Source organism: Pinus tabuliformis, chromosome 9, assembly GCF_031772625.1.
Source record: "Pinus tabuliformis cultivar Carrire ecotype Pingquan chromosome 9, CPIR1, whole genome shotgun sequence".
NCBI lineage: Eukaryota > Viridiplantae > Streptophyta > Pinopsida > Pinales > Pinaceae > Pinus > Pinus tabuliformis.
Window position 1 is genome coordinate 1,378,911,656 of NC_142307.1, and position 576,716 is coordinate 1,379,488,371.

Consider the following 576,716-nt stretch of genomic DNA (forward strand, 5'->3'; position numbering starts at 1 on the left):
AACCTCCCAACCAACACCACCCCTTCCACGAGCACGCCCACCTTCAACCTCCCTTCTACTAATTTTCTAGGGACATCGGACCATGATGTGCCTCGTGTGATGACATATAAGAAAACAAAATGGAATTCTCCAGTAATCCAATCGCTGATGGGCATAAATCTTTTCCCAGGCCAAATCTATGTGCATAGGGAGTCCTCCAAAGAAGCCCAATTCTACTAGGATCCAAGCGACTCTTTTGTCCTGAGCCCCTAAAAACTTTGGATCAACGTATATGAAACTTCCAATAAAATTCCCAATGTCTGTCAAAACCCTTCCGGCCCATAACTCAACGGGAAGCCCAGATAGCTTTACCCATATCATTTTGTTCCTTGGAGTGTCCGTGATAGGATTGAAAGCAATGTACCATGGGTGGAGAAAAAGGAAACTACATCCTCAAACCCAAGGTATTTGGAAAATTTTATCCAAATCCTCCTGATGTAGGAAATGGAAACTATAACATGAGTTCATAAGCTGACTGACTGTAGGAGTGTAGCTAAGAAACATATTCCAATGGGCATATACCCATTTCTTCATCTCCACTTCCTGAAGGTCTGAGAAATACCATCGTACCACCAACGTACATTTTTTCAGACTAATCACTCAATCCATAAGGATGCCATAATTTTTTTTTTAGAAGATTTCTCTAAGGAGAAGTCCTAATCTACCTGCTAAGATGCTTTGCCTTAGTTGCCAAAGGAGGAGTGTGATGCAATTTAGGGTGTGGATGAGTTGCATTCTATACAAGTGGACGATCCTCCTCAGGAGATTCTACTTGGGTGTAAGTCACAATAGGATGGGCAGAAGTTGCATGGGAAAATATGACAAATAGATGCTGGGAGGGGGAATGTGGGACCTCGTGGGTAGTCAATATGGAGCCATGTAGGTGTGCCAATTAAGTAGCAAGGGTGGCCCCTAGAAATACCTCATGCTCCAATGTGGCAGATTTATATAGGTTAGAAAATTCCATTGGCCCAAGGGTAGGTGAGACACGAAAATTTTAAAGACAGGTCCAACTCAAAATGGCATAAATTATTCCTCGTAGATCGACCACCAAGCTCACATAATTAAATTCATGCCAATTTGAAAATCATCGGGTTCGGAAATGGGAGGGTTCATCCGACAAGTGATGCCAGAAAAGCTGGACCACCCAAGAAGCCCAAATAATTGCAGTCTGAGAATGTGTAGTAGAAACCTCCTGTGCATGAATGTGGGTGCCGTTGAACCATCATCCACAACAACAACAACAACAAGAACCCATACATGTCCACCATCTATTGCAACATCTAATCCCAAAAGTTTTACAAGGACGGGATATGGTGAAAGAGCCAATTGACTTCCTCCAGAGTATAATGTAATTAGTCATTTGTAGACAAGTCCTAGGGTCAGAGCCGAGTCAGGGCAAGAAAAATTAAGAATGTCTGTCTATAGAGGCATATGGTTGTCGACGAAAAAGTCTCAACTGGTCGAAAATGATACAATATAGAATGTATATAACAAGGAGGAAAATGATAGCTATATGAAAGATTTCAGATGTGAGGACAAAAAACATGACAGAGGATAATGCTTCAAGCCCAATCTAAAATTATTAATGGATGTTAGATATTATATCTAGTTCTCAGAAATCAAAGATGTGAAGGAGATAGGGAGAAGAAAGACATATATTCTGCTGAAAGTCTAAGATAACGGGTCAATAATGAGGATGTAAGGAATAAGTTCTTGGCTTCCAAAAACGAAACTATTAAAACATAAATAGTAATGTACCTTCCATCCAAAAAATACCACCAGTAGCTCAATGAAAACGTGATGATGATAACGTATCCTATTTCTCCAGTGAGTTTGATTTACAAATAAATCATGATTCAAATAGTAATGGTTTCTTTTAATTTTCATTTAGATATTTTTAAGAATAAATTATATGGAAAACCTATAAATGTAACCATCCAAGATAAATACCCTTTAAAGATTGCATGATATCCTATGTCATTTGTAGGTGAATCACATTGAAAATGTGCAAATGGACCAATATTTTGCAATAAATCTAAATATTCTAACCTAAGCTGTGAGTGAGTTAATTGTTAATTTACGGTCAAATCACAAAACTCTTTGCAAGAGTTTGCAAATTTCTTTGATAAATCAAACCAGACCAAATAACAATAAATTTATCAAGCCTTTAGTTATTTGATTTATAGGTAAATTACAAAAGGAAACAATAATTTGTAGAAAATAGAAATAAATTTATTAAGTCTTTAGTTATTTAAGTTAATCATAGAGAGTGTCGATGTTTGCACTAAAACTAGAGAAAGAAGGATTTTTGGTGGAAGAGAACATAGCAAGAGTTTGAAAAATTGAAAATAGTTTACCTTTTTGGCACATAGCACACAAAGGCGATGTCATCGTTGTCATATCATTTGCCACGATCTCATCTCCTCTCTCAGTTATCACGCATAGAATAGAAAACACATCACCTAAATATAGAAACCCTCTAAGATACATACAAAAACACAATGCACATTGGAATTGCAACACAATATACACGATGTCCCTCAAAATATAGTTCTAAAATGCTAGAAAGAGACAACACACAGGGTAGAAAATAAACAAACGAACAAATTGTAAGATATCTAATAAGAATATTCTTCTTTTGATTAAAATCTAGTCCTTGGATTTGAAACTTACATCTTACGTAGGATGTTGAGAATATGGTCATCAATTATAGAAACGATTCATTATGACTATAATCTTAGAAACCATAACTAACTGTCTACTTGCCTTGAATCCAAAACTCATCTTGATATTAATTTATATGCCTAGAATTGTAGGTGTTTCTTAAAGCTGCATGCTTGCCTTGAATCCAAAACTGATCCTACAATTAATTTATATGCCTAGAATTGTAGGTGTTTCTTAAAGCTACTAAGATGCGCTGTATTTCCCTTGATCTATTTTGAGAAGGTTCTATTATTTTTTTTAATAAAAGTGGATAAGCTCTTGATTAATCTCTTGGTATTCTAATAGTTTGTCTCTTGTAAATTTTTTTATTGGAGATATGTGATTATGGTGTCAACGTTGGAGCATGGATTTATGGAAGAATGCAATATTCCTTTCCTCTTGTTTAAGCCAACACACCCATGATTTTTACTTCCATAGAATTTCTTCTTCTTTCATGCACTATTTAAGATTAGTGAGGGTAGTGGCTTCTTCTATGATTAATGCATTGGATCAACCATATAGAATAAATTCTTGTTGTTGCATTTAAAGGTTTTGTTGTAGTTTACGTATTTCCTCCTGGATGTTGCCAAATTTGGTTTTGTTATAGCCTTTGAGCCTCCATTTGAATTTTTGCATTTCTTTTTTGGAGTTTGTACATATAAGAGACTTCTATATTTTTTAGCTCTCCTCACCATTACTTTATGTTTTCTTTGAAATCCAGATGATGGAGCCCTAACCTCTCAAATTGAAAGGGCCTATTGCAAGGTCTAGGTTGAATGCCTATACTTGGCATATAAGCCAGTGGTTTGAGCCATGGATCAGTAGTATAGATGCTTCGAAAAGGAGGTTCTAGACCATAATAGATTATGTGACTAGAAAGTGATCCAATTTTGAGGCCTGTTATAGACATTTTTGTGCCTTACATCTCTAAGCATGAAATGTACATAAACCAAGGGATCCTAAGTCCCTAAAAGTGTTGTTCCGACCCCTAAAGGAACAAGGTCAACAAATTACAGCTTCTCCCAGAAGTTCTCCACCATAAACTGCTCAGAATCAGTCAAATCAGGATCATTTCAGCTGCTCCACTAGCTAGCTGCGTTGCATAGCACCCAAGTACACTAGCTAGGTGCGTTGCAACGCACTTGAATGCATTACCAGGGTGCGTTGAGCAGGAAATGACAAATGGCAGTGCCATTCCGCGAGGTGGAAAGACAATGGAAGCTTCCAGAATCTTCTCCAATGACACTTGCCTCACTGAGTTCGACCAAGGATGAGCAAGAGGCTCTCAGTCTCCAAGTGGAAGAAAGAACTGACAGAGAGAAGCCACTAGTCAAATCATAAGCTGACTCATCCTCTTTGCATACATCTATATATGGATCCCTCATCCCAGAGATCCAGAGGCTGGAATTTTGTACATTGCAGAGAATTGCTGTTGGTTTTGAGATCGATATCAGAGTATTGGATGATTTATGCTTTGTTGGAGGTGAAGAGGGGATTCCTATGCTGGGAGGTTGATGCTGGATCAGGAATCATCGGTTGTAACTCCTCCTGGACCTTCTTGTTATATCAATAAAACTATTTGAGTTTCTCCTACATGCTTGTGTATCATTGATGTTTGTTACATTTGTATGTTTAGCTTAAATCTGATCCTAAGCTATTTATGAATATAAATCCATGTCTTTGTGTAGTTTTCTTCTTCTGTGATCTTACAGCAACTTGGTGAAGCTGGGCAAGTAAGGGAGCAGGTAGCTGGAAGCTGTCAAAGAGGAGAGAGATTGGATCAAAGGACTAGCGCAAGACATAGGTTGGTTCATCCTATTCCTCTTCGTTTATAGTTCATAAAGAAGAATACGAAAGTAGTTTTCTCTATTTGTTTCTAAGGTCACTGTCACACCTTAGTGGGATAGGGTCGTTCTGAATAGACACTTTTCCCGATAACAAAATGGCGACTCCGCTAGGGATCGTGTCTAATTAGTTTATTTTTGTTTCTCTTGTTGTTTGTTTCATAAACTTAGAAGTAGCAAATCGAACTGCATTTGCCATTAACAAATGCAAAGTAGACATCTTCTACTTCAATCCATTCACTGGATCTGTTTATGATTTGAACAGCTGATTCACAAATGATATGATTTCCCTTTGTGATAGCTCTTAGACCTCCTTTAAATCTACCCTCTGATTGTGCATTACTGATTGCTTTTACTCGGCCAAAAACCATAGATTAAACTGCAAACCGTGACCCAGAACCCGGATAGAATTCTCGTTTCTGCCCCAGCGTAGGCTCTGTGAAGAGATTCTGCATTTCAACGCAGTTCCCGAGAGGGCTACCTGCGCTGCAATCCAATTTCTCTATGTAACAGGTGCGCTGATCAGCCTAGCCTTGTGCAGCTGAGGTTCTTTGCTTCATTTTTTTAGTTTTGTCTCTGATTTTTGCAGCCTGTGATCAGTGTATGTGTCTGTCTAAAAACCCCTTTTCTTTGCCTTAATTCCGCCTCCTTTGTACAAAAAGACTGTAGATGTTTTTGTGTGTTTGTGGCATCATTTACAGTTTTCCATTGAAAAAGTAGAATAGTCATACTGTCGTCCTTTGATTTAGATCTGTCGTAAGTGTCGATTTTGGTCTTAGGAGAAAGTTTATTTGCTATTGACAGTCGATTATGCTTTTACTTTTGCCTTTGGTTTGAGTTTGTCACTTTCTAGTGTCGAAACGAGTATTTACTTCAAAATCATAAAGTGTCGTAATCATCTCTACCTTTTGATTTCGAAAAGAAGCTTGTTTGTGTTTGTCACTTGAAAGCGAATTCAGATTTGTAAATCAACTTTCTTTTTAGGCATCAATATTAAGAAGTGAAAAATAAATACATACACATGTGCATTTGCATATTGACAGTCTGTTTGGCTTGATTTAGGAAAGTGCATTTACAGTGTGCTCTTTGCTCTTTGTGAAAAGATTGTGTCTTTCTTTTCCCCTTGTAGCTAGGATTTTCATTGCTGAAAAGAGATAAAAGTTTGCTTATCATCTCTAGATTGCATTTTAGGAATTACATCTACATCTCATGGTGAACCCAAAAGGCAAACTTCATAAGAAAGATCAACTTAAAATAAATTGAATGAACTTAACAACGCTTTGGAACTTAACGCACGACATTTAGAGGTCTAGGCTAGAGACGTATTCTGGCGTCGTAAAGCCTGGTAACTGTTGTCCTCACTGATGGTTGGGTGATTCCTCCACTTTGAGACGATAAGTGCCAGTATAGACATGTGCTCCCACGTACCGTCGAGTATATATTGGGAGACCCCTATAGGCTTAAAACCTTTTATCCATAAGAAGCCGTGTCGGCCGCCCTACTGATCGCAATGCACCGAACACAGCATTCGGGAAGATTGACTGTCGTACCGTAAAATGTATTCTACAGTTTTGCGATTGTTTTGGTACTCCCTCTACCTAGATCTCCAGAGCAGTCCCTTTCGTTCCTTTTCAGACTCCTTAACGGAAAAGGTCCATCTGAGCACTTGTCACTTTAGGCTCATTAAAAATCGAAGGAGACTAGAGTCATCTTTTGTTTTTTCTTGAATCTTAAAAACTGAAAAAACAAGTTGTGTCAAAGCGTGTTAAAATTTATTTTAAACGGAATAATCATACCCTTTTCCTACGTTGATCTTTGGGTTGAGAAAATGGAGTCCACCAACCAAGGAATTCCCCTTGGTGGAAATCCTAGTCCCTTCTCCTCTTGGGGAGATGTTGGTGCGCCCCATATGGCCACATTTTCGCTTCCAGGACTGACAATTGGCTTGCCAGTATGGCTCTTCTCAGCCAATGTCGTTCAGCACACCACTATTCCTCAACAGTCGAATCAGCAGTTAGATGAGTCCAGAGTTACCCACCAGCCTTCTACTTCCTCTAATTCTTCCTCTCCTCCTTCCTCTTCGCTTGATGGAGCTGGTAAAACTAAAAACCAAGCTCCTAAGGAGAAGAAGGAGAAGAAGAAGAAAGAGAAGAAGAAGAAGGAGCCAAAGGCGAATGTGGGAAAACGAGTGTCGTCTAACGAAAATCCACACACTGCACCGACCAGGCCTAAATCGCCATGTGTCATTTGCAAAGGGGACCACTTTCACAGAGATTGTCCTTGCATCCCCCGGATACTAAGGGACTGGTCTCCTCGTTTGCACAATCCGGTGTCATCAACCTCTGGTGATCATGTTGAAAGTACACCGTCAACTAGCGAAAGTGAAGCCCCAGGACAAAAAGGGAAAGCTAGATTTCCTTGTAAACTGTGCGAAGGCAATCATGCTGTCCACCATTGTCCCTTCTTAGACGAAGCGAAAAGAGTTTTGGATGATCGTCCGGTTTCACCGTTACGACTTCCTCCTGGATATAAAAAACTCTTGCCGAGTCCGTCGCTAGTTGAGAATCCAGCTGGCCCGCTCAAGTGGTCGGCTGAAGCACCTATCATTGAAGATAAACCATCTGAATCCATACCAGACGAAATTCAAAAGGTCGAGGTGGCAGTTGACCCGGTCATGCCTTCAGAGGTTTCATCTTCAGATGATACAGTCACGGAAGAGAACAAAGATGACACCATCCAAATTCTCTTCATCAACACAGACTCCGACGAACATGGGGGCAATCTACCCATTCCTTTACCGCAGGGAGGGAAGTTCGTCAGAGCCATACTCATCCGTCTACTCGGTCCCACCTCCAAGCAACCTAGTTGTCTCCTTCGACTGGAATCAACTAGGCAGACCCCGTTTACCGGCAAGCATAACATTCCGAATTATCGTTCAAATATACAGAATGGTCATGGTTGGTACCATCATAGATGAAGGGGCTTCTGTGAGTATCCTTTCCTCGACTGCTTGGAAAGTGCTTGGTTCGCCATCGCTTTTGCCTGTGATGAGAAATCTGACAGGCTTTGATAAAGGAACCAGTCGACCTTTAGGGATCCTTCCCGATGTGCCCATAACATTGAGAGGGAAGACAGTTCACCTGAACGTAATGGTAGTTCAAGGACCCTTGGATTATAACCTACTCCTTGGACGAGACTAGGTTTATTGCATGGGAGCCATTATCTCCTCACTCTTTAGAGTAATGTGTTTTCCGCACGAAGGAAGAGTGGTCAAGCTCGTGGACCAGCTTTCATTTCCCGGATCACGCATAGCAAATAGTCATATACCATCCCTAAATGGTCTCTTCACGCAAGAAATCTCTCAATCCCCAGTCCATCCTCCCTATGAGTGCGAGTAATTCGGAGGGATATGACTGAAACCCAGGGGGCATGCATCCTGGTCTGCTTCGGCAGGAAAACTTCAGGTATAGGGTAGGTTTCCGCGGGAGAATATGACTAGTCTGTACCTCGTCCGTCGGTGGAAGAGGGGTTATTCTAGAATAAGATTCTTTTGTCAAAGTTATGTGAGTTGGCGGACGTCGTCACTCGCCTTTGTCTATCTCGGTAGACATCGCCGAAGAAGTGTTTTGTTTGCACCGCGAATAGAACAATCTTTGGGTAACCTGTAAGAGGTAGGCCTTTCCTGATAGAACAAATGTTTTGTCTGCAAATTGAGGGGTAACCTCGAAACCATATTTTATACCTGGGGGCATGCAAACCTTTTGGAATGCAAGCGAAGGGCGACTATTTATTTTTTAAATTTTTAGTTCCTCCCTTTAAACCCGTAGGCTAACCCTTTAAACTCGTAGGATTAGTCGTCACATAACTTCCATAAAGAAAGGATGTGGGGAAAAACTCTGAAAATTACCGTTTTTATATGAGACATTCTTATCATATGACTGGATTAATCGAGCAGTTTTAGCACATAGTTCAAACTCGTTAAAAAATAAACATAAGACATGAGCAAATGTTTCCACCCGCATTTAAGCTCGTTAAAAAATGAACTATTCCCCGGTAAATAACCACCGTGAATGAAACATTTCAGCCATTAAAGCCTTGGTCGTGTTTGCACCGTCACCTCCACTTTTCCATTGGCCGATCATTCACCTCCATTTAATTGTTTACCCATTTTGAGGAACAGCTGCGAAGAGTGATTTAACTAGCCATCCTTGTGACACTGCTGTGATTGGAAAATTCCAAACCTTACCTGGAATCAGCTGCTACCCATCTTATCACTCGTTCCTCAAAAGACGAGTCTTCTTTAAGCTCTTTTCAACTGACTCGTAAAATATGAAAATATTGCCAAGTTTTGGCCTTCCAGCTCGTTAAAGCGACAGGAAGAGCTATCCCTCCTCTAGATTTTAATCTTTTTGGACCTGAGGGATTATTGCACAAAAAGATCGAGCGCTTGTTTTGTTCAGCTCGTTAAAACTATCGAAAATTCATCCCTTATGTATTGTTTTATACTTTTTCAGACTTAAGGGATTGGATGACGAAAAAGGAATATCGGAGTTACCTTTATGTACCTTTTCAAACTCTCTAAAAATGAAAAGGACCGAGTTATCTTTGTCGTTAAACTCGTTAAAAAGATTAATAGCGACAAACTTGTCTTTAGACGAGAACGAGTTTCAGTATCGCTAGGCTCGTTAAAACATAGCGATGGGTTTGCCCGAAAGGAAAATTATAGAACAAGCATATGTTATCCTCCTCAAGCTTGACAAAAATAAAGAGGTACTGGTCAGCAATGATTGGGGAAAAATTGGGAAGAAAACTCAAAGAATCTTTATTGGTAGCAAGTCTCTCTTGAACATGACACTTCCACTCCGCGTCCGAGTCGGGTTGGGTTGTTTCATTCACCGGTCACATCACCATGGTCACGCCATACCATCCACACTTGGGGTAAATGCTACCAATCCATCACATAAGTGTCGCCGACATGTTCAAGAGAAGTCATCCAGAGAAGTCACCTGTGTCCCATCCACTACCATACATTATACTTCATTCTTTCATGACCGCCATCCTGAACCATATATCATCAGATCGTTTTCACCTCCATCAAAATCATTTGCTCCGTTCCGTGTCATTGATGTGGGATTCATTAAGGCCCTCCTTTGACGGATCACTTCTTTTTGACATCAGCTCATTATCCAAGAAGTTGATCTAGGAACAACCCCTTCAGTACTTTGAAGCTTGCATGCCTCAATGGCAAGTTTCTCACTTTCGGCGACAGGTATACATCAATGACCTTCAACTGAAAGATTTTGCATGGTGTTCGACGCCAAGTCCTTTATTCACACCACGTGAATTGGACTGCAGTACCTTGAGGGTCATCATCATTATCGGTGATTCCTCTCGCGCTTGTTAACAGTTTACATCATTGACTGGTAATCAAGCGATGTCTTTCCATGTTCGACTTCAAAACATTTCTCACATGGATCGAATTGTACTTCGAGTGAAGATCGAACGAGATTGAAGACCCCGGATCTAGTTTCATCCATCCAGGCTGCGATATATATTCAGGAAAAATAAAGACATTTACAGCATTGCAGCACAGATAATCATCCTACCAAAAGGATGATGGCTCCATCAGAATCATCAGTCTACCATCAGACGATTGTCTGTCCTATGTACATGTAAATGAATTTATAAAGCTGAGCATGGGAATGCCCGCCTCAGCTAGATCATGAAAACAGTATGAAGATAATGTATTGTATTATATCTTATTATAGGTCTCCTCCCAACATTGAAAGAACTTCGGATCCTCATAATAAAGCATTTCACCCGATAAACGGCCTCATACTTTAGGGGGCAACTGTTATAGACATTTTTGTGCCTTATAGCTCTAAGCATGAAATGTCCATAAACCAAGGGATCCTAAGTCCCTAAAAGTGTTGTTCTGACCCCTAAAGGAACAAGGTCAACAAATTACAGCTTCTCCCAGAAGTTCTCCACCATAAACTGCTCAGAATCAGTCAAATCAGGATCATTTCGGCTGCTCCACTAGCTAGCTGTGTTGCATAGCACCCAAGTACACTAGCTAGGTGTGTTGCAACGCACTTGAATGCACTACCAGGGTGTGTTGAGTGGGAAATGACAAATGGCAGTGCCATTCCGCGAGGTGGAAAGACAATGGAAGCTTCCAGAATCTTCTCCAATGACACTTGCCTCACTGAGTTTGACCAAGGATGAGTAAGAGGCTCTCAGTCTCCAAGTGGAAGCAAGAACTGACAGAGAGAAGCCACTAGTCAAATCATAAGCTGACTCATCCTCTTTGCATACATCTATATATGGATCCCTCATCCCAGAGATCCGGAGGCTGGAATTTTGTACATTGCAGAGAATTGCTGTTGGTTTTGAGATCGATATCAGAGTATTTGGTGATTTATGCTTTGTTGGAGGTGAAGAGGGGATTCCTATGCTGGGAGGTTGATGCTGGATCAGGAATCATCAGTTGTAACTCCTCCTGGACCTTCTTGTTATATCAATAAAACTATTTGAGTTTCTCCTACATGCTTGTGTATCATTGATGTTTGTTACATTTGTATGTTTAGCTTAAATCTGATCCTAAGCTATTTATGAATATAAATCCATGTCTTTGTGTAGTTTTCTTCTTCTGTGATCTTACAGGAACTTGGTGAAGCTGGGCAAGTAAGGGAGCAGGTAGCTGGAAGCTGTCAAAGAGGAGAGAGATTGGATCAAAGGACTAGCGCAAGACACAGGTTGGTTCATCCTATTCCTCTTCGTTTATAGTTCATAAAGAAGAATACGAAAGTAGTTTTCTCTGTTTGTTTCTAAGGTCACTGTCACACCTTAGTGGGATAGGGTCGTTCTGAATAGACACTTTTCCCGATAACAAGGCCACTTGTTGTGCCCCTCATGTATCAATTATTGTTGGGAAATCTACCAAATGCAAGCATTTCATTATGTTTGGGAAGAGAGAAAAATGTAGGCCAAGCCACCAACGCCCATAGACCAACAACCCGATTGAAGTTTTATTTTAAATATTTTTATCTTAATTTATAAATTTATTTTTCAAATAATTTTATATTTGAATTTATAATTTTATTTCCTTCAATTTCTAATTACTTTACTCTTTTTATTATATATATATATATATATGAAATGATATTTTCTTGCAATACAATTTAAAGCAATATTATGATTTATTTGTTATTTGAAATATATATTTGCAGTGTATTAACAAAAAAAAATACTCAGATAAGACCATTTCATTTATTAGTTACACTGTGTGTGTGAATTGGGGTTATTTCAGGTGGCCGAGTAGAAAGGTTGTTATCTTCCACCTAAGACCATTTAATTTATTAGTTAGACTGTGTGTGAATTGGGGTTATTTAAGGTGGTTGGGTAGAAAGGTTGTTATCTTCTGCACTCAATGATATAATGATGAGAAATATTACTGTAGTGGCTATGCGCCTATAGATGTTGTTGTATTGACCCCCACTTGAGTGATACAATCATTAGTGGCTATGCCCCTATAAATGTTGTTGTATTGACCCCCGCTTTCACCCTAAGAATGAAAGAGAGAATGGTTTCCCTTTCAAAAATAATATATAAATAAATAATATTTAATTAAATTTGATTCGAGTAATTGGAAAAAAATATTACTATTCCTATAAGTTAAATTCACTTCCTACAAATAATATATCAAAATTAATTTAAATATATTATAATAATAATTTAAAAGTTTTTAGTTGCATTGCATTGCTTTGCTTGTCCAGATGTTACTCCCTTGTATTAAACATAGCAAACCATATTTTGTCAATACAAATTTAATGTTGGACCAAAAGTTTGAAAATAAAAACTAATTATATTCTTTAACTTTAAATACATTTACCAATAAAATTTAAAACCATGGCATGACATGATATCCTTACTATTAATTCAACACATTTTTCAAAAACGAATTGAATAACAATCCATTCCATAATATATTTATAATTTATTATAATTATTTTTTCCTTTAAATATTTTTATTTTTATTTATAATTCTTTTTCAAATAATCTTCTATTTAAATCTATAATTTTACTTGTTTAAATTATTTATTACTTTATTAATTAACTATAGTATGAGTAATTGGAAAAAGTAATTATTATCTTCCTTTACCTAAATTAAATTCTTTTCTATAATATATTAAAATTAATTTAAGTATATTACTGTTATAGCTTTAAAGTTTTCTATTGCATTACATTAAGTTAGCTTTTTTTATATACACACATTCTTAAGTTATATATACATTTTTTTTTTTAATTATATGTGAGAAATGAGTTCAGTTTAAATATATTTTTATAATGACTTTAAATTTTTGTTTTTATATATATTTAAATTAGAAATATTTTTATATTTTAGATGACAAATACATTTGTTTTGGATTTGTAAGTAAATGCATAAAACACAACGTTTTTAGCCACTCTGATGGGGTGACCCGTGCTTGTGCATGAAGCCATGAAGACATATCTCAATACATCTTCAAGATCTTTGAGAATGACACACATTATAAGGTTCTACATGGAGCCATCTTGCAGGTTCAAAGTGCAAGGTGTGCACTTGCGCATTGGATCACGAGGTGAGGATTGCATTGAATGTTCCCATTGTCTTTGAAAGAAGAGGGTTACCCTCAACACTCCACACATATTCATTCTGTTGGATGCATAAGAAACAATTCCCCTTTCACTGATTGCAACAATCCTCACTCATAGCATTGTATACTGTTGTCGTCATCGTTACTTCTCAGTTTTGAACTTCCCATCTAGTTTTTATTTCTTATAGAGAGATAATTTTGGGCTTGTGAATCTATATTTTAGAGGTTTCCCCCATTTCATGTATCTCCCTTTTTCTCTCTCACCTCATATTACCTTAATTTCCTTCGCCTCACTTAACAGCTCCTTCCACCCCACGCTCTAATTGATACTTTTTCACTTTTCACGTGTTCTCTCAAATTCTGAGAGAGATAGTCTATTCAAGAAGAGGAGGTGGGGGCTAAAGTCATAAGGAAAACTCACGAGCTCAAGCTAAATCCTATGCCTCAACCAGTTGTTTCCATGAGAATGCTCCCTTGCTCATTGAACACGAATCATAATACATTGAGTAAGAGCTAATTGACGAGAGAGTTAAAATGATGGAATAAGAAGTTATGGCATATGTGGAGGATTGGTTCCTCGATGTGGGCACACCAAGATCTCGTCATAATTAGTACCTTCAAAAATTTTATTTATACTGGTAAGCTAAACACTTGTTGGGAAAGGTCTTGTTTGACCATAGAGAGAGCAGGTATGAACTCCTCCTTCACATGTACGAGCTCCACCTTCTTGAAAAAATCATGGATGATTGACTATAATGATTTGAAATAACACTACTCTGGGACAAATATATACCACCTCTTGGCCACCCTGCACGTCCTGCCCGTGTTGGTTGACTGCATGGTATCTTTGTGGCACAACGCCACCACAATAAGTAAGCCTAGTAACACCTTTAGTTTATAATTCTTTTTCATGTTTAGATCCTTTTTTTACCTTGTTATCATAGGTTTTATAGCCAATTTGTATCATTTTTAATGATCTCGGCTACCACCAGCTCAACCCATGGCTTTTTAGACATTATAGTCTGATTCATGATGAGTCTCCTAAGCTTGATTTAGGCTCAAGCAAGTTAGTGATGGTAAAGGATTCACTCCTTGGCATGGGTTGTGCATATATATGTTCTTAATATAAGATTATGAATTTACTAAAAAAATTCTTAGCCATTAGAGGAAATATTATGATTTCAACATATCATGAAAGTAAGGAAAAAAATATATATTTTTCTAATCACCCAAATTAAATCCAATTAATTATGCTGAAGGCATTATTTCATGGGAGGTTACTCTAGAGGATTTCATCCTTTGTCCATATCATGTAAGAACATGTCACGTGTACACATACCATTTGACGGTAAAAATGTCACCATGTTGCAGAAGAGAAGGTTCTAAATAGCTAAGAACACGTCCACACACGTAAAATTTTCTATGTGTGAAGTGGAGTTAATATGTGAAGCGACCAAAAAAATAATTCAACAAATGGCACTTTGAATTGCGAAAAATAGCCAAATTGTGAAATTTTGCCCCTAATTTTTTCTAGTTTTCAAGGCACCATGTCTAGAATATAAAATGTCCAAAAATTAGCCAAATTGTGAAATTTTGCCCCTAATGTTTTTCTAGTTTTCAAGGCACTATGGCTAGAATATTGGTTGAGGAAAAACCAGAGGTTGGAGCGGTAGTTGAAATTGGATGGTGGACAAAATAGGTAAATGTGTGTGTAGAATATTAACAGACACATTACCATATTTTTATGTGAGTCACACCTATTCTAGCAAGTCTATATGTTATGTTTTATGTTGATGTAGTGGTGCTAGATAACGTATGTACCTCATAACTCCATGAGTTGGAGTGTGTATTTTTTGTCTCATTCGATGTAAAACTATCACCTTGTTGCAGAGGAGAAAGTTCTATATATATTCGTTGAACAAGTTAGAATACCATGCCACCTCATATTTGTCATGCATGGAAGCCTTAGAACCTTAGTTGTAGATTTGGATCAAAGTAGCTGTGGCCATGAAAGTCAATCCAATTTGGGATTCATGCCATTTTCCTATTGTGGATCTCATGTTTTTCTCTGATCCAGTTGAGATTGATCAAGAAAATACACACTCATAGGAGAAACAAGTTGATGATGTTGAGCTGTAAAATTTTTCTATTAATCATCCCTTAGCCTAAACCCCTTTGCAAGCATGTAATTAAGATAGTGGGATAACTTAGATAAATTCAAAAAAAACCTTAGAAACATGGGATTTTGGTCAAGGTTTTGGATGTCATGTTCAATTCATACTCAAAACAATGGCCATGATATTAGACATTTTAAAACATTTTCCAAATGATTTTGATTAAAAATTTACATTTGGTTTGTGATTTTTTTTTTTCAATATTTTTCAAATTGTGTAAATGATTTTTAAAGATGAGAAAATTATGGATATTCATAGTTTTTCTACTTTTAAAAACATAAGCAATTAGAGTGCATTTGTTATTGTATGCGAGAGAGATAAAAAATAAAGTGCATTTATGTTAATATTAAATGCATTTAAAGGGATATTAATACCAATTCTAAAGTGAATTTATGTGAATATTGCGAAGGAATTATAAAATAATATGTATTTTATTTATTAAATTGTTAAAAATAGTGTTTTAAATTTCCTCTGTGTAAGAGTTTAAAAAATATTTTAATTTATTTTTTCATATATATCTCTCTCTCTCTCTCTCTCTCTCTCTCTATATATATATATATATATATATATATATATATGGATTAAAAAATTAAAAAAATCTATATATAATAAAATGACATCATTATTTATTTTATACTAATTTTATTAATTAACATATTAATAATAATGACAATCTAATTTGAAGGTTATGGTAAGTTAGACACCAAACTTGTATATAAGACCCACTTGTTTTTTAGATAAGGTACCTATTTTCACCCAACAATTTGACTACTAAAGTTTATTGAAAGTGTACATACTCTAACCCCTTTAAATTTGAACGTATGACCTCTGAGAAGGAAATAGTAAAAGCTCTTAGCCATTAGGCCCACTCAATTTGTAAATAATTTCAATTGAAACTATCTTTTTGGTCCTAAATTAAGATCTAAAATTACTTTGGATGCACTAATAGCTAGTTTTTCTCACACATAAATAAGCATGCTAACCTCCAAGATCTAGAGGCCTTTAGCAGGAGTAAAAATCCACATTGTATGGACCACAATGGGTTCCTTCAAGAGGTGTGTTTTTTCTTCAATAAAAATAATGAGTTAGGTGATATTAATATATAGTAGCAAATAATAATGATGCTTAGCATTAATTTGACATTAAATTATGATAGATTTTACACCTAAAATAAAGAAATAAATAATCTGTATCAAAAGTTAGAATGAATCTATGCAACAAATGAGCCTTAAAATCATTATAATTATTCAATGGAACTCATAGTCTTTGAAAGATGTGTAATATTTGTAACAAATTTCAAACATAATCAAATTTCACATAGCATAGGATTGTATACACACTTAGAGGTCCTTGTGATTTTAAATTCTATTATGTCTTTGATAATATTTTCATTTGATTTATTCATGGGTCTTCTCATAGTAAATATAACTAGGTACTCAAGTTGAAACAAAATTTCAATGATAGAAAGTTGTCTTTATGATGATGATGATGGTTAACGTCCACTGAGACCAAATTGGTCTATCAGACCTACAATTTTCTTAATTTTTACTTGTCTGACTCCTCGTCTTTCTTGGCGAGATTGGTGTTGTAGCTTTCTTTCTTTTCTCTACGGTCTTCCAACTTCCTTTGTCTTGCATCTCCTTCATCTCTTCTGGTTCTTGGGACATTGGTGTCTTAGCTTCGCGATCTATAGTCGGAGAAGTTTGGTTTAGGAGATCTGCTTTGATGTTAAATGAAGGTTTATTTTCTGCGGTATTCAAATCCTCATAACTGTTGATTTGTTGGGGCGGGCTTTCTCCTTGCTTGCTTTGAGAGTTGTTTCCTTCTTCCTTGATTTCTTGTGACTCAGAGTTTTCTCTAGAATATATAATCAAGGCACAAAATCATTATGAGTGAAACAAAGTTTAGGCTAGACTCAAATTTTATTCAGTTCAATATTTTTATTAGTTAATTTTATTTTTTAGGTAACCGTGTTTCCCACCTCCATTTAACACACATGCATTTTCTAATTACAATTGTGACTAAACATGCTTGACATGTGATTGAGTATTATCATATTTATTTATGCTACATGTCATGCAATATTCTTCATTGTCGAGATATTGATGCTACCTTATCATACAAATGAATGTAATATTCTTCACCATGGATATGCTTTCAATACTTGACCTTTAATTAAACAAATAGATGGATTTTCATTTTTCACATTTTGTAGACACGTAGAAGTAGAGTTTCCTTCGCTTCATCATTTAAACATGTCATCCAAGATTTGTTTTGAAAAAAATATTTGTACTTCTTTTAGCTAACCATGATATCATTTGATTACTAGGTTTTTATTTAGGCTTAAGAGGAAGTACATAACTATATGAACTAAAAAAAAATAAAAAATGAATTATAATAGTACAAAAAGAAAATGAATTATATAAATTAAAGTAAAAAAGGAAATTCTTTTATTACACTTTGAGTTTATATAAACATAAATAATAAGTTATTTTTATTAATTAAAAATATAAAATCAAATTTTACGTGTATAATATTATATGTTATTGAAGTATATTATTAGAATATTTTGTAGGGAAATATTAATAAAATGGGAGGGAAGAACATGCTCTGCTTTTAAGACAATTTGGGTATGTTCCATTGGTTAGCGTATATTTAATTCCTTATTTCTAAAATTGCAATAGTTGAATTTTATTAACAATCTACAAAATAATGAAGTTAAATTAAACTATAACTTGCAAGTCCACCATAAATATTTTGATTAATATCATACGACTTTATTATTTTTTCTTGGAAGTGTGATAGAAATCTCATTCAAACATTCTTGGTATAAGCTATTTTGATTTTAGAAAAATATCTTATTAAAAAAATAAGTAAATTATTATGAAAACAAATTTATAACTTCAAAACAACTTAATGTCATAACTGTAGAATCCTAAAAAAATTTGACCAATACGCCGCTAGGATCCATTATAAATCTCAAACTAAAATGGAAGCATTATTGTTTTACATATATAAGCGATATATAAAGAATTATTGTCATTCTTAGCGTCAATGAAGCGAGAAAAGTTTTCTTAAGGGTTAAGGTGAGATCCAATCACGACGAAAATTTAGAGAAAGCACTTGCTTATTGATATCAAAGGTTTCATTGAGGTTTAGATCAGGGATTTACAATTAAATCACAATTTAAATAGTAAAGGTTTCTTTTAATTTCATTTACATAATTTTAAGAATTCATTATATGGAAAACATGTATAAATCGCATAACACAAACAAGAGCGGAAAGATTACATTAAGCTTTCAGTTATTTATGAAATCCCCAAATCTACCGAACAAATATTTATGAAATTTTTATCATTTATTTAATTTATGGATAATTCACAGAAATCCCCAAATCTACCAAACAAAGATTTATGAAAATTTTATGGATTTATGCCTTGATCCTATGTTTTCGAGAAATTCGAAGGAATCTTTGCCACTGCAACTACCTGGTAAGTTTGATGCCCGATCACAGAGCAACCTAGAGGTGAGGCAAAAAATCTTTGAACGACGGCTTCGTTGTCACTTTCATAAGAACTCACCCTGATATAGTTTCTTTTCTCACTTACCATAGATACAAAAGAAAACAGATCTCCAAACATACACACAAATGCAAAAACATTCCACACACAGACCCCACACAATATATAGATATAGAGCACAGGTCGTACACAAATTAACTCACAATATACAGGGCGCCTTTTAACACACAACTTTGTTGCCAAAAAGAACCTGCTAGCTCACACAAGTTACAACACAGGGTGCCTTTTAACACATAACCAATACAAGAGAGACACAACGTTTATGGTAGGAGATATAGAAATGGAGAGATCCTAAGAGTGCAATAATTCTTCAACACAATGAAATAGGCTTACACATCTTCACATTAAAATGAATGCAAGATTTCCTTTAATAAAATGAAATACCCTGACATATATCTCACATTGAAATGGAAGAAGCACTATGTTTTTGAGAGGATGATTTCCCATCGAAGTCGACATTCTCTTGATGCAAAACTCCATCAGAACACCTAAGCAATGCAACAAGCAAGGTTTTCTTAAGGTTAGAGCAAATCAGGGTGAAAATTGCAGCTAAGATTCAAGAAATTTGCTATAAATTCCAACATAAAGCTCCTTTTAAGATTACCCGATGTCCTGCGCAGATAAATCACATTGAAATGTGCAAATGAACCAAAATCTTGCAACAAACCTACATGATTAAGATCATTCAGGCCGTGAGCAAGTTAAATTTTAATTTATGGACAAATCACAAAACTCTCTCCAAGAGGTTGTAGATTTCTTTGAATCTTTAATTAATTAAATAGATAGAAATAAATCACCCAAGGCCCATATAAATCATGCAAGGCCTAATAGTTTGTAGCAAAGCCAGAGAAACATAATTTATTAAACCTTTAGTCATTTCATTTACAGTAAATTGCAGATGGCGGGAATAATTTTTAATAAAATCAGAGAGAATCATTTCTTTAAGCATTGGTTATTTAATTAACAAGGAACACAACAATAGTTTCATGCAAAACCAGAGAGAATGGTTTCTTTAAGCATCTATTACTTAATTTAAGAACATAGATAAATGAGGAAATATTTCATTAAGGCTTCAGTTATTTAATTTAAGGATAAATCACAGAAATCGCCGAAGTTTGAAGTAAAACAAGAGAATGAAAAATGTCTTTCAAAATCAGGAAAAGAATTTGAAAATTAAATTATAGATTGCAATATATCCCGTGAACAAACATATATGCAAATTTTATGGACTTATACCCTGAACCTATAGAAATTTAAAGGAATTTTGGCCACTACCGTTACCTCGTAAGTTCGATCCCTAGTCTAGACGATCGGTGAGGTGAACAATTTTGGAGAAGCACGGTTGCGTCAGTTTCACAATAATGCACCCTAATCTCGTCTCCTCTCCTCTCATAGATTCAATAGAAAACGCATCACCAAACATACATACAAATGCAAAGACATAGCACACACATAGGCCACACAGAAAACACATCACCAAACATACATAAAAATGCAAAGACATAGCACACACAATATACAGAGCGCACACAAATTAACACACAACAATATAACATCCGCCTTTAACACACAACTCTAACACGAGAAAGAGCACAGAGAGAACACAAATTACAACACACAATATACAAGGCGCCTTTTAAAGCAAAATTCTAACACCAGAGAGAGACAGAGGGCTCATGGTAGGAGATAAATAAATGGAGAGATCCTGCAGTAGTATATATAACAAGAGTAGTCTTCTTTTGATGAAATCCAGCCCTTGGATCAACAAAAAGCTGCTTTATGATCCAGCGGCAAGCAATTGTTGTTCATAAATTTTCAAGCTGAGCCATGGATATGTCGGTCTTTAATTCAAAAAATTGAACCGTTGCATGACATTGTTATTATCAAACCATGATTTACGTGATGCTTTCACTGCTGGTGACAGCTTGCACTATTTTAAATTTATTCCATTTCTTGCATTGTGTTACTGGTGGAATTTCGTAAAAATCAATATCATTGAGTAGTAAAATATTCTCCTTACTATATATAAACAAAAGACTAATTAATAAACATGGATTTTTATTATATTGCATCAATTTCATTTGATGATTCAATGGGAACTCGTTGTTTTCTTAAAAGAAACATTTTATTTGTTTATTTAAAATACAATTATAAAGAAAACATTTTATGTATTTATTTAAAATATAATTATGATATTGTATTAACATAGATATTTTGAATTGAAATAAAATTAAAATTTTACTAATAATAATTTACTAAAGTATACTTTTACTAATAATATGAAGCCATGGAGGTATCTCTGAATGCCCCTTCAATATTTTTGCGAACGACACATAAAATGAGGTTCTAACTAGGAGCCAACCATCTTGCAGGTTCAAAGTGCAAGGAGTGCACTTGCACATTAGATCGCGAGGTGGGGATTGCATTGAAGCTGCCCTGAATGAAGACATGTTGGGAAATTATTCTCGATGTATGGATACAGCGGGATGGGAAAGGCTGCGTATTCTTGATTGCATTTATACCACTCACCTGGTTAGTTAAGGGATGCAAAGGGGAAAATGATTTAACGGTTAAACTATTTTTTCTCTGCAAGTAGAAGGACTAGGGTCCCTTGAATTGGTCCCTTTGTATTTGAAAGTAGTGGGTTACCCTAAACACCTCATCCATCTTAATTCTCTTGGTTGGGGAAGAAACAATTCCCTTTTTCCTAATTGCAAGAGTCCTCACTCCACCTAAGTATATTGTTGTCCTCATCGTTACTTCTCGGTTTCCGATTTCCCATCTAGTTTTTATTGGTTGTAGGGAGACAATTTTGGGCTTGTGAATCTCTATTTTAAAGCTCTCCCCCACTTCTTGTATCTCCCTTTTGCACATTCTCTCTTTTTTTCTCTCACCTCCTATTCCCTTAGTTTCCTTTGCCTCTCTAAGCTGCGACTTCCAGCCCGCACTCTAATTGATATGTTTGCACTTTCCATGCATTCTATCCAATGCTGAGGGAGAGAGTCTATTTGAGAAGAGGAGGCGGGGGTTGCAGTCATTCAGACAACTCACGAGCTCAGGATCAAGCCTAAACCTCAACAACTTATTTTTGTGAGAATGCTCCCCTGCTCATTCAACACCAATTATCAAACATTGAGAAAGAACTGGTCGATGAGAGAGCTAAAATGTTGGACTCAAAAGTTATGGTAGATGTGCAGGATTAGGTCCTTGATGTGGGCACACCAAGAGCCCATCACAATTAGTACCTTCACATAGTGGATTTATACTATAATATCATACACTTACTGGGAAAGGTCTTGTTCGACCATAGTGAGTGCATGGATGAACTCCTCCTTCACATGTAGGAGGTCCACCCGCTTGACCAAATCATGGGTGATTGGCTATAATGATTGGAAATAACACTACTCCAAGATATATATCTTCCACCTCTTGGCCTCCCTGCTCGTCCTACTCATGCTAGTTTATTGCATGGTCTCTTTGTGGCACAATGCCGCCACCGTTAGTAAGCCTAGTAACACCCTCATTTTGTAGTTCTTGTGCATGATTATATTTTTTTTTTAACCTGGTTATCATGGCTTTACAACCAGTTTGTATCTTTTGTAATGATCTTGGATACCACCACTCAACCCATGGGTTTTTCAACATTATAGTCCGATTCACGACGATTCTTCTAAACTTGATTTAGGCTCAAGCAAGCTAGAGCTTGTCAAGGATTCACTCCTTGGCATGGTTTGTGCATATATATTTTCTTAATATAAGATTGTGAATTTACCCCAAAAAAGTCCTTATCCATTAGAGGAAATATTATGAATTCAACATAGCATGAAAGTAAGGAAAAAATATATATTTATCCAATCACCCAAATTAAATCCAATTAATTGCGTTGAATAAGGGGAGGTTACTCTCGAGGATTTCATTGCGTGTCTTTATCCTGTAAGAACATGTCATGTGTACGCATTTCATTTGACGGTAGAAATGTCGCCATGTTTCAGAGGAGAAGGTTCTATATATGGCTAAGAACACATCCACACACACAAACTTGCTCTGTGTGAAGTGGAGTTAATATGTGAAGTGATGAACATAATCGTTCAACAAACAATGCTTTGAATAGATGTTATTTGTAGCCATAGATTTGAGAAGTAGTAGAGTGATTTGGTCAGTAATATGGAATCCCACCAATTCCTTAAAGAGGGCATTTTGTCAGATTATAAATTTGTTGGTGAGGTCAGATCATAGACTCAAAGCTTGAACTTTGGGAACTTGGGTGACTTAAGCTTCTGTGTATATGAATTGGGTTGTTCTTAGATTCCTTCACATGGCCTCTTCTTTCATGGCATCATAAGCTTCTGTGGACTCTGCCACTACCACCACATTGAATAATGCCATAAACTTTGAGCACCTTAGCTCATCTTCATTTCCAGTAGGATCCACCTTCAGTCTATTAGGAAAATTAAAGCTTTGACCACATGGTAAGGTTTCCCACTCTTTGAAAATATCATATAGAGGCGCCTAATATCACCATCCCCAAAGTTGTGAGCGTTGCGGTTGACACCCTAGAAGCCAATAGCTCTAGGATGGTGGAGAAATTTATCTATAAATTTTATGCCTACAATGGATGATCCATTCATTGTTTGAGTCTCGGACGATAAAGAAAAATTCACAACCATGGCCCTTATCTCAATTATAAGTGTGGAAAGTGTTTTAGGTGGGATAATATGCCAAAAGATATTCGTGGAGGTTTGTGTGTTTTTTGTGTCATCTTCTAGAGCACGTTGTGTGCTTCATAAGTCCATATTGAGGAATGGAAATGTGCAGTATGAATGTCATTCCTCTAACATCATTGCGGAGAAAAGTAGTGAATGGATAGAAACTGAAGATTGGGTGAATGCAAGTGGGGTGGATAGATTGGTAGTGGGGATGTGTAGCAATTCTCTCCATATTCATACAACAGGTGCCCAAACATCATCGATCTATCCTTTTATTATTTTCCTGCCTATGCCAGGCTAATAGAAATGGAAAACGCCACATTATAAGCAACATACGCACAATGTTCCATCTACAGATACGTAGAGTGTTGCGCATCTTAAAAATTGAGCACTCCAAAGAAGTAGAATGTATGATTCATAAAAAGCAGTGCGTGAGCACACGAGAAAGAGAGAAGCGATGGAACCAATTCATACCACAATTCAAAATTGATCCATGATAGTTTTTGGTTGATCCAATGGTGTAGGTTGATCCACCATGACAAAATACAACTATATAAATTCAAATTTAGGGGTTGATGGGATTATAATTACGATCCCATGGAATATTTTAATGTAAACAATAAATATTAAAGTTTAGTGATGGGATTATAATTGCAATCAGATGGTTTTTGGAATATCCAATGGTAGCATGCATGGCAGAGGTTTAATCATATGGATGATGTGGCATTTAAAAAATAAAATATGGTAACAATTCCATGCAAAATCCTTGGTCAAGGTGGAATGAATTGTGTTTAAAATTTATTTGGAGTTTGTAAAAGTAAAAATGTTGACACTAACCAACTCAGTACGTGTTTTATAGTTGTTAGAATTGACTCTTCCAACAAATATTTCATGAAAAATAAAAACTCTAATAACAAAATTGAACCAAGATGCAAATAAAAATGTAATAAATGAAATGGATCATATGAGTGTAACAGAGACAATGTTTTTCAAGGCACTATGGCAAGAATATTGTTTGAGGCAACAACATAGGTTGGAGCAGTAGTTGAGATCGGAGGGTGGGAAAATATAGGTAAATCTGTGTATAGAATAATAACAGACACATTACCATATTGTTATGTGAGTCACACCAATTTTAGCAAGTCTATATGTTATATTTTAGGTTGATGTAGTGGTCCAAGATAGTGTATGTACCTCATAAATCTATGAGTCAGAGTGTGTATTTTCTGTCTCATTTGATGTAAAACTATCACCAAGTTGCAGAGGAGAAGGTTCTACATATATTCGTTCTATGCCACCTCATATTTGTCCCACATGGAATCAAAACCTTAGTTGTAGGTTTGGATAAAAGTAGCTTTGGCCATGAAACTCAATCCAATTTGGGATTCATGCCTTTTTCCTATCGTGGAGCTCATGTTTTTCTCTGATCCAATGGAGGTTGATCAATAAAACACACACTCATAGGAGAAACAAGTTGATGATGTTGAGTTGTAATTTTTTTCTAATCAATCATCCCTTGGCCTAAACCCTTTTGCAAGCATGGAATGAAAAGGTGGGATAAATGAGATAAATTAGAAATAACGCTAGAGAAATAATATTTGGTCAAGGTTTTGTTCATGATAAATTGATATTCGAAGTGACAACCATGAACTTAGACATTTTAAGACATTTTCCAAATGATTTTGACAAAAAAAATTACATTTCATTTTTTAAAATTTATTTTCAATGTTTTTCAAATTATGTAAATGGTTTTTAAAAATTAGATAAATGAATGTGGATTTGATGGCCCTCGGGATATGTCCCTGAATCCTGGACTCTTTAGCCATTAGCAATAAATATGACCCAACTAGATCAAAGAAATATATGAAGAATTCATCAGTCCGGCTGTCTCGCAAGGGCATTTATCTTTTATAATATTTTAGTATGTTATGTATCTCCTCCAAATCAATGGGATTGTATAATTTATTATTTTTAGCTGGACCGAACATGGTGGGATATGAGTCCGAACCCCAAATCCAGTCCTCTATCTGAGTACCCCCTCGCACCATGTATAAGGTTTCAAAGAAAGAAACAACTTCTTTCTGGATATTAGAAGTATAATGTGCCGTGTTTCGATTGGAGTCTCTAATGTGCCAAATAGAATTGATGTTACTCCTGTAGTTTGCATATCTATGAAAACGTTTTGTGTTCTCCTCCCCTTGTCTAAGCAACATTGCTCTGCTCTTAAAGTGTCTGGTGACCTCCTGTATGTGCATGATCTTTCTCCTTTTTTCCTCCATATCCTTTATATTGTTGATGAGATCTAAGGAGGGGTTTCCGTTATCCAGGATCTTACCGAGTCTCTCCAATTCCTCCTTTATGTCAAGTAAGTCCTTTATCATGGTTCCTTTCTTAATTTGTTCCCATTTTCGAAACTCCAATTTTAATGCCCAAAGTTTCCCATGTATAGTATGCATGGGTGAAATATTTGTTTCCTTGTGTGACGTTGTCTAGAAGGATTTAACCAATGTGTTAAAATATTCGTCCTTGAGCCAAAGTTTGTTAAATTTGAAGGGCATAACCAAATGCAACTCCTACCACTTCAAAATTAACAATATGGGCATATGATCAGAGACATATATCTTAAATACATCAGAATGGAGGAAACCCAATATCTCTACAAGGTTTTCATGGACAAAAAATCGGTCAAATCTCTTTCCAATATGTTAGGGGCCAGCTTGGCCATTATGGCATGTGGGCACAATGGGTAGGGGTCGAATGTCCATCAGGTTGTTGTCACTGAAAAGCATATGGAGTCTATCCCCAAGGGGATCCTTTATGCAATGTGAGCCCCAAAATTATTCCAAGGATAATCTGGAATTGAAATCTCCAGCAACTATAAGAGAGCATACCTTATGTAGATTCAAAGCATCAAAGCTGTCACAAAATGGAGTATGATCCGTATAAGGGGCATATAAATTTAGAAGATGTAAATGACTGACGATTCCCTTGAGTAGTCTTGAAAGGAAAATACATCCAAAACATTTATATGCTCCTTGGAGTGTCCCTGAGAGGATTGAAAGCAATGTACCATGGGTGGAGAAAAAGGAAACTGCATCCCCGAACCCAAGGTATTTGGCGAATTTTATCCAAATCCTCCTGATGTAGGAAATGGAAACTATAACATGAGTTCATAAGCTAACTGACCATAGGAGTGTAGCCAAGAAACGTCTTCCAATGAGCATATACCCATTCATTCATCTCCGCTTCCTGAAGGTCTGAGAAATACCATCGTACCACCAACGCACATTTTTTCAGACTAATCACTCAATCCATAAGGATGCCATAATTTTTTTTTAGAAGATTTCTCTAAGGAGAAGTCCTAATCGACTTGATTCAATGCTTTGCCTTAGTTGCCAAAGGAGGATTGTGATGCAATTCAGGGTGTGGATGAGCTGCATTCTATACAAGTGGACGATCCTCCTCAGGAGATTTTACTTGGGTGTAAGTCGCGACAGGATGGGAAGAAGTTGCATGGGAAAATATGACAAATAGATGCTGGGAGGGGGAATGTGGGACCTTGTGGGTAGTCAATATGGAGCCATGCAGGTGTGCCAATTAAGTAGCAAGGGTGGCCCCTAGAAATACCTCATGCTCCGATGGGGCAGATTTATATAGGTCAGAAAATTACATTGGCCCAAGGGTAGGTCAGACACGAAAATTGTAAAGACAGGTCCCACTCAAAGTGGCATAAATTATGCCTCGTAGATCTACCACCGAGCTCACATAGTTAAAGTCATGCCAATTTGAAAATTGTCAGGTTCAGAAATATGCGGGTTCATCCGGCATGTGATGCCAGAAAAACTGGACCACCTAAGAAGCCCAAAGAATTGCAGTCCGAGAATGTGTAGTAGAAACCTCCTGTGCATGAATGTGGGTGTCGTTGAACCATCATACACAACAATAGAAACAACAAGAACCCATACATGTCCACCATCTATTGCAACATCTAATCCCAAAAGTTTTACAAGGACGGGATATGGTGAAAGAGCCAATTGACTTCCTCCAGAGTATAGTGTAATTAGTCATTCTTAGACAAGTCCCAGGGTCAGGAATTGAGTCGGGGCAAGAAAAATTAAGAATGTCTGTCCACAGAGGCATATGGTTGTCAACGAAAAAGTCTCAACTGGTCGCAAATGATACAATATAGAATGTATATAACAAGGAGGAAAATGATAGCTATATGAAAGATTTCAGATGTGAGGACAGAAAACATGAAAGAGGATAATGCTTCAAGCCTAATCTAAAATTATTAATGGATGTTAGATATTATATCTAGTTGTCAGAAATCAAAGATGTGAAGGAGATAGGGAGAAGAAAGACATATATTCTGCTGACAGTCTAAGATAATGGGTCAATAATGAGGATGTAAGGAATAAGTTCCTGGCTTCCAAAAATGAAACTGTTAAAATAGAAATAGTAATGTACCTTCCATACAAAAAACACCACTAGTAGCTCATTGAAAACATGATGACGATAATGTATCCTATTTACAAGACCTTCAATACCAACCACATCACGTTTCTCCAGCGATTTCGATTTACAAATAAATCATGATTCAAATAGTAATGGTTTCTTTTAATTTTCATTTAGATATTTTTAAGAATAAACTATATGGAAAACCTATAAATGTAACCATCCAAGATAAATACCCTTTAAAGATTATATTATATCCCATGTCCTTTGTAGGTGAATCATATTGAAAATGTGCAAATGGACCAATATTTTGCAATAAATCTAAATGATTTAACCTAAGTTGTGAGTGAGTTAATTGTTAATTTACGGTCAAATCACAAAACTCTCTGCAAGAGTTTGCAAATTTCTTTGATAAATCAAACCAGACCAAATAACAATAAATTTATCAAGCCTTTAGTTATTTGATTTATAGGTAAATTGCAAAAGGAAACAATAATTTGTAGCAAATAGCAATAAGTTTATTAAGTGTTTAGTTATTTAAGTTAATCATAGAGAGTGTCGATGTTTGTACTAAAACTAGAAAAAGAAGGATTTTTGGTGGAAGAGAACATAGCAAGAGTTTGAAAATTTGAAAATAGTTTACTCTTTTGGCACATAGCACACAAAGGCGATGTCATCGTTGTCATATCCTTTGCCACGATCTCGTCTCCTCTCTCAGTTATCATGCATAGAATAGAAAATACATCACCTAAATATAGAACCCCTCTAAGATACATACGAAAGCACAATGCACATTGGAATTGCAACACAATATACACAATGTCCTACAAAATACAGTTCTAAAATGCTAGAAAGAGACAACACACTGGGTAGAAAATAAACAAATGAACAAATTGTAAGATATATAATAAGAATAGTCTTCTTTTGATTAAAATCTAGTCCTTGGATTTGAAGCTTACATCTTACGTAGAATGTTAAGAATATGGTCATCAATTATAGAAACGATTCATTCTAACTATAATCTTAGAAACCATCACTAACTGCCTGCTTTCCTTGAATCCAAAACTCATCTTGATATTAATTTATATGCCTAGAATTGTAGGTGTTTCTTAAAGCTGCCTGCTTGCCTTGAATCCAAAACTCATCTTGCTATTAATTTATATGCCTAGAATTGTAGGTGTTTCTTAAAGCTGCTAAGATGTGCTGCATTTCCCTTGATCTATTTTCAGAAGGTTCAATTTTTTTTTAAAATAAAAGTGGATAAGCTCCTGAGTAATCTCTTGATAATCTAATAGTTTGTCTCCTGTAAATTTTTTGATTGGATATATGTGATTATGGTGTCAACGTTGGAGCATGGATTTATGGAAGAATGCAATATTCCTTTCCTCTTGTTTAAGCCAACACACCCATGATTTTTTACTTCCATAGAATTTCTTCTTCTTTCATGCACTATTTAAGGTTAGTGAGGGTAGTGGCTTCTTCTATGATCAATGCATTGGATCAACCATATAGAATAAATTCTTGTTGTTGCACATAAATGTTTTGTTGTAGTTTACGTATTTCCTCCAGGATGTTGCCAAATTTGGTTTTGTCATAGCCTTTGAGCATCCATTTGATGTTTTTCATTTCTTTTATGGAGTTTGTACATATAAGAGACTTGTATATTTCTTAGCTCTCCTCACCATTACTTTATTTCCTTGAAATACCGATGATGGAGCCCTAACTTCTCAAATTGAAAGGGCCTATTGTAAGGTCTAGGTTGAATGCCTATACTTAGGCATATAGGCCAGTGGTTTGAGCCATGAATCGGTAGTATAGATGCTTCGAAAACGAGGTTCTAGACCGTGATAGATTATGTGACTAGAAAGTTATCCAATTTTGAGGACACTTGTTGTCCCCCTCATGTATCATTTATTGTTGCAAAATCTACCAAATGCAAGCATGTCATTATGTTTGGGAACATAGAAAAATATAGGCCAAGCCACCAACGCCCATAGACCAACAACCCGATTGAAGTTTTCTTTTAAATATTTTTATCTTAATTTATAAATTTATCTTTCAAATAATTTTATATTTGAATTTATAATTTTTTTTCTTTCAATTTCTAATTACTTTACTCTATATATATATATATATATATATATATATATATATATATATATATATATATATATATATATAGATATATATATATATATATATATATATATATATGTGGAATGATATTTTCTTGCAATACAATTTCAAGCAAGATTATGATTTATTTGTTATTTAAAATATATCTTTTAGTGTATTAAAAAAAAAATACTTAGACAAGGCCATTTCATTTATTAGTTACACTGTGTGTGTGAATTGGGGTTATTTCAGGTGGCTGGGTAGAAAGGTTGTTATCTTCCACCATAAGACCATATCATTTAATAGTTAGACTGTGTGTGAATTGGGGTTATTTAAGGTGGTTGGGTAAAAAGGTTGTTATCTTCCCCACTCAATGATATAATGATGAGAAATATTACTGTAGTGGCTATGCGCCTATAAATGTTGTTGTATTGACCCCCACTTTCACCCTCATAAATGTTGTTGTATTGACCCCCACTTTCACCCTAAGAATGAAAGAGAGAATGGTTTCCCTTTCAAAAATAATATATAAATAAATAATATTTAATTAAATTTGATTTGAGTAATTGGAGAAAATATTACTATTCCTCTTAGTTAAATTCACTTCCTACAAATAGTATATCAAAATTAATTTAAATATATTATAATAATAATTTAAAAGTTTTTAGTTGCATTGCATTGCTTTGCTTGTCTAGATGTTACTCCCTTGTATTAAACATAGCAAACCATACTATGTCAATACAAATTTAATGTTGTACCAAAAGATTGAAAATAAAAACTAATTATATTCTTTAACTTAAAATACATTTACCAATAAAATTTAAAACATGACATGACATGATATCCTTACTATTGATTCAATACATTTTTCAAAAATGAATTGAATAACAATGCATTCCATAATATATTTATAATTTATTATAATTATTTTTTTCTTTAAATATTTTTATTTTTATTTATAATTCTTTTTCAAATAATCATCTATTTAAATCTATAATTTTATTTGTTTATATTATTTATTACTTTATTAATTAACTATAGGATGAGTAATTGGAAAAAATAATTATTATCTTCCTTTACCTAAATTAAATTCCTATCTATAATATATTAAAATTAATTTAAGTATATTACTATTACAACTTTAAATTTTTTTATTGCATTACATTAAGTTAGCTATTTTTATATACACACATTCTTAAGTTATATATATATATATATATATTCCATTGTTTTTTTTTTTAGGTATATGTGAGAAATGAGTTCAGTTTAAATATATTTTTATAATGACTTTAAATTTTTGTTTTTATATATATTTAAATCAGAAATATTTTTATATTTTCGATGAAAAATACATTTGTTTTGGTTTCCTAGGGAAATGCATAAAACACAACGTTTTTAGCCACTCTGATGGGGTGACCTGTGCTTGTGCATGAAGCCATGAAGACATATCTCAATACATCTTCAAGATCTTTGAGAATGACACACATTATGAGGTTCTACATGGAGCCATCTTGCAGGTTCAAAGTGCAAGGTGTGCACTTGCGAATTGGATCACGAGGTGGGGATTGCATTGAAGGTGCCCCAAACGAAGGCCTGTTGGGTATTTATTCTCGATGTATGGATAGGGTGAGTTGGGAAAGCTTGCCTATTCTTGATTGCATTTATACCACTCTTCTGGTTAATTGAGGGATGTAGAAGGGAAAATTCTTGAACAGTTCCACTGTTTTTTCCTTGCAAGTAGAAGGACTAGGCTGCCCTGGCTTTGTCCCTTTGTCTTTGAAAGAAGTGGGTTACCCTCAACACTCCACACATATTCATTCTGTTGGATGCATACAAAACAATTCCCTTTTCATTGATTGCAATAGTCCTCACTCATAGCATTATATACTATTGTACTCATCGTTACTTCTCAGTTTCGAACTTCCCATCTAGTTTTTATTTCTTATATAGAGATGATTTTGGGCTTGTGAATCTATATTTTAGAGGTTTCCCCCATTTCATGTATCTCCCTTTTTCTCTCTCACCTCATATTCCCTTAGTTTCCTTCACCTCTCTTAACTGCTCCTTCCACCCCACGCTCTAATTGATACATTTTCACTTTTCATGCATTCTCTCAAATGCTGAGAGAGAGAGTCTATTCAAGAAGAGAAGGTGGGGGCTGAAGTCATACAGAAAACTCACGAGCTCAAGCTAAATCCTATGCCTCAACAAACCGTTTCCATGAGAATGCTCCCTTGCTCTTTCGACACGAATCATAATACATTGAGTAAGAGCTAATTGACGAGAGAGTTAAAATGATGGACTAAGAAGTTATGGTGTATGTGGAGGATTGGTTCCTGGATGTGGGCACACCAAGATCTCATCATAATTAGTACCTTCAAAAAGTTGATTTATACTGACAAGCTAAACACTTGTTGGGAAAGGTCTTGTTTGACCATAGAGAGAGCAGGGATGAACTCCTCCTTCACATGTACAAGCTCCACCTTCTTGAAAAAATCCTAGATGATTGACTATAATGATTGGAAATAACACTACTCTGGGACAAATATATACCATCTCTTGGCCACCCCGCATATCCTGCCCGTGTTGGTTCATTGCATGGTATCTTTGTGGCACAATGCCACCGTAATGAGTAAGCCTAGTAACACCTTTAGTTTATAATTCTCTTTCATGTTTAGATCCTTTTTTTACCTTGTTATCATAGGTTTTATAGCCAATTTTTATCATTTTTAATGATCTCGGCTACCACCAGCTCAACCCATGGCTTTTTGGACATTATAGTCTGATTCATGACGAGTCTTCTAAGCTTGATTTAGGCTCAAGAAAGTTAGTGATGGTCAAGGATTCACTCCTTGGCATGGGTTGTGCATATATATGTTCTTAATATAAGATTGTGAATTTACTAAAAAAATTCTTAGCCATTAGAGCAAATATTATGATTTCAACATATCATGAAAGTAAGGAAAAAATATATATTTTTCTAATCACCAAAATTAAATACAATTAATTATGCTGAAGGCATTATTTCACGGGAGGTTACTCTAGAGGATTTCATCCTTTTTCCATATCATGTAAGAACATGTCACGTGTACACATACCATTTGATGGTAAAAATGTCACCATGTTGCGGAGGAGAAGGTTCTAAATAGCTAAGAACATGTCCACACACGTAAAATTTTCTATGTGTGAAGCGGAGTTAATATGTGAAGCGGCCAACAAAATAATTCAACAAATGGCACTTCGAATAAAATTTTCTTGCATCCACAGATTTGAGAAGCAGCAGTGTGACCTAGTCAATAATATGGACTGCCACCAATTTATTAAGAAGGATTCATTGTCCGACTATAAATATGTTCATGAGGGTAGATCAAAGACACAAAATTACACTCTGGAAATTTGGGTAGCTTAAGTTGCCACATATCTTAACTGAGTTTTTCTTGTATTCCTTTGCATGGAATCTTCCTTCATGGTCCCACAGTGTGACTTGTCATTGCTACCACATTGAATAATGCCATACAGTCTAAGCACCTCAACTTGTTTGCGTTACCAATGGGCTTCAACTTCAGTCTATTCGTAAAATTGAAGCGTTGGCCACATGGTAAAGTTGTATGCTCTTTCAAAACCTCATCCTAGAGGTGCTTGAGATTGTCAGCCCCCAAGTTGTGAGGAATGCTACGATTGAGACCCTATAAGCCACTACCATTGGGCTAGTGGAGAAATCAATCTATACTTGTTGAGTCACATATGATATGCCTATAATGGATGCAATACATTCATTTTTTCAGTTGACGGTAGAAAAGAATTGACACTCTCAACCCTTATTTCATTAATAAGCCTGGAAGGCATTTGAGGTGGGATAGTATGCTAGAAATATCCCGTGGAAGTTTACGCATTTTCTATGTCATCTTCTGGAGCACATTTTGTCTTTCACAAGCCCATCTTGAGGAACGAAAATGTGTAGTATGAATGCCAGTCCTCTGACAGTATTGTAGAGAGAAGAAATGAATTGATAGAAACTAAATATTGCATGAATGCAAGTGGGGTGTACAATTTGGTAGTGGGAATGTATATCAATGCTATAGTAGATGGCGGTTTTATGAGGAAACTATGCTCTCCATATTTCTATAACAGGCACCCAAACACCAAGTTCTCCTTCGATCATGTTGTAGGGGGATGGTATATCCTTGTCTCGCTTGTGGGAGGCTAACATAAATGGAAACCGCCACATTATAAGTAACATATGCACAATTTTCCACCTACATATATATAGAGTGGTTCTTGTCCTACAAATTGAGCACTCTAGAGGGGAAGTAGAATGCATGATTGAGAAAAAGAAATGAGTTAGCACAAGAGAAAAAGAGAAGTGATGGAGCCAATTTATACCACTATTTAAAATCGATCCACGTTAGTTCTAGATTAATCCAATGGTGTATATTGATCCACTCGGACAAAATACAATTGTATAAATTCAAATTTAGGGGCTGATGGGATTATAATTACGATCCCATGGAATATTTTAATATGAACGACAAATATCCAAGTTTAGTGATGGGATTATAGTTGCAATCTAATGGTTTTCGAGATATCCAAAGGCAGCACACATGTGAGAGGTTTAAGCATATGATCAACGTGGCATTTAAAAAATCAAATATGGTAAAAATTCGATGGAAAATCCTTGTTGAAGGTGAAATTATTTGTGTTTTAAATTTATTTGGAGTTTGCAAAAGTAAATATATTGAGCCTAGCTGACTCAATACAAGTTTTATGGTTGTTAGAATTAACTATTCGAACAATTGTTTCATGAAAAAGAAAAACTCCAATAATAAAATTGAATCAAGATGCAAATAAAAATGTCAAAATGAAATGAAGTGGATGAGTGTAGTAGAGACAATGTTTTTCAGGTAGGGTAATTTTTAAGGATTTCAATATTATGCCTATGTATAGTATTATTGGCGATTATTCTGATTGAAAAGTTATACATATAGAATGTAGGTGAATATTCAATAAAAAAAACATGTAATTTTCTATTAAAATTGGTAAATATTTGATGAATTTCATCAATTTAAACATATATATGCAGAAAAAGGCGATTTTTTGATAAAATTGGCGACTATTATTATTTTTTCATAAAATGTCCAAAAAATAGCCAAATTGTGAAATTTTGCCCCTAATTTTTTTCTAGTTTTCAAGGCATTATGGCTAGAATATAAAATGTCCAAAATAGGTAAATGTGTGTGTAGAATATTAACAGACACATTACCATATTTTTATGTGAGTCACACCTATTTTGGCAAGTCTATATGTTATGTTTTATGTTGATGTAGTGGTCCTAGATAATGTATGTACCTCATAACTCAATGAGTTGGATTGTCTAATTTTTGTCTCATTCGATGTAAAACTATCACCTTGTTGCAGAGGAGAAAGTTCTATATATATTCGTTGAATAAGCTGGAATGCCATGGCACCTCATATTTGTCATGCATGGAAGCCTTAGAACCTTAGTTGTAGATTTGGATCAAAGTAGCTATGGCCATGAAAGTCAATTCAATTTGGTATTGATGCCATTTTCCTATTGTGGATCTCATGTTTTTCTCTAATCCAGTTGAGGTTGATCAAGAAAATACACACTCATAGGAGAAACAAGTTGATGATGTTGAGCTGTAAAATTTTTCTATTAATCATCCCTTAGCCTAAACCCTTTTGCAAGCATGTAATTAAGATAGTGGGATAACTTAGATAAATTCAAAGAACACCTTAGAAACATGGGATTTTGGTCAAGGATTTGGATGTCATGTTCAATTCATACTAAAAAAATGGCCATGATCTTAGACATTTTAAAACATTTTCCAAATGATTTTGATTAAAAATTTACATTTGGTTTTTGATTTTTTTTTTCAAAAGCAAACATTAATTTGTAGCAAATAGCAATAAATTTATTAAGTGTTTAGTTATTTAAGTTAATCATAGAGAGTGTCGATGTTTGAACTAAAACTAGAGAAAGAAGGATTTTTGGTGGAAGAGAACATAGCGAGTTTGAAAATTGAAGATAGTTCACCCTTTTGGCACATAGCACACAAAGGCGATGTCATCGTTGTCATATCCTTTGCCATGATATCGTCCCCTCTCCTAGTTATCACGCATATAATAGAAAATACATCACCTAAATATAGAACCCCTCTAAGATACATACAAAAGAAAAATGCACATTGGAATTGCAACACCATATGCACAATGTCCTTCAAAATACAGTTCTAAAATGCTAGAAAGAGACAACACACAGGGTAGAAAATAAACAAATGAAAAATTTGTAAGATATATAATAAGAATAGTCTTCTTTTGATTAAAACCTAGTCCTTGGATTTGAAACTTACATCTTACGTAGAATGTTGAGAATATGGTGATCAATTATAGAAACGATTCATTCTTACTATAATCTTAGAAACCATAACTAACTCCCTGCTTGCCTTGAATCCAAAACTCATCTTGATATTAATTTATATGCCTAGAATTGTAGATGTTTCTTAAAGCTGCTTGCTTGCCTTGAATCCAAAACTCATCCTGCTATTAATTTATATGCCTAGAATTGTAGGTGTTTCTTAAAGCTGCTAAGTGTGCTCGATTTCCCTTGATCTATTTTGAGAAGTTTCTATTACTTTTTTTTAATAAAAGTGGATAACTCGTGAGTAATCTCTTGATAATCTAATAGTTTGTCTCCTGTAAATTTTTTGATTGGAGATATGTGATTATGGTGTCAACGTTGGAGCATGCATTTATGGAAGAATGCAATATTTCTTTCCTCTTGTTTAAGCCAACACACCCATGATTTTTACTTCCATAGAATTTCTTCTTCTTTCATGCACTATTTAATATTAGTGAGGGTAGTGGCTTCTTCTATGATTAATGCATTGGATCAACCATATAGAATAAATTATTGTTGTATCGCATAAATGTTTTGTTGTAGTTTACGTATTTCCTCCAGGATGTTGCCAAATTTGGTTTTGTTATAGCCTTTGAGCCTCCATTTGATGTTTTTCATTTCTTTTATGGAGTTTGTACATATAAGAGACTTCTATATTTTTTAGCTCTTCTCACCATTACTTTATGTTTTCCTTGAAATAAAGATGATGGAACCCTAACTTCTCAAATTGAAAGGGCCTATTGCAAGATCTAGGTTGAATGCCTATACTTAGGCATATAGGCCAGTGGTTTGAGCCATGAATTAGTAGTATAGATGCTTCGAAAACGAGGTTCTAGACTGTGATAGATTATGTCACTAAAAAGCAATCCAATTTTGAGGCTACTTGTTGTGCCCCTCATGTATCATTTATTGTTGCAAAATCTACCAAATGCAAGCATGTCATTATGTTTGGGAAGAGAGAAAAATATAGGCCAAGCCACCAACACCCATAGACCAACAACTCGATTGAAACTAAATTGATATAAACTAAATATTGCATGAATGCAAGTGGGGTGTACAATTTTGTAGTGGGAATGTATATCAATGCTATAGTAGATGGCGGTTTTATGAGGAAACTATGCTCTCCATATTTCTATAACAAGTGCCCAAACACTGGGTTCTCCTTCGATCATGTTGTAGGGGGATGGTATATACTTGTCTCGCTTGTGGGAGGCTAACATAAATGGAAACCACCACATTATAAGTAACATATGCACATTGTTCCACCTACATATATGTCGAGTGGTTCTCGTCCTACAAATTGAGCACTATATAGGAGAAGTAGAATGCATGATTCAGAAATAGCAATGAGTTAGCACAAGAGAAAAAGAGAAGAAATGGAACCAATTTATACCACTATTTAAAATCGACCCACGTTAGTTCTAGATTAATCGGATGGTGTATATTGATCCACTCAAACAAAATACAATTGTATAAATTCAAATTTAGGGGTCGATGGGATTATAATTACGATCCCATGGAATATTTTAATATGAACGAAAAATATCCAAGTTTAGTGATGGGATTATAGTTGCAATCCAATGGTTTTCGAGATATCCAAAGGCAGCACAGATGGGAGAGGTTTAAGTATATGATCAATGTGGCATTTAAAAAATCAAATATGGTAAAAATTCCATGGAAAATCCTTGTTGAAGGTGAGATTATTTATGTTTTAAATTTATTTGGAGTTTGTAAAAGTAAACATATTGAGCCTAGCTAACTCAATACAAGTTTTATGGTTGTTAGAATTAACTATTGGAACAATTGTTTCATGAAAAAGAAAAACTCCAATAATAAAATTGAACCAAGATGCAAATAAAAATGTCAAAATGAAATGAAGTGGATGAGTGTAGTAGAGACAATGTTTTTCAGGTAAGGTAATTTTTAAGGATTTCAATATTATGCCTATGTATAGTATTATTGGCGATTATTCTGATTAAAAAGTTATACATATAGAATGTAGGTGAATATTCAATAAAAAACATGTAATTTTCTATTAAAACTGATAAATATTTGATGAATTTCATCAATTTAAACATATATATTCAGAAAAAGGCAATTTTTTATTATCAAATTGGCGATTATTATTATTTTTTCATAAAATGTCCAAAAAATAGCCAAATTGTGAAATTTTTCCCCTAATTTTTTTCTAGTTCTCAAGGCACTATGGCTAGAATATAAAATGTCCAAAAATTATCCAAATTGTGAAATTTCCCCCCTAATGTTTTTCTAGTTTTCAAGGCACTATGGCTAGAATATTGGTTGAGGCAAAAACAGAAGTTGGAGTAGTAGTTGAAATTGGATGGTGGACAACATAGGTAAATGTGTGTGTAGAATATTAACAGACACATTACCATATTTTTATGTGAGTCACACCTATTCTAGCAAGTCTATATGTTATGTTTTATGTTGATGTAGTGGTCCTAGACAATGTATGTACCTCATAACTCCATGAGTTGGAGTGTGTATTTTTTGTCTCATTCGATGTAAAACTATCACCTTGTTGCAGAGGAGAAAGTTCTATATATATTCGTTGAACAAGTTGGAATACCATTCCACCTCATATTTTTCATGCATGGAAGCCTTAGAACCTTAGTTGTAGATTTGGATCAAAGTATCTATGGCCATGAAAGTCAATCCAATTTGGGATTCATGCCATTTTCCTATTGTGGATCTCATGTTTTTCTCTGATCCAGTTGAGGTTGATCAAGAAAGTACACACTCATAGGAGAAACAAGTTGATGATGTTGAGCTGTAAAATTGTTCTATTAATCATCCCTTAGCCTAAACCCTTTTGCAAGCATGTAATTAAGATAGTGGGATAACTTAGATAAATTCAAAAAAAACCTTAAAAACATGGGATTTTGGTCAAGGTTTTGGATGTCATGTTCAATTCATACTCAAAACAATGACCATGATCTTAGACATTTTAAAACATTTTCCAAATGATTTTGATTAAAAGTTTACATTTGGATTGTGAATTTTTTTTTCCAATATTTTTCAAATTATGTAAATGATTTTTAAAGATGAGAAAATTATGGATATTCATAGTTTTTCTACTTTTGAAAACATAAGCAATTAGAGTGCATTTGTTATTGTATCCGAGAGAGAATACAAAATGAAGTGCATTTATGTTAATATTAAATGCATTTAAAGGGATATTAATACCAATTCTAAAGTGAATTTATGTGAATATTGCAAAGGATTATAAAATCATATGTATTTTATTTATGAAATTTTTGAAAATAGTGTTTTACATTCTGTTTGGGTAAGAGTTTAAAATTTATTTTAATTAATTTTTTAATATTATATATATATATATATAGTTATTAAAAAAAGAAGAAGCTATATATAATAAAATGACATCATTATTCATTTTATACTAATTTTATTAATTAACATATTAATAATAATGATAATCTAATTTTAAGGTTATGGTAAGTTAGATAAGGTACCTATTTTCACCCAACAATTTGACTACTAAAGTTTATTGAAAGTGTACATACTCTAACCCCTTTGAATTTGAACGTATGACCTCTGAGAAGGAAATAGTACAAGCTCTTAGCCATTAGGCCCACTCAATTTGTAAATAATTTCAATTGAAGCTATCTTTTGGTCCTGAATTGAGATCTAAAATTACTTTTGATGGACTAATAGCTAGTTTTTCTCACACATAAATTAGCATGCTAACCTCCAAGACCTATTTGGCAGGAGCAAAAATCTACATTGTATGAACCACAATGGGTTCCTTCAAGAGGAGTAATAATGATGCTTAGCATTAATTTGACATTAAATTATAATAGATTTTACACCTGAATTAAAGAAATAAATAATTTGTATCAAAAGTTAAAATGAATCTATGCAACAAATGAGCCTTAAAATCGTTATAATGATTCAATGGAACTCATAGTCTTTGAAAGATGTGTAATATTTGTGACAAATTTCAAACATAATCAAATTTAACATAGCATAGGATTGTATACACACTTAGAGGTCCTTGTGATTTTAAATTCTATTATGTCTTTGATAATATTTTCATTTCATTTGTTCATGGGTTTTCTCATAGTAAATATAACTAGGTACTCAAGTTGAAACAAAATTTCAATGATAAAAAGTTGTCTTTATATAATCAAGGTGCAACATCATTATGAGGGAAACAAAGTTTAGGCTAGACTCAAATTTTAGTCAGTTCAATATTTTTATTAGTTAATTTTATTGTTCAGGAAACCGTGTTTCCCACCTCCCTTTAACACACATGCATTTTCTAATTACAATTGTGACTAAACATGCTTGACATGTGGTTGAGTGTTATCATATTTACTTATGCTACATGTCATGCAATATTCTTCATTGTCGAGATATTGATGCTACCTTTCCATACAAATGAATGTAATATTCTTCACCATGGATATGCTTTCAATACTTGACCTTTAATTAGACAAATAGATGGATTTTTATTTTTCACATTTTGTAGACACGTAGAAGTAGAGTTTCCTCAGCTTCATCATTTAAACATGTCAACCAAGATTTGTTTTGAGAAAAATATTTGTACTTCTTTTAGCTAACCATGATATCATTTGATTACTAGGTTTTTATTTAGGCTTAAGAGGAAGTACATAACTATATGAACTAAAAAAAACAAAAAAAAATGAATTATAATAGTACAAAAAGAAAATGAATTATATAAATTAAAGAAAAAAAGGAAATTCTTTTATTACACTTTGAGTTTATATAAACATAAATAATAAGTTATTTTTATTAATTAAAAATATAAAATCAAATTTTACCTTTATAATACTATATGTTATTGGATTATATTATTAGAATATTCTGTAGGGAAATATTAATAAAATGGGAGGGAAGAACATGCTTTGCTTTTAAGACAATTTGGGTGTGTTCCATTGGTTAGAGTATATTTAATTCCTTATTTCTAAAATTGCAATAGTTGAATTTTATTAACAATCTACAAAATAATGAAGTTAAATTAAACTATAACTTGCAACTCCACCATAAATATTTTGATTAATAACATACGACTTTATTATTTTTTCTTGGAATTGTGATAGAAATCTCATTCAAACATTCTTGGTATAAGCTATTTTGATTTCAGAAAAATATCTTATTAAAAAAATAAGTAAATTACTATGAAAACAATTTTATAACTTCAAAACAACTTAATGTCATAACTGTAGAATCCTAAAAAAATTTGACCAATATGTCGCCAGGATCCATTATAAATCTCAAACTAAAATAGAAGCATTATTTAAGCAACACTAATTTGCGGTAAATGTGGATAAAAAATATTTAATAAAGGTTTTGATGAGTGATTTACAAATAAATCCCAAATAAAAAAAATGGTTTCTCTTCATTTTTATTTAGGTAGTTTATTTATAAATTATATAGAAAATTTGCAAATAAAACACTAATTTTCAAAAAATATCAAGAATAATGATCCTTTTTAAAGTGCTCTTTAGGGATAAATCATACTGAAAAATGAACCAATCAACCAATATTTTAGAATAAATTTGTTAATAATCAAATTTTTTTGAAAGCTTTAAGCTAGTTAATTTACCAATAAATCACATGATTCTTTGCGGTGAAACAAAAGAAGAGTGATGAGATTTCCTTGATTCTTTAGTTATTTAATAAATTACACAATGAGGCAATAGTTTGCACTAAAATAAGCTAAAGAGAATTTTATAGGCTCTGGCTAAGAAAATCTACATGTAAAATGTAGAACCTGGTAATAGTTTGCAGCAAAACAAGAGAGAATGATTACTTTAGAAACAAAAGAGGAAAGTTTTGAAGCCTTTAGTTCTTTAAGTTAATCATAGAAAGCGTCTATGTTTGTGGGGAGAGAAGAGGGCAGAAGTTTGAAAACTTGAAAATAGTTTTCCATTTCGGCACATAGCATATACAGGCGGCGTCCTGAGACGGATTGATTTGCAAAGCACATTAAATGTGGTCGTGTCTCCTTTCATGCACAGAACAGAAAATACATCACCTCAAAACTCCCTATAGATGCTTGCATAACATCTCCTATTCATAGACCTTCTCCCGCCTTTACAGAGTTGGATACAATCCATCTTCGAAACAGGCATTAAAGTAGTAGATATTTTGGCTCCTTACCACTCCCTTTCCAAAATAGATCAGTACACTAAGCACCACACTTGAATTTATTATATTTGTTTCTAAAATATTGGTATTTGATTCGAAACCCCCAGCGGAAGGCCAATAACTCAAGGAAATGAAAGGATCAATTACATTTTTCATACGCTCTCCCCTCATAGATAAGGATATGTTCTACAGAATTTTGTTATTTTCTTATTTGATCCTATCTAGATCTGGATAATAATATTTGGGATGATAACCCTAAAATGAAATTTCACGCTCATCAAGAAAGATATGAAGTTATAAAAAATTTGACGAAGAAACCAGTTATAAATAGTTTCACTCACAAACAATAACTTACGACATTCTAGATTCCGAGGATTATTCTTTTGATCGAATGAAATAGTTTTACATATCTCACATTAAAATAGGTTTACCTTGAAGGTAGATTAGGTGTATAACGACACTAATTTCCCGCGGAATTAGTCATTCTTAGCGTCAATGCAGCGAGCAAAGTTTTCTTAAGGGTTAAGGTGAGATCCAATCACGGCGAAAATTCAGAGAAAGAACTTGCTTATGGATATCATACAAATGAAAAAACATACACACAAATGAAAAAACATTCCACACACAGACCCCACACAATATATAGATATAAAGCACAGGGCGTACACAAATTAACTCACAATATACAGGGTACCTTTTAAGACACAACTCTGTCACCAGAAAGAACCTGCTAGCGCACACAAGTTACAACATAGGGTGCATTTTAACACATAACCAACACAAGAGAGACACAACTTTTATGGTAGGAGATATAGAAATGGAGAGATCCTAAGAGTGCAATATTTCTTCAACACAATGAAATAGGCTTACACATCTTCACATTAAAATGAAAGAAATATTTCCTTTAATAAAATGAAATACCCTGACATATATCTCACATTGAAATGGAAGAAGCACTATGCTTTTGAGAGGATGATTTCCCACCGAATTCGGCATTCTCTTGACGCGAAACTCCAACAGAACACCTAAGAAATGCAACAAGCAAGGCTTTCTTAAGGTGAGAGCAAATCAGGGTGAAAATTGCAGCTAAGATTCAAGAAATTTGCTATAAATTCCAACATAAAGATCCTTCTAAGATTACCCTATATCCTGCACAGATAAATCACATTGAAAATGTGCAAAGGAACCAAAATCTTGCAACAAACCTACATGATTAAGATCATTCAAGCCGTGAGCAAATTAAAATTCTAATTTATGGACAAATCACAAAACTCTCTCCAAGAGGTTGTAGATTTCTTTCAACCTTTAATTAATTAAATAAATACAAATAAATCACCCAAGGCCCAAATAAATCACGCAAGGCCCAATGGTTTGTAGCAAAGCCAGAGAAACATAATTTATTAAATCTTTAGTCATTTCATTTACAGGTAAATTGCAGACAATGGGAATAATTTGTAATAAAATCAGAAAGAATCATTTCTTTAAGCATTGGTTATTTAATTAAGAAGGAACATGGCAATAGTTTAATGCAAAACCAGAGAGAATGGTTTCTTTAAGCATCTATTACTTAATTTAAGAACATAAAAAAGTGAGGAAATATTTCATCAAGCCTTCAGTTATTTAATTTAAGGATAAATCACAGAAATCGCCGAAGTTTGAAGTAAAACCGGAGAAAGAAAAATTTCTTTGAAAATCAAGAAAAGAATTTGAAAATTAAATTATAGATTGCAATATATCCCATGAACAAAGATCTATGCAAATTTTATGGACTTATACCCTGATCCTACAGAAATTTAAAGGAATTTTGGCCACTACCGTTACCTCGTAAGTTCGATCCCTAGTCCTGATGATCGGTGAGGTGAAGAATTTTGGATAAGCATGGCTGCGTCACTTTCACAATAATGCACCTTGATCTCGTCTCCTCTCCTCTCATAGATTAAACAGAAAATGCATCACCAAACATACATACAAATGCAAAGACATAGCACACACATAGGCCACACAGAAAACACATCACCAAACATAAATACAAATGAAAAGACATAGCACACATAGTATACAGAGCGCACACAAATTAACGCACAACAATATAACATGCACCTTTAACACACAACTTTAACACGAGAAAGAGCACAGAGGGCACACAAATTACAACACACAATATATAGGGCGCCTTTTAACGCACAACTCTAACACCAGAGAGAGATAGAGGGCTCGTGGTAGGAGATAAAGAAATGGAGAGATCCTACAGTAGTATATAGAATATGAGTAGTCTTCTTTTGATGAAATGCAGCCCTTGGATCAACAAAAAGTTGCTTTATGATCCAACAACAAGCAATTGTTGTTCATAAATTTTCAAGTTGAGCCATGGATATGTTGGTCTTTAATTCAAATTGAACCGTTGCATGACATTGTTATGATCAAACCATGATTTAGGTGATGCTTTTGCTGCTGACAACTTGCACTATTTTAAATTTTATTCCATTTCTTGCATTGTGTTACTGGTGGAATTTCGTAAAAATCAATATCGTTGAGTGGTAAAATATTCTCCTTATTATATAAAAAAAAACTAATTAATAAACATGGATTTTTATTATATTGCATCAATTTCATTTGATGATTCAACAGCAAGTCGTTGTTTTCTTAAAAGAAAGATTTTATTTATTTATTTAAAATACAATTATAAAAGAAACATTTTATCTATTTATTTAAAATATAGTTAGGATATTGTATTAACATAGATATTTTGAATTGAAATGAAATTAAAATTTTACTAATAATAATTTACTAAAGTATACTTTTACTGATAATATTAAGCCATGGAGGTATCTCTGAAAGCCCCTTCAAGGTTTTTGAGAATGACACATAAAATGAGGTTCTAACTAGGAGCCAACCATCTTGCAGGTTTAAAGTGCAAGGAGTGCACTTGCGCATTAGATCGCGAGGTGGGGATTGCATTGAAGTTGCCCCGAAGGAAGACATGTTGGGAAATTATTCTCGATGTATGGATATGGCGAGATGGGAAAGGCTGCATATTCTTGATTGCATTTATACCGTTCACCTGGTTAGTTAAGGGATGCAAAGGGGAAAATGATTTAACAATTAAACTATTTTTTCTCTGCAACTAGAAGGACTAGGCTCCCCTGAATTGGTCCCTTTGTATTTGAAAGCAGTCGGTTACCCTAAAAACCTCATTCATATTAATTCTCTTGGTTGGGGAAGAAACAATTCCCTTTTTCCTAACTACAAGAGTCCTCACTCCACCCAAGATCTCCTCATCGTTACTTCTCGGTTTCCAATTTCCATCTAGTTTTTATTGTTTGTAGGGAGACAATTTTGGGCTTGTGAATCTCTATTTTAAATCTCTCCCCCACTTCTTGTATCTCCCTTTCGCACATTCTCTCTTTTTTTCTCTCACCTCGTATTCCCTTAGTTTCCTTTTCCTCTCTCAACCGCTACTTCCACCCCGCACTGTAATTGATACATTTGCACTTTCCTTGCATTCTCTCCAATGTTGAGGGAGAGAGTCTATTTGAGAAGAGGAGGTGGGGGTTGTAGTCCTCCAGAGAACTCACAAGCTCAGGATCAAGCCTAAACCTCAACAAATTGTTTTTGTGAGAATGCTCCCCTGCTCATTCAACACCAATTATCAGACATTGAGAAAGAATTGGTCGATGAGAGAGCTAAAATGTTGGACTCAGAAATCATGGAAAATGTGGAGGATTGGGTCCTTGATGTGGGCACACCAAGAGCCCATCACAATTAGTACCTTCACAGAGTGGATTTATACTAGAATATCATACACTTATTGGGAAAGGTCTTGTTCGACCGTAGTGAGTGCATGGATGAACTCCTCCTTCACATGTAGGAGGTCCACCTGCTTGACCAAATCATGGGCGTTTGGCTATAATGATTGGAAATAACACTACTCCAAGATATATATCTACCACCTCTTGGCCTCCCTACTCATCCTACTCATGCTAGTTTATTTCATGGTCTCTTTGTGGCACAACGTCGCCACCGTTAGTAAGCCTAGTAACACCCTCATTTTATAGTTCTTGTGCATGAATAGATTCTTTTTTTACCTGGTTATCATGGCTTTACAACCAATTTGCGTCTTTTGTAATGATCTTGGCTACCACCACTCAACCCATGGGTTTTTCAACATTATAGTCTGATTCACGACGATTCTTCTAAACTTGATTTAGGCTCAGGCAAGCTAGATTTTTTCAAGGATTCACTCCTTGGTATGGTTTGTACATATATATTTGCTTAATATAAGATTGTGAATTTACCCAAAAAAATCCTTATCCATTAGAGGAAATATTATGACTTCAACATAGCAATTAAATCCAATTAATTGCACTGAATAAGGGGAGGTTACTCTCGAGGATTTCATTGCGTGTCTTTATCCTGTAAGAACATGTCATGTGTATGCATATCATTTGACGGCAGAAATGTCATCATGTTGCAGAGGAGAAGGTTCTATATATGGCTAAGAACACGTCCACACACACAAACTTGCTCTGTGTTAAGTGGAGTTAATATGTGAAGTGATGAACATAATCGTTCAAAAAACGGTGCTATGAATAGATGTTATTTGTAGCCATAGATTTGAGAAGTAGCAGAGTGATTTGGTTAGTAATATGGTGAGGGCAGATCACAGACGCAAAGCATGAACTTTGGGAACTTGGGTGACTGAAGCTTCCGTGTATATGAATTGGGTTGTTATTAGATTCCTTCACATGGCCTCTTCTTTCATGGCATCACAAGCTTCTGTGGACTCTGCCACTACCACCACATTGATTAATGCCATAAACTTTGAGCACCTTAGCTCATCTTCCTTGCTAGTAGGATTCATCTTCAGTCTATTAGAAGAATTAAAGCTTCGACCACATGGTAAGGTTTCCCACTCTTTGAAAATATCGTATAGAGGCACCTAATATCACCATCCCAAAGTTGTGAGGGTTGCGGTTGACACCTTAGAAGCCAATAGCTCTAGGATGGTGGAGAAATTTAGCTATAAATGTTATGCCTACAATGGATGATCCATTCATTGTTTGAGTCTCAGATGATAAAGAAAAATTCACAACCATGGCCATTATCTCAATTATAAGTGTGGAAAGTGTTTTAGGTGGGATAACATGCCAAAACCTATACGTGGAGGTTTGTGCGTTTTTAGTGTCGCCTTCTAGAGCACGTTGTGTGCTTCACAAGTCCATCTTGAGGAATGGAAATGTGCTGTATGAATGTCATTCCTCTAATGTCATTACGGAGAAAAGTAGTGAATGGATAGAAACTGAAGATTGGGTGAATGCAAGTGGGGTGGATAGATTGGTAGTGGGGATGTGTAGCAATGCTCTCCATATTCATACAACAGGTGCCCAAACATCATCGATCTCTCCTTTTATTATTTTCCTACCTATGCCAGGCTAATAGAAATGGAAACCGCCACATTATAAGCAACATACGCACAATGTTCCATCTACAAATACGTAGAGTGTTGTGCGTCTTACAAATTTAGCACTCCAAAGAAGTAGAATGTATGATTCAGAAAAAGCAGTGCGTGAGCATAGGAGAAAGAGAGAAGTGATGGAACCAATTCATACCACAATTCAAAATTGATCCATGATAGTTTCGGGTTGATCCAATGGTGTAGATTGATCCACCATGACAAAATACAACTATATAAATTCAAATTTAGGGGTCGATGGGATTATAATTACGATCCCATGGAATATCTTAATATAAACGATAAATATTAAAGTTTATTGATGGGATTATAATTGCAACCAGATAGTTTTTGGAATATCCAGTGGTAGCATCCATGGCAGAGGTTTAATCATATGAGTGTATCACAGACAATGTTTTTTAGGGCGATATGGCAAGAATATTGGTTGAGGCAACAACATAGGTTATAACAGTATTTGAGATTGGACAGTGGGAAAATAAAGGTAAATCTATGCGTATAATAATAACAGACACATTACCATATTGTTATGTGAGTCACATCCATTCTAGCAAGTCTATATGTTATGTTTTAGGTTGATGTAGTGGTCCGAGATAATTTATGTACCTCATAAATCTATGAGTCGGAGTGTGTATTTTCTGTCTCATTTGATGTAAAACTACCACCACGTTGCAGAGGAGAAGGTTCTACATATATTCGTTCTATGCCACCTCATATTTGTCCCACATGGAATCCAAACCTTAGTTGTAGGTTTGGATCAAAGTAGCTTTGGACATGAAACTCAATCCAATTTGGGATTAATGCCTTTTTCCTATTGTGGAGCTCATGGTTTTCTTTGATCCAGTGGAGGTTGATCAATAAAACACACACTCATAGGAGAAACAAGTTGATGATGTCGAGTTGTAAATTTCTTCTAATCAATCATCCCTTGACCTAAACCCTTTTGCAAGCATGGAATGAAAAGGTGGGATAAATGAGATAAATTAAAAATAATGCTAGAGAAATAATATTTGGTCAAGGTTTTGTTCATGGTAAATTGATATTCAAAGCGACAACCATGAACTTAGACATTTTAAGACATTTTCCAAATTATTTTGACAAAAAAAATACATTTCATTTTTTAAAATTTATTTTCAATTTTTTTCGAATTAAGTAAATGGTTCTTTAAAATTAGATAAATGAATGTGGAGTTTATGGCCCCCAGGATATGTCCCTGAGACCCAGAGTCTTTAGCTGTTAGTAGTAAATATGACCCAACTAGATCAAAGAAATATATGAAGAATTCATCAGTCCAGCTGTCTCGCAAGGGAATTTATCTTTTTTAAATATTTTAGTATGTTATGTATCTCCTCCAATCAACGGGATTGTATAGTTTATGATTTTTAGCCGGACCAAACATGGTGGGATAGGAGTCCGAACCCCAAATCCGGTCCTCTATCTGAGTACCCCCTCGCACCATGTATAAGGTTTCAAAGAAAGAAACAACTTCTTTCTGGATATTAGAAGTATAATGTGCCATGTTTCCATTGGAGTCTCTAACGTGCCAAATGGAATTGATGTTACTCTTGTAGTTTGCATATCTATGAAAATTTTTTGTGTTCTTCTCCCCTTGTTTAAGCAACATTGCTCTGCTCTTAAAGTGTCGGGTGACCTCCTGTATGTGCAGGATCTTTCTCCTTTTTTCCTCCATATCCTTTATATTGTTGATGACATTTGAGGAGGGGTTTCCATTATCCAGGATCTTACCGAGTCTCTCCAATTCCTCCTTTATGTCAAGTAAGTCCTTTATCATGGTCCTTTTCTTAATTTTCTCCCATTTTCGAACCTCTAATTTTAATGCCCAAAGCTTCCCATGTATGGCATGCATGGGTGAAATATTTGTTTCCCTGTGTGAGGTTGTCCAGAAGGATTTAACCAATGTGTTAAATTATTCGTCCTTGAGCCAAATTTTGTTAAATTTGAAGGACATACCCAAACACAACTCCTCCCACTTCCAAATTATCATTATGGGCATATGATTAGAGACATATATCTTAAATACATCAGAATGGAGGAAACCCAATATCTCTACAAGGTTTTCATGGACCAAAAATTGGTCAAGTCTCTTTCCAATATGTTAGGGGCCAGCTTCGCCATTATGCCATGTGGGCACAATGGGTAGGGGTCGAATGTCCATCAGGTTGTTGTCACTGAAAAGCATATGGAGTCTATCCCCAAGGGGATCCTTTATGCAATGTGAGCCCCAAAATTCTTCCAAGGATACTCTAGAATTGAAATCTCCAGCAACTATAAGAGAGCATATCTTAAGTAGATTCAAAGCATCAAAGCTGTCACAAAATGAAGTATGATCCATATAAGGGGCATATAAATTCAGAAGATGTAAATGACCGATGATTCCCTAGAGTCGTCTTGAAAGGAAAATACATGCAAAACATTTATATGCTATGAGCGGATCCCATAAAGCCACCAATCCACCAGATAGACCCATTGAATTGACTTCCACCATATGCCACTCTAGGAGTATTTTCCAGAAGTACTCAAGAAACCGATGTGAATTCGTCATTGTTTTTTGTAATAGAATTATGTAGGGACAAATAGAGGAGAAAATATATCCGAGGGAGAGGAATTTGTGCGAGTCCCAAAAACCCCACAAATTAAGGGATATAAATAAAGTGATGTTTCATGTAGGTTGGGCGTAGTTGCTCTAAGGGCCTAAGGGCCAAAGGAAGTGCAAATGGGAATATCAATGAGGTCAGAGGATCGATAAAAGGGAATGGGTTTGATTTTTGGGTGGCCGTGGGAATTTCAGTTGCCCCACCCTCCTCTATGACAGACAATGATATTTAGGGCCAAGTTGGTGCTACTAGATGGGGATGGCTTTGGATGTCCCTAATGTAAGGACAGGGCATTTAGGTTGAGTGCAGGGTTCGCGAGGAGAAAATCAATGTCGCTACCCACCGAATTTTGGGGAGTTGTGTCAGGCGAAGGTGGAATAAGGGGAGAACAATCAAAGGGCGGTCTAGGAGTATGGGGATATTTCTCTGAGTTACACATAATGAGTGGATGGTTTGAAGGGACCAAAGGCTGAGGGGGAATCAATGATACAGGTAGTAAGGAAGATATGGAGCAAGGAAAAATGGGAGGAGAGGAGCGTTGGGGAAAGAGGCAAGGTTCCAGAGGCTAGGAAGATACCACATCTTCAGGAAGACACGCATCTGCCGTGCCAATATGTGAGGATCGAGGGGAGGAGGATAAGGTGACGTGAGGAGGTTGTTGGGTGCATAGTCATATGAAAATAAATGGATGAGAGGTCAATGCTAGGTAAGTTACATATAAGAGTAGACCGATGTTTCTATAAATTCTGACCTGATCTACCATTTCCATGGGCGTGTCGACCATCAACCTCCCGACCAACACCACCCCTTCCACGAGCGCGCCCACCTTCAACCTCCCTTCTACTAAGTTGTTGGGGACATCGGGCCATGAGATGCATCGTGTGATGACATATAAGAAAACGAAATGGAATTCTCCAGTAATCCAATCTCTGATGGGCATAAATCTTCTCCTAGGACAAATCTATGTGCACAGGGAGTCCTCCAGAGAAGCCCAATTCTACTATGATCCAAGCGACTCTTTTTTCCTGAGCCCCTAAAAACTTTGGATCAACGTATGTGAACCTTCCAATAAAATTCGCAATGTCCTTCAAAACCCCTCTGGCCCATAATTCAATGGGAAGCCTAGATAGCTTTACCCATATCATTTTTCTCATTGGAGTGTCCCTGAGAGGATTGAAAGCAATGTACCATGCGTGGAGAAAAAGGAAATTGCATCCCTGAACCCAAGGTATTTGGCGAATTTTATCCAAATCCTCCTGATGTAGGAAATGGAAACTATAACATGAGTTCATAAGCTGACTGACCGTAGGAGTGTAGCCAAGAAATGTCTTCCAATGAGCATATACCCATTCCTTCATCTCCACTTCTTGAAGGTCTGAGAAATACCATCGTACCACCAACGCACATTTTTTCCGACTAATAACTCAATCCATAAGGATGCCATAATTTTTTTTAGAAGATTTCTCTAAGGAGAAGTCCTAATTGACCTACTTCGATGCTTTGCCTTAGTTGTCAAAGGAGAAGTGTGATGCAATTCAGGGTGTGGATAAGTTGCATTCTATACAAGTGGATGATCCTCCTCAGAAGATTCTACTTGGGTGTAAGTCGCAACAGGATGGGCAGAAGTTGCATGGGAAAATATGACAAATAGATGCTAGGAGGGAGAATGTGGGACCTCGTGGGTAGTCAATATGGAGCCATGCAGGTGTGCCAATTAAGTAGCAAGGGTGGCCCCTAGAAATACCTCATGCTCTGATGTGACCGATTTATATAGGTTAGAAAATTCCATTGGCCGAAGGGTAGGTGAGACACGAAAATTGTAAAGACAAGTCCAACTCAAAGTGGCATAAATTATGCCTTGTAGATCGACCACCAAGCTCACATAATTAAAGTCATGCCAATTTGAAAATTGTCGAGTTCAGAAATAGCCGGGTTCATCTAGCAAGTGATGCCGGAAAAACTGGACCACCCAAGAAGTCCAAAGAATTGTAGTCCAGTAGAAACCTCCTGTGCATGAATGTGGGTGCCGGTGAACCATCAACCACAACAGTAGCAACAACAAGAACCCATACATGTCCACCATCTATTGCAACATCTAATCCCAAAAGTTTTACAAGGACGGGATATGGTGAAAGAGCCAATTGACTTCCGCCAGAGTATAATGTAATTAGTCATTTGTAGACAAGTCCCAGGGTCAAGAACCGAGTCGGGTCAACAAAAATTAAAAATGTCTGTCCACAGAGGCATATGGTTGTCGACGAAAAAGTCTCAATTGGTCACAAATGATACAATATAAAGTGTATATAACAAGGAGGAAAATGATAGCTATATGAAAGATTTCAGATGTGAGGACAGAAAACATGATAGAGGATAATTCTTCAAGCCCAATCTAAAATTATTAATGGATGTTAGATATTATATCTAGTTCTCAGAAATCAAAGATGTGAAGGAGATAGGGAGAAGAAAGACATATATTCTGCTGACAGTCTAAGATAATGGGTCAATAATGAGGATGTAAGGAATAAATTCCTGGCTCCCAAAAACAAAACTGTTAAAATAGAAATAGTAATGTACCTTGCATCCAAAAAACACCACCAGTAGCTCAATGAAAACATGATGATGATAACGTATCCTATTTACAAGACCTTCAATACCAGCCACATCCCATTTCTCTGGCGAGTTTGATTTACAAATAAATAACGATTCAAATAGTAATGGTTTCTTTTAATTTTCATTTAGATAATTTTAAGAATAAATTATATGGAAAACCTATAAATGTAACCATCCAAGATAAATACCCTTTAAAGATTACATTATATCCTATGTCCTTTGTAGGTGAATCACATTGAAAATGTGCAAATGGACCAATATTTTGCAATAAATCTAAATGATATAACCTAAGTTGTGAGAGAGTTAATTGCTAATTTATGGTCAAATCACAAAAATCTCTGCAAGAGTTTGCAAATTTCTTTGATAAATCAAACCAGACCAAATAACAATAAATTTATCAAGCCTTTGGTTATTTGATTTATAGGTAAATTGCAAAAGGAAACAATAATTTGTAGCAAATAGCAGTAAATTTATTAAGTCTTTAGTTATTTAAGTTAATCATAGAGAGTGTCGATGTTTGCACTAAAACTAGAGAAAGAAGGATTTTTGGTGGAAGAGAACATAGCTAGAGTTTGAAAAATTGAAAATAGTTTATCCTTTTGGCACATAGCACACAAAGGCGACGTCATCGTTGTCATATCCTTTGCCACGATCTCATCTCCTCTCTCAGTTATCACACATAGAATAGAAAATACATCACCTAAATATAGAACCCCTCTAAGATACATACAAAAGCACAATGCACATTGGAATTGCAACACAATATACACAATCTCCTTCAAAATACAGTTATAAAATGCTAGAAAGAGACAACACACAGGGTAGAAAATAAACAAACGAACAAATTGTAAGATATATAATAAGAATAGTCTTCTTTTGATTAATATCTAGTCCTTGGATTTGAAACTTACATCTTACGTAGAATGTTGAGAATATGGTCATCAATTATAGAAATGATTCATTCTGACTATAATCTTAGAAACCATAACTAACTGCCTGCTTGCCTTGAATCCAAAACTCATCTTGATATTAATTTATATGCCTAGAATTGTAGGTGTTTCTTAAAGCTGCCTACTTGCCTTGAATCCAAAACTCATCTTGCTATTAATTTATATGCCTAGAATTGTAGGTGTTTCTTAAAGCTGCTAAGATGCACTGGATTTCCCTTGATCTATTTTGAGAAGGTTCTATTTTTTTTTTAATAAAAGTGGATAAGCTCCTGAGTAATCTCTTGATAATATAATAGTTTGTCTCCTATAAATTTACTGATTAGAGATATGTGATTATGGTGTCAACGTTGGAGCATGGATTTATGGAAGAATGCAATATTCCTTTCCTCTTGTTCAATCCAACACACCCATGATTTTTACTTCTGTACAATTTCTTCTTCTTTCATGCACTATTTAGTATTAGAGAGGGTAGTGGCTTCTTCTATGATTAATGCATTGGATCCACCATATAGAATAAATTCTTGTTGTTGCACATAAATGTTTTGTTGTAGTTTACATATTTTCTCCAGGATGTTGCCAAATTTGGGTTTGTTATAGCCTTTGAGCCTCCATTTGATGTTTTTCATTTCCTTTTTGGAGTTTGCACATATAAGAGACTTCTCTATTTTTTAGCTCTCCTCACCATTACTTTATGTTTTCCTTGAAATCCTGATGATGGAGCCCTAACTTCTCAAATTGAAAGGGCCTATTGCAAGATCTAGGTTGAATGCCTATACTTAGGCATATAGGCTAGTGGTTTGAGGCATGAATCGGTAGTATAGATGCTTCGAAAATGAGGTTCTAGACCGTGATAGATTATGTGACTAGAAAGTGATCCAATTTTGAGGCCACTTGTTGTGCCCCTCATGTATTGTTGCAAAATCTACCAAATGAAAGCATGTCATTATGTTTGGGAAGAGAGAAAAATATAGGCCAAGCCACCAACACCCATAGACCAACAACCCGATTGAATTTTTCTTTTAAATATTTTTATCTTAATTTATAAATTTATTTTTCAAATAATTTTCTATTTGAATTTATAATTTTATTTCCTTCAATTTCTAATTACTTTACTCTTTTTATTATATATATATGAAATGATATTTTTTTGCAATACAATTTCAAGAAAGATTATGATTTATTTGTTATTTAGAATATATTTTTTAGTGTATTAACAAAAAAAATACTCAGATAAGACCATTTCATTTATTAGTTAGACTGTGTGTGTGAATTGGGGTTATTTCAAGTGGCCGGGTAGAAAGGTTGTTATCTTCCACCATAAGACCATTTCATTTATTAGTTAGACTATGTGTGAATTGGGGTTATTTAAGGTGGTTGGGTAGAAAGGTTGTTATCTTCCCCACTCAATGATATAATGATGAGAAATATTATTGTAGTGGCTATGTGCCTATAAATGTTGTTGTATTGACCCCCACTTGAGTGATACAATGATTAGTGGCTATGCCCCTATAAATGTTGTTGTATTGACCCCCACTTTCACCCTCATAAATGTTGTTGTATTGACCCCCACTTTCACCCTAAGAATGAAAGATAGAATGGTTTCCCTTTCAAAAATAATATATAAATAAATAATATTTAATTAAATTTGATTTGAGTAATTGGAAAAAAAATATTACTATTCCTCTTAGTTAAATTCACTTCCTACAAATAATATATCAAAATTAATTTAAATATATTATAATAATAATTTAAAAGTTTTTAGTTGCATTGCATTGCTTTGCTTGTCCAGATGTTACTCCCTTGTATTAAACATAGCAAACCATATTTGTCAATACAAATTTAACGTTGAATTGAATAACAATCCATTTCATAATATATTTATAATTTATTATTATTATTTTTTTCTTTAAATATTTTTATTTTTATTTATAATTATTTTTCAAATAATCTTCTATTTAAATCTATAATTTTATTTGTTTAAATTATTTATTACTTTGTTAATTAACTATAGTATGAGTAATTGGAAAAAATAATTATTATCTTCCTTTACCTAAATTAAATTCCTATCTATAATATATTAAAAGTAATTTAAGTATATTACTATTAAAACTTTAAATTTTTCTATTGCATTACATTAAGTTAACTATTTTTATATACACAGATTCTTAAGTGATATATATATTCAATTTTTTTTAATTATATGTGAGAAATGAGTTCAGTTTAAATATATTTTTATAATGACTTTAAATTTTTGTTTTTATATATATTTAAATTAGAAATACTTTTATATTTCAGATGACAAATACATTTGTTTTGGATTTTTAAGGAAATGCATAAAACACAATGTTTTTAGCCACTCTGATGGGGTGACCCGTGCCTGTGCATGAAGCCATGAAGACATATCTCAATACATCTTCAAGATCTTTGAGAATGACACACATTATGATGTTCTACATGGATCCATCTTGCAGGTTCAAAGTGCAAGGTGTGCACTTGCACATTAGATCACGAGGTGGGGATTGCATTGAAGGTGCCTTGAACGAAGGCATGTTGGGTATTTATTCTCAATGTATGGATAGGGTGAGTTGGGAAAGCTTGCCTATTCTTGATTACATTTATACCACTATTCTGGTTAGTTGAGGGATGTAGAAGGGAAAATGCTTGAACGGTTCCACTGTTTTTTCTTTGCAAGTAGAAGGACTACGTTTCCCTGGCTTTGTCCCTTTGTCTTTGAAAGAAGTGGGTTACCCTCAACACTCCACACATATTCATTCTGTTGGATGGATACTAAACAATTCCCTTTTCATTGATTGCAACAGTCCTCACTCATAGCATTGTCTACTATTTTCCTCATCGTTACTTCTCATTTTCGAACTTCCCATCTAGATTTTATTTCTTATAGAGAGATAATTTTGGGCTTCTGAATCTATTTTAGAGGTTTCCCCCATTTCATGTATCTCCCTTTTTCTCTCTCACCTCATATTCCCTTAGTTTCCTTCATCTCTCTTAACTGCTCCTTCCACCCCACGCTCTAATTGATACTTTTTCACTTTTCATGCGTTCTCTCAAATGCTGAGAGATAGAGTCCATTCAAGAAAAGGAGGTGGGGGCTGAAGTCCTACGAAAAACGCCCGAGCTCAAGCTAAATCCTATGCCTCAACAAATTGTTTCCATGAGAATGCTCCCTTGCTCATTCAACACGAATCATAATACATTGAGTAAGAGCTAATTGACGAGAGAGTTAAAATGATGGACTAAGAAGTTATGGCATATGTGGAGGATTGGTTCCTCGATGTGGTCGCACCAAGATCTCGACATAATTAGTACGTTCAAAAAGTTGATTTATACTGGCAAGCTGAACACTTGTTGGGAAAGGTCTTGTTTGACCATAGAGAGAGAAGGGATGAACTCCTCCTTCACATGTACGAGCTCCACCTTCTTGAAAAAATCATGGATGATTGACTATAATGATTGGAAATAACACTACTCTGGGAAAAATATATACCACCTCTTGGCCACCTCGCATTATATCTTTGTGGCAAAATGCCACCACAATAAGTAGCCTAGTAACACCTTTAGTTTATAATTCTTTTTCATGTTTAGATCCTTTTTTAACCTTGTTATCATAGGTTTTATAGCCAATTTGTATCATTTGTAACGATCTCGGCTAGCACCAGCTCAACCCATGGATTTTTGGACATTATAGTCCGATTCATGACGAGTCTTCTAAGCTTGATTTAGGCTCAAGCAAGTTAGTGATGGTCAAGGATTCACTCCTTGGCATGGGTTGTGCATATATATGTTCTTAATATAAGATTGTGAATTTACTAAAAAAATTCTTAGCCATTAGAGGAAATATTATGATTTCAACATATCATGAAAGTAAGGAAAAAATATATATTTTTCTAATCACCCAAATTAAATCCAATTAATTATGTTGAAGGCATTATTTCATGGGAGGTTACTCTAGAGGATTTCATCCTTTGTCCATATCATGTAATAACATGTCACGTGTACACATACCATTTGACGGTAAAAATGTCACCATGTTGTAGAGGAGAAGGTTCTAAATAGCTAAGAACACGTCCACACACGTAAAATTTTCTATGTGTGAAGTGGAGTTAATATGTGAAGTGACCAAACAAATAATTCAACAAATGGCACTTCGAATAAAAGTTCCTTGCAGCCACAGATTTGAGAAGTAGCAGTGTGACCTGGTCAGTAATATGGATTGCCACCAATTTATTAAAGAGGATCCATTGTCGGACTATAAATTTGTTCATGAGGGTAGATCAAAGACGCAAAATTACACTCTGGGAATTTGGGTAGCTTAATTTGCCACATATCTTAACTGAGTTTGTCTTGCATTCATTTACATGGCATCTTCCTTCACGGTCTCACAATGTGACTTGTCATTGCCACCACATTGAATAATGCCATACAGTCTAAGCACCTCAGCTTGTATGCATTACCAATGGGCTTCAACTTCAGTCTATTCGTAAAATTGAAGCATCGGCCACATGGTAAAGTTGTATGCTCTTTCAAAACCTCATCCTAGAGGCGCCTAATATTGTCAGCCCCCAAGTTGTGAGGGATGCTACGATTGAGACGCTATAAGCCACTACCATTGGGCTAGTGGAGAAATCAATCTATACTTGTTGAGCCACATATGATATGCCTATAATGGATGCAATACATTCATTTTTTGAGTTGACGGTAAAGAAGAATTGACAGTCTCAACCCTTATTTCATTAATAAGCCTGGAAGGCAATTGAGGTGGGATAGCATGCTAGAAATATCCCGTGGAAGTTTACACATTTTCTGTGTCATCTTCTGGAGCACATTTTGTCTTTCAGAAGCCCATATTAAGGAACGAAAATGTGCAGTATGAATGCCAGTCCTCTGATAGTAATGTAGAGAAAAGTAATGAATTGATAGAAACTAAATATTGCATGAATGCAAGTGGGGTGTACAATTTGGTAGTGGGAATGTATATCAATGCTAAAGTAGATGGCGGTTTTATGAGGAAACTATGCTCTCCATATTTCTATAACAGGTTCCCAAACACCGAGTTCTCCTTCGATCATGTTGTAGGGGGATGGCATATCCTTTTCTCACTTGTGGGAGGATAACATAAATGGAAACCGCCACATTATAAGTAACATATGCACAGTGTTCCACCTACATATATGTAGAGTGGTTCTCGTCTTACAAATTGAGCACTCTAGAGGAGAAGTAGAATGCATGATTCAGAAAAAGAAATGAGTTAGCACAAGAGAAAAAGAGAAGGGATGGAGCCAATTTCTACCACTATTTAAAATCAATCCACTTTAGTTCTAGATTAATCTAATGGTGTATATTGATCCACTTGGACAAAATACAATTATATAAATTCAAATTTAGGGGTCGATGGGATTATAATTATGATCCCATGGAATATTTTAATATGAATGACAAATATCCAAGTTTAGCGATGGGATTATAGTTGCAATCTAATGGTTTTCGAGATATCCAAAGGCAACACGGATGGGACAGGTTTAAGTATATGGTCAACGTGGCATTTAAAAAATAAAATATGATAAAAATTCCATGGAAAATCCTTGTTGAAGGTGAAATGATTTGTGTTTTAAATTTATTTGGAGTTTGTAAAAGTAAACATATTGAGCCTAGCTGACTCAATACAAGTTTTATGGCTGTTAGAATTAACTATTCGAACAATTGTTTCATGAAAAAGAAAAACTCCAATAATAAAATTGAACCAAGATGCAAATAAAAATGTCAAAATGAAATGAAGTGGATGAGTGTAGCAGAGACAATGTTTTTCGGGTACGGAAATTTTTAAGGATTTCAATATTATGCCTATGTATAGTATTATTGGCAATTATTCTGATTGAAAAGTTATGTACATAGAGAATGTAGGTGAATAATCAATAAAAAACATGTAATTTTCTATTAAAACTAGTAAATATTTGATGAATTTCATCAATTTAAACATATATGTGCAGAAAAAGGTGATTTTTTGATCAAATTGGATATTATTATTATTTTTTCATAAAATGTCCAAAAAATAGCCAAATTGCGAAATTTTGCCCCTAATTTTTTTTCTAGTTTTCAAGACACTATGGCTAGAATATAAAATGTCCAAAAATTAGCCAAATTGTGAAATTTTTCCCCTAATGTTTTTCTAGTTTTCAAGGCACTATGGCTAGAATATTAACTGAGGCAAAAACAGAGGTTGGAGCACTAGTTGAAATTGGATGGTGTTCAAAATAGGTAAATGTGTGTGTAGAATATTAACAGACATATTACCATATTTTTATGTGAGTCACACCTATTCTAGCAAGTCTATATGTTATGTTTTATGTTGATGTAGTGTTCCTAGATAATGTATGTACCTCATAACTCCATGAGTTGGAGTGCGTATTTTTTGTCTCATTCGATGTAAAACTATCACCTTGCTGCGGAGGAGAATGTTCTATATATATTCGTTGAACAAGTTGGAATACCATGCCACCTCATATTTGTCATGCATGGAAGCCTTAGAACCTTAGTTGTAGATTTGGATCAAAGTAGCTATGGCCATGAAAGTCAATCCAATTTGGGATTCATGCCATTTTCCTATTGTGGATCTCATGTTTTTCTCTGGTCCAGTTGAGGTTGATCAAGAAAATACACACTCATAGGAGAAACAAGTTGATGATGTTGAGCTGTAAAATTTTTCTATTAATCATCCCTTAGCCTAAACTCTTTTGCAAGCATTGGAATTAATATAGTGGGATAACTTAGATAAATTCAGAAAAACCTTAGAAACATGGGATTTTGGTCAAGGTTTTGGATGTCATGTTCAATTCATACTCAAAACAATGGCGATGATCTTAGACATTTTAAAACATTTTCCAAATGATTTTGAATAAAAATTTACATTTGGTTTTTCAGTTTTTTTTTTTCAATATTTTTCAAATTATGTAAATGATTTTTAAAGATGAGAAAATTATGGATATTCATAGTTTTTCTACTTTTAAAAACATAAGCAATTAGAGTGCATTTGTTATTGTATGCGAGAGAGATACAAAATAAAGTGCATTTATGTTAATATTAAATGCATTTAAAGGGATATTAATACCAATTCTAAAGTGAATTTATGTGAATATTGCAAAAGAATTATAGAATCATATGTATTTTATTTATTAAATTTTTGAAAATAGTGTTTCAAATTTTATCTGTGTATGAGTTTATAAAATATTTTAATTAATTTATATATATATATATATATATATATATAGTTATTAAAAATTTATTTTTTTTTATATATAATAAAAAGACATCATTGTTTATTTTATACTAATTTTATTAACTAACATATTAATAATAATGATAATCTAATTTAAAGGTTATGGTAAGTTAGATAAGGTACCTATTTTCACCCAACAATTTGACTACTAAAGTTTATTGAAAGTGTACATACTCTAACCCCTTTTATTTTGAATGTATGACCTCTGAGAAGGAAATAGTACAAGCTCTTAGCCATTAGGCACACTCAATTTGAAAATAATTTTAATTGAAACTATCTTTTGGTCCTGAATTAAGATCTAAAATTACTTTTGATGCACTAATAGCTAGTTTTTCTCACACATAAATAAGCATGCTAACCTCCAAGACCTATTTAGCAGGAGTAAAAATCTACATTGTATGGACCGCAATGGGTTCCTTCAAGAGGTGTGGTTTTTCTTAAATAAAAATAATGAGTTAGATGATATAAATATATAATAGCAAATAAGGATGATGCTTACCATTAATTTGACACTAAATTATAATAGATTTGACACCTAAAATAAAGAGATAAATAATTTGTAACAAAAGTTAAAATGAATCTATGCAACAAATGAGCATTAAAATCATTATAATGGTTCAATGGAACTCATAGTCTTTGAAAGATGTGTAATATTTGTAAAAAATTTCAAACATAATCAAATTTCACATAGCATAGGATTGTATACACACTTAGAGGTCCTTGTGATTTTAAATTCTATTATGTCTTTGATAATATTTTCATTTCATTTGTTCATGGGTTTTCTCATAGTAAATATAACTAGGTACTCAAGTTAAAACAAAATTTCAATGATAGAAATTTGTCTTTATATAATCAAGGCGCAACATGATTATGATGGAAACAAAGTTTAGGCTAGACTCAAATTTTATTTAGTTCAATATTTTTATTCATTAATTTTATTTTTCAGACAACCGGGTTTCCCACCTCCCTTTAACACACACGCATTTTCTAATTACAATTGTGACTAAACATGCTTGACATGTGGTTGAGTGTTATCATATTTATTTATGCTACATGTCATGCAATATTCTTCATTGTCAAGATATTGATGCTACCTTTTCATACAAATGAATGTAATATTCTTCACCATGGATATGCTTTCAATACTTGACCTTTAAATAGACAAATAGATGGATTTTCATTTTTCACATTTTGTAGACACGTAGAAGTAGAGTTTCCTTAGCTTCATCATTTAAACATGTCAACCAAGATTTGTTTTGAGAAGAATATTTGTACTTCTTTTAGCTAACCATGATATCATTTGATTACTAGGTTTTTATTTAGGGTTAAGAGGAAGCACATAACTATATGAACTAAGAAAACAAAAAAAAAGAATTATAATAGTACAAAAAAAAATGAATTATATAAATTAAAGAAAAAAAGGAAATTTTTTTATTACACTTTGAGTTTATATAAACATAAATAATAAGTTATGTTTATTAATTAAAAATATAAAATCAAATTTTACGTGTATAATATTATATGTTATTAAATTATAATATTAGAATATTTTGTAGGGAAATATTAATAAAATGGGAGGGAAGAACATGCTCTGCTTTTAAGACAATTTTGGTATGTTACATTGGTTAGAGTATATTTAATTCCTTATTTGTAAAATTGCAATAGTTGAATTTTATTAACAATCTACAAAATAATGAAGTTAAATTATATTATAAATTGTAAGTCCACCATAAATATTTTGATTAATAACATATAACTTTATTATTTTTTCTTGGAATTGTGATAGAAATCTCATTCAAACATTCTTGGTATAAGCTATTTTGATTCCAGAAAAATATCTTATTAAAAAAATAAGTAAATTACTATGAAAACAAATTTATAACTTCAAAACAACTTAATGTCATAACTGTAGAATCCTAAAAATATTTGACCAATACGCCGCCAGGATCCATTATAAATCTCAAGCTAAAATGGAAGCATTATTGTTTTACATATATAAGCAATATATAAAAGCATGTTTGAAATGGAATATTCTTTTACATAATGAAATCATCAGTGCAAGAAACTCATTTCCCGCCAAACAACACAATTTCTTTGGGCCGAGAGGAAATCACAGCAAAAATTCAACCAAAGCACAAACTTGCGGTAAATGTGGATAACAAAGATTTCTTCACCCATCAACACAATTTTTCTTCGAGTTGAGAGGAAGTTGCAACGAAAATTTAAGCAACACTAATTTGCGGTAAATGTGGATAACAAATATTTATGAAATGCGGTAAATGTGGATAACAAATATTTATGAAAGGTTTTGATGAGCGATTTACAAATAAATCCCAAATAAAAAAAAGGTTTCTCTTCATTTTTATTTAGGTAGTTTATTTATAAATTATATAGACAATTTGCAAATAAAACACTAATTTTCAAAAAATTTGAAGAATAACGATCCTTTTTAAAGTGCTCTTTAGGGATAAATCATATCGAAAAATGAACCAATCAACCAATATTTTACAATAAATTTATTAATAATCATTTTTTTTAAAAGCTTTAAGCGAGTTAATTTACCAGAAAATCACAAGATTTTTAAGCGAGTTAATTTACCAATAAATCACAAGATTCTTGGTAGGCTAGTTAATTTACCAATAAATCACAAGATTCTTTGTAGTGAAACAAAAGAGGAGTGATGAGATTTCCTTGATTCTTTAGTTATTAAATAAATTACAAGAAAAATCCCTTGCGTCCATCCATTTTCTCTCCTAGCACACGACTCTACACTCATCCGGGTTAGACGCTCGCAGCTTTCCATAGTTTTATGAGTAGCGCTAGGGTGATTCCTAACCACCGTGGACTCACTCTTTCCATAGTTATATGAGTAGCGCTAGGGAGATTCCTAACCTCCATGGACTCACTTGGCATGACTGCGTACAAGCTTTCATCTGTAGATTGAAAACCGTACAATAGACCACAACACCCAAATACGAAGGGTTAATTTCCATGTTTCTTCTTCAAGATACATTGTTTTTTAGTTCTCCTTTCATTAATTTCTTGCATTTTCCACAATTAATTGCCGATGCTAAGGCTTGACAGTAAATTTGTTCTGGTGGGAGAGAACTACATTTTTGTAAGCACAAGTCAAATTTTGAGCACTCTCAAAATTTTCATATTAGTTTGCACAGGTAATTGTATTTCTTTGTATTACATCCATTTTAAGCTGAATTGCAATTTCATAGAAAATTATAATCTATTATTCACTACATTCACTGCATATTTTGTGGGGAAAAAACATTTTGCATATTTTGCAAGGAAGCATCTATTATTCACTACAAATTTTGTAAGGAAAAAAACATTAATCACATATTTTGCACATGTTGCACGGAAGTAAAAGAAAGAGAAGATGTGGATGATATGGATGCCTAAAAGTATAGGAAAAATAATTGCTGAAGTTGTTTCTTAAGGATCCACTTACCAAGTAATCAACAACAGTATTCGTTTTGCTGCAACTTCAACAACAATATTCATTTTGATGCAACTTTCTGTAGCCAACCAGAGTTCAAAGTCAATTTGATTTGTTCAGAATTTTGCACATGAAGTTAGTATTATCTTATCCTCACAGGCAAAATGAAAGAAGTCTTTCTTTGGGCAGACATAGCTCTATTGCTCGGCAACCCGATATTCCTTGTCAAGAGCTTTTATAAATTAACAACTAAGCACTGCACGCCAAAGAGTTTGTCCCCAAATCAGCATCTCACCAACAACAGCTCACCTTGTCCCTAAAACCCGTGAGTGTACCCAACCACTGAAAACGTAGAGAAAAATGTAGGCAAATATGAAAACGAGAAGCCGAGCTCTCTGTTGGTGCCCAGGTTCAGTATTACCTCTGAGAAATACGGGGTATATCCTCCTTCCCACGAGCAGATGAGAGTTTAGTTTCCAAAAGCCCAAGTTATACCAACACGCCAGGTTACCAGATACTACTCACGCCCTCCCAAGCGTTGGAACTCCTGTTGCCACTGCTTGTGCTGCACGATTTTCTTTCTATTAGAGCTTCTGCAATAACTATGGTCTTTCCTGAAACACCTGAAACTTAGCTTCTTGAAACACCTGAAACATTTGCTAACATGCGCGAGTGGATGAACAATGTGTTTGCTAACCTGAATCTACAATGTGTTTGCTAACCTGAATGAAGATAGAGGGCGGTGGAATGAAGAGATGTCGACAGCTGTAAACAATCGTGTCAGCGAATGATGACAAGTGTAAGGGTGCTGGGTTTATGCAACGTCCACATGCCAATTTTGAAACTTAGGATAAATTAAGTTGCCCACACTAAAATAACATCGGGGCAAGTGTTTTGAAACTTAGGATAAATTAAGTGTAAGGGTGTTGGGTTTATGCAACGTCCACACGCCAATTTTGAAACTTAGGATAAATTAAGTTGCCCACACTAAAATAACATCGGGGCAAGTGATGCGGGCAATAAGAGGGTAAATAGAAAACTTTGGTTAAAATTTTCTTGCAGAGAAAGTGCCCAGCATAAACTTTGGTTAAAGAGTAATTAACCGGTACAAATTTACGGTCAACGCATGAATTAATAGCGAGTCAACTACCGATCGAACGCTAATAGTCCTTGCACTGCCGTAGGCAGGGACTAACAAGAGAGGAAAGATTTCATTAAGCTTTCAGTAATTTATGAAATCCCCAAATCTATTGAACAAATATTTATGAAATTTTTATCAGTTATTTAATTTACGGATAATTCACAGAAATCCCCAAATCTACCAAACAAAGATTTATGAAAATTTTATGGACTTATGCCCTGATCCTACATTTTCGAGAAATTCAAAGGAATCTTTGCCATTGTGACAACCTGGTAAGTTTGACGCCCGATCGCAGAGCAACCTAGAGGTGAGGTGAAAAATCTTCGAACGGCAGCTTCGTCGTCACTTTCATAATAACTCACCTTGATATAATTTCTTTTCTCACTTATCATAGATACAAAAGAAAAAAGATCTCCAAACATACACACAAATGCAAAAATATTCCACACACAGACCCCACACAATATATAGATATAGAGCACAGGTCGTATACAAATTAACTCACAATATACAGGGCGCCTTTTAACACACAACTCTGTTGCCAGAAAGAACCAGCTAGCGCACACAAGTTAGAACACAGGGTGCCTTTTAACACATAACCAACACAAGAGAGACACAACGTTTATGGTAGGAGATATAGAAATGGAGAGATCCTAAGAGCACAATATTTCTTCAACATAATGAAATAGGCTTACACATCTTCACATTAAAATGAAAGCAATATTTCCTTTAATAAAATGAAATAGCCTAACATATATCTCACATTGAAATGGAAGAAGAACTATGCTTTTGAGAGGATGATTTCCCACTGATTTTGGCATTCTCTTGACGTGAAACTCCAACAGAACACCTAAGAAATGCAGTAAGCAAGGTTTTCTTAAGGTGAGAGCAAATCAGAGTGAAAATGGCAACTAAGATTCAAGAAATTTGATATAAATTCCAACATAAAGATCCTTTTAAGATTACCCTATGTCCTGCGTAGATAAATCACATTGAAAATGTGAAAATGAACCAAAATCTTGCAACAAACCTACATGATTAAGATCATTCAAGCCGTGAGCAAGTTAAATTTTAATTTATGGACAAATCACAAAACTCTCTCCAAGAGGTTGCAGATTTCATTGAACCTTTAATTAATTAAATAAATACAAATAAATCACCCAAGGCCCAAATAAATCATGCAAGGCCCAATAGTTTGTAGCAAAGCTAGAGAAACATAATTTATTAAACCTTTAGTCATTTCATTTACAGGTAAATTGCAGACAGTGGGAATAATTTGTAATAAAATCAGAGAGAATGATTTTTTTAAGCATTGATTATTTAATTAACAAGGAACACGACAATAGTTTCATTCAAAACCAGAGAGAATGGTTTCTTTAAGCATCTATTACTTAATTTAAGAACATAAACAAGTGAGGAAATATTTCATTAAGCCTTCAGTTATTTAATTTAAGGATAAACCATAGAAATCACCAAAGTTTGAAGTAAAATCAGAGAAAGAAAAATGTATTTCAAAATCAGGAAAGTAATTTGAAAATTAAATTATAGATTGCAATATATCCCGTGAACAAATATCTATGCAGATTTTGTGGACTTATACCCTGATCCTCCAGAAATTTAAAGGAATTTTGGCCACTACTGTTACCTCGTAAGTTCGATCCCTAGTCTAGACGATCGGTGAGGTGAACAATTTTGGAGAAGCACAACTGCGTCCCTTTCACAATAATGCACCTTAATCTTTTCTCCTCTCCTCTCATAGATTCAACAGAAAACACATCACCAAACATACATACAAATGCAAAGACATAGCACACACATAGGCCACACAAAAAACACATCACCAAACATACATACAAATGCAAATACATAGCACACACAATATACAGAGCGCACACAAATTAACGCACAACAATATAACATCTGCCTTTAACACACAACTCTAACACGAGAAAGAGGACAAAGGGCACACAAATTACAACACACAATATACAGGGCGCCTTTTAACGCATAATTCTAATACCAGAGAGAGACAGAGGGCTCATGGTAGGAGATAAAGAAATGGAGAGATCCTGCAGTAGTATATATAATAAGAGTTGTCTTCCTTTGATGAAATGCAGCCCCTGGATCAACAAAAAGCTGCTTTATGATCCAACGGCAAGCAATTGTTGTTCATAAATGTTCAAGTTGAGCCATGGATATGTCGGTATTTAATTCAAAAAATTGAACCGTTGCATGACATTGTTATGATCAAACCATGATTTAGGTGATGCTTTCGCTACTGACAACTTGCACTATTTTAAATTTTATTCCATTTCTTGCATTGTGTTACTGGTGGAATTTCATAAAAATCAATATCCTTGAGTGGTAAAATATTCTCCTTATTATATATAGAAAAAAAACTAATTAATAAACATGGATTTTTATTATATAGCATCAATTTCATTTGATGATTCAATGGAAACTCGTTGTTTTCTTAAAAGAAACATTTTATTTATTTATTTAAAATACAATTATAAAGAAACATTTTATCTGTTTATTTAAAATATAGTTAGGATATTGTATTAACATAGATATTTTGAATTGAAATAAAATTAAAATTTTACTAATAATAATATAATAAAGTATACTTTTACTAATAATAAGAAGCCATGGATATATCTCTGAATGCCCCTTCAAGATTTTTTAGAATGACACATAAAATGACGTTCTAACTGGGAGCAAACCATCTTGCAGGTTCAAAGTTCAAGGAGTGCACTTGTGCATTAGATCGCGAGGTGGGGATTGCATTGAAGCTGCCTTGAATGAAGACATGTTGGGAAATTATTCTCGATGTATGGATATGGCAGGATGGGAAAGGCTGCGTATTCTTGATTGCATTTATACTACTCACCTGGTTAGTTAAGGGATGCAAAGGGGAAAATGATTTAACAGTTAAACTATTTTTTCTCTACAAGTAGAAGGACTAGGCTCCCCTGAATTGGTCCCTTTGTCTTTGAAAGCAATGGGTTACCCTAAACACCTCATTCATCTTAATTCTCTTGGTTGGGGAAGAAACAATTCCCTTTTTCCTAACTGCAAGAGTCCTCACTCCACCCAAGTTCTCCTCATCGTTACTTCTCGGTTTGCAATTTTCCATCTAGTTTTTATTTTCTTGTAGGGAGACAATTTTGGGCTTGTGAATCTCTATTTTAAAGCTCTCCCCCACTTCTTCTATCTCCCTTTTGCACATTCTCTCTTTTTTTCTCTCACCTCTTATTCCCTTAGTTTCCTTTGCCTCTCTCAACTGCTACTTCCACCCCGCACTCTAATTGATACGTTTGCACTTTCCCTGCATTCTATCCAATGTCTAGGGAGAGTCTATTTGAGAAGAGGAAGCGGGGGTTGCAGTCCTCTAGACAGCTCATGAGCTCAGGATCAAGCCTAAACTTCAACAAATCGTTTTTGTCAGAATGCTCCCCTGCTCATTCAACACTAATTATCAGACATTGAGAAAGAACTGGTCAATGAGAGAGCTAAAATGTTGGACTCAGAAGTTATGGCAGATGTGGAGGATTGGGTCCTCGATGTGGGCACACCAAGAGCCCATCACAATTAGTACCTTCACAGAGTGGATTTATACTAGAATATCATACACTTACTGGGAAAGGTCTTGTTCGACTGTAGTGAGTGCATGGATGAACTCCTCCTTCACATGTAGGAGGTCCACTTGCTTGAAAAAATCATGGGTGATTGGCTATAATGATTGGAAATAACACTACTCCAAGATATATATCTGCCACCTCTTTGCCTCCCTACTTGTCCTACTCGTGCTAGTTTATTGCATGGTCTCTTTGTGGCACAACGCCACCACCGTTAGTAAGCCTAGTAACACCCTCATTTTATAGTTCTTGTGCATGATTATATTCTTTCTTTACCTGGTTATCATGGCTTTACAACCAATTTGTATCTTTTGTAATGATCTTGTCTACCACCACTCAACCCATGGGATTTTCAACATTATAGTCTGATTCACGACGATTCTTCTAAACTTGATTTAGGCTCAGGAAAGCTAGAGTTTGTCAAGGATTTACTCCTTCGCATGGTTTTTACATATATATTTTTTTAATATAAGATTGTGAATTTACCCAAAAAGAGTCCTTATCCATTAGAGGAAATATTATGACTTCAACATAGCATGAAAGTAAGGAAAAAATATATATTTATCCAATCACCCAAATTAAATCCAATTAATTGCACTGAATAAGGGGAGGTTATTCTCAAGGATTTTATTGTGTGTCTTTATCCTGTAAGAACATGTCATGTGTACGCATATAATTTGACGACAGAAATGTCACTGTGTTGCAGAGGAGAAGGTTCTATATATGGCCAAGAACACGTCCACACACACAAACTTGCTCTTTGTGAAGTGGAGTTAATATGTGAAGTGATGAACATAATCGTTCAATAAACGGTGTTTTTAATAGATGTTATTTGTAGCCATAGATGTGAGAAGTAGCAGAGTGATTTGGTTAGTAATATGGAATCCCACCAATTCCTTAAAGAGGGAATGTTTTCAGATTATAAATCTATTGGTGAGGGAAGATCACAAACGCAAAGCTTGAACTTTGGGAACTTGGGTGACTTAAGCTTCCATGTATGTGAATTGGGTTGTTATTAGATTTCTTCGCATGGCCTCTTCTTTCATGGCATCACAAGCTTCTGCGAACTCTGCCACTACCACCACATTGAATAATGCCATAAACTTTGAGCACCTTACCTCATCTTCCTTGCCAGTAGGATTCATCTTTAGTTTATTAGGAAGATTAAAGCTTCGACCACATGGTAAGGTTTCCCATGCTTTGAAAATATCGTATAGAGGCGCCTAATATCACCATCCCCAAAGTTGTGAGGGTTGCGGTTGACACCCTAGAAGCCAATAGCTCTAGGATGGTGGATAAATTTATCTATAAATGTTATGCCTACAATGGATGATCCATTCATTGTTTGAATCTCGGACGATAAAGAAAAATTCACAACCATGGCCCTTATCTCAATTATAAGTGTGGAAAGTGTTTTAGGTGGGATAACATGCCAAAAGATATTCGTGGAGGTTTGTGCGTTTTTTGTGTCATCTTCTGGAGCACGTTGTGTGCTTCACATGTCCATCTTGAGGAATGGAAATGTGTTGCATGAATGTCGTTCCTCTAACGTCATTGTGGAGAAAAGTAGTGAATGGATAGAAACTGAAGATTGGGTGAATGAAAGTGGAGTGGATAGATTGGTAGTGGGGATGTGTAGCAATGTTCTCCATATTCATACAACAGGTGCCCAAACATCATCGATCTCTCCTTTTATTATTTTCCTACCTATGCTAGGCTAATAGAAATGGAAACCGCCACATTATAAGTAACATACACACAATGTTCCATCCACAGATACATAGAGTGTTGCCCGTCTTACAAATTGAGCACTCCAAAGAAGTAGAATATACAATTAAGAAAAACTAGTGCATGAGCACACAAGAAAGAGAGAAACGATGGAACCAATTCATACCACAATTCAAAATTGATCCACGATAGTTTCGGGTTGATCCAATGGTGTAGATTGATCCACCATGACAAAATACAACTATATAAATCAAATTTAGGGGTCGATGGGATTATAATTACGATCCCATGGAATATTTTAATGTAAACAATAACTATTAAAGTTTAGTGATGGGATTATAATTTCAATCATATGGTTTTTGGAATATCCAATGGTAGCATGCATGACAGAGGTTTAATCATATGGATGACGTGGCATTTAAAAAATAAAATATGGTAACAATTCCATGCAAAATCCTTGGTCAAGGTGGAATGAATTGTGTCTGAAATTTATTTGGAGTTTGTAAAAGTAAATGTATTGAGAATAACCAACTCAATACGTGTTTTATAGTTGTTAGAATTGACTCTTCCAACAAATATTTCATGAAAAATAAAAACTCTAATAACAAAATTGAACTAAGATGCAAATAAAAATGTAAAAAATGAAATGGATCATATAAGTGTAGCAGAGACAATGTTTTTCAAGGCACTATGGCAAGAATATTGGTTGAGGCAACAACATTGGTTGGAGCAACAGTTGAGATTGGAGGGTGGGAAAATATAGGTAAATCTCTGTGTAGAATAATAACAAACACATTACTATATTGTTATGTGAGTCACACCATTTCTAGCAAGTCTATATGTTATGTTTTAGGTTGATGTAGTGGTCCGAGATAATGTATGCACCTCATAAATCTATGAGTCGGAGTGTGTATTTTCTGTCTCATTTGATGTTAAACTATCACCACGTTGCAGAGGAGAAGGTTCTACATATATTCCTTCTATGCCACCTCATATTTGTCCCACATGGAATCCAAACCTTAGTTGTAGGTTTGGATCAAACTAGCTTTGGCCATGAAACTCAATCCAATTTGGGATTCATGCCTTTTTCCAATTGTAGAGCTCATGTTTTTCTTTGATCCAGTGGAGGATGATTAATAAAACACACACTCATAGGAGAAACAAGTTGATGATGTCGAGCTGTAAATTTTTTCTAATCAATCATCCCTTGGCCTAAACCCTTTTGCAAGCATGGAATGAAAAGGTGGAATAAATGAGATAAATTAAAAATAACGTTAGAGAAATAATATTTGGTCAATGTTTTGTTCATGGTAAATTGATATTGGAAGCGAAAACCATGAATTTAGACATTTTAAGACATTTTCCAAATTATTTTGACAAAAAAAATTACATTTCATTTTTTAAAATTTATTTTCAATGTTTTTCAAATTATGTAAATGGTTTTTAAAAATTAGATAAATGAATGTGGAGTTGATGGCCCCCAGGATATGTCCGCGAATCCCAGACTCTTTAGCCATTAGTAGTAAATATGACCCAACTAGATCAAAGAAATATATGAAGAATTCATCAGTCCAGCTATCACGCAAGGGCATTTATCTTTTTTAAATATTTTAGTATGTTATGTATCTCCTCCAAATCAATGGGATTGTATAATTTATGATTTTTAGCCAGACCAAACATGGTGGGATAGGAGTCCGAACCCCAAATCCGGTCCTCTATCTGAGTACCCCCTCACACCATGTATAAGGTTTCAATGAAAGAAACAACTTATTTATGGATATCAGAAGTATAATGTGCCATGTTTCCATTGGAGTCTCTGACGTGCCTAATGGAATTGATGTTACTCCTGTAGTTTGCATATCTATAAAAATATTTTGTGTTCTTCTCCCCTTGTTTAAGTAACATTGCTCTGCTCTTAAAGTGCTGGGTGACCTCTTGTATGTGTAGGATCATTCTCCTTTTTTCCTCCATATCCTTTATATTGTTGATGAGATCTGAGGAGAGGTTTCCATTATCCAGGACCTTAACAAGTCTCTCCAATTCCTCCTTTATGTCATGTAAGTCCTTTATCATGGTTCTTTTCTTAATTTTCTCCCATCTTTGAACCTCCAATTTTAATGCCCGAAGTTTCCCATGTATGGCATGCATGGGTGAAATATTTGTTTCCCTGTGTGAGGTTGTCTAGAAGGATTTAATCAATGTGTTAAAATATTCGTCATTGAGCCAAATTTTGTTAAATTTGAAGGGCATACCCAATTGCAACTCCTCCCACTTCCAAATTAACAATATGGGCATATGATCAGAGACATATATCTTAAATACGTCAGAATGGAGGAAACCCAATATCTCTACAAGGTTTTCATGGACCAAAAATCGGTCAAGTCTCTTTCCACTATGTTAGGGGCCAGCCTGGCCATTATGCCATGTGGGCACAATGGGTAGGGGTCAAATTTCCATTAGGTTGTTGTCACTCAAAATCATATGGATTCTATCCCCAAGGGGATCCTTTATGAAATGTGAGCCCCAAAATTCTTCCAAGGATACTCTGGAATTGAAATCTCCAGCAACTATAAGAGAGCATATCTTAAGTAGATTCGAAGCATCAAAGCTGTTACAAAATGAAGTATGATCCGTATAAGGGACATATAAATTTAGAAGATGTAAGTGATAGATGATTCCCTCGAGTCGTCTTGAAAGGAAAATACATGCAAAACATTTATATGCTCTAAGCAGATCCCATAAAGCCACTAATCCACCAGATAGACCCATTGAATTGACTTCCACCATATGCCACTCTAGGAATATTTTCCAGAAGTACTCAAGAAACCGGTGTGAATTCGTCATTGTTTCTTGTAATAGAATGATGTAGGGACAAATAGAGGAGAAAATATATCCGAGGGAGAGGAATTTGTGTGAGTCCCCCAAACCCCACAAATGAAGGGATATACATAAAGTGATGTTTCATGTAGACTGGGCGCAGTTGCTCTAAGGGCCTAAGGGCCAAAGGAAGTACAAATGGGAATATCAATGAGGTCAGAGGATCCATAGAAGGGGATGGGTTTGATTTTTGGGTGGCCGAGGAAATGTCAGTTGCCCCGCCCCCCTCTATGACAGACAATGATATTTAGGGCCGAGTTGGTGCTGCTAGATGGGGATGGGTTTGGCTATCCTTGATGGAAGGATAGGGCACGTAGGTTGAGTGTAGGGTTCACATGGAGAAAATCAATGTTGCTACCCACCGAATTTTGGGGAGTGGTTTCAGCCGAAGGTAGAATAAGGGGAGAACAATCAGAGGGTGGTCTAGGAGTATGGGTGGATTTCTTCGCGTTACACATAACGGGTGGATGGTTTGAAGGGACCAAAGACTGAGGGGGAATAAATGATACAGGTAGCAAGGAAGATATGGAGCAAGGAAAAATGGGAGGAGAGGAGCGTTGGGGAAAGAGGGAAGGTTCCAGAGGCGGGGAAGATACCACATCTTCAGGAATACACGTGTCTGCCATGCAAATATGTGAGGATCGAGGGGAGGAGGATAAGGTGACATGTGAGGAGGATGTTGGGTGCCTAGTCATATGCAAATCAATGGATGAGAGTTCAATGCTAGGTGAGTTACCTGAAAGAGTAGACCGATGTTTCTATAAATTCTAACCCGATCCACCATTTCCACAGGCGTGTCGAACATCAACTGCCTGACCAACACCACCCCTTCCACGAGCGCGCCCACATTCAACCTCCCTTCCACTAAGTTGCTGGAGACATCGGGCCATGATATGCCTCGTGTGATGACATAAAAGAAAACAAAATGGAATTCTCCAGTAATCCAATCTCTGATTGGCGTAAATCTTCTCCCAGGCCAAATCTATGTGCATAGGGAGTCTTCCAGAGATACCCAATTCTACTATGATCCAAGCGACTCTTTTGTCCTGAGCCCCTAAAAACTTTGGATCAACGTATATGAACCTTCCAATAAAATTCCCAATGTCCATCAAAACCCTTCTGGCCCATAATTCAACGGGAATCCTAGATAGCTTTACCCATATCATTTTGTTCCTTGAAGTGTCCCTGAGAGGATTGAAAGCAATGTACCATGGGTGGAGGAAAAGGAAACTGCATCCCCGAACCGAAGGTATTTGGCGAATTTTATCCAAATCCTCCTGATGTAGGAAATGGAAACTATAACATGAGTTCATAAGCTGACTGACCGTAGGAGTGTAGCCAAGAAACATCTTCCAATGAGCATATAACCATTCCTTCATCTCCAGTTCCTGAAGGTCTGAGAAATACCATCGTATCACCAACATACATTTTTTCAGACTAATCACTTAATCCATAAGGATGCCATAATTTTTTTTTAGAATATTTCTCTAAGGAGAAGTCCTAATCGACCTGCTTCGATGCTTTGCCTTAGTTTCCAAAGGAGGAGTGTGATGCAATTTAGGGTGTGGATGAGATGCATTCTATACAAGTGGACGATCCTCCTCAGGAGATTCTACTTAGGTGTAAGTCGCGACAGGATGGGCAGAAGTTGCATGGGAAAATATGACAAATAAATGTTGGGAAGGGGAATGTGGGACCTCGTGGGTAGTCAATATGGAGCCATGTAGGTGTGCCAATTAAGTAGTAAGGGTGGCCCCTAGAAATACCTCATGCTCTGATGTGGCAAATTTATATAGGATAGAAAATTCCATTGGCCAAAGGGTAGGTGAGACACGAAAATTGTAAAGACAAGTCCAACTCAAAGTGGCATAAATTATGCCTCATAGATCGACCACCAAGCTTACATAATTAAATCATGCCAATTTGAAAATCGTCGGGTTCAGAAATAGGTGGGTTCATCCGACAAGTGATGCCAGAAAAATTGGACCACCCAAGAAGCCCAAAGAATTGCAGTTCGAGAATGTGTAGTAGAAACCTCCTGTGCATGAATGTGGGTGCTGCTGAACTATCATCCACAATAGCAGCAACAACAAGAACCCATACATGTCCACCATCTATTGCAACATCTAATCCCAAAAGTCTTACAAGGACAGGATATGGTGAAAGAGCCAATTGATTTCCTCCAGAGTATAGTGTAATTATTCATTTGTAGACAAGTCCCAGGGTCAAGAACCGAGTCGGGGAAAGAAAAATTTAGAATGTCTATCCACAAAGGCATATGGATGTCGATGAAAAAGTCTCAACTGGTTGCAAATGATACAATATAGAATGTATATAACAAGGAGGAAAATGATAGCTATATGAAATATTTCAGATGTCAAGACAAAAAACATGATAGAGGATAATGCTTCAAGCCCAATCTAAAATTATTAATGGATGTTAGATATTATATCTATTTCTCGGAAATCAAAGATGTGAAGGAGATAGGGAGAAGAAAGACATATATTCTATTGATAGTATAAGATAATGGGTCAATAATGAGGATGTAAGGAATAAGTTCTTGGCTTCCAAAAACGAAACTGTTAAAATAGAAATAGTAATGTACCTTCCATCCAAAAAACACCACCAGTAGCTCAACGAAAACATGATGACGATAATGTATCTTATTTACAAGACCTTCAATACCAGCCACATCCCGTTTCTCCGGCAAGTTCGATTTACAAATAAATCACGATTCAAATAGTAGTGGTTTCTTTTAATTTTCATTTAGATAATTTTAAGAATAAATTATATGGAGAACCTATAAATGTAACCATCCAAGATAAATACCCTTTAAATATTACATTATATCCTATGTCCTTTGTAGATGAATCACATTGAAAATGTGCAAATGGACCAATATTTTGCAATAAATATAAATGATCTAACCTAAGTTGTGAGTGATTTAATTGTTAATTTACGGTCAAATCACAAAACTCTCTACAAGAGTTTGCAAATTTCTTTTGATAAATCAAACCAGACCAAATAACAATAAATTTATCAAGCCTTTAGTTATTTGATTTATAGGTAAATTGCAAAAGGAAACAATAATTTGTAGCAAATAGCAATAAATTTATTAAGTCTTTAGTTATTTAAGTTAATCATAGAGAGTGTCGATGTTTGCACTAAAACTAGAGAAAGAAGGATTTTTGTTGGAAGAGAACATAGCAAGAGTTTGAAAAATTGAAAATAGTTTACCCTTTTGGCACATAGCACACAAAGGCGACGTCATCGTGGTCATATCCTTTACCCTTTTGGCACATATAACCCCTCTAAGATACATACAAAAGCACAATGCACATTGGAATTGCAACACAATATGCACAATGTCCTTCAAAACACAGTTCTAAAATGCTAGAAAGAGAAAACACACACGGTAGAAAATAAACAAACAAACAAATTGTAATATATATAATAAGAATAGTCTTCTTTTGTTTAAAATTTATTCCTTGGATTTGAAACTTACATCTTACATAGAATGTTGAGAATATGGTCATCAATTATAGAAACGATTTATTCTAACTATAATCTTAGAAACCATAACTAACTACCTACTTGCCTTGAATCCAAAAAAATCATCTTGATATTAATTTATATGCCTAGAATTGTAGGTGTTTCTTAAAGTTGCCGGCTTGCCTTGAATCCAAAACTCATCTTGCTATTAATTTATATGCCTAGAATTGTAGGTGTTTCTTAAAGCTGCTAAGATGCACAGGATTTCCCTTGATCTATTTTGAGAAGGTTCTATTATTTTTTTTAATAAAAGTGGATAAGCTCGTGAGTAATCTCTTGATAATCTAATAGTTTGTCTCCTATAAATTTTTTGATTGGAGATATGTGATTATGGTGTCAACGTTGGAGCATGTATTTATGGAAGAATGCAATATTCCTTTCCTCTTGTTTAAGCCAACACACCCATGATTTTTACTTCCATAGAATTTCTTCTTCTTTCATGCACTATTTAAGATTAGTGAGGGTAGTGGCTTCGTCTATGATTAATGCATTGGATCAACCATATAAAATAAATTCTTGTTGTTGCGCATAAATGTTTTGTTGTAGTTTACGTATTTCTTCCACGATGTTGCCAAATTTGGTTTTGTTATAGCCTTTCAGCTTCCATTTGATGTCTTTCATTTCTTTCTTGGAGTTTGTACATATAAGAGACTTCTATATTTTTTAGCTCTCCTCACCATTACTTTATGTTTTCCTTGAAATACCGATGATGGAGCCCTAACTTCCCAAATTGAAAGGGCCTATTGCAAGGTCTAGGTTGAATGCCTATACTTAGGCATATAGGCCAGTGGTTTGAGCCATGAATCAGTAGTATAGATGCTTCGAAAACGAGGTTCTAGACCGTGATAGATTATGTGACTAGAAAGTGATCCAATTTTGAGGCCACTTGTTGTGCCCCTCATGTATCATTTATTGTTGCAAAATATACCAAATGCAAGCATGTCATTATGTTTGGGAAGAGAGAAGAATATAGGCCAAGCCACCAATGCCCATAGACCAACAACCCGATTGAATTTTTCTTTTAAATATTTTTATCTTAATTTATAAATTTATTTTTCAAATAATTTTCTATTGAATTTATAATTTTATTTCCTTCAATTTCTAATTACTTTACTCTTTTTATTATATATATAAAATAACTATATATATATATATATATATGAAATGATATTTTCTTCAATACAATTTCAAGAAAGATTATGATTTATTTGTTATTTAAAATATATATTTTTAGTGTATTAACAAAAAAAATACTTAGATAAGACCATTTCATTTATTAGTTAGACTGTGTGTGTGAATTCGGGTTATTTCAGGTGGCCGGGTAGAAAGGTTGTTATCTTCCACCATAAGATCATTTCATTTATTAGTTAGACTGCGTGTGAATTGGGGTTATTTAAGGTGGTTGGGTAGAAAGGTTGTTATATTCCCCACTCAATGATATAATGATGAGAAATATTATTGTAGTGGCTATGCGCCTATAAATGTTGTTGTATTGACCCCGACTTGAGTGATACAATGATTGGTGACTATGCCCCTATAAATGTTGTTGTATTGACCCCCACTTTCACTCTAAGAATGAAAGAGAGAATGATTTCCCTTTCAAAAATAATATATAAATAAATTATATTTAATTAAATTTGGTTTGAGTAGTTGGAAAAAAAATATTGCTATTCCTCTCAGTTAAATTCACTTCCTACAAATAATATATCAAAATTAATTTAAATATATTATAATAATAATTTAAAAGTTTTTAGTTGCATTGCTTTGCTTGTCCAGATGTTACTCCCTTGTATTAAACATAGCAAACCACATTTTGTCAATACAAATTTAATGTTGGACCAAAAGATTGAAAATAAAAACTAATTATATTCTTTAACTTAAAATAAATTTACCAATAAAATTTAAAACATGACATGACATGATCGTTACTATTAATTCAACACATTTTTTCAAAAATGAATTGAACAACAATCCATTCCATAATATATTTATAATTATTATAATTATTTTTTTCTTTAAATATTTTTATTTTTATTTATAATTCTTTTTCAAATAATCTTCTATTTAAATCTGTAATTTTATTTGTTTAAATTATTTATTAGTTTATTAATTAACTATAGTATGAGTAATTGGAAAAAATAACTATTATCTTCCTTTACGTAAATTAAATTCCTATCTATAATATATTAAAATTAATTTAAGTATATTACTATTACAACTTTAAATTTTTCTATTGCATTACATTAAGTTAGCTATTTTTATATACACACATTCTTAAGTTATATATATTTTCCATTTTTTTTTAATTATGTGTGAGAAATGAGTTCACTTTAAATATATTTTTATAATGACTTTAAAATTTTGTTTTTATCTATAATTAAATTAGAAATATTTTTATATTTTAGATGACAAATACATTTGTTTTGGTATTTTAAGGAAATGCTTAAAACACAACGTTTTTAGCCACTCTAATGGGGTGACCCGTGCCTGTGCATGAAGCCATGAAGACATATCTCAATACATCTTCAAGATCTTTGAGAATGACACACATTATGAGGTTATACATGGAGCCATCTTGCAGTTTCAAAGTGCAAGGTGTGCACTTGCGCATTGGATCACGAGGTGGGGATTGAATTAAAGGTTCCCCGAACGAAGGCATGTTGGATATTTATTCTCGATGTATGGATAGGGTGAGTTGGGAAAGCTTGCCTATTCTTGATTGCATTTATACTACTCTTCTGGTTGATTGAGGGATGTAAAAGAGAAAATTCTTGAACAGTTCCACTATTTTTTCTTTGCAAGTAGAAGGACTAGGTTGCCCTGGCTTTGTCCCTTTGTCTTTGGAAGAAGTGGGTTACCCTCAACACTCCACAAATATTCATTCTGTTGGATGGATACTAAACAATTACCTTTTCATTGATTGCAACAGTGCTCACTCATAGAATTATATATTGTTGTCCTCATCGTTACTTCTGAGTTTCGAACTTCCCATCTAGTTTTTATTTCTTATAGAGAGATAATTTTGGGCTTGTGAATCTATACTTTAGAGGTTTCCCCCATTTCATGTATCTCCCTTTTTCTCTCTCACCTCATATTCCCTTAGTTTCCTTCGCCTCTCTTAACTGCTCCTTCCACCCCACGCTCTAATTGATACTTTTTCACTTTTCACGTGTTCTCTCAAATGCTGAGGGAGAGAGTCTATTCAAGAAGAGGAGGTGGGGGCTGAAGTCCTATGGAAAACTCACGAGCTCAAGCTAAATCCTATGCCTCAACAAACTGTTTCCATGAGAATGCTCCCTTGCTCATTCAACACGAATCATAATACATTGAGTAAGAGCTAATTGACAAGAGAGTTAAAATGATGGACTAAGAAGTTATGGCATATGTGGAGGATTGTTTCCTCGATGTGGGCACACCAAGATCTCGTCATAATTAGTACCTTCAAAAATTTTATTTATAATGGCAAGCTAAACACTTGTTGGGAAAGGTCTTGTTTGACCATAGAGAGAGCAGGGATGAACTCCTCCTTCACATGTACGAGCTCCACCTTCTTGAAGAAATAATGGATGATTGACTATAATTATTGGAAATAACACTACTTTGGGACAAATATATACTACCTCTTGGCCCCCCGCACGTCCTATCCTGTGTTGGTTGATTGCATGGTATCTTTATGGCACAATGCCGCCACAATAAGTAAGCCTAGTAACAACTTTAGTTTATAATTCTTTCTCATGTTTAGATCCTTTTTTTACCTTGTTATCATAGGTTTTATAGCCAATTTGTATCATTCGTAACGATCTCGGCTACCACCAGCTCAACCCATGGCTTTTTGGACATTATAGTCTGATTCATGATGAGTTTTCTAAGCTTCATTTAGGCTCAAGCAAGTTAGTGATGGTCAAGGATTCACTCCCTGGCATGGGTTGTGCATATATATGTTCTTAATATACGATTGTGAATTACTAAAAAAATTCTTAGCCATTAGAGGAAATATTATGATTCCAACATATCATGAAAGTAAGGAAAAAATATATATTTTTCTAATCACTCAAAGTAAATCCAGTTAATTATGTTGAAGGCATTATTTCACGGGAGGTTACTCTCGAGGATTTCATCCTTTGTCCATATCATGTAAGAACATGTCACGTGTACACATACCATTTGACAGTAAAAATGTCACCATGTTGTAGAGGAGAAGGTTCTAAATAGCTAAGATCACGTCCACACACATAAAATTTTCTATGTGTGAAGTGGAGTTAATATGTGAAGTTACAAACAAAATAATTCAACAAATGGCACTTTGAATAAAAGTTCCTTGCAGCCATAGATATGAGAAATAGCAGTGTGACCTAGTTAGTAATATGGATTGCCACCAATTTATTAAAGAGGATCCATTGTCGGACTATAAATCTGTTCATGAGGGTAGATCAAAGACGCAAAATTACACTCTGGGAATTTGGGTAGCTTAAGTTGCCACATATCTTAACTGAGTTTTTCTTGTATTCCTTTGCATGGCATCTTCCTTCATGGTCTCACAGTGTGACTTATCACTGCCACCACATTGAATAATGCCATATAGTCTAAGCACCTCAGCTTGTCTGCGTTACCAATGGGCTTCAACTTCAGTCTATTCGTAAAATTGAAGCGTCGGCCACATGGTAAAGTTGTATGCTCTTTCAAAACCTCATCCTAGAGGCGCCTCAAATTGTCATCCCCCAAGTTGTGAGGGATGCTACGATTGAGACCCTATAAGCCACTACCATTAGGCTAGTTGACAAATCAATCTATACTTGTTGAGCCACATATGATATGCCTATAATGGATGCAATACATTCATTTTTTGAGTTGACGGTAAAAAAGAATTGCCACTCTCAACCCTTATTTCATTAATAAGCCTGGAAGGCATTTGAGGTGGGATAGTATGCTCGAAATATCCCGTGGAAGTTTACGCATTTTCTGTGTCATCTTCTGGAGCACATTTTGTCTTTCACAAGCCCATCTTGAGGAACGAAAATGTGTAGTATGAATGCTAGTCCTCTGACAATATTGCAGAGAAAAGTAATTAATTGATAGAAACTAAATATTGCATGAATGCAAGTGTGGTGTACAATTTGGTAGTGGTAATGTATATCAATGCTATAGTAGATGGCAGTTTTATGAGGAAACTATGCTCTCCATATTTCTATAACAAGTGCCCAAACACTGAGTTCTCCTTCGATCATGTTGTAGGGGGATGGTATATCCTTGTCTTGCTTGTGGGAGGATAACATAAATGGAAACCACCACATTATAAGTAACATATGCATAGTGTTCCACCTACATATATGTAGAGTGGTTCTCGTCTTACAAATTGAGCATTGTTGAGGAGAAGTAGAATGCATGATTCAGAAAAAGCAATGAGTTAGCACAAGAGAAAAAGAGAAGCGACGGAGCCAATTTATACCACTACTTAAAATCAATCCACTTTAGTTCTAGATTAATCCAATGGTGTATATTGATCCACTCGGACAAAATACTATTGTATAAATTCAAATTTAGGGGCCAATGGGATTATAATTACGATCCCATGGAATATTTTAATATGAACGACAAATATCCAAGTTTAGCAATGGGATTGTAGTTGCAATCCAATGGTTTTCGAGATATCCAAAGGTAGCACAGATGGGAGAGGTTTAAGTATATGATCAACGTGGCATTTAAAAAATAAAATATGGTAAAAATTCCCTAGAAAATCCTTGTTGAAGGTGAAATGATTTGTGTTTTAAATTTATTTGGAGTTTGTAAAAGTAAACATATTGAGCCTAGCTGACTCAATACAAGTTTTATGGTTGTTAGAATTAACTATTCGAACAATTGTTTCATGGAAAATAAAAACTCCAATAATAAAATTGAACCAAGATGCAAATAAAAATGTCAAAATAAAATGAAGTGGATGAGTGTAGTAGAGACAATGTTTTTCAGGTAGGGTAATTTTTAAGGATTTCAATATTATGCCTATGTATAGTATTATTGGTGATTATTCTGATTGAAAAGTTATACATATAGAATGTAGGTGAATATTCAATAAAAAAACTATAATTTTCTATTAAAACTGGTAAATATTTGATGAATTTCATCAATTTAAACATATATATTCAGAAAAAGGTGATTTTTTGATCAAATTGGCAATTATTATTATTTTTTCATAAAATGTCCAAAACATAGCCAAATTGCAAAATTTTACCCCTAATTTTTTTCTAGTTTTGAAGTCACTATGGCTATAATACAAAATGTCCAAAAATTAGCCAAATTGCGAAATTTTGCCCCTAATGTTTTTCTATTTTTCAAGGCACTATTGCTAGAATATTGGTTGAGGCAAAAACAGAGGTTGGAGCAGTAGTTGAATTTGGATGGTGGACAAAATAGGTAAATGTGTGTCTAGAATATTAACAGACACATTACCATATTTTTATGTGAGTCACACCTATTCTAGCAAGTCTATATGTTATGTTTTATGTTGATGTAGTGGTCCTAGATAATATATGTACCTCATAACTCCATGAGTTGGAGTGTGTATTTTTTGTCTCATTCGATGTAAAACTATCACCTTGTTGCAGAGGAGAAAGTTCTATATATATTCATTGAACAAGTTGGAATACCATGCCACCTCATATTTGTCATGCATGGAAGCCTTAGAACCTTAGTTGTAGATTTGGATCAAAGTAGCTATGGCCATGAAAGTCAATCCAATTTAGGATTCATGCCATTTTCCTATTGTGGATCCCATGTTTTTCTCTGATCCAGTTGAGGTTGATCAAGAAAATACACACTCATAGGAGAAACAAGTTGATGATGTTGAGATGTAAATTTTTTCTATTAATCATCCCTTAGCCTAAACCCTTTTGCAAGCATGTAATTAAGATAGTGGGATAACTTAGATAAATTAAAAAAAAACCTTAGAAACATGGGATTTTGGTCAAGGTTTTGGATGTCATGTTCAATTCATACTCAAAACAATGGCCATGATCTTAGACATTTTAAAACATTTTCCAAATGATTTTTATTAAAAATTTACATTTGGTTTTTGATTTTTTTTTTCAATATTTTTCAAATTATGTAAATGATTTTTAAAGATGAGAAAATTATGGATATTCATAGTTTTTCTAATTTTAAAAACATAAGCAATTAGAGTGCATTTGTTATTGTATGCGAGAGAGAATACAAAATAAAGTGCATTTATGTTAATATTAAATGCATTTAAAGGGATATTAATACCAATTCTAAAGTGAATTTATGTGAATATTGCAAAGGAATTATAAAATTGTATGTATTTTATTTATTAAATTTTTTAAAATAGTGTTCTACATTTTCTTTGTGTAAGAGTTTAAAAAATATTTTAATTAATTTTTTAATATATATATATAGTTATTAAAAAATTAAAAAAAAAAATCTATATATAATAAAATGACATCGTTATCTATTTTATACTAATTTTATTAATTAACATATTAATAATAATGATAATCTAATTTTAAGGTTATGGTAAGTTAGACACCAAACTTGTATATAAGACCCACTAGTTTTTTAGATAAGATACCTATTTTCACCCAACAATTTGGCTACTAAATTTTATTGAAAGTGTACATACTCTAACCCCTTTGAATTTGAACGTATGACCTCTGAGAAGGAAATAGTACAAGCTCTTAGCCATTAGGCCCACTCAATTTGTAAATAATTTCAATTGAAACTATCTTTTGGTCTTGAATTAAGATCTAAAATTACTTTTGATGCACTAATAGCTAGTTTTTCTCACACATAAATAAGCACGCTAACCTCCAAGACCTAGAGGCCTTTAGCAGGAGTAAAAATCTACATTGTATGGACCACAATGGGATCCTTCAAGAGGTGTGGTTTTTCTTAAATAAAAATAATGAGTAAGGTGATATTAATATATAATAGAAAATAATAATGATTCTTAGCATTAATTTGCATTAATTTATAATAGATTCTACACCGAAAATAAAGAAATAAATAATTTGTATGAAAAATTAAAATGAATCTATGCAACAAATGAGCCTTAAAATCATTATAATGATTCAATGGAACTCATAGTCTTTGAAAGATGTGTAATATTTGTAACAAATTTCGAACATAATCAAATTTCACATAGCATAGGATTGTATACACACTTAGAGGTCCTTGTGATTTTAAATTCTATTATGTCTTTGATAATATTTTCATTTCATTTATTCATGGGTTTTCTCATAGTAAATATAACTAGGTACTCAAGTTGAAACAAAATTTCAATGATAGAAAGTTGTTTTTATATAATCAAGGCACAACATCATTATGAGGGAAACAAAGTTTAGGCTAGACTCAAATTTTATTCAGTTCAATATTTTTATTAGTTAATTTTATTTTTCAGGCAACCGTGTTTCCCACCTCCCTTTAACACACATGCATTTTCTAATTACAATTGTGACTAAACACGCTTGACATGTGGTTGAGTGTTATCATATTTATTTATGCTACATGTCATGCAATATTCTTCATTGTTGATATATTGATGCTACCTTTTCATACAAATGAATGTAATATTCTTCACCATGGATATGCTTTCAATACTTGACCTTTAATTAGACAAATAGATGGATTTTCATTTTTCACATTTTGTAGACACGTAGAACTAGAGTTTCCTTAGCTTCATCATTTAAACATGTCAACCAAGATTTGTTTTGAGAAAAATATTTGTACTTTTTTTAGCTAACCATGATATCATTTCATTACTAGGTTTTTATTTAGGCTTAAGAGGAAGTACATAACTATATGAAGTAAAAAAAAAAAAAAAAAAAAAAGAATTATAATAGTACAAAAAGAAAATGAATTATATAAATTAAAGAAAAAGAGGAAATTCTTTTATTACACTTTGATTTTATATAAACATAAATAATAAGTTATTTTTATTAATTTAAAATATTAAATAAAATTTTACGTGTACAATATTATATGTTATTGAATTATATTATTAGAATATTTTGTAGGGAAATATTAATAAAATGGGAGGGAAGAACATGCTTTGCTTTCAATATAATTTGGGTATGTTCCATTGGTTAGAGTATATTTAATTCCTTATTTCTAAAATTGCAATAGTTGAATTTTATTAACAATCTACAAAATAATGAAGTTAAATTAAACTATAACTTGCAAGTCCACCATAAATATTTTGATTAATAACATACGACTTTATTATTTTTTCTTGGAATTGTGATAGAAATCTCATTCAAACATTCTTGGTATAAGCTATTTTGATTTCGGAAAAATATCTTATTAAAAAAATAAGTAAATTACTATGAAAACAAATTTATAACTTCAAAACAACTTAATGTCATAACTGTAGAATCCTAAAAAAATGGACCAATACGCCGCCAGGATCCATTATAAATCTCAAACTACAATAGAAGCATTATTTAAGCAACACTAATTTGCGATAAATGTGGATAACAAATATTTATGAAAGGTTTTGATGAGTGATTTACAAATAAATCCCAAATTAAAAAAAAAAAAAAAAGAAGAAGAAGAAGTTCCTCTTCATTTTTATTTAGGTAGTTTATTTATAAATTATATGGAAAATTTTCAAATAAAACACTAATTTGCAAAAAATATCAAGAATAACGATTCTTTTTAAAGTGCTCTTTAAGGATAAATCATACCGAAAAATGAACCAATCAGCCAATATTTTACAATAAATTTATTAATAATCAATTTTTTTTAAAGCTTTAAGCGAGTTAATTTACCAAAAAATCACAAGATTTTTAAGTGAGTTAATTTACCAATAAATCACAAGATTCTTGGTTAGCTAGTTAATTTACCAATAAATCACAAGATTCTTTGCAGTGAAACAAAATAAGAGTGATGAGATTTCCTTGATTCTTTAGTTATTTAATAAATTACACAATGAGGCAATAGTTTGCACTAAAACAAGCTAAAGAAAATTTTAGAGGCTCTGGCTAAGAAAATCTACATGTAAAATGTAGAACCTGGTAATAGTTATAAGAGAGAATGATTACTTTAGAAACAAAAGAGGAAAGTTTTGAAGCCTTCAGTTATTTAAGTTAATCATAGAAAGCATATATGTCTGTGGGGAGAGAAGAAGACAGGAGTTTGAAAACTTGAAAATAGTTTGCCATTTCGGCACATAGCATTTACAGGCACCCTGAGATGGATTGATTTGCAAAGCACATTAAATGTGGTCGCATCTCCTTTCACGCACATAACAGAAAATACATCACCTCAAAACTATATAACGGTAAAATGAAATTTCACGCTCATTAAGAAACATATGAAGTTATAAAAAATTTGACGTAGAAAACAGTTATAAATAGTTTCACTCACAAACAGTAACTTACGACATTCTAGATTCTGAGGATTATTCTTTTGATCGAATGAAATAGTTTTACATATCTCACATTAAAGTAGGTTTACCTTGAAGGTAGAGTAGGTGTATAACGACACTAATTTCCCACGGAATTGGTCATTCTTAGCGTCAATGCAGTGAGCAAAGTTTTCTTAAGGGTTAAGGTGAGATCCAATCACGACAAAAATTCATGGATATCAAAGGTTTCATTGAGGTTTAGATCAGGGATTTACAATTAAATCACAATTTAAATAGTAATTGTTTCTTTTAATTTTCATTTACATAATTTTAAGAATTCATTATATGGAAAACATGTATCAATCACATAACACAAACAAGAGAGGAAAGATTACATTAAGCTTTCAGTTATTTATGAAATCCTCAAATCTACTGAACAAATATTTATGAAATTTTTATCAGTTATTTAATTTACGGATAATTCACAGAAATCCCCAAATCTACCAAACAAAGATTTATGAATGGTTTCGTTAAGCATATATTACTTAATTTAAGAACATAAACAAGTGAGGAAATATTTCATTAAGCCTTCAGTTATTTAATTTAAGGATAAATCACAGAAATCGCCGAAGTTTGAAGTAAAACCAGAGAAAGAAAAATGTCTTTCAAAATCGGGACAAGAATTTGAAAATTAATTTATAGATTGTAATATATCCCGTGAACAAATATCTATGCAAATTTTATGGACTTATACCCTGATCCTACAGAAATTTAAAGGAATTTTGGCCACTACTGTTACCTCATAAGTTTGGTCCCTAGTCCAGACGATCGGTGAGGTGAATAATTTTGGAGAAGCACGGCTGCGTCACTTTCACAATAATGCACCCTGATCTCGTCTCGTCTCCTCTCATAGATTCAACAGAAAACACATCACCAAACATACATACACATGCAAAGACATAGAACACACATAGGCCACACAGAAAACACATCACCAAACATACATACAAATGCAAAGACATAACACACACAATATACAAAGCGCACACAAATTAACACACAACAATATAACATGCGCCTTTAACACACAACTCTAACACGAGAAAGAGCACAGAGGTCACACAAATTACAACACACAATATACAGGGTGCCTTTTAACGCGAAACTCTACCACCACAGAGAGACAAAGGGCTCGTGGTAGGAGATAAAGAAATGGAGAGATCCTGCAGTAGTATATATAATAAGAGTAGTCTTTCTTTGATGAAATGCAGCCCTTGGATCAACAAAAAACTGCTTTATGATCCAATGGCAAGCAATTGTTGTTCAAGTTGAGCCATGGATATGTTGGTATTTAATTCAAATTGAACCATGGCATGACATTGTTATCATCAAACCATGATTTACGTGATACTTTCGCTGCTGACAGCTTGCACTATTTTAAATTTTATTCCATTTCTTGCATTGTGTTACTGGTGGAATTTCGTAAAAATCAATATCGTTGAGTGGTAAAATATTCTCCTTATTAATATATATATATATATATATATATAACTAATTAATAAACATGGATTTTTATTATATTGCATCAATTTCATTTGTTGATTCAATGGCAACTCATTGTTTTCTTAAAAGAAACATTTTATCTATTTATTTAAAATATAGTTAGGATATTGTATTAACATAGATATTTTGAATTGAAATAAAATTAAAATTTTACTAATAATAATTTAGTAAAGTATACTTTTACTAATTATATGAACCCATGGAGGTATCTTTGAATGCCCCTTCAAGATTTTTGAGAACGACACATAAAATGATGTTCTAACTGGGAGCCAACCATCTTGCAGGTTCTGTTGGCATTATGGCACAGGTTTGGAGCTATGGCACAGGTGTTGTCTTTGATGGAAACTCTCTTTGGTAACAAGATCTCAGTTCAGGCTTTCAGAATGAAGCAAAAGAAATATACGCAGGTTCATCTAGATGAAGATGCGTATATGCGCGGGTTAGATGTTTCAAAGGCGCGTATGAGTATACACGCACTTTCATGCAAGGAAAAGCGCGTATATGTTGGAGAACTTACCTTTGGTCCGTGGTAATTAGTCCTTGGTATTTGAACCTATGGTTTTGGACCATGGTACCTCGTCAGAAGTGTTGATCCCAAGTATTAGGTCCGTGGTATTGGTTTATTATGGTTTTGGACCGTGGTATTGTGGAAGGCCTAAAACTATAAAAGAGGAAAGATATCATGTGGCAAAAGATCATCTGAATTATTATTGAATATCTGATAAAGTGCTAGATCTGGAATACTGGTATTTGGGTTATGGTGCAGATCTGGATCTGAATGAAGGAGGAACCTTAGCGCAAAGAGAAGGATAAGTTCTATTGATGGGTCATAATCTTTAAGCTTGAATGATAGAATCTTTGTATGATTTTGATCTGCTATATGTGGCGCTTGCTTGAACTATAAGTCTGATAATCTGGGTTAATTAGTGTTTGAATATCTGAAAGAGTGAATCATCCTTTATAGATCTGTACGTAGGTTCAGTGAAGCGAAGTCGCGTATACATGCTAGTTCAGTGAAGCAAAGGAGCGTATACGCAGGTTGTTCCAACAACAGAAGCGTATGTATGCAGGTTTCAGGTTATTAAAGCAACGCATATCTTTTTAGTTGTGATCTAGCTGCTTCTGTTTATTACTGCAGTGTTCTGGGTTCAGATTTGGTGTGTGGTTACTGTTACTGTGATCTGGGTACAGTCATCAGAGAAGTGTTTATTTTGATTTGGTTTTGATTGGTGAAAAGGTGCTTGGTTGATGCAGAAATTCTTGATGTTTGATTGATGTTATTTGTGGATCCAGTTTGAAAATGTATGAAATGTGGTCCCTGGAGGATGAAAGGAGATTGTAGGCCGGCGCCTACGTACTAGTACATCAGCTAGTATAAGAGCAAAGGGGGTAGAATCTCCCTTCTAGTAGCAGCTAGAGAACAAGTGAAGATTGGAGCATTCAGTAGGTAGGCACCTACGTACTAGTAAATGGATCAGCTAGTACAAAAGCTAAGGGGGTTGTAGCTCCCATCCAGGAGAGTCTGGAAAACGAGAGAGGGTTGTAGCCCTCTGCAGGTTGCAGCCTGCATACTGGTAAAGGACTGCACCAGTACAAAATATTGTAAAATGAAGTATCTTATTGAAAGAAGATAGAAATGACTTGCAGCAGGTGGTTTTCACCCACATTGGGTTTCCACCTTATATCATGGTGTTCATGTGTGCTTCTTGTGTGTGATGCTCTGTTCTGTTTTACTGCTCCTACTTTCTATACATATGGTTAATGAAGTTCTGATGCTCTAACTAAAGATCAACATTTAATGGATTAACTGATTCATAAGTATTCTGGATATACGCTAGTTGCATTAGACACAGTTGCGTATACACGCGGGTTCCATTAACTGAAGTAGCGTATATGTATCCAAGTATGGAAATGAAAAAGTTTGATTGATTTGATAATACTGATTCACCACCCCCCTCTCAGTATTATTTCCAACAATTGGTATCAAAGCGGGTTCTTCAGAAGAATCTTGATCTCTTGAAGGAAGATCTTTCATCATAAGCAACTACGAGAGGGAAGCATCAATCAGGCCACCGATTTTTTATGGGACAAACTTCGTATATTGGAAGGTAAGAGTTACTGCCTATCTTCAATCTCTTGGTACAGAAGTCTGGGATATCATAGATACAGGGTATAATTTTCCATTAGCAACTCCTACAGATCCGGTTGAGAAGAAGAAATATGAAACAAATGCAAAGGTGGTCAATACTCTATTAGGATGCCTATCTCAATCAAAATTTCTCAAGGAAATGCAATTTAAATCTGCAAAAGAGATATGGGACAAGATTGTTCTGAGCTATGAAGGAGATGAACAGGTAAAACGAGCAAAACTTCAAACCCTCAGGATTCAGTATGAAAATCTCAGAATGCACAATGATGAAAGTGTAGCTAACTATTTCCTTCGTGTAGATGAGATTGTTAATTGTATGAAAAACTTGGGTGAAGAAATAAAAGAGGCTATTGTGGTTGAAAAATTTCTAAGATCTTTGTCCCCTAGGTTTGAATCTAAAGTTTCTGCTATAGAAGAAAAGGAGAATCTTCGAAACCTTACCATGTCACAGCTACACAGGATTCTAACTGCTTATGAAATGAGGAAAGGAGGACCATCAGAGAGGAGAGAAGCAGCTTTCAAGGCTTCAGGCAAAGGAGACTACTATGAATTAGGACATGCATCAGAAGAGGAAGAAGAATCAAATTTTGTCAAAAACCTTCAACGGGGGGCCAAAATATTCCGAGGTAAGTTACCTTTCAAATGCTTTGCTTGTAGAAGATTCGGTCACTATGCTGCCAAATGTCCTCATAAGGATAAGGTTGACAAAGGGAAGGAACCTGTTAGATGGAACAAGAAACAGAATGCAACTAAGAAAAGTTACTACACTCATGAAGACAGTGATGGCCTATCAAATAGTGACGAAGATGAACGAGGTAATGATTATAAACTTTTAATGACTTTTGAAGATGATGATTACATGGATGCTATAGATGTAGATGGTTTTTATGAAGAGATTTCTAGACTCAAAACATGTTTAGAAGAAAAGAATATGATCATTGATACTCTCCAATTCCAACTTGATGAAAAAGAAAAATTTCTTGAGAAGTTAGAATGTGAAATTGTTGGTCTTAGAAAATAAATTGAGAAAACAAAGGCTCTTAATCTTAAATTTGTTAAAGGATCTGAAACTCTGGATGAGATTATCAATGTACAACGTTCTCCACTAATCAAGACAGGTCTGGGGTATAATGGAGAAGCATCTCAAGCATCCACCTCAAAGAGTTATCTTGATGCAGCAAGAAGGAATGAGCAAAAGCCCAATGGAGATCGCCAAGTAAAACAAGGATGAATTACATCAAGAATAAACAAAGACCACCAGGTAAATCAGGGGCAATGCATCTTAAGGGTGAACAAAAGCTACAACCAGCCACAAGTAAAAACTTCTCAATTTGCTTCAAGAATGGATGACAATCGAAACTACAATCATTTGGCTGGTAGATTTGATAATCGCATAAGTTTCTTCAATGGCCAATGTTTCTCTTGCCATAACTTTGGTCACAAAGCAACTCAATGTGTTGCTTATAAGACAATCATGACTAGAGAAGCTCAAAAACAAAGAAGTATGACTGGAATCACAAAAAGGACCTATAACAACTTTTTCGCCCTTGAAAATGAAAGTGAATGTTCTATTTGTAATAACTTTGGTCATGAAGATTCTGAATGCAGGAGCAGGTTTTGGAAGACAACTTAGAAGGAACAAACCTCAAGTGCCAGAACATGGAGAATAAAGGAACCACAACCAGAAATATGTGGGATAGCTTTTTATGCAGAAGGACAGGAAAATCTATGGTACATCGACAGTGGATGTTCGAAGCATATGACAGGTGATAAATAAAAACTTGAATCATATAGTGTTTTAGAAAAGGGAAAGAAAGTTTCTTTTGAAAATGATACCCCTGCAGTCATAAAAGGAAGAGGCACTGCTCAGTTGAAAGAAAAGGTCAAAGCTGGAAATGTTTTGTATGTTGATGGCTTGAAGCATAATCTACTGAGTGTTAGTCAGATGTGCGATCAAGGAACCGAGGTAATATTTCGATCAAATGGATGTAGTGTTCGTGATCTTGATATAGGAAAAACAGTGATCAAAGGTAGAAGAACTCCAAATAATCTATACATATTTGAAGAAGGACAACAACAATGCTATTTAAGCAAGGACGATGAACACTGGTTATGGCACCGGAGGTTGGGGCATCTAAGCTTTTCACAAATAAGGAAAGCATGCAAATACCAGGCAGTTCGTGGTCTTCCAGATATCAAAATTCCAGACAACACAATATGCAAATCATGTTAGTTTGGTAAGAAAACCAGAACTAACTTCCCTGAGAAGGAAGAATCAGCTAGCAGGCCTCTTGAGCTAGTCCATACAGATGTATGTGGTCCATTTAGGACAAGGTCACCTCGAGGAAAATAATACTTTATATTATTCATTGACGACTTCTCCAGGATGGTTTGGTTAGGACTTATGAAGCACAAAGACGAAGCATTCGAAAATTTCAAATCCTTCAAAGCCTTGGCTGAAAACCAATCAGATCACAAAATTAAGTGCCTCAGGTCCGATAGAGGTGGGGATTTTACCTCAAACGAACTTTTTGATTTCTGTGAAGAACATGGAATAAGAAGGGAATTCTCTATAGCTAGGACTCCTCAGCAAAATGGACCGGTGGAAAGGATGAACAGAACAGTCCAACAAATGGCTCGTGCTATGCTTGATGAGTCTGGAACTCCCGCAACCTTCTGGGGTGAAGCTGCATTTGCTGCGGTTATTATTCTCAATAAAACAAATGTCCGAGTGAACAACACTCAAACTCCTCATGACCTCTGGTATGGTGAGATTCCTTCGGTAAAGCATTTCAAAATTTTTGGAAGCAAATGCTATATTAAGAATAATGATGAACAGCTTGGCAAACTTGAACCTAGAGCAGATGAAGGCATTCTCCTTGGTTATTCTCCCCACAACAAAGCATATAAGTGTTACAATAAAAGACTTGGAAGAATTTTTGACAACATTGATGTAGTGGTTGATGAAAAAGGATACATTCCTAGGCAAGTAAATTATGAAAATATCGAAGAGGATGAAGACTACTCTCCAAATCAGACTGATGATGAAGAGGAACCTCAAGAGGCACCAGAGGAATAGATAAGGATAGAGGAGAAGACTCCATCTAGGTATGCTTAGAAGAATCATCCAGAATCTCAAATTTTGGGGCAGAAAGGGGCAGGTATACAAATAAGAAGAACAATTGCAGAAGCCTCAAGCTATTTGGCTTTGCTCTCCTCCACTGAGCCACAAAATGTAAAATAGGCATGCAAAGATGAATGCTGGGTCAAGGCAATGGGTGAAGAACTTGAGCAGATCGAAAAGAACAACACTTGGGAGTTGGTTCCTAGAACAAAAGATAAGAATGTCATAGGGACAAAATGGATCTTTAAAAATAAGTTGAATGAAAATGGAGAAGTAATCAGAAACAAGGCTAGACTTGTGTGTAAAGGGTATGCTCAATAAGAAGGAATAGACTTTGAAGAAACTTTTGCTCCCATTGCTAGACTTGAGGCCATCCGAATGTTCCTTTCTCTCTCAAGCTTTCAGAAGTTCAAAGTATTTCAAATGGATGTGAAATCAACCTTTCTGAATGGAGACTTAGAAGAAGAAGTGTACATTGAGCAACCAGATGGTTTCATTCTTGGGAATGATCCAAATCTTGTATGCAGACTAAAAAAGGCTCTCTATGGTCTTGAACAGGCTCCAAGAGCTTGGTACTACTGTTTGGACAAATATCTTCATCAACAAGGTTTTTCAAAAGGATCAGCAGATAGCAATCTCTATATAAAAATTGAAAATGACAAATTGCTAATACTTGTTGTGTATGTAGATGATATTATCTTTGGCAGCAATGAAGAAGCTATGAGTCAAAGATTTTCCTTAGTGATGCAGAAAGAATTCGAAATGTCCTTGCTTGGAGAACTGACATAATTTCTTGGATTGCAAATCCAACAAAATGAAGGCGGTATCTTCTTGTCTCAAACCAAGTACCTCAAGCAGATTTTGAAGAAGTATGGCATGGAAGATTCGAAACCAGTATGTACCCCTATGGTTACAGGATGTAGTCTCAGTGCAAATGATGAATCAACAACAGTACATCAACCAACCTATAGATCTATGATTGGAAGTCTACTTTATTTGACAGGTACCCAACCATACATCATGCATGTAGTGGGAATAGTTGGAAGATTTGAGGAAAATCCAAAGGAAACTCGTCTTCAGGCAGTGAAGAGAATTTTCAAGTATCTTCAAGGAACTCAAAACTATGGCTTATGGTATCCTAGAGATACAGATCTCACTCTTCATGCTTATACAGATGCAGATTGGGCTGGAAGCGTGGATGACAGGAAGAGCACAAGTGGTGGTGCATTCTTTATGGGTTCCAGATTAGTATCTTGGTTCAGCAAGAAACAAAGTTCGATTGCTTTATCTACAGCTGAAGCGGAATATGTGGCTACTACATCTTGTTGCACTCAACTTCTTTGGATGATGCAAACCTTGCAGGACTTTCAAATCACTTGTACACCACCTATCTCCATCTTATGTGATAATACAAGTGCAATCAGCATTTCAAAGAACCCAGTCATGCATTCAAAGACCAAGCACATACCGATCAAGTATCACTTTCTCCGGGAACAAGTGTTGGAACAAAAGGTCAAATTGGAGTATGTTCCTTCTAAGGAACAAGTTGTTGATATTCTCACCAAACCACTGCCCAGGGAGACATTTGAATACCTCAGACAGAAGTTGGGAGTAGTTGATGCATCATCTTGCTGTTAAAACTTGTCTGTTTCAGAGAAAAATGGGTGTACGTGAGTTGCCTGAGGAGGATCCGCGTACATACGCCGGTTTGTGCAGAGACAGTCGTGTATATGGAGGTTTGATGGATATCAGTAGGGACAGGCTTTGGTTGAAGATATTCTGATATGGGTCTGACAGAGACCATCCGGCACAGGTTCAGGGGGAGTAGATAATCTTCTAATAATGCATTATTGGCATTATCTTAGAAGCTTTTGGTTCTAGTTCATAGCTGTTGTTGGTTTCAGCTGGAACAGAGGCAGAGGGAGAATAGAAGGAAATCTTGGTGGTGATTGACAGATGCTGCTGCTATCAGTTATTGGTGACTTTCATAAGTCTTGTTCTACATATTTCGCCTCTATGTCATGTATCTCTTTTGTGGTATCTCTTTTATGGTGTCAAGGTCATATAACGGCCTATTTTGGTTTCCCCACTATGCCTGGGATGAACATGTAATGAACTTGGCTGTCATAGGTAAATTTCTGATGTATCCCCACTTGGTTGGGTGGATGATCCCCACTTGGTTGGGTGATGTATGCATGTATTGAGTCTTTTGGTGATAGGAAGGTCTTTTATGATGTATAAGTCATGGTTCTTCTTGAAGAACATCTTTTGTAGATCTTGCCTATAGTCAGGGGGATCATGGTCAGCACAGCAGGGCAGAAATTTCAGCAGGTACTCAGGGGGAGCACAACCCTTTGCCCTTGATGACAAAGGGGGAGAATGACTTTGAGGATTTTGGGTTGCCATCAAGTCCAAAGGGGGATATTGTTGGCATTATGGCACAGGTTTGGAGCTATGGCATAGGCGTTGTCCTTGATGGCAACTCTCTTTGGTAACAAGATCTCAGTTCAAGCTTTCAGAATGAAGGAAAAGACATATACGTAGGTTCATCTAGATGAAGACGCGTATACACACGGGTTAGATGTTTCAAAGGCGTGTATGCGTATACACGCACTTTCATGCAAGGAAAAGCACGTATATGTTGGAGAACTTACCTTTGGTCCGTGGTAGTTAGTCCTTGGTATTTGAACCTATGGTTTTGGACCATGGAACCTCATCAGAAGTGTTGATCCCAAGTATTAGGTCCTTGGTATTGGTTTATTATGGTTTTGGACCATGGTATTGTGGAAGGCCTAAAACTATAAAAGAGGAAGGAGATCATGTGGCAAAAGATCATCTGAATTATTATTGAATATCTGATAAAGTGCTAGATCTAGAATACTGGTATTTGGGTTATGGTGCAGATCTGGATCTGAATGAAGGAGGAACCTTAGCGCAAAGAGAAGGATAAGTTCTATTGATGGGTCATAATATTTAAGCTTGAATGATAGTATCTTTGTATGATTTTGATCTGCTATATGTGGCGCTTGCTTGATCTATAAGTCTGATAATCTGGGTTAATTAGTGTTTGAATATCTGAAAGAGCGAATCATCGTTTATAGATCTGTACGCAGGTTCAGTGAAGTGAAGACACGTATACACATTGGTTCAGTGAAGCGAAGGAGCGTATACGCAAGTTGTTCCAACAACAGAAGCGTATGTACGCAAGTTTCAAGTTATTAAAGCAGCGTATATCTTTTGAGTTGTGATCTAGCTGCTTCTGTTTATTACTGCAGTGTTCTGGGTTCAGATTTGGTGTGTGGTTACTGTTACTGTGATCTAGGTACAGTTGTCAGAGAAGTGTTTATTTTGATTTAGTTTTGATTGGTGAAAAGGTGATTGGTTGATGCAGAAATTCTTGATGTTTGATTGATGTTATTTGTGGATCCAGTCTGAAAATGTATGAAATGTGGTCCTTGGAGGATGAAAGGAGATTGTAGGCCGGCGCCTATGTACTAGTACATCAGCTAGTACAAGAGCAAAGGGGGTAGAATCTCCCTTCTAGTAGCAGCTAGAGAACAAGTGAACATTAGAGCATTCAGTAGGCAGGCACCTATGTACTAGTAAATGGATCAGCTAGTACAAAAGCTAAGGGGGTTGTAGCTCCCATCCAGGAGAGTCTAGAAAACGAGAGAGGGTTGTAGCCCTCTGCAGGTTGCAGCCTGCGTATTGGTAAAGGACTGCACCAGTACAAAATATTGTAAAATGAAGTATCTTATTGAAAGAAGATAGAAACGACTTGCAGCAGGTGGTTTTCACCCACATTGGGTTTCCACCTTATATCATGGTGTTCATGTGTGCTTCTTGTGTGTGATGCTCTGTTCTGTTTTACTATTCCTACTTTCTATACATATGGTTAATGAAGTTCTGATGCTCTAACTAAAGATCAATATTTAATGGATTAACTAAGTATTCTGGATATACGCTAGTTGCATTAGACACAGTTGCGTATACACACGGGTTCCATTAACTGAAGTAGCGTATCTGTATCCAAGTATGGAAGTGAAAAAGTTTGATTGATTTGATAATACTGATTCACCCCCCCTCTCAGTATTATTTCCAACAGGTTCAAAGTGAAAGGAGTTCACTAGCGCATTAGATCGCAAGGTTGGGATTGCATTGAAGCTGCCCCAAATGAAGACATGTTGGGAAATTATTCTTTATGTATGGATACGTCGGGATGGGAAAGGCTGCGTATTCTTGATTGCGTTTATACCACTCGCCTGGTTAGTTAAGGGATGCAAAGGGGAAAATGATTTAAGGGTTAAACTATTTTTTCTCTACAAGTAGAAGGACTAGGCTCCCCTGAATTGGTCCGTTTGTCTTTGAAAGCAGTGGGTTACCCTAAACACCTCATCCATCTTAATTCTCTTGGTTGGCGAAGAAACAATTCCCTTTTTCCTAATTGCAAGAGTCCTCACTCCACCCAAGCATATTATTGTCCTCATCATTACTTCTCTGTTTCCAATTTCCGATCTCGTATTTATTGCTTGTAGGGAGACAATTTTGGGCTTGTGAATCTCTATTTTAAAGCTCTCCCCAACTTCTTGTATCTCCCTTTTGCACATTATCTCTTTTTTTCTCTCACCTAGTATTCCCTTAGTTTCCTTTGCCTCTCTCAACTGCTACTTCCACCCCGCACTCTAATTGATACGTTTGCACTTTCCCTGCATTCTCTCTAATGCTGAGGGAGAGAGTCTATTTGAGAAGAGGAGGCGGGGGTTGCAGTCCTCCAGACAACTCACGAGCTCAGGATCAACCCTAAACCTCAACAAATCATTTTTGTCAGAATTCTCCCCTGCTCATTCAACACCAATTATCAGAATTTGAGAAAGAACTGGTCGATGAAAGAGCTAAAATGTTGGACTCATAAGTTATGGCAGATGTGGAGGATTAGGTCCTTGATGTGGGCACACCAAGAGCCCGTCACAATTAGTACCTTCACAGAGTAGATTTATACTAGAATATCATACACTTACTGGGAAAGGTCTTGTTTGACCGTAGTGAGTGCATGGATGAACTCCTCCTTCACATGTAGGAGATCCACCTGCTTGACCAAATCATGGGCGATTGGCTATAATGATTGGAAATAAAAATACTCCAAGATATATATCTGCCACCTCTTGGCCTCCCTACTCGTCCTACTTGTGCTAGTTTATTGCATGGTTTGTTTGTAACACAACGCCGCCACCGTTAGTAAGCCTGGTAACACACTCATTTTATAGTTCTTGTGCATGATTAGATTCTTTTTTTACCTGGTTATCATGGCTTTACAACCAATTTGTATCTTTTGTAATGATCTTGGCTACCACCACTCAACCCATGGGTTTTTCAACATTATAGTCCGATTCACGACGATTCTTCTAAACTTGATTTAGGCTTAGGCAAGCTAGAGTTTGTCAAGGATTCACTCCTTGGCATGGTTTTTACATATATATTTGCTTAGTATAAGATTGTTAATTTACCCAAAAAAGTCCTTATCCATTAGAGGAAATATTATGACTTCAACATAACATGAAAGTAAGGAAAAAATATACAATCACCCAAATTAAATCCAATTAATTGCACTGAATAAGGGGAGGTTACTCTGGAGGATTTCATTGCGTGTCTTTATCCTGTAAGAACATGTCATGTGTACGCATATCATTTGACGGCATAAATGTCACCGTGTTGCAGAGGAGAAGGTTCTATATATGGCTAAGAACACGTCCACGCCCACAAACTTGCTTTGTGTGAAGTGGAGTTAATATGTGAAGTGATGAACATAATCGGTCAACAAACGGTGCACTGAATAGATGTTATTTGTAGCCATAGATTTGAGAAGTAGCAGAGTGATTTGGTTAGTAATATGGAATCCCACCAATTCCTTACGGAGGGCATTTTGTCATATTATAAATCTGTTGGTGAGGGCAGATCACAGACGCAAAGCTTTATCATTGGGAACTTGGGTGACTTAAGCTTCCGTGTATATGAATTGGGTTGTTCTTAGATTCCTTCACATGTCCTCTTCTTTCATGGCATCACAAGCTTCTGCGGACTCTACCACTACCACCACATTGAATAATGCCATAAACTTTGAGCACCTTAGCTCATCTTCCTTGCCAGTAGGATTCATCTTCAATCTATTAGGAAAATTAAAGCTTCGACCACATGGTAAGGTTTCCCACTTTTTGAAAATATCATATAGAGGCACCTAATATCACCATCCCCAAAGTTGTGAGGGTTGCGGTTGACACCCTAGAAGCCAATAGCTCTAGGATGGTGGAGAAATTTATCTATAAATGTTATGCCTACAATGGATGATCCATTCATTGTTTGAGTCTCGGACAATAAAGAAAAATTCACAACCATGGCCCTTATCTCAATTATAAGTGTAGAAATTGTTTTAGGTGGGATAACATGCCAAAATCTATTCGTGGAGGTTTGTGCATTTTTTGTGTCATCTTCTGGAGCACGTTGTGTGCTTCACAAGTCCATCTTGAGGAATGGAAATGTGCAGTATGAATGTCATTCCTCTAACGTCATTGTGGAGAAGAGTAGTGAATGGATATAAACTGAAGATTGGGTGAATGCAAGTGGGGTGGATAGATTGGTAGTGGGGATGTGTAGTAATGCTCTCCATATTCATACAACAGGTGCCCAAACATCATTGATCTGTTCTTTTATTATTTTCTTGCCTATGCCAGCTAATAGAAAAGGAAACCACCACATTATAAGCAACATACGCACAATGTTCCATCTAGAGATACATAGAGTGTTGCGCATCTTACAAATTGAGCACTCCAAAGAAGTAGAATGTATGATTCAGAAAAAGTAGTGTATGAGCACACGAGAAAGAGAGAAGCGATGGAACCAATTCATACCACAATTCAAAATTGGTCCACGATAGTTTCGAGTTGATCCAATGGTGTAGATTGATCCACCATGACAAAATACAACTATATAAATTCAAATTTAGGGGTCGATGGGATTATAATTACTATCCCATGGAATATTTTAATGTAAATGATAAATATTAAAGTTTAGTGATGAGATTATAATTGCAATCAGATAGTTTTTGGAATATCCAAGGGTAGCATGCATGGCAGAGGTTTAATCATATGGATGATGTGGCATTTAAAAAATAAAATATGGTAACAATTCCATGCAAAATCCTTGGTCAAGGTGGAATAAATTGTGTTTAAAATTTATTTGGAGTTTGTAAAAGTAAATTTATTGAGACTAACCAACTCAATACATGTTTTATAGTTGTTAGAATTGACTCTTCCAACAAATATTTCATGAAAAATAAAAGCTCTAATAAAAAAATTGAACCAAGATGCAAATAAAAATGTAATAAATGAAATGGATCATATGAGTGTAGCAGAGACAATGTTTTTCAAGGCACTATGGCAAGAATATTGGTTGAGCCAACAACATAGGTTGGAGCAGTAGTTCAGATTGGAAGGTGGGAAAATATAGGTAAATCAGTGTGTAGAATAATAACAGACAGATTACCATATTGTTATGTGAGTCACACCCATTCTAGCAAGTCTATATGTTATGTTTTAGGTTGATGTAGTGGTACGAGATAATGTATGTACCTCATAAATATATGAGTCAAAGTGTGTATTTTCTATCTCATTTGATGTAAAACTATCATCACGTTGTAGAGGAGGAGGTTCTACATATATTCATTCTATGCCACCTCATATTTGCCCCACATGGAATCCAAACCTTAGTTGTAGGTTTGGATAAAAGTAGCTTTGGCCATGAAAGTCAATCCAATTTGGGATTCATGCCTTTTTCCTATTGTGGAGCTCATGTTTTTCGCTAATCCAATGGAGGTTGATCAATAAAACACACACTCATAGGAGAAACAAGTTGATGATGTCGAGCTGTAAATTTTTTCTAATCAATCATCCCTTGGCCTAAACCGTTTTGCAAGCATGGAATGAAAAGGTGGGAGAAATGAGATAAATTAAAAATAACGCTAGAGAAATAATATTTGGTCAAGGTTTTGTTCATGGTAAATTGATATTCAAAGTGACAATCATGAACTTAGACATTTTAAGACATTTTCCAAATGATTTTGACCAAAAAATTACATTTCATTTTTTAAAATTTATTTTCAATGTTTTTCAAATTATGTAAATGGTTTTTAAAAATTAGATAAATGAATGTGGAGTTGATGGCCCCCGCGATATGTCCCCAAATCCCGAACTCTTTAGCCGTTAGCAGTAAATATGACCCAACTACATCGAAGAAATATATGAAGAATTCATCAGTCTAGCTGTCTCACAAGGGCATTTATCTTTTTTAAATATTTTAGTATGTTATGTATCTCCTCCAAATCAATGGGATTGTATAATTTATGATTTTTAGCCGGACCGAACATGGTGGGATAGGAGTCCGAACCCCAAATCTGGTCCTCTATCTGAGTACCCCCTCACACCATGTATAAGGTTTCAAAGAAAGAAACAACTTCTTTCTGGATATCAGAAGTATAATGTGCCATGTTTCCATTGGAGCCTCTAACGTGTCAAATGGAATTGATGTTACTCCTGTAGTTTTCATATCTATGAAAAACATTGGTGTTCTTCTCCCCTTGTTTAAGCAACATTGCTCTGCTCTTAAAATGCTGGGTGACCTCCTGTATGTGCAGGATCTTTCTCCTTTTTTCCTCCATATCCTTTATATTGTTGATGAGATCTGAGGAGGGGTTTCCATTATCCAGGATCTTACCAAGTCTCTACAATACCTCCTTTATGTTAAGTAAGTCCTTTATCATGGTTCTTTTCTTAATTTGCTCCCATTTTCGAACCTCCAATTTTAATGCCCGAAGTTTCCCATGTATGGCATGCGTGGGTAAAATATTTGTTTCCCTGTGTGAGGTTGTCTAGAAGGATTTAACCAATGTGTTAAAATATTCGTCCTTGAGCCAAATTTTGTTAAATTTGAAGGGCATACCCAAACGCAACTCCTCCCACTTCCAAATTAACAATATGGGCATATGATCAGAAACATATATCTTAAATACATCAGAATGGAGGAAACCCAATATCTCTACAAGGTTTTCATGGACCAAAAATCGGTAAAGTCTCTTTCCAATATGTTATGGGCCAGCTTGGCCATTATGCCATGTGGGCACAATGGGTAGGGGTTGAATGTCCATCAGGTTGTTGTCACTGAAAACCATATGGAGTCTATCCCCAAGGGGATCCTTTATGCAATGTGAGCCCCAAAATTCTTCCAAGGATACTTTGGAATTGAAATCTCCAGCAACTATAAGAGAGCATATCTTAAGTAGATTCGAAGCATCAAAGCTATCGCAATATGACGTATGATCCATATAAGGGGCATATAAATTCAGAAGATGTAAATGACCGATGATTCTCTAGAGTCGTATTGAAAGGAAAATACATGAAAAACATTTATATGCTCTGAGTGAATCCCATAAAGCCGCCAATCCACTGGATATACCCATTGAATTGACTTCCACCATATGCCACTCTAGGAGTATTTTTCAGAAGTACTCAAGAAACCGGTGTGAATTCGTCATTGTTTCTTGTAATAGAATGATGTAGGGACAAATAGAGGAGAAAATATATCCGAGGGAGAGGAATTTGTGCGAGTCCCCAAAACCCCACAAATTAAGGGATATACATAAAGTGATGTTTCATGTAGGATGGGCGCAGTTTCTCTAAGGGCCCAAGGGCCAAAGGAAGTGCAAATGGGAATATTAATGAGGTCAGAGGATCCATAGAACAGGATGGGTTTGATTTTTGGGTGGTCGAGGAAATGTCATTTATCCTGCCCCCCTCTATTACAGACAATGATATTTAGGGCCGAGTTGGTGCTACTAGATGGGGATGGCTTTGGCTGTCCCTGATGGAAGCACAGGGCATGTAGGTCGAGTGCAGGGTTTGCGAGAAGAAAATCAATGTCACTACCCACCAAATTTTGGGGAGTGGTGTTAGGCGAAGGTGGAATAAGGGGAGAACAATCAAAGGGAATTCTAAGAGTATGGGGAGATTTCTCCGAGCTACACATAATGGGTGGATGGTTTGAATGGACCAAAGACTAAGGAGGAATCAATGATACAGGTAGCAAGGAAGATATGGAACAAAGAAAAATGGGAGGGAGAGGAGCGTTGGGGAAAGAGGGAAGGTTCTAGAGGTGGGGAAGATATCACATCTTCAGGAAGACACGCGTCTGTCGTGCCAATATGTGAGGATCGAGGGGAGGAGGATAAGGTGACATGTGAGGAGGATGTTGGGTGCCTAGTCATATGAAAATCAATGGATGAGAGGTCAATGCTAGGCGAGTTACCTAAAAGAGTAGGCTGATGTTTCTATAAATTCTGACCTGATCCACCATTTCCACAGGCATGTTGACCATCAACCTCCCAACCAACACCACCCCTTCCATGAGCGCGCCCACCTTCAACCTCCCTTCTACTAATTTATTGGGTACATCGGGCCATGAGATGCCTCGTGTGATGAGATATAAGAAAAAGAAATGGAATTCTCCATTAATCCAATCACTGATGGGCGTAAATCTTCTCCCAGGCCAAATCCGAGAAATACCATCCTACCACCAACGCACATTTTTCAGACTAATCACTCAATCCATAAGGATGCCATAATTTTTTTTTAGAATATTTCTCTAAGGATAAGTCCTAATCAACCTACTTCAATTCTTTGCCTTAGTTTCCAAAGGAGGAGTGTGATGCAATTCAGGGTGTGGATGAGCTGCATTCTATACAAGTGGATGATCCTCCTCAGGAGATTTTACTTAGGTGTAAGTCGCGACAGGATGGGCAGAAGTTGCATGGGAAAATATGAAAAATAGATGCTGGGAGGGGGAATGTGGGACCTTGTGGGTAGTCAATATGGAGCCATGCAGGTGTGCCAATTAAGTAGCAAGGGTGGCCCCTAGAAATACCTCATGCTCCGATGTGGCAGATTTATATAGGTTAGAAAATTCCATTGGCCCAAGGGTAGGCGAGACACAAAAATTGTAAAGACAAGTCCAACTCAAAGTGGCATAAATTATGCCTCGTAGATCAACCACCAAGCTCACATAATTAAAGTCATGCCAATTTGAAAATCGTCAGGTTTGGAATAGGCGGGTTCATCCAGCAAGTGATGCCGGAAAAACTGGACCATCCAAGAAGCCCAAAGAATTGCAGTCCGAGAATGTGTAGTAGAAACCTCCTATGCATGAACGTGGGTGCCACTGAACCATAATCCACAATAGAAGCAACAACAAGAACCCATACATGTCCACCATCTATTGCAACATCTAATCCCAAAATTTTTACAAGAACGGGATATGGTGAAAGAGCCAATTGACTTGCTCCAGAGTATAGTGTAATTAGTCATTTGTAGACAAGTCCCAGGGTTAGGAACCGAGTTGGGGCAAGAAAAGTTAAGAATGTATGTCCACAGAGGCATATGGCTGTCGATGAAAAAGTCTCAACTGGTCGCAAATGATACAATATAGAATGTATATAACAAGGAGGAAAATGATAGCTATATGAAAGATTTCAGATGTGAGGACAAAAAACATGACAGAGGATAATGCTTCAAGCCCAATCTAAAATTATTAATGGATGTTAGATATGATATCTAGTTCTCAGAAATCAAAGATGTGAAGGAGATAGGGACAAGAAAGACATATATTCTACTGACAGTCTAAGATAATGGGTCAATAATGAGGATGTAAGGAATAAGTTCCTGGCTTCCAAAAACGAAACTGTTAAAATAGAAATAGTAATGTACCTTCCATCCAAAAAACACCACCAATAGCTCAATGAAAACATGATGACGATAACGTACCCTATTTACAAGATCTTCAGTACTAGCCACATCTCGTTTCTCTGGCGAGTTCGATTTACAAATAAATCACGATTCACATAGTAATGGTTTCTTTTAATTTTCATTTAGATAATTTTAAGATTAAATTATATGGAGAACCTATAAATGTAACCATCCAAGATAAATACCCTTTAAATATTACATTATATCCTATGTCCTTTGTAGGTGAATCACATTGAAAATGTGCAAATGGACCAATATTTTGCAATAAATCTAAATGATCTAACCTAAGCTGTGATTGAGGTAATTGTTAATTTACGATCAAATCACAAAACTCTCTGCAAGAGTTTGCAAATTTCTTTGATAAATCAAACTAGACCAAATAGCAATAAATTTATCAAGCCTTTAGTTATTTGATTTATAGGTAAATTGCAAAAGGAAACAATAATTTGTAGCAAATAGCAATAAATTTATTAAGTCTTTAGTTATTTAAGTTAGTCATAGAGAGTGTCAATGTTTGCACTAAAACTAGAGAAAGAAGGATTTTTGGTGGAAGAGAACTGATCTGATAATCACCCTATAAGTGACTTCAGTTAAAGATTTATTACATGAAGGTATTACAAACTCATATGCTGGTGTATGTCTATGTTATTTGGGCAATGGATCGATCAGATTGCAAATACACAGACACTTGAAATGGAAAACAACAGAGAAATACAGTAAGCAATATAAGAACACAAGAATTTAATAAGGAGTTCACCCTATCCTCTAGGGATACATCTTCGGTCTAGCTCTCAATGGTGGCCTTCTTTTATTGTGTCTTGAAGCAGGGAATTACAATGAAGGAGCTCTATGTGAGTCTCCTGAACAGAATTTGCTTGGCAGGGTGGTTCTTGGATGCCCCAGCCACTAGAGTACACAAACTCTTTTCCTTACTAGCTCTGTGACCTTCTCGTCTATAATGGGGAGAGCCCAATGTGGTGCTTAGTGTTGGAGAGGTAAATCCCCTCTACGGATAGAGGCGATCCCTACTAGCCCAATAGGGGTCTAGCAACAATCACACAATGCTGCCACGCATGTTCCTAGTTACAATTAAACAAGAAGTAAAGAGCACCTACTTGGATTCCTGCGCTGTCGTTGGACGAAGAGATGTCTCCTTCGCTCCTTTGCTTCAGCTGGTCACAGTCCTCCGCGATCCCCGCGAACGGACACCTGCACACACGAAGAGAAGGCAAACGCAAGCATGAAATCTAGTAAAAGTAACTATATGCCAGTCAGAAAAGACATAATTCACATTTATCCATTGCATAAACAAACGAGAATGGAACAATAATAGCAGTCATCTATTATTAATCAGAATAGAGAAGAGTACAACCAAATGTTCTGACGTCGATAAACTTCTCAGGAGGGATCAGTCAGCATGTCTCTCAAGCATTCACCTTTGAGGATGGTTCTCCCAAGACAAACAACTCTCTCTCTCTCACACAAATGTCACAAACAAACTTCCCCAAGCAATCAATCACTTCCACTCCTAACACACCAAACCTATAGTAGCAATCTGAGCACTACAAGCTCTGTACAATCCAAGCTAAGTCTAGCTAGTTCCCACTAGTTTCTAACTAGCTGCTCATGGTAATGGTGGAAGTTTATATAGGAGAAGGAGTCTCCTAAAAAGGTGGAAGGATGAGCTTATCTTCAAGGGGAGTTGTTGCAAAGGGTCGAACAGACATGCCATAGAAGGGAGTCAATATTCACAAAGCTAACAACCAAGCCTGGAGAGATCTGGAAGGCTGGTTGTTTGAACAAATTCGCCCAAACTGGATCAGCGCGGATTATATGGAGACTGCCGCGCTGTCAGCACATAACAATAACTGAACAAGTCATGTCAGCGCGGAAGAACACGGGAAAGCCGCGCTGTGCGTCATCGCGGAAAAGTGATGTTCTTCCGCGATGGCAGCGCACGAGATACACTGTGAGGCGCTGGTCATCGCGGTTATTTTAGGAACAGACGCGCTGATGCACAAAACTTTGGAAAAATAGGTTTTAAGCCAGTTCAGGGATCAAACACTTAGTGATTGTGACTTCTGGACACAGCAGGGTGACTGACAGGAAGGCAGTGATAAATTACTGTGTAACAGATGCCCCCTAAAGCATGAAGACCGAGAGAGCGGGAGGGGTGAAATGCTTTACAACACACGCCGAACTGGAACACCACCAGGAAGTACTGAAAAATCTCTGACAATCATATACATGCAGTCTAGGCATGGGTGCAGCCATCCAAAAGACATGCGAGACTGGTCTATGGTATGGACGCAGCCACCCAGCTAAAGAGACCATAATAATGATAAGGTATGGTCGCAGCCATCCATGAAGACTCAGGTATGGGCGCAGCCATCCATCAATGAGTCATGTAATGATTATCCACAAAATCGCAACCTGGACCACAGTGAGCAAGGATCCAGGGTCTTGCGCTCCATCTCGACCCGAACAGAGTACAAGTCCACACATGTGAATACAGGGGTTGGAGTCGAACATGCATGAACATCGTCTGATTACCGGCCAATGATGAGAACCGTTAACAGACGCGAGAGGTACCACCAATAATGACAATGGCCCTCAAGGTACTATAGGTACAATCCGTGGCGTGTGAATCAATGAGCTGGTGTTGAACACCCACGGAATCATTCGATCGTAGGTCAATGATGTAAACCTTGCGTCGAACACGAGGAACCTGCCATTGAGGCATGCAGGCTCCAAGGCACCTGGAAGGAGTCTCTAAGTCACTTTCTCGGATAATGAGTTGAAGTCGACGAGAAGTGGCCTTGATCGAAGGTGGGCCATGATGATTCCCACATCATCGACATGAGACAGAGGTATAATAATTTGTGATGAGATAGCGAACGAGGTTGCATTGTGGCAGAGGACAACTTCTCTTGAACATATAACGGCACTGTAACGGATTTGGCAGTACTTGACATCAAATGAGCAGCGGATAGGATGATGACGGCAATGAACAGATGAGAGGTCAAATAGGATATCCCAAACCCATGGAGGCTAGTGAAAATGAGATGAGATGACCCCACCCAGACACGAAACAACGGAGTGCCATGTTCAAGAGTGACGTACTGCCGAGACGACTGTAATCAAAGTTCCATTTTCCCCACCATTTCTGGCAGGTACCCCGATTATTTTTGGATGACAAGCTTGACGGGGATAGCATATGCTCGAAGAGTGTCATTTCGACAATATCCGATGTCATCGAGTGTTTAACGAGCCTGACAAAGGAAAAACTCGGCGTCTTTTCTTGTTTAGAGAGCCTGAAAAGACAGCAGAAAAGAAGACTCCAGGGGGGTCCTTTTTCGTACAGTTGTGTCTCTCGAGCCCGAAAAAGTATAAAACTATGCTCGAAAGAACCGCCCGATCATTACAATCGAGGAGTACTTTTCATGAGTAGTGATATCGATCTGAAAAAGTAAAAAAGTAATCAGTATCACGTCGTTTCATAACCATTAACGAACCGAAAACGACAAGGGTCCGACAATCTTTTCGTTTTTACACGGTCGAAAAAGGGTTTAAAGACGACCGCCTCTTTTTACTTTTAACGAGTCAAGAGGGATAACTCGGCAATATTTCCATCTTTAAACGGTCAGAAAAGAGCTGAAAGCAGACCTCCATTTTTATTCTCTTTAACGAGTCAAAAAGGGGAAAATACTCGGCAATCTTTTCATATTTTACGAGTCAGAAAAGAGCTTAAAGGCGACTCGTCCTAGAGGAACGAGTGGTATAAAGGGTAGCAACTGGTTCCGGTAATGGTGGAACTGTTCAAAACATGTAATGGTTAAGAGGCTGGCTATCAAAACCACTCATAACTGCGGTTCCTCAGGAAAGGATAAACAACCAAGTGAGAGCATATGATCGGCGAAAGAGATGGTAGCAATAGAATGAAACAACCAAGGCTCATCGAACAGAAATTAGCAGATAAAAGGCAATCACGAGATGTAAATCAGGTATGGGTTCATTTTTACACAAGCTTGAACCATGAAGAACTTTGCTTGGATTCGGTTTCATGTTTACACAAGCTTGAAACGAAAAACTATGCTTGTTATGAGTTCGCATGCTCCCAGCATAATAATGCAAATCGAGGTACATGCCCCCCAGGCTTCATTGCATTCAACAAAGTGGGTGGAATGAAGGTTCACTCTCGAGATCTATGAAAGACTCGACTTTTATTTTACGAGATCTTAATCAAAGACTCGATCTGAAAAGGGAGTTGTTTCATTTTTTTAACGAGGTTGACACAGTAAAAGAACTATCCTCATAACCCTTGCTTCATGTTTTAACGAGCTTGACACAAGATCAGGAACTATGCTCGGACAGACCTGGTTTCATTTTTTAAGGAGCTTGACACCGGAAAGGAACTATGCTCCACCAGACCTGGTTTCATTTTTTAAGGAGCTTGACATAGGAAAGTGAACTATGCTCCATCTAGACCTAATTTCATTTTTTAGGGAGCTTGACATAGGAAAGTGAACTATGCTCCATCCAAACTTCATCATAATGAACGGGAAGTGGAGGCCCCCAAGAAAGTGGCTCCGGAGGGAAGGCCGACATCTTGGAAATCAGGACCTAATGCCCCCAGGACACTATGCACGATGGTGTCATCACTGGGTACGGGCACGGGGTGGGTGGCCACATAGTTGATTTGCGGCGAGGAAAATGCAACTTGTGGATGAAAGCCAGGAGGGAAGGACGAGTGCGCCGGAGGGGCTTGTGGACGAACGAACGATAATTGATCGAACGTCACAATTCTTCCATCGTGTGGAAAGCAAACCACACGGAAAAGTGAAGAAACAAGGGCTCCCATGGCATACACAAAGTCACGACCAAGGAGAAGACTGAAGTCTAAAGAACCTTGGGTAACCGAGACGTCTATATAGATGGTCTTGCCTCCCAAAGTAATAGGAAACTTCGGGAGGATCCCTAATGGCTGACTCGTTCCTCCATCAAACGCGGTGAGATGCGGCGCGACAGGTACGAGCGATGGGGAACCCAAAGCTCGCCAAGTAGTAACGGGCATGAGACTAACCGATGCTCCTTCGTCTAACACAGTGCCGGGCAGCGCTTTACTGCAAGCATAGGCGGTGACCCAGAAAGGCACATGGGACGGAAGGGGAGGGGCAGTCAAACAACTCCAGTCAAAGGAGATGACCGAATTACTTGGTGGGGGAACCATATGGTTGCCCCCCTGCTCCGAAAGAACCGAATCTAAATTCTCCGGAGAGGTTTCAGGAGAACCTTTATCAAGCTCAGGAGAATCTGAGGAGACGAGAAGAACATGAGAATTTTGCTCTTCCGAAACAGAGTGGTTGAGAGGAGGCGAACTCAGGTCAACACCCTTTCCGACCAACGACGGGTCTAGAACAGGCTGGGAACAGCCGGGTTCGGGAAGAGGGGACTGGACAAGAGAGGAATCTGAAGTGATCTCTTTGTCAACAGGGGCGCGATTTATAGCTGTAGAAAGACGCTGATAACCAGCGGGAAGTGGATTCGGAGGAGCAGCAAGACTTTCCAACACAGCAGAGGCTTTATCCATGAGTGGACAAAGGTGAAGGGGATGTTTGCCTTCACAAAGTCGACAGGGGATTCGAAACTTCCCTTTCTCCTTACCATTCCTAGCTGATGAGGTAGCATCGCCATGATCATCAGTGGACGATGGAGGGCGGGCCAAATCGTGAGACCAAACTTCTAATACCCTGGGAATGCCAGGGCAATCACGAAGGAGATGGTCCTCCTTGCATAATCGACAAGGAAACTTGACCTTCCGCGGAGGAGCAGAAGGTGACCCGACTTCAAGTATACTGGAGGGAGGAGCTGGACTTGAAAGGGGGACTGTGTGTGTAAGCTCTCCCTTATGAGACTTCTTCCTCTTGGTCTTCTTCTTCTTCTTCTTAGCCACCTAGTTACCCACATCGAGAGTTTCACCAGGCGAAGTACAAGAGGAAGACATAGAAGTAGGCGTCGAAGGGGAGAGATCCACCTTAGGATCAACATGACGTTGTTCAGGTGGAGGGACTGACGGACTAACAGCCGATACGGTAGGGACCAAAGAGGTTGAAAACAACCACACAGGCAACCCGACAGTTAACCCTGGGAGGGACAACGTCGCCATATACGGAGCACCAACATTCCCAAGAGGAGGGAATTGCCCTGGATTCCCATCAGAGGGGGAACCTGGGTTAGTGAATCCCGGAAAAGTTGCCATAAAAAACGTAACCTACTCAAGCTAATGCACACAAGATCTAACTGGGTGATGTTATCGTGGCCAAATTAATTTTAAGACGCAAGGACCAAACTTGACCTTTTCATATTTCAGGAGTCGAGAAAAGGACAAAGATGACTCCAGTCTCCTTCGAATGTTTAATGAGCACGAAGTGACAAGACGCTCACAGGCACCTTTTCGTTTAGGGAGTCCGAAAAGGATCAAAAGCGACTGCTCTGGAACTCTAGGTAGAGGGTGTGCCAAACTCTTCGCAAAACCACAGAATACTTTTTAGGGTACGGGTGGTCAATCTTCGTGAATGCTGTGTTCACTGCATTGCGAATTGTAGGGCGGCCGACTCGGCTTCCTATGGATAAAGGATAAAAGCCTAGTGGGGTCTCCCTATATACTCGACGGTACGTGGGAGCGCAGTCCGTATTAGACCACTATCGAGTCACAGAAGGAGGAATCACCCAACCTAATGTGAAACAACAGTGACTATGTTTTAAGACGCCGGAACACGTCTCTAACCTAGACCTCTAAATATTTGCGTTTAGTTCCAATGCGTTTTTAGATTCATTTGGTTCATTTTATAGTTGATCTTGAGATTAAGTTTCGATTTCAAGCTCTATCGTATGTTCGCTCACAATTACTTAGATGCAATCTATATGCAAAAGAATTTCGTTTCGTTCGATGAATTCTAGCTACGAGAGAGCAAAGAATTTTTTAAACAAAACGAATACAAACAAACAAGCAGCTAAATGCAACTAAAGCGAGGAAAGGAAACTTTTCTTTTGAAAATGCAAATCAATGAAATGTTCTTTTCCTTTTCGAATTTTAAAGCAAGCTACTAATTCGTTTTCTTTTTAGTGACATAAAACACCTAAAGGAATTTGGAGGAACCTGAACACCAAGTAAACTACTTAATGAGAGCACACAAAGTTCCCAAAAACACTCAACCGAAGTCTCGAAATCAAAAGGAAACAAGGCAATGCACGAGCTATGTGATCTAAGCTCTGCAAAACAAGCAAGGATCGCAAGCAAGGAGGAAGCGAAAAAGACCACTTGGAAGCACAATCCAATACACTCTGACAATCACTGAAAAAATGCGAAAACGAGTCTAGAACGAGCTGGTCAATCAAGCAAACAGGGATCCTCACGGGAGGCTTGACACACACACGGCCACTAGATGTCCTAGGGTTCAGAGTGCGAAATCAATAGAGAAAAGCAAACATCCGACGGACCAGAGTCGCAACCAGTCAATTAGAGACCCAAACACAATCCAGTAATCGCAAAAGTAAGGATGAAAACACGAACCAAGCAGCTAGAAGGGAAGTTGTTTGCAAACTTAAAACCAAGCAAAACGAAACCCTATGGAGTTGAGCTCCGTAATCAAACAGTTCAAAGTTCAGAGAGTGAAAAACAAGTCATCAGACAAGTGGGGAGAAGAAGGGAAAGTCACAGCAAGAGGTTTAGGAGGTCAATTTGGACAAAAATGAGTTTTTCAGGCTCAGCGCGGGTAGCCTTCAGCAACTTGGCGCTGACAGGGGGAGGCCTTCAGCAACTTTGCGACGTCAGCGCGGAAAGTCAGGGAAAAAGCGCGCTGCCCTAGGACAAACGAGGTCAGCGCGGATATAAGGCACACAGACGCGACGACCAAAATCACAAATAAGAGTGGGCGTGATGTCAGCGCGGAAGAACACGAATAAAGCGCGCTGCCCTTGAAAACGAGGTCAGCGCGGCTGTTAGACGTACAGGCACGATGAAGAGAAAACCAAAGAACAGAGTCGCGATGTCAGCGCGACTGTTCCGAAATAAAACGCGCTGGGAGTAAAAAACAAGGAAAGCCAAAATAAAAACTTCCCAAACCAAAGGCAGGAGCTTTTTAATAATAAAGACGCTTTCCAGAAACACCCAGAAAGTTCATAAGCAATAAAGACAATCCCAAAAACCCAAAAAGAGATCAATCAAAGCCAAACACAAAAGTGGACTCAAGAGACAAAAAGGCTGGTCCCCAGCGGAGTCGCCAAATTGTTGGAGAGGTAAATCCCCTCTACGGATAGAGGCGATCCCTACTAGCCCAATAGGGGTCTAGCAACAATCACACAATGCTGCCACGCATGTTCCTAGTTACAATTAAACAAGAAGTAAAGAGCACCTACTTGGATTCCTGCGCTGTCGTTGGACGAAGAGATGTCTCCTTCGCTCCTTTGCTTCAGCTGGTCACAGTCCTCCGCGATCCCCGTGAACGGACACCTGCACACACGAAGAGAAGGCAAACGCAAGCATGAAATCTAGTAAAAGTAACTATATGCCAGTCAGAAAAGACATAATTCACATTTATCCATTGCATAAACAAACGAGAATGGAACAATAATAGCAGTCATCTATTATTAATCAGAATAGAGAAGAGTACAACCAAATGTTCTGACGTCGATAAACTTCTCAGGAGGGATCAGTCAGCATGTCTCTCAAGCATTCACCTTTGAGGATGGTTCTCCCAAGACAAACAACTCTCTCTCTCACACACAAATGTCACAAACAAACTTCCCCAAGCAATCAATCACTTCCACTCCTAACACACCAAACCTATAGCAGCAATCTGAGCACTACAAGCTCTGTACAATCCAAGCTAAGTCTAGCTAGTTCCCACTAGTTTCTAACTAGCTGCTCATGGTAATGGTGGAAGTTTATATAGGAGAAGGAGTCTCCTAAAAAGGTGGAAGGATGAGCTTATCTTCAAGGGGAGTTGTTGCAAAGGGTCAAACAGACATGCCATAGAAGGGAGTCGATATTCACAAAGCTAACAACCAAGCCTGGAGAGATCTGGAAGGCTGGTTGTTTGAACAAATTCGCCCAAACTGGATCAGCGCGGATTATATGGAGACTGCCGCGCTGTCAGCACATAACAATAACTGAACAAGTCATGTCAGCGCGGAAGAACACGGGAAAGCCGCGCTGTGCGTCATCGCGGAAAAGTGATGTTCTTCCGCGATGGCAGCGCACGAGATACACTGTGAGGCGCTGGTCATCGCGGTTATTTTAGGAACAGACGCGCTGATGCACAAAACTTTGGAAAAATAGGTTTTAAGCCAGTTCAGGGATCAAACACTTAGTGATTGTGACTTCTGGACACAGCAGGGTGACTGACAGGAAGGCAGTGATAAATTACTGTGTAACAGATGCCCCCTAAAGCATGAAGACCGAGAGAGCGGGAGGGATGAAATGCTTTACAACACACGCCGAACTGGAACACCACCAGGAAGTACCGAAAAATCTCTGACAATCATATACATGCAGTCTAGGCATGGGCGCAGCCATCCAAAAGACATGCGAGACTGGTCTATGGTATGGACGCAGCCACCCAGCTAAAGAGACCATAATAATGATAAGGTATGGTCGCAGCCATCCATGAAGACTCAGGTATGGGCGCAGCCATCCATCAATGAGTCATGTAATGATTATCCACAAAATCGCAACCTGGACCACAGTGAGCAAGGATCCAGGGTCTTGCGCTCCATCTCGACCCGAACAGAGTACAAGTCCACACATGTGAATACAGGGGTTGGAGTCGAACATGCATGAACATCGTCTGATTACCGGCCAATGATGAGAACCGTTAACAGACGCGAGAGGTACCACCAATAATGACAATGGCCCTCAAGGTACTATAGGTACAATCCGTGGCGTGTGAATCAATGAGCTGGTGTCGAACACCCACGGAATCATTCGATCGTAGGTCAATGATGTAAACCTTGCGTCGAACACGAGGAACCTGCCATTGAGGCATGCAGGCTCCAAGGCACCTGGAAGGAGTCTCTAAGTCACTTTCTCGGATAATGAGTTGAAGTCGACGAGAAGTGGCCTTGATCGAAGGTGGGCCATGATGATTCCCACATCATCGACATGAGACAGAGGTATAATAATTTGTGATGAGATAGCGAACGAGGTTGCATTGTGGCAGAGGACAACTTCTCTTGAACATATAACGGCACTGTAACGGATTTGGCAGTACTTGACATCAAATGAGCAGCGGATAGGATGATGACGGCAATGAACAGATGAGAGGTCAAATATGATATCCCAAACCCATGGAGGCTAGTGAAAACGAGATGAGATGACCCCACCCAGACACGAAACAGCGGAGTGCCATGTTCAAGAGTGACGTACTGTCGAGACGACTGTAATCAAAGTTCCATTTTCCCCACCATTTCTGGCAGGTACCCCGATTATTTTTGGATGACAAGCTTGACGGGGATAGCATATGCTCGAAGAGTGTCATTTCGACAATATCCGATGTCATCGAGTGTTTAACGAGCCTGACAAAGGAAAAACTCGGCGTCTTTTCTTGTTTAGAGAGCCTGAAAAGACAGCAGAAAAGAAGACTCCAGGGGGGTCCTTTTTCGTACAGTTGTGTCTCTCGAGCCCGAAAAAGTATAAAACTATGCTCGAAAGAACCGCCCGATCATTACAATCGAGGAGTACTTTTCATGAGTAGTGATATCGATCTGAAAAAGTAAAAAAGTAATCGGTATCACGTCGTTTCATAACCATTAACGAACCGAAAACGACAAGGGTCCGACAATCTTTTCGTTTTTACACGGTCGGAAAAGGGTTTAAAGACGACCGCCTCTTTTTACTTTTAATGAGTCAAGAGGGATAACTCGGCAATATTTCCATCTTTAAACGGTCAGAAAAGAGCTGAAATCAGACCTCCATTTTTATTCTCTTTAACGAGTCAAAAAGGGGAAAATACTCGGCAATCTTTTCATATTTTACGAGTCAGAAAAGAGCTTAAAGGCGACTCGTCCTAGAGGAACGAGTGGTATAAAGGGTAGCAACTGGTTCCGGTAATGGTGGAACTGTTCAAAACATGTAATGGTTAAGAGGCTGGCTATCAAAACCACTCATAACTGCGGTTCCTCAGGAAAGGATAAACAACCAAGTGAGAGCATATGATCGGCGAAAGAGATGGTAGCAATAGAATGAAACAACCAAGGCTCATCGAACAGAAATTAGCAGATAAAAGGCAATCACGAGATGTAAATCAGGTATGGGTTCATTTTTACACAAGCTTGAACCATGAAGAACTTTGCTTGGATTCGGTTTCATGTTTACACAAGCTTGAAACGAAAAACTATGCTTGTTATGAGTTCGCATGCCCCCAGCATAATAATGCAAATCGAGGTACATGCCCCCCAGGCTTCATTGCATTCAACAAAGTGGGTGGAATGAAGGTTCACTCTCGAGATCTATGAAAGACTCGACTTTTATTTTACGAGATCTTAATCAAAGACTCGATCTGAAAAGGGAGTTGTTTCATTTTTTTAACGAGGTTGACACAGTAAAAGAACTATCCTCATAACCCTTGTTTCATGTTTTAACGAGCTTGACACAAGATCAGGAACTATGCTCGGACAGACCTGGTTTCATTTTTTAAGGAGCTTGACACCGGAAAGGAACTATGCTCCACCAGACCTGGTTTCATTTTTTAAGGAGCTTGACATAGGAAAGTGAACTATGCTCCATCTAGACCTAATTTCATTTTTTAGGGAGCTTGACATAGGAAAGTGAACTATGCTCCATCCAGACTTCATCATAATGAACGGGAAGTGGAGGCCCCCAAGAAAGTGGCTCCGGAGGGAAGGCCGACATCTTGGAAATCAGGACCTAATGCCCCCAGGACACTATGCACGATGGTGTCATCACTGGGTACGGGCACGGGGTGGGTGGCCACGTAGTTGATTTGCGGCGAGGAAAATGCAACTTGTGGATGAAAGCCAGGAGGGAAGGACGAGTGCGCCGGAGGGGCTTGTGGACGAACGAACGATAATTGATCGAACGTCACAATTCTTCCATCGTGTGGAAAGCAAACCACACGGAAAAGTGAAGAAACAAGGGCTCCCATGGCATACACAAAGTCACGACCAAGGAGAAGACTGAAGTCTAAAGAACCTTGGGTAACCGAGACGTCTATATATACGGTCTTGCCTCCCAAAGTAATAGGAAACTTCGGGAGGATCCCTAATGGCTGACTCGTTCCTCCATCAAACGCGGTGAGATGCGGCGCGACAGGTACGAGCGATGGGGAACCCAAAGCTCGCCAAGTAGTAACGGGCATGAGACTAACCGATGCTCCTTCGTCTAACACAGTGCCAGGCAGCGCTTTACTGCAAGCATAGGCGGTGACCCAGAAAGGCACATGGGACGGAAGGGGAGGGGCAGTCAAACGACTCCAGTCAAAGGAGATGACCGAATTACTTGGTGGGGGAACCATATGGTTGCCCCCCTGCTCCGAAAGAACCGAATCTAAATTCTCCGGAGAGGTTTCAGGAGAACCTTTATCAAGCTCAGGAGAATCTGAGGAGACGAGAAGAACATGAGAATTTTGCTCTTCCGAAACAGAGTGGTTGAGAGGAGGCGAACTCAGGTCAACACCCTTTCCGACCAACGACGGGTCTAGAATAGGCTGGGAACAGCCGGGTTCGGGAAGAGGGGACTGGACAAGAGAGGAATCTAAAGTGATCTCTTTGTCAACAGGGGCGCGATTTATAGCTGTAGAAAGACGCTGATAACCAGCGGGAAGTGGATTCGGAGGAGCAGCAAGACTTTCCAACACAGCAGAGGCTTTATCCATGAGTGGACAAAGGTGAAGGGGATGTTTGCCTTCACAAAGTCGACAGGGGATTCGAAACTTCCCTTTCTCCTTACCATTCCTAGCTGATGAGGTAGCATCGCCATGATCATCAGTGGACGATGGAGGGCGGGCCAAATCGTGAGACCAAACTTCTAATACCCTGGGAATGCCAGGGCAATCACGAAGGAGATGGTCCTCCTTGCATAATCGACAAGGAAACTTGACCTTCCGCGGAGGAGCAGAAGGTGACCCGACTTCAGGTATACTGGAGGGAGGAGCTGGACTTGAAAGGGGGACTGTGTGTGTAAGCTCTCCCTTATGAGACTTCTTCCTCTTGGTCTTCTTCTTCTTCTTCTTAGCCACCTGGTTACCCACATCGAGAGTTTCACCAGGCGAAGTACAAGAGGAAGACATAGAAGTAGGCGTCGAAGGGGAGAGATCCACCTTAGGATCAACATGACGTTGTTCAGGTGGAGGGACTGACGGACTAACAGCCGATACGGTAGGGACCAAAGAGGTTGAAAACAACCACACAGGCAACCCGACAGTTAACCCTGGGAGGGACAACGTCGCCATATACGGAGCACCAACATTCCCAAGAGGAGGGAATTGCCCTGGATTCCCATCAGAGGGGGAACCTGGGTTAGTGAATCCCGGAAAAGTTGCCATAAAAAACGAAACCTACTCAAGCTAATGCACACAAGATCTAACTGGGTGATGTTATCGTGGCCAAATTAATTTTAAGACGCAAGGACCAAACTTGACCTTTTCATATTTCAGGAGTCGAGAAAAGGACAAAGATGACTCCAGTCTCCTTCGAATGTTTAATGAGCACGAAGTGACAAGACGCTCACAGGCACCTTTTCGTTTAGGGAGTCCGAAAAGGATCAAAAGCGACTGCTCTGGAACTCTAGGTAGAGGGTGTGCCAAACTCTTCGCAAAACCACAGAATACTTTTTAGGGTACGGGTGGTCAATCTTCGTGAATGCTGTGTTCACTGCATTGCGAATTGTAGGGCGGCCGACTCGGCTTCCTATGGATAAAGGATAAAAGCCTAGTGGGGTCTCCCTATATACTCGACGGTACGTGGGAGCGCAGTCCGTATTAGACCACTATCGAGTCACAGAAGGAGGAATCACCCAACCTAATGTGAAACAACAGTGACTATGTTTTAAGACGCCGGAACACGTCTCTAACCTAGACCTCTAAATATTTGCGTTTAGTTCCAATGCGTTTTTAGATTCATTTGGTTCATTTTATAGTTGATCTTGAGATTAAGTTTCGATTTCAAGCTCTATCGTATGTTCGCTCACAATTACTTAGATGCAATCTATATGCAAAAGAATTTCGTTTCGTTCGATGAATTCTAGCTACGAGAGAGCAAAGAATTTTTTAAACAAAACGAATACAAACAAACAAGCAGCTAAATGCAACTAAAGCGAGGAAAGGAAACTTTTCTTTTGAAAATGCAAATCAATGAAATGTTCTTTTCCTTTTCGAATTTTAAAGCAAGCTACTAATTCGTTTTCTTTTTAGTGACATAAAACACCTAAAGGAATTTGGAGGAACCTGAACACCAAGTAAACTACTTAATGAGAGCACACAAAGTTCCCAAAAACACTCAACCGAAGTCTCGAAATCAAAAGGAAACAAGGCAATGCACGAGCTATGTGATCTAAGCTCTGCAAAACAAGCAAGGATCGCAAGCAAGGAGGAAGCGAAAAAGACCACTTGGAAGCACAATCCAATACACTCTGACAATCACTGAAAAAATGCGAAAACGAGTCTAGAACGAGCTGGTCAATCAAGCAAACAGGGATCCTCACGGGAGGCTTGACACACACACGGCCACTAGATGTCCTAGGGTTCAGAGTGCGAAATCAATAGAGAAAAGCAAACATCCGACGGACCAGAGTCGCAACCAGTCAATTAGAGACCCAAACACAATCCAGTAATCGCAAAAGTAAGGATGAAAACACGAACCAAGCATCTAGAAGGGAAGTTGTTTGCAAACTTAAAACCAAGCAAAACGAAACCCTATGGAGTTGAGCTCCGTAATCAAACAGTTCAAAGTTCAGAGAGTGAAAAACAAGTCATCAGACAAGTGGGGAGAAGAAGGGAAAGTCACAGCAAGAGGTTTAGGAGGTCAATTTGGACAAAAATGAGTTTTTCAGGCTCAGCGCGGGTAGCCTTCAGCAACTTGGCGCTGACAGGGGGAGGCCTTCAGCAACTTTGCGACGTCAGCGCGGAAAGTCAGGGAAAAAGCGCGCTGCCCTAGGACAAACGAGGTCAGCGCGGATATAAGGCACACAGACGCGACGACCAAAATCACAAAGAAGAGTGGGCGCGATGTCAGCGCGGAAGAACACGAATAAAGCGCGCTGCCCTTGAAAACGAGGTCAGCGCGGCTGTTAGACGTACAGGCGCGATGAAGAGAAAACCAAAGAACAGAGTCGCGATGTCAGCGCGACTGTTCCGAAATAAAACGCGCTGGGAGTAAAAAACAAGGAAAGCCAAAATAAAAACTTCCCAAACCAAAGGCAGGAGCTTTTTAATAATAAAGACGCTTTCCAGAAACACCCAGAAAGTTCATAAGCAATAAAGACAATCCCAAAAACCCAAAAAGAGATCAATCAAAGCCAAACACAAAAGTGGACTCAAGAGACAAAAAGGCTGGTCCCCAGCGGAGTCGCCAAATTGTTGGAGAGGTAAATCCCCTCTACGGATAGAGGCGATCCCTACTAGCCCAATAGGGGTCTAGCAACAATCACACAATGCTGCCACGCATGTTCCTAGTTACAATTAAACAAGAAGTAAAGAGCACCTACTTGGATTCCTGCGCTGTCGTTGGACGAAGAGATGTCTCCTTCGCTCCTTTGCTTCAGCTGGTCACAGTCCTCCGCGATCCCCGCGAACGGACACCTGCACACACGAAGAGAAGGCAAACGCAAGCATGAAATCTAGTAAAAGTAACTATATGCCAGTCAGAAAAGACATAATTCACATTTATCCATTGCATAAACAAACGAGAATGGAACAATAATAGCAGTCATCTATTATTAATCAGAATAGAGAAGAGTACAACCAAATGTTCTGACGTCGATAAACTTCTCAGGAGGGATCAGTCAGCATGTCTCTCAAGCATTCACCTTTGAGGATGGTTCTCCCAAGACAAACAACTCTCTCTCTCTCACACAAATGTCACAAACAAACTTCCCCAAGCAATCAATCACTTCCACTCCTAACACACCAAACCTATAGCAGCAATCTGAGCACTACAAGCTCTGTACAATCCAAGCTAAGTCTAGCTAGTTCCCACTAGTTTCTAACTAGCTGCTCATGGTAATGGTGGAAGTTTATATAGGAGAAGGAGTCTCCTAAAAAGGTGGAAGGATGAGCTTATCTTCAAGGGGAGTTGTTGCAAAGGGTCGAACAGACATGCCATAGAAGGGAGTCGATATTCACAAAGCTAACAACCAAGCCTGGAGAGATCTGGAAGGCTGGTTGTTTGAACAAATTCGCCCAAACTGGATCAGCGCGGATTATATGGAGACTGCCGCGCTGTCAGCACATAACAATAACTGAACAAGTCATGTCAGCGCGGAAGAACACGGGAAAGCCGCGCTGTGCGTCATCGCGGAAAAGTGATGTTCTTCCGCGATGGCAGCGCACGAGATACACTGTGAGGCGCTGGTCATCGCGGTTATTTTAGGAACAGACGCGCTGATGCACAAAACTTTGGAAAAATAGGTTTTAAGCCAGTTCAGGGATCAAACACTTAGTGATTGTGACTTCTGGACACAGCAGGGTGACTGACAGGAAGGCAGTGATAAATTACTGTGTAACACTTAGTCCAGATAGATCCTCTCTGGGATGGCTTGAATCCCTCAAGCTCTCTGGGTCTCGATGCTACCTTTGGTCAGCTCGGCCCTCTGTCTCCCATTCTGCTTTGCTTCACTGTCTTTCCTTTGTTTTCTCTGTCTTCTTCCTTTTCCTTCCCGTCTTCCTCTTGGGGTTCTGGTGTTCGTTGTTCTCTACTTTTTCTGTGCATGGCTTTAAGATCATTCATTCCCATGGCTATTCGATTCCTCTTCCACTTGCCGTCGGATCGCTTGCTACAACTTCGTTTGGAGTTCCCTGTTTCGGCGTCATCATCAGACTCACAGGGAGTGGCCACATGTCCTTCTGCAGCTGCGCCAACTCACTTCATTGGTTCGGTTTTTACGTTATGTCATGGAATGAGTCCTCTGCCACCCTGGTAGTCAAATCAGACGTCGAATTCTTATAAATCGCAGTTTAATCCCCCTTGTCGATTCCGCTTTCCCATCAGGCGCGATCTCAGCTCTTAGATCTAGGGCCTCCAGATTCGACGCCATTCACATGTTTTGCACAGTTAACATTCTCGACCGTTAGCGCACGATCAGTGGCCACTTTCTCTCTCCTCCGCTTGCCACCTGTCGGGCGCTGAGTGGAATTGCTCTATTTCCGCTAAAACTGCTTATCACTTGAGGGTGACCCCGATTAATACCGCCGGTTTTTCGGAGTGCAGGTCCCGCCTTGACCTTTAGCCTTTCCCCACAGTTTTCCCGACTCTTCATGCGACCGAGCGCTCGGGGCCTTCCCATTTCGATGGGTTTTTCCTAGCGATGCGCGATTAGCGCTAGGTGCTAATTGTGCATCAAAAACTGCCTCTGTTTCCCGATCCAGGCTTCCGAGGGGCTAGTTTTGCCTCCTGCGCAATCTCCATGGGCCTCGGTCAGTGCGATTTGACCAAGGTCCTCGTCGCTCCACACTGGTTGCTAACTTCCACTGTTCAGGGGTGTTTTTGACCACTGTTTTCTTAATTCTTTGATGTCTGTCCGACCTTACACAGTCATGGTCCTTCTAACAATTCTTCATGGATCTAATTCGGATCATGGCCTTCCCACTGAAAAAGCTTTTGGACCACCAAAAGTTGGTTTTTAAGCAGCGACTAAGTGAGGAAATTGGTTTTTCACTTGTCCAATCTCAATCCACTTTGCACTTCTTGACTTTGAACCTTTGAGCCCAATCCTAAGGTACTCCACATCTCCCCTGCACATCGTCCTCACCTTCTTGTCCAGTACTGTGTCTTCCTGTAATTCATTAAGATATTCAAGTAGCAGGTCATCGATAGAAGGCAATTGACTCTTCTCTTCAGGGTCCTCAATCATTGAAGGTTCAAACAATCTCAAGCAATCTGCATTTATGACTAAGTAGATGTGCATGTAAGCTGGTAGATCAAGGCGAAAAGCATTCTCACCAATCTTCTCAAGTATTTTGAAAGGTCCATACCTAATGGGCTTTAGCTTTTTACCTTCACCTTGCATCCTGTCCTTGCTAATATACAGCCAGACCTAGTCACCAACTTGAAAACTATGCTCCATCTGATGCTTATCATGCCTAGCCTTGTATTCGGCTTGGCTCTTTTCCAGCTGTTCCTATACTGCCTGGTGGATCTCCTAGATTTTTTCAATGAACCTAGTTGCCCTGTCCACATCACTGTGTCCATCAACCATGGTATCTTTACCAAAGACAAAATCCAAAGGAGACCTTGGTGTGAAACCAAAACAGTTCGCAAAAGGAGATCTTTGTGTAGAAGAATGTTTTGCTCTGTTGTAAGCATGTTGCACATAACACAAATGTTCATCCCAAAGCTTAGGATGTTTACTACAATATCCTCTAAGTAACTATATCACTGTCCTGTTAACTACTTCTGTCTGGCCATCAGTTTGTGGATGAAAAGTTGTGCTTTTCTTCGGTTTGGTGTCCATCAGTTCCCATAGACTTGACCAAAACTTCCCCACAAATCGGGTGTCTCGATGAGATACAATGGAAGTGGGTAATCCAAAATGAACCCATACATGTTCAAAGAACAATTTTGCAGTCTGTTCAACTATATTCTGTTTATTACAAGGTATCAAAATACACATTTTGTTGAACCTATCCATAACAACATATAGATAATCATGACCTTTCCTAGATTTAGGCATTCCTCCAATAAAATCCATGGAAACACTTTCCCAAGGATGAGAAGGTACTGGCAATGGAGTGCATAAGCCTAGTTTTCAGATGTTGTGCTTGCTTTTAGCACACATAGTACATCCTCTTACATATCTAGAAACTGCTCATTCATTTTTGGCCAATAGAAAAATCTTTGCAGCTGTGCAGCTGTTTTACTTACTCCAAAGTGACCTGATATCAGGGAAGTGTGTGCTTCTCTAGTTATCTTTACTCTCTCAGTTTGTGGAATGCAAAGTTTCCCACAATGGTATAAGAGTGGGTCCTTTACATGATAATCCAGTTCTTATACTCTTTTTCCTTGACTCAAAGTTGCATATACATCTTTAAAGTCTATATGTTGAGCATATTGTTCAATGTAGCTTTCATGTAGCATAGAATTATGCTTAAGTATAGTAGATGCATTTATAATGGGTCTAGATAACATGTCTGCAACTTTGTTATGTATGCCCTTTTTATATCTGATGACTAAAGGAGACTGTTGTAGAAAACCCATCCATCTGTAATGTCTTGATTGCTGCAACTTAGTTTGGGAGTGTAGATATTGAAGTGGTTGATGATCAGTATGTATTATTGTCTCTTTGCCCATTAAGTAATGTTTCCACTTTTTCACACTCCGAACTAACGCATACAATTCTTTATCATATGTAGGATAGTTAACTACTGCAGGATTAAAAGTCTCAGAATGATAACATATGGGTTTACCATGTTGTGTCAACACTACTCCCATGGCATAGTTACTGGCATCAGTTTGGATCTCAAATGGTCTTTGTAGATCAGGCAGTGCTAGTACAGGTGATGTACTAATCTTTTCTTTCAAGGTGTTGAAGGCTTCTTGACGTTTTCCTCCCCACTGGAACACCTTGTTCAATCCTGTTAAAGCATGTAAGGGAGCTGAAATTGAGGAAAAGTTAGAAATGAACTTCCTCCAATATTGTGCTGCTCCTAAGAAGCTTCTCACTTCTGTAGCAGACTTGGGTTTAGGCTAGTTCACAATGACTGCCACTTTAGAGGGATCTATTTTCAATTCACCACCCCCTACTATATGAGCCAAGTAGTTTAGAGATGTTTTGCCAAATTCACATTTTGAGAGTTTAACATGAAGTTTTTCTTTTTTCAAAACATCTAGTGTCTTCTTAACATGCTTTAAGTGTTCTTCCCACATTTTACTAAAAATCAGATTGTCATCCAAATACACAATAAAAAATCATCAAGAAAAGGTATGAATATATCATTCATTAATCTCATGAAAGTAGCAGGAGCATTGGTCAAGCCAAAAGGCATAACCAGCCATTCATACAATCCCTGCTTTGTTTTGAAAGCAGTCTTCCATGCATCTTGTTCTGCAACTTTGACCTGATGGTATCCACTGTGCAAGGCTAGCTTGGTGAAATAAACAGCTTCCTTCAATTGATCCAAAGGTTCATCTATGTGAGGAAGGGGATAATGATTTTTTATTGTTATCTTATTCAGTGCTCGATAATCAATGCAAATTCTCCACGAGCCATCTTTCTTTCTCACAAAAACGATTGGTGACCCACATGCTGATGTGCTAGGCCTGACAAACCCCTTCTCGATCAACTCCTACACCTGCTTCTTGATTTCAGCATTCTCTAAAGTGTTGGAAATAATACTGAGAGGGGGGATTGAATCAGTATTATCAAATTCTTTTCAATATATTTTCCTTATTTATACTTTGAATAATTCTTCAAATATTGATCATTACTTTGTATGTCAGTATCATAAAATAATGAGCAGGAACAAGAAAAGCAAGTAGTCACACAAAAGAACACCAGATATAAGGTGGAAACCCAATGTGGGTGAAAACCACCTGCTGCAATATGTCTCTATCTTCTTTCAATTAGAAAATTCCTTTTACAATGATTTTGTACTGGTGCAGTCCTTTACCAATACGCAGGCTACAACCTGCAGAGAGATACAACCCTCTCTCGTTCTCCAGATTCTCCTGGAAGGGAGCTACAACCACCTTAGCTCTTGTACTAGCCAAGATACTAGTATGTAGGTGCTGGCCTACTGAAGGCTACAACCTTCTCTTTCTTCCAGGGACCACGTTTCATAAATTTTCAGACTGGATCCATGAACATCAATCAATCATCAAGTATATCTGCATCAAACAATCTCCTTTCCCAATTAGCACTGAATCAAGTAAACACTTCTCTGACAGTTGTACCCAGAACACAGTAACAGTAACCACACACCAAATTCTGAACCCAGAATACTGCAGCAATAGACAGAGGCAGCTAGATCATAATTTAAAGATATGCGCTACTTCAACAACCTGAAACCTGCGTGCAGATCTATAAAGGATAATTCCTTCTTTCAAATATTCAGACACTAATTAACTCAGATTATCAGATTTATAGATCAAGCATGCGCCTCATATAACAGATCAAAATCATGCAAAGATACTATTATTCAAGCATAAAGATTATGACCCATCAAAAGAACTTATCCTCCTTTATGCGCTAAGGTTCCTCCTTCATTCAGATCCAGATCTGCACCATAACCCAATCACAAATATTTCAGATCTAGCACTTATTAGATATTCAATTCATTTGATGATACTTTGCCAAATGATCTCCTTCCTCTTTTATAGTCTTAGGCCTTCCACAATACCATGGTCCAAAACCATAGGATCAAAAAACTGTTGGACTAATACCATGAACCAACCATGAAAGTGCGTGAGATCAACACTTTTGGATGCAATACCACAAGCCAAAACCATAGGATCAAAAACTATCGGACTAATACCGTGAACCAACCATGAAAGTGCGTGAGATCAACACTTTTGGATGCAATACCACGGACCAAAACCATAGGATCAAAAACTGTCGGACTAATACCATGAGCCAACCATGAAAGTGCGTGAAATTTTCTCTTCATGAAAGGAACTTTTCTCTGCATGAAAGTGCGTGAACTTTTTCTCTACATGAAATAAACTTTTCTCTGCATAAAAGTGCGTGAACTTTTCTCTACATGAAATAAACTTTTCTCTGCATAAAAGTGCGTGAACTTTTCTCTACATGAAATAAACTTTTCTCTGCATAAAAGTGCGTGAATGTTTCTCTACATGAAATAAACTTTTCTCTGCATAAAAGTGCATGAACTTTTCTTTACATGAAATAAACTTTTCTCTGCATATAAGTGCGTGAACTTTTCTCTACATGAAGGAAACTTTTTTTTTTTCATGAAAGAAACTTTTATCTTCATGAAAGTGCGTGAACTTTGCTGCACTATAATTTATCATCTGAGATGAGTGGGTTTCCATCAAGTACAACATATGTATCATAATGCCAACATAAAGCTGACAACCTATACATCCCAATGTCAGGCAATGGAGCATCTTGCTGCAAAATAATATCATGTACTGTTTCCTTTTTGGGTGGCAGACCTTTAGGTTCTTGAAACAAGATATCATATTCTAAAACAATCTTTTCTCAATCAGCTTGCTGTTTAGCATTACAGCCCTCAAATACATTGGTTTTATCAAGTTTCCTTTCCTTTACAACCATTAGTAAGAATTGTTTGCATGAATTTATCATTCTTTTCATCTGCCCTGAGTTTATGAGAGTATAATTATTCTTTAGCTTATGAGCTCTTACAAAGTATTCGATTCCATGTTTAACAAGCAGATACTTGTTCTTAGCTCTATAGAAAATAGCCTTCCTATCATACAAGTAAGGACTTCCTAAAACAATTCCACATATATCCAAAGTAATTATGTCTAACTCCACCTCATCTACAAATGCTGACCCAAAAGAAAATTTGAGTTTGCACTGTCTAGTCACTTGCAGTTGTGCTTTATCATTCAACCATCCTAATGGGTATGGTTTCTTGTGAGGTGTGGTTGCTAATCCCAATTTCTTTACAATTGCTTTAGAAATTAAATTTACTTGTGAGTCACTATCAATAAAGTATCAATCTTTTGATGTTTGGAAGTAACTCGAATATGGAAAAGCTCATGTCTTTTTCTCTAATTTTCTTCATCAATAACAGATTGAGTAGAATTACTAGTAGATGTTTCAAAATCCTTACCTTTGATACCTGTGGCTGCAATGGTTGTTTCATCTCCCGAGTCTAACCCCAAATCTTTCTGAATAGCTGCAACAGTCTTCTTCTTCTTGCCTTCGAACTTCTTAGGTCTCAGCTCTGGATGCAGAATCCAACAATGCTCATCATCATGCCCATCCTTTTTATAGTGAGTGAATGAAGCTTTGTTTTTCTGTGCAGTGTTAGCCTTCCTTGCTTTCCACTTCTTCTTTCTTTTCTCCTTGCTCTTGCTTGTAGTGGGTTGGGATGGCCCCCCAACTTCTGGATTTCCATTCTTTCCTCTAGCTTCTAGATGAGTAACTTGTACAGACACCTCATCTATACTAGTGGGATTGAACATGAGGATGGTATGCCTCATGTAGCTATGTAGACCACCAATGTACTTCAACAGAGTTTCTGGTGAGTCTAATGAAATTCCTAGAATCAATGCTCTCTTTCTAAATTCTTGAGTGTACCCTTGCACACTTTGCCCTTTCAACTGCTGAAGAGTTCGCCAACTCATCATGGCTTGTTGCATGTAGGCCAATGGATAGAACTGCTTTTTGATTGCAGAAACAAATTCACTCCAGACAGAGATAGTCTTACCATGTCTTTTTATATTCGCTTGGGTTTTGCCTTCCCACCAAACCAAGGTAGTGCTTCCTAGGCGTAGGCTTTCTAGCTGAATCTTGCTCTTGTCTGAGTCGATGTTCTATACTCTGCAATAAACATCAATTTTTCTAATCCAATTGTCCAACGTTTCTGCATTTATCTCTCCATCATATATAGGCAAATCAAATTTAACATCTAATTTGATTAGGGATGCTTTCTTGTTATGCACAGGGCTATTAGGAGGTGTGAGAAAGCTTTCCTCTTTCCCTTTTCCCTTGGAGTGGTCATGGAAGTGAGACTCATCTTCTTCTTTGTCTTGTCTAGAGCCTAATGAGTCTTCATCCTTATGTTTTCTAAAGTCTCTATACATTTCTTCTACCATGGACTTTATAACTAGGAAGATTTCTATGATTTGAGGGACTGGCCCCACAGAACCTTCCTTTGACATTATCTTTCAAGGATAGAATCTCCCAATTTCAGGATTAGTTTCCACCAACTCTCCTTCTCCTAATTTGAGCTTTGATCTAGTGAGCATTCAACAGCTAAACCAACACAAGATTGTCTAACCTTTATAGCCTAGAGCTTTGATACCACTTGATCTGATAATCACCCTATGAGTGACTTCAGTTAGAGATTTATTACATGAAGGTATTACAAACTCATGTGCTGGTGTGTGTCTATGTTATTTGGGCAACGAATCGATCAGATTTCAAATACACAGACACTTGAAATGGAAAACAACAGAGAAATACAGTAAGCAATATAAGAACACAAGAATTTAATAAGGAGTTCACCCTATCCTCCAGGGCTACGTCTCCGGTCCAACATTCAGTGGTGGCCTTCTTTTATTGTGTCTTGAAGCAGGGAATTACAATGAAGGAGCTCTATGTGAGTCTCCTGAACATAATTTGCTTGGTAGGGTGGTTCTTGGATGCACCAAGCCACTAGAGTACACAGACTCTTTTCCTTACCAGCTTTGTGACCTTCTGGTCTACAATGGAGAGAGCCCAATGTGGTGCTCAGTCCGGACAGATCCTCTCTGGGATGGCTTGAATACCTCAAGCTCTTTGGTGCTCGATTTTTCCTTTGGTCAGTTCAGCCCTCTGTCCTCCGTTCTGCTTTGCTTCACTCTCTTTCCTTTGTTTTCTCTATCTTCTTCCTTTTCCTTCATGTCTTCCTCTCAGGGTTCCGGTGTTTGGTGTTCTCTACTTTTTCTATGCACGACTTTAAGGCCATTTGTTCCCATGGTTGTTCAATTCCTCTTCCACTTCTTGTCGAATCGCCTACTACAACTTCAATTAGAGTTCCCTGTTCCGGCATCATCATCAGACTCATAGGGAGTGGCCACATGTCGTTCTGCAGCTGTGCCAACTCGCTTTGTCGGTTTGGTTTTTCTGTTACATCATGGAATGAGTCTTCCACCACCCTGGCAGTCAAATCAGACATCAAATTCTTATAAATTGCGGCTTAATCTCTCCTGTCGATTTCGCTTTCCCATCGGGCGTGATCTCAGCTGTTAGATCTGGGGCCTCCAGATCTGACACCATTTGCATGTTTCATGCGGTTGACTTTCTCGATCGTTAGCACGCGATCAATGGTAGTTTTCTCTCTCCTCTGCTTGCCACGCATCGGGCGTTGAGTGGAATCGCTCTGTTTCTGCTAAAACTGCTTACCGCTTGAGGGTGCCCCCAATCAATACCATCGGTTTTTTAGAGTGCGGGTCCCGCCTTGACCTTTAGCCTTTTCCCCACGGTTTTCCTGGCTCTTCATGTGACCGAGCACTTGGGGCCTTCCCATTTCGCGGGGTTTTGCTAATCGCGCATCAAAAAATGCCTCTGTTTTCTGATTCGGGTTTCCCAGGGGCTAGTTTTTCCTCCTGCGCAGTCTCCATGGGCCTCGGTCAGCGTGCTTTGACCGAGGTCCTCGTCGCTCCACACTCGCTGCTAACTGCCACTGTTCAGACATGTTTTTGACCGTTGTTTTCTTAATTCTTTGATGTTTGTCTCAACCTGATACAGTCATGGTCCTTCTGACAATTCCTCATTGATCCAATTCGGATCAAGAACATAGCAAGAGTTTGAAAAATTGAAAATAGTTTACCCTTTTGGCACATAGCACACAAAGGCGACGTCATCGTTGTCATATCCTTTTCCATGATCTCATCTCCTCTCTCAGTTATCACGCATAGAATAGAAAATACATCACCTAAATATAGAACCCCTCTAAGATACACACAAAAACACAATGCACATTGGAATTGCAACACAATATACACAATGTCCTTCAAAATACAGTTCTAAAATGCTAGAAAGAGACAACACATAGGGTAGAAAATAAACAAACGAACAAATTGTAAGATATATAATAAGAATAATGTTCTTCTGATTAAAATCTAGACCTTGGATTTGAAGCTTACATCTTATGTAGAATGTTGAGAATATGGTCATCAATTATAGAAACGATTCATTCTGACTATAATCTTAGAAACCATAACTAACTGCCTACTTTCCTTGAATCTGAAACTCATCTTGATATTAATTTATATGCCTAGAATTGTAGGTGTTTCTTAAAGCCGCCTGCTTGCCTTGAATCCAAAACTCATCTTGCTATTAATTTATATGCCTAGAATTGTAGGTGTTTCTTAAAGTTTCTAAGATGCGCTGGATTTCCCTTGATCTATTTTGAGAAGGTTCTATTATTTTTTTTTAATAAAAGTGGATAAGCTCCTAAGTAATCTCTTGATAATCTAATAGCATGTCTCCCGTAAATTTTTTGATTGGAGATATGTGATTATGGTGTCAATGTTGGAGCATGGATTTATGGAAGAATGCAATATTCCTTTCCTCTTGTTTAAGCCAACACACCCATGATTTTTACTTCCATAGAATTTCTTCTTCTTTCATGCACTATTTAAGATTAGTGAGGGTAGTGGCTTCTTAATGATTAATGCATTGGATCAACCATATAGAATAAATTCTTGTTGTTGCGCATAAATGTTTTGTTGTAGTTTATGTATTTCCTCCAGGATGTTACCAAATTTGGTTTTGTTATAGCCTTTGAGCCTCCATTTGATGTTTTTCATTTCTTTTTTGGAGTTTGTACATATAAGAGACTTCTATCATTTTTAGCTCTCCTCACTGTTACTTTATGTTTTCCTTGAAATCCAAATGATGGAGCCCTAACTTCTCAAATTGAAAGGGCCTATTACAAGGTCTAGGTTGAATGCCTATACTTAGGCATATAGGCCAGTGGTTTGAGCCATGAATCGGTAGTATAGATGCTTTGAAAACGAGGTTCTAGACCGTAATAGATTATGACTAGAAAGTGATCCAATTTTGAGGCCACTTGTTGTGCGCCTCATGTATCATTTATTGTTGCAAAATCTACCAAATGCAAGCATGTCATTATGTTTGGGAAGAGAGAAAAATATAGGCCAAGCCACCAACGGCCATAGACCAACAACCCGATTGAAGTTTTCTTTTAAATATTTTTATCTTAATTTATAAATTTATTTTTAAAATAATTTTCTATTTGAATTTATAATTTTATTTTCTTCAATTTCTAATTACTTTACTCTTTTTATTATATATATAAAATAACAAAGACAGTAAAATAATATATATTTTATTGCAATACAATTTCAAGCAAGATTATGATTTATTTGTTTCTTAAAATATATTTTTTAGTGTATTAACAAAAAAAATACTCAGATAAGACCATTTCATTTATTAGTTAGACTGTGTGTGTGAATTGGGGTTATTTCAGGTGGCTGGGTAGAAAGGTTGTTATCTTCCCCACTCAATGATATAATGATGGGAAATATTACTGTAGTGGCTATGCGCCTATAAATGTTGTTATATTGACCCCCACTTGAGTGATATAATGATTAGTGGCTATGCCCCTATAAATGTTGTTGTATTGTTCACCCTCATAAATGTTGTTGTATTGACCCCAAATTTCACCCTAAGAATGAAAGAGAGAATGGTTTCCCTTTCAAAAACAATATATAAATAAATAATATTTAATTAAATTTGATTCGAGTAATTGGAAAAAAATATTACTATTCCTATAAGTTAAATTCACTTCCTACAAATAATATATCAAAATTAATTTAAATATATTATAATAATAATTTACAAGTTTTTAGTTGCATTGCATTGCTTTGCTTGTCCAGATGTTACTCCCTTGTATTAAACATAGCAAACCATATCTTGTCAATACAAATTTAATGTTGGACCAAAAAATTGAAAATAAAAACTAATTATATTCATTAACTTAAAATACATTTACCAATATAATTTAAAACCATGACATGACATGATATCCTTACTATTAATTCAACACATTTTTCAAAAATGAATTGAATAACAATCCATTCCATAATATATTTATAATTTGTTATAATTATTTTTTCCTTTAAATATTTTTATTTTTATTTATAATTCTTTTTCAAATAATCATCCATTTAAATCTATAATTTTATTTGTTTAAATTATTTATTACTTTATTAATTAACTATAGTATGAATAATTGGAAAAAATAATTATTATCTTCCTTTACCTAAATTAAATTCCTATCTATAATATATTAAAATTAATTTAAGTATATTACTATTACAACTTTAAATTTTTCTATTGCATTACATTAAGTTAGCTATTTTTATATACACATGTTCTTAAGTTATATATATATATATATATATATATATATATATATATTCTTTTTATTATTATATGAGAAATGAGTTCAGTTTAAATATATTTTTATAATGACTTTAAATTTTTGTTTTTATATATATTTAAATTATAAATATTTTTATATTTTAGATGACAAATACATTTGTTTTGGTCTTTTAAGGAAATGCTTAAAACACAACTTTTTTAGCCACTTTGATGGGGTGACCCATGCCTGTGCATGAAGCCAGGAAGACATATCTCGATACATCTTCAAGATCTTTGAGAATGACACACATTATGAGGTTCTACCTGGAGCCATGGAGCAATCTTGCAAGTTCAAAGTGCAAGGTGTGCACTTGCGCATTGGATCACGAGGTGGGGTTTGCATTGAAGGTGCCCCGAAAGAAGACATGTTGGGTATTTATTCTCGATGTATGGATAAGGTGAGTTGGGAAAGCTTGCCTATTCTTGATTGCATTTATACCACTCTTCTGGTTAATTGAGGGATGTAGAAGGGAAAATGCTTGAATGGTTCCACTGCTTTCTTTGCAAGTAGAAGGACTAATTTTATTAATTAACATATTAATAATAATGATAATCTAATTTTAAGGTTATGGTAAGTTAGACACCAAACTTGTATATAAGACCCACTTGTTTGTTAGATAAGGTACCTATTTTCACCCAACAATTTGACTACTAAAGTTTATTGAAAGTGTACATACTCTAACCCCTTTGAATTTGAACGTATAACCTCTGAGAAGGAAATAGTACAAGCTCTTAGCCATTAGGCCCACTCAATCTGTCAATAATTTCAATTGAAACTATCTTTTGGTCCTGAATTAAGATCTAAAATTACTTTTGATGCACTAATATCTAGTTTTTCTCACACATAAATAAGCATGCTAACCTCCAAGACCTAGAGGCCTTTAGCAAGAGTAAAAATCTACATTGTATGGACCACAATGGGTTCCTTAAGAGGTGTGGTTTTTCTTAAATAAAAATAATGAGTTAGGTGATATAATATATAATAGAAAATAATAATGATACTTAGCATTAATTTGACATTAAATTATAATAGATTTTACACCTAAAATAAAGAAATAAATCATTTGTAGCAAAAGTTAAAATGAATCTATGCAACAAATGAGCCTTAAAATCATTATAATGATTCAATGGAACTCATAGGCTTTGAAAGATGTGTAATATTTGTAACAAATTTCAAACATAATAAAATTTCACATAGCATAGGATTGTATACACACTTAGAGGTCCTTGTGATTTTAAATTATATTATGTCTTTGATAATATTTTCATTTCATTTATTCATGGTATTTCTCATAGTAAATATAACTAGGTACTCAAGTTGAAACAAAATTTCAATGATAGAAAGTTGTCTTTATATAATCAAGGCACAACATCATTATGAGGGAAACAATGTTTAGGCTAGACTCAAATTTTATTTAGTTCAATATTTTTATTAGTTAATTTTATTTTTCAGGCAACTGTGTTTCCCACCTCCCTTTAATACATGCATTTTCTAGTTACAATTGTGACTAAACATGCTTGACATGTGGTTGAGTGTTATCATATTTATTTATGCTACATGTCATGCAATATTCTCCATTGTCGAGATATTGATGCTACCTTTTCATACAAAATGAATGTAATATTCTTCACCATGGATATGCTTTCAATACTTGACCTTTAATTAGACAAATAGATGGATTTTCATTTTTCACATTTTGTAGACACGTAGAAGTAGAGTTTCCTTAGCTTCATCATTTAAACATTTCAACCAAGATGTGTTTTGAGAAAAATATTTGTACTTCTTTTAGCTAACTGTGATATCATTTGATTACTAGGTTTTTATTTAGGCTTAAGAGGAAGTACATAACTATATGAACTAAAAAAACAAAAGAAAAATGAATTATAATAGTACAAAAAGAAAATGAATTATATAAATTAAAGAAAAAAAGGAAATTCTTTTATTACACTTTGAGTTTATATAAACATAAATAATAAGTTATTTTTATTAATTAAAAATATAAAATCAAATTTTATGTGTATAATATTATATGTTATTGAATTATATTATTAGAATATTTTGTAGGGAAATATTAATAAAATGGGAGGGAAGAATTTGACGAATAAGCTGCCAAGACCCATTATAAATCTCAAACTAAAATGGAAGCATTATTGTTTTACATATATAAGCAATATATAAATGCAAGTTTTATTTCCCGCCAAACAACACAATTTCTCTGAGCCCAGAGGAAATTGCAGCGAAAATTCAACCAAAGCAATAACTTGCGGTAAATGTGGATAACAAAGATTTCTTCACCCATCAACACAATTTTTCTCCAAGCTGAGAGGAAATCGCAGTGAAAATTTGAGCAACACTAATTTGCGGTAAATGTGGATAACAAATATTTATAAAAGGTTTTGATGAGTGATTTACAAATAAATCCCAAATAAAAAAAGGGTTTCTCTTCATTTTTATTTAGGTAGTTTATTTAGGAATTATATAGAAAATTTGCAAATAAAACACTAATTTGCAAAAAATTTGAAGAATAACGATCCTTTTTAAAGTGCTCTTTAGGGATAAATCATACCGAAAAATGAACCAATCAACCAATATTTTACAATAAATTTATTAATAATCAAATTTTTTAAAGCTTTAAGCGAGTTAATTTACCAAAAAATCACAAGATTTTTAAGCAAGTTAATTTACCAATAAATCACAAGATTCTTGGTAAGCTAGTTAATTTACCAATAATTTACAAGATTCTTTGCAGTGAAACAAAAGAAGAGTGATGAGATTTCCTTGATTCTTTATTTATTTAATAAATCACACAATGAGGCAATAGTTTGCACTAAAACAAGCTCTGGCTAAGAAAATCTACATGTAAAATGTAGAACCTAGTAATAGTTTGCAGCAAAACAAGAGAGGATGATTACTTTAGAAACAAAAGAGGAATGTTTTGAAGCCTTCAGTTATTTAAGTTAATCATAGAAAGCGTCTATATTTGTGGGGAGAGAAGAGGGCAGGAGTTTGAAAACTTGAGAATAGTTTGCAAAGCACATTAAATGTGGTCACGTCTCATAGCATATATAGGCGGTGTCCTGAGACGGATTGATTCTCAAAGCACATTAAATGTGGTGGCGTCTCCTTTCACACAAAGAACAGAAAATACATCACCTCAAAACTATAGAACCCTAAAATGAAATTTCACGCTCATTAAAAAAGATATGAAGTTATAAAAAGTTTGACGTAGAAACCAGTTATAAATAGTTTCACTCACAAATAATAACTGACGACATTCTAGATTCTGAGGTTTATTCTTTTGATCAAATGAAATAGTTTTACATATCTCACATTAAAATAGGTTTACGTTGAAGGTAGAGTAGGTGTATAACGACATTAATTTCCCCCGGAATTAGTCATTCTTAGCATCAATGCAGCGACAAAAGTTTTCTTAAGGGTTGAGGTGAGATCCAATCACGGCGAAAATTCAGAGAAAGCACTTGCTTATGGATATCAAAGGTTTCCTTGAGGTTTAGATCAGGGATTTACAATTAAATCACAACTTAAATAGTCAAGGTTTCTTTTAATTCTCATTTACATAATTTTAAGAATTCATTATATGGAAAGCATGTATCAATGGCATAACACAAACAAGAGAGGAAAGATTACATTAATCTTTTAGTTATTTATGAAATCCCCAAATCTACCGAACCAAGATTTATGAAATTTTTATCAGTTATTTAATTTACAATTCACAGAAATCCCCAAATCTATCAAACAAATATTTATGAAAATTTTATGGACTTATGCCCTGATCCTACGTTTTCGAGAAATTCAAAGGAATCTTTGCCACTGCAACTACCTGGTAAGTTTGATGCCCGATTGCAGAGCAACCTTGAGGTGAGGTGAAAAATCTTCGAACGGCGGCTTCTTCGTCACTTTCATAATAACTCACCCTGATATGGTTTCTTTTATCACTTATCATAGATACAAAAGAAAACAGATCTCCAAACATACACACAAATGCAAAAACATTCCACACACAGACCCCACACAATATATAGATATAGAGCATAGGGTGTATACAAATTAATTCACAATATACAGGGCACCTTTTAACACACAACTCTGCCGCCAGAAAGAACCCGCTAGCGCACACAAGTTACAACACAGGGTGCCTTTTAACACAACCAACACAAGAGAGACACAACGTTTATGGTAGGAGATATAGAATTTGTTGGGGATTTTTCTAAGAAAATCCCAAAAACAAACAAAATAAACTCCACAGAGGCAATGCTCTGTTTCATTTCTATTCATTAAAACAAAATGCCTGATACATATTCAACAAAATGCCTGATACATATTCATCCTCTTTGCTGAGAGGGATTCACCAAAAAAAACATTTAACAAAACTCTGTCTCCACCTGAGAATTTACTGTGCTCGGTTTACTGCTGTAAAACCCCTTTTTACTTTACTGCTGTAAAACTATTTTTCTCATATTGCTGTAAGAATAAATTTACATATGCAGTAAACTTTTACATTACATTCACAATTTCAAAAAATACCTGTGCGCTCTTTTCTTTTGCATTTCAATGCAAATCCAATACATTAAAAAAAACTGATCTATGCACTGCTGTGCATCTCCCTTGGTTTTTCCACTGCTGCGAGCTTTAGGTTCATCGCATGAGCAAAGCGCTCATGCTGGATATACAGGCACACTACGCAAGCGAGCCCAATTTTGTTTCATATATATTAAACCCAAAAACAATTTCATAATATACGAGCTCCCTTGTTTTTTTTTGGATATTACATTGCGTAAACAAAATTAATAAATTGACCATGCCTTTCTTTAAATGCACCATACCTTCGACATAAAAAAAACTTACGTGCTGTATATAAAAACTTCAATATTCACCTACTTTCATTAAATGTCTTCATGGAAAAAAGTTTGCAGTCAACCAAGCTTTTATTTTACTCCACGCAACATTTACTGCAGGCTCGTATGCATCTTGGAACAATCGACGGCGGAGATTGATGAAGACAATCGGACGACGGTGGTGGATTTCGGGAGACCTTACCTGACTGATCATTACGTCCTGAAATATTACATATGATGACGTATAGGGAGGAACACGTGCCCAAATTTGATTGCATCGGGCTCGATCATACGGAAACTGCCTTCGCCGGAAAGTGGTCCGAAAAGTTTCAGGCGGGTTTGCTGAGCGGTATCGGGCGTTGTACGTCTGCGTTGAAATTACATATTCAACACTCCCCTTTAATTTCAACTGCTGGGCATTCAGTCATACCCAGACACTTCCTCAAAAATTCAAAGCTTTTCTGATCCAATGGCTTTGTCAAGATGTCTGCTACCTGTTCTTCAGTCCGGCAATGTTCTAGGACAATTTCTTCATTGTTCACCAATTCTCTAATGTAGTGAAACCTTGTATCAATGTGTTTCATTCTCTTATGAAACACTGAATTCTTTGACAATGCAATAGCTGAGCTATTGTCACAAAAAATCACTGTCGCTTTTGCCTGCTCTTGGCCTAAGCTCCTCAACATTCTTCTCATCCACACTGCTTGACATGCTGCTGCTGTAGCTGCCACATATTCAGCCTCTGCTGTAGACAATGCTACAATGGACTGCTTCTTCGAAGCCCATGAAATGGCTCGTGAACCCATATGAAAAACATAACCGGAAGTGCTTTTCCGATCATCTACACTTCCAGCCCAATCACTATCAGTGTATCCAACCAAATCTGAATGTTCTGAGACATTATATAAAATTCCAAACATTTTGGTACCTTTGACATACCTCAAAATTCTTTTTGCTGCCTGCCAATGTGCCTCCTTTGGCCTCTCCATAAATCTGGAAATTAAACTAACAGCAAACATAATGTCAGGCCTAGTAGTTGTTAAATACATAAGGCTGCCAACAATACTCTTGTACAAACTAGGATCAAAATCCTTGCTGCTGTCCTCTCTGCTGAGTTTTAATCCCATTACTATGGGAGTGATCGCTGCTTTGCATTCTTGCATGTTAAATCTACCCAACACTTGATTTACATATCTAGCTTGTGAGATAAAAATTCCTTTTTCATTTTGATCTACTTCTATGCCTAAGAAGTATCTCAAGAAACCCATGTCAGTCATTTCAAATTCCTCTTTCATGACTGATTTAAAATTCTTAATGAGCTGATCATCATTACCTGTGAAAATAACATCATCAACATATAAGACAACAATTAAAATTTTACCATCTTTTTCTTTGATGTAGACGGTGGTGGGTTCTCCTTCACACTTGTCAAATTCATTATCCAATAGATATGAATCTATTATGCTGTACCATGCTCTTGGCGCTTGCTTCAGCCCATAAAGAGCTTTCTTCAATTTGCACACTTTGTGCTCTTCACCTTTCTTCTCATAGCCTAAAGGCTGTTCAATGTAAACCTCTTCCTTTAACACTCCATTTAGGAATGTTGACTTCACGTCCATTTGGTAGACTTTCCATTTGTTTTGTGTTGCTATGGATAACACTTCTCTCACGGTTTCCATTCTTGCAACCAGTGCGAAAGTCTCCTCATAATCTCTTCCATATTGCTGCTTGTACCCTTTGAAAACCAGCCTTGCCTTGTGCCTTTCTATCTTGCCTTCAGCATTGCTCTTGGTCTTGTAGACCCATTTCACTCCAATGACTTCTTTGCCTTTTGGTAGCTCAACCAAATCCCATGTTTTGTTTCTCTCTATGGCATTCATCTCCTCATCCATAGCTTCTATCCATTTCTTATCTTTGATTGCATCTTCGAAATGAATAGGATCATCAACATGACAATACAAGGCAAATAAGGAATTCATTCCTTCATCATAAATGTCACTTAGATTTCTAAATTTCTTACCTCTTTCATTTGGAGTGCAAGTGCTTGAAGATGCACTTGAATTTCCTCCTTGTGATGTGCTTGGAGAAGCACTTTCATTTATCCTCAATGGTGTCCCTTGCTGTCCTTGTGTTGGCGCTGCTGTTTGGGGATTCATTTCAGCCACCTCCTCATCATCTTCATCATGAGACAAACAGTGTTTAACATTCACTGTTTTCTCTATGCTTCCATCCCAAGCTTCCTCTTCAATGAATTGAACATCTCTGCCGACGAAAAACTTCTTGGTAGATGGGATATACAGCCTGTAGGCTTTGGATTCCTCACTGTATCCAATGAAAAGACATTTCTCCCCTTTGCTGTCCAACTTCCTCCTTAGCTGATCTGGAATGTGTGCATAGGCCACACATCCAAAAACTCTCATGTGGGTGACTCCTTGCTTTCTCCCACTCCATGCTTCTTCCGGCACTTTGTTCAACACTTCTTTTGTAGGACACCTGTTCAAAATATACACTGCACAATTTACAACTTCAGCCCAATAGTCATTTGGCAAATGCTTTGCCTTCAACATGCTCCTCGCCATATCCATGATGGTCCTGTTCTTCCTTTCAGCAACTCCATTTTGCTGCGGAGTGTACCTTGCTATAAACTGTTTATGAATTCCATTTTCTCTACAAAAACGTAGAAACTCGTTGGAGATATACTCACCTCCTCTATCAGTTCTCAAAATTTTAATATGCAGCCCGCTTTGGTTTTCCACAAATGCCTTGAAATTTCGGAATTTTTCAAACACTTCACTTTTGTTTTTAAGAAAATATACCCAAGTTTTTCTTGTAAAGTCATCAATAAATGTTAGGAAATATTGGTTGCCTGCTAACGATGGATTTTGCATTGGTCCACATAAGTCTGAGTGGATGATCTCTAAGGGTGCCTTTGCCCTTATGCTCTTCCCTGATGGAAAACTTTCTCTATGTTGTTTCCCCAAAATGCAACCTTCACAAAGGCTGTCCGGTTTCTCTATCAATGGTAATCCTCTTACCATTCCTTTTCTGCTTAACAAGTTTAGACCTCCAAAATTGAGATGTCCAAATCTCAAGTGCCACAACCAATTTTCATCCTTTGGCACGCTTTGGAAAGCCTCTTGGGTAACTGCTGCAATTTCTCCTTTGTTTTTCAAATCTGCCCTTATCCTGAGAGGGAACATCCTGTTCCTTGTCATCTTCACTTCAGCAATGCATCTTTTGCTGGGTGCTATATCCATGATGGTGCATACATCATTTTTAAATAAAACATTGTACCCCTTATGGACAAGTTGTCCAATACTCAAGAGGTTACATCTCATTCCGGGGACATAATAGACATCTGCTATGGTTTTCCTTTCTCCTTCCTTTGTAAATATTTTTAACTCTCCTTTTCCCATAACAGAAATTTTGCTATCAGTTCCTAGTGTGACTTCTGATTTCACATTTTTATCTAGGGTAGAAAAGAAGGCTATGTTTCCTGTCATATGGTTGCTGCAACCTGAGTCTAAAAACCATATGTCTTCACTATTTGTTTCAGCCATGTTACAAGCTAACAACACATTATCTTGACTGCTATTTTCTCTAGTGACATTTGCATTTGATCTATTACTTATATCATGCTGCTTCTTCCTACATTCACTTGCATAATGCCCATATTTTTTACAATAATAGCATTGGACATTGGATTTTTCATACCTTTTTCCTTGAGCATGATGTTGTCCTCTTTGTTGGCTACTGCCTTGGCCTTGGTTCTGATTTGGATTGCTGCCTCTTCCTTGAGCATTTGCTGGGTTGTTCCTTCCACCTCTGTTTTGACTTCTACCTCTTCCTCTCTTGTTTCCTCTGCCTTGACCTCTTCCTCTTGCAAAGGACATCTGGGTCTTGAAGGCTTGCTCTAGAGATGAGTTTTCATTTCTACTCAACCTCTGCTCATGTGTTATCAGTGATGCATGAAGCTCATCAACTGAAAAGTTTGAGAGATCCTTTGTCTCCTCTATGGTGGTGACAATCGCATCAAACTTTGAGGGTAAGACCCTCAATATTTTCTCCACAATCCTCCTTTCTTCAATGGTTTCTCCATGAGTCCTCATCTGTGTGATCAGACCAATCACATGTGTGAAGAATGAGTCAATGTTGTCTGACTCCTTCATGTTCAGATTCTCAAAATCTTTTCTCAGCAATTGTAGTTTTGCTGTCTTCACTCTCTCCATGCCTTGATAGGCTGTCTTGAGGGTTTGCCATGCTTCATTTGCTGTCTTAGATGCTTCTAACCTTGGAAACACACTTTGGTCTACTGCTAGATACAACAACACACGGGCTTTTGAATCCTTCTTCCTATTGCTCTTCAGCAGATCCTTCTCGGCTGGAGTTAATCTATTAAACTCATTTTCATCTGCTGGTTCTTCAAAACCATCTTCAACTATTTCCCATAAATCTTGAGAGGCAAACAGGGCTCTCATAGTTATTGCCCAATAGTCATAGTTTTTCCCATTGAACTGTGGGAGCTGGGTATTAAACATACCCATGCTAGTGCTTGTGCTAGCCATTCCTTGACTGTGTATTTAAAACACTGACTGTCTCTTTAGCAGTAACAAAAAGAAAACTTTGAAGAATACCTCAATCTTTGTTGACTGTGTCTTCACTCTGCTGGAGAAGATTTACTGCTGCAACAAAAGACTCCTCCTTTCAGCTTCTTGAACACCTTCAAAGAGCCTAAGCCTGCTCTGATACCACTGTTGGGGATTTTTCTGAGAAAATCCCAAAAACAAACAAAATAAACTCCACAGAGGCAATGCTCTATTTCCTCTCCACAAGATCTTTTGTGCACAGGGAAGCTTTTAAAAATGACTGAGAACAGAGTATTCATGCCTAGAAAAAGATTTCTATTCATTAAAACAAAATGCCTGATACATATTCATCCTCTTTGCTGAGAGGGATTCACCAAAATAAACATTTAACAAAACTCTGTCTCCACCTGAGAATTTACTGTGCTGGGTTTACTGCTGTAAAACCCCTTTTTACTTTACTGCTGTAAAACTATTTTACTCATACTGCTGTAAAAATAAATTTACATATGCAGTAAACTTTTACATTACATTCACAATTTCAAAAAATACCTGTGCGCTCTTTTCTTTTGCATTTCAATGCAAATCCAATACATTAAAAAAAAACTGATCTATGCACTGTTGTGCATCTCCCTTGGTTTTTCCACTGCTGCGAGCTTCAGGTTCATCGCATGAGCAAAGCTGGATATACAGGCACACTACACACGCGAGCCCATTTTTGTTTCATATATATTAAACCCAAAACAATTTCATAATATACGAGCTCCCTTGTTTTTTTTGGATATTACATTGCGTAAAAAAAATTAACAAACTGACCATGCCTTTCTTTAAATGCACCATACCTTCGACATAAAAAAAACTTACGTGTTGTATATAAAAACTTCAATATTCACCTACTTTCATTAAATGTCTTCATGGAAAAAAGTCTGCAGTCAACCAAGCTTTTATTTTACTCCACGCAACATTTACTGCAGGCTCGTATGCATCTTGGAACAATCGACGGCGGAGATTGATGAAGACAATCGGACGGCGGTGGTGGATTTCGGGAGACCTTACCTGACTGATCATTACGTCCCGAAATATTACATATGATGATGTATAGGGAGGAACACGTGCCCAAATTTGATTGCATCGGGCTCGATCATACGGAAACTACCTTCGCCGGAAAGTGGTCCGAAAAGTTTCAGGCGGGTTTGCTGAGCGGTATCGGGCGTTGTACGTCTGCGTTGAAATTACATATTCAACAGAATTGGAGACATCCTAAGAGTGCAATATTTCTTCAACACAATGAAATAGGCTTACACATCTTCACATTAAAATGAAAGCAATATTTCCTTTAATAGCCTGACATATATCTCACATTGAAATGGAAGAAGCCCGACATATATCTCACATTGAAATGGAAGAAGCACTATGCTTTTGAGAGGATGATTTCCCACCAAATTTGGCATTCTCTTGACGCGAAACTCCAACAGAACACCTAAGCAATGCAACAAGTAAAGTTTTCTTAAGCTGAGAGCAAATCAGGGTGAAAATTGTAGCTAAGATTCAAGAAATTTTCTATAAATTCCAACATAAATATCCTTTTAAGATAAATCACATTGAAAATGTGCAAATGAACCAAAATCTTGCAACAAACCTACATGATTAAGATCATTCAAGCCGTGAGCAAGTTAAATTTTAATTTATGGACAAATCATAGAACTCTCTCTAAGAGGTTGCAGATTTCTTTGAACCTTTAATTAATTAATAAATACAAATAAATCACCCAAGGCCCAAATAAATCACGCAAGGCCCAATAGTTTGTAGCAAAGCCAGAGAAACATAATTTATTAAACCTTTAGTCATTTCATTTACAGGTAAACTGTAGACGGTGAGAATAATTTGTAATAAAATTAGAGAGAATGATTTCTTTAAGCATTGGTCATTTAATTAACAAGGAACATGGCAATAGTTTCATGCAAAACCAGAGAGAATGGTTTCCTTAAGCATCTATTACTTAATTTAAGAACATAAACAAGTGAGGAAATATTTCATTAAGCCTTCAATTATTTAATTTAAGGATAAATCACATAAATAGCCGAAGTTTGAAGTAAAACTAGAGAAAGAAAAATGTCTTTCAAAATCAGGAAAAGAATTTGAAAATTAAATTATAGATTGCAATATATCCCGTGAACAAAGATCTATGCAAATTTTATGGACTTATACCCTGATCCTACAGAAATTTAAAGGAACTTTGGCCACTGTTGTTGCCTCGTAAGTTCAATCCCTAGTGTAGATGATCGGTGAGGTGAACAATTTAGGAGAAGCACGGCTGCATCACTTTCACAATAATGCACCTTGATCTCTTCTCTTCTCCTCTCATAGATTCAACAGAAAACGCATCACCAAACATACATACAAATGCAAAGACATAGCACAAAAATAGGCCACACAGAAAACACATCACCAAACATACATAAAAATGCAAAGAAATAGCACACACAATATACAGAGCGCACACAAATTAACGCACAACAATATAACATGCACCTTTAACACACAAGTCTAACATGAGAAAGGGCACAAAGGGCACACAAATTACAACACACAATATACAGGGCGCCTTTTAACGCACAACTCTAACTCCAGAGAGAGACAAAGGGCTCGTGGTAGGAGATTAAGAAATGGAGAGATCCTGCAGTAGTATATATAATAAGATTAGTCTTCCTTTGATGAAATGCAGCCCTTGGATAAAAAAAAAAGTTGCTTTATGATCCAATGACAAGCAATTGTTGTTCATAAATTTTCAAGTTGAGCCATGGATATGGCAGTCTTTAATTCAAAAAATTGAACCATTGCATGACATTGTTATGATCAAACCATGATTTAGGTGATGCTTTCAATGCTGATAGCTTGCACTATTTGAAATTTTATTCCATTTCTTGCATTGTGTTACTGGTGGAATTTCGTAAAAATCAATATCGTTGAGTGGTAAAATATTCTCCTTATTATATATAAAAGAAAAAATAATTAATAAACATGGAATTTTATTATATTGCATCAATTTCATTTGATGATTCAATGGCAACTCGTTGTTTTCTTAAAAGAAACATTTTATTTATTTATTTAAAATGCAATTATAAAAGAAACATTTTATATATTTATTTAAAATATAGTTAGGATATTGTATTAACATAGATATTTTGAATTGAAATAAAATTAAAATTTTACTAATAATAATTTATTAAAGTATACTTTTACTAATAATATGAAGCCATGGAGGTATCTTTGAATTCCCCTTCAATATTTTTGAGAACGACACATAAAATGAGGTTATAACTGGGAGCCAACGATCTTGCAGGTTCAAAGTGCAAGCACTTGCGCATTAGATTGCGAGGTGGGGATTGCACTGAAGCTGCCCCGAATGAAGACATGTTGGGAAATTATTCTCGATGTATGGATACGGCGGGATGGGAAAGGCTGTGTATTCTTGATTGCGTTTATACCACTCGCCTATTTAGTTAAGGGATGCAAAGGGGAAAGTGATTTAACGGTTAAACTATTTTTTCTCTACAAGTAGAAGGACTAGGCTCCATCGAATTGGTCCCTTTGTCTTTGAAAGCAGTGGGTTACCCTAAACACCTCATCCATCTTAATTCTCATGGTTGGGGAAGAAACAATTCCCTTTTTCCTAACTACAAGAATCCTCACCCCACCCTAGTATATTTTTGTCCTCATCGTTACTTCTCGGTTTCCAATTTCCCATCTAGTTTTTATTGCTTGTAGGGAGACAATTTTGGGATCGTGAATCTCTATTTTAAAGCTCTCCCCCACTTCTTGTATCTCCCTTTTACACATTCTCTCTTTTTCGCTCTCACCTCGTATTCCCTTAGTTTCCTTTGCCCCTCTCAATTGCTACTTCCACTCTGCACTCTAATTTATACGTTTGCACTTTCCTTGCATTCTCTCCAATGCCGAGGGAGAGAGTCTATTTGAGAAGAGGAGGTGGGGGTTGTAGTCCTCCAGACAACTCACAAGCTTAGGATCAAGCCTAAACCTCAACAAATCGTTTTTGTGAGAATGCTCCCCTGCTCATTCAACACCAATTATTAGACATTGAGAAAGAACTGGTCGACGAGAGAGGTAAAATGTTGGACTCAGAAGTTATGGTAGATGTGGAGGATTGGGTCCTAGATGTGGGCACACCAAGAGCCCGTCACAATTAGTACCTTCACAGAGTGGATTTATACTAGAATATCATACACTTACTGGGAAAGGTCTTGTTCGACCGTAGTGAGTGCATGGATGAACTCCTCCTTCACATGTAGGAGGTCCACTTGCTTGACCAAATCATGGGTGATTGGCTATGATGATTGGAAATAACACTACTCCAAGATATATATCTACCACCTCTTGGCCTCCCTACTTGTCCTACTCGTGCTAGTTTATTGCATGGTCTCTTTGTGGCACAACGCTGCCACCGTTAGTAAGCCTAGTAACACCCTCATATTATGGTTCTTATGCATGACTAGATTCTTTTTTTACATGGTTATCATGGCTTTGTAACCAATTTGTATATTTTTTAATGATCTTGTCTACCACCACTCAACCCATGGGTTTTTCAACATTATAGTCTGATTCACAACGATTCTTCTAAACTTGATTTAGGCTCACGCAAGCTAGGGTTTGTCAAGGATTCACTCCTTGGCATGGTTTGTACATATATATTTGCTTAATATAAGATTGGGAATTTACCCAGAAAAAGCCCTTATCCATTAGAAGAAATATTATGACTTCAACATAGCATGAAAGTAAGGAAAAAAATATATTTATCCAGTCACCCAAATTAAATCGAATTAATTGCGCTGAATAAGGGGAGGTTACTCTGGAGGATTTCATTGCATGTCTTTATCCTGTAAGAACATGTCATGTGTACGCATATCATTTGATGGTAAAAATCACCATGTTGCAGAGGAGAAGGTTCTATATATGGCTAAGAACATGTCCACACACACAAACTTGCTCTCTGTGAAGTGGAGTTAATATGTGAAGTGACGAACATAATCGTTCAAAGAACGGTGCTTTCAATGGATGTTATTTATAGCCATAGATTTGATAAGTAGTAGAGTGATTTGGTTAGTAATATGGAATCCCACTAATTCCTTAAAGAGGGCATGTTGTCAGATTATAAATCTGTTGGTGAGGGCAGATCACAGACGCAAACCTTGAACTTTGGGAACTTGGGTGACTTAAGCTTCCATGTATATGAATTGGGTTGTTCTTAGATTCCTTCACATGGCCTTTTCTTTCATGGTATCACAAGCTTCTGCGGACTCTGCCACTACCACCACATTGAATAATGCCATAAACTTTGAGCACCTTAGCTCATCTTCCTTGCCAGTAGGATCCATCTTCAGTCTATTATAAAAATTAAAGCTTCGATCACATGGCAAGGTTTCCCACTCTTTGAAAATATCATATAGAGGCACCTAATATCACCATCCCAAAGTTGTGATGGTTGCGGTTGACACCCTAGAAGCCAATAGCTCTAGGATGGTGGAGAAATTTATCTATAAATGTTATGCCTACAATGGATGATCCATTCACTGTTTGAGTCTTGGACGATAAAGAAAAAATCATAACCATGGCCTTTATCTCAATTATATGTGTGGAAAGTGTTTTAGGTGGGATAACATGCCAAAAGCTATTCGTGGAGATTTGTGCATTTTTTGTGTCATCTTCTGGAGCACGTTGCATGCTTCATAAGTCCATCTTGAGGAATGGAAATGTGCAATATGAATGTTGTTCCTCTAACGTCATTGCGGAGAAAAGTAGTGAATGGATAGAAACTGAAGATTGGGTGAATGCAAGTGGGTTGGATAGATTGGTAGTGGGGATGTGTAGCAATGCTCTCCATATTCATACAACAGGTGCCCAAACATCATCGATATCTCCTTTTTTTATTTTCCTACCTATGCCATGCTAATAGAAATGGAAACCGCCACATTATAAGCAACATATGCACAATGTTCCATCTACAGATACGTAGAGTGTTGTGCGTCTTACAAATTGAGCACTCCAAAGAAGTAGAATGTACGATTCAGAAAAAGCAGTGCGTGAGCACACGAAAAAGAGAGAAGCGATGGAACCAATTCATACCACAATTCAAAATTGATCCATGATAGTTTTGGGTTGATCCAATGGTGTAGATTGATCCACCATGACAAAATACAACTATATAAATTCAAATTTACGGGTTGATGGGGTTATAATTACGATCCCATGGAATATTTTAATGTAAACGATAAATATTAAAGTTTAGTGATGGGATTATAATTTCAATCATATGGTTTTTGGAATATCCAATGGTAGCACACATGGCAGAGGTTTAATCATATGGATGATGTGGCATTTAAAAAATAAAATATGGTGACAATTCCATGCAAAATCCTTGGTCAAGGTGGAATGAATTGTGTTTAAAATTTATTTGGAGTTTTTAAAAGTAAATGTATTGAGACTAACCAACTCAATACGTGTTTTATAGTTGTTAGAATTGACTCTTCCAACAAATATTTCATGAAAAAAAAAAAACTCTAATAACAAAATTGAACCAAGATGCAAATAAAAATGTAAGAAATGAAATGGATCATATGAGTGTAGCAGAGACAATGTTTTTCAAGGCACTATGGCAAGAATATTGGTTGAGGCAACAACATAGGTTGGAGCAGTAGTTGAGATTGGAGGGTGGGAAAATATCGGTAAATTTGTGTGTAGAATAATAACAGACACATTACCATATTGTTATGTGAGTCACACCCATTCTAGCAAGTCTATATGTTATGTTTTAGGTTGATGTAGTGGTCTGAGATAATGTATGTACCTCATAAATCTATGAGTCGGAGTGTGTATTTTCTATCTCATTTGATGTAAAACTATCACCACGTTGCAAAGGAGAAGGTTCTACATATATTCCTTCTATGCCACCTCATATTTGTCCCACATGGAATCCAAACCTTAGTTATAGGTTTGGATCAAAGTAGCTTTGGCCATAAAAATCAATACAATTTGGGATTCATGACTTCTTCTTATTGTGGAACTCATGTTTTTCTCTGATCCAGTGGAGGCTAATCAATAAAACACACACTCATAGGAGAAACAAGTTGATGATGTCGAGCTGTAAATTTTTTCTAATCAATCATCCCTTGGCCTAAACCCTTTTGCAAACATGGAATGAAAATGGTTTTTAAAAATGGTTTTAAAATTATGTAAATGGTTTTTAAAAATTAGATAAATGAATGTGGAGTTGATCGCCCCCGAGATATGTCCCTAAATCCCAGACTCTTTAGCTGTTAGCAGTAAATATGACCCAACTAGATCAAAGTAATATATGAAGAATTCATTAGTCCAGTTGTCTCGTAAGGGCATTTATCTTTTGTAAATATTTTAGTATGTTATGTATCTCCTCCAAATCAATGGGATTGTATAATTTATGATTTTTAGCCGGACCGAACATGGTGGGATAGGAGTCCGAACCCCAGTCCAGTCCTCTATCTGAGTACCCCCTCGCAACCTGTATAAGGTTTCAAGGAAAGAAACAACTTCTTTCTAGATATCAGAAGTATAATGTGCCATGTTTCCATTGGAGTCTCTAACGTGCCAAATGGAATTGATGTTACTCATGTAGTTTTCATATCTATGAATTTTTTTTTTGTTCTTCTCCCCTTGTTTAAGCAACATTGCTCTGCTCTTAAAGTGTTGGGTGACCTCCTGTATGTGCAGGATCTTTCTCCTATTTTCCTCCATATCCTTTATATTGTTGATGAGATCTAAGGAGGGGTTTCCATTATCCAGGACCTTACCGAGTCTCTCCAATTCCTCCTTTATGTCAAGTAAGTCCTTTGTCATGGTTCTTTTCTTAATTCGCTCCCATTTTCGAACCTCCAATTTTAAGGCCCGAAGTTTCCCATGTATGGCATGCATGGGTGAAATATTTGTTTCCCTGTGTGAGGTTGTCCAGAAGGATGTTAGGCCCCTATACTACTAGTGTAACCCCTTATTGTTATTAGTATAACCCACTTATTATATTGATGTACCCATGTAGTGCCCATATTGTTACTATTGTGCCCCATAGAAGCCCACTATTGTTATTATTGTGCCTTTATATTATCATTGTTAGGTCGGCTGGATTATATTGTGACTCCTTAGACTCCTATAAATAGAAAGGAGGTTTTGTCATTTGAATCATCCAAGAATTGTTCATTTATGTAATGTAAAGGAGGTTGCCCCCTCGAAGAGGCTGACTTCTAAGGTGTTGATCTATCTTTTCTATCTTTTCTTGAGCTGGTTTCATAACAAAGGATTTAACCAATGTGTTAAAATATTCGTCCTTGAGCCAAATTTTGTTAAATTTGAAGGGCATACTCAAACACAACTCCTCCCACTTCCAAATTAACAATATGGGCATATGATCAGAGACATATATCTTAAATACGTCAGAATGGAGGAAACCCAATATCTCTATGAGGTTTTCATGCACCAAAAATTAGTCAAGTCTCTTTCCAATATGTTAGGGGCCAGCTTGGCCATTATACCATGTGGGCACAATGGGTAGGGTTCGAAATTCCATCAGGTTGTTGTCACTAAAAAGCATATGCAGTCTATCCCCAAAAGCAGCCAATCCACCAGATAGACCCATTGAATCGACTTCCACCATATGCCACTCTAGGAGTATTTTCTGGAAGTACTCAAGAAACCGGTGTGAATCCATCATTGTTTCTTGTAATAGAATGATGTAGGGACAAATAGAGGAGAAAATATATCTGAGGGAGAGGAATTTGTGTGAGTCCCCCCAAACCCCACAAATTAAGGGATATACATAAAGTGATGTTTCATGTAGGCTGGGCATAGTTGCTCTAAGGGCCCAAGGGCCATAGGAAGTGCAAATGGGAATATCAATGAGGTCAGAGGATCCATAGAAGGGGATGGGTTTGATTTTTGGGTGGCCGAGGAAATGTCGGTTTCCCCGCCCCCCTCTATGACAGACAATGATATTTAGGGCCGAGTTGGTGCTACTAGATGGGGATGGCTTTGGTTGTCCCTGATGGAAGGACAAGGTATGTAGCTCGAATGCAGGGTTTGCGAGGAGAAAATCAATGTCACTACCCACCGAATTCCGGGGAGTGGTGTCAGGCGAAGGTGGAATAAGGGGAGAACAATCAAAGGGCAGTCTGGGAGTATGGGGAGATTTCTCCGAGTTACACATAAGGGGTGGATGGTTTGAATGTGTTGGGTTGTGTTATATTCTTTCCACGACTAGCCCACGTAGTTAATTGGGGTTAGAGGAGGGTAGGTCACAGGGGGTTTGAGGGGCACCCGTAACCCCACTTTATGGGGTCCGGGGCAGCGCCCTGGAAAAGTTTGGTTTTGGAACCTATGTTAGGTTGGACGGAACCACCTATGGTGTTGCGCATGATTTTCACACATGTTTTTTGGACGCGATGGTTTTTGGTCCATGGTATTGGACGCGATAGTTTTCGGTCCAAGGTATTGGATGCTTCGGCATGTATAAATATGTATTGTAACGTTGAAAGGAAAATAATGAAAAATCAAGCTGGTAGTCTTCGTTTTGGGATCCAGGGGAAAATATCTGTGTATATGTGTTTTATGTGTTCTGCTCTCACATTATTTATTCTGTGTTTTAGAATTCGTATGTAGGTAATTTCTGTACGGGGTTAAAACCTACATTTGGTATCAGAGCAGATTTAGCTTCAAGGGGATGCCTTTGTTGCTGAGGGGTTTCGCTCGGGCCTGTGGTAGACCCTGTTCGGTGGGAGATGTGCAAGATCGATTCTGGTGGTGAAAGAATATGGTGAGCAGTGGAAAGATAGAGATCGAGAAATTTAATGGTCAGAGTTTTGAGTTGTGGAAACTCAAGATGGAGGATCTGTTGGTGGATAAAGATCAGTGGATTGCAGTAGATCCAGGTACTAAACCAACGGGAGTGTCTGATGAAGAATGGAAGAAGTTGGATCGAAAGGCAAAGAGCACAATACGATTGTGTGTCTCAGATTCATTATTGCTAAATGTATTAGGGGAAGCTACGGTGAAGGCTTTGTGGGACAAGTTAGGGACTTTGTACCAATCTAAATCTCTGGTGAATAAACTGTTCCTATGGAAAAAGCTATATAACCTGAGGATGAAGGATGGAGACTCAGTGACAGAGCATCTGAACGCATCTAATATTGTGGTAAGTCAGATAGCATCTGTTTATATTAAAATTTCATATGAAGATAAGTGCATCAGTTTGTTGTGTTCTCTACTAGATTCGTGCGATAGTCTGGTTATTACAATAGGTAGCAATGCAACTGCCTTACAGTTTGATGAAATAGTCTTATATTTGCTGATGGAGGAGATGAGACGGAAAAATATGGAGAGCCAAAATGGTGATGCCTTGTCTGTACAAGGATGGTCCCAGAACAAAAGCAAAAATAAGTCATCGAGTGGGAGATATAAATCTAGAGGGAGATCTAAATCTCTAGGAAAACCTTTAAAGGTGGTGTGCTGGAAATGTGGAAAGGAAGGCCACTTTAAAAGGGACTGTAAATGTAAAGTTCCTAACAAAGGGAGGGATCTGATGAGGCTCCTTCTACAGAGGAAAAAACCACCTCAGATGAAGGTGGGGATGTGTACCTGGATTCTTCAAGTACACATGTAGATCATGAGGCATGGTTGATTGACTCAAGTGCATCCTTTCACTTCACTCCCCATAGAGAGTGGTTCTGTGAGTATGAGAAATATGATGGTGGTGATGTCTTCTTGGGGGATGACAGGAAGGCTAGAATCATTGGTCATGGAAAGGTAAAGTTGAAGTTGCAAGGTGGAAGGGTTAGAACACTTCCGGGTGTTCTGCATATTCCTGCATTGGCTAAAAATCTGATTTCTGTAAGGAAGCTGGATGATGCAGGTGTAAAAACAGTGTTCGAAAAGGATACCTGCAAGATGTTTCGGGAGCACTGGTATTGATGCAGGGAGTTCGAATTGGAACTCTGTACAAGCTACAAGGTAGCACTGTTGTTGATGGGTGCAATAGTTCCATAGTTCCTGAAAGTGGAGCAGAAAATCTAGTGGTCTCTGGAGAAAAGACCATGCCGTGGCATCAAAGGTTTGGACATATTGGAGAGAAGGGCCTTCAAATACTTCATGGTAAAGGTATGGTAGAAGGTATGAGTAATAGCTCTCTGGATTTTGATTTCTGTGAAAATTGTGTATACGAGAAGCAGAATCGGGTGAGTTTCCCCTCTGGTGGTAAGAGGGCAAAACATATATTAGAGCTTGTGCACAGTGATATGTTTGGACCTGTGAAGGTTCCATCAGTCTGTGTACTATGTATCATTTATAGATGACTTCTCAAGGAATACATGGATATATTTCCTTAAGAAGAAATCTGAAGTCTTTGATAGGTGTAAAGAATTTAAGGCTCTAGTGGAAAACCAGATAGAGAAAAAGATAAAGGTGTTGAGGACAGATAATGGTGGAGAGTTTTGCAGCAAGGAATTTGAAGAATTTATTAAGAAGTGTGGTATATCACGACAGAAGACTACTCCATATAGACCTCAGAAAAATGGAGTTGTAGAAAGAATGAACAAGACATTGATTGAAAGGGCAAGAAGCATGCTCAGTGGTGTCGGGTTAGGACAAGAATTCTGGGCAGAGGCGGTGGATACTGCATGTTACCTGGTCAATAGGTCACCTTCATCAGCGTTGGAGGATAAGACTCCACAAGAGGTATGGACTTGTAAGAAACCCTCTCTTTCACATCTAAGGGTATTTGGATGTGATGCATATGTACATGTTCCAAAGGAGAAAAGAACCAAGTTGGATAGTAAATCTAAAAAGTGCATCTTTATTGGGTATAAGGATGGTTTAAAGGGTTATAAGCTTCGAAACCTAGTAACAAGGAAGGTTGTGTACAGCCGAGATGTGGTGTTCAGAGAGGTGAAAGATGTTATTAAACACAAAGTCCAACCAAATGAACCTGAGAAGATAGAGTTTGAGCTAAAGGAGGAAGAATCAGACTCTACAACAGAGGAGGAATCAGAAGATGAAGAGCCACAAACTCTGGCTGTGAGAAGATCAGTTCGAGAAAGAAGGCAGCCAAAAAGGGATAGTCCATCTGCTTTCTCTTCAAATTTTGCTTTGTCTGTTACTGATGATGATCCCAGAACTGTGAAGGAAGCAGTGGATTTAGAGGATGGAAAACTCTAGATAGAGGCCATGGTTGATGAAATGACATCTTTGCACAAAAATGAGGCTTGGGATCTGGTGGAGTTGTCGGCTGGAAGGAAACCCATTGGCAGCAAATGGGTGTTCAAAAATAAGACAAATGCAGAAGGAAAAGTGGAGAAATACAAAGTTTGGTTGGTAGCAAAAGGTTATTCCTAGGTGCTAGGAATTGATTTTGGCGATATTTTTTCTCCTATTGCCAAGGTAACTTCTATTAGATTACTTTTATCTATTGTTGCTGCTTTTGATTTTGAGGTAGAACATATAGATGTAAAGACAACATTTCTTCATGGGGATCTGGAAGAGGAAATCTACATGAAGAAACTTGAAGCCTTTGCAGTGAAGGGTAAGAAAGAATTGTTATGCAAGTTAAAGAAGTCTATGTATGGGTTAAAACAGTCACCAAAGATGTGGTATCAGAAATTTGATACATTTATATGGGGACTTGGCTTCACCAGAAGCAAAGCATATCACTATGTGTATTTTAAATTAATTGGTGACTATGTTATTTATCTAGTTTTGTATGTGGATGATATGTTGTTGGTTGGAAATGACAAAGAAATTATCCAGGATTTGAAGACCCAATTGTCCTCCAAATTCGACATGAAATATCTTGGTGCTGCAAACTATATTTTGGGCATGGAAATTAAAAGAGATCGGGCAAAGAGGAAGCTCTGGTTAAACCAGAGGAAGTATGTCGAGACAATACTGTAGAGGTTTAATATGCAGGATAGTAAACCGGTGAAGGTTCCTATTCCTGTAGGTGTGAGGTTATCTGATGAACAATGTCCCAAGACAGAAGAAGAGGAAGAGGACATGTGTCGTGTTCCATATGAAAGTGCATTCGGTAGCCTGATGTATGCAATGGTTTGTAGTAGACCAGACATTGCACATGCAGTGGGAGTATTGAGCAGGTTTATGTCAAAACTAGGAAAGGAGCATTGGACAGCAGTGAAGCGGGTTTTCAGGTATTTGTGTGGCACTAGTGATTATGGTCTGTGCTACCAAGGAAGAAAAGGATTGGACAAAGTGTTGGATATTCGTGGCTTTGTTGATGCAGACTGGGCTGGAGATCTAGATCAGAGAAGATCTACATGTGGGTATATGTTTAACCTATTTGGAGGTGCAGTCAGTTGGATGAGTAAGAAACAATCTGTAGTGGCACTATCAACTACAGAGGTAGAATACATGGCAGCCACTCATGCAATCAAGGAAGCAGTTTGGTTACAGAGATTGTGTTCAAGTATGGGGTTAGTACAGGAAGCTGTACGAATAGACTGTGACAGCCAAAGTGCAATTTTCTTGGCAAAGAACCCTGCATATCATTCAAAGACAAAGCACATTGATGTTTAGTATCACTTTGTGAGGGATATGATAGAAGACAAAAAGGTGTTGTTGGTAAAGGTGGACACTTTGAAGAATACTACAGATGCATTGACAAAATCTGTGAGCTCTGATAAGTTCTCTTGGTGTAGAGAAACAATGGGCGTTGCAGCACTGGAGTTCTCTTGTGCCCCCTGTGGAAAGAAAACAACAAGTGGGAGAATGTTGGGTTGTGTTATATTCTTTCCACGACTAGCCCACGTAGTTAGCAGGGTTAGAGGGGGGGAGGTCACAGGGGGTTTGAGGGGCACCCCTAACCCCACTTTATGGGGTCCAGGGAAGCGCCCCGGAAAATTTTGGTTTTGGAACCTATGTTAGGTTGGGCGGACCCACCTATGGTTTTGTGCATGATTTTCGCACATGTTTTTTGGACGCGATGGTTTTCGGTCCATGGTATTGGACGCGATGATTTTCGGTCCATGGTATTAGATGCTTCGGCATGTATAAATATGTATTGTAACATTGAAAGAAAAATAATGAAAAATAAAGCTGGTAGTCCCGGTTTTGGGATCCAGGGGAAAATATCTATGTATATGTGTTTTATGTGTTCTGCTCTCACATTATTTATTTTCTGTGTTTTAGAATTCGTATGCAGGTAATTTTTGTACGGGGTTAAAACCTACAGAATGGACCAAAGACTGAGGGGGAATCAATGATATAGGTAGCAAAGAAGATATGGAGCAAGGAAAAATGGGAGGAGAGGAGCGTTGGGGAAAGAGGGAAGGTTCCAAAGGTGGGGAAGATATCACATCTTCAGGAAGACACCCGTCTGTCATGCCAATATGTGAGGATCGAGGGGAGGAGGATAAGGTGACATGTGAGGAGGATGTTGGGTGCCCAGTCATATCCAAATCAATGGATGAGAGGTCAATGTTAGGTGAGTTACCTTAAATAGTAGACCGATGTTTCTATAAATTCTGACCCGATCCACCATTTCCACGGGCGCGCCGATCGTCAAACTCCCGACCAACACCACCCCTTCCACGAGCACGCCCACCTTCAACCTCACTTTTACGAAGTTGCTGGGCACATCGGGCCATGAGATCCCTCGTGTGATGACATATAAGAAAACAAAATGGAATTCTCCAGTAATCCAATCTCTGATGGGCGTAAATCTTCTCCTAGGCCAAATCTATGTCCACAGGGAGTCCTCTAGAGAATCCCAATTCTACTAGGATCCAAGCGACTCTTTTGTCCTAAGCCCCTAAAAACTTTGGATCAATGTATATGGACCTTCCAATAAAATTCCCAATGTCCGTCAAAACCCTTCTGGCCCATAATTCAACGAGAATCCCAGATAGCTTTACCCATATCATTTTGTTCCTTAGAGTGTCCCTAGAGGATTGAAAGCAATGTACCATGGGTGGAGAAAAAGGAAACTGCATCCCCGAACCCATGGTATTTGGCAAATTTTATCCAAATCCTCATGATGTAGGAAATGGAAACTATAGCATGAGTTCATAAGCTGACTGACCATAGGAGTGTAGCCAAGAAAAATATTACAATGAGCATATACCCATTCCTGCATCTCTGCTTGCTAAAGGTCTGAGAAATACCAACGTACCACCAATGCACATTTTTTCAGACTAATCACTCAATCCATAAGGATGCCATAATTTTTTTTTGGAAGATTTCTCTAAGGAGAAGTCCTAATCGACCTGCTTTGATGCTTTGCCTTAGTTGCCAAAGGAGGAGTGTGATGCAATTCAGGGTGTGTATGAGCTGCATTCTATACAAGTGGACGATCCTCCTTAAGAGATTCTACTTGGGTGTAAGTCGCGATAGGATGGGAAAAAATTGCATGGGAAAATATGACAAATAGATGATGGGAGGGGGAATGTGTGACCTCATGGATAGTCAATATGGAGCCATGTAGGTGTGCCAATTAAGTAGCAAGGGTGGCCCCTAGAAATACCTCATGCTCTGATGTGGCAGATTTATATAGGTTAGAAAATTCCATTTGCCCGAGGGTAGGTGAGACACGAAAATTGTAAAGACAGGTCCAACTCAAAGTGGCATAAATTATGCCTCGTAGATTGACCACCGATCTCACATAATTAAAGTCATGCCAATTTGAAAATCGTCGGGTTCATAAATAGGCGGGTTCATCTGGCAAGTGATGCCAGAAAAACTAGACCGTCCAAGAAGCCCAAAGACTTGCAGTCTGAGAATGTGTAGAAGAAACCTCCTGTGCGTGAATGTGGGTGCCGTTGAACCATCATCCACAATAGAAACAACAACAAGAATCCATACATGTCCACCATATATTGCAACATCTAATCCCAAAAGTTTTACAAGGATGGGATACAGTGAAAGAGCCAATTGACTTCCTCCAGAGTATAGTGTAATTAGTCATTTGTAGACAAGTCCCAGGGTCAGGAACCGAGTCGGGGTAAGAAAAATTAAGAATGTCTATCCACAAAGGCATATGGATGTCGACAAAAAAGTCTCAACTGGTAAAAAATGATACAATATAGAATGTATATAACAAGGAGGAAAATGATAGATGTTGTTGAGCCACAAAACTACCTCTCTTCCAAGTATTTTATTAAACCCTTTCTTTTCTATTTTCCCATGTCAGTGCATCCTAAGCCATAAAAACTTGTTACATGTTGATTTTAGGAGTGTATTTGAGTGATTTTCAAATTATATCATTGTGTGTGTTATTTGATCTAGGTTTTGTTTATTAGCTATGGAATGTAGCCACTTTTCACAGCTAACTGGCAATTCTGCAGTCATTTCCATTGTTTTATAGGTTATAGGTATCAGGAGGAGGAATGAGACACATGGCCAGCTCAACAATTGTCCACACGTGGATGAGGTCCTATTTACGTAGCCAGATTCGGAAGGAAAGGTCCCGGTCAAAGGGAGGTCAACGGAGAGTTCTATGCCAACTAGAAATATGTTCCTGCATGTAAAAGAAGCCCGAAGCTGTTCCTGAACTCATTGATCTATTTTTGCCACTTGCATGCCATCTATATAATGCAATCCAATATCCACCTCGCATAGATTTACTGTTCATGGCAACTGAGAGGCTGAATCCTCGGATTTTGACCTATTCATGTGTCTATCGTTGAAGAAATTCCTCTGAGATATAGTTATCCTTTTTTCTATAAATATAAGCATTTGCAATGCAAATAGGACGTTCTTAATATTGGTGTTATAGTGTTATTTTGTTGTTCCGTAACCGAGAGACATATTACTCTGTTTCATAATACAAAACTTTGTTTTTCACATGGTTGTTTGAGTGTGTTTTGAAGTAACAGCGTGCTAGTCCAAAGCTGTGCTGAGGGCCCCTGCATAGCTGAGGTCATTATTTTGTTTTTGTATAGTTTTCATGTATATTTTCTCTCATTCGAATTGTATATTTCTCATGTTTTTCTTATGATCTTAATCATTCTAACCTTGTACATGTATTTGCAGCTTGCCACATTTCTTACTAACACTGATACGTACACTTCAGAATAGGTCTTTAAGTCTGGTTATGCTCGAGCTTCTTAGTGTAATTTTTGCATCAAATGGTGTTATTGAGACTTACTTTCTCTGCTAAAACTTAGTTTTCAATTTTATTTGTTTATGCTTTTACTTTGTGAGATTTGTTTACTATTCAAGATAGTTTAGATGTCAGTTCTTTCATGCTATATGATGATATTTCTGGAGCCTTTAGCTTAACCCCATTTTAGAAGTTAATTGGCGAAATATTGTGATTATAGATGAAGTAATTAACTTTGCTTTCATTAGTGTGCAATTAGATAATTTAGATGTTAGTTCTTTCATGCTATATGATGATATTTCTAGAGCCTTTAGCTTAACCCTGTTTTAGAAGTTAATTGGTGAAATATTGTGATTATAGATGAAGTAATTGGCTTTGCTTTCATTAGTGTGCAATTAGATAATTTAGATGTCATTTCTTTCATGCCATATGATGATATTTCCAGAGCCTTTAGCTTAACCCCATTTTAGAAGTTAATTGGCGAAATGTTGTGATTATGGATGAAATCATTGACTAGTCATTAGTTTCCATTTTCTTTACCTTTTGGTTTAAGTTGCAACAGTTTATTAGATTTCAATTTTGCAATTAGGATGAACAACAGAGATAGTAATCCCATTTTCAATACTTCATTTTTAGTTTGGTTTATATAGTTGCATATTCACACTCTCATGCAAGTTCTAATTTTGTAGACAACATGTTTAAGATCTCCTAAGTTCAAATTTTGGAAATTATCACAAGAAGCAAGAGGATAAGCCTTGTCTTCAACTCTACATCCACACTTGATCTTTGAAAAGTATTCTTAAAATTTTTCTTTAATAGTAGATTAGGATTTCCATTGCATTAAACCACTTTAGAAGACCAACAGAACAAAACCCCAAAACAAGATAAAACTGAAAACAGTGAGGTAAGAACAAGGTTGTCTAGCACATACAGTGCACTACACTTCATCAGTTTACGACTCCCGGATTGATAACTTATGTAGCAATTTAGGACATACTAAATTGACTAAACATTTTGGCACTGTTGTCGGGGAAGTGTAACTAGGTAGCCTATCTCTTACATTCAAAGAAAAAAGGAAAAAAAAGGAAAATTAATATTTTCTTGAGTATGCTCTCCTCTTGCACCTAGTTTGATATGGAGGATCAGAAAAAAGAATTATTAATCCAATAATCTCTTGAGTATGCTCTCCTCTTGCACCTAGTGTAATCTGGAGGACCAGTAAAAGAATTATTATACCAATTAAAATCACCAAAAACAAGAAAAGAAAATGACATGCATAGAGAAAGAGATTCTAGGGGAAGGTTTATAGCTAAGGGCAAAAGTTCGATTTTTACAACTCCAACTAATTCAAGGAACAGATAAGATACACCTCCATCCCAGACTTATACTCCCAGCCTTAGGATTCTTGGAATTCAAAGGGAAGCAACTGAATTAGAAGATTCCCCACTCCATCTACTAAATCTGACCTAGGAGAAGAACCCTTCTTCACCTCCATAGGGGAGCCTATTGCAGTTGAAGAAGCAAAATTACCTAGAGAAGAAGAGGAGGTAGAAACTCTCTCTCATTAGCCATTAATAGAAGAGCCAGAAGATTCTGAGGAAACTATCATGGAAGAGGAAGATAGAGGGAGAGGTAGAGGAAATGATGGAGGAGGTAGAGGTAACAATGGAGGAGGTAGAGGAAATAGGGAAGGAGATAACTCATTTGGATTCCCTATAGTAGATGAGGAAACCCATATAACAATGAAAAACATTTCACCATCTGTCCTCCCAAACTTTTATGTATTGCGAAGTGAGGATCCTGAAACATTTCTATTTGAGTTTGAAGTCTTACGCCGAACCTATGACTATCTAGAAGACTCTAAAAAACTCAAACTATTCCTTTGAACATTGAAAGGGTCTACAGTGAAATGGTTTATGGGATTAGTCACTCAATCTATTAGGACTTGGAATGATATGAGGCAGGCATTTTTGGATAGATAGTTGGATTATTGTATGCCTACTAATTATAAGGACGAGGTATTCATAATGATGCAAAAAGAAGATGAGAACTTAGAGGATTTGCTTGAGAAGTTTTCAATACAACTTAAAGAGAGAAAAAATGAAAAATTTAGAGGAGGAAACCTTGAAAGCCCTTTTATTGAAAGCCATTAGAGATGAATGGATAGATATTTTAAACATGATGGGGAAGGGAGACATCTCTCAACTTCCATTAAGTGACATAAAAGAACTATGTGTCGATCTCTCAAGAGGAAAATCTAAAACTGGGAAAGGGCCTAGAGATCCTTCTCTTAGTAGAGCAAACAAATCTGCAACTAGGACAGTAAGTAAGGCAGAAATTGGCAATATGCTTGATGAGTTCAAAACTGACATTCTAGGGAGCCTTAGTGAATAGGTAGACACCCTATAAATTCAAAACAAGTAGAAAACAGAAGTTGATGCCTTAGCCATCTTTTGCCCAAAATGTAGAAAGAAACATGCTCTAAGAGAATGTCCCTTAGATGCAAAAGTTGTAAAAATAGGTATGATTTGCTTGGAAAGTCATGAGACCAAGGATTGTCCTTCAATCCCAGGTCTTGAAGCTGTCTTTCAAGAGGAAGTAGTTCCAAATTTTGTAGAACCTCTTTGCTTTGTTTCAAGAAGACCTTGGCAAGGGCAACAAAATCAAGGATTTAACAATCCAATGAATTTTCAGCCCTCACCAAATTGGAAGTCTTGGCAACAACCTTGGCCTCAACCTAAAAATCAGTATGAATCTCAATCATGGGCACAAGGGGTACAAAATCCTTAAGGGATATTTTCTCAATATTATCAATATCCTCCATCTTATCGGAGTTATCCTCCCCCATAAAACCAACAACAAAGTCCACAACCACAACTTTCATTACCATTTCCACAACAACCTCCTCAACAAAACCAAAATCCTCAACTCTTGCTTCCATTTCAACATAAGCCAATTCAACTACCAGCCCAACTATTACCAAATCCCAACAACAAAAACCCTCAGAATGCTTATATGGTAGAAGGACAACCAGTTCCTTCCTACATGATTGCTCCTCTAGATCTTAATGATGTTCAACTTAGATCTGGTAGGATTTTAAAAAAGGAAAAACCTTCTATAAATATTCAAGAGCAAGATGCTTCTGAGGAGGATTCTCTGAAATTCAATAAACGTTTTGAAGAAGCATCCCTTCAAAACCCAAAAATTCAAAAAGAAAAACAAAAAGAGTCAATCCACACAACTATAGTTGAGCAACCTATACCTACATCCACACCTCCTTTTCCTGAGAGATTACAAATTGACAGGGGGGTGGAAAAACAAATCTTGTTGCGTGACTATGATTTCCTAGATGAATTAAAGAATGTATGTATCAAGATTCCCTTGCTACAAGCCATTAGAGAAATTCCTATTCTAGCAAAAACAATAAAGGAGTTGAGTATCAAAAGACCAGGTAGGAAACCAAGAGACACAAAAAGAATCCACCTAGTAGGAAAAATAGTAGATATCATGATGGGAAAGATTACCATGCAGAAATATGTGGATCCAAGAAGTCCAATTGTCAAAACACACATAAATGGAATGGAAATTCCAAACACATTGATTCACTTAGGCGCTACTATAAACATTATGAGTAGACAGACTATGGAACAACTTAAACTTCCTTATCTTCTTTTCACACCTACCTTATTGCAACTTGCAAATAGATCAGTAATCAAACCATATGGTGTACTATAAGATATTGTGGTCTCCTTGGATTCTTGAGAATATCCAGTGGATTTCATGATTTTGACTCTCAAGAATAATCTAGGAGGACACCCACTCATCTTAGGAAGACCTTGGCTAGCCATAGCTGATGCTTTTATTAGTTGTAGATCCGGTGACATGTACATTTCTGATGGTAGTTCAACAAAGAAATTTAATTTGTATCCTCCAGCAAAAGCAATTACAGAAGTAGGAGACAATGAATGGGTTGATGATGAAGATGCTATACAACCTATCTTTACTCTTTCTGAAGTTAGTGAAGATAGTCAAATCCTGAACACATTAGAAAATTTTGAAACATCTTCAGAATATGATCACACAATTTCAATTAGTTTCTGATATTGAATATTTGTCATCAAGGCAAATGTCTCTCTACTCTATGGAAGAGTTTGGCAGTTCTGCAGTTGAAATTTTTCCAGGTAGAACATTGAATGTCAACAAAAACTTGGAAAAGTTACAACAAGAAGAACTAACCAAAATCTTACAAAAAAATTATGCTCCATTTGCATGGGAGTATACTGATATGAAAGGTATTGACCCTAAGACTTGCATCCATCATATCTATATTGAGGAAAACAGTAGACCAATCAGACAACCTCAAAGAAGGATGAATCCAAATCTTAGGGAGATTGTGAAAGAAGAGCTCCAAAAATTACTCAATGTAAACTTCATTTACCCAATCTCAAATAGCCAATGGGTTTCTCCCTTGGTGATAGTACCCAAAAAGAATGGTAAATGGAGGGTGTGCATTAATTATAGGGAATTTAATAAAGCAACCTTGAAGGATCACTTTCCTTTCCCCTTTATAGATTAGGTATTAGATACATTAGCAGGCAAAAAATACTTTTCATTTTTGGATGGTTTTAGTGGTTATAATCAAATTCAGGTAGCACCTGAAGATTAGGATAAAACCACATTTACATGTCCATGGGGAAATTTTGCCTGCCGAGTGCTTCCTTTTGGATTATGTAATGCACCTGCAACATTCCAAAGAGAAGTACTAGGAATTTTTTCTTATCTAATCCATGATTGTGTAGAGGTATATATGGATGATTTTACAGTCTATGGTAATACATTTGAAGAAGCCTTGGAAAATCTAGTAAAAGTCCTCAAAATATGTAAAGATACAAACCTTTCATTAAGCCATGAAAAATGCTTTATGATTTTTACTGAAGGTATTGTTTTGGGACATCATATTTCATGGGATGGGATTAAAGTATACAAATTCAAAGTTGAAGTCATCTCTAGGTTACCTATTCCAAATTGTCAAAAAGATGTTAAAAGTTTTCTAGGATTTACTGGATATTATAGAAGATTTATAGAAAATTTTACCAAAATAGCATCTCCACTCTTCAAACTACTTACAAAAAACTGTGAATTCAAGTGGCATCGTAATTTCCAATCAGCATTTGAAGCCTTGAAAAAAAGAATATCTGAAGCACCTATCTTAAGAGGACTGAATTGGAAACTTCCTTTCCATATTTCTACCGATGCTTCAGATACAGCTCTAGGAGCTATACTGGGACAAAAAGACTTGATTCCTTATGCCATTTACTATACAAGTAAAAATTTGACTCCCACTGAGATAAATTATACTGTGACTGAAAAAGAGTTCTTAGTTGTTGTTCATGCAATTAATAAGTTCAGACATTATATAACAGGCTATGAAACTTTTATTCATACTGATCATTCTGCAATTAGATATTTGATGAAAAAACCTATTACTAATGGCAGAGTTACAAGATGGCTCCTACTTTTATAGGAATTCAGTATTACTATGTTAGATAGACCTAGGAAACAAAACACAGTTGCTGATTTTCAGAATATCAAAGAAGAGTCTCCTATAGAGGATAAGTTTCCTAATGAATACTTATTTGTAGTAACTACTAAAACTCCTTGGTTTGCAGATATGGCTAACTATTTGGTTACAGGGAAACTACCTCCACATTTATTTCCTAGAGAAAGAAGAAAGATTATTCAGGATAGTTCAAGATATTCATGGATTTCTAACGAATTGTATAAAACAGGGCTAGACTTTGTGATCAGAAGATGTGTCAGGGAAGATGAAATGCCCAATATTCTCAAAGCATGTCATGATGAACCGTGCGGTGGACATTTTTTTGACAAGAGGACAGCTTATAAAATCCTTTCTTTAGGATATTTTTGGCCATCCCTCTTCAAAGATGCAAAACAATATGTCAAAAGGTGTGACAGCTGCCAAAGGGTAGGGAAACCTACCACCTCAAATGAGATGCCATTACAACCTCAGGTACTCATCGAACCCTTTGAAAAATGGGCATTAGACTTTATTGGACCTATTAACCCTCCATCAAAGCAGCAAAAGTATATTAAGATATGTACTGATTATGTCACTAAATGGGTAGAAGCCAAAGCATTATTTTCTGCTAATGAAAATACAGTAGTTAATTTTCTTTATGAGGATATTTTTACTCTCTTTGGTGTTCCAAGAGAAATTGTGACAGATCAGGGAATTCAATTCACATCCAAAGTAATGGAGAAGCTTATGGAAGAGTACAAGGTCAAGCATAGGAAATATACTCCTTATCATCCGCAAGCAAATGGTAAAGCGGAGTCCACAAATAAAGTAATTGAAGGAATCATTACCAAGACTGGGCATCTACATAAAAGAGATTGGGCAGAAAGGCTTCCTGAAGCCTTATGGGCCTGCAAAACTACATGGAGGAACACAACGGGACACACTCTTTATGAACTTGTATATGGGAAGGAAGTTCTACTCCCCATTGAGTTCCAAGTTAAAACCTTCAAGATGCAAGTTCGGTTGGGAACGGATCTATCAGAAGCTCAGAAGCATAGACTGGAGCATTTGAATGAACTAAATGAGATCAGAAAAGAAGCAGATCAAAGAACTGATCTAGTTTAGTAGCAGAGAGCTAAGTGGCATGACAAATACATCAAGGACAAAAGGTTTCAATAAGGAGATTGGGCATTTCTATTTGATTCAAAGTTCAAAGATATTCAAGGTAAATTTTAGACTCATTGGCTTGGGCCATATGAGATTGAAAAAGTTTCTAGCAATGGAGCAGTAAGAATCAGAAAAATTGATGAGCACCAAACTCCTCTTCTTGTGAATGATCATAGATTGAAGATCTATCAGAAGCCAATCTCAAAGGAAGAGTTTATCAAAATATTTCAAGATAACTTCGCAATGAGGTTGGTGAAGAAGAATCATTCTTCTCCACTAGCCTAGTCTTTGTTTTTTTTCATCATCATTTATAAAAATAAAATAAAAAAATGTATAAGCTTGAAAACCAATCACTGATTGGCAATCTTAGACAAAAAATACAGGGCGAAAATCAGAACATTCTGACGCCCTATATTTTCCAAAAAATCTCCCATTTCACTCATAGTTTGTTTCATTCCATTTCAGTTCATTTCGCTCCATCTCGCCACCACATTCCATCAATAAAATATCTTTCAGTTTATCTTCATATTCACCTTTCCATGTATCATCCATACAGTCATTTTTCATTTCCATTCATTCGGCAAGTCATATGTTATTCACAATGTCATTTTCCGCAGTTGTTTTTCAATTCCACAGCTGAATTCTGATTCCGCAATTAATCCTGTTACTCTGTAGTGACAGTTAAGTGATTAGCCAAAAAAAAAATAATAAAAGCAAGATGTAGGTATGGAAGGAGAAGACCTTTGAAGACATCAACACCTGAAAAGCACCTATAGAGGCAGGCAATTAAAAGTTAGCAAAATGAAAGAGGTATGGTTCCAAGGTATGGACAAAACCATTTCAAATAGCATTTCAAAAGCATAATTTGTATAGTTTGTAAATCACAGCTCCTTAACGTATAATTATTTGACTTGATGGTTGCCTTAACTCCACCATATCCTTCGCATTAATCCTAACGGTCTCATATCTATTTCCGAGTTTAACTCGTACTTAGTCGTACACCCTCATTACATTTGTTAAAATGGCTAATCATGCAGATGTGAGCTAATTGAATACGGCTCTTTTCCACCGACGTTCCACTCCACAACCTTTTTATGAACTCAAAATCATAAACTCTATTCAATCCCACAAATTTTCACGAGTGACACTCTGCCTCCATGCTTGTACACCAGGTTTTTTACAGTCTTCATGTCATTGTTTGTTTACACAGATTTCTACTCCATAAACCCTCTTTCATTTCATGCTCGGTACTCTCCCCATTTCGTAACCACCAATTTTCTCCATGGCCCTCTTCTATTTTCCACGCACATAACTATTCTGCTTCCATAAAATTTTCATTTACAGAGGTGTCTTCACAATGAGAAGGAAGAATGGGTCTTATAGTGAGAAGAGAGCCCGAAGGAATTAAATTCATGGAAGGATACCTGCAGCTTAAGAGCACATTCAATAAGTTAGGATGGTTGCAGTTCATTAAGAAGTTCAAGGGTCATCACAAGGAGGTCACAAAAACGTTTGCAAGATCTTTCAATGTTTCAGAAGTTGAAATTGGAAACATCAAATTTCTAGTGACAAAATCATCAATTCCAGCACCCACAGAGCTTCCACAAGAAGAAGAGAGATTGTTTAAGAAAAAGGACTTTGATGAAAAGGTCTAGAGGGTCATTCTTTGTAATCCAGGTATGGACATATCAATCTTTAAACGAGGAATTCCTATCTCGGCCTCAAAAGATAAGTGGAGTAGTCTGTTGTTGATCATTCAGAAATTCATTACATGTGAGGGTAGGTATGGCTCCATGTATATGTATCATATTAGATTATTAATGAATTTATTGGAGAATGAAACTATCGACCTCCCTTAGTTCTTGTTGAATAGTTTGAGAAAAATTTCTACTACTGTGCAAAAGAATATAGATGATGTGGAACCTCATCTCTACGATCAGGGCCTTATCAAGATCTTGGTTGAAAATCATTTGAAAGAGAGGGAAGATACATGGGAAAATTTCCTAGTTATGAACTTCTTCCAAGACCCTCCTCAAGTGCCTGAGGGGAGTTCAGCAAAGAGAAGTAGGAGGAAAAAAACAACTTCAACAATCCAAGATACTCCTACTAGTGTGACTAAGGAAAACAGTGAAGAAGAATTTCCTTCTGAAACAATGACTGAAATTAGGAAATGAGAAAAACAGAAAGGAAAGAGGAAAATTGAAGACATTTACCAGACTCCTGAGCCTTCTTCAGAGGAAGAGAAAATGATTTCTGAAAGATTAGTCCATCTTAAAGAACAGTCAACTAAAGAAAAACAAAAAGGAAAGGAGAAACAGATCATAAAAAAGGGAGACATAATCTCACAAGGTCTAAGAAGAATCTCTGGATTGAAGGGCAAGTTGAAGAAAACGCAAATTAAAGAAACTCAATTCATAGACCTGGGAGGTGAAACTCTAGATCAGTCACCGGAAAACACTCCACTTGATCAAAGTCCACAGTATTCTCCTTCTCCTCAGTTAGATTTTGAAACTAATCCAAGGAAAACGACTCCAGAAATTGATCAATCCCAGTAGCAGATATATGATTTCATTGAATCATTGGAACAACAGAAAAATACAACAAAACAAGGAACTTCATCCAATCATCCAGGTACAACTGAGGAAACTTTGATTCAGTCATTGAAGCAAGAAATTTATGAGTTGGAAGTCTTAAACAAATATATCCAAAGGGAGAATGAAACCTTAAAAGAGCAAAACAAATTGGACAAAGCTATCCATGACAATACCATGCTGCATTCAGGATTATGGCATATGAAAAATAGAAAACTGAAGAAGAAAAATAGGAGGTTGAGTAGAACCCTCATCAATCTCAAGTACAGATGTCTTATGATGAAGCCTAGAATGACGGTGACAATAAGAAAGAAGAAGAAGAGGTTGGATGTTTTAACAGAAGTTTCAGAGCAGGTGCATTGAAGGGAGGATAGTTACAATTTTGGTTGCATGAGAACATGCAACATCTTCACAGTGGGGGTATGTTGAGCCCCAAAACTACCTCTCTTCCAAGCATTTTATTAAACCCTTTTTCTTCTATTTTCCCATGTCAGTGCATCCTAAGCTATCAAAAGTTGTTACATGTTGATTTCAGGAGTGTATTTGAGTGATTTTCAAATTATATCATTGTGTGTACTATTTGATCTAGGTTTCGTTTATCAGCTATGCAATGTAGCCACTTTCCACATCTAACTGGCAATTCTGCAGCCATTTCCATTGTTTTATATATTACAGGTGTCAAGAGGAGGAATGAGACACATGGGTAGCTTAGGAATTGTCCACACGTGGATGAGGTCCTATTTACTTAGCCATATTCGAAAGGAAAGGTCTCAGTCAAAGGGAGGTCAACGGAGAGTTCTATGCCAACTATAACTCTGTTCCTGCATGTAAAAGAAGCCCAAAGCCATTCCTGAACTCGTGGATCCATTTTTTCCACCCGCATGCCATCTATATAATGCAATCCAACATCCACCTCGCATAGATTTACTACTCATGGAAACCGAGAGGTTGAATCCTCATATTTTGACATGTTCACGTCTTTCTCATTGAAGAAATTCCTCTAAGATACCGTTATCCATTTTCTCTATAAATATAAGCGTTTGTAACACAAATAGGGCGTTCTTAATATTGTTGTTATAGTGTTATTTTGTTGTTTTGTAACCGAGAGACATATTACTATATTTCATAATACAAAACTCTGTTTTTCACGTGGCTATTTGAGTGTGTTTTGAAGTAACAGTGTGCTAGTCCAAAGTTGTGCAAAGGGCCCCTACGTAGCTGAGGTCCTTCTTTTGTTTTTGTATAGTTTTCATGTATATTTTCTCTCATTCGAATTGTATATTTCTCATGTTTTGCTTATGATCTTAATCATTCTAACCTTGTACATGTCTTTGTAGCTTGTCACATATCTTACTAACACTGATAGGTGCACTTCAGAACAAGTCTTTAAGTCTGGTTATGCTCGAGCTTCTTAGTGTAATTTTTGCATCAAGTGGTGTTATTGAGACTTACTTCCTCTGCTGAAACTCAGTTTTCAATTTCAATTGTTTATGTTTTTACTTTGTGAGATTTCTTTACTGTTCAAGATAGTTTAGATGTCAGTTCTTTCATGCTATATGATGATATTTCCAGAGCCTTTAGCTTAACCCCGTTTTAGAAGTTAATTGGTGAAATATTGTGATTATAGATGAAGTAATTGGATTTTCTTTCATTAGTGTGCAATTAGATAATTTATATGTTAGTTCTTTCATGCTATATGATGATATTTCCGGAGCCTTTAGCTTAATCCTGTTTTAGAAGTTAATTGGCGAAATATTGTGATTATAGATGAAGTAATTGGCTTTGCTTTCATTAGTGTGCAATTAGATAATTTAGATGTCATTTCTTTCATGCCATATGATGATATTTCTGGAGCCTTTAGCTTAACCCCGTTTTAGAAGTTAGTTGGCGAAATTTTTTGATTATGGATGAAATCATTGACTAGTCATTAGTTTCCAGTTTTTTTACTTTTTGGTTTAAGTTGAAGCATTTTATTAGATTTCAATTTTGCAATTAGGATGAACAGCAGAGATAGTAATCTCATTTTTAGTACTTCATTTTTAATTTGGTTTATATAGCTGCATATTCACACTCTCATGCAAGTTCTGATTTTGTAGACATCATGTTTAAGATCTCCTAAGTTCAAAGTTTGGTTATTATCACAAGAAGCAAGAGGATAAGCCTTGTCTTCAACTCTACATCCACACTTGATCTTTGAAAAGTATTCTTAAAATTTTGCTTTAACAGTAGATTAGGATTTCCATTCCATTAAACCACTTTAGGAGACCAACAAAAAACCCCAAAACAAGATAAAATTGAAAATAATGAGGTAAGAAAACGGTTTTCTAGCACATACAGTGCACTACATTTCATCAGTTTACGACTCCCATAAAGATAACTTATGTAGCAATATAGGACATACTAAATTGACTAAACATTTTGGCGTCGTTGTCAGGGAAGTGTAACTGGGTAGCCTATCTCTTACATTCAAAAAAGAAAAAAAAAAGGAAAATTAATAAGTTCTTGAGTATGCTCTCCTCTTGCACCTAGTGTGATTTGAAGGATCAGAAAAAAGAATTATTAGTCCAATAATTTCTTGAGCATGCTCTCCTCTTGCACTTAGTGTGATCTAAAAGATCAGAAAAAGAATTATTATCCCAATTAAAATCACCAAAAAAGAAAATGACATGCATATAGAAAGAGATTCTAGGGGAAGGTTTATAGCTAAGGGCAAAAGTTCAATTTTTACAACTCCAACTACTTCAAGGAATAGACAAATTACACCTCCATCCCAAACTCATACTTCCAGCCTTAGGATTCTTGGAATTCAAGGGGCAGCAACTAAATTAGAAGATTCTCCACTCCATCTATTGAATCTAACCTAGAAGAAGAACCCTTCTTCACCTCCATAGGGGAGCCTATTGCAGTTGAAGAAGTAAAATTACCTAGTGAAGAAGAGGAGGTATAAACTCTCTCTCATCAGCCATTAATAGAAGAGCCAAAAGATTTTGAGGAAACTATCATGGCAGAGGAAGATAGAGGCAGAGGTAGAGGAAATGATGGAGGAGGTAGAGGTAACAATAGAGGAGGTAGAGGAAATAGGGAAGGAGATAACTCATTTGGATTCCCTATAGTAGATGAAGAAACCCATACAACAATGAAAAACATTTCACCATCCATCCTCCCAAACTTTTATGGATTGTGAAGTGAGGATTCTGAAACATTTCTATTTGAGTTTGAAGTCTTATGCCGAAACTATGACTATCTACAAGACTCTCAAAAACTCAAACTGTTCCCTTCAACATTGAAAGGGGCTACTCTGAAATGGTTTATGGGATTAGTCACTCAATCTATTAGGACTTGGAATGATATGAGGCAGGCATTTTTGGATAGATACTTGGATTATTGTATGTCTACCAATCATAAGGATGAGGTATTCAAAATGATGCAAAAAGAAGATCAGAACTTAGAGGATTTGCTCGAGAGGTTTCAATACAACTTAAAGAGATCAAAAATGAACAATTTAGATGAGGAAACCTTGAAAGTCCTTTTATTGAAAGCCATTAGAGATGAATGGATAGATATTTTAAACATGATGGGGAAGGGAGACATCTCTCAACTTCCATTAAGTGACATAGCAGAACTATGTGTCCATCTCTCAAGAGGAAAATCTAAAACTGGAAAAGGGCCTAGAGATCCTTCTCTTATTAGAGCAAACAAATATGCAACTGGGACAGTAAGTAGGGTAGAAATTGGCAATATGCTTGATGAGTTCAAAATTGACATTCTAGGGAGCCTTAGTGAACAGCTAGACACCCTCAAAATTCAAAACAAGTAGAAAACAAAAGCTGATGCCTTAGCCATCTTTTTCCCAAAATGTAGAAAGAAACATGCTCTAAGAGAATGTCCCTTAGATGCAAAAGTTGTAGAAACATGTATGATTTGCTCGGAAAATCATGAGACCAAGGATTGTCCTTCAATCCCAGGTCTTAAGGCTATCTTTTAGGAGGAAGTAGTTCCAAATTCTGTAGAACCTATTTGTTTTGTTTCAAGAAGACCTTGGCAAGGGCAAAAAAATCAAGGATTTAACAATCCAATGAATTTTCAGCCCTCACTAAATTGGAATTCTTGGAAACAGCCTTGGCCTCAACCTAAAAATCAATATCAATCTCAATCATGGGCATAAGGGGTACATAATCCTTATGGGAGATTTGCTCAATATTATCAATATCCTCCATCTTATCAGAGTTATCCTCCCCCACGAAACCAACAACAAAGTCCACAACCACAATTTCATTACCATTTCCACAACAACAACCTCCTCAACAAAATCAAAATCCTCAACTCTTGCTTCCATTTTAACAGAAGACAAATCAACTGCCAACCCAATGATTACCAAAGCCCAACAACAAAAACCATAAGAATGCTTATATGGTAGAAGGACAACCATTTCCTACCTACATGATTGTTCCTCTAGATCTTAATCATGTTCAACTTAGATTTGGTATGATTTTAGAAAAGGAAAAACCTTCTATAAATATTCAAGAGTGAGGTGCTTCTAAGGAGGATTCTCTGAAAGTCAATAAATTTTTTGAAGAAGCATCCCTTCAAAACCCAATCATTCAAAAAGAAAAAGAAAAAGATTCAATCCACACAACTCCTATAGTTGAGCAACCTGTATCTACATCTAGACCTCCTTTTCCTGAGAGATTACAAATTGACAAGGGGCTGGAAATACAAATCTTGTTTCCTGACTATGATTTCCTAGATGAATTAAAGAATGTTTGTATCAAGATTCCCTTGCTACAAGCCATTAGAGAAATTCCTATTCTAGAAAAAACAATAAAGGAGTTGAGTATCAAAAGACCAAGTAGGAAACCAAGAGACACAAAAAGAATCCACTTGGTAGGAAACATAGCAGACATCATGATGGGAAAGATTACCATGCAGAAATATGTGGATCCAGGAAGTCCAATTATCAAAACACACATAAATGGAATGGAAATTCCAAATACATTGATTGACTTAGGGGCTGTTATAAACATTATGAGTAGATAGACTATGGAACAGCTTAAACTTCTGTTGGGTTGTGTTATATTCTTTCCACGTAGTTAACAGGAGTTTTGAGGGGCACCCGTAACCCCACTTTATGGGGTCTAGGGAAGCACCCCAGAAAATTTTGGTTTTGGACCCTATGTTAGGATGGGCTGACCCACCTATGGTTTTGTGCATGATTTTCGCACATGTTTTTGGATGTGATGGTTTTTGGTCCATGGTATTGGATGCAATGATTTTTGGTCCATGGTATTGGACGCGATGGTTTTTTGGTTCATGGTATTGGATGCTTTGGCATTTATAAATATGTATTGTAACATTGAAAGGAACATAATGACAAATCAAGGTGGTAGTCTCGGTTTTGGGATCCAAGGGAAAATCTTTGTGTATATGTGTTTTATTGTTATGATCTCGCATTATTTATTTTCTGTGTGTCAGAATTCGTATGCAAGTAATTTTTGTATGGGGTTAAAACCTACATTTGGTATCAGAGCAGATTTGGCTTCAAGGGGACGCCTTTGTAGGGGTTTCACTTGGGCCTATGGTAGACTCTGTTCAGTGGGAGATCTGCGAGAACGATTCTAGTGGTGAAAGAAGATGGCGAGCAATGGAAAGATAGAGATCGAGAAATTTAATGGTCAGAGTTTTGAGTTGTGGAAACTCAAGATGGAGGATCTGTTGGTGGATAAAGATCAGTGGATCATGGTAGATCCAGGTACTAAACCAACGAGAGTGTCTGATGAAGAATGGAAGAAGTTGGATCGGAAGGCAAAGAGAACAATACGATTGTGTGTCTCAGATTCAGTATTGTTGAATGTATCAGCGGAAGCTACAACAAAGGCTTTGTGGGACAAGTGAGGGAATTTGTACCAATCTAAGTCTCTCGTGAATAAACTATTCCTGTGGAAAAAGCTATATAACCTAAGGATGAAAGATGGAGACTCGGTGACAGAGCATCTGAACGCATTTATTTGTTGGGTCCCTATAATACTAGTGATTACCCCATTACTATTGTAGTTTCATCCCTTATTAATATTTTTTTGCCCTTATTATCCCCATATTTTTATTACTGTGCCCCATAGAATCCCTCTATTGTTATTTTTGTGGCTTTATATTATTATTGTTAGGTCAGCTGGGTTGTATTGTGAATCCTTAGACTCCTATATATAGAAAGGAGGTTTGTCATTTGAATCATCCAAGAATTGTTCATTTATGTAATGTAAAGGAGGTTGCCCCCTCGAAGAGGCTGAATTCTAAGGCGTTGATCTATCTTTCCTATCTTTTCTTGAGCTGGTTTCATAACATTTGGTATCAAAGCTTTGGATTCTAGGGTTTCGCTACTCCAGATAGGTCATCGGGGAATTTTCGCTATAACTTTTTTTCTGCGATGTTTCAGAAGCTAAAAATAAAACCCAATTGAGAAGACATCACGTTGAATTTCGGGTTTGAATTTCAGAGCTTTTCACGCTATATTTACGGAGATATGATCTGAGGAAGTTGGTCTTTTTGTAGACTCCTGAATTACATTCCAAATAGGTGACTTGGGGAAAATCGTCATAACTTTCTCTCTAAGCATCAAATTGAAATTTCATAAGAAGTTACAGAAATAGGACAGACTTTGGTTTCTTGTAGATATTTTTCATAGCCAGAGGTCGAAATAGCGACTCGTGGCACGTCCTACAAGTTCGCTCTACTGAACTAGTCTATAATCAAGTCACTGTGGGAGATTTCGTATAACTCTTCCTTGGAGAATCCAATTTGTGTCAGATTGGTGGCATTGGAAAGAGGACACAGAGGGCTACTTCAGGTCACAATTTTAGAACTGGATGATTAGAAAGTACAGAGATACATTAGAGGCAATATCGAGCTCCTACAAAGTGAAAAAATGTGTGTAGATTTTTTTAAATTTTTGCTTAAACTTGGTTTGAAAACTTATTTTGAAGGAATTCAAAGGGCATAGTAGAGAATTATTATCGGTAACTGATTCCTCGAGGAAAGAAAATGCAAACACCTAGTAAGCAACCTGAAATCCCTAGCATGACTCATGAAGAAGAGGAAGAAATGCTACATGATATATCAAAATTACAAGAACAAGTGCAACAAATGTCACTCTCACAAAAGCTAACAGAAGCTAAGATAAATGGCTTGGAATCTAAGATAAAGGGCATGGAAGCTAAGATGGATGATTCAAAGATAGATTTGAAGGCAGATTTGAAGAGATACATGGCAGATTTGGATATAGACATGGCAGATTTGAAGACAAATTTGACAAATTTTCTACAAGAAATACTTACTAATGGTGAAAAGGTAGTAAAGGAAACTCATGATGCAAACAAAAGAAATGTTAATCATGATTTCTCAGACTCTAATGTGGGATCGAAGACTCACAAGATTCCAAAAATTGATATGAGGAAGTTTGATGGCAAGGATCTCGTAACATGGATATTACAGATGGAGCAATTTTTCGATCTCAATAATGTGCAAAACACACAAAAGGTACATATTGCAACTTTATATTTGGAACCAAATCAGTTTGTATAGTATCAATGGCTTTGCTCTCGTAAAAAAATTATAACTTGGACAATTTTTACGGAAGAATTAACAACACATTATGAGGATACAAAAAAAACACTTTTTTTAGCCAATTGATAAGTCTGAAACAAAAGGATTCAATAATGGAGCACATTGAGGAGTTCCAAAAATTGAACATAAGGGTAAAAAATATTCCAGAGGAGCATATGATTGATGTGTTCATAGGGACTTTAAAGGATAATATCCAACATGATGTTCGCCTTTGGGAACCTGATTCATTAGAGAAGGCATTAAGGTTAGCAAGAAAAATGGAAAGCAAAATTATGGCAACCAAGAAGCATACCACTCACAACTATAAAGATGGAAGTGTTGTTGCCCCTATTCTTCCACAAACTATAAGGTTGACACCACAAAAATTGGAAGAAAAAAGAGCAAAAGGGCTTTGTTACAGTTGTGATAGCAAATATACTAAAGGTCATAAGTGTGCTGAGAAGAAATTATTCTACATAGATTGCGAAGAGGAAGATGAAAAGGAGCAAGAAAGGTCAAAAGAAGAGGATATACACCAAGAACAAAGCCTAGATAAAGAGGAAATGAATCCGACCATATCTTGTAATGCATTTGCGGGAATTACCACTCCTCAAACCATCAAGATAGAAGGACAAATCAAGAAGAAAAGGGTAATAGTGTTGATTGATTCAGGAAGTACACACAATTTTATTCATTGTAAGGTAGCAAAAGAATTGAATTGCTTCTTATATCCAGCACCAAAGTGTCAAGTGATGGTTGCAAATGGAGGAACAATAAATTGCTCTGGAAACTACCATAATATCAAGCTATCGATGGGAGAATATGTATTGACTAGCCCAATGCTTTCCATTCCAATGGGAAGTGATGATGTTGTACTAGGAGTCTAATGGCTACAATCATTGGGTACAATAACTTTCAATTTTCAAGAAATTTTCATGAAATTTTTTGTGGAAGGGAAGCAAGTTGAATTAAGGGGTATTGCAGGGAAACTGGGAAAGATAATTAGCTCTAACAGTATGACAAATCTTGTAAAAAAGGAACAAAGGGGTGTAATTGCACAATTATGTTCGCTAGATGTTTCCACATTGCAATCATCTTTTTCTCCAGATCTCCAAAAAGTCTTGGACAATCATTCCAAGGAATTTGAGACTCCCAAAGGTCTCCCACCTATTCGTGATCATGATCATGCTATTCATCTGATTCCAGGAATTGTTCCTCCAAACATCAGGCCATACAGATATCCATATGCCCAAAAGAGTGAAATTGAACGTATGGTTGCAGAAATGCTAAAGGCTGGTATAATTCAACCAAGTCAAAGTTCTTTCTCTGCTCCAGTAGTATTAGTGCACAAGAAGGATGGAGCATGGCGCATGTGTCCGGATTATAGGGAGCTCAACAAATTTCCCATTTCTGTCATTAATGAATTACTGGATGAATTACATGGATCAATTTACTTCACCAAGTTGGATCTTCGTTCAGGATATCATCAAATCAGAATGAAGACTGAGGACATTCCGAAAACAACATTTAGAACTCATGAGGGTCATTATGAATTTTTGGTCATGCCTTTTGGCCTTACCAATGCACCTTCAACATTTCAAGGTTTAATGAATTCCATTTTCAAACCATTCCTTAGAAAATTTGTGTTAGTATTTTTTGATGATATACTAATCTACAACAAGTCTTGGAAGGATCATGTTGAACATGTTGACAGGGTGCTACAACTATTGGAGGAGAAACAATTATATGCAAAAAGATCCAAATGTTTCTTTGGAGTACAAGAGGTGGAATATCTAGGTCATATTGTATCTCATGAAGGAGTTAAGGTAGACCCTAGCAAAATTAAAGCCATTAAGGAATGGAAAATCCCCACATCCTTAAAGCACCTGCGAGGATTTCTTGGGTTGACAGGGTATTATCGCAAGTTTGTTAAGAATTATGGGAGAATAGCAGCACCTCTAACAACATTATTGAAGAAAGATGCATTTTCATGGACTCTAGAAGCAACAAAGGCCTTCAAACATCTTAAAGAGGCAATGTGCCAAGCACTGGTCTTAGCTACATCGGACTTCACAAAAACTTTTATTATGGAATGTGATGCTTTAGGAAGTGGAATTGGTGTTGTTTTAATGCAAGATGAAAGACCCATTGCTTTTGAAAGTCATCCAATCAAGGGAAAGTTTTTACACAAAGCTATTTATGAGAAGGAAATGTTGGCAATACTCCATGCACTTAAGAAATGGCTACCCTACCTAATGGGAAGACACTTCAAGGTAAAAACGGATCATGATAGCCTTAAATACTTTTTAGAACAAAGATTATCCTCTAAAGAGCAACAAAAGTGGGTCACAAAGATGTTGGGTTACGACTTTGAAATCATCTACAAAAAAGGGAAGCAAAATGTGGTGGCAGATGCACTCTCAAGAAAGGATGAGGATGTGGAAGCATTGTTGTGCGCCATTTCTATTATCCAACCAGATTGGATAAACGAAGCAAGGGAGGAATGGAAGAATGACGAAGAAGTGTGGGCACTTATTCGAAACTTACAACAAGATTCCAGTACGTCTGATACATTTAGCTGGAAAAATGATTCTTTACAGTACAAAGATCACTTATACCTTTGTAAGAATTCCCAACTAAAACAGAAGATTCTTATGGAATTGCACACTTCTCCCTTAGGAGGGTACTCAGGATTTTTAAAAACTTACCACAGGGTTAAGAAGGAATTTTTTTGGGATGGACTTAAATAAGATATTCAAAAATTTGTGGCGAAATGTTTGGTTTGCCAACAAAATAAAGTTGAAACAATTAAGACACCAGGTCTATTACAACCTTTATCCATTCCAAGCCAATGTTGGGAGGAGGTTTCAATGGATTTTATCACAGGTTTACCCAAGTCTAAGGGAAAGAGTGTCATCATGGTGGTAGTTGACATACTTACCAAGTATGCACACTTTTGTGCATTATCACATCCATTTAAAGCCAGTACAATTTCTACTACATTTATGGAAACAATTCAAAAGCTACATGGAAACCCAAAGATTATTGTAAGTGACAGAGATCCCATTTTCACTGGAAAGTTTTAGACAAAATTATTTTCTTGTCTTGGTACTTAGTTAGCTCATAGCACATCTTATCATCCTCAATCTGATGGGAAAAGTGAGATAGTCGTTGCTTTGTATCTGATAAACGGACACAATGGGTCAAATGGTTGCCTCTGGCTGAATTGTGGTATAACACTTCCTTCCATACAGCAACAACAATGACCCCATTTATGGCACTTTATGGATATCAACCACCATCCATCACATCATATTTAAGAGAAAATTCTAAGGTTCAAGCAGTGGAACATCACATCGAACATCAACAACAAGTCCTCCAACTCTTAAAGGATAACCTCGTGTTGGCATAGAATAGAATGAAACAACAGGCAGATCAACATCGCAGCGAAAGAAGTTTTGATGTAGGTGATTGGGTATTCCTACGGCTACAACAATATAAGAAAATGTCCCTCAAGCACGCTAAGAAGGATAATAAATTATCACCAAAGTATTATGGTCCTTACAAGGTGTTGCAAAATATTGGTACTATGGCATACAAATTGGAGCTTCCTGCAGCTTCTCGATTGCACCCAGTTTTACATGTTTCATGTCTAAAGAAGGTTATAGGCGACAAGCTCCCAGTTCAAACAATATTGCCAGAACTTGACGAGGAAGGAAAAATTATATTGGAACCAGAAGCAGTCACATAAACAAGAACTCGACAGCTACGAAATATATTAATTTCGAAGTATCTTATCAAGTGGAAGAACTTATTTGCTAAAGATTCCACATGGGAGGATGAGGATTTTATACAGAAGCATCCATAACTACTCAAGTGTTGAGGACAACACCTTTTTGAAGGAGAGGGGCATGTTGGGTCCCTATAATACTAGTGATTACCCCATTACTATTGTAGTTGCATCCCTTATTAATATTGTTGTGCCCCTATTATCCCCATATTGTTATTACTGTGCCCCATAGAATCCCTCTATTGTTATTTTTGTGGCTTTAAATTATTATTGTTAGGTCGTCTAGGTTATATTGTGAACCCTTAGACTCCTATATATAGAAATGAGGTTTTGTCATTTGAATCATCCAAGAATTGTTCATTTATGTAATGTAAAGGAGGTTGCCCCCTCAAAGAGGCTGAATTCTAAGGCACTGATCTATCTTTTCTATCTTTTCTTGAGCTGGTTTCATAAAATTAATACTGTGGTAAGTCAGTTAACATCTGTTGATATTAAAATTTCAAATGAAGATAAGTGCATCAGTTTTTTGAGTTCTCTACCAAATTCGTGGGATAGTGTGGTTATTGCAATAGGTAGCAATGCAACTGTCTTGCAGTTTGATGAAATAGTCTCAGCCTTGCTGACAGAGGAGATGAGATGAAAAAATATGGAGAGCCAAAATGGTGATGCCTTGTCTATATGAGGACGGTCCCAGAATAGAAATAAGAATAAGTCATCGAGTGGGAGATCTAAATCTAGAGGGAGATCTAAATATCCAGGAAAACTTGAAAAGGTGGTGTGCTGGAAATGTGGAAAGGAAGGCCACTTCAAAAGGGAATTTAAATATAAAGCTCCTGATAAAGGAAAGGGATCTAATGAGGCTCCTTTTGCAGAGGTGAAAACCACCTCAGATGAAGGTGGGGATGTGTACTTGGCTTCTTCAAGTACACATGTAGATCATGGGGCATGGTTGATTGACTCAGGTGCATCCTTTCACCTCACTCCCCAGAGAGAGTGGTTCTGTGAGTATGAGAAATATTATGGTGGTGATGTCTTCTTGGGGGACGACAGGAAGGCTAGAATCATTGGTCATGGAAACGTAAAGTTGAAGTTGCATGTTGGAAGGGAAAGAACAATTCTGGGTGTTCTGCATATTCCTACATTGGCTAGAAATCTGATTTCTATAAGTAAGCTAGATGATGCATGTGTAAAAACAGTGTTCGAGAAGGATACCTGCAAGATGGTTCAGGGAGCACTGGTATTGATGCGGGGAGTTTGGATTGGAACTCTGTACAAGCTTCAAGGTAGCACTGTTGTTGATAGGTGCAATAGTTCCATGGTTCCTGAAAGTGGAGCAGAAAATCTAGTGGTCTCTGGAGAAAAGACCATGCTGTGGCATCAAAGGTTTGGACATATTGGAGAGAAGGGTCTTCAAATACTTCATGGTAAAGGTATGGTAGAAGGTATGAGTAATAGCTCTCTGGATTTTGATTTCTATGAAAATTGTGTATATGGGAAGCAGAATTGGGTGAGTTTCCCCTCTGGTGGTAAGAGGGCGAAATATATATTAGAGCTTGTGCACAGTGATGTGTTTGGACCTGTGAAGGTTCCATCACTGGGTAAGTCTGTGTACTATGTATCATTTATAGATGACTTCTCAAGGAATACATGGATATATTTCCTTAAGAATAAATCTGAAGTCTTTGATAGGTTTAAAGAATTTAAGGCTCTAGTGGAAAACCAGATAGAGAAGAAGATAAAGGTGTTGAGGACAGATAATGGTGGAGAGTTTTGCAGTAAGGAATTTGAAGAATTCTGCAAGAAGTGTGGTATAGCACGGCAGAAGACTACTCCATATACACCTCGACAAAATGGAGTTGCAAAAATAATGAACAAGACGTTGATGGAAAGGGCAAGAAGCATGCTCAGCGGTGCCAGGTTAGGACAAGAATTCTGGGCAGAGGCGGTGGATACTGCATGTTACTTGGTCAATATGTCACCTTCATCAGCATTGGAGGATAAGACTCCACAAGAGGTATGGACTGGTAAGAAACCCTCGCTTCCACATCTAAGGGTATTTGGATGTGATGCATATGTACATACTCCAAAGGAGAAATGAACCAAGTTGGATAGTAAATCTAAAAGGTGCATCTTTATTGGCTATAAGGATGGTTTAAATGGTTATAAGCCTTGGAACCCAGTAACAAGGAAGGTTGTGTACATCCGAGATGTGGTGTTCAGAGAGGTGAAAGATGTTATTAAACATGAATTCCAACCAAAGGAACTTGAGAAGATAGAGTTTGAGCCAAAGGAGGAAGAATCAGACTCTACAGCAAAGAAGGAATCAAAAGATGAAGAGCCACAAACTCTGGCTGTGAGAAGATCAGTTTGAGAAATAAGTCAGCCAGAAAGGTATAGTCCATCAACTTTCTATTCAAATTTTTCTTTATCTGTTACTGATGATGATCCCAGAACTGTGAATAAAGATATGGATTTAGATGATGGAAAACTCTGGAAAGAGGCCATGGTTGATGAAATGGAATCTTTGCACAAAAATGAGGCTTGGGATCTGGTGGAGTTGCTGGCTGGAAGGAAACCCATTGGCATCAAATGTGTGTTCAAAAAGAAGACAAATGTAGAAGGAAAAGTGGAGAAATACAAAGCTTGTTTGGTAGCAAAAGGTTATTCCCAGGTGCCGGGAATTGATTTTGGTGATATTTTTTCTCCTGTTGCCAAGGTAACTTCTATTAGATTACTTTTATCTGTTACTGTTGCTTTTGATTTTGAGGTAGAATAGATGGATGTGAAGACAACATTTCTTCACGTGGATCTAGAAGAGGAGATTTACATGAAGCAACCTGAAGGCTTTGCGGTGAAGGGTAAGAAAGAACTGGTATGTAAGTTAAAGAAGTCTCTGTATGGGTTAAAACAATCACCAAGGATGTGGTATCAGAAATTTGATACATTTATACGGGGACTTGGCTTCACCAGAAGCAAATCAAATCATTGTGTGTATTTTAAATTAATTGGTGACCGCGTTATTTATCTGGTCTTCTATGTGGATGATATGTTGTTGGTTGGAAATGACAAAGAAGTTATCCAGGATTTGAAGACCCAATTGTCCCCAAATTCGACATGAAGATCTTGGTGCTGCAGACTATATTTTGGGCATAGAAATTAAAAGAGATCAGGCAAAGAGGAAGCTCTGGTTAAACCATAGGAAGTATGTCGAGACAATATTGCAAAGGTTTAATATGGAGGATAGTAAACCGGTGAAGGTTCCTATTCCTGTAGGTGTGAGGTTATCTGCTGAACAGTGTCCCAAGACACAAGAAGAGGAAGAGGACATGTCCCGTGTTCCATATGCAAGTGTAGTCGGTAGCATGATGTATGCAATGGTCTGTACTAGACCATACATTGCACATGCAATGGGAGTATTGAGCAGGTTTATGTCAAAACCAGGGAAGGAGCACTGGACAACAGTGAAGTGGGTTTTCAGGTATTTGCGTGGCACTAGTGATTATGGTTTGTGCTACCAAGGAAGACCAGGATTGGATAGAGTGTTGGATATTCATGGCTTTGTTGATGCAGACTGGGCTGGAGATCTGGATCAGAGAAGATCTACAAGTGGGTATGTGTTTAACCTATTTGGAGGTGTAGTCAGTTAGATGAGTAAGAAACAATCTGTAGTGGCACTGTCAACTACAGAGGCAAAATGCATGGCAGCCACTCATGCAAGCAAGGAAGCAGTTTGGTTGCAGAGATTGTATTCAAGTATGGGGTTAGTACAGGAAGCTATAAGGATAGACTGTGACGGGCAAAGTGAAATTTTCTTGGTAAAGAACCCTGCATATCATTCAAAGACAAAGCACATTGATGTTCAGTATCACTTTGTGAGGGATATGATAGAAGACAAAAGGGTGTTGCTGGTAAAGGTAGACACTTTGAAGAATACTACAGATGCATTGAAAAAATTTGTGAGCTTTGAGACGTTCTCTTGGTGTAGAGAAACAATGGGCGTTTCAGGGCTAGAAAAATGACTAAGCTCTCTTGTGGCCCCCTGTGGAAAGAAAACAACAAGTGGGAGAATGCTGGGTTGTGTTATATTCTTTCCACGTAGTTAACAGGGGGTTTGAGGGGCACATGTAACCCCACTTTATGGGGTCTGAGGCAGCGTCCCGAAAATTTTTGGTTTTGGACCCTATGTTAGGATGGGCAGACCCACCTATGGTTTTGTGCATGATTTTCGCACATGTTTTTGGACGCGATGGTTTTCGGTCCATGGTATTGGACGCGACGGTTTTTTGGTCCATGGTATTGGATGCTTCAGCATGTATAAATATGTATAGTAACATTGAAAGGAACATAATGAAAAATCAAGCTGGGAGTCCCGGTTTTGGGATCTAGGGGAAAATCTCTGGTGTATATGTGTTTTATGTGTTATGATCTCACATTGTTTATTTTTTGTGTTTTAGAATTCGTATGCAGGTAATTTCTATATGGGGTTAAAACCTACAACTTCCTAATGTTCTTTTCACACCTACCTTACTGCAACTTGCAAATAGATTAGTAATCAAACCAGATGGTGTACTAGAAGATATTTCGGTCTCCTTGGATTCTTGGAAATATCCAGTGGATTTCATGATTTTGACTCCCGAGAATAGTCTAGGAGGACACCCACTCATCTTAGGAAGATCTTGGCTAGCCACAGCTGATGCTTTTATTAGTTGTAGATCTGGTGACATGTACATTTCTGATGGTAGTTCAATAAAGAAATTTACTTTGTATCCTCCAGCAAAAGCAATTACAGAAGTAGGAGACAATGAATGGGTTGATATGATGATGTTATACAACCTATATTTACTCTTTCTAAAGTTAGTGAGGATAGTCAAATCCTGGACACATTAGAAAATTTTGAAACATCTTCAGAATATGATCACACACAATTTTAGTTAGATTCTAATATTGAATATTTGTCATAAAGGCAAATTTCTCTCTACTCTATGGAAGAGTTTGGCAGTTCTGTAGTTGAAATTTTTCTAGGTAGAACATTGCATATCAACAAAAACTTGGAAAAGTTACAACAATAAGAACTAACCAAAATCTTACAAAAACATTCTGCTGCATTTGTATGGGAGTATAGTGATATGAAAGGTATTGACCCTAAGACTTGCATCCATCATATCTATACTGAGGAAAGCAATAGACCAATCAGACAACCTCAGAGAAGGATGAATCCAAATATTAGGGAGATTGTGAAAGAAGAGCTCCAAAAATTACTCAATGTAAACTTCATTTACCTAATCTCAGATAGCCAATGGGTTTCTCCCTTGGTGATAGTGCCCAAAAAGAATGGCAAATGGAGGGTGTGCATTGATTATAGGGAATTGAATAAAGCAACCTTGAAGGATCACTTTCCTTTGTCGCTTATAGATCAAGTATTAGATACATTAGCAGGCAAAAAGTACTTTTCATTTTTGGATGGTTTTAGTGGTTATAATCAAATTCAGGTAGCACCTGAAGATTAGGATAAAACCACATTTACTTGTCCATGGGAAACTTTTGCCTACCGAGTGCTTCCTTTTGGATTATGTAATGCACCTGCAACAATGCAAAGAGCAGTACTAGGAATTTTTTCTGAACTAATCCATGATTGTGTATAGGTATATATGGATGATTTTACAGTCTATGGTAATACATTTGAAGAAGCCTTGGAAAATTTGGAAAAAATCCTCAAAAGATGTAAAGAAACAAACCTTTCATTAAGCCATGAAAAATTCTTTATGATGTTTACTGAAGGTATTGTTTTGGGACATCATATTTCAAGGTATGGGATTAAAGTAGACAAATCCAAAGTTGAAGTCATCATCAAGTTACCTATTCCAAATTGTCAAAAAGATGTTAGAATTTTTCTAGGATTTACTGGATATTATAGAAGATTTATAGAAAAATTTACCAAAATAGCATCTCCTCTTCAAACTTCTTACAAAAGACCGTGAATTCAAGTGGAATCCCAATTTCCAATCAGAATTTGAGGCCTTGAAAACGAGAATATTTGAAGCACCTATCTTAAGAGGACCGAATATGAAACTTCTTTTCCATATTTCTATTGATGCTTCAGATATAGCTCTAAGAGTAGTACTGGGACAAAAAGACTTGATTCCTTATGGCATTTACTATACAAGTAAAAATTTGACTCCCACTGAGATAAATTATACTGTGACTGAAAAAGAGTTCTTGGTTGTTGTTCATGCAATTAATAAGTTCAGACATTATATAATAGGCTATGAAACTTTTATTCATACTGATCATTCTACAATTAGATATTTGATGAACAAACCTATTACTAATGGCACAGTTACAACATGGCTCTTACTTTTACAGGAATTCAATATTACTGTGTTAGATAGACCTGGGAAACAAAACACAGTCGCTGATTTTCAGAATATCAAAGAAGACTCTCTTGTAGAGGATAAGTTTCCTGATGAATACTTACTTGCAGTAACTACTAAAACTCATTGGTTTGCAAATATGGCTAACTATTTGGTTACAGGAAAACTACCTCCACATTTATTTCTTAGAGAAAGAAGAAAGATTATTCAAGATTATTCAAGATAGTTCAAGATATTCATGGATTTCTAACAGATTGTACAAAACAGGGCTAGACTTTATGATCGGAAGATGTGTCAGGGAAGATGAAATGCCTAATATTCTCAAAGCATAACACGATGAATCGTGCAGTGGACACTTTGCTGACAAGAGGACAGCTTATAAAATCCTTTCTTTAGGATATTTTTGGTCGTCCCTCTTCAAAGATGCAAAACAATATGTCAAAAGGTGTGACAACTGCCAAAGCGTAGGGAAACATACCCCCTCAAATGAGATTCCATTAAAACCTTAGGTACCCATCTAACCCTTTGAAAAATGGGTTGTAGACTTTATTGGACCTATTAATCCTCCATCCAAGCAGAAAAAGTATATATTGGTATGTACTGATTATGTCACTAAATGGGTAGAAGTCAAAGCATTATTTTCTGCTAATGAAAATACAGTAGTTAATTTTCTTTATGAGGATATTTTTACTCGCTTTGGTGTTCCAAGGGAAATTGTGACAAATCAGGGAACTCAATTCACATCCAAAATAATGGAGAAGCTTATGGAAGAGTACATGGTCAAGCCTAGGAAATCCACTCCTTATCATCTGCAAGCAAATGGTAAAGTGGAGTCCACAAATAAAGTAATTAAAAGAATCATTACCAAGACTGTTCATCTACATAGAAGAGATTGGGCAGAAAGGCTTCCTAAAGCCTTATGGGCCTATAGAATTACATGGGGGAACACAACGGGACGGACTCCTTATGAACTTGTTTATGGGAAGGAAGTTCTGCTCCCCATTGAGTTCCAAGTTAAAACCTTCAAGATGATAGTTCAATTGGGAATGGATCTATCAGAAGCTCAAGAGCATAGACTGGAGCAGTTGAATGAACTAGATGAGATCAAACAAGAAGCAATTGAAAGAGCTGATCTACTTCAGCAGTAGAGAGCTAAGTGACATGACAAATACATTAAGGACAAAAGGTTTCAAGAAGGAGATTGGGCATTGCTATTTGATTCAAAGTTCAAAGATTTTCAAGGTAAATTTCAGACTCATTGGCTTGGGCCATATGAGATTGAAAAAGTTTTTAGCAATGGAGCAGTAAGAATCAGAACAATTGATGAGCACCAAACTCCTCTCCTTGTGAATGGTCATAGATTGAAGATCTATCAGAAGCCAATCTCAAAGGAAGAGTTTATCAAAATCTTTCAAGATAACTCTGCAATGAGGCTGGTGAAGAAGAATCATTCTTCTCCACCAGCCTAGTCTTTGTTTTTTTCATCATCATCTAAAAAAAAATAAAAATGTATAAGCTTGAAAACCAATCACTGATTGGCATTCTTATACAGAAAATACAGGGAGAAAATCAGAAGATTATGATGCCCTATATTTTCCAAAAAATCTCTCATTTCACTCATAGTTTGTTTCATTCCATTTCATTTCATTTCGCTCCATCTCGCCACCACATTCCATCAATAAAATTTCTTTCAGTTTCTCTTCATATTCACCTTTCCATGTATCATCCATACAATCATTTTTCATTTCCATTCATTCGCCAAGTCATATGTTATTCACAATGTCATTTTCCGCAGTTGTTTTTCAATTCTGCAGCTGAATTTTGATTCCATAGCTAATCTTGTTACTCTGTCATGACAATCAAGTGATTAGCCAAAAAAAATAATAATAATAAAAGCAAGATGCAGGTATGGAAGGAGAAGATCTTTGAAGACATCAACACCTGAAAAGCACCTACAGAGGCAGACAATTAAAAGTTAGCAAAACGAAAGAGGTATGATTCCAAGGTATGGACAAAACCGTTTCAAATAGCATTTCAAAAGCATAATTTATATAGTTTGTAAATCACATCTCCTTAACATGTAATGATTTGACTTGATGGCTGCCTTAACTCCACCATATCCTCCGCATTAATCCTAACAGTCTCATAATCTATTTCCGAGTTTAACTCGTACTTAGTCATATACCCTCATTACATTTGTTAAAACGGCTAATTATGCAGACGTGAGCTGATTAAATATGGCTCTCTTCCACTGACGTTCTACTCCACAGCCTTTTTATGAACTTAGAATCATAAACTCTGTTCAGTCCCACAAATTTTCACAAGTGACACCCTGCCTCCACGCTTGCACACTAGTTTTTTTATAGTCTTCATGTCATTGTTTGTTTACACATATTTCTACTCCATAAACCCTCTTTCATTTCATGCTTAGTACTCTCCCCATTTCATAACCACTGATTTTCTCCATGGCCCTCTTCTATTTTCCGTGCACATAACCGTTATGCTTCCGTAAAATTGTCATTTACAGAGGTGTCTTCACAGTGAGAAGGAAGAATGGGTCTTATAGTGAGAACAGAGCCCAAAGGAGTTAAATTCTTGGAAGGATGCCTGCAGCTTAAGAGCACATTGAAGAAGGTAGGATGGTTTCAGTTCATTAAGAAGTTCAAGGGTCATCACAAGGAGGTCACAAAAACATTTGCAAGATCTTTTAATGGTGCAGAAGTTGAAAGTGGAGACATCAAATTTCTAGTGACAGAATCATCAATTGCAGTAGCCACAGAGCTTCCAAAAGAAGGAGAGAGATGGTTTAAAAACAAGGACTTCGATGAAAAGGTATGGAGGGTCATTCTTCATAATCCAGGTATGGACATATCAATCTTTAGACGAGGAATGCCTATCTCAGCCTTAAAAGATAAGTGGAGTAGTCTGTTGTTGATAATTCAGAAATTCATTACATGTGAGGGCAGGTATGGTTGCATGTATATGTATCATATTAGATTATTAATGAATTTCTTGGAGAATGAAATTATCAACCTTTCTTACTTCTTGTTGAATAGTTTGAGAAAAATGTCTACTACTGTGAAAACGAATATAGATGTGGAACCTCATCTCTACTATCATGGCCTTATTAAGATCTTGGATGAAAATAATTTGAAAGAGAGGGAAGGTACATAGTAAAAATTCCTAGTTAGGAACTTCTTCCAAGACCCTCCTGAGGTGCCAGAGGGGAGTTCAGCAAAGAGAAGTAGGAGAAAAAGAACAACTTTAACAATCCAAGATACTCCTACTAGTGTGACTAAGGAAAACAAGGAAGAAGAATTTCCTTTTGAAACATTGACTGAAATTAGGAAACAAGCAAAATAGAAAGGAAAGAGGAAAACTGAAGACATTTACCAGACTCCTGAGCCTTCTTCTGAGGAAGAGCAAGTGCTTTTTGAAAGATTAGTTCATCTTAAAGAACAGTCAACTAATGCAAAACAAAAAAGGAAAGGCGAAACAGATCATAGAGATGGGAGACATAATCTCACAAGGTCTAAGAAGAAGCTCTAGATTGAAGGGTAAGTTGAAGAAAACACAAATTAAAGGAGCTCAATTCATAGACCTAGGAGGTGAAACTCCAAATCAGTCACCAGAAAACACTCCACCTGATAAAAGTCCACAGGATTCTCCTTCTCCTTAGTTAGATTTTGAAACTAATCCAAGGAAAACAACTCCAGAAATTGATCAATCCCATCAGCAGAAATATGATTTCATTAAATCATTAGAACAACAGAAAACTACAGCAGAACAAGGAACTTCATCCAATCAGCCAGGTACAACTCAGGAAAATTTGATTCAGCCATTGAAGCAAGAAATTTACGAGCTGGAATTCTTAAACAGACATACCCATAGGGAGAATGAAACCTTAAAAGACCAAAAAAAATTGGAAAAAGTTATCCATGACAATACCATGTTGCATTTAGGATTATGGCATAAGAAAAATAGAAAACTGAAGAAGAAGAATAGGAGGTTGAGTAGAGCCCTCATCAATCTCAAGTACAAATGTCTTATGATGAAGCCTAGAATGAGAGTGACAACAAGAAAGAAGAAGAAGAGGTTGGATGTTTTAGCAGAATTTTCAGTGCAGATGCATTGAAGAAAGGATAGTTACAATTTTGGTTGCATGAGGACATGCAACATCTTCACAGTGGGAGTATGTTGAGCCCTAAAACTACCTCTCTTCCAAGCATTTTCTTAAACCCTTTCTCTTCTATTTTCCCATGTCAATGCATCCTAAGCTATCAAAAGTTGTTACATGTTGATTTCATGAGTGTATTTGAGTAATTTTCAAATTATATCATTGCGTGTGCTATTTGATCTAGGTTTTGTTTATCAGCTATAGAATGTAGCCACTTTCCACAGTTAACTGGCAATTCTGCAGCCATTTCCATTGTTTTATAGGTTACAGTTGTCAGGAGGAGGAATGAGACACATGGGTAGCTCAGGAATTGTCCACGCGTGGATGAAGTCCTATTTACATAGCCAGATTCGGAAGGAAAGGTCTTGGTCAAAGGGAGGTCAACGGAGAGTTCTATGCCAACTAGAACTCAGTTCTTGCACGTAAAAGAAGCCCAAATCCATTCCTGAACTTGTGGGTCTATTTTGCCACCTGCATGCCATCTATGTAATGCAATCCAACATCCACCTTGCATAGATTTACTACTCATGGTAATCGAGAGGTTGAATCCTCATATTTTGACCGTTCACGTGTCTATCGTTGAAGAAATTCCTCTGAGATACAGTTATCCATTTTATCTATAAATATAAGTGTTTGAAATGCAAATAGGATGTTCTTAATATTGTTGTTATAGTGTTATTTTGCTATTCTGTAACCAAGAGACATATTACTCTATTTCATAATACAAAACTCTATTTTTCACATGGCTGTTTGAGCGTGTTTTGAAGTAACAACGTGCTAGTCCAAAGCTGTGTAGAGGGCCCCTACGTAGTTGAGGTCCTTCTTTTGTTTTTTATAGTTTTCACGTATATTTTCTCTCATTCGAATTGTATATTTTTCATGTTTTTCTTATGATCTTAATCATTCTAACCTTGTACATGTCTTTGCGATTGTCACATTTCTTACGAACACTGATAGGTGCACTTCAGAATAGGTCTTTAAGTCTGGTTATGCTCGAGCTTCTTAGTGTAATTTTTGCATCAAGTTGTGTTATTGAGACTTACTTCCTCTGCTGAAACTAAGTTTCCAATTTCAATTGTTTATGCTTTTACTTTGTGAGATTTGTTTACTGTTCAAGATAGTTTAGATGTTAGCTCTTTCATGCTATATGATGATATTTCCGGAGCCTTTAGTTTAACTCCATTTTAGAAGTTAATTGGCGAAATATTGTGATTATAGATGAAGTAATTGGCTTTGCTTTCATTAGTGTGCAATTAGATATTTAGATGTGAGTTCTTTCATGCTATATGATGATATTTCCGGAGCCTTTAGCTTAACCCCGTTTTAATTGGCGAAATATTGTGATTATGGATGAAGTAATTGGCATTGCTTTCATTAGTTTGCAATTAGATAATTTAGATGTCATTTCTTTCATGCCATATAATGATATTTCCGGAGCCTTTAGCTTAACCCCGTTTTAGAAGTTAGTTGGCGAAATGTTGTGATTATGGATGAAATCATTGACTAGTCGTTAGTTTCCAGTTTCTTTACTTTTTGGTTTAAGTTGAAGCATTTTATTAGATTTCAATTTTGCAATTAGGATGAACAGCAAAGATAGTAATCTTATTTTCAGTACTTCATTTTTAATTTGGTTTATATAGCTACATATTCACACTCTCATGCAAGTTCTGATTTTGTAGACATCATGTTTAAGATCTCCTAAGTTCAAAGTTTGGAAATTATCACAAGAAGCAAGAGGATAACCCTTGTCTTCAACTCTACATCCACACTTGATCTTTGAAAAGTATTCTTAAACTTTTTCTTTAACAGCAAATTAGGATTTCCATTGCATTAAACCACTTTAGGAGACCAACAAAACAAAACCCCAAAACAAGATAAAACTTAAAACAGTGAGGTAAGAAAAGGGTTGTCTAGCACATACAGTGCACTACGCTTCATCAGTTTACGGCTCTCGGATTGATAACTTATGTAGCAATTTAGGACATACTAAATTGACTAAACATTTTGGCACCATTACCAGGGAAGTGTAACTAGGTAGCCTATCTCTTAAATTAAAAAAAAAAAGGAAAATTAATAGTTTCTTGAGTGTGTTCTCCTCTTACACCTAGTGCGATCTGGAGGATCAGAAAAAATAAGTATTAGTCCAATAATTTCTTGAGTATGCTCTCCTCTGGCACCTAGTGTGATCTGGAGGATCAGAAAAAGAATTATTAGACCAATTAAAATCACCAAAAACAAAAAAATAAAATGACATGCATAGAGAAAGAGATTCTAGGGGAAGGTTTGTAGCTAAGGGAAAAAGTTCGATTTTTACAACTCCAACTACTTCAAGGAATAGACAAGATACACCTCCATCCCAGACTCATACTCCTAGCCTTAGGATTATTGGAATTCAAGGGCAGCAACTGAATTAGAATATTCTCCCACTCCATCTACTAAATTTGACCTAGGAGAAGAACCCTTCTTCACCTCCATAGGAGAGCCTATTGCAGTTGAAGAAGTAGAATTACCTAGAGAAGAAGAGGAGGTAGAAACTCTATCTCATCAGCCATTAATAGAAGAGCCAAAAGATTCTGAGGAAACTATCATGGCAGAGGAAGATAGAGGCAGAGGTAGAGGAAATGATGGAGGAGGTAGAGGTAACAATGGAGGAAGTAGAGGAAATAGGAAAGGAGATAACTCATTTGGATTCCCTATAGTAGATGAGGAAACCCATACAACATTGAAAAACATTTCACCGTCTGTCCTCCCAAACTTTTATGGATTGCGAAGTGAGGATCCTGAAACATTTCTATTTGAGTTTGAAGTCTTATGCCAAACCTATGACTATCTAGAAGACTCTCAAAAACTCAAACTATTCCCTTCAACATTGAAGGGTCTACTGTGAAATAGTTTATGGGATTAGTCATTCAATCTATTAGGACTTGGAATGATATGAGGCAAGCATTTTTGGATATATAGTTGGATTATTGTATGCCTACCAATCATAAGGATGAGGTATTCAAAATGATGCAAAAGGAAGATGAGAACTTAGAGGATTTCCTTGAGAGGTTTCAATACAACTTAAAGAGAGAAAAAATGAACAATTTAGATGAGGAAACCTTGAAAGCCCTTTTAATGAAAGCCATTAGAGATGAATGGATATATATTTTAAACATGATGGGGAAGGGAGACATCTCACAACTTCCATTAAGTGACATAGCAGAACTATGTGTCCATCTCTCAAGAGGAAAATCTAAAACTGGAAAAGGGCCTAGAGATCCTTCTCTTATTAGAGCAAACAAATTTGCAACTAGGACAGTAAGTAGGGCAGAAATTGGCAACATGCTTGATGAGTTCAAAACTGACATTCTAGGGAGCCTTAGTGAACAGGTAGACACCCTCAAAATTCAAAAAAAGCAGAAAATAGAAGCTGATGCCTTAGCCATCTTTTGCCCAAAATGTAGAAAGAAACATGCTCTAAGAGAATGTCCCTTAGATGAAAAAGTTGTAGAAACAGGTATTATTTGCTCCGAAAGTCATGAGATCAAGGATTCTCCTTCAATCCAAGGTCTTAAAGCTTTCTTTCAGGAGGAAGTAGTTCCAAATTCTATAGAACCTCTTTACTTTGTTTCAAGAAGACTTTGGCAAGGGCAACAAAATCAAGGATTTAACAATCCAATGAATTTTTAGCCCTCACCAAATTGGAATTCTTGGCAACAACCTTGGCCTCAACCTCAAAATCAGTATCAATCTCAATCATGGGCACAAGTGGTAAAAAATCCTTATGGGAGATTTTCTCAATATTATCAATATCCTCCATCTTATCAAAGTTATCTTGCCCCACAAAACCGATAACAAAGTCCACAACCACAACTTTCATTACCATTTCCACAACAACAACCTCCTGAACAAAATCAAAATCCTCAACTCTTGCTTCCATTTCAACAGAAACCAAATTAACTACTAGCCCAATCATTACCAAATCCCAACAAAAAAAACCCTTAGAATGCTTATATGGTAGAAGGACAACCATTTCCTACCTACATGATTGTTCTTCTAGATCTTAATGATGTTCAACTTAGTTCTGGTAGGATTTTAGAAAAGGAAAAACCTTCTTTAAATATTCAACAACAAGATGCTTCTGAGGAGGATTCTCTGAAAGTCAATAAAAGTTTTGAAGAAGCATCCCTTCAAAACCCAACCATTCAAAAAGAAAAACAAAAAGAGTCAATCCACACAACTCCTATAGTTGAGCACCCTGTATCTACATCCACACCTCCTTTTCGTGAGAGATTACAAATTGATAGGGGGTGGAAAAACAAATCTTGTTGCCGACTATGATTTCCTAGATGAATTAAATAATGTCTGTATCAAGATTCCCTTGCTACAAGCCATTAGAGAAATTCTTATTCCAGCAAAAACAATAAAGGAGTTGAGTATCAAAAGACCAGGTAGGAAACCAAGAGACACAAAAATAATCCACCTAGTAGGAAAAATAGTAGATATCATGATGGGAAATATTACCATGCAGAAATATGTGGATTGAGGAAGTCCAATTGTTAAAAGGCACATAAATGGAATGGAAATTCCAAATACATTGATTGACTTAGGGTCTGCTATAAACATTATGAGTAGAGAGACTATGGAATAGCTTAAACTTCCTTATCTTCTTTTCACACCTACCTTACTGCAACTTGCAGATAGATCAGTAATCAAACCAGATGGTGTACTAGAAGATATTTCGATCTCCTTGGATTCTTGGGAATATCCGGTGGATTTCATGATTTTGACTCCCAAGAATAATCTAGGAGGACACCCACTCATCTTAGGAAGACATTGGCTAGCCACAGCGGATGCTTTTATTAGTTGTAGATCTGGTGACATGTACATTTCTGATGGTAGTTCAACAAAGAAATTTATAATGCATATAACGCTAATGAAAAGTTATATGCTACAAGATATATCTAATTTTCAGTCCTAGGTGTTTTGGCACATTTGGTATCTGATTCATTTCTTTGGTTCTTTGTTTTTCCTAATTTTTCATCTTTCTCCTTAGGTAGAGGAGTACTAATGGATATATCTTGCTTTTACATATTGATTTTAGTAGATGGATGTTTTCTTCTATCCAAGAATCTATATTTTTCAACTTTTTAATGTTTGTTCAATTGTCATGTCGATATGGGGTTTATTGAGAATTTTATATTTTGTAGAGGCTAACATTTGGCCCACCACTTTAAATACATTTTTGATGTTTAAAATAAACATAATTTAGGCCCATCACCTATTTGAGCTTGATATTTTCCTCTTATTTTCTTGGAACAAAATGTAACAAATTGGAGAATACATACTCCAAAATGAAAAAATTTCTTGGGAAGAAAATTGGAAATTGGTAAGGAGGTATTTCTAATATTCTGATTTCTCTATGATATTTTTATATAAACCAATCTTCTAAGTTGGTGTTAGGACATAGCTACAAGATATATATAATTTTTGGAAAACTCTTGGCAAACCACTATTTCTTGATGTCTTCAAAAACATAAACTTACAATTTCCAATTAGAAAATTTGGTGAATTGGGAGAATAATAGGAGATATACCAAAAAGGACGGATATTGGAAATATCTTGTTTCTTTGAAATTGGGAAAATGAAAATTAATGGTATATATATATATATATATATATATATATATATATATATATATATATATATAGCTAGCTCATAATTCACTTTGTTCTTTCTTATAGGAAGAAGGGTACTGAAAATTCCTAGAACACTTTCATTAATAACATTTCCATCATCAGCATGGCCTTCTTTTCAGCCTTTGGAAACTCTCTATATAATTGAATTGCATTATATTTAGTGAGGGTGTGAAGGTTTTTGATAGGTAGTAGACATAACATGTTACAAATAGAAAGGTGACATTTGGAGGACAATGTGACCTTCTCTACATATGATATCTAGATTGTTGGATATATTTAACATCCCACACCAAGAAATAAATTTAGGTGGAATTTGGACCACGATGTGACCTTCTCTAGATATGATGTCTTTAATGGTGGATACATTTGACATGAGGCACCAAAAAATAAATTTAGGGAAATCATATGTTTGGGAATGGTAAGAAACTCCAAACTAGTTTGTTACATACGAGGAAAGAATCAATTTCTAGATGTTCCTTCTTTGATTTGAAATAAGTCAAATTTGCAATAGTTTATGCGAGATATTTGTCTGAGCCTCCAATATTTCAAAATTTACAAGCTCATGGGGTAGAGGGTTTGACCTCATATACTTAGTCATTATTTTAAAAGGATAGAGAATGGTGAAAGAGACTACATGGATTTTTAGTTGAAATTTTTGTTGACCTAGAGATCAATGTACCTTGCTGGGAGTGTGTTAGATGAGCTCATAGTGTTGTCACTAAATCCATTGTGTTATTTGTTGATGGTAAAATAATATTATTTCCCCTCTTTTCCCCTTATGAAATCAACTTTCCTTTTGTTGAACACAAATTTATAAAATTCTAGTAATGCCACTCATGCTAAGCTAGAGTTCCACGTCATCCATCCACCTCACCTCAACTACATGTCAATATGTTACTTGTGTTCACGCATATGTGGTTGTGCTTACCTATCTCCACAACTCTTGTTTTGTTATATGCTTGCATGGTGGAAACAAACCAATTTTATTAAACTAATAGTATCACTTGTCTTGAAATCTAGTGAAAGAGGGCCCTCAATGAATCTAAATAGTTGATTTATGATGAGTAGATTGGTGCTAATCTAGACTTTCCCTCCATCTCCTAACCTCATTAAAGTGCCAATCCATTATAATATAATTTCATGACCATGCACTTTACTATTATAACTATATTACATATTTTTTATATTTGTTTGTATATATATATACATATATATTCTTTTTTCTTTTTCTTCTCACTTATAGACATATTCATAAAACTAAAAATTGCTCTCATACAATACGCCACCTAAATATGAATCATTCCATTTCTCTTTGGGGATAATATAATAAAAGTTTCTTTTCTATTTATTCCTAAATTTTTTTTTGCATTTTAACATGATATGGAAAAGGCTTTTAGGGCCATATAAAAAAAATAAGAAAATAAGGAACTAATAAAGCCTATAGTATATATATAAATGCAATTATACAATTATAGTTTATCTAATTTCAAGTGTATATTTCATTTTTTCACTTGCAAAAATAAAGCCTATAGTGTATATATAAATATATTATATTATAAAACTTATTCTAAATACTTCAAAGGAATAAGGACATAAAGAGTGAAACAAAATGTAGGGCAATGATTCATATAAAATGAAAGATAGACACATTTGGATAAAGATGTAGTCTGGACAAATTTTAAAATGTGCTCATAAGACCAAAGGTGAACGTACCAAAATTTAGCTCATCATAATCCGGCACCTAATGCTTAAACATCAAATTTGGACATGGGAAAATGTGCCTCTGTACATATTGCATGCTTAAACATGAAATTTGGGCATGGGAAAATGTGCCTCTGTACATATTGCATTTTTTCTCTTGGTACGTTCTGTTCGATGATGCACACCTCACCAAAACTTCACCATTAAATAAACCAAGAAATATTAAAAGGGTCAAAGCATAAGGCTGGTATTCAACATTAATCCTTGCCACCTATTCAACTTTGGGAGTTAATTTCGAATGATTTTTGTGCAAATATTTTGATATGGTTACTAGGTTTTAATGTAGTTGGTTTTTGTTATTGCAGAACCAATTTGTGCACAAACAAGATATGATCCCCAGCTCAGGGGAAGCAAGTTGCGTCGAAAAACTATGCTGGATAGCTAAGAGCGAAGTATAAATGAGATCAAATCCTTTTTCTGTTAGCTGCAGAATTCTAAAAATCGGATTCTCCAGTTCATTGTCAAAGGGAATGAAATGTTTTTCCAAATGACAACAAATCCATTATTCTGTTGGTGTAAGGAAATGAATTTAGTTGCAAAATTCTAAAATCGGATTCTCCAGTTCATTGTCAAAGGGTTAATGACTACGAAAAAATAGATTTGTTCTGAAGCTATGAAAAGTATTTACTTTTCTAATTTAGACATTTAGATTATGAAACGTTTTGAATGGATTTGATTCGCTGTTGTATGTTCATGGCCGAAGTATCATGACTGATTCCAAAGTCTCACTGAGTTCTTCCAAAGTTTGCAATGAGTGCGTAAACCCCAAACCATGTACCGTTGGCACAAGGTCGAATCTCTCGCATGGAAGAAGAGAAAGTGAAGCATACATTACAAATGGATGTTAGTAGATATTTTGATGTAGAAAATGAACGAAATGCAGAAAACCAAAACCTAGATTTGAATTTCACTGTAAACGGCCACAAAACTGCCTACATTCTAAAGTATTTGTATGAAGCAACCAAACATGGCAGATAAAACAGAGATATCGAAACCCTAGATATGCAGGGAATCAAACCGCATGCCTCTAGCATGCGTAGCGAGGGCTTCGCATACGAGCAATATGCGTAATTATAACTCAAACAACAATTGAGATTGATCAGAAGGTGCAAGTCGTCCTGGTCGCGCCTTCCTTGTCAAATGGCATCTGCAATGTATCCACCATTTCAGAAGGCCGGTGTGACATAGTGGGCCATTCCCTAGCAGTACCGACTATCATTAGACGCCAAGGGTCGATACAGTGAGGTTTCAGACCATGTGGTTTTTTCCGGCAAGATAATTCGTGAGAGTTACCACCGCCATTATCTGCAAAGCGAGATAATTCGCGTTAGTTACCGCCACCATTATCTGCAACGCGAGATAATTAGAGTGAGTGACTATTGCCATTATCCACAACGCGTATGATAAGTGAGCTATTCGGAGCATACGCGATTCCCTTTAGGTCGGTATGCTAAATGTCTGTGCCGGATATGCGATTTGCGAACCATTCTCCACACCGTATACGCGAGTTGATTCTGGGCAATGTGTGGCATCATAGCCAGTTATACGAGGTATTTCTGGTTGACCGGAGACAAAATGCCGGATATGCGACTTATCAATGCAGGTTATGCGACTTATGTTGCCAGATACGTGTGTTATCTCCCGCGGATCATAGCCAAATTGCGAAATTTTGCCCCTAATGTTTTTCTAGTTTTCAAGGCACTATGGCTAGGATATTGGTTGAGGCAAAAACAGAGGTTGGAGCAGTGGTTGAAATTGGATGGTGGACAAAATAGGTAAATGTGTGTGTAGAATATTAATAGACACATTACCATATTTTTATGTGAGTCACACCTATTTTAGCAAGTCTATATGTTATGTTTTATGTTGATGTAGTGGTCCTATATAATGTATGTACCTCATAACTCCATGAGTTGGAGTGTGTATTTTTTGTCTCATTCGATGTAAAACTATCACCTTGTTGTAGAGGAGAAAGTTCTATATATATTCATTGAACAAGTTGGAATACCATGCCACCTCATATTTGTCATGCATGGAAGCCTTAGAACCTTAGTTGTAGATTTGGATCAAAGTAGCTATGGCCATGAAAATCAATCCAATTTGAGATTCATGCCATCTTCCTATTGTGGATGTCATGTTTTTCTCTGATCCAGTTGAGGTTGATCAAGAAAATACACACTCAAAGGAGAAACAAGTTGATGATGTTGAGCTGTAAAAATTTTCTATTAATCATCCCTTGGCATAAACCCTTTTGCAAGCATGTAATTAAGATAGTGGGATAACTTAGATAAATTCAAAAAAAAACCTTAGACACATGGGATTTGGGTCAAGGTTTTGGATGTCATGTTCAATTCATACTCAAAACAATGGCCATGATCTTAGACATTTTAAAACATTTTCCAAATGATTTTGATTAAAAATTTACATTTGGTTTTTGAATTTTATTTTGCAATATTTTTCAAATTATGTAAATGATTTTTAAAGATGAGAAAATTATGGATATTCATAGTTCTTTTGCTTTTAAAAACATAAGCAATTAGAGTGCATTTGTTATTGTATGTGAGAGAGAATACAGAATAAAGTGCATTTATGTTAGTATTAAATGCATTTAAAGGGATATTAATACCAATTCTAAAGTGAATTCATGTGAATATTGCAAAGGTATTATAGAATTATATGTATTTTATTTATTAAATTTTTGAAAATAGTGTTTTACATTTTCTTTGTGTAAGAGTTTAAAAAAAAGTTAATTAATTATATATATATATATATAATAAAATGATATTATTATTTATTTTATACTAATTTTATTAATTAACATATTAATAATAATGATAATCTAATTTTAAGGCTATGGTAAGTTAGACACCAAACTTGTATATAAGACCTACTTGTTTATTAGATAAGGTACCTATTTTCACCCAACAATTTGACTACTAAAGTTTATTGAAAATGTACATACTCTAACCCCTTTGAATTTGAACGTATGACCTCTGAGAAGGAAATAGTACAAGCTCTTAACCATTAGGTCCACTCAATTTGTAAATAATTTCAATTGAAACTATCTTTTGGTCGTGAATTAAGATCTAAAATTACTTTGATGCACTAATAGCTAGTTTTTCTCACACATAAATAAGCATGCTAACCTCCAAGACCTAGAGGCCTTTAGTAGGAGTAAAAATATACATTGTATGGACCACAATGGGTTCCTTCAAGAGGTGTGGTTTTTCATAAATAAAAATAATGAGTTAGGTGATATTAATATATAATAGCAAATAATAATGATGCTTAGCATTAATTTGACATTAAGTTATAATGGATTTTACACCTAAAATAAAGAAATAAATAATTTGTATCAAAAGTCAAAATGAATCGATGCAACAAATGAGCCTTAAAATCATTATAATGATTCAATAGAACTCATAGTCTTTGAAAGATGTGTAATATCTGTAACAAATTTCAAACATAATCAAATTTCACATAGCATAGGATTGTATACACACTTAGAGGTCCTTGTGATTTTAAATTCTATTATGTCTTTGATAATACTTTCATTTCATTTATTCATGGGCTTTCTCATAGTAAATATAACTAGGTACTCAAGTTGAAACAATATTTCAATGATAGAAAGTTGTCTTTATATAATCAAGGCGCAACATCATTATGAGGGAAACAAAGTTTAGGCTAGACTCAAATTTTATTCGGTTCAATATTTTTATTAGTTAATTTTATTTTTCAGGCAACCGTGTTTCCCACCTCCCTTTAACACACATGAATTTTCTAATTACAATTGTGACTAAACATGCTTGATATGTGGTTGAGTGTTATCATATTTATTTATGCTACATGTCATGCAATATTCTTCAATGTCTAGATATTGATGCTACCTTTTCATACAAATGAATGTAATATTCTTCACCATGGATATGCTTTCAATACTTGACCTTTAATTAGATAAGTCAATGGATTTTCATTTTTCACATTTTGTAGACAAGTAGAAGTAGAGTTTCCTTAGCTTCATCATTTAAACATGTCAACCAAGATTTGTTTTGAGAAAAATATTTGTACTTCTTTTAGCTAACCATGATATCATTTGATTACTAGGTTTTTATTTAGGCTTAAGAGGAAGTACATAACTATATGAACTAAAAAACAAAAAAACAAAAAAAAGAATTATAATAATACAAAAAGAAAATGAATTATATAAATTAAAGAAAAAAAGGAAATTCTTTTATTACACTTTGAGTTTATATAAACATAAATAATAAGTTATTTTTATTAATTAAAAATATAAAATCAAATTTTACGTGTATAATATTATATGTTATTGAAATATATTATTAGAATATTTTGTAGGGAAATATTAATAAAAATAGGAGGGAAGAACATCCTCTGCTTTTAAGAAAATTTGGGTATGTTCCATTGGTTAGAGTATATTTAATTCCTTATTTCTAAAATTGCAATAGTTGAATTTTATTAACAATCTACAAAATAATGAAGTTAAATTAAACTATAACTTGCAAGCTCACTATAAATATTTTGATTAATAACATACGACTTTATTATTTTTTCTTGGAATTGTGATAGAAATCTCATTCAAACATTCTTGATATAAGCTATTTTGACTTCACAAAAAAAATCTTATTAAAAAAAAAGGTAAATTACTATGAAAACAAATTTATAACTTCAAAAACAACTTAATGTCATAACTGTAGAATCCTAAAAAAAAATTGACCAATGAGCCTTAAAATCTCAAACTAAAATGGAAGCATTATTGTTTTACCTATATAAGCGATAATGAAATCATGAGCGGAAGAAACTCATTTCCCGCCAAACAACACATTTTGTCTGAGCCCAAAGGAATCACAGCGAAAATTCAACCAAAGCACTAATTTGTGGTAAATGTGGATAACAAAGATTTCTTCACCCATCAACATAATTTTTCTCCGAGCTGAGAGGAAATCGCACTGAAAATTTAAGCAAACACTAATTTGCGGTAAATGTGGATAACAAATATTTATGAAAGGTTTTGATGAGTGATTTACAAATAAATCCCAAATTAAAAACAAAAAAGGTTTCTCTTCATTTTAGTTTAGGTAGTTTATTTATAAATTATATAGAAAATTTGTAAATAAAACACTAATTTGCAAAAAATTTCAAGAATAACGATCATTTTTAACGTTCTCTTTAGGGATAAATCATACCGAAAAATGAACCAATCAACCAATATTTTACAATAAATTTATTAACAATCAATTTTTTTTAAAGTTTTAAGCGAGTTAATTTACCAATAAATCACCAGATTCTTTAAACTAGTTAATTTATAAATAAATCACAAGATTCTTGGTAAGCGAGTTAATTTACCAATAAATCACAATATTCTTTGCAGTGAAACAAAATAAGAGTGATGAGATTTCTTTGATTCTTTAGTTATTTAATAAAACACAGATAACTCACACAATGAGGCAATAGTTTGCACTAAAACAAGCTGGCAATAGTTTGCACTAGAGGCTCTGGCTAAGAAAATATACATGTAAAATGTAGAACTTAGTAATAGTTTGTAGCAAAATCGGAGAGAATGATTACTTTAGAAACAAAATAGGAAATTTTTGAAGCCTTCAGTTATTTAAGTTAATCATAGAAAGCGTATATGTTTGTGGGGAGAGAATAGGGTGGGATTTTGAAAACTTGAAAATAGTTTGCCATTTCGGCACATAGCATATACATGTGGCGTCCTGAGAGGGATTGATTTGCAAAGCACATTAAATTTGGTCGCGTCTCGTTTCACGTACAGAACAGAAAATACATCACCTCAAAACTATAGAACCCTAAAATGAAATTTCATGCTCATTAAGAAACCAGTTATAAATTTGACGTAGAAACCATTTATAAATAGTTTCACTCACAAACAATAACTTACGACATTCTAGATTCTCACATTAAAATAGGTTTACCTTGAAGGTAGAGTAAGTGTATAACGACACTAATTTCCAGTATTAGTCATTCTTAGCGTCAATGTAGCGAGCAAAGTTTTCTTAAGGGTTAAGGTGAGATCCAATCATGGCGAAAATTCAGAGAAAGCACTTTCTTATGGATATCAAAGGTTTCATTGAGGTTTAGATCAGGGATTTACAATTAAATCACAATTTAAATAGTAAAGGTTTCTTTTAATTTTCATTTACATAATTTTAAGAATACATTATATGGAAAACATGTATCAATCACATAACACAAACAAGAGAGGAAAGATTACATTAAGCTTTCAGCTATTTATGAAATCCCCAAATCTACCGAACAAAGATTTATGAAATTTCTATCAGTTATTTAATTTACCGACAATTCACAGAAATCCCCAAATCTACCAAACAAAGAATTATGAAAATTTTATGGACTTATGCCCTGATCCTATGTTTTCGAGAAATTCAAAGGAATCCTTGCCACTGTGACTACCTGGTAAGTTTGATGCCTGATCACAAAGAAACATGGAGGTGAGGCGAAAATTCTTCGAACAGCGGCTTCGTCGTCACTTTCATAATAACACACCCTGATATAGTTTCTTTTCTCACTTATCATAGATACAAAATAAAACAGATCTCCAAACCACACAAATGCAAAAACATTCCACACACAAACCCCACACAATATATAGATATAGAGCATAGGGCATATACAAATTAACTCACAATATACAGGGCGCCTTTTAACACACAACTCTGTTGCCAGAAAGAACCCACTAGCACACACAAGTTACAACATAGGGTGCCATTTAACACATAACCAAAACAAGAGAGACACAACATTTATGGTAGGAGATATATAAATGGAGAGATTCTAAGAGTGAAATATTTCTTCAACACATGAAATAGGCTTAAACATCTTCACATTAAAATGAAAGCAATATTTCCTTTAATAAAATGAAATAGCTATATCTCACATTGAAATGGAAGAAGCACTATGCTTTTGACAAGATGATTTCCCACCAAATTCGGCATTCTCTTAACATGAAACTCCAACAGAACACCTAAGCAATGCAGCAAGAAAAGTTTTCTTAAGGTGAGAGCAAATCAGGGTGAAAATTGCAGCTAAAATTAAAGAAATTTTCTATAAATTCCAAGATAAAGATTGTTTTAAGATTACCCTATGTCCTACATAGATAAATCACATTGAAAATGTGCAAATGAACCAAAATATTGCAACAAACCTACATGATTAAGATCATTCAAGCGATGAGCAAGTTAAATTTTAATTTATGGACAAATCACAAAACTCTCTCCAAGAGGTTGCAGATTTCTTTGAACCTTCAATTAATTAAATAAATACAAATAAATCACCCAAGGCCTAATAGTTTGTAGCAATGCCAGAGAAACATAATTTATGAAACCTTTCGTCATTTCATTTACAAGTAAGCTGCAGACAGTGGGAATAATTTGTAATAAAATCAATGAGAATGATTTCTTTAAGCATTGGTTATTTAATTAACAAGGAACACGGCAATAGTTTCATGCAAAACTAGAGAGAATGGTTAGTTTAAGCATCTATTACTTAATTTAAGAAATAAACAAGTGAGGAAATATTTCATTAAGCCTTCAGTTATTTAATTTAAGGATAAATCGCAGAAATCGCTGAAGTTTGAAGTAAAACTAGAGAAAGAAAAATGTCTTTCAAAATCAGGAAAAGAATTTGAAAATTAAATTATAAATTGAAATATATTCCATGAACATAGATCTATGCAAATTTTATGGACTTATACCCTGATCCTACAGAAATTTAAAGGAATTTTGGCCACTGCCGTTACCTCGTAAGTTCGAGCCCGACCGGAGAGGTGAATAATTTTGGAGAAGCATAGCGGCGTCACTTTCACAATAATGCACCCTGATCTCGTCTCCTCTCCTCTCATAGATTCAATAGAAAACACATCGCCAAACATACATACAAATGCAAATACATAACACACACATAGGCCACACAGAAAACACATCACCAAACATACATACAAATGCAAAGACATAGCACACACATAAGCCACACAATATACAGAGTGCACAAAAATTAATGCACAACAATATAATATGCGCCTTTAACACACAACTCTAACACGAGAAAAAGCATAGAAGGCACACAAATTACAACACACAATATACAGGGCGCCTTTTAACGCACAACTCTAACACCAGAGAGAGATAGAGGGCTCGTGGTAGGAGATAAAGAAATGGAGAGATCCTGTAGTAGTATATATAATAAGAGTAGTCTTCCTTTGATGAAATGCAGCCCTTGGATCAACAAAAAGCTACTTTATGATCCAACGACAAGCAATTGATGTTCATAAATTTTCAACTTGAGCCATGGATGTGTCGGTGTTTAATTCAAATTGAACCGTTGCATGACATTGTTATGATCAAACCATGATTTAGGTGATGCTTTCGCTGCTGACAGCTTGCACTATTTTAAATTTTATTCCATTTCTTGCATTGTGTAGTGGAATTTCATACAAATCAATATCGTTGAGTGGTAAAATATTATCCTTATTATATAAAAAAAAACTAATTAATAAACATGGATTTTTATTATATTGCATCAATTTCATTTGATGATTCAATGGAAATTCATTGTTTTCTTAAAAGAAACATTTTATTTATTTATTTAAACTACAATTATAAAAGAAACATTTTATCTATTTATTTAAAATATAGTTAGGATATTGTATCAACATACATATTTTGAATTGAAATAAAATTAAAATTTTACTAATAATAATTTACTAAAGTATATTTTTACTAATAATATGAAGCCATGGAGGTATCTCTGAATGCCCCTTCAAGAACGACACATAGAATGAGGTTCTAACTGGGAGCCAACCATCTTGCAGGTTCAAATTGCAAGGAGTGCACCTATGCATTAGATCACGAGGTGGGGATTGCATTGAAGCTACCCCGAATGAAGACATGTTGGGAAATTATTCTCAATGTATGGATACAGTGGGATGGGAAAGGTTGCGTATTCTTGATTGCATCTATACCACTCGCCTGGTTAGTTAAGGGATGCAAAGGGGAAAATGATTTAACGGTTAAAATACTTTTTCTCTGCAAGTAGAAGGACTAGGCTCCCTTGAATTGGTCCCTTTGTCTTTGAAATCAGTGGGTTACCCTAAACACCTCATCCATCTTAATTCTCTTGGTTGGGGAAGAAACAATCCCCTTTTTCCTAACTACAAGAGTCCTCACTCCACCCAAGTATATTGTTGTCCTCATCGTTACTTCTCTGTTTCCAATTTCCCATCTAGTTTTTATTTCTTGTAGGGACACAATTTTGGGCTTGTGAATCTCCATTTTAAAGCTCTCCCCCACTTCTTGTATCTCCCTTTTGCACATTCTCTCTTTTTCGCTCTCACCTCGTATTCCCTTAGTTTCTTTTACCTCTCTCAACTTCTACTTTCACCCCGCACTCGAATTGATACGTTTGCACTTTCCCTGCGTTCTCTCCAATGCCGAGGGAGAAAGTCTATTTGAGAAGAGGAGGTGGGGGTTGCAATCCTCCAGACAACTCACGAGCTCAGGATCAAGCCTAAACCTCAACAAATCATTTTTGTGAGAATGCCCCCCTGCTCATTCAACACCAATTATTAGACATTGAGAAAGAACTGGTCGACAAGAGAGCTACAATGTTGGACTCAAAATTTATGGCAGATGTGGAGGATTGGGTCATCGATGTGGGAACACCAAGAGCCCATCACAATTACTACCTTCACAGAGTGGATTTATACTAGAATATCATACACTTACTGGGAAAGGTCTTGTTCGACCGTAGTGAGTGCATGGATGAACTCCTCCTTCACATGTAGGAGGTCCACCTGCTTGACCAAATCTTGAGTGATTGACTATAATGATTGGAAATAACACTACTCCAATATATATAACTGCCACCTCTTGGCCTCCCTACTCGTCCTACTCATGCTAGTTTATTGCATGGTCTCTTTGTGGCACAACGTCGTCACCGTTAGTAAGCCTAGTAACACCCTCATTTTATAGTTCTTGTGCATGATTAGATTCTTTTTTTAACTGGTTATCATGGCTTTACAACCAATTTGTATCTTTTGTAATGATCTTGGCTACCACCACTCAACCCATGGGTTTTTCAAAATTATAGTCCGATTAACGATGATTCTTCTAAACTTGATTTAGGCTCAGGAAAGCTAGAGTTTGTCAAGGATACACTCCTTGGCATAGTTTGTACATGTATATTTTCTTAATATAAGATTGTGAATTTACCCAAAAAAAGTCCTTATCCATTAGAGGAAATATTATGACTTGATCTAGCTCTGGGTGTGAAGAAGGACCCTTCGAAGACCTTTTACTTTCGTGATGTGTTAAATTGCATTTTAAAAGAACATTAATGAATACATATGCATGTGGAAAAGAAGAGGACCATGAAAATCATCAACACATGAAAACATAAGCATTGATAACGGATTCCTTCTAGGAGGGACTACGTCTCCAGGCCCCGGTGTCAAAATGGTGTAGGCTATTGCATTAAGTGCTGTAAATAATGGTGATGTACACACGAGATGATGTCGAAATCATATAAGGAAAAATTCCCTCACGCAGGGGTGGCTCTAAGAGATGTTCCACAACTAGAACTCTCAATCAAAAGACTCCTATCAGTATGACACAAAAACATGCATGGTGAGCATCCCGCCAACATGGCACAAAAGGGATGTCAAAACAAAATACATGCATGACGACAACAAGAGTATCCTAGCAACATACAACAAGGGATCTCAAATCATAACATGATGAGGTATGGCAACAAGTACATCACATAGAAGATTCCACATCAAATCTAGCAAGGAATCATGACAACATGTAATAAACAAGATCCTGCATCAACATCAACCATGGATCTGTGCAACATAATGCATAAAGAAGAAGTACATACACACATCATATACCTCACAACCAAGGTCCATCTGAAGAAGTGGATGTCACACTGCTGAAGTTGCTCGGACCATCAATCTCAAGGCATCGATCGTATGAATATGGTTGCTCGCACATGAATGTGGACATCTAAACTGGCACTTAGAAAAGTAACTAGAAGAAGAAATGAGAGAATAATAAATCTAAAGACACCATCAGGTAAATGAAAGAAGAAACGTCCCACACTTGCCATGAGTTTATAACACATATTCGATGGTCAAGTTTACAACAAGATGGACACAATACCCTAGCTATGACAACAAGGCCAACCTATTATGGTTGCTTCAAAAAGTGACGGAAAACACATCATCACTGCAACACATGATTTACATACATAAGGCCAAACATGATTGTTTTGACAAGTGATGGAAACATAACATCACTTTCAGAGTTTTAACATGCAACTAAAAATACGACTCAAAACATGACTAGACATCATTGTTGCTGACCAAGTGATGGAAACACATCATCACTTTTACACTTTAAAATGCAACAAATGATTTACAAAAGAATGACCATGAAATGACATGTCAAAAAAACCATTTTTCACTTATCAATATGAATGGGTCACCTCCTTGAGGTGGTTTTTCTTGTCGAACAACTGCTCTACCTGGTTCACGCACTGACGCTTTGTCTTTAAGGCGTTGTTCTGGATGGAGCTTCTAGCAAATGGCTCTTTGATGGCCATTTCTATCGCAATGATTGCAGTAGGCTTTCTTCCTCCATATCTTCTTAACCTGTTTCTTTTCATGCCGTTGAGAGGATCTTTCACTCCTGATGAGTGCTGCCATTCTTTTCCAACACTTAGAGAAGGTATGGTTAGGTAAACCACAAAAGGTACATGTTTTTTGATGTCTTGATCTTTGTTCATTATTAACAACATGATCATAATCAAAATGAACATTTGAAGATCGAAAATGTTTATTTCCTTTTCTATTTCTGATGTCAGTATGGTGATGAGAGCTTGCCTCAGCTCTCTCCCTGCAATGGAAATTGCCATGGGATGATGGGGATGTTTTCCCATCATTCTCTTTCCTTAACGATGTCTTAGACGAATCTAACCCCTTTGAGCACTCTTCTTTAGTGTACCTCGAGCCTGCAAATGGATGTTCGTGCACAACCTCCAAAGGTGGGGTTATGCCTTGGTTATTAACAACAAGTTCTTCTTTCTCCTCGTGCCTCATCCTTTTACGGAGCCTCATGTTTGTCCCTGTAATTGGGATCTCCAAATCTCCAATAGACATCATACTATGAGAAGATGAAATCAAAAGGAAATCAACATCTTTTACATTCTCTTTCGATCTGGAAAGAACTGATGAGGATTTCTCATCATCCATTGTTGGTGGTTTGCTCGATGTCTCAGCGCATTTCCCAACTTCTTTCCTGACATACCCAAGTCCTACTTGACGGGGTACTTCCTCTACCTTGATTGGGTTGAAAATTCCTTTGCCATTAATGCCTAAGCCTTTTCCTTCATACCCCATTCTATTCAACATTTTGGATCCAATTCTTGTGGTATGATTTTCAAACATAGCGAAATCATCATCATCAAACATACATGAAGATGAGAACTACTTTTTACCCCACATGGGTTACGCTGCAGCTATTCCAAGGCCTCGCCCTTTTCTTGCAGCTATCGTAGCAAACTTTGTTTCTCCTCCCTCTTCATGTAGATGCATCTTCAATTCAACATTCTCTATTTGAAGATTATGTTTGTTTTCCTTCAGTTCTTCCATGGCCTCTTCTGTGGCTTTCAACTGAAGCTGCAATTCCTTCTTTTCCTCTGTCTCTTTCTATAGAGTTTCATATAGGATTTTTACTTTCTTGGAAATGTTAAGCATGGTCTTGTACATTGCTCTTTCATCCTCTGTCATTGTTCAAACTGTAATTCACATCAACGCAAGGACCACTCTGATACCATTTGATCCAGGTCCGGGTGTGAAGTAGGACCCTTCCAAGACCTTTTACTTTCGTGATGTGTTAAATTGCATTTTAAAAGAACATTAATGAATACATCTGCATGCGGAAAAGAAGAGGAACATGAAAATCATCAAGACATGAAAACATAAGCATTGATAACGGATTTCGTCCAGGAGGGACTACATCTCCGGGCCTCGATGTTAAGATGGTGTAGGTCGCTACATTAAGTGTTGTCAATAATGGTGATATACACATGAGATGATTTCGCGATCATATAAGGAAAAATTCTCTCATGCAGGAGTGGCTCTAAGAGATGTTCCACAACTAGACCTCTCAATCAAAAGACTCCTATCAGTATGACACAAAAACATGCATGGTGAGCATCCCGCCAACATGGCACAAAAGGGATGTCAAAACAAAACACATGCATGATGACAACAAGAGTAGCCTAGCAACATAAAACAAGTAATCTCAAAGCATAACATGATGAGTTATGACAACAAGTACATCACATAGAATATTCTGCATCAAATCAAGTAAGGAATCATGACAACATGTGATAAACAAGATCCTGCATCAACATCGATAAAGGATCTGTGCAACATAATGCAAAAGGAAGAAGTACATGCACACATCATATACCTCACAAGCAAGGGCCATGTGAAGAAGTGGATGTCACATTGCTGAAGCTGCTTAGACCATCGATCTCAAGGCATCAATCGTATGAAGATGGCTGCTCGGACATGAATGTGGATATCTGAATTGGCACTTAGAAAAGTAACTAGAAGAAGAAATGAGAGAATAAGAAATATGAAGACACCATCAGATTTGTGCCATCGAGTAGTGCTGAATCGACTGTCCAAAATCCAAATTCTGAGAAGTTGAGAATTCTGGGCTCAAGGAATCTTTTAGATTCCCCCAGAATTCCTCAAAAATTTTGTTCCATGTATGGACTAGAAATCTGCAACTCAGATGGCGAATCTGATCTCACCATTACGATCCCTATGGAAAACCATTAAAAGCAAGTATAAACATGACTATATTATGAGATGTCAAAATTTTACCTCCTTGGGAAAATTTCATGGCTCATGGTTCCGCTTCCTATTTTTGTTGAAATCATGGTTCCATGTGCATTCTAGAAATGACCGAAAAATGAAGATCTCTGATGAAGAAACAGACAGCACCGTTGCGCTCGGGGTTTCGCCGATATATACGTTGATGATTTTTTATCACATATGCATATTGGGTCGGGACGTTAGGGTGTGGGTTGGGTCCACCGCCGGTGGCCCGCCCGCCCTGATATATAATAATATATATATAATAATATATATATATATATATATATATATATATATATATATATATATATATATATATATATATATATATATATATATTTATGGTTGCTATTTTTGTCGGGGCGTTAGGGTGTGGGCTGGGTCCACCGCCGGTGGCCCGCCCGCCCTGATATACAATAATATATATATATATATATATATATGGTTGCAATTTGCGATTTGGTCGGCGGGAGGTTGTGGCTCGTCAGCCTTATAATAATTTTGGTTTATTGTTTTTATATAGTTATTAATAACTATATAATTAAATGAATAACCATTTTCCATATTTTAAAATGATTTTTGTCTCCTATGTAGGTTTAGGAGACCAATGAAAGAACGCCAAGTGTTAATGGCTGATGGGCTACCATGTGGGTCCCACGTGCTTACTGGGATGCCACGTGGCACACTGTGGGCCCCACTTTTCCCCTGTCATGTCAAACTTTGAAGAGCTCTATCTTTTGCATATGAGCTCGGTTTGACGAACCGTTCACACCTCCGCGATCAGGATGACGAGATCTACGATCTAGTCCTAGGTTGAGCATAATCCAAACACTTTGATTTTTGAGCCCTCTTTGTCTTGTGTCTCTCTCTGGAGCCACCTAGATCATGACTTCAACATAGCATGAAAGTAAGGAAAAAAATATATTTATCCAATCACCCAAATTAAATCCAATTAATTGCACTGAATAAGGGGAGGTTACTCTAGAGGATTTCATTATGTGTCTTTATCCTGTAAGAACATGTCATGTGTATGCATATCATTTGACGGTAGAAATGTCATTGTGTTGCAAAGGAGAAGGTTCTATATATGGCTAAGAACACATCAACACACACAAACTTGCTTTGTGCGAAGTGGAGTTAATATTTGAAGTGATGAACATAATCGTTCAACAAACGATGCTTTGAATAGATGTTATTTGTAGCCATAGATTTGAGAAGTAGCAGAGTGATTTGGTTAGTAACATGGAATCCCACCAATTCCTTAAAGAGGGCATGTTGTCATATTATAAATCTGCTGGTGAGGGCAGATCATAGACGCAAAGCTTGAACTTTTGGAACTTGGGCGACTTAAGCTTTCGTGTATATGAACAGGGTTTTTCTTAGATTCCTTCACAGGGCCTCTTCTTTCATGGCATCACAAGCTTCTGCAGACTCTGCCACTATCACCACATTGAATAATGCCATAAACTTTGAGCACCTTAGCTCATCTTCCTTGCCAGTAGGATTCGTCTTCAATATATTCGCAAAATTAAAGCTTCGACCACATGGTAAGGTTTCCCACTCTTTGAAAATATCGTATAGAGGTGCCTAATATCACCATCCCCAAAGTTGTGAGGGTTTTGGTTGACACCCTAGAAGCCAATAGCTCTAGGATGGTGGAGAAATTTATCTATAAATGTTATGCCTACAATGGATGATGCATTCATTGTTTGAGTCTCGAACAATAAATAAAATTTCACAACCATGGCCCTTATCTCAATTATAAGTGTGGAAAGTGTTTTAGGTGGGATAACATGCCAAAAGCTATTTGTGGGGGTTTGTGCATTTTTTATGTTGTCTTCTGGAGCACGTTTTGTTCTTCACAAGTCCATCTTGAGGAATGGAAATGTGTAGTATGAATGTCATTCCTCTAAACTCATTGCAGAGAAAAGTAATGAATGGATAGAAAATGAAGATTGGGTGAATGCAAGTGGGGTGGATAGATTGGTAGTGGGGATCTGTAGCAATGCTTTCCATATTTATACAACAGATGCCAAAAAATCATCGATCTATCATTTGATCTTTTTGTAGGGGGAAGGTATATTATTTTCCTGCCTATGTCAGGCTAATAGAAATGGAAACCGCCACATTATAAGAAACATATGCACAATGTTCCATCTACAGATACGTAGAGTGTTGCGTGTCTTACAAATTGAGCACTCCAAAGAAGTAGAATGTACAATTCAGAAAGCAGTGTGTGAGCACAAGAGAAAGAGAGAAGCAATGGAACCAATTCATACCACAATTCAAAATTGATCCACGATAGTTTCAATTTGATCCAATGGTGTAGATTGATCCACCATGACAAAATACAACTATATAAATTCAAATTTAGGGGTCGATGGGATTATAATTACGATCCCATGGAATATTTTAATGTAAATGATAAATATTAAAGTTTAGTGATGGGATTATAATTGCAATTAGATGGTTTTTGGAATATCCAATGGTAGCACGCATGGCAGAGGTTTAATCATATGGATGATGTGGCATTTAAAAAATAAAATATGGTAACAATTCCATGCAAAATCCTTGGTCAAGGTGGAATGAATTGTGTTTAAAATTTATTTGGAGTTTGTAAAAGTAAATGTATTGAGACCAACCAACACAATACATGTTTTATAGTTGTTAGAATTGACTCTTCCAACAAATATTTCATGAAAAATAAAAACTCTAATAACAAAATTGAACCAAGATGCAAATAAAAATGTAAGAAATGAAATGGATCATATGAGTGTAGTAGAGACAATGTTTTTCAAGGCACTATGGCAAGAATATTGGTTGAGGCAACAACATAGGTTGGAGCAGTAGTTGAGATTGGAGGGTAGGAAAATACAGGTAAATCTGTGTGTAGGATAATAACATACACATTACCATATTTTTATGTGAGTCACACCCATTCTAGCAAGTCTATATGTTATGTTTTATGTTGATCTAGTGGTCCCAGATAATGTATGTACCTCATAAATATATGAGTCGGAGTGTGTATTTTTTGTCTCATTTGATGTAAAACTATCACCACTTTGCAAAGGAGAAGGTTCTATATATATTTGTTGTATGACACCTCATATTTGTCCCACATGGAATCCAAACCTTAGTTGTAGGTTTGGATCAAAGTAGCTTTGGCCATGAAAGTCAATCCAATTTGGGATTCATGCCTTTTTCCTATTGTGGAGCTCATGTTTTTCTCTGATCCAGTGGAGGTTGATAAATAAAACACACTCATAGGAGAAACAAGTTGATGATGTCAAGCTGTAAATTTTTTCTAATCAATCATCCCTTGGCCTAAACCTTTTTTCAAGCATAGAATGAAAAGGTGGGATAAATGAGATAAATTAAAAATAATGTTAGAGAAATCATATTTGGTCAAGGTTTTGTTCATGGTAAATTGATATTCGAAGCAACAACCATGAACTTAGAGATTTTAAGACATTTTCCAAATGATTTTGACTAAAAAATTACATTTCATTTTTTAAAATTTATTTTCAATGTTTTTCAAATTATGTAAATGGTTTTTAAATATTAGATAAATGAATGTGGAGTTGATGGCCCCCGGGATATGTCCCCAAATCCTAGACTCTTTAGTTGTTAGCAGTAAATATGACCCAACTAGATCAAAGAAATATATGAAGAATTCATCAGTCCAGCCATCTCGCCAAGGGCATTTATCTTTTGCAAATATTTTAGTATGTTATGTATCTCCTCCAAATCAATGGGCTTGTATAATTTTTTATTTTTAGCCAGATCGAACATGGTGGGATAGGAGTCCAAACCCCAAATTCGGTCCTCTATCTGAGTGCCCCCTCACACCCTGTATAAGGTTTCGAAGAAAGAAACAACTTCTTTCTAGATATCAGAAGTATAATGTGCCATGTTTCCATTGGAGTCTCTAACGTGCCAAATCGAATTGATGTTACTCCTATAGTTTGCATATCTATGAAAAAAAATTGTGTTTTTCTCCCTTTTTTTAAGAAACAATGCTCTGCTCTTAAAGTGTCGGGTGACCTCCTATATGTGCAGGATCTTTCTCCTTTTTCCCTCCATATCCTTTATATTGTTGATGAGATCTGGGGAGGGGTTTCCATTATCCAAGATCTTACCGAGTCTCTCCAATTCCTCCTTTATGTTAAGTAATTCATTTGTCATGGTTCTTTTCTTAATTCTCTCCCATTTTTGAACCTCCAATTTTAAGACCCGAAGTTTCCCATGTATGGCATGCATGGGGGAAATATTTGTTTCCCTGTGTGAGGTTGTCCAGAAGGATTTAACCAATGTGTTAAAATATTCATCGTTGAGCCAAATTTTGTTAAATTTGAAGGGCATACCCAAACACAACTCCTCCCACTTCCAAATTTATAATATGGGCATATGATTAGAGACATATATCTTAAATACCTCATAATGGAGGAAACCAAATATCTCTACAAAGTTTTCACGGACCAAAAATCGGTCAAGTCTCTTTTGAATATGTTAGGGGCTAGCTTGGCCATTATGCCATGTGGGCACAATGGGTAGGGGTCGAATGTCAATCAGGTTGTTGTCATTGAAAAGCATATGGAGTCTATCCCCAAGGGGATCCTTTCTGTAATGTGAGCCCCAACATTCTTCCAAGGATACTATGGAATTGAAATATCCAACAACTATAAGAGAGCATATCTTAAGTAGATTCGAAGCATCAAAGTTGTCACAAAATGAATTATGATCCCTTTAAGGGGCATATAAATTCAAAAGATGTAAATGATCGACGATTCCCTAGAGTTGTCTTGAAAGGAAAATACTTGCAAAACATTTATATGCTCTGAGTGGATCCCATAAAGCCGCCAATCCACCAGATAGACCCATTAAATCGACTTCCACCATATGCCACTGTAGGAGTATTTTCCAGAAGTACTCAAGAAACCGATGTGAATTCACCATTGTTTCTTATAATAGAATGATGTAGGTACAAACATAAGAGAAAATATATCCAAGGGAGAGGAATTTGTGCGAGTCCCCCAAACCCCACAAATTAAGGGATATACATAAAGTGATGTTTCATGTAGGTTGGGCGCAGTTGCTCTAAGGGCCCAAGGGCCAAAGGAAGTGCAAATGGGAATATCAATGAGGTCAGAATATCCAGAGAAGGGAATGGGTTTGATTTTTGGGTGGACTAGGAAATGTCGGTTGCCCCGACCCCTCTACGACAGACAATGATATTTAGGATTGAGTTGGTGCCGCTATATGGGGATGGCTTTGGCTGTCCCTGATGGAAGTACAAGGCATGTAGGACGAGTGCAGGGTTCGCGAGGACAAAATCAATGTTGCTACCCACCGAATTTCGGGGAGAGGTGTCAGGCGAAGGTGGAATAAGGGGAGAACAATCAGAGGGTGGTCTGGGAGTATGGGGAGACTTCTTTGAGTTACACATAAGGGGTGGATGGTTTGAATGGACTAAAGACTCAGGGGCAATTAATGATATAGGTAGCAAGGAAGATATAGAGCAAGGAAAAATGGGAGGAGAGGAGCATTGGGGAAAGAGGGAAGGTTCTAGAGGCGGGGAAGATACCACATCTCTAGGAAGACACATTTCTATCTTGCCAATATGTGAGGATCGAGGGGAGGAGGATAAGGTGACATGTGAGGAGGTTGTTGGGTGCCCAGTCATATGCAAATCAATGGATGATAGGTCAATGCTATGCGAGTTACCTGAAAGAGTAGACCGATGTTTCTGTAAATTCTGACCCGATCCACCATTTCCATGGGCGTGTTGACCATCAACCTCCCGACCAAAACCACCCCTTCCACGAGCATGCCCACCTTCAACCTCACTTCTACTAATTTTCTCGGGACATCAGGCCATGAGATTCCTCGTGTGATGACATATAAGAAAACGAAATGTAATTCTCTAGTAATCCAATCTCTGATGGGCATGGATCTACTCCCAGGCCAAATCTATGTGCGCAAGGAGTCCTCTAGAGAAGCCCAATTCTACTAGGATCCAAGCGATTCTTTTGTCCTGAGCCCCTAAACACTTTGGATCAACGTATATGAACCTTCCAATAAAATTCCCAATGTCCGTCAAAACCCTTCTGGCCCATAATTCAACGGGAATCCAAAATAGCTTTACCCATATCATTTTGTTCCTTGGAGTGTCCTTGAGAGGATTGAAAGCAATGTACCATGGTTGGAGACAAAGGAAACTGCATCCCTGAACCCATGGTATTTGGAAAATTTTATCCAAATCCTCATGATGTAGGAAATGGAAACTATAGCATGAGTTCATAAGCCGACTGACCATAGGAGTGTAGCCAAGAAACGTCTTCTAATGAGCATATATCCATTCCCGCATCTCTACTTCCTGAAGGTCCGAGAAATACCATTATACCACCAACACACATTTTTCAGACTAATCACTGAATCCATAGGATGCCATAAAAAAATTTAGAAGATTTCTCTGAGGAGAAGTCCTAATCAACCTGCTTCGATGCTTTTCCTTAGCTGCCAAAGGAGGAGTGTGATGCAATTCAGGGTGTGGATGAGCTGCATTCTGTACAACTGGATGATCCTCCTCAGGAGATTCTACTTCGGTGCAAGTCATGACAGGATGGGCAGAAGTTCCATGGGTGAAATATGAAAAATAGATGCCAGGAGGTGGAATGTGGGATGGAACGTTATGTGCCTCATGGGTAGTCAATATGGAGCCATGTAGATGTGCCAATTAAGTAGCAAGGGTGGCCCCTATAAATGCCTCATGCTCCAATGTGGCAGATTTATATAGGTTAGAAAATTCCATTGGCACAAGGGTAGGTGAGACACGAAAATTGTAAAGATAGGTCCAACTCAAAGTGGCATAAATTATGCCTCGTAGATCGACCACCAAGCTCACATAATTAAAGTCATGCCAATTTGAAAATTGTCGAGTTCGAAAATAGGCGGGTTCATCTGGCAAGTGATGCCTGAAAAACTAGACCACCCAAGAAGACCAAAGAATTGCAGTCTGAGAAACCTCTTGTGCATGAATGTGGGTTGACTGAACCATCATCCACAATAGCACCAACAACAAGAACCCATACATGTCCACCATCTATTGCAACATCTAATCCCAAAAGTTTTACAAGGACAGGATATGGTGAAAGAGCCAATTGACTTCCTCCAGAGTATAGTGTAATTAGTCATTTCTATACAATTCCTAGGGTCAGGAACCGAGTCGGGGAAAGAAAAATTAAGAATGTCTATCCACATAGGCATATGGTTGTTGACGAAAAATTCTCAACTGGTCGCAAATGATACAATATAGAATGTATATAACAAGGAGGAAAATGATAGCTATATGAAAGATTTCAGATTTGAGGACAGAAAACATGACAAAGGATAATGCTTCAAGCCCAATCTAAAATTATTAATGGATGTTAGATATTATATCTAGTTCTCAGAAATCAAAGATGTGAAGGAGATAGGGAGAAAAAAGACATATATTATGTTGACAGTCTAAGAGAATGGTTCAATAACGAGGATGTAAGGAATAAGTTCCTAGCTTCCAAAAATGAAATTGTTAAAACATAAATAGTAATGTACCTTCCATCCCAAAAACACCACCAATAGCTCAATGAAAACATGATGACGATAACGTATCATATTTACAAGACCTTCAATACTAGCCACATCCCGTTTCTCCGATGAGTTCGATTTACAAATAAATCACGATTCAAATAGTAATGGTTTCTTTTAATTTTCATTTAGATAATTTTAAGAATAAATTATATGGATAACCTATAAATTTAACCATCCAAGATAAATACCCTTTAAAGATTACATTATATCCTATGTCCTTCGTAGGTGAGTCACATTGAAAATGTGCAAATGGACCAATATTTTGCAATAAATCTAAATGATCTAACCTAAGCTATGAGTGAGTTAATTGTTAATTTATGGTCAAATCACAAAACTCTCTATAAGAGTTTGCAAATTTCTTTGATAAATCAAACTAGACCAAATAGCAATAAATTTATCAAGCCTTTAGTTATTTGATTTATAGGTAAATTGCACAAGTAAACAATAATTTTTAGCAAATAGCAATAAATTTATTAAGTCTTTAGTTATTTAAGTTAATCATAGAGAGTGTTGATGTTTGCACTAAAACTAGAGAAAGAAGGATTTTTGGTGCAAGAGAACATAGGAAGTGTTTGAAAAATTGAAAATAGTTTGCCCTTTTGGCACATAGCACACAAAGGCAACGTCATCGTTATCATATCCTTTTCCACGATCTCATCTCCTCTCATAGCTATCAAGCATAAAATAGAAAATACATCACCTAAATATAGAACCCCTCTAAGATACACACCAAAGCACAATGCACATTGGAATTGCAACACAATATACACAATGTCCTTCAAAATACAGTTCTAAAATGCTAAGAGACAACACACAGGGTAGACAATAAACAAACAAACAAATTGTAAGATATATAATAAGAATAGTCTTCTTTTGATTAAAATCTAGTCCTTGGATTTGAAACTTACATCTTACGTAGAATGTTGAGAATATGGTCATCAATTATAGAAACGATTCATTTTGACTATAATCTTAGAAACCATAACTAACTGCCTGCTTGCCTTGAATCCAAAACTCATCTTGCTATTAATTTATATGCCTAGAATTGTCGGTGTTTCTTAAAGCTGCATGCTTGCCTTGAATCAAAAACTCATCTTGCTGTTGATTTATATGCCTAGAATTGTAGGTGTTTCTTAAAGCTGCTAAGATGTGTTGGATTTCCCTTGATCTATTTTGAGAAGGTTCTATTATTTTTTTTTAATAAAAGTGGATAAGCTCTTGAGTAATCTCTTAATAATCTAATAGTTTGTCTCCCGTAAATTTTTCGATGGGAGATATGTGATTATGGTGTCAACGTTGGAGCATGGATTTATGGAAGAATGCAATATTCCTTTCCTCTTGTTTAAGCCAACACACCCATGATTTTTACTGCCATAGAATTTATTCTTCTTTCATGAACTATTTAAGATTAGTGAGGGTAGTGGCTTCTTCTATGATTAATGCATTGGATCAACCATATAGAATAAATTCTTGTTGCTTCACATAATTGTTTTGTTGTAGTTTACGTATTTCCTCCAAGATGTTGCCAAATTTGTTTTTCTTATAGCCTTTGAGCCTCCATTTGATGTTTTTCATTTCTTTTTTGGAGTTTGTACATATAATAGTCTTCTATATTTTTTAGCTCTCCTCACCATTACTTTATGTTTTCCTTGAAATCCAGATGATGGAGCCATAACTTGTCAAATTGAAAAGCCTACTGCAAGGTCTAGGTTGAATGCCTATACTTAGGCATATAGGCCAGTGGTTTGATCCATGAATCGGTAGTATAGATGCTTCGAAAACGAGGTTCTAGAACGTGATAGATTATGTGAGTAGAGAGTGATCCAATTTTAAGGCCACTTGTTGTGCCCCTCATGTATCATTTGTTGTTGCAAAATCTACCAAATGAAAGCATGTCATTATGTTTGGGAAGAGATAAAATATACGCCAAGCCACCAATGCCCATAGACCAACAAACCGATTGAAGTTTTCTTTTAAATATTTTTATCTTAATTTATAAATTTATTTTTCAAATAGTTTTCTATTTGAGTTTATAATTGTATTTCCTTCAATTTCTAATTACTTTACTCTTTTTATTATATTTTTTCCCGTGGACATTTACAGAAGGTTACATATTGTAGATGCTTGTAGCATATGCGGTATGTGGACAGAGCCACTTACAAAACAATACTCCCAAAGAAGTATCTAGAAAAGCCCTCATACAGGGCAGCATAAAAAGGTTATGTAAACCCCAACAAATCTACATTAACAGTGCCCAAAAAATTACCCCAATAGGGCAATATTGTGCCCCTAAAAAACAGACCTGAAGAGGATACCCAAACCTATTACATAACAAAGCAAAAAAATGCAGAGGTGTAGCATCCAGAGGAAGATCCGGCACCAATGCAACCGCTAGCAAAAAAGGGCTCCTGTGGAGGTAAAGAGAACAGTAGGCCCTAGAACAGGCTGTCCATAGAAGAAGGAGAGGCACGAAATGAGGAAGAGAGCAGCCAGGGTAGCCACTCCTTCCCCACCCCCTCAAAAACTCACCTCCAGACGCAGACAACCAGAGCAAGAACAATTGCCCCAAACATCCACAGCAACTAGCAAAAAAAACCAGTGAAACCGACCATTGATGCGGCACGAAACAATTTAGAGTCATAATCTCCACATCCTTGTTCCCTCAACGCTCCAACTGGATAGCCCGCGAGAAACCAAAACAAAGCCCAACTATCGCTGCAAAGGAAAAGTACCAAAAAAGAGAAGAGGCAAGAAACGGGGGCAGAGGTGGCAAGGGCAGCCACCTCGCTCCCTTGCAGAATAAAAATTAAAGACCAGAACCATATTTTGCACCCGCACCTCTGCCAAGCTAGTCTTAAGCCGCGAGTCTTGGATGGTGGAAGCTCAACGGCGTCAACTGGCGAAAACCCTAGCCACTGCGGCGTTCCTCTTTTTATTATATATATAAAATAACAATATATATATATATATATATATATATATATATATATATATATATATATATATATATATATATATATATATTGTTATGAAACCAGCTCACAAAAAGATAGAAAAGAGAGATCAATGCCTTAGAATTCAGCCTCTTCGAGGGGGAAACCTCCTTTACATTACACAAATTAGCAATTCTTGGATGATACAAATGAAAAGACCTCCTTTCTATATGTAGGAGTCTAAGGGGTCATAACATAATCAGAGCTGACATAACAATAATAATGTAAGGGCAAAATAATAACAATAGTGGGCTTCTATGGGGCAAAATAGTAACAATATGGGCACTACATGGGTACATCAATATAATAAGTGGGTTGTACTAATAACAATAAGGGGTTACACTAGTAGTATAGGGGCCTAACATGCCCCTCTCCTTCAGAAAGCATTGTCCTCAACACTTGAGTAGTTCTTGATGCTTCTATATAAAATTCTTGTCCTCCCATGTGGAATCTTCAGCGGGTAAGTTCTTCCACTTGATGAGATACTCTGAAATTGATCGATTTTGTATTTGTCAGGTTCTTGTTTCTGTGACTGCTCTAGGTTCCAATATGATTTTTCCTTCCTCTCCAATTTCTGGCAATATTGTTTGAATTGGGATCTTTTGCAACTTTTGAATAAGTGGCCATACTTCTGCATCCTTCTTCCATTCATCCCTTGCTTCGTTTATCCAATCTGGTTGGATAATAGAAATAGCACAAAACAATGCTTCCACATCCTCATCCTTGAAGAGTCTTCCCATTCGCTAAGGTCGCCATTTTTTAAGCGCATGTAGTATTGCTAACATTTCCTTCTCATAAATAGCTTGCTTGAGATGTAGCAGTAAAAATACCCAATCACCTACATCAAAACATTTTTCACTACAATGTTGATCTACCTGTTGTTTCGTTTGATTTTGCACCGAAGTGGCGTTATCCTTTAAAAGTTGGAGAACTTGTTGTTGATGCTCGATGTGATCTTTCATTGCTTGAACCTTTTTCTTCTTGATATGTCCTTCTATCTCTAGAGTTTGAGGAGTGGTAATTTCTTCCAATCCTTTACAAGATATGGTCGGATTCATTTCTTGATGCTCAATGTGATCTTTCACTTCTTGAACATTTTTCTTCTTGATATGTCCTTTTATCTTGATAGTTTGAGGAGTGGTAACTTCGACCAATGAATTACAAGATATGCTTGGATTCATTTCTTCTTTATCGATATGATATTTCACTTCTTGCAACTTTTTCTTCTTGATATGTCCTTCTATCTTGAGAGTTTGAGGAGTGGTAATTCTTGCCAATGCTTTACAAGATATGGTCTGATTCATTTCTTCATTCTCTGGGGTGGGGTCCTGGCGTATATCTTCTTCTTTTGATGTTTCTTGATCCTTTTCCTCCTCCTCTTCATATTCTATGTAAAATAATTTCTTCTCAGCACAGTTATGACCTTTAGTACATTTGCTATCACAATTGGAACAAAGCCCTTTTACTCTTTTTTCTTCCAATTGTTGTGGTGTAACCCTTGTAGGATGTGGAAGGCTAGGAGAAACAACACTTCCATCTTTATAGTTTTGAGGGGTATGCTTCCTGGTTTCCATAATTTTGCTTTCCACTATGTCACAAAGCCCTTTTACTCTTTCCAATTGTTGTAGTGTTTCTCTAAAGAAGGTGTTGCTCTTTGTATCCTCATAATGTGCTATCATTTTCTCTGTGAAAATTGACCATGTAACAAGTTGTTTACGAGAAAAAAGCCCTTCATACCATAAAAATTGATAAAGTTCTAAATATGAAGAGGCAATACATACCTTTTGTAACAGTGGTACACCATGTAGATCAAAATATTTCTCCATCTGAAGTATCCAATTTACCGGATCCTTGCCATCAAACTTCCTCTTCTTGCTTTTTCTTGATTTTAGGAGCTCGATCTTGAAACAACTGTAACTCTGTACTTTTATATCTTTAAGTTCTAAAATTGTGACCTGTAGTAGCTCTCTATGTCCTCTTTCCATGCCACTAGTCTGATCCAAATTGGATTCTCCAAGAAAGAGTTATGTACAATCTCCCACAGTGACATGATTATAGACTAGTTCAGTAGAGTGAACTTGTATGACATGCCACGAGTCATTGTTTCAACCTTTGGCTCTAAAAACTATATAAAAGAAACTACATTCTGTCCTATTTCTATACCTTCTTACGAAATTTCAATCCGATGCTCAGAGAGAAAGTTATGACGATTTTCCCCAGGTCACCTGTTTGGAATGTAATTCAGGAGTCTGTAAAAAGACCAAATTCCTCAGATCATATCTCCACAAATATAGTGCAGAAAGATTTGAAATTTGGACCTGAGGTTCAGCATGATTTCTTCTCAAATGGGTTTTTTTTTTAGCTTCTGCAACGTCTCAGAAAACAAGTTATAGTTAAAATTCCACAATGACCTATTTGGAGCAGCGAAACCCTAGAATCCAAAGCTCTGATACCAAATGTTATGAAACCAGCTCACAAAAAGATAGAAAAGAGAGATCAACGCCTTAGAATTCAGCCTCTTCAAGGGGGCAACCTCCTTTACATTACACAAATGAGCAATTCTTAGATGATACAAATGAAAAGACTTTTCTATATGTAAGAGTCTACGGGGTCATAACATAATCAGAGCCGACATAACAATAATAATGTAAGGGCACAATAATAACAATAGTGGGCTTCTATGGGGCACAATAGTAACAATATGGGCACTACATGGGTACATAAATATAATAAGTGGATTGTACTAATAACAATAAGGGGTTACACTAGTAGTATAGGGGCCTAACATATATATATATATATATATATATATATATATATATATATATATATATATATATGAAATGATATTTTCTTGCAAAACAATTTCAAGCAAGATTATGATTTATTTGTTATTTAAAATATATTTTTTAGTGTATTAACAAAAAAATTACTCAGATAAGACCATTTGATTTATTAGTTACATTGTGTGTGTGAATTGGGGTTATTTAAGGTGGTTGGGTAGAAAGGTTGTTATCTTCCCCACTGAGTGATATAATGATGAGAAATATTACTGTGGACCTTGACTGAATGCATGAAAGTGAGAAAGTATCAATTAGAGCGCAGGGTGGAAGGAGCAGTTAAGAGAGGCGAGGGAATATGAGTTGAGAGAGAAAAAGGGAGATACATGAAATGGGGGAAAGCTCTAAAATAGAGATTCACAAGCCAAAAATTATCTCTTTATAAGCAATAAAAACTATATGGGAAGGTTGAAACTGAGAAGTAACGATGAGGACAATAGTATACAATGCTATGAGTGCGGATTGTTGCAATCAAGGAAAAGGGAATTGTTTCTCCTGCATCCAACATAAGGAATATGCGTGGAGTGTTGAGGGTAACCCACCGCTTTCAAAGACAAAGGGTTAAAGCCAGGGGAGCCTAGTCCTTCTACTTGCAGATAAAAAACACTGGAACCGTTAAAGCATTTTCCCTTCTACATCCCTCAATTAGCCAGGAGAGTGGTATAAATGCAATCAAGAATAGTCTACCTTTCCCAAATCACCCTATCCATACATCAATAATAAATACCCAACATGCCTCTGTTCGGGGCAGCTTCAATGCAATCCCCACCTTGCGATCCAATGCGCAAGTCCACACCTTGCACTTTAAGCCTGCAAGATGGCTCCAGTTGGAACCTCGTAATGTGTGTCATTCTCATAGATCTTGAAGATGTATTGAGATATGTCTTCATGGCTTCATGCACAGGCATGGGTCACCCCATCAGAGTGGCTAAAATCCTTGTGATTTAAGCATTTCCTCAAAAAACCAAAACAAATGTATTTCTCATATAAAATATAAAAATATTTTTAATTCATAGTAAGGATATCAAGGTCATGGCTTTAAATTTTATTAGTAAGTGTCTTTTAGGTTAAAGAATGTAATTAGTTTTCATTTTCAATTTTTTGTACAACATTAAATTTGTATTGACAAATTATAATATAGTTTGCTATGTTTAATACAAGGGAGTAACATTTGGAAAATCAATGCAATGCAATGAAAAACTTTTAAGTTATTATTATAATGTATTTAAATTAATTTTAATATATTTGTGGGGAGACCTCATTCGAGCTAATGTCTGTGGGGAGACATCATTCGAGCTAAATACTTCGCTGACATTAAGGCAGAAGTGTGCATGCGATATGGCATGACCGGGAAAAAGACTAGATCTTCCATTTGGGCAAGTTTCAACAAAATCAAAATATGGCTCCTAAATCACACTTACTGGTCATTTCGCTTGGGGAACAACATTATTATAGGCAGAGATCACATTCAGGGTGTGGAGCAAGATCCTTTTCGTACAAGTTATTTAATTTCTAGTTAAAATACCAGAAGGATATTTTACCTTGCTCAGACGATTAAAACATGGAACGACAATGTTCCAGTCTGGAATAAAACTGAGGAAATTGGTCTGATAGGCGTCTTGGTCATGGCATGGGATAGATGTACTGAAGTTTTATGTAGATCAGGCATATGCAAAAATTATGGAGGAGACCAAATTGTATGGGATGGTCTACTACACCGGGGGTCCATATCTATTGCAGACACATGCCTCTTCATTATTGGTATCTCATACAATCTACAACACATATGCTAGTTCAATTTTTTTTGGAAAACACAGGTCCTGTACAAAATTATATTATATTCCTGGCTTGATTGGAAGGATAAGACTCTGAATTGGGAGAACCTGAAGAAAAGAGGTTTATACAGGCCTGGTCGATGTGTACTTTGCAGGAAGGCAGCGGAAACAAATTACCATCTCCTGTTGGATTTCCCGATCGTTGCTCAGGTATGGTTCATGATCTAAATATAATTTACTTTCCCTATATTTTTCCATGACTTTATATATTCTTGTTTGTTATGGTGGAGCGGGAGAACTAGGGATCAACTTGTCATTCCCCTTGTACGTTTTTGGGAAATCTGGAAGGCCAGAAATTCCATCATTTTTTAAGATATGCCACTCAATATAAATAATATTGTCAACAAAATTGCTTTTTAAATGACGTCCTTGAAGCAAAAGAAGACATTGGTTAAGGCTGTAGGTTCCAGAAAATATGCTCCACACATCACTTACCTTGTAGGTTATTTTGATGGCGCTGCACAAGGTGGCTCATGTGGATGTGGGGTGTGGCTTCACATGAATACAGAACAACAATATAAAATATTCTGGTAAGGGGGAAGTGGCACAAACATGTGGGCTGAAATCACCACACTATGGGGTTTATTATGGTTTGCAAGGTTTCTTGACATCCAAAGCATCCATATCTATGGAGGCTCACAAGCTCTTATAACCAACATGAAGGGTATTTTTGCTATCTCTCATCCAAATCTACAGGGCTGGATTCACCAGATTTAATATCTTAAGTTGCCATTCCATCACATCACCTTTCAACACATCAACAGGGAACACAACTCCATTGTAAATGCTTTATCAAGGATTGACATTTCTTCTGCGGTGGGATTGCCTTCGTTGCAAACACCTCTCTCTTCTGCTCTAATACCAAAAATTGATGCAGCAGAAACAATGGTTTTCTTAAAAACCCACAATGGATCTTTACAACCCCTTTAAATATTAAAGCTGCGCTTTATTCCTTCTCGGGACCCACAACCTTTGGAAAATACTTAACAACGCTTTTCCGCCTTTAAACACATATATGGGGTTTTGTTACTGCAGATCCGGATCTAACCAATCGGACGGTTGAGATCCAATCGCAATATCGGCAGTTGGCAGGCATAAGCTTCCTCTATCAGCGCTCTCCCTTGGTCCAACGAAATATCACTATCGCTATCGGCGATTTACAAAGGCTGATTTAATATATATGTATATATATATATATATATATATATATATATATATATATATATATCACTTCCTCTCCAAAACGCTGATGTGATGTATTGGCAATCACATATCGCTAAGGGCCGGGAACATGACTTGTCACACACCAAATGGTTTGAGTGATGCAATATATGTATGAACTACCGAACCTGATAACATTCAACAACCAATTACATAAACTTTCAGATCTGCCCTTTCGAATCCGCTAAGTGTTTTAGCATGATTTCCTGTGTAAATGGGATTTCCGCTTGCGGACCCAACTACACCAAATCTGCCTTAAACGCGGGGATTTCCACTATGAAACATGAAAACACAGGTCCAGCATCAAGGTATTTAAACACAGAGAAAGGAAATCAACATTCAAAGCCTCCACGGGCTACTCAAATGATAATGCACGCAATATTGTTTTTATTCACAATAAAATAAAGAACAGAGTCTCGGCCTTCGCCTGTTATTACAATAAAGACCTCTGTCTCCAAAAGAATGCAATCCACTCACTCTATCTATTTCTCGCTCCACACAACAATCCTCTCCTCCCTCTCGCTTATTACATTTTCTCCTTTTATCACTCAAATAATTCCTCTAACAACAATCTTCTATTCTCAAGAGATCTAACAGCAAATCCTCTATTTCTTAGCTCTCCTTCACACCTATGCTAACAACTCTATCTCTAAATCTAAAATAAGATAGTCTCAACTTATTACAATAATGAATTATAACAAATTATTTGAGAGATCCAACCCTCTCAGTAAAAACTGGTTTTGACCCAACAGTCAATGAATTTCAACCTATTTAGCCACAACATGTGAACAAGTTTTCACATTGCTGGCTAATCCCGATGTTCCTGCATCAATATGTATAACTTTTCAATCAGAATAATCGCCAATATTACTATACATAGGCATAATATTGAAATCCTTAAAAATTACCCTACTTGAAAAACATTGTCTCTACTACACTCATCCACTTCATTTCATTTTGACATTTTTATTTGCATGTTGGTTCAACTTTATTATTGAAGTTTTTCTTTTCCATGAAACAATTGTTTGAATAGTTAATTCTAACAACCATAAAACTTGTATTGAGTCAGCTAGGCTCAATATGTTTACTTTTACAAACTCCAAATAAATTTAAAACACAAATCATTTCACCTTCAACAAGGATTTTCCATGGAATTTTTACCATATTTGATTTTTTAAATGCCACGTTGATCATATACTTAAACCTCTCCCATGTGTGTTGCCTTTGGATATCTTGAAAACCATTGGATTGCAACTATAATCCCATCGCTAAACTTGGATATTTGTCATTCATATTAAAATATTCCATGGGATCATAATTATAATCCCATCAGCCCCTAAATTTGAATTTATACAATTGTATTTTGTCCGAGTGGATCAATATACACCATTGGATTAATCTAGAACTAACGTGGATTGATTTTAAATAGTGGTATAAATTGGCTCCATCGCTTCTCTTTTTCTCTTGTGCTAACTCATTCCTTTTTCTGAATCATGCATTCTACTTCTCCTCTAGAGTGCTCAATTTGTAGGACGAGCAACACTCTACATATATGTAGGTGGAACACTGTGCATATGTTACTTATAATGTGGTGCTTTACATTTATGTTAGCCTCCCACAAGCGATACAAGGATATACCATCCCCCTGCAACATGATCGAAGGAGAACTCGGTGTTTGGGCACCTGTTATAGAAATATGGAGAGCTTAGTTTCCTCATAAAACCGCCATCTACTATAGCATTGATGTACATTCCCACTACCAAATTGTACACCCCACTTGCATTCATGCAATATTTAGTTTCTATCAATTCATTACTTTTCTTTGCAATACTATCAGAGGACTGGCATTCATACTACACATTTTCATTCCTCAAGATGGGTTTGTGAAAGACAAAATGTGCTCTAGAAGATGACACAGAAAATGCATAAACTTCCACGGGATATTTCTAGCATACTATCCCACCTCAAATGTCTTCTAGGCTTATTAATGAAATAAGGGTTGAGAGTGTCAATTCTTTTTTACCGTCAACTCAAAAAATGAATGTATTGCATCCATTATAGGCATATCATATGTGGCTCACCAAATATAGATTGATTTCTCCACTAGCCCAATGGTAGTGGCTTATAGGGTCTCAATCGTAGCATCCCTCATGACTTGGGGGCTGACAATCTCAGGCACCTCTAGGATGAGGTTTTGAAAGAGCATACAAATTTACCATGTGGTCGATGCTTCAATTTTATGAATAGAGTAAAGTTGAAGCCTGTTGGTAATGCAGACAAGCTGAGGTGCTTAGACTGTATGGAATTATTCAATGTGGTGGCATTGACAAGTCACACTGTGAGACCGTGAAGGAAGAGGCCATGCAAAGGAATACAAGAAAAACTCAGTTAAGATATGTGGAAACTTAAGCTACCCAAATTCCAAGAGTGTAATTTTGCATCTTTGATCTACCCTCGTGAACAGATTTATAGTCCTACAATGGATCCTCTTTAATAAATTGGTGGCAATCCATATTACTGACCAGGTCACACTGCTACTTCTCAAATCTATGGCTGCAAGGAAATTCTATTCGAAGTGCCATTTGTTGAATTATTTTGTTGGTCGCTTCACATATTAACTCCACTTCACACATAGAAAATTTTACGTGTGTGGATGTGTTCGTAGCTATTTAGAACCTTCTCCTCTGCAACATGGTGACATTTCTACCGTCAAATGGTATGTTTACACGTGACATGTTCTTACATGATATGGACAAAGGATGGAATCCTATAGAGTAACCTCCCCTGAAATAATGCCTTCAGCATAATTAATTGGATTTAATTTGGGTGATTAGAAAAATATATATTTTTTCATTACTTTCATGATATGGTGAAATCATAAAATTTCCTCTAATGGCTAATAATTTTTTTAGTAAATTCACAATCTTATATTAAGAACATATATATGCACAACCCATGCCAAGGAGTGAATCCTTGACCATCACTAACTTGCTTGAGCCTAAATCAAGCTTAGAAGACTCGTCATGAATCAGACTATAATGTCCAAAAAGCCATGGGTTGAGCTGGTGGTAGCCAGGATCATTACAAATGATACAAATTGGCTATAAAACCTATGATAACAAGGTAAAAAAAGGATCTAAACATGCACAAGAATTATAAACTAAAGGTGTTACTAGGCTTACTTATTGTGGTGGCATTGTGCCACAAAGATACCATGCAATCAACCAACACGGGCAGGACGTGCGGGGTGGCCAAGAGGTGGTATATATTTGTCCCAGAGTAGTGTTATTTCCAATCATTATAGTCAATCATCCATGATTTTTTCAAGAAGGTGGAGCTCGTACATGTGAAGGAGGAGTTCATCCCTGCTCTCACTATGGTCAAACAAGACCTTTCCCAACAAGTGTTTAGCTTGCTAGTATAAATCAACTTTTTGAAGGTACTAATTATGACGAGATCTTGGTGTGCCCACATCGAGGACCCAATCCTCCACATATGCCATAACTTCTTAGTCCATCATTTTAACTCTCTCGTCAATTAGCTCTTACTCAATGTCTTATGATTCATGTTGAATGAGAAAGGGATAATTCTCATGGAAACAGTTTGCTGAGGCTTGGGATTTAGCTTGAGCTCGTGAGCTTTCTGTAGGACTTCAGCCCCCACCTCCTCTTCTTGAATAGACCCTCTCTCAGCATTTGAGAGAACGTGTGAAAAGTGAAAAAGTATCAATTAGAGCATGGGGTGGAAGGAGCAGTTAAGAGAGGCGAAGGAAACTAAGGGAATATGAGGTGAGAGACAAAAAGGGAGATACATGAAATGGGGGAAACCTCTAAAATATAGATTCACAAGCCCAAAATTATCTCTCTATAGGAAATGAAAACTAAATGGGAAGTTCGAAACTGAGAAGTAACGATGAGGACAACAGTATATAATGTTATAAGTGAGGACTGTTGCAATCAAGGAAAAGGGAATTGTTTCGTATGCATCCAACAGAAGGAATATGTGTGGAGTGTTGAGGGTAACCCACTTCTTTCAAAGACAAAGGGACAAAGCTAGGGCAGCCTAGTCCTTCTACTTTTAAAGAAAAAACAGTGGAACCATTCAAGCATTTTCCCTTCTACATCCCTCAATTAACCAGAAGAGTGGTATAAATGCAATCAAGAATAGGCAAGCTTTCGCAACTCACCCTATCCATACATTGAGAATAAATACCCAACATGCCTTCGTTTGGGGCACCTTCAATGCAATCCCCACCTCGTGATCCAATGCACAAGTGCACACCTTGCACTTTGAACCTGCAAGATCGCTGTAGGTAGAACCTCATAATGTGTGTCATTCTCAAAGATCTTGAAGATGTATTGAGATATGTCTTCATGGCTTCATGCACAGACAAGGGTCACCCCATCAAAGTGGCTAAATTGTCGTGTTTTAAGCATTTCCTTAAGAAACCAAAACAAATGTATTTGTCATCTAAAATATAAAATTATTTCTAATTTAAATATATATAAAAACAAAAATTTAAAGTCATTATAAAAATATATTTAAACTAAACTCATTTCTCACATATAATTAAAAAAAAAGAATATATATATATATATATATATATATATATATATATATATATATATATATATATATATATATATATATATATATATATATATATATAACTTTAAGAATGTGTGTATATAAAAATAACTAACTTAATGTAATGCAATAGAAAAATTGAAAGTTGTAATAATAATATACTTAAACTAATTTGAATATATTATAGATAGGAATTTAATTTAGGTAAAGGAAGATAATAATTATTTTTTTCAATTACTCATACTATAGTTTACTCAAATCAAATTTAATTAAACATTATTTATTTATATATTATTTTTGAAAGGGAAACCATTCTCGCTTTCATTTTTAGGTTGAAAGTGGGGGTCAATACAACAACATTTATAGGGGCATAGCTACTAATCATTGTATCACTCAAGTGGGGGTCAATACAACAACATTTATAGGCGCATAGCCATTATAGTAATATTTCTCATCATTATATCACTCAGTGGGGAAGATAAAAACCTTTCTACCCAACCACCTTAAATAACCCCAATTCACACACAGTCTAACTAATAAATGAAATGGTCTTATGGTGGAAGATAACAACGTTCTACCCGACCACCTGAAATAACCCCAATTCACACACATAGTGTAACTAATAAATGAAATTGTCTTATCTGAGTATTTTATTTGTTAATACACTAAAAAATATATTTTAAATAACAAATAGATCATAATTTTGCTTGAAATTGTATTGCAAGAAAATATCATTTCATATATATATATATATATATGTATGATATTATTTTACTTTTTTTGTTATTTTATATATGTAATAAAAAGAGTAAAGTAATTAGAAATTGAAGGAAATAAAATTATAAATTCAAATAGAAAATTATTTGAAAAATAAATTTATAAATTAAGATAAAAATATTTAAAAGAAAACTTCAATTGGGTTGTTGGTCTATGGGCGTTGGTGGCTTGATGTATATTTTTCTCTCTTCCCAAACATAATGACATGCTTGCATTTGGTAGACTTGCAACAATAAATGATACATGAGGGGCACAACAAGTGGCCTCAAAATTGGATAACTTTCTAGTCACATAATCTATCACGGTCTAGAACCTTGTTTTTGAAGCATCTATACTACCGATTCATGGCTCAAACCACTAGCCTATATGCCTAAGTATAGGCATTCAACCTAGACCTTGCAATAGGCCCTTTCAATTTGAGAAGTTATGGCTCCATCATCTAGATTTCAAGGAAAACATAAAGTAATGGTGAGGAGAGCTAAAAAATATAGAAGTCTCTTATATGTACAAACTCCAAAAAAGAAATGAAAAACATCAAATGGAGGCTCAAAATCTATAACAAAACCAAATTTGGCAACATCTTGGAGGAAATACGTAAACTATAACAAAACATTTATGCACAATAACAAGAATTTGTTCTATATGGTTGATCCAGTGCATTAATCATAGAAGAAGCCACTACTGTCACTAATCTAAAATATTGGATGAAAGAATAAGAGATTCTATGGTAGTAAAAATCATGGGTTGTTGGCTTAAACAAGAGGAAATGAATATTGCATTCTTCCATAAATCCATGCTCCAACGTTGACACCATAATCACATATCTCCAATCAAAAAATTTACGGGAAACAAACTATTAGATTATCAAGAGATTACTTAGGAGCTTATCCACTTTTATTAAAGAAAAAATAAAAGAACCTTCTCAAAATAGATCAAGGGAAATCTAGCGCATCTTAGCAGCTTTAAGAAACACCTACAATTCTAGGCATATAAATTAATAGCAAGATGAGTTTTGGATTCAAGGCAAGCAGGCAGCTTTAAGAAACACCTGCAATTCTAGGCATATAAATTAATATCAAGATGAGTTTTGGATTCAAGGCAAGTAGGCAGTTAGTTATGGTTTCTAAGATTATAGTCAGAATGAATCATTTCTATAATTGATGACCATATTCTCAACATTCTATTTAAGATGTAGTTTCAAATCCAAGGACTAGATTTTAATCAAAAGAAGACTATTCTTATTATATATCTTACAATTTGTTCGTTTGTTTATTTTCTACCCTGTGTGTTGTCTCTTTCTATCATTTTAGAACTGTATTTTGAAGGATATTGTGTATATTGTGTTGCAATTCCAATGTGCATTGTTCTTTTGTGTGTATCTTAGAGGGGTTCTATATTTAGGTGATGTATTTTCTATTCTATGCGTGATAACTAAGAGAGGAGACAAGATTGTGGCAAAGGATATGACAACGATGACGTTGCCTTTGTGTGCTATGTGCCAAAATGGCAAACTATTTTCAATTTTTCAAACCCATGCTATGTTCTCTTCCACCAAAAATCCTTCTTTCTCTAGTTTTAGTGCAAACATCGACACTCTATGATTAACTTAAATAACTAAAGACTTAATAAATTTATTGCTATTTGCTACAAATTATTGTTTCCTTTTGCAATTTACCTATAAATCAAATAACTAAAGGCTTGATAAATTTATTGCTATTTGGTCTGGTTTTATTTATCAAAGAAATTTGCAAACTCTTGTAGAGAGTTTTGTGATTTGACCATAAATTAACAATTAACTCACTCATAGCTAAGGTTAGATCATTTAGATTTATTGCAACATATTGGTCCATTTGCACATTTTCAATGTGATTCACCTACGAAGGACATAGGATATAATGTAATCTTTAAAGGGTATTTATCTTGGATGGTTACATTTATAGGTTTTCCATATAATTTATTCTTAAAATTATCTAAATGAAAATTAAAAGAAACCATTACTATTTGAATCGTGATTTATTTGTAAATCGAACTTGCTAGAGAAACAGGATGTGGCTGGTATTGAAGGTCTTGTAAATAGGATACGTTATCGTCATCATGTTTTCATTGAGCTACTGTTGGTGTTTTTGGGATGGAAGGTACATTACTATTTCTATTTTAACAGTTTCGTTTTTGGAAGCCAGGAACCTATTCCTTACATCCTCGTTATTGACCCATTATCTTAGACTGTCAGTAGAATATATGTCTTTCTTCTCCCTATCTCCTTCACATCTTTGATTTCTGAGAACTAGATATAATATCTAACATCTTAGATTGGGCTTGAAGCATTATCCTCTATCATGTTTTCTATCCTCACATTTGAAATCGTTCATGTAGCTATAATTTTCCTCCTTGTTATATACATTCTATATTGTATCATTTGTGACAAGTTGAGACTTTTTTGTCGATAGCCATATGCCTCTGTGGACAGACATTCTTAATTTTTCTTGCCTCGACTCGGTTCTTGACCCTAGGACTTGTCTAGAAATGACTAATTACACTATACTCTAGAGGAAGTCAATTGGCTCTTTCACCATATCTCGTCCTTGTAAAACTTTTTGGATTAGATGTTGCAATAGATGGTGGACATGTATGGGTTCTTTTTGTTGCTACTATTGTGGATGATGGTTCAGCAACACCCACATTCATGCACAGGAGGTTTCTACTACACATTCTCAGACTACAATTCTTTGGGCTTCTTGGGTGGTCCAATTTTTCTGGCATCACTTGCCGGATGAACCCACCTATTTCCAAACCCGATGATTTTCAAATTGGCATGACTTTAATTATGTGAGCTTGGTGGTCGATTTACAAGGAATAATTTATGCCACTTTGAGTTGGACCTGTCTTTACAATTTTTGTGTCTCACCTACCCTTAGGCCAATGTAATTTTGTTATATACCTAGGGGGGATAATATGGGGTACCAAGGGAGGTACCCAAGGTAATAATGTAATAATGGGATGGGCCATAGTAATAAATAAGGTGGTTAACCCATATCATGTAAGGGACCACAAGTAGTAAATTATAATGTAATAGGCCCATGGTATTAGTTGATAGTATGAGGGAACCATGGTAATGACCCATGGTATTGTATGTATGAGGCCTATATAGAGACTAGAGACTCCACATGGAGAAGAGTAAAGGAAGATAGTGAAGGATTATTGTATGAACATGCATATGGCTTGTGGAGTGTTCTCCTTCCTTAAGGAGTGAATGTATGGTGTTGCCCTACCTTAAGGGTTTTGATCAATAAAGAATCATTTCATATTATTTCTGGGTTTATTTGCATTATCTTATATTTTCATATCAGATCTATAATATTTCTGGGTTAGATCTACAAGAAGGGGTATCAGAGCTACAACAAGTGGTATCCGAGCACTTTCTTGGGCACAAAAAAGTGGAGATTTTTTTTTTAAATTTTTTGCAGGATTTCGGGGGTGGCGAGTTTGTAAATCAGATCTATATGTTTTGGTGCAATATCTAAAAAATCTAATTGTAGATCTGTATTCTTTGTGAAAAAATAGCCGATTTAAAAAAAAAATCGGTTGAATCGGAGTCCGGATGAAGGAGATATTGCTGATCTAAAAATCAGTGGGGTTGCAGACAATTTTTCAGGGCAGCGAGTTTGCGACGTAGATCTAGACGTCCTGGTGCACGATCTGCAAAATTTAATTGTAGATCTGGATTTTGTGTGAAAAAACACTCAATTTCAAAAAAAATTCAGTCGAATCGGAGTCTGGATGAGGGCGATATCGCTGATTTAAAATCAGCTCTTTTTGCAGAAATTTTGGTGATGGCGAGAGAGTTGCAGCGCAGATCTGAAATTCCAAGTGCCTGGATCTACACATCAACACAGAAGAGCTGCCATGGTCAACTTCCATCTCAAGCGAGCGAGGCACCAGCGAGATCGAGGGTTCACCTTTCTCTTGGATGGCTAGATGCACGTGCATGGTACCAGTGGACTACTCTTTTGAGTAGATCTTATTATTTGTGTTCTTCCCATGTTTCGGGGACGAAACATGCTAAGGGAGGTGGAGTGTTATATACCTAGGGGGGATAATATGGGGTACCAAGGGAGGTACCCAAGGTAATAATGTAATAATGGGATGGGCCATAGTAATAAATAAGGTGGTTAACCCATATCATGTAAGGGACCACAAGTAGTTAATAATAATGTAATAGGCCCATGGTATTAGTTGATAGTATGAGGGAACCATGGTAATGACCCATGGTATTGTATGTATGAGGTCTATATAGAGACTAGAGACTCCACATGGAGAAGAGTCAAGGAAGATAGTGAAGGATTATTGTATGAACAGGCATATGGCTTGTGGAGTGTTCTCCTTCCTTAAGGAGTGAATGTATGGTGTTGCCCTACCTTAAGGGTTTTGATCAATATAGAATCATTTCATATTATTTCTGGGTTTATTTGCATTATCTTATATTTTCATATCAGATCTATAATATTTTCGGGTTAGATCTACAACAAGGGGTATCAGAGCTACAACAAATTTTCTAACCTATATAAATCTGCCACAGCGGAGCATGAGGCATTTCTAGGGGCCACCCTTGCTACTTAATTGGCACACATGCATGGCTGCATATTGACTACCCACAAGGCACATAAGGATCCATCCCACATTCCCCCTCCTGGCATTTATTTGTCATATTTCACCCATGCAACTTCTGCCCATCCTATCGCGACTTACACCTAAGTAGAATCTCCTGAGGAGGATCATCCACTTGTATAGAATGCAGCTCATCCACACCCTGAATTGCATCAAACTCCTCCTTTGGCAACTAAGGCAAAGCATTGAAGCAGGTCGATTAGGACTTCTCCTTAGAGGAATCTTCTAAATTTTTTTTATGGCATCCTTATGGATTGAGTGATTAGTCTGAAAAAATGTGCGTTGGTGGTACGATGCTATTTCTCTGACCTTCAACAAGCGGAGATGCGGGAATGGGTATATGCTCATTAGAATAAATTTCTTGGCTACACTGCTACGGTCAGTCAGCTTATGAACTCATGCTATAGTTTCCATTTCCTACATCAGGAGGATTTGGATAAAATTCGCCAAATACCATGGGTTCAGGGATGTAGTTTCCTTTTTCTCCACCCATGGTACATTGCTTTCAATCCCCTCAGGGACACTCCAAGGAACAAAATGATAAGGGTAAATCTATCTGGGATTCCCGTTGAATTATGGGCCAGAAGGGTTTTGATGGACATTGGGAATTATATTGGAAGGTTCATATACATTGATCCAAAGTGTTTAGGGGCTCAGGACAAAAGAGTCGCTTGGATCCTGGTAGATTGGGCTTCTCCGGAGGACTCCCTACGCATGTAGATTTGGCCTGGGAGCAGATTTATGCCCATCAGAGATTGAATTACTAGAGAATTCCATTTCGTTTTCTTATATGTCATCACACGAGGCATCTCATGGCTCGATTTCCCCAGCAAATTAGTAGAAGGGAGGTTGAAGGTGGGTGCGCTCGTGGAAGGGGTGGTGCTGGTCGGGAGGTTGATGGTCGACACGCCCGTGGAAATGGTGGATCGGGTCAGAATTTATAGAAACATTGGTCTACTCTTTTAGGTAACTCAGCTAGAACTGACCTCTAATCCATTGATTTTCATATGACTGGGCATCCAACATCCTCCTCAAATGTCACCCTATCCTCCTCCCCTCGATCCTCACATATTGGCACAATAGATGCGTGTCTTCCTGAAGATGTGGTATCTTCCCCGCCTCTGGAACCTTCCCTCTTTCCCCAACGCTCCTCTCCTCCCATTTTCCTTGCTCCATATCTTCCTTGCTACTTGTATCATTGATTCGCCTTGAGTCTCTGGTCCATTCAAACCATCAACCCATTATGTGTAACTCGAAGAAATCTCCCCATACTCCCAGACTACCCTTTGATTGTTCTCGCCTTATTCCACCTTCACCTAACACCACTCCCCAAAATTCAGTGGGTAGCGACATTGCTTTTCTCCTTGTGAACCCTGTACTCGACCTACATGCCCTATCCTTCCATCAGGGACAGCCAAATCCATCCCAATCTAGCAGCACTAACTCGGCCCTAAGTATCATTGTCTATCGTAGAGGGGGGCGGGGAAACTGACCCAAAAATCAAACCCATCCCCTTCTATGGATCCTCTGACCTCATTGATATTCCCATTTTCACTTCCTTTGGTCCTTGGGCCCTTAGAGAAACTGCACCCAGCCTACATGAAACATCACTTTATGTATATCCCTTAATTTGTGGGGTTTGGGGGACTCGCACAGATTCCTCTCCCTCGGATATATTTTCTCCTCTGTTTGTCCCTACATCATTCTATTACAAGAAACAATGACGAATTCACACTGGTTTCGTAAGTACTTCCAGAAAATACTCCTAGAGAGGCATATGGTGGAAGTCGATTAAATGGGCCTATCTGGTGGATTGGTGGCTTTATGGGATATGCTTAGAGCATATAAATGTTTTACATGTATTTTCCTTTGAAGACGACTCTAGGGAATTGTCTGTCATTTACATCTTATATATTTATATGCCCCTTATAGGGATTATACTTCATTTTGTGACAGCTTTGATGCTTCGATTCTACTTAAGATATGCTCTCTTATAGTTGCTAGAGATTTCAATTCCAGAGTATCCTTGGAAGAATCTTGGGGCTCACATTGCGTAAAGGATCCCCTTGGGGATAGACTCCATATGATTTTCAGTGACAACAACCTGATGGACATTCGACCCCTACCCATTGTGCCGACATGGCATAATGGCCAAGTTGGCCCCTGACATATTGGAAAGAGACTTGACCGATTTTTGGTCCATGAAAACCTTGTAGAGATATTGGGTTTCCTCCATTCTGATGTATTTAAGATATATGTCTCTGATCATATGCCCATATTGTTAATTTGGAAGTGGGAGGAGTTGTGTTTGGGTATGCCCTTCAAATTTAACAAAATTTGGCTCAAGGACGAATATTTTAACACATTGGTTAAATCCTTCTAGACAACCTCACACAGGGAAACAAATATTTCACCCATGCATGCCATACATGGGAAACTTCAGGACTTAAAATTGGAGGTTCGAAAATGGGAGCGAATTGCATGATAAAGGACTTACTTGACATAAAGGAGGAATTGGAAAGACTCGGTAAGATCCTGGATAATGGAAACCCCTCCTCAGATCTCATTAACAATATAAATAATATGGAGGAAAAAAGGATAAAGATCCTGCACATACAGGAGGTCACCTGGCACTTTAAGATCGGAGCAATGTTGCTTAAACAAGGGGAGAAGAACAAAAAAAAATTTCATAGATATGCAAACTACAGGAGTAACATCAATTCCATTTGGCACGTTAGAGAATCCAATGGGAAAATGGCACATTATACTTCTGATATCCAGAAAGAAGTTGTTTCTTTCTTTGAAACCTTATACAGGGTGCGAGGGGGTACTCAAATAGAGGACCGGATTTGGGGTTCGTACTCCTATCCCACCATGTTCGGTTTGACTAAAAATCAAAACTTCTACAAGCCCATTGATTTGGAGGAGATACATAACATACTAAAATATTTGCAAAAGATAAATGCCCTTGGTGGGACGGCTGGACTGATGAATTCTTCATATATTTCTTTGATCTAGTTGGGTCATATTTACTGCTAATGGCTAAAGAGTCTGGTACTCGGGGACATATTCCTGGGGCAATCAACCCCACATTCATTTATCTAATATTTAAAAACCATTTACATAATTTGAAGAACATTGAAAATAAATTTTAAAAATGAAATGCAATTTTTTAGTCAAAATCATTTGGAAAATGTCTTAAAATGTCTAAGTTCATGGTTGTCGCTTCGAATATCAATTTACCATGAACAAAAAATTGACCAAATATTATTTCTCTAGCGTTATTTTTAATTTATCTCATTTATCCCACCTTTTCATTCCATGATTGCAAAAGGGTTTAGGCCAAGGGATGATTGATTAGAAAAAAATTTACAGCTTGACATCATCAACTTGTTTCTCCTATGAGTGTGTGTTTTATTGATCAACCTCCACTGGATCAGATAAAAACATGAGCTCCACAATAGGAAAATGGCATGAATCCCAAATCGGATTCACTTTCATGGCCAAAGCTACTTTGATCCAAACCTACAACTAAGGTTTGGATTCCATGTGGGACAAATATGAGGTGGCATAGAACGAATATATGTAGAACCTTCTCCTTTGCAATGTGGTGATAGTTTTACATCAAATGAGACAGAAAATAAACACTCCGACTCATAGATTTATGAGGTACATACATTATCTCATATCACTACATCAACCTAAAACATAACATATAGACTTGCTAGAATGGGTGTGACTCACATAACAATATGGTAATGTGTCTGTTATTATTCTACACACAGATTTACCTATATTTTCCCACCCTCCAATCTCAACTACTGCTCCAACCTGTGTTGTTGTCTCAACCAATATTCTTGCCATAGTGCCTTGAAAAACATTGTCTCTGCTACACTCATATGATCCATTTCATTTCTTACATTTTTATTTGCATCTTGGTTAAATTTTGTTATTAGAGTTTTTATTTTTCATGAAATAATTCTTGGAAGAGTCAATTCTAACAACTATAAAACACGTATTGAGTTGGTTAGTCTCAATACATTTACTTTTACAAACTCCAAATAGATTTTAAACACAATCCATTCCACCTTGACCAAGGATTTTGCATGGAATTGTTACCATATATTTTTTTTTAAATGCCACATCATCCATATGATTAAACCTCTTCCATGCGTGCTACCATTAGATATTCCAAAAACCATCTAATTGCAATTATAATCCCATCACTGAACTTTAATATTTATCGTTTACATTAAAATATTCCATGGGATCGTAATTATAATCCCATCGACCCCTAAATTTGAATTTATATAGTTGTATTTTGTCATGGTGGATCAATCTACACCATTGGATCAACCCAAAACTATTGTGGATTGATTTTGAATTGTGGTATGAATTGGTTCCATCACTTCTCTCTTTATTGTGTGTTCACGCACTCCTTTTTTTGAATAGTACATTCTACTTCTTTGGAGTGCTCAATTTGTAAGACGCGCAACACTCTACGTATCTGTATATGGAACATTGTGTGTATGTTGCTTATAATGTGGCGGTTTCCATTTCTATTAGCCTGACATAGGCAAGAAAATAATATACCTCCCCCCTACTAAAATTTTAAAGGAGAGTTCGATGGCATTTGGGCACCTGTTGTATAAATACGGAGAGCATTGCTACACATCCCCACTACCAATCTATCCACCCCACTTGCATTCACCCAATCTTCAATTTCTATCCATTCATTACTTTTCTCCACAGTGGCATTAGAGGAATGACATTCATACTGCACATTTCCATTTCTCAAGATGGACTTGTGAAGCACACAACGTTCTCCAGAAGATGACACAAAAAACGTACAAACCTTCACGAATATCTTTTGGCATGTTATCCCACCTAAAACACTTTCCACAATTATAATTGAGATAAGGTCCATGGTAGTGAATTTTTCTTTATTGTCTGAGACTCAAACAATGAATGGATCATCCATTATAGGCATAACATTTATAGATAAATTTCTCCACATCCTAGAGCTATTGGCTTCTAGGGTGTCAACCGCAACCCTCACAACATTGGGGATGGTGATATTAGGTGCCTCTATACGATATTTTCAAAGAGTGGGAAACCTTACCATGTGGTCGAAGCTTTAATTTTGCAAATAAACTAAAGATGAATCCTACTGGCAAGGAAGATGAGCTAAGGTGCTCAAAGTTTATGGAATTATTCAATGTGGTGGTAGTGGCAGAGTCCGTAGAAGATTGTGATGCCATGAAAGCAGAGGCCATGTGAAGGAATCTAGGAACAACCCAGTTCATATACACGGAAGCTTAAGTCACCCAAGTTCCCAAAGTTCAATCTTTGCATCTGTGATCTGCCCTCACCAACAGATTTATAATCTGACAACATGCCCTCTTTAAGGAATTGGTGGGATTCCATAATACTAACCAAATCACCCTACTACTTCTCAAATATATGGCTACAAATAACATCTATTCAAAGCACCGTTTGTTGAATGATTATGTCTGTCACTTCATATTAACTCCACTTCACATAAAGTTTGTGTGTGTGGACATGTTCTTAGCCATATATAGAACCTTCTCCTCTGCAACATGGTGAAATTTCTACCGTCAAATGATATGCATACACATGACATTTTCTTACATGATAAAGACACACAATGAAATCCTCGAGAGTAACCTCCCCTTATTCAGTGCAATTAATTGGATTTAATTTGGGCTATTGGATAAATATATTTTTTCCCCATGCTATGTTGAAGTCATAATATTTCCTCTAATGGATAAGGACTTTTTTTGGGTAAATTCACAATCTTATATTAAGCAAATATATATTTTCAAAGCACACCAAGGAGTGAATCCTTGACAAACTCTAGCTTGCTTGAACCTAAATCAAGTTTAGAAGAATTGTTGTGAATCAGATTGTAATGTTGAAAAACCCATGGGTTGAGTGGTGGTAGGCAAGATCATTACAAAAGATACAAATTGGTTGTAAAGCCATGATAACCATGTAAAAAAAGAATCTAATCATGCACAAGAACTATAAAATGACGGTGTTACTAGGCTTACTAACGGTGGTGACGTTGTGCCACAAAGAGACCATGCAATAAACTAGTACGAGCAGGACGAGTAGGGAGGTCAAGAGGTGGCAGATATATATCTTGGAGTAGTGTTATTTCCAATCATTATAGTCAATCACCCATGATTTGGTCAAGCGAGTGGACCTCCTACATGTGAAGGAGGAGTTCATCCATGCACTCACTACGGTCGAATAAGAACTTTCCCAGTAAGTGTATGATATTCTAGTATAAATCCACTTTGTGAAGGTACTAATTCTAATGGGCTCTTGGTGTGCCCACATCGAGGACCCAATCCTCCACATCTGCCATAACTTCTGAGTCCAACATTTTAGCTCTCTCTCCGACCAGTTCTTTCTCAATGTCTGATAATTGGTGTTGAATGAGTAAGGGAGCATTCTCATAAAAACAATTTTTTGAGATTTAGGCTTGATCCTAATCTCGTGAGTTGTCTGGAGGACTGCAACCCCCGCCTCCTCTTCTCAAATAGACTCTCTCCCTCGGCATTGGAGAGAATGTAGGGAAAGTGCAAATGTATCAATTAGAGTGTGGGATGGAAGTAGTAGTTGAGAGAGGCAAAGGAAACTAAGGGAATACGAGGTGAGAGCGAAAAAGAGAGAATGTGTGAAAGGGAGATACAAGAAGTGGGGGAGAGCTTTAAAATGGAGATTCACAAAACTAAAATTGTCTCCCTACAAGTAATAAAAACTAGATGGGAAATTGGAAACAGAGAAGTAACGATGAGGACAACAATATACTTGGGTGGAGTGAGGGCTCTTGTAGTTAGGAAAAAGGGAATTGTTTCTTCCCCAACCAAGAGAATAAAGATGGATGAGGTGTTTAGGGTAACCCATTACTTTCAAAGGCAAAGGGACCAATTCAGGGGAGCCTAGTCCTTCTACTTGCAGAGAAAAAAATAGTTTAATCGTTAAATCATTTTCCCCTTTGCATCCCTTAACTAACAAGGCGAGTGGTATAAATGCAATCAAGAATACGCAGCCTTTCCCATCCCGCCGTATCCATACATCGAGAATAATTTCTCAACATGTCTTCATTCGGGGCAACTTCAATGCAATCCCCACCTCGCGATCTAATGCGCAAGTGCATGCCTTGCACTTTGAACTTGCAATATGGTTGGCTCCCAGTTAGAACCTCATTCTATGTGTCGTTCTCAAAAATCTTGAAGGGGCATTCAGAGATACCTCCATGGCTTCATCTTTTTAGTAAAAGTATACTTTAGTAAATTATTATTAGTAAACTTTTAATTTTATTTCAATTCAAAATATCTATGCTAATACAATATCCTAACTATATTTTAAATAAATAGATAAAATGTTTGTTTAATAATTGTATTTTAAATAAATAAATAAAATGTTTCTTTTGAGAAAACAACGAGTTGCCATTGAATCATCACATGAAATTGATGTAATATAATAAAAATCCATGTTTATTAATTAGTTTCTTTTTCATATAATAAGGAGAATATTTTACCACTCAACAATATTGATTTTTACGAAATTCCACCAATAACGCAATGCAAGAAATGGAATGAAATTTAAAATAGTGCAAGCTGTCAACAGCGAAAGCTTCACTTAAATTATGGTTTGATCATAACAATGTCATGCAACGGTTCAATTTGAATTAAAGACCGACATATCCATGGCTCAACTTGAAAATTTATGAACAACAATTGCTTGCCGTTGGATCATAAAGCAACTTTTTGTTGATCCAAGGGTTGCATTTCATAAAAGGAAGACTACTCTTATTATATATACTACTGCAAGATCTCTCCATTTCTTTATCTCCTACCACGAGCCCTCTGTCTCTCTCTGGTGTTAGAGTTTTGCGTTAAAAGGCATCCTGTATATTGTGTGTTGTAATTTGTGTGCCCTCGTGCTCTTTCTCGTGTTAGAGTTGTGTGTTAAAGGCGCATATTATATTGTTGTGCATTAATTTGTGTGCGCTCTATATATTGTATGGCTTATATGTGTGGTATGTCTTTGCATTTGTATGTATGTTTGGTGATGTGTTTTCTGTGTGGCCTATGTGTGTGCTATGTCTTTGCATTTTTATATATATTTGGCGATGCGTTTTCTGTTGAATCTATGAGAGGAGACGAGACGAGATCAGGGTGCATTATTGTGAAAGTGACGCAACCGTGCTTCTCCAAAATTGTTCACCTCACTGATCGTCTGGACTAGGGATCAAACTTATGAGGTAACGAAAGTGGCCAAAATTCCTTTAAATTTCTGTAGGATCAGGGTATAAGTCCATAAAGTTTGCATAGGTCTTTGTTCATAGGATATATTGCAATCTATAATTTAATTTTCAAGTTCTTTTCTTGATTTTGAAAGACATTTTTCTTTCTCTAGTTTTACTTCAAACTTCGTCGATTTTTGTGATTTATCCTTAAATTAAATAATTGAAGGCTTAATGAAATATTTCCTCACTTGTTTATGTTCTGAAATTAAGTAATAGATGCTTAAAGAAACCATTCTCTCTGGTTTTGCATGAAACTATTGCCGTGTTCCTTGTTAATTAAATAACCAATGCTTAAAGAAATCATTCTCGCTGATTTTATTACAAATTATTCCCACCGTTTGCAATTTACCTATTAATGAAATGACTAAAGTTTTAATAAATTATGTTTCTCTGGCTTTGCTACAAACTATTGGGCCTTGCCTGATTTATTTGGGCCTTGGGTGATTTATTTGTATTTATTTAATTAATTAAAGGTTCAAAGAAATCTACAACCTCTTCGAGAGAGTTTTGTGATTTGTCCATAAATTAAAATTTAACTTGCTCATGGCTTGAATGATATAAATCATGTAGGTTTGTTGCAAGATTTTGGTTCATTTGCACATTTTCAATGTGATTTATCTACGCAGGACATAGGGTAATCTTAAAAGGATCTTTATGTTGGAATTTATAGCAAATTTCTTGAATCTTAGCTGAAATTCCCACCATGGATGAAACCATGATGAGGATTCATCTCCTTCAGGACTGCGTAGTTGGATCAGAGGTTGGTGAGTGTGTGAAGAGGCCAATTCACACAAGTGGTTGCACTAGAACCCAATCAAAATTGCACAAAGAAATAGGAGGCTTGGAGGGCAGACTAGAGGTTAGATAGAGGCCTTTGACTGTCTATGAGTAGCAGAGGTATTACAGAGAGAGAAAGATAGCTTTTGAGCTAATTCTTTTTGTAATACTAGCTATATTTCCACTTGTATGATAATACATAGTTGGGGTTTTAGGCTAAGGCTTTCCCTAGGTTATATCTTCTGTGTTATGTGTGATTGATTCCTTCTTATTAGTTATATGTGTTCTTATTGATGTTGCTCATGTTTGATTAAGCTTCCACTAAATTGGTTGTAGAAGTAAATCAAGTATTTTGCTTTAGTATATTGCATTATCAAGTGATCTACAGGTGGGAATTTCTACAGGTATAACCAAAACCCTTAAAGAGAAGAAGAAATCCATCTGGCCAACCTTCCCATTGCAATGTGGCGCTTTCGTGTTACATGATCTTGGGCATGCAACAAAATAAATACAAAACATCACGTCTCTAAACTTGGCTACCATGCCAGCAGACAATATGACGCCAACAAGATCGCCAAGGGTTTCACTTCTACGGTCAGAATCAAGCAATTCATTCATGAGGATGGTGAATTTGATGATATCTTTGAGCAAGCTGAGACATTTTCACAGGTTTTACATTTAGCATCAATAAGACTAGACCCAACGAACCTCAAATAATTCCACATATACAAAAATAAAAGTCCGGAACAAGTCCCTTCAGACCTATTACAAATTGAAGAAGTAAGAGAACCTACTCCCATCGTAAGACTAGAGGAGAGTTCCAAGCACAATTTTGATGAGGAATCACAGGAAAAGTCAGTTCAAGGTCCAGAAGACTATGAACACCAATCTGAGAATAGAGAAGGAATCCCTGAGGCCGACCTTGAACAAGACACAGAGGAAAATCTTGAAGAAACGACCGAGAAGGTCTCAACTGAAGAGAACATGGAGACTGTTTCCCCACAGGTTGAAACAGAAAATATCCCAGTCGTCAATCTGGAACAGGAATGGGAGAAATTTAATAAAAAACTCCAAATAGAGATCGATCTTGAAGGGACTTCTGGATTCCAGACTCCAAAACACACTAAGAAGATTATAAATCCAAAAACAACAATACAAGAGATCATAACTAATCATGATATTGAAGTCATCCCAGCACACCCAACTTTAGAAATTGTTTTCAAGATTGAAGAAAAACCACCACTAGACATATTCTACAGCCCAACACATAAGGATGTAGTAAAAGGAAAAGGAAGAAAAGAGAATTAGATGTATCAACAGCAACAACTCTTGGAAGTGAATCAATGGAGGTAGTGTGGAGAGACACACCCATTGATCCATCAGAAAATCTTACAAAGCTATTGCAATTTGCATGCACTTATGCAACTGCAACAATCGCTAAAGAAGTAGAAGTTTGACTTTTGCTTAAAGAAAAGGAAGAAAGAGTTCAACTAATTGAAAAAGAACTTGAGCAGGAAAGACAGAGCACCAATAGGCAAGCGTAAATACAAATGGCACAGCTTCAAGAAGATTTTGAGCAAATGACAGTGCAGAGAAGAACACATAGATTCACCAAATGTAGGCTATACAAGACAAATTCAAAGAAAATCCTCAAACATATGAATTCATTAAAGAGGCACTTGAATTAAATTATCTTTTGGCACAGCAACAAGAAATATTCTATCAAAGAATCTCATTGATCAATCCCTATTTTGAATCAAGTGACAAATTAAAAAATCAAGTAATTGATCAAAGATTAGAATATGAAGAGCTAAACAAGAGGATATGAGAATTAATTTCTTGGCAAGAATCAGAGGTAAAATTTCTGATCTACCAAAGATCGAGGAGTCCCACAAGGACATCTTATTTACAGATTGGGACATATAGTTAAAACAAGCAGAAAAGGCAGCAACAAGAGAAGTTAGTACAAAAAACAACATCATTTAGGCTATCAACAAAAACCTCCACACTGCTAATCTTATCATAGAATGTAGGCTAGAAGCTCTCCTAGACATTAAACAGATAGAATAACAGTGGAAAGAAACCACCCAAACAAATGCAGAGGAAATCAAGCTATTGTCAAATCTTGACTGGGAAACCTACTCGTGGTTTTTGGTAAAACCACACAGTCATTGGATGACTGTACAATGTTTAACCAGTTATGCTCAAAAGATGTGCCACCTCTCACTGATGCTATATTTACTGGACAATTGAGATCTAGAATTGGCCAACCTCCCTAGGATAATCCAATGGTAGACATCTGCGAGCTCAAGGACCGAATGGCTGAGTAGGACCATTCAATTTGAATAATCTTGTCATCATTTATTTTTATTTTAGTTTTTATTTCACTTATTCTGAGGAAGGTTGTTTCAAACCTCCTCATATTTTTATGTATTAATCTATTTTTGAAACATAAGTATATTATTTAAACCTCTCACATGTATTTAGAGAGAGGTCTAGGATTTTATCAAAAACACTTTGCAAGAGCTTGCACTTCTGTTATTTTGTGAATGTTTTGATGAGATAATTGGAAGAGGATCTAATTTTCCCAGATATTAAAGCATACTCTACTAAATTTTCATTTCTCTACTCTTAGAGTATATTTAGTTGAAGGGAAACAGATCAATATTGTTGATCTCATGATTAGGACCTTTCATATCTGGTACTTATATCTTTATGATTATGTTTTTTTTATGAATTAGAAGTAATCTTTCTTATATTGTGTTATGTTGGAAATTTGAATTATAGTTAAACATCAAAGCACTTTTGTATAAATGTTTCAGCTGTAATTCCTTATTGAATACATGATCAATTGATATATGCGATATATTTTCCATAATTATTTCTCCTAACTATTTAGTCAAAATAATTATCTTTAAATGAGTTCTTATCTTATAGTAGTTGAATGATATTTATTACCTTTTTCTTTAAGACATCTTTGAATCTCATGATTTGAGTTATTCTCGGGTATATAGTAAGATAATGTTAGAATAGATAGATGCATGTGTTTAACTGTTTAAATAGATCATTTTCCATTATATCTTATATCAACCCAAAATCATTATCATATCAATTCTTGTTGGGAAACGGGTCCCATTATCCTGGGTCGGAGCCACCTCACCAAACAGAAAAGGAGCGGATTTCAAGGTCTAGACCGGGTGGTTATCCCCCATTTTGTTGCAACAGAATTTTGGGGCTTCAACATTTTGGCACTAGAAGGAGGGTCATGACTGCAAATGGCAAAGAGGACTGGTCACAAATAAAAAAACCCATCCTAAGAGTCACTCTCCCTATAGATCTCCTCCAACTTCTAGATCCCCATATAGAACAACAAACCCAAGATCAAAAGTTGAGAAAACCTCTCTAAAATCTCCTAGTGAAACTTAGAGAACACCTTCTTTGGACTACAACCCTGAATCCCTAGAAGTTCAGACTTTAATAGAGAATTTAGAGAAAATCTCTATTTCAGCTAAAAAGCCTACAAGTTCTTAGTCATCTGAAGGAAGAATTTCCTCTGTTCTACAACCAAGATGAATCTTGACTCATTCTCAAAGTGGGAAGATTGGAATTCCTCCTTTTGAATTTCCCATATCTTCTTTTCGAAAGAAAACCAAGAAGTTTGAATCACAAACATCCACTAGCGAGGTTTTGTCCAATTCTCCACCTCAAACCCCTTCATTCCCTCCACTGATTCCAACAACTTCCATTCCAACTACTGGTGCTAGTTCTTCTAATCCAAGCACCCAACCTGCCTCTTCTTCAACTCAAACTCCATCCACATCCTCGTTCACTCAAACTCCTCTTATCATCTCATCCACTCAAAATCTAATGGCAGGACAACAACCACCACCACGAGTACACCCATGGCATAATCTCGGTGTTGTAGCAATAACAGATCCACTTCACCCTCTTCCTAAGCATCCTAAAAGATGGTTGCCCAAATTTAATCCTGATGATGGACTACCAGCAAAGGAACATCTCCATAAGTATATGATGGCCATCAATTTAAATGGAATCGATGAAGAAGACTATGTCGTTAGATTATTTCCATATACTCTTATAGGATTGGCATGATCTTGGTATTTTTCATTGCCTCCTCCTCCATAACTAGTTGGGATATGTCCAAAGAACAATTCCTAGCTAAATTTGGAGATGATAGAACCATTTCATCGCTCATTAATGAATTGTATAATCTTGAGGCTAAAACAGAAGAAAAGGTCAAATATTTTACTCTTGATTCAACAAACTACTAAATAAAATTCCAACTGCATCAGCCCATGGTGTTGATGGTCAAATTGAGTTGTGCATATCTTCCCTTCCTTCCAATATAACCCTTTTTGTAGATAGAGAAAATTTGGCCACATTGGCCGAGAACATGAAGGAAGCTCTTTCTGTTGAGAAACACATAATTTCTCTTGAAAAGAAGACCTCTCAGGAAGACAGAAAATCTAAAAATGTTACTTTTAGAGATGACTCTAAGAAGAAATCCCCAAAATATCCTTTTGATATTGAAGGCCTTCAGAAAGTATTGAAAACCATGTCTAATGAAATGGTTGAAATGAAGAAACAAGTTGTTGAATCCTCTTCTGCTAAAAAACCTTTCAGATCTTTTAGGAGGAATCAGTCTTCTAGTTCTCAGCCACCAAATACCATATCTAATGCTGAGTCCGACTTAGAAGAAGAGGAAGAAGAGAACACTATGACCGATGAAGAAACTAAAGAAGAAGAAGTAGTTGAACTAAATGGGATGTGGGACTTTATCCTTCCAAATGAATAAGAACAATAAGCTTTTCCCATTAGCACCAGAAGTAAAGGGCCTGCTGATACGACTCAGTCAAATCAGAAGCATAAAAATTCAACTCCTACTGCTAAGGAAAAAGAAATCAGCAAAAAATCTTCTCCTAAGGCTTCACAGCCAAATCCATCTTCATCAAATCTTACATCTACATCAAAGACCCTATTAGTTACTGATACCATGGAGTATAAAATTGTGGAAGACATGAAGAAGACTAGGGCTAATATTTTGCTACATGAACTTAACAAAATAAAACAATAGCAAAAAATTCTGCTTAGAGAAATAAATGCAGTTCCTACTTCGCCCGTACCTATTGTTGTTGTATCTCAAGCTGCTAAAGTCTTGAGTAAACCCCCCAATCCTTCAAACATAGTCGATCCTAGAAATTATATCCTTATCGGTGACCGATCTCTCTCACACATGCTTCCTTTCCTCTTAACTTATGAAATTTTCAATAGAAACTTTCACAATTGTTTGATTGACTCAAGAGCCTCTTCTAATATAATGTCGACAACAGTCTGTGCTAAGTTGAACGTCACTCCTCAAAAGTCTGATGTTCACATAGTTCAACTTGACAAAACTAAGATAGAGGTCTTAGGGGACATATATTCAGTTAGCATTCAACTTTCCTCAAATCCTAAAGTCTGTCAAATAATTGAAATATTGGTCGCTGAAATTCTTGAATTCTATGGTCTAATTCTAAGTAGAGACTAGTCTGAGAAACTTCATGGATATTTTGCTACAGACTGGTCTCACATGTGGCTGCCATATAATGGAAAGCCAAATCAAATCCGAGTTGATCGAGAGAAAGATATGAAATATGCAATGACTGAATTTGAAGGTGATAATGAATCGGTAGCATTCAATAATAATATTATTGGAAACTATTCAGTTGAGTCATTTCTAGGGAACTTTAAAGCACATGAATCTCTCTTCCTAGATAATGTTTTCACCTCATAGATTGAAAATTTCTCATAGACAGATGCTTCCAAGTGTAAAATTTTTTTAAATAAACCTGTAGTTAATAATTTATTTTGGACATTATACTTTGATGGTTCCAAATCTAACAATGGTGTAGGAGCTGGCTGCATTTTAAGCAGCTAAGAAGGTGAAAAGATCATGTTAGCTTGCAGATTAGAATTCGAATGTACAAATACTACTGCAGAATATGAGGCATTGGTTCAAGGATTATACGAAGCAATTGGCCTTGACATCAAATATCTATAGGTTTTTGGAGATACATAAATCATCATTAAACATGTAAGAAATACTATTCACTGCCTTTCATCTTAAGCATTATCAATCATTAGTCCAGAATCTTACATCCCATTTTTTGGCATTTTATATTTATCCTGTACCTATAATACAAATTGTTAGTGCAGATATATTGGCTAACGTTGCATCAAAACTCATACCATCTGAGGATTATAGTCTTGATAGGTTTTCCATTGAGTTAATTTTTAGACCATCCATTCCTGACAATGTCACTAATTGGAGAGTCTTCAACGATGATTATGATATTGTAAATTTTCAAACATTAGAGGGGTCATACAATGACCAAATCATAGATGAAAATGAGCATGACCTTCAGTTAAAGAAGAAAGCTGAGGAAAATCCAATATCTAAATCTGTATTCAAATTAGAAGATCTTTATGATCTCAAAGAGAGATTTAAGAAGGTAACTAATGCCAAAATCCAAAGCTCAACCCTGAGATTTTAATTAGTGAACCTTGGAACTAATGACAAGCCTTAGAACATTAATATAGGCCTTGGTCTATCCTCTGATGAAAGATCATCACTCATTCAATTATTTAAGAAATACAAAGGTATCTTTGTCTGGGATTATTCTGATCTCAAAACTTATGATACTTTTGCCATAGAACACACCATTCCTATGATATCTAATGATAAATCAATGCTGTAGAAGCTAATGAAGATTCACCTGAGCCTTGAAAGTCAAATCAAATGGGAGCTGAATAAACTCATAAAGGCTAGAATCATATTTCTTGTTAGGCATTCGAAATGGGTGTCCAATTTAGTGCCTGTTAGAAAGAAGAATGGTGACATTCGCATATGCATAGATTTCAGAAATTTGAATAAAGCATGTCAAAAAGACAACTTCTCATTGCCAACCATGGAGCAAGTGCTGCAGTCAGTAGTTGGTTTTGAGCTCATGTCTTTTCTTGATGGGTTTTCAGGATATAACCAAATCCTGATTCATCCAGATGATAGATTAAAAACCATGTTCATAACTAAATGGGGAACATATGCTTATCAGAAAATGCCTTTTGGTTTGATTAATGTAGGTGCCACATTTCAAAGAGCTATGGATATAGCCTTTAAAGGACTCATTAACAAATCAATTTTTATTTACCTATATGATAACACTATCTATTCTAGCAAAAAAAGCAACCATTTGAACAACCTCAAGAAGATCTTTGAACGATGTAAAAAATATGGGATCTCGCTCAATCCAAAGAAGTCTTATTTTGCCTTAAGAGAAGGTAAGTTTTTAAGGTTTGTCATATCAAAAAAGGGTATTTATATTGATCCAAAAAGGATTAAGGAAATTGAGAAAATCCCCTTACCCCATAACAAGAAATCCATGTAGTCCTTCTTTGGTCAAATAAATTTTGTAAAAATATTTGTTCCTAACATTTCACAGACAGTTTTTACCTTTACAATCTACGATTAAGAAACATTCAGTTTTCAAGTGGGGTCACAATGAAAGAGAAGCATTTGATCTAATCAAACAATCTATTATCAACGCTCCCTCCTTGACAACTCCCAAAATTTCCAATCATTTTATTTTATATACATTTGAATCAAAAACATCATATGCTTCCATTTTTACACAGCTCAATGATCAACAAATTGAAACACCGATTTCGTTTTTTAGTTCAAATCTACAAGGTGTCGAGTTAAATTACTCTGCTATGGAAAAATAGGGCTTTGTTGTTTTTAAGTCAATGAATCACTTCAAACCATTTCTCCTTAAAACTCACACCAAAATCATAGTTCCATTCCTAGTAGTAAGGCAATTATTGGTCCAAATAGAAGCATGAGAAAAAAGCGCAAACTGGGTAACCTCTCTGCAAGAATATGATGTCGAAATCAGACTAGCTAAAATTGTTAGGGGTCAAGTTTTTTGCAAAATGTTAGCTAGAGCATCCAAATACCAGCACAAGAAGATTCAGGTGATGATATACAAATATTTGAGGTAAGCCTCAACGATATTGAATCTCAATATGATGATCTCATATTTTATTTAAAAAATGGATATGCCCCTATGCAGCTCAGTTACAAAAGAAAAATGGCTTTGAGATTAAAACCAAAGAAATATGAAATCGTCAATGATGTTTTGTTTAGAAATAATTATGATTATGTTTACCAAGATGCCTTGAAAAATATGGCGCTGAAAAGGTTTTGCAGGAACTCCATGATGGACTAGCTAGTGGACATTTTTGAGGAGACACAACAACACATAAAATGCTACATGCTGACTATTACTGGCCAACCTTGTTCAAAGATGCACATTAATATGTAAGGAAGTGCATAACATGTCAAACTGCTGCTGGAAGACGAAGGAAACTTGCATTTCCATTATAGCTGGTCAACATTGAACAACCATTTGAGCAATGGGGACTGGACATAATAGGTGTGATCATTCCTCACTCTTCAAAGAAACATAAATACATCCTTACAGCAACCAGTTACTTTACTAAATGGGTGGAAGCAATTCTAGTAAAGGTAACTAATTACACTACAACAAAACCAGCGATTAGCGTCCCTTTTTACTTCTTTTTTTGCATCTAGAGCCCATTTTTGGTGCTATTTGCATCCATTTATCAAATATGGTGCAAACCTTGACACAAAATTTTCATCAAGTTTTGCACCAAATCTTACACCAAGTTTAGCACCAGGTATTGCAATAGGTTTTGCACCACGTTTTGCACCAAATTTTATGCCAAGTTTTGTGTCATCCTTTACACCAGGTTTTGTTCCAGGTTTTGCATCAAGTTTGGCACCTAATTTTGTTTGACATACTTTTGCATCCTCATTTGCATCCACTTTTTGCACCTACACTTGCATCAACTTTTGCATCCTTTTTTGCATCCTTTTTTAAATCATTTTTTGCATCCATTTGTGCATCCCTTTTGCGCCAAGTTTTACATCGTGTTTTGTGTCTAGTTTTGCATAAAATTTTGCATCTACTTTTGTTGCATCCACTTTTCCCTCTTGTTTGGCATCCATATTTACATCCTCTTTTGCATCTATTATTGTACCCACTATTGCATCTAATATTTTTGTGCCACAATTAGCGCCTAGTTTGGCACCTCCTTTTGCACCCACTTTTGATTATAATTTTGCATCCACGTTTGCATCCTCATTTGCATCTAGGTTTTCATCAACTACTACATCTATTTTTGCATCCCTTTTTGTATCCAATTTTGGACCGGGATTTGCATCGGGTTTTGTGTCTCGTTTTGCATCTACTTTTGCATCGACTTCTATTGCATCCACTTTTGCACACAATTTTGCATCCACTGTTGCACCCATTTTAAATTTCACTTTTTGCATCCCTTTTTACATCTTCATTTGCATCATACTTTGATTCTTTTCTTGCATCTATCATTACATCCACTTTTGTTATGCCACAATTTGCACCATGTTTTGCACTCACTGTTGTATCCACGTTTGCTTCCAATTTTGCATCCATGTTCACATCCTCTTTTGCATCAAATATTGCATCTATTTTTGCATCCACTTTTATGTCAGGTTTATGCATTGGGTTTTGCATCTCGTTTTGTATCTACTTTTGCATCTACTTACATTATATCCATTTTTTGCATCCAATTTTGTTTTGCCTGTTGCATCAATGTTTGCTTCCACTTTTACATCCATTTTTGCATCTTATTTTGCATATTTTTTGTCTATTGTTACATCCACTTTTGTTGCACCATATCTTGCGCCTACCATTGCAACCACATTTGCTTCCACGTTTGCATCCCCTATTGCATCCACTTTTGTTTCATCCATTTTTGCATATACTTTTGTTTCCATTGTTGCATCCACATTTGTTTCACCACAATTTGTGCCAAGTTTTACACCTACCATTGGACCCATGTTTGCTTCCACTTTTGCCTTCATGTTTGCATCCAAGTTTGCATTGACAACTACATCTACTTTTGCATCCACTTTTGTGTCAGGTTTTTCATGTTGTTGTGCATCTACTTATGTTGTATCCACTTTTCATCCAATTTTACTTCTATTGTTGTCCCCATTTCTATGTTCGCCTTTGCATCCCTTTTCCAACACTCATCATATTTTCTGCATTGATGATATTCCTTATGGCATTGAAAATTATGAGCAATTGATGACAATGTCAATAATATTGACAATGATGAAAATGAAGATGATGGCGATGACATGAATTGTGATTATGATGATAAAGACGATAGTGGTTACAATGACAATGATGATGATGGCAATGATTATGATGATGACGATGCTAATGACGTTGGTGAATCTTACCAATTTTAGATGTTGTCATTGTCATAATCATAAGCATTATCTTTGGTGTCATGATCATCATTTTCATCTAGGTCATCATCAAAAACAATAATGGCATGAATGATGATGATGCATGATTACAACAATGTCGATAGAAATTACATTAATGATGATGATGGGGATGATAAAAATGACAATGACGATGATAATGGTGGTGATGATGATCAGCATCGATCATCTGTCAAAAATAGAGTTGTTATTTCTCTTACATATATCAATGTGTCCTAAACAACCCTTTTCTAGCACTGATCACAGTTTTTGGGTTGATGATATTTCTTACAACATCTACAATTATGAACAATTGCAAACAATGTCCATAATGATGATGATGATGGCATGAATGGTGATTATGATGATAATGTAATGATGGCAATAACAATGACAAGGATGATGGTGATGATGATGACAATGATTATGATAATGAGAATGACCTTACAATCTTATGGATTCGTGAACAATTACTAGTTTCAATACCATCTTCTGGATACGTATTACTATCATACTTTTTAAATTTTCTGTCTCTCTTGAGGTATCTTACTATAATGGTGTTGTCAACACTAGAAAGATATCTTGTTGTAATGGTGGTTCTAATGTTAGCACTAGCAAAGTTTAGTAGGGAGGATGCTACTACAAGAGGAATTCCTTCTAAGTGACTATGGCATTCAAAATGAGGCTTTATGGGCTACTTGTTAACACATGTTCTCATGCTCATATAAAATTAATGTGAAAAGTTGCTTTAATTGGTTCCCATGCATAATTGATATTGATAATGGGGTGGTATAATATTGTAATGGGCATATCCGTTAGTTAGTTATGATGGGTGAACAACATTGAAACCATCCAAGTGACATTTCACCTTGGAACAATCGTCGCTCGTGCAAAAACATGAAGTTTATGTAAATTAAAGTTTATGGACTTCTATTTGTGCCATATCTTATGCCTCTCATTGAAACCCACATTTTATTCCACATTTGCATCCTCTTTTGTGTCCAAGCTTGCATCAAATATTGTTTATGTTTTTTGCATCCCATTTTGAATCTACTTTTACATCCACTTTTGATTCGTCCAATTTTTCAACTAATTTTCTGTCCACTATTGCACCCATGTTTACATCCATTTTTGCATCCAAGTTTTCCTCCTTTTTGCTTTCAAGTTTGTGTCTTTTTTTTAACATTCATTGTTGTATCCACATTTGTTTCACCACAATTCATGCTATGTTTTATGCCTACTATTGTTCCCATGTTTTCTTCCACTTTTTCATCCATGTTTGAATCCTATTTTGTGTTCATGTTTGCATCAAATATTGCATCTACTTTTTCATCCACTTGTGTCAATTTTTCTATCTTTTTTTGCATCTACTTATGTTGTGTCCACTCTTCATCCAATTTTACATCTATTTTTACCCCCATTTTTTTTGTTCACTTTTGCATCCCTTTTCCAACACACATCATATTTTTTGCATTGATGATATTTCTTATGACATTGAAAATTATGAACAACTGATGACAATGTCAATAATGATGATGATGATGATAATGAAGATGATGACGATGACATGAATTGCAATTGTTATGATAATGAAAATGATGATAAATACGATGGGGGTTACAATGACAATGATGATGACGATGCTAATGACCTTGGCCATTCTTCCCAATTTTTTAATGTTGTCATGGTCATAATCATAATAATTATCTTTGGTTAAGTCTTCCAAGTCATCATCATCTGATCATCATTATCATTATTTTCATCTTGGTAATCATCAACAACAATAATGATGTGAAGGATGATTATGAAGTTCATGATGAAGATGACAACAATTATAATAAAAATTATATTTGTTATGATGATGGGGATGATGAAAATTATAATGACGATGACAATGGTAGTGATGATGATGATGATCATCATCAATCATCTCTAAACAATAAGGTTGTTATTTCTCTTGCATATATCATGTGTCCTAACAACCCTTTTCGAGCACTCGTAACATTTTTTGGGTTGATGATATTTCTTATGATACCTATAATTATGAGAAATTGACGACAATGTCCATAATGATGATGATGATGGTGATGATGAAGACATGAATGGTGATTATGACGATAATGAAATGATGAAAATAATGATGACAATGATGGTGATGATAATGAAAATATTGAAGATGATGACCCTCCCTCTAAACTAGGGAGGTACTCATAATGAGACAAAAAAGTACTCTCAAGTTGAAATATTCATATAAGAAGGGATCTGGATTGATAAGCATCAATGATGATTTACATCATCATAGCCAACATTGTCAAAATAGCAAGGCCTTGACTAACAATTTTATCTCTCCATCAGATCAGAGCACAATGTTGGGAGGCATAAATTTGGACACCACTGCCTCTCTAGGCACTTACCCCACTAGGATGTTCACCAAGTATGTCCTCACATGATCATTTCCTAATCCACTATCATAATATTTGACACCAATAAATGTCAATCCTCATGACTATTCTTATCTTGGATTAATGTACTTGACTTATGGTGGTTAGTCCTAGTCAAAGTACAAATTCTCAAAGAATATTGGTCCCATATGTTTATCCAATCCACCATTCTCCCTACTGGTGTCTTTACTAGGCTTACGACTGTTAGTCCTGGCCATAGTACATGACACATGGATAATATGGTGTCTACCCTCACTCCCTCTCAACGAGAGAGGAGACATCCACAAGCATAAGATTTTCTCAAGAATACCCATCATTTTCATAGAGAATAACATCATTAATTTGTTTTCATCGCATGATGCCTCTATGATTAAGAATTCATAGATTTGTGGAAAAATCTTTCCCCTTTTGTCATTTGTGATGAAATAAAATCAAAAAGTGAAAGCCAAAATCATTAAAGATACACTATAATGATTTATCTAAGTCTAAACTATAAGATTGAAGTGAAAATTCATGTAAATGTTATATCTATGAGTTGTGCCAAACTTATGAAAACATTATTCCCTAAGTCCTATATATAAGAAAAAGAAAAAGAAAGAAAAAAGGCCCAATTAATGGTAACTCATGTATTCACTCCCTCTTTGGAAATTATATGAATATATACTCTCCTAGCCACACTTGATCACATGTTTGTGATGGTTAAATCATGAAATCCTCTATCCCCTTGCATTTTCACTTCATCATTTAAGCACCTAATTGAGGATCTAGGGAATGTTTGTTGCCTAAGGGTTTAATGTCTACTATTGGTTTACTTATGTCAAACTACTGTCAATTTATGTGACGGAGTGAAATACATAAGTTTGTGGAGTTATTAGAACAGTGTATTAAGTTAGTCACCACACACACATGTATTATATCTCATTGATCCACATGTGTGGGTTGGAGACTCATTTCTTGAAAACTTTAATGGAGACTACTTTATGGCTTTAATGGTATAGCTTACAAAATATCTTGTTAAACATTGTGATTCATCCTTTCTTTTCCTCGAGACACTTGATAATATTGAAGTCACTCCCAATAATCCATGGAGATGGGGAGTATAAATTACTTGTGGTAGAAATAGAATTTAGAAATATAGGTTTTCCATTTGCGATATTGGAGTCATAGACATTTGATACATGGTAGTAGTCCTCGATGTGAATTAACTAAAATTGCATTGTCATAATGCGAAAAGAGGTAAACATATTAGTAACCTTGATGTCCTAATCATTTCAAATAATAACCATTCCACACAAGTATCTCTAAGCATCAATTAATACTACTTGGAAATTCCTCCCCCATTTGCTAATTATATGAGGTAGAACCTCACTTAATATTTTTGTTTCTTATGTCAACATTATCGATGGGTGCTTTGCGTACCATTTTTCCTTTAGAAGTATTTGTTTTCCTTTACTATTGAGGCCCCTCATGTTCCATGAGACTATTGTCATTGAGAATTTACACAGAAAGAAAGTATAATGTGACTAAAAAAACACATGTCTCAAGACTTAAGTGTTTGGACAATTCCACTTCATGACTCCTATATTTCCTTTAGCTGGGACCAAATGGTGAACATGATGGCATTAAGGGAAATTGAACAATGAAAATCTAAAAAAGAGGTGACTTTTGACTTACTAAAAAAAAATATCCATAACAATTTCATCAATCAATGAATCATTAAAAAAAAATATCCAAAACAATTTCATCAAGCAATGAATCATTGCATTATAAAATACAATCTATAAACCTTTTGGGAACGTTTTGCTAAACAATGCTCAAAAACCAATATATTTAATATTAACATTTAACAATAATATGGACAATAACACATTTTGATAAATTAAATAACATATTATCAAGCATTTGGTAATAATTTTATGGTAATATTAATAAAATATTAATAATTCTAATATTAATATTTATACATAGTGATTTATATAAATTGTTTATAAACAATTTAACATTATTTTTGTTTATTAATATGAATAGGTGTTTATTAAGAATCCTTCGTATTATATATATATATATATATATATATATATATATATATATATATATATATATATATATATATATATATATATATATATATATATATATATATATATATATATATATATATATATATATATATATATATATATATTAATTATCAGATATAACCGTTAATATAAATATAAATAAATATGAATAGAATCTAATCAGATATAACCGTTATTATTAAATATTACAAATCTATCCCCTGTCCCTCCCATAGTCGAACATAGTCATTTTCTTCTAGCTGTTAGGTTGACCTGTCTTCCTATTTAACCCTCTTCCTGGATCTGTTTCTTCATCGTGTCCTGAAGATGAACCACACTTGCTAGTTCGAAATGAGTCGACCCAAATCTTCAATGTGATTTCTTCCGAAAAATTTCTTTATATATTATCAAGCCTAAAAAATGTCACTAACAAAAAACAATAAAGCATGCAACTAATGAAAGTGACCACTCAAGGCCAACATAAGACAATTAATCTATTAAGACCAAGATTAATGGGGACAAAGATCTACAAAGGGCAAAGGCAAACCTATTTTAACTTTATTGTTTTATTAGGTTCAAGATGAACATTTCAAGATATAATGAAGAACATAATTAGTTTTATTGCATTAAGAAAACCCAAGCACATTCTATAACTTAGCAAGGAAGAGATGTATAATACCCATCTCAGCGACACAACACATCACATTAAGTTAATTTTTTATATATAATTTAAACTCCTATCATAAAATAAAAAATTGAGCATGAATGGAATGTTTAAAATCCATTTTTATAAATATATATAATTTTTCTTATTGAAAAAAAATACCAAAAACTAAATATTTTTTTTTTAGAAAATAAAAAAATACAAAAACTAATTATATATTAAAAAAAAACTAAACATAAGCAAACTAGAATTTGAATTTGACACTCTTGTTCACTTTTGGAAACTCATATGGTGGAATTTGATCTCTTTATCCTCATATTTAGCTTTTTCCTAAAATATAAAAGCATACAAAAGCAGGAAAGAGCCATAAAGCATGGGGAAGCTTTTTCCTAAGCATAAAAGCATCTAAAAAGTGGAAAAGGCCATTTTTATATGAGGAAACATTATTCACCCAAAAGATTTTGCCCAAATTGAACTAATGAGGAATTTGGGAAATCTTCATAGCCTTCACTTTCCTATATATTGGAGGTTTGGCCATTGAGAAAATGATGAGAGTTCTTGTATTGTCACGCTGCTGAAATCTATCTTGAGAGGGAGAGTTTTGGAGCTAGGAGTAGGGGGAGGTGCTGCTGCAACTACATCTGATTGTTGTAACTTTCCTCCAACTCCTTTATTAATATAGATCAGTTTTTCCTCCTTCCATATGTTTCTATTCATTCTTTACTTATTCTATTTAACTAATGAATGTATGGGATTTTGGTTTATATTTATTTATTCAATAATATTTATATGTTTCTGATAGTTTCAATTATCAAGATATTATGCTGTGAAGGTTGATTTATTCTCTCTCTTATGTGTAGGACCAAGCTTTGGAGATAGCTAGGAGCGCTTCTTAGCTATAATAAAAACTCCAAGAAGACCTGCATGCCAGGACTCACAAGAATTCCTTCTCTTTTTCTTAATCTATACTCTACATCTTGATCTACTCAGAATCCCGAGCCTTAGAACAACCTTTCTCTTAATTGCTCTGTCCTAGGTTTCACTCAGAGGGTTTTATGTTCTTCTAACCATGCATTAAATCATACAGCAAAATGAGATTTAGAAACTTTAATATATTTCACTATGTAAATGAAATTAGTAAAATGAACCCATAGAGGGGGTCATAAATGGAAATAAAAGTAAAACTCTAAATAAGAATCTAAAAGTGGATGTAACCATGGATGCAAAATTGGGAGTAGAATTGGACGTTAAACTAGCCATCAAAACAAGATGCAAGCAATGACACAAAAATGGTTTGAAAGTAAAATTTAAAAAGGGTGCAACACTAGAGACAAAGAAGGGAACAAAATAGGGAATATGAAGGGATACCAAATTGGGTGCAAACAAGGATGCAAAAATGGACACCAAAATGAGGATGCAAAGAATGGTGTAAAATTAGGATGCAAAATTGGGTGCAAAAAGGATGTAAGAAAAGGCACAAAACAAGATGCAAAATGGGACTAAAAAAGGGTGAAACCAAGGATGTCAAAAATGATGCATAACTAGATGAAAATTCAAACTAAAATCTAGATGCAAAATGAGATGCAAATGTGGATACAGAATGCGGCAGAAGAAAAGGATGCAAATTTGATGCCAAAAAGGATGCAAAATTGGACACAAAAGAAGGAAAAATGGTGCAACAATGGGCATAAAAATGGCTCAAATTTGGATGCAAATTGAGATACAACATTGGATGTAAAATGAGGTGCAACAAATCATTCAAAACTTGGTGCAAAAACAAATGAAAAAGTAGGCGAAAAAAATGGCTCAAAATTGAACGTAACAATAGACACAAAATGGGATGCAAAGGTGGATGCAACACATGGTTCAACATAGGATGCAAATTTAGATTCTCAAAAGGATGCAAAATTGGATGCAAGAAATGGTGTTAAAAATGATGCTAAATTGGATGCAACAAATGATGCAAAATTAGCTGCAAAAAATGGTGCAAAATACGATGTAGAAAAGGGAGATAAATAAAATGCAAAATCGAATGAAAAAAATGGTGCAAAAATGCATGCAAAATTTGGCGCTAAATCAGATTCAACATATGGTGCAAAATTGGATGGAAAAAATGGTGTAAAAAAAGGTAGAAAAACGGGTGCAAAAATAGATGTAAAACTAAGTACAAAATTAGAAGCCAAAAATGGCATAAGACCAGATGCAAAGATTGGCACAAACTGGATGTAAAAACAGGCACTAAATCAGATGCCAAAGATGATGTAAAACTCGATGCAAATTATGACACAAAACTAGAAGCAAAGAATGCCACAAAAGAGGAATCAAAAAATGATGCAAAAATAGATGCAAAAAATGGCACAAAACTAGAAGCAAAACCTGTTGTAAAACTAAATGAAAATCTTGGTGCAAAATATGATGCAAAAAATGATGGAAAATTTGGCGTAAAAAAAATGCAAAATTTGGTGCAAAAAAGGACGCTTTAAAAATTGTACAATAGAGCCAGATTTAGCGCCAGGCTACTCATCCCAATTGAGAAAAAAATGCACTAAAATCTGGTGCTAAATCTGGCGCAAATTGCCTGTTTTGTTGTAGTGTTCTGAGAACATTATTGAATTTATTGACCAATTTATCATTACCAAATTTGGCCTACCAACTGCCCTGATGTTTGACAATGCATCTTATTGCACAGGCAACACTATGACAGAAGTCACTCTAAAAAGAGGTTTTAAACTTATGTATTCTGCTAACTATTATCCTCAGGGAAATGGTTTGACCAAATCAACCAATAAAAGCCTCATTAGGATCATTAAATGAACTACTGATCAGAGTCAAAGAAACTGGCATAAATCTCTAACATTTTCTATATGGGCAGATCAGATAACACAGAAGGCCTCAATAGGCACTTCTCCATTTAATTTGGTTTATGCGAAAGAAGTTGTCCTTCCTACAAATGTAGTTATTCCCTCTCTAGCCCTAGTTCAATTTATTTAAGAAACTCCTTCTTCTTCTTTGTAATTAAGGCAATAAAAAATCCTCAAACTCGAAGAAGAAAGAGAGAAATCCAAAATCATACATGCCCATCATCAATAGTTAGTTAAATCTTCCTTTGATGTAAATTCAGTAAGTCTAAAATCGTTTCAACTTGGAGACCTTGTATTGAAGTGGGATAAAGCACATGAGGAAAAAGGTAAGCATACCAAATTCCAAATAATGTGGCTTGGACCATTTCAGATTGCAGAACAAATCGTCCCATCAATGTTTCTATTGCAAGATTTATCAGGCAAGAGAGATTCTTTGCCTATAAATGGGCAGATTTTGAAGAAATATTTGTCATAGGAGATAACCTCTTCTATCCCTTGTACACTATTGCCTTTACTTTTCCAAGGAAAATAAAAGTTAAATAGTCTTTACTTTGGCCTTAAAATAAAAAATCTCTTGAAATATTTTGATTTTTCTCTTTTATAAGTAGAGATTGTTAAGGAAATAATTATAACATTTGAAAATTAACTAGGTTCTATCTCTCTGAAATCTACTTGTTTCCACCAAAATTATTTATTCTTTGTGAAACCCCAACTTTATAAAGAGACTTTTGTTCTATTATTAGTCAAGAAAAGTATCTTTAACAAAGTAAAGACTCTTCGCAGATAAGCATCTTCAACTCTATAATTGTCATCCAGAAACTCTTAAGGAGTCAATGATTCTCCCCATCCAATAAACTTTTCTCTTTTTAGAGTGTAATTCTAAAATATACTAAAACTTAAAAGATAAGAGGTCTCATCAAGAGCCTGCTTACCATGTTCATAGGGAAATAATACACTGACATTACCAATATTGCATATCAAAACAAGGTAATGGCTTGAGATTATTTTAATCAAAAGACAAGGGGTCTAATCACAAGCCAGCTTGTTCAGTTGAATTATAACTAGTAAATGGAAATGTCACTATTTGACTACCAAACCAAGACAATGACTTTTAAGTAATAAAAAAGAAAAAATAAATTGTTTAAAAAAGGAAAAAAGAAGAGAATAAGTATATGATTATGAAATTATCTCTAAAAAATGCACTCTTATCTCAATGAGACACTAAATCATTGATGGTTAAAAGGTAACCCTGTCGAGGATATGGATGCCTGTTGGCAGCAGAAGCTCTACCTATGACAAATGAGTACATCTAAACGTTGATCTTCAAGGACCCCCTACTTTATCTTTAAACTAAGTAAAGACTGATATAGAGAAAGGAATTTTCATCTTGAAGAGGATATCAAATGAATTGTAATTAGGTGAGTTTGTTTTTTATTCGGAGAAATGTTATTTTAAATTTCATGTAATTCCTATTTCCTGAACTATCTTTATTTTGAAAGTTTTAGAAATTTCAAAATTATCTAAGATAATTTGTTCTTCCAGTGAATCACCAATTATTGTACTGTTCAACAACGCCCCACGCCCCCGCCCCCCCCATTTATTATATTAATAGTTAATATTGTATTAATAAATGAGAACCCTTTGAAAAGAAAAGAAAAAAAAAACTTAGCGAATAAGAGCTTGCCTTTTGAAACCATTTGGAATAAAACTTTGGATAAACTAAAATATCAAACCAAGTCACTTTGTGATTAGGCATTCCTGCTTTATCATAAATTGCAGGATTTGAAGTAACAAAGGTTAGTATGAGGCAGAATCCGTGAAATACAATAAAAGAAACCCCATAAAAGACTCAAAGATAGCATTAAACTTTTAAAAATACTTGAGGCTTAAATATTCTTTAAAGTATTTATGGCAATCGTATCACAAATTTTATAAGAACGCAAAACATACAAACCATAAGAAATGTGAAATGCGATGTGATTCAAATCCGACAAAATATTAAAACTGTTATACAACTTCAATCAGGTCCAACATATCGTAAATATCTATTTTAATGAAATAAGCCTCCGCATAAAGGAAACGCGCTATAAAAGGTAAAAAGTATGCCGCTAGTCGCAAATCACAACAAAATAAAAAAGAATCAAAGAAACTTTAAATTGGTCTATTCCTAATTTGCGATTTGTGATCTTTGTGATTTTTCATTTGCGATCTTTTCGATTTGCGATCTACGATATTTCGATTCATCGCAATCGCAAGATCGGTATCATGCATAATTCAAACCAATTGGAAATATCATTTTGAAACATGTGATGCGATATTTTGACAAGACATAAAGGAAACCTTGTGTAGGCCTTAATGCATAGTTAATGAGGTTTAAATGCATTTATTCATTTAATGGCTCGAGATGATAGATATCTTTATTATTCGTGTTTGAAATAAAAGCTCCATCCTTACGTTCTTTCATAATTTACTGTGTTAATTTTGTTTTTGCTTACATTTACCGCTCTACATTCTTATCCTGTTTTCTCCATTTGCTCGAATTTCAGGAATTTTTCGAAGAACATAACACTCATAGAAATGGTTAAGAAAGGGAAAAAGACCGCAAAGGCTACTACGCCTAAGTAGTCAGACATGCAACCACTCTTCTCTGATACCACCTATAACAAGGATGGCAAGACTACATCTTGGGAGGCAATGTATAATTTATTGGAGGAAGAAAACCCAAGGCCCCTGGAAACTAAAGAAACAGCAGATGCCATGGATTCATCCAATGCTTCTTACTTTGAAGCAACATGTTCTTTCCTACACAGGATTGCTGCAAGGCCGAAAATATTACCATACATGGATATGGTAAGATGGATTATTGATGATGTGGATGTTTCGGATAGAACATTCAAAAACTCTAGGCAAGATGTCATGGTATCATTCAAACTAGACAATTTGAGCCAATTGTACCACTTGTCGCAACCACAAAGGATCTATGATAAAGCCTTTATTGAGAATTTTGCTAAGGAAAATGAAGACCCAATGGACGTTATTTAGAATTAGAGGTCTGGCTCAAACAAGTTTAGGTGGTAGAAAACTGGTATGTACCCCATTGCACCTCTGTCAGCCCCACACAATTTTGCAGCTGCAATGTTTTGTAGGCTATTTGGAAAAGATGATACCACCAAGTTTTCTATTGAATGGGTTCCCTTGATTGATGCAATTGTAAATTCTACAAGTATGAACTGGAGTACTATTTTGTCGAACAATTTAGCCATGTCCATTAGAGAATACAAGCGCAATAGAATTGTCTCCACTCTAGTTATCCCTCCCTTTTACATGAGTTCTTATGTTTTTGCTCACATTTTCCAAACATGGGTTCAAAATGGACATCAAAGGATCCTACACCCATCCATGTTTATCATAAAATCTTGTGGGAATCACAGTTTGGCTCCCATTTTTATAAAATTTGTCATGGCGTCATATTGCGAATATATCAGGCCATTTTTAATAGGAAAGCCCCCAAGCTTTTAGAAGAAGCAAAGATAGAAATCTTGTCAGTCGCAAGGTGGTTTGGTGAGGAATCATTTACTTATATCATATTTTCGAGAGTACTACAACTCCCCATGTTCTTCCATATTATGTTACAGATAAATTACTGGTGCAAGAGATTTCTTATCAGACAGTGGGTGATGGTATAACCAAAATCCTTAAAGAGTAAAATAAATCCATCTGGCCAACCTTCCCATTGAAATGTGGCACTTCCGCATTACATGTTCTTGGTCATGCAACAAAAGAAATACAGAACATCACGTATCTAAACTTGGCTACCATGCTAGGTAGACAGTATGACCCCAACAAGATCGCCAAGAGTTTCACTGCTATGGTCAAAATCAAGCAATTCATTCATGAGGATGATGAATTTGATGATCTCTTTGAGAAAGCTAAGACATTTTCACAAGTTTTACATTTAGCATCAATAAGACTAGACCCAAGGGACTTCAAAGAACTCCACATATACAGAAATAGAAGGATCAAACATGTCCTTTCGGACCTGTTACAAATTGAAGAAGTAAGAGAACCTACTCTGAGTGTAAGCCTGGAGGAGAGTTTCAAGCACAATTATAATGAGGAATCACGGGAAAATTTAGTTCAAGGTTCAAAGACTCTGAACAACAATATGAGAATGAAGAAGGAAGCCCCAAGGTAGACCCTCAACAAGACATAGAGGAAAATCTTGAAGAAACAATCAAGAAGGTATCAACTAAAGAGCACATGGAGACTGGTTCCCCATAGGTTGAAACATAAAAGATCCCAGTCGTCAATCTGGAATAGGAGTGGGAGCAATTTAATAAAAATCTCCAAACAAAGACCGACCTTGAAGGGACTTCTGGATTCTAGACTCCACAACATACTCGGAATATTATAAATCCATAAACAATAATATAAGAGATTGTAACTACTCAAGATATTGAAGTCATCCCGACACACCCAACTTTAGAAATTGTTTTAAAGATTAAAGAAATACCACCAATGGACATATTCTATAGCCCAAATACATAAAGCTGTAGTAAAAAAGCAAAGGAAGAAAATAAAATTGGATGTATCGACAGCAGCAACTCTTTGAAGTGAATCAATGGAGGTAGTGTGGAGAGACACCCGCATTGATCTATCAGAAAATCTTACAAAGCTATCATAATTTGTAGGCGCTTATGCAACTGCAACAATCGATAAGGCAACAGAAGTTTGACTTTTGCTTAAAGAAAAGGAAGAAAGAGTTTAGTTGGTTGAACAACAACTTGAGCAAGAAAGATAGAGTACCAATAGACAAGCAGAAATACAAATGGCACAGCTTCAACAAGATTTTGAGCAAGGGAAAGTATAGCATCAGACACACATTGCAAAGAAGAACACACAGATTCACCAAATAGGCTATACTAGACAAATTCAAAGACAATCCTCAAATATATGAATTCATTAAAGAGGCACTTGAATTAAATTCTCTTTTGGTAGAGCAACATGATATATATGTCAAAGAATCTCATTGATCAATCCCTATTGTGAATCAATTGACAAATTAAACAATCAAGTAATTGATCAAAGATTAGAATATGAAGAGCTAAACAAGAGGATATCATAGTTCATTTCTTGGCAAGAATCTGAAGAAGGTAAAAAGGTCAATCTACCAAAGATCGATCCCCACAAGGACATCTTATTTACAAATTGGGACATACAATTAAAACAAGCAGAAAGGGCAGCAACAAGAGCAGCAAGTACAACAAACCACATCATTGAGGTTGTCAACGAAAACCTCCACACTGCCAATCTTATCAGAGAATGTAGGCCAGAAGCTCTCTAAAACATTAAACAGTTAGAAGAACAGTGGAAAAAAACCGCCCAAACAAATGTAGAGGCAATCAAGCAATTGTCAAAGCTTGACTGAGAAACCTACTGGCGGTTTTTATTAAAACCACACAATCATTGGATGACTCTATGTTGTTTAACCAATTCTGCTCAAAAGATGGTGCCAACTCCCATTGATGTTGTATTTACGGGACAATTGAGATCTAGAATTGGCCAACCTCCCCAGATTAAGCCAATGATAGACATCTGCGAGCTGAATGACCGAATGGTTGAATAGGACCGTTCAATTTGAATAGGCTTGTCATCATTTATTTTTATTTTAGTTTTTATTTCACTTATTCTAAAGAAGGTTGTTTGAAACCTTCTCAGCTTTTTATGTAATAATCTATTTTTGAAACATATGTATACTATTTAAACCTCTCTCATGCATTTAGATAGAGGTCCAGGATTTTATCAAAAACACTTTGCAAGAGCTTGCACTTTTGTACTTTTTTGAATGTTTTGATGAGATAATTGGAACCTAATCTAATTTTCTTTCATATTGAAGCATACTCTACTGAATTTGCATTTCTGTACTCTTAGAGTATATTTAGTTGAAGAGAAACAGATCAATATTGTTGATCTCATGAGTAGGACCTTTCATATCTGGTACTTTTATCTTTATGATTATGTTTTGTTGATGAATTAGTAGTAATATTTCTTATATTTTGTTATGTAGGAAATCTGAATTATAGTTAAACATCAAAGCACTTTTGTATAAATGTTTCAGCTGTAATTCCTTATTGAATACATGATCAATTGATATATGTGATATATTTTCCATAATTATTTTTCCTAACTATTTAGTCAAAATAATTATCTTTAAACGATTTCTTATCTTATAGCAATTTAATGATCTTTATTACCTTTTGCTTTAAGATATCTTTATAGATCACATGATTTGAGTTATTCCCGAGTATATATTAAGATAATGTTAGAATAGATAGATGCATGTGTTTTACTATTTAAATAGATCATTTTAGTTAGATCATTTTCCATTATATCTTATATCAACCCAACATCATTATCATATCAATTCTTGCTAGGAAATTGGTCCCATTATCCCCAGTCGGAGCCACCACACCAAACGGAAAAGGAGTTGCTTTCAAGGTCCGGATCGGGTAGTTATTTTTGTTGCAACAGAAATTTGGGGCTTCAACAGGTCAAAATTGCATAAATATCAATAAACAAATTATTCACCTTAGAAAATATTAATGAAGAGGACTTGGATCCATCTACATTAAGGGATGATGAATAACTCATCAACTTGTCTAGGGATCAACCCCATTCCTAGTGTGAAGCTACTATTGGTGTCCAAACACCACTTGTAGGTGAAACATCCCCTTTAAAAGACCCCTATAGTGATTCAACATCTTGTTGTTAACCTTGATGTCCTAAAATAGCTTTTATGGCATAAGATCCTTGTTTTCCATGTAACACCAAAAGTGAAGTCCCCAAAATTCATCCTTGGTGTAAAAACCCTTATAATGATATCCATATCCAACTCACAAAGCTACCTTCAAGTGGGATTCTATGGTGGTTGAGAGTGTTATTCATGCCCAGTGGAACATAAAATATTATTTTAGAGCCTAATTCTCTTGTTTTCCATCCTAGACCATGGTCAAGGTCCTAAAATACATCCTTTGTGGCACAAAACTTCCTAATGAAACCCACATCCCACTTGGTAGCCAAATCTTCCCTCAAGAGAATTTATGTAATGCTTCTAGACCTCTTTCAAGTAGTATCCATACATGTTCTTTTTCAAAGCTAATGCCCATATTTACTTCCTTTGACTACATTCAAAGCTCCAGAGGCCATCCTTGGTGCATAAAACCTCCTAATATTTCTATCCCCTCTATAAATTAAGTTTTTGTTTTAGAAAACACATACGATTGTGCCAAGAGGCTCTCTACAACCTAGTATGGGGGAGATGTTATTAATTAACATTATATTTAGTATGCCAAGAGGCACTCTACAACCCAATATGGGGGAGATGTTATGTAATGTTATATTTAAAAATAATAAAATAACATTTATATTTAAAAAATGTTGTTGCACTGAGAGGCACTCTACAACCCACTATGGGGGAGATGTTGTCAGGTAATGCTATATTTAAAGAATAATAAAGTAATATTTACATTAGAAAATAAAAAATAGTAATAACAAAAAAATCTTTCAAAGTTTGCCATAAAATAAAATACATCAATTTTCACCTTAATTTTACATGAACTTTATAAATAAAGATAAAACAACTGAAAGTAAAAAAAAAATGGTTATGCTTGTTTTGTTTTCTTTCTGTATGAGAGAGATGTGTAATTCATTCATTACTTGATATGAAATTTATATGTTACATCTAAAAGTAACATTGGTACTATCCATCTATAATTAATTTTATGTTCCTTGATATGCTATATTAAAAAAAAATTACATTGATAAAAATAGAAATAGAAATGAATCAATAAAATATTTCAAAGTCCATATTAAGTAACAAAAAATTATGTCAACTTCATATATAGAGAGGGATAAAGTAATACATAGAGAGAGAGAGAGAGAGAGAGAGAGAGAGAGAGAGAGAGAGAGAGAGAGAGAGAGAGAGAGAGAGAGAGAGAGAGAGAGAGAGAGAGAGACTTTTTCTAATTTAGTGTATGAAGGGGATTTAGTGATTTTTTCAATGACAAAAAGGATTCAATGTAAATAGAGATAGAATATGTAAAGTAAATGAAACACAAATTGATGGCTAAAACATTTTATTAGTGTATTGTTATGAATGACATCTGTAATTCCTTCCATTGATAGATGTATTTTAATGGATTGACATGTAATATTTAAAAAATAATAATAACAAAAAGATTTATTTTTTTTCCTGTAGAAAAAAGTCGTAATTTTATTCATGATGACAAAATTACATTTTGTAGATGCTAAAAAGCATATGCATATGGCCTGTGCCTATTTTCACAGGATACAAGGCAGACAAAAAAGTAAAAAAAATAAAAAATGTCTACTGTTCTTTCCTCCCTTTCTTCTTTTCCACCTTACGCCAACCTCCAATGTTGGGAGTGGCCGTTACAATGGAAAGTTGATTTTCAGTGAGGGTGTCTTTGTCAGAATCGGATCCTTCTGATCCATGGGTTCGCTTGATGCCCGTTATTTCCATCCCTGTTAGTTGAGATGTTTTATGCTGTGTTTGGTTGCTGGAATCTTCCTCCTCTTTTAGTGCACTCTTCTGGTTCTTTTGATCCTCTTTTTCTGCTTGGAATGTTGTTGTTTCTGTTGTTTCTACTTCTTCCTCCAAAGGGTTGTGCACTGCCATCCTTTTGGCTGTTTCTGCTGCTTTTTATTCCATTTGGGAGTTTGTTTTGCTTTAGGACAGGCACTGTGGAGGTGTCCTGTTTGTAGACATCCATGGCATCAGAAAGCTGTGTTTTCATAATCTAGTGGTTGTGTCCACTGTGTATTGTTGAAATTCAAGTTTATGCTTTCTGGTAGTCCCTCACTGAGATCTACCTCCACACATATCCTGGAAAATGTGAATATCCCCCTTGAGATTCTGTCTTCATCCGTCTTTAGGAATTTTCCCAAAACATTCCCTATGGCGATTAATACTTTATGATGCCAAAAATGTAACAAGAGATTGTGCAGCCTGACCCACACTGGCATCTTTGAAACCACTATTGTATTGGCATCGAAATCCTAGAACCATGGGGTCATAAATAGTCCTACATTACCCCAGAACCATGGCCCCTTGTTGAGGATATATTCTCTTTCTTGTTATGTTCTGAATCGGACTATAAAAATTCCTTTTGGGCATAAGTAGATCTCGGAGTTTGGTGACCAGGCCTCATATATTGATTGGTGTAGAACATCAGATTTTGGCCAGAACCCATTAAATCTACATATGACTGAATTGGAGTAAAGATCTGTAAATATGTTATTTACCTCAGGCATGGTAATGGTAAGTGTAGGATTCACAGAGTTTTGTTCCACTATATATGGCCCCGGAAGCTCCGCTGGTGCTGTAGATTTGACATGCGTTTGATCCTTACCTTTGACTGCTTCCTTGAAGGAGCCTGTGCTTTTGGAGCTAGTTCCAACACTTCCTCCCCTTAAGCGCAAGTTAATTATTATGGTTGTGTCTGTGTTGATGCCATAATCCTTCAGTGTGAGGTTGTCCTGTAGGCTGTGACCTAAGCAGATCAGGTTTTGCCGATGTGCTAGTATGCCTAGTTGGTTCTGGATCTTATTTTTTAGCTCTTGGATCTTCCTTCCTTCCTGGATCCTCCAACAAACCATCTTTCCTTCCAGTGTTTTAATGAAGATTTGTATCAGGTCCTATTTTTTTGGAAATGTGTCCATCTACAGTGTTGCGGTATCTGTTACCCAGCTGTCTGAATTTATCAGATCTAGTTGTCCCGTCATTTTCTCGCCATGCTTCGTCCTGTTCCAGCCTGCTCGGTTGCCTCCGATCTACTTGCCTGTCTGGCCTATTGGCCATTTGAGTTCCATTTTTGGCAGATCTGGTGTGTGATCTGAGAGGGTCGGCAGAAGTATTTAGGGTTTCCAATTTCCTAGCAACTCTACCCATGTTTTACCTTCCCCTGTGATTTGGCGCTGTGATCCCAGGCAAAAGGGCGACTTGTCTTATGCAGGCCTCCAGATCTGGGCTTGGTGTGGGCCATTCAGACTTTTGAGTGCTAGAAATGTCAGATCGAAAGCGGATCTGTAGTTAGTACCACCTTCCATAGAAGGTAGGATCCACCCATATCCAGGTAATAGGATCAACCCAGATCCATGCATTAGCCATACAGGGGTAGTGTTGCCAAGCTCGGGTTTATGGCTAGAGTGCGCAGGGGGCGATACGTCCCAGATCTCAGAGCCAGTAGCATATTGGCATATAGATCTAGCCCTGTGAACTTGGTCGTGGGCTGAACAGTCACTTTGAAGATGCCTACAAGAACCCCCACTGCCGCCTTCAAGATCGCTTCTTCTCCAGTTCCCGCATGCCTCTTGCCTGAGCGATCTGCGATTTTTGGTTTTGATTCAGCTGCCGGCGTCTCGAGGGTAGGGGTGAAAGTCACAGGCATAGTAGATCTGGGTTTGTGGCTTTCCAGATAGCTCAGAGTGCCATCTTTGAGGTCTTCGCCGCCTCTCACCGTCCCTCAGTGCTCTGATTCGTGTTCTTCCTTCCCCTTGCAACCCTTATCACTCAAGAAAACAGGGGCAACGACATCACTCTGGAGAGCTCGAGCATTGGGTCTCTCTGCAGTGAGCGAGGGCGTTGCTCCGCCTCTGCTGCTACTCAGAGACTCCCATCCCGTGTAGCCTGGGTGCAGTATGAGTGAGGAGGTCATGCGGGAGTTCACGGCTGCAGACCCGATTCCTCAATAAAAAAAGATTTCATGTAAATATCTATTTATTTATAGAGAGACTATGTGGTTAAAACAAAGTCTATGCGTAATTCCTTTCATGTTTAGCATGAAGTTGACATATATAAAAGTAATTTGCATGTAACATTTTAAAAAAATACTAATAACAAAAAAAAGCAATGTAAATATAGATAGCATATGTAAACTAAATGAAAAAAAAAAAAATTGATGGTTAAAACATGTATAATGCCTTCTATTAATAGGTGGTTTTTATCAAGACAAAGACTATGTGTAATTCCTTTCAATCTTTAGCATGGTGTTGACACATGTCATATATAAATAACCAATGTAGATCCATGATAACCCAAGATCTATCAAGCATCGATAGGTGCAAATCTTTCTTCAAGTTTTGCACTTTAAAAGTGGTTTACACCTCCTGAATTTTGATCTTTCTTGACACTTGATAGAACAGATGTTAACATGGATCTATACTCGTGGAGTAGAAACCCATTTTATTATATAAATTTCAATTATATTTTTATTCTTACAATTTTCTATAAATACTATTTTAGTTTCACATAAGTTACATTCTTTGTATGCACTTTAAAATAAAATTATTATATTTTAAATAATAATTTAAATTACTGATTTGTTTATATATAATAACTTATTTGTATATAATTTATAATAATAATAAAATAAAATTTTATATATATATATATATATTTTAATTATAATTTGTTTTTTATACATTAAGCTTATATTAAAAAATTAATATAATAAAATCATATATATAACCCTAAAGTCCTATGAAAGTTTTGAAAAAAAAAATGGAATGGCATATGACTTCACTGAAACATTATTTAAAGTGGATCTTCTTTATTGGTTTCATTCCCCACACACAAATATATATATATATATATATATATATATATATATATATATAACCCTAAAGTCTTATCAAAGTTTTGAAATAAGAGATGCTGAAAAGAATATTAATAAATAGACTATGCCTTGACTGTAACATTATTTAAAGACATTTTCTTTATCGATTGTATTCCCCACACAGAAGAATGGTGGAAAATATTGGCCTTGAAAACAATGTCATATAGATTTTGGCGAATGCTTAATTATAACATGGTGATAATGTAGAATATCACAAACGGTCCCCACTTTTCTATTAATTCTCTGTGGTTTTGGATGTCTTTCTGAAAAGAAAAAGTACCACTTTGGCCATAATTCTGTTTTCGATTGGGAAATTTTCCAGAAAGGAAAAGCAAGCACTCAGGAAATCTTTAGCTTTAGCTGCACAGTGAATAGCGATGACGATGACAATGCAATGGCCATTACTCAGTGAAATAAATGAATTATGATGCTTCCAGGGTATGTTATCATGGAATCTTCTTTATACAAATAAAGAAAATGTGTTACAGGTTATGCGTCGATATTTTTTAAGTGAAAGAGGCCAGTTATGGGCCAAGTTGGGTTCAAGTTTACGTTCTAATTCATATGATTTGGGTTCCGGTTTGGATTACGAAATAATTAGGTTTGGATAAAGTTCTCCATTAGGTTGGTTTATATATATATTTTTAATATTAATTTCCAAAATTGAAATATCATATATAAGATAAAATAGTTAGAAATGGTCATAAATTAACATTAAAAATATTATTATAGGTTAAATTGGTTAGTTTAAATGATCAGAGAAATTGAATTTACGAGTTGGGATTGGTTTTCCAAACTTAACCATTATCATAATAGTGGTCAATATTTTATGTTCTATTTTAATATATTCCCCGTAATATTGTCTATGGGAGATATTGTTAATGAATAATTCTAAAATCATTTTCTAAAGAACTATTTTAGAATTTTTACTATAACTTTTTTCCATGATATTTTTTTTCAAAATCCTATGATAACATAATAAATTATATTTGGATAAGTTCTATATTTTAGAATATAGGTTAGGTTTTTTTACTGGTTTTCAAATTATCTTTAAAACTAATCATTTTGGTGTTTGTTTTTATGGGGCTCAAACCATACTCTGGAAAAATTACTTTGGGATGATTTTAAGAATTTTTTGGGTTAGCAAACTCAATTTTATATATATTTTTAAATATGTGTTTCAGTGTCTTTAAATAACATAGTGACTAGTCATCCAACAACTAAGCTCAATTTTATATATTTTTTAAATGTGTTTCATTGCCTTTAAATAACATATAGTCATCCAGCAGGTAAAACTATGGTTAGTAAAGAATACATATAGGAACTACAAATAGTTTCACTTAGTTAGACGCCCCTGTAACTCCTATCAATACTCGTTTTAGTAGTACTACATCAAATAGCATTTGTGTATAGTTTGTCACTTCCACATGCCTTTAATTATATAGACAGTGCCGTAGTATACCTAAAATTAGCTTTAGATAAGCTAATTGGTTGCCTTGTTGCTATAGTGTTGTAAGAAGAACTTAGGGAGACTAGTGTCTTATACCTAGGTAGTCAAATAGTACTGTAACGGGACCAATTGAGGCTCCTTAATTAGCGTGATAAGATATTGGTCCAAGTACTACTATTGAACCCCACACATTTACTAAAGAGCTATAGCACATGACACTTCCTTGTCCTTACAACTTAGTAACTTTTCATGACTATAGAGAGCTCAACCATGACTCGTGAAGAAACAAAAGGCATGAAACACCAAGTATCCAAGTTGGGGATTCAACTTAACAAAATAAGTAATAATATATTAAAAGATGTTGGATTATTACACATGCAAGAACCAATTAAAAGGGATATGGAACAAAATATGGATGGGAATAAGGAAGAAATGGGGGAGAATGTGGAACAATTGGAACATAAGATCATACTGTTATATAGCTAATCCTCGGGATTAACCTTGGGCCAGTTTGGGTAGTTATTGGAGTCCAATAACTCTCGAGAACTAATTCAATTGTTTTTTGTATGTATTAATATGTACACATTGTACATCATTGATTGAGACTAATTAATATACATTTGATTTGGTTTCCAGTCTCATGTGTTCTACAGTGGTATCAGAGCAAGTGAGATGCTCTTGAATGAGAGCATAGTTAATTTTCTCTATCAAATAGAATGAATATGAGACTTTAGAGATTAATTTGAATGTTATTAGATCCCTTATGAGTTGTTTCTAAACTCCATGTATTTGAAGTCTATGGCGTAAAGAAGACGCGGAGCATGAAGGTTGTGAGGATAGTTGAATGCAACATAAGTAAATAGGAGTTTAATCACAAATGCATCCAAGTGTGAAGGGGACTGTGAGAATTTTGCAGCGAAATATGGACTGTGAGAATTTTGCAGCGAAATCTTAGACCAATGAGTAAGTGACTATGTGAAGCTTGTAGCAGAGAGAGGTATAATGTAGAAGAAGTCGGTACGCATGGAAGAAATGGCATTCACATTAAATTGTGGTGAAATTTGAAAATTATTTAAACAATAATTTCTAATGTGAATGCTAATTTTTCAGAAAGCTGTGAAAGTTTTATTTAAATGGAGAAAGGAATAAAAAATACCCAGGAGTAAGGAGTAACTCTCAGGATGCCACCATAATGTTCACATGTAAAATTCACTTTTGAAAAAGACTAAATTAAACCAACAAACTTTACGTAAAAGGAGCGAAGATAAAAGGTAATTTTTATGTGAAGTAATTTTGATTGCTGACAAGTGGAGAAAAGGAGCTTCTCAGGAATGACATCAAGTTTTGATTTTGTTTTTGTTGAAGTTTAAATAACAAAGTTTATGGATATAAAATCATGAAGGGAAAATGACATTGTGGTTAGTGAAGATTATATAGTTATTTGGTCTATTAAAGTTCTTAAGTTCAAATCTTTATAGAGACAATTTTTAAAGATATTTTTTTAAAAGCTAATTTTGGGAGATATTTTTGGAGGTAGAGTTTATGGATATAAAATAAAGAAGGGAAAAAAAATGACATTATGGTTGGTGAAGTTTATATAGTTATTTGGTCTCTTGAAGGTCTCAAGTTCAAATTTTTATAGAGACAATTTTGAAATATATATATATATAAAGATAAAGATAATTTTGGAGGTTGTGAACATGATTTCGGTATTTTGGAGGTTGGGAACATGATTTCGGTTTCCATAGGTTGGCGACCCTGAGCATGTCACTATTTGATAAATTTTCAACACATGCATATCGAATATAACTCACAAAAAAATTGAGTTTTCATGGTATTCATTGTATGGAGCAAAGATAAAAGTTCCTAATTGTGTAGTTGCAGTTATATAATCTCTTTATTCTTGAATCTTCTTTGTAAACGGGTGCATTTTCGGTTGAAGACGTCACCCAGTTAATTCATCGTAAATTTGTTTATATTGGGTGCATTTTCGGTGGTAGTCGACACCCCTTTTTTTCAAAGTTGATTGTTGGAGAAAATGGCCAAAGTCGATGATTTGTTGTAGTTATTACACAATTGAATGTCATCCAAATTTCATAACAATGTCCAAGTCAGCAAGGGCACACTTTCTCACATCCACTCCTATTTGCAAAATGCAAAAAGCAAAATTGAATTTTTGGAGCTAGAATCCCAGTTTCGGTGATAAGAATTGCAAAATAAGAATTATGAACGTATTCTTGTGCAAAATAATAGTTTGTTTGAGCCCGATCATTAGCCAGAAAATAATCAAATTAATGCAGTGGTTTCAGAAGGAAATGCAACTAAAAGTTCTTATGAGAAGCCTGATATTCCCAAAACTTTCATAAAGCCATGGGAAGAGATTAGACCCAATAAACACAAAACTTGTTTGGGTTACAAAGAGGATATTCTGGATGTAGCTTTTCACATACTAGATTTTGCTAAACTAATACAATTTCGAAGAGTTGGATTTCTAGACAGTGTTGTTCTAGAACAAGTTGATAGATGCCAACAATGTAATAGAGTTGGACATATGAAAGATCAGTGTCTTGATCTTCACCCATGTGAGCATTGTGGAAAGAGAAATCATCATACAAATAGATGTTCCAGAAAGAAGTCTACTGCAAGAGAGAAGGTAAATTTCGAATGGATTTCTTCTTGGGATTGGACCAAAATATCCAAGAAGATTTACAGGGCATATCGAAGAATATGTTCCAGAGTGATGACTAGCCTTGCAGTGATAAAGAGCACTTCTCACCTTTTATCCGACAAGGGAGGAAATAGTTGATGGTCTGCTACAGGTTTGAGTTCAAGATGTCAAGCGAGCCTGAGTCAGAGTTGAGTTGATCGAGTTGATTGAGCACTTCCATGTTTGGAATTTTTCGAGGAATTGTTGTGATAGTTCCAGAGTTTGTGGTCACCTTAAAACCACATTTTTGGTTGTTCTAAGAACCACTATGAAGGTTCCAGAGTTGGTGTTGGTTGAGACCTTGATTTCTCCCATATTGGTTTGTGGTCATCCTTAAAAACCATTTTTCTGAGAGACATTCAGCTCTTGGCTAAGATGCATTTTTGCATTTTGAGCTCTTGTTCTTGGACTTTGGTATATTCCTTTAGATTAAGGGGGGAATGCTAGATAGCTAATCCTTGGGATTAACCTTGGGTCAGTTTGGGTAGTTATTGGAGTCCAAGGACTCCCGGGAACTAATTCCATTGTTTCATGTATGTATTAATATGTACACATTGTACATCATTTATTGAGATTGATTAATATACATTTGATTTGGTTTCCAGTCTCGTTTTTTCTACACATACAAGCCCTAGATGAGATGCTCCCTAAAATTGATAATGTTATTGTAGGGATTCATGAAAATAAAGGTAGTATCCATGAGGAACAAATTTTCATTATTAATCATTTGTAAGGTGGATTTAACTCTAGTATTAGAGTTACTTATAGATGGTCTATGAAGGTTATGACCCTTCACAAGATTGAGTCAATTATGTTTGATAGAACATAGGTCTTTACCTAAATGAACCAAATAGAGCAATTTTTGAATTGCCGCAATATTATGGATGATAAGCAAAGGATTTACATAGAAGCTTTGTACTTTAAAAACATATCAATAGCATCAATGATTATTTAAAAGGAATCTTGATTCATAATATTATACTTGGGGTTTATTTACAAGAGATTTAGAAGCACAATATGCGAGAGTTCGGGAATAAGGCTACTTTAATTAAGAACTTATGTGACATTGAATATTATAATTTATAATTTCAAGTATTGGCCACATGGTTGGATAACATAAATGATGATCATTTTGTGGAAGCTTACATGGGAAGATTAAAAAAATTTATTAAACATGACATTTTCTTAAAACAACTTGAAAATGTTATGGAAGCCATGGAATTTTCTCATTGTACTTAAACTCATAATAGGGCTACACACAAGTATACCATTAGAGCATTAATTGGAAGCATATATGATTTTGGGGTTCATAAGACAAACTACCTCAACATACTTTAATAACATAGAAGGAAATGGAGGAAAGAAGAGAAAATGGACTATGCTTTGATTGTAACAACAATTGGTCAAAATGGCATAAATTCCAAGAAACAAATTGTTCAACTTGGAAAATCATGATGAAGAGGAAATGGAGCCATCTACACAAAGTAATGGGGAAAAATTAATCAACTTGTCAAGGGCTTGATCCCATTCCTAGTTTTCAAGCCTCCTAATGGTTTTCATATCCCACTTATAGGTGAAATATCCCCTTTAAAGGACTTGTATGGTGGTTTAGCATATTTTTGTTAACATATAAGTCCTTAAATTTTATTTTGTTCATAAACCCCTTATTTTCCATCCAATACCAAAGTGAATTCCTAAAAACTCATCCTTGGTAAAATCCCTTATAATTACGCTAATAGGTGCCCCCCCTATTGAACATTGGTAGATTAATCTTTCTTATTATCCAAATTGTTATATTATGGTCACAAATGAAAGTTGTTTCCGTATTCTCATCATCTCAATTACAAAAAAAGATGAAATTTCAAATATTAACTACTTTATATCTCTAAATCCATGATTATCTTTTCACATTTACTTAGTACAATTAGAAAATTACCATGAAAACTATCAAATAAAAAATGACATCATGTGAATATGTGGATTTATAAAGTGAATGATTGACATGCTCTTATAAAATGGATTAAACAAATATTGATGTGATCTTATGGAATGGATTGTCCCATGATATGTGGATTTTATTGTTTTGTAAAACAAATAAATGGAAACAAATTGGTGGATTATATCTTTCTGGATTATATATATTAGTAAAATTAGTTATTATACTTTTCCTAGAGGGGTAGCTCAATTGGTGATGAAACTAATGTGATTCCTAAGAAAGTTCAGATATCCAAGGTTCAAATCCCCCCAGCTATGGCCTGGTTAGGGAGAGGAGAACATGTCGTAAAACCCCAGAGGTTTACTAGTAGCTACGTGTCAGGCACGGTGCTAGGTTCCTCTGGGATACAAAAAAAAGTGGTTATTTTAGTTTGATATATCAACCAAGTTTTCTAATGTGGTTGTTCTAGTGATACCCATATCTAGATCATAAGACAAAGAACCATCAAGATGTGGACTTGTCTGGTGGTTTAGGGTCTTACTCATTCCCCATGGGATATAAAGCTTATTTTAGACCTTAAATCTATTGTTCCCATCATAGTGTAGAAATTATGTGTAGATTTGAAAATTCCCTTGAAATTTACTAAATCATAAGACTCAAAGCTACTTTTCTCATCTACATAATTCAAATCATGATATGGAACACACATCATAGACATGAAAAAGGAAACATCACACATACACAGAGATTTATCTAGGGGAAGGAAAACCTCAAAACCCCTTCCTATCTATATTGCATTAACCAAAGAATAGAGATGAATAGATATGATTGCTCAAGCCTGAGCACAACCTGCAAGTCTATAGTTTATCCCTCTACATGACTGAATGAATCTAGCCAACACTTAGCCAATTTTAAAGACCTCCAAGCTGCTCTTTCCTTGTATTGTTCCTTGAGTAATTATGCCCCTATTAATTATGAAATTCCTCTAATGTATTGTGCAATTCCTAAGGAGGTCCACTTGACCTCGTGCAACACCTATACACTCAACTAGTTTACAACTACTTGTTAATTGCCTTGGAAAGTCCAACACAACTCGGAAACTCGTATTCTTTTCATGCCTGAGCTAATTATTAGCTTATTGATCAGTTAACTAGATTATATTTGAGTTAGATTGATGTCCCATTACTTAATTGACAACTAACTAGTTCTATTAACAATTAGAACTAGTTTCACTGGTTACAACTGAAATTAACTCAACCTAGGCTCTTAAAATTTAGAAATCACTACATACAACTAAAATTCAAGCCCCTAACTCAAATTAACTAAGATAATTGAGTAATGAAAACCATGTCACCTCAGTTAACTCATCCAAGTTGTTTTTGGATGTGGAATTTTAAATTTCCTCAATTTGACTAAGGAAAAATCAAATTAAGAATTTATTGCTACATTTTTCAACACTCCCTCTCAGCATGAAATGGATTATCAACCACCCCTATCATGCACCTATGGAATTAATTGCATGAAAAACCTCTCACTATTGTTGTTGATACTGCAACATCTGCAATTGAGAAACATTAAAAAAACATTGAATCAATTGTGTCTACAACTATCTACTAGGAAAATTGTATTGTTGTTGACTCTGTTACTGAGCCTCCTGCTCCGTTGTCAACATTCCTCTGCACTCCTCAGTACATGAATGACATTGATCCTCCTTCGACTGAATACTTTGGGCCCCCGTAGCAAGGTAATGATCCATGATGAGAATGCCTCAATTGACTTTACCCAAATTTCTGCAATTCTCGCACTAGGGATCTACATCACTCCACCTCACTCCTGGAGGTATAGCTGCATGTACCCCCTCTTCCCACTTGTCTCAAACTCTTCTCTTACTGGAAGTATCTGACTGGTCCTCTTCATCATCATCCTCCTGGTGAGCCCAACTACCAACTCGCAGAGGCTCCCTTTTAAGAGCTAAATCATGCTTGCTCTCAAACACTTATCTCTAATCCCTGCCTTGCACCTCAAGGTTTTGTGTGCATATTCTACCTCAAGTACACAGTTTCTTGAATTGAAACCTTATTTTCTTCACTTGTCTCATGGTTATATGTCTCAGGAATTCTTTCCCTTTGCTGAAGATCACATCATAACCACAGTATTCTAAAAATGCTACAAAGATGAGAATTTTCTTTAGTCTTAGAATGAACAAAACATCATTGAGTCAAAGAGGGGATCCCGACTCCCTTTGAAATGTGACTATACCAATCCTGGACACGATGTACCTTTTGTCATCTGTAAACTCAATATTCATCTAGAGATCTTTCTCCTCGAGGTCACTGAAAAAATATCTATTCCCCGTCATATGGAATGAGGCACCATTGTCGAAGTACCACACGCTCCCCATCACTGTGTTGGCCATCCATGCAACGAGAGTAAAGTCAAGCTCAAACTATGAAGCCAAAGCTTCACATGTTGATGCTACTGAAGAATCCTTCTTGCTAGAATTTTTTTCTAGACACTTCATGCCATAGTGCCTGAATTCATGACAACTGAAACACTTAATCTTGGACAATTCCCTCTTCCTTCCCCCTTGATTGAATTTAGATTTGGATTCAGATTTATTCCCTTTCCCTTTCCCTTTCTTATCCTTTCCATCCAATGCAAATTTTTCCTTTTCCTCGCCCTTGGATGAAGTCCCATCTCACGTAGATCACCTTATTTCCTTGTGTACCAAATCAAACCAGAAGCATTCTTAATTTGGTATTTTCTCCCTCCATGCAACAAATCTTGGTAGTTGTGCCAACTCTTGGGAAGGCCTAGAAGGGATAGGCTTACCAAATCATCCTCTGCTATGGTAACACCAACCTCACCAAGTTCATCATGACATTTTGTTAACCTGCTTAGATACTGAGGTATGGAATCGTTCTTCTGCATATTGATATTTCAAAGTTTATAGTTGAGTGCCAACTTCCTATGGTCACTATTGTTCTCAGAAAATTTTGTTAGTGCTTTCCACATTGCGAATAGAGTATCTTTTCAATGGATATTTGAGATAATATGACCTCGTACTCCCTCCAAGATAATTCTCCTCATCTTGGCCACATCCTTCTTCCACTGGGAATGGTCTTGGACATCTACTAAAGGTGGTTGTGGAATGTCAATCTTGATATATTCCAACAACCCATTTTCATCCAATACCACCTCCATATGATCCTTCCATGCAACGAAATTAGAGATGCCTTCCAAGGCATGCTCTAGCCTTAACCCATTAAATCTCATGTTCCCAATTTTGAGGAGATCCTGCAACACTAAACTACAAATTTTATTAAATTGAGAACCAAACTTGAAATTTCTGCTCTACTATGAATCCTAATCTGGTACCATCTATAAATTATGTGTAGATTTAAAACTGCTCATGAATTTTACTAAATCATAAGATTCAAAGATACTCTACTCATCTGCAAAATTCAATTCACGATATAGAACACAAATCATAGACATGCAAAAGGAAATATCATACATACACAAATATTTATCTAGGGGAAAGAAATTGCTCAAAAACCCTTCCTATCTATATTGCATTAACCAAAGAATAGAGATGAATACATATGCTTTCTGAAGCCTAAGAACAACCTGCAAATGTATAGTCTATCCCTATGCCTGACTAAGTGACTCTGGCCAACACTTAGCCAATTTTCAATCCCTCCAAGCTCTTATTTCCTTATGTTATTCTGTCAGTAATTAGGCCCCTATTAATTATGAAATTCCTCTAATTGATTGCGTAATTCCCAAGGATGGTCCACTTGACCTCATGCAACACCTATACACTCAACTAGTTTATAACAACTTATTAATTGCCTTGGAAACTCCAGCAAAACTAGGAAATGAGTATTATTTGCATGCATGAGCTAATTATTAGTTGATTGATCAGTTAACTAGATGATATTTGAGTTAGACTAATGTCCCATTACTTAACTAGCCACCAACTAGTTCTATTAACCGTTAGAACTAGTTTAACTAATTACAACTGAAATTAACTCAACTTAGGCTCCTAAAATTTAGGAATCACTACATACAACTAAATTTCATGCCCCTAACTTGAATTAACTAGGCTAATTGAGTGACAACAACCATGTCACTTCAGTTAACTCATTCAAGTTTTTTGTTGATGTGGAACTTCAAATTTCCTCAATTTGACTAAGGCAAAATCAAATTAAGAAGTTCTTGCTACATTTTTCAACACTCCCTCTTAGCATGAAAGGGATTATCAACCACCCCTATCATGAACCTATGGAATGTACTGCATGAAAAACCTCTCACTGTTGTTGCTTCTAATGCAACATTTGCAACTGAGAAGCATTAAAAAACAATGAATCAATTGTGTCTACAACTGTGTACTGGGAAAGTTGTGTTCTTGTTGACTCTGCTACTGAGCCTCTTGCTCTACTTTCAACACGCCTCTGCACTCCTCAGTATTTGAATGACATTGATCTACTGTCTACTGAATACTCTCGACCCTCATAGCAAGGTAATGACACATGAGGAGAATGACTCAGTGGACCCTGCCCAAATTTCTCTAATTTTGGGACTAGGGATCTACATCACTCCACCTCACCCTTGGAGGTATAGATGCATGTGCTCCCTCTACCCACTTGGCTTAAACTCTCCTCTTATTAGAGGTATTTGATTGGCCCTCTTCATCACCATCCTCATGATCATTTCAATTGCCAACTGGTAGAGGTTCCCTCTTGAGAGCTAGATCATGCTCCCTCTCAACCACGTCTCTAATGCATGCCTTGGTCCTCAAGTTTGTACATGCATATTCTACCTCAAGTACATACAATTTCTTGACTCGAACCCCAATCTTCTTCACATTTCTTGTGGCTATGTGTATCAGGAATCGTTTCCCTTTGCTGAAGATCACATCATAACCATGGTCGTTGAAACGCTACAAATATGAGAAATTTCTTTAGTATTGGAATGAACATGACATTCTTGAGTCTGAGAAGGGACCTCGACTCCCTTTGAACGGTGACTATACCATCCTAATCACGCTATACCTTCTGTTGTCTGTAAACTCAATATTCATCTAGAGATCTTTCTCCTCTGGCTCACTGAAAAATATATATTCCCCATCATGTGGAAAAAGGCACCATTGCCCAAGTACCACACGCTCCCAATCACTAAGTTGTCCATGTATTCAACGAGAGTAAAGTCAAGCTCAAACTGTGAAGCCAAAGCTTCACCTGTTGCTTCTACTGAAGCGTCCTTCTTGCTAGACTTTTTGTGTGGACACTTCATGGCATAGTGCGTGAATTCATGACAATTGAAACACTTAATCTTGGACAAGTCCCTCTTCTTGCCCCCTTGATTAAATTTATATTTGGATTAGGATTTCTTCCCCTTCCCTTTCTTTGCCTTTCCATCCAATGCAAAGTTTTCCTTATCCTCTCCCTTGGATCAAGTCCCATCTCTACTAGACTACCTTATTTCCTCTTGTTCAAAATCATACCACAACCATTCCAAAGTTGGTAGTTTCTCCCTCTCGTTCACCGAATCTTGGTAGTTGTGCCAGCTCTTGGGAAGGCCCAAAAGGGATAGGCTTACCAAATCCTCCTTTGCTATGATATTACCAACCCCGCCAAGTTCATCGTGACATTGTGTGAACCTGCTCAAATACTGAGGTATGGAGTCATTCTTCTACATCTTGATATTTCAAAGTTTATCCTTGAGTCCCAACTTCTTGTGGTCACTATTGTTCTTGAACAATTTTGTCGGTGCTTTCCACATTGCGAACGGAGTATCTTTTCCCGGAGATTTGAGACAATATAATCTCAATACTCTCTCCAAGATAATTCTCCTCATCTTGGCCACATCCTTCTTCCATTGAGCATGGTCCTAGACATATGCTAAAGGTGGTTGTGGAATGTCAGTATTGACATATTCCAACAATCCATTTTCGTCTAATACCACCTCCATGTGACCCTTCCATGCGACGAAATTAAATTCGTATTCCAAGGCATGCTATAGCCTCAACCCGTTGAAGCTCATCTTCTTAATTCTACAGAGATCCTGCAAAATTGAACTGCAAATTCAATTTTACTTAGAACCAAACTTGAAATTTCTACTCTACTGTGAATCCTGCTCTCATACCATGTAAAAATTATGCGTAGATTTAAAACTTCTCGTGAAATTTACTAAATCATAAAACTCAAAGCCATTATACTCATCTGCGGAATTCAATTCACAATTTGTAACATAAATCATAGACATGCAAAAGGAAACATCACTCATACACATAGATTTATCCAGGGGAAAGAAACTGCTCAAAACCCCTTCTTATATGTATTGCATTAATCAAAGAATAGAGTTGAATACATATGTTTTCTCAAGCTTGAGCACAACCTGCACGTGTATAGTTTATCCCTTTGCCTCACTCACTGATTCTGGCCAACACTTAGCCAATTTTCAAGCCCTCCAAGCTCTTATTTCCTTGTGTTTTTCCTTGAGGAATTAGGCCCCTATTAATTAGGAAATTCCTCTAATTGATTGAACAATTCCCAAAGATGGTCCATTTGACCTCATGCAACACCTATACACTCAACTAGTTTACAACTGCTTGTTAACTGTCTTGGAAACTCCAACACAAATGGGCAACTCGTACTCTTTGCATTCATGAGCCAATTATTAGCTAATTGATCAATTAACCTTATGACCTTTGAATTAGACTGATGTCCCATTACTTAACTAACCACCAACTTGTTCTATTAACAATTAAAACTAGTTTAACTCATTACAATTGAAATTAACTTAACCTAGGCTCCTAAAATTTAGGAATCACTACATACAACTGAACTTCATGCCCCTAACTCGAATTAAATAAGCTAACTAAGTGAAAACAACCATGTCACCTCAATTAACTTATTCAAGGTATCTGTTGATGTGGAATTTCGAATTTCCTCAATTTGACTAAAGCAAAATCATATTAAGAATTTCTTGCTGCATTTTTCAACACATAGAAGATGTCAATGCCCTAAAAATAAATTAATTCTTATATATATAGTTTACTCTATAGTTTGATGTATTAATATTTTTATACACACTTATAGTACTAGCCATAGCCGTTTCAGTAAAAGTGGTTAATGTACTTCGATATATTAACCAATTTTACTAATGTAGTTGTGGTAGTGGTAGGCTTGTGTGGTGGTTTAGGATCTTGCTCATGCCCCATGGACTATAAAAGCTTAATTTATTGCTTAATTCCCTTGTTTCTCATCTTAAATGATGGTTAAAGCCTAAAATGCATCATTAGTGGCACAAAACTTCCTAATAAAACCCATTGGTAGCAAAATATTCCCAAAAAAAAAATTATGTCATAATTTCAAACTTCTTTCATATAGAATCCCTAAATATTTTTCGATTTTTTTCCAAAACTAATGCCAATATTTTCTTTTCCAACAATAATCAAATAAAATATTTAATTACACCATAAGACGTTCCCTCTGAGATGAAATTTCCTGTGGTCTTTGCTGTCATCGTTATCATCCGTCTGATTTGATATTAGACGATTCGAATAATTTCTACCGTTGGATCAAATAGCCGGTTTCCATAATAACTTTTCAAACTACCTAGCGCTTGCCATACTCAAGAACTATTGTTTCTCTCTCATCTTCGGCAACTGCAGAAACATGTCAGAGATTGAGGTGAAGGTGGAGCGTTATGGGTTGTGGAATTGAAGAGTTTTATTTTTTCAGTATTTCTGTGGGTAAATTAGCTGCAACTCCATTCGCTTTTGAACGCTGCCATCTTGATTTATGCAGGTTTATGGTTGAAAATTCTTTAAAATTGTCGAAGGCTTTGTAGTGGAAATTATGATTTTGAAATTATGATTTTGAGGATTTTGAGCTGAAGCCCTAAGGAACTCTTCAAATTTGAAAATAGAGCTTGAAATACTACTGATCTGAAGCCAGGCGTGCTAATCTGGTGTAAAATTGTGTATATTTTGAATTCAGACCTTAAATAATGTTTATTCGGACGGACATTTTTCTCAGCAATCGTTTTAAAAGTTATGCATTGCTGATATTTAAATTTCTGTGCAGGCATGTGACCGCCTTAGTGAAACAAGTCTCGGGCAATTCAGCAGGTACTTTTGTTAAATAAATTGTTTGAATTCGGGCCGAAGTATGAAAAAGAAACGACTAATCGGCCAAATCTGGACGAAATTTTAAAGGAATCTGCGTCTATTTCTTTGCTTCGCGGTTCACAGACTGAAAGTTCTTTGGTAGGCTTATTTTCTTTTCATTTTCGTCTAATCGAGCTTAAATCTGAAATAGCAGGACAGCTCCGATACATCGCTCAGCAGAATGCTTTCTTAAGCTCTTTAGCTGCGAAGCAAACTGCACCTCACCCGACCAGATTTTATTCTGGGGATGTTGATGTCTACGACGAAGTGCTCGCAGAGAAGGTATACACAGGTTCACAGTTCGATTCTCGTAAGGAGGGCCGAAAATTTTCAAAGATATGCTTAAAATTTTAAAGTTCAATATGCGCGGGCACGCGCAGTAATAATATTGACCGTGACCGGAAATTGACGGGGACGCGTCACAAGAAAGGGAACACAGTACCTGTTGGCGTATCCATTAAATCCTACGATTATGCCATCCACTTACGGAATGGCGCCGCCTATCACGAGTCTCATCTGTTTGAGGTCTTTCCTTCCGATCCGGCTGAGAACCATGAGGTATGGCCCATTATCTATCCCAATGCGGCATGAAACAAAGTCAAAAATTGATCCGAAACTAGATCAAGTTTGGGGCATCAGAACATGACTTTGTTGTTTCTGATGCGAAGATCCGATCACTTTGTTGTTTCTGATGCGAAGATCTGATCACAAAAAAGTGTTTGATACGGAGCAAACAATAAGCACATGACGAGTGCAGTAATAATTCGACTGCCTGTGCAGTACCCGTGGAACCTGTAGTTTGTATTATTGAAATAGTTATTTTTACGCCGTAAGGCGTTCCCTCTGAGATGAAATTTACTGTGGTCTTTGCTGTCATCGTTATCGTCCGTCTGATTTTTACGCCGTAAGGCGTTTCCTCTGAGATGAAATTTCCTGTGGTCTTTGCTGTCATCGTTATCGTCCATCTGATTTGATGTTAGATGATTCGAATAATTGCTACCGTTGGATCAAATAGTCGGTTTCCATAATAACTTTTCAAACTACCTAGCGCTTGCCATACTCAACGAACCATTGTTTCTCTCTCATCTTCGACAACTGCAGAAACATGTCAGAGATTGAGGTGAAGGTGGAGCGTTATGGGTTGTGGAATTGAAGAGTTTTATTTTTTCAGTATTTCTGTGGGTAAATTAGCTGCAACTCCATTCGCTTATGAATGCTGCCATCTTGATTTATGCAGGTTTATGGTTGAAAATTCTTTAAAATTGTGGAAGGCTTTGTAGTGGAAATTATGATTTTGAGGATTTTGAGCTGAAGTCCTAAGGATCCATTGATTTTTGCAATGGTAAGATTCGCTTGAATTTCTATTTCATGTTATAGTCTTCCATTTGCGACGTCTTTTGTTTGTTTGTTTGTTTGGTTAAATTCCCTTTTGTGCAAGACCCTTATGGGGCAAGAACTTGGCCTCCTCTGCATTGTACCTATGATAAACTGTCTAGACACAGTTAACAATGAAATGTCACAACAGAGTACAATTTACCTGCACAATGTTCTTCAGGTGAACACAACCAAAGCTAATATAATGAAAATTCGGTTTATCATAGTAACGACATGGGAAACACCATTTTCTACGGCCGTTTTTGTTAACCTGTATTTTTTCAGAGCTCAGTTCGTTGTAATTTGTTTCTTTAGAGTTCGTTCTCAGCTCTGGTTTTTTGCTCTTTGCATATATTTATTTAAAAATTTCAGGTACCAAATTCCCTTCCTGTGTGTTCATAAATTCCTGCAATGAAGCATATGTTTACCAATGAAGTACCAAATGCACCAAATTTTAATAGAATCCAAAGGGACGAGAATTTCTGCAAGAGATGTGCTGAATTTCAAACGCTCTGATTTGACTGTCTTTGGGCCTTCGGATCCTTCACCATGCATCTCATCTAAGGATTTTTCTATCATATTCTGAATTGCCTCTACTTTTTCTTCATGTCTTGGAGTTTGGAAAGGAGTTCTATAGATGTAACATTTGGATATTCTTTATGAATGTAAAAGTGTTTGCAGTTGTTTGCATCATTCACAAAGAAACCTGAAGAGTAGAGTTTCACTAAGCTCATCAAACTGAGAACTACTAGCACTCCTAATAGCAATTGAAGACCAGATACCACCTAGGTCGATTTCCCTTTTTGAAAACAAGTTAATCTCTGCATTAATATATATGGGTAAAACTCATAGCTTAAACATAATTCCATATATGGTTTAAGAAGTGTACATTCAATTGTAGATTTTACTTATTGTTTCTCTCCGAATGGTATATTTTGGTCTTGGGTGACATATATATACAATTTTTTGAAATTTCCACACATAAACAATAATTAGCAGAAGGCATAAGAAACAAAAAACATATATTTAATGGTCAATTTGTTAAGCATCAGTATGTGAGATAAACCGTATTCAATTTATTTAATTTTTTATTCCAATCTGGCCGTAAATCTAGTTGAAACTATATTGAAAATTGAAATTAAATCTGTGTTTTTCATATTTTTGTTGTTTTTTCTCTCTCCTCGTTTCTTGAATGCGAAACCTCCAAACTACGTTTCTCGAACCATTGTTGTTTCTCGTTTCATTTCCCGTTTCTCGTTTCTGGTAACATAGCTGCACGGGCTTATTGTAAAACAACTTTCCTGAACAACAACCTTTATGTGGTAGGTGGAGTGAATAGGGGCAGAGGTGGATTGACTCCACTTCAGTAGGCAGAGGTTTATGATCCTGTTACAAATACCTGGACCCAAATTCCAAACATGCCATTTGCACGAGCTCAAGTTCTACCCACGGCTTTTTTGGCAGATATGCTAAAACCAATTGCTACTGGAATGATATCATTTAGAGGAAAACTATGTGTACCACAGAGCTTATATTCGTGGCCTTTCTTTGTAGATGTTGGTGGTGAAGCCTATGATCCTGTTACTGATTCTTGGCTGGAGATGCCAAACGGTATGGGAGATGGTTGGCCTGCAAGGCAGGCAGGGACAAAATTAACCGTTGTGGTGGATGGTAACTTGTATGCGTTGGATCCTTCTAGTTCATTAGACAATGGTAAGATTAAAATGTATCATCCCCAGGAAGATACATGGAAAGTCATTTTGAGGAAAGTACCTGTTATAGATCACGCAGATTCAGAGTCACCTTACCTACTAGCTGGATTCTTGGGAAAGCTTCATGTTATTACGAAAGACATTAGCAACAATGTCGTTGTTTTGCAGGCTAACACAAGCGAAGGTGCAGTTACATCATCTTCATCGTCATCGACCTTCGATCCTTCTACTAGTATTTCTGATTCTGAGGTTGATAGGAAGAGCATTGCTAGTCGACATTTTGGCTTTATTGAGCTAGTTAGCTGTTAGGTCCTTCAGATCTAAGACCAAGGTTAACATTTATTTTCCTTCCATGCTGTGATTACTTTGTAAATATTATGAAAGGAGAGCTGCTCAGGGTAGCATGATTCACTGTATGGGGCTATTTTTTAACTCAAAACCCCATTTTTCAAAACCACTCATTGCTTTGTCTCTCTAAGAGTTTACATCTCTTACTGAAACAATTGATTAATATTGTACAACTCTTCTGCCAACACCTTATATGGATATCTTAATATATTATTTTCAGAGATGATGGTCAACGGCAGTTTTTGCTGGAAATAATGTTATGCATAATATGAAAATTCTATGCAGACATAGCACCTAAGCATGGGTAAGGTTTGGAAGGGAAGTTTCCTTGTGCCATAAATAACAACATAATGTATATATAACACATTTTCCATTTTGATCTGGTAGTTGATGCTGGAATTTGATGGGACCGATAAAAATGTCCCTTATAACAGTTCTATTGACATTGTGAATCAATGATTTTTGTATTACATGCTCTATAGATATGTCTTATCTGTCTGATAGTAATGTAATCATGCGGTATTGCATTGTATTTGTTTTACCTTTTCTTTGGCTAGTTTTGTATGGTTTGTTTGTAAGAATAAATTTATATTAGCCCAAAATACCAACTTTTCACCACTTAAAACGTCCATAGTAAAAGTAAGTTTTATGCATAAAAGGTTATGTGTTTGGTTTTCCTGCTTTCAGCTTTAAATGTTGGACATTTATTTTTTCGTTTTCATTCAATTTTGCTAACAATTCTGTAAGTAGACCTTGCTTGTCTTTATGAAATGAAAAGGGTAAAGAAAAGTGACTTCATATATGGTTTTAAGAGTGGTGCTGTTGTTATACATTAAGTAATAGTGTATATAAATATTATCAACTCCATGTTGAGCACCAAAGGAATTAACAGCCCCCTCATTGCATTCACTGTGTTAAGTTCCTTTCACTAAAGAATCCCTTTCAAACCCACCAAGGCTAAAGAATGCACTTGTTTCAAGTAACCATACATTCATCAAATTGTTCGTTATGCAAATGGATCAATGTATTTTTTGAAAGGCATAATTTCATACTAATTTGTTGTGTAAGGTGTTTTCCAAATTCATTGGCAAGGGTATCATATGTAAAGATGCAATCGTTTATCCAAAACATAAAGTGATTTTAAAACTAATATGAAGTTTGATGAGACTAATAGAGATTAATGATCAAAATTGAATCCTTCCTAGCTCTTTCAAAGGGTTTAAACTTGTTCTAAAAAGGTAATTCAAAAACACCTTGAAAAAAAGTCAAATTTTTACATTGCTTATCATTTGTAAAGGAAAACAAATATTATATATTTCAAAAGAAGAATTACAATTTTAATGACCCATCCAAGCTCTCAAAGCTTCATTTCTTAGTGACAATTGTACCTTAAATATTATGTCAGGACAGATGTAAATCATAAGATTCAAGTTTTAGCACCCAATACTTCACTTTGGCATTTAAACAAGTGATGAACTATATAATTGTAATGGAGTGATGGGTGATAAGATGATAGGTCTGTGGAAGAAACAAGCTACTAGAAGGTTACAAACAAGGGGAAAGAGAAACAAATTTAGAACAACAACTTTACAGGGTTGACACTAGGTTACTCTTGTTGAGATAAGGTGGCAAAAAGGGCTATAACAAGCTTAATAAGAGGTTTTATGCTTAGCATGGGGATTTGCCTTACAACTCAACATGTCACTCCCATCAAACAATCAACACATGAATAACTTTTGTTTTTTATGCATGAATAGTTGATTTTCCCATATCACATCTTCTACTGGTAGGTTATTCCATTTGATGAGGTACTCAATAATTGCTTAATTTTATAGCTACTTAATCCTTGTTTCAAGGATATTTTTTGGTTCAAGTATGATTTTTTTCCTTCTTCATCTCTGCTAAAATAGTTGGGATTGTGATCTTGTTACCAATTACCCTTGTTAATCAAGAAGTTGTTAGATTATGGTAGCAATGGACATGTGTTCTAGTCTCTATAATGTCTAAGAGGCTAAGGAACACAAGATCTCCAAAACCCAGAAAAGGCTAAGGAACATAAGATCTCCAAAACCTAGAAAAAGTTTCATGAGAAAAGACTTGGAGACGTCTCAATTAAATTAATTAGCCATAATTGGGGAAGTTCAATTTTTCTCTGGAGGCTTCTATGATGAATTCAAATTGATTTTAGCATTAATTGAGATGTAATCATGGCAGTTGAGACTCCAACAAGAGATTATAAGAGTGGGTCTAGGGGATTGGGGAGTGCATAGAGTATTTGGTGAGCAGTTTGGCTACCCAATTGCAGTTATTCACCAAGGGCACAATTGAAGCTAGGGAAGCATCAAAGACAGAGGGATAAACAAAGATTTGAGAGCAAGAGTTTGGAGGAATTTTCCTCAGTGTTTTCTAGTGTCTGGGAGACAGGAAGAGGAGGTCAAATTCATCTATAAAGGAGGCCGCTACAACTAGTGCGAGTAACCAAATTTCCCAGTGCGAGTTGCTGGAGAATCAATGTTTCAATTGCTAGTTTCCATATCAGTATCCCATAGGCAAAGCGAATGGGTTTCAGAAGCAGAAGGAGGCAAAAAAATTTGTTGGAAGGTGATTATGGGGTTGTACAAATTTTCCTCAGCCAGATCTGCGCATTCCAGGAGGAAGTGCGAGTTCCAAAAAGGGAGTGCGAGTGGCTAGTAGGAGGGTAAGTTGATTGCAGAGGGAGACAATTTATCTCCACTTTATTTTTCCAGTATTAAATGGATCTTTGTTAGTGAGAGGTAAGAATATCATTGTACTCTTGAATTGTTGAAGAATTTATAATAATATAACCATCATCTATTGCACTAGTTTTCCCTTCATAGTTTTTCCAGGGACATTTGTCCAAAAACAACGATGTCAATTTTTGTTGTGCTTGTGCATATTTCTAAGTTCCAATTTTTATATTTAGCAAAATTTTTGCTTTGGAGATTCCAATAAGTGAATTTATAGTTATTTTCCATTAATAATTAACAAAAGACAAATAAACTACAATTTGTTAGGAGATAAATATCCAGTAACTGCAATTGTGGAAACATAGAAACATGGAAGATAATATATACATGTGAATATGGAGTAAACTCCAATCTGTAAGCCATACTTCTCATCCTTTGCAACACCTTATAGGGGACATGACACCTAAATGTTAATTTATTGTCCTTCTTTTGTTGCTTGAGGGACATTTGTTTATATGGTTGTAGCATCAAAAATACCCAATCCCCTACTTCAAATTCTCTTTCATTGCAATATTGATATATTTGTTGTTTCATCCTATTTTGTGCTATAACTAAGTTGTCCTTCAATATTTTGAGAACCTCTTGTCGGTGCCCTATTTGGTCATGCACTTATAGAACCTTTAGAGTCCCTTTCTAGGGTGATGTGATGGATGAAGGATGATATCCATAAAGTGACATAAATGAAGACATTTTTATGAAGTTTGTAAGGATGTGTTGTAACACCATTCTGCCAAAGGAAACCACTTGACCCATTGTGTTTATTTATCAGATGCAAAGAAATGAAGATAACATTCTAAACATTTATTCACAACCTTAGTTTTCCCATTGGTTTAAGGATGATACGATGAGTTGAGCCAATTGAACACCCAAACAAGAAAATATTTTGGACCAAAAGTTTCCAATGAAAATGAATCCCCATCACTTACAATATAGTCTCAAGGATTCCATGTAGTTTTTGAACTATTTTCATTAATCCCATAGGTATTTGCTTTAAAAAGATGTGAAAGATAGTATAAATAGAAATACTTTGTTAGTTCTTCCACTACTACCATGATAACATTATTTCCTTCAAATTTGGTAAACATGAAATAAAATCCATTGAAACTTCTTCCTAGAAATTTAGTGTGGCTAATGGTTATAGGAGACTTGGTGACTTGATTGTATCTCTCTTATTATGTTGTAAAACCAAAAAATTAAGCACAAACTTTTGAACATCACTTTTAAAACCTTCCCAGAAAATCCTTCTTGATGTTGTAGTAAGTTTTCAAGAACCTTGAATCTCCTATATGAAAAGTGTACCTTTGTTTGAGTTGGAAACTCTTACATAAATATAGGTGATCTCGATACTACAATAGATCATTTTTCCACAAAAATTTATCTAATGCACTTGGGTCCTCTTGTAGTTTTTGATTGGTCTTGTATATTTTTTTTAATCTTGCTTCCATTGTACTCTTTCGTCTTCCACTCAAGCAGATTGTTTAATGGAAATAACACATATTAAACCATATATAAAAATATATAAGCCCTATTCAGGAAAGATTTGAGAGCAAATGATTTAGCAAACCCTCCCAAAACATAGAGGCATCCATTAATGGCCCCTACGACACAACCACAAAAAGTTGTTCTATCTAGAGAATCTTTCTGTCCAAACGAGCCCCTCACAAAACCTATTAGCCTGTAACTCGATGCTCCCATTGCATTCCATAAACTCCATCTCGTAGCTTCATTGAATTCCTCCTCATATGTAAAAGTCGGCATAGGTGGCAAACTGTGCCATTTACCTGATAACAGATCCAAAGCATTCTAGATGAGCTTTTCCTCTTCGTCTTTCATCAAAATTTATAGCCATTCTTCAGAGAAACCGATCTCTTTTCTTAATTTGAATATCTTTGAATCCCTTAATACGTGATTCCACATTTTACAGACCAACTTCAAGTTGGAATAGCATCCACGAGGTACCCTGGAAAGAATCCTAATGGAGAGCTCATCAGTAAGAGCAGAAATTATCCTTCGTCTTTCATTCCCATCGACAACTAATAGTCTCTTCCTTTTACTACACTCAACTTGGGTTCTTGTTTGCTCATCTGAACCCTCTTTCTTGGAGTGGCTCCAAAAGTTCCCCATAAAAGCTTGCAAGTCAAGGACCTTTGACGCTTTGAATCATATAAGGTCTCAACCAATGATTTAAAATTTGTGCTGGTTCCCTTACACTGCCCACTCAATCCGCTGGTTGAAATTCAATCTTTATTTCCTTCAAGTGGGCCAGAACCACTGCATTTTCAATGATGGATCGTGGGATGGTAAATTGAAAATTAAAGAAAATTCTGAAAATTAAATAAAATTCTGCAACCTTGTAGCAAATTCATTCGACTATAGAATAATCTGCCTTAGTGCTAGTTCAACATTACATCTGTCCTTGAAGATTTTATCACATTTAGATAATTTTGATATTCGAGATCAATTAAATGCTTGCTACAATAAAGTACATTGAAACACTTCTTTAACGGCCAACAATATCATCATTTTATGAGATTAATTTGACAATCCATCCAAAATTTAAAAGCCAGGGCATTTAAAATCCAAAGCAAAGGCTCCATCAAATGAATTTGAAAACCACCATGTCTAACACAAATGATCCACCGAATGAAATTGGGAACAACACTATATAGAAGGTTATCAGGGAAAAATCTTTGTCATCATCAGCTGAATAAGTAGGTAACAGATTTTAGCCGCAAGGAGCTTTACCAAAAAGAAATTAATTATAAGGATAAAATGTACTTGATGGTTTGAAATATTGACAAAGAATTTCAATGCGATGATACCAGAAAATAAAGCTCAACTCAATTCAAATCACAAAAGCCTCCATCTTGAAAAAAAATTAATCCATTAAGTTGAAAGATACAAATCTAACACAAGAAAGCCAAAAACCAAAAATATCGGAAACTATATGGTTTAAGATAATCGGGAAAAATGAAAGAAATTTTAAGCAAAGTTCACAAATACAAACAGTCAAGTGGGTTACTATGATAAACTGAATTTTCATTATATTGGCTTTGGTTCTATTCACCTGAAGAACATTGTGCAGGTAAATTGTACTCTGTTGTGACATTTCATTGTTAACTGTGTCTAGATGGTTTATCATAGGTACGAGGCTGAGGAGGCCAAGTTCCTGTCCCATAAGAGTCTTGCACAAAAGGGAATTTAACCAACCAAACAAACAAAAGACTTCGCAAATGGAAGACTATAACATGAAATAGAAATTCAAGCGAATCTTACCATTGCAAAAATCAACGAATCCTTAGGTCTTCAGCTCAAAATCCTCAAAGTCATAATTTCCACTACGAAGCCTTCGACAATTTTAAATAATTTTCAACCATAAACTTGCATAAATCAAAATGGAAGCATTCAGAAGCGAACGGACTTGCAGCTAATTTACCCACAGAAATAATCAAAAAATAAAACCCTTCAATTCCACAACCCTAAGTCACAGTTTAACGTAAGATAACAAATCCTTAAGCCTTTAGCCAAAACATATCAGAGACGTAATTCAAACGTAAACGAAGCACACCCAAAAAACCTAATCTTTTAAAGCTAGCGAGAAACTTGAAATTTCAATTGCTTATTAAGCAAGCAATTTCTCCCCTGCCCATACCTCCAGAATTCTTCAATTTCAGCCCGAATTTTCCCAAAAACAATAGAAACCCCAATGCTTAAACAAGAAACCAATCCAAAACACAATTCCAGCAGCGGAAATTTGAAGCCCCCATTAATTTTAGCAGTAGATCTTTAAACTTTGTCGGTAAACTCACGGAAATTCAACTCACCTGATGGAATTTGGGTCTGAAACTATTGAAATTCAACAGCCATATTCTCCACCTTCACCTCGATCTCTGACATGTTTCCCTGGATCAAACCCTCTCTGAAGTTAATATTTTCCTATTATGTATGGGACAGATCCTCCCCATTTTGTCGAAACAATGATGGCACAGATTTTAGATTGGGTTTCCAGTAAACAGCTTCAATCAAAATTCCTACAGGTGAGGTGCGCCGAGTCGAGGAGGAAAGTGAGTGAGCTACAGAGGCCGCCTCGAGTTGGTTGGGCGAGCAACCCGCAGTTTCCAAATTCGAATTGGAAATTGTATTAACTCTGCGCGGCGGCGATTCTGTCAGGAAATTAATGTGGAGTAGTGGATGGAGGGTGGCAGAGCTAGGGGAGCGTGGCGGAGGGATTGCTGACGGCCGGAGCTGGATGTTTTTCTGGGTGGCGATGGAAACCCAGCAATTCCTCCGCCTAGGTAGACTACTCCGTTGGTAATTATATGGCACTTTTTTCGTAGGTGAGAAAACATGTAAAGGTTTCTATTTGTATGATGATAGATGGAAGGCCCCTCCAGACCCTGAAATCAAGAAATATATCGAGAAGTTGAGGAGCATGGATGGTTTGATTGTTGATAGCAAAGTAATTTTTACTTCTGTTGCAGTACATTATTATTTGGAAATATTTTCTTCATTTCTGTTTTATTTCATACCACTTTTTTAGGACTGAACTAATTGTTATAGTATGTTTTCTCACTTTTGGCAGCCAATTTCCTTGATGGATAAGGATATAGTTGAGATGGTATTCTTTCCAGATGTGAATGAAGATTGTCGAGTTTTAGGTGAGGAAATCATGGTTCAAGATTCAGACCTTGATATTTTCGTTGTAATCGACATACCTTACAGGTAAGTTGAAAAGTTATTTTTTCCCTATATCTGTTGCGTCCTATATCCTATATTATAGTTCTTTCTTTCTCAAGCAAATGTATTTTTCATTCTAGAATTAAAATCAAATATATATTTTCACTGCTAGCTTCATTCTGTGATTTTTGTTGTGTGCAATACTCTGTTTTATTCTTTAGTTGGTAATTATATGGCACTTTTTCCGCAGGTGAGAAAACGTGTAAAGGTTTCTATTTGTATGATGATAGATGGAAGACCCTCCAGACCCTGAAATCAAGAAATATATTGAGAAGTCGAGGAGCATCGCTGATTTGATTATCAATAGAAAATTATTTTTTACTTCTGTTGCAGTATTATTTGGAAATATTTTCTTCATTTCTATTTTATTTCATACCACTTTTTTAGGACCGAACTAATTGTTATAGTATGTTTTCTCATTCAGACCTTGATATTTCCTCTGTAATGGGCATGGGATTCCCGCCCTACAGGTAAGTTGAAAAGTTCATTGTTTCCCCATACCTGTTGCATTCTATATCCTATATTATAGTTCTTTAGGTTTTGAGTTAGAATTAAAAGCCAGAAATATTGTTAAATTTACCATATATCAATAATAATAATATTGAAGATTTACTTTTGAAACTGAGTTTATTCTCAAAATAGAGAAATGATTATATTTTATTAGTTGAAAATGAACAAATGATATTAAACTCTATTCATAATTTATTGCATCGCCAAGTATTTTATAGGTCATTAGGAGAAGATGTCACATAACATTAAGTAATAACAAAAAAATATATAAATGCATATGCATATAACTATATGACAAAAAAAAGTAAAAAATAAATGTTGTTATAATTTTATTTTCCACACTATATCACACCGTATATTAACCTTCTCCTCTTTCTCTATGTTAAGTGAATAGCTATTAGCTCATAGCTCCCAAAAAGAAGACATATTATATACCTTGAAGAGATGTTGTATACGACATTACAATATTATGGGCTGCTAATTGAGCGAGACAAGTAGGAGGACATGTTGTATACCTTGAAAACATGTTGTATGCTACATTACAATATGATGGGTGACTAATTGAACACATTGTATACCTTGAAGACATGTTGTATGCCACATTACAATATGATGGACTACTAATGTCCTGTGTAGAATTCGCTACGATGTAGAAGACGAGATTTGACTATATTTGCCACAGTTTCTTTTGAGAAATTTTCTTATAGATCTCTAAAGATGGATCCTAAAATGTTTCATATGAAAATGCTTTCATTATCTGCATTGCCTTATTTTGAATATTTCATATGAAATTTCTTTCACGGTTTGCCTTCCCCATTTTGAAACAGATCTAGTTCTTTCGACCCTCCAATTTGGTCCAACTTGTTCTCTCCATATCAAATTCAAAATAACATATATGCCTTTTTTTTTAATTGAAAAAAACATTTAATATAGAGGGATGTGCAAAATAATAAGTTTAAATGGATAAATAATAACCTCTCAAATTTTTTAAATTTGTCCATTTTAGGTTTCTTTTATATATTAAACATAACCCACGATTATACCAAGAATATAAAGAAATATTTCGCAAGGTGGCTTTCATTCATGAGAAAGGAAACTTCTATGAATTCATTCACTTAGACTTCCTACATTGACAATGCACGGTACATATCAGATCCAGTTATCCAAACAAATCATTTCAGCATGGGATAAGTTGCTTCTAAATGCGGGTTTTTTACCTGCAAACTACCCTTTTCACCTCCGTTTCAGTCGTTTATTTCTTTAATGGAAATGAAAGGAATTTTTCGGGCATTTGACACTAAAACACTTCCACCTTTACGTGAAGGTCAAAGAGCAAATTTCTTTCGCGTACCGTCAAGTTCAATCGAACACGCAAACAAAATTTCCTTCCCTTTACTTTCAGAACTTACATCGATGGTAGGATTAAGCAATAAAAGAGATAATTGACTTGAACTTTGTTCTTACTTTGTCCCATGGTTGGAATTTGACGGGTAGATTGTGCGTCGTGTGACAATTTAGCCGTCAAATACGACTGACACTCTAGCCTACCCCTCATCAAACAACTTTGAAAGATGTAAAACGTTTAGCCGTCCTTCGATCAACCATGCCTATGATAATTATGGACCCCGTATAGCACAAATAATTTCCAAGGGGTGGGCATGGACCTTTAACGCACTTGAAACAAATGTTGCAAATGACTTATTGACCTAAGCAAGCCCCCAAGTAACAAGGGTTCTATTGGAACTTGAAAGAGCATCTTCGAACATTAAGAGGCAACCTATTTTGGAAAGGTTATAAAATTTGTCAATTTCATATAATGTAAGTGATTTGTATTTATCTTCTAGCTTGAATGACAATTTGTTTACTAATTTCTATCTTCAATGATTTTTTTTATATATCATGATTTTTCTCAAATTTATGCCTTACACGTTTCCTTTGCAACATTTGGTGCAATTGCTAGTATATAAAACCTCCTAATAATTTTAGGAAAGTATTTGCCTTTCACATACGTGGCATTCATTGCGTGCACTTAACCAATAAAAAGTTCATTTTTACTTGAGTAATGTAAATAACATATGTAAATTTTCAATCTAGTTTGTGGTATATATATAATTCATAAATAAAATATTTAATATAAAAATTATTTGTTATTGTTGGGCATTTTAGAAGACCCAGCACAGTGGTTCACACTTATAATATGGATTAATTTGAATTTTGGATTTTATACTTTTTAGAAATCTTACATTACTTTTAAGTATTCAAAATTAATATATAAAATTATTTATTTATATAAAAAATTTATAATTAAAATATCACATTGGTAGAAAGATGGAATATACGGTTGAATAAACAAATACGTTTTGACCGGCGGGGAAAAGTGGAATCCTGCAACACAAAACTAAGACAGCTGCAATACTGTCCGAGCGTTTTGAACCGAAGAGAAAAGTAGCATACTGCAACCCAAAATTAAGACAACTGCAATACTGTATTTCAGCGACTTCAGAGAATGGGAATACAGAGTGGTGGTCAAATTCTTTTAGTTAATGAGGGCAGTTATGCGTTCTCTCATAGATAAATGGCATAGGTCGAGTGACCAGGAACTTTTAATTTAAGAGGCAGGATTGATTTCCAAACTGACCAATTCTATTACATACTTCACTGCATGCTCTTGAAAATAAAGTTATACTGGCTCTACAACAGTTTCTGCTTTAACAATTATGTTGGTCTACTTTGGTACAGTAAGAATAATAATTGAAAGAAAGGCAATTATAGAGTTCGGGCTGGGTCAATTTCAGTTGCATATTTTCTCAAAAACAAAGTTGGAGATTTTATTCGAATGCTCATCATGTGTTTCGCAATTCTTCTTTCTTTAGTTTAACTTACAAGAAAAGAATGTGCATATTTCAACAGTCTAATGATTTCCGAGCTGGTTCCCAGCTTAGTGTTATATAAGATACCCTTAATTGGCCGCGCTTATGTCCGTCCCATTCCGAAATATTAGGAATCAAGAATAACTTAAAAATGTCTTTCTTCAATCCGTAAGGGAATTATCATTATTCGGTGAATCAGCAATCGATTTAAAGATGTCCTTCTTCAACAGGTAAGGGAATTGTCGCTCGTGATCTGCATCACTTAAAAGCTTCTTTAACGTTCTCGAAAATTTCTTTCAGCACAGAGAACGGGACCTGATTCTCTAGCTTCAGAATGTCGCATTTATACATACTTGAAGCGCACTGAAATTGCTCATGTCATCATCTGAATGGGAATCGCCGGGAGGAAGAGTACCCGCGGTCTCTGACTGAGGATAACCTGATGTAAACAAGCTGAACAAGAAACATAATAGAAAGGTTGAATCTACGGTCATCATTAGAGCGAAGCTCCTATAGTTCTCGTCTTCTTCTATTTTGCGGTCATAGAAGAGCTCAATCTCCTACCGTTTTCTTTCGATTGCAGCAATTATGGACTGGAAACTCTTGCCATGATTGGGTAGTCTCTGCGACGATGCAACCGCGGACTTGACTTTGTACGCCTCCGAGGCTGAGATCTTGACACTGCCACTCTGAAACGTACCTCGTGCAGAGGAGGGAATATCTCTCTTGAGCTTCCAATGGTGGTATGACCCAAGCGAAAAAAAAGCGCGGAATGTACGCCTCAGGATTGACATTTTTGAGGGCTGTGGCCACACGGGGAAGAGCAACCTCGTAATTGTTATCATCCAGCTTCTTTCGAACTTGCACCACCCATTCTGTTGAATATGTAATTTCAACGCAGACGTACATCGCCAGAAACCGTTCACCAAACCCGCCTGAGATTTCTCGGATCACTTTTCGGCAAAGGCATTTTCCGTATATTTGAACCCGATGCAATATGGTGCAGACGCGTGGCTCTCCCCATACGTAAGCAAGTCTGACATTCTCGGGACATAAAGCTCTGCAGCAAACAGCCTTCCGATATTCTCCTCCACTGTTCGATTGTTTCCATCGCTCTCCACGTCGATTGTCCGAAGATGCATACGAGCCTGCCGTAAATGTTGCGTGGAGTAAAATAAAAGCTTGGTTGACTGCAGACTTTTTTTATGAAGACATTTAATGAAAGTAGGTGAATATTGAAGTTTTTATATACAGCACGTAAGTTTTTTTATGACGAAGGTATGGTGCATTTAAAAAAGGCATGGTAAGTTTGTTTTTCTTTTACGCAATGTAATATTCAAAAAAAACAAAGGAGCTCGTATATTATGTTTTTTGTTGGTTCACTTTTTGTAATGAGACTTGAGGTTTGCACAGCAGTGCAATATGTGAATAAAAAAATGGAGACAAGTATTGTATAATGCGAAGGCGAATATGGCCCAGCAGTGCATAAAGACAGAGGGAGGAGCGCATAAGTTTTTTGAAAGGTTTTAATGTGACCAGTGTATGAAGTAAAGAGCGCATGGTGTGAGTTTTTTTTATATAAGTGAATGTAATGAAATTTTTACTGTGTATGTAAAAAAATTTGTTTTACAGCAGTAATGTAAAAGGGGTTTTACAGCAGTAAACCCAGCACAGTAAATTCTCATGTGGAGACAGAATAAATGTTTTTGTTGAACGTATTTTTGATGAATCCCTCTCAGCAAAGAGGATGAATATGTATCAGTGATTTTGTTTTAATGAATAGAAATCTTTTTATGGTGGTGCAATACTCTGTTCTTCAGTCATTTTATTTTAAGAGCTTCCCTGTGCAAAAAGATCCTGGAAAGGTAGAAACAGAGCATTGCCTCTGTGAGTTTATTTTGTTTGTTTTTGGGATTTTATCAGAAAAATCCCCAACAGTGGTATCAGAGCAGGGCTTAGGCTCTTTGAAAGTGTTCAAGAAGCTGAAAGGAGGAGTCTTTTGTTACAGCAGTAAATCTTCTCCAGCAGAGTGAAGACACAGTGAACAAAAGATTCAGGTATTCCTCAAAGTTTCCTTTTTTGTTACTGCTGAAGAGACAGTCAGTGTTTTAAATACACAGTCAAGGAATGGCTAGCACAAGCACTGGTATGGGTATGTTTAATACCCAGCTCCCACAGTTTAATGGGAAGAACTATGACTACTGGTCAATAACTATGAGAGCCCTGTTTGCCTCTCAAGATTTATGGGAAATAGTTGAAGATGGTTTTGAAGAACCAGCAGATGAAAATGAGTTCAATGCATTAACTCAGGGAGAGAAGGATCTGCTGAAGAGCAATAGGGAAAATGATTCAAAAGCCCGTATGTTGTTGTATCTAGCAGTAGACCAGAGTGTGTTTCCAAGGTTAGCAGCAGCTAAGACAGCAAATGAAGCATGGCAAACCCTCAAGACAGCCTATCAAGGCATGGAGAGAGTGAAGACAGCAAAACTACAATTGCTGAGAAAAGATTTTGAGAATCTGAACATGAAGGAGTCAGACAACATTGACTCATTCTTCACACATGTAATTGGTTTGGTCACACAGATGAGGACTCATGGAGAAACCATTGAAGATAGGAGGATTGTGGAGAAAATATTGAGGGTCTTACCCTCAAAGTTTGATGCGATTGTCACCACCATTGAAGAGACAAAGGATCTCTCAAACTTTTCAGTTGATGAGCTTCATGCATCACTGATAACACATGAGCAGAGATTGAGTAGGAATGAGAACTCATCTCTAGAGCAAGCCTTCAAGACCCAGATGTTCTTTGGAAGAGGAAGAGGTCAAGGCAGAGGAAACAAAAGAGGAAGAGGCAGAAGCCAGAACAGAGGTGGAAGGAACAGCCCAGCAAAGGCACAAGGAAGAGGCAGCAATCCAAATCAGAACCAAGGCCAAGGCAGCAGCCAACAAGGAGGACAACATCATGCTCAAGGACAAAGGTATGAAAAATCCAATGTCCAATGCTATTATTGTAAAAAATATGGCAGTATGCCAGTGAATGTAGGAAGAAGCAGCATGATATGAACAATAGATCAAATGCAAATGTCACTAGAGAAAACAACAGCCAAAATAATGTGTTGTTAGCTTGTAAAATGGCTGAAACAAACAGTGAGGACATATGATTTTTAGACTCAGGTTGCAGCAACCATATGACAGGAAACATAGCCTTCTTTTCTGCTCTAGATCAGAATGTGAAATCAGAAGTTACACTTGGAACTGATAACAAAATCTCTGTTATGGGAAAAGGGGAGGTAAAAATATTTACAAAGCAAGGAGAAAGGAAAACCATAGCAGATGTCTACTATGTCCCTGGAATGAGATGTAACCTCTTGAGTATTGGACAGCTTGTCCATAAGGGGTACAATGTTTTCTTTAAAAATGATGTATGCACCATCATGGATATAGCACCCAGCAAACGATGCATTGCTGAAGTGAAGATGACAAGGAACAGGATGTTCCCTCTCCGGATCAGGGCAGATTTGAAAAACAAAGGAGAAATTGCAGCAGTTACCCAAGAGGCCTTCCAAAGTGTCCCAAAGGATGAAAATTGGTTGTGGCACTTGAGATTTGGACATCTCAATTTTGGAGGTCTAAATTTGTTGAGTAGGAAAGGAATGGTAAGAGGACTACCATTGATAGAGAAACTGGACAGCCTTTGTGAAGGCTGCATATTGGGAAAACAACATAGAGAAAGTTTTCCATCAGGTAAAAGCATAAGGGCAAAGGCACCCTTAGAGACCATCCACTCAGACTTATGTGGACCAATGCAAGCTCCATCATTAGCAGGCAGCCAATATTTCCTAACATTCATTGATGACTTTACAAGAAAAACTTGGGTATATTTCCTTAAAAACAAAAGTGAAGTGTTTGAAAAATTCCAAAATTTCAAAGCACTTGTGGAGAACCAAAGCGGGCTGCATATTAAAGTTTTGAGAACTGATAGAGGAGGTGAGTGTATCTCCAAGGAATTCCTAAGATTTTGTAGAGAAAATGGAATTCACAAACAGTTTACAGCAAGGTACACTCCGCAACAAAATGGAGTTGCTGAAAGGGAGAATAGGACCATCATGGATATGGCGAGCAGCATGCTGAAGGCAAAGCATTTGCCAAATGATTATTGGGCTGAAGTTGTAAATTGTGCAGTGTATATCTTGAACAGGTGTCCTACAAAAGCAGTGTTGAACAAAGTGCCGGAAGAAGCGTGGAGTGGAAGAAAGCAAGGAGTCACCCACATGAGAGTTTTTGGATGTGTGGCCTATGCACACATTCCAGATCAGCTGAGGAGGAAGTTGGACAGCAAAGGGGAGAAATGCATCTTCATTGGATACAGTGAGGAATCCAAAGCTTACAGGTTGTATATTCCATCCACCAAGAAGTTTTTTGTCATCAGAGATGTTCAATTCATTGAAGAGGAAGCTTGGGATGGAAGCATAGAGAAAATAGTGAATGTTAAAAACTGTTTGTCTCATGATGAAGATGATGAGGAGGTGGTTGAAATGCATCCCCAAACAGCAGCGCCAACACAAGGACAGCAAGGGACACCATTGAGGATAAATGAGAGTGCTTCTCTAAGCACACCACAAGGAGGAAATTCAAGTGCATCTTCAAGCACTTACACACCAAATGAAAGAGGTAAGAAGTTCAGAAACTTAAGTGACATTTATGATGAAGGAATGAATTCCTTATTTGCCTTGTATTGTCATGTTGATGATCCTATTCATTTCGAAGATGCAATTAAAGATAGGAAATGGATAGAAGCTATGGATGAAGAGATGAATGCCATAGAGAGAAACAAAACATGGGATTTGGTTGAGCTACCAAAAGGTAAAGAAGTCATTGGAGTGAAATGGGTCTACAAGACCAAGAGCAATGCTGAAGGCAAGATAGAAAGGCACAAGGCAAGGCTGGTTGTCAAAGGATACAAGCAGCAGTATGGGAGAGATTATGAGGAGACTTTCACACCGGTTGCAAGAATGGAAACCATGAGAGCAGTGCTGTCCATAGCAGCTCAAAACAAATGGAAAGTCTACCAAATGGACGTGAAGTCGGCATTCCTAAATGGAGTGTTAAAGGAAGAGGTTTATGTTGAACAACCTCTAGGCTATGAGAAGAAAGGTGAAGAGCACAAAGTGTGCAAATTGAAGAAAGCTCTTTATGGGCTGAAGCAAGCGCCAAGAGCATGGTACAGCAGGATAGATTCATATCTATTGGATAATGAATTCGACAAGTGTGAAGGAGAACCCACCGTCTACATCAAAGAAAAAGATGGTAAAATTTTGATTGTTGTCTTATATGTTGATGATGTGATTTTCACAGGTAATGATGATCAACTCATTAAGAATTTTAAATCAGTCATGAAAGAGGAATTTGAAATGACTGACATGGGTTTCTTGAGATACTTCTTAGGCATAGAAGTAGATCAAAATGAAAAAGGAATTTTTATCTCACAAGCAAGATATGTAAATCAAGTATTGAGCAGATTTAACATGCAAGAATGCAAAGCAGCGATCACTCCCACAGTAATGGGATTAAAACTCAGCAGAGAGGACAGCAGCAAGGATTTTGATCCTAGTTTGTACAAGAGTATTGTTGGCAGCCTTATGTATTTAACAGCAACTAGGCCTGATATTATGTTTGCTGTTAGTTTAATTTCCAGATTCATGGAGAGGCCAAAGGAGGCACATTGGCAGGCAGCAAAAAGAATTTTAAGGTATGTCAAAGGTACCAAAATGTTTGGAATTTTATATAATGTCTCAGAACATTTAGATTTGGTTGGATACACTGATAGTGATTGGGCTGGAAGTGTAGATGATCGGAAAAGCACTTCCGGTTATGTTTTTCATATGGGTTCAGGAGCCATTTCATGGGCTTCTAAGAAGCAGTCCATTGTAGCATTGTCTACAGCAGAGGCTGAATATGTGGCAGCTACAGCAGCAGCATATCAAGCAGTGTGGATGAGAAGAATGTTGAGGAGCTTAGGCTAAGAGCAGGCAAAAGCGACAGTGATTTTTTGTGACAATAGCTCAGCTATTGCATTGTCAAAGAATTCAGTGTTTCATAAGAGAACGAAACACATTGATACAAGGTTTCACTACATCAGAGAATTGGTGAACAATGGAGAAATTGTCTTAGAACATTGCAGGACTCAAGAACAGGTAGCAGACATCTTGACAAAGCCTTTGGATCAGAAAAGCTTTGAATTTTTGAGAAAGTGCCTGGGTATGACCGAATGCCCAGCAGTTGAAATTAAAGGGGAGTGTTGAATATGTAATTTCAACGCAGACGTACATCGCCAGAAACCGTTCACCAAACCCGCCTGAGATTTCTCGGATCACTTTCTGGCAAAGGCATTTTCCGTATATTTGAACCCGATGCAATATGGTGCAGACACGTGGCTCTCCCCATACGTAAGCAAGTCTGACATTCTCGGGACATAAAGCTCTGCAACAAACAGCCTCCCGATATTCTCCTCCACCGTTCGATTGTTTCCATCGCTCTCCACCGTCGATTGTCCGAAGATGCATACGAGCCTGCAGTAAATGTTGCGTGGAGTAAAATAAAAGCTTGGTTGACTGCAGACTTTTTTTATGAAGACATTTAATGAAAGTAGGTGAATATTGAAGTTTTTATATACAGCACGTAAGTTTTTTTATGTCGAAGGTATGGTGCATTTAAAGAAAGGCATGGTAAGTTTGTTTTTCTTTTACGCAATGTAATATTCAAAAAAAACAAAGGAGCTCGTATATTATGTTTTTTGTTGGTTGAATTTTTGTAATGAGACTTGAGGTTTGCACAGCAGTGCAATATGTGAATAAAAAAAATGGAGACAAGTATTGTATAATGCGAAGGCGAATATGGCACAGCAGTGCATAAAGACAGAGGGAGGAGCGCATAAGTTTTTTGAAAGGTTTTAGTGTGACCAGTGTATGAAGTAAAGAGCGCATGGTGTGAGTTTTTTTTATATAAGTGAATGTAATGAAATTTTTACTGTGTATGTAAAAAAAAATTGTTTTACAGCAGTAATGTAAAAGGGGTTTTACAGCAGTAAACCAAGCACAATAAATTCTCATGTGGAGACAGAGTAAATGTTTTTGTTGAACGTATTTTTGGTGAATCCCTCTCCGCAAAGAGGATGAATATGTATCAGTGATTTTGTTTTAATGAATAGAAATCTTTTTATGGTGGTGCAATACTCTGTTCTTCAGTCATTTTATTTTAAGAGCTTCCCTGTGCAAAAAGATCCTGGAAAGGTAGAAACAGAGCATTGCCTCTGTGAGTTTATTTTGTTTGTTTTTGGGATTTTATCAGAAAAATCCCCAACACATTCCTCCTTAATCACCAGCGGTTTTTCCACATCCGCGAACAGTGTAGTGGCAATCTTTTTAACTTGTTCAACGCACTCCTTCATACTCATTAACGCTAATTCCTTCTCTTCCGCTATAATTTTCCTTTCCACTTCTGCCAACCTTGCAGTGATCACAATCTACTGCACCGGTACTTGTCTACTCTCTTGTTTACAGATTGTTTAGTACTAAAAGAGTATATATATAGCACTCTGAGTTTAAAATCTATTTTTGATTTTTCAAATTGATCGCGGCCATATCCATCCAATTCCAGAATATTCGGGGAATCACTGAGGAGTGGAAAAAAAGGTACACAGTATTTTCTCCTTTCGATGTAAGCGACCTAGATAGTTTAGATACCAATACAGTAGCAAATAAAACACATTTGCTGGATTGCATGTAGGCAATGGTTTCGCCCTTCCTGGATATGAAAGCCGACATAGTGGGCGACGAGCCAGATCTGCCCCCCTTTCAAAAGATGAAACTCTTTCTTGAAGACATTGTTGCAACTATTTGCGGTATTTTCATCAGTCACCCAAGCAAGACAGGTCATCATGATTTTCTGAATGCGTATAACGTAGGGCAGTTGGACAAGGCCGGAATTAAGTTCTAGTCCTTCTCTGATCCGCAGCAAGACATCCGATTCGACAAATATTCAGAGACTCTTTACCTTCCGCAGATTACTGTATCCCATATCCACACAGAAGTGTTCTTGAGGAACATGGTTGCCCTGGAGTTCAACGACCCTGCTCGTCGCAACTCCGTGACTCGCTACGTTGGGCTCATGGACTGCCTCATCGACACACCGGATGACGTTAGCCTACTCAGGGATTCTGATGTTATTCGCCGGCGCCTCATGTTGACAGGCGAATATGTGGCCAAGATGTGGGACGGTATATGCCAGCCCTTCTTTACAGGCCACTTGGAGCCCCAGAGGAGCTGAAACTAACACTCCGGGAAGTGCTAATCAAGAAGTATTATAAAATCAAAATCAACAGCGTTCTGCAGGAATTCTATGAGGAGTATCTGTCGAGGCCGTGGAAAGTTTTCGCTCTTTTCATTGCAATCTGTGTTCTCGTCATTGCTGTTTTACAAGGATACTGTACCTTCTATCAATGCATACGCCAATCTGAAAACAGTAAAGCCTGTGGGGCAAAGCTGCATAGTGCACTAATATTCATATAGATTGTGCCAAGTTCACCATTATATATGTTACTTTTCCTTGCTTCCATCATTCATTTGTCTGCGTTTAACCAGTAAACCTACCACCATATCACCATAGGATGTTTCTTTGGGAAACCATAGATGTTTCCATGAATGGATATGGATTTATATTTTATTGTATTTATGATAGTTTTTTTTAATCAATTTTAGCTTTAATCATCTCTTCCTTCATCTTGGTCAAGTTGACTTTAGTAGGTTGTTATCATCTTTGTCAAGTTGACTTTAGTAGGTTGTTATCATTAAGGGTACATATTTTTTAAGCTAATTTCTTCTTTCTATCTTTGTCAAGTTGAATTTAGTAGGATGTTATTATCAAGTTTCCTTCAAAAGTGGTTCTTAGTCTTAACCCCTCCCTATGAGGTTTCATCGGGGCTTCACTCAATGAACCTCTAACATATCACATGCGTTCATGGCATACTAAACAATACCCCTAATTGGACTACATATTGGAAAATACCTCTAAAAACCACATTATTTAACCCCCTACCAATATGAACCCAATACACCTCTCCAATTTAAAAGACCCCTACTTTCACTAGATATTGTAGGTATCCATTTTTTCATTAGCATTTTTTATACCACTTTATATTTTTTCATTAACTTTGAGCTCCATTTTTCATACTTGCCAATATAAAAACCCTTTAACCCCTATATATCGCCCAATATATTAAGTCAATTTTTCCTTAATATATATCCCCCAATATGAACCCATGTGATATGGTATTGCTCCGCCAATGAAGCCCCCGTGTGAGGTTTGAACCTCAGACTTAGTGGGGAATAAACCCCACACAAACCAAGTGACCTACACCTCATGGATTATTTGAAACATATTAATGAACATATAACAAAATAGATAGTTTAATGGTTAATACTTTTATGAATTAGATATGATTATATATTATGTAGAGCATCCTTAGTCTCATGTAATCATGCATCAATCATTCTTGGCTATGGAGGGAGTGTCTAGATGTTAAAGAAATAAAGATTACAACATTATTTTTCCTTTGTTATGGATCTACATGTTTCTACAAAATTGTTATGGCTCTCCACATTGCTACAACAATTTAAAATAACACACATGAGAGGAAATTGAGATAGTTAAAGAGAGATTTGCTACACACTACCCTTGGGAATTTAGATAGATGGCATAGGTGAAGGTGAATTATTTCAAAGACTATTATATTTCTACATGAATTGAACAGGTTAAATAAATTTTATAAATATAGGAATTAGCTGGAAGAGAGGTGCAACTCGAGAAAACTACAACTAAAAAAGAGGAGTGAATACTACTTCATGCTTAGGAAAATATAAAGGCATTTGGTAGTCAAATTATTCCATTTTTCAAAGAGTATAAATTATATAGAGACCAAGGCTTTCATATTGTAATCCAAAGGCCAAAATCAATCTATTATTCAATAACAAGTTTGATGTTGTCCCTTTCCTTTGTTTTCTATTGTTTACATTGTTAATTATGTCCATAATTAGTTCTACAATGTCTACATATTGTGATTCATAAGTATGCTACTTCAATAGTTAGTAAAGTTTGACAATGTCGATCAAGTTATGTGGCTACCTTAGGGACTTGCAAAACTAACTCATGCATCAAGTGGTTTTCCTCTTGAGATATCCTAATATTCTCACTTGTATTGTCACATCGAACAATGATTCCTTGCCACCAATTCAGAGTCATAATTATGGAATTGCAAGTCCCTAAAATAGAACACCATCAAAGCATAAAAATCTTCTATTTCCTTTTTCATATCCATCAAAATGTGGGAGCTAAGGTGGAATGGCATGTGAGACTAGGGGGCTTTATTTTCACTCAAGAGTACTCCTACTACCCCTACAGATGCTTAATATATGTTATCCTTATACAAAATAACTGGGCATTATCAAGAATCCCATTATACCTTGAAATATAATTGGATAGGGCCTTTTATGGGAATCCATGTCCAACCCATTTTAGGGAATGAACGATTTACACATACTGCATCTAAAAGATAAGATGTTATGAAAAAATGGGTGTTCTTCCATTTATCTAAGCACTTTTCAACTATCATATTATACTATAGGGACATAGATATAATGTATATCCAATTGAAAATATTGTTGGCCACTAATTATAAGTACATTAATAAGAATGAACCTTCATAAAATCTCTTTACATTTTCTCTGTCGTAAAACTTGCATAGCATGGATTCCACCTATTGATAGGGGGTTCTTAGTAAGTTTGTGCGGTATTCCTTAGTGGGTGTAGACTCGAAACTTCTTTTGTTGAGCCACCAATTCTTTACTAAATATTGTTACCCACCATTTTGCGAGAGATATCCGTAGGAGAAATAGAAATTGATATGGTCCTCAGTTGGCAACAAACAAACCCTTGCAGCCACCAACTAACTTGTTATGCCACTTCGCCGCCACCTGAGCCAACCATGTGGTCCCTCACACATCTACCATGATCATATGTCTGAAGGTGGGCCTCCCAAACCTAAAGATATGCATTTTCATTTGGTAATTGAGTATTGTAGATTTTTTTTTCATGGATACATCTAGACATGAATTAATGGGGTGATTCGGCTGAAAGAGTGGGCTAGGTCTGTGCTCTCATCCCCTATACCTCTTTTGGATGTCAAGCTTGGACCCTAGTCCCATGGGATTTCTTTTACTGAACCTTGGGATTTAGGGATGGTACTACACGGGAAACCTTTATTTTGGTTGCGTGGTCTCGCTCCCTCATCCATACATATTACTCCCCTTCCACTCATTATAACCCCATTCATCATTTCTCCCACCTCGGTCCACATTCCTCCACTAGGTCCACATAGGGTTAGACTTCCACCTCCACTTTCCCACACCTTAGGTCGGGCTTGGAATGATGCCACAAAGGTTAATGCAGCTGAAAAGAAAAGTAAAAGCATAATTGGCCACATTCAACATGAAAATTTACCACAAATGCAAAAGAAGGTTGAGACAAAAAAATTCAACACGTGGGAAAAAGATAATACATAAGCTCTATCTTATCATCATGACTATCAACCTAGTTCCTACAAGCCCTGGATGAGCCTCCTTTATCATTCAGGAACACATGATTTTCTCAGCCCCTGGTGGGAAATGTACTGCCATCCCTTAATGTGGGTATCCACTATTATATCTCACACATCATGCTCTTATCCCTTGAGATCCAAGCATTCAACTAAAGAAAAATCTTAAAATGAAAGGGGGGTGTAAAAATAAAGGTCACGGCACCTCATGTACCATGATTTCCCCTTCCTATATGTTATATAGGCAAGTGTGGGCTTCCCTTTTATTAGCTACACTTGTACCCCAGCATATGGCCTAGGGCTACCCATTTTCATGCCCTACTCCATTCATCTCTTTATCACATGCCACCACCCTTTAAAGGATGTACCTTGGACATATTATCTCCTTTAGAAGTAGAAACCACCTAATAGAACACTTGGTTAACTCGATTTGAAGCTTGGATACATTAGCACATGCAAAATCCCACTATGGAAAGGCATGCCATTGCGAAGTGCCCACCTATTGTCCATGGTTTGTAAGAAATTTTACTCAATTTCCTTGATGATTTGTTGCATTTCAAGGCTAGGATATGCATTAGATCTTATTCACGGTTGCAAGTGGTGTCCATTTTAGGTTTGGTATCCCTATACGAGGTCCTAACCCTCTAAAGGGAAACATTGGCATATGTAGGGCGTGTGTTAAGAGCCATGGGCATCCACAATAGTATAAAACACTCCATGGATCCCCAGAGTTGTCCAGAGATTGATCGCGATTTAGCAATTGGGTGAAGAAGAGGCACCTGGTTCGCCTTTTCCTAACCGGCTCCACAGTTGCACCATGTAGTTGGCAGATGAACTAGGACTTGTATGTTGACGTGACATCACTTACACCATCATTTGAGCCCTTAAAGATGGGCTATAGGAATCTTCTTCTTACTTGGAGACCCATGAGTTCACTTGTGTGCCCTCACACCCATTGGGAGCACCATGGGTTTATTATGTGGAAAATAGGGGGAAAACACTTGTCCATTACTTTTGGAAGTCCTATTCATCATTATGGCACTTATGGACTTCATCGGGCTTCTTAAAGATCCCAAAGACCTGTATTATTGATCATTTGACCTCTTGAGAGGCTTGTTATTTTTTTTATGAGCTAGTTTGGTGGGCCTGTCACCAAAAGTTAGTTATTTGCACATTATTTTTTATTTTAGGGGCTAATGTAGGCCCAAGTAGATAAACCAAACTCATTAGGAGTGTATAAATAAAAATGATGAGAGTTCGTTTGTCATCATCACTTGGGTTGGATTTGTATCTCGCTTGATATTTTCGTTATTCCTTCTTGGTGGATGAAACTTTGGAGCATGGATGAATTTTGATGTATGGATTATCTCTTCTTATCTTGGAGATTCTTAATTGGCAAGTTTATAGATGGTTGAATATATTCTCTTAAATGTAAGTACAAATTCAATTATATTTATTCTTTTACTTTGTCACATGCATTGATGATGAGATTTTCGCTATACTAGGGCTAATTGATGCATGCATTTACTGCGAAATTGTGGGATTATGTTTCTATATAGAATATCTTTATGTATGGGTCATGTATGTTGAACAAATTCTCCTAGGGATAATTTTATGACTGAATCTATCTTGACAAGTCATAGTAACTTGCAAAACGAAGTGTAGAATCTTTTAAGGTCACTCTCCTTTGCCCTAATGACAAGCGAAGTTGTCCTTGAAGACTCCTTGACCAAGAAACGAAGTCCATTATCCTATTCTTCTTCCCTCCAATCTACCCAAAGGATTAGGCACTCGTCTACCATAAGGTCATCACTTAAAGAACCATTTTTCTTCACCTCTCCTTATTTTTTCTAGGTCTAGCCACATCGGGGCTCCTAGGGCATCATTTTCCCAACAAACCACCCATAGAAAAACTTGGATATCTTGGCCCCTACTTCTTTGGTGTATCTACTAGGCCTCCTCCAAATCTAAGGGAATTATGATGGTGGGGTGGTAATATATACCTAGCCCTAGCCTTGAGATTGTTTTTTCCCCTAAGTTTCCCTACGCTAGTTCCTCATAGGGATCATTTTGCACCTTTAAGTGAAAATCACTTATTTGATCCCCTTCTCCTCCTTGCTTAGGTCAAGTCTATCATTAGTTTCTAAACTCCCTCCTCTTGACTTAACTTGGGTCCACTTGGTCCCGTGTGGTCCCATATCTTATCAAAGTTAACTCTTCAAAAACCACTTGGGAAACCAAATTCAACAAGGTTTTTGGGGTTTAGGAAGCTCCTTTATAAGTCACATTCCCTAATCCAAGACCTCAAATCCTTATTCCCCTACCTAAGAGAACCTTGCACCTTACTTAAACAATAAGCAAGTCCCACTCTTGAGTCTCTCCTAAGAAAGGGTTATTGAGATCACTTCACATCCATCTTAGTTGATATATCCTTCCTAAGTGATTCTCTATATATCGGGTCTCCTCCCATCAGTGAAAGACCGTAAAGAGTAGGAAGATTTAGTTGTGGTGACAGTGGACTTTACCTTCATTGTTGATCTTGACCTAATAAGTGCCCCTCTAGGACCCCCTGGTAGTTTGAGTAGTAACATTTTGGCGTCATTGTCGGGCACACAAAATGTCTGTTTTTTTCCCCATACGACATATTCACATAAAATTATTGGTGACACCATTCAAATAACGAAGCCCTAGTTCTTCACTGAACCTTATGATCGATGCTTGTAAGAAGAAGCAAGCATTTTTCTAGGCATAAATTCACCATGGAGACTCCTACATATTTCTCATGTATATCTCAAATTGGTTGTCTTTCTTTCATAAATTTTCCACTTTGGAAATTGTTAGTATCCCTAGGAACACTAATTATTTCATGGGAAGGATGGTACGTGGGGTGCCTATCTTTGATGGTGATCCACTCTCCGCAATTGACCACATAGAAATATTTAATGCACATGCTTCAAGAGAGGAGGTTGTCACCAAGATGTCATTATGTTGTTGCTCAAGGATCTCTTGGAAATCATAACTCATGATTGCAATCCTATCTACTAAGGAGTTCGTTGACGACATCCTTAGATATCTTCAAGTATGCCCCACATTAATCGTCAAAAAGGAAGCCTTCATTGACCATCATCAAGACATTGAGAATCTATGTAATGAGTAGGAAGACGAGTCCTCCTTGGGTCCATGTGATGAAAAGGATGATTTTGAGGAGACATGTGTTGGGAAGAATGAGTCTATGGAAAATGAAGCTAAGAATAACCTTGCCTTTCAAAAGGATAGTACTCTCGATGATTCTCCTTTTGAGAACCTTGAGGAAGGTGGTTCCATTAGCCCCTTAGAAGATGATATTGGAAATTATTTCCATATTGAGAAAGAGAAATGGGAAATTGTTGGTACTCAATTTTATTGTGCTCCCATTTATGACACTGACAAGGAGGATGAGGTTGAGAGTGGTCCTCCCTTTCTCCGTGCATTATTTATGAGGACATATCGATCGATAAACTTGGGAAGGATAATTATCATTTTCCCTTGCATGAAAAGGAGCAATTGGAGATGATTGATTCTCCTTTTTTGGAAAACCCTATCTTTGATACCAATAATGATAAGATTGATAAGGCCCTTTCTCATATTTACCTTCCTTATGACTCACGGAGTGTATTCAAATCACTTGAGCCTCTAGAGCTCAATTTTTAGGAAAAGGATATTGATGAGACTTCACCTCCGCATTTTCCCTTTTCTATTGTTCATCATCTCGAGACTTCATCAAGTGATTCCCTCACCCCTTGTAATATTATCTCAAGTTATCATGAGCCCTTCCCCCTTCCAAGTATAGTACTGAGGAAGAGCCCCTCATTGATTATAATTTATCTCCATGGATGCACCCTTGGGGTTTTCATTACTCCATGACCTCCCCTCTCCATTGTGACCATCACCTTGAAAAACCTATTTATTTCACTACTTCTTTCCCTCAATCTTCATTCCCCTCTCCTCACAACCTTGTGGCATCTAAAAAGCATGATATTATAAACAATGATTATGACAGGGAGGTGTTGAGAGTGATCTTTCATTCCACCATTGTGTACTTAGAGGGAAAGTCCTGCACTTCTAGATTGGCTTATTCTCCTTCTCATAGGGCTTCCTTTTACCTCGAATGGAGATCATATTTTCCCACCTCCCACCTGCTTCATCCTCCATACAAATGTATCACATTCACTTTTGGATTCAATACATGTGTAGTCATGTTGGAAAGCATATGTATATTGATATGATAATATGTTGGTTGCACTGGCTTTATGATTACACTTAGCATTAACATTATTATATGCATGTTAGGGTAGGATACATGGAATGCTGATTTTGGCATTATAACTAATGACATGTGATATTTCTAATAATAGATTAGTTTCATTTAGATTAAAAACTCACTTGAAATTTTACTTTTATGAGTCGATTTTATGGGTCTAATCTAAGCATGTGTGATCATGAGACTCCATTAAAGAATTTTGCCCCATGTTTTTCATCTATTATATGTGTAGATGACAGGTCTACAGTAACCAAGATATTGTTGGAGCTTTGGTGACCTCCTATTCAAGTAGCTTCATCCACTTTTTTGAGAGATCACGTCCTAGTTGGAGCCAACTGTTACCCACCATTTTGTGGGTGATATCCCTAGGAAAACAAAATTAAGTTGGTCCTCAACCGGTAACCAATATCCCCTTACAACTACTAGCTAGCTCGTTATGCCACTTCTCTGCCACCCGAGCCAACCATGTGGTCCCTCACCCATCTGTCATGATCCTATGTTTGAAGGTGGACCTCCCGATCCTAGAGGTATGCCTTGTCATTTGGTAATTGAGTATTGTAGTTTGCTTATCATGGATACATCTGGGCATGAATTAATGGAGGATTTGGAAGAAAGAGTGGGCTAGGTCTATGCTCTCATCCCCTAGAACTCTTTTGGATGTTAAGGTTGGACCCTAGTCTCATGGGATCTCTTTTACTAACCCTTGGGATTTAGGGATAGTACTACATGGGAAAGCTTGATTTTGGTTGTGTGGTCCCACTCCCTCATCCATACATATTACTCCCCTTCCACTCATTGTAACCCCATTCATCGTTTCTCCCACCTGGGTCCAAATTCCTCTAATGGTTCCACATAGGGTTAGCCTTTCCCCTCCCCTTGCCCAGACCTTGTTTTAGGCCTCGAATGATGCCCCAGAGATTGATGCAACTAAAAAGAAAAGTAAAATCATAATTGGCCACATTCAATAGGAAAATGTACCACAAAATGAAAAAGATGGTTGGGAAAAAAACATTTATCATGTGGGAAAAAGACAATACATGAGTTCTACCCCATCATCATGGCCATAACCCTCGGTCCTACTAGACATAGATGAGCCTCCTTTACCATTCAGGATCCCATGATTGTCTCAACCCCTGGTGGGAAATGAAACACTATACCTTAAATGGGGTATCCACTACTATATCTCAGACACAATGCTATTATCCCTTGAGCCCTAAGCAGTCAATTAAAGAAAAATCCTAAAAGGAAAAGGGCATATAAAGAAGGATGGAAAAATCAAGGTCGGGTCACCTAATGTACCATGATTTCTCCCTCTTATACGTTATATACCCATGTGTGGGCTTCCCTTTTATGAGCTACCATTGTACCCCAACATGTCGCCCAAGGATTCATTTTCATCCCCTACTCCATTCATCTCTTTATCACATGCCACCATCCCCTACTCCATTCATATCTTTATCACATGCCACCAGCTATCACATGCCACCAGCATTTAAAGGATGTACCTTGGACATACTATCTCCTTTAGAAGTAGAAACCACCTAATAGGATAATTGGTTAACCTGATTTGGAGCTTGGACACATCAGGGCATGTCAAAGCCCACCATGGAAGATCATTTCATTGTGAAGTTTACACCTCTTTTCCATGGTTTGTAAGCTCTTTTACTCGATTTCCTTGATGACTTGTTGTATTAAAAGTCTAGGGGATGCATTGGATCTTATGCAGGATTGCAGGTGGTCTCCATTTTGGGTTTGGTCTCCCTATACAGGGTACTAACTCTCCATAGGGATACATTGACACATGTATGGTGTGTGTTGAGAGCCATGGGCCTCCACATTAGTAGAAAATGCTCAATGGATCCCTAAAGATGTTAGGATACTACTCCAGATTCACCTATTCGATGAGGAAGAGGCACTTGGCTCACCTTTGCCTAGCCAACCCCACAGTTGTATCGTGCACTTGGCAGATTACCAGGGACTTGTATGTTGATGTGGCATCACTTACACGATCATCTGAGCCCTTATAGATGGTCTACAAGCATCTTTGACTTACTTGGAGACCCTTGAGGTCACTTGTGTGCCCTCACACTCATTGGGAGCACCACGGATTTATTATGTGGAGAACAAGGGGCCATGTTAGGAAACCAATTCACAAAAAGATAAAAAGATATATCAATGCCTTAGAATTCAACCTATGTGAGGGGACAACCTCCTTTACATTACAAAAATGAACAATTCTTGGATGATTCAAATGACTAAACCTCCCTTCTATATATAGGAGTCTAAGGGGTCATAATATAATCAAGCCGACATAATAGTAATAACATAAGGGCACAAAAATAAAAATAGTGGGTTTCTATGGGGCATACTAATAACAATATGGGGACAATAGGGGCACAATAATAACAATAAGGGATACAATGATAATAGTAATGGGGGAATCACTATTATTATAGGGGCCTAACATGCCCCTCTCCTTCCGAAAAGAATTGCCCTCAATGCTTGAGTAGTTCTGGATGCTTCTGCATAAAATTCTCATCCTCCCATGTGGAATCTTCAGCAAATAAGTTCTTCCACTTGATGAGATACTCCGAAATTGATCGATTTTTTAGTTGTCAAGTTCTTGTTTCTGTGACTGCTTCTGGTTCTAATATGATTTTTCCTTCCTCGTCAAGTTCTGGCAATATTGTTTGAACTGGGAGCTTGTCACCTATAACCTTCTTTAAACATGAAACATGGAAAACTCAGTGCACTCAGGAAGCTACAAGAAGCTCCAATTTGTATGCCATAGTACCAATATTTTGTAACACCTTGTACAGACCTGTGGTGCTCTACAACAACCCCCCATTTCATATCATTTTTATTCACAAAACTATCATATGAAATGGGTCCCTTTTAGTTTTGATTGGTATCAACTTTATATTATTCAAAAAGGTTCGAAAACAAAATGAAAACATTATAAAAAAACTTTTTGACAAACCAATTTTGGTCTTATAATATAAATAATCAATCTTTTATGATTGTGATAAAGCGATCGCAAGATCGCATATCGCAATGACAAAGGAGGCATAACTTAAAAACCCATCGGTTTGCTCCGACGCGATAACATGCAATAGCCTATCGGACATCAGCAATGCGATATCGCTATCGGCGATCGGCAATATACCATGCATGATTTTAAAGTGCCTTTCGATCTGATGTGATGCGATAAACTCCCATTCGCTCCGATGCAATGTGATATCGCTATCGGCGATCGGCGATATACCATGCATGCTTTTGAAGTGCCCATACTCCCAATGCGATGTGATGCGATATCGCTATCGGCGATCGGGGATTTCAAAAGGTGTCAATATAATGATTTAAGTTTTTCCCCGACGCCCGATTGCGATAAAGCCAAAAGCGCAAACTTCAAAAAGCCGTTAAAGCAGAGGGATATTATGATTAATTCGTATTAAAGGCCTTATCTTTCAAATAGTGATTTACCTGCGCTCAACCGCCAAAACATCCAAGGCACGCTTAAACAAATCATTCGGCCGATTAATGATATGATGGGCATTTAAAGGATTGGCAGGTTTTAACGGCCATTTAATGAAATAGTAAGTCTAAAAATCTTCTCATAGATTGTATCCGCGGCCACTTTAAAGTTAATCCCTCATCATGCATCGATCAATATATCTCACTCGTATTTGGTTTTCGCTACCAATTCTCTGTGTTACGCTTATTTCCACTACTGTGCAGAATTCTTCCAAAGTAATAGATTCAAGCAGAATGGGGAAGAAGTCTAAGAAAACCACAGTCGCTTCCACTGCACTAGCCATAGGAAAAGCCGTCGCTGATCCAACAAATAAGAAGAAAGGATTAATATATGATACTACATGCTTAGGACTCGCCAAGACCACTTGGCAAAGTACCTATAATTTGATCGAAGCCGAAGAACCAAAGGTGACGGCAGTACAAGCTACAGCGGGTTCCAGTAGAAAATCAGATGGTACTTTGAAAGACTTGGCCGACTCTTTCCTTCATCGGATAGCGGATTGGGAGCAAATTCTCCCATATACGGATGTAGTAAAGTGGGCAATTGAGGAAATCCCAATTACAGACAGAACTTTCTGCACCAAAGATGGGAGAATCTTCAGTTCATTCAAGGCTGATGATTTAAGGCAAATGTATCATTTGCCTGAGCCAGAGAAGAAATACAACAAGGCATTTCTGGAGAAATTCCGAAATGAGAATGAAACTGAATCCGAACCCATTCGGGAATGGAGGCAAAATCCGGCGAAACACAAGCATGAAACTTCCGGTAAGTACTATGTGGATTCTCTATGTTCTCCGTATTGTTATGCTGGGATAATGATGTGTAGATTGTGGGGGTTGCATGATTCCGCTAATTTCACTATAGAAATGGTTCCCTTGATGGAAGCGGCATGTAATAGCGAGATAATGGATTGGGCAACCATACTGTCAGATAAGCTAGCGAAAGCAGTTCTTTTAGAACTAAAACTTCCGTCTCAGAAAGGATTATTCCCCCATTCTACTACAGTGCTTATATTCTAGATACCCTGTGTTTTAATTCTGAGTTTCCTGTACTCTGCTGGAGGTGGACTCCACAAGACCCCACGCCTATTCACATATACCATCAGAAATTGTGGAAGACTTCCTACAAGCACCATTTGTACCAAGTCTGTAACGGCTCCATGTTACCCATTCGTTATTCTATTTTTAATAAACCTGCTCCCAAAATTTCTTACCAAGCAGGGATTGATTTAACATCAATAGGAAGATGGTTCGGAGAGGAGAAATTTACTTATGTAAGAATTTTCAGAAGCCAAGCTGAACCGCATGTCCTTCCTTTGTACATACCTGACAAACTGTTGGCAAGGGAGATAGCCTATCAGATCATTGTCGAGGGAGTTACACAGACTCCAAAGAAAAATAAGAAGCAAGTCTGGCCCTCCTTTCCTCTGAGATGTGGTGTCTACACTTTGCATGATTTCAAACATGCAGAAAAAGAAGCTACAAAAATCAAATCATTAACTCTAGCAACTCTCCCAAGGAGGCGATTTGATCCCAACAAAGTCGCCTATAATGCACTTGAACAGGCCAAATTAACAAATTTTGATCATGTAGAAGATCAGTTTGACGACCTGTTCTCTTCAGCTGAATCAATGTATCAGGTTATATCGCTGGCCATAATGCAATACAAAGATGAAGGGTTAACTGAATTCAACAGACTTAGAGAACAGAGGTTGCAAACTCTGCCTCTAGATCTGTTAGCAACAACCCCAGCAACAAGACCAAGCGAGCCTGAACAACAACATTCAAAGGAACCTCCGGTTACAACAAAAGAACAGGAGAAAGTGCAGGAGGAAACCCATACTGAAGAGAAGAAACAGAGCAACATAGAGGTAAATGTGGATACTCATATTGATCCAAAATTGCTCCAGGAATGGCAGCAATTTGATTCAATTATCAGTAGTCTTGAATGTTCAAAGGACACTGAAACCTCGAAAGCAGTAGATACACAGGAAACCACTTCACAACAGGTTCCAAGTAGAACCAACGGCCTACCCAGTTCGAAGGAAGTAGAAATAATCCCAAAGGACCCCTCCGATCAAATCATTTTGCAGATAGAAGAAATTCCTCCCTTGGATGTCTTCTATAGCCCAAGGCACAAAGCTGTGGTAAAACGACAGAGGAAGAGAAGAAGGACTGATCAACCTTCCCTTTTCCCAGAACAGACGGTCACAGGCAATGTGGTTTGGAAGGAGGAATTTGACCCCTCTGATGACCTAACAAAACTATCACAATATGCTGGAGCCTATTCAGCAGCAACAATAGACAAAGCATCAGAGGTGAGTCTTTTATTAAAAACAAAAGACCAGGAAATCTTTTTATTGCAGGCACAGCTAACAGAAGCACAGCAGAAAGCGGAGCAGGCAGAACAGCAATTGTTAACACAACAGCAAATAAATAATCAATTAACTCAACAATTGGGGGAAGAGAAACAAAGGATTGATCACAGTGCAATCCAGAGGTAGAAAGAGTTGTCTGAAGCCTTGGCACAACTGAGGGCAGCAAATGAACAAATGCTGAAGACAAAAGATGAGTAGATTGCTTAACTATCAGCACAGCTTGAGAAGACAAAGGGCGTCCCACAAATAACCGAATTCAAATTAGAAGAATTACAGGTAAATAAGGCATTAATAGCCCAAATCAAGCTTCTATGTCAACAAATCGCCCAGGCGGAACCACTATGCGAATTGACGGTATCAATAAGTGAAAATACAGAAAAGGCTAGAACAGAATTGGATCAAGCTGAAGAAACATTAACTGAATTTCTTGACTGGCAAGATACTGATCAAGGACAAGCGGCAAATTTACCAAGAATTTTAGAGTCACATAAAGAAATATTGTTTACAGAATGGTAGTCCCAGTTAATAAAAGTAGAGAGGGCAATTTCAAGATGCAAATCAACCACAAGTAATTTGGTTGAATTGGTTAATAATACTCTCTACTTGTCAAACATGATTTCCCAATGCACTCCAGGTAAATTGACAGCGATGAAAACATTGGAGCAGTCATGTTATCCAGATCTAGAGGAAAAGGGGAGATTAATTGCTGGAATTAATAGTTTAACATGGGACACCTATTGGTTCTTCTTGGTAAAACCACACAGTCAAAGAGCCGCCCTCAAATGCCTTACAGATGCAATCGGGTATATTATCCCCGATATTCAGGATGCCACCTATGCTGCCCAGCTTAACTCTCGCCTCAACAGACCGCCTGAAGTGGAGCCAATGCTTGCGATAAGTCAGCTCAAGTTTAAAGGCAAACAACCTACATGATGATTCATGCCGCCGACTGCCAGATCGCTGTGAAGGAGATATTCGTAATCAATTGATACCAATTAAGTAGGATTTCAGTTTCATAGATAGTTAGCTTAATTTAGTATTTATAGACCCTTTCATGTTTTTAGAAAGGGTCGTAAAGTTTTGTACTTGACTTAAAACCTGAAGTTGCACTACTGTACTTCAGGCATATTCTTTTATAAAACTGGACCAATCATTCTGATTTTGGCAAAGAAGCTTTTATGCAAATGTGCACTATTGTCTTTGTTTGAAAGTATTTCTGCGTTAGAGGAAGAATTTCAAATAGCGATTGATATTGGAGAGTGACTCGCAGCTCATATGGTACTATTATCTATGTCTGAATCCATTCTTTTTATATAAATTGTTATTTGATCGCCTTTGCTATTATCGAATATATGTATGTGTTTTAACAACATTTCTTTATTCCCTCCACTATTGGATGTTATGGTAATGCTTTTCTTTTGATCATATATGTATTGATGATATAAATGATGAGTGTAGCAATATTGTGTTAATCACCTTGTTTAACTATTTAAGCAAAGTAATCCTTGAATGAGTAAATGTCCATGTTTATTAGATGGAGTCATCTACATGCCTGTCAATAGACATAGATCATCAAGTGCTACACTTCAAAGTACAATAGTTCCCGGGATTAGTAGTAGTTCTTTTATTTTGTGATAGATTAAGTTATTCGCCTATCATTAGATTAGACAATCAATCATTCATCCATCCCTTTTATTCATTACTGGGAAACTGGTCCCAATATCCCCAGTCGGAGCCACCATTCCAAACGGAAAAGGAGTTGTATTAAGGTCCGGACCGGGTGGTTATCCCCCAATGTTGATACAACGATTTTCAGGGCATCAACATTTTTGGCGCTAGAAGGAGGGCCTCAACTGTGAATGGAAAGCAAACCCAAATCTGCAGGCCATTCTAAGAGTAATTCTCCCTCCGTATCACCTCGTACTTCCCAATTGCATGCTGGTTCTCCAGTATCCAAACAAGAAGAAGAGGAATCAACTACCACTGCTCAAACCCATCATACTCCAAAACAACTAAGTCTTGAATCCCCTGAAGTCCAGTCTCTTATCCACAAACTTCAGAGTTTCTCGATTTCACCACAGAAATCTGAGGTATCTCAAAGCAGTGCGACTTCGCAGTTTAATTTACCTCACCCTCTCACCAGACTTCAAAGCGGAAAGCTCGCTATTGAACCCACTGAGTTCCCTTTACCCAAAAGGAAAAAGGCGAAGAAATACACTGAAGGATCTGACAGTGAAGAGCTTTCATCCAGATCCTCCATCTCACCTTTCCCCGTGTGAAGTCAACCATCCACTCCCCCATTACATACTGTTGTTCATCAGGGATTAGGAACTTCAACATCCCAACCTGCTCACTCCGCAACATCATTTCCTTCCCAGACATCTGGAATTTCAACAGTAGTATCATCCACTACTGCTGTTATAATGGCAAATCCATGGACCAGGCCTGGTGTAGTCAACATGCCTGCACCATTGCATGCATTACCTGATGCTCCTGAAAAATGGCTACCCAAGTTTAACCCAGATGATGGAATGCAAGTTGAGGAACATATTAATAACTTCATGTTGGCAGTTAACTTGAAGGGAGTAACAGAGCAAGATGTTGTTGTTAGGCTTTTCCCTTATACTTTGCAAGGATCAGCAGGATCCTGGTATTTTTCTTTACCTTCTAGTTCCATTACCAGTTGGACGACTTGCCAAGAACAGTTTCTTACTAAGTATGGAGATGATAGGTCTTTGGCTACACTAATAAACGATCTCTCCAATCTTAGGATAGAGCATAGGGAACCAATTAAGGAATTTAACGCGCGATTCAATAAACTCTTGAATAAGATCCCAACGGCCTCCAAACCAAGTGAGCAAATCCGAAGCGAATGGTATATAACTGCCCTACCTGCCAATATAGCTATTTTTGTAGACAGGGCTGGAAAACCTACTTTAGCTGAAAACATGAAAGAATCACTTGCTATGGAGAAACGTATTAATGCTCTAGAAAAGAAAGCTGCTCTGGAAGACAAAAAAGCCAAAAAAGTTTCTTTTAAAGATGATTCAAAGAAGAAAACCCCTAAGGATCCATATGATATGGAAGGTCTTCAAAAGGTCCTCAAGACTATGTCAAATGAAATGGTTGAAATCAAAAAACAAGTAGCCGAAACCTCAACCAAAAGACCCTTTAGAAATTATAAGAAAACTGAATCAAAATCACCAAATGTTATATCAAACGCAGATTCAGATCTTGAAGAAGGAGAAGAAGAAACAACTACACCAACTGATGAAGTTGTTGAATTTCATGGAATGTGGGATTTTATATTACCTAACTCCGATACAGAAAACGAAGAAGAAGCATTTCCTGTCACTACCAGGAGTAGAGGTACCTCTGAACCCGTTCAGACAACTTCGAAGAAAAGAAGTGCAGGTGCTGCTATAACAAAGGAAAAGGTACCCCCGAAGAAGCCACCTGTAACAATTCCACAAAACCAACCTTCAACCTCAACAATCCCATCAACATCTAAGACACTGGTAGTGTCTGATTCAATGGATTACAATATTGTTGATGACATGAAAAAGACCAAGGCAAACATTACCATGTTTGAACTTAGTAAATTGAAACATCAGCAAAAATTGCTTCTCAAAGAATTAAATGTTGTTCCTACTTCACCTCTTCCCAGTGCTAAAGCTGCAAACGATACAGGTCAACCACCTTCTGGTATGGTCGAAGCTACTGATGCAGTCCTAATAGGAGATAGATCAAATTCTCATACTCCACCTTTCCTTTTAACCTATGAGATCTACAATAGAAACCTGCACAACTGCTTGATTGACTCAGGGGCATCTTCTAACATAATGCCAGCTTTAGTTTGTTCCAAACTGAACATTGAACCCCAGAAGTCTGCTATTCATATTGTACAGTTGGATAGGACTAAAGTATAGGTTTTTGGAGAGATCAACTCTGTAACTATCAGGTTATCTGCTGATCCCAGAATAGTACAAAGGATTGATATCTTAATTGCCGATATACCTGAATTTTATGGTTTGATCTTGAGTAGGGATTGGTCTGAAAAACTACATGGGTATATTTCTACTGATTGGTCACATATGTGGCTTCCCTATAAGGGTAAGCCCAATCAAATAAGAATCGATCGGGAAAAGCATATGACCCATACAGTTACTGAATTTGAACAAGAAAACCAACCAATAGCATTTAATAACAACATTTTGGGGAATTATTCATCAGAGTCATTCTTTGGCAACTTCGCTGCCCAACCATCCCCTTTCTCATTAAACCATTTTACATCTCAGATCGAGAATTATTCACAAACAGATAGGTCAAGATGTTTCAATGATACTGAGAAAACTGTAAATAAAATTGTTAATACCTCTTTATTTTGGTCGTTATATTTCGATGGGTCCAAATCTAATGAGGGCTCAGGAGCAGGATGTATTTTGATTAGCCCGCAAGGAGAAAAAACAATGTTGTCCTGTAGGTTAGAATTTGAATGCACAAATAACACAGCAGAATACGAAGCCTTAGTCCAAGGACTATATAAAGCTATTGGCCTCAAGGTCCAATATTTGAAAGTGTTTGGAGATTCTGAAATTATTATCAAACAGGTAAGGAATACAATTCATTGTCTTTCCACCCATCTCAAACATTATCAATCACTGGTACAGGAACTCACCTCCCACTTTTTGGCATTCAATATTTCTTCTATTCCCAGGTCTCAAAATTCAGCAGTTGACCTGCTAGCCAATGTTGCTTCCAAGCTCCTACCTTCCGAAGACTATAGCCCAGATAGATTTTCAGTAGAATTGCTTTTTAGGCCATCAATTCCCGACAATGTAACTAATTGGAGAGTATTCAACCATGATGAAGACATTTTACAGTTTTTAACTTCCGAAAAGTCCTATGATGATCAAATTATCGAGGAAAACGAGCATGACCATCAAATGAGAGGTAAACCCGAGGAGAATTCAATCCCTAAGCCTGTGGTGAAGCTTGAGGATCTTTATGATATTAAAGACAGGTTTAAACCTGTGACTAATACAAAGCTCCAAAGTTCTACCCTAAGGTTTGAGTTGATAAACCTTGGCACTGAGCAAACTGCTCAAAACATTAATTTAGGATTAGGACTTTCCTTGGAAGAAAAGGAAGCATTCATTAAACTGTTACAGAAGAATAAACATGTTTTTGTTTGGAAATATGATGATTTAAAGACATATGATACATCCATCATCCAGCATACCATTCCAATGCTTCCCGAACAGAAACCAATTCAGCAGAAATTGAGAAAAATACATCCGAGCTTAGAGAGTCAAATAAAATCTGAACTTAATAAAATCTTGAAAGCTAAGATTATTTTTCCCGTTCGGCACTCAAACTGGGTCTCCAATATGGTGCCAGTCAGAAAGAAAAATGGTGACATTAGAATTTGCATAGATTTCAGAAATTTGAACAAAGCGAGCTTAAAAGATAATTTCCCATTACCTACTATGGAGCAGATACTCCAATCAGTAGCAGGCTCTGAGTTAATGTCCTTTCTAGATGGTTTCTAAGGATATAACCAAGTTTTGGTCTATCCTGATGACCAACTCAAAACCACATTCAGAACAAAATGGGGAACATATGCGTATCAGAAAATGCCCTTCGGACTTATTAATGCAGGAGCGACGTTCCAAAGAGCGATGGATATAGCTTTTAAAGGGTTGATTAATAGAATAGTAGTCGTCTACCTAGACAATATTATTGTATTTTCTAAGGAGAAGTCCAATCATTTGTAGGATTTAAATCAAATCTTTCAACGCTGCAAAAGATATGGTATTTCTCTTAACCCTAAAAAGTCCTTCTTCGCTCTTGACCGAGGAAAGCTCTTAGGCTTTATTGTGTCGAAAGATGGCATTTATATTGATCCCAATAGGATCAAAGAAATCTCTGAAATCCCTTTCCCTCATAATAAAAAATCCATGCAGTAATTTTTAGGCCAAATCAATTTTGTCAAAAGATTTGTTCCAGACTTTTCTCAAATCATTTTGCCACTTCAAACTATGATTAAGAAAAATTCAGTCTTTAAGTGGGGATCAGCAGAAAAGGAAGCATTTGATTTAATCAAACAATCAATAATTAATGCCCCAGCCTTAAATACTCCTAATTTTTCTAATCATTTCACATTGTATACTATCGCATCTGATTTGTCTTATGCAGCAGTACTCACGCAGCTTAACGATCACAATTTGGAAGCACCCATTTCATTTTATAGTTCAAATCTTCAGGGTGCTGAATTGAATTACTCCGAGGTAGAAAAACAAGCCTTTGTTGTATATAAAGTCGTCAAACATTACAGACCCTTCCTTTTAAAAGGCCACACAAAAGTTATAGTTCCTTTCCCTGCAGTAAGGCAACTATTAATCCAAAGAGAACTAGGTGAAAAAAGGGAAAACTGGGTTACAACACTTCAAGAATATGATTTAGAAATTAAACCAGCAAAGATTGTTAGAGGCCAAGGTTTTTGCAGGTTATTGGTAGGAGCATCCAACATTCCAGAATCAGGTGATACAGATCAAACCGAAGAAATTAACCAGATAAGTATGACTGATTCGGAATCACAATATGCTGACTTAATCTTTTATTTGAAAAATGGGTATGCACCTCCTAACCTGTCTTACAAAACCAAAAGGGCCATTAGATTGAAAGCAAAAAATTTCACAATTATTGATGATGTGCTTTTTAGGCAAAATTATGATTCAATCTTATTAAGATGCCTAGAAAAACCTGAGGCACAAAAGGTCTTGCAGGAATTACATGATGGACCAGCAGGAGGACATTTTGGAGCTGACACAACAGCCCACAAAATCATTCATGCTGGATATTATTGGCCCACTCTGTTTAGAGATGCTCATGAATATGTAAGGAAATGCCAAAATTGTCAAACTTCTAGTGGAAGGCAAAGAAAACCAGCTTTCCCGTTGCAACCAGTCCACATTGAACAACCATTTGAGCAATGGGGATTGGATATCATTGGGGAAATTACTCCTCACTCTTCCAGACAACATAAGTATATCCTTACTGCCACTGATTATTTTACTAAATGGGTTGAAGCAATCCCTTTGAAGACAACAAATTCTGAGGCAATCATTGAATTCATAGATCAATTCATCATTACCAGGTTTGGTGTCCCAAATGCTCTTGTTTTTTATAATGCATCTTACTTTTCAGGCAATGCTATGTTTGATTTCGCTATTAAAAGAGGATTTAAATTAAAATATTCTACTAATTACTATCCCAGGGTAATGGTTTAGCAGAGTCTACAAATAAAAATCTGATTAAAATTATTAAGCGAACTATCGAACAGAATCATAAAACATGGCACAAATCCTTAATATTCGCACTATGGGCTGATAGGATAACATAGAAGGCTTCCATAGGATCTTCTCTGTTCAACCTTGTATATGGAAAAGAAGCAGTACTACCAACAAATCTTGTTCTTCCTTCCCTAGCCCTAGTACAGTTTATTGAGGAAAGCCCTTCTTCTTCTATTCAACTTAGACATGACCAAATTCTAAAATTAGAAGAGGAAAGAGAAAAAGCCAAGGTTACTCATGCAAAACATCAGCAAATCATCAAGTCATCCTTTGATTTAGTCGCATCTGGTTCAAAACAATTTCAAGTCGATGATTTAGTTCTGAAATGGGATAAAGCCCATGAAGACAAAGGAAAACACACCAAGTTCCAGAAGATGTGGCTTGGGCCATTTCAGATCTGTGAAAAGATAGGCCATTCGACCTTCATATTACAAGATTTATCAGGTTTGAGAGATTCTCTCCCTGTTAATGGCCTTATCTTAAAGAAATTCTTCAATTGAGAAGGTAACCCCTTCTCCTTTTTAATAGAATTTTGTAGTTTGTAGGACTATTAGAAAATAAAGTTGTAAGGTATCTTCCATTGAACTTTGCTGTACTTAAAAGTTGCTCAACAGAAGTAGTGATGATATTTACTTTTAAAATAATAGAAGTCTTAGATAAGAGGAACAATTTCTAGGAAACTAGGTATAATTGCATTCCGAAACCACACTTCAATTTTTGTGAACTCTTCTCAAAGTTTAGAAGTATTGTAAATCATTTTATGTTTTCAAATTGGTCACAAAAAGGTTATCAATCTCAAAACAGAAACTAATCCAATTTCAGCATCTTCAACTCTTACCCTGTCATCCATTTACTCTTAAGGAGAAAATTGTCCATCCCATTCACCAAAGTTTATGGTTACTCAGAGTGTAATTCTAAAATATTTGATATAAAAGATAAGAGGTCTTATTACAAGCCTTCTTACCATGATCATCGGGAAATAGTTTAACCGACATTACAATACTACATACCAAAACAGGGTAATGGCTTAGAATTATAAGACAAGGGGTCTCATCACGAGCCAGCTTGTTCGGTTAGATTACTACCAGTGAATGGCATTGTCAACAGCTGGCCACCAAACCAGGACAATGGCTTTTTATCTTAGCAATAACAGAAAAAGGAAAAGAAATACAAAATATGAAAACATGTTTTTAATTCATTCTATTAATCACACTCTTAAATGGATGGAATAATGGACAATAATATGGTTTAAAGGTATCCCCGTTGAAACTATGAACGTTTGCTGGCAGTAGAGGCTCTACCTATGACAGACGAGTTAACTATAAAAGCTGATTTGGAAATGTTTTCTGTTTTATCATTATAAATCAATAGAGGCCTATTTAAAACTTAGAATGTATCTAATTTTAATAAGAGAGGAAATTAGCAAAGATAATTTCATTTTACTCGGAATGCATATATACCTAGTTATATTAGAATTTTCCCCTTTGATTAGAACTCTATTTTGAAAAAGTTTAAGTATTTCCATACTTTTCAGAGATAACTGTTTCTTCCAGCGAATCGCCAATTGTTGTCCTCTACAACAACCCCCATTTCATATCATTTTTATTTACAAAACTATCATATGAAATGGGTCCCTTTTAGTTTTGATTGGTATCAACTTTGTATTATTCAAAAAGGTTCGAAAACAAAATGAAAACATTATAAAAAAACTTTTTGACAAACCAATTTTGGTCTTATAATATAAATAATCAATCTTTTATCATTGCGATAAAGCGATCGCAAGATCGCATATCGCAATGACAAAGGAGGCATAACTTAAAAACCCATCGGTTTGCTCCGACGCGATAACATGCAATAGCCTATCAGACATCGGCAATGTGATATCGCTATCGGCTATCGGCAATATACCATGCATGCTTTTAAAGTGCCTTTCGATCCGATGCGATGCGATAAACTCTCGTTCGCTCTGATGCAATGCGATATCGCTATCGGTGATCAGCGATATACCATGCATGCTTTTGAAGTGCCCATACTCCCAATGCGATGCGATGCGATATCGCTATCGACGATCAGGGATTTCAAAAGGTGTCAATATAATGATTTAAGTTTTTCCCCAACGCCCGATTGCGATAAAGCCAAAAGCACAAACTTCAAAAAGTCGTTAAAGCAGAGGGATATTACGATTAATTCATATTAAAGGCCTTATCTTTCAAACAGTGATTTACCTGCGCTCAACCGCCAAAACATCCAAGTCACGCTTAAACAAATCATTCGGCAGATTAATGATATGATGGGAATTTAAAGGATTGGCAGGTTTTAACGGCCATTTAATGAAATAGTAAGTCTAAAAATCTTGTCATAGATTGTATCCGCGGCCACTTTAAAGTTAATCCCTCATCATGCATTGATCAATATATCTCACTCGTATTTGGTTTTCGCTACCAATTCTCTGTGTTACGCTTATTTCCACTACTGTGCAAAATTCTTCCGAAGTAATAGGTTCAAGCAGAATGGGGAAGAAGTCTAAGAAAACCACAGTCGCTTCCACTGCACCAGCCACAGGACAAGTCGTCGTTGTTCCAGCAAATAAGAAGAAAGGATTAATATCTGATACTACATGCTTAGGACTCGCCAAGACCACTTGACAAAGTACCTATAATTTGATCGAAGCCAAAGAACCAAAGGTGACGGCAGTACAAGCTACAGCGGGTTCCAGTAGAAAATCTGATGGTACTTTGAAAGACTTGGCCGACTCTTTCCTTCATTGGATAGCGGCTCGGGAGCAAATTCTCCCATATACGGATGTAGTAAAGTGGGCAATTGAGGAAATCCCAATTACATACAAAACTTTCTGCACCAAAGATGGGAGAATCTTCGGTTCATTCAAGGCTGATGATTTAAGGCAAATGTATCATTTGCCTGAGCCAGAGAAGAAATACAACAAGGCATTTGTGGAGAAATTCCGAAATGAGAACGAAGCTGAATCTAAACCCATTCGGGAATGGAGGCAAAATCCAGCGAAACACAAGCATGAAACTTCCGGTAAGTACTCTATGGATTCTCTATGTTCTCTGTATTGTTATGCTGGGATAATGATGTGTAGATTGTGGGGGTTGCACGATTCCGCTAATTTCACTATAGAAATGGTTCCCTTGATGGAAGTGGCATGTAATAGCGAGATAATGGATTGGGTAACCATACTGTCAGATAAGCTAGCGAAAGTAGTTCTTAGTTTTAGAACTAAAACTTCCGTCTCAGAAAGGATTATTCCCCCATTCTACTACAGTGCTTATATTCTAGATACCCTGTGTTTTAATTCTGAGTTTCCTGTACTCGGCTGGAGGTGGACTCCACAAGACCCCACGCCTATTCACATATACCATCAGAAATTGTGGAAGACTTCCTACAAGCACCATTTGTACCAAGTCTGTAACGGCTTCATGTTACCCATTCATTATTCTATTTTTAATAAACCTGCTCCCAAAATTTCTTACCAAGCAGGGATTGATTTAACATCAATAGGAAGATGGTTCGGAGAGGAGAAATTTACTTATGTAAGAATTTTCAGAAGCCAAGCCGAACCTTATGTCCTTCATTTGTAAATACCTGACAAACTGCTGGCAAGGGAGATAGCCTATCAGATCATTGCCGAGGGAGTTACACAGACTCTCAAGAAAAATAAGAAGCAGGTCTGGCCCTCCTTTCCTCTGAGATGTGGTGTCTACACTTTGCATGATTTCAAACATGCAGAAAAAGAAGCTACAAAAATCAAATCATTAACTCTAGCAACTCTCCCAAGTAGGCGATTTGATCCCAACAAAGTCGCCTATAATGCACTTGAACAGGCCAAATTAACAAAGTTTGATCATGTAGAAGATCAGTTTGACGACCTGTTCTCTTCAGCTGAATCAATGTATTAGGTTAGATCGCTAGCCATAATGCAATACAAAGATGAAGGGTTAACTAAATTCAACAGACTTAGAGAACAGAGGTTGCAAACTCTGCCTCTAGATCTGTTAGCAACAACCCCAGCAACAAGACCAAGCGAGCCTGAACAACAACATTCAAAGGAACCTTCGGTTACAACAAAAGAACAGGAGAAAGTGCAGGAGGAAACCCATACTGAAGAGAAGAAACAGAGTAACATAGAGGTAAATGTGGACACTCGTATTGATCCAAAATTTCTCCAGGAATGGCAGCAATTTGATTCAATTATCAGTAGTCTTGAATGTTCAAAGGACACCGAAACCTCGAAAGCAGAAGATACACAGGAAACCACTTCACAACAGGTTCCAAGTGGAACCAATGGCCTACCCAGTTCGAAGGAAGTAGAAATAATCCCAAAGGACCCCTTCAATCAAATCATTTTGCAAATAGAAGAAATTCCTCCCTTGGATGTCTTCTATAGCCCAAGGCACAAAGCTGTGGTAAAACGACAGAGGAAGAGAAGAAGGACTGATCAACCTTCCCTTTTCCCAGAACAGACAGTCACGGGCAATGTGGTTTGGAAGGAGGAATTTGACCCCTCTGATGACCTAAAAAAACTATCACAATATGCTGGAGCCTATTCGGCAGCAACAATAGACAAAGCATCAGAGGTGAGTCTTTCATTAAAAACAAAAGACCAGGAAATCTTTTTATTGCAGGCATAGCTAATAGAAGCACAGCAGAAAGCGGAGCAGGCAGAACAACAATTGTTAACACAACAACAAATAAATAATCAATTAACTCAACAATTGTGGGAAGAGAAACAAAGGATTGATCACAGCGCAATCCAGAAGCAGAAAGAGTTGTCTGAAGCCTTGGCACAATTGAGGGCAGCAAATGAACAAATGCTGAAGACAAAAGATGAGCAGATTGCTCAATTGTCAGCACAGCTTGAGAAGACAAAGGGCGTCCCACAAATAACTGAATTCAAATTAGAAGCATTACAGGTAAATAAGGCATTAATAGCCCAAATCAAGCTTCTATGTCAACAAATCGCCCAGGCGGAACCACTATGCGAATTGACAGCATCAATAAGTGAAAAACAGAAAAGGCTAGAACAAAATTGGATCAAGCTGAAGAAACATTAACTAAATTTCTTGACTGGCAAGATACCGATCAGGGACAAGCGGCAAATTTACCAAGAATTTTAGAGTCACATAAAGAAATATTGTTTACAGAATGGCAGTTCCAGTTAATGAAAGCAGAGAGGGAAATTTCAAGATGCAAATCAACCACAAGTAATTTGGTTGAATTGGTTAATAATACTCTCTACTTGTCAAACATGATTTCCCAATGCACTCCAGGTAAATTGACAGCGATGAAAACATTGGAGCAGTCATGTTATCCAGATCTAGAGGAAAAGGGGAGATTAAGTGCTGGAATTAATAGTTTAACATGGGACACCTATTGGTTCTTCTTGGTAAAACCACACAGTCAAAGAGCCTCCCTCAAATGCCTTACAGATGCAATCGGGTATATTATCCCCGATATTCAGGATGCCACCTATGCCGCCCAGCTTAACTCTCGCCTCAATAGACCGCCCGAAGTGGAGCCAATGCTTGCGATAAGTCAGCTCAAGTTTAAAGGCAAACAGCCTACATGATGATTGATTCCGCCTACTGCCAGATCGCTGTGAAGGAGATATTCGTAATCAATTGATACCAATTAAGTAGGATTTCAGTTTCATAGATAGTTAGCTTAATTTAGTATTTATAGACCCTTTCATGTTTTTAGAAAGGGTCGTAAAGTTTTGTACTTGACTTAAAACCTGAAGTTGCACTACTGTACTTCAGGCATATTCTTTTATAAAACTGGACCAATCATTCTGATTTTGGCAAAGAATCTTTTATGCAAATGTGCACTACTGTCTTTGTTTGAAAGTATTTCTGCGTTAGAGGAAGAATTTCAAATAGCGATTGATATTGGAGAGTGACTCGCAGCTCATATGGTACTATTATCTATGTCTGAATCCATTCTTTTTATATAAATTTTTATTTGATCGCCTTTGCTATTATCGAATATATGTATGTGTTTTAACAACATTTCTTTATTCCCTCCACTATTGGATGTTTATGGTAATGCTTTTCTTTTGATCATATATGTATTGATGATATAAATGATGAGTGTAGCAATATTGCGTTAATCACCTTGTTTAACTATTTAAGCAAAGTAATCCTTGAATGAGTAAATGTCCATGTTTATTAGATGGAGTCATCTACATGCCTGTCAATAGACATAGATCATCAAGCGCTACACTTCAAAGTACAATAGTTCCCGGGATTAGTAGTAGTTCTTTTATTTTGTGATAGATTAAGTTATTCACCTATCATTAGATTAGACAATCAATCATTCATCCATCCCTTTTATTCATTACTGGGAAACTGGTCCCATTATCCCCAGTCGGAGCCACCATTCCAAACGGAAAAGGAGCTGTATTAAGGTCCGGACCGGGTGGTTATCCCCCAATGTTGATACAACAATTTTCGGGGCATCAACAAGACCATAATAATTTGGTGATAATTTATTATCCTTCTTAGTTTGCTTGAGGGACATTTCTTTATATGGTTGTAGCCATAGGAATACCCAGTCACCTACATCAAAACTTCTTTCACTGCGATGTTGATATGCTTGTTGTATCATTATATTCTGCACCAATGTGAGGTTATCCTTTAAGAGTTGGAGAACTTGTTGTTGATGCTCGATGTGATGTTCCACTGCTTGAACCTTAGAATTTTCTCTTAAATATGATGTGATGGATGGTGGATGATATCTATAAAGTGCCATAAATGGGGTCATTTTTGCTGCATTATGGAAGGAAGTGTTATATACCATTCAGCCAAAGGAAACCATTTGACCCATTGTATATGTTTAATAGATACAAAGCAACGAAGATATCCTTCCAAACATTTGTTTACTATCTCAGTTTTCCCATGAGATTGAGAATGATAAGATGAGTTATGAGCTAACTGAGTATCGAGACAAGAAAATAATTATGTCCAAAAAATTCCAGTGAAAATGGGATCTCTGTCGCTTACAATAATCTTTGGGTTTCCATGTAGCTTTTGAATTGTTTCCATAAATGCAGTAGAAATTGTACCGGCTTTAAATGGATGTGATAATGCACAAAAGTGTGCATACTTGGTAAGTCTGTGATAAAATCCATTGAAACCTCTTCCAAACGTTGGCTTGGAATGGATAAAGGTTGTAATAAACCTGGGGTCTTAATTGTTTCAAGTTTATTTTGTTGGCAAACCAAACATTCCGCCACAAACTTTTGTATATCCAATTTAAGGTCATCCCAAAAAAAATCCTTCTTAACCCTGTGGTAAGTTTTTAAAAATCCTAAGTGCCCTCCTAAGGGAGAAGTGTGCAATTCCATAAGAATATTTTGTTTGAGTTGGGAATTCTTACATAGGTATAAGCGATCTTGTACCATAACGAATCATTTTTCTAGCTAAATGTATCAGATGTACTGGGATCTTCTTGTATCTTTCGAATGAGTGCCCACAATTCTTCGTCATTCTTCCATTCCTCCATTTCTTTGTTTATCCAATCTAGTTGGATAATATAAATGGCGCACAACAATGCTTCCACATCCTCATCCTTTCTTGAGAGTGCATCAGCCACAACATTTTGCTTCCTTTTTTTGTAGATGATTTCAAAGTCATAACCCAACATCTTTGTGACTCATTTTTGTTGCTCTTCAGAGGATAATCTTTGTTCTAAAATGTATTTAAGACTATAATGATCCGTTTTTACCTTGAAGTTTCTTCCCATTAGGTAGGGTTTCCATTTCTTAAGTGCATGTAGTATTGCCAACATTTCCTTCTCATAAATAGCTTTGTGTAAATACTTTCCCTTGATTTGACGACTTTAGAAAGAAATGGGTCTTTCATCTTGCGTTAAAATTGCACCAATTCCATTTCCTGAAGCATCACATTCCACAATAAAGGTCTTTTTGAAGTCCACCGTAGTTAAGACTAGTGCTTGGCACATTGTTGTTGAGCATTAGAAAAGGTATGTAATTGCCACTTATTTCTTTGACATTTCCTTTAATTCATCACTTCTTTATATTCTAAGATGGGCATATGATAAAGGATTATGATAGAGTTAAAGAGATTTGTGATTAATGTAAAATGACTAATTATTGTCCTTTTCTATGCAGAAAGTGAAGAAAATGGAAAATCGCCATTTCAGAGGAAAAGACAACAAAAAACCAACTGTTGTCCCTTTGATAGGAAACTACATCCAGACGAGGAAATCGAGATTGGAGTGCATGGGCCAGGAAAAGGAAGAAGAAACGCAATATCAGCACAAGAAGACAAAAAGATAATTGAAGATTAAAGATATGGTCGCTACCTCAAGGCTATCTGTATTTTTGGTATTTTCACCTGGCCACTATAAAAAGGGACAGCACTGCTAGCCCAAGAGGTAGATTATTTTTTATTTATAGAATTTGTTGTTGCAATCTGAACTTTGATCATCAACTCTCTTTAAAAGAGCAACCACTGTAACTCTGTTTTTATGATTAATATATAAACTTTGTTGTTGTTTTGTTATCTCATTCTGGAGTAACCATAGCAGTGCATCCCTGGTGGCTAAGGGCCCAACCTTGGTGGATCACTTGCTTTCTGTATCATTATTTTCCGACTACAGTCATGTGTGGTTTGATTTCCTTTACTTGCTTCATTCAGTAATCTTATGTTCTTAAACATTTCATTGACTTGCTATGTTATGTAAAATTAGTAATTGAATGCTAAGATTATCATTTGCAACTGAAAATGTTATGTTGTTCATTCTAAAATAATATCGCATTATCTGATTCAGATATTGTTGTTCCTTTACAGATTGACATTGTTGTTCATTTACAGATTGACATTGTTGTTCATTTATAGATTGATATTGATGTTCATTTATAGATCGGCATTGTTGTTCATTTAGCTATGGTTTACTTATAACTATGATTGTTGTTCATTCGGATTACTATTCCATTATCATTGTAATTGTTATTCTCTTATAATTGTGGTTAATGCTTATTATGCTAAGATAAGATTACTGATTCGATTTTTCTAATTTGTTCTATGTTTACATTTGATTAAGTTTGTTGTTCAATATTTCGTACACTTATTTAGGTTTGTTGTTCCTTTCTTAGTTGCTGTTCAATTCATTTATCAGTTAAAGATTGTTATTCAATTCCTTTCGGTTAAGATTGCTGCTTAATTCATTCTTGTAGATTAAGCTTGTTGTTCAATCTTTTCAATAGATTAGTTGTTGTCCCTTTTCTGTTTATTGAATTGTCATTTCAAGTATTTGCTTTGGTGTGAACAGAAAGATCCACAACTGTAGCGAACATTGACTATTGCTGTCTAGTTCCCAGATTGGAGATCTTGCCTTTGATTGGTGTTCATTTGCATCAGTTTACAAATGAAAGAGTTATCATTACTGCATCCTTGACTGATGATTGTTGTAGCTTCTTGATTTAGTTACAAAGCATTTCAGTTTCTTGCCATTACATTCAGAGTTGTTTCCAGCATTTATTTACTTTTACAAAGCACTATACCACTAGCATTACTCTTGAACAAGTGACCGCCTCAGACAGAGAACACTCTTGAGATAAAAAAATCGTCTCTAGATTGATAATTAATGTAGGGTAAATAGAGGTTAAAAAGACCCTTTTTATTGCTCAACATTTTGGCGTCGTTGTCGGGGAAGAGTGTGGCCATTTGTTTCTTTTGAGAGTAGTGTAAATACTTGCTAGGAGAGACTTGGGTTTTAAAAATGGAAGGTAAGAACCTGTGTATGGAGCATGTAACAACCCTGCTCCCCCACCCGCTTTCCGGTAGATTTGTTGTTATTTCGGGTAGAAATAAGTATTTGATTTGTGTGCATGACTAAGCAGAAAAAGCCTGAGAAGAATCTTAAACCACTACCCAAGCCTGATAAAGCTAAGGGGCCGGTGACCCTTGGTTGATCGACATTTATAGATGAAATCCTTAAAAAACCAGAATCTTAGCCTTCAATAGGACCTAGAAAAGCTACTTCTAGACAACCTACTAGTTCCCTTTGGGCCACAGAATCACCATACATAGCCTTTGCTGAGGTACACAACCAAACAGAGGAGCAAGATTTTCAAGAAATTGAGAATTCTAGCCCAAAATCATTACAAGAAGGGAACCTTAGTAATATATACGAAGGGAGAGGAGAAACCGGGGAAAATGAAGAACCAAGATCTCCCCTTGGAATAATTCAGCCATTAAGCAACCCAGATAAGGGAAGTACTGTAAAAATCACCCAGATCAAAGATGAAGAACCTGAAGAGCTATTTAAATCCCCCCAGACATTAGTTCATCAAGGAACTCTCATCATCCCAGACAAAGGAAGTGTTGTTAAGGCAATTCCTGCTCCTTCTAGCCAGCCTAGGAATACCCGCCTAGAAATCCCAAAAGGATATTGGCACATATTTGTCCAAATGGCCCAGAACCAGCAAACCCCCCAAACCTCCACACTGCAATATCCCATTGTAGATACTACAGCTAATGCACCTATGGAGGCCATTCCTCTCCAGCATATCCCTACATTCCATGGCCTGATATCGGAAGATATAGATGCATTCTTGTTTGAATTCGATGTGTTGTGCAGAGGGTATGACTATACCACCGATCCCAAAAAGATGAAATTATTTCCCTCTACATTAAAATGGGTTGCTTTACGATGGTTTATGGGGTTAGGTGGAGGTGTTATAGATGACTGGGATCAGATGAAAGGCGCTTTCCTGAAGAAATATCAGGATTTTGTAGGTCTAGAGGGTTAAAGGATGAAATATTTTAGATGGTAGCTAGACCTAATGAGACACTAGAAGAATATCTTGAACGTTTTCACTATAATATTCAAAGATCCCCTTATGCATCATTACCCTTACTTGACAATGTATTAAAAACAACATTTATTAAAGGCATGAAGGAACAATGGATTGAAACACTAAATATTATGGGAAAAGGAGACATCTATCAAGAAGATATTTCTAACATCATTGATTTATGTATCAGAAGTTTGTGAGGCAGCACAAGGCTAAAACCAGCAGAACATGAGAGGTTCACAAGGGACAACAAGACCTCTAGAGAAGGAGTAACTCGTGCAGAAATCAGAAATTTACTGGAGAATTTCAAAACTGATATATTAGGGACTCTGACAACACAACTCGATATTATGCAAGAAAAATAGAAACAAGCAGAAGCAGAGCAGAATTTGGAAATATTCTACCCCAGATGCAAAAGGAAACACAGCCACAAAGAGTGCCCACAAGATGCAGTTCAAGTCTGCGCTATTTGAACAAAAGACCACTCTATGGAGAACTGCCCCTCACTTCCTGGTCTGAAAGCAGTATACAAAGAAGCAGAGGAAGAATCAGAACTGGTGTACCTACTCAATCAACGCCGTCAATGGCAGCTATGACAATTAGTTATGTCCCCCTATCTATTTTCTACTTTCCAGCCTCTGCAATATCATGCTCAACAATATAATACAATGTGGTAAAATCAACCTCCCTTTTCAAACTGGTCACAACAACCATTTCCTTCATCATCACCATGGCTGAATCAAACAAGCCAGCCTAATTGGCCAAATTTTCCCTATGCTCCACCATATTGGCAAAACAATGCATATCCAACACAATGGCCCCCTCCCACTTCGCAAAGTCAAGCCTGGCAGACAAACTGGCAAAGATTGATGAATCAACCAGCAGGAACCATTCCACTTCCTCAACCTACACTGCTAGCACTACAACAAAATCCCCAATCCAACTTAAGACCACAACTCCCAGCACAACCCAACCCAAACCCAAATAACAAACCGATTCAATCCGTTAAAATAATCGAAACACCAGAACTAGAAACCGATCTAAGGGAGTGCAATGACCTTTAATTAAGGTCTGGATGCATTATAGAAACCGAAGGAGATAAAAATGTTCAAGCTGAAAATTAGTTACCCACAGAACAACCATTACAAGAAGAAGATGTGGTCAGACAACAGACTCATAACCAAGCAACCACATCCTCTCCCCCATTCCTAGAACGACTAATCATACCGCGCTCTATATAACATCCTAACTTTGATATTCTGGGAGAACTAAGGAATTTGTATATAAAAATCCCACTCCTCCAAGCTATCTAAGATATTCCAATATATGCAAAGACCATCAAAGAGCTATGTATAAAAAACCAAGGAGGAGAATAACAAATAACCCAACAGTCCAAGTAGTCGGCACCCTATTTGATCTGTTATCAGGAAGAGAAGCACCTGTCAAATATGAAGACCCAAGAAACCCAATAGTAACAGTGCAAATCAATGGACAAACCTTTTCAAATGCCTTAGTTGATTTAGGGGCTGCAATTAATATTTTAACAACCACTACTTGTCAAAAACTAGGCATTACATTACTAGAACCAACCTCCACCATATTATAACTGGCTGACCGATCAATAGTTAGGCCAGAAGGTACACTACATGATGTCATGGTATCCGTTGATTCCTAGGAATATCCTGCCGACTTTCTAATAATAAACCCTAAAAACCAGCTCGATGGACACCCGTTAATTTTAGGCAGTCCTTGGCTTGCGACTGCTGATGCTTACATTAGTTGCCGACAAGGCAGTATGACCATAAATAGAGGGAGTAATATCAAGAATCTAGCTCTATACCCTCCAGCCCAGCCAAGTGTAACAATAATAAAAAATAACAAACATCATGTATCATACCTCATAGAAAACATTAGGTCCCCATTAACCATAGAAGATTCCCTCGATTTTAAAGATCAAACAGAAGATGATGTTATTAACAACTTCATTAACCAATCTAAATCTAGATCCCATGTACAACGTCACATGACAGAGGCAACATTTGACAATGAACTAGAAGAAGATCCTCTGAAAGACACTCATGATCAAACAATACCCACTACCTCTGTTTCAAACAGCAAAACTATAGAGATTGAGCCAGGAAAAATCTTGAATATCAATAATAACCTGACTCCTGAACAAGAAGAAAAGTTAGTCCAACTACTAAGAAAATATAAGGAAGCCTTTGCATGGGATTATCCAGACATGAATGGAATCGATCCCCAACTATGTACGCACCACATTTATACAGAAAAGGATGTGAGACCCATTCGACAACCCTAACGAAGACTCAACCCTCACCTAAAAGACATTGTGAAAGCTGAATTACAAAAACTTTTGGATGTAAAATTTATTTATCTAATCTCCGATAGCAAATGGGTCTCTCCACTAGTAGTTGTGCCAAAGAAGAATGGAAAGTGGAGGATTTGTGTAGATTATAGAGAATTAAACAAAGCAACTCAAAAATACCACTTTCCCCTTCCATTCATTGATCAGGTATTAGATACATTAGCAGGAAATAAATTATTTTCTTTCTTGGATGGCTTTAGTGGGTACAATCAGATTCAGATTGCCCCTGAAGACCAAGAAAAAACCACTTTTACCTGCCCTTGGGGAACATTTGCCTACAGAGTCCTACCCTTTGGCCTAGGCAATTCCCTTGCCACATTTCAAAGGGCCATCCTCAGCATCTTTTCAGATTTAATAAATGACGAGATCGAAGTATACATGGATGATTTCACACCATACGGAGATGATTTCCACCCAACACTAGACACATTGGAAAAGGTGCTGCAATGATGTATCGCCACCAGGCTCTTCTTGAGCCATTAAAACTGCTATATGATGATGACTGAAGGACTCATCCTAGGTCATTATATCTCAGTGGCTGGAATACAGGTAGATCCGGCCAAAATTCAAATAATTTTGTTAATGCCTACTCCTACCACATAGACAGAGGTACATAGTTTTCTTAGATTTTCTGGTTATTATAGGAGATTCATAAAACATTTTTCTCAAATAGCTGCACCTCTATATGCACTGACTGGGAATGTTGATTTTGTTTGGACAGATAAATGCGACCATGCTTTTGAGGATCTAAAAAATTTTGTGTCAACAGCCCCAGTGCTCAAAGGTCCAAATTGGGACCTGCCATTTCAAATTTCATCAGATGCTTCCGACATAGCTATTGGAGCAATACTTGGGTAGGAAGAAGACAAAAAACCATATGCAATCTATTATATTAGCAAGAATTTGTCTCCTGCCGAGGTAAACTATACTGTTACTGAAAAAGAATTTTTAGCTATAATACATGCTGTAAATAAATTTAGGCATTATATCACTAGATATCCTGTTATTTTATATAAAGATCAATCTGCCATAAAATATTTAGAAAATAAACCTATTACAAACGGTAGAGTAACAAGATGGTTGATTTTATTGCAGGAATTTGACATCACAATAAAAGATTGACTTGGGAAAGAGAATCCTGTAGTTGATTTCCTCTCACGAATGCCGAACCCAGTGGACGTAGCAACAGTTGAAGATCAATTTCCAGATGAACATTTATTTGTTGTTACTATCAAGACACCCTGGTATGTTGATGTTGCAAATTATTTAGCAGTAGGCAAATTACCAAGGCATCTGACCCCCAATGAATGAAAACAGATTGTGCAACTTAGTACCTGATTTTCTTGGATTGGGGGCTACCTATTTCATACAGGGGAAGATATGCACGTCAGAAGATGCGTCCATGAAGATGAAATATTTGACATTCTGAAAGTTTGTCATGACAGACCATGTGGCGGACATTTCATAAACCAAAGAACTGGTCACAAAGTTCTGCAAACAGGGTATTACTGGCCCACAATCTTCAAAGACACGAAGAAATTTGTTCAAGCCTGTGATAGTTGCCAAAGAGTAGGACGCCCTGGATAGTCTGATGAAATGCCTTTAAACCCATAGCCAGTAATCGAACCATTTGAGCATTGGGCGCTCGATTTTGTTGATTCGATCAACCCATCATCAAATCAGAAAACATATATTCTAGTGGCAACAGAGTATGTGACCAAATGGGTTGAAGCAGAGGCACTTCCAAGAGCTATAGAGGACTCTGTGATTCATTTCATATTCCAAATATTTGTGCAATATGGCCTCCTAAGAGACATAATCACGGACAGAGGACCACAGTTTGCAGGTAATAAAATTGCCGCAACATTAAAAAATTATCACATTCAACACAAGATTACCACTCCATATCACCCATAGGCAAATGGTCAAGTAGAGAGCACGAATAAAGTGATCGAGACAATATTAACAAAAACCATTGCATCACACAGGCATGATTGGGCTTCAAGATTGCTAGAAGCCTTGTGGGCATACCGAACAAAGTGGAGAAACACCACTGATTATTTACCATATCAGCTAGTAGTTGGAAAGGAACCCATCCTTCCAATACAGTTCAAAATACAAACGTTAAGAATAACACAGGAGGTCGGTCTGGATTTAAATGAGGCCCGGACTAATAGGTTACAACAAATTAATGAGCTAGATGAAATTAGGATCTCGACTCTTCAACACACTACATTAATCCAACAACAGAGAGAAAAATGGCACAACGCCCTGATCAAAAATAAAATATTCCACGAAGGAGATTGGGCACTCCTATACGATTCCAGGTTTCAGGATTTTCCAAGAAAACTTCAGACTCACTGGCTTGGACCGTATGAAATGCAGAAAGTGCATGACAATGGCACCATTACTTTGACTACTATTGACGTATCTCGGCATACCTTTAAAGCAAATGGCCACCAAGTGCGACTATACCATAAACGCTCACTAGGGAATCCTTCTACCAGCAACTATGGGAAGATTTTGACATGCAGATTCTTGCTGAGGAAAAGAATTCTTCCTTGGCTTTGGTTCACTAATTATTTTCATTATTCTTAAATTTTGTATATAACTTCTTATTTTCTGATTGTATAAATTACTTCTGTATAGATTTTTGCATTTCTGTATTTTTTTTACATTTTGTTGTTCCTTTCCAAAGGAACAGCATTTTTTCCCTTTTGCTGCTCTTTTTCGAAGGAACAACACCTTTGCATTTTGTTGTTCCTTTCCGAAGGAACAACATTTTCGTCGTGTTGCTGTTCCTTTCCGAAGGAACAACACTTTTGCATTTTGATGTTCCTTTCCGAAGGAACATCATTTCCGTCGTTTTGTTGTTCCTTTTCGAAGGAACAACAATTTTACATTTTGTTGTTCCTTTCCGAAGGAATAGCATTTCCTCTTTTTTTTTCTTTTTTTTTTGTTTCTTTCCGAAGGAACAACATTTCCGCTTTTTCACTGTTCCTTTCTAAAGGAACAACACTTTCATGTTTTGCTGTTCCTTTCCGAAGGAACAACACTTTCACATTTTGTTGTTCCTTTCCGAAGGAACAACACTTTCACGTTTTGTTGTTCCTTTCTGAAGGAACAACACTTCCACATTTTTGTTGTTCCTTTCCAAAGGAACAACACTTTTGTTTTCTGTTGTTCCTATCTGAAGGAACAACACTTTTGTTTTTTGCACTTTCATTTTTCGTTGTTCCTTTCCAAAGGAACAACACTTTTGTTTTCACTATTCCTTTGGAAAGGAACAACACTTTCGTTTTTTTTCTCGTTGTTCCTTTTCGAAGAAACAATATTTCCGCATTTTTGTTATTTTATTTTGCGCTTGTTTTATTTGTTGTTCCGATTAAGGAACAACTGCTGTTCCTCTTAAGGAACAATAATTTCGAGTATGTTTTCATTTTGCTTGCTATTCCTCTTAAAGGAACTGTGGTTTGTGCATGCAAATATTCATTTGCTTTCCCTCTAAGAAAACAACAGTTGTTCCATCTAAAGAGCAACATTTTTTGAGTGCATTTTTTTCTTTTTGTGTGTATGTGTGTTTCACCATTTACAAGATTTTTGTGAGTGATAGTAATTTAAGGCACAACTATACATTTATGCAAGAATACAAAAACTAAAGGATACTGAAATCAGCAAACAAAAAAAAATTGTTATCTTTAAAGAAATTGCTTTGAATTGACAAGAGAAAAGAGGAAAGGACATAACTATTTATATCACTTTGCTGTCTTTATTTTCACTAACACCAATTTGATTGATTATTTTTATCATGATGGTTCTTTTTAAAATCCTCATAATTCTCTTTGATCATTACTATTGAATAAGAATAAGGACATATTTTCCTCTATTGAGATGTTCAGACTTCTTCCACCATCCCTACTCTTAAGGAGTGTTGAGCCACCCTCTGTATATAAATAGGAAAGTGTTATATAAAAGAAAATAAGAAAAAGAAAAAGATATATATCTATATGATTACTAACATGATTTGTTAGATGAAGGATAGGGGGTCTCATCAAGATCCAGCCTACCATGATCATAAGGAAGAAAGTGAAGTGCCATTCCCACCATGGCCACCACACCAGGGATATGATCCAAGAGGAAAATAAAAAGTCCTTGGAACAGGAGGTCTCATCATGAGTCGGCCTGCCCACCTTTCACTCCTTCCTGGTGAATGACATTGTGATTCATCTGGTTACCAAGCCAGCACAATGGCCTCCATTCTGACATAGCACATCACTTTCTTAGGCATACGCATAGGATTATGGTTCCAAGAGTGAAATAAGCAACTCTGTCAAGGTTATGGACACCTGTGGGAAATAGAGCTCTACTGAAGGTATTGAAGTCATATTTTTCATACACCAATAGTCATTATAAACCCTTCTTCTTATATCTTTATAGTGATTGCAAATGAGATTATGTTATATAACCCTTTCGAACCTTTTATACATGAAAATCATTTATAAATCAATCATAATGGTTAAAGTGGATAATGACCGCATAAGAACTTTTACTTACGTCAGTTGTCTTATCATCTATTTTTCACATCATATCATGGCATTTCCATATTTATTAGTGATTTCCATCATAAGCCTCGATTTCAGTAATCCGCTCATTTTTGTAAACATGTCATGGATCTATACGCTGTTCCTTTATTCCACTATACTATTGTAGTTCAACATGTTTCTCCTTTATTTGATGGCCGAGGATGGCCTATCACATTTCAGGGGGGCGCGAGTGACCTCCATACTTCACTAGCATATTTGTCAACTCATTATTTGGAGGTATTATGACTCCATCAAAACTCGGGAATAGCAAGTCTAATGGTATTGTATTTCCCAATATGCATGGCTTGCTATTCCAATGCCATTTCTGTGTGTTGGCTCTATAAAAATTAACAGTGAGCTAAAGTTTGAACAGCTTGTTGTTCCATCATCTGCTCTGTGTTTTTTTAATGGTGAGCTAAAGTTTGAACAGCTTGTTGTTCCATCGTCATCTCTGTGTTTTTTTACAATGCGTTAAGCTTGAACAAAATTGGAGGCAAATCAATTTGCAGCGAACCACAGGTGTTAATGGTCTCTGACGCTGCACGTGAAATCTTAGTAAGGGCAGGATGGATAGCCTACCTTAACCGTCTACAACAATCTAACGAGACGGTGGCAATTGAATTTCTGCAGAATTTGCAGGAAAATTATTCCATGGTGAGAGGGAGACAAATAGCAGTAACAGATGAGATAATTTCTGAAGTTTCGGGACTGCCAGCCATTGGACTAGTATGGATCCTGAAAAAGGTTAGACTACAAGACGCTATAACTGTCTTCTGGGATGAAGGGCAGAACCTTACTGTCAAAGGCAAAGGAGTCCTGCCGGTAACTCTGGGAGAGCCTTGGGTAGAATTGGCTAGAATTGTCCAAAGCTACATTACTTTCGATGGCAGAAAAGACGTGGTAAGACCACGCCATCTCAAACTGTTAGCTGTATTAAAACAAAAATGTGTTCTGAATTTGCCTACGTACTTAAATTTTTTATTGCATGATGTTGCCCGAAGTATAAGAAAATCTCGCCATGTAAAATCAATAGTAAGCCATCACGGTTTAATTCGGTTGATAGTCAGTTACAGTCTTGCCCAACAGCAAAGTAATTGGGAAGAATTTATTTTCTCGATTGCTGGGGGACTGGCTTTACTAGCCCTAAAACAAAAACACATTGCTAGCACATCAATTAGACCACTGAAACGAAGACAATCTGTCAGATCGGGAAGAAGCAGAGGAATGCTGGGAAATTCCCAAGGAAATAGTAACCAGCATGTAGAAATACACGACTCAGAGGATGAGAAACCCTCACAACTTAAAGGAAGGGAAAATGAAGAAGAATTAGAGGAAAATGAAGAAGAGGAACTGGAAGAGGAAACTGAGCAATCTGGACAGGAAGAAGGGGAGGAAGCAGAGGAACCCAGCAGAAGTCCATTGCAAAACCCTCTGCAAGAAGTTGAATTTGCCTGAATTTTGGCCAATATGGGCGAGTATGTCCAACCCCATAGCCCACTCAACCCCGATATCGAAGAAGGGCTGCAGGAACACTCTGCTCATGATAAGAGTACATCTGAGGAGATGTGTGATGAGGAGGAAGAAGAAGAACAATCCCAGGAACACTCTGCTCATGATAAGAGTGTATCTGGGGAGATGGGTGATGAGGAGGAAGAAGAAGGACAATCTCAGGAACACTCTACTCCCAGTCAGAGTACACCTGAAGAAATGAACGATGAAGAAGAAGTAAAAGAAGAAGTTGCCCAGGAAACAACAGAACAGACCAGGGTTTCCTCCCCTAAAAAACCTAATCAGCAGGATGAGAACACTGAAGAAGTGTTCCAAGCAGGAAACATGGAAATTGGCCAAGGCGAGGATACAATCCCTGAAGTACAAAGCCCAGGCCCAAGAAAAGAAACAGTTGTTCCTTCTAAGAAAACAAACGAAATCAAAAAGTTGCGAAAGGAACAACAAAGATTGCTTAATGTAATTAAACAACTTCGACAACAAATAAGGGTCTTAAAAATGGGGAAAAGCTCAAAAGGAACCCCTGGAGCAAAGCGTGTAGCCACCTAGGCGAAACCCCATAAGAAGAAGACCAAGAGGACTCAAGTCAAACTCGTTATTCAGGACTGCAGGGAACAATATGTGGATGTTACAAATGCAGAAGCACAAACAAACAACACCCTAGCCTGTGATAAGGAAGTCCAGACAAATGCATTGTCCTCTAGCATCATGACCAATCAGACAGTTCGTGAGAAGGAAACACAGACTATAAAAATCAGATGTCGCAATAAGGAGATCCAGGTAGATCTCCAACCCAAAAATGCCATGATGGATAATGACCCGAGTATAGTAAAACTGCAAAAAGATTTGGCACGAGCCCAACAAACGATAGAAATTCTCACAGAGGAAATTGTTCCTCAAGAGAAATATTAGAAGTTACAACAACAACTAAAGAACATCAATGCATCGGAGAGCGAGGCCTTCAATGGATGGTGAAGGACAGAGGAAAATGTTGAAAAGGTAACCCATAGACTAGACACAGTTATGAATCAAATGGATACCTTATGTTCTTTGTATACTGATGTTCTAGCATGGAGGGCACCTGCCAAAAACTATGCTTTGTTTTTGATGGATAGATATTTACAATTGAAAATTAAGGCTGTCAAGGCAGGGGTGCCTATAGAGATAAAAACCATTGATTTCATAAACTATTGTAAGCATTACGGGGTGAAAGTCCAGTGATTGTTATATGAGTTTTATTTATATAATCATATATTGTATGGAGAAACAGAAAAGAACCCTAGACCTTTTGTGGGTGATATCCAGCTTCAAGCATTTATCTCTTTTGTTTTTAACAAGATAAAGTGGCTTAAAGCCTACAATACCTTCCAGAGACAGGAGAATGGGTTAGATCTGTGGGTAAGGGGTGAATCTAGAAACCCATTGCAACTATGGAATAAACATAGGAGCTTAATGAGAAAGAAGGGTGTGATCCAGACAATGGGACCTATTCACATAGCAATCATATGGCAAGAGGTAGAATACTTCCTAACCATCAAAGACCTTGCCATAGCAACAGCCAAATTCTGATACCGAACTTCCAATCGGAATATATAAAACAGAGAGCCATTCAATTATGATAATTTTAAGCTAGCTGCTGACCGCTTGGTTATCTATGGTCACCTCATCTTGAGAGAAGGCTCGTCTTGGTTAGGCTGTAGGTTTCGAAGTCCAATCATCTAATATCCTGCACCAGGGTATAGAGCCTTATATGAATTGCCTGAAGGTCAGATAGGGCATATTTTTTAAGTCTTAGCTACAAATCATGGTTATAGACCACTAACTGAAAATCCTTCTCCAGCCTATTCCCTCACCACCTTGCATGTCAATTACAATGTTTTCATGAGGGCATGAAAAAGGGTAAGCAGGGGGGTGTGTTGAGCATTAGAAAAGGTATGTAATTTCCACTTATTTCTTTGTCTTTTCCTTTAATTCATAACTTCTTTATATTCTAAGATGGGCATATGATAAAGGGTTATGACAAAGTTAAAGAGATTTGTGATTAATGTAAAATGACTAATTATTGTCCTTTTCTATGCAGAAGGTGAAGAAAATGGAAAGTTGCCATTTTGGAGGAAAAGACAAGGTAAAACCAATTGTTGTCCCCTTGACAGGAAACCACATCCAGACAAGGAAATCGAGATTGGAGCGCATGGGCCAGGAAAAGGCAGAAGAAATGCAATATCAGCGCAAGAGGACGAAAAGATAACTGAAGATTAAAGATATGCCGAATCCCTTAGGATCCTTTGATCTTGAGGGATCGCTACCCCAAGGCTATCTATATTTTTCATATTTCCGCCTAGCCACTATAAAAAGGGACAGTGCTGCTAGCCCAAGGGGCAGATTATTGTTGATTTATAGAATTTGTTGTTGCAATCTGAACTTTGATCATCGACTCTCTTTAAAAGAGAGATCACTGTAACTCTGTTTTTATGATTAATATATAAACTTTGTTGTTGTTCTGTTATCTAATTCTAGAGTAACCACAGCAGTGCATCCCTGGTGGCTAAAGGCTCGGCCCTAGTGGATCACTTGATTTCTGTATCATTATTTTCTGATTACAGTTGTGTGTGGTTTGATTTCCTTTACTTGCTTTATTCAGTAATCTTCTATTCTTAAACATTTCATTGACTTGCTCTGTTATGTCGAATTAGTAATTGAATGGTAAGATTATTATTTGCAACTGAAAATGTTATGCTGTTCATTCTGAAATAATATCGCATTGTCTAATTTGGATATTGTTGTTCCTTTACAGATTGACATTGTTGTTCATTTACAGATTGACACTGTTGTTCATTTATAGATTGATATTGTTGTTCATTTATAGATCGGCATTGTTGTTCATTTAGATACGGTTTAATTATAACTGTGATTGTTGTTCATTCGGATTACTGTTCCATTATCATTGCAATTGTTGATCTCTTGTAATAGTGGTTAATGCTTATTATGCTAAGATAAGATTACTGATTCGATCGTTCTAATTCGCTGTCTGTTTACATTTGATTAAGTTTGTTGTTCAATATTTTGTAAAATTATTTAGATTTTTTGTTCCTTTCTTAGTTGCTGTTCAATTCATTTATCAGTTAAAGATTGTTGTTCAATTGCTTTCAGTTAAGATTGCTGCTTAGTTCATTCTTGTAGATTAAGATTGTTGTTCGATCTTTTCAATAGATTAGTTGCTGTTCCTTTTTTGTTTATTGAATTGTCATTTCAAGTATTTTCTTTGGTGTGAACAGAAAGATCCACAATTGTAGCGAACATTGACTATTGTTGTCTAGTTCCTAGATTGGAGATCTTGCCTTTGATTGGTGTTCATTTGCATCAGTTTACAAAGGAAAGAGTTGTCATTACTGCATGCTTGACCGATGATTATTGTAGCTTCTTAATTTAGTTAAAAAGCATTTCAGTTTCTTTCCATTACATTCAAAGTTGTTTCCAACATTTATTTACTTTTTTAAAGCACTATATACTAGCATTACTCTTGAACAAGTGACCACCTCAGACTGAGTACACTCTTGAGATAAAAAAATCGTACCTGGATTGATAATTAATGTAGGGTAAATATAGTTTTAAAAGACCCTTTTTACTGCTCAACAATTGCCTCTTTAATATGTTCGAAGGCATTTGTTGCTTCTGGAGTCCATGAAAATGCATCTTTCTTCAATAATATTGTTAGAGATGTTATGATTCTCTCATAATTCTTAACAAACTTGCGATAATACCCTATCAACTCGAGAAATCCTCGTAGATGCATTATGGATGTGGGGATTTTCCATTCCTTAATGGCTTTAATTTTGTTAGGGTCTACCTTAACACCTTCATGAGATACAATATGACCCATATATTCCACCTCTTGAACTCCAAAGAAACATTTGGAGCTTTTTGCATATAATTGTTTCTCCTCCAATAGTTTGGGCACCATATCAACATGTTCAACATGATCCCTCCAAGATTTGTTCTAGATTAGTATGTTAGGCCCCTGTACTACTAGTGTAACCCCTTATTGTTATTAGTACAACCCCCTTATTATATTGGTGTACCCATGTAGTTCCCATATTGTTACTATTGTGCCCCATAGAATCCCACTATTTTTATTATCGTGCCCTTACATTATTATTGTTATGTCGGCTCTGATTATATTATGAGCCCTTAGACTCTATATATAGAAAGGAGGTCTTTTCATTTGTATCATCCAAGCATTGTTCATTTATGTAATGTAAAGGAGGTTGCCCCCTCGAAGAGGCTGAATTCTAAGGTGTTCAACTATCTTTTCTATCTTTTTGTGAGCTGGTTTCATAACATTTGGTATTAGAGCTTTGGATTCTAGGGTTTCGCTGCTCCAAATAGGTCATCATGGAATTTTCACTATAACTTTTCCTCTGCGATGTTTTAGAAGCGAAAAAAAACCCATTGAGACGAAATCGTGCCGAACCTCGGGTCCGAATTTCAGAGCTTTTTGCGCTATATTTGCAGAGATATGATCTGAGGAAGTTGGCATTTTTGCAGAATCCCGAATTACATTCCAAACAGGTGACCTGGGGAAAATCATCATAACATTTGTTTCGAACATCAGATTGAAATTTCGTCAAAATTTACAAAAAGAGGACGAACTGTAGTTTCTTGTGTATATTTTTCAGATCCTAAGGTCAAAATAGTGACACGTGGAACTTCATACAAGTCTGCTCTTCTAAAAAGGTATATAATTAGTTCATCTTGGGAGATTGTGCATAACTCTTTCTTGGAGAATCTAAATTTGATCATAGTGGTGGCATTGGAAAGAGGATGCAGAGGGCTACTACAGTTCACAATTTTAGAACTAGAAGAACCGAAATTACATAGTTATAGTCATTTCAAGATCGAGCTCCTAAAATCAAGAAAAGGCGATATGAGGAAGTTTGATGGCAAGGATCCGGTAAATTGGATACTTCAGATGGAGCAATATTTTGATCTACATGGTGTACCAGTGTTACAAAAGGTATGTATTGCATCTTCATATTTAGAACTAGACCAATTTTTATGGTATAAAGGGCTTTGTTCTCGTAAACGACTTTTTACGTGGTTAATTTTCACAGAGGGAATGATAGGACATTATGAGGATACAAAGAGCAACACCTTCTTTAGAGCAACACCACAACAATTGGAAAGAGTAAAAGGGCTTTGTTGCATAGTGGAAAGTGAAATTATGACAACAAGGAAGTCTACCCCTCACAACTATAAATATGGAAGTGTTGTTTCTCCTAGCCTTCCACAACCTACAAGGGTTACACCACAACAATTGGAAGAAAAAAGAGAAAAAGGGCTTTGTTACAATTGTGATAGCAAATCAACCAAAGGTCATAAGTGTGTTGAGAAGAAATTATTTTACATATAGTATGAAGAGGAGGAAGAAAAGGATCAAGAAACATCAAAAGAAGAAGATATACGCCAGGACCCAACCTCAAAGAAAGAAGAAATGAATGAGACCATATCTTGTAAAGCATTGGCAAGAATTACCACTCCTCAAACTCTCAAGATAGAAGGACATATTAAGAAGAAAAAGGTGCAAGAAGTGAAAGATCACATCGAGAAAGAAGAAATGAATCCAACCATATCTTGTAATTGATTGGTCGGAATTAACACTCCTCAAACTATCATGATAGAAGGACATATCAAGAAGAAAAATGTTCAAGAAGTGAAAGATCACATTGAGCATCAGGAAATGAATCCGACCATATATTGTAAAGGATTGGAAGAAATTACCACTCCTCAAACTCTAAAGATAGAAGGACATATCAAGAAGAAAAAAGGTCAAGCAGTGAAAGATCACATCGAGCATCAACAACAGGTAGATCAACATCATAGTGAAAAATGTTTTGATGTAGGTGATTGGGTATTTTTACTACTACATCTCAAGCAAGCTATTTATGAGAAGGAAATGTTGGCAATACTACATGCACTTAAGAAATGGTGACCTTACTGAATGGGAAGACACTTCAAGGTAAAAATGGATCATGATAGTCTTAAATACTTTTTAGAACAACTATTATCTTTAGAAGAACAGAAAAAAAGTGTCACAAATATGTTGGGTTATGACTTTGACATCATCTATAGAAAATGGAAGCAAAATTTTGTTGCAGATGCACTCTCAAGAAAGTATGAGGATGTGGAAGCATTGTTTTGTGCTATTTCTATTATCCAACCAGATTGGATAAATGAAGAAAGGGATGAATTGAAGAAGGATGAAGAAGTATGGCCACTTATTCAAAAGTTGCAAAAGATCCCAATTCAAACAATATTGCCAGAAATTGAAGAGGAAGGAAAAATCATATTGGAATTCGGAGTAGTCATAGAAACAATAACCTGACCGCTACGAAATCGATCAATTTTAGAGTATCTCACCAAGAGGAAGAACTTACCTGCTGAAGATTCCACATGGGAGGACAAGAAATTTATACAGAAGCATCAAGAACTACTCAAGCGTTGAGGACAACACTTTTTGAAGGAGAGGGGCATGTTAGGCCCCTATACTACTAGTGTAACCCCTTATTGTTATTAGTACAACCCCCTTATTATATTGATGTACCCATGTAGTGCCCATATTGTTACTATTGTGCCCCATAGAATCCACTATTGTTTTACAATATTTGATAGAAAATCAAAAACTGAAGGATGATAAAGGTCATCAGGAGTATCTTCTCCACAATCCGGAAGAAGGGAACGATGGTGGTAATCATCCCATGGTGCCCCTTCAATTACCATTGATTGAACAATTCCTTCGTCGGTGTCATGCACTCTCGACCAAGGATCTGAAGGGATGCCATATTCCTTAGACCTATCTATCCAAACACTCGATGAGCATTGATTTGGGTTTGCCACCCAGGCTAGGAACATTGATTGCTACAATATTTCCATTGGGCTTGGAGGCAAAACAATCGCATGATCCATGTCGATATCGTTTTCTGAGATCTTGTTAGAAGATATCATGTTGCAGGTTCCTACTGATGCTACTTCCGCCAAATTGATTGGAGGTGGAAGGGAAAAAGTTCCCATTAATACAGGGTCTTTTAGTAGGCTTACTCCGATATTTTGAAGCGAATGGGGGCTTCCATGGAGCATAGGAATTCTTCCTGTAACTTGAGAACCATTGGGGAGGAAGTTTTTTTGGTCGATGATTGTAATCCCTCCTTGAAAGGGAAATGCAATATTTCTAAAATAGGTCGACACCACAACAGCCATGGCATATATCCATGGCCTTCCTAGTAGGATGTTGTAATCGAGATTTCCGTCGATTACCTCAACATCTATTTCTACTGTTTTTCCTCCTAGTTCAACCTTCAAGTTACTTAGAATACCATATGGGGTATATGTTCTTCCGTCGAATGCTTTTAATGTCGTCGAAGATCGCGACAAGGTTGGAGATCCTAAAATTTTCCAGCAACTCATCGACATAATGCATGTAGATGCCCCCTCATCAATAATTGTTTGATGAACAGTTTTGTTGAGGGCTTTCACTTGAACAGGGAAAGCTAGTTGAGCTGGTAATTGAGGATCGTACCCTTTATGATAGAAGGATACAAGATTGGAATCCTTTGGGTCTATCCCACCAATGGCTGATAATAAAGCCTGCTTTTAGGATGGGAAATTTTGTAGTACTTCAAGAGTCGACATAGCGGATGGCGATTGGTCCAAATCTTCCACTATATTATAATGCTGTGCTGCTCTAGCATGAGGATTAAATGTCGATTTGTGTACTACTCCCTTTGGTGGTTTTATTATCGGTTCAGGAATGATGGGCGGTGCAACTTCTGTCGAAGTTGTTGTCGAACTACTAGGTTGATCTTTATCCTTGTTGTTCGACAGCTGTGGATTCCCATAATCTTTGTTCCTTGTCAATATCAAAGCATCATTTTTCTGTTTTGAAACCGACAACATTAGCACTTGACACCGGGAAGCATCTTCACTGTCAACCAGATTTGTTCCTGGATTTGGAAACGGATCAGTTAATACTGTTGAGGTCTTTGTATTCTTGAAGAATTTTTTAATCTCAGCTCTGTGTGGACAATCTGTAGTCCAATGATCCTCATCGCATATAAAGCATGGATTTTTTGGTTTCCTATTTCCAAGAGGGTTTGCAGAAGAATTTTCAGGTGATGATTCTTCTTGTTTCTTCTTTTTCCCTTTGCCTTTCTTCTTGCCCCCTGGTTGCTTGGTTTCTTTGCCTTTATCTATCGATACGGCATTTACTTCCGAGGCAAGAAGTTCATCTTTTACATTTTGACCTGAAATATTACGGGCCTTTTTGGATGTAGCCTTTGTCGATTTCGTGTTTGTTGCGCCAATCACGCCATCGCCGGCATGAGAGTCATTGTTTTATTTAGGAGGAGGAGGAACTGAGAATTCTGGTCTAGGTGCGTCAGGTATTTTATCGTAGAGCGTGCCGGACTGAGTGTAAATCAAGTCCAAATATTGCGCGCGAGCGATAACTTTCTCTTATGTGATGACTCCCCCTTTTGCCACATCTTCCGTAATGGAAGGTAGTAATGACTTGATAAACCATTCAGCTAATAGCTGATCGGGAACATACGTTTTCACCATTCTATGACGACATCGCCACTCATGTATATGATCAGATATGTGAGTGGCCATTGTTTGTTTGAAATTGGTAAGGAGTTCCGTTCCCATTTCATACCTTATCGATAATTGAAAATGGGTTAAAAATGTTGTTGCTAGGGGACTAAAGTTGTCGAATGAAGCTCTAGGCAATTCGATGTACCATTTTGCCACCGGACCAGTTAACATCCTCTGAAAAAGGCGAAGCCTAATCGAATAATCATTTAGGGTGTTTGATGAACACCATAGATGAAAGGTCATCACATGATTCGATGGATCTTCACCCGGATTTCCATTAAATTTAGGAATATCTGATGGAAGTTTATGCGGAATCGCTGGCCACCAAGGAGCGTAAGCGATTGGATCGTTTGTTAATCGATTTAAATCAGGTAACTCTAAAGTTGCCACGAAGGGTAACTGTTGATTCAGGTTAGGTGAATGTTGTGGGGAAAAATGCCTATGCAGGACAATCCTATCCACCTAAGGTGTGACAGTGCCTTAGTAACAAACAGAAACAGCTATTCTAGTATTCTTCCTTTATGAATTAAGAATGAAGAGAGATGGATGGACTAACCGGTGTCTTCCGTTTGTCCCTCGATCCGGTTTCTCTTCTCTTTGAGAGTTCCCAGCTACTTGCCTTCTCGCTCGCCCAGCTTCAACAGGTCCCTGCAAGATCACAAGAAGAGAACACTACACAAAGACATAGATTCATATTCATAACTAGTTCAGGATTAGAAATAAACTAAACATACTAATGCAATCATACATCAAAGATACATCAGTATATAGGAGAAACCAAGATAGCTTTATTGATGAATAACAAGGTTCAGGAGGAGATACAACCAAGAGGGCTCCAATCCAGCATCTCCTTCCCAGCAAATGAAATTCCTATCTTCACCTCCCTTCAAAGCATTAAGCACCCAATGATTCCAATCTCAAACCAACAACAATTCTTTGCAATAACAAAATTCCAGCCTCCTGGATCTCATGGAGGAGAGATCCATATATAGATGTTTGGAGAGAGGATGAGTCAGCTTGAGATCTGACTAGTGTCCTCTCCCTCTGTCAGTTCTTGCTTCCACTTGGATACTAAGAGCCTCTTACTCATCACTAGTCGAATTCACTGAGGCAAGTGTCATTGGAGAAGATTCTGGAAGCTTCCAGGGTCTTTCCACCACGTTGAATGAACTTGCCATTTGTCATTTCCCGCTCAGCACACCCTGGTAGTGCTTCTACCTGCGTTGCAGTGCACCTAGCCAATGTAATCTCTGCATTTCAGCGCAGACAGCTAGTGGAGCCTCTGAATTGATCCTGAATTGACCTGTTTTTGAGCAGTTTCTGGTGGAGAACTTCTGTGAATTGCTGTGGTTTGTTAGCCTTGTTCCTCTAGGGGTAGGAACAACATGTTTAGGGACTTTGGATCCCTTGGATTATGGACATTTCATGCTCAATGTTGTAAGGCACAAAAATGTCTATAACAGTTGCCCCCTAAAGTATGAGGCCGTTTACCGGGTGAAATGCTTTATTAGGAGGATCTGAAGTTCTTTCAATGCTGGGAGGAGACCTGTAATAAGATACAATACAATACATTATTTTTCATACTGCTTTCATGATCTAGCTGAGGCAGGCATTCCCATGCTCAGCTTTATAAATTCATTTTTCTGTACATAGAACAGACAATCGTCTGATGATAGACTGATGATTCTGATGAAATCATCATCCTTTTGGTAGGATGATTATCTGCTGCAATGTTGTACATGTCAATGTCTTTAATTTTCCTGAATATATATCGCAGCCTGGATGGATGAAACTAGATCCGGGGTCTTCAAACTCGCTCGATATTCACTCTAAGTACAAGTCGATCCATGTGAGAAATGTTCTGAAGTCGAACATGGAAAGACATCGCTTGATTACCGGTCAATGAGGTAAACCGTTAACAAGCGCGAGAGGAATCACCGATAATGATAATGACCCTCAAGGTACTGCAGTACAATTCATGTGGTGTGAATAAAGGACTTGGCGTCGAACACCACGCAAAATCTTTCGGTCGAAGGTCATTGATGTATACCTGTCGCCGGAAGTGAGAAACTTGCCATTGAGGTATGCAAGCTTCAAAGTACTGAAGGGGGTGTTCCTAGATCAACTTCTTGGATAATGAGCTGATGTTGAAAAGAAGCGATCCGTCAAAGGAGGGCCTTAATGAATCCCACATCAGTGACACAGAATGGAGCAAATGATTTTGATGGAGGTGAAAACGATCTGATGACATATGATTCAGGGTGGCGGTCATGAAAGGATGAAGGATAATGTATGGCAGTGGATGGGACACGGTTGACTTCTCTGAACGACTTCTCTTGAACATATGGCGACACTTATGTGATGGATCGGTAGCATTACCCCAAATATGGATGGTATGGCAAGACCATGGTGATGTGACCAGTGAATGAAACAACCCAACCCGACTGTGGTACAGAGGAAAAGTGTCATGTTCAAGAGCGACTTGCTACCATCAAAGTTTTCTTGAGTTTCTCCCAATTTTTCCCCAGTCATTGCTGACCAGTACCTCTTTATTTTTGTCAAGCTTGAGGAGGATAACATATGCTTGTTCTATAACTTTCCCTAGGGCAAGCCCATCGCTATGTTTTAACGAGCCTAGCGATAGTGAAACTCGTTCTCGTCTAAAGACAAGTTTGTGGCTATTTAATGCTTTTAACGAGTCTAACGACAAAGATAACTCGGTCCTTTTCATTTTTAGAGAGTCTGAAAAGGTACGTAAAGTCAACTCCGAAAGTTCTTTTTCGTCATCTAATCCCTTAAGTCCGAAAAAGTATAAAACAATACAAAAGGGATGAGTTTTCGATAGTTTTAACGAGCCGAACAAAACAAGCGCTCGATCTTTTTGTGCAATAATCCCTCAAGTCCAAAAAGATTAAAATTTAGAGGAGGGATAGCACTTCCGGTCGCTTTAACGAGCTGGAAGGCCAAAACTCGGCAATCTTTTCATATTTTACAAGTTAGATGAAAAGAGCTTAAAGAAGACTCGTCTTTTGAGGAACGAGTGATAAAACAGGTTAGCAGCTGATTCCAGGTACGGGTTGGAATTTTCCAATCACGGCAGTGTCACAAGGATGGCTAGTGAAATCACTCTTCGCAGCTGTTCCTCAAAATGGGTAAACAATCATATGGAGGTGAATGATCGGCCAATGGAAGAGTGGAGGTGACGGTGCAAACACGACCAAGGCTTTAATGGCTGATGATATTACATTCACGGTGGTTATTTACCGGAATAGTTCATTTTTTAACGAGCTTAAACGCGGGTGGAAACATTTTCTCGATCTTATGTTTATTTTTTAACGAGCATGAACTATGCGCTAAAACTGCTCGGATCTTGCATTTATTTTTTAACGAGCATGAACTGTGTGCTAAAACTGCTCGATTAATCCAGTCATATGAGTTGAACGATAATTCTGAATGGTATGCTTGCTGGCAACCGGGGTCTGCCTAGTTGGTTCCAGTCGAAGGATACAACTAGGTTGCTTGGTGGTGGGACCAAATATACGGCCGGGTATGACTCTGACGAAGTTCCTTCCTGCGATAACGGAATGGGCAAATTTCCCCCTTGTTCGTTGGAATCTGTGTTGATGAAGAGAATTTGGACGGTGTCGTCTTTATTCTCTCCTGTGATGGTATCATTCAAAGATAGAACCTCTGAAGGCAAGACCGCGTCAACTGCCGCCTTTGACCTTTTGACTTTCATCAGGTATGGATTCGGACGGTTCATCCTCAATGATAGGTGCTTCGGCTGACCACCTGAGTGGGCCAACCAGGTTCTCAACTGGTGAAGGACTGTTGGCATTATGATTCAAGTGTTGTCCTTGATGGCAACTCTCTCAGAGGTTGGTACAGGTGCTCAGAGGTTGGTACAGGTGATGGCAACTTAATCAGAAGACAGATCTTAGTACAGCATGCCAAGGAAGTTCATATACGCAGGTTCGTTAAGCCCAAGTCGCGTGTACACGCTAGTTGGATTCAGAAAAAGCGCGTGTATGTGGAAAAGTACCTTTGGTCCATGGTGGTTAGTCCTTGGAAGTTGTGCCTATGGTTTCGGACCATTGTGTCTCGACGGGCGTGTCGATCTCTAGTTTTGAAGTTGATGGTATTGTATTACTATGGTTTTGGCTCTTGGTATTGAGCAAGGCCTAAGGCTATATAAGGAGAAGAAGATCATTAGGCAAAAACATCTTTCGACAAGGCTTGAATATCTAAGAGAGAAAGAGATCTGATATGCAGGTTCTGGGTTGCTTGATCTAAGCCAAGGAGAGATCACATCGGTTGATGGAAGACTAGATCTAAGGATAGATCGGGATCTAATGGTTTGAAATGCACTATCATGATATGGTTGATTATGCGTATTTCTAGATCTGCATATTGTCGCAATGTTATGTTCTGGGTCTAACTAATGTCTGGTACAGCTGCAAATTGAGAAAGTTTATTTTTAGATCTGTACGCAGGTTGGCTTCGGTAAAAGCGCGTGTATACGCGGGTTTTGCTCATTGAAGTAGCGTATATCTTTTGAAGCTTGATTTTGGGTTTACAGTGGGGTCTGACTGTTATTGCAGAGTTCTGTAGTCTGCTCTGTGTTCTGGTAACTGGTGATTGACAGGGGTCAGTGGTTCAGTGATTCAAAGTTTGGTTGTTTTATGCTTCAATGATCTGTTGTGGAAATTGAATGAATTGTGGTTTTCAGATTGTAATGTTGTGCTTCAGGAATATCCAAGTCTGAAAATGTATGAAAAGTGATACCTGAAAGAAAGAAGATTGTAGGTCAGCACCTACGTACTAGTATCTTGGCTAGTACAAGAGCAAAGGGGGTTGGAGCTCCCTTCCAAGGAAGTTTGGAGAACGAGAGAAGGTTGTAGCCTTCTGCAGGTTGTAGCCTGCGTACTGGTATAAGGCTGCACCAGTACAAAAGATTGTAAACTGAAGTTTCATATTAAAGAAAGATAGAGACAACTTGCAGCAGGTGGTTTTCACCCACATTGGGTTTCCACCTTATATCTTGGTGTTCATGTGTGTGGCTTTTGATCTGTTCTGTTATACTGCACATGTTTACTGTTAATGTGGTGAATAATGTCCTGATGCACTTAACTGAAGAATAAGCTAACTAAATTGTGAGTTTTCTTCTTATACGCTGTTTTACTTAGTCACAGTAGCGTGTACACGCTGCTTCACTTAACTGAAGTAGCGTATATGTTTCTGAGCATTGAAAAGTTTGATTGATCTGATAATACTGATTCACCCCCCCTCTCAGTATTATTTCCAACAATTGGTATCGGAGCAGGTCCTTCAGAGAAGCTTGATCGCTTGAAGGTAGATCATTCATCATGAGCAACTACGAGAAAGAAGCATCAATCAGGCCACCGGTTTTTGATGGAACAAATTTCAATTATTGGAAGGTAAGAGTTACTGCATATCTTCAATCTCTTGGTACAGAAGTTTGGAACATTGTAGAAACAGGCTATGTTTTTCCTTCAGCTACTCCTACAGATCCAGCTGAGAAAAAGACATATGAAACAAATGCAAAGGCAGTCAGTACTCTATTAGGAAGTATATCCCAAACAGAATTCATGAAGGTCATGCACTTCAAATCAGCAAAAGAGATATGGGACAAAATGATCACTAGCTATGAAGGAGATGAACAGGTAAAGCAAGCTAAACTTCAAACTCTCAGGATTCAATATGAGACTCTCAAGATGTATAATGATGAAAGTGTGGCTAATTATTTTCTTCGGGTAGATGAGATTGTTAATTGTATGAAAAATTTGGGTGAAGAAATAAAAGAGACTATAGTAGTTCAAAAGATTCTAAGATCATTATCCCCCAAGTTTGAATCTAAAGTATCTGCAATAGAAGAAAAGGAAAATCTCAAAGTTCTCACTATGTCTCAGCTACATGGAATTCTAACTGCTTATGAAATGAGAAAGGGAGGTCCATCAGACAGAAGGGAAGCTGCTTTTAAGGCATCAAGAAAAGAAGATTACTATGAAGCAAGCCATGTTCCAGAAGAAGAGGAAGAAGAATCAAATTTTGTCAGAAATCTTCAAAGGGGTGCTGGAAGGTTCAGAGGTAAGCTACCTTTCAAATGCTTTGCTTGTGGAAGAGTAGGTCATTATGCTGCAAAATGTCCTTATAAGGATAAAGGAAAAGAACCTGCTAGATGGAACAAGAAACAAAGTGCAAATAAGAAAAGCTACTACACCCATGAAGATAGTGATGGCTTATCAAACAGTGATGAAGATGAACAAGGTAATAAATATAAGCTGTTAATGGCATTTGAAGATGATGATTATGAGGATGCTGTAGATGTGGATAATCTCTATAATGAAATTACTAGACTCAAGAGATGCATAGAAGAAAAGAGTGTGATCATTGATACTTTGCAATTTCAAATTGATGAAAAGGAAAAACATCTTGAAAAACTAGAAGGTGAAATTGTTGGTCTCAGAAAAGAAATTGAGAAAACAAAAGCTATTAATCTTAAGTTTGTCAAAGGATCTGAAACTTTGGATGAGATTATCAATGTGCAGCGGTCTCCTCTAAACAAGACAGGTTTGGGCTATAATGGAGAAACCTCTCAAGCATCCACCTCAAAAAGTTATCTTGATGCAGCAAGAAGAAATGAGCAGAAGAACAATGAAGATAATCAGGTAAAGCAGGGACGAATTACAAACAGAAACTATCAGGGACAATCCTTCTTAAGGGTGAACAAAAGCTACAACCAACCACAGGTAAAATCTTCTCAGTTTGGCACAAGAATAGATGAAAATAGAAATTACAATCAGTTGGCTGGTAGATTCAATAACCGCAGAAGCTTCTTCAATGGACAATGCTTTTCTTGCCATAACTTTGGTCACAAAGCAACTCAATGTGTTGCATATAAAACAATCATGACTAGGGAAGCTCAAAAACAAAGAAGTATGACAGGGATTACAAAGAGGACCTATAACAACTTTTCGGTTCTTGAAAATGAAGTTGAATGTTCTATTTGCAATAATTTTGGTCATAAAGAATCTGAATGCAGGAGCAGGTTTCAGGAGAAAAAGGAACAAGCCACGAGCACCAAAAAATGGAGAATAAAGGAACCTCAGACAGAAAGATGTGGGATAGCTTTTTATGCAGAAGGACAGGAAAATCTATGGTACATTGACAGTGGATGTTCGAAACATATGACAGGTGATAAAGAAAAACTTGAATCTTATTCTACTTTAGAAAAGGGAAAGAAAGTTTCTTTTGGAAATGATACTCCTGCAACTATAAAAGGAAAAGGTATTGCTCCTTTGAAGGAAAAGGTCAAGGCTGGAAATGTTTTGTATGTTGATGGATTGAAGCATAATCTACTAAGTGTCAGCCAGATGTGTGATCAAAAAACCGAGGTTATTTTCAGATCGAATGGATGTCTTGTTCGTGATCTTGATACAGGTAAAACAGTTCTCAAAGGCAAAAGAACTCCAAATAATCTGTACATATTTGAAGAAGGACAACAACAATGCTATCTTAGCAAGGATGAAGAGCACTGGTTATGGCATCGAAGGTTGGGACATCTAAGCTTCTCACAAATAAGGAAAGCATGCAAATATCAGGCAGTTCGCGATCTTCCAGATATCAAAATTCCAGACAACACCATATGCAAATCTTGTCAGTTTGGAAAGCAAACCAGAACTAACTTTCCAGAGAAGGAAGGATCAGCTAGCTTGCCTCTTGAGCTAGTCCATACAGATGTATGTGGTCCATTTAGGAAAAGGACACCTCGAGGAGAAGAATATCTGATATTATTCATTGATGATTTCTCAAGGTTTGTTTGGTTAGGGCTTATGAAGCACAAAGATGAAGCATTCGAAAAATTCAAATCCTTCAAAGCATTGGCTGAAAATGAATCAGGACACAAAATTAAGTGCCTCAGATCTGACAGAGGTGGGGAGTTCACATCAAATGAATTTTTCGATTTCTGTGATGAACATGGGATAAGAAGAGAATTCTCTACAGCTAGAACTCCTCAGCAAAATGGGGTTGTGGAAAGAATGAACAGAACTATCCAACAAATGGCTCGTGCTATGCTCGATGAATCAGGTACTCCTGCAACCTTCTGGGGTGAAGCTGCACATGCTGTTGTTATCATTCTTAACAAAACAAATGTCCGAGTAAACAGCACTCAAACACCTCATGAGCTTTGGAGTGGTAAAACTCCTTCCGTGAAGCATTCCAAAATCTTTGGGAGCAAATGTTATATTAAGAATACTGATGAGCAACTTGGCAAACTTGAACCTAGAGCAGATGAGGGCATTCTTCTTGGTTATTCTCCACATAGCAAAGCATACAAGTGCTACAATAAAAGACTTGGCAGAATTGTTGACAGTATTGATATAGTGGTTGATGAGAAGGGATATATTCCTAGGCAAGTTCATCATGAAGACATTGAAGAAGATGAAGGTTACTCTCAAAGGCGAAATGATGAAGAAGAAGAACCTCAAGAAGAAGAAGAATCTCAAGAAGAACCAGAGGAGCAGACAAGAATAGAAGAGAAGACTCCATCCAGATATGTCCAAAAGAATCATCCAGAAACTCAGATTGTGGGGCAGAAAGAAGCAGGAGTACAAACAAGAAGGACACTTGCAGAAGCTTCAAGCTACTTGGCTCTACTCTCCTCCATTGAACCACAAAATGTGAAAGAAGCATGCAAAGATGAATGTTGGGTCAAAGCAATGGATGAAGAACTTGAGCAAATCGAAAAGAACAACACTTGGGAATTAGTTCCTAGACCAAAAGATAAGAATGTAATAGGAACAAAATGGGTCTTCAAGAATAAATTAAATGAAAATGGAGAAGTAATTAGAAACAAGGCCAGACTTGTTTGTAAAGGGTATGCACAGCAAGAAGGAATAGATTTTGAAGAGACCTTTGCTCCTGTGGCAAGACTAGAGGCCATCCGAATGTTCCTTGCTCTCTCAAGCTTTCAAAACTTCAAGGTATTTCAAATGGACGTGAAATCAGCCTTCCTGAATGGAGACTTAGAAGAAGAAGTATATATTGAGCAGCCAGATGGTTTCATTCTTGGGAATGATCCAAACCTTGTATGCAGATTGAAAAAGGCACTCTATGGGCTCAAACAAGCTCCAAGGGCTTGGTACTATCGGTTGGACAAATATCTTCACCAACAAGGCTTTTCAAAAGGATCAGCAGATAGCAATCTCTATATAAAAGTTGAAAATAACAAATTGCTAATTCTTGTTGTTTATGTAGATGATATTATTTTTGGCAGCAATGAAGAGACTATGAGTCAAAACTTTGCCTTGGTTATGCAGAAAGAATTCGAAATGTCACTTCTTGGAGAATTGACATATTTTCTTGGATTGCAAATCCAACAAAATGAAGGAGGTATCTTCTTGTCTCAAACCAAATACCTCAAGCAGATCTTGAAGAAGTATGGCATGGAAGAGTCAAAGCCAGTTTGTACACCCATGGTTACAGGATGAAGCCTCAGTGCTAATGATGAATCAGCAGCAGTTCACCAACCCACTTATAGATCCATGATTGGGAGTTTGCTTTATTTGACAGGTACTCGACCAGATATTACACATGCAGTAGGAATGGTTGGAAGATTTCAAGCCAACCCAAAGGAAACTCATCTTCAGGCAGTCAAAAGAATCTTCAAATATCTTCAAGGGACCCAAAACTATGGCTTATGGTATCCTAGAAATACAGATCTCACTCTTCATGCTTACACAGATGCAGATTGGGCTGGAAGTGTGGATGATAGGAAAAGCACAAGTGGTGGTGCTTTCTTCATGGGTTCCAGATTAGTATCTTGGTTCAGCAAGAAACAGAGTTCGATTGCCTTATCTACAGCTGAAGCAGAATATGTGGCTGCGGCATCTTGTTGCACACAACTTCTTTGGATGATGCAGACCTTGCAGGACTTTCAAATCACTTGCACTCCACCAGTTTCTATCTTATGTGATAATACTAGTGCAATCAGCATTTCAAAGAATCCAGTCATGCACTCAAAGACCAAGCACATACCAATCAAGTACCATTTTCTCCGGGAACAAGTGCTTGAACAGAAGGTCAAGTTGGAGTATGTTCCTTCTAAGGAACAAGTTGCTGATATTCTCACAAAACCACTGCCCAGGGAAACTTTTGAATATCTCAGACAAAAGCTGGGAGTAGTTGATGCTTCATCCTGCTGTTGAAGCTTGTCTGTTCTACAGAAAAGTTGGTATACGCAAGTTACGAAAGGTATATACGCGTATACACGCGGATTTATGCTGGGAAAGTCGCATGTAAGGTGTACGCTTGTTGCAGAGATTATATCCACGTACATACGCTGTTTTATGCAGGAGAAATCGCGTATATGAAGTTCTGAACAGCAAGGGAAAACTCTGGAGTTCTGAACAGCAATGGGAATGTCAGAATTCTTCAGGCACAGTTTCAGGGGGTGCAACAGGCACAGGTTCAGGGGGAGCAGCTTAAAAGTCTCATAAAGCATTGTTGGCATTCAGATGTTTTGGTTGTTGGTTTCAGGAGAAGGAGCTCAGAAAGAAATCCTGGTTGCTGATCTAACAAGATGTTTATCAGATGCTGCTGGTGCCTTTCCTAAGTCTTGGTCTAGATCTGTTGTCTCTATGTCATGTATCTCTCTTGTCATATCTCTTTTATGGTGTCAAGGTCATGTAACGGCCTATGTTGGTTTCCCCTCTATGCCTGGGATGAATGCTGTAATATAATTGGTTGTTTCTGATATGTCCCCTCTTGGTAGGGAGTATGGATGTATGTATTGAGTCTTTTGATGATAGGAAGGTCTCTTATGGTGTATAAGTCTTGGTTCTTGTTGAAGAACATCTTTTGCAGATCTGGCCTACTGTCAGGGGGAGCACGAGTCAGCACAGCCAAGCAGAGGTATCAGCATGTCCTCAGGGGGAGCACAACCCTTTTCCCTTGATGTCAAAGGGGGAGAGTGACTTGGTGTGGTGGTTGCCATCAAGTCCAAAGGGGGAGATTGTTGGCATTATGATTCAAGTGTTGTCCTTGATGGAAACTCTCTCAGAGGTTGGTACAGGTGCTCAGAGGTTGGTACAGGTGATGGCAACTTAATCAGAAGACAGATCTTAGTACAGCATGCCAAGGAAGTTCATATACGCAGGTTCGTTAAGCCCAAGTCGCGTGTACACGCTAGTTGGATTCAGAAAAAGCGCGTGTATGTGGAAAAGTACCTTTGGTCCATGGTGGTTAGTCCTTGGAAGTTGTGCCTATGGTTTCGGACCATTGTGTCTCGACGGGCGTGTCGATCTCTAGTTTTGAAGTTGATGGTATTGTATTACTATGGTTTTGGCTCTTGGTATTGAGCAAGGCCTAAGGCTATATAAGGAGAAGAAGATCATTAGGCAAAAACATCTTTCGACAAGGCTTGAATATCTAAGAGAGAAAGAGATCTGATATGCAGGTTCTGGGTTGCTTGATCTAAGCCAAGGAGAGATCACATCGGTTGATGGAAGACTAGATCTAAGGATAGATCGGGATCTAATGGTTTGAAATGCACTATCATGATATGGTTGATTATGCGTATTTCTAGATCTGCATATTGTCGCAATGTTATGTTCTGGGTCTAACTAATGTCTGGTACAGCTGCAAATTGAGAAAGTTTATTTTTAGATCTGTACGCAGGTTGGCTTCGGTAAAAGCGCGTGTATACGCGGGTTTTGCTCATTGAAGTAGCGTATATCTTTTGAAGCTTGATTTTGGGTTTACAGTGGGGTCTGACTGTTATTGCAGAGTTCTGTAGTCTGCTCTGTGTTCTGGTAACTGGTGATTGACAGGGGTCAGTGGTTCAGTGATTCAAAGTTTGGTTGTTTTATGCTTCAATGATCTGTTGTGGAAATTGAATGAATTGTGGTTTTCAGATTGTAATGTTGTGCTTCAGGAATATCCAAGTCTGAAAATGTATGAAAAGTGATACCTGAAAGAAAGAAGATTGTAGGTCAGCACCTACGTACTAGTATCTTGGCTAGTACAAGAGCAAAGGGGGTTGGAGCTCCCTTCTAAGGAAGTTTGGAGAACGAGAGAAGGTTGTAGCCTTCTGCAGGTTGTAGCCTACGTACTGGTATAAGGCTGCACCAGTACAAAAGATTGTAAACTGAAGTTTCATATTAAAGAAAGATAGAGACAACTTGCAGCAGGTGGTTTTCACCCACATTGGGTTTCCACCTTATATCTTGGTGTTCATGTGTGTGGCTTTTGATCTGTTCTGTTATACTGCACATGTTTACTGTTAATGTGGTGAATAATGTCCTGATGCACTTAACTGAAGAATAAGCTAACTAAATTGTGAGTTTTCTTCTTATACGCTGTTTTACTTAGTCACAGTAGCGTGTACACGCTGCTTCACTTAACTGAAGTAGCGTATATGTTTCTGAGCATTGAAAAGTTTGATTGATCTGATAATACTGATTCACCCCCCCTCTCAGTATTATTTCCAACAAGGACTTGGCAGGAGTTTTTGATATCCAGGAGGAAGTCACGCTGGTAAAACCGGGCGATCTTCCAAAACTCTTTTAGCCTCATCTAAGAAGGGACAACGGTGGATGGCATGGTCGCCTTCACACAGTTTGCAGGGAAATCTAGTTTTCCCTCTCTGTCCTATGGCTTCACTTTCACTAGTTGACGGTGTGCTGTCAACATGGCTATCAGAGGTTGACGCCACTGAATTGTGCAAACGGAGAGACCAGTCCCTTAGTATCCGAGGGATGCAGGGACAATCTCTGTGGAAGTGGTCTCCCTTGCATATGACACATGGCGATTTAGGCCTAGTCAATGCTATGTGTGGATCTTTTTCAGACGACACTTGTTTGCCCCCAGTCGCTTTTGGCTCCTTCTTCTTCTTCTCTTTCTTCTTCTTTTCCTTCTTCTCCTTAGGAACTTGGTTTTTTGTTTTACCAGTTCCGTCAAGCGAAGAGGAAGGAGGAGAGGAAGAATTAGATGAAGTAGAAGGCTGGTGGGTAATTCTGGTCTGGTCTAACTGTTGATTCGACTGTTCAGGAATAGTGGTGTTCTGAACGACATTGGTTGAGAAGAGCCAGACCGGCAAGCCAATTGTCAGTCCTGGAAGCGACAATGTGGCCATCTGGGGCGCACCAACATCTCCCCAAGAGGAGAAGGGACTAGGATTTCCACCAAGGGGAATTCCTTGGTTGGTGTGCTCCATTTTCTCGACCTAAAGATCAACACAGGAAAAAGGGGTGATTGTTCCGTTTAAAATAAATTTTAACGACGCTTTAGACACAACTTGCTTTTTCAATTTTAAAGAGTCGAGAAAAAGCTAAAGATGACTCTAGTCTCCTTCGATGTTTTAACGAGCCCGAAGTGACAAATGCTCGGATGGACTTTTTCCGTTATAGAGTCTGAAAAAGGCCAAAAGGAACTGCTCTGGAGTTCTAGGTAGAGGGTGTGCCAAACTTTTCGCAAAACCGCAGAATACTTTTTAAGGTACGGGCGGTCAATCTTCCTGAATGCTGTGTTCAGTGCATTGCGATCAGTAGGGCGGCCGACACAGCTTCTTAAGGATAAAGGTTTTATGCCTATAGGGGTCTCCCAATATATACTCGACGGTACGTGGGAGCACAATCCGTACTGGCGCTATCGTCCCTCAGGAGGAATCACCCACCATCAGCGAGATTGACAGTCACTAGGCTTTACGACGCCGGAACACGTCTCTAACCTAGACCTCTATGTTGTGCGTTAAGTTACAAAGCGTTGTTAAGTTCATTTAATTTATTTTAGGTTGATCTTTCTTAGAAGTTTGCCTTTTTGGATCACCACGAGATGTATGATACAATTCCTAAATGCAGTCTAAAGATGATAAGCAAGCTTTTATATCTTTTCAACAATGAAAATCCTAGCTACAAAGGGAAAAGAAAGACACCATCTTTTCTCAAAGAGCAATCAGCACACTCTAAATGCACTTTTCCTAAATCAAGCATGCAAACTATCAAGATGCAAATGCACAATGCAGGTGTTTGCTTTCCGCTCTCTTAATATCGATGCCTAAAAAGAAAGCTTTTTGTACAACTTTGAATTTGCTTTTAAATGACAAATACAAACAAGTTTACTTTTTCGAAATCAGAAAGGGTAGAAGAGATTACAACACTTAACGATTTTCGAAATGAATACTTGTTTTGACACTCAAAAGAGACAAACTCAAACCAAAAGAAAAAATGAATGTATAACCAACTGTAAACAGCCAATGAACTCTCTCCTAAGATCACAATCAACAGATCTGAATCAAGGGCTACAGGATGACTATTTCACTCTTGCAAAGGAAAACTGCAAATGACGCCACAAACACATAAAAACACTCACAGTCTTTTTGTATAAAATGAGGCGGAATTTAAGCAGAGAAAAGGAGTTATCAGACAGGTACCTATGCTGGTTACAAGCTGTAGAAATCAGAGATCAAAACAAGGCAAAACAGAGCAGAGAACCCCAGCTGCACAAGGCCTAAGCTGGATCAGCGCACCCCTAACACAGAGGTTTTGACATTCAGCGCAGGTAGCCTTCACGGGACCTGTGTTGAAATGCAGAACCTCTTCACAGAGTCTGCGCTGAAGGAGAAACGAGAGTTCCTCACTGGGTTCTGGGTTACAGTTTGCTATTTAATCTACAGTTTCAGGCCAAATCAAAGCAACAAGCAAGGTACAATCAAAGGGATGCTTTGAGGGAGGGCTAAGATCTATCACAAAGGATCATCAAATCATTTGTGAGTCCATTGTTCAGATCATAGACAAATCCAGTGATTGGATCAAAGCAGCAGCTGTCTACTTTGCATCTGAGAATAGCAGATGCAGTTCAATTGTTGCTGTTGAGTCTATGAAACAAACAATGATAGAAACACAAATAAAATGACTAAACAGATCTCCCCAGCAGAGTCGCCAATTTGTTGTGGGGAAAAATGCCTATGCAGGACGATCCTATCCACCTAAGGTGTGACAGTGCCTTAGCAACAAACAGAAACAGCTATTCTAGTATTCTTCCTTTATGAATTAAGAATGAAGAGAGATGGATGGACTAATCGGTGTCTTCCATTTGTCCCTCGATCCGGTTTCTCTTCTCTTTGAGAGTTCCCAGCTACTTGCCTTCTCGCTCGCCCAGCTTCAACAGGTCCCTGCAAGATCACAAGAAGAGAACACTACACAAAGACATAGATTCATATTCATAACTAGTTCAGGATTAGAAATAAATTAAACATACTAATGCAATCATACATCAAAGATACATCAGTATATAGGAGAAACCAAGATAGCTTTATTGATGAATAACAAGGTTCAGGAGGAGATACAACCAAGAGGGCTCCAATCCAGCATCTCCTTCCCAGCAAATGAAATTCCTATCTTCACCTCCCTTCAAAGCATTAAGCACCCAATGATTCTAATCTCAAACCAACAGCAATTCTTTGCAATAACAAAATTCCAGCCTCCTAGATCTCATGGAGGAGAGATCCATATATAGATGTTTGGAGAGAGAATGAGTCAGCTTGAGATCTGACTAGTGTCCTCTCCCTCTGTCAGTTCTTGCTTCCACTTGGAGACTAAGAGCCTCTTACTCATCACTAGTCGAATTCACTGAGGCAAGTGTCATTGGAGAAGATTCTGGAAGCTTCCAGGGTCTTTCCACCTCGTTGAATGAACTTGCCATTTGTCATTTCCCGCTCAGCGCACCCTGGTAGTGCTTCTACCTGCGTTGCAGTGCACCTAGCTAGTGTAATCTCTGCATTTCAGCGCAGACAGCTAGTGGAGCCTCTGAATTGATCTTGAATTGACCTGTTTTTGAGCAGTTTCTGGTGGAGAACTTCTGTGAATTGTTGTGGTTTGTTAGCCTTGTTCCTCTAGGGGTAGGAACAATATGTTTAGGGACTTTGGATCCCTTGGATTATGGACATTTCATGCTCAATGTTGTAAAGCACAAAAATGTCTATAACAGTGAAGCATTCCCAGGATAAGATGGGATTTCCTGAGCAGTTGGTCTTTGCATACCGGCATAATGCATTTGATGCTGGTAACTTTGGTAAGGTTGGTGGGCATGACCATTGTAAAATGGTTTATTTTGACCGTTTTGAATATACGACTGCCCACTATTTGCAAAGATTTGTTTCTCAAAACCTTGGTATACTTGTTGGAATTGCGGTTGTTGGTATTGTACTAGCCATGGTTGTGAAGCCATGTGTTGTTGCCCGATACTAACTATTTGACCAAGATGAGGGGTAATTGTACCCGTCTGAACCAGTGTCATTCCACCAGTCGACGATTGTGGTTGAGTCGCAGGGTCAAGGGGCTGTTGCATTACAACCTGAGAAACCTGAGGTTGGCATATAACAGGCAGTGCTTGAACTTGCGACACTGTCACAATAGCTGCCGTAGTTGGTATACTTGACATAGGTAAGCATTGTTGCATCGAATATACAACTCTTGGTTGTTGAGGTAGTATCGGTACCCAACCGCTTGAAGTAATTCCAGTATAACCGGAATTTTGTTGTGTACTCCCGTAGGGTTGTCCTCCCGGAGGGGATAATGAAAGGGCATACTGCCCCCCATACGTGGTAATCCAGAACTCAAGGGAATAGTTTGCCCTTGAGGGCCAGACTGCCCAAATTGACCTCCAAATCGATCAATTTGTTGAGACTCAACATAAGAGTTTCCGGATATTAATCCGGATGAATAAACAGGAACATACCATACTATCAAAATGGCCCCTAAGTGGGCTCCTTCTAGCGATTGAGAGCTAGTTGGGACATATGGTATACCGGCGAACATTGTTGGAGTGATAGAGGGAGTTCTGTCGTCGCGGTGTTAGACGACACAGTCCTAGATGTTGACGGTTGTTCAGACATTTCTAGTCTATCCAAAAGATTACCTGGCGATTCTACAGGAGCTTCCACTAGCGGTAGACTAACTTTTGATGAAGAAGGATACAGAATGATCCCGACTCCAAATTGCGATGGAGTACTAGATGGAGGATCTTCCACAATCTCTTCTATGGCAATTAGACCAGGTGGAAGGGGTAGACCGTCAGATCCGTAGAATATTTCTGGTGCCAAAGAAGGTATGGAATCGGCAACGACAGATGTTTGAGGAGCAAGACTCTCCGAAGTGGTTGTAAATGGAACTGGTTCGGTAACACAAGTGTTTACCCTCAGACTAGGATCAGTACTACTGTCCTTCTGTGGCTGCTGAACTTCTTCTGTAGAGGCAGGGATACCAAAAATGTTTGGAGTAACCGGAGTCTCTGATGTTGTTGGAACACTTGTTCTAACTTTAACAGGAGATTTGGAACCGGTTAAACGAGTTCGCTTTGTCCGTATTAGCTTCGATTCCGGAGGCAAAGACGGTTGACTCGTAAGCCTCCGCGAACAATGGGGTTTCAATTGACTTTCTTCCATGATTGCAGATTACTCGATCAACTAAAAATAAAGGGGAAGTATGTTTTCGAATTAAATGAATTTTAGACGCTTTGACACAACTTGTTTTTTCAATTTTTAAGAGTCGAGAAAAAACAAAAGATGACTCTAGTCTCCTTCGATTTTTAATGAGCATGAAGTGACAAGTGCTCAGATGGACCTTTTCTGTTAAAGAGTCTGAAAGGGAGTGCTCTGGAAATCTAGGTAGAGGGATTACCAAACCAATCGCAAAACTGCAGAATACTTTTTACGGTACGGCAATCAATCTTCCCGAATGTTGTGTTCAGTGCATTGTGATCGATAGGGCGGCAGACACGGCTTCCTATGGATAAAGGATTAAGCCTATTGTGGTCTCCCAAAATATACTCGACGGTACATGGGAGCACAAGTTCATACTGGGACTTATCGTCTCAAAGTGGAGGAATCACCCAACCATCAGTGAGAACAATAGTTACCAGGATTTACAACGCCGGAATATGTCTCTAGCCTAGACTTCTAAATGTTGTGCGTTAGGTTCCAAAGCGTTGTTAGATTCATTGAATTTATTTTATAGTTGATCTTGTTTATGAAGTTTGCCTTTCAGGTTCACCTCGAGATGTATATGTAATTCCTAAAATGCAATCTAAGATGATAAACAATCTTTTTATCTTCTTTGTGCAATGAAAATCCTAGCTACTAAGGAAAGAAAGACATAATTCTTTCACAAAGAGCAAAGAGCACACTCTAAATGCACTTTACTAAATCAAACCAATCAGACGGTCTAAATGCAAATGCACATGCATGTATTTGTTTTCGACTTTTTTAGTATATGAATGATAAGAAGAAAGTTGATGCACAAATCTGAATTTCTTTTCAAGCGACAAATATCAACAAGTTTCTTTTCGAAATAAAAAATGGAGACGATCACAACACCTTACGATTTTGAAATGAATACTTGTTTTTGACACTAGAAAAATTACAAATTCAGACCAAAAACAATAGTAACAGGATAATTGACTATCAACAGCAATCAAACTCTTTCCTATGATTGAAATCGACACTTGCGACACTCTCAAATCAAAGGACGATAGTACGATTATGCTACTTTTGCAAAGGAGAACTGCAAATGACTCAACAAACACACAAAAACATTTACAGTTCTTTTGTACAAAGGAGGTGGAATAACAGCAAGGAAAAGGGGTTTCAAACAGACATATACTGATCACAGGCAGCAAAATTCAGGAATAGAACTGGAAAGAATGAATCACAGAAACCAAAACTGCACAAAGCCTAGCTTGATCAGTGCACTTGTAACACAGGGAATTTGAAATGCAACGCACCTTCTACACTTGGGAAGTGCGCTGAATTTCAGATTCTTAGAACAGTACCTGCGCTGGGCCAGAAACGAAACTTTTCTTGGGTTCCGGGTCATAGTTTGCAGTTCAGTTCATGGGTTTTGGCCGAGCAAAAGGTAATCAGTAATTCAACAATCAGGGGTAGATCTAAGGAGGATCTAAGAGCTATCACAAGGGCAATCAGAGAGTTTGTGAATCAGTTGTTTAAATCATAAACAGATCCCGGAGATGGACTGAAGTGGCATTTATCTACTTTGCATTTGCTATGGCAAACGCAGTTCGAATGCTACCTGGCACGAATTCAAACTCCATCTGTAAGTTTATGAAATAGACAACCAGGAAGATAAACAAACAAACTAATTCGTCCCCAGCGGAGTCGCCATTTTGCTACAGGGAAAAGTGTCTACTCAAAACTGCTTATCCCACTAAGGTGTGACAACTGCCTTAGAAACAAACAGAGTAAAGCTACTTTCATTTTTCCTTTATGAATTATAGATAGAGAGGAACAGAAAGACCAACCTCTGTCTTGCGCTAATCTCCTGATCTGTTTCCTCTCTTCCTTGATAGTCTTTCGCTACTTGTTCCCTTGCACGCCCAGCTTCACAAAGTACCTGTAAGATCACAGTAGCATAGAACTATACAAAGACATGGATCTATATTCATAAACAATCTAGGATCAAATATAAATTGACCATACAAATGCAGCAAACATCAATGACACAAGAGTATGGAGGAAAACTTGAATAGCTTTTATTGATAAACAAGAAAGAGCTAAGAAGAGTTACAACCAGTTGTTCTGACCCAGCATCAACCTTTCAGCAAGGAAGCCCCTCTTCACTTCATACAAAGCTTAGATCACCCAACAATCTGATGTTTGTCTCAAGAAACCAACAACAATTCCTTACAATATGCAAAATTCCAGCTTCTGGATCTCTGGGATGAGGGATCCATATATAGATATCTGTAATGGAGATGAGTCAGCTTATGATTTGATTAGTGTCTTCCCTCTGATAGTTCTTGCTTCCACTTGGAGATTGATGATCTCTTACTCATCCTTGGTCGAATTCAGAGAGGCAAGTGTCACAGGAGAAGTTTCTGGAAGCTTCCATTTCCTCTCCACCTCGCGGAACGACACTACCATTTTTCATTTCTCGCCCATCGCACCCTATAGAAGGGATTTTTGAAATGCAACACACCCACACAGTGTACTTAGGTGAGATGCAATGCACTTGGCCAGTGGAGCAGCTGAAATGATCCTGTTTTGACCAATTCTGAGCAGTTTTTCATGGAGAACTTCTGGGAGAAGCTGTAATCTGTTGACCTTGTTCCTTTAGGGGTTAGAACAACACTTTTAGGGACTTATGAGCCCTTGTTTTATGGACATTTCATGCTTGGGGTTGTAGTGCCCAAAAATGTCTATAACATTACGCACGATCGCATAGGCTGTGACTTGCTATCACGAGCATCATTAGACTAGGGTGCCCCCTAGCGTTTTGAGTTTTTGGTCATTTGACCAATTTTTTCTTGGTTACAGAACATTTTGTGTAAACCATAAACAGTTATATATATATTTTTGATTTTCGGAGTTTTATTTCGGTTAAGTTACATGATCCAAATGCAAATATTGATGGTATGCTTCTTTTTATAAACGTTGCAAATGTCTATCTAACACATAATTTTCCAATGAGTCAGTTAATGTGTTTAGGTTCCTGGAAATATGCTGATATTGAATAAAATCAAATTATCTTTCCAAAATCTTAACCCTTAGGAACATGCAATAAATAGCTGGATTTCGGACAAAGTAGATACTAGTGAGTTGTAGTATGACGAGTTGTGAGTCTAGCCTGACAATCAGTCGGCGTATACCATGTGTGATGGCATCAGAGAGAAGTTCTATCAACGCGCTATATTCAGCGATGTTATTCGTTGATCGACCAATACATACCGCTCTGAAACTTACTAACTCGCCGCTTGGATAAAAAATGGCCCAGGCTGCAGAAGATAGGTTCCGCAAACTACGACTCGCTCCGTCAGCATATCCAACACATGACTCCAATAGGTTTGACATAGTTGATTACTTGACCAAAATAAACACTTTAGCGAAAACAAAAACATAACAAAAGCATACAGGTTACTATACTGAATCACACATAGTAACGCTTGAGGTACAACCCGTTACGAGGTTGTGCCAGTGGAATTCTGTCATAATCCATTAACTCGTAGGCTCATTTTGCTAACACTCGCTTAACAATATAGGGGCCCATCCATAAAGACTTGAATTTACCTTCTCCCAATTTATCGGATTCTTGGTCATAAAGCAAGACCAAGTCACCTTCTGAGAAGACACGGGGTTTGACATTTTTGTTGAACTGTGCTTAGACTCGTTTCTTATGGGCTTCGTTAGCCAAAGCGGCATCATGATGGGTTTCATCCAATTGGATTAGTTCCAAGAAACGAGCTTCTTCTTCTGAAGTTCTGGGGAGGAGGTCAATTGCGAGTTTAAGGGACGAGATTTCACACTGGATTGGTAAGACTGCTTCCAGGCCATATACCAGTTGGAAAGGTGTAAACCCGGTTGCATTCCTTACCGATGTTCGATAAGCCCACAAGGCTGAGTATAGGATTAGGTGCCACCTTCTTTTGTGAACTCCAATCATCCTTTGCAGCATGTGCTTTAGGACCTTGTTGATTGCTTCAACTTGTCCGTTGGCTTGCGGGTAATATGGAGTAGAGCTGTCGTGAGACAACCCTAGTTTGGCAGCTAATTCAACCATCATGTGATTGCGAAAATGTGATCCACGATCTGTGACTATAGCTTGTGGGACGCCAAATCTGGCGACTACATGATTGAAAAAGAAGAGGGCAGTTGTTTCACCAGTATTATCTAATGTAGGCATCGCCTCGGCCCATTTGGTAAAATAGTCAACTGCGACTATGATGTAGCCATGCCCCCCCAGTCGAGGTGGGGTTACATGTCATGAAATTGATGCCCCATTTGGCGAATGGCCCGACAGCAACTATTGGCTGCAGAGGTGCGGGTGGTCTTCTAGTTTTGCTATCGAAAATTTGACAAGCATGGCAACTTCTGACTGCGTTTATGCAATCTTTAAACATTGTTGGCCAGAAGTATCCTGCTCATAATATTTTTTGCGTTGTAGCATAACCGGATTGATGCCCCCCACACGTGCCTGAATGGCAATCATTCAGGACTTTTTCGGCCTCCTCATGCGTGAGGCACCTTCTCAAGTCTGTATCGATACCGTGATGGTAAAGTGTATCACCAACGATCTGTAGTCTTTTGCTTGGTATCGAATACGTTTTTGTTCAGAGCGAGAGGTATTTGGCCTATATTTTTGGGTTTGGAGATAAATGATTATATCCCCATACCACTGATTGCTTGAAGATATCAAAAACAAATTTTCGTCCACGATCGTTTCTTCGGTTGTTTCATCGTTGGATGACGATGGGAGATCACATAATAATTCTATGAAAACCAGAGCTTTCTTTGACTTGGATTTTACAAATTCCAGATCAAACTCTTGTAGGATTGCTATCCATTTTGAATATTTTCCCCCCACCAAATGTCGCGACAATATATAAGTCATGGGGTTGCAATCTGACAGAATGGTAGTTTTTCGAAAGAGGACACAGTGTCGAAATCTCTGTATCGCTTGAACAGCTACGAGTGATAGCTTTTCAACATAAGAATATTTGCTTTCTGTATCATTTAAGTTCTTACTTAAATAATATATAGGATGTTCGATTCTATTGTCTTCTTGAACTAAAACCATTGCGATGGTCGTATCCGTTGCAGCCAGATACAGGTTAAAGTCTTTTTGATAATCAAGAGCGTACATTAATGATGCTTTCATTAGGGATTCTTTTAAAGCATCAAAGAAAGCTTGGGCAACCTGATCCCAGACAAAGGGTACTTCCTTTTTCAAAAGACGTGTATAACATTTAGCAACTTCGGTGTAATTTGGAATGAACCTCCTCAGAAATTTTGCTTTCCCTTGGAGTTTCTGAATCTGAAGCAAATTTGAAGGTGGAGGCAAATTTATGATTGCCTGAACCTTACAAGGGTCGAGACGAATCCCGTCTTTTGAGACTACAAATCCAAGTAAACGACCAGAACTGACGCAAAATACACATTTGTGTGGATTGAGTCATATCTTGTAGTGTCGGCAACGTAGAAATATCGCTCTTAAATGCTGCGGATGATCAGTCCGCTTTCGCGAATGAGCCGGAAGGTCGTCGAGGTATGGTTGAACGATTTTTTTGATGTCATGGAAGGCGTAATTCATTGCCCTCTGAAATGTTGCCCCTACGTTCTTCAAACCAAAGGGTAATTTTCGATATCCGAATGTGCCCCACGGACAAATAAATGCAGTCTTTGACTGGTCCTGCGGGCGGATATTTATTTGATTATACCCGGAGAATCCATCCATAAATGAAAAGATTTCACATCCAGAGCATTCATCAATTATCTAGTCGATGAAGGGTGTAGGGTAGTTGTCTTTTGGACAAGCTTGATTTACATCCCTATAATCGACGCACACTCTAATTGTTCCTTGTTTTTTCATAACAGGGACAATATTCGATACCCAATCAGTTAGAGGAACTGGGTAAATGAAACCAGCATGGAGAAGTTTTTCAACTTCCGCCTTAATGGCAACGGCTTTCTTGGGGTGCACCTGCCGTAGTCGTTGTCGTACGGGTTTGACATCTAGATACATCTTGATTTCGTGTTCAACATACTCGAGTCAATGCCTGGCATTTCACTATATGACCAAGCAAAGACATCTCTGAATTCGCGAAAAAGAGCATTATATATTTCCAGTTCTAAAGGAGAACAATATTTGCCAATATAAATATTCTCTACAACATCTGTTTTGGTCGAGATATTTATGGCGATAGTCTCTTCAATGTTGTACAAGTTTCGCTCGGAATCCACCGTGTTTACAATATTTGATAGAAAATCAAAAACTGAAGGATGATAAATGTCATCAGGAGTATTTTCTTCATAATTCGGAAGAAGGGAACGATGGTGGTAATCATCCCATGGTGCTCCTTCAATTACCATTGATTAAACAATTCCTTTGTCGGTGACATGCACCCGTGACCAAGGATCTGAAGGGGTGCCATATTCCTTAGACCTATCTATCCAAACGCTTGATGAGCGTTGATTTGGGTTTGCCTCCATGCTAGGAACATTGATTGCTACAATATTTATGTTGGGCTTGGAGGCAAAAACTACGAATGATCCATGTCGATATCGTTTTCTGAGATCTTTTTAGAAGATATCATATTGCAAGTTCCTACGGATGCTACTTCCGCCAAATTGATTGGAGGTGGAAGAGCAAAAGTTCCCATTAATACAGGATCTTTTAGTAGGCCTACTCCGATATTTTGAAGCGAATGGGGGCTTCCATGGATCATAGGAATGCTTCCCATAACTTGAGAACCATTGGGGAGGAAGTTTTGTTGATCGACGATTGTAATCCCTCCTTGAAAGGGAAATGCAATCTTCCTAAAATAGGTCGACACAATAGCAGCCATGGCATATATCCATGGTCTTCCCAGTAGGATGTTGTAATCGAGATTTCCGTCGATGACCTCAACATCTATTTTTACTGTTTTTCCTCCTAGTTCAACCTTCAAGTTACTTAGAATACCATATGGGGTATATGTTCGTCCGTCAAATGCTTTTAATGTCATCGAAGATCGCGACAAGGTTGGAGATCCTAAAGTTTTCCAGCAACTCATCGACATAGTACATGTAGATGCCCCCTCATCAATAATTGTTCGATGATTAGTTTTGTTGAGGGCTTTCACTTGAACGAGGAAAGCTAGTTGAGCTGGTAATTGAGGATAGTATCCTTTATGATCGAAGGATACAAGATTGGAATCCTTTGGGTCTATCCCACCAATGGCTGATAATAAAGCCTGCTTTTGGGATGGGAAATTTTGTAGTACCTCAAGAGTCAACATAGCGGATGGCGATTGGACCAAATCTTCCACTATATTATAATGTTGTGCTGCTCTAGCACGAGGATTAAATGTCGATTTGTGTACTACTTCCTTTAGCGGTTTTATTGTCAGTTCAGGAATGATGGGCGGTGCAACTTCTGTCGAAGTTGTTGTCGAACTACTAGGTTGATCTTTATCCTTGTTGTTCGATAGCTGTGGATTCCCATAATCTTTGTTCCTTGTCGATATCAAAACGTCATTTTGTTGTTTTGAAACCGACAACATTAGCACTTGAGACGGGGAAGCATTTCCACTGTCAACCAGATTTGTTCCTGGGTTTAGAAATGGATCGATTAACACTGCTGAGGTTTTTGAATTCTTGAAGAATTTTTTAAGCTCAGCTTTGTGTGGACAATCTGTTGTCCGATGATCCTCATCACATATCATGCATGGATATTTTAGTTTCCTATTTCCATAAGGGTTTGCAGAAGATTTTTCAGGTGATGATTCTTCCTGTTTCTTCTTCTTCCCTTTGCCTTTCTTCTTGCCCCCTAGTTTCTTGGTTTCTTTGCCTTTATCTATCGATGCGGCATTTACTTCCGAGGCAAGAAGTTCCTCTTTTGCATTTTGACCGGAAATCTTACGGGCCTTTTTAGATGTAGCCTTTGTTGATTTTGTGTCTGTTGTGCCAATCACGCCATCGCCGACATGAGAGTCATTGTTTGATTTAGGAGGAGGAGGAACTGAGAATTCCGGTCTAGGGGCGTCAGGTATTTTATCGTAGAGCGTGCCAGACTGAGTGTAAATCAAGTCCAAATATTGTGCACGAGCGATAACTTGCTCTTCTGTGACGACTCCCCCTTTTGCCACATCTTCTGTGATGGAAGGCAGTAATGACTTAATAAACCATTTAGCTAAAAGCTGGTCGGGAACATACGTTTTCACCATTCTACGATGACGTCGCCACTCATGTATATGATCAGATATGTGAGTGGTCGTCATTTGTTTGAAGTTGGTAAGAAGTTCCATTCCCATTTCGTACCTTATCGGTAACTGAAAATGGGTTAAAAAGGTTGTGGCTAGGGTACTGAATTTGTCGAATGAAGCTCTAGGCAATTCGATATACCATTTTGCTGCCAGACCAGTTAACATCCTCTGAAAAAGGTGAAGCCTAATCGAATCATTGTTTAGGGTGTTTGATGAACACCATAGATGAAAGGTCATCACATGATTCGACGGATATTCACCCGGATTTCCATTAAATTTAGGAATATCTGATGGAAGTTTATGCGGAATCGCTGGCCACCAAGGGGCGTAAGCAATTGGATCATTTGTTAACCGATTTAAATCAGGTAACTCTGAAGTTTCCACGAAGGGTAACTGTTGATTCAGGTTAGGTGAAGCATACCCAGGATAAGATGGGATTGCCTGAGCAGTTGGTCTTTGCATGCCGGCATAATGCATTTGATGCTGGTAACTTTGGTAAGGTTGGTGGGCATGACCATTGTAAAATGGTTGATTTTGACCATTTTGAATATACAACTGCCCACTATTTGCAAAGATCTGTTGTTCAGAACCTTGGTATACTTGTTGGAACTACGGTTGTTGGTATTGCACTAGCCATGGTTGTGAAGCCATGTGCTGTTGCCCGATACTAACTATTTGACCAAGATGAGGGGTAATTGTACCCGTTTGAACCTGTGTCATTCCACTAGTCGGTGATTGTGGTTGAGTTGTAGGGTCAAGGGGCTGTTGCATTACAACCTGAGAAACCTGAGGTTGGCATACAATAGGCAACGCTTGAACTTGCGACACTGTCACAATAGCTGGCGTAGTTGGTATATTTAACATAGGTAAGCATTGTTGCATCGAATATACAACTCTTGGTTGTTGAGGTAGTATCAATACCCAACCGCTTGAAGTAATACCAGCATAACCCGAATTTTGTTTTGAACTCCCGTATGGCTATCCTCCCGGAGGGGATAATGAAAGGGCATACTACCCCCCATACGGTGGTAATCCGGTACTTAAGGGAATGGTTTGCCCTTGAGGTCCGGACTGCCCAAATTGACCTCCAAATGGATCAATTTGTTGAGTCTCAACATAAGAGTTTCCGGATATTATTCCGGATGAACAAACAGGAATAGACCATACTGTCGAAATGGCCCCTGAGTGGGCTCCTTCTAGCGATTGAGAGCTAGTTGGGACAGAAGGTATACCGAAAAACATTGTTGTAGTGATAGCAGGGAGTTCTGTCGTCACTGAGTCAGATGACACAGTCCTAGATGTTGACGGTTGTTCAGACATTTCTAGTCTATCCAAAAGATTACCTAGCGATTCTATAGGAGCTTCCACTGGCGGTAGACTAACTTCTGACGAAGAAGGATACAGAGTGATTCCGACTCCAAATTGCGATGGAGTATTAGATGGAGGATCTTCCACAATCTCTTCTATAGCAATCGGACCAGGTGGAAGGGGTAGACCATCAGGTCTGTAGAATATTTCTGGTGCCGAAGAAGGTATGGAATCGGCAGCGACAGATGTTTGAGGAGCAACACTCTCCGAACCGGTTGTAGATAGAACTGGTTTAGTGACACAAGTGTTTACCCTCAGACTAGGATCAGTACCACTATCCTTCTGTGGCTGCTGAACTTCTTCTGTAGAGGCAGGGATACCAGAAATGTTTGGAGTAACCGGAGTCTCTAATGTTGTTGAAACACTTGTCCTAACTTTAACAGGAGATTTGGAACCAATTAAACGAGTTTGCTTTGTCTGTACTAGCTTCGATTCCGAAGACAGAGATGGTTGACTCGTAAGCCTCCGCGAACGATGGGGTTTCAATTGACTTTCTTCCATGATTGCGGATTACTCAATCAACTAAAAATAAAGGGGAAGTATGTTTATGAATTAGATGAATTTTAGACGCTTTGACACAACTTGTTTTTTCAATTTTTAAGAGTCGAGAAAAAACAAAAGATGACTCTAGTCGCCTTTGATTTTTAATGAGCCTGAAGTGGCAAGTGCTCAGATGGACCTTTTCCGTTAAAGAGTCTAAAAAGGAATGAAAGGGACTGCTCTGGAAATCTAGGTAGAGGGATTACCAAACCAATCGCAAAACTGCAGAATACTTTTTACGGTACGGCAGTCAATCTTCCCGAATGTTGTGTTCAGTGCATTGCGATCGATAGGACGGCAGACACGGCTTCCTATGGATAAAGGATTAAGCCTATTGTTGTCTCCCAAAATATACTCGATGGTATGTGGGAGCACAAGTCCGTACTGGCACTTATCGTCTCAAAGTGGAGGAATCACCCAACCATCAGTGAGAACAACAGTTACCAGGCTTTACGACGCCGGAATACGTCTCTAACCTAGACTTCTAAATGTTGTGCGTTAAGTTCCAAAGTGTTGTTAGATTCATTGAATTTATTTTATAGTTGATCTTGTTTATGAAGTTTGCCTTTCAGGTTCACCGCGAGATGTAGTATAATTCCTAAAATGCAATCTAAGATGATAAACAATCTTTTTATCTTCTTTGTGCAATGAAAATCCTAGCTACTAAGGAAAGAAAGACATAATCCTTTCACAAAGAGCAAAGAGCACACTCTAAATGCACTTTCCTAAATCAAACCAATCAGACTGTCCAAATGCAAATGCACATGCATGTATTTGTTTTCGACTTTCTTAGTATGTAAATGATAAAAAGAAAGTTTATGCACAAATCTGAATTACTTTTCAAGCGACAGTTATCAATAGGTTTCTTTTCGAAATCGAAAATGGAGACAATCACAACACCTTACGATTTGGAAATGAATACTTGTTTTCGACACTAAGAAAATTACAAATTCAGACCAAAAACAATAGTAACAAGATAATCGACTATCTACAGCAATCAAACTCTTTCCTATGATTGAAAATGACACTTGCGACACTTTCAAATCAAAGGACGACAGTGCGATTATGTTACTTTTTGCAAAGGAGAACTGAAAATGACTCAACAAGCACACAAAAACATTTATAGTTCTTTTGTACAAACAGATATATATTGATCACAGGTAGCAAAATTCATGAATAGAACTGGGAAGAATGAATAACAGAAACCAAAACTGCACAATGCCTAGTCTGATCAGCACACCTGTAACACAGGGAATTTGAAATGCAGCGCACCTACTACACTCGGGAAGTGCGCTGAATTTCAGATTCTCAGAACAGTACCTGCACTGGGCCAGAGACGAGACTTTGCTTGGGTTCCGGGTCACAGTTTGCAGTTCAGTTCATGGGTTTTGGCCGAGCAAATGGTAATCAGTAATGCAACAATCAGGGGTAGATCTAAGGAGGATCTAAGAGCTACCACAAGGGGCAATCAGAGAGTTTGTGAATCAGTTGTTTAAATCATAAACAGATCCCGGAGATTGACTGAAGCGGCATTTATCTACTTTGCATTTGCATAGAAAATGCAGTTCGAAAGCTACCTGGCACGACTTCAGACTCCGTCTGTAAGTTTATGAAATAGACAACAAGGAAGATAAACAAACAAACTAATTCGTCCCCAGCGGAGTCGCCATTTTGTTACAGGGAAAAGTGTCTACTCAGAACTTCTTATCCCACTAAGGTGTGATAGTTGCCTTAGAAACAAACAAAGTAAAGCTACATTCATTTTTCCTTTATGAAGTATAGATAGAGAAGAACAAAGAAGACCAACCTCTATCTTGCGCTAATCTCCTGGTTCGATTCCTCTCTTTCTTGATAGTATTTCGCTACTTGTTCCCTTGCACGCCCAGCTTCACAAAGTACCTGTAAGATCACAGTAGCGTAGCACTATACAAGAACATGGATCTATAATCATAAACAATCTAGGATCATATGTAAATTGACCATACAAATGCAGCAAACATAAATTACACAAGAGTATGGAGGAAAACTTGAATAGCTTTTATTGATAAACAAGAAAGAGCCAAGGGGAGTTACAACCAGTTGTTCTGACCCAACATCATCCTCTCAGCAAGGAAGCCCCTCTTCACCTCATACAAAGCTTAGATCACCCAACAATCTGATGTTTGTCTCAAGAAACCAACAACAATTCCTTACAATATGCAAAATTCCAGCCTCTGGATCTCTGGGATGAGGGATCCATATATAGATATCTGTAAGGGAGATGAGTCAGCTTGTGATTTGATTAGTGTCTTCCCTCTGATAGTTCTTGCTTTCACTTGGAGATTGATGATCTCTTACTCATCCTTGGTCGAATTCAGAGAGGCAAGTGTCACAGGAGAAGTTTCTAGAAGCTTCCATTGCCTCTCCACCTCGCGGCATGACACTGCCTTTTGTCATTTCTCACCCATTGCACCCCATAGAAGGGATTTTTGAAATGTAACGCACCCACACAGTGTGTTTAGGTGAGATGCAATGCACTTTGCCTATGGAGCAGCTGAAATGATCCTGTTTTGACCAATTCTGAGCAGTTTTTCATGGAGAACTTCTAGGAGAAGCTGTAATCAGTTGACCTTGTTCCTTTAGGGGTTAGAACAACACTTTTAGGGACTTAGGAGCCCTTGGTTTATGGACATTTCATGCTTGGGGTTGCAGTGCCCAAAAATGTCTATAACAATCAGACATCCCTTATGCAAATCTCGATCCTGGCAACGGAACCATTTGTTGGCTTATTGGGGCCTAACCCAGGTTCGGAGGTGATTTATCCAAACAAATCCCAATACTACTAGCCCTTTCGGCAATAGTCCGTGGAGTGTGGACAGAGGTCTCACCCAAAGTAGTATGGGAGGGTGCTAGAACCAGGTTTCCACACCCTAGAGATGTCTAATGAGTTTCAAGTGGTCCGAGGTTCGACCCTACTATGCGCACTTTCCTCTACCTCGCAGCCTGAGATACTACCTTCGCGCAGCCCTACTCGAGGGCCAAACAATGTTATTACCCAAGACTTTACTAGTAACCTGATATTAGTTGATTAACTTAGCTTACGTACATGTGTAAATTATACTTAGCAATATAAATCTTTCATACAAGTGCACGCAGTAAATAAACTGTACATCAGCAATTGATATCAAACATGTAACAACCCAAGAACAGATACATCGAATTCAGATAAAACTTCTCTTTATTATTCTCTTCCTTCGATTACAAACTTTATTCCACCTTGCGCACTTAGCTGCAACGGTCCACGCACTCAGTTGCAGACTCTACTAGGCCTCTGCCCACTCAGTTGTAGAGCCTTTTCCTATTCTACGACACAATACACACTTTGCACTTCCAATTAATCTCTAAGACCCTTCATGCATATTCTCTATTCCATTCCTTTACAACTTAGAGCCTCGCTCTATTTATATAATCCCATGGTCCGCGGGCTGACATTACATTCAAACTTAGGGCAGACAACCCTATGACTCTAACATACATTTTGCACCCGCAATTCACGGAGCTTTACAATAATATCAACTCAAAACTTAGGCTTTGAGCCCCAAAACATGCTATGGGGGGATTTCATGCCCAACAAGGGTACACCTTGGTCGACATGGTCAAGAGGTTCTCTCAAATATTCTTTTCTACCTTTTCAGGTTCGAGAGACAAATTAAGAAAATGGACATGATGGATTTTTCTTTTTCGTCTCTTTTTCAAACTCTTTAAATATGGAAAAGACACTGAGTTATTATTCCATCAGACTCATAAAAATTAAACGATGAAAGACTTGTTGACATGACGAGACCGTGTTTCTCTTTCCTAGGGCTTGTTAAACTTACTAGGATGGATTCATTCAAATAATGAACTTATACGACAAGCATATGTTATCTCCTTTAGGCTTATGATTAAAAATATTTGAGGTACTCACTAGAAATGGTGGGGAAAAATGAAAGTGAAACATCTCTTGCATAGGCAGCATGTCGCTCTTGAACATGACACTCATCTATTTCTTGTGTCAGGTTTGGGATATCTTCACTCAGTCACTTATCTTTCTGGGTTTGGGTGATTCATTTTTCCTCTCATCTGGCTATTCCACTTCATCATCATGACCCTTGGTCCTATGTTGAGTCAAGTGTTTCCACACTATGGATTTGTGTCACCAATATGTTCAAGAGAAGTCCTATCTGTAGTTTATTACCTATACATTGTCTGATCTTTTTCTATAGTCTTGGATCATACTTATTTATTCCACTTTATTCCTTGTTTCGTGTTGATGGTGAGGGAGTTGTTATGGCCCTCCTTTGATGGGTCACTTCCTGTCGACTTCAGCTCATTATCTAGGAAGATGACTTAGAGACCCTCTTTCAGTACTTTAGAGCTTGCATTCCTTATGTTAGCCTCCTATTGCAATAGGTTTCATATTTCATGATTGACTGTTTTACATGCCAAATATGTCATCTTTTCATGCTGCAAGGTTACATATTTCCAAGAAGTTCCATTTTGAATAATCATACCATTTTTTGAAGAGTTTACAGTTAAGGGAAAGCCAAACAGCTTAATCTTGGCTTTCCTAGGTTTAAATTGCTTGTTTTAGAAGATAGAGAATGAATATCTATCCAAACAGCTTAAGCTTGGCAGATGAGTAGCTAGGTAGAGAAATGAAGGAGCCCAACTGCTTAATCTGGGCCCTTGCAAGAGACAAGGGTACATTTAGATAGGAGGGCAATCAAAAGAAAAGAAGATAATCAGGGTCTGCAAGTCTAAGTGCACCCAATCAAATGGAAGAAAAAATGTTAGGTAAGTAGGCTGGGTAGGTAGCTTTGTGGTTGCAGAATGAGGATTTATGATCAATTTTGTATTTCAAAGTGTTTATCAACTTTAGATCACAAGTACAAGGAAATTTTCCTTTGGAGGAGCTCAAGCGAGGCATGTATAAACTCCCCCTTCTTCTTATTCCCCAAATCATTCACTAACCTCCCCAAAGAGGTCAAGATCTGCTTGATATCTCTGAAGTTTCATCATTTGTCATATCATTGGCCTAAGTAAAGGTTTGCTTTGCTTAGGAGTACTCTTATTCACTCTATAAGTCATTTTTTCCTTTTTAAGTAGCCTAAGATCTCTAAACTTAGCAATTTCTTGTCATTTTCATATTAACTTCTAACATTATTATGTAAATCCCTATCTATTTCCCCTTCCCCTTACTAAAAAGCACTAAATAGCTCCCCTATGTACATATTCCCATCCCCTGGCACTATAGCCCTATAACATCAATTTGGGGAAATGCTAAGTCCATTTGGGGCCTTAGAATTAGCCTTCCACATCCTAACCCTGGGATTAACTTAACATTTGGTTAAGTTAATAACCTCTTTCCTCACCCCTTTACCCATAACATTTCATCATTTTTACCCTCTCACACTCATTGTTTAAAGTTTAATGTTAGAATGTTTGAAAAAACATTAAACACCACCAGCGCATAACCCACAAACCCAACGGTTTAAACCCCCGCCATATAAACAAATCATATAATATTCAGCGGGCCCCTTGCATTAACCTGCCGCCAGTTCCGCGCTCCGTCCACTGTCGGATCGGGCCCTCCCCATTCGACGGCTCTCACCGATTTCGGAGCCGCCCAGATGCCCGACGGTTAGCCTCCGATGGCACTGCGGTTTTTCCGTTGTACAGAAGACAGGTTTCCCATTTTGATTGTATCAGGCGGGCTTTGACATTTACCGCCCTCATACAGAAGGCGGACCGATAAAACCAAAAACTGCCTTCTGTCTCGTCACCGCTCACATCACCTCCGCATCCCTACCCCGCCCTTTGTCCTTTGCCATGTCACCCTGCCACATCACCCTGCCGTACCCAGGACCCACCGCTGATGTCATGTTGATGTCATCACAGAAAAGGCGCAAAGGGTGAAAATCGCGTCAAAGAGTGCCCGAAACGAGAAACAAAGGCAAATTTCGATGCGCGATTAAGAAAAATTGCTCAAAATGGAGAGCTTCCCATTGCTCGGCTACCTGCAAAACCCAAAAAATGAAATTAAAAGCCAACCTCAGCCCAGCATAGTTATCAGGTTGCGTTCCTCTGCCATTATTTGACAGGATTTCTTCCTGTATGTTCATATTCAATCGGCCAGCGCCGATAGCATTCTAGAGGCCACGTGTTAGGCCCCTATACTACTAGTGTAACCCCTTATTATTATTAGTATAACCTAGTTATTATATTGATGTACCCATGTAGTGCCCATATTGTTACTATCGTGCCCCATAGAAGCCCACTATTGTTAATATTGTGCCCTTACATTATTATTGTTATGTCAGCTCTGATTATGTTATGACCCCTTAGACTCCTATATATAGAAATGAGGTCTTTTCATTTGTATCATCCAAGAATTGTTCATTTATGTAATGTAAAGGAGGTTGCCCCCTCGAAGACGCTGAATTCTAAGGCGTTGATCTATCTTTTCTATCTTTTCTTGAGCTAGTTTCATAACATTTGGTATCAGAGCTTTGGATTCTAGGGTTTCGCTGCTCCAAACAGGTCATCATAACATTTTCGCTATAACTTTTTTCTGTGACGTTTCAGAAGTTTCAAAAAAAACCCATTTGAGAAGAAATCGCGCTGAACCTTGGGTCCAAATTTTAGAGCTTTTCGCGCGATATTTGCGGAGATATGATCTAAGGAATTTGGTCTTTTTGCAGACTCCTGAATTACATTCAAAACATGTGACCTAGGGAAAATCGTCATAACTTTCTCTCCGGGGATCGGATTGAAATTTCGTAAGAAGTTACAGAAAGAGGACGGACTGTAGTTTCTTGTGTGCATGTTCTAGATCCAAAGGTTGAAACAGTGACTCGTGGCACATCGTACAATTTCGCTCTACTGAACTAGTCTAGAAGCAAGTCATTGTGGGAGATTTCACATAACTCTTCCTTGGAGAATCTAATTTGGGTCAGACTTGTGGCATTGGAAAGAGGACATAGAGGGCTACTATAGGTCACAATTTCAGAACTTAAAGATCCAAAAGTACAGAGTTACAGTCGTTTCAAGGTCGAGCTCCTAAAATCAAGAAAAAACAAGATGAGGAAGTTTGATGGCAAGGATCCAGTAAATTGGATACTTCAGATGGAGAAATATTTTGATCTACATGGTGTACAACTGTTACAAAAGGTATGTATTGCATCTTCATATTTAGAACCAGATCAATTTTTATGGTACGAAGGGCTTTGTTCTCGTAAACAACTTGTTACATGGTCAATTTTCACGGAGGAAATGATAGCACATTATGAGGATACAAAGAGCAACACCCTCTTTAGAGCAACACCACAACAATTGGAAAGAGTAAAAGGGCTTTGTGACATAGTGGAAAGCAAAATTATGGAAACAAAGAAGCGTAGCCCTCACAACTATAAAGATGGAAGTGTTGTTTCTCCTAGCCTTCCACAACCTATAAGGGTTACACCACAACAATTGGAAGAAAAAAGAGAAAAAGGGCTTTGTTACAATTGTGATAGCAAATGCACTAAAGGTCATAAGTGTGCTTAGAAGAAATTATTTTACATAGAATATGAAGAGGAGGAAGAAAAGGATCAAGAAACATCAAAAGAAGAAGATATACGCCAGAACCCCACCCCAGAGAAAGAAGAAATGAATCAGACCATATATTGTAAAGCATTGGCAAGAATTACCACTCCTCAAACTCTCAAGATAGAAGGACATATCAAGAAGAAAAAGGTGAAAGAAGTGAAAGATCACATTGAGAAAGAAGAAATGAATCCAACCATATATTGTAATTCATTGTTTGAAATTACCACTCCTCAAACTATCAAGATAGAAGGACGTATCAAGAAGAAAAATGTTCAAGAAGTGAAAGATCACATCGAGCATCAAGAAATGAATCCGACCATATCTTGTAAAGGATTGGAAGAAATTACCACTCCTCAAACTCTAGAGATAGAAGGACATATCAAGAAGAAAAAGGTTCAAGCAGTGAAAGATCACATCGAGCATCAACAACAAGTTCTCCAACTTTTAAAGGATAACGCCACTTCGGTGAAAAATCAAACGAAACAACAGGGAGATCAACATCGTAGTGAAAAATGTTTTCATGTAGGTGATTGGGTATTTTTACTGCTACATCTCAAGCAAGCTATTTATGAGAAGGAAATGTTGGCAATACTACATGCACTTAAAAAATGGTGACCTTACCGAATGGGAAGACTCTTCAAGGATGAGGATGTGGAAACATTGTTTTGTGTTATTTATATTATCCAACCAGATTGGATAAACGAAGCAAGGGATGAATGGAAGAAGGACAAAGAAGTATGGCCACTTATTCAAAAGTTGCAAAAGATCCCAATTCAAACAATATTGCCAGAAATTGAAGAGGAAGGAAAAATCATATTGGAACCTGGAGCAGTCACAGAAACAAGAACCCGACAGCTACGAAATCAATCAACTTCAGAGTATCTCATCAAGCGGAAGAATATACCTGTTGAATATTCCACATGGGAGGACAAGAATTTTATACAGAAGCATCAAGAACTACTCAAGCGTTGAGGACAACTCTTTTTGAAGGAGAGGGGCATGTTAGGCCCCTATACTACTAGTGTAACCCCTTATTGTTATTAGTATATCCCAGTTATTATATTGATGTACCCATGTAGTGCCCATATTGTTACTATTGTGCCCCATAGAAGCCCACTATTGTTAATATTGTGCCCTTACATTATTATTGTTATGTCGGCTCTGATTATGTTATGACCCCTTAGACTCCTATATATAGAAAGGAGGTCTTTTCATTTGTAACATCCAAGAATTGTTCATTTATGTAATGTAAAGGAGGTTGCCCCTTCGAAGAGGCTGAATTATAAGGCGTTGATCTATCTTTTCTATCTTTTCTTGAGCTGGTTTCATAACACCACGAAAAGCATTTGCAGCAGTTCTTTTTTCCTTGAAAGGGCAGAAAAGGGACGATTTGACAGTTCAAGCATATCAAGGGAGAGAAAGTGGCCCGATTCAAGTTTTAAAGAGTATCAGAGGAAAGATAAAGCCCAGATTCAGTTAAAGAGTATCAATGAAGCAACAAAGAGTATCAAATCGGCAATATCAAATCAGGTGAACATTAAAGGCCTCTATCCAAGTCAAAGAAGTAGTAAAGGCCATTCAAAGCTCATCAAATCGAGATTAGTGCACATTAAAGCCACCTAAAAGCAGCAGAACCAACTAAGAGGTACAAATAAAATACAAGGCACAGTTATTGTAGAAACACTGCACCGAGCCACCAAGGACACCATATTAACTCATTTTGATGCAGCTGCCTCCAGTGCAGCTCAAATAAATATCTTCTTGAATTAATTTCAGGACAAGATTAGATTAAAGAACTCATTTCCCTCAGATCTGTTTAAGATCTGCTGTAATAGATATTTTTGGATATTTTCTCTATATAAACCACCCTGATTCATTGTTTAAAGGGTTGTTTGGTGATAATCCTCATTCTAGACTTGTGCTGTATACTTTGAGAGCTCTATAATCAAAGACTGCAGGAATGCTTTGGATGAAGAACTGTCTGTTGTGTTATTTAATGGCCAAAGAGTGACTGTGGAATTCCTGTGCTACTACATGGCTCAATAAGTGTCTTCTTACCTCTGTTTATAGTTTATATATGTTTACTCCACCATTGTGTTACCATCTAAATAGCAAGAAAGAAGAATAGCTTAGGCTTTGCTTGACTGCACTCTATACTCAGTTCTTGTTATTTCTATATGTTTTCTTCAGAATGGTTATGAATATGCATACTTAAATGATCATGTTTACCCTGTTTCTTTCACATATGACTGTTATTTAGGAATTCTTGACTGCTCCTAGACAAACTTTCATTCACCTTCCCTCTCTGTTAGCTAATGAAAGATTCTTAGTTGCCTTTCATCTCTAACCTTCATTCCATCTTTATTCTAGCTTGATATTGTTCTATGTGTAGCTATCCTGCTCTGTATTCCTCTTGTGACCAAGAAAATGCAACAGCAAGCCCTAATCCATGACTCCATGCCCAATGGTTTGAACTTCTCACTCTATGCATCCCAACTCTTCTTGAAAACATCATCCTTCCCACCAAAATCAAAACAAAACCCATGTACACCATAACTAGCCTAAAATCGACCCAAAACAAAGATAAATTTTAAAGAGAGAGCCCTCTCTGACTGCAGGTAGGCTAGGACCTGCAGCCCAAAGATTGGTTTGTCGTTACCTCGGACATATCCCTTAAGGAGCCAAGGGACAACCTGAGTGATACCATCATTGGCGACTCAACTGGGGAACTTGTTCAGAAAATTCCAAAAAACAAGTTAGAAGTTGGCTCCCAAGAAGAAAACACATAAAACTAGGTCAAATCCAAACCCAAATCCACCAGCTATTTTTGAAAATCCCAATTTAATCTCTAGAAACCTTAGCAAACAAAAACAAGAAGAGTTTGTTGATTCTAGTCCTGAAATAGTTCAGCCAAGCTGTTTTCCAACCCCTGTTAAAGTTTTGTTTCATTCAACCCCTACTTCCCCTTGTTCGTAATCCACCTCTCCAAGCACCTTTTCCACACCTCCATTCATTGCGCATACTACCACTACCACCATTGTTATTACAGTTGTTCCAGTTGTTCCATTCGTTCCACTTATCCCTGTAAATATGGCTAACAGATATGCACCTTTACAGTTACCTGCAAATCCAGGGGCTATGCCTCAGGATTATCAAACCAAAATCACATACTTTGAAGGTACTGGTTTTGGCACAACCCTGCAACATACCAAGAAAATGCAGGACTATTTTGAGAGTTATGAAATAGATGATGATAGTGTAAGAATGAAGATTTTTGTCCAAAGTTTAACAGGAGATGTAAGGCCCTGGTTTAGAGCTCTTCCTGCAAATTCCATAGCTGACCTAGAGGCGCTTTACCAAACATTTCTTAACAGATGGGAGAATAAGAAGGACCCTCTGCACATATTATCCGAGTATGACACTATCAAAAAAGGCCCTCAAGAAGTTGTCTTAGACTATTGTGCCAGGTTTAACAATGTTTACAACGCTATTCCACAAAACCTTAGACCTCCACCTGATCTTGCTTTATACAAATTCCCTGATGGATTTAATTCATACATGGCTTATCAGTGAAGGGAAAGAGCCCCTCAAACCTTAGCAGACATGCAGAATGTAGTTGTTAGTGTGGAGGCAAATCTGATTGCCAAGCGAAATAGAGCAAGAGCTGAGAGAAGAACCACTTTTAAAGATGAACCTTTAGCCTTTGAGCAAAAATTGGACACAATCATCAAAGGTATGGACAGCTTTGAAAATAGAATGGGAACTATTGAAATAAAAGCCTCATGGGAAGGACAACAAAACAATCCTATCAGAAATCCAAACTTTAGAAAAAGTCAGCACCCAAACGTTGGAAGGGCAAGTCCTGACCATGATATAAGACCTCCTTTTCATGAAAACTATGCTGAAGCATCCACATCTAGTGAGCAGATAGAGGACACTCACATAAACTTCATGGGTTTGAAGAGTGAACAACAAGTATTTCTAACCCAAGAAGACCAAGATGACCATGATATAAATCAATTTCAGACCAAGTCTGGAGAGTCATTTGACTTCAAACAAGGCTATGATTCAGCTGTCTACGAAGTCCATAAACAATACAAATTAAGAACAACAACCATTGATGTGTCTGATCCCATCAAGCCAAAGGATGCCAAGTAGCCTAAGAAAGTAAAAGACAAGGCCGCTATCACAAAACTTGCTGATAAAACAGACCCAAAATTAAAAGAAGTGACCATAGAGGATGTATCTGACATGCAACCCTCTAATAACCAGCCTTTTGTATCCTTTCCCTCAAAGGACAATGTAAATAGCACTCCTCAAAGCCTTCCCAAAATAAAACAATCTCAAGAAATCACTATTAACCAAGAGAAGATCACTGAAGATACAATTGAAAAGGGAAAATCTGCCAGTCATAATACTAAAACACAGTCAGAAAAACTGTTTGATTTAGAAGCAGAAATTGGTAAATTAAAGATATATATTCCTCTCTCTGAGCTTGCCAAACATGATGTGTACAAACAACAAATCAAAAGATCACTGCAAATGCCAGAGAACAGGGATGATGTTAATGTCTTAGATAATCAACCTGAATTACTTTTTGGTCCTGAAGTCAATGGTAAATCAGGACATGGAGTTGTTCTACCCTTTTATGTCAGTTTGCACATTCATGATAAAGTGTTGCACAATGCTATGTTTGATTCAGGTGCTTCACACAATCTAATGCCCAAAGCTGTAATGGAGAATCTAAACGTTGATGTCACTAGACCCTACAAAAACTTATTCTCATTTGATTCTAGTCAGGTCAAGTGTTTAGGCTTAATCAAAGACCTTTGTGTGTCTTTAGTCCAATTTCCCAACAAAACAATCCTAATGGACGTGGTGGTTGCTGACATTCCACCAAAGTATGGCATGCTCTTAACAAGATCTTGGAGAGCAAAACTCTAAGGATCTCTCCTACTAGACCTCTCCTATTCCACTATTTCAATCTTTGGGCAACCAAAGAGACTGTATAGAGAAACACTGATGAAGTATGTGGTAAGTAGTGAGGAAAAACCCCAAAACTTTCCCATTTACTCAATCCATTCTGATATGGATTCCTTTATATTATTCAATGATGATAGTTGCCCTCCCACTGATGAGAAGCCTTTGTCTTTAGAACAAGAAACATGCATCAATCAAGAGTCGGTTGCCCATACCCGTGAAACTGTTAAAATAATTAGTGCAACCAGCATACAAAAAGAACCACATGAAGCACAAAACCTAGGTCCACCCAATCCTAAAATGACTAAAACTCTTAATACTAACCACAAGCAAGAAATTACATGGTATTTAGAGTTTGATGGTTCTGTTAATAAGCTAGGAGCAGGGGCAGGAATATGGATTCACAATACACATAATAGCCATGCAGAGGGTCATGCTTACAGACTAAACTTCAAATGCACCAACAACATGGCAGAGTATGAGGCTCTCCTTTTAGGCCTTAAACTGCTCGAAGCTTTAGGGGCTGCAAAAGTGTCCATTCTAGGTGACTCCGATTTAATCATTCAACAAATGAAAGGTAACTTTGTTACTAATGACAATAGGCTAAGAGCTTATAGGTCTTGTTAGACTTGGTCTAGTTATCCCTCCGTCAGAGATCAAAGCTCTTTTGCATTTCATGATTAGGTGTCCCATCAGTTTTGGTCAGTTGCCATTTCGTTAAGCATGCCATAACTCTGATGGAGCGGTTTGTGTCATTCATTCCCCTCGTGCTTGGCACTGCTGGTTCAGGCCTGTTTATTAAAATAAGTCTTCAAAGGTCATTTACAATCATGATTTAAATTTTGAGGTCTTAGGTCTAGGGTAGAGTCAATTTTGTCTTGAAAAGTCTTAGAAGACCAGCAGGCCAGAGGGATGTCTTTGATAGATCATCACTTCAATAATTTTCATCATTGTACAGCTGAATTAGGTCTTCTCTTCAAAACTCTGTTTTGAAGATAAGTCGCCATCTCATTTTTGTAAAAATTGTCAAAATTTTCAGTTCTTCAATCGTTCAAGTGCAACCTTGGTCTCCTTTGCCAGAGCATATCAGAGCTATCCCTGCAAAAAATTATCAGAGAAAATCATTATTTCAACCAATTTTAAAGGGGAAACCAAAAAGGTCAGAGCCTATTAATTTTGAAAAAGTGTCAACAACCAAACATAAGACAAGGGCTTTTGGATTAAGAAAAAATCAACAAGGAGTCTATATGAAGATATTTCTCCTCATTTGCAACCCATTCCACATTCCAAGAGCAAAGAGCATTGTTCTCAGGCGATTTTGTGAGTTTGTGAGCAAATCGGGCCGTTTACAGGTGTGCGCTGCGTGTTGGGGTGGCACGCTGTGCGTTGGGCAGTGCGCTACGCGTTGGGTGATTTGAGCCAATGCAAAATTACACAGGCGCTGCGCGTTGGAGCGTGCGCTGCGCGTTGGGGTGGCGTGTTGCGCGTTGAATCACAGCTCAAGAAAAAACTTGTCTATGCGCCCAGATCATGTCTAAACGCCTCCAAAGCTGCAAGTAGATGTTCTATAACTGATTTAATCAATTTGATAGTGTTTATAGTGTGTTTGAAGAGAGGAGATGATGTGTTGGGTGTAAGAAATCAAATGAAACCCTAAGCCCTTAGCAAAATCTTTTTTAAGGGTATGAAAGGACATATGGGTAGTGGTGAAGATTTTTCTGCCCTTCCTTGGTGAAACATAGTTCCATGCCCATGTGAAAGCTTTGAGCCAAACAACACTTCATATTTTGGTCCATTTGTCAAACTGTCCTTATGACTGTTTTATGCCCAATACACTAAAACAGAATGTTCATTATGGCATAAGTCTCATGATATTTCGGTTGGTTTTTGAGCATGTATTGAAAAAGTAATTTCACCACACCTACAACCTACTATTGCAGACAGCATACATTTTGCAGACATTGTGTTTTCAGAGCTATGTCAGACACAGATTCATCTTATGAGCAGGGGTATGACAGTGATTCTACAGCAGAGGGTAATGTGCCACGAAGGTCTCGCAGAGGTGGCAAAGGTGGTAAGCCTCGTAGGGAAGAGCCTACTTCTTTGGATCAATTGCAGGCTTGCCCGCTTGCAATGGATTGTTTTCGTCGTCAGTCATGCTATCACTATTGTGAGCTAATTTCACAAATTCAGCATCATCGTGAATTAGCTCATTTGTTCATTCTACATTTACATGATGGCCATGTAAACCTCGCCGGAGTTGATTTCATTTGGTCACCAGAAACTATTGCAGAGGCCACTGGGATAACAAATGTTGGAGAGTAATGGAATAAACATCAGCAGTTAGAGAAATCTTACTATCAGCCATACATCAAACCTGGGTATATGAGGCACTTGAGCAGCATTTTTCCTTTTCAATACCTGAATGATCAGTTTGCACCTTTAATGAAACTCATCATTCAGTATTTCAGTTGTGAGGGCAGATTCTCCCGTCTTTATGCGTACCATGTCCGTTTGTTGATGCATTTTACAAGGGTACATATAATGAACATTCCATACTTCATGTTTCGCAACATAGAGAAGATGGTGCCTCTTGTACAAAGGAAGACCCCAGCATAGCAGCATAATAGTATTTATCATTACGCGTTGATCAAGATCGTAGTGGTTCATCAGTTGGCACAGCAGGGCATCACTTGGGAGGATTTTATTTCTCGAGACCTTTTCACAGCACCACAGCCACCTCCTGAGATTTTTCATGATGAGGGAGGGCCTTCACATCAGCTAGACATTCCTGAGATAGAGCATGTCAGTGCTCCAGCATGTGTGACATATCAGCGAGGACACAGGGCCTTATTTGCATCTACACAACGAGTACTATCTCCACCTGGGGTGGAAGGGGTCTCGTTGACTTCATCAGCACGACGAGTATTATCTCCACATGGTATGGAAGGGGTCTTGCTTTCTTCTTCAGTACAGGTACAGGTTTAGGACAGAGGAAATGAGCCAATTTACGAGGAGGGCCATTCAGGTGGTCATGATATTGATGTTGCATTGAGTGATATGGAAAAGACCGAAATTGATAGATTGAATGAGAAGTTGCTGAAGGCAGAATGTCAGATCAAATACTTGGAGCAGCGCAATAAACAGTTAGAGGACGAGCACACACTTATAGAGCTGCAACGAATCCGTGAAGACCGTAGGTCGGCCCGTAAAAGACCGGGAGATTTGACACCTGTTGCGCGGCAATTTGTGCTTGAGAAGGTCAACCGACACTTGGAGGGGTTGTTGGTGAAGGCCAATAGAGACAAGGACTTGCTTCGTCACTTGAAGGATCATTACTGGGCCCGCATGCATGTTTGCAAAGCGAAAATGAAGATCCTTAAGAGGCGATTGAGCAAGGCACTTAAACGGCGGAAAAAGCCTGATCCACTCCAAATTTTGGCCGAGGCTTCATTGGCGGGGCACAATACATGATAGAGGGTCATTACTCCGAATTTGGGCAAATTCGGAGAAATTTTTGTCATTTTTGAAAATTTTGTCCTAAAAATAGGTTTTTTGGTTCAACGCGCAGCGCGCAGCGCACTACCCCTAAGATTGGGAGGTCCAAATCACAAATGGTTTGCATTTTTGGATTTTTCATAATGAAATGTACCTGCTCAACTATTGTCGAAGCATTTCATCGAGATCTGGATGGTCAAAAGGCTCAAAAACACCATGAAAACCACCTTGCTGCCACCTTTTGCCACAGCAGGAAGTACCTCTGGGAGAATGCAGTTTTGAGGGGGCAAATGAGCTCCAAATGGGAAAATTCCACTTGGGTTGGAAAGCAGACATCCAGGGCTTTCCAACAAGCCAACCTAAGCACAATTTGGATGCCGGGAAGTGCCTTAAAATCAGCCTGAAAAGTGCACTGCGCGTAGAGATCACGGCGCTGCGCGTTGAGGATTTTGGCCAATTTTTCACCTTCCAGCTCAGGAATTTGGCCAGTTTTGACTAGTTTTGACTTGTGATGGGATATTTCACCCTTCTTGATGTAATTAATGGAACTTTATGTTGACTTGACACTTATTTACCTATTCTAGATGATTCATTCATAAAATAGCAAAAAATTTAATGAATGAATTGGTTTCCTAGCTTATAGAGGCAAGTAGTTTTGACTGCCTAGATTGTAGTGCTTTGTTTAGAATTGGTTGAAACAGCTCCTAGGATGATGAGCTCGACCCCTAGAGGCAAGGGAATGTGTTATCTTGCCTATATTATGTATTTTCTTAGTCATTTTTAGGGTTGGACTCTTTGGGAAGAGGCTTTGAGACTTTATTGTACATTTTACTTCAGCATTTTGACAAAGGGAAGACCAGGGTTTCGCAGCACTATTTGGAATTCTTGTGGCTTTATGTCTTGATGGTGTGCTTCTTTCAGTACTTGTAAGTTTGTTATGTGTATCATTTTCCCTCTCTCATCTTCTGCAATTGAACAAATGAAGTGTTAAGGTAGAATTCATAAATTTGCTATGCTCTGCCTTTAAATTTGTTTAATTTTCCATGTTTTCTTCAGTTTAAGGAGAATCCTTGAGACTTCCTTGCTCTCCTTAGCTCCTCACCTGTCTGATATATTCACCTCATTGCTTTAAAAGCATCAAAACAATTTCCTACCTTGCTCCAATCAGACCTCTGCAGAAACTGTGTCTCATTCCCGCACCCAAAATTGTTTTTCCCTTTGATTCAACAAAAACCCCAAAAAATCACCTTAAAACCTCTGCACTTAATATCTAGCCTAAGATCAGTATTCCTTTTTGGTCATCTCAGCCCCTTTGAAAACCTTTTGCCGAGATAGACCTGGAGAGAGCCCTCTCCTGTCCTCGTAGGGCTAGCTACGAGGCTGAGCGTGGTATGATGTTGCCTCGAGTTTTGCCTTCCTCGGCCTGAGGTAGATTTGAGCGCTAACATAGTGGCGACCATACTGGGTAGAAATTTGTTATTCTTTGCTGTTTGATGTGTTTATTTCATAAGTCTTAGACGGAGTCTGAAGATATGCCAGGTAGCCTTCGAAACGCTTTTGCTATGCATAAGCGAAAGTAGATAAACGTTGCTTCAGTCGATCTCCGGTGAGCTTGTGAATGTAGCACTTCATTTGCAATTTACCCCAGTACACTTATTTGTTCTAGACCTTGGATGGTTGAGTCTAGCAAATTGATAGGCTGAAATTTATTGTGTCCCTTTGATTGTTCCGAACAATTCCACACTGGCTTCTAGAAGATACACGAGATTAAATCCTGATCCAGATCCACCTCCTATTTACGAAAATCCAAATTTGATTCGAAAAATCCTCTGTCAAGAAAGCTCGGCGACTCCCTTGGTTAAATCTCATTCATGTCCTGCAATTTTTGAGTATCTTGAAGAACTTGACTTTGACGAGAAATTTGAATTGTCGCTGTTTAAAACTCAATCCGAAAGTGCACTTGATTCTCTCGTTCCAAATCCTGACTTTGCTGCAGCTCTTAAAGTTGAAAAACATAATAAATTAATTGAAAATTTTATCTTGAGGCACCTTCAGAGTGACATTCAGGCTGCAAATCTTGCTGATTTCTTAGAAGCTGCATCTGAGAATATTGGATCTACTGTCACGGCTTCCGCTTCGAAAAATCCCACCGAACCGCCTTTCATTCCCACCATTCCTGTGCAACCTATAATTACTTATTCAGAATCTGCAGCTAATTCCCCTCCTTCATCCCACATCACTTCTCCTCCACATACACCACCTCATACTCCTCATACTTCGGTTACATCTACTCCACCAACTACTCCCAGACCAAATCCGCCTAGAGCAATGGCGGCTCGGTTTGCTCCTCCCGCTCTTCCTCAAGATTTGCATGATATGCCCGCGGATTATCAGAGTAAGATTCCTTTATTTCATGGCACTCCTCAAAGTGTGTCCTCTCAGCAGCACATAGAAAAAATGGCAAATTTTTGTGATTTATATGAGATTGATGAAGAGGATGTAACTATGCGGTTGTTTGTGCAAACAGTCGGAGGAGAGGTAAGAAAATGGTTCAGAGGATTGGGAGCCAGAAGTATACCTATGTTGGCTGAACTTCAGAGACAGTTTCTAGATCGCTGGGAACTCAGAAAGGATCCACTTCAAATCAATGCCGAGTACAATAATATCAAACGCAATCATGGTGAGTCTGTCCAAGACTACATTATCAGGTTCAATACAGTTTATAATGCTATTCCGGATGATTTAAGACCATCTAGAAAATCAGCTCTTCTCAAATTCCCGGATGGTTTTGATCCAGAGATGGCTTATTCATTACGGGATAGAGATCCACCTACTTTAGAAGATATGCAAAAGATTGTTGTTAATGTTGAGGCGAATCTGAATGACAAGAGAGCACGGTTAAAGGCAGAGAAAAGAGTGACTATAAAGGAAGAATCTACATCAGAACCGCCTTGGCTTCATGAGATGGAAAAAATGTTCAAAAGAATCAACCTTGACAAATCAGAACCGCAGATTCATAATCCAAATTACCGTGGTCAGCAACAACCTCAGTTCAAAATTAAGTAGCGTGAACCAAGAGTACAAGAGCAAGCAGCCCAGCAACCGATCAAGACTCCTATTTTGCAGAATTTTGTGAGTCAAGATTCAGATGAAGATGCTGATGTAGTAGGGGACCAAAATCACTTCTTTACTCCTAATGATCTGCCCATTTACATCACTGAAGAAGAAGAGTATGGAGAAAGTTCAGGTGCCCAGCAAGATGAAGATTTTATCTTAGCTAATGATGCAGATTTAGATGATTACCAAAGAGGATATTTGAATGCCTTGTCCACTCAACAGAAGCAGTATTCGTTGAGAAACCAAGATGTGCCTATCAATTCGATTCAGAAAAGAAAAGAAGCTACAGCACCAAAGACGGATTCACCGATACCACAGAAGAAAGGAAAGGAGACAATTGATCCCACAACTAGTAATATATCAGCAGAAGAAAGGACAAATCAGGCAAATATAATCAAAGATAGGAGAGAAGTTCCGGTCAAAGAAGTCGACAAAGTTTTAGCATTTAGTTTGGAAAATGAAATTTCCAAATTAAAAGTATCTATTCCTTTGACTGAAATCATGAAAAACAGCAGCTACCGAGGTCAAGTCTCTAAAATTCTGAATTTTGATCCCATGTTTGACACGGTGAACGTTGAAGATGATCAGCCAGAATTGATATTCGGGCCAGCATTGGATGGTGAGTCCCCTGATAGTGATGTTCCTCCCTTTTATATCAGTTTGAGATTGCATGAATATGTTTTGCACAATGCTATGTTCGATTCGGGTGCTTCGCACAATTTGATGCCAAAGGCGATCATGGAGAAGTTGGGGTTAGACATTACAAGGAAATATCATGATTTGTATTCATTTGATTCCAGCCGTGTAAGATGTATCGGGCTCATCAAAGATTTAGTTGTTAGCTTAGACCAAATCCCAGCGAAGAATGTCTTGATGGATGTGGTTGTGGCGGACATTCCTCCATGTTTTGGTATGCTACTTTCAAGATCTTGGGGGGCTAAGTTGAAGGGTACTCTACAGTTAGACTTTTCTTATGCTACAATTCCAGTCTTCGGTCAAATGAGAAAGCTATATCGAGAGAAAAAGATGAAATACATGATAACCAGCAAAGAGAAGCCAATCAATCATCCTGTAAATTATGTACCTACAGATTTGGAGTCATTTGTTTTATTTGCTGATAGTTTTAATGATCTAGATAGTCAGTTAGTTCAGGCAGAAGATATACCAGCGATCACTGAAAATTTCAGAGAAGTTCTACAAAAGGAAAGAGGAGAAAAGCAAGCTACTATGGAGCAATCAGCTGAGGATAAGGGGCAGCAAACAGAAAAAACAGAGCTAACACAATTTCAACACTTGGAAGAAGATGAAGACGGTCTTTGGACCATGGATTTCGATGGCACGGTAGGTAGTGATGGTGCTGGTATTGGTGTGTGGATTCGAAGTCCCTTTTCCACTCAAGACAAAGTTCCAAGCAAGGTGAGAGTGTGTTCTTATAAACTAGCATTTGACTATTCAAATAATGAGGCAGAATATGAGGCTCTCATTGCTGGCCTTAAGATTCTTAGAAAGCTGAAAGCGAAGAAGTTTGCAGTCTATGGTGATTCTGAGTTGGTGATAAAGCAAGTTAAGGGTGAGTTTCAGGCCAAACATCCTCGTATGAGGGCATATCGAAATGCAGTCTTAGATATTTTGAAGTTATTTTCTGATCATACCTTGACATGTGTGCCTCGCATACAAAATGGTGTTGCTGATGGACTTGCTAAAGCAGCAAGCAATTTAAAAATTCCTATGAATTCTAGCAACAAGTTTGAGATTCATGTGAAACATCGTCCCACCGTCCCAGACAATCAGCGATGTTGGCAAGTCTTTCAAGATGATGAAGAGATCAATCAGTTTCTGCAAAATAAGGGTAAGTTCAAAGATACCTCAATAGATACTGAAAATGATGATGGTAGTGATAATATACAAGTAAATCAAATGGACGTGCTGCAACTTAAAGACAACATTATTCCTAAGGGATTGATTCCTTTAGAGGAGCTGTTTGACCAAGATGATGTGGCCCGCAAACCGACATTAAGACCGACTGAAAAAGGTGTTGAGGAGGTAAACATTGGGACAGCTGAGAATCCCAAGATGGTAAAGCTATCAAAGTCATTGTCACCAAAGGCAAAGGAAGAGTATATCAGATTGTTGTCTTCATTTTCTAATGTTTTTGCATGGGATTACTCAGATCTAAAAACATATGACACAAATATCATTCAGCATACTATCCCTATAAAGCCAAATCAGAAGCCTTTTCATCAAAAGTTGAGGAGAATCAATCCGAAGCTGCTGCCATCAATTGAAAAAGAGGTAAACAGATTGTATAAGTCAGGAATCATTGTGCCTATCCGATTTTCAGATTGGATATCAAACTTGGTACCCGTAAGGAAGAAAACAGGTGAGATCCGTTTATGTATTGACTTCAGAAATTTGAATAAGGTGTCCTTAAAAGACAATTATCCGCTGCCCAAAATGGACCATATATTGCAGCGAGTAGTTGGAGCATCAAGGATGTCACTACTCGACGGCTATTCAGGATACAATCAGATTTTAGTACATGAAGATGACCGTGACAAGACAGCATTCACCACTCCATGGGGAATGTTTCATTATGCAAAGATGTCGTTTGGTTTGAAAAATGCAGGTGCCACTTTTCAGTGTGCTATGGACATGGCTTTCGCCAATGAGAAAGATGTATTTTTAGTTGTTTATCTTGATGACTTAACCGTGTTTTCAAATTCTGATGAGGAACATTTGTATCATTTGAAAATTGTTTTCCAAAAGTGCAGAAAATATGGCATTTCGCTGAATCCGAAAAAGAGTCTTTTCGCCATGGATGAGGGAAAACTTCTTGGCCACATCATATCTAAAGATGACATCCGTATTGATCCTGCACGTGTTGAAGCCATTCAGCAAATTGAACAGCCCCGAAACAAGAAAGAAATACAGTCCTTCAATGGTACACTGAATTTTCTGCATCGCTTCATTCCAAATCTAGCTGAGCATCTTAAAGAAATCACGAGCATGCTAAAAAAGGACAGTCAAGTAAAGTGGACAGAAGAAGCGGTAAAATCATTTAATTTAGTGAAGTTAGCTCTTTCTTCAGCTCCTATTTTGATCAGCCCAGATTACACTCAGGATTTTATTTTGTTCTCATTTGCTTCTGAGCACACTTTGGCAGCTGTATTAATGCAGAAGAGGGAGGGAGTTGAAAAGCCCATTGATTTTCTCAGTCGGATTATAAGAGATGGAGCATTAAAATATAACATCATTGAGAAGCAATCACTTGCGCTTGTAAAGGCCTTGAAAGATTTCCGTGTGTATATATTGCATTCACATATTCTAGCTTATGTTCCTAATGCAGCAGTTAAAGATATTTTAGTACAGGCAGATCCAGAAGGCAAGCAGGGTAAGTGGATTGCTGCGTTGTTAGAGTATGATGTGGAGATTAAACCAACCAAGCTGATCAAAGGCCAAGGACTCGCCAAGTTAATGGCTGAAACGAATTTGCAAGTTCTAGACATAAATTTGATTGCTGCCATGTCTGAAGAAGATGAGGAGAATTCATCCGTTTAGGTATCTGAAATGTTTCTTTCTTCTCCTTGGTATGCTGACATTTTATATGTACTTCAGCATTTGTCTTCACCTCCCGGAACGCCTAGAAACAAAAGTAGAACATTGAAATTGAAAGCTGCAAAATTCTTCATACTAAATTCTGCATTGTATTGGAAAGATCCTGGTGGAATGTTATTGAATTGTTTGCTAGAGGGGGAAGCCAAAAGAGTTGTGGAAGACTTTCATAAAGGTGACTGTGGAGGCCATCTGTTTTGGAAAACCACAGCGAACAAGATTCTAAGGGCAAGTTATTATTGGCCTTCATTATTTTCAGATGTGTATAAGGCTGTTAAGAATTGTCATGAATGTCAAATTTTCGAAGGGAAGCAGAAACTACAGCCATTGCCTCTCAAACCAATTGAGGTCAGTGCACCATTTCAGTAGTGGGGCTTGGATTTCATCAGGGAAATTCATCCGGCATCATCAGGACAGCATCGATGGATATTGACAGCCACAGACTACTTCACAAAATGGATTAAAGCAATTCCTACTCGACAAGCCACGGATGCGGTAATTATCTCTTTTCTTGAAACCAATATTTTGTCACGTTTTGGATGCCCAAGTAAGTTAATCACAGACAATGCAGTAGCATTTAAGTCAAAAAGGATGGTTGAGTTTTTTTATAAGTACAATATCAGCTTGGGACATTCAACCGCATATCATCCTCAAGGAAATGGATTGGCAAAGTCATCTAATAAATCTTTGGTCAATATCATTAAAAAATTGTTGGAAATCAGTAAAAAGGGCTAACACAAGAAGTTGATAAATGCACTATGGGCTGATAGGGTGAGTCAGAAAAAGTCTATTGGCATGTCTCCTTTCGAGTTGGTGTCCGGAACAGACACGGTTTTTCCAACTTTGCTTGCTGTCCCTGTAGTCAAATTGCTTCAAGAAGCGGGTAGTGAGGAAGATCCTATGTAGAGAAGGATTAATTAGATTATTCATTTACAGCAGACATGGGAGAAGGTATTTCAAAACACTTGCAAGTTGCAGGAGCGCATCAAAAAGATTTATGACCGGAAAGCAAAGGCGGACACAATTCAGCTAGATGAGGTAGTTTTGAAATGGGATGCTCGACATGAAGACAAAGGAAAGCTCGACAAATTTGACAATTTATGGAAGGGTCCTTATAAGATTGCAGCATATCGTGGTCAGAACGCTTTTCTTCTCAAAGAAATGAATGGAGATGAATGTCCTGGAGGGCCGATTAATGCTCAGCTGTTAAAGAGATACTACTTCTAAGTATTTTCTGCTCATTTCATCATCATTGTACATATCATTTTACTTTTATTCTATTGCACATGTAAACTAACTTATCATCTTCAGTCTGGGGCCCGAGGTGAAGGCTATAATTCTGAAAATGAAGGTTAGTTAGTCTAAGTTTGTCAAGTCAGTGGTCTAAATCTTTTAGTTTTGAGTCTAGTTTGGTCAAAGTGGTTTTTGGTTTTTCAGTTAAATTCTCAAGATTTTGTGTCTGAATAATGACTCCATCGCCCAATGGATGAAGGCACTGTCTAGCTCTTACAGAGATCTGCGGTTCTTGGCATCTCCAAAGAGCTACCATCCCCATTGGAGCCAATGTTAGAGTCGGTCTAGTTATCCCTTCGTAAGAGATCAAAGCTCTTTTGCATTTCATGATTAGGTGTCCCATCAGTTTTGGTCAATTGCCATTTCGTTAGGCATGCGATAACTCTGATGGAGCGGTTTATGTCATTCATTCCCCTCATGCTTGGCACTGCTGGTTCAGGCCTGTTTATTAAAATAAGTCTTCAAAGGTCATTTACAATCATGTTTTAAATTTTGAGGTCTTAGGTCTAGGGTAGAGTCAATTTTGTCTTGAAAAGTCTTAGAAGACCAGCAGGCCAGAGGGATGTCTTTGATAGATCATCACTTCAATAATTTTCATCATTGTACAGCTGAATTAGGTCTTATCTTCAAAACTCTATTTTGAAGATAAGTCGCCATCTCATTTTTGTAAAAATTGTTAAAATTTTCAGTTCTTCAATCATTCAAGTGCAGCCTTGGTCTCCTTTGCCAGAGCATATCAGAGCTATCCCTGCAAAAAATTATCAGAGAAAATCATTATTTCAACCAATTTTAAAGGGGAAACCAAAAAGGTCAGAGCCTATTAATTTTGAAAAAGTGTCAACAACCAAACATAAGAAAAGGGGTTTTGGATTAAGCAAAAATCAACAAGGAGTCTATATGAAGATATTTCTCCTCATTTGCAACCCATTCCACATTCCAAGAGCAAAGAGCATTGTTCTCAGGCGATTTTGTGAGTTTGTGAGCAAATCGGGCCGTTTACAGGTGTGCGTTGCGCGTTGGGGTGGCACGCTGCGCGTTGGGCAGTGCGCTGCGCGTTGGGTGATTTGAGCCAGTGCAAAATTACACAGGCGCTGCGCGTTGGAGCGTGCGCTGCGCGTTGGGGTGGCGCGGTGCACGTTGAATCATATCCAAAGAAAAAACTTGTCTATGCACCCAAATCATGTCTAAACGCCTCCAAAGTTGCAAGTAGGTGTTCTATAACTGATTTAATCAATTTGATAGTGTTTATAGTGTGTTTGAAGAGAGGAGATGATGTGTTGGGTGTAAGAAATCAAATGAAACCTTAAGCCCTTAGCAAAATATTTTTTAAGGGTATGAAAGGACATGTGGGTAGTGGTGAAGATTTTTCTGCCCTTCCTTGGTGAAACATAGTTCCATGCCCATGTGAAAGCTTTGAGCCAAACAACACTTCATATTTTGGTCCATTTGTCAAACTGTCCTTATGACTGTTTTATGCCCAATACACTAAAACAGAATGTTCATTATGGCATAAGTCTCATGATATTTCGGTTGGTTTTTGAGCATGTATTGAAAAAGTAATTTCACCACACCTACAACCTACTATTGCAGACAGCATACATTTTGCAGACATTGTGTTTTCAGAGCTATGTCAGACACAGATTCATCTTATGAGCAGGGGTATGACAGTGATTCTACAGCAGAGGGTAATGTGCCATGAAGGTCTCGCAGAGGTGGCAAAGGTGGTAAGCCTCGTAGGGAAGAGCCTACTTCTTTGGATCAATTGCAGGCTTGCCCGCTTGCAATGGATTGTTTTCGTCGTCAGTCATGCTATCACTATTGTGAGCTAATTTCACAAATTCAGCATCATCGTGAATTAGCTCATTTGTTCATTCTACATTTACATGATGGCCATGTAAACCTCGCCGGAGTTGATTTCATTTTGTCACCAGAAACTATTGCAGAGGCCACTGGGATACCAAATGTTGGAGAGCAATGGAATAAACGTCAGCAGTTAGAGAAATCTTACTATCAGCCATACATCAAACCTGGGTATATGAGGCACTTGAGCAACATTTTTCCTTTTCAATACCTGAATGATCAGTTTGCACCTTTGATGAAACTCATCATTCGGTATTTCAGTTGTGAGGGCAGATTCTCCCGTCTTTATGCGTACCATGTCCGTTTGTTGATGCATTTTACAAGGGTACGTATAATGAACATTCCATACTTCATGTTTCGCAACATAGAGAAGATGGTGCCTCTTGTACAAAGGAAGACCCCAGCACAACAGCATAATAGTATTTATCATTACGCGTTGATCAAGATCGTAGTGGTTCATCAGTTGGCACAGCAGGGCATCACTTGGGAGGATTTTATTTCTCGAGACCTTTTCACAGCACCACAACCACCTCCTGAGATTGTTCATGATGAGGGAGGGCCTTCACATCAGCCAGACATTCCTGAGATAGAGCATGTCAGCGCTCCAGCATGTGTGACATATCAGCGAGGACACAGGGCCTTATTTGCATCTACACAACGAGTACTATCTCCACCTGGGGTGGAAGGGGTCTCGTTGACTTCATCAGCACAACGAGTATTATCTCCACATGGTATGGAAGGGGTCTCACTTTCTTCTTCGGTACAGGTACAGGTTCAGGACAGAGGAAAGGAGCCAATTTACGAGGAGGGCCATTCAGGTGGTCATGATATTGATGTTGCATTGAGTGATATGGAAAAGACCGAAATTGATAGATTGAATGAGAACTTGCTGAAGGGAGAATGTCAGATCAAATACTTAGAGCAGCGCAATAAAAAGTTAGAGGACGAGCACACACTTATAGAGCTGCAACGAATCCGTGAAGATTGTAGGTTGGCCCATAAAAGACTGGGTGATTTGACACCTGTTGCGCGGAAATTTGTGCTTGAGAAGGTCAACCGACACTTGGAGGGGTTGTTGGCGAAGGCCAATAGAGACAAGGACTTGCTTCGTCACATGAAGAATCATTACTGGGCCCGCATGCATGTTTGCAAAGCGAAAATGAAGATCCTTAAGAGGTGATTGAGCAAGGCACTTAAACAGCGGAAAAATCCCGATCCACTCCAAATTTTGGCCGAGGCTTCATTGGCGGGGCACAATACATGATAGAGGGTCATTACTCCGAATTTGGGCAAATTCGGAGAAATTTTTGTCATTTTTGAAAATTTTGTCCTAAAAACAGGTTTTTTGGTTCAAAGCGCAGCGCGCTAACCCTAAGATTGGGAGGTCCAAATCACAAATGGTCTTCATTTTTGGATTTGTCATAATGAAATGTACCTTCTCAACTATTGCCGAAGCATTTCATTGAGATATGGATGGTCAAAAGGCTCAAAAACACCATGAAAACCACCTTGCTGCCACCTTTTGCCACAGCAGGAAGTACCTCTGGGAGAATGCAGTTTTGAGGGGTCAAAAGAGCTCCAAATGGGATAATTTTGGAAAGCAGACATCCAGGGCTTTCCAACAAGCCAACCTGAGCTCAATTTGGATGCCAGGAAGTGCCTCAAAATCAGCCTGAAAGGTGCGCTGCGCTTAGAGATCAGGGCGCTGAGCGTTGAGGATTTTGGCCAATTTTTCACCTTCCAGCTCAGGAATTCGGCCAGTTTTGACCATTTTTGACTTGTGATGGGATTTTTCACCCTTCTTGATGTAATTAATGAAACTTTATGTTGACTTGACACTTGTTTACCTATTCTAGATGATTCATTCATAAAATAGCAAAAAATTTAATGAATGAATTGGTTTCCTAGCTTATAGAGGCAAGTTGTTTTGACTGCCTAGATTGTAGTGCTTTGTTTAGAATTGGTTGAAACAGCTCCTAGGATGATGAGCTCGGCCCCTAGAGGCAAGGGAATGTGTTATCTTGCCTATATTATGTATTTTCTTAGTCATTTTCAGGGTTGGACTCTTTGGGAAGAGGCTTTGAGACTTTATTGTACATTTTACTTCAGCATTTTGGCAAAGGGAAGACCAGGGTTTTGCAGCACTATTTGGAATTCTTGTGGCTTTATGTCTTGATGGTGTGCGTCTTTCAGTACTTGTAAGTTTGTTATGTGTATCATTTTCCCTCTCTCATCTTCTGCAATTGAACAAATGAAGTGTTAAGGTAGAATTCATAAATTTGCTATGCTCTGCCTTTAAATTTGTTTAATTTTCCATGTTTTCTTCAGTTTAAGGAGAATCCTTGAGACTTCCTTGCTCTCCTTAGCTCCTGTCAGCCTCCTGCTGCAGCAGGTATTCATCTTTCATGATTGACATTTTTACATGCCAAAATATGTCATACTTTGCAAGCTGCAGTGTTCCATATTTCCACAATACCATGAAGTGTGCTGGTCCAAAGGCCACTGCTGCATTCCATTTTTGATGAGTTTTTTTTTAGGAGAGGCCAAACAGCTTAATCTTGGCCTCCCTAGATTTCAATTTCCTGTTTTAGAATATAGAGAATGATATCTGTCCAAACAATTCAATCTTGGCAGATCTATAGATAGGTAGAGTATCAAAGGGACCCAACTGTTTAATCTGGGCCCTGGCAGAAATAAGTGCAGATTTAGATAGGAAACATTCAAAGGAAAAAATTGTAATTCTGGGTCTGCAAGTCTAAGTGCACCCTAATCAAAAAAGAAGAAAAAAATGTTAGGAAAGTAGGCTGGGTAGGTAGCTGTGTGGTTTCAGAATGATAATTTGTGATCAATTTTGTGGTACAAAGTGTTTTATCATTTCAGATCACAGTGCAGGCAGTTTTCATGCAAAAGGGCTCAAAGCTGGACATCACTAACTTCCCCTTCTTCTAATTCCCCAAGTCACTTACTAACTCCCAAAGAGGTCAAGATCTGCTTGAGCCTCTTAGTTTCATCATCATCCATATCAGTCACCTTGGTTAAGATCTCCTTCACTCAAGGATCTCAGTTCCTTTCAAGTTATTCTTCCCAAATCTAGCCTAAGGTCCCTGACCTAAGCGCTTGCTGGTCACCTTCATATTAACTATTAACAGTATTATATAACTCCCTATCAGTTTTCCCATTCCCCTATTGAAACTATGTATATTAAACTCCCCCATGTAAATATTCCCTCCCTGGAAATATAGCCATATTTTTCTAAGTCTGGGGAAAAAATGGTCCATCCGGGGTTGTTTTTAGCCCATCCAAGTCGTAACAGGGATTAATCTGACACCTGGTCAGACTAATAACCTCTCCCATAGCCCTAAAACCCCTTATTTTGCCCCCAAACCAAATTTCTGTACATAAAATCTTAAACCCGCGCTCAAAACCCATATTTTACCCCTTACCCTAAGTCCCGAGCGCAAAAAACATACTCCGCCTGTTTATAACCCCCCATAACCCATATAAACCATAGTTCAAAACCACCTGCGTGCTTTATTAAAACAGAATATTCCTGTGAATATTCCCCGCCCTAACTACCCGCCACCTCGCACCGACCGCCGACCGTTGGATCGCCCACCCCGCAGATCAATGGTGGGCGGGCTGCCCCATCCCTGACCTACCCGAAGGTTAGCGTCCGGGAGATGGGCGGTATTACCGCCGTACCTCCCGCCACGCGTCACCTTCTGGGCTTTGGCGGAAGCCCCCCTGACAAAACCGCTCGTGCCCAAAGGCGGTGCGCCCTGAAACCGCTTACCGCCCTCTCCCCTGTGACGTAAGCCTCACGTCATCCGCCGCGTCACCCCCTTGCCCCGCCATCGTACCACCGAGTCATCTGCCACGTGTCCTGCCACTGTGTCCCTGCCACCGTACATGCCACGTCATCATCCGTACATGATGACTTCATCATGCTGAAGTCATCCCGCCACATCATCATGCTGACATCATCGCTGACATCACCCACCGTACAATGTCACGTCATGCTGACATCATCATCAGTTTTGGCGCAAAGGCGAAAATCACACTTCGGGGCCCTGGAATCCAATTCTGAGGCAGTTTTTGATGAGCGAATCGCTCATCGCAGGATTTTTTAGGCCGAAATGGAGAATCTTCAGGGAATCTTCAGGGAATCTTTTCATCATACGGCCCCGGGAAGCCCGAAAGGCACAAAAATGACTCGTTTTCTTCGCAAAGCATACTGAAAGGATCAAAAGATAGTTCCAGAGGATACAGAGGCCGAAAAGCGGCCATCAATGCGTGATTAGACCTGCAGCACATCATAATAGCAGTCCAGATTTTGTCAAAGAGTATCAGATGAAAGAAAAGACGCCGAAGAGTATCAGCAAAGTTTTTTTTTTAGGGGCTCGAAGCACCTGTACATTAATGAAGCCCCCAAAAAGTCAAATCAGGCATCATCAGCCCATCCTAGCTCTCAAATCACAGTCAGAAGCATTCAGTGCCGCCGAACAGCAAGGGTGCAAAGACCAATGCACAGTTATAAGAGATGAACAACACAGAGCCACCAGGACAGACATTAACTCATTTTGATACAACTGCCCCCAGCATAGCTCGAAGATATTTTCTGGCATTTATTTCTAGATAAGATTAGGTTAAAATAATTAGTTTTTTGTCAGACTTGTTAGGTCGGCTGTAATAGATAAATTTTGGATAAATCTTCCCTATATAGACCCTCGGTATTGTTTTTGAAGGGGTTGGTTGGTTGATTGTCTTTAGTTGAGACTCGCACTGTATACCTGATATGTTTCTGTAATCAAAGACTGTTGAAAGGCTTGGAGGAAAAACTGTCTGCTCTATGTCTAAAGGTTTGAAGAACTGAATTTGGAATTCTTGTGCTGCAGCATGACTCAATAAGGTTTTCCTACCTCTGTTTTTTCCATTGATATACCATCTAAAATAGCAGAAAGAAAGAATAGTCTAGAATTGGTTTAACTACCCTCTATGCTCATTTTCTGTTGTTTATTTATGTTTTCCTCTAGATCAGTCATAAATATGAATTCCCTCTAGCAGCTAGCTCATATTTCCCCTAATCCATTCATCTTTGACAGTTGTTTAGGAATTCTTAATTGCTCCTAGACATAGCTCATTCACCTTCCCCCTTTTAAGTTGAGTGAGAGATTCTTTGTTGCCTCTCATTCCTTATCCCTCATTTCATCCTTTTAAACTTAAGTGTTGTTTCATGAGCAGCTACCTTGCTCCTTATTTCTCTTGTGACCAAGAAAATGCATCAGCGGTCCGACTCCTTGACTCCACGCCCAATGGTTTGAAACCTACCAGACTATGTTTTGCCTCTCTACCTGAAAACATCATCCTTCCCACCAAAAACAAAACAAAAACCCTCTGAACTCGAGACCTAGCCTAAAATCCTTTTTAAACAAAGCTAAATCTAAAAGAGAGAGCCCTCTCTGATTGCAGGTGGGCTAGAACCTGCAGTCCAAAGTTGGTTTGTGGTTACCTCGGCCGTATCCTTTCCAGAGCTTAAGGACAACCTGAGTGATAACAGCTCCTCACCTGTCTGATCTATTCACCTCATTGCTTCAAAAGCATCAAAACAATTTCCTACCTTGCTCCAATCAGACCTCTGCAAAAACTGTGTCTCATTCCCGCACCCAAAATTGTTTTTCCCTTTGATTCAACAAAAACCCCAAAAAATCACCTTAAAACCTCTGCACTTAATATCTAGCCTAAGATCAGTATTCCTTTTTGGTCATCTCAGCCCCTTTGAAAACCTTTTGTCGAGATAGACCCGGAGAGAGCCCTCTCCTGTCCTCGTAGGGCTAGCTACGAGGCTGAGCGTGGTATGATGTTGCCTCGAGTTTTGCCTTCCTCAGCCTGAGGCAGATTTGAGCGCTAACAAGTCTGCTGCCACAGAAATACTCAATTCCTTCACTGAATCCAAGCTTGCTAAGATTTCTAGAAGCCATAACATGCATGCTCATAGTCTAGCTACTTTTGCTAGCACTTGCAAGCTGCCCTTTGAGCCCAATCACCACTTTACTGCTGAGATAAAGCACAGGCCTACTGTCCCTAACAATATCAAATATTGGCAAGTGTTTGAGGATGATGCTCAAATCAACAATTTTCTTACCTTATAGCAAGAATTCTCAAGCTTAAACATTGATGAAGATGCCATGGATGACCCACAACAGTAAAAGAGCCAAAATGAGCAAACTATAACAGCTGAAGCAGCAAATCAAATGTTGCACCCAACCATTTTTGATGAGAAAAACATGCAAGAGCTGAAGCAAATGCATTTAGATGAAATAGCTGAAGCAGAGGCCGAAGTCATTGATTTAAAAGACAATTTTCTACCTGCTGGCCTCACTCCATTAGAAGACATATTTGATGGAAACGATGTCCCCAAAAAGCCAAAGATGCAGCCCTTAAACGCTGCTGTGGAAGACTGTAATATTGGGACAACAGAGAAGCCCAAAATGATTAAACTATCCAAGTCTTTGCCTCCCGATCAAAAACCAAAATATTTTGATTTATTTAAAGAGTTTCAAGATGTATTTGCCTGGAGTTATGAGGACCTTAAGTCCTATGACACCTCTGTTATTCAACATACCATTCCCTTAAAGCCAAATCAAAACGCCTTCAAATAGAAACTAAGGAGAATCAATCATGTGCTTCTCCCTTTGATTGAGAAAGAAGTGAAAAGAATGTTTGAGGCTGGTATCATTGCACCCATTAGATTTTCAGAATGGGTATCCAATCTTGTTCCCACAAGGAAGAAAACAGGGGAGATTAGACTATGTGTGGACTTAAGAAATCTGAACCAAGTCTCCCTTAAAGATCACTACCCACTGCCAAAAATGGACCACATTCTACAAAGAGTAGTGGGGTATTCAAGAATTTCTTTGCTAGATGGCTTTTCAGGTTTTAATCAAATACTTGTTCACCCGGATGACCAAGACAAGACAACCTTTACAACATCGTGAGGAACCTTTAAATATGTGAAGATGCCTTTCAGACAAAAGAATGCAGGTGCTACCTTTCAAAGGGCCATGGACATTGCATTTGCCAAGGAAATCCATGATTTCCTAGTGGTTTACCTTGATGACCTTACTCCTTTCTCAAAATTTGATCAAGAGCACCTAAAACATTTGAGACAAGTGTTCCTAACATGTAGGAAATATGGCATTTCCTTGAACCCCAAGAAGTCTTTATTTGGCCTTGAAGAAGGAAAATTTCTAGGCCATATCATTTCAAAAGATAGGATTAGAATTGATCCTGAAATAATTCAAGCCATCCTTCAAATCCCTTATCCAAGAAACATCAAATAATTGCAAGCATTCCTAGGAAAGATAAATTTCCTAAGGAGATTTATCCCAAATCTAGCCGAGCTGATAAGACTGTTAAGCAACATGTTAAAGAAGGATGCCAAGGTAAAATGGTCTCTTGAAACCAAGCAAGCCTTTGAGAGTATCAAAGCGGCGTTAACCCAAGCCCCTGTCCTCACAAGTCCACAATTTGACAAAGATTTTATCATTTTTTCTTTTGCATCTGATCACACCATAGCTGCTGTCCTTTTACAAAAGGATGACTAAGGAAATGAAAAGCCAATTGCATTTTTCAGCCGAGCCCTTAGAGATGCACCCTTGAAGTACCAAATCATGGAGAAGCAAGCATATGCCCTTGTTAAAGCAATCAAAGATTTCAGAATTTACATTTTATATTCACATGTGATTGCTTATGTGCCAAATGTTGTTGTAAAAGACATTAACTCAAGAGGGCATAGAAGGCAAAAGAGGCAAATGGATTGCCAATATCCTTGAGTATGACATTGAGATAAAACCCACCAAGCTGATAAAGGGACAAGGTTTAGCCAAACTGATGTCCGAAACCAATTTTCAAGCCTTAGACATCAATCAACTGGACAATGAATAGGAGCTGGCGACTCCACAGCTCAATGAAGCTTTTTTGCAATCCCCATGGTATGCTGATATATTTTTTATATTGTTAAACCTGTGTGCTCCTCCAGGGTTTTCTAGAACCAAAAAGAGATTTTTAAAGATGAAAGCATCAAAGTTTTGTTTCTTAGACAGTGCCCTGTTTTGGAAAAATCATGAAGGAATATTGCTGAATTGTCTAACTATGAATGAAACTGACAGTGTCATGAAAGAATTTCATGCAGGGGACTGTGGAGGGCACTTATAATGGAATTCCACTACTGATAAGATTCTAAGGGCTGGTTTCTATTGGCCCTCTTTGTTTGCTGATGTGAGAAAGTTTGTTGTTTCATGCCACAAATGCCAAATCTTTGAAGGCAAAAGAAAGCTTCTGCCCTTGCCCCTTAAGCCCATTTCAACCGAGAAGCCTTTTCAACAATGGGGCCTTGACTTCATTGGAGAAATCCATCCTTCCTCTTCTGGCCAGCATAAGTGGATTCTAACAGCCACAGATTACTTTACCAAGTGGATTGAAGCCATCCCATGTAGGGAAGCCAATGACTCCACCATCATCCAATTCCTTGAAACCAACATTTTGTCCAGATTTGGCTGTCCTGAGAAGATCATTACAGATAACGCTGCTGCCTTCAAATCCAAGAAAATGATCAGTTTTTGCCACAAATTCCACATTACCTTAGGTCACTCCACAGCCTATTACCCTCAAGGTAATGGCTTGGCCGAATCATCCAACAAGAGTCTGATTAACATCATTAAGAAAGTCTTGGAGGAGAACAAAAAGAACTGGCACAAAAAGCTTGTAAATTCCCTATGGGCAGACAGATTGTCAACCAAGAGATCCATTGGGATGAGCCCATATGAGTTAGTCTATGGCATGGAAGCCAAGTTCCCCTCTTCTTTGGGGATCCCTATTATCAAATTGCTGCAAGAGATTCAGGCAGAGCCAAATGATATCCAAATAAGAATAAACCAAACCATCCATTTGTAGCAAACAAGAGAGGAAGTGTACGACAGAGCTCAGATTTTAAAAGAGAAGCTCAAGAAAATGTTTGACAAAAGAACCAAGGCTGAAGATTTCTACATAGACAACAAAGTCTTAAGATGGGATTCAAGAAGAGAGGAAAAAGGAAAGCATGGCAAGTTTGATTTCCTGTGGAAAGGCCCCTTTATTATTTCTGTTGTTCAAGTCAACAACACATATTTTCTAAAGAGTTTGGATTGCAGCACAACTGAAGAAGGCCCTGTCAATGGCCGAATGCTAAAGCACTATCATGATCCCTTTTGTTGAATGCAACACAACTCTGTATACTATCTGTACATTAATATTTGTATTTTCAACACTTTTTCTTATAGCAGGCCAATAAGAGGGAACAACGCAACAAATTTTGAAGGGAAGATCAAAGAAAGCTCTATTTCAGATCTCTATTTTTAAAATAATTCCAAAGAAGTTCTCAAGCAGATTTCAATATGATTACAAGCACCCAAAAGGCAAGAAGCAGAGCTGTAATTTTTTTGCAATTCAGCTCAAAAGGATACTGCATATCAGCTTATGAGAATTCAATCAAAGGCATTGAGAAGAAGGAGAATTTCAGTTTTCAGCAACAATTAAAGATCAAGGCATTTTGACCTGCTGTTCTTGGATTTTCATCTTGAAAAACCATCCCCAAGTGGAGCCACTGTTAGCCTCCTATTGCAATAGGTTTCATATTTCATGATTGACTATTTTACATGCCAAATATGTCATCTTTTCATGTTGCAAGGTTCCATATTTCCAAGAAGTTCCATTTTGAAGAATCATACCATTTTTTGAAGAGTTTACAGTTAAGGGAAAGCCAAACAGCGTAATCTTGGCTTCCCTAGGTTTAAATTACTTGTTTTAGAAGATAGAGAATGAATATCTGTCCAAACAGCTTAAGCTTGGCAGATGAGTAGCTAGGTAGAGAAATGAAGGAGCCCAACTACTTAATCTGGGCCCTTGGAAGAGACAAGGGTACATTTAGATAGGAGGGCAGTCAAAAGAAAAGAAGCTAATCAGGGTTTGCAAGTCTAAGTGCACCCAATCAAATGGAAGAAAAAATCTTACGTAAGTAGGCTGGGTAGGCAGCTTTGTGGTTGCAGAATGAGGATTTGTGATCAATTTTGTATTTCAAAGTTTTTATCAACTTCAGATCACAAGTACAAGGCAATTTTCCTTTGGAGGAGCTCAAGCGAGGCATGTCTAAACTCCTCCTTCTTCTTATTCCCCAAATCATTCACTAACCTCCCCAAAGAGATCAATATCTGCTTGATATCTCTGAAGTTTCATCATTTGTCATATCATTGCCTAAGTAAAGGTTTGCTTTGCTTAGGAGTACTCTTATTCACTCTATAAGTCATTTTTTCCTTTCTAAGTAGCCTAAGATCTCTAAACTTAGCGCTTTCTTGTCATTTTCATATTAACTTCTAACATTATTATGTAAATCCCTATCTATTTCCCCTTCCCCTTACTAAAAAGCACTAAATAGCTCCCCTATGTGCATATTCCCATCGCCTGGCACTATAGCCCTATAACATCAATTTGGGGAAATGCTAAGTCCATTTGGGGCCTTAGCATTAGCCTTCCGCATCCTAACCCTGAGATTAACTTAACATTTGGTTAAGTTAATAACCTCTTTCCTCACCCCTTTACCCATAACATTTCATTATTTTTACCCTCTCACGCTCATTGTTTAAAGTTTAATTTTAAAATGTTTGAATAAACATTAAACACCACCAGTGCATAACCCACAAACCCAAAGGTTTAAACCCTCGCCATATAAACAAATCATATAATATTCAGCGGGCCCCTTGCATTAACCTGCCGCCAGTTCCGCGCTCTGTCCACCGTCGGATCAGGCCCTCCCCATCTGACGGCTCTCACCGATTTCGGAGTCGCCCTGACGCCCGACGGTTAGCCTACGATGGCACGGCAGTTTTGCCGTCGTACAGAAGACAGGTGTCCCGTTTTGATTGTATCGAGCGGGCTCTGACATTTACCGCCCTCGTACAGAAGGCGGTCCGATAAAACCAAAAACCGCCTTCTATCTCGTCACCGCTCACGTCACCTCTGCATCCCTACCTCGCCTTCTGTCCTCTGCCACGTCACCCTGCCGTACCCGGGACCCGCCGCTGACGTCATCACAGAAAAGGTGCAAAGGGCGAAAATCGCGTCAAAGAGTGCCCGAAACGAGAAGCGCTAAGAAAAATTGCTCAAAATGGAGAGCTTCTTATTGCTCGGCTACCTGCAAAACCCAAAAAATGCAATTAAAAGCCAGCCTCAGCCTAGCATAGTTATCAGGTTGTGTTCCTCCGCCATTATTTGACAGGATTTCTTCATGTATGTTCATATTCAATCGGCCAGCGCCGATAGCATTCTAGAGGCCACGAAAAGCATTTGCAGCAGTTATTTTTTCCTCGAAAGGGTAGAAAAGGGGCGATTTGACAGTTCAAGCATATCAAGGGAGAGAAAGTGGCCCGATTCAAGTGTTAAAGAGTATCAGAGGAAAGATAAAGCCTAGATTCAGTTAAAGAGTATCAATGAAGAGGCAAAGAGTATCAGATCGGTAATATCAAAGCAGGTGAACATTAAAGGCCTCCATCCAAGTCAAAGAAGCAGTAAAGGCCATTCAAAGCTCATCAGATCGAGATTAGTGCACATTAAAGCCACCTAAAAGCAGCAGAACCGCCTAAGAGGTACAGATAAAAGACAAGGCACAGTTATTGCAGAAACACTGCACCGAGCCACCAAGGACACCATATTAACTCATTTTGATGCAGCTGCCTCCAGCGCAGCTCAAATAAATATCTTCTTGCATTAATTTCAGGACAAGATTAGATTAAAGAACTCATTTCCCTCAGATCTATTTAAGATCTGCTGTAATAGATATTTTTGGATATTTTCTCTATATAAACCACCCTGATTCATTGTTTAAAGGGTTGGTTGGTTGATAATCCTCATTCTAAACTTGCGTTGTATACTTTGAGAGCTCTATAATCAAAGACTGTTGGAATGCTTTGGATGAAGAACTGTCTATTGTGTTATTTAATGGCCAAAGAGTGACTGTGGAATTCTTGTGCTACTACATGGCTCAATAAGTGTCTTCTTACCTCTGTTTACAGTTTATATATGTTTACTCCACCATTGTGTTACCATCTAAATAGCAAGAAAGAAGAATAGCTTAGGCTTTGCTTGACTGCACTCTATGCTCAGTTCTTGTTTTTTCTATATGTTTTCTTCAGAAATGGTTATGAATATGCATACTTAAATGATCATGTTTACCCTGTTTCTTTCACATATGACTGTTATTTAGGAATTCTTGATTTCTCCTAGACAAACTTTCATTCACCTTCCCTCTCTGTTAGCTAATGAAAGATTATTAGTTGCCTTTCATCTCTGACCTTCATTCCATCTTTATTCCATCTTGATATTGTTCTATGTGTAGCTATCCTGCTCTATATTCCTCTTGTGACCAAGAAAACGCAACAGAAAGCCCTAATGCATGACTCCATGCCCAATGGTTTGAACTTCTCACTCTATGCATCCCAACTCTGCTTGAAAACATCATCCTTCCCACCAAAATCAAAACAAAACGCATGTACACCATAACTAGCCTAAAATTGACCCAAAACAAAGCTAAATTTTAAAGAGAGAACCCTCTCTGACTGCAGGTAGGCTAGGACCTACAGCCCAAAGATTGGTTTGTGGTTACCTCGGTCGTATCCCTTAAGGAGCCAAGGGACAACCTAAGTGATAACACCTTAATGGCAATCTCTTCACATTCGATGACAGGTTTCCATTATTAAGCTTCAATCGGATGATTCCACAAGTGTTCGACTTCAGCGTCATTTTTACATTCACGGATTGTATTGTCATACCTTGAGTGCCATTGTCATTATTGGTGGTTTCTCTTGTGCCTATTAATAGTCTACATAATTGGCTGGTAATCAGGTGGCTTTATATCATGTTTGAATTCGACATATTCATTCACATGTTAGAATTCGTACTTTGATCGGGTTGGGATGGAGCGCAAGACCCTGATTTTTGTTTGTTATAACTCAGGCTGCATGGAGTTATCTATTATTTATGATTGTATACATGTTTCCTCTATACAGATCGTTGCGTCCATACCGTGGAAAATTATATCGATGATGATGATGATCCTTCTATATCAGGTGGCTGTGTCCATACCTTGGATCTTAGACTTCGAGATGATCCTTTTCATTCAGATGGTTTTGCCCATACTGTGGATCTTTTCACATGGTCTTTCCTATCCAGATGGCTATTTCCATACCATGGATTCATGTTTTGATACTAGATATATATATGTATATGTGTCCTTGATTTGCAAATATCCAAAGAAGGTTTGTTCTTGTCCTTGCAAAAGCTCGTAAAGCATCTCAGCCATCACTCCCTATTCTGCCTTCATGCTTTAGGGGACATCTATTACACAATATTTTTTCAAACCTCATGCACTTACCTGTGTCTTACCACGGAGTGCCCAAAACTTGGAAATTTTGTAGTGTACCCATCCTGATATGCAATCTAGATCCTCCCTGAAGACTTAATGAAAACATGCCTTAAGCCTTCCCTGAAAAAAGTAAGCTCAAAACCATAATTTTAGGGCCAGCGCAACTAGGACAATGGGAACTCGTGCTGATGGAAGGTTGCACAATACTAGCCTCGCGCTGGCAGTGCAATTTTTACTTGGATACTCAGATTTATCCCTAAAAGGCAAGTTTTCCCAAAGAGGACGAGAAGATTCATGATCTAGAGCCTTCCAAATTGACGAGCTGGAGGTTGTTCGTTGTGGATGTGGTCGAATTATCCAAATATTTCCCTATGAGATTCCTACTTGATATTAGGGCCTTCACCTATCTTTGGTGAGATCCTAACTCCCTCTCCCTGCCTATATATTCATCCTATCCCATTTTGAAATGGTTGGTCTCTGATTATTTGCACCCTTCTATTGAGGTAGTGCCTACATGCTATTCACTTTCACGTTGGAAAGTGTCTCATAGGTTGTCAGGTTGGTTGCTAGTCCCACTCATTGGGCTAGAGGGATCATCTATATCTGTAGAGAGGATTTACCTAGACAACATTCCTTCTTTATTTTAGGTCTAGCCACATTAGGGCTCCTAGGGCATCATTTTCCCAAAAAACCACCCATAGAAAAACTTCTATCTCTTGGCCTCTACTGTGTTGGTGTGTCTCCTAGGCCTCCTCCATATTTGATGGAATTTCAATGGTTGGGTTCTAAGATATCCCAAGCCCTTGCCTTGAGATTGGTTTTTTTCCCTAAGTTTCCCTAGGCTAGTTCATCATAAGGATCATTTTGCACCTTTAAGTGAAAATCACTTGTTTGATCCCCTTATCCTCCTTGTTTAGGTCAAGTCTGTCATTTTTTGTTAAACTCCCTCCTCTTGACCGAACCTGGGTCAACTTAGTCCCATGTGGTCCCATTTCTTATCAAAGTTAAATTTTCAAAAACCACTTGGGAAACCAAGTTCAATAAGGATTTTAGGGTTTAGGAATCTCCTTTACAAGTCACATTCCCTAAGCCAAGCCCTCAAATCCTTATTTCCCTATCTTAGATAACCTTGCTCCTTGCTTATAAAGCAAGAAAGTCCCACTCTTGAGTCTCTCATAGGAAAGGGTTATCAAGATCACTTCACATCCATCTTAGTTTATCTATCTTTCATAAGTGATTCTCTATATATCGAGTCTCCTCCCATCGGTGAAAGTGCGTAAATATTTGGAAGCTTTAGATGTGGTGACAATGAACTTTATATTCATTGTTGCTCTTGACCTAGCAAGTGCCCCTCTAGGACCCCCCTGCTAGTTTGAACAATAACAAATTTTTGGCTGAGTAGTTGAAGATTTGTAGCTAATTAAGATCAAGGAATATCTCCTTAGGGGTTAATCCATAATATTTATCAACATCACAAGTTATGAATGAGGTGAAGTGTGTGACTCTGGATTATTTGACGATGAAATCTTCCAACTCTGAATGTTTAAAGACCCATTGAATTACTTCCATGCATGTAAATACTAATGTATGTGTCATGAATTTATGCAACCAAGATCTTTTTACACGTCTATAGAATTCAACACCTCAGTCATTCTTAGGGATACTATCACTTTCGAATAATTGATAAACTTCAAAATACGAATATATAATATTCTTGTTTGTAAATCAAGGTGTATTCCTGAAAATGAGCCTTAGGGTGCTTGGAGAAGTTTCATATTCTTCAGAAATCAGTGTCAATAACTTTACCTTGTCTTTTTCTAGAAGTATAAATGGTTTTATTTTTATTACATAGTAAGAAATACTCATTAATATAATTAGAAAAACAAAAATAGGGTGTATGTTCTTTGAAGTTCCCAAGATGGGTATGTTATAAGTTATTTTTTGGTTTTGCAATCTATCCTTGATCTGATATTGATCTAAGACAAACAATTAAGGTATTACAGACTCATGTGCATGGATGTGCCTATGTTATTTTATGCAACGGATCGATAAGATTACGAAATACACAGACACTGAAGCAGTTAAAGAAAACATAACAGGAAAACATGTAAACACAACAAGTTTAACAAGGAATCCACCCAATACTCCTGGGCTACGTCTGTTATGATCTTAACCTGCAAAATGATACCCAATACAGAATATGTGAAGAAAAGATACCCAGAACACAGAATAGCAATGATTTTATTATTCAGAGAGTATTGTTCACTTGCCTCTTCGAGGGGGCAACCTCCAATAGAGCAGAGCTCGATTACAAAATAAGACATGATACTCCTCGCAGGGAGTCTCTATCCTTTATATATGACTCATACATGCAATACCACGAGCCAATATCGTGGGTTTTATTAATACCATCTATCTAATACTACGGCCCATTTGCAACTAACTGTGGTCCCGTCATTAATTGCGGGTTAACCACTTACAAATATTAATATGGGCTTTATTGACTCTTGACTATGACGTGATCCCATGACATAAATAAGGGGGTTAGGGTGGGACCCTAACAACGTCTCCCGGTCCAGTCTTCAGTGGTGGCCTCTCTATTATGTTTTCAAAATTAGATTTTTTACAACAGTGAGCTCAATTTGAGTCTCACATAGCAGATATAAATCAGCAAGAATGTACTTGGGTCCCCCAAGTCTCTGGAGTACACAGACTCTACTTATCAAAACTCGAACTCTATTGATCACAATAGTATGAGCCCAATTTGATACTCATACATGACAGGCATATACAGAGTAGTTCGCTTGAACCTCTCAAGCCTTCTCTAGAGTACACAGACTCTCTGACTCTCTCTGGCTCTATCTGGCTCGATGCTGCCTTTTTGCTTCTACAGGTCAGCTCGGCTTCTTCTCTCTGCTCTTAGCTTTCTGCGTCTAACTTACTCTCTCTCTTTCTCTATCAGTTCATGGATTTAAAGCCAGTCTGCTTTCTGACTGTTCATTTCCACTTCCCAACTTTCCGGTTTCCCTGCCTCTGTCCGTCTGAATCCCTTTGTTATGCATAATCATCACTATATAATGCCTCACAGGGAGGTGGCCACCTATTTCGTAACTAACTGAGTGTTAGTTCTCTTGGACATTCTCAAAACGACTGTTTATTCCGTTAACTCCAAGAATGCCACAAAACATGACTTTCTACCAATGCATCGTCCACATCGAACTTCAAATCTTAAACAACTCTACCTGTTTACTTTTTCAAATCTGGTCACCCATCGAAAAGCATCTCCGCTGTTGATCTGGGGCCTCCAAATCCAACGGTCATCGTCCATATCAGGCAGATAAGTAACATGATGTTTACCTATCCGATGTGAGCAGTTTTCTCTCTCTTCCGCCGGACGTGTGACACCCTTTGTGTGGCATCAGGTGGGACTCGGTTGAAACTGCTTACCACTCGAAGCCCTTTCGATGGTCTGCCGATTTTTGTGGAACCCCACCTTTGACAGAATCAGCGCGATATCCGTTACATTTTATAACTTCTCGGGTCCAAGTGCTCGGGGCTTTTCCTTCTTTGAGGGGTTTGCACGGCGATATGCGATTAGAGACTTGTCGCTAATCGCATATCAGAAATTACCCACATTTCTTAAATTGACCTCTGGTTTTGCTAGTTTGTGGCAGCATGCGTTACCATGGGTTGATGGCTTGCACGCTTGACCGAGGGTCCTTGTTGCTCTGCGTTGTTCACAAATTGCAATTGTTTCGAGGATATCTCTGATAAGCTTGATGTTTATAAGACTTTGAAACTTTGGCATAAAGAGTTCATGAAAACTTAAAGAGTGTTCTAGGATCCAATTTGGATCACGACCTTCCCACTAAAAGAAAGCGTTTGGACCACCAAAAGTTGGTTTTTAAGCATCAATCGAGGGTATAAATTCCTCGCTTGCCCAATTTCTATCCATCTTGCACTACTTAGTTTTGAACCTTTGAGCCCAATCCTGAGGTGCTCAACATCCCCTCTGCGCGTAGTTCTCACCTTTCTATCCAGAACTGTATCTTCTTGCAATTCACTGAAATATTCAAGCAACAGATCATCAATAGAAGGCAATTGACTCTGCTCTTCAAGATTTTCAATCAATGAAGGTTCAAATAGTCTCAAGCTTTCTACATTAACAACTGAGTAGATGTGCATGTAAGATGGAAAATCAAGGCGCAAATCATTCTCACCAATTTTCTCAAGTATCTTGAAATTTCCATACCTTATCGGCTTCAGATTCTTACCTTCACCTTGCATTCTGTCTTTGTTGATATATAGCCAGACTTGATCACCAACTTGGAAACTATGCTCAATCTGATGCTTATCATGCCTTGCCTTGTACTTGGCTTGGCTCTTTTCCAGCTGTTCCTGTACTTCCTGGTGAATCTCTTGGATTTGTTCAATGAACTTGGTTACCTTGTCCACATCACTGTGTCCATCAACCGCTATGTCTTTACCAAAGACAAAATCCAAGGGAGACCTTGGTGTGAAACCAAAACATGTCTCAAAAGAAGATCTCTGTGTAGAAGAATGTTTAGCTCGGTTGTAAGCATGCTACACATAACATAGGTGTTCATCCCAAAGCATGCTTACTGTAATAGCCTATGAGCAACTGGATCACTGTCTTGTTGACCACTTCTGTTCGGCCATCTATCTGTGGATGAAAAATTGTGCTCTTCTTTAGTCTGGTGCCCATCAATTCCCACAGACTCAACCAAAATTTCCCAACAAATCGGGAGTCTCGATCAAATATAATGGAAGTGGGTAATCCAAAATGAACACATACATGATGAAAGAACAATTTTGCAGTTTTTTCAGCTGTAATCTGTTTGTTACAAGGTATTAAAATACACATTTTGCTGAACCTATCCACAATAACATATAAATAGTCATGACCTTTTCTAGATTTAGGCAGTCCTGCAATGATGTCCATGGAAACACTTTCCCAAGGATGAGAAGGAACTGGTAGTGGAGTGTATAAACCTAGTTTTCTATTGCTGGGCTTGCTTTTAGCACACATAGTACACCCTCTTACATATCTAGAAACTGTTTCATTCATTTTTGGCCAATAACAAAATATTTGTAGTTGTGCAACTGTTTTACTTACACCAAAATGACCTGATATTAGAGAAGTGTGTGCTTCTTGAATTATCTTTACTCTTTCAGTTTGTGGAATGCCTAACTTTCCAAAATGATACAAGAGTTGGTCCTTAACATAATAATCTAATTCTTCTACTTGTTTACCATGGCTTAAAGTTGCATATACATCTTTAAAATCTATATCATGAGCATATTGTTCAGTGTAGCTTTCGTGCAATACTGAATTATGCTTAAGTATAGTAGATGCATTTATGATTGGTATGGACAACATATTTGCAACTTTATTGTCTATGCCCTTTTTATATATGATGACAAGATGAAACTGTTGTAGAAAACCCATCCACCTATAGTGTCTTGATTGTTGCAACTTAGTTTGTGAGTGAAAATATTGAAGTGGTTGATGATCAGTATGTATAATTGTCTCTTTGCCCATTAGGTAATGTTTCCACTTTTTCACACTCTGTACTAATGCATACAATTCTTTATCATATGTGGGATAATTAACTACTGCAGAATTAAATGTCTCATAATGATAACATATGGCTTTACCGTGCTGCATCAACATTGCTCCCATGGCATAGTCACTAGCATCTGTTTCAATCTCAAATGGTCTTTGAAGATCAGGCAGTGCTAGTACTAGTGTTGTACTAATATTTTATTTCAAGGTGTCAAAGGCTTTTTGTTGTTTGCCTCCCCATTGAAACACCTTGTTCAATCTTGTTAAAGCATGTAAGGGAGCTACAATCAAGGAAAAGTTAGAAATAAACTTTCTCCAATACTGTGCTGCTCCTAGGAAGCTTCTAACTTCAGTAGCAGATTTGGGTTTAGGATAGTTTATAATGACTACAACCTTAGAGGGATCTATCTTCAATTCACCACCCCCTACAATATGACCCAAATAATTCAAAGATGTTTTGCCAAATTCACATTTTGAGAGCTTAACATAAATATTTTCTCTTTTCAAAACATCTAGAGTCTGCTTTACATGATTCAAATGTTCTTCCCATGTTTTACTAAATATAAGAATGTCATCTACATATATAATGACAAAATCATCAATAAAAGGTTTGAGTACATCATTAATTACTCTCATGAAAGTAGTAGGAGCATTAGTTAAGCCAAAAGGCATAACCAACCACTCATAAAATCCCTGCTTTGTTTTGAAAGCAGTCTTCCATGCATCTTGCTCTGCAACTTTGACCTGATGGTAGCCACTATGCAAGTCCAACTTGGAAAAATAAACAGCTTCTTTCAATTGATCTAGTAGATCATCTATGCGAGGAAGGGGATAATGATTTTTTATCGTTATCTTATTTAGATCTCAGTAATCAATGCACATTCTCCATGAGCCATCTTTCTTTCTCACCAATACAATTGGAGACCCACATGGCGATGTGCTAGGTCTTATGAACCGTTTCTCGAGCAGCTTCTATACCTGCTTCTTGATTTCTGTATTCTCTAAAGCAGACAACTTGTACATTCCGATGTTAGGCAATGGAGCATCTTATTGCAAATTAATATCATGTACTATTTCCTTTTTTGGTGGCAGGCCTTTAGGTTCTTGAAATAGTATATCATATTCTGAAATAACTTTTTCTAAATCAGCTTGTTGTTTAGCATTACAACGCTCAAATACATTGGTTTTATCAGGTTTCTTTTCTTTTACAACCATCAGTAAAAATTGGTTGCATGAATTTACAATTCTTTTCATCTGCCCTGAGTTTATGAGAGTATAATTATCCTTGAATTTATAAGCTCTTACAATATCTTCAATTCCATTTTTAACGAGTTGATACTTGTTTTCTGCCCTATAGAAAATAGCTTTTCTATCATATAAGTAATGACATCCTAAAACAATTCCACATGTATCCAAGGGAACAATATCTAACTCAACCTCATCTACAAATGCTAACCCAAAAGAAAACATAAGTTTACATTTTCTAGTCACTTGTAGCTTTTCTTTATCACATAACTAACCTAATGGATATGGTTTCTTGTGAGGTGTGGTTAGTAATCCCAAATTCTTTACAATTGCTTCAAAAATTAAATTTACTTGTGAGCCACTATCAAACAAAGTATCAATCTTTTGATGCTTGGAAATGACTCTAATATGAAAAATCTTGATGATCCCCAAAAATGAGTAATTATATGGGCTCATTCAGCCTCCTAATTCGACTTAATCCACCATTCTCATTAGTTTATTGCATTTTTTTTATTATATTTATGCTAATAGAGTGAATTGGGTTAGTCATTATGCCAACAAGTCTAATGTGTGCTTTATGCAGTATTTTTGGTCAATTTTGAGACATCAAAGGTTTAAATGAGCACTTGGCAGCCAAATTCATGGAAGAACAAGGGGGAGGATTTGTAGGAAGGTGTCCCCTTCATTTATGAGCCCTTACCTCGAATTCTCCATCAAAAACTCGAAAGGGGCAGCCAAGCAAGTCAAGTAGGATTGCTGTTAACTGCAAGTTTTGGCAGCCGAGTCCCTAAAGTTTAGGAGGACTGTTGGGGTCCTCAATTTGTATAAATAAGAAGGCTTAGGGCCTCATTTTGAGTTAGTAAGTTTTTAGTTCGATTTTAGTCAGATGTTAGTCATTTTTTAGGGAGTAAGTTAGCTCTGCATTTCAGCACATTTGCAAGCTTTTTCTTGTAGACAGTTTTTGGGATGTAACTATTCTTTTGATCAATAAAGATAAATCCAGCTTTGCACCAGCTCTAATATTCCTTAGGAGGCTGTAGCTCTTGGGGTTGGGCCCAACCCAAGTGCCCAGTACCTCCTTTATGTACTTTTATGTTTCTTTGCTGCATTCTTAGAATAAAATATGTTATTTAAATGAAAATCTTGTTTTGTTACTTAGGTTTCTTTTGATGATTAAAATAACTTTTCATGCTTCAGGTTGATTTGACAGTTTGAGTACAGAAAATATCCTTAGAAAAAGCCATCAAGCAACCCTTGATCTCACCTCTCCCTCCTTGGGACCATGAGTTGAGACCAAGGCATACTTGCTACCATAAAAACACGGTTTTGCCTTTCAATGCAATTGCTAGTGTTAGATTTTTTTAGTTGGAAAAGTTGATACCAGTTGTACTTTCATGTTTAGAATCTATTCTTGCTTAGTTTCTATAGTTATCTTGCATGATTTTCTGCGAATAAACTTTTTTTCATCATATTTTTGGTTTGTAGGTCAAAGTAGGTCAAAATAGTTAGATCTTTGGTTTTTTAGTATTTCTTCGATCAGTTTTGAGAAATAGTGTGCAGAGCATCTATAATACCTCCCTGTCTATCTTTACTTCCTACGCCACCTGCTCCAACCCTAGATTCCGGATTCCTTCCCTTCATTTGCCACCCCTTTTCCAATTTGACCTAATTCCCATATCTTTGTGCAACCTTGCTCCCTCCATCCTTGAAACAAATCCGATCGCCTTAACCACTCCTCATCCTCATTCACCAAGTCCTAGACCTCCTCACACTCTTATCTCACCTCCATACCCACTTCTTCACCTTTTTTCCACCATCAACCCTTCAAAATTCCCTTTCGAAACATCCTATAGAAACATCTTGTAGAAGCTATAGTACATCCTGTAGAACCCCCGCAGACTTCCTGTAGAAGCTCACGAAAGCGGTTTCTTGAGATCTGATCACTGTGAAACTCTCTATAAGGGTGATAGAGACCCCTTAGGCCCTCTTCTCACCTTCCCAACCTCCTGCAAGCATTTCCTTTCATCAATCAACCTCTGCACATTCAAAAATAGTTAGAGCACATGCATAATCATTCTGCAAAATTACTCAAAAATGCAAAAAGATGTTTTTTTCTAGAAGTAGCTTAGTCACATACATTTTACCTTTCTAAAAGTCAATGGCATCCATTTCCACTGCTTTCATTGCTTTTCGTGGGTTTGCTAGGGTTTTTATTTCCTTTCAGCTTTTAGTTTCTTTCTGCAAGTAGATTAGCCTCATTTGAGTTAGCTTTCATCCATCAGTTAAAAGCTTCTTCTGAGAGCTCATAGAAGTTGGCTTAAGCTCCTAGCGAACTTGTGCCAGCTGATCAAGTGATAGCCACGGCAAGAGCTAGTACTTGTGCATACAACACCATCGCTTCCAAGTTTGTTACGAACTACCGGGTTGATGAAAGTAAAGAAGGGAGTCCAAGGAGTTGCAGCATTATTGCTACAATACTGTAGCCCACCATCTTTTTGGCGCCATTGCCAGGGAAGCGTCAGAGTATTGGTGATTGCTACTTCTCTTCTATTTTCTACTACAAGCTTTTGCTAAGTAGTTTATTTCATTTCCATTCTGCAATTTCATTTCTGCAAAAGTAGATTAGACATTTTCTGCTTTCATTTCATTTCAGCAAGCGTAGATTAGATATTTCCTGCTTTCATAGATTAGCATTTCAATTCCACAATTTCATTTCTGCAAGCATAGATTAGCATTTCAATTCCGCAATTTCAATTCTGCAAGCGTAGCCTAGCATTTCATTCCTGCAATTTCATTTCAGCAAAATAGATTAGTCCTTTCCTGCTTTCATTTCAATTCCACATTTCCATTTCAGCAAGATAGATTTTAGTTAGTTGTAGTTCAATCTATTTTAGTTTTTGCAGGTACAAGTAGAAAAAAGAAACGAAAATCAACGAAAAAGATTTCCTTTCATGCCTTGTAGGAGTAGAGATAAGTCAAAAAAATGTTTGAACAACACCCCCCACTGCTTCACACAGCCAACCTTCTCTCTTCTTTGATGGCTATGAGTAAGAAGAACCCCTAGGTGGACATCAAGACATATTTGAAGAACCTCTAGGGGAGAAGAAGAAGAAAACATTCCTCTAGAGCAAATGGTTGGAAACAGAAATGTTGGGAGCAGTACCTTTTCTTCCAACTCATCCATTGAAGGTGAAATTGGAAACATGTGGGAAGATGTCAAGAGTGAGATCAAACAGACTATTTCCATGCAAATGGATACCTTGTGGATCTAAAGGAAGCAAGAGGAAGCTGAGAGGGCTTTGGCCATCTTTTGTCCCAGGTGCACTAGAAAGCACCCTAGGGATGAATGTCCATTGCACTCTATAGAAGTGTGTTTTGTTTGTGAAGAAGACCATCCTACGAATCAGTGCCCTTCCTTGCCTGGACTTAAAGCTACATATCAAAGGGCCAAAGGAGTCACTGAATCACTCTATCATATGAACCAAAGGAGGCCAAATGGACCCATACCTTACCAGCAAGGAATGTAAGGGACATCCCAAACCTATTACAACCCCTATCAAACCACTTCCAGGCCTTCTTGGGATCCCCCTGCTCATCTTTCCTAGTCCACACCCCCTCCTCGGTCATATCCTCCTCAATATCTTGCTTCACTAGCTACTCATCCATTTCACCCCTATGCTCAGCCACAGCCTCAGCAGAATGCACCTCATCAGGGGTGGAGGCCCCAGTAAAACTCTCCTCCCGCTCCTTTACCTCCACCACTTGCCCAACCACAACCCCATCCACATCCATCTCAAATATAGACCCCCACTCAACTACCCGTACCACCATTTCCAAACTTGCCCATTGGAGTAGCTCAACCCAATTGCAAAGCTGAGGTACAACATTTCCAAACAACTCCTTTTGAGCTCAATGATGTTCACCATAGCTCAGGAAGAGTATTGCAAGGAAGAGATTATATTGACAACACTGAAAGATCACATCCAGCAAAAGAAGATTCAAAAGAGGAGATCAAAGAACCATGGGTTGCACTTGATGAAGAGAAGACATCAAAATTAGAGATCAAGAGAGCTCTCTCATGGTTACCATCAAATCCTCCATGTAGTCAAGAGAAAAATCAGCAAAAAGAGGAAGATGTGAAGGTCATGGTAGAAGGTGACATGAAACATGATCTAGATCAGCAAAAGGACCAAGGATATCAGAGCTATATTGAGATATGGTTTCGGACGGTCACTAAGTTGTAGCAGTACTCTCTTCCTCAGCTATGCTTGATCCCTTCAAAGTCAAATCATTTGGTCTCTAAAATCCAGATCCCTATCAAAGCATTCATTTCAAGCCTCCACATCATTTTGTCTCTAATCTCGATGTGCACATGGCTCCATTCAAAGTATTCTTATACTTGAAAATGATTTTGTTTTTCAAGTAGGGTAGGGTAGAAAAATGAAAAAAGAAAAAGAAAAAAATGAAAATAAGAGGAAAATAAAAATCCAAGGTGAAAACCTCCTCAGAGGCGCCTTAGATTGGCTCATTGATTGAAAACCTCCCTGAGGCAGTCAATGGGTTGGAAAGAAGAGAAAATAAAAATAGAATAAGATCCTTGGGTGAAAACCTCCCTTGGAGGCGCCCAGGGTAAGCAATTAGGGTGAAAAAGTTGTTTTCAAAAAAAAAGAGAAAAAGAAAAAGAAAAATAAACCTAATTTCCATTGAATAATTGCAGGTTGCAAGAAGGACATTGTAGGTCAGGAGGATCACTCAAAAAAAAGACAGAGAAAGTTCTGTGCCTTCTACAGGAAGTTCTGTGTCTTCTACTGGAAGCCTACAAACAAGCCAAAATTGATCTCCGAAGAAGACCCGAAGGCTGGGAATATGTCCATGAGGCTTGCACACATCCATGTTTCCATCCCTCACCCTTCTCCATTATTTTTTCCATCTCATTGTTCTTCTTTCCTAAAAACTATGTGTTCTACAGGAAGTTCCTGTAGAAATTACACGAAGCTAAAAATGGATTTTAAAGGGCAGTTTGGCGAACATGATAGCTTCATAAAGGGTTCATAAATCCTCTTGTAATCTTCAAACTCCTCCTCCATCATTTCCATGCCTGCATCACAGACCAAGCTAATTTTTTCTTATTGTGCAAACCGCCTGCAGAATGCTTTGAAGCAAAAATACATAGAACAGAAATTTATTTTTTCCCTCACGAGAAAACTGTGCGTCCATTTACAAAACCATTTTACGGGAAGTTGTATAAGGATGATGGCAACATGCCTGAGCAATTTCAGCCAATTCCGGTGCATGGTTTCCAAGAAATCAGCCTCCATCACCTTCAGCCATTTTTTCATTTTCTCTATATCCATGCATCCATTTCAAAATCCATTTCATGCAGAGATGAATATGGGTGATACTAACCTACCCAAGCAGTTTTAGCCGATTCCGATGCCCGGTTCCCGAGAAATTGACCTCTATAATTTTCATCCATTTTCAGTTTTTCTCGAAATCTATGCATCCATTGACCAAAATTTTGCTATGGGAGGTGCATGACAATGATAGAAGCATGCTCGGAAAGTTTCAAGTCAATCCGATCTATCGTTTGGGAGCTATGGAGAAAGCAAGTTGTTGTCTTGTAAAAATTCAACATCAACAGCATGAGGCTGCAAATCTGAACGTTGAAGCAGGCTCCTGCAACATAGATCCAGCCAAAGGATACCTGCACCAGAAAATAAGCCATGTATCAGCAAACAGACCAGCATGCATCCACAGAATATGAGCATGCAGCAGCAAAAAGGACCAAGCAGCACGTCGACTTACAGGTATGTGTCTAAACTAGTTCCTCTATTTGCATCTATATGATTCGAAAGTGCATGAATGAATGAAGTGGTTGGATTAAGCTAGAAGGCTGGCTAGTCAACTCGACACCCTCGGTTGGTTCGATTGCACTCATCTAGGGATCACCAGCACACGTGTATAGTCATTCATGGGAAATTTAAAAAAAAACAGGTGGTGGCAGATGTTGAACTCCAGTGCAACTGATGGTAAGGGATTACAGGCAGAAGACATCCAGTCCCATGATGACACTGCAGTAGGGATCAATGGTCTAGATAATTAAAACGCACATTTTTGCCACCTCATCTTCTCACACAAATCATGCTGCAGTTAAACGATGCTCGGCTAAAACTCTCACCACTCTTTGTTCACTGCATCTTCACGACATTCACAACTAAAGCACACGTCCTCCACTTCCAGATCAGCTAACCAGTGGTCCTCTACAAGATTCCTGCCTGATTTTTCAAGATTTCTGTCGTTTTTTTTAAATCTCCCACCTATCGGCCTCTACAAGAAGCGCAGTTTCGTTCTACAGGAAACGAGAGCCTTCTACAGGAAAGGCGGAAACAGCCGTGCAGAAAGAAAACCCGGGATTTTTGGCGAATTTCAAGCTCAAAACGAGGTAGGCTCAGGAAAACTTCTTTGTGCACGATTAGGTTGTGCAAGGTGGTGAATTAAACATGGCATCAGATTGGAAAATCAGTGAAAAATCTACCTTTGTATTGGAAGTAAAATGTATGCCTATGTATTGCACTGAGTGTCCCAGTTTTTCTGCATCAAAATTCTCCTCCACGTTTCCTTTTTAAAAATTCTCCATAGGGAAGATATATGCAACTATCGAGGCCAGCCTGTGTATGAAAATTTCTTAAAAATTTGCCTATCTGTATGTGTGCTGAGAAGAAAACTTGATCTTTGTACTCTGTCTGTAAAAAAAAAATTCTTCTTTTCAAAAGCAGAGAGTCAAATTCAGGATAAAAGCAGTTTAAAACAAAGGGAATTATTGCCATTTGATATTATAAGGAGCACATGAGGAATTCTATCTTTGATCTAGAAAAAAGAAAAAAACCGAATTCAACTATCCTCTATTTCAGATTGACTGTTTGGTTGCCTGAGCATTTCCTTTTCTGATTAAAACATAAAAAGAGCACTCTCACCATGCCAGGAGGATTCATAAGGGGAGAACACACTGAAGAAGGTGAGAAAACCAATGGTGAAGGAACACAGGACATTCAAGCACAGAAAGAACAGAAAGAAAAAGGGGAAATGGGCCAAATTGCCGAGCCTAAAACAGAGAAAGAAACCACTGCAGAAACAACAAAAGAAAAAAGGGACAAAGGTTGGCAAGAAAAAGGCCAAGAAAGCCCAAAAGAAGGTTGCAACAATCAAGGCAGGCACCCAGCAAGAGAAAGAACAGACACACCCTGAAATGGCAGCACCACAGACAGAAACAGTTGACACAGGGATTTCTACAGGAAGCAAGGAAAAAGAACAGCAAGAGGAGAAATCACCTGAGATATTGGCAAAGGAGGCAGCAGCTGTGCTTGCTGCATTAAGCACACCTGCAATACAAAAAGGAAAGAGAGAAAGGCAAACCTCCATGTATTTTAAGGCCAGGAAAAGCACAAGATTTCAAACAAGCAGAATAGGAGGAACAATGGAAGGACATGGACAAGAAGGCAGAATTTTATGGCACACATGAGTAGACTACATCAGAAGCTTGGGATGATAAGGAGGCCACCAGGGCCATCAAAGATGAAGAGATAGATTAGTTGCTCAGAGGATGAGCAACACTTTTAGTAGGGGGGTGATGATGAGCCCCAGAAATGAGTAATTATATGGGCTCATTCAGCCTCCTAATTCGACTTAAACCACCATTTTCATTAGTTTATTGCATGATTTTATTATATTTATGCTAATAGAGTGAATTGGGTTAGTCATTATGCCAACAAGTCTAATGTGTGCTTTATGCAGTATTTTTGGTCAATTTTGAGACAAAATCAAAGGTTTAAATGAGCATTTGGTAGCCAAGTTTGTGGAAGAACAAGGGGGAGGATTTGTAGGAAGGCGTCCCCTTCATTTATAAGCCCTTACCTCAAATTCTCCATCAAAAACTCGGAGCACAAGGGGCAACCAAGCAAGTCAAGTAGGACTGCTGTTAACTGCAAGTTTTGGCAGCCGAGTCCCTAAAGTTTAGGAGGACTATTGGGGTCCTCAATATGTATAAATAAGAAGGATGAGGACCTCATTTGGAGTTAGCCAGTTTTTAGTTCGATTTTAGTGAGATGTTAGTCATTTTTTAGGTAGTAGGTTAGCTCTGCATTTCATCACATTTGCAAGCTTTTTCTTGTAGACAGTTTTTGGGATGTAACTATTCTTTTGATCAATAAAGATGAATCCAACTTTGCACCAGCTCTAATATTCCTTAGAGGGTTGTAGCTTTTGGGGTTGGGCCCAACCCAAGTGCCCAATACCTCGTTTGTGTACTTTTATGTGTCTTTGTTGCATTCTTAGAATAAAATCTGTTATTTAGATGAAAATCTTGTCTTGTTACTTAGGTTGCTTTTGATGATTAAAAAAACCTTTCATGCTTCAGGTTGATTTGACAGTTTGAGTACAGAAAAGATCTTTAGAAAAGGCCATCAAGCAACCCTTGATCTCACCTCTCCCTCCTTGGGACCATGAGCTGAGACCAAGGCATACTTGCTGCCACAAAAACATTGTTTTGCCTTTCAATGCAATTGCTAGTGTTAGATTTTTTAGTTGGAAAAGTTGATACCAGTTGTACTTGCATGTTTAGAATCTATTCTTGCTTAGTTTCCATAGTTATCTTGCATGATTTTCTGCCAATAAACTTCTGTTCATCATATTTTTGGTTTGTAGGTCAAAGTAGGTCAAAATAGCTAGATCTTTGGTTTTTTAGTCTTTCTTCGATCAGTTTTGAGAAATAGTGTGCAGAGCATCTGTAATACCTCCCTGTCTATCTTTCCTTCCTCACACCACCTGCTCCAACCCCAGATTTCGGATTCCTTCCCTTCATTTGCCAGCCCTTTTCCAATTTGACCTAATTCCCATATCTTTGTGCAACCTTGCTCCCTCCATCCTTGAAACAAATCCGATCACGTTAACCACTCCTCATCCTCATTCACCAAGTCCTAGACCTCCTCACACCCTTATCTCACCTCCATACCCACTTCTTCACCTTTTTTCCACCATCAACCCTTAAAAATTCCCTTTCGGAACATCCTGTATAAACATCCTGTAGAAGCTACAATACATCCTATAGAACCCCTGCAGACTTCGTGTAGAAGCTCACAAAAGCGGTTTCATGATATCCGATCACTGTGAAACTCTCTGGAAGGGTGTTAGGGACCCCATAGGCCCTCTTCTCACCTTCCCAACCTCCTGCAAGCATTTCCTTTCATCAATCAACCTCTGCACAGTCAAAAATAGTTAGAGCACATGCATAATCATTTTGCAAAATTACTCAAAAATGCAAAAAGATGTTTTTTTCTAGAAGTAGCTTAGTCACATGCATTTTACCTTTCTAAAAGTAAATGGCATCCATTTCCACTACTTTCATTACTTTTTGTGCACCGGTAGGGTTAGTCGGTAAAACTAGGGTTTTCCAGGGTTTTCATTTCCTTCTTAGTTTCTTTCTGCAAGTAGATTAGCCTCCTTTGAGTTAGCTTTCATCCATCAGTTAAAAGCTTCTTCTAAGAGCTCATAGAAGTTGGCTTAAGCTCCTAGCGAACTTGTGCCAGCTGATCAAGTGACAGCCGTGGCAAGAGCTAGTACTTGTGCATATAGAACCGTCGCTTCCAAATTTGTTACGAACTACCGGGTTGATGAAAGTAAAGAAGGGAGTCCTAGGAGTTGCAGCATTATTGCTGCAATACTAGAGCCCACCAAATCTCATGTCTTTTCCTCTTATTTTCTTCATTGTCAGTAGATTGTCCAGAATTACTAGTAGATGCTTCAGAATTTTTACCTTTTATACCTGTGGTTGTGATTGTTGTTTCATCCCCTGAGTCTGACCCCAAATCTTTTTGAATAGCTGCAGGAGTCTTCTTCTTTTTGCCATCGTAATTCTTAGGCCTCAGCTTCGGATATAGAATCTAGCAGTGTTCATCATCATGCCCATCCATGAAGATTTGGTCTTTTGTACAGTATTTGTCTTCCACTCTTTCTATTTCTGTTTTCTCTTTTCCTTATTCTTGCTTGCAGCGGGTTTTGATGATCCCCCAACTTCTGGGTTCACATTCTTGCCTCTAGCCTCTAGATGTGTAGCCTGAACAGATACCTCATCTATGCTAGTGGGATTAAACATGAGAATGATGTGCTTTAAATAGTTGTGTAGACCACCTATATACTTCAGCAGAGCTTTAGGTGAGTCTAAAGAAATTCCTAGAATCAAAGCTCTTTTCATAAATTCTTCGGTGTACCCTTGTACATTTTTCCCCCTTAATTGTTGAAGAGTTTGCAAACTCATCATGGCTTGCTACATATAAGCTAGTGGGTAGAACTATTTTTTAATTGCAGAAACAAATTCACTCCAGACAGAAGGAATTTTACCATGCTTCTTCATGTCATCTTGTGTCCTGCCTTCCCACCATACCAAGGCAGTGCCTTCAAGGCGTAGGCTGGCCAGCTAAATCTTACTCATGTCTGAATCAATGCTCTGCACCCTGCAATATACATCAATCTGTCTAATCCAATTATCCAACTTCTCTGTATTCAACTCTCCATCATATATCGACAAATCAAATTTAACATCTAATTTAATCAAACTTGTTTTCTTTTTATTTTCAGGGCTATTAGGAGGTGTGGGAAACTTTTCTTCTTTCCCTTTTCCTTTAGAATGGTCATGGAGGAGAGATTATTCTGTTCCTTTTTCTTGTTTGGAGTTTGATGAATCTTCATCTCTACCTTTCTTAAATTCTCTATACATTTCCTCTACCATGGCTCTCATGGTCATGAAACCATCCATGAACTGGGAGTTTGATTCGAAGGGACTTTCTTCTGACATTTTCCTCTTAAGGTAGACTCTTCCAATTTCTGGGTTAGCTTCAACCAACTCTCCTTCTTTTAATTTAAACTTTGATCTAGTTATCATTCAACAAAAATCTAGCGCAAGCTTTTCTAACCTTAGTAACCTAGGACTCTGATACCACTTGATCTGATATTGATCTAAGACAAACAATTAAGGTATTACAGACTCATGTGCATGGATGTGCCTATGTTATTTTATGCAACGGATCGATAAGATCGCGAAATACACAGACACTGAAGCAGTTAGAGAAAACATAATAAGCAAACATGTAAACACAACAAGTTTAATAAGGAGTTCACCCAATACTCTTGGGCTATGTCTCCCGGTCCAACCTTCAGTGGTGGCCTCTCTATTATGTTTTCGAAAGAAATTTTTTTACAACAGTAAGCTCAATTTGAGTCTCACATGGTAGATATAAATCAACAAGATTGTTCTTAGGTCCCCCAAGACTTTGGAGTACACAGACTCTACTTATTGAAACTCGACCTTTATTGGTCATAGTGGTATGAGCCCAATCTGAGACTCATACATGACAGGCATATACATAGGAGTTCACTTGAACCTCTCAAGACTTCTCTGGAGTACATAGACTCTCTGACTCTCTCTAGCTCTATCTGGTTCGATGCTGCCTTTTTGCTTCTGCAGGTCAGCTCGGCTTCTTCTCTCTCCTCTTAGCTTTCTACGTCTAACTTACTCTCTCTCTTTCTCTGTTAGTTCGTGGCTTTAAAGCCAATCTGCATTATGACTATTCATTTCTGCTTCCCATCTTTCTGGTTTCCCTGCCTCTGTCCATCTGAATCCCTATATTCTGCGTAATCATCGTTGTATAATGCCTCACAGGGAGGTGGCCACCTATTTCATAATGAACTGAGTGTCAGGTCTCTTAGATGTTCTCAAAACAACCATTTATTCTGTTAACTCCAAGAATGCCCATGAAACATGACTTTCTGCCAATGCATCATCCACGTCGGATTTCAAATCTTATACAACTCTGCCTGTTTACTTCATGAAATCTAGTCATCCATCAGAACGCATCTCTGCCATTGATCTGGAGCCTCTAGATCCAACGGTCATCGTCCATATCAGGCGAATAAGTAACATGATGTTTAGCCGTCTGATGTGAGTGGTTTTCTCTCTCTTCCGCCGGACGCATGGCACCCTTTGTGTGGCATCTGGTGGGACTCGGTTGAAACTACTTACTGCTTAAAGCCCTTTTGATATTCTGCTGGTTTTGTGGGACCTCGCCTCTGACAGAATTGGCGCGATATCCGTTACATTTTATAAATTTTCGGCTCCAGGCGCTCGGGCCTTTTCCTTCTTTGAGGGGTTTGCCCAACGATATGCGATTAGCGACTACCCCCATTTCTTAAATTGACCTCTGGTTTTTCTAATTTGTGGCAGCGCACGTTACCATAGGCCGACGACCTGTGCACTTGACCGAGGGTCCTCGTTGCTCCGCGTTGTGCTGAAGATAATGGAGAATATCCTAGAATAGGTAGAGTTGGTTCACATAGCCTTAGGATAGGAATTAGTTTCTATTTCTTAGGATGTTGTTCTAACTTCCCTAAAACCATGTATTCCATTTAATGTGTAATGTTGATGGACAATGTAGAGCATTCTATAGAGCCAGGCTCTCCTGGTTCAGACTCTCTTTCGTAGAGCTGACCAGTGGGTTTTATTTCTTAATACAAACATTGCCATTTTAATCATGGTATCAGAGCGTCAGGGCTGAGGAACCTGTACGCTAGCTGGTGGGTGGTTCTTTGAACTGAAATCGTTTCAGGTTTTGAGTGGACAACCGCGACGATTACTATTAAATCGTCACAGTTTTTGAGTGTATATTCGCGGAAAATTGATGAAAAACTGTGACGGTCTCTGAAATTGGGCGTATTTCAGCGACTAGTCTCAGATATTGGGAAAATATCAGCGATGGTTGCGACTAGTCTTGGAAAATTGGTGTATTTCAATGACTAGTCTCGGATATTGGGCAAATATCAGCAACGATCGTGTAAATCAAAGAAAATTGTAAAGGGAGCCAAGAACAAGGCTGTAGCTGTCAGAGAAGTTGAGTGGGGAAGCCAAGAACAAGGTTGTAGCTGACAACAGGAGGTTGTCTAGAGGCTGAGAAGGAACCACGGTGATCTGCGCGTGTGTTGCGAGATCGAACAACAGTGATCTGTCTCTGTCACAGATCTGGGGTAAATTTAACATCTTTTATGTACCTCTTGATTATGTTTTTCTAAATCGCCAAGAGGAATAACAATATATTTGAAGCAATCGTGAATGAGCATAACAAACTCAATGGTTCCAATTATGCAAATTAGAAGTTTAAGATGTAGACTCTTCTAGAAGCGCAAAGTGCATGGTAGATTGTGAATGGGGATGAGTCAAAGCCCGCGGTTGGATCTGCAACAGTCCCAAATTGGGAGAAACGAGAAAGCGGAACAAGGACAATGTTAAAGATGTCAATGAAAGACTGTATTATACCGCACATCAGAGAAGGTAAGTCAGCTAATGAGATCTGGGGAATTTTGAAGGAATTGTACGAAATCAGAAATTCAAATCGTCTTTTGTTCCTCAAGAGTAAGATCCTGTCCATGAGGATGGAGGAGACTGAAACGATTGCTTCATTCGTCGCAAGGATCAAGGATCTAAAAAACAAATTATCAGATATTGGTCATACAATGGATGATACAGATCTTGTGACCATTACAATGAATGGTGTCACTGATGATTATCAGATGTTCATCACTGGGATCAATGCCAGAGAGAAGATCCCACACTTTGAAGAGCTGACAGGTATACTGATGCAGGAAGAAGAGAGGAGATCGACTCTGAAGCCCCAGAGTGCCAATCTTGCATTGGTGGCGAGGAAGAACTTCTACAAAGGAAAAGGAGGTCCACAACAACAAAACGAAGCAAGTTCACATAAACAGCCAAATCTAACTCAAGGTATGCATTCGAATAAAAACTACTCTGAAACAAAATGTTTTTATTGTGGAAAATTGGGTCATATTGCCAGGGAATGTAGGAAAAATAAGTATCATTAATAACAACAGAAGCCAAAGAGACATGCAGGTCATCTTGCGAATGGTGATCAGGTGCAGAATTTGAGGTTGTTCATGGCATATCGTGATGAAAATGTTGATGTAGGTATGTAGATTCAGGAGCGTCAACACACATGACAGGGAACAAGCACTGGCTGGAGGATTTTAAAGAGATCAACGAAGGCGCGTAGATTTACCTAGGTGATGACAGAAGTCATCAAATCAAAGGATGTGGGAAAGTTTCTGTTATTCTACCTGATGGTAATATCAAACAAATTTATAATGTAATGTATGTGCCTGGCATAACTAAGAACTTGATTTCTGTATCTATGATTATAGATCAAGATTTGAAAGTTGAATTCTTTAAATATAACTGCTACATTAAGGATCTGCTAGATGGAATGAAGACAATTGCTACAGGAATCCGAATAGGAGGACTATACAAGCTGGATGTGAGACTTGCACCAGTTCAAGCATTGACAGCAGCGAGCCTAACTACAAAGGAGCTTTGGCACCAGAGATTCGGCCACATCAATTACAATGATTTGTTGTTATTACAGATGAAAGAAATGGTAAGAGATCTTCCTATGCTAAAGCAAGTACATAATGATTGCGATGCTTGTACTTTAGGGAAAATGCATAGAGAAGAATTCCGTGTTAGAGTAGAAAAGAAACAAAGGGATATACTAGAGTTAGTGCAAACAAACCTTTGTGGTCCCATGCAAACAAAATCATTAGGAGGTGCAGTGTATTTCCTATTGTTTATTGATGACTGTACGAAGTTTTCTTGGGTGTATTTCTTAAGTAAGAAGAGTCATAAATTCAAATACTTTAAGAAATTTAAAAATATGATTGAAAGACAAATAGGGAAACAGATAAAAATTCTCCGTTTTGATCAAGGGGGAGAATACAAGAAAGATGAGTTGATCAGATATTGTAAAGATCATGGAATTTTGTAGCAACTTATAGTACCCCATACTCCACAGGGAAATGGAGTAACAGAAAGGAAGAACAGAACTCTGGTGGAATGTGCGAGAAGTATGCTGAAAGGTAAGAATATTTCAAATGGTTTTTGGGCTGAAGCAATGAGTACTGTGGTTTATCTAAAAAATAGGAGTCCTATAAGAAGTCTTGAGTTTAAAACTCCTTTTGAAGCTTTTTTCATCTTTCATGGTGTTCATCTTACAATAGGAAGTGGCAGGGCCTGGGAAGGTGACCCCCTAAGAAGAAATCTGTGCAAGCAAATGGAAGGGTCTTTCGACTGATTGTCACCTTCGCAGTCCAGATCTGGAAAATTTCATTTCTGGCAATAGTGTTAACTGTAGACCTATCTTTTTTTCTGAAGAAACGAACAATGATGACATGCCCTCTGTGGATCAAAGTAGTTGCATCCTCCAGGTTACAAATCTAGCCGACAAAGAAAAAGAGTCAGTAGATCAGTGGTGGGACATGATTTTTCCGATGGATATAGACCATGTAGCAGATTCGCCCAAGCGTTATACTGATCTAGCAACCTCCCTCTGTACAAAACCAGACTTTCTCTCTCTACCTCGTTTCTAGGTAGAATCCGATGAAGACGACAAGGACGGTCTCCTAATGTCGATGAAATATGGGAGAGAGGCTTTTTGTTCCCCAATGAGTGTCCATCAGAGAAAAGCGAGAAAGAACCACACATGAGTAAAGATATTTCAAATTTTCACTCAAACCCCATCTGGAAGGTCGGTCCTCATTGGGGTGAAAATGGATTTTTTGGTTCAAGATTTGAAAAGGGAGCTCCATAACAAATATGATATTCCAATGGAGTCACAAATTTTGATCCAAGTCGGTAGATCGATGAAGGATGATCAACCACTACAAGACTATGGTGTAGATCAGAATTCCACAATCATCATTAACCTGAGGTTGCAGGCAAGCTCACCTGGACTTATCCATGGATCTACTTCCTTCAAAGATGCTCTTAAAGGTAAATCAGTTGCATTAGGTAAATATGAAGAGACTTTAAACATTCTTGGGCCTTATATTATGGAGCACATAAAACAAATCCCAACAGTGACAATAGACAATGACAATAGATCTAGCAGAGTCAACTAATCTTTGTACAACCTATTAATTTGAGGCAATCATTTGCAGGTATAATGGTTTTTGGCCAAAACCTCTCGATTTCTTCCAATGGATTTTTACTACCCCTTAACATCAAACTGCAAGTTTCATCTATGCTCTAAGGGATTCTTCATAGTAAAATTCGAATCATCAGATATCAAACAGTATGTTATACAAGAGGGTCCATGATTCTCGGGTACCGCTCGACTATTTATCACCCCACGGTTCCCAAATTCGATGCCAACTCAATGGTGGTCTCCAAAATGCTAGTGTGGGTAAGATTGCATAACCTACCCCTTCATTCCTGGCATCGAAAGGTCCTAGAAGGAATAGGTAAGCTACTGGGGAGACACAAAGAACATAAGAAGCAATATATACTTTTGCCCAAATTTACGTAGAGGTAGACCTCAACAAAGGACTTCCTGATCATATTCTTTTGACACACAACAGACTCAGTGCTTAGATTATGAGAATATGACATTCAGGTGTCACTTTTATCTACAAATTGGACATTTACAAAACTCGTGTCCTTTGACAAAGAAATATCATAGAAAGAAAAAGAAACCAGCCAAGAAGCCTAAGTGGATGGTAATTCCTAGCCCAACAATCTGATGAGGAAGAGGAAGAGGATCCCATAACTTAGGATAACTCAAATCCACAAGCTCCCCCAACAAGAAAAGGAATCAATCAAGAAAGAATGGTGGCAGCAAGGTCGCAAAATCCAGATGCAAAAGGAGAAGGAAATCAGAGGATCCAAATGTCCTTATTTGTCTAAGAGCTCAAACTCAGATAAAGAACATTGGAGGAACATTTGAGGTGGACTGACACCACTTAAAAAAATTCATGTAATTTTCTTGTTATTTTTTTTTGGGAACATGACTCGAAAGACTAATCTAAAAAAATGCCTACAAACATTTAATTTTGTTCTTTGATTTTCAGATTGAATAATATATATATATAAATAAATTATATATATATATATATAAATGATAAAAAAAAGGAAATCCTCAAAACTAGGCATCTTCTTTCTACACACAGAATAAGAACGGAAAATATTGGCTTCAAACTAAAAGTGAAGTGATGTATGTTTGATTTAATGACATTTTTTCAATCATTCATAAGAGAGAAGAAAACTACATTGTCAGATATAAATTTTGGCGAATCCTTCTTAATAACATAAAAAGCACGAAGAAAATTGATAATCTAGAATAATGCAAATAGTCCCCACTTTGCTATTCTCTGTTGCTTTGGATGTTTTTCTGAAAATAAAGTACTCAATGACGATGACATCGTTATGACCTTGGAAAGGAAATCCCTCTGATATTTTAGCTACACAGTGAATAGCAATGGCGATGACATTGTAATGACCATTACTCTCCTTTACTCAATGAAATAAATGAATTATTATGCTTCTTGGGTACTTTATCATGGAATTTTCATTATGCAAATAATAAAACGTGTTACAGGTTATCTGCTTTGCACATGAAATGCATGACCAGTAAATAAACAAATAAGTTTTGACCCGCAAAGAAAACTGGAATACTGCAACATAAAAGTTAGAACCGCTGTGATACTGTTTTGAGTTAAAAACTTCGAGTGAGTGATTATATTTCAGGCACTTCAGAGAACGGGAATAAAGTGCGGTGGTCGATATTTTTTAGTTAAAGAGACCAGTTATGCTTTCTCTCACATAGATAAATGGGTTATTTCGAGTGAACAACAACTCTGAATTTAGGAGGTGGGATTGATTTTCCAAACTGACCATTTCTATTGCATACTTCACCGGATGTCCTCGAAAAGAAAGTTATGCTGGGTTTCTACTTTACCACTGGATGTCCTTGAAAAGAAAGTTATGCTGGGTTTCTACTTTACCAATTCTGTTGCTCAACTTTTGTACAGTAATAACAATAATTAAAGGCAAGGCAATTATAGAGTTCGGGCCGCGTCAATTTCGTACAGTGAGAATAAAAATTAAAGGCAAGGCAATCATAAAGTTCGGGCCGGGTATTCTAGTTACATATTTTTTACAAAAGAAAGTTGGAGATTTTATTTGAATGCTCCTCATGTGCTTGGCAATTCTTCCTTCTTTAGTTTACTCACTAGAAAAGAATGAGCAGATCAAATTATTTTCACAGTCCAATGATTTCCGAGCTGGTTCTGATCTCAGAGTAAGCTGTACGAGAGGTATAACATGGCTCGAACCTGCAATCGAGTTAATCTCGGCGCTTCACTCGATGTCCTTCAAAACAAGGTTATGCTCGGTTTCTACTTTAGAAATTCTGTTGCTCTACTTTGGTACAGTAAGAATAATAATAAAAGGGAAGGCAATTATCGAATTCCGGCAGGGTCAATTCCAGTTGCATATTTTCTCAAAACAAAGTAGGAGATTCTATTCGAATGCTTGATATGGGCTTGGCAATTCTTCTTTCTTTAGTTTAACGCACAAGAAAAGAATGATTAGATCAATTTATTTTCACTGTGACTCCAATGATTTCCGACCTGGTTGCTAGCTTAGTGCTTGCTATATATACTCTTTGAGTACTAAACAATCCGAAAACAAGGGAGTGGACTAGTACCAGTGCCGTAAATTGTGATCACTGAAAGGATGGCAGAAGTGGGGAAAAAAATTGAAGTAGAAGAGGAAGCGATAGTGAGTATGAAGCAGTGCGTTGAACAAGTTAAAAAGATTGCCACTACACGGTTGGCGGATGTGGAAGAGCCGCTGGTGATTAAGGAGGAATGGGTGGTACAAGTCCGAAAGATGCTTCATGATAAGAATTACGAAGTTGCTCTTCCGCGTGTGGCTACAGCGCTCAAGAATGTCAATCCTGAGGCGTACATTCCGCGGTTTATATCGCTGGGGCCTTACCACCATTGGAAGCTCAAGAGAGATATTGCCTCTTCCGCAAGAGGTACTTTTCAGAGTGGCAGTCTCAAGATCTCAACCGCGGAGGCGTACAAAGTCAAGTCCGCGGCTGCTCTGTCGCAGAGACTGCCCAATCATGGCAAGAGTTTCCAGTCCATAATTGCGGCGATCGAACGAAAACGGTCAGACATTGAGCAGTTCTATGACTGGAAAATAAAAGAAGGCGAGAACTATTCGAACTTTGCACTGATGATGGCCGTAGATTCAACCTTTCTCTTATGTTTCTTGTTCAGCTTGTTTACATCAGAGACCGCGGGTACTCTTCCTTCCGGCAGTTCCCGTCCAGAAGATGACATGAGCAATTTCAGTGCACTTCAACCATGTATAAAGTGCGACATTCTCAAGCTGGAGAATCAGGTCCCGTTCTCTGTGTTGAAAGAAGTTTTCGAGAACGTTAAAGAAGCTTTAAGTGATGCAGATCATGAGCGACAATTCGCTTACCTGTTGAAGAAGACGTACACGGTATTGTCTCCTTTCGATGTAAGCGACATAGATAGTTTAGATACCGAATCAGTAGCAAGGAGGACACATTTGCTGGATTGCATGCAGGCAATGGTTTCGCCCTTCCTGGATATGAAAGCTGATATAAAGGGCGAGGAGCCAGATCTGCCCCTCTTTCAAAAGTTGAAACTCTTTCTTGAAGACATTGCTGCAACAGTTTGTGGTATTTTCATCCGTCATCCAAGCAAGACAGGTCATCATGATTTTCTGAATGCGTATAACGCAGGGCAGTTGGACAAGGCCGGGATTAAGTTCCAGTCATTCTCTGACCCGCAGCAAGACATCCGATTCGACAAATACTCAGAGACCCTGTACCTTCCGCGGATCACTGTATCCCATATCCACACAGAAGTGTTCTTGAGAAACATGGTTGCCCTGGAGTTCAACGACCCTGCTCGTCGCAACTCCGTGACGCGCTACGTTGGGCTCATGGACTGCCTCATCGACACACCCAATGACGTTAGCCTGCTCAGGGATTCTGATGTTATTCGTCGCCGGAGCCTCATGTTGACGGATGAATATGTGGCCAAGATGTGGGACGGTATGTGCCAGCCCTTTTTTACAGGCCACTTGGAGCTTCCGGAGGAGATCAAAGAGACACTTCGGGAAGTGCTGATCAAGAAATATTATAAGAGCAAAATCAAAAGCGCTCTTCTGGAATTCTATGAGGAGTATCTGTCGAGGCCGTGGAAAGTTATCGCTCTTTTCATTGGATTTTGTGTTCTGGTCGTTACTGTTTTAGAAGGATACTGTACCTTCTATCGATGCACACGCCAACCTGAAAACCCATAGCCGCCTGTGAGCAATTATGCCTAGTCCACCAGAGATTTATATGGGTTTGTCTTTGGTTGGGCCAAGTTCACAATTTTATATGTTATTTTTTCTGTTATTCCATCACCCATTTCATTGTTTTTCTGGCTTTGATAACCAGTGAACCTACCACCGTAGGATGTTTATCTGAAACAATATGATGTTTTTTATAAACTTTAATTTTAATTGGTCAATGTGATGGCTCACCATGTTTTGGAGGGCTTTTACAAATTATTTATTTATTTGTGAATATTATGTTTCTAGAAATATTAATTTATATAGTATATTTATTTTTAAAATATTATGTTATCGGTGTTTGGTTAATTTTAATTAAATATGATAAAAATTGTAAACATTTGAGTTTAAGGTGTTTAATTAGTGTAATTCTAGTGTCCATGGGATTTTTCAAAGTATTGAATTCATTTATCCATTCAAAAATGTATTTTAAATAGCTAAAAATCACATTTCTGCTAGAAATTGTATCACCAATTTCTAGTAAATTTAGATGAAAAATGTTATTGATCCTTCTATATTTTTGGTAAATTTGAAATTAAGATAAATCTAAACTGATCTAAAATATTAAAATTTTAAATTATTATTCGTATATTTCCCAAAACAAAAAAAAAATAAAAAAAAAAAAATCAAAGAGACACTTCGGCGTAGAAGAACAAAATCAAAAGCGTTCTGCGGGAATTCTTTGAGAAGTATGTGTCGAGGCCATGGAAATTTATAGCTCTTTTCATTGCAATATGTGTTCTGTCATTACTGTTCTGGAAGGATACTGTACATTCTATGAATGCACACGTCAATCTGAAAACCCTAAACCCCTGTGGGGCAATGCTGCGTAGTCCATCAGAAATTTATATGTTACTTTTCCTAATTCCATTTTTTTTCATTGTATAACTAGAAATCATCCCTGTTTCTTGGCAACAATAGATGTTTCCATGGATGGATTTATATATTTATATTTCATCGTATTTTTTATTTTTGTTAATAAACTTTAATTTTGATTAGTCAAAGTAATTGCTCACTGTAACATTAGTATGTTTTATTTTTTTTTCCATGGAAAAAAGTCGTAATTTCTATTGATATATAAGAAATTACATTTTGTAGATGCTAAGGCATATGCATATGGAGGCAGAGTTGCCTGTCAAGTTCAAAAGGAAACTGTTGACCAGAAAAAAGTAATGAAAAGTTGTATCTCCACGCAGGGAGTCTGTTATCTGTTGTACTGTATCTGCCTGCTCTCTAACATAGAGAGAACAAGATCAAAATTGAAAGTTGTCTCTTCGCAGAGAGAGAAAACTAAGTATCAAAATCTGGGCTGTATATCCCAAGTCATAAATATAGACCAAAAAGAAGTAAATACAAACATGATATATACAAGATTATCAGAAAATATTATAGGGCTTATAGCCCATTTTCTCTAGGATCCACAAAAGGTTTGTGGTAGTGCTGGTGGAAGGTCCCATCTATTTCCTCCTGGATCAGCCAGTCATTGCCCTGTCTAAGCGCTGCCTCTTTGGAAAGGTGATCAGCCCCCGAATTTTGCTCCCTGTAAATGTGGCGACAGGCAAAGGAGTCAAAAGAAGATATCAATCTTTGTGCTTCTTCTAATATATGCCTCAATGAAAATGCATTACAGTGGGATGCATTATTTATCCAATTACAAACGATTTTGGAATCACCAAACAGTTGTAGATGTCTGCAATTCTTTTCCAATGCAAAATGTATGAGATGTTTAGCAGTGCATAGTTCAGCATAATTATTAGTTCCCCTGCCTAAACTTATTTGGATCTTGAAACAATGTGTATCATTTAGGTAGAGAATGGCTCCTCCACCACATCCTGCCTCCTGCGCAGAGCCATCAAAGTATGCCCATGGTTTTGTTTTGTCTATGGTTTCTGGTATAATGGTGCGGGGAGGGGCATTGGAGTCCTCCTCGGGAAGAAGATCATAATCCGCAATGGTATGGAGCAGGATGGCAGGCCAATGGGGTATTTTGTGGTTGAAGATAGAATGATTTCTAGCAATCCATAGTGACCAGCAAACTAGAAGAGGCATATTTCTGGATTTTCCATTTTGACTTTGACACCATGTACTCCAGGCATCCAGAATGGTGTGTCCATGCCAGATATTTAAGCTTGGATAGTGAGTAATGATGGAATTCCAATGTTCCTTAGTGGTGGGGCAATGTAGGAAGAGATGTTCAGTACTCTCTTCGTCATTGCGGCACAAGTGACACCAAAAAGGGCCATGAAAATATCTTTTCATCAGATTTGATCCTGTGGGGATCTTATCAAACAAAATGTTCCACATTAGTAAGCGGGTACAAGGAGCCACCTTAAGCTTCCAGAGTAATCTCCAAGTCGGGTTTATGTTCTGGGGCTTGAATGGTTCCATTAATCTCATATAACCCTCTTTTGGAGAATATGTTCCGTGTTTGGCGAAGGCCCATATAATCTCGTCCGGTCCTTCTCATAGTCAGATGTGTGCATGTGTAAGAGCATCTGTGTATTCCTGCCAATCAAGTCACCACTACATAGGGATGTCCAGATCACGAGCCGATTTCCAAGCCTGTTGTAGGAAGGAGGAATTTTTTTTGTCACCGATGTGTTTGATGTGGGTGATACCCCTGCTATGTAAGTGCCTTATCAAGTCTGTTGGTAGTCTGTGTGCATTGCCACAACAAACCCATGGGTCCGTGCCAATACAAACAAAATTGCCCTCTTTTCTCCACGTTATGCCTTCACAAAGGAGTGGTAATGCATTTATAACCACCTTCCATACATTGGAGATGTTATTACTTGTTCTGTGCTGCTGTCTGAACTAGTCCATCAGATTCATGGGCCAGATGTATTTCACTTGTGCAACCCGGGACCAGAGGCTGTTTGTAGTGATAAGATGCCAGCCGAGCTTTGCCGCCAGAGCTTTGGAAAAAATATCAAGCCTTTTGATGCCCCATCCTCCCCATCTCTTGGGCTCTGCTATAGTGCCCCATTTGACCCAGGCAAATAACCTACCCGGTTGATTGCCTTTCCAAAGGAATCTGCAACATATGCTTTGTAGCTTGTTCAATATGCCTTTCAGTATCCAAGCTAGGGTCATCCAGAAAACAGGAGTGGCTTCAATCACAGCTTTAATTAGGACTAATCTTCCTGCACGGGATAGGTATTTATAGTACCAAACCTGAAGGTGCTTTTCCACTTTTGTAATAAGCCATGTCTAATCCATGATCCTGTATCCGTGAGGCTTAAGCCTAAAGCCTAGATATTTAAGACCGTCTTCCAGGTTCAGAGAGGTAAAAGGGAACGCTGTGAGGTAAATATAATCTCATGTTGTGAGCAGCCAAAGGAAGTAATCGTAGATTTACTATCATTTATTGTCATCCCAGTTAACTGTTGAAAAAGATTGAAGATATTCTGGAGGACAGTGGTGTCTCCAATGCTTCCATTTAAAAAAATGATAATGTCATCAACAAATAATAGATGGGTGAGATAAAAATTCTCAGAGATCTTAATGCCACCCAGTTGATTTCTATTTCGAGCAAATATGATGGCCCTACTTAATCCTTCCATGATAAGTAAGAAAAGTAGGGGGGAGAGTGGGCATCCCTACCTGAGACCCCTCTCCAAGAGGAAGAAATATGTGGCTTCCCCATTTAATAACACACTGTAAGATACATCTTTAATGCAACTCATGATCCATTTAATATATGCAAAAGGGAAGCCAAGGTGAGTCAGTAATAATCTAATGTAGAGCCAATTAGCTCTATCAAAGGCCTTTGAGAGGTCCACCTTCAGAATCATGCCTTTCTGCTTCTTCATCTACAAAGTGTGGAGGAGTTCCTGAGCTGTGGCTATAGCCTCATGAATCTGTCTATGCTGAAGGAAAGCAAACTGCTCAGAGGATATGTGTCTGGAGAGGATAGGCTTCAGTCGGTTTGCTATGATCTTTGCGATAATCTTGTACAAACAGTTGCAGAGGGAAATGGGTCGGAAGTCGTTGAAAGAAGAGGGATTATTAGATTTCAGAATAAGGGCAATGAAGGTGGACTTGATGGCCAGGGAAATTCTTCCACTCCTTCTGCAGTCCTCCACAATCTTGAGTAAATCGTCCCCCAGGATATCAAAAAAAGCAATGTAGAACTCGATGGTTCACCCATCCGGCCCACGGCTCTTGTCTTTTTTAAACCATTTTATAGTTGCCTCAAGCTCTTCCTTCGTCACTTCCATCATCAGGTCCTATGTTTCTTCCTACTGTACAAATCTGGGAAAGTGTTCAGCAACCCGCATGATTTCCATAATATTCACAGCTCTGGGCGCCCTGTAGATGCTTTTGAAGTGTTCAATGGCTAATCTAGCCAGATCCCGTTGAGATGATACCAATTGACCCTGATCGTTGCGAAGTTCCCAAATAGTATTAATGGCCTTTCTGCCGTTGGAAAATTTATGAAAGAACTTGGTATTGTCATCTCCTTCAGTGAGCCAGATTGCCCTGCTCCTGAGCCTCCAGCTCTCCTCCCTTTCCTTCAGTATTTGGGAATGCTTCGTGATGAGGGAGGTATAATGATCTTTGCTTTCTTGTGATAGGAAAGTGCCATTAGAAGTGTCCTCATGTGTGGCAATGGCCAACTCTGCCTCCCTCAGGGTGTTGTCATCATTTTTCCATTTCTGGTGTGCCCAAATTTTGGAGATCCTCTTAAGTTCTGTCAATTTCCTGATAAAACCTTCTGTATGATCCTCACGTTCTTGTATAGGGTTGGATTGCCAGTAATTAGAGACCAATTGAATGAAGGAAGGATCCTTGAGCCAAGAGGCGTTGAATTTGAAGGGGCTTTTAATCCTCAGGTTTGTGTCGGCCAATTCCAAAAAGATTGGTCGATGATCAGAAATGCCTCCAGTACCAACCCACTGACGAATACGAGGATGAGAGCTTAAGAAATCTTCTTTGATGAGAAATCTGTCAAGTCTCCTTGCAAGGTTGTGGTCTCCACTGCAATTGTTTGTCCATGTATACTGTATCCTGGCAGATGGGATTTCTACCTGCTGATGCTCCTCTAGTAAGGTAGATATAGTGTCTGTGAGGCCATCTACTTGGGCCGAACGTCCCCAAGATTCACTTAATCCCAATGAAAATTTTAAATCTCCTCCAAGAATGATGTTGTCTACCTGTAGGAATTCTGAGTCCAGAAGGGATCTCCAAAAGTTTTCCCTATCCACACATGGACCATATACATTCATAATACAGACTTCAGTCTCTATTGAGTGGGCAAATATATCCATGCCTATAAAACCCCGACCTCCCCAAATGTTCCTAAGTTCCATAGTCTTGTTGTGTAGACCAATAGCAGTACCCCCAGATCTCCCAGATGCATCCAGGGCGTGGAAGGTCCAGTTCGGCAGCCAAGAATTAAGAGTAGAGATAAGAGAATCAGCCGAACAAAGAGTTTCTTGTAAGAATATAATGTCCAGCTGAGTCGAAGTGAGCAATCTTCTGAGAGCTAGTTTTTTAGGAGGGCTAGCAAACCCTCTGCAATTGTAGGATAGGAACTTCATGGAGGGTGAGGCAAAGGGCCATTCCTAGCTCTAAGGGCCCTGTCAATTGTTTGTTGTCGCCCAAGGGCAACTTCTTCATCCGTAGTGTGTCTGGCTTTAGAGAGATGAGATGGGCGACCCCTGGAGGGTTTATGGGAGGCAGGGGTAGTCTCAGGGTCCAAACCAATCGCGTCATGTCCACGATCCTTTGATCTAGAACGGAGGGAATACCGAGGGGGAGCAGAGGGGGAGGGGATGGAAAGAGAAGGAAGGGAGGAAGATGACAGAGATGGGATGCTGGGGGCAGTGATGGGAGGGGGAAGGGGAAGGGAGCAGAGAAGAGAGGAGGGAGGAGAAAATCCCTGAGATCCAATAACCATCGAGGAGACCGAAAATGATAAAGTAGGAGGAGATGTGCTAATGTATGAATGGGATGCAAGAGCTTCAGTTATACCAGACACAGGAGAAGAGAGAGAGGAGGGTGTAGATAACTTACCCGACAGCGAGATGTTCTCCTTTGCTGGACTGGTACACGCTGGAGGAGGAGGCGATTGAGGGTTTGTAGCAGAGTGACCCTTATCAGTGCCCACTGTCTCAGGCATACCCCGGGTGTCCTCTGCATCCTTGTCGATCTTTTCAGGTTCAGTATCTATATCATGCCGAGAAGGGTTTCCTCTGGGTTGCTCCGGCTCCAAACCCTATTCAGTACCCCTGATCTTATGCAAGAGGGGGCAATCCTTGAATAAGTGCCCCACTTTGTGGCATCTATGGCAGCGATATGGAATGCCTTCATAATCGATGATCTGCTTGCGGGATGTGTCCCTCCACTGGATAGTGATGTACTCCTGAAGGCCGCCCCGAGTATCAAGGTTGATAAGAATCCGAGCATATGCCATCATGCCCGTGTATTGATAGGACTTATCATAATCCATGTAGGAGCCTATAGCATTACCAATATTCTTGAAAATGTCCTCAGACCAATATTGTAAAGGGAGACCCGGGAGTCGAATCCATATAGGTCCGATACCTATTTGCTCAATCTCTGGATCAAAAAGAGGTGTCCAGCGCTTCAGGAGAACCAGGGCGTGTTCAAAATTCTAGTAGGAGGACAATACCCAGTTGGTATGATCATCATGAGAAAATCTCAGTGCAAACCATTCCCTCACAAATGTCTACACGAAGGGGATGTCCACCAGATGGTGACCCCAAATCTCGGATGCCCAAGTTTTCAAACGGGTAGCTGTGTAATTTCGTCCTTTGATGCGCCCGACCAAGACTCTATCAGCAAAATCCATAGTCTCTCCCCCCTGAATGTCCTCTTCAAGTTTGAGGAAGATATCGTCCGCCTTGGACTTGTAACACTTGTTCTTCTTCTCAGAACCCTGAGGAGGTGGTTGATGTTGTACCCGGTTCGGAAGAGGGCCTGAAACCGCGGGGGGAGGGTTAGGGTTTCCAAAGGAGGTAGGAATAGAACCAGCGAGAGGCAAAATGGCAGTAAAGCTGCCAGAAGGTGGAGCGGATGAGGCCAGAGGGGGAAAACCAGCAGATCCGATGGTCACTGATGGGGGGATAAGCTGCCAGACTGGCACTCCAGATGCATGGATTTCCAAAGTAGGGTTAGGATAAAGACATTCAGAGGCAAAACCGAGGGTAGCCAGGGAATTAGGGGGGTAGAAAGTGATGGCCAAGTAGGCGGGTCATCCGGGAGGACCACAGACTGAGACCGTGACGGTTCTACAAAGGAGTATGAAGGGTAACTTCCGGAAAGGCCAGAGCTAAGCATACCTGCAGATGCAGAAAATATGGAGCGCCAGATGGATACCCCTTCCAGCGGGTCCTCAGAGTAGTCGATGGCATCGAGGTCATCCATGATGACAGCTACTCCTTGAAACGGAGGACACCTCGAAAATGCTGGAGAAACAGAGAGTAGACCAAAACCCGGAAACGGACAGCCAGTAACAGGGAGCAGACCGTCGACAGGTAAGCGGCCGGTTAAAGAACTCGAACAGTAAAACAGTAATAAACCCCCTCAAAGCCCCAACAGGTCGAAAAACAGGTTAACGGCGCGCTGTAAGGAGGATAAGGTAAAGTACGAAGCACGGCAGGAGACAGTCTAAGCAAGGTTACCGGTGACCATCCATGGTTCCGCTGAAAGCTGCAGTAACCAAAAACCCTATCCGAAGCCCTCGCGAACGATTAACTGCAGTGTCTTCCGCTCCATCCTCGAACCCCAGAGTAGTGCTAGTATGTTTTATTAAAATATTACGTAGTATATTTATTTCTTTTAAATATTATGTTATTTAGTATATGTATTTTGTTGAAATTTAGTATGTGTAGGTTTATTATATATACTTTTAAATAATGTGTGCATTATTAAATGGACACGTTATTCTTCTTTATTATTTTAAAGATATTTTTAATTTCATATGAAGACTAAAATTATGATTATATTTTATCTTTTTAAAAAAAATATTGTATATTATAAATGCTAGCCATAGTTTAATTGTTGGGGAGGGTAAATCAATGTTTTCAAACCAATAAAGTTTTACATTTCTCATGTAGATTTTTTTATGCAATTTTTTTATGTGACTATTTTTCAGACAACTAGCGTACATCCAACGAATTTACGATTTAGTTAATTCATGATATTTTGATCTTCAGGTAGTGCATTAGTACTTTGTTAAATTATAGATAAATAGTAACCATGTGTTGTAAGAACAAAATAAGCCATCACACATAAATAACACAATATGAATACCAGGATCTAAGGTAGAAATCCAATGCAGGAAAAAACCATTTGATGTTGTCGTTTTTGTCTTCTTTTTAATATAAAGGAAAAGATTTTTACAATCTTGTACTAGTGCAAACTCGTATCAGTACGTAGAAACCCACCTGCAGAAGGCTACAACCTTCGTTCGTTCTCCAACTTCTACTAGAAGAGAGCTCCGACCCCCTGGTTCTTGTACTGGCGTAAACTTGTACCAGTACGCAGGCACCAACCTGTAGAAGCCTACAACCTTCACTCATTCTGTAGCAGCTACTAGAAGGGAGCTCCAACCCTCTGATCTGATCACCAGCTACCTCTCGCAGGAATTTTAGACTTCCTCACTGAAGGCTCCAACCTTCAACATCCTCCATGTACCACATTTCATAAATTTTCACATTGGATCCACCTACTTCAACCCATCATAACTTTTAGGCCACGTTTCATCAAATTTTCAGACTGGACCCATTATCAACACTTAAGCTCAAAATATAAAAACAAATTGTAACGCATCACTGTAACACTGTCATTTATCTCTGACACATCTGAATTAATCAATCATTGAAACCCAATCATCAATCTCTGACATCACTAAAACCCGATCATCAATTTCTGATACAACTTAATCAACCATTCACTCAAAACACAATCAACTAACACTTAATCAAAATTCAACCAATCAACTGAAATAGTTAGATCATTGTAACTAATACATAGAATTGAACCCGAAATAATGCATCAACACACAGAATCAACTCTAGTCCTTATCATTCATATGCCAAAATGCATACGCTACTTCAATTAAGGAAATCTACATGCATATGAGGGTTTCTGTAGAGAAACCCACATACAGATCTTAAAATACAAAAAATTGAAAACTTGACTATTGTAATTCTAAAAACAATATTGATTCATACTCAGATCTACTACAACAATCTAAACCAATCACAGAACTAAACCCGATCTTCAATCACAATCAGCAAGTAACCTTAACACTATTCATAACCACATCCAACTTCATCATTCAATTATATCTGCTTCAGACATTACCACTTAACCCAAATCAACATGATGACATCATTGGCAGATAGTAGAGAAGAAACAAAACTGATATGGTTGATCAGTCATTTATGAACATAAACCCTTACTTTGTATACTCTACTTTGAAGAGGCGAACCATCGTGTATACTCGCTTTTCCTGAGACCAAAAAGCGTATAGATTTGAAAATTTTGACCTAAAATTTTGCAGTTTTTTCAAAACTTTAGAAAGACCCAGATCATAATATTCAGAGATAAAAAAATGCGTCAGTACTTAGATCTAGTCAATCCATGAGCAGATCATATAATGAAAAGTCATTTCAGGTCTCATGATCCTGATCCATCATTGTATTCATTTGTGCATAATTATTTCAGATCTATTGGATCTCATCCATCATCAAGCTCTCAGGTGCATAAGTAGTTTATATCAAGCAAAGCATAAAAATCCCATAACATGCATATTTTATTTTGATCTAAATCTTCATAAGATTTCCATCACTTGCACACCATAGCACTTTGATCTTCACCTCCTTATATAGTTTTAGAATTTTTCAATACCTTAGGTCAAAACCATAGTTATGCTGATTTTATTCTTTGACGGAATCAATATTCTTTGTTGCGCTCATTATTATGGGCCAATACCATGGTAAGAACCCCTGGTATTTAGAATACCATGGTATAAAAATCATATGCTACCTTTCTTCGCTGAACTCGCGTGCATACGCAACTTGGCTTAACAGAAACTACGTATAGTTCTTGAACTTCCAACTTTATCATTCTTCTGAACTGATTCCTCTGAACTACCATGCATTCTGTCACATCTGTAAACACATCATGTTAACTTCCAACCTTATCATTCCTCTGAACAGATTCCTCTCAACTTCCATGCATTCTATCACGTCTGTAAACTCATCCTATTTATATTTTTAACAAGTAGATCAAAATACAACTTATCATGTAGGATTCCATTTCATCAAATAGGTTGTCATCAAGGAAAACTCATTAGGTAGGTTTCCATCAAGGACAACACCTAATTCATAATACCAACAATTTCCCTGTATCAAACTTTTGATTATGATTTGTAAGCCTTTGACCCATCATTATGGTATTATGTTCCATCATTCTGTCACCTCTGAACTAACCTGTGGATTCATCTAGTTACCATATATTTGGTATGTTACAAGTGATTTTCCATCGAGGACAACACATTCATAATAATGCCAACAATCTCCCCCTTTGGACTTGATGGAAACCACTTTGGTGTTTGGTCACCACAACCTGTAAATAACATCAAGTTAAGCACCAAGCTTTTTAAAACATCAAGCTACTCTCCAAACACCAAGCTACTATCCCCCTTTGACATCAAGGGAAAAGGAATGACCAATGTTAAATGATGACTTCCATATACTGATCATGCTTCCCCTGAGCACACACTGAATTCTCTGATCTAGCTCCCCCTGAGCACATGCCACAATCTCTCACAGATGTAAGATGAAGTACATGACTCTATGACTCTATGACTCAACTGAGTATGATCTTCCTATCACCAAGGACCCATACTTACATCAATCTCCCAACCAAGTGGGGATACATATTTGACTCAACCACCCAACCAAGTGGGATTACATATTTGACATGATCTCAAAAGTCCATACATGAGTGAATATGACAATTATTACATCATAGGCCTTTACATGACCTTTACATAAAATTATATACAAGACATTTATAACAAAGACCAAAGACCTACACCAGATCATGATAGTTATCAGCAACTATCATACACCATATATGATCTGCAACATAAGCATATGTCAGTAGCATCAAGGATAACAACTTGTATATGTCCATCATCAATTCGTAAGATAAGACAATGTAACTTTAATATCATCAACCTGTGACTAGGTATGCCACATATAGATATCAACTCATCCTCTTGACCTTATCAAGATCAACTTTATCCCTTTCCTTAGTAGAAAAAAGTCTTATGTTTATCAAGGACATAGCCTTCCATGAATCAACTAAAGCATATGCCATATCTCCAAGCAATGATACAAAAACATTCACATCATATCATATATATGTGAAAAAACCATAGTCATCATTCATGACCATAACATCATCATCGTAGTAAGAAATGCATGATCTTTTCTCAACAACCCTCAATATATCAACCATGTATCAGCACTAGGGAGTTTTTTAACATCACACATCTGATAATCTTTTCTCAAAAACCCTGAATATATCAATCATGTATCAGCACTAGGGAGATTTTTAACATCACACATCTGATAAGCATCAACGATGATAAACTACATATGTGAGAACGAAATCTATCATCATAAAGTAAGAAGTATACATCATTCCTTATCATTAGCATTATGTGACTAAGTAAGACATGTCTCATGAAATCTACGATAACACCATTCTCTTTTCCACTTTTCAACATCCTTTACCAATATGCAATATGTTATGAAACCAGCTCACAAAAAGATAGAAAAGAGAGATAAAATCCTTAGAATTCAGCCTCTTCGAGGGGGCAACCTCCTTTACATTACACAAATGAACAATTCTTGGATTATTCAAATGACAAAACCTCTTTTCTATATATATGAGTCTAAGTGGTCACAATATAACCAAGCCAACCCAGCAATAATAATATAAGGGCACAAAAATAATAATAGAGGTATTCTATGGGGCACATTAATAACAATATGAGGACAATAGGGGCACAACGATATTAATAAGGGATACAACTACAAAAGTAATGGGGGCATCACTAGTATTATAGGGACCTAACATGCCCCTCTCCTTCAAAAAAGTGTTGTCCTCATTGCTTGAGTAGTTCTGGATGCTTCTGTATAAAATTCTCATCCTCCCATGTGGAATCTTCAGCAGATAAGTTCTTCCACTTGATGAGATACTCTGAAATGAATCGATTTCATAGTTGTCGAGTTCTTGTTTCTGTGACTGCTTCCGGTTCCAATATAATTTTTCCTTCCTCGTCAAGTTCTGGTAATATTGTTTGAACTTGGAGCTTGTCGCTTATAACCTTATTTAAACATGAAACATGGAAAACTGAGTGCACTTCAGAAGTTGCAGGAAGCTCCAACTTGTATGCCATAATACCAATCTTTTGCAACACCTTGTACGGACCATAATACTGTGGTGATAGTTTATTATCCTTCTTAGCTTGCTTGAGGGAAATTTGTTTATATGGTTGTAGCCGTAGGAATACCCAGTCACCTACATCAAATCTTCTTTCGTTGCAATGTTGATATGCCTGTTGTTTCATTCTATTCTGCACCAACACGAGGTTATCCTTTAAGAGTTGGAGAAATTGTTGTTGATGCTTGATGTGATGTTCCACTGCTTGAACCTTAGAATTTTCTCTTAAATATGATGTGATGGATGGTGGCTGATATCCATAAAGTGCCATAAATGGGGTCATTTTTTTTGTAGTATGGAAGGAAGTGTTATACCACCATTCAGCCAGAGCCAACCATTTGACCCATTGTGTCTGTTTATCAGATACAAAGCAACAAAGATAGCTTTCCAAACATTTGTTTACTATCTCATTTTTCCCATCAGATTGAGGATGATAAGATGAGCTATGAGCTAACTGAGTACCAAGACAAGAAAATAATTCTGTCCAATTATTTCCAGTAAAAATGAGATCTCTGTCACTTACAATAATCTTTGGGTTTCCATGTAGCTTTTGAATTGTTTCCATAAATGCAGTAGAAATAGTATTGGCTTTAAATGGATGTGATAATGCACAAAAGTGTGCATACTTAGTAAGTCTGTCAACTACCACCATGATGACACTCTTTCCCTCAGACTTGGGTAAACCTATGATAAAATCCATTGAAACCTCCTCCCAATGTTGGATTGGAATGGATAAAGGTTGTAATAGACCTGGTGTCTTAATTGTTTCAATTTTATTTTGTTGGCAAACCAAACATTATGCTACAAACTTTTGAATATCCGATTTAAGGCCATCCCAAAAAAAATCCTTATTAACCCTATGGTAAGTTTTTAGAAATCCCGAGTGCCCTCCTAAGGGAGAAGCGTGCAATTCCAGAAGAATCTTTTGTTTGAGTTGGGAATTCTTACAGAGGTATAAGTGATCTTTGTACCATAACGAATCATTTTTCCAATTAAATGTATCAGATGTACTGGAATCTTGTTGTAACTTTCGAATAAGTGCCCACACTTCTTCGTCATTCTTCCATTCCTCCCTTGCTTCGTTTATCCAATCTGGTTAGATAATAGAAATGGTGCACAACAATGCTTCCACATCCTCATCTTTCTTGAGAGCGAATCTGCCACAACATTTTGCTTCCCTTTTTGTAGATGATTTCAAGGTCATAACCCAACATCTTTGTGACCCATTTTTGTTGCTCTTCAGAGGATAATCTTTGTTCTAAAAAGCATTTAAGGCTATCATGATCTGTTTTTACCATGAAGTGTCTTCCCATTAGGTAGGGTTGCCATTTCTTAAGTGAATGTAGTATTGCCAACATTTCCTTCTCATAAATAGCTTTGTGTAAATACTTTCCCTTGATTGGATGACTTTCGAAAGCAATGGGTCTTTCATCTTGCATTAAAACAACACCAATTCCATTTCCTGAAGCATCACATTCCACAATAAAGGTTTTTATGAAGTCCGGTGTAGCTAAGACCAGTGCTTGGCACATTCCATCTTTAAGATGTTCGAAGGCCTTTGTTGCTTCTGGAGTCCATGAAAATGCATATTTCTTCAATAATGTTGTTACAGGTGCTGCTATTTTCCCATAATTCTTAACAAACTTGCGATAATACCCTGTCAACCTGAGAAATCCTCGCAGATGCTTTATGGATGTGGGGATTTTCCAGTCCTTAATGGCTTTAACTTTGCTAGGGTCTACCTTAAATCCATCATGAGATACAATATGACCCAAATATTCCACCTCTTGTACTCCAAAGAAACATTTGGATCTTTTTGCATATAATTGTTTCTCCTCCAATAGTTGTAGCACCCTATCAACATGTTCAACATGATACTTCCAAGACTTGCTGTAGATTAGTATATCATCAAAAAATACAAACACAAATTTTCTAAGGAATGGTTTGAAAATGGAATTCATCATACCTTGAAAAGTAGAAGGGGCATTGGTAAGGCCAAAAGGCATGACCAAAAATTCATAGTGACCCTCATGAGTTCTAAATGTTGTTTTCGGAATGCCTTCAGTATTCATTCTAATTTGATGATATCCTGAATGAAGATCCAACTTGGTGAAGTAAATTGATCCATGCAATTCATCCAATAACTCATCAATGACAGGAATGGGAAACTTATCTTTAATAGTGAGCTTGTTGAGCTCACTATAATCGTGACACATGTGCCATGATCCATCCTTCTTGTGCACCAATACTACTGGAGCAGAGAAAGAACTTTGGATAGGTTGAATTATACCAACCTCTAGCATTTCTGCAATCATGCGTTCGATTTCACTCTTTTGGGCATAGGGATATCTGTATGACCTGATGTTTGGAGGAACACTTCCTAGAATCAAATGAATAGCATGATCATGATCATGAATAGGTGGGAGACCTTTGGGAGTCTCAAATACTTTGGAATGATTGTCCAAAACTTTTTGGAGATCTGGAGAAGTAGATGATTTCGATGTGGAAACATCTAGCGGACATAATTGTGAAAGTTACACCTCGTTGTTCCTTTTTTAGAAAATTTGTCATACCATTAGAGCTGTTTATCTTTCCTGGTTTCCCTGCAATACCCTTTAATTCAACTTCCTTTCCTTCTGTAGAAAATTTCATGAAAAGTTCTTGAAAGTTAAAAGCTATTGTACCCAAGGATTGTAGCCATTGGACTCCTAGTACAACATCAACACCTCCCATTGGAATGGAAAGCATTGGGCTATTCAATACATATTCTCCCATGGATAGCTTGATATTATGGAACTTTCTAGAGCAATTTATGGTTCCTCCACTTGCAACCATCACCTGACACTCTGGTGCTGGATATAGGAAGCAATTCAATTCTTTTGCTATCTTACAATGAATAAAATTGTGGGTACTTCCTGAATCAATCAACACTATTACCTTTTTCTTCTTGATATGTCCTCCTATCTTGATGGTTTGAGGAGTGGTAATTCCAGCCAATGCATTACAAGATATGGTCAGATTCATTTCTTCTTTATCTATGGTTTGTTACTGGCGTATATCCTCTTCTTTTGACCTTTCTTATTCCTTTTCTTCCTCCTCTTCACAATCTATGTAGAATAATTTCTTCTCAGCACACTTATGACCTTTAGTGTATTTGTTATCACAACTGTAACAAAGCTCTTTTGCTCTTTTTTCTTCCAATTGTTGTGGTGTCAACCTTATAAGTTGTGGAAGGCTAGGGCCACAACACTTCCATCTTTATAGTTGTGAGTGTTAGGCTTCCTGGTTTCCATAATTTTGCTTTCCATTTTTCTTGCCAACCCGAATGCCTTCTCCAATGAATCAGGTTCCCAAATGCTAACCTCATGTTGGATATTATCCTTTAAAGTCCCTATGAACACATCAATCCTATGCTAATTTGGAATATCTTTTACCCTTATGTTCAATTTTTGGAACTCCTCAATGTGCTCCATCATTGAACCCTTTTGTTTGAGACTTATCAATTGGCTAAAAAAGGTGAACATTGCTTTTTGTATCCTCATAATGTGCAGTCATTTCTTCCGTAAAAATTTCCCAAGTGACAATTTGTTTACGAGAGCAAAGCCATTGATACCAGACAAACTGATTTGGTTCCAAATATAAAGTTGCAATACGTACCTTTTGTGTGTTTTTCACATTATGCAGATCGAAAAATTGCTCCATCTTTAGTATCCATGTTGCGGGATCCTTGCCATCAAACTTCCTCATATCGATTTTTAGAATATGGTGGGTCTTAAATCCAAAATTAGAGTCTATGAAATCATGATTAACATTTCTTTTGCTCTGATCATGAGTTTCCTTTACTACCCTTTCACCATTAGTGACCATTTCTTGTAGCAACTTATTCAAATTTATCTTTAATTCATCCATCTTATTGTCCATGCCATTCATCTTAGCTTTCATGTCATTCATATTAGCTTCTATGCCTTTCTTTAAACCATCCATCTTAGCTTCCACGCCATACATATTAGCTTCTACATCTTTATTTAAACCATCCATCTTAGATTCTGTTACTTTTTGTGTGATTGACATTTGTTGCACTTGGTCTCGTAATTTTGATATATCATGTTGCATTTCTTCCTCTTCCTCATGAGTCATGCTAGAGCTTTCAGGTTGCTTAATAGGTGTTTGCATTTTCTTTCCTCGAGTCACCAATTACCGATAATAATGCTTTACTATACTCTTTGAATTCCTTCAAACTATTTTTTCAAACCAAGCTTATGCAAAATTTAAAAAAAAAACTACACACTTTTTTTTTCGCTTTGTAGGAGCTCAATATTGAATCTGATGTATCTTTGTAATTTCAGATCATCCAATTCTGAAATTGTGACCTAAAGTAGCCCTCTACATCCTCTTTCCAATGCCACCAGTCTGATTGAATTTATATTCTCCAAGGTAGAGTTATGCACAATCTCCCAAGATGACCTGATTATAGAACTTTTCAAAAAAGCGAACTTGTTTGAAGTGCCATGTGTCACTATTTTGACCTTATGATCTAAAAAATATACACAGGAAACTACAATTCGTCATCTTTCTGTAACTTCTTACAAAATTTCAATCTGATACTCAAAACAAAAGTTATGACGATTTTTCTCAGGTCACCTGTTTGGAATGAAATTCTGGAGTCTGCAAAAAGGTCAACTTCCTCAGATCATATCTCCGCAAATATAGCGCGAAAAGCTCTGAAATTTGGACCCGAGGTTCATAAAGATTTCGTCCCAAAAGGGTTTTTTTTAGCATCTGAAACATCGCAGAAAAAAAGTAATAGTGAAAATGCCACGATGACCTGTTTGGAGTAGCGAAACCCTAGAATCCAAACCTCTGATACCAAATGTTATGAAACCAGCTCACAAAAAGATAGAAAAGAGAGATAAATGCCTTATAATTCAGCCTCTTTGAGGGGTCAACCTCCTTTACATTACACAAATGAACAATTCTTGGATTATTTAAATGACAAAACCTCCTTTCTATATATAGGAGTCTAAGGGATCACAATATAACCAAGCCGACCTAACAATAATAATATAAAGGCACAAAAATAACAATACAGGGATTCTATGGAGAACAATAGTAACAATTTGGGGACAATAGTGGCACAACAATATTAATAAGGGATACAACTACAATAGTAATGGGGGCATCACTAGTATTATAGGGACATAACACAATATAAGTAATAATCCATGTGATCCTTATATGTAATGTATCCATCATAGAGATATGAATCTAGCTTCTCATCAATGCGAAAAGAAAACTATGAGCTCACCATAATTTGTCAAGCTTTCTTGATACCATCAAATGAAACAATCCTCAAACAATATACCATGAGATAGCCAAGACTATAGGAATCCTCATCCATAACTCCACCGTATGAAATTTATGCATCTTTCAAGGCATGATGAAAACAACATAATAAGACTGAGTGAAATAATTTTGACATTAGTTAATAATTAATAATTTTATTAGAATAATTGAATTTTTAATTTCAGATTGAAATGATTTTAATTTAATTTTATTATTTTAAAATTTAATTAAGAATATTATTAAAATTTCTATAATAATAGTATTTAATCAAATTTTTCGATGTTATTAATAGAATTTAAGATTAAGAATATATAAATTTGAATTTAATTAATTCTAATCAATTTAATTTAAATATAATTAAATTATTTCAAATATGTGAATGGAGATATTAAAAAATAGATAACTTAATAGTTAATGCTTTTATGAATCAGATAAGATTATATTTGATGTAGAGCATCCATAGGCTTATGTAATAATGCATCAATCATTTTTTGCTATGGAAGTGGTGTGTGGTTGTTATTGGATTATATTTGATGTAGAGCATCCATAGGCTTATGTAATAACACATCAATCATTTCTGGCTATGGAAGGGGTGTGTGGTTGTTATAGAAGTAAATACAACAATTATTTTTTCCTTTTGCTATTTATCTACATGTTATTACAAAATTTCTATGGATCTACACATTGCTACAAAAGTTTTAAATAACAACACATGAGATAAAATTCACACACTTAAAAGAGTGAATATCCATGCACTACCCTTGGGAATTCATAGAGATGACACGGGTGAAGGTGAATTGCTTCAAAGACTATTGGATTTCTACGTGAATTGAATAGGTTGAGTAAATGTTATAAATATAGGAATTAGTTTGGAAGAGAGGTGTAGTTCTAGCAACCTACAACTAGTGAAGACGGCTTTATATGAATTCATGCTTAGGGAAATCTAAGAGCATTTAGAAGGAAAAGTATTCCATTTTTGAAATAGTATGAATTGTGTAGAGATTAAGACTTGCATATTATAATCCAAAGGCCCAAATTGGTGTGTAATTCAATAAAATTTTGATGTTGTCCTTTTCTTTTGTTTCCTATTGTTTACATTGTTAGTTATCAACATATTTTGTTTTATAGTGTCTACATATCGTGATTCATAAGTATGCTACTTCTATATCTAGTACACTTTGTTAGTTCCAATCAATTTCTATGTTGTCTTCGGGACTTGCGGAATCAACACATAAATCAAATGGCATTGCAACAACGTTCAACTCTAGGTTAGAATTTGTATAAGTATCAAAACTAATATAAGTATCAAAACTAATAATCTCTTAAGAAACGGATTTCATGAGACTAGTTCCTATGTAACTATGGCATCAAGGAGACCTGAGAGGGAATCATTTTAGCTTGGTTTAATAAATTCCAGAGAAAAGGCTTCCAAATAGTAGTCTAGTTGAGGGTGATGACACTATTTCTGAGGATGCCACTATGAAGAGGAGAAAATCAAGTACGTTGAAGGAATTAGGAAATGTAGGAAATGAAACAGAAAGATGAAGAGTTAGAGAATAGAGGTACTAGAGATGATGGTGCTATACCATATTAAAAGTTATAAGACAAGATGGAGAAAGAATGGAATGTTTATGAAAGAGACTCATTCAAGCATTTGATGGCACATTATTTTGTCATGATGGCACAACTACAAAGTACAAGCAACCTAGCCCAACCAATGTAACAAGTTGGCCTCATATGTGAATGTATAAACACTATAAATAAAGTATGGGTGAGTAAATTTGATGTGTACATAAGTAATAAGAGATTTAAGGTTTGCAAGAGGCACTGCAAATTATTTTTTGGGTGATTCTTGGAGTTTAAAGGTGGAACCAAAAATGTGATTTATTGGATGAATGAGACATCGTGGAATTTTCACTATAAATTTACTTATAGGATGTTTCAAACTATGAAACTTGTGGGAGATAGATATCATATATTCATCTACCCATGGCTAAAAATGTAGACCTTGATTTGCTATAATATCAGGGATGTGCTATGAGGAAGTTAGGCATCCTGAATGCTCCTGAAACATGCTACAAACAATTTAACTTGGAATTTTGCTATAGATTTTCTTATAGGATTTCTTAGACCATTAAACTTGGTGGATCCAAAGAGCAAATCATTATGTACTTTTGATTCAGAATTTATACCTTGGTTTGCTATAACTTCATAGATATGCTCTGAGGAAGTTAGGATTCTTGAGTGCTCCTGAAATCTACTTCAAATAGGTTATCTTGGAATTCTTGTTGTAATATTTTGTGTAGTATGTTTTAGATTATGAAACTTGGAGGATATATATATAATATCCTAATGGCCATATGGTTAAAATTTCAGACCTTTTTTTTATACAATTTGGGAGATATGATCCAAGGAATTTAGGCTTCTCAAATGTTTTTGTAATATGCTTCCAACAAGTCAACTTGGTATTTTTGTTATAACCTTTTTTCTGTGAGATTTTAGATAGAAAAATATGGAGGAGACAAAGAAGATATTTGAATATACATATGGTATAAATTTCATAACTTGTTTTGATATAGTTTAGGAGATATTATTTGAGAATGTTAGTGTTCCCGAATGCTCATGAAACATGATTCAAACACGCTAGATTGAAATTTTTTCTATAAAAATATTTTTGAGATGTTTTAGACTATGAAATGTATATGAGATAGAGAATATATCTATAGGTACCTGTGGCAAAAAATTTAGAACCATATTTGTAAAATGGAATATGTGGCATGTTGTGCAATTTTGTTCTTGGAAGAATCCAAAAGAGACACATTTTGGTAGAAGTACACTTGGTGAAAGAAGAAGAAACAAGTAGACATGATGAAGGAAAAAGAAAAAAGAAGAATCGGTGGAAGAAGAAACAACTAACAAATATTGTAAAGAAGAAAAATTAATGAATGATATTAGTGCCTACAAAGTAGACGAGGATATTAGAGTCTCTTTTAGGTTGATTCCTACACAGAAAATTAAACAAAGAGATTTGGTGAAAGTAGAAGCAATTAAATAACATTGCAAAGAATAAGAATTAGTGAAGGAGATTAGTGCCTACAAAGTAGCAAAGAGGATTGGTGTCCCTTGAAGATTGGTGCCTACAAAGAAACAAAGGGGATTGGTGTTTCCTATAGGGTGGTTCCTATAAAGTCGCAAAGGATTTTGGTGTCTCCTACGGGTTGGTTCCTACAAAGAAATAAAAAGGATTGGAGGCTCTTGTAGGTTGATGCATACAAATTAGCGGAGGGGATTGATGTCATTTGTAGGTTGGTGCCTTCAAAGTTGCAGAGGGGATTGGTGTCTCCTTAAGGTTGGTTCCTATAGAGTAGCAGAGGGGATTGGTGTCTCATGTAGGTTGGTGCCTATAAATTGATGTAATAATAGGTTGGTTTCTGCAAGTTCTCCCATATAAAAGAAATTGTGGTTTTCTCCTATAATGGTTTCCACATATATCTTGTGCTACTAGTTTATTTTATGAGATTGATGTTTTATGATGTTTAAATGTTTAAATAAGTAAAAATTATCATTATATTGATTCATCCTGCTCTCAGTATAATTGTGAATCAAGCAAGACCAAGGAGTAGTTCATACCTATTATTACCAAAAAAACCTATTAAAACAAGCATATATTTTCCAACAAAAGGAGACATTTGTCTAGCATTATACACAAGAATTCTTCAAATTGTTGCTCAAATGGTATGTGAATGTATTGAAATTCTAGATTCAAGATGAGATGAGTACCCATCATTTTTGAATCATGGATGAAGCATGTCAAACTTATTTATAGTTCGGGGAAAAGTTGAATAGGAAGTGGAATGTGAATTGTAACATAAGGGATCTTAAAGGTAGAGAAGTGTGAAAGCTACAAGAGGACTATTAGGCAAAGGGAAAGAACATTAATTGATTAGTAGTCAAATTACCAAATGATATAACCACATTGGTGATGGACAAGAGTTTGGAAGAGCCAAGGGTAAATACATCATTAGGTCCTACAAGTGTGGAGTATAATGGCATAAAGAATTCCAATGCCTAGAGAAGCATAATCAAGGAAGAAGGAATTATGTGAAACCTCATGTAACACAAATATACGTGACATTAGTTATGGAAGTCAATGTTGTAGTACTTCAGCATGTGAACATGGTGAAAACATTTTGTTATGAATGGTGTTTCTTAAACCTAAAATAAAAACTACAAAGGATCGTGAATAGATTGGAAAGAGGTTTTTAAAACTAAATGCAAGAATTATGGTAAATAATGCAATTTCATGGTTACTAGAAAGAACTTGGTGACTCAACATCCCCTTTAAAGAACTTTTATGGTGATTTAACATCTTGTTGTCAACCTCATCTCTTTCAAGTCTTTTGAGAAAAAGTTTCATTATTTTCATTGAATAAAACCTTTTTCGGATTAACTGAAAAGTATTAAAAAACAATTTAGGGGATAAGATCTTTATTTTCCATGTAACAACATAGTCAAGTCCCCAAAACTCATCCTTGGTGTAAAAACCTTTTAGTGATAGCCAAATTCAAATCACAAAGATATATTCAAGTGTGCTTGTGTGGTGGTTTAGATTGTTAGCCATGCCCCAAGGATCATAAAAGGATTATTTTGAATCCTAATTCTCCTGTTATCCTTAGTACAGAATGGTCAAGGCCCCTAGATACATCCTTGGTGGCAAAAAACTTGCTAATGAAATCTACATCCCACTTGGTAGTCAAATATTCCCTCAAGTGGATTTATGTGTTGGTTCTAGACCTCTTTCAAATAGTATCCTTAGAGGTTCTTTTTCACATCTAATGTCTGTATTTTCTTCTTTAACTATAATAAAAATCCCAAAAACCATCTTGATGCATAAAACCTCCTAATAATTTTATCATTCCATAAATTAAATTTTCATTCTTAAAAAACATATTGGAATAAAATTTATTTTATAATACACGTTTCAATTATAATTTTATATTTCTTTTTCATTAAAATAAATAAATAAATAAAATCATTAACTACAACCAAATTAATCCAATGAAATATAACATGTGAAATTTATGGAAGTGTATTTTCTTTTCGCATAAGTTACATTCGTTGTGTTCACTTTAAAATTAAAAGTTTATGTTTTAGAGAGTAATGTAAATTACATCTCTAAAATTTCAATTTAGAATAATGTATTTTATGTACCATTTATAATAAAAAATTAATATAATAAAATAATATATATCTATATATATATATATAGTTTTGAAACCAGAAATGCTCAAATATATATTTATCACACTCAAAAGTCCTATAAAAGTTTTGAAATAAGAAATGCTCAGAAGAATATTAAATAATGGTAAATATATATATAATCCAAAAAACCCAGAAATGCTCAAATATATATCTATAACACTCAAAAGTCATATATATATATATATATATATATATATATATAACTCAAAGGTATTATAAAAGTTTTGAAATAAAAAATGCTCAAATATATATCTATCACACTCAAAAGTCCTATAAAAGTTTTGAAATAGGAAATGTTCAAAAGAATATTAAATAATGGTATATGAATTGATTGGAACATTATTTAGAAGACCATTCTCTAGACACATAAGAATAGTGAAAAATATTGGATTTATTAGTTGTTGCCACAGGTTCAGCTGGAACTATTGTAATCGATATCGTGATGTTTGTTAGGGCCTAAGTCTACCTTAGGTTGAGAAAGGCAGGATCTAGGGTAACATCAAACCACGCTTAACCTAGTAGCTAGCCCTACCAGGTTGGGAGAGGGCTCTCTCCTTGTCAATCTCAGAAAAGATGGCCTATGAAGCTTGAGATGACTGATCTAATGACTAATTTTAGGCTAGGTATGTGTATAAAGGTGTGTGATTGAATTTGATGATGTCTTGTTGCCTCAAATGTGAAAGACAGATTTGGGTTTGGGGAATGAGGCTCAATTTTGCAGAGATCTCTATGGGGCAAGGAAGGAAAGTGGTTTGGTACTTCAAAATGAGTGAGATGGAGAGCTTTTAGACAGGTGAGGAGTTGGAGAGGGCATGAAAAACTCAAGGATCCTCTTCAAACATATGAAAACATAGATAACTAAACAAACCCTAGGTAGAGCACTACACTTTCAATGTATTCTACCTTTATCCTTGTTTGATTTAGTTAAGATGAAGAAAAGAGAGATAATGACATACATAAAACACATGTAAACTTACAATTACAAAAGGAAACACAATAGAAAAGCAAGATGCCACAGGAATCCCATAAAGTGCTGCAAACCCTGGTCTATTCCTTAACCAAACTGCTGAAATGAGTATACAATGTAGCTCCAAGCTTTCCCAAAAGTCCAACCATGTTAATCACTGAAAAATTACAAGATATAGGCAACCAAAAACTCATCCTAGCCTCTAGGGGTCGAGCTCATAAGTTTAGGAGCTGTTCTAACAAAATCTAAACTGAGAACTAAAACGTAGGCAGTGGAACAGCTTGCCACTAAAAACTAGGGAACTCATTCATTGAGTTGCAAACTTCCTTTTCATGGATGAATCTACCACTAAGAGCGAAAATTTAGCTTAATTACATCAAAATCCATCATGTCACATTAAATTACATCGTGATTTTAAAAATTAGAAGGAGAAAAGTCAAACTGTGAAAAAAACTAGGCGAAAAAATAGAGTTTTTGGCCAAAAATGAGCAACATTCCTCCAATGCGCCGAGCTGATTTCCCTATGCATAACACCTTTTTGCAGCTAATTTTGGAGGTCTTCTTGGTGTCAAAATTTACTCCAAGAGGGCTTGTTGGAAAGGCTTGCCTATCTACTTTCCAGCACAAGTGGAATTTCTAAATTTGGCCTCCATTTGCCCCTCCAAAACTGAGTTCTCCCAACACTGCTTCCTGTGTGTCCAAAAAGGGGTAGAAAGGTCATTTTTGAGATGTTTTTGACCTTTTTGGAAGCTCAAAACCTGTCAAAATTTCTTGGCCATTTTTTAGCATGCATATTTTTTCATCACAAATCCAAAAGTTCTGAGTTTTCCTCAAAAGGAGCTCCCCATCAAAAGTGTGCGCCAGGTGGCGCGACACATCGGGCAGAAAAACCTATTTTTTAAGTCAAAAATTTCAAAATTGCAAAAAGTGTCCCAAATTTCTTGAAATTTGGGCTGAGTGTCCTTCATCAAGTGTTGTGTTGGGCCAAGGAAGCCTTAGCCAAGATCTGAAATCTATCTTGCTCTTTTCGCTTCTTCGATGCCTTCTTCAACTTGGCCTTCAAGTTCTTGATTCTCGCCTTGCACACTTTGTTTCTCGCCAAGTAGTGGTAGGCCATGTGCCTCAACATATTTTTCTCTCTGTTGGACTTCTCTAGCATCTTTTCCAAGTGCAATTTTTTTCTCTCAATCCAAGATTCCCAGTCATGTTTAATCTCTTGCTCATACCCATGATCATTGTTTATTCCCATTGTTTTCCTTTGGTTTTGAAAAATGTGGTCGTATATGGATGGTTTTGTGGATAACAGTGTGCAAATATGGTGGAAGAATGAAATGGGTAAAGTGTATGGAAGAGAGTGTAAAAATGTATGTGTGAACAAAGTTTAGGGATGGGAGTAAGAGTTTAGGGACGTGAGTAGGGTTTAGGGATATGGATAGGGTTTCGGGAGTGTAGAGTTTGGGAAATTATATGTGGAGAATGGGATTAAGGGGAAATGTATGAGGGGAGTGGGATTAAGGGGATAGGGTATAAAACCATTAGTGCAATGAAGAAAATTAGGGTTTCACCCTAGAAGCTATGGTTTCACCCTAGAAGCTAGGGTTTCGCCCTAGAAGCTAGGGTTTTCGGGTTTTGGGGATAGGGGAGTAGGATGAGTGGAAATGAGAGGAGGAATGGGAAATGAAACTAGTGAAATGTAGTGAAGGGGATGTGAAAGTGGTAGAGGTGAATAAGATAGTGAAAAATGGAAATTTTGCAAACCCTAGGCAGATTTTCAATGAAACTATGCAAGTAGCTAGGGTTTTAATTTTCACCTATTGAAACACCGTCAACACTGATGGAAACTCATACATTGGCAATATGGAGATGTTAAGTTACTTGTGGAATGAAGAATTTGCAATTTTGGAGCTTTTGGAGGAATATTTGAATGGATTTCAGGCTTTGTAGCCCAATGCGCCGCGCTTCCCCAATGCGTAGCGCCAGTTATAAAATTACACTATAAACCACTGCCCAATGCACCGCGCCATCTCAATGCGTAGCTCCCTTTTGCAGACAAGTTTTGGAGGCCTTCCTAGTGCCCAAATTGGGTTTGGGGTAGCTCGTTGGAAATCTTATTGAGTCTAACTTCCAACCCATCTTGAATTTTTCAATTTGGAGTTCATTTTCCATGTAAACGTCAAATCTCCCAAGACTAGTCAAAATGTGCAAAATGAGGCTGCCTCAACGCAGAGTGTTGTTGCAGTCAACTTTTGAAGGTCTTCCTCAACTCGAAATTGAGCTCATGATAGCTCATTGGAAATATATTTTTGTCTAATTATCACTTGACTCATCAAGAAAGTCATTTTTCCAACCAATCTAGGAGAAATATTGATTTTCCTAAGGTCACTCCAGAGGTGCATCAATTCTCCTGAGGCAACTGTATTTTCAACATTTCTATAAAACCATGACACTTGTGTAAAAAGTGAAGGAGGTTTTTCTTCCTTGGCCTATTTTGGACAAAAATCTCTTTTATTTTTCCCAAATTCATCTTTTCTTGCTCAAAAACATCATTGGAGTAAAACCTATCCCGATGTGTGGAATAGGGGATTTGTCGAATGAAGTGAAATGAAGGGGATAAGGGGCTTCTAAATTCTTGAGAAGATTTTTGGAAGTAGGGAGGTATGTTAAGAAGTAGGGGAAAGTGGAATTTCAAAGATTGAGTGGGGGGAAGGGGTCCAAAAGGGAAAAACATAGGCCTAGCCTAGAAAATTGTCAAGTTGTAGCAAGAAACTAGGGTTTGTGTGAAAATGAGGAATTTGAGGGATACTAGTGATGGGAAGTGTTTAATAAGGTACATTAAGGATAGGGGAAGGTGTATGAACATCAGGATATAATTTTTGCTAATGATTTGACCATCCAAGAGAAATTACCTTCAAAACCCTAGGAGAGGGAAATGAACCTTACCTAGGCACAACTAAAGCATGAAAAAGGTGTAAAATGACCCATTGGAACCTGACATGATGATGACAACCCTATGAATGATGGTACACTCAGCTGAATGGTGACATCGACCAACATTTGGACAACATTTAAAGGAGTGAAAACAAACCCTAGACCTAATACCTAGTGACCAAATTTTGCTTGAAGAGTCACTGAAATGACAAAATTTGACCTCGACACCTTAAAATCACTTTGTAAGAGCATCTTTGATCACCAGAGGAAGGTTTCAAATACTGACACTAACAATTTTAAACATTAATTTAGTTATTTGTTAGCTTTCTTGATCACTTGTAAGAAAAAAATTTAAGCATATATGGTTTCACCATCTTATTTGACCTCTTCCCAAGGAAAAAAAAAGGTGAACCATATATTATATGTGTTTTAAAGTTATATTATTAATCGTATAAGTTCATAATGTAGACTAATACTAACATTAGTCTCCATTGTTAAATGCTATGTTATATGTTATACTTGTTTGGGTAATTGGCTATGCCTTATAACTACCACCTGCACACAATGCAGTGCCACCTATAGTTCCAATTTCACCTAATGTTCGACGGCCTTCACTTTTCCTCGTAACCTTCACTTTTCCTGTTCTTCAGGCTTCTTCAGGTGGATAGGCTTCTTCGAGCTTCTTCAGGTGGATAATCAGTAACTTCACCATTTTGGCGTTGGGCTGCAAGGGATGAGAAAGGGCTCCTCAGTTCAGTTCTTCATTGATGTAGGCAGCTTTCAGCTACTTTCATGGTGGCCCTCATTAACATTCTCATTGTGGGCTAATCAGTAACTTCACCATTTTGGCGCTGTGTTGCAGGGATGAGAAAGGGCTACTCAGTTCTCCGTTGATGACAAAGGGATACTCAGTTCTCTGTTGATGTAGGCAGATGTAGATGTAGGCAACTTCAACTACTTTCATGGTGGCCCTTTTAACATTCTCATTCTGGGCTAATTGGCTGGCGTGAGATCAGCTTGGCAGTTCTCTGTTCTGTTCCATTTCTATGTCGTTCTGCTCCATTTCTATGTCTTGGGAATTCGTAAGCCTCATTTCTTCTTTCATGGTGACTCCTATTTGCTTTGTTCCATTTCTATGTCATTTTGTTCTATTTTGATGTCTTGGGCAGCCTCAAGCCTCATTTATTATTTCATGGCGAACCCATATTTTCTTTCTACCTCGTGTGGCCTCCTGTAAGGAAATAATTTCTGTGTCATTTTTTCATCCCTAAACTTTAAACCTCCATCATGTACCGTTCTAGAATTCAGTGAAAGGTAAATCCATCTTCCTCATATCTATGTAATGCTACATCTAGACCATGTCTTCCTCATGGACTTATTCTACCATGATAGGCACTTGAAGTGCCCCAACTTCTTGTACACTACCTTTTTCTCCTGTTTTTCTCCTGCAGACTACACGGGGTGCGGATTGGAACTGTTTGAGGGGAATAAATGAATTTGAGTCCAGAAATAGAGAACCTTACCTCCAGTTTTGTTGGGCATATGATCTCCCTTTACTATTGTGTCCCAGTCTTTTTCCCAATATCCATGTATGGTTTCTTTCACTGCAAAAATAAAAAATGTCAACCAAACGCTTTGGATATGATTTCATGAAAAGTAGTGACAAATCCCATGCTTAGTTGCAGAGATAGGAACTCCATGTCGAAATGAATGCGGATGCACAGATGCGGCTGAGGGTAAGGAGGGCAGAGTTTTGAGATGACCCATAGTATGTTCCAGTGCATGAAATGATGAGACACATGCCCTCATTCTAGGTCCCATTGTGTTATGTGTCAAATTAATTTTGTTATGTCGACAATGGTTACTTACTAATAAAAATATGGTCAATTATAATGTAAAAAGTTTAAAGTTTGCATGGACTATACGTGCCTCACCAAATGAACTACACGTGCCTGTTACACAACATTTTGTCACTATCCCTGTACTCCCCGTTCCTCGATCTTGGAGGACCTCTACAGTGACCCTCATGTGTTTCCCTACCATGAAGAACATGTCCCTACATCCCTCTTCATCTACAAAACATTTCCCTCTTACATAATTTCCCAAGAATATTCCTTCAAACTCAGTTTTTAAGACCAACGCTAGCACTCAATTCTTCCCTGTGCTGATCTGCAGAGTCTCACACTAGGCCTAGCGCCGAACGGCGCCGATCAGCCATTCATGACCCATGCTGACCCTCTTTTGGCAAGTTTTTAAAAATGGAGTCGAAGCTTCCAGGTCTAGAAGCTTCGTGAACAGAAGTCTGGTAAATGGTTGAGCAAGATAGAGCCGAGAGAGACTGTTTGGGCTCCTTTCCCCTATTAAAATGGAACAAACCAAAAGGGATAAGGCCTCTCCCACCATAAGAGGATCCATTTCCCCTCTATCAAAGCTATATAAACTCCTCATTTTACAACCTCAGCTAGCTAATGAAAGGGCTGAAATAATCTGAAAATATTGATAGCCATCTTGAGAACTTTAGCCTTCTAGTTTGTGTGTGAAGGGAGAATAAGCTTATAGTGTTTGGTTTGGATTAAAAGGAAAGAGGCCTTGAACTTACATTATTTTGAGGGTGAATCATGAGATGCTTATAGTGGTGTTGGAACCCGGATATGCAAAATGGAACCTGCAACGTCAAGGCTCTGGTTGTATTTATCTTTGAAGTTTATATGAATACAACTAATGGTTTAATTCCTATATCGTGTGTATTATTACATTTGATAACTTAGAACTCCTTAACCTTTTAAGTAGATTGAATTTGATTTTATGCTATCACTTTTGTTGTTGTTTCTTGCATGTTTGTTTCAAGTATTTGAATGAAAGGAACAAAAGGAAGTTGGAGCAAGGAAGCAAGATCACCATCAAGTGGATTAGAGTTATAAGAGGTAGGCCCTCTTATTCGATTCTAATATAAGGAAATTTACATTAGATTGTCTTGTTTGAAACTAGACCCACTCTCTTGGGCTAGAGGGATCATCTCATTCAGCAGAGAGGATACTCCTACTCCACAAATGGGCGACCATACTGGGGATCCATCCCTCTCTTTGATTTGTTTTTCATTTCATGATTTGTGGCAACTTTTCTTGTTTCACTCTTTCTCTTTGGTAATCTGTACTTCAAGTCATTTGTTGCTTTGATTCTTGAATTTACGGTGATAGGTTTAGTTCTGGTTTGTGAAAAAAATTATTTTTTCTAAGAATCCCTTGATCGGCATTGTTTATTTTCTAACAGTCGTGCCAACCGGTGTGAATTCCCTTTGAACAGTCACACCATAGCCCCTTCTGGCACTTGTTACTAGTTAGGCAGTCATGCCAATGCCTATAGGTCAAATTGAGGGTTTCTCCTAAATCATTTCCAGTGTGTCTTGTCCTCATAAATTCTATTTCTTCACTTGTTTGCCTGTATTATCCCTGGCTAGAATGATTTGTTAGCTTGATTTGTTTGCTTGATTGGTTTGAGATTGCCTTACTTGATTTTTTGAGTTTTTGGATGGTTTGTGTCCCTAGGGCATCTAGGTCATTGTCCATTCATTTGTTTGTCTGCTCATCAAGTCGATTTGTTGGTATGCCACTTCGTGCATTTCGTCCTTGTATCTATCTTTCTTTTGTTTCAATTTAACAAGTGAAAAAGTTTCGTTTTCTCTTCTCTTGTTGAACGTCTCTTTTCCAAGCATAGATCACATTGCTCGGTTTGTTTCAGTTGAACCTTTGCATTTGATTTGAAAGGAGTTCTTCTTGTTGTGTTTTGCATTTGATTGATGTTTAGGTGTTTGGAAATATTCATTGAAATGTTTATGTGAAAGATTCATTTTAACATTCCATTGAAGAAAATACATCATTCTAGTTTGCTTGATTAATACGTTGCATTGATTGGCATCATTGAAAGCTAGAATTGCATCATCATGAACATGTGAAATCAAATGAACTTCTTTTACTGTTAAAAGGACTAGTTGAAGTGCATCTGATAGAAAGAGTAGGAAGTGGAAAGAAATTTCATTATTTTGTTTTGAAAAGTAAAGTAGTGAAGAGTCATCTTATTTCCGATTGCTTGTTTGTTGCATTGATTGTTTTCTCTTCTCTCAATTAGTGTAAGCATTTATTGAATTGAAAGGGTTTTGTCTCATATAGCTGCACTTAATAGTTTTCAGGTGACATCTATAGGGCCTAAAAAATGAGACTTGATTTCAATATAAACTTCTAAAATATATTCAATCAACCTAAGGCGCATTTGAAACTAAATGCTCACACTTAAAGGTCTAGGCTAGAGACGTGTTCCAATGTCTTTAAACCTAGCAGTTGTCGTTTGCTTTGGCATTAGACAACGCTAGTATGAACTTGTGCTCCCCATAACATCACGTATATAAAGGGACACCCCACTAGGTTTTCAATCCTTTATCAACAAGAAGCCAAGTCTGCCACCTTTTAAATGTGTTACACCGAACACAACATTCGGGGAGATTGCCTGCCCATACTTCTCGGTTCACCGGGAGGTATTCTGCTATTCATGTTACCTGGTAATCCCTTTTGCCTAGATTATCCTGAGAAATCATTTTGGTCTTTTTGACTCTTTAAATTTAAAATATCATCGAGCACTTGTCCTTTCGATCTCGTTCAAACCGAAAGAGATTAGAGTCATCTTTGCCTTTTTCTAAACTCTTAAAACATGAAAAGGCATCAGTTTGTTTTAACGTCTTAAAGAAAAATGCCCACGATCACATCAAATTCCTGATAGTCTTACTCTAGACCACATCATGAGTATATCCCTAAAATATTTTTAAAGCATTGAAATTAATATCTCTTCTCTTTTGTTTGAGACAAGGTCATCGTGGCTGAACCATCAGGTTCGCCTCATTCCTCTTCCTCGCCTTCATCTAGAAGTTCATCTGGAGAAACTTTCCATGAACTTCCATAGTTGCTTGAGGATCAAGGTGTTGAACTTGGAATTGTTCTGAGTATTCAACCTTTGTCTTCTCGTCTGCCTCCATCAGATACTAGGTCACCTTATGAATCTGGCCCAGAATCCCCTGATAATCCTATCCAAACTCCCGAGAGTCCTCAGAATTTTTATAGTCTACAAATGACTGGTTGTAGACCCTTTTGTGGTATCTTGACAACATCCTTATAGTCCATATGATCAACCTGTTGTTCCCTTGAAGCCATCTCCTCGCTCATCCTCGGCTCATTGCTAGTTGTTTTCTATGGAGTCAGAAGGCGAAATTCCAGTCTCCTATCCGAGTCAGTCGAAAGTTTTTTCCACTCGCACTCCTCAAGTGGGTGATGAGCAACCATATGAGTTCCCTCCAGAAGGTTTCCCTTATATAGGAAGCATCTCGTCTCTTTCTTACCCTGATTTTAGTGAGCCTTTATTGCCGCATGGCTATACCTCTCTATCTCAATTGGTTTTGAGCACTCATAGTGCCTCATCATTATATCAGAATCCTATCTGGTCTTCTGGAACCATGCCTACATTAGGTCCATTCGTCCAGAACACAACCTCTCGAGTGATTTTACAAACTACATTTACTTCAATTTCGGTTCAACCTACCATTCTGTCTCCGCTTGTTTCGCCGTTTCAACTTACTCTTCTGGTTCAACGGACGGTCTCAGTAAGTAAGGTCTCAGTAAGTTCTTCTACCCCTCTAGTGAGTGGACAGGCTGTGCCATCACCTGGGGGCAGGATCCAAATATCTCTATGATGTCAAGCCAAACCACTATGAGTGGATAAAAAACTCACATGGTTGGAACAAATCAACCTTTCTACGGCGCTATTCCTAACCCTGTTGATCCATCCGGGTTAGCTAACATCCAATATCAATAGTGATACATGGCTCGGGGTCCGTTCCAACCGGCTTATGTTCCATATGGTTCACAAGCCTTGGTTACCCATCTTACGTTCCTCAAGCTGGGCCTTATGTTCAACCTAGCCAATCAGCTATGCCTAGTGGGTATGGCCAGATTCAATTCATGAACTATCTAGGAACTGTCCAGCTACCTTTACAACAACAAGGGCAACCTTCGTTGTAGCAAGGGTAAGCATTGCATCAGCAAGGAAAGTTGCTACAACCACAAGGCAAACCTTTTCAACAGTCACAACAACCTTTGCAGCCACAGATGCAGTTTGTTCAGCAATCCTTCCAACCTTCATCCTCACAAGGACAAGATTTGCAGTAGTAGTGGCAATCTTTGTAGCAGCCACAAGGTCAACCTGTGCAACAGCAAAGCAATCCTTTGCAATAGCCACAAGGTCAAACTTCGCAGCAGCAGATCGTCTATACATATCAGCAAGGTCATCCTATTTAGGGCCAAGGTCAACCTTTGCAAGGGCAAGGTCAACCCCTGCAACAACAGATTCAAAACCCTTATGTCCAAGGGAAGCAAGTTAAAAATCCTTACATTCACAAAAGCAGGGGAAAAACCCTTATGTCCAAGGGCAGCAGGTGCAAAATCCTTATCTCCAAGGGCAACATGTTAAAAATCCTTATGTTCAGGAGTATCAGGTGCAAAATTTGTATGTCCAGGGTCAACAGTTTCAAAATCCTTACATCCAAGTTCAATAGGCTCAACATCTTTTTAACCCATATGGCTATCAACGTCCTATGGCAGGAAAGTATCAAGTCTACCCAGGATAGAATCCTCCCTATGGGCAAGGTAACCTACAATGGGGGAAAAATCAGAATCCATATGGACAAAATCCTCATTGTGGGGGAAAAATCCTTACCAACAAGGAGGGATTCCGTAGTTTGGGTTTGTTCAAAGGCACCAAATGCCTTTTAGTATTCAATTGTCGTTCTTGGCCATGTTGGAACTGCTAGATGTTTTAAGGCTCACCAATGATCCCATTCTTCATTCACCTTACTAGCCTCCAGTTCCAATGAAAGTTCCCAGTGATTGCCCGAAATTTGAGGGAAAAGCAAAGGAGGATCCAGAAGACCACGTGATGACATATCACCTCTGGTGCTCCTCCAATTCATACGTTGATGATTCTATCCACCTACAACTTTTTCAAAAAACTCTCATAGGGGCTATAGCAAATGGTACATCGAGTTGCCTCGAGGTACCTACAGTGACTTCAACACTCTCACTATGGCTTTCCTCACTCATTTCCATCTATCGGTTCACTATGAAATTGACACCTATATACTTACATCACTTAAGCAAGACATTGCGACCCATATCTCCGATCACATAAACAAATGGAGACATCGGCATCACCTGATTAAGTTTGAAATTGCTGATCATTTGTTGATAGAATGGTTCACTAAATCATTCGTCAACAAAATTGCTAAAGACATAGTTATGGGTGGATGTGTTAATGAGGAGCAAGTCATCGCTCGTGCCCAGCATTTAGACCTTTTCTACTCACTATCTGGCACATTATATGAGATGTTACCTGATGCTCCAAGACCATCATTCGATCTGACAATGTCAAAGTCTCTAAATACGCCACCTATTGATGGAGTGATTGGTTTCGTGTCTCAAACCCCCGCGAAATATTCTTCCAAGAATAAATCAGCGTTGAACACTGGTTCCAATGATCCCTCTCGAAATTCACTTGGTTGTGGTAAAACCTCTGAGGTTCACCCTGTCCAGTCTACCTCAACAGATAAACCCTCTAAGGGTAAAAAGAAAGGCAAAGGCAAGGTCAAAGGTGATGCCCTGAAATAGGGCCCTCCTAAGTCGTCTGTTGGCGATGCTTGTCAAAGAAAGCCGAAGTATCCATGCCTCATCTATGAGGAGGATCATTACACTAAATATTTTCCCTGACGATTTGAAGTTAGTCACTTGCTTAAAGGGACCCCAACTGTCTTAAAAGAACCCTTTCCATCCTAGAAGACCCAAATGCCAGACCAACCTCAATATTCCGTTCCCTTAGGTTCCCAAGTGTTTATGATGAACATGCCTATAAATGTGGCTACCAGATCTAAATATTATCAAAACTCGACGACAGGGAAAGAGAAAGAAAGTACCCCTTCCTCCTTTATCCCGTCGACCTCCGATCCTCTCCATATAGAGCAACCTAATCATGATTCTGCTGTTTGACCACCCTGTCAGTGTGTGCTGCGAAAGTCCTCGTATAATCCAAGCACTCGAGCCACTCAACACTATAATATTGTTGAATATTTGGCTCAGGCGCCATCAACTATGTATGCTCTCGAGGTCCTTCAAAGCTATCCCTCTCAGTGAAAAGCATTACTGTCGGCCATTAGAGGTGTTGGTTCATCTGATTCAAACCTTATTTGCTTTGATCTAGAAAACCATGTTCCTTGCTTACCTCATTAGATTTCCTTTCTCATTCAGGTGATCATTAATGAAAAGAAAATTCACAAGACCATAATTGATGAAGGTGCTTCTACCTGCATCATGTCTGTGTTTTTTTGGAAGGTAATCAGTTCTCCTACCTTGAACCAATCACCTAACACGTTGGAAGCCTTTGATGGCCATGATTCTCGACCATTCGGTGTTCTTCTTAAACTTGCCATTCCTTTGGAAGGTAAGACAGTTAATGTCGAAGTAGAAATTGTTGATGAAAATCTTAACTATAATCTTCTATTGGGGAAGAGGTCGACCAATTATTTTTCTTTACCTCTTCTTCCTTGGATGGAAATGTTCCTTACATGAAGCATACTGGTGCTCCATATGAGAGTGTGGGGGCTGGATTTTTCAAAGATCCTGCCTTGATGGGTATTTTTCCTCTCCCACCTCCACATTTTTCCTTAGTCAACATGATCTCGGTTAAGTCTAATTCTTGGGTCATTCCTCCTCCTGATCAAGTTGATGCATGGGGCAATGTCATGCAGTTAAGCCCTGTCGAAATTAGTTATGTAGAAATTGTTTCAACTTCGACCTCGATATCAAATGATCACAATTCTTTGGGTACATCTCTCGATGTGTGTTCTCAGTCTCCTTTTCTTGGTTCTTCAGAATCTTATGATCCCTTAATAGAGACATTTCCTACTGACAAAAGTATCATAGAGATTATGTCTCTTGTGGAAGCACCTTGGAATGATACTCATCATCGTTCCTCATTCTTACCTGTCCAGGGAGCCATGTCTACCTGTCTTGATAAGTTCTCTTCTTGTTTCCCGACCCAACCACTTCAGACGCCAATCATGACCCATGAAGTTTGGTTGGAGGGGAACATGGGTAATATTACCCAAATGATGCCTATTGACATTTCTATTAAGCCTGGTGTCATTGAAAACATTCATATTGGGGTGACTTGTTCTCCTGATGAGATCAAACTTTATACTCATCCTTTTTAAGAGTTTCGAGATTTTTTTACATGGTCCTATGAAGAAATTCTTGGCATTGACCCAAGTATAATCGTGTAGGAAATTCTAACTTATCCCAACGTGAAGCATGTTCGTCAATTGCTTCATCCTGTGCACCCTAGAAAAGAAACCGCCATCAAGGGTGAAGTTGAAAAATTTCTTAAAGCTGTATTTATTTATCCTATACCTCTAATAGATTGGGTGTCCAATATTGTACCAGTGACAAAAAGCAAGGCTCCATTCGGGTCTGTATTGATTACCGTGACATTAATCATGCCTGTCCGAAGGATAATTATCCCACTCCTTTTATAGACCAGATTATAGATGAATGCTGGGAGTGAGATTTTCTCCTTTATAGATGGTTTTTCTAGCTATAACCGGATAAACATTGCACCTACTGATCAACACAAGATCGACTTTATTTGTCCATGGGGGACTTTTGCATATAAAAAGCTCCCTTTTGGCCTTAAGAATGCTAGGGTTACTTTCCAACGGGCGATGTCTTATGCTTTTCATGACATTAAAAACATCGCCTAGCCTTATTTGGATGATCTTCCTGCTCATTCACATAAGTGCCATGACCATCCTGATCACCTTTGACAAATATTTCTTCGTTTTCGACACTATAACATTCAGCTTAATCTGCATAAGTGTGCCTTCTGCATTGAGTCCGGATGACTTCTTGGTTTTGTTGTTTCGAAGGATGGTATTTGTCTTAATCCTCTCAAAGTCGAGGCTATTGTTAATCTACCTCCTCCATCTTCGTTGCATCAATTACATAGTTTGCAAGGCAAAGCAAATTTCCTTCGCCGCCTTGTGCCTAACTATGCCGAGCTAGCTTCAGGGTTCACTCGATTGCTTAAGCAAGGAACTCCATTTTGTTGGGATGAGACTACCGAAAAGTATTTTGATGACTTGAAATTTGTCCTCATTAATGCTCCTTTATTGCACCCTTCGAACTATCATCATGATTATTTCCTCTATCTAGCAACAACTTCTATCATTATTGCTATGGTTCTGGTAAAAGACGACGATGAAGGTCATAAAAATGTCATTTATTATCTTAGTCGCAATCTCCTCGATGCTGAGACCCATTATGCTCATGTCGAGAAGTTGGCTTTGGCTACTGTTCAGGTTGTTCAACACTTTCGACATTATATTCTCCTCCGCACTACAACCGTGATTTCTAATTGCAACCCCATGACTTATATTCTGACTCATCAGTTGCTTGGGGGAAAATATTCCAAGTGGATTGTCATCCTCTAGGAATTCGATTTGGTGTTCACTACTACCAAATCGAAGAAATTACTTGTATTTGTTGAGTTAAGTTGCTCCTTTTCCTCTGCTTCTCTCCCTACTGGTGCTGATGAGCAGTTACCCTATGAGACCCTCTTTCTGATTAGCACTCTCGATCCTTGGTACAGTGATAACATCATGTATCTCCAAACTTCTATGTTCCAGTCTGCGTTGTCCAAGGATGATTATTGATGCATTTGGCATCAATCCCAACCTTACGCATCATTAGGGATACTTTATATCGCGTTTGTGTTGATTCGGTTCTTCACCGATGTTTAACTCTCGATGAGGTTGAAAGAGTATTAAATGATTGCCATTCTAGCACATGTGGCGGTCATCTGTCTGGCTATGCCACTAATCAAAAGATACTCCACAATAGTTACTTTTGGCCCTCCATCTTTAAGGATTGAATTTTTGTTGTTCGCAAATTCCACCAGTGCTAGATTTATCAGCAGATAATGTGCGCCCCACCCGCTCTACTTCACCCTGTTATTACCATTGGCCCCTTTGTCAAATGGGGCATTGATTTTATGGCATGTAACCCTCGTTCAGCCAAGAGGCAGGGTTATATTATTGCTGTCATGGATTACTTCACCTAATGGGCCGAAGCGATGCCTACATATTCAGCTGACAGTAAAATGGTGGCACAATTTCTATTCAATCATGTGATTTCCAGGTTTGGAGTGCCTCAAGCCATTGTCACTAACCATGGCTCCCATTTTTGTGATTACATGATGGCTAAGATGACTTCTAAATTGGGCTTGTGTCATGACATCTCAACTCCGTATTACCCTCAGGCCAACGACCAAATTGAAGCAGTGAAAAAAGTTTTAGTTACTATGCTTCAACGCACCATTGGGATGCACCAATCCAATTAGCATCTCATTCTTTTTTCAGTTTTGTGGGCCTACCAAACCTCGACTAAAGACGCAACTGGATTCACACCTTTCCCGCTCATCTATGGTCTAGAAGCTACCCTACCAATTGAATGTGAAATTCCCACTCAAATTGGTTGTTGAACTACTCCCTAAAACCTTGCCTCAAGAAGAGTGTCTCCTATATTTGGAACAACCAGATGAAACCCATCGTCTCGTTGCCTTAGCCATTGAAGCTCAAAAAAAGCGAGTTAAATCCCATTTTAATTAGTCAGTCTCTCCTTGTGATCTTTCTGAGGGTAATTTGGTCTTTTTGTATGACCAAGCTAACGATAAGCTGGGCACAGGAAAATTCTAACCCATGTGGAATGGGCCCTATATTCTCAAGCGTGTATTACAAAAAGGGGCCTATGAGCTAATTGATTATGAGGGTAACCATTTGAGAAAGCCTCGCAATGGGATGTACCTCAAAAAGTATTATGTGTGATTCATCTCGCATGGTTACTTGTGTACATAAGTGTGTTATTCATTTTTGTGCAGTTTGGTTTGGTGTGTTTTTTCAATCAACTTTCCTGCTTATTATGTCTTCACCCGCTTTACAGATGTTTGTGACTCCTTACGTTGGTTTCGCTGATGGTGCTTGTCGTAGTACCCAGAATCTATCATCTGTGGCATGTTATTTATGCCCCTCATGGTGAGTTGATTGATCTTTAAGGTATTTGTTTGGGTCAAACAACTAATAACATTGTTGAATATAGCGCAGTTATCAACTCTCTTCAGAAGCCAATGCTCTTGACATTTGAGAAATGGTTGTTAACCTTGATTTGCAACTTCTTGTTCTTCAACTCAATGGGCAATATTCTGTCAGAAACCCTCAAATATTGAGAATGTATTTATGTATTCGTCTATTGGAAAGAAATTTTGATTATATCACATATCATCACATTCCTAGGCATATGAATACATTAATAGATGCATTGGCTAATTATGTTTTAGACAGACATTTACACAATATGTGAAAAAAATTGTATCATAATAAACAGGAAATATATATATATATATATATATATATATATATATATATATATATATATATATATATAGATATAGATATGGATATATATATATATATATATATATATATATATATATATATATATATATATATATATATATATAGATATATATATATATATATATATCTATATATATATATATATATATATATATATATAATGTTTGAGTGTGATACATCAACATCCAAAAAATAATATATGTGTTCTGAATACATCCGTGGCTCGTAGGCCTCAAAAATGTAAATGCTAAACTATGGACTATTCTGCGTGGTGATCATGATAACATGTTACTGCTCGTACTACACGAGTCAGTAATCATCGAATCTAATCTGACACTCCCACTATGTGCCTTTGATAACGGTGAGGAATGTCCTCGATCCGTGCATACTCTGGGATTCCTCTGGTCAGGCCCTCCAAATTTTGGGTACTCTCCTCTTCATTGTCCACTCCTTCCTGATAAGGAGCAACCTTGAACTGTAGAGGCATGCGTCTACCTATAGGGAACATCCCTATTGGTCTTTCTGGTCCAACATTTGCAGTTACAAAATTGAGATGTCACGAATGCATATATACAAAAATGATAAAAAACCAAAAACCAAAATTGTTTTGCTCACCTCCATCATCAAAATCCTCTCCCTCTAGGAGCGGAATGTCAGGATCACCGCGGAATTCAGTCCCGCTATATGGCTAATCCTCCACAACTATTAGTTGACGCCTCAACCATGCAAAGAAAGTGGGCTTGTATGACATGTGTTGGCCCCTTCCAGTCTTGGGCACCAGCTCGCCCCAACGGACCATCCGTGGATCTCGTGGCATTGGGGGGTTCACCTCCACTAGCTGATAGTGGAATAGTGGGATCCATTCTAGGAAGAAAGTCACCAGAACATAACCATATCCAAATTGCCTCAGGTTCCCTCCCTTGCATTTGGATAATTGGCATTTCATATTCACTTTCATGGCTTCTGCCCAGTTGAAGACAGTGGGTGCCATGCAGTCCATAACATACTGGAAATTAGATTTGTTGGACTCACATCATTCTTGAGCCCCAACTACTCTGTTAATGGTCAAGAGAAACACCTTCAATATCAAATCATTTATGGTCATGATGTCGATCTTACTGCTTCTATATTTTAGAGCTCTCGAGAAATGTTCTGCAAGGAGCATGTTCACACTCGCCCCAATGGGCCTGCCTCCATATAATTGGATTGGTTCCCCTCTGCGGGATAGTCTAGTAATGAAATAAATATCTGAAGTATCTAGCTCCATCTATTGATCGTGGATCATAAGTACCTCTTGTCCAACGTCCCATTGACTGATCATGTATTGTAGTAGCTCAGGTTGAGCTTGTAGGCCCGATGTAAGAAAGAATTTGAGGAGCCCACAGTTCCTCAATGCATCTAGACAGTTTGGATCTACCAATGCCAATGCATATGTTCTTTCATGCTTACGTTCTTTCCACTCAATCACCATCTTTTCGTGCCTTGATTTTCCTGCAAACACCCAACATTTAGCATAACATCAGTTTTTGCAAGGGAAAATCTGATTTGAAGAAATGAATTTGAGTGGAAATTTGAAATTTTTAGTTCTTTGCACTAGTGCGACTGTTTTTAAAACAAGTGTGCTGACCGCCACGAATGCCCATGTTAAAATCCTCAATCGGCGTAGTCCTGCGCCTAGATCCCGCATCAACCTAGGGCGAAAATGTTTTGCAAGGGATCCCTCAAAAACCCTGAAAAAAATGGTTAAATTCTTAGAAAACAGGTATTAATGTAAAGATTAAGGCCTTAGCTCTTACCTGCAATAGACGGTTCGTCGATCAGCCTCCTAGATCTGTTGCAATATGCTCTTGAAGATTTAGGGCACAATTGGGTAAAAATTTCTCCAAGTGAGGTAAAAAAGGTAAATGGTAAAAAATGTTTAACTTTTCTCCTCTTTTTTTTTTAACTTTTCACCATGTTTTAGGGTTTTAAAAGCATTTTTTCGCCATTTTACCTTAGAAACGAATAATACATTTGCACCTTGTGCAATGACAGGTGAGTTTACACCCGAACAACACAAATACTCTTGCAATGAGCTATATATAAGCTCCATGTCCTAACTACCTCTAATTATGGATCACTTATTAAATAACAAGTGTCCATTTACAATAAATGCTATTCAAACCAACTAGCTAACTAATCTCCTAAAATAGAGCCTAAGATACGACACATTTGGAGAGTCATATCTAGTTACAACAATATGCTAATTCTAAAAGTCTCCATTAAATAAATAAACATTTTAGAATAATAATTATTAATTTATATCTTAAATTAATAATTATTTTATTCTTTATAACCTATGATAAAATTGTATTTTTGGATCATCTAACATTCCCCCTATGATCCAAAGATACATTACAACAGATACCAAGTTCATCCCTGAACTTAGTAAATTTTATTCTGCCGAGCGGTTTCGTGAAAATGTCGGAGATCTGATCTTCGGAAGGACAATAAACTGGTTTGGGGACATCTTTGGCAATGAGAGACCTGATATGATGATACTTGGTGTCCACATGCTTTGTCTTTGAATGAAAAACTGGGTTCTTGGCAAGTTTGATGGCTGACTGGCTGTCAATGAATAATGATGTAGCTTCTGCCTGAGAAATGCCCAAGTCCTGCAAAATTCGGCGCAACCAAACAATTTCACATGCTGCTTCCCATGCTGAAATGTACTCTACTTCTGCTGAAGCCACTGTAGCTTGTTTCTTACAACTCCAAGATACTGCTGCTGACCCCATGTTCATTAAATAACCTGATGTTGATGCTCGATCATCAATACTCCCAGCAAATTCGGAATCAGAATATCCACCAAGTACAAAATTTCTAGTCTTTGTGTAAAGAAGACAAAAATCTTTTGTTCCTTGGATATATCGAAGAACTCTTTTGGCTGCATTCCAGTGGCTATCTCGTGGTTCCTGCATAAAACGTGAAAGAATACTGACTGCATAAGATAGATCCAGACAAGTATTTGTCAAATAAATCAAGCTGCCAATCAACTGTCTGTAAGTTGTATTGTCCACCTTTTCCCCCCTTCAAATTTTGAAAGTTTCAAGTTTTGTTCCATGGGGGTGAGAACGGGCTTGCAATCTTTCATGCCAAATCGCTGAAGAACCTCTGCTGCATACTTACTCTGAGAAATGAAAATATGATGTGGACGTTGGAAGACTTCAACTCCAAGATAGTAGTGAAGTAATCCCAAATCTGTCATTTTAAAACCTGCATGTAACTCCTTTTTCACCTGTGCAATATGATCATCATGGTTGCCAGTAATGATCAAATCATCTACATATATAACAAAAATGACTAGATATTTTCCCTGTTGTCAGACATACAAAGTATCATCAGATTCACTTCTTTGAAAACCAACTTTCTTAAGGTATTTATCCATCTTTGCATACCAAGCTCGGGGAGCTTGTTTTAATCCATATAAAGCCTTGATCAATTTGTAGACTTTATGTTCTTGTCCTTCAACTTCAAATCCTGGTGGTTGGGTCATATACACTTCCTCCTGTAAATCCCCATTGAGAAAAGCACTTTTCACATCCATTTGATGAAATTTCCATCCTTTTTGAGCGGCCAATGCAAGTGTTAATCAGATGGTGTTCCATTTAGCTATAGGAGCAAAAGTTTCCTCATAATCAATGCCTTCCTTCTGCGCAAAACCTTTTGCGAAAAGTCGTGCTTTATACTTTTCAAGTTCTCCATTTTGATTATACTTAATTCTGTAAACCCATTTGCATCCTATGGGCTTAACATTTGCTGGACAATCAACAAGTTTCCAAGTGTTGTTATCAATTACTGCTTGATATTCTTCAACCATAGCCTGTTGCCATTCTTGATGTTTTACTGCTTCTTTGTATGTGGAAGGTTCAGTAAAATCATTTGCTATCAAGGCAAAATTGCCTTCACTTCTATGTGCCCTTCTGGTGCCAGTTTTATTCTGTTCATCAGGCTTTACATCTTTCAAAAGTTGAACTGCCCATTTCGGAAGTTGGTGCTCACTTGTTTGCGCTTCTGTAAAGTCGCCATTATTGTAAAGAGGATTAATATACACTGATGTTCGTCGTTCAGGTGAAGAATGTGGAGAATCACTATCAGAAGAAATGTTGCTGCTTGGAGATGCGGATGAACTGCTAGAAGACCCAGATGATGTTGTTGATGTAGAAGGACTGGATGACTCATCTTCAGAGGAAGGAAAATCAAGTTCATACCAATTTGGTGAAGTTGGTTGACTTTGCATTTTTCCATTTCTTTTACTTCCTTTAGTTTCTAACTTGTGAAGAAGATTTTCAATTTCTTCAGCACTCTTACTCTCTGTTTCATCAAAAATGACATCCCTGCTCACAATGAATTTTCCATTGGTCAAAAGACGATACCATTTCTTCTCATCAGAATAGCCAATCATTGTGCATTTTAAACTTCTTGAGTCAATCTTAGTTCATTTTTCTTTCAGAACGAAGGCATAACACACTGACCCAAAAACTCTAAGATGTTTAACTCGAGGTTTGAAACCAAACCAAGATTCATAAGGTGTGATTCCGTCTAAAGAAGCAGTTGGAGATCTGTTTCTTAAGTAGACAGCTGTATGGATTGCTTCTGCCCAATATGTTGGACTTAACCTTTTGAAAGTTAACATGGATCTCGCCATGCCTAACAAAGTGCGATTCATTCTTTCGACTACTCCATTTTGCTGTGGACTGTAAACATTAGTAAGATGTCGTCTGATGCCATTTTCACTGCAATAAGTTTTGAATTCATTTGAAGTGAATTCTCCCCCATTATCTGTCCTGAGAGTACCTATCTTTTCTTTGACTTCATTTTCAACAAGTTGGCGAAAAATTTTAAACTTATCAAATGCTTCTGACTTGTTCTTCAAGAAGTAAACCCAAGTCATTCTGCTGAAATCATCAATGAATAGTAAGAAATATTTGCAACCACCAAATGAAATTTTTAGTGGACCACAAACATCACTATGAACTAGTTGTAGCTGCCTGGTTGCACGCCATGAACTTGTTGGAAAACTTTCTCGATTTTGTTTGCCATAAATGCAATCTTCACATTTTGCATTTTCCCGTTTGAATGTGGGAAGTCATTTAACCATTCCTTGTTTCTGCAATTGAGAAAGACTCTCAAAATTCAAATGTCCATACCTTACATGCCATAGTCTTATAGGTGAAATACATGTAGTCACTACCCCTGCAAAATCAGAATGCCTTGGAATAACTGTCCCTTTCATCCTTAACAGTTTTCCATCTTCATAACCTGTCATGACTGTTTTCAAGTTCTGTTTCACTGAATTAATCTTCACTAAACGATCTTCCATAATCACCTGAAGTCCTACTTGTCGAATCGTGACTAAAGAGAGCAAATTTTTCTTGAAACTGGGTACATACCGTACATTGGAAATCATATTTTCTCCAATTCCAGGGAGAAAAACTTTTACTACTCCTTTTCCATAAGGAGTATGTTTTGTATCATCAGCAAGAAAAATGGAATTAAGTTGGCAATCTTGAAAATTCCAGAAAAAATCGCGTCGACAAGTCATGTGCTAAGTTGCCCCGGAATCCAAGATCCATGCATCTTCATAGTCACTTCTAAGATGGGATGAAAGTTGTGATGCTAGTGAGGAAGTAAAAACATATTCTGAGTTATCTTCATCTTGATCATTTGCAAATTGTGCTAAATGTTGCTGAAACTTGGGAATTTTATTAAGTGATGTTCGACAATCTTCCGCATAATGGCCAACTTTGTTACATCTTCGACACATAATTTGACTTAAGTCTCTTCCTCTTCCTGTAGATTGTCCTCTGCCTCTGCTTTGACTTATATTTTGAGATTGTCCTCTACCTTGATTATTGTATCCTTGTTCTTGAAAATTGCCTCTTCCTTGGTTGTTTCCTCTACCTTGAAAATTATTTCTTCCTCCTCTGTTAAAATTGTTTCCTCTGCTTAGGCTTCAACCTCGATTATGTTCTGCTTGATTCTGATTCCATCTGCCTCTGCCTCGAGAACTATCAGTTGATGACTTACTAGTGCTGGCTTCTGTGAGAAAAACATCTTCACCAACTTTATTCTTCTCCCCAAAAGTTTTATCATGTTGAGTTAACATTTCACAGAGTTCATCAAAATTTAGTTTCTCTAATTTCCCAGTTACTTGTAGAGTCTCCAAAAAATGCGTATAGGAAGAAGGAAGCCAAGCAATTACAATTGTGACCATATAGCTATCATCAATTGCGGGAAACCCAACATTAATAATTTCTTGCTTAATATTTTTAAGTCTTGAGATATACTCAAGAACATCACCGCCTTCAGTTAATTTTTGTTGCAACAATATTAATTGTAGATCAACTTTCTTTGATTCAGGCTGTGTATCAAAGAGGTCTTTAAAAGTTTTCAAGGCCGACCATGCATCTATAGCATTTTCTATATGGACATACATTTCATCATTCACAGATGATTTAATAAGAGCTAAGGCTTTAGCATTCTTGATTACCCATTTTGTTAGTGCAGCTGCATCTGTGGGTTTATTCGGCTTAACATCTCCATCACATATTCCCTGCCATAATTCATTGTAAATGAGTGTGCTTTCGATGAGACGATGCCATGTTTTATAAGATTTGGTGCCTTCAAGTTTGTCGGAATCAAAAAACAAATTAATCAACTTAGACATTTTAGCGTTGAAGCATCGCACCAAGAATTAGAACAGAAAGGACAAGATAGTCAACACAACACACCACACAAAAAACACGATCTATCAGGGCTTGGCCTTGACCCTCTAATAGCCGTCAAAACAGGAGAAAATTGACTGAGCTTTGCACTTGGCTCTAGTCAATTTCTCAAATTTTTACAAGGCAACTTTCAAAATTTGACTTTTTACAATGGTGCTTTTGCACAATATGATAAAAAAATGAAATACCCCCCCTCAAAGTAAAATCCCTTCAAAAAATTACAATTAAAATCTCCTTATTACTCCAAAAATTTACAAAATGTACTATCTCTAATATTTACAAATAAGCTTTACAACTGCTCACACCTTATTTCTCAAAAAAATATTACAAATTAATAAAAAACTTCCTGATTTCTCCATATTACAAACCAAAGAAAAAACCTTATCTCTCCATTAACATTGATCCATTTTTAAGCTCTTTTAAACTCTCATTCATTTATACGAACTCTATGGAAGTCTTTAAAACTTGCATTAAAAATTGAATATTCACTTATACGAACTCTATGGAAGTCTTTAAAACTTGCATTAAAAAGTGAATGCGCTGCAAGTATGAGACTCGTAGCGTGGAGCCCAACTTCTTGTTGTTGAAACAATGATTTCTATTGCGGCATAATTATAATTCTCTGCAGTTGTGTTGCCTTTCTGAATTTTACGAACCAGCCGTTGGCGGTGGATTCATCATGTTGCTTCTGGGAAATCTGCGTTCTAGTAAAATGAAACATTGATTTGCAATTTCAATTGTAATGGCTTCCGATGATGTAGTGGGAGGGAGCAACGCAGTCGCATTCCGCCAAACTCCTCTGCTCATCTGTAAATCACTATTTGCTGGTGGTGTAGCAGGTGGAGTGTCTCGTACAGCTGTAGCCCCTTTAGAGCGACTTACAATTCAAGGATTACGCTATATATGGAATACTGAAGGAATTCGTGGACTTTTTAAAGGAAATGGTACCAATTGTGCCAGGATAGGGAATTTGGGGCGCGCATAATCACCTTGCTACCTGGCTTGAGGATGCTTAGCAACATGCAAATTCAAATATGACTATAATGCTCATTGGCAATAATGGCAGAAAAATCCAAGAGCCATTCAGCAAGCATTCATCATAAATGAGTACAGCAGCCATGAGGGATCTCTAGCGCTTTCGTGCCAAGGCGATCATGGCCAACATCATATTGAAGCGGAGCAGATAACAAAAGTTCCAAAAATAGAGGAAATTTTTGATAATACTAAAAAATGATTTTCAGATTTTTAAAAAATCTAAAACCAGTAAAACAATAAAATTTCTTCCCTTTTGAACAAAATTTTGACAAATTTCATACCAATTATTTGCTGGGCAATTCAATGGAGTTTTGCACAAACTTGTAGGGCTGGAATCTCCTCTTCACATCCACTGCAGCATTACTGGAGCTCTGATACCACAATAATGGCAGAAGTGTCCTCAGACACATAATTTTATTAATAAAAAAAATAAAAATTACATAATTGATTTTGCAAGAGTTTACACCTGAACAACACAAATACTCTTGCAATGAGCTATATATAAGCTCCATGTCCTAACTACCTCTAATTATGGATCACTTATTAAATAACAAGTGTCCATTTACAATATATGCTATTCAAACCAACTAGCTAACTAATCTCCTAAAATAGAGCCTAAGATACGACACATTTGGAGAGTCATATCTAGTTACAACAATATGCTAATTCTAAAAGTCTCCATTAAATAAATAAACATTCTAGAATAATAATTATTAATTTAATATCTTAAATTAATAATTATTTTATTCTAATTCTATAACCTATGATAAAATTGTATTTTTGGATCATCTAACAGGTTTGCCAATGGTAATGCAAAACTAGTCATATTTAAGCTCTTTTCCCGACTCGTAAAAAACTGAACTGAAAAGATTGCCGAGTATTTTTCCCTTTTTGACTCGTTAAAGACAATAAAAATGGGGAGTCCCCTTTAAGCCCTTTTCCAACTCTCAAAACACGAAAATATTGTCGAGTTCTTGTCATTTTGACCTCGTAAATGGTTTCGAAATGTCGTTTACCCAGTATATGTCTACCCCTTTTCGGGTTGGGATAAAATATTTATGAAAAAGGTACTCCTTGGCTAACATGGTCAAGAGATTCTTTCGAGTATTGTTTTCTACCTTCTTAGGCTCGAGAGACAACTTTATGAAAAGGGACATTTTGGATTTTTATTTTTCGTGTCTTTTTCAAACTCTCTAAACATGAAAAAGATACCGAGTTTTCCCTTTGTCGAACTCGTTAAACTTTAATGACATCAGATTTGTCACCATGAGGGACACGAGATTCTCCTTCCTAAGGCTCATTAACCTTACTAGGTCGGATCTATCCGATGGATGGACTTACATTACAAGAATATGCTATCCCCTTCAAGCTTGTGATAAAAATAATTGGGGCGCCTGCTAAAAATGGTGGGGGGAAATGGGAAATTTTTACCAGTTGTGTCGACAGCTTGTCACTCTTGAACATGACACTTTTCTGCTTCGTGTCAGGTTGGGATATCCCCACTTCATCATTGACCTTCCTAGTTTTGGGCCACCATTTTTTTCCTTTCCATTTGATCTCTGCCACGTCATCATGACCTCCGATCTTATGGATCCAAAAGCTGCCCAAATTTGGAGTCATGTCATCAATATGTTCAAGAGTTAATCCTTCTATAGTTTACACTCATTCCTGATTCTTTGTATCATCCATAATCATTGCATCCCTTGTCTCGTGTCGATGATGTGGGATACATCATGGCCCTCCTTCGACAAGGTCACTTCCTATCGACTTTAGCTCATTATCCAAGAAGTTGGCTGAGAGACTCCCTTCCAGTACCTTAGATCTTGCATGCCTTAATGGAAAGTTCTTCGCACTCAATGACAAGTTCTCATTATTGGCTTTTGATCGAGTGTTCAACTTCAGTTCCTTATTCACACTCCATGAATTGTGCTATTGGTACCTTGAGAGACATTGTCATTATTGGTGGTTTCTCTCACGCTTGTTAACAGTTCACATCATTGACTGGTAATCAAGCAATTTTCTTCCCTTTTGAAAAAAATTTTGACAAATTTCATACCAATTATTTGCTGGGCAATTCAATGGAGTTTTGCAAAAACTTGTAGGGCTGGAATCTCCTCTTCACATCCATTGCAGCATTACTGGAGCTCTGATACCACAATAATGGCAGAAGTGTCCTCAGACACATAATTTTATTAATAATAAAAAAAAAATTACATAATTGATTTTGCAAGAGTTTACACCTGAACAACACAAATACTCTTGCAATGAGCTATATATAAGCTCCATGTCCTAACTACCTCTAATTATGGATCACTTATTAAATAACAAGTGTCCATTTACAATAAATGCTATTCAAACCAACTAGCTAACTAATCTCCTAAAATAGAGCCTAAGATACGACACATTTGGAGAGTCATATCTAGTTACAACAATATGCTAATTCTAAAAGTCTCCATTAAATAAATAAACATTCTAGAATAATAATTATTAATTTAATATCTTAAATTAATAATTATTTTATTCTAATTCTATAACCTATGATAAAATTGTATTTTTGGATCATCTAACAGGTTTGCCAATGGTAATGCAAAACTAGTCATATTTAAGCTCTTTTCCCGACTCGTAAAAAACTGAAATGAAAAGATTGCCGAGTATTTTTCCCTTTTTGACTCGTTAAAGAAAATAAAAATGGGGAGTCCGCTTTAAGCCCTTTTCCGACTCTCAAAACACGAAAATATTGTCGAGTTCTTGTCATTTTGACCTCGTAAATGGTTTCGAAATGTCGTTTACCCAGTATATGTTTACCCCTTTTTCGGGTTGGGATAAAATATTTATGAAAAAGGTACTCCTTGGCTAACATGGTCAAGAGGTTCTTTCGAGTATTGTTTTCTACCTTTTTAGGCTCGAGAGACAACTTTATGAAAAGGGACCTTTTGGAGTTTTATTTTTCGTGTCTTTTTCAAACTCTCTAAACATGAAAAAGATACCGAGTTTTCCCTTTGTCGAACTCGTTAAACTTTAATGACATCGGATTTGTCACCATGACGGACACGAGATTCTCCTTCCTAGGGCTCATTAATCTTACTAGGTCAGATCTATCCGAAGGATGGACTTACATTACAAGAATATGCTATCCCCTTCAAGCTTGTGATAAAAATAATTGGGGTACCTGCTAAAAATGGTGGGGGGAAATGGGAAATTTTTACCAGTTGTGTCGGCAGCTTGTCACTCTTGAACATGACACTTTTCTGCTTCGTGTCAGGTTGGGATATCCCCACTTCATCATTGACCTTCCTGGGTTTGGGCCACCATTTTTTTCCTTTCCATTTGATCTCTACCACGTCATCATGACCTCCGATCCTATGGATCCAAAAGCTGCCAAAATTTGGAGTCATGTCATCAATATGTTCAAGAGTTAATCCTTCTATAGTTTACACTCATTCCTGATTCTCTGTATCATCCATAATCATTGCATCCCTTGTCTCGTGTTGATGATGTGGGATACATCATGGCCCTCCTTCGACAAGGTCACTTCCTATCGACTTTAGCTCATTATCCAAGAAGTTGGCTGAGAGACTCCCTTCCAGTACCTTAGATCTTGCATGCCTTAATGGAAAGTTCTTCGCACTCAATGACAAGTTCTCATTATTGGCTTTTGATCGAGTGTTCAACTTCAGTTCCTTATTCACACTCCATGAATTGTGCTATTGGTACCTTGAGAGACATTGTCATTATTGGTGGTTTCTCTCACGCTTGTTAACAGTTCACATCATTGACTGGTAATCAAACAATTTTCTTCCCTTTTGAACAAAATTTTGACAAATTTCATACCAATTATTTGCTGGGCAATTCAATGGTGTTTTGCACAAACTTGTAGGGCTGGAATCTCCTCTTCACATCCACTGCAGCATTACTGGAGCTCTGATACCACAATAATGGCAGAAGTGTCCTCAGACACATAATTTTATTAATAAAAAAAAAAAATTACATAATTGATTTTGCAAGAGTTTACACCTGAACAACACAAATACTCTTGCAATGAGCTATATATAAGCTCCATGTCCTAACTACCTCTAATTATGGATCACTTATTAAATAACAAGTGTCCATTTACAATAAATGCTATTCAAACCAACTAGCTAACTAATCTCCTAAAATAGAGCCTAAGATACGACACATTTGGAGAGTCATATCTAGTTACAACAATATGCTAATTCTAAAAGTCTCCATTAAATAAATAAACATTCTAGAATAATAATTATTAATTTAATATCTTAAATTAATAATTATTTTATTCTAATTCTATAACCTATGATAAAATTGTATTTTTGGATCATCTAACAGGTTTGCCAATGGTAATGCAAAACTAGTCATATTTAAGCTCTTTTCCCGACTCGTAAAAAACTGAAATGAAAAGATTGCCGAGTATTTTTCCCTTTTTGACTCGTTAAAGAAAATAAAAATGGGGAGTCCACTTTAAGCCCTTTTCCGACTCTCAAAACACGAAAATATTGTCGAGTTCTTGTCATTTTGACCTCGTAAATGGTTTCGAAATGTCGTTTACCCATTATATGTCTACCCCTTTTTCGGGTTGGGATAAAATATTTATGAAAAAGGTACTCCTTGGCTAACATGGTCAAGAGATTCTTTCGAGTATTGTTTTCTACCTTCTTAGGCTCGAGAGACAACTTTATGAAAAGGGACATTTTGGATTTTTATTTTTCGTGTCTTTTTCAAACTCTCTAAACATGAAAAAGATACCGAGTTTTCCCTTTGTCGAACTCGTTAAACTTTAATGACATCAGATTTGTCACCATGAGGGACACGAGATTCTCCTTCCTAGGGCTCATTAACCTTACTAGGTCAGATCTATCCGATGGATGGACTTACATTACAAGAATATGCTATCCCCTTCAAGCTTGTGATAAAAATAATTGGGGCGCCTGCTAAAAATGGTGGGGGGAAATGGGAAATTTTTACCAGTTGTGTCGACAGCTTGTCACTCTTGAACATGACACTTTTCTGCTTCGTGTCAGATTGGGATATCCCCACTTCATCATTGACCTTCCTGGTTTTGGGCCACCATTTTTTTCCTTTCCATTTGATCTCTGCCACGTCATCATGACCTCCGATCCTATGGATCCAAAAGCTGCCCAAATTTGGAGTCATGTCATCAATATGTTCAAGAGTTAATCCTTCTATAGTTTACACTCATTCCTGATTCTATGTATCATCCATAATCATTGCATCCCTTGTCTCGTGTTGATGATGTGGGATACATCATGGCCCTCCTTCGACAAGGTCACTTCCTATCGACTTTAGCTCATTATCCAAGAAGTTGGCTGAGAGACTCCCTTCCAGTACCTTAGAGCTTGCATGCCCTAATGGAAAGTTCTTCGCACTCAATGACAAGTTCTCATTATTGGCTTTTGATCGAGTGTTCAACTTCAGTTCCTTATTCACACTCCATGAATTGTGCTATTGGTACCTTGAGAGACATTGTCATTATTGGTGGTTTCTCTCACGCTTGTTAACAGTTCACATCATTGACTGGTAATCAAACAATTTTCTTCCCTTTTGAACAAAATTTTGACAAATTTCATACCAATTATTTGCTGGGCAATTCAATGGTGTTTTGCACAAACTTGTAGGGCTGGAATCTCCTCTTCACATCCACTGCAGCATTACTGGAGCTCTGATACCACAATAATGGCAGAAGTGTCCTCAGACACATAATTTTATTAATAAAAAAAAAAAATTACATAATTGATTTTGCAAGAGTTTACACCTGAACAACACAAATACTCTTGCAATGAGCTATATATAAGCTCCATGTCCTAACTACCTCTAATTATGGATCACTTATTAAATAACAAGTGTCCATTTACAATAAATGCTATTCAAACCAACTAGCTAACTAATCTCCTAAAATAGAGCCTAAGATACGACACATTTGGAGAGTCATATCTAGTTACAACAATATGCTAATTCTAAAAGTCTCCATTAAATAAATAAACATTCTAGAATAATAATTATTAATTTAATATCTTAAATTAATAATTATTTTATTCTAATTCTATAACCTATGATAAAATTGTATTTTTGGATCATCTAACAGGTTTGCCAATGGTAATGCAAAACTAGTCATATTTAAGCTCTTTTCCCGACTCGTAAAAAAATGAAATGAAAAGATTGCCGAGTATTTTTCCCTTTTTGACTCGTTAAAGAAAATAAAAATGGGGAGTCCGCTTTAAGCCCTTTTCCGACTCTCAAAACACGAAAATATTGTCGAGTTCTTGTCATTTTGACCTCGTAAATGGTTTCGAAATGTCGTTTACCCAGTATATGTTTACCCCTTTTTCGGGTTGGGATAAAATATTTATGAAAAAGGTACTCCTTGGCTAACATGGTTAAGAGGTTCTTTCGAGTATTGTTTTCTACCTTCTTAGGCTCGAGAGACAACTTTATGAAAAGGGACATTTTGGATTTTTATTTTTCGTGTCTTTTTCAAACTCTCTAAACATGAAAAAGATACCGAGTTTTCCCTTTGTCGAACTCGTTAAACTTTAATGACATCAGATTTGTCACCATGAGGGACACGAGATTCTCCTTCCTAGGGCTCATTAACCTTACTAGGTCGGATCTATCCGATGGATGGACTTACATTACAAGAATATGCTATCCCCTTCAAGCTTGTGATAAAAATAATTGGGGCGCCTGCTAAAAATGGTGGGGGGAAATGGGAAATTTTTACCAGTTGTGTCGACAGCTTGTCACTCTTGAACATGACACTTTTCTGCTTCGTGTCAGGTTGGGATATCCCCACTTCATCATTGACCTTCCTGGTTTTGGGCCACCATTTTTTTCCTTTCCATTTGATCTCTGCCACGTCATCATGGCCTCCGATCCTATGGATCCAAAAGCTGCCCAAATTTGGAGTCATGTCATCAATATGTTCAAGAGTTAATCCTTCTATAGTTTACACTCATTCCTGATTCTATGTATCATCCATAATCATTGCATCCCTTGTCTCGTGTTGATGATGTGGGATACATCATGGCCCTCCTTCGACAAGGTCACTTCCTATCGACTTTAGCTCATTATCCAAGAAGTTAGCTGAGAGACTCCCTTCCAGTACCTTAGATCTTGCATGCCTTAATGGAAATTTCTTCGCACTCAATGACAAGTTCTCATTATTGGCTTTTGATCGAGTGTTCAACTTCAGTTCCTTATTCACACTCCATGAATTGTGCTATTGGTACCTTGAGAGACATTGTCATTATTGGTGGTTTCTCTCACACTTGTTAACAGTTCACATCATTGACTGGTAATCAAGCAATTTTCTAGCATGTTCGATGTCAACACATCTATTCACATGCTAGAATTTGTACTTTGATCGGGTCGTGTTGGAGCACAAGACCTTGGGCTCAGATTACATAAGTCCAGGTTGCAGGGCAATGTGACATAATCATGCTTAAATACATGTCTCTTTCAGATAAATGGTTGTGACCATATCATGAGTCTGTTATATGTGATCCTTCTCATTCTTGGATGGTTGCAACCATACCTTGGATCCTTTTACATGATCTTCTTCTGGATGGCTACGTCCATAAGACAATTCATGTATCAGAGATTTCAATGATGTATATATATATATATATATATATATATATATATATATATATATATATATATATATATATATATATATATATATATATATATATATATATATATATATGTATGTATATATGCTTGCTTGTAGGTTTTCCGACAGTGGTCTCTAGTTCCATGCATCTACTCGTAAAATATTTCACCCCTCACTCTTGTTCAGCGTTCATGGTTTAGGGGGCATCTGTTACACAACATTTTGTCACTGTCCCTGTACTCCCCGTTCCTCGATCCTGGGGGACCTCTACAATGACCCTTATGTGTTTCCTTGCCATGAAGAACATGTCCCTACATCCCTTTTCATCTGCAGAACATTTCCCTCTACATCATTTCCCAATAATATTCCTTCAAACTCAGTTTTTAAGACCGACGCCAACCCTCTTTTAGCAAGTTTTTAAAAATGGAGTCGAAGCTTCCAGGTCTAGAAGCTTCGTGAATGGAAGTCTTGTAAATGGTTGAGCAAGATAGAGCCGAGAGAGACTATTTGGGCTCCTTTCCCCTATTAAAATGGAACAAACCAAAAGGGATAAGGCCTCTCCCACCATAAGAGGATCCATTTCCCCTCTATCAAAGCTATATAAACTAATCAGTTTACAACCTCACCTAGCTAATGAAAGGGCTGAACTAATATGAAAATGTTGATAGCCTTCTTGAGAACTTTAGCCTTCTAGTTTGTGTGTGAAGGGAGAATAAGCTTATAGTGTTTGGTTTGGAGTAAAAGGAAAGAGGCCTTGAACTTCCATTGTTTTGAGGGTGAATCATGAGATGCTTATAGTGGTGCTGGAACCCAGACATGCCAAAGGGGACTTGCAACGTCAAGGCTCCAGTTTTATTTCTCTTTGAAGTTTATATTAATACAACTAATGGTTTATTTCCTATGTCATGTGTAATATTACATATGATAGCTTAGAACTCCTTGACCTTTTAAGTAGATTGAATTTGATTTTATGTTATCATGTTTGTTGTTGTTTCTTGAATGTTTGTTTCAGGTATTTGAATGAAAGGAATAAAAGGAATTTGGAGCAAGGAAGCAAGATCACCATCAAGTGGATTAGCGTTATAAGAGGTAGGCCCTCTTATTCGATTCTAATCTAAGGAATTTTACATTAGATTGTCTTGTTTGCCGCTAGACCCACTATCTTGGGCTAGAGGGATCGTCTATGTCCGCAAAGAGGATACTCCTACTCCACAGTGCCTCACCGCAAAAGCAAAGGGGATGGAGAAAAGGGTTAAGAAGAGATGGAGAAAAGGGTTTGGTTGTCCAAAGGAACTTGAAGGAATTGTTTCCCTGACCCCTCATTTTCATGACTAGTTAACTAGTGAAGGTATGTGTCTATCTTGAGAATGTTGATGGCATGGTGAAGGTATGTTGTCTGTCTTGAGAATGTTGATGGCATGATTGACTCTTTTCTTTGGTTCTTGGAGAAATTTTCTTTGGTTCTTGGAGAAATTTGTTGGATTCCCCTATATATAGACCATAGAAGAGCTAACAATAGAAACCATTTTGTGTAGAAACACTTCTGGATCCAATAAAGTCATTGAGGCCTACTGTAACAAATGAAGACAATGAGATTTCAAAGTTTCAAGAGGAGCTTGTTATATTTGTTTCACAGTTGATTGGGGATGACATGCTCAAAAACTATTCTGAGTTTTGGGAACATATGATAGTATGAGTTTGGGAAACATATGACAGTGAAAGAAGAAAATAATTACGTATAAGATGTAATTGCACATTTCTTAGAAGTTGGGAGTTTGGCCCTAAAGGTTGGGCCAATGAATCTGCCATCATTCAAATGAGACTTGCCTTAACAAGCAGGAAGGCAAGACCACCATTTACTCCTGCACAAATCAATCTTCTCAACTCAATGAATCATGTACATTTTTCTCAAAGTTATGCCAAAGAATTTGTATTGGTTCATTATTTCATAAATACTAAACAAGTATTCTGAAATACCAAGCTTCTCTTGTGTGGGAGAGGCAGACCCTTGTATTTCCTTCTAGTCTTATATTTATTCCCTCGAGTATAAAACCCAATAATTTGATGTCATCTAATAAGTTATGGCTTTCTATAATCAATCAATCCGGTAGTTCCATTTATGGTTGTCTGTAATCAATCAATCCAACATTTCCATTTAGATTGGACATAGCTTGGTTATCTTCTAATATCCATAGGATTGATTGCAACCATCCGTAAACTATTCCTACAATATGTGTTATGCTCCAAACATTCGAAATAGAATCAAAACCCCGGGTCAGGGCTTCATCAATCATACATTCATACTTTGGGTGTGTTCATCCAGTGAAGACACATTTGTCTAAATGTTGCTTGGCCTTTAGCCAACTATTATATTATATACATAGAGAGATTCAATAATGTTTTCATTCCTAGTTTTTCTTGCTCTTTAATCTTCTGAGTAGTTTATATGTATTAGTGGCGTTATCTAATTGGTATTTTTTCTTCCCTTTGTGTGTTATATTTAGACACGATAATCTAATAGTCTAGCAGAGAATCTATTTATGCAGAAGGTTTTGTTCTAGTTGCAGTTGAATTTTGAAAACATAGTCACATAGAAAAAAAACATTAGCAGTAGCAGTTTTCATCTCATTGGAGTAACTTGCAGGAATCAAAACTCTCATTAAATTAGATAGGTGAGCTAGAAATTCAATTATCCAAATGTATTTTAAATCTAAAGGTTTTAATTAATTAATGTTGAAATTTGACTAGAGGTGTTGAAAGAATGAGATCTAGAATGCCAACAAAGAATCTCGGGAATTCAATTGGTATAGAAGAGATTCTAACGAGTCTAATAGCTCCCAAACTGCACGACCTTCAAGGGTTTGGAATCATCACTTTTCGCTACATATGGGATGAAAGTGTTGGAACATTTGTACTTAATATACGAGCTGCAAGCATTGGTTTGAATGTTCTCTGGCTTGGAATTTTGTTGCTCCCAATCTCCTTCGTTATTCTTATGAAACAGTTTCCTTATTCTCCAATCTTTTGGTTTTCAAATATATGTATCTGTTGACACTGATAGACCCACCAACATGTCAGGGTATCCCCCCCGGTAATAAGTCCCAACTATACCTCAAACCGTTTGGTGTAGGAGTCCCAGCGGTGGGTCGTACGGTATCGCCTTCACTGTGGTTGCGCACAGAGGCAAGTAAGATGTCCCTTTTGGTAGCAAGGGTGTGACATATGTAGCAAGTCAAGGAAGTTGCATGAGCGGTTCTACCACACAAAGGGTGAGTTGAGTGCTCCCCTTGGAAACCTATGAAAGCATGGAGTTAAGAAGGGAACACACGAGAAAAGATTCATCACAAACTGGAAGGAATGTAAGCTACCGATCCAAAGTGATGGTTAAACCAACAACGCATTTCAGTAAGATTCATACATACTTATATGGGAAAGCCATACATGCATGCATAATAAAACAGATACATATATCATTTAGAGTAAACAAGATAGTTGAAATACAATATGATATATTCATGAAACATGTTGGATCTGTTATATTAAGAAGTGAAAGTTCCAATCATACAATACAACCATTACCAACCACTAGTTCCAACAACAGAATGTTACAGTCACCACTGCGTGCTCCTCCAAAGAGATATACTAGTTCTGCATAGTGGAGAAGCCAAGGCTCGTTACAATACTCTCCAAGCTTTCTCTAAGATACTCCTAGCGGAAGCTTGGCTGACCAAAAGCCTCTCCAATGAGTTATGAGGGAATATATATAACAAAGGGTGGGGTGACCCTTGACATTCCCCCTTTGTGACTATTCATCTACCCTCATTACTCTTCAACTACTCTATGACTGTTAAATTTAGCTATTAACACTTGAACTTCCACTTGACAAGACGTTACATACAATCTGCGCATGTACCCATGTGAGACAAAATAGGCTTGAGCAAGACATGCAAGCTATCACTAACACTTGAACAGTTGTGGTGAGACCAACTCTTTGACATCCTTATGATGGTCGATGGTGGCGAGCTGATGCCAAGTTTGGTCGCTATGATGATGTCCTTGTGCTAAATGGTGACATCCCATGGAAAGTGAACTCTTGTCTCTGTTGCATCTGGGTAGACTAATATGGCTTCTCTATCCAACTCATCTAACGACATGTGCATCATCCTCTTGAGTGCAATTGGACCAGCATCATACTGATCCATAGTGTCTGTGTTGATCTTCGAGTGTGTGTTGGTGACCATGCCCATCAACTTTTCAAAATTCATGTTTAGCTCTAGTCAGACTTGCTTCTTGTCTTCGCCTCGGTGAGTGTGCCAAATGGGTGGGATCGCATGTTTGCACACAATGACATCTACGTTCCTGAATACTGTTTCATGTGATTGACATCACTGCTCACCCTGTTTGCTCCATGCCAGCTACTAGATGGGTCCATAACCTGTATGGGCGTAGTTTCATCAGTTTGTGAATGTTGCATCTCCTGTTGTACCTGTTCTTGCCGCAACTCCTTCTCTTGTTTATGAAGCTCCCGTTCTTCCTTGAGTTGCCACTTCAGCACCTGCAACTCCTTCTCTGTTTCTCTCTCTACCTTCACACGATCCTCTCGTCACATTGTCGCCTCATAGCCTCATTCTCCAAAGCTGCTTTCATCACAAGTGGATCTGCTTGAGCTTGCAACTTTGTTCCGCCTCTGCACTGTCAACAACCTTCCTCTTGCATTTTTCACATGCAGGTGTTCTACCTTCTATTGTTTCTCCTTGTGACATTGCTACCATTTTATCTTGATATCCTTGTCCACGAACAACTTTATGTCTTCATAGATAGGCAATTTCATAGACACTTGATCGAATGCATCCCCAGTTGTGCTTTGAATGGTGTCTTCGACTTTGCTCTCCTAAAGCCATTGTACCGTTGATGTTGAGAGGTAGACGAACAAATATGATACCTAGAGACATAGAAACACTCATGACAAATAATCTATCAGTCGAAAACAAAAACAAGTTGAACGGTTGACATGCAACATACCTGTGTGACTATTTGTGAAGATTGTGTAATTTTCACCGGGAGGTTGGGCAGATGACTGCAAAAACTTTGCAAGGCATAGTCCCAGCTGTTAAAAGGTTGACTGACCATTGGAATAGTGAAATGCACAATCCAGATTGGTCTTCCGAGGATTGGAACTGCACAATGCACAATTTCAATTAGCAGTGACATGCAAACCAGTAAATTGGATTGCGCAGTTTATGGGGCCAGCAAGGCACTGCCGCCCAGAATTGCATAATGCAAGCCTGAAGGTTAGCACTAGGTTAGACTTGCAAAAATTTTGGATGAAAGGCATAGCCTTCACTTCCAGAAATGCGCAATGTTAGTCGGGAAAGACAAGGTCTTGGCTGATGCAACTCACACTCGTCGACGAGCAACTGAAAACATGAGAATTTTGAATGCATGGTGTAACTGAGCATAAATAAGGGTGCATGATCATGAATGAAAATAGTAAGTGTAGGATTTATAAAATGGAAAATAGTAAGTGCAGGATTTAGAAAATGGGAAAGAATGCATGTGTGTGAAGCGAGTTGCCGCAATGACGATTGTCGATGCAAAAACTGTTTCATGCATGCGACAACAATGAGATGGGAATGAAAACTTAAACGGTGCTTTTGAAAGCTAACATACATTGAAACGACAACAAGCACTCACTAAAATCAAGAAGTTGGTACTCACACAAGCTGAAATAAAAAAAGCAACAGAAACGCAGTGCAAGACATGCAGAGCGAGCTTACCCAGAAACAACTGAGTTGAATGTGCCAACCACTCCTAGATGCAATGTGGGATGTTATAGCTTGCAAGGTCAACATGAGAAATGAGCTTTGTGGCGTCTAGTTGATGAGTTTTGATAAGACTGAGGTTATGATGCGCATGCCACAAATCTAAGAAAAAGCGACACTTAGTGAGAGGTTTCTAAAATGAGCTTTGCATGTAACCTCCAGCTGCTAAAAATAGATCCCTAGATCTAGGGATGCCTTTTGCATGCTGCCTTATGCTATTTTGGGAAGAGTAGCCCATGCATGAAAATCAGGATAGCTCAGTCCAGGAGGGTACCAGTCGACCTGAAGGCACATGCAGCAGTCTGCAATACTGAGAGAGGGATTTGCGCAGTTTTTGGGCTGAGCAGTGTTGGTTTTCCAAGTGGGATTGCACAATTTCTTGGAGGAATAGTTGACTGTCTCCCAAATTTGTGAAATTTCTGGGTTGAGCAGTTGGGTCAGATTGTGCATTTTTCTGGAGGAAGACTACTTGACTGTTCTGTGCAATTCTGGAGCCTAGCAGGCTTCCAAGCTGATTTGCACAATTTCTGGAGGGAAGGCTGGTTCCCCTCCAGAATTACACAATTTTCTGAGGTAAGCCTGACAGGCCGATTTGCGCAATTCTTGAGCTTAGCAGGCTGGCTAGCTGATTTGCGCAATTTTTGGAGGGAAGGTTGGTTCGCCTCTAGAATTGCAAAATTTTATGTGGGAGCTGCTTGGCCATCACATGGTCTAAGTCAAAAAATACAACATATGAGGGGAGTGAAGCAAACTGACATGCATAGGATGACAAGACACTGACAAACAGTTGAAGCCTATATGCTTGACAGTGCAAGACATGCTGATGAGGATGGTTGGTAGGGACGCTCCAAAATGAAGTTAAGGCAAAATTTTGGAGGATGTTTGTAGCTGCTAGAACACTTGGTGACACAATGGTAGAAATACATCTTTCTAAATGGACCTTGTTCGTGAAAAGCAAGTCTAACACCACCAGAAGTATTGTTCAGTTCTCTGTTCATCTTGGTTTCCACACTTGCTTGATTGTAAGATGTAGCATCTGTCAAGCCCTTAATCGGTCGACACACATTCCAAGCCAAGTCAACACAGTTGTTTCGATTAGGGATGAGGGGTATATTGGTGCACAAGTCATATGATCATCAAAATTTTAGTTTCATCTCTGGTGTTGCTCCACTACGAGTAGGCCTGGACAGTACCTCGATGGGGTCACGTAGGAACATAATCATCGCTCCACTTCCAACGAGCATGATTAGTACCCCGGTGGAGTTAATTGCATCACCTCTCTATGTAGGAAGACTTTCTCTTCTTTCGCCTGATTCGTTTTTCATTTTTTCAAAATTTTTCACATTTTCATTTTTTCATTTTTCATAACTATGCATAGCACTTATTCATTTCAGAGGTGGAAGAGGGATCCTGACTTATTGAGAGAATAAGAGGTTGTTCCTTCAGAGAAGTACTATATATATACCTATAACGTTCTTGTTAAGGTTTCCCCCTCATTTTACTCTACTTGACTGAGCTGACAAGGGTTAACCCAAAAATAACCGATTAGAATAGGTGACACAATTTAGCACACACATGTTGTGCTTTCACAAAGGTTCACTCCGAACAGTATGTATTGTCCATCGACGTATCATGGACTTCAAATAACAAGTTTTTCATAGTGAGGCAAGATGACAAATAACCAAGTATTTATAACTACACAAGTCCTCTTGTACTTTACCCATCTTGTTTCAAGGGTCACACAGAGTTTCATGCGAAACTAACCTACGAACGTAAACAAGAAAGAAAACACAAAACAAAGCAGAAGAAGAAGTAAATTCATAAGAAAGTCGTGTAAGCAAACAAGCAAGTGAGAAAACAAACATGCAGGGAAAAAAGAAAATAAACCAAAAACAAACACTACTCCCACTCCTAAGCTAATGGTGCATGCGTCTGCTCATGTGAAGTGATACTTCCAGTGCAACCACCAGTGCATTCATCGACCCATGTTGGTGAAGGCATGGTTCACGAACAAGACATCTTTGTGAACCAGCAAACAAGAAATATATAACAATGAAGAAAAAAACACTCTGAGTTTAAAAGCATCGACAGAACAGAAGTGAGTGAAAGCGGATGACATGCACTATGTGGACTTGCCATGGTTTTGTGCTACAGTGTGTGCATATGTTAAGTGTATGAATTCTCTTGACTGTGACATGCAAGCAAACGTGAGAAAGGTAGACCACTTATGTTGTGCAAGTGTGCTTGTTGTGTAAGATTCCTCCAATACAAGAGTGATGGGGTTGTGTAGTTCGAGTGGAGGAAGCATAATCTATGTGTGAGATTGATCTTCAATGAATACAAATGAGTAATAAGGAGCCTCGGGTGTTTCAACAATTTCCTGATCAAAAGTGAAACCAACCTCAGGACAGCGAGGGCCTGACTTAACCATCAGCTCGGGCTAAAGTTCCTCGACAGTTTGCAGGGTTTCGACTTCATCGAAAAATAGATCAACGCAGACCAATGTCTTAGATAAATTAACAACATTTGAATCAATATCGTGATCGGATGAAGAAGTAGAGAGATCACAACAACCAAGATCATAAATTCAAGACGTTCGTCTGCATCGTCATGATCTGATGAATCACATAGAGGGGTAGATAAGAAGCAAGGATATTCACTCTCTGAATAATTTTACGGAAAAAGAAGATGAAAATTCAATTGGATTTTCAATGCATGATTATTCCTCTCCATTTTCAGATGATGGGATGACACATGGTGCGTGCTGCAAATGATCAACAATGGGTGCATCCATGGATGGAGATACACATGAAAAATTAGGGATAGTAAGATCATCAAGGATGTCCAGAAAAAATAGAGGAGGTACGGACAGACAGGGATGGTCCTCTACTGTTGTTGGATGTTTAAGATCCCAGTCATACTCTTCATGAATGACATCACATGTTTTTTGTCCAACACCAACTCCGTCGATGGCTTGTTCCTCGTTCACAACAAGTGTAGAGTCTGGAATGGAGGAACACAAGACAGTGTGATCTAGAGGATCATCCGAGTATGAAGACAGAGGTTGAGGTATGAAATATATGTGAGAACCCAATGGATTCGCAACCAAGCTTGCGTGAAAATCGAAAGGAGAAATGTCAGGAGGATGTGAGGGTTGAACAGATGTGTGTGCATGCTCTCCCACATCACTCTGCGATGGTGGAGTTGTTCGATGAGGGGATGGTGGGCAATCACTTGTGACAGCAACCGTGTCCGTCCTTGATTGCGTAGCTCCATCACCAAAGTATGCTAAGCGGGGCTTGATCTCGAACTTCTTCTTGGGATGGAATGATTTGTTAAGATAGTATTCGAATCTATCCCAAAGATATGGAAATTTCATTTGGCTTTTCGGAGCTTCAAACTGCAAATCACGGAAGCGCTGCCAAAAATCCATAAGCGATTCATGCGGGGCCTTCCATTGTTTTAACATTTGTTTGTCAAGAGGTTCTAGATCAAAATGATGGAAAGTAGATTCAATGAGATCACAGAACTACTCAAGTGAGTACACGCTGCCAGGAGGTAGCCTACAGCACCAACGTTGTGGGGATTTGTGAAGTTTGTATGCAAGCAGCAGGATGGCCTCTTCATCAGAACATTCATCTGCCTTGTCAAGCATGGAAAAGATGTCTTGTAATAACAAAAGCTAGGCCACTTTGCCTTCACCATCATACGTGAATTCAGACAAGAAATCAAAAAAATCCATCATGATGTCGACAGGTTCGGCATGCAAAAATGTCATTTGACCCTCCTTCTAGCGCCAAAATGTTGATGGTACTGGACCTACCAACATGTTAGGGGATCTCCCTAGTAAGAAGTCCCAACTAGACCTTAGACCATTTGGCGTAGGATCCCAGCAGTGGGTCGTACAGTATCACCTTGACCATAGTTGCGCACAGAAACAAGTAAGATGTCCATGTTGGTAGCAAGGGTGTGACATATGTAGCAAGTCAAGGAAGGTGCATGAGCAGTTCTAACACACGAAGGGTGAGGTGAGTGCGTCTCTTGGAAACGTGTGAAAGCGTGGAGTTAAGAAGGTAACACACGAGAAAAGATGCATCATAAATGGATGGAAAGTAAGCTAGCAATCCAAAGTGATGGTTAAACCAATAACACATTTCAATAAGATTCATACATACTCATATACAAAATTCATATGTACATGCGTAAGAAAACAAATACATATATCATTTAGAGTAAACAAGATAGCTGAAACACAATATGACATATGGATGAAACGTGTTGGCTCCGTTATATTAAGAAGTGAAAGTTCCAGTCATAAAATACAACCATGACCAACCACTATTTCCGACAACGGAACGTTACAGTCACTTCCGCCTGTTCCTCCAAAGAGATATACTAGCTCTGCACAGTGGAGAAGCCAGTGCTCATTACAATACTCTCCAAGCTTTCTCTAAGATACTCCTATTAGAAGCTTGGCTGACCAAAAGCCTCTACAATGAGTTATGAGGGACTATATCTAGAAAAGGGTGGGGTGACCCTTGACATTCCTCCTTTGTGAATGTTCATCTACCCTCATGAATCTTCAACTACTCTATGATTGTTACATTCATCTATTGACATTGGAACTTCCAGTTGACAAGACGTTACATACAATATACACATGTACCCATGTGAGACAAACTAGGCTTGAGCAAGCCATGCAAGCTATAATTAACACTCGGATAGTTTTGGTGAGACCAACTCTTTGACATCCTTTCAATGGTCAATGGTGGCAAGCTAATGCCAAGTTTGGTCATCCGTGATGGTGTCTGTGTGCTCAATGGTGACATCCTGTTGTAAGAAAACTCTTGTGTCTGTTACATCCAGGTACGCTATTATGGCTCCTCTATCCAACTCGTCTGACAACATGCCAATCATTGTCTTCAGTGCAACTGGACCAACAACATACTGATGCATATTGTTTGTGCTAATCACTGAGTGTGTGATGGTGACCATGTGCATCCACTTGTCAAAATACATGTTCAACTCAAGTCGAACTTGCTTCTTGTCTTTGCCTTGGTGAGTGTGCCAAATGGGTGGGATTGCATGTGTGCACACAATGACATCCATGCTCCTGAATACCTTTTCATGTGATCGATAGCACTGCTCACCATGTATACTCCATTTCAGCTGCTGGATGGGTCCATAACCTGTATGGGCACAGTTTCATCGGTCTGTGCATGTTGTGCCTCGTTCTGTACCTATTCCCGTTGCAACTCCTTTCCTTGTATGTGAAACTCCTATTCTTCCTTGAGTTGTTGCTTCAGCACCTACAAATCCTTCTCTATTTCTCTCTCTGCCTTCACGCGATCCTCTTGTCATGTCATCACCTCATAGCCTCATTCTCCAAAGATGCTTTCATCACAAGTGGATCTTCTTGAGCTTGCAGCTTTGTTCCGCCTCTGCGCTGTCAATAACCTTCCTCTTGCATTTATCGCATGTAGGTGTGCTACCTTCTGTTGCTGCTAACATTTTTTCTCGCTGTGATGTGGCTGCCATTTCATCTTGATATCCTTGTCCATGACCAACTTGCTGTCTTCATAGATAGGCAAGTTCATAGACACTTGATCAACTGCATCCCCAGTTGTACTTTAAACGGTGTCTTCGACTCTGCTCTCCTGGAAGCCATTGTACCTATGCTACTGAGAGGCAGATGAAACCCTGTGATACCTGGTGTTAGTGTCGGTATATGCATACTTCCATCAGGGATCAAATCTGCTCTTTGCATTTCCATTTTAGGTGTCTCATACTGAATTTTGGATCATTTCGTTAGGTCATGTTAAAATGGTCTTAGAAAATCAAATCTTCCATCATTAGGTACATTTGCTGGCATATTTCCATGTTGTATTCAGTTGAGGTTTCAAATATGTTACTTTAGGTGTCAAGGCAATTGTCTTTCCATTAGGTTTTAGGGTTCATTTCCAAGGTATTTCCATTAGGTCTTAGGGTTCATTTCCAAGGTTAAAAAAACATGATTTCAAGTGTGAATAGAGGGCAGCAAAGGTATGAGGATGACCAATAAACATAGAGTAATTGACAATAAGTCATGATGATTGTATAAATATCTTTTGTCACTAATGTAATTTTCATCTCAAAAACATGATTTGAGATGAAAACAGAGTATTTTTAGTTGATTTATATTATTTTGATGTAATTCAATCCATTTTGTGTAATAAGTGTTCCTAGATTCCCTAAATATTTCTCCTTGCTGCAAGAAAATGAAACCACTAAAAAAATTAGTTCAATCTGAGCATCATCTACCTAAAAAGAGACAATGAGAGAAAGGTATTAAACTGAGATTTGGAGGAAAGAAGAAAAGGTTCCAAAACATTAGAAAGTGGGTTTTTCTAATGAAAAATCAAACTCAATCTCTATATAAGATGTCACGCTCCTTTTCCAAACTAATCACTCTTATGACAAAGAGAAAGAAAAGCATTGAAGGAGAGAGGGGAATTAAGGCCAATTGGTGGCTAAGGAGAAGAGGCATTGTGCATAGGAGACAGGGTGCTACGTACAAAGTAGTTGGAGGTGGTGCTGCGCACAGAGACGAGAGCACTACATGTAGAGCAGGAGGCAATCCGCATAGAGCAAGAGCACTGCGCATAGAGGAGAGAGAGTTGTGCATAGAGGAGAGAGAGTTGCGCATAGGGCTTGTTTTCCAGTGCAATTTTACACAGCGTTGCGAATAGAGCCAGAGCACTACGCACCTATACAAGGCGCTACACATAGGGCCAGCAAGCACCAAAACCACCCTATCAATCATCCAAAATGCTCTTTTTCCACCTAGAACTTCTAAACAAGGTTTCAAAGCTTCAAAATTCAACAAACATGGATAAAGAGGATAGAGATTATGAGGAGGAAAATAGTGGCAGTGAAAGCTTGGGAAATGAACCTTAGCATCACTGAAAACCACATAAGGGAGGTAGAATCATCAGAGAGGAACCACCAAACATATCAGAGAGGGGCCAGAAACTTGCTTGTAGCATATAGGCAAGTGTTTACTCCACATGATGTGGAAGGGGCCTTGCCTTCTTCATCAGCTCCTAGGAAAATTCTTGCTCCACAAACTGTGGAAGGGGCTTTGCCTTCTTCATCAACACAACAGGTGCAGCAGGTGCATAAAGGGAAGGAAAAGATGTTGGAGGAAAGTCTCAATGATGAAGAGGAAAGGGAATTTGATTTGATGGAACATGATGGACCAGAACAGCCACACATTCATCATGGCATTGAGATAGTCGACTTGGAGGCTCAAGATGAGGCAACAAATGAAAATATAACCATAAGGGAAAAATATGCACAGATCCAAGCACTGATGGACAACTTAGCGAGAGCTAAGTATGTCATTTCATACCTTGAGCAAGAGAACAAGTAGCTAAGTGACAAAAAATTCCTCATGGAGTTGGAACTTCTCAAAGCAAAGAGGCAAGGTGACAAAGGCAAGTTAGTAATGCAAGAGGAAGAAACCCCAACCACCTTGACTACAAAACAAAGGCTTGAAAAGGAGATTGAGGAGGATAGAGAAACATGGCTTGACAGGGTCAATTTGCATTTGGAGAAGCTGCTACAAAGGGCCAACAGGGACAATCAAATCATTAGGCACATGGCTCGCCATTACAGGACCCGGAACAAGATTTGCAACATAAGAGTCAAGCAAATGAAGACAAGGCTAAAGCAAGAACTCAAAGGAAAAAAGGAGGGTGATAAGCTTAGGTTTCTTGCTGAAGCTTCCTTGGCTAATCCATACACTTGATGGTGGTGTTCTCCACAAATTTTGAGTAATTTTTTAAGAATTTAGCAATTTTTGACACAGAAATTTTGGCACTGCGCTTTTTCTAAGGGCATTTTGATCCAAGTCCGGGTGTGAAGAAGGACCTTTCCAAGACCTTTTACTTTCGTGATGTGTTAAAATTGTTGTTTAAAAGAACATTAACAAATACAGTTGTAGACTGTAAACAAGAGGAACATAACAATCATCAGCACATGAAAACAAAAGCCATTGATAACAGAGTTCGTCCAGGAGGGACTACGTCTCCGGGCCACGATGTCAAGATGGTGTAGGCTACTGCATTATGTGTTGTCAATAAAGATGATGTACATAGAGATGATGTCTCGATCATACAAGGAAGAATGCCCTCACGCAGGAGTGGCTCTAAGAGATGTTCCACAACTAGAACTCTCAATCAAAAGACTCCTATCAGCATGACACAAAAAAAAGCATGGTGCGCATCCTGCCAACATGGTACAAAAGGGATGTCAAAGCAACACATGCATGGCAACAACAAGAGTATCCAAGCAACATACAACAAGGGATCTCAAAGCATAACATAAAAAGTTATGACAACAAGTACATCATATGAAAGATTCTGCATAACATGAAGCAAGGAATCATGGCAACATGAAATAAACAAGATCCTGCATCAACATCAATCATGGATCTGTACAACATAATGCAGAAAGAAGAAGTACATGAAAACATCATATACCTCACAACCAAGGGCCATCTGAAGAAGTGGATTTCTCACTGCTGAAGCTGCTCAGACCATTGCTCTTAAGGCATCGATCTCATGAAGATGGTTTCTTGCACATGAATGTGGACATCTGCACTAGCACTTGGAAAAGTGACGAGAAGAAGAAATGATAGATTAAGAAATCTGAAGTCACCATCAGAATTGTGGTGTCGAGTAGTGCTGATTCGACTATCCAAAATCCGAATTCTGAGAAGTTGACAATTCTGGGCTCAAGGAATCTCTAGATCCCCTCGAGATTCCTCAAAGATTTTGTTCCATGGATGGACTGCAGTTATGCAACTCAGATGGTGAATCTGATCTCTCCATTGTGATCCCTGCAGAAAACCATGAAAAATAAGTATAAACTTGACTATATTCTGAAATGTCAAAATTTTACCTCCTTGGGGAAATTTCATGGCTCATGGTTCTGCTCCCTATTTTTGCTAAAATCATGGTTCCATGTGCATTCTAGAACTGACTGGGAAATGCAAACCTCTAATGAAGAAATGAACAACACTGTTTTTTTGGTGGCGATGAGAGGTGTAAAAACCATATAAAACTTGTCAAATTCTGACAAAGTGAGAATTCTGCCCTCCTGCAAAATTCATGGTTCCTGCATTAAAATATTAATTAATTCACTGCCTTGAAATTTGTGCCTACATTTTTCCTTGAAATTCATGCCTGCAATCTCTCTCCTCCTCGAACTACGTGCAGAGGTGAAAATTTGAGTTTAAATAACAACTCATTGACGGATTTCCCAATGACAGTGGTTGGCACATTGGTTAATATCGGCAAATGGTTAAGGAGAGGTCGAGGGATCAAATCCTGCCTTCTCCACATATATAACCTTTTAACCACAATATGTTTGAAATAGGGGTCGAGTATGCTTTGGGCGGCCTGCCCCTTAAACCCCGCACTTAACACCTTATCAACGTTACTATATATATATATATATATATATATATATATATATATATATATATATATATATACACATATATCGGCGCTTTTCCCAAAATTTCGGCAGATTAATCGCAATCGGCGATCGACACTTGAACTCGGTGATTGGCGCAGTCATCGGCATATATATTGGCACAATCCATGGAGTATCGCCGATATGTATGTCGGTGATCGGCGTCGAAAATATCGGTAGATTAACTGGAGTCGGGGCGATTACGTATATCGGCGATTGAGGTGTGTCAACGATCGATGCAATGATCAGTCTATTCATATGATATATACATATATATGGGTTGCGACAGTTGAGGAGGGTTCGGCGGAGGTTGTGGCCACTGATCCCAATATATATATATATATATATATATATATATATATATATATATATATATATATAAATAATATGGTTGCGATTGCGATTTTAAAGGCCTCAGCGAGGCTTGTTGCTGCCGATCCCGAAACAATGTGTTTTGGATGATTTTTATATAGTTATTTTTAATAACTATATTTATTAACAAATTTTGTTATATGGTTATTTATTAAACCATTACCCATGATTTTTGTCTCTTATGCTAGTTTTAGGAGAGAAATGAAGAAATTCCAAGTGTCAATGGTTGATGGGTTGCCATGTGGGTCCCACCTACTTACTGGGATGCCATGTGGCACACTGTGGGCCCCACTTTCTCCCTGTCATGTCAAACTTTGAAGAGCTCCATCTTTCACATACGAGCTTGGTTTGATGAACTGTTCACACCACCATGATCAGGACAACGAGGTCTTTGATCTGGTCCTAGTTTGAGCACAATCCAAACACTTTGATTTTTGAGCCATCTTTGTCCTGTGTGTCTCTCTGGAGCCACCTAGATCAATCCTCCCCACTGAGGAGCTTTTGGTCCTCCAAAAGCATGGAAAATAATCTGCATCTTTCTTTGTACCCTGTCTACATCACAAATGTCTTGAAAAGGTCTCGCTTCCATCTCCTTCACCTTTGTTCTTCGGAGCCTTAAGCGACGAGCCAACACATACTACTTTTGCAACCTGTAGTACATGCTTTGCAAATTACATTCTTTGAATGACATTACCAACTAAAAACCCAAACGTCCCCAACTTTCCATGAGTTTATAACACATACTCGGTGGTCAAGTTTACAACAAGATGGACGTAACACCCCAGCTATGAAATCAAGGCCAACATATCATGGTTGCTTCAAAAAGTGATGGAAAACATATCATCACTACAACACATGATTTATATTCATAACGCCAAACATTATTGTTCTGACAAGTGATGGAAACATAACATCACTTTCAGAGTTTTAACAAGCGACTCAAAATACAACTCAAAACATGACCAGACATCATTGTTGCTGACCAAGTGATGGAAACACATCATCACTTTTACACTTTAAAATGCAACAAATGATTTACAAAAGAATGACCATGAATGACAACATCTCTACAAACCATTTTTCACTTATCAATGTGAATGGGTCACCTCATTGAGGTGATTTTGGTTTCTGAACAACTGCTCTTCCTTGTTCACACACCGACGCTTTCTCTTTAAGGTGCTTCTCTAGATGGAGCTTCCAGCAAGTGGCTCTCTGATGGCTATTTCTGTCGCAATGACTGCAGCAGGCTTTCTTCCTCCATATCTGCTTAACCTGTTTTTTTGCATGTTGTTGAGAGGGTTTTTCATGCCTCATGAGTGCTACCATTTTTTTCCAACACTTAGAAAAGGTATGGTTAGGTAAACCACAAAAGTGCATGTTTTTTGATGCCTTGACCTTCGTTCATGATTAACAACATGATCATAATCAAAATGAACATTCAAAGATCGAAAGTGATTATACCTCCCTTTGTTTTTGTTGATGTTAGCATGGTGATGAGATCTTGCCTCAGCTCTCTCCCTGCAATTGAAATTTCCATGCGATGATGGAGATGTTTTCCCATCATTCTCTTTCCTCGACGATGTCTCAGACAAATCTGACACCTTTGAGCACTCTCCTTTAGTGTATCTCGAGCTTGCAAATCGATGCTCATGCACACCCTCCAAAGGTTGAGTGATGCCTTGGTTATTAGCACCAAGTTCTTTCTCCTCGTGCCTTGTCTTTGTAAGGAGCCTCATGTTTGTCCCTGTAATTGGGATCTCCAAATCTCCAACAAACATCATACTATGAGGATATGAAATTGAAAGGAAATCAACATCTTTTAAATTCTCTTTCGATTTGGAAAGAACTGATGAGGGATGCTCATCATTTGTTGTTGGTGGATCGCATTCCCCAACTTCTTTCCTGACATACCCAAGTCCTACCTGACGAGGTAATTCCTCTACTTTGATGGGATTGACAATGCCTTGGCCATTAACACCCAAGCCTTTTCCTTCATATCCCATTCTTTTCAACAATTTGGAGCCAATTCTTGTGGTATGATTTTCAAACACAGCGAAATCATCATCAGGAAACATACATGAAGATGGAGAACTACTTTTTACCTCACATGGGTCTCGCTGCAGCTTTTCCAAGGCCTCGTCCTTTTCTTGCAGTTGTAGTAGCAAACTCTGCTTCTCCTCTTTCTCTTCATGTAGACGCATCTTCAATTCATCATTCTTTGTTTGAAGATTATGTTTGTTTTACTTCAGTTCTTCCATGGCCTCTTCGGTGGCTTTCAACTGAAGCTGTAGTCGCTCCTTTTCCTCTGTTTATTTTTGTAGAGTTTTACACAGGATTTCCACTTTCTTGGAAATGTTAAGCATGGTCTCCTACATTGCTATTTCATCCTCTGTCATTGTTCACGCTGCAATTCACATCAATGTAAAGGCCACTCTGATACCACTTGATCCGCGTCCGGGTGTGAAGAAGGACCTTTCCAAGACCTTTTACTTTCATGATGTGTTAAAATTACTTTTTAAAAGAACATTAACAAATACAACTGCAGACTGTAAATAACAGGAACATAACAATCATCAGCACATGAAAAAAAAAGTTGTTGATAACGGAGTTCGTCTTGGAGGGACTACATCTTTGGGCCCCGGTGTCAAGATGGTGTAGGTTGTTGCATTATGTGTTGTCAATAAAGATGATGTACATAGAGATGATGTCTCGATCATACAAGGAAGAATTCCCTCACACAGGATTGGCTCTAAGAGATGTTCCACAACTAGAACTCTCAATCAAAAGACTCCTACCAGTATGACACAAAAACAAGCATGGTGCGCATCCCGCCAACGTGGCACAAAAGGGATGTCAAAGCAACACATGTATGACGACAACAAGAGTATCCCAACAACATACAACAAGGGATCTCAAAGCATAACATAAAGAGTTATGATAACAAGTACATCATATGAAAGATTCCGCATAACATGAAGCAAGGAATCATGACAACATGAAATAAACAAGATCCTGCATCAACATCAATCATGGATCTGTAAAACATAATGCAGAAAGAAGAAGTACATGAACACAACATATACCTCACAACAAAGGGCCATCTGAAGAAGTGAACGTCTCACTGTTGAAGTTGCTCAGACCATTGCTCTCAAGGCATCGATCTCATGAAGATGGCTGCTCGCACATAAATTTGGACATCTACACTAGCACTTGGAAAAGTGACGAAAAGAAGAAATGAGAGAATAAGAAATTTGAAGCCACCATCAGAATTGTGGCGTCAAGTAGTGTTGAATCGACTGTCCAAAATCTGAATTTTGAGAAGTTGAGAATTCTGGGCTCAAGGAATCTTCCAGATTCCTCCGGGATTCCTCAAAGATTCTGTTCCATGGATGGACTGCAAATATGCAACTCAGATGGCGAATCTAATATTTCCATTGTGATTCCTATGGAAAACCATGAAAAACAAGTATAAAGTTGACTATATTCTGAAATGTCAAAATTTTACCTCCTTGGGAAAATTTCATGGCTCATGGTTCCGCTCCCTGTTTTTGCTGAAATCATGGTTCCACGTGAGGAGCTAGAAAGAGCATGTAAGCAACATGGATTATTTCGACCTAATTTCCTTTCCCTAACTGTTTGTCTCCTCCTGATCCAACAAAACCCTTCAAAATCAAATCACACCTTGTGCTACTATACCTAGCCTAATATTATTTTCTAGATCCAGTCAATTTGGCTGAAATCCTTACGGAGAGAGCCCTCTCTTGGCCTAGTAGGGCTAGATACTTGGCTAAGTGTGGTTTTTGGTTACCCTGGCATTGCCTTCCTTCAGCGTGAGGTTCAATCCAGGTGATAACATAGTGGTGACCATACTGCGGAACGAGTGAATGGTTTCGTATTCCCTGGGAAATATCATCAAAGTTCATATCTATATCTAATTGTCAATGGTGGACAATGATCAGACACAGGAAGGTGGAAATCATTCACCTGGTGACTTCAGTGTCGAAAAATCCCAAGGTTCAGAATTTTTATGGCAACTCCACTCTTCAAGAACCAGTAGCCTGAAGAATTTCTTGTTGAATTCATTATTATCAAAATGGATTCATTTGCTCGAAGGTATGCTCCCATGAGCTGAGATCACTTTCCAAGTTTCCCAAATAAAATTCCTAAGGTATATTGGCAAATAAATTTGCCTATGTTTAAATATGATGATAGGAATGATGCTGCTTTACATCTAGTTAGATTTCACATGTATACTCGCAAGTTGAAGGTTGATTTTCCTGAAGAATCCTTGATGAAGATATTCATGGCCACTCTGGAAGGTGAAGCCTGAGCTTTGTATGAAAGCTTGTTGCATGCTTGTATTTACTATTTAAAGGATTTTCATACCATGTTCTTTGAAAGCTATAAAGAATATTATCCATCCTTAATATTAGTTCAGAACTGTTGTAAACATGTTTATAGTTTTATTGAAAATATTGAGAAAGTTTATGAAGATGATGACTTCATGGACGATGAGATCATGGAAGCCATGTATGAAAATCCATTTCAGCAACATAAAGAGAGCTTAGAGGATACTTATCAAGATGCTCAGGAAAATTTGCAGCAGGTTCAAGATCTTAGTACAATTGAAAATGATGGAAGACAAGGTCTTATTTCAGATCTGCTCATAGCAGAAGACAGTATGCAGGAAAATCAAGTTCCAATTTCAGATTGTGATAAAGTCAAGTTGGTTATTTCAGATCGTGATGATGAAGAAATCATTGAAGCCTTCTCTGATTTTTCCCTTCAACAACAATCTCAAAAAGCTAGTCACTTCGATACACAAGATCATAGTCAGCATACAATAGCTTCCTCTTTGCTTGAAGATGAAGGAATTTTGCATCTTGATAGTCAACAAGAATCACATGAAATGAATCAATAGTCTGATGAAAATTTATATACTCCTTTGCTTGAAATTAATGAAGATATTCAACATCCTTGTCAAACTTTAGGAGGGAAAGAAGACAATTATTGTTTTAGCAAAAGAAAACAAAAAGTATTATCTCCTCTGTCTGAAGATGAGATAGATCAACTCTTGAAAGGTCATGTTACGGCCCAAGCCAATGTAGATTTGTAGTTTTCACATCGTCAAGAAGCTGTTAGTGAAGCTTCTTCCACTTTTGAAAATGAGGACAACCTTGAAAATAGATTTATATATCAGCGAATAGATATTGTTTTCTTTCATGAAGATGATAGGGCTGTCATGTTTGATAATCTTGAAGAATGTTTTATGTTTAAGAATGACTTAGACTATGAAATTGAGGAGTATGAGCCTGAGAGAGACAATATGCCAGAAATCGAGTCAAAATTTTTCATGCTCGAGGAATTTACAGCCAACACTCAGATAGCAGAAGCTTATACTTCTCTATGCATTCCTATCAATCAGCAACCAACTGTTCTTTCAAATCAAAATGAAGGGAGTACTTGTATTTTTGTTGCTGGATCTCAAGACAAGGTAGTGCTTTAGGATTTTCAAGATCCCTTCGCCATTCTTTTGCAAGCATTGGAGAAGATGAATGTTGTCTGGTTTGTTAGCATAAGCCTTGGTTTCAATTGTTATTGTGAATTGCCTATATTTACATTGTTCTACCTGCTCGAGGAAAGTGAGAGCAGAATTTCAGTAAGTAGCCATCTACTGGATTGGTTACATTAGAAGTTTCACTTCACATGATTGTACATACTTCTTCAGTAGGCAGGTGGTTGTCATCAATATTTGAAGCCCTCAAATCTCGATGGTCTGCTGCCATTAATAAGTTTTGTAAGTACTTGTTTCAGTTAAGTAAGTCTTGAGTCATTTTTTCAATCAATTTCAAGTCAATTTCGAGTCAATTTGTGTCATTTGAAGTTGTCAGCATTTAATCATGCATTTCAATTTAAATTTTTGACCGTATTGGCCCAATCAGCTAGGCACTTGGTCTACAGTGTTCTTGACACCTCCAAGGAGCTGCCATCCCCAATAAGACCAATGTTAGTGTCAGTATATGCATACTTCCATCAGGGATCAAATTTTCTCTTTGCATTTTCATTTTAGGTGTCTCATATTGAATTTTGTATCATTCCATTAGGTCATGTTAAAATGGTCCATTGATGGTTGTCTTTTTCTTAGAAAATCAAATCTTCCCTCATGAGGTACATTTGCTGACCCATTTCCATGTTGTATTCAGTTGAGGTTTCAAATATGTTACTTTAGGTGTCAAGGCAGTTGTCTTTCCATTAGGTCTTAGGGTTCATTTCCAAGGTTAAAAAAGCATGATTTCAAGTGTGAATAAAGGGCAGCAAAGGTATGAGGATGACCAATAAACATAGAGTAATTGCCAATAAGTCATGATGATTGTATAAATATCTTTTGTCACTAATGTAATTTTCATCTCAAAAAAATGTTTTTGAGATGAAAACAGAGTATTTTTAGTTGATTTATATTCTTTTGATGTAATTCAATCCATTTTGTGTAATAAGTGTTCCTAGTTGCCCCAAACATTTCTCCTTACTGCAAGAAAATGAAACCACTGAAAAAATTAGTTCAATTCGAGCATCATCTACCTGAAAAGAGACAATGAGAGAAAGGTATTAAACAAAGATTTAGAGGAAAGAAGAAAAGGTTCCAAAACATTAGAAAGTGGGTTTTTCTAATGAAAAATCAAAATCAATCTCTATATAAGATGTCACACTCCTTTCCCAAACTCATCACTCTCATTTGACAAAGAGAAAGAAAAGCATTGGCGGAGAGAGGGGAATTAAGGCCAATTGGTGGCTAAGGAGAAGAGGCATTGCACATCGGAGATAGGGCTCTATGCATAGAGTAGTTGGAGGAGGCGATGCGCACATAGGCCGAAGCGCAGCGCATAGAGTAGGAGGCATTGCGCATAGAGCAAGAGCGTTGTGCATAGAGGAGAGAGCGCTATGCATAAGGACGAAGCACTGTGCATAGGGTCTGTTTTCCATTGCAATTTTACATGGTGTTGCGCATAGAGCCAGAGCATTGCGCACTTGTACAAGGCATTGCGCATAGGGCCAACAAGCACCAAAACCACCCTATCAATCTTCCAAATTACTCTTTTGCCACCTAGAACTTCTTGTTTAGTCAATTTAGTGTTATCTAAATTGCTAGTATTTATTGTCAACCCGGGGCTCGTAAGCTGATGAAGCGAAGGTGTACTATATGTACTTAAGTAACCTCTTAGAGTTTTTCTTATCGTTGGGGGTGTTGTTGTGGTTAATTATGTTCCTAAGATGAAGTGATAATTTATAAACAAGTGAGTGATGGTGTGTGTAGAGTGAATCCTAAATGAGTGAAAGTGTGTGTTTAGTGATCTCTAACTACTTGCTTGAAAGGAAATGCTTGAAAGGAATAAGTGAACTGAAATGACTTGAAATAAAATTGAAAGCAAATGACCACTTCCAATGGCACTAGACACCGTTCAAGCTGCTGCTAATAAAAGAAAAGAAAGTCACTTTTAAAACCCAAAAATAAAGATTATCTCTCTCTAACTCGATGCTTCAAAGCACATGTACTGTGTAAAGCACGGATAGAAAGTAGCTTAAGTTGAATTAGAAAAGTGAGAAAAATCTGCTTGAAAGACTAATGATGATGGTTTGCTCTTTCTAATTCTCTACTTCAGCCATATGTACTATGCAAAGTATGATTAGAAAGTAGTGAAAGAATAGTCTAAGAAGCACTTAAAATCAAAACTCTACTTTAAAGACTAGTAGTAATATTTTGCTCTTTCTAACTCTCTACTTCAGCCATATGTACTATGCAAAGTATGGTTAGAAAGTAGTGAAAGAATAGTCCAAAAAGCACTCAAAACTGACTGCAGGTTAGTGATATTTTGATCTTAAAAGATAACAGTTTATGATGAAGATCATTCATGTGTTAGCAGCTCTTTGAGAAATAAGATTAAAAATCAGCTATAAAAACAAAACCAGCACTTGAATTTGTTAACTTCAAATACCATTAGTTTGTAAAGCAAACACACACACATAAAAATAAATCCCGGGCTAAAAGAAACCTGCAAAGAAATAACACTGATCAGCTTGAAAGAAAGGAAAACAAGTAAATGAAACTATACATGCTTAAGGAAATGAATAAGAAAATAAAGAAATACTGCACATAAAATACTTTACAGAGGCTGAGATGAGCAGGGGCCCTCTATTCATTCAGCCACAAGAAAACTCAAAGATCTGGAAACTTCAAAACAGTGCTATGTCTATTCCTCCATTTGCAAAAAGTGTACAAAACAGAGTGCTAGGATAGCACTAAAAAAAACAGAGTTCACAATGCTCTTAAATTTAACACAAGTTCAGAAATTACAACTAATAAAAAGTTTGATGAGCGTACGCAGACGCAGCTATTTATAGAGGTTTCTAAGATAGCCTACTCGTACAGCTAATTAACTGAAAAACAACAAACAGTCATGCGTATTTATGGTCCCTTGACACATCATACGGCTGCGTGGATGAGTTTAATGCTTCTGTCGTCATGGGTAATGAATCCCATGTTGGATCATGTCCCCTGCCACCTGTAGAACGTGGACAAGTCACCGTTTAAGATGACGTGACCAAGCAGCTCACAATCACCGTTAAACAGCCTTGAGTTGACCGTAACTTGACCAGCTTTGACCATGGGTAAAGATGACGTGGATGGCTGGAAAAATGGGACAGGAACCTCGAGCACGTTGATACCTAAGTGCCCATGTGGCTCATCTAGCAAACCGACACGTGGAACATTGCGTTTAACAAAAAGGCTGCAGGATCTTCAGATAGCTGCAGGATCGTCAGATAGCTGCGGGATTCCTGCAAGTAAGTCAAAATCTAAACAAATAGTCATTCATTAGCAAAACTTGCTTGATCATGCTTAATGACACCTAATGTAATGATCTGGGTGGTTTTATGGTGAAAATGAGGCAAAAGTGAAGGAAAGATAAGGAAAAACTGAGGAAAATGGTAGACAAGTAGGTGTAGAATAGAGGCTCTACATACCCCCACTCCGAGGGTATTGCATGTCCTCATGCAATGAAAACACAATTCAATCCACCTGCTGGGATGCCTCATTTAAGACATCCAATCTCCTCCTCTTCCTTTGTGTGGAAACATTAACCTTTGGTCTCTTGAACATGCATCTGAATTTCAAATTGATTAAGGCTCTGTTTAGCCTTCTACATCTCTTCTTGAGTCTGCTGTGTTTCTTCTGCCACATGCTCATGTGAAGAAAGGTGTTATCTTGGATTGCTTTGGCAATATCAGATTGCTGCTTCATTTCTTCATTTCTCTGTTTAATGTGACGGTTTAGCACCTCAAGTTCATAGATCTCTTGTTTGAGTAAGTCTATTTGCTGCTCATGAGGTATGACATTACTTGGGCCAGCAGTGTTCTGCTCCAATGTTTCAAAATAGTTGTACACCTCTTGTTGAATTGGGTCAACAATTGGTGACTTCCTTGGACTATATTCATGCTCAGTTTCAGTTTCAAACTCCGGCTGAAACGGACTGTCCTCCCTTGGAGGAGTAGCTGCCTCACGTTGTGGACTATCCTCAAGGTCTGTTTTTATAGCACCCTTCTCAGGTGTGCTTAGATCAACGAAGAGTGTCCTTGTGGCTTTCCCTTTATTCTGCAATCTACTACTCCTTCTTACAGTGGCAGCACTCTGTGTTTCTTTTTGTGCCTTTTTCCTTGGTTTTTGTACTTTTACTTTCTTGGAGAGGGCAATTTTCTCATGGAGTTTAGCTACCCTTTGTGCTAAGGGCTGGCTATCTCTTTCTTCATCACTAGAATGCTCTGGAGTTTGATCAGTTTCTTGAATTATGGATTTTCCCTTGTCTTGTTTTTGTTTCTTTTTATCTTCTCTTCTCTTTTTGGCAGCTTCTTTGGCAAGTTCAGCGAGGGTTTCTGAGATAATCTCTTGAGCACTGTCTTCAGTGGGTTCAATCTCAGGTTCAGGATGATGTACTTCTATTTCCTCTACAGTTTGTCCTTGAACAGTTTCCTCTAAGATATCAGTCTCAGAGATACTTTCTTTTCTCTTCCTTCTGCTTTTCCTAGGTATAGAAGATTCTCCAGGTTCTTCAAAATGATTCCTTACAAGGAATTTCTCCCATGTGTCTTGTTTTTCTTTTAATTGTTCTTCTATCAATAACTTAACAAGACTATGGTGACAGAGGTAAGCTTCTATGTTTCGTGGATTCCGTTGAGCCATGGAACACATTTTCCTAAGGCTTTGGAATAGAAAGTAGGGAAGATTTATATCATGTTCTCCTTGAAATTGCAGCATAATTTTACCATGATAAACGTACAATACTCCAAATCTCCCTTCACACGTGAAAAATTTTTGCACTAACAACAGTAGAATTTTCCATTCTTCTTTAACATGAGAGATAGGAATTCCTTTGGTGAAAACACTTGTATCCATACCTGGGTTTTTAAAAATCCGCTTCCATTGTTGATCCTGGACTGCCCGGTTTTTGAACCAACGTTCACCGGTTTGTGGAAGAGATGTAGCCCTTGCTATGCTTCCTTCACTGACTGTGAATGTTAAATCACCCACCTCTACTTGACTGTCTTTATCCTTGAATGACCTTGCAAAGGCTTTTGTTACTTCTTTGTGGTAGCCCTTAAACTTCTTGATGCACTGTAGCCAATTGGCTTTTTGCAATGCCTCCTCAACCTGAGGGTATGCCTCCAAGAATTTCGAACCTTCTGGTTCAGCCCTTAAAAGTTTTCCCATCGACTCCTCAGCTCTGTTTAAAACACGACTTTGATGGTGACTTTACACAGTAATTCTGTGACTTTACACAGTAATTCCTCGGTTCCTGTTCAGACTTTGTGGAATAGAGGATATATGGGTGCATCAACAGCCTCAGGCACCGAGAATTCACGGCTTGAATCAGAGTTAAGTGGTGGATAACAGCGTGAACACAGTGAAACGGTGACTAGCAGTCGTAATACAACTGTATCACACGTTTACTGGCTATACAGCAGAGGGAAAAATAGAGTATGGTTTATGGAGGTAATCGTAGTGAGTGAAACGGAATAAGGGAGATGATAGCGAGGAATGGAGTGTTATGAGCGCAGAGGGTTTTGAAATGATGAATGGAACGGCTATATTCTCCGATTTCGGATGTGGATTGACACATGGCTGCGGGATGAGAACTGAGAGACGTAATACGGTAGGTTACGTCATTAGGGTACGAGACCTTAATGACAGAAACAGCCATATGTGATTTCAAAAATCATGGGTATTATGAGCTGGTAGACGTGGAGGATTCGTGGATTTGTGGTCGCATGGGAAAAGAAAATGGGTAATCATTACGATTAGTGGCCAACAAGACATAACCCAGAAAATTCCGCGTAATGAAATAACTATAGGTTTAAAATTTTAAACATACCTCAGATCCGCATTTGATTTGGCTTCTGATAATTTGCTACTAACCTTTTGTTAACTTTATTGCTAGCACATGATTCTTTCCTCTTTATCTTTGATGATTTTGAACTGTACATATTTTCTTCAGACAGACTGTGTTTCTTGTGCAGGTGCAGAAGGCTGCAGAAAGGCTAAACGGCTGCAGAATTGCCAAATAGCTGCAGGAACTGTAATGGTGTCTTCCAGCTGCATAAAATACTTTAGTTGTCTGAAAAAAAACTTTATTAATGAAATGAAATGGAATGAATGAATGAATGAGTGGGTGGAAAGCAGTGAGGTGAAGTGAGGATGGTGAGATGGAAGGAAATGGTGAGATGGAATAAATGAAATGAGATGAAAGAGAGAGAGATTTTTTTTTTTTTTTTTTTTTTTTTGGAAAACATGAGGTGTCAGGTGACCCTGATTTTCACCTCATGTTTTCTGCATGAGACTGCCAATCAGAGATTGGTTTTCAGGCTCATACATTTATTTATTTTTCCTTTTTTTTTTTTTTTTCATTGAAATTGAAAGAAACAGAGATTAGGCTGATGGAGGAGAAGAATTCTTCTCAACCAGCCTCATTTCAGAATCGCCTTGGAATAACTTAACAAACTCCTCTTTTGAGAGTGGCTTGTGGTAGACTTTAAACCTGTGGCCATTCACAATAAAGGGAGTTTGAAGTTCATCAATAGTCTTCACTCTAACTGCTCCATTATTAAAGACTTCATCAATCTCATATGGCCCAAGCCAATGAGTTTGAAATTTTCCTTTGAAGTCCTTAAATTTTGAATCAAACAAGAGTGCCCAATCACCCTTTTGAAACTTTTTTTCTTTGATATGTCGATCATGCCATTTGCTTCTTTGGTGCTGAACTAGATCGGTTCTTAGAATTGCATCTTGTCTCATTTCATCTAGTTCGTTTAACTGGTCCATTCTGTGCTTCTGGGCTTCTGATAAGCTCATCCCCAATTGAACTGCTGTCTTGAAGGTCTTGATTTGGAACTCAATGGGGAACAGGACTTCCTTCCCATAAACAAGTTCGTAGGGAGAATGTCCTGTGGTGTTCCTCCATGTAGTTCTATAGGCCCATAAGGCTTCAGGAAGCCTTTCTGCCCAATCTCTTCTATGAAGATGAACAGTCTTTGTGATGATGCTTTCAAGAACTTTATTTGTAGATTCTACTTGACCATTCGCTTGCGGATGGTATGGAGTAGACGTTCTATGCTTGATCTTATATTCCTCCATCAGCTTCTCTATCATCCTTGATGTAAATTGGCTTCCTTGATCTGTTACAATTTCTCTTGGGACACCAAAACGAGTGAAAATATCCTTGAAAAGAAATTGAACAACTGAATTTTCAGTAGCAGAAGTTAATGCTATAGCTTCTACCCACTTGGTAACATAATCAGTACAAACCAGTATATATCTATTTTGCTTGGATGGCGGATTAATTGGTCCAACAAAATCTAGAGCCCATTTCTCGAAAGGTTCGATGCATACCTGTGGCTGTAGTGGCATTTCATTTGAAAGAGTTGGTCTCCCAATTCTTTGACAACTGTCACACCTTTTAACATATTGCTTTGCATCCTTAAAGAGAGAAGGCCAATAATATCCTGATGAAAGGATTTTATAGGCAGTCCTCTTATCAGAAAAATGTCCGCCACAAGGTTCGTCATGACATGCCTTAAGGATGTCAGGCATCTCATCCTCCCGTACACATCTTCTGATCATCAAATCTGGCCCTGTTCTGAACAATTCATTAGAAATCCAAGAATAATGTGAACTATCCTGAATGAGTTTCCTTTTCTCATTAGGAAATAAATGTAAAGGTAACTTTCCAGTAACTAAATAATTAGCAATATCAACATACCAAGGGGTTTTGGTAGTTACTGCAAACAAATACTCATCTGGAAATTTATCCTCTACAGGAGAGTCCTCATTAGTGTTTTGGATTCTAGACAAGAAGTCAGCTACTGTGTTCTGTTTACCTGGTCGATCTAACACAGTTATGTTGAATTCTTGTAAAAGCAAAAGCCATCTTTTAACTCTACCATTAGTGACTGGTTTGTTCATGAGGTATCTAATGGCAGAGTGATCAGTGTGGACAAAGGTTTCATAGCCGGTTATATAGTGTCTAAACTTGTTTATAGCATGAACAACGGCTAGAAATTCCTTTTCAGTAACAGTATAATTTAACTCAGTAGGAGTCAAATTCTTACTTGTGTAATAAATGGCATAAGGGATCAAATCCTTTTGTCCCAAAACAGCTCCTAAAGCTGTATCTGAAGCATCAGTAGAAATGTGGAAAGGGAGTTTCCAATTTCGACCCCTTAAAATGGGTGCTTCAGATATTCTAGTCTTTAAAGCTTCAAAGGCAGATTGACATTCAGGATCCCACTTAAATTCACAATCTTTAGTAAGTAGTTTGAAAAGAGGGGATGCTATCTTAGTGAAGTTTTCAATAAATCTTCTGTAATAACCAGTAAACCCAAGAAAACTTCTAACATCTCTTTGGCAATTTGGAACAGGTAACTTAGAGATGACTTCTACTTTAGATCTATCAACTTTGATTCCATCTCCTGAGATATGATGTCCTAAAACAATCCCTTCAGTAAACATCATAAAACACTTTTCATGACTTAAAGAAAGATTTGTTTCCTTACATCTTACCAGTACTTTTTCCAAATTTGCCAAAGCTTCTTCAAATGTATTACCATAGACTGTGAAATCGTCCATGTATACCTCTACACAATCATGAATCAGATCTGAGAAGATTCCTAGTACAGCCCTTTGAAATGTAGCGGGTGCATTGCACAATCCAAAAGGGAGTACTCGATAGGCAAAAGTTCCCCAAGGACAAGTAAAGGTGGTTTTGTCTTGATCTTCAGGTGCTACCTGAATCTGATTGTAACCACTAAAACCATCCAAGAATGAGAAATACTTTTTACCTGCTAAAGTGTCTAATACCTGATCAATAAAAGGTAGAGGAAAATGATCCTTTAAGGTTGCCTTGTTCAATTCTCTATAGTCAATGCAAACTCTCCATTTACCATTCTTTTTGGGCACTATAACCAAGGGAGAAACCCATTGGCTATCTGAAATGGGGTAAATGAAGTTTACCTTGAGCAATTTCTGAAGTTCTTCTTTCACAATTTCCCTAAGATTTGGATTCATCCGTCTTTGTGGCTGCCTAATGGGCTGCTGTTTTCTTCAATATAAATGTGATGAATACAAGTCTTAGGGTCAATTCCTTTCATGTCAGTATATTCCCATGCAAAGGCAGTGGAATGTTTTTGCAACAGTTTAGTTAATTCTTCTTGTTGTAGTCTTTCCAAGTTCTTGTTAATGTTTAATGTTTTTCCTGGAAAGATTTCAACTGTAGAACTACCAAACTCTTCCATTGAGAAGAGAGACATCTGTCTAGAGGAGAGATATTCAATATTTGCATCTAACTGAAACTGTGAAGAGTCATATTCTAAAGGTACCTCAAAATTTTCTAATGTATTTAGAATTTGACTGTCCTCACTGATCTCAGAGATGGTTAACACAGGTTGAAGAGTATCCTCATCATCAATCCACTCATCTTCTCCTATTTCTGTTATTGCCTTTGCGGGAGGATACAAGTTGAATTTCTTGGTAGAATTACCATCTGATATATACATGTCTCCCGACCTACAACTTATGAAAGCATCAACTGTGGCCAGCCAAGGTCTTCCTAGAATAAGAGGATGTCCTCCTAGATTGTTCTTGGGAGTTAAAATCATAAAATCAACTGGATATTCCCAAGAGTCTAGTGAGACTGGAATGTCTTCCAATACACCATCAGGTTTAATGATTGATCTATCTGCAAGTTGCAACAAAGTAGGTGTAAAGAGAAGGTTAGGAAGTTTTAACTGATCCATGGTCTGTCTACTCATAATGTTGATAGCGGCTCCTAAGTCAATCAAGGTATTTGGGATTTCAACCCCATTAATATGAGTTTTAACAATAGGGCTACCGGGATCTACATATTTTTGCATGGTAATTTTACCCATCATAATGTCTGCAATTTTTCCAACTAGATGTATCCTTTTGGTATCTCTGGTTCTTTTTATTGTTTTTTTCAAACTCATCTCCTTTATTGTCTTTGCTAGAATGGGAATCTCCTTAATGGCTGTTAACAAGGGAATCTTGATACAGACATTTTTCAATTCATCTAGAAAGCTATAGTCAGGCAACCAAATCTGCTTCTCCACTCCTTTATCAATTTGCAATCTTTCAGGAAAAGGAGGAATAGCTGAAGATGTGGGTTGCTCTACTAAGGGAGTTGATTCTTTTTCTTTTTCTTTAATGCTTGGGTTTTGAAGGGATACTTCAGAACCCTTATTGGCTTTGAGAGATTCTTCCTCAGAAATGCTTGGTTGTTGAGCACTTGTAGAAGGTTGGTCTAGGATTCTACCTGATCTGAGTTGGACCTCATTGAGAGGAACAACCATATAGGTAGGGAATGGTTGACCTTCCATGAGTGGTTGACCTTCCATCACATAAGCACTTTGAGGATTCCTATTATTGGGGTTTGGTTGAGGTTGAGAGGGAAGTTGATTTGGCCTCTGTTGAGATTGTAACAAGAGTTGAGAATTTTGATTTTGTGGAGGAGGTTGTTGTTGTTGAGGGAATGGTAATGACAATTGTTGACCTTGATTTGGAAGTTGGGGAGCTTGCTGATTTTGAAAGGATTGAGGATATTGATAGAATTGGGCAAATCTCCCATAAGGATTTTGCATTTGCATGCTTTGCAACCATGCTTGGAAAGGATTTTGTGGTTGTGACCAAGGTTGTTGCCAAGGATTCCAATTTGGTGGGGGTTGGAAATTCATAGAGTTATTAAACCCTTGATTTTGCTGCCCCTGCCAAGGTCTTCTTGCAACAAAACAAAGGGATTCAAGCGTACTTGGATCTTCTTGAAAGACTGCTTTGAGGCCAGGGATTGAAGGACATTCCTTGGTCTCATGGGTTTCTGAGCAAATTACACAGGTTTCCACAACTTGTGCTTCCAAGGGACATTCCCTTAAAGCATGCTTCTTTCTACACTTCGGGCAAAAGATAGTCATAGCCTCGGCTTCTGCTTTTTGTTTATTTTGAATCTTAAGGGTATCAATTTGTTCACTAAGACTCCCTAAGATGTCAGTTTTAAATTCATCTAGCATATTACCGATTTCAGCCCTACTCACTGATCCTGTTGCAGATTTATTTGCCCTAAGGAGAGAAGGATCTCTAGGCCCTTTTTGAGTTTTTGATTTGCCCCTTGAGAGATGGATACAAAGTTCTGCTATATCATTGAGAGAAAGTTGAGAAATATCCCCCTTTCCCATCATGTTTAAGATATCTATCCATTCATCCCTAATGGCTTTTAATAAGAGGGCTTTTAAGGTCTCTTCATCCAAGGTACTCATTTTTGCTCTTTTTAAATTATATTGAAATCTCTCAAGTAAATCTTCTAAGCTCTCATCTTCTTTTTGCACCATTTTAAAAACCTCATCCTTATGATTAGTAGGCATACAATAGTCTAAATACCTATCCAAAAAGGTTTGTTTCATTTCATCCCAGGTCCTAATGGATTGAGTAAGTAACCCCATGAACCATTTCAAAGCTTGATCTTTTAATGTTGATGGGAACAGTTTGAGTTTCTGAGTATCATCCAGATAGTCATAGGTTCGACACACAACTTCAAATTCAAACAAGAATGTTTCAGGGTCCTCAGTTCTTAATCCATGAAAATTTGGGAGGACGGATGGTGATATGTTTTTCATGGTGGCTCGGGAGTCCTCATCAACAATGGGAAACCCAAATGAATTATCCCCGTCTCTATTTCCTCCAATGGGACCTCTACCTCCTCCATTGTTATTGTTATTTCCTCCTCCTCCTCTACCTCTACCTCTACCACCTCCTTCTTCCTCTGCCATGATGATTCTCCTAGGGATTTCAAAATCTTCTGGTTCTTCTACAAAGGGTGAATGAGAAGAGATTTCTCCTTCCTCCTCAGGTGAGTCTATTTCCTCAATTACAATTGGTTTTCTTGTAGGAGAAAGAGAAGAGTCTCTTCCTAGTTCAAACTCAATAGAAGGTATAGGAGAGTCAACTCTTGGCTCTTGAATTTCAGGACTAGGAGTTTCGGTTGGAGATAAGGGAGGTGTCTCTTGTCTATCTCTTGAAGCAGATGGACTTGTAAAAATTGAACTTCGAGCTCTAGCTAAAAACCTTCCCCTAGAATCTCTAGCTCTATGCATGTCATTTTTTATTTTATCTTCAAGTCAAGTTAAATAGTTCTTTTTCTGATCTTCCAGTTCACTCTAGGTGCAAGAAGAGAGCATACTCAAGAAACTATTAAATCAATAACTTTCTCCTTTCTGATCCTCCAGATCACTTCAAAGTGCAAGAGGAGAGCATACTTAGATAGGCTATTAACTTCTTTCCTTGAAACTTTATATTTTTTTCTTCTTCTAAGAATATGGCTACTTAATTTCACTTCCCCGGCAACGGCGCCAAAATTTTTAGTCAATTTAGTGTTATCTAAATTGCTAGTATTTATTGTCAACCCGGGGCTCGTAAGCTGATGAAGTGAAGGTGTACTATATGTACTTAAGTAACCTCTTAGAGTTTTTCTTATCGTTGGGGGTGTTGTTGTGGTTAATTATGTTCCTAAGATGAAGTGATAATTTATAAACAAGTGAGTGATGGTGTGTGTAGAGTGAATCCTAAATGAGTGAAAGTGTGTGTTTAGTGATCTCTAACTACTTGCTTGAAAGGAAATGCTTGAAAGGAATAAGTGAACTGAAATGACTTGAAATAAAATTGAAAGCAAATGACCACTTCCAATGGCACTAGACACCGTTCAAGCTGCTGCTAATAAAAGAAAAGAAAGTCACTTTTAAAACCCAAAAATAAAGATTATCTCTCTCTAACTCGATGCTTCAAAGCACATGTACTGTGTAAAGCACGGATAGAAAGTAGCTTAAGTTGAATTAGAAAAGTGAGAAAAATCTGCTTGAAAGACTAATGATGATGGTTTGCTCTTTCTAATTCTCTACTTCAGCCATATGTACTATGCAAAGTATGATTAGAAAGTAGTGAAAGAATAGTCTAAGAAGCACTTAAAATCAAAACTCTACTTTAAAGACTAGTAGTAATATTTTGCTCTTTCTAACTCTCTACTTCAGCCATATGTACTATGCAAAGTATGGTTAGAAAGTAGTGAAAGAATAGTCCTAAAAGCACTCAAAACTGACTGCAGGTTAGTGATATTCTGATCTTAAAAGATAACAGTTTATGATGAAGATCATTCATGTGTTAGCAGCTCTTTGAGAAATAAGATTAAAAATCAGCTATAAAAACAAAACCAGCACTTGAATTTGTCAACTTCAAATACCATTAGTTTGTAAAGCAAACACACACACATAAAAATAAATCCCGGGCTAAAAGAAACCTGCAAAGAAATAACACTGATCAGCTTGAAAGAAAGGAAAACAAGTAAATGAAACTATACATGCTTAAGGAAATGAATAAGAAAATAAAGAAATACTACACATAAAATACTTTACAGAGGCTGAGATGAGCAGGGGCCCTCTATTCATTCAGCCACAAGAAAACTCAAAGATCTGGAAACTTCAAAATAGTGCTATGTCTATTCCTCCATTTGCAAAAAGTGTACAAAACAGAGTGCTAGGATAGCACTAAAAAAAACAGAGTTCACAACGCTCTTAAATTTAACACAAGTTCAGAAATTACAACTAATAAAAAGTCTGATGAGCGTACGCAAACGCAGCTATATATAGAGGTTTCTAAGATAGCCTACTCGTACAGCTAATTAACTGAAAAACAACAAACAGTCATGCGTATTTATGGTCCCTTGACACATCATACGGCTGCGTGGATGAGTTTAATGCTTTTGTCGTCATGGGTAATGAATCCCATGTTGGATCATGTCCCCTGCCACCTGTAGAACGTGGACAAGTCACCATTTAAGATGACGTGACCAAGCAGCTCACAATCACCGTTAAACAGCCTTGAGTTGACCGTAACTTGACCAGCTTTGACCATGGGTAAAGATGACGTGGATGGCTGGAAAAATGGGACAGGAACCTCGAGCACGTTGATACCTAAGTGCCCATGTGGCTCATCTAGCAAACCGACACGTGGAACATTGCGTTTAACAAAAAGGCTGCAGGATCTTCAGATAGCTGCAGGATCGTCAGATAGCTGCGGGATTCCTGCAAGTAAGTCAAAATCTAAACAAATAGTCATTCATTAGCAAAACTTGCTTGATCATGCTTAATGACACCTAATGTAATGATCTGGGTGGTTTTATGGTGAAAATGAGGCAAAAGTGAAGGAAAGATAAGGAAAAACTGAGGAAAATGGTAGACAAGTAGGTGTAGAATAGAGGCTCTACACTTCTAAACAAGGTTTCAAAGCTTCAAAATTCAACAAACATGAATAAATAGGATATAGATCATGAAAAGGAGGAAAACAGTGGCAGTGAAAGCTTGGGAGATGAACCTCAGCATTAGAGAAAACCACATAAGGGAGGAAGAATCATCAGAGAGGAACCACCAAACATATCAGAGAGTGGCTAGAAAGATGTTTGCAGCGGATAGGCAAGTGTTTACTCCACTTGATGTGGAAGGAGCCTTGCCTTGTTCATCAGCTCATAGGCAAATGCTTGCTCCACAAACTGTGGAAGGGTCTTTGCCTTCTTCATCAACACAATAGGTACAAAAGGTGCATAAAGGGAAGGAAAATATGTTGGAGGAAACCCTCAATGATGAAGAGGAAAGGTAATTTGATTTGATGGAATATGATGGACCAGAACAGACACACATTCATCATGGCATTGAGATAGTCGACTTGGAGGCTCAAGATGAGGCAACAAACAAAAATATAACCATAAGGGAAAAAGATGCACAGATCCAAGCACTGATGGACAACTTGGAGAGAGCTAAGTATGTCATTACATAGCTTGAGCAAGAGAAAAAGTAGCTAAGTGACAAACAAGTCCTCATGGAGCTAGAACTTCTCAAAGCAAAGAGGCAAGGTGACAAAGGCAAGTCAGTATTGCAAGAGGAAGAAACCCCAACCACCTTGACTACAAAACAAAGGCTTGAAAAGGAGATTGAGGAGGATATAGAAACATGGCTTGACAGGGTCAATTTGCATTTGGAGAAGCTTCTACAAAGGTCCAATAGGGACAATCAAATCATTAGGCACATGGCTTGCCATTACAGGACCCGCAACAAGATTTGCAACATAAGAGACAAGCAAATGAAGACAAGGCTAAAACAAGAAATCAAAGGCAAAAAGGAGGGTGATAGGCTTAGGTTTCTTGCCGAAGCTTCCTTGGATAACCCAGAAACTTGATGGTGGTGTTCTCCACAATTTTTCAGTAAGTTTTGAAGAATTTTTTCCTTTTGAAGAATTTAGCAAATTTTGACACATAAATTTTGGATCTATGCACAGTGCCACTGGTGCTGTACTTTTCCTAGGGGAATCTAAACAGGAAATGGTCAACATTTTTGGATTCACAATGATGAGTACATTCACCTTGTGCATTTTCTAAGCTTTTGGAGCAAAATTGGTCAACCAAAAGGTCAAAAAACACTTAAAAAATGACCTTTCTACGTTCTTTTTGAGCCACAGAAGCAGTCTTGGGAGAATCCGTTTTGAGGGGCCAAATCAACTCCAAATGGGAAAATAAAGGTAGATTTAGAAAATAAAGGTAGATTTAGAAATTAAATAGGATAGGCTTTCCAATGAGCTATCATGAGCTCAATTTGGGCATCGGGGAGACCTCCAAAATGGTCCTGGAAAAAGCGCTGCGCATAGAGCTTGGGCGTTGCGGATAGGGCAATTTTATCCTAAATTTTCACTTCACTGTGCCATGATTGTAATTTTGACCTTTCTCTCATGGATGATGTTTTTACTGATGTAAATGGTAACTAGGCATGTAAATAGGATGGATAATAGTTACTAGAAGGTATATTCATTAGATTAAAAGTTATCGTGACGACAAATGAATCAGTTTCCCCCCTTTTAGAGTCAAGTTGTTAGGTTGCCTAGATTCCAATTTCTTGTTTAGTTTTTGATGGATTAGTTCCTCATCTTAAGAATTCAACCCCTGAGGATGGGAGGAGGTTGAATCAATGTCTATATCTTCTTCTTTTTTCTCATTGTAAAGGGTTGGACTCAGTTGGATTCTTATGCTTTGAGTAGACATCATTTTGTATCAGTTTTCAGCAGGAGATTAATGAAAAGTTGCAACTATTTCTTTGGGATCCATGTGGTATGATGTTCAGTTCAATTTTCTCTATTGTGATCATATGTTAGAATGTTTTTTGTACTTCATCAATCATTTCATTGCTTTTAAGTGGATTTTTTCAAGTTGATAGGCAGAACCCATAATATTTATGCTCCGTTTTGGGAAAATATTCACAGTTAATGTTTTCTTCAGTTTATAAAGAATCCATGTTGCTTACATGCTCTTTCTATCTCCTCACCTGTCTTGAATCACCTCACCCATCAAACCCTAGAGTGATGAGCCTTGTGCCTACCTTTCCCCATCGAAACCCTACAATTTTGACATAATTTCCTTGCCCTAACTATTTGGCTCCTCCTCATACAGCAAAACCCTTCAAAATAAAATCACACCTCGTGCTACTATACCTAGCCTAATATCATTTTCTAGATCCAGTCAATTTGGCTGAGATCCTTATGGAGAGAGCCCTCTTCTGGCCTAGTAGGGCTAGCTACTTGGCTAAGAGTGGTTTGTGGTTACCCTGGCATTGCCTTCCTTCAGCCTGAGGTTCAATCTGGGTGATAATACCTAGAGACATAAAAACACTCATGGCAAGCAATCTGTCAGTAGAAAACCAAAACAAGCTGAAGGGCTGACATGCAACATACCTGTGTGACTGTCTGTGAAGATTGCGCAATTTTCACCGGGAGGCTGGAAGACTGACTACCAAACTGCACAAGCCATAGTCTAGGCTGTCGAGAGGCTGACTGACTGCTGGAACCACACAATGCACAATCCATCTTGGCCTGCTAAGGAATGAAACTGTGCAATGCGCAATTTCATTCAGCAGTGACATGCAAACTGTAACAACCCTTGTGAAAATTCCATGTAAAATATATATAAATACCACGTATGATGGGACATGTATTTCAAGTTGAATGGTGGGCAAGACATCCTAGGGGGTGTTCATTTGGTTGTTTATGGCTAAGGAAATTGGCTAAGGCATTAAAGAGGCAAAGAGGTATTTTGGCACATTTATTTATGAAAATAATGGAAATTAGGAGAAAAGGAAGGTAAAAGGTCTCAAGTTGCATGTGAGGAGGAAAATGAAGGAAAACAATGGAAATTAGGAGAAAAGGGAGGTGAAAGGTCATAGGTTTCATGTGGGGAGGAAAATGAAGGAAATTAATGGAAAATGAAGAAAATAGAGGCCTCATTAATAAAAAGGCTTCTCAATGGGCAAGACTTGGTTAGTTTAGATTTGGAGCTCTCTCATACTCTTGGGAACTTAGAGTTTTCTTGGAGAACTTTGGCATTGGAGAAAGAAAAGGAAAGAAGGCAAGAGGAAGCAAGGAGCAAGTAGGGAAAGGTAGGTTCAAGTAGCTACAACAGGCTTCATTGCAGGTATCAACTTGCATGTGTATTTTCCTTGCTAGATTTGGCATGCATGGGATTGCATGTGTATTTTCCTTGCTATATTTAGAATGCATGGGATTGCATGTGTTTGTTTTCTACCATGGCATGGGTTTTGCTAGGTGTGACAGTATTTTCATCCTAGCCTTTCCATTTCCTGATAGCTTTGATGAGATGGGTTCTCTCATGCATTTTGTGGGGGGATGGCCGGATTGGATTCGAAGCTGAGTGGGGTGGATCTCCGAATTGAAAAACACATGGTGGTAGTGGTCCCTAAACCAGACTGAGGATGCATGAAGCCACTAGCCTAGTAACCCCTGAACTAGACTGTGGGTTGCGGTAAAGCCAGATTGTGTGCCTCGGTGGGCCTAGGAATCCTTTCCGGTGAATGGCGGGATATACGGTAAAGCCAAGAGGTGTATTTTCTCTCCGTTGGGCTTAGTGATTCTGGGATGGAATGAATGGTAAAGCTTAGACAGTATGTCTGGGTGTAGGGTCTATAGATCCCTGGATCAGACTGCGGATGCACAGGAAATCTTGAGAGACTAGGAGGCACTCAAATTCCTCACGGTGTAGGTGGAGAAATCCGGTGGCATCCACATTGATTGGTGTTTTTTGATGTGTTCTATGAGTCTCACATTCATGCTTGGAATATGGCACAGGGGTGATTGGCTAAAGAAAGACTTGGCTCAGCCAATCTATAGTCGGGTGGAACATGGTAGTCCGATCACCATTGGTTCATTGCATTATTAAAGAAAATAATTCATTCCCTTGATTTCCATGTGAAAATGTAATGATGTATATATGGATTTTGATGGCTGATATTTTTATTGTATTTCTGTTCCTATTATGTTTTTTATATGCACATTTACCCCGGAGGGTGTTACAAGTGGTATCAGAGCATGTTTCAAACACTTGGACTGGATGGGCTCTATCATAGGTAAAATGAAGAACAAAGGTTTAATAAACTTTCTGTCATATCTGTTATAAATTTTCTTCTATGGAATTTTAAAAGTAAAAAATTTGTCCATAGATAAGGTAAATCCCATTGATAATGTGGTAAAAATTTCAGATATTGGTTCACAATACTTTAGGAATTATGATCTAAGGAAGATGACCTTCCTGAATGCACCTTTAAACAGGTCACGTTGGCATTTCTACAATAACTTTTCTTCTGGAAGCTTTCAGAAGTGGAAAAATCGTCCACATTGAGGGGAAATACCAATGCTTATGTGGTATAAATTTCAAATGTTGGGTTGCAATATTTTAGGAGATATGAGCAGAGAGAGTCGAGCCTTCTAAATGCTCCTAAAATCATGTCTCAAACAGGTGACGCTGACATTTTTGTTATAACTTTTATTCTGGGAACTCTCAGGAGCTGAAATTTTTTCTATAATGAGAGAAAATCCGACTTATATTGTGGTAAAAATTTCAGACATTTATTTGCTATATTTTAGGAGACATGAGCAGTGTAAATTGAGCTTTCTGGATACTCCTAGAATTGCACACCAAATAGGATTGTGTTGGTATTTTGTTATAACTTTTCGTCTATGAAATCTGAGAAGCTGAAAATTGAACCATAGTCAGGAATAATTCCACTGATCATATGGTTCAGTTTCCATAACTTGTACTACTATAGTTTAGGATATATGCATTGAATCATTCGCTATATTAGTTTTCATGCAAAGTGTTTGATGAAATGCTTAAATGGTTCAATGATTAATTGCATACAAACTGTTTGATAAAATGCCCCAATGAGTATGTTGTTTGTGGTTGGGGATAGTATTGATGTGTAATAGTATTTTTGTATTTGATATATGCTTACTTGTATGAAAATAGTTTGCTATATTAGTTTGCATGTAAAGTGTTTGAAGAAATGCTTACATGCAAATGTAATAGTATAGTAGTTGTTTGTGGAAAATGTAAAAGTATGGTAATTGTTTGAAGAAAATGTTATTTTTTCTTGGATGGGATAGTATTGTACTATGATAATATCGATGTAGATGATCTATTCTTATTTTCATGCAAATAATTTGAAGAGTTGCATTTAGGGAATTTGAAAGGTTGCATGCAAGGAATTTGAAAAGTTGAATGTAAGGAAATGGAAAAGTGGCATGTTTTTAGTTATGATGTTACAAGTGGAATAAGTGAAATATTTTTTACTTAGTCTCATACAAATGTATGAGAAATAAAAATCAATTTCTTTTCAAGTATGGTTAAATTTAATAGAGATTTGGAGATCCCATTTCCATAATTGGACATTGGAGATCGGACCATTATAGTAGATTCCTCCTTCTACCTTAGTGTGGACCATGGATAGTAAGGGGGTATGCGTATAGGTTGTTAGCATTGGTGAATACTGATTTCAAATTAATAGAAACAATGTATTGATTTTTGGAACATTCGACTAACTATGTATGGATTATATGTCGCTTACATGTTGATTTCATGATACCTACTTACATCCTTGTATGTTAGGTTACATTTTTGAATATTTTGATTACATGCATCAGTGTTGTAGATTGATTACAAGGACTGGTCGATTATGTTCGACTACATGCGGTTATGCGTATTGGTAGTTGTTTTTGCATTGCTTATGCATACTGTTGGTTGCATGTGGCAATGTGTACAATGGAGTAATGGTTGTTGTTATGCATGTATGGTTGTGGCTATGATTATGCATGTATAGTAGGTCAAACATGCCTTGTGAAGTCATTGTATGCAATTTAGGTCATCATGATGCTATTGATTGTTATGATGCTAATGTGTTGGATGAGATAGAGAAGGAGATGCAGATCATCATAATGAGGTTGCAGCATTGGACTTTGGGGTAAGAGCATATCGTCATATAGGTATTGCATCTTCGACATGTAGGTATGTAAGTTAAGGATTTTTATATGCATTAGGTTTATATACATTAGGTTTATGTACGTCTTTTGAAGTTATGGTTACATTCATGATAGATGTTGGTTGATTAGTGTAGTTATATGCACATGTGTCGAATAGTCAAGAATGATAGCAACTTGTAGTTGTATGCATTGTTGTTTTATATTAGATAACCTGATGATTATGCTATATGTTGTTGATGAGTATGTTATAGGTTGACTTGTTGATTGTTATATGACAATTAGCTTGACGATTCGGTTTTATGTGTTGATGAGCATGATATATAGCTTATTTTTGTTATATTCTATTAACTTGATGATTAGGGTCATTTCATTGAGATATTGATGTTATAATTTGGATTGGTCATATGCGTGATGGTTATGTTCATTGCATTGAAGATCTTGATGTATGTATTGTGCTAACCTAGTTTGACCTATGCAGATGGTTATGGTTGAGATATTCAGGTATGAACTGACATTTGTGAGATGGTGTCATACTAATATAGATTGACTTTTCATATATGTGAACGATAATTGTGTATGAGTTTATGATGTGAACATGTTAGTTAGATATTGTTATGGATATCATGATCTTATGAGTGCTTGATTTGACATGTTGTAAAGTTATATCTCACTAACTAGATTGATTATGCAGACAAGATAGCCGAGTCCCCTGAGGTAAACTAAGTTATGAGTTTTCTTATGTATTATACTTGGTGTTTAATAGTTGATTACATCGTCTATTTGGTATTTGAGTGCTTGGTGCCTATTATGTCATCTAATTGATTTATTTAACATGGTATGTTGCAAGTTGGTATGAATGTTTGATGAATTCCTTAATATGAGTATGTGTTCAAATGATTTTGTTTTAAGATGATTGTACTAACATGTATGTGTTGAGATAGTTGATTTGTACTTGAATGTAGTTTATAGTTGTAACATTATGTCTAATGACTATGGATTATGACATGATTTTTTGTAAAAGTTGATTTCAAATTGATAAATATGATTGTCTTGATATTTGGAACATGTGGTTGACATGTGTGAGCATGATGCAGGGAGTTGCATGGCAAGAGAGGTTGCCATGAAATCTTGAAGAAGGCTCGGGTTGAGCTTTCCCTAGTGTTGTGCCCTACAACAACCCCCCATTTCATAACGTTTTTATCACAAACAATTTACATATGAAATGGGTCCCTTTTAAAATTTTTAATTGGCATTAATAAACTTGTTCAAATAAGGTATGATAATCAAATGAATTTATGCAAAAAACCCTTGTTGAACAAATGATAAGCAATTTCTGGTTAAGTCCAAAAAAGTAATCGCAAGTTCGGTTGCCATCTTGGTTTTTCCCGATGCGATATCGCTATCGGCCATCGGCAATAGCCAATGCACACGCAAAAGGGCACATACCTTTTTCCCCGATGCGACGCGATATCGGCGATCGGCTATCGGCACGGCACTATGTCTTGTAAAAAATGTTTTAACACTCTGGCCCGATGCGATATCGCATATCGGCAATCGGTACAATCATACGCATTTTCATAAGACGTTTATATCCTTTCCCCGATGCGATATCGCTATCGGCATTCGCTAAAAGCAATTGATACACATTCAGGGGTTATGTTCGCGCGCCGAATGCGATATCGCAATCGGTGTTCGCTAAAGAACTTTCCCAAGTGACAACGCCACACTCACAACTTCCGATGCGATGTGATGACACTTAATGATGACCTCAGTTTCCATAAAGGTGATTATTTCAAAACATTAAAGTTATATTTAAATCCGATTTGACAACAACACAGATCTCAAGATACCGTTAAGTAAAGGGATAAGGTAATGCATGCGTATTTAAAGCTTTGCCCCTTCGAATTAACGAGCAATCACGATTAGACCTTTGAAAAAATCTATTACACGCTTTAAGAGGTCATTCGGTTTAATAACTTAAGTAATGGTCATTTATGAAGCTGCAGGCCGTAAAATCACCATCATTGCATCTACGATGCCTTCTCAAATCATTAGATCCGCAGCCTCTTTTAGGAATAATCTCGCCACGCTTCAAATCATATATTTATCCCATTATGGATTGTCATTGTTATTTCTTTGTTACGATTTTTCTTGCACTTGTGTAGAATTCGACTACCGAGAGAAGTCTGAATATGATGGGAAAGAAGTTCAAGAAGGTGGCAGGTTCTACTGCGACACCTGCCTCAGGCCAAGCTGCTACACCTTCAAGGAAAGGCTTAATCTCAGATACTACATGCACTGGTCTTACTGGTACTACATGGCAAGGGACATACAATTTGCTAGAAGAGAACAAATAGAAAGGCAGCAAAAAGCACAAATTGAACAAGAGCAAAGAAGGCAAAGGGAGCAAGAGGAACAGAGACAGAGAGAGATTGAAGAACAGAGGAAAAGAGAGGAAGAAGAAAAAGTAAAGAAAGAACTGGAAGATAGGCAGAAAAAGGAATTGGAGGAACAGCAACGGAGAATACAAGAGGAGCAACAGCGGGAGGCATTCGAAGAGCAGCAGAGAATTGAAAAAGAAAAAGAACAGAGTAAGCAAGTCTCTGTTGATACTGAATTGATTAAAGAATGGAATCAATTTGATTCCATTATAAGTGGTAAAGAAGCCTCCAAAGACTCAGATGCCTTAAAGACTCCCGATACTACTGTTTCTCCGGTTCTTGAAGGAACCAGCGGCCCACCCACATTACAGAACGTTGAAGAAGTTACTCAGAATCCATCTGATCAAGTTGATCTTCAGGTAGAGGAAATTCCTCCTCTAGACATTTTCTACAGCCCTAAGCATAAAGCCGTTGTAAGACGCTCAAGGAAAAGGCGAAGGCTTGATCAACCTTCTGTTTCAAATGAGCAAACAGTCACGGGCAATGTCGTCTGGAAGGGAGAATTAAGTCCCTCTGAAGATTTAACAAAGCTGTCGCAATTTGCGGGAGCTTATTCAGCGGCAACCATCGACAAAGCATCCGAAGTGAGTCTTCTTTTGAAGACTAAAGAGCATGAGGTATATGCATTGCAAGCAGAAGTGATAGAGGCAAAGAATAAGGCGACACAGGCAGAAGAACAATTGCTGGCTCAACAACAAGAGAATCATTTGTTAACCCAGCAAATTGAAAAACTGAGGATAGACCAAAGTGACATTAAAGCACAAGAATTGGCAGAGGCATTATCACAGTTGGAGGCATCAAATGAGCTGTTAATGAAATCTAAAGAGGATCAAATAGTTCAGCTCTCAGCACAGCTTGAAGGTATCAAAGGTGCCAAGAGTATTGAAGATTTCAGAACAGAGGCAACTCTGATAAACGGCGCTTTGATATCTCAGATCAGACTTTTGTGCCAACAGCTAGTTGAAGCTGAGTCACTTTGTGATATATCTACAGCAGTATGTGAGCAAATCGAGAAAGCCAGGACTAACTTGGATCAGGCCGAAGATGAAATAATAGAATATATTGAATGGCAAGATACTCCAGAAGGGCAAGCTGCTAATTTAGCCCGAATCAGTGTAACATACAAGAACATACTTTTCATGGAATGGGAAACACAGGTAATGAAGGCAGAGAGGGCAGCATCCAGGTGCAAAACAATTTCCAAAAACATGATCAATATAGTCAATGATACATTGTATCTGGCTAACATGATTTCACAATGCACACCTGGAAACATAACAACCGCGAATATGCTGGAGCACAAGAATTATCCTAAGCTGGAAGAACAAGGGCGGTTAATTGCTGGAGTGAATACCTTGACCTCCGATGCATACTGGCTTTTCCTGATTAAACCGCATTCTCAAAGGTCGGCTCTTAACTGCCTAACCGACGCTCTCCGATACCTGATCGCCGATTTCCAAGATGCCACATATGATGCACAGCTGACTTCTCGCCTCAATACTCCACCAAAAGTAGAGCCAATGCTGGCGATATGTCAGCGAAAGAGTAAAGGCAAAGAGACAGCTGACTGAAGCATCGCCGCCGACTGCCGAATCACCCAAATGCAAAGTGATATTTGTTGATGCCGATTTCTTAGTTTTCAGTTTTTAGATATTTAGTAGTTAGATTAGTATAGTATTTATAGACCCTTTCATTGTTTTGGAAAGGGTCGTAAAATTTTGTAAAAGACTAAAAGGCTGAAGTTTGCACTATTGTGCTTCAGTCTATATTCTTTTTGAAACTCGACCACTGGTCCTTAATTTTACTTGGAATGCTGTTTAAGTAAATTGTGCACTATTGTCGTTTGCTTGGAATGCTTTCTGGTTGGAAGGAAGGACTGCGACATAGTGATTAATATATTGGATTGATCAAACAGCTTGCATGGTACTATTATCTGTATCTGTTCTCTTTTCAGTTATATGAATTGCTGTGTTATTACTTTGCTATTATTGAATACATGTATGTAAGACAACAACAAGTCTATATTTCATATCACTATTGAATGTTTTGTGATTTGTTATCTTTCACTCATGTATGTATCAATGATATAAATGACTGAGTGCAGTAATTCGCTATTATAGCTCTGCGTAACTACTTACGCAGAGCAATCTCAAATGATTAAACATTTATGCTTGTTGTTAGTGTCATCTATATGCCTGTCATTAAGCATAGGTTATCAAACGATGTACTGTCTGAATTGATAAGTCCCGGGATTAGCTTATAGTTTTTGTATTTCTTTTATAGTTTAGTTATTTGTTTATTATCATTTCATATCTTAAATCATCCATCCATCCCGTTTACTTATAATCTTTGGGAAACTGGTCCCATTATCCCCAGTCGGAGCCACTATTCCAAACGGAAAAGGAGCTGCACTAAGTTCCGGACCGGGTGGTTTCCCCGATGTTGTTGCAACGAATTTCGGGGCATCAACACCTAGGAACCATGCAGATTGAGTCATGGTGTTTGTTTTTAGTATTGTGCTTTTAGTCTTTTATGAATTGTTTAGCTTGATTTGTGGCTTTGTTTATGTCTAGTGTATGGCCATACCACTTTGTTTGCGGAGTCATGTTGTTATTGGTTTTTATGGTCTTCTTCTTGTTTGTTTTTTGTCTTTCCTTTTACGTTTTGAGTCTTGGAAATTGGTTGGGAAAGAGTAAAGTTAATGTAGCTCAAGGAGAGCTATGTGGTACCCAAGAGGTGATGTAAGAATCATATGGAGCTTGGTGTGTGAGTAAGTGCAGCGAAAGGTAAGACTATGACAGTCGGTTGGACTGGTTGGGTCCATTGTGGTAAATGGACAGAAGTAGTGCAGACATGAGAAAGGTAACTAGAAAAGGTAAAGTAAATGGATCAGAGGTGTCATATGCTTTGGCTATGTTGGGAACTATTTCTCTCAATGCCTATGCATAAATAAATAATTTCTCTTAACCTAGACCTTATGTTATCTGGTAATTATTTTTTGATCATGATTATGTTGAAGTTTATATATGTATACATGTATGAATGTATGTCATTGTCTGACAGGATCATGATTGTTTTATGCTAATGTTTATATATGTATGTATGTATCCATGTATCTATGTTACTATCTGACAAGGTTGTCAGGGATCATTCTTGTGGAGGAATGATTGCTTATGCAGGAGAACAACATGAAGAGGTTCCTGGTCTTACGAGGAATCAATTGGGATGACCAGTGACGAAAAATATATGAGGTTAGTATCATGTGGATATGATTTGGTATTGTATACTTGTATTATGCCTATGTATATGTTATAACAGGTAATGTTGAAGGATACATCAGCAAAGTGAAAGCAGTGTGGTCTGTGGCATGCTAGGATAAGCATGGATGAGATACCAGAAGCAAGGTTCTTGGGAAGGACAGTGTGGTTTTGGATGTGTGGTACTGCTGTTATGCATATGTTGTATATGTTGTACATGTTGCATCTATGATGTGAAAACTTGTGGTGTTGTGTATACATAGCATGTGTACATGTTATTTATGCAATGTTATGTACATGATGGTACAAATAGGGTTGTGCAAATATTCCATATGGTGTGTTGTATACATATTGTACTGTCTTCATTACGTATATGTGACGTGTGTGCATATGGTTCTATGTACATGTTCGATATGTGGTATTGTGTACATATTGTATTGTGTGCATGATGAATATGTAGTGTTGTGTGCATATGGTGCTATGCGCAAGTTGGATATGCAGTGTTGTGTATAGATGATGTTATGTATGTGTTGGATATGCGGTGCTATGTACAAGTGGTGTTGCATGCATGTGGTATATTGGTACTATGTACATATGGAATGGTGTGCATGATTGTACAAGTGGTGCCGTGTGCGTGTGGTGTTGTGTACATATTGTACAAGTGGTGATGTGTGAATGTGGTGCTATGTACATGTCATGCATATGGCGCTGTGTACATGTGGTGTCACGTACATGTCATGTGTGTGGTACTGTGTACATGTGGTATTGTGTATGCATTGTATATTGGTGTAGTGTACATGTGGCATTGTGTACATATTGTGCAGGTGGTGCCATGTGCATGTGATATTGTGCACACGTTGTGCAGGTGGTGCAGTGTACCCGTGGTACTGTGTACATGTTGTACATATGGTACTGGTGTAAGTGTGGTATTGTGTGCATGTCATCCATGTTGTGTTATGCGCATGCGCTATTATGTATGTGCATCATGTAGTCATGGTATTGTGGTGTGTGTACTCGTTGTGTTGTACTCTGTGTAGGTACATGTATTGGGTGGTATTGCACATCGGGTATAGATGATGCACTATTTTATACACTAGGTGTAGGTGTATGTGTTGTATGTTAGGTGTAGATGCATGTGTTGCATGGAGTTGCATGTCATATGTGGTCGTATGTGTGTGATGCACACTATGCTATGTGCACATGGTCAAGGAGAAGGCACTGGATGTTTGTCGCGTGTGGCAACCAATCCAATGTGTTACAGAAGGAACCAAGGTAGAAGTAAGGATTGATGAAGGATAAGTATTGGTATTGTATTTCAGTTTTATTATGCATGTGAATTATGATTCTGATTTATGATCTATGGTTTTGGTTTATGATCTATGATTCTGATTTATGATCTATGATTCTGGTTTATGATGGTTACATGTGATTTATGATTATGATGGTTGTGTTTGAGCTAACCTGATGTGATACCTTTATATATGTTGATTTGGTCAAGATGCTAGTTTGAGTTCTTGTGATAGGAAGCGAACAAGATTCCACGTGTACCTTATTGACGAACTACCAATGAGGTATGATTTGAATTTATTTCACTTTATTTTGAATCTAATTGAAGTTATGTTCTTGTCACAAGAAGCATGAACATGCCCAGTTGAGTGGTCGAAATCGACTGCAAGAATTAGCAGTAGCAACAAAGGAATTGAAACATGCAGCAGTGTGTTGGTAAGGCACATGAGCAGGGCCATTGTGGGACACTGGTACCCAATAATGTGAATTGATTGCCATGAGCATGCTATGACCAGTATGGTAGTTTTGAGGTAGGTATATGCCTTGGTCTTTGAATCTTCTGATGTGAGAAAGCCTTGCCAAGGGATGGATTGCCCGGGATGGGGGTTCCAATAGAACTTGGAAGGTGAGTGACTACATGGAAGGGGTGACCGGATTCCCGAGGCACTATGTAGCAGAGAATGGAAGGTCATAGATGGATTTCTTTTGGTCATTAGCATTGTCATATGGAATTAGATGCACATTGGGAGTGCACCCTGGAACAATGAGCCGGTAACTATTTGTTGAGAGGACAAGTGGCATGGGATTATAGCGCTGGACATTGGATGCAAATTTGAATTTGCAGTGGATTCTAGACTTCCTGGGAAGGAGGTGGATCCTAGTATTATTTTGAGGGTGGAGGTGTGAGCCTCTAGATTCCCTTGTTGTGGATTCATATTATTTTATTTGTTGGTTGAGAAAATGTGCATATGTGAATATGTGTATATGTGGTTATTGTAAATACCGTAATGAGCTATGTTATAAAGCTCCATTATGCGGTATGTTGTCATGTTGTCATGATGTTTTGATTTTGAGCAAATATTTCATTGTAAATACTGCAACGAGTTGTGTTATAAAGCTCCATGGGTAGTATGTTTTGTTTTCAATGGTCTTTTGGTTATAGGTGTCATTGAACACTGAGGATGGTGTTCCCCCTAGGGGGATGGTTCTATAACAGCCTTTGTGAAAATTCCATGTAAAAATATATCAATACTACGGATGATGGGACATGTATTTCAAGCTGAGTGGTGAGCAAGACATCTTAGGGAGTGTTCATTTGGTTGTTTATGGCTAAGGAAATTGGCAAAGGCAATGGCTAAGGAATTAAAGAGGAAAAGAGGTATTTTGGCACATTTATTTATGAAAATAATGGAAATTAGGAGAAACAGAAGGTAAAGGGTCACAGGTTGCATGCGAGGAGGAAAATGAAGGAAAATAATGGAAATTAGGAGAAAAATGAGGTGAAAGGTCATAGGTTGCATGTGGGGAGGAAAATGAAGGAAACTAATGGAAAATGAAGGAAATGGAGGTCTCATTAATAAAAAGGCTTTTGAGGATCAGTGGGCAAGACTTGGTCAGTTTAGAATTGGAGCTCTCTCATTATTCTCTCTCTCTCATACTCTTGGGCACTTAGAGTTTTCTTGGAGCACTTTGGAATTGGAGCAAGAAAAGAAAAGAAGGCAAGAGGAAGCAAGTATCAAGTAGGGAAAGGCAGGATCAAGTGGCTACAACATGATTCATTGCAGGTATCAACTTGCATGTGTATTTTCCTTGCTAGATTTGGCATGCATGGGATTGCATGTGTTTATTTTCTACCATGGCATGGGTTTTGCCAAGTGTGACAATATTTTTAGCCTAGCCTTGCCATTTCCTGATAGCTTTGATGAGATGGGTTCTCTCATGCATTTTGTGGGGTGATGGCCAGATTGGATTCGAAGCTGAGTGGGGTGGATCTTCAAATTGACAAACACATGGTAGTAGTGGTCCTGAACCAGACTGAGGATGCATAAAGCCACTAGCCTAGTAATCCCTGAACCAGACTATGGGTTGTGGTAAAGCCAAATTGTGTGCCTCAGTGGGCCTAGGAATCCTTGTCAGTGAATGGTGGGATATACAGTAAAGCCAAGAGGTGTATTTTCTTTTCGTTGGGCATAGTGATTCCAGGATGGAATGCATGGTAAATCATGGAGAGAATGTCTCAGTGTAGGGTCTAGTGATCCCTGGATCAGATAGCGGATTCATGGTAAAACCTAAGAGACTAGGAGGCACTCAAATTCCTCACGGTGTAGATGGAGAACTCCGGTGGCATCCACATTGATTGGCGTTTTTTTATGTATTCTATGAGTCCCACATTCATGCTTGGAATATGGCACAGGGTTGATCGGTTGAAGAGAGACTTGGCTCAGCCAATCTATGGTCGGGTGGAACATGGGAGTCCCATCACCGGTTGGTTCATTGCATTATTAATGAAAAGAATTCATTCCCTTGATTTCCATGTGAAAATGTAATGATGTATATATGGATTTTGATGGATGATATTTTTATTGTATTTCTGTTCCTATTATGTTTTTTATATGCACATTTACCTTTGAAGCCATGTACCTATGCTGATAAGAGGAAAACGAACACCTGTGATACCTGGAGACATAGACATAGCAGCACTCATGACAAGCAATCTGTTAGTAGAAAACCAAAACAAGCTCAAGCGCTGACATGCAACATAACTGTGTGACTGTTTGTGAAGATTGCGCAATTTTCACTAGGAGGCTAGGAGACTGACTACAAAAACTACAGAAGGCATAGTCTGGGCTGTCTAGAGGCTAATTGACTGCTAGAACTACACAATGCACAATCCATCTTGGCCTACTAAGGAATGAAACTGCGGAATGCGCAATTTCAGTCAACAATGACATGCAAACCAGCAAACTACATTGCGCAGTTTTCTAGGCCACCAAGGCACTGCCTCCCAGAATTGTGAAATGCATGTCTGTAGGTCAGTGTTGGACAAGACATACACAATTTTTAGAGGGAAGGTAGAGCCTTCACTTCCAAAAATGTGCAACGCTATCCGGGCAAGGCAAGGTCCGGGCTGAGACAACTCAGAGCCACTTACGGTGACTGAAAACATGAGAAGTTTGAATGCATGGTGATATTGAGTGTAAAAATGAGTGAATAATCATGCATGAAAATAGTAAGTGTAAGATTCAGAAAACAAGAAAGCATGGATGTGTGTGAAGCGAGTCGCCGCAATGATGACCGTCAATGCAAAAACAATGTCATGCATGCGACAACAGTGAGATGCGAATGAAAATTGAAACGATGCTTCTACAAGAAAACATACATTGAAACGACACCAAGTGCTCACTGAAATCAAGTAGCCAACACTCACACAAGTCGAAATACAAAAAGTGATAGAAATGCAGCGAAAGAGATGCAAAGCGGGCTTACCCCAAAACAGCTGAGCTGAATGTGCCGATGATTCCTAGATGCAATGTGGGATGTTAAATCTTGCAAGGTCGACGTGAGGAATGAGCTCTTTGGCATCCTGTTGATGAGTTTTGATAAGATCGAGGTTATGACATGCATGCCACAAATCTAGTAAAAAGTGACACTTGGCGAGAGGTTTCTAAAATGAGCTTTCCATGTTACCTCCAGCTACTAAAAATAGGTCCCTAGATCTAGGGATGCCTTTTGCATGCTGCCTTTTTCTATTTTGGGAAGATCAACCCATGCATGCAAATCAGGATAGCTCAATCTAGGACAGGACCAGTCGACTTGAAGGCACATGCAACAGTCTGCAAGCTTGGGAGAGGGGTTTACGTAGTTTTTGGGTTGAGCAAACCTGGTTGTCCCAAAGGGATTGCGCAATTTCTGGGAGGAATAGGTGACTGTCTCCCAGAATTACACAACTTTTGGCCTGAGCAGCAGTGTTGGGTAAGATTGCACAGTTTTCTGGAGGAAGACTGCCTGACTGCTTTACGCAATTCTGGAGCTCGGCACGCTGCCAGGTTGATTTACGCAATTTCTGGAGGGAAGGCTGGTTTCCCTCCAGAATTGCACAATTTTTAGAGGGAAGCGTGACAGACTAATTTGTGCAATTCTTGAGCTCAGCAAGTTGGAAAGTTGATTTGTGCAATTTCTGGAGGGAAGGTTGGCTCCCCCCCAGAATCGTGCAATTTTATGGGGAGTTGCTTGGCTAGCACATGGCCTAAGTGTGGAAAGACACCCTGTGAGGGGAGTGAAGAAAACTGACATGCACACGCTGAAAAGACACTGAGAAACAACTGAATCCTATAAACTTGATGGTGCAAGACATGTTGTTGAGCATGGTTGGTAGGGAGGCTCCAAAACGAAGCTAAGGAAAAATTTTGGAGGGTGTTTGTAGCCGATACAACAGTATCAAAGAAAGCTAACTTGCTAGGTCTATCTTTTGCCAAAATTGGTAGTTCTTAAAAGAAAGATAATTTTCCAATTCATCTTTTGCCAAAATTGCATGTACATATAGTTTTTAATGCAAAAGTTATTGCATATTCTATATAGTGTTGAATATTCATATCTGCAACTATATGTGTAGTTTCTTAGCTAACAACTAGAATGGACCTATATTAACCCCACTATCGATTTATCAAGCATTGAGAGGGATATAGAAACATCAAATTCAAACCTGTTGTTTAAAAGATCTGGTGAAGATGGATTTAGGTGGGTTTTTTCCCTCTGTTTTCTATTTTTTAAGCAATAGACAAGGGACATTTAATTTTTATTTTCCCTGTTATAAATGTTACATCAATATTTTAAATTAAATGAAATGGTTAGCTTGGTGCAATGATATAAACACAATGGTATCAAGACTAACTCTAATTTTTGTCAAATGGCTACAATTATTTTTCTTTCTTTCCGAGTTGGAATGATTTCATGATTGATTTTCCATTCGAAAGATCCTAAAAGGTTCTCTTTCCACCTTTTCCCCTTTTCAAAACTTTATTTGTTGAGCTACTTGTACATGATGATTCAATGTTCTCTGGCATGAAAGAAATAATGTAACTAAGTTCATGTTCTGCACTAGAAATATTCCTTTTTCCTCTGCTCTTCCAATAGCATTCTCTATTGATGTGTTAACAACTGATCCCTTTGTCTGATCCTAACCTAGACCTCCTCCTATGATGTGGCTCTTTTCTCAATTTCATCCTCTTCCCTAGAGTCCTGGGAATATGGCCATAAGATTGTTTCTTGGGTAGCATGGTGAGCTACCAATCCGCGTGGATCATGAATTCTAAACATTCCATCTGCAAATCCATACTCCAACATAGAATGAGCCTCCATCCTTGCAAACACAGAGTTTAAGAGGCCATAATGGCCATTGCACACTGAATAGCTTATAAATATTTTCAACTTCTCCTTAACTAGATAGGCATTGAAACCATGTAGTATTGTTTGCTTGGATATTTCCCTAAGCACCAATCTATCATGCATGAACTTGGGAAGTAGGCGTGGGGCTTTTGTGGCTCTATATATTCCAATATACATGAAATCCCTTTCAATGTACCAATCCCCTATGTTACTCAGTAATTCCATGGCCTCATTTGAGAATCTTGGATTAGGCTTGCAAAAATTAGTGAAATACTTGTGCAAAGAAGGAATCACAGATGAGTGAATATTTCATCTTATACTTCTTTTCTCCAAGGCCATTACAATACACGTGTATAGGAATGTTGGATATGCTGCATACCCATGAAATTCCCAAAAAAATATTGTGAGAACAAAGGGAATAATGGCTATGCTATTTTACTATGATGATTGCCTATCTCAAAGTATGAGAGAGGATGGTTGCCCAGTTTCAAAATAGTCCCTCTTCCACTATAGTATATATCAAAGGCACCCAAGCTTCTTTAACATGAATTATATCTGGTTCTCCATAGATCCTGCTTACCATGGCAACTGCATAGATGTATGGAACTAGAAGATGAATGGAAGGGTAGACGCCATCATTTCTTCCTTGAAACTTTCTGCCTTCTGACCACCACTTACTCAGTCTTTTTAGAGTCTCTCTTGTCTTATAAAAATATTGCACCCAAGCAATGGTTATGAAGACATCTGGCCTATAGAACTTGTACCACTTCTATAAGTTAATAGGTTGGAAAGATGATATTGTTCTTCCTTGGTCATTCACTACAGTCCTAACATCTGTATCAATATTATTAAGAATCCATTCAATGCTTTCTAAGCAGGGCAAGTGTGCTGCTCTGATATTAGGAAATACATTTTCATCAATCTTTCTGTCGGGGGTCAACTGGAGGCACCACATGAGGGTCATCTTGGTCTTGAAATATTCTGTATATTTCTCCCCAATCAGAGAAGCTTTCTAATTCTCAAATAGGTTGTTGTGTCCCTAAATGCTAGTCTTGTGGTTGTTGTTGTGGCCCTGATGATTACCCAATGACTAGTTTATGTTTCCTCTGTCTACTAGTTTTTGGAGTCATAGGTTACATACTTTCTTGCATTTCAAACAAAAAACACATTTCTTCATTTCATTAGAATTAGATTTCAACAAGCAGTACGTGTTTGGCAGGGTTCCCTACTAGCATTGATTTCAGTTTTGAGCTAAAGGCAGACTTGTGGAGGGGAAATAAAAAAGAATCTATTTTGAGGTTAGTCTCCTATTTCTAACTACCAATGACTGTTTCATACATATTTCAACGATATGGCAATGAAAATTTGGCAAAGGGCTTAGATAAAACTAGTTGGGTAGATGCCTAAATGTGCATATATAGGGTATTTAAGAATTAGCCCGTAGGCTTACTTCCAAGTCTCAAATGCATCACCATTGTTCGTGTGAATACTTATAAACTAATGGTGCAAGAAAACCAAAAAAAAATGACTACACAAGCATCGCCAATGTTCCATCAAAATTATGTGTTAATATGCTTCACAGTCATTGGGGGATATGTTGAAATGGGTCAATTCCTAAGCTCAACCAAACAACAAATTCTTTCTCAAAGACACAAAGTATTGATCATCGCCATTCCAACTCTTTTCCATGCTCAAATTTACTATTGTACTTATTAATGGTAGTCAACAAATTTTCACAAAGGCTTAATAAAGGAGTTTCACTTAGCCATGGAAATTGTGGGTCGATGATCCTTTGAAGCTCCTGTGTGACTCATAGTAACTTCTGTTTGTAGCGCTGACAATATTTCTATTTGTTGGACCATGTGCTGGCAATGAAGCCTTAGCTATGGAAGAGGCTTGGCCATGAAGTTAAGGTAACAATGGGAAATAATTTACTTCAATAATTGTGAAGATACAAGGTGTATGGCGAAGATTTAGCACTTAGTGAAACTCGAAAAATCTGTGCATTTAACGATGAGAATCGTGCTTTGGGGAAGAAGAAAATCTAAGATGCGGAGTGTTGAAACAAGTGACAAAACAAAATTGAGTTTGCGTACTCTTCCGATAATCCATCGGTCAAAAGAATAAATTTATTTCTAATCAATATTTTAGATGTATGGCATTTCTGGCCTGGATATGTAAAATCGTTAGACTGTCATACAACTCCCAGAAGATCTAACTATGCTGTCACGAGGAAAGTTGTAAACAATGATTATTTATGTCGAAGATAGCATTTTACCACCCATTCTCTTGTCTGTTGCATGCCTTGTTTGCTTCCAGTTGTTTGAGATTATAGCATTTTACCACCCATTCTCTTGTCTGCTGCGGGCCTTGTTTGCTTCCAGTTGTCTGAGATTATATATGAGTTTTTGAATTTTAGAAATGTGTTTTCCCCCAATTTCTGGTGAAACTCTACTTATAATTTTTCTCTTACATTGTTTGCCCAACTTTGATCACCCTTTTCTACCAGTATTAATTCCTCTCAAGAATCACAAAACATTCAAGGGTCTCAAAACATTATATAATGTCCACTATCATTGCATTTCACCTACAAGATAGGTGTAATAGTCGTGGTTTTCAATAGGGATGATAGCTAGGGACAAATGAAATATACAATATTTACCTTTAAGAATCATTCAAGGATTTCATGATACCTTTGTTGCAGTCTTGCACCATACCTCTATAAAATAATGCTTCTCTCATCACTTAGCAACAACCAAAAATTGAGTAGCCAAAAATTGAGTTGCCATTTTTAAGCACCATTGGTGAGATTAGAGTGATGGAACCTATTTTTAACTGCTAAACTATTACTTAAGACCAAACACCTAAACACTCATGTCTAAAAGGAAGTATGTTTTTTCTAAATACCTTGATACCTCCTAAACCATCTTGTTTCGATCTCATGAATTAGTTGTCAAGTCACTCTGCAAGGGGATAATTTGTTTCATATTAACATATAGTTCTTCACCTATCTAATCTATGAAAGGGGACCTTGTCATACTTGCTGCACAGTTGATTGGGGATGACATGCCCATAAACTCTTATGAGTTTGGCGGACATATGACAGTGAAACAAGAAAACAATTTTGTAGAAGATGCAGTTGCACATTTCCTAGAAGTGGGGAGTTTGGCCCAAAGGCTGGGCTAACGAATTTTCCATGATTCAAATGAGACCTGCCTCAGGAAGCATAGCCACCGTTTATGGATTTTCACTTTGTCTTCACAAAAAAATTAAGTTATGGTCTTGATATAGGCTGAGTATTTTGTTATGGTCTAGATCTAGCTTTGGCTGACTATCTTGGCGTTTATTATATGGTTGGGTTGTCCAACACTTGGGACTATCTTGGCATTTATTATATGGCTGGGTTGTCTGACACTTGGGCTTGCCAAGCCCCACGGCTCCCTGCTCAAAGCAGGGACTAGCTGCAATGCAACCTCCCTAGTTTAATGACATATTTTCAATCATCCATCAAGAAAGAACGAAAACCTGAAGACATTGTCAGTTATAAATTTTGGTGAATCCTCTTAAAAATCACAAAGAAAATTGATAATGTAGAATAATGCAAAGAAGTCCCACTTTGCTATTAATTCTCTATTGCTTTGTATGTTTTTCTGAAGAGCAAAACCACTGTGCCCATGATTCTGTTGCGTGGAAACTTTTCCATAAAGGAAAAGCAAGCACTCGGTTTCTACTTTGCCAATTTTGTCGCTCTACTTTGGTATAGTAAGAATAGTAAGTAAAGAAAGGCAATTATAGACTTTGGGGTAGGTCAATTCCAATTGCAAATTTCTCAAAACAGTGTTGGATATTTTTAATTGCTACTCATGTTCTTGGCAATCCTTCTTTCTTTGGTTAAACTCAGAAGAAAAAAAATGATTAGATCAACTTATTTTCACAGTCCAATGATTTTCGAACTAGTTCCCATCTTAGTGCTAGTCTTTTGAGTACTAGGCAATCTGAAAACAAGAGAGCATACTAGTACCAGTGTAGTAGATTGTGATCGCTGGAAGGATGGATCAAGTGGAAGAGGATGAAGCGTTACTAAGTGTAAAGGAGTGAGATGAACATGTTAAAAAGATTGCCACTACAATGTTGGTGGCATAATTTTGCAAAGTGTTTGATGATAAGAATTACGAGGTTCCTCTTCTGCGTGTGGGGATGACACCCAAGAATGTCAATCTTGGGGCATACATTGCGTAATTTATATCGCTTGGGTTTTACCATCATTGGAAGCTCAAGATGACATTTCCTCTTCTGCAAGAGGTGACTTTCTAATGGCATCAAATATTTCTGGAATTATAAATCTATTAATTTATCAGGCAGTATATACTACCTAAGTACATATCTCTACAAATTGTTGTCTTACCACTATTGGAAACTCAAGATGATATTGCCTCTTCTACAAGAGGTGTCTTTCTAAGGGCAACCAATATTGCAGGAACTAAAAGTCTCTTAATATACCAGACAATATACATTAACTAAATACATACCTCTACAAATTGTTAGGGTTTAGGCATTTAGTGACATTAAGAAATATAAAAAATATAATCTTGTTCCGTAGTTGAGTAAAGATAGCAAGGAGATATAGGAGGTAGAGCACACATAGAAGATCTATGCAATGTGACAGTGCATGGGCCACAAACATTACGTCTTTGTACCTACAACCTTATTTTCCAAGTAGAGAAAGATAACAAAGCGAGTTCACCTTTCAGCTGGGTTTTCTCCCCAAAAAAATTCCCATATCTTATATCTTATGTGCCTCAATCATACTTAAAACTAAAAACTTCTAACTCATACATGATATAATTAATTTATTATTTTTCATGCCAAATCACAAACTTAAATTTTGTCCTTGCTAAAATGGTGCTATAGTTACTGACATGAAAACTTTTAGGGGCTAATATTTACTTGTTGGTAATTTTCCATGTTTTTTCCAAAAAAAAATTCGCCAATTTCCATTTTTTCTAAAAGTGATTCACCCGAATTTCAGAAAATACAATTATTTTACTTTAAATCTAGCAAAAAATAATATAAAAAAATTATAAATATAAATATTTGTATAAAAATATATCCCATATTTTACATTTTACCTATTAAGAATTATAAGATTATTTTTCTCACCTTGTCTGCTCCATGTCAGCTGTTGGATGGGTCCATAACCTGTATGGGCGCAATTTCATTAGTTTGTGCATGTTGCACCTCCTACTATACCTGTTCCCGTTGCAACTCCTTGCATGTGCAGCTCTTGTTCTTCCTTGAGTTGTTGCTTCAACACTTGCAACTCCTTCTCTATTTCTCTCTCTACCTTCATGCGATCCTCTCGTCACGTCGTCCCCTCATAGCCTCATTCTCTAAAGATGCTTTCATCACAAGTGGATCTGCTTGAACTTGTAGCTTTGTTCCGCCTCTGCACTGTCAACAATCTTCCTCATGCATTTATTGCATGCAGGTGTGCCACCTTCTGCTGCTGCTAATAGTGCTGCTTGCTGTGACGGGGTTGCATTTCATCTTGATATCCTTGTCCATGAATAACTTCATATCTTCATAGATAGGCAAGTTCATAGACACTTCATCGACTGCATCCCTAATTGTGCTTTGAATGGTGTCTTCAACTCTGATCTCCTGGAAGCCATTGTACCTACGCTGCTGAGAGGCAGACGAACACCTGTGATACCTGGAGACATAGCAACACTCATGACAAGCAATTTGTTAGTCAAAAACCACAACAAGCTGAAGGGCTAACAGGCAACATACCTGTGTGATTGTGTGTGAAGATTGCGCAAATTTCATCGGGAGGCTGGGAGACTAACTACCAAAACTACGCAAGGCACTGTCCAGTTTGTCAGGAGTCCAAATAACTGCTGGAACTGCATAATGCACAATCCATATTGGCCCGATGAGGAATGAATCTACACAATGCGCAATTTTAGTCAGCAGTGACAAGCAAACCAGCAAACTACATTGCACAGTTTTTGGGGCCAACAAGGAACTGCCTCCTAGAATTGTGCAAGGCATGTTTGGAGGTCAGTGTTGGGTGAGACTTGCGCAACTTTTTGAGGTAAGGTAGAGCCTTCACTTCCAGAAATGCGCAATGCTAGTCAGGAAAGGGCAGGTCTGGGCTGAGGCAACTCAGACCCGCTGACGGCGACTGAAAACATTAAAAGTCTAAATGCATGGTGATACTGAGTGTAAACAAGAGTGAATTATCATGCATGCAAATAGTAAGTGCAAGATTCAAAAAAAAGGAAAGCATGCATGTGTGTGAAGCGAGTCGCCGCAACGATGGGCGTCATTGAAAAAACAATGTCATTCATGCGACAACTATGAGATGCGAATGAAAACTAAAATGGTGATTCTACAAGCTAACATACATTGAAATGATAGCAAGCGCTCACTAAAATCAACCAGCCAGCACTCATACAAGCTGAAATACAAAAAGCGACAAAAACACAATGCAAGACATGTAAAGCGGCCTTACCTCGAAACAACTGAGCTAAATGTGCCAACGATTCCTAGATGTAATGTGGGATGTGATAGCTTGCAAGGTTGATGTGAGGAATGAGCTCTATGGCTTCCGGTTGATGAGTTTTGATAAGATCAATGTTATGATGCACATGCCACAAATCTAGGCAAAAGTGACGCTTGGCGAGAGGTTTCTAAAATGAGCTTTGCATGTAAACTCCAGTTGAAAAGAATAGATCCCTAGATCTAGGGATGCCTTTTGCATGATGCTTTCTGCTATTTTTGGAAGAGCATCCCATGCATGCAAATCAGGATAGCTCAGTCCGGGAGGGGACCGATCAACCTGAAGGCACATGCAGAAGTCTGCAAACCTGGGAGAGGGATTTGCACATTTTCTGGGTTGAGAACAGCTCGTTGTCCCAGAGGGATTGCACAATTTCTAGAAGGAACAAGTGGTTGTCTTGCAGAATTGCGCAATTTCTGGGCTGAGCAACAATGTTGGGTTAGATTGCACATTTTTCTAGAGGAAGTCTGCCTCACTTCTCTGCGTAATTCTAGATCCTGGCAAGTTGCCAAGCTAATTTGCGTAATTTCTGGAGGTAAGGTTGGTTCCCCTCCAGAATTGCATAATTTTTAGAGGGAAGCGTGACAGACTGATTTTTGTAATTCTTTAGCTCAGCAAGTTGGCGAGCTCATTTGCAGAATTTCTGG

The 576,716-nt window shown here is 37.5% G+C and overlaps 2 protein-coding genes and 1 pseudogene across 2 annotated transcripts; 2 read left to right on the top strand and 1 right to left on the bottom strand.

Moving 5' to 3' along the window:
* The first annotated feature begins 297,555 nt into the window (after positions 1-297,555).
* On the top strand, positions 297,556-298,158 carry LOC149153615 (F-box/kelch-repeat protein At1g22040 pseudogene; annotated as a pseudogene).
* A 160,655-nt stretch (positions 298,159-458,813) lies between these two features.
* Positions 458,814-460,427, top strand: LOC149153616 (putative UPF0481 protein At3g02645). The gene has a single exon (XM_089443874.1). It carries the CDS (start codon positions 458,814-458,816, stop codon positions 460,425-460,427), a length of 1,614 nt encoding a protein of 537 aa, XP_089300000.1.
* A 4,274-nt stretch (positions 460,428-464,701) lies between these two features.
* LOC149153617 (uncharacterized) lies at positions 464,702-466,003 on the bottom strand. Its single transcript, XM_089443875.1, has one exon. The coding sequence runs from the start codon at positions 466,001-466,003 to the stop codon at positions 464,702-464,704; it is 1,302 nt and encodes a 433-aa protein (XP_089300001.1).
* Positions 466,004-576,716: the final 110,713 nt, after the last annotated feature.

What these genes read in the sequence shown, in the direction of transcription:
- LOC149153616 (XM_089443874.1), top strand. Translation starts at nt 458,814, where the DNA reads ATGGCAGAAGTGGGGAAAAAAATTGAAGTAGAAGAGGAAGCGATAGTG.
- LOC149153617 (XM_089443875.1), bottom strand. Translation starts at nt 466,003, where the DNA reads ATGAAGTTCCTATCCTACAATTGCAGAGGGTTTGCTAGCCCTCCTAAA.